Genomic DNA, 445,911 nt, shown 5'->3' on the forward strand with positions numbered 1-445,911 from the left:
CTCAAAAACGCTGTAGGTGGCACGAAAGAGTCTAACTAAGGGACTGTTCGTTACTTGTGAGAGGGGAGTGGTGGTGCAAAATGGGACACACACACACACAAAAACACTAATGATTGAAAGCATTTAATTTTAAAAGGTGTGATGGAGATTTAGGGTCACTTTGAGGGGAAAAAAAATAAGAGTTCAAGAAAAAAAGTTGTAATATGAGAAAAAAGGTTGTAGTTTTATGAAAATAATCTTGTAATATAACTAAAGTAATTTCATGAATAAAAGTCTTAATTTTACAAGAATAATTTTGTAATATTATGAGAATAAAAAAGTCTGAATTTTACAAGAATTAAGTTGTAATTTTATTATATTATGGAAATAAACTAAGAAAACTATAAAACAGGCAAGAACACAGGCGTCCTCCTTGGTAACCATTGTCTCCATTTGCCAAGTAGGCTACCATACAAGTTAACTGTCATATTATTACTTTTTCTCAAAATATTACAACTTTTTTTCTACTACGAATTTATCCTCGAAATTACGATTTAATTCTCCTGATATTATAACTTTATTTTTGAAATCTAACACTTTTTGTTCTTTTGCATGGCCCTAATTCTCTGTCATAAAATGCTTATATATATATTTGTCCCTTAGTATGATGGAGGATGAGGGCCATGTTAAAGACAAAAAAAATACATTTCAAGAAAAAGTAGGAATTTTACGAGAATAAAGTTGTAATTTTGAGAATAAACTCATAATATTACAAGAATAAAGTAGTATTGAATAAAAGTCATAACTTACAGGAAAAAAAGTTGAAGTTGTAATATTACAAGAATAAAGTCAATTTTATGAGTTGTTACTCACAATTGTTCACTCAAAGAAGGACTTAAAGTTTATCTAACATGTTTGTAATTTCCGAGGTTGTAAGAAGATTAAATCTGGGCATTTATTGGATGACATTTTCCCTGGTAGAAACTGCAGTTTTTGTGTGTTAAGCACCATCTGTAATAGCAGGACTTATCTTTATTTATTTCCTCATTTTCCTTTTTTACATGAAGAACTTATTTGAACCTCTACAGTCAGCAGTCTCTCTATTAGATATTCTTTTAGTAGTTTTGTCCTTTTATGCATTGTGGCCAGTCGTAGTTTCTTTAAAATCAGAGCAGAGGTTACTTATAAAGACTCCTCTAAGACTGGCATCTCCAAATGACACACCTGGCTGTAATTTGAGATCATCAGTGATCCATGGTGGTGGCTTTTAAGAGCAACTGACTGTTGCTGCTCATTGATGAAAGATCATTTAAAACTCCTCACTATTGTTAGCAAAAAATAACATTTGTGAGGAATACTGTTAACTGTCCAGGATTTAATTTCCTCAATGTTTAAGCCACATTAATATTTAACAGTGTCAAATATTTAGTTTTAACCGAACATGCACCAGCCACAAATTAAGCTTAATTAAGCCACACACCTGTCCTTAATTAGGTGTCCTGTGTGTCTGAGTGGAGCTTATAAATTCAGTCCATAGCAGCTGCCCAGATTAATTTAATAGACGAATTTGGAAGCTTGAATATTGTTATTTCTTCACAAAAGCCTAAAGTGAATTTGTGTGTTGAGAAAACCCGTTTCAGTCATGGGAAAAGAGAAAACTCATGTAAATGTGGTGATTATCGGCCATGTCGACAGCGGCAAGTCGACCACCACCGGCCACCTCCTCTACAAATGTGGTGGCATCGACCAGAGGAGGCTGGAGAAGTTTGAGAAAGCTGCAGCGCAGGTAAAGAAGGAAAAATAATACTTTAAACTTTTTTTAAAAAAATTTTTTATAAGACTTGTTTTGTTTTGTACAGATGGGGAAGAGTTCATTCAAGTTCGCCTGGGTGTTGGACAAGCTGAAAGCTGAGCGGGAGCGAGGAATCACCATTGATATATCGCTGCTGAAATTCAACACACAAAAATACACCATGACCATAATTGATGCACCTGGACACCGTGACTTCATCAAAAACATGATCACAGGGACTTCACAGGTAACAAGTTTTTTTTTTTAGAAATGCATCTTTTTCTGTATATTTAAGCTCTTTTTAACCCAAATAATTTAATTTCAGGCTGATGTGGCCCTCCTGGTGGTCTCTGCAGCTAAAGGGGAATATGAGGCTGGTGTGTCCAGAAGTGGTCAGACCAGAGAGCACGCCCTGCTGGCCTACACTCTGGGTGTGAAACAGATCATCGTCTGCGTGAACAAGATGGATCTGACTGAACCTCCTTACAGCCAGAAACGCTTTGACGAAGTGGTCCGAGGCGTGAGCGGCTTCCTCAAGAAGATTGGCTACGACCCCACGACTGTGCCTTTTGTTCCCATTTCTGGCTGGACCGGAGAGAACATGATCACTGCAACTCAGAGGGTAAATATCAGTGATGAAGTATTTTGTTCCTTAAGTAAAAGTATTAATACCACACTGTGAAAACACTGTCAAAAGTACAAGTCCTGCATTGAAAATGTTAAGTTGAAGTGTAATCAGGAGCATGCACTCTAATTATGAAAAGTAAATTGATTATGGGTGTTAAAGTGAAAATATGTGCAAAGGGCGTGAAGCACACTGAACAAAAGGTTAATTCCTCTGTGCAGATGCCGTGGTTTCAAGGCTGGAAATCCAGACGACGGGAAGGGAGTGCAAGTGGGAGAACTCTTCTAGAAGTGCTGGACTCCATTCACCCACCAGTGCGCACCATCAACAAGCCACTTCGATTACCACTGCAAGACGTCTACAAAATTGGAGGTTAGAAATGCTCAAATTGTCATTTTTTTAAGTTGCTCTGACTTTTTTCCAATCCTGTGAACTCAATTGATTGATGGTTCCAATCAAGAGAATTAGAGTTGGAAGAACAGTTAAAGCTGGGTGATAAAATGCCTCAAAACTTCAATTTTAATGACTGAAGTTGACCTGAAATTGCTTTTTCTTCATTCTCTCAGGAGTTGGGACCGTGCCAGTGGGTAAAATTGAAACTGGCGTCCTCAAACCAGGCATGACCCTGATGTTTTCCCCCGCCAAGCTCACTGCCGAGGTGAAATCCATCGAGATGCACCACCAGGGACTGCAGACGGCTCTGCCCGGACACAATGTTGGCTTCAACATTAAGAACGTGGCTGTGAAGAACCTGCGGCGAGGGGACGTGGCTGGCAACGCCCAGCAGGACCCTCCATCAGACGTCAGCAGCTTTGAAGCTCAGGTTGGTTTAATTACATTAAAACTTAAAATTTGCAGTTGCCCTCCGTGTCCTGACGTGTTTATTCTCTCTCCAGGTGATCATCCTGAACCATCCAGGGAAAATCAAAGCGGGCTACTCTCCGGTTCTGGACTGCCACACGACCCATGTGACCTGTCGCTTTGCTGAACTGAAGGAGAAGCTCGACCGGCGCACGGGAAATAAACTGGAGGACCAGCCGCAGATACTGATGTCGGGAGACGCTGCCACAGTCAAACTGGTTCCCATCAAACCCATGTGTGTGGAGAGCTTCTTCACATACCCTCCTTTAGGTACATACACTATTGTGTTTTTATGTACCGATCTCTCATGTTCTGCAGTGTTTTACAATATTTTTGTTTTATTCTAGGTCGCTTTGCAGCAAGAGACCTGAAGCAGACTGTTGCTGTTGGTGTCATCAAGTCAGTGGAGAAGGACCAAGCATCGAAACTCCTGCACAAAGCTCAAGTGTGTAAATAATTTGGTTTTGGTTACCAGTAAGTTCTGGTATGGCTGCCACGTGAACAGTTTTATTTGTTAAACTGCAATTTTTTGTGTTGTGACACAAAGTATTTATGTTTATGTGATTTATTCCTGTGTTAATGTTAAATCCAAAAGAAAACTGTGGAATTGGATGGAAAACTTTGGTTATTTTGAATTGTTGAGATGACAAAATAAAGGATTATACTTGAGTCTTGAATGTTCTTGATTATAATACTGAAAGAAAATACTTTAGAATATGTCTTAAAGTTTTAAACCACTGCCAGCTGTGTAAAATTTGAAACTTTGAACCAAATTTTTAAGTTTATCATGTGACCAGTTAAGATATTTAGAAAATGCAAAAGTGTCACACACCTGTTTAAATATGAAACTAATGCTGCAAGGTTAGCTCAACTCAAAGGCAGAAACTGCAAACTCTTAAGTTTAACACTTTGGTTTCTGTATGAGTTAAAACCAGTTATTAGCAAAAATGTACTTATGTTATTACAATAACGCAGAGCTAGGCTAGCAATTTAGCTCTGTTTCAAGTATCTGTGCTAAGCTAACCGCTGCTAGCTGTGGCCTTAGATAAATTAAACCATGAATTAATGCTGGGACAAAAGGTTTTCAAATTCAGTGCAAAATAATTTAATGTACAACTTGAATACCATACTATGAAACTGCTCCCTTTAAAAATAAAGGCATGTAATTAGTAAAAGCATTGGCAACAAAATGAAGATTATTGATGCATTAAGCAGTACTTCCTGTTTGATGTGTAACTCAATTTTATTTTTTTATTTCACCCACTTTTGGAGAGTTTAATCTAAAATATGTGCCAAATCTTGATCAGAAAAGTAACTGGTGAGAAAATTCCAGACTAAAAAGTTCAATATTTCAGTTTGGAAAGTATAAAACGGCACAAAATTAAACGAGTACCTCAATTTTATCACAGTGGGCAAGCATGTTTTTTTTTTGTTTTTTTATATCTTTATATAAGTGTCACTTTCTCGACTATAAGAAGATCCGCCGCTGCACTAAAGTACAGTCCACTGCTGCTTGGCTTTAATTACATTAAATCAACATGAGTGGTACTGATCTTCAGATATATTTTTTAGTACGGTTTTATTTGTATGTTTTTTAAATATTATTGCTGATGTCCATTCATGTTCAGTTTGCATTAATGCTGAAATAGTTGCTCTTGCTCTGTACTGTTTCCTGTTAAAAAACTGTTAAATGTACTTTGGCAATACTGTTCATGCCAATAAAGCCTCCTTAAGTTGAATTAATTCTCCAAAATGCAAATACGCACATTTTCCAAAACATCTATGCTCAGTTATTTTGAGTCTAACACCAACTGTAATAATCCACCTTAAAATGCACTTTTCCCACACGAACACGTTATGGTGGTTACAAAGAAACAGCAGGCTCCGAGTTTAAGTACAGCACTTTTAATGATACAATGGGTTGATGGGTTTGTTCCTTAACATGGGAAAAACTGCAAGTCAGTGAGGACTGGGTGAAAATACATCGGCTCTCCGGCCTTTTACAAAGTCCACCGTGCTTCTAAAAGACATCTCTGGTTCACAGGCAAACCTGGAAACGCACCGGATCCAGTCACATCATGGAATGATATTACATGACTCAAACTTAAAAATTTCAAGCTCATGAGGTTTTTTTTTTTCATTTTTTTTTTTTACAAGACACTGAATTGTGAACACAGGTTTGAGATTTCTAGCCTGTCAGAAAATCAAGTTATTGCTAAGATGTCCTCTTGAGTTTCCCGCACTTGTCATTAATAGTGGCTTTAACAACAGGATACCTTTTTTGTGTAGTCCTGCTTAATAGTGGCTCTTCAAACCCTGAGGTGAGCGTCCTTGAACGCAGCACTCCACTCAATTCCAGTCATTGTTACACCATGCACAGAGAAGGTCAAAGGACTGTGGAGATGGCGTCGAGTTCACACACAGAGCATACACACAGTGAACAGTGTAACAAGGAGTAAATTAGTGACCTACAGTGAACCACAGGCTTTGATATTCCACCACACAGTAGCAGCAGGTTTCTATACTGTAAAACAACCATAATACGTGTACACACAAAGCAAGCAAGAACAAGGAGTACATTTAATGTTTTAGCTCGGGGAGGGAGGGGGGGGGTGTCTGTGGGAGCCTCTTCAATTATGATGGTAAACAGGGATGCAAGACACAAATAGTGACGTGACCTATTTCACATTCCTCTTCTTGTTTGTCCTTTTTCCAGAAATATAAGCTGATAATTTCTTGAGGGCCAGTAAAATCAATACAGATAAAATTCAAAGTCTACCGCCCTGATGCTTTATCTGACAGGTAGAGAGAGAGAGAGAGCAATGGTACATGTTTTGTACAATAAAACATGTATATACACTCACACACAAATATATATATTTACATACATATATACACAGTAACAGCATAAACATAGACTTTAGGTAAGTGCTAGGGTTTTGAGAGTGGCTTGATCACAGCCGTGCTATAGGGTTAAGATAATACTGGTAAAGGAAGAATACACACATTCTTTGTACAGCATGGATGAGGCATCCATGGCTAGATGAGCCTTCTTGGGTTTCGTCTTTGTTGTTGTTTTTTTTTTCTTTAGGACACTTGTCGTGTGACAAGAGGTGTTATGATAGCTATTTACAGACCTCCCAATTTAGGGAGAGGTGTAGTGCAAGTCTCTCTGGCTGTCAGTCACTCAGGATGTGCACAAAAGACATGGGGAACACCCCTTTTCTTTCTGGATCTCCTTCAATGTGCCCGATCTGGAGGTGAAAAAGAGAGAGAAACAGAGTAAAGAGGCATTCAGTGTTTGTTTTTGTTCCCCTGAGGTTGTTCAAAATAGGGCTGGGCGATTAAACGGTTATGATAATTATCGATTTAAATTTCCTAGATAGAAATATAATTCATATCCATTCAAATCTTATAATTAAACCAACCATATGCTCATACAGGGGCGCAGAAATGCACCGCAAATGCCAGTTACCAACCGCCAATAACCAGAAAAAGAAGTTGAAGATGAGACAAATAAAAAATAAAGTTATTTTTAGCATGATCGTTTTTACCCAAAATAACTGCAGTGAGCTACATGACGATCGTATTCACCACATAGCGTTTGCTGCAGTTCCTGTATAGTCGATCCATCTAATGCTCATATTAAGTTAACAAGTTAACGTGACTGACTAATCGGCTATTTCTAATAATGATACGACATAACGTGACTAAATGAATGCAAACAAAATTTTCATGCATTTCCTCGTCCATAAAGATTTTAAACGTGATCAGACTTTTATTGGCGATAAATGACCCAAGTTACTTGCCAGCGTCAAAGTGGTTTTACTGTTATGATTTTAATTAAGAAACGGCAGAAATTACATATTGCAGATGTTAAAGTTTTACATAAAATACTGACCACAGGAGAGATTTTTCTTTTGTCTTTTTTGATAGATTTCATTGTCAGCAGAAACACGTCATTTTTTCAAACCGTCCGTACAGTGACATTATTTTGATCATAATTGTTTAAATCTACCTTGAGTTTGTGACATTTCACAATGTTTGTCATGTTCTGACAATAAATAACTGTCTTGCAGTTAACTGTATGTTTTTTTGAAGTTTCGCTCTCGAGCAGAAATCAGCCTCAAGAAACAATTGACATTTATCGCCATAATTATCAATATCAACTTATTTGAATATTTTTATTGTGATTTTTTTTAGCAATATTGCACAGCAATAGCTGAAAGAGGACCAATAAGTACTAGATTTTTAAAAAATAAAAGAAGATATTCTCATACATACTCACCCACCACTCCTGGTCCTCTTCTCCTGTAACTATAATCACCTCTCCTTCGACAAAAGTCAGTTCGTCATCATTGTCGGCCTGGCAGTCATAGATCGTCTTCACTCGTCGGGCTTTGCTCTTCCCCTGGACATACAGATAACAAAACTGTCATCATAAGTCGTGTTTCTATTCACCTGTCAAGCTAATTTCAAGCAAACTTTTAAAATGATGCAAAAAAAAGAAATTCAAATTAGATGCTTTTCCATCCAGACTTTTGGATTTACGAAGTTTCATCAAATTTTGCTGTTTCCATACAGCTTTTCTAGTGCGATACTTACAACTGCACATAAAAATACATTTCTGGAAACACAGCTGGAGTTAACAAAAACTTCTCTTTGTGTCAAAAAAACTATTTCTTTAAAAAGAGACCTGGGGAAAAAATAATCTACATCACATAAAAGCTAAGTGTTTTCTCTATGAAATTACTCTGCTCTTAAAAATTCAGGACGTACCTTTAAAATCAATTCAAGGGGCAATTTACATTTCATTTCTTGTCATATCCATGCATAAGTCAGAATACCTTACAAACTTTTGGCCCACTGAAAATCCCAGGTCACTGCTTCTGTTGTATTTAAACTGAGAATATGAGGAAAATATCTGAAAATGACCAAATTTGCAATCTGATGCAGTAGAAATAACTGGCACTGCACTGCCAGCAGTAGGAGACAAACTCACCGGACACCACAACATCAACAGTAATAAAATCTCCTATATGTCGATAAAAAAAAAAATCTTCAATCTGGATTCTGGCGACAGAATCCAGATCAACAAAAAGTTTTAATTTATTCATTTTTTTGTAAAAGAAAAAAAAAAGAAGAAAGAAACAAAAAAGGATATTGGAAAATATATCATAATAGCATTCTTATATATTTATTTTTAGAGTACTTTAATTAAATTGCCTCTGAAAAAATACCTACATGCTTAACTTTAAGAGTAGTAATTTGCTGGCCTAAAAAAAAAACTACCGTGTTTATCTTCCTCGGGAGCGGCACTGGGGTCTCTGCAGTCCCTGTTGGGGTCCCATTGGTGTCTTCAGCAGCTTGTTGGGTGGGGGTCCCGATATTCGCCTGCTGATTAGGTGACGGTGAGTCTTGCTGAGGCTGCGGTTGAGGCTGTGGTTGAGGCTGCGGTTGAGTTTGAGGCTGAGTCTGAGGTGGAGGCGGAGGTTGCGTTTGCGGCCTTTGCACCGTCTCTCCGGGAGGCGGCCTGGGAGCGGACTCAGCTGTTCCAGGTTTCGGGGGGATGTCTGCGAGATGAGGCTTGGGAGGCAGGTCTTTGAGCTGGGGTTTGGGCGGGAGGTCTCCCAGCTGAGGTTTAGGAGGGAGGTCCGAGAGCTGCGGCTTCGGGGGAAGTTCTCCGGGTTTAGGAGGAAGTTCAGACGGCTGCGGTTTCGGGGGCAGGTCTCCCAGCTGAGGCCTTTCTGCCAGAGGAGCTTTCTGCGGGGTGTCAGTCGCCGGCGGGGACTTCTGGAAGACCTCTGGAGGCTGGCTGCTCTTATCCATAGACGGGTGGTGTATGGTGTCAATCTTCCGCAATGCCACTGAAGAGAGAAGCATAGAGTTACTAAAAGTGTGACTTCAGTATTTTTCACCCTGGAGCCTGTTTTTGTGTCTAAGTGAGTAATGGGAACAACAATTTTTGAAACTGGGCCATTATTGAGCGAGATGGCTGCAGCCGTGAAACACGCTGCAATGTAATGACTCGGGGCAATTAGGATTTGTCTAGAAGTGTTTTTGTTTTGTTTTTTTGTTGCCACTAACAGGCTCTGAATATTATTTTGATAACATTTAGGAAAGGATCACTACAGAGGTAGACTTTGTTTAAAAGTAAAAGTTTTTTTTCAAAACCAGGAACAGCCCGTACAGAGCCAGCACATTTTAACAACTAACTGGTTGAATTTAGAGTTTAATTTTTATTTATTTAATTATTTTTATTATAAATTTTATTTTGCTTCTGTCGTGTTTGAATGAAGTTTGAATAAAATACTTTTAGTGGACTTAATTGCCGGTGCACAAATGTCCCCTGTGGTTACAATACAGCCTGTTCCCGGCTCCCAGCTGCATTCTTATTATAATAATAATGATAATAACTTTATTCATTAAGAACCTTTAAAAAAGAGTTTACAAAGAGATGTGACAAACAAAGCAAAGCAGAGGGGAGAAGGGTCTCTCGCAGTGGCAATATAACAACAAAGGCCAAACAATTATGCCACACTGAGGCCAGACAAAAATAAAAATAGAATTACAGAAGAGAGCTGAGGCAAAAGCACATTAGAAGGAAGATAATGGAAAATAGAGATGGAAGCTATTAAAAAACAGAATACATAAATGAATAATAAATAAAAACCCACACCAATAAAAGTAAATACAATTAAAAGAATAAAAACAGTAAACAAGCAATATTATATTACTATAATTAAGAAGAAGACATAAATTATAAGTCAAATTAAAAAAGAAAAATTAAAATAGAAATTCTTCTCGCTGAGTGCTGGACCAATTTTAGTCACTTTGATGCAAAAAATGGGTAAATAGGGTCAAATACCAAAAGTTAATAACTTCTTTATTTTAACAGCTCACATTAAAATGAAAACTGGATTAAGTGTGTACCTTTCTGAGGTAGTTTGGGAAGAACCCTTGGACCAAGTGTAGACTTTGTGTTGCTTGAAGTAGTGCTGGAAAAAGATTTGATTCAAATTAAGTTAAATGAAAAACAGAATCTAGAAGATGCATGCACCTTATCAGCTAAAATACGTTATAGTAAGAGAGAATTTCAGGCCAATTCAGCGTAAAACTTCACTGTGATTTTTTGTTGTTGATTTTTTTGGGGTACCTTTGCTGCTGAGGAATTCCTTCAAACTTGTTAGAAACAGGAGACATCTTGCTGACTGGAGGAGGGGTGGAGTCACTTCCTAAAACATCGACATTGATGACGACACAAGATTATTCAACACCAAAACAGAGAGCTCGTTAAGAGAATAATTTAATATAAATGTGAAGATAAATTAACATGCTGTGATGGTTTAAAGAAAATAATGAGGGAGGCGTCATCTGGCTGAGCTTTCTATGAGCCCGTGTTATTTTGGGGTTGTGCAATAAAGTGTCATCATTTAATTAGTGGTTGGGTGTTACTGTATGGGTGACACAGAATGCACAAAACACCACAAAGGACAAATGATAAAAGTGGAATAACAGTAAAAATATCCCCGTTTTACACATACGGGGCACAAGAGTGCAGGTAAGATGACTGAGGTGATTTTTTTTTTCTTCTTTTGTGTCCATGTGGTGGTTACAGGAAAACAACCAGAGTTAAACAAGTTGATGTATGTATTCCCAAAAAAAGTTTCAATTTTTCTGAGTCAAACTCATGGCTGTGTCTTAGTGCAGTTTAAAGTATGTTTATTGGTGAACTCGGCTTAACTTGAAGATGTTTATTGGATAAAAGTACTACATTGCATCCTCTCTGATGGTGCATTTATGAAGTTTGAAGACATAGTGATTCAGTAAGTTTCAGTCTCTTAATTAGTATTCATGTTAACATCCCAAAATTGACTTAGATGTCCAATATTTAAGGCAGTTAAACCAAACTTTCAGAACTGTAGGGCTATAATATCAATACACTGTGGTTTTAATGCTCTTGCAAACGACTTGGACGTAGCATTAAGCTGATAATTTAATAGTTTATAGACATAAAAAAAGCTGAAAAAAAATCTTTAAGGCACAAAAAAATCCTGACATTTGCATTAATATGCATTTTTTGGAAACAGTCTTTGGCTGTTTATTTTAAAAATTTAATAAGCAGCACATGAAGAGGAAGTCTGATAAGACCAAATGTCTTTGTTTATTGTGAAAGATAATTAAAAAATGTATAAATTATCAAGTGTAGTTTAGTTAACAGCCATTGGAGAAATTTTGTTGCATATGTTTCTGCTCTTGAGAGGAGCTACACACATACCTGGAGGTGACATGACGATCAGTTAGATGATAGATGGAAAACTAATCAGCTACTATTTTGAAAATCAATTGTTCATCACTGATCAAGAAAAAAAAATGAAAACTATTCTCTATTCTCCATCTTTTCAGGCTTGAGGATTTGCTGCTTTTCTCATATCTCACGTCTTAATAAACAAAATAATTCGGACATAAGATAAATGTGATCTTTTTTTTCTCCACAACAATACGATAACTGCTGATATCACAAAGTCTGCCACAATAAGATTTTGATTCAATCCACTTTAGGGGGCTGCGTTTGATTTGAGATGATATCAGCAAATATCATCATTGTCTTTTTATTGCCTGCTTACAATTGTCTGCTTGGCATTAGGCTGCTGCATTGTTTCAATTTTTAGGAAGGAGGTATGCTTGGGTGGAAATGGTGACACAAACGTGACTTGGAAATTTCAAAATAAAGTCATATCTTAAAAATGCTCATATTTATATATGTTTTAATTGATTACCTTGGTAATCAAGGACTGGTATATGGATACACACTGATGTGTCATTACACTCCTCATAATTAATTGATTAATTTTTAAAAAATACCAGATAAACTCTTAATAACAAAGAACTGTTAGTTGGAGCCCAGCACATATCAATGTAATGAGCTGAGATACCAACATACCTATAAACTGCACAAAGAGGCATCCATTAGCAGTCATAAATAACAAGATTAAAATATTTTTGTAATCTTGGGTACATCTGATTAAATGCTTTTAAGTCAAAGTCCTCTCACATGCTTTTTTTTTCTGGACCTGTTTTTCATTTTCTACATTTTTTTAAGTAACTTTCGAAATAACCCTGCAAATTTTTTGGAAGTTGATAATATCCGAGCTTCAGACTGGAGCCGAGTGACACCAGCCCTACTGTTCAGACGTGTGCTTGCGTCTCACCCCCAGTCAAGCCCCCTTTACTGTGTGGACTGTGAGAGAGCGGGCTGGGTGGGTCAGACAGGGTGCGTTTGTGTCCAGGAGGTGGGGGCGGAGGTCTCTTCTTGGACAGGGTGGAGCTGCCTCCTGGTGTGAGTGTAGAGGGAGGGCCAGATGGGGGAGGAGCTGGAGGAGCGATACATAAAACACATGAGGTGATGTGGCCCCCCCAAAAAAGTCATCCTGTTAACCCCGCCAAAACCCAGAGAAGGTAGAGGAGAGGATAATGAAACATGGAGAGGAGAGAAGATATGGAAAAAGTTTTTGCTGTCAGGAGGATAAAATGAGGAGAAAACAACATACTGTCTGAAAAAATATAAATGGGTGGGAATGCAAAATAGGAAAAAAAGGACACTATGATTTGGGCATCTTTTTGGTGTCTCAACTGGGCGAATTTAATTATGAATACGCCTGTTTGTGTCTAATGAGACTCCGAAACACTCACTAGTCACTAATAAAGAGAAAAGTAGGGCAAAAGCAGCTAATAGAGAGCTCAGCCAGAGAGGAATCAGCTGTGGTTAAGAGTTTACAGCTCAAGGATGGCGGGACATGAGTCCAGTGCGATACAAATTCATGTAGGCAAGAAATAATTGACTGGAGACTGGGCTTGCCTATATGGTCCCATTGTTCCCTTAAATAAACACCACCACCCTGTAAATCTGAGCTGTAAAGGAGGAAACAACTGAGGGAGAAGTGTATATATATGGGGCACACAGCCGAGTAAGGGGGAGAACATAAAACCAGGATATTCACTGATGTATGGTCGAGTGCCAGCCAGTGTGGCGTAGTGCGAATGAGAGCCAAGGAATGCCAAGTGTGGAGCTGAAAGAATAGAGAAACAAAAAAGAGAAAGAAAAGAGAGCGAGATGAGGAGTGTGGGAGAGAATCTACAGTATGTCAGTCTTTAAAAGAGCTGCTCCCACACGCTGTAAAATAACAAGATGAAATCTTATCAGTGGCAAGCAAAGAAAAAAAGAGAGAAAAAATGGCGCAAAGCTGGCCTCGGGGGGCGAGCTCTTCAGCCACAGCTGAGAGAGAGAGAGAGAGCGCTGCGCTGCTTATCTGGAGCATCTGAAGAGTTAGCATGTTGTTCTCTATGTATGTATGTTATTTAGCCTCTTACTCAGGCTTTTCATCTTATTTTTGCTTATATCAAAGTTAAAAACTTCACTTGTTTCCAGTGTTGTTGTAATTATTTAAGGGCCCTGACACACCAAGCCGGCGCTCAATGTCGGGCTGTCGTTGAGCGTCTGTCGCCCCAGTTTATGCAGCGTCTCCTGCACAGTTGGCACTTGTTGCCATTTTTCCAATTTTTCAGCAGAGACGGCAGAACCTGACGGTGAGTAAAATCACACTGATTGGCAGGTCAGCTCAGCTCATGAGACGAGAAACGAGAGTGAGGAAAGCAAAAAAACGGCTAAAGTCAAGATGGCGTGAGATCAAAACAAACTTGCTATATTAGGTTTAAAAAACACAATTGAAGCCTATGAGCTCCTTAGCAAAAATAGAAAAAAATGGATAAATTTAATGTTTCATTAACTTAACTTATAACTTTTAGTATATATAGTACCATAATACTAGGACTTACAAGCTCTATACTGCAATACAAGATCAATGCAGTGTCTTTATTTCCACTTTTTTGCTGAGACATGCAGCTTCAGCCTCAGTCTTTCAACATTTTATCAAGTTTGTAGGTGGTATGTGCATATTTATGTGCATATTTAAGATTATTTTACAGGGTTCTTCTCTAGTTAAGGGAGTCGCCACTGAGCCAGAGACAGAGTTAGTGTTAATTAGTTACAGCTGATAAAATCTGCCAGCGACAGTTGTCATTTCAGCCAACAGAATCGCGGGTTGTCAGCTAGAAACGAGAAGCCAATTTTCACTCACTTCTGTGTGAAAACAAAGACAAATTACACTTTTTGATGGTTAACCAGCACTGCTCCCAGTAGACCACACACACCAACTGAACTTAAATTAACGAGCAATTTACCACGATGTGCAATTTTTTTCAGTGTGCAACTGGTATATATATAGATTTTTCTTACTATTACTATTATTTCTTACTATTTTGCGTCTTGTTTTTGTACTGTTTATAGTGTTCTTTTTGCTCTTTTTTTCTTGTACATACTGCTTTAATATCCCTTTGCTGCTGTAACAACGCAAATTTCCTCATTGTAGGACTCATAAAGGATTGTCTTATCTTATCTTATGTGTGGGAACAGAGACTTTGACTGCAACGAGCTTAGCAAAGGGTCAACTGCAACAACTGGAAACTGGTGAAATTTCAATCCTCTTGCTTTAAGAAAAATAAGATTTTAAATGCTCAATAATGGATTAAAATGACTTGTTGAGATGGATGTTTTGCAGAGTAAGCTCTTGCAATGTTTTCAGCTAAAGCTGTGACTGTTAAACCCCTCCACAGAGGGAGGAGTGTTATCTTTAATTCTAATACTGCAGACACAGCACACCCACAGCGCACCGTGTGTGTACTGCGTCGAGGAAAATGATGAAGTGTGCACCCTGCTTCCCTTTCACAGGCCTGAATAACCATCGCCACCCTGCCCTCTCCTGCAGCCATGTTTTCCTGAAGGTTTACTGTGTAAGCAATCTTAATGACACCTGCATCCCGCCCTCTGATTTGTGTGTTGACAAATTGCATTCCACTGCAGGGTGTGTGTTTATGTGCATGTGTGTGGACTGACTGACAGCGCAAAGATGAAACTTTCCAGAAAAGTCATTACAAAGTGCTTCTCTGCACCTAACCCTGCCCTGGATATAATCAAACATTAACAGACATCATAAAGTGCAGTTTAAAGACTATCGTCCGTCTACAGTAATCAAACACAGTGAAGCATACAGACGACCATTTGCATTTACAGTCTGACATTTGGAAATTAGCAGAATATGATCTCCTGAATTGACTGACTGTCCTGGTTTAAACTATTGAGATGAATAAAACTGAATATGGCTCAGGAGCACTTGGAGCAGGCAGGTCTGACCTTTGCCCTGGTTCCTGGGTGGCAGCGGCGGCCCGTCGGCCACAGGGGAGGAGCTGAGGTCGGTGGAGGCGCTGTACATCTGGTTGGTGAAGGCGCTGTAGGACAGACGCTGCTGTTTGTCCCGTTGGCTGATGAAGCCCGGCAGGGAGAGCTTGTCGTGGGGGGAGAGGCTGGAGGAGTGGCAGAAGCTCTGAGGCCTCGGGGAGCGGTCCTTCTTGATGGGACTGGGCTGCAGGGGGGACATGAGGGGGGACAGCTGAGACAGAGCTGATATTGGTGTCGGAGTACTGTTGTTATTTGAATATGCAGAGCTGACATCATAAGGAGGGGTTGACCGATACTGATTTTTCAGGGCCGATACCGATTATTAGTAGTTAATGAGACGGATGACTGACATTTGGAACCGATATGCATTTAAAATAAAAATTAACATCTTTCAGTCAACATTTAGAATTTGGAATATAACAAACTCCTTTAGCAAATATTTAATTAAAACTGAAACTTTCAACATCACATATAGCAAGTTGTGCTGTAATCTCAGTGGGACCAACTTGGTTAGATAAAGGTTAAATAATTTTATATTTCTGTGAGAGTGTGCTGAATATACCCACTTAAATATAGTTAAAATGAGGTTCTAAAAACCTTAACTTTTCAGACAAACTTATATCTAACCGAAATGTCTAGATGAATTCTGAATCGAGCTTCCTGGAAAATGTTTCTTTAATCTTCCTTCAGCTTGCCCTATTTAATGCTTAAAGTTGCAGTCTAAAAATCTAATACACTGTTTGTCAAATTCAGCGAATATCTCCTCACGGTCGGCTAGCTGTTTGTTTCGCCTGTCCGCTAAAATAAAAAAAAAGGTGTTCATACACAGCCCTGGCTGTGGAAATGGGAAAAAACAAAATATCTCTGAACAAAGCTACACAACAATATGCAGACTATCCTCCCTCTTCTGCGTCCTCGCCCACAAGGAACAGAGCTACTCCATGATAGTAATGAAAGATAAATAACACTGAAGATATTACTAGAGCTTTTGAGGGAGGACTGACAGCAGGAGTGTATTTGTTTGGGTGTTGAGTTCAAATATCAACCAGATCATGAATTGCAGTCTCTACCTTTAATGTACGATTTTCAAGACTACATTGCAAAATGGTGCATTGAGGCTACAGAAAGAACAATAAATCGGTATGTCTGTTCTGTCTCTACATGCTTGATGTTCAGTTAGTGAATACAGAAAGCAGAACTTTGCTCTTTAATAATAATAAAAACAGCATCAAGCGTGGGTTTGTTGATGCTTCAAATTGTAGGAAATGTATGTACACTCCATCTCAGCTTCTCTAGAAGCATCTTAACAAAAACAAACAAAGGAAAGGGCTCTCCTAGGCAAGTCACAAGTAATAAGAAAAAAAAATAAACATAGAAAATTACAGCTGACAAATTCAGGCCAATTTCTACAGCTGGCGAAGCTACAACTAATTATTAAAATTATTAACGGCAACCTATCAACAACAGAAACATGATGATGGGGAGGGTAATGATGATAATAATTATCGCTTTTTTATTTATCACAACACAATAAGACACTTTAAATTTTAAAGCGTTACGGATGTGTTGCGGTTTCGCGATATAGCAGTGTTGACAATAACCGTGATATCTGATTGTTAATAATACACATAATATCATGTAAATCCAGCAGCTCTTAAATCATTAATTTTTTTCTGTTATCATTTTATTTCCCTCCCCCAAAGCCATGTGATTGCCTCTTCACTATCCATTAAGTGTAATTGCTCTTTTTCTGTGATTTTGTACAGTTAGAGTTGCTCAGCTCAGTACGTTTGTATTTTGAGTGTAATTCAGTTTACAAGAAAAAGATAAAAATGAAATGAATCGAACCTTATCGTCGAGGTCGTCGTCGCTCTCGTCCATCTCCTCCAGTCTGAGGCTCCATTCGTACTCCACATGGATGTGAGGGTTGAACTTCCCCTCTGCAGCCTGCACAAGCTAAAACACACACAAACACACACATTCATCACCAAATAGCTGCTATACAACCCAATATCAATCAAATGGAAAACAAGATAAATAAGAGAACAAACAATAAAATGTTAAATCACAGTAACTCTATAATTCAGGATCATTTGTAATAATTAGCAGGATAATCATGCAACATCAAACATCAGTGGGTATTAAACATTATCCAGCATACAGAGCTACCATAATAAACTATATTGTGTTAAATTTGCTGATATATGTATTATTTATTACAGATTTTACACTGCATTTAGCTTTTTTTGTCTGCATGCTCATAATAGTGTTAATAATGAAAATACATCAACAATTATTTCCACTCTGCTGTCCCTGTTGCCTGAAGGCTGGAGATAGACTTTTCACTGCCATCTAGTGTTCTGAGTAACCCTCCAAATAAACACCACAATTTAAACTCCACAACCTTTTGTTTATTTTGTCCATTTTTTTGCGATCTTTTAAATGTTTTTTAGAACATTAAAATAAACTGTGATGTCCAAAATCACCAGCTTGGCACTCCTGTACTTACTGCCTCCTCACACTGAGTGTTCCTCAGTCGCCTGGCAACATCCAGCGCCGTCTCTCCGTTCTGATTGACTGAAGGAAGAGGAGGGATAATCAACAGCTGAAGAGCCTGATTCGTGCGTACAGATGACATTACCGAGAGAGAGATGAAATTCGACGTGTGACTCACCGATATCAGTCGCCGGCTTGCCCCTCAGGAGTAACTTGAGGCACTCTGGCTTCTCGTACATGCTGCAGTAATGCAGGGCGGTGTTCCCCCACTCCGTCTGCTTATCCAGGTTACCGCTGGGATAAACACACACACACACACACAGTCAGGACACAGGTCACAAGCCTGAGGGTGTTTTCCACAATCCTGCAGCTTCAGGTTAATGTGTTATTACCCAGGATTTTGTGATTTGAAAGTCTTTTCCAGTCCCTGTTTCCCCATTTATTTGTCTCCTCATGTGCAGTCCATGTGCAGTATATATATATTTATACTAGTGCAAAAATTCAATTTATTCTAGTGCAATATTTACATTTATATTAGTGCTAGAATTACATTGTCCTCGTGCATTAAATACATTTATTCTTGTGCAATATATACATATACTTATACTAGTGCAAAAAATAAGATTTATTCTAGTGCAATAATCACATTTATACTAATACAATATTTACATCTATACTACTGCAAAATATAGTCATTTTTTTCTGGGGCAATAATCAAATATATGTGTACTAGTGCAATAGTTACATTTATCATTGTGAAATACTTACATTTATACTTGTGCAAATATTTCATTTATTCTACTGCAATAAATAACTCCAATTGCAAAATTTCAAATTTGGTGATATATATTTGTTTGATATTTAATATTTATTTGTTGTTATTTGTTTCCTGATGTTGTTTTTTGGCATTTTTCTTGTGTCTTTTCACTGCATTGGTTAGGAGTACTACTCATAATGTAAAATGACAATAAAGGCTTTTTGTTTTTTTCAAAATAAGCCGTGACGAACCAGCTTCATGCTACACTGTTAAATCAGGTAAATAATCCCTTTAAGATTTCTTGTAGCTTCCAAAAGTGCAGGAGACATATCTTAATGAGGGCTAACATGGTATGAGCACAGCTATTAATTAATGAGAGGGTTCCACTTCTTGTGTGTGCAGTCGGAGCAGTGGTGGGTAAACAATTGAAAAGAGAGGAATAAATTAAGGCAGAGAACAAGTGCTTGACCCATTTCTGTTTGCCTTGTGGGAATGTGAGCTGAGCTGTGCAAGCGCTAAGCTTCTCCTCCGCACTTCCACTGCTTTACTACAGACTGAAGCACAGAACAAGAAAGACTCACAGCAGACACGCACAGCACATTTGATACTGCGTTTTTCCACAAAACTGTTGTTCACTGCATAATTTATCTCTGAACCTCTGATCTATTTAAAGAAATTTCGACAGATTCTTAACTCGAATGGAAATCGGAGGGTAATTCCCACACTTTTGACGTTTTATTTTGGTGTTTGGTGCAAAATGACTATGTACCTGTTCTGCACAAGGAAGTCCACTAAATGCAGTGAGGTCTGGTCAGCAGTCCGTACAGAGTAGTGCAGTGCTGTCTCTCCGGATTCCTGCAGGGGGCCATCAAACACAGCAAAGACACGGTGAGACAATCTTGGGCAGCATCCATTCTGTATTCTCCCCCTCTCCATGTCTCTTTCAGCATTTAAACAAGCTGCAGTAAACAAAATGGCTCCTTAAAATAATATTTCAGCAGGCATGAAGCAGAGATTTGTACGTTTTTGCAAGTATCCCGCAGTAATTTATTGCTCTCTATGAATTAAAACTAAATCCAGGTGTTATTTCTTTATATGCAGCATTAAAGATGGAGATAGAAGATGAAATTTATGTGCTGTATGTTTGGTGCATCTATAGGGAAGAGGAAGCGCTGTATGCAGTCACGCATCCCTGTCGTGCTGTCTGCGTTTGGAGGGGGAGAATGGGATGTCACTGTGCTGTCAGCAGCCATTCAGATGTACTGACAACAGCAGATCAGATATCGGTGAGTCAGACTTCATTGCGCAGACAGCAGCAGCTCTCTCTGTCACCAAACAAATATCCTCTGTTATTCAGCTGCTGCGTTGTACACTTAATTTTTCATTAGAGAACCACCATGTCTGTGTTATAAAACCTTGACCCATTTATGTCAGATTAAGTCTGATCAGCCGTGTTGTTTACGGTGCAGCATCTTCACCATCCACCGCTTGTTATTTAACTTTCATTTATGCCTGAGCCAAAGAGGGGAGGACACAAAGAGGCCGCCACGGAATGAAAAACATGAATTATGCCGCTGCAGATGTCGTCATCTGAGTAAATATGAACTCAGAATGAGATGATGCCCTGTAACGTGGTTGCTGGATATCACCACCTGCTGGTGAAGCTATTTAGATGACTCTATATTTTCCAACTGTTACACCCGTTTCTACACTCAGAAATGTGTCAGCGCCGATTATCCTGCTGGAATTTAAGCTCACGTGAGGATGAACCACTTCAATAACATGTAGAGGGACATTTCCAGAGTTTGCAGTCTAATTTAAGATCAAGGTGTGTGACAGAAAAATACTGTAACCATATCAACTGGAGGCAGATGAGCCACAAAATCATGTAGAAATTAAACAATTTTTGAAGGGCAAATTGTGAAAAGGCAGCCCAAAACCCAAAGACAGTCACAGATGACTAAAGCTTCTTTTCCACCACAAAGTCCAGTTCAGTTTTGTTTCAGAATGGTTATTTTCGCATTTCCATTGTAAAAAGTTATGGATATTGCGAACAGAACTGTTCTTTTCCGTGCCTTTTTTTCATCACCCTGCTGTTGAGATACCTAGCACACACTGAAATTAAAAAGTGGAGCTAGAAACACTGCAATCTGTTGATTGGTCAACAGAGAATAGAGATAGAGATAGAGACTCTCATTACTCCAGCCTGTTCTTTTTTGTTCTGAAAAAGTCAGTGTGCGACCCTGTTTTGTGTACGATCGGCGAGATTCAGACATCTCTGTGCATCATTGTTTAAGAGAAAATAGAGGAAGAACCGCTTACATTTAGGAATTGTGTCTGCTGTAAAAAAAGAAAAAAAAGAAAAGCAAAACAGATCTGGAGTTTAGGTAGATGTCCATAGTGGTTACATACAGGTTCTATACTGGAAATGTGTGGTGGAAAAGCAACTTATGACAATCAAAGAATAGCCATATTTGAGACTCTGGAAGCAATGAATCTTCAACTATTTACAGAGCACGACTTTAAACGAATGATAATGGTGCTCCATAACTGCTGAACATGGAAATAAACAACTGTTTGCTACATGTGCATATGTCCATAAACTTAGATGACTCACCGGTCCAACCTCTGGGAGCGGCTCCATAAGTTCAACCCCCTCTGCATAGACCTGGATGAGGGACAGCAGATCCCTGGACTGAACCGCCTCAAACAGCTCGATCATTTTAGCTGCCGCAGACGTGCACGTCTTCCTCGCATACTTGTGGTCCACGTATTTAGCGTTGATAAACTCCTTCCTCACTGTCCTGTGGAGGCAAAGAAGAAGGTTCAGTCGGCTGTTTGCACATTAAACAAACCTCGTTTTCAGGCAGCTTTTCACCCTCGGAGAGTACTCACATGTCGCTGGATGGAGTGGGCTTTGGTGAAGGGGACGGGAGGTTTCCCTCCATGATCTCATTGAAACTACTGTTCCCTACATTCTTGGCCAGCTGAGGGAGAAAGACGAAAGAGTCAGCATCAGATTACAATAGTGAAACAGCATTGACATGTTCTCTGGGACAGACGAGGACACTGGTTCTGGGAGTATCTCTGCTGCTTTAAGGATCAAATTCTGCTCTCTGCTGTGTTTCCACTAGTCTTTCATTATTTTTAATATTTCACTCGAGATGAAAATAGTAAAGGGCGTGCCTCAAAAAAAGCTATTTATGCACTCGGTAGACCATTTCTCTGACTCACCAAGAGTTCTGAGGTCCCTAGCTTGTCGAGCTCCATGGACTGGATGCGGGAGATGTGGACCCCCATCTCTCTGTGGATGCCAGAGCACTCGATGCAGGTCAGGATCCCCAGGTTGGTAGACAGCCACTTTGGATCTATGAGCACAGACGATATGAGTGTTGATACTCTCCAAAAATGTACCATAAACAAGTAGATGGACAGATGGTGTAGATCCATTAAAATTATTTTAAATTGGCTATATGCCTCAGATTTACACCTGTACTGAAGATCAAATAACATATTTTGATTTAAGTTGCACCAGGTAACTCTGAAAGCTCCAAATTGCTCCAAAAAATGCCAGAAACTGTACAAACAAATGTCATTTAAACTCAGCTGAAGTCCAGCCTTGGACCTGTCACCCCCTTCTCAGCTGTCAACTATCAGCTAAATGCCCTAAAACTGTATTTAAGAATTAAAACAAAGCAATAGATTTTTCAGCAGTAAAATCAGTCCTGCCTATACTCAAAATACATTGTGTGTGGCTGCGTTGTATTCTGGTGCTTTACAGCTGTTGTCAGTAGGGAAATTGGTTTCTCAGCGTCTCTACATTTGATTTATTCCTGTATGATTGCAGAACTTGGGAGAAAAATGGTGCGCCTCGACAGGAGCTATTACTCTCACTTGGGACTGACACCAAAACCACAGACACCAATGTTTAAAGATAGTTTTCTATACATTCTCTGCTATAAAACAACTTTATAACTGTGCTGTGACCAAGATAACAAGACAAACACTTTCTAAATTTGGTCTTTCTTCTGTGAGAATCAAAACAGGCTCAGAAATGCAAAATTTATCAGCACTGCATCCCCGTAGTTTTTTAAATAAGTTTGCCATTTCCACCACTGTAATAAAACAAATCCCTTTAAGTCACCATAATGAGAAACATCCTGGAAATAATGTCTTAGCATTTAAAAATAATGATACATTTTCTTATAAAAATAAAAATATTGTTCCTTATTACTGCAAGATATGTTGTCCCTGATCAGCAAAAGTTAAGTTTTGCAGGTTGCCTTGTCTTTTTTTAGAACTGTAAACCATCAAATTACCTGTCCTTAGCTGCTATGAAGTAGTTGACTCACTGATTTGTACCTTATTATCTGCATAAAAAAATGCACAGACGGACAGCTCTTACGCTGGCTCTATGTTAATCCGTGTGGGCACATGAGACCCTCAGTAAGAGAAGAAATCACAGAGTACCGCAAACTGGTCGAGAAGCTTTGCCTGGATGATGGTCAGGTCGAGGCTTCTTTTAGGAGTTGGGGACAGTTTGAGAATCAGCTGTTAATCGTCAGGCCTAATTACAGTTGGTAAAACATCAGTAAGTAGTTGAGGAGACAATTTGTTCAGATATGTCTTACGTTCACTCCACACACACCATGCATGCTACTGCTTGCTGTCATCACCACTACACAAGGCCCACCTCTCAGTACATCTGGCTGCACAATGGGGAAAAACAGTGATGACGTTTGGTGCTTTATCAGCCCTGAATTGAAGTTTTTAAACTCAAGGAAAAAACATGAGGCGAACAGCAGCACAAAAGCAGCGAGAAAAACACTCATTGAAAACAATTACTAAAAGGCTCCCCTGGTGTCTAAAACACAATATATTCTGTATGATTGGGTCCTAAGTCCATATTTTTAGATATTATTTTGAGAGAGTTTAACAGGATCTTTTTTTCATCATATTGGTGCAAATGGGCTTCAATAACTATTAGAATAAGAAGTTAGCATTTTTATTCACAGAATCAGATAGATCTTTGGCCTCTGTAAGGGGTTGCTGCATTTTATTTCTACTACAGCTACATTTTATAATCTTATGATATCAGTCAATGAGAGTGATGTCCACACACTGACTCCAAACAACAATCTTACTAAATAGAAATCAAACATTTTGATCCCTGTCAGATTTTTGTGTGGTCAAAAATTTGATTGCACCTATATGTGATATGCGGGTATTTCTAATGTAATCTTGTCATGGCCAAAATAATAGCATATATTATGACTAAAATGCTGTTTAACTGTAAAACAAGCCACCAGCCATCATTGTGTCACACAGAACAGTCCACATTATGTCACCCACCAGTGGAAGCATAGCATTATGGTAATTGTAGTTTTTCTACCTCTTGAGCTCGAAAGGAAGTAGCACCAATCTACACAGTATTTGTATCTTTCTACTGCAGAGATAACCTCGTCCTTCTTTATGTTGGTGAAATACTTATTTAATTACTGAAGAGTTTTGTTTAGAAAATAACATTTTCACCTGATAAAAACCCAATTTCAGCTGATGGGATGTGTGATTTTTTACACACAAACCTTGCTTTTAAATTAAGTGAACGTCGACTGCATCAATTGGTTTATTTGTACAACAAGAACAGACCACTAGAGGACTGTCGTAGGCACAAACAGTGAACGCAGTCACATCATACTGCAGGAGGGAGATACAGCCCATTGCATAACCTACTGCCAAGCAAAGGGCACGAGCATGCTGTGATGTAGCACATAGCGCCCTCTAAATCGCTGCTATTGACCGGCATCACTGCCTGATGTTGTGGGAGATTTAAGCGAGCTTTAAACGTACAGCTGTGCAGTGTTGGTTGTGAGCTCGCTGATGCTGTGAGGCTGAGGATGCAGTTCTGTCTGTTTCTGACAAGTGAACACCAGGCAGACGCCGCTGGAAACATCAGAGGCAGCCCGAAAATCCAATGAGTCATGCACAGAAACACACACATTTTCACAACATCATGAACTCATGCAGGCTGGCGACAGGTCAAAGAGTGCACACTGGGCATGACGAGCTGGTGCACGGTGACCTCTATAGCTGATTGATGCTAAAGCCGCAAAGCTGCAAAGCTGCGTCGTATAGAGGGAGATCCCGGGAGAATATCAAATGAGATGGAGTTGTCCTCTTTCTACGCAGACCACAGGGAACAAAGAGGTGACCTTTGAAAGTCATTACAATGACCTTCCATCCGTAGAGTTAATTTTATGCACTGAGGAGAGGAAGTCCTGTCAGAGAATGCCTAAAATCTATTGTAAAGTAAAACAACAGGAAACAAACTGAGCTTAGACCCACATCTGGAACATGTGTTTTATGCTGAAACAAGTACACGAACGGATGCAGCAACAAGAGTATAGACATGACAAATTACCTCCCCTCTCCGCAGATTGCAGGGGTCGACAGAGCGTGTGTGACTTATGTAACAACGTGATGTAATGATGTTGTTTCTCAAAGCGCAGAAATGTTATTTTTTTTAACCCTCGGAGCATAAAGTCTCCCATCGGTCGCTCAGTGAGCCGCTGTGTGTGTTTGTGTTGACAGAGGAGTGTGTGTGTGTGTGTGTGTGTGTGTGTGTGCATGTATATGTAAGAGTGTGTTAAGTGTCAGAGGGCCTGAATGTCTATGCCACTCCTGAGTGCTGAGTCTTTGCTTCCTAATGTGGGGGAGGATAAGGATCGGGTTGTGTCCTGAATGCTAACAACGCTTGCGCGCGCGCACACACACACACACGCGCACACACACACTCTCTTGTTTGTTGAAGGCTGCAGGGGGATTTGTAGCTCGTTCAGTTACCATCTTACTGAAGGATGCTGAGTTCAGGGCAGCTGCGACATTGCAAAGGAATCAAGATTGGTGCGTGGCTTTAAATAAAACATTTGCCCACAGTGAAATCACAAAATGCTGAGGTGAAGGTGTTTGTCTTTCCACGTAACAAGGTGAGGGTTGACTAAGCACAAAACAGGAAGAGGATAAATACTTGTGTGTGTGTGTGTAGCCTCTCTGGAAGCACAAACAGCAGCAGAACACACCTGCAGCTCCGCAGTCGCAGCAGACTTCGTTGCCTGGCATTCGCAGCACGTCCTCTATGATGGCTTTAGTCAGATCCTCTAAACCGTCCTCGCCTCCGCTGCTCTGCTCGCCACGAAACGCCATGTTCAAAGCCTCCTCCTTACTGTTGGTCAGCACCGAGATCCAGCTGCACAAACACATCATTACTGGTGTTACAAATTGTAAGACATTTTTATTTATAATGCATTATTTTAAGCACAGTGGCAATTATTTTACCAAGAGATATAAACCCAATCAGCTAAAATGAAAAATCTACTGTTGCAATTTCAATGATCATTTGCTGAATTCATGTCATTGTTAACCCTATAAAATGTCATAAAAATGTGACACAATTTTTCTAAGCTTTAGAGGACATCTTTAAAGTGTTTGTTCAGTCTTACCAATAGTCAAAAACCCAAAGATTTTAGATTTTAGAGTTCACAATGACATAAAATTGAGAAAAAAATGTCCTCACAATTGAGAAGATGGAACTCGTTTTTTTGCTTTTTTAACATATAATTTCTGTTCTAGAAAAATTAAATAAAGCACTAAAACTGTAAATTGTAGAAATGAAAGAGCAGGATGTTTATATTTATTATTATTAGCTGGAAAAACAGAAGTCTACTGTGTGTACAATTGGTCCAGAGACAGATATATTCTTCATTACACACATATGGTGGATAAATAGAAAAAAGGCCCCTTTTAAATCATCTATAGTGCATGGCGCAAATGCATTTAGGATGTGTGCAACTCCTCTTTTGCTGGTTAAACGGCGCATTATCTGGATGCAAAGTACGGCCCAAGGGGTAAAGGGGTGGTATTTAGTCCCTTAATTAATAAATAATAGGTGTGTTTTGGGCATAATGTGAATTCAAGCAGAGTGCTATCTCTCATTCCCTTTACAAGCCAGGTGCGCCTGCAGCTGGCGGTCGGCTATTTACATGGCGGATTTGGCAAATTGGAGAAGCGAGCAGTTTTCTGCTGAAAGTAATGCAGTAAGAGCAGTGATGCCACTGCAGCAAATATCATGGAAAATTTAAGCAGCAAAACTATAAAATGAAGTTATAAACCTGACAGATAAACAGAACAAAAACTTTAGCTTCTGAAATAATCAGTGATGTTACGCTGCTCCATGTGTGTAAATGTGCTCTTAATGGGGAGTCAGACTGCAGCCCTGCTCTGCTCTCTGCTATGTTCACATTTTAGACAATGTCTTTCATATTTTCGTCATTAATGATGCATCAGTTCACCTGTCCTGCAACCTTTCTGCGCGTCCCTGTGTATCTAACAAACAGAGTGCATGCATGTTGTGAACAGCATATATGTGTTCATCTTACCATCTGAACAATGCGCTTTTTAAATAACAGGAAAATACTACACTTCTGATATTGGACCAGGTTTTTGTTGGTCACCGGCACAACTGCTTTCTGCTGCCTCAACATATCAATACACCAATACCGACTGACTACACCTCATTTTAAGACCTACACAGCCATCAGTGCACAGATGAGCGCCCATAAGATCATTTGCTGCTTACAAAACGTAGCTGCTGACTGTGAAAATGGCAACTGCATCAGTCTGAAACAAATAATGGCAGTGCAGCAGGAAAGTTAGGGCCATTAAAACTGCACAAAGGACATGTAAAAGACCTAATTTCTCTAAGTAATGAGAAGATAACAATAGAATTACTTCACATTTTATTTCCATTTTTAGATGTTTTTTTAAAAAAAATTGTTATGTGTCTGAAAATGTCCTAATTTAGATGTATTTCCTTCGACAGACTTTTTGTGCCTACAGATTTTTGAGAAGCAAACATACACAGATACCCACCCACACACACACACACACACACACACAGCCACAAACTGTGGTCATTACGAGTCATGCAGACAGGAAACAATGTACCTGCCCTTCAAACATGGCCTCCTGCAGCTCTCTACAACACACAATCTGCTCCTGCAGTCTTACATGCTGAACACACACACACACACACACACACACACACACACACACACACACACACACGTACTGACACACACACTAGGCATTATGAGCCTGACGTCAGCACTTCCTCTGTCATTGTCAGTCAACCCTGTCTGCAGAGGCAGAGGCCAGACAGGGAGTGGGCACATAAAGCGATGTGTTAGATTGTCTGTTTCTCTGAAAGTGTGAAGAAACAAGTTATTTCAATCCACAGATGTGTAGGTGTACAGATGCTGAGCCAAAGTGTTTGTGTGTTTACTTATGTTATGCATTATAATTTGTTCCCAGCCTAATTGAGGGGGAGCGTGATTGCACCAAAGCAGGAGCTCTATGGAATACTAAATATTTCATGGAAAATCCCATGAAGACGCTGCCGCTGCTGCAGCTCGAAGTGCGTGACTAAAGCGGCAAGCGAGGAGGAGCGAGCTGGATCCCACAGGACGACAAATACACGGAGATCCACAGTGTTGAACCACAGCAAGGCATCAGAGTGAGAACATGCAAGGCCAGAAGAGAAAAGTGCCTCAAATCAAAGTGTGTTTCAGGAGTTTTTTTCAGTTTTGATACAATTGACTGTATTTTGGGGCGTCAATTTTTCTAATAATTGCGAATTCAACTGCACCTGTTTTTGACTTTCCTTCTCTGCAAAACAGTATATAAATTAGATCCATGTTCTTGTATATACTGTATATGTTGTGATGTTTAATTTTGTCTAATGTTGTTTTATTGCACTTGCTGTATCTATGCTTTGTACAAACACTACAACTGTAGTATTCCATGCATATAAAAAACAGAAATGCTAGTTCAACCTTATTTAAAGGGAACCTGGAGCCACATTACTTCTGCTGCTTTAAGACATTAGATTATTAATATTACGATTATATTTATGTAACAAAATTATTATAAATTTTAAGCACCTTTCCAGGTCATTATTATTTTATTGTTTTGTTGTTTTTACTTTTTTTAAATTAATTTCCAAATCATGCTCTTGTGGGCTTTTGTTGCTCATTGCCTTTTCCCTATGTTTTTGAAAGAAATCTAGCCAGTTTGCTCTGGTTTCAAAGGGTTGAAATAGAAAAGTAACACAAACCAAGGGTTGTAGTGAGGTGCTGATCACTGGCAGTCACACACTTTGGCTCCATGTGCATTCCTCTGGTATTCAGATGAAGCTTTCAGCCCTCAGGCCTTCCTCAAGATCAACAATCATGACTTGAACAATCTTTACTGTTGATCTTGAAGGAGGCCTGAGGGCCGAAATGTCATCTGAATACCAGAGGAATGCGTATGAAGACAGTGTGTGACACCAGTGTTTCTTCACTTAGCATTGCCCTTACTACTAAACTGAGAAAAAGTTAAATGTCGTGCAAATATTTACATGATAAACAAGTCGAAGTCGGGCAGCAGTATGAAATTGGTCATAAATAATACATTTGTAACTTCTCCTACATTAAATTAAGGCTGAGCTAAAGCTTTGAAGCCTCAATTGTTGCCTTTAAAATCAATATTAGAATTCTCAGCCATTTTTTAGATACTAAATTACTCCCCAAAATCCCAAATATCCCATCAATTAAGTATTAGTAATCTAGCACTATTCATTTTAAATCAACAATGATTATTATTAGTTGTTCTCAGACAAAGACCTTTAAACTTAGTTATAATGATAGACTTTGACTCGCTCTAGCATTAATAGTCACGAGCAGTCCAGCACTGCTGAAACTGGGACAGTTAACAAAACACGACAGGATCACAGATAGTCTAGCAGTACGTCAAAAAAGTCGAGCGTCTGGGGAAACTTTCGCAATTGACCCCAAAAAGTTGAGGGTGACTGGCGTATCACAAATCTAAAACAAGCCTGGCAAATCACCTAAAAACTGTAACAGCTTAGCTGCATCGTTTTTCTACCTATTACAGCTAATGTTACTGTGATCTGAATGCTAAAAAGTGGCTAATTGTCAATTTTTTTAGGTGCATTGGCTGAAAACTAATGTTTCGAAAAACTCCAAGCTATGTCCTCATCTCTCAATTACGGAAACGTAGCGGTGGGAACATTTGTTGAATTACGATGTCTTTGCATGTGTGTGTGTGTGTGTGTTTATGTCTCCCGACATACAAGTGTGTGTGACAGCATGGGAAACAACAGTATGGGGTTACAGCGACCTGAATTACTGCAAACCACAATTCCCACTGACAGCCTCGCACTGCCACCCACTCTCCAACAGTCTCTCTGTGACTTCCTGTCTTTGAGTATGACACGAAGAGCAGCCGCTAACCAACACCTTTATTAATAAAAACCATGAGATGACACTGCCAGATATTACAAGTTCATAGCAGGACAGGTAAACTCAGAAACTTTAAAAATCATGATAAAAACTCTAAAGTACTCACATGACAAACTCTTGTTCATCTTCAGCTTGGAAATGATATGTCCGGTTATCTGTGAAATACAGAAACAATGACGTTAAAGGGGACCTTTTATGCTTTTGATCTGTTTTCTGTCATTTATATAATGTTCATATTAAATATAGTCAAAGTTTCAAATAATAAAATAAACGTACATTAGAGTAATGCTTCTGAGCAAAAACCACAGTCTGACAATGGATTTTTAGAGGCAGATATAATAACAATTGAACAGAAAAATCTAAATAATGAGCCAAATCAATAAATCAGTCGACCTGCGCTCTGTTTCCAATGTTTTTTCTACTTCGGCTACAAGCTGACGTCAGCTCGAGACGGATTTCTTTTTATGTTCATCTGCTCCAGGGATGCTTTTGAAAGTGTTACACACGCACTGCTACATGTAGCTACATGCTCACATCAAGGAAATATATAATTTTGGTTGATGATGTTATGAATTTCTCCCTGATTTCAGATAATATTCCTGCTTGAACAAGTCTGGATAGAAGCTTTTATTGGTGATTTACTTACAGTATTTATTGATTACTCATTTATTCATTATTCATTTACAGTCCTTCTCCCGGCTGAAATGACGGTGCAGAGATGCTGAGCTACTGAACAACAAGAAATGCTGACCAAACAGAGCAAACTGGGCTTTTTCGAGAAAAGGTTTAAAGAAACAGGTGCTAAAATAGAGGGTAAATACAGGTGTCCCAGCAGACAAAGTACGAGGAGAATAAAGCGTTTTATGATTAAAACGTGTAAGCATGTTCTAGTAAACCCAAAATAAAAGTATGAACCTTAATATTAACATCATAGGTCCCATTTATTGAGCAGACATCTTCTCTTACATTTTATAAAACTAGAGGCAACTGAGAGCGTACAATAAATTATTCAAATACATCACTCCTCGGCCTGTGTGGTACCTGTTGGACAAGCCGTCTAAAAATAGTGTGTTACACTTCCACAGATTGGTTTTCCTTGATGTTTATAAAAAGCAGGAATTCCCCAGCTGTCGCACTCTAACATGTGCAGTATATAACTGTGTTATTCAGGCATGAAGTGAAATGTGCAGCACGGCAGTGTAAAACTTACGAGAGATGAGATCAAAGCACTTCCTGTCCTCAGCGCTCGGCTTGACCTGGCAGGTGAGCAGGTTGAGTTTGACCGGCTGCCTGTTGGACTGTGAGCACAAACAGATGGAGGATCAGACAGGAAATATCACTATATCAGATCACTATATTACACACAAGGGTCTCTATGAATTACTTCATTTTTAAATTATTTTGTAATGAACTGTTCAAATTTTAAACAATTAAAAGAAAAAAAATAGCTTTAAAAAAAAAAAAAAACACCCCCGAATTAACAACAGATGCTGCAATATACAAAAATTAAATTAAAAGAAAGAGGAATTTTTGTAATTTTTTTAAAAAAAATTTAATCAACAATAACAAAAAGAAAAACGAAAAATTATTACATGTTTGAATTTATCAAATAATTTACAATATAATGTCATATATACAATATATATAATATAATATAAAACTGCAGTAAATATGCATTTTTAAGAAGCTGCGCCACCAAATTATTGACATTTTTATTGGCTACATGGTCCAAACACAAAAAACAACAGTAATATTTACCAGAGCAAAGTAGAAAAGCCTCATATTAAATAAGTTGGAGCTAACATTTTTGCATGATAAAGGACCTTTATCATGCAAAAATTGATCTTTTTTTTCTATCAACTTAAGTTTTCATTATTTCACACTACTGCTGTGAATATTTGAATATTCACACAATAAGAATCTGAATTCTGTCACACTGAAGCAGGATGAACTCCCCATTAAGAAACTGGACCGTGCTGGCTGGCCTGTGTACTGTAATAATGGGCCCAGTTGGCACATGTATACTAAGCATTGTCTCCTGCCAGTGCCCGGGCAGAGAGGGGGGGCCAGGGCACGTGCTAATGAAATGCTAACAGGCTGTGATGAGCTGCGGAGCTCGCCTGGCCTGCTGGCAACCCGCCATGTCAACTAGAGTCACCTAGAGTTCAGCTGCCACCAAGGCTGAAGAAAAAAAGGAGTTGGAGTGGCGGTAAACCACCTCCAGACAGAGAGAAATGATTATGAGCTCTCGTACAACTACCAAGAGAAGAGAGATTAAAGATTTAAAGGTTAAGGATTTAGCCCCTCCGACGCTCAGCTGAACAAAAGGAAACCTTTCATATCACATCTGAGACAAGCGTGTCCCCTGAGCTTCTCCGAGTTATCATGTTCGAGGCAGCAGCTGTGTGAAGGTTCAAATCAAGCTCACACCCTCACGCTGTAAAAGCAGCAAACAGAAACACAGAGGATACATCAGTCATTACGTGCGGTAAGAGCTTATCCTCCCTGCCATGGTACATGCAGCTCTGTCTTTCGGTAAAAAAGCCTCCTGAATGCCAACTTCACCAGGCTTACCAGGGTTTTTCATGGATAGAGGAATTTCTGGCATCCCCCAAAGAAGTTTTAGTCAGCGCCAAAGGCAAACTACCAGTGCCAAAATGATAAGAATTGAGAATAAAAATAGCAACTCATATCCCCTCTGAATGTGTTTATTAGCTATTTACAAACCCCTGTTAAGGATTACATAAAAGTATAAAGTAAACTGATATATATAGTATTAGATCCAATGATAGGTTTAAAGATTTGCAACTTCAGAAATGTGGACTTTCACATAGAACTGAGTTTGATTTTTTTGATATAAAGAAATTGAAAGAAGAAAAAAATATATTAAATCAAATGTTTGTGGCAACTAAGACCTCAGACTAATTCAAATTAAAGACAATGATAATGACTTTTAAGGCCTAATATTTATACAATTTATCACATTTTAAGGACCTGCAGACACCCTGAATACATATTCATATAAGCAGTCCATCGTTTGCTTTTTGCTCCACAATGATAGGAATCAAGTCATCTTAGTTTGAATAATATTTATAGTAACATCGCTGGTTATAAATCAGATGACTTTCCCGAAATAAGGAGTTCACTTGTTGGTTTGTAGACATGAGGAAAATCCTCGTCAGATATAAATCCTCTGACATCTTTTAGAAGCTTCTTCTAACGATACAATATGTAACTTCTCCACATTTAAATGTCTAAAAATGACTATGCCAATGTTATATGCTGTGATTTGTCTTGTTATTCTTGTTACATTAAACGCAGAGAAATCTGTCATTTTAATCAAATGACAAGTCCATGTCATTTACGTCGCCTGTCAGCGGCATCATATTCTCTTTGAGCATGCATCGGGGTCGTCTGCCAGAAGCTGTCATAAGTTGACTTTTTATCAAATTTTTAGTCATATAAAACACTTTTTTGGTCATTTTCAACTATATATTTTACCCGGATAAAGGACTTTAGTCATCAGATGTCTTAATCTTAGGTTAAAACATAGACAAGCTGAGTAAACATTAGCAGCAGCTCAGCTACAGCCCCTGCCGTGCTGTGCCAAACAACATTGGAAAAACACTCATTTTTCACATGAAACAGTTTTATTCAGGGTTTTTACTGGTTTAGCACACCGGATCTGTTTGTTTTGGAGACAAAGAGATCTCTGTGAATAATTCGGCTCCTGGTAAAAACCTTTTGAACGATGAACACTAAAGGAATCCTAACTGGGAGAAACTGACTGCAATGCTCAATCTTTTGTTATTGTTTTGACTGAGAGACCCCTAGTGGCAATAAATTACACACTATACGTTAAACAATTCTTGAGATTATATAATTTGGTAACTTTAGTGGCAGTCAGATTAACACAGCCAAAATGCACAGACTAAACCTCCTTAATTCCTAAATCCAAATGAAATATTTCCTGTTTTTTTTTTTTAAGTCAACAATTGGATTTACATCCTCGCCTGATGAGACACCTGCCACTGCTCTGCCACAATAAGCTACATTTACGGATTGTGCTAAGCTCCTCAGTCCGGCAGCTCTCTTTGTTCGAGGCTCAGCGGGAGGTTAAAACTCACATGACAGACAGTGTTACAGAGTTAATTCAGATTTGAATGCAGTTTTTAGATTCCTGCCGTCCACACAGGAAGAGAAAACGTCACACCGCAAAGCAGCTACTGCAGCTGCACCACAGCAGAGACGACCCTGCACACACGCCAGCATATACAGTACCCTCACACTCGCTCTGAGATGAGTCACCGGCAGGCAGAGGGGGGGAGGGGCGACAGGAGAGGGAGAGGAGGGGGAGACAGGGTTGCCATGACAACCCATCTATGTCAATTCCACTCTGCCAGCCTCCAGATTGAGAAAGCCCAACACAACCTCCCCGCATGATGTTCTCCCTTTGATCCGCACAGTCAGTGTGTGTGTGTGTGTGTGTGTGTGTGTGTGTACTCACTGTGGCATGAGAGATGGTGAGCATGCCCCCCTTCACTGAGCACTGCCTCCTCTGCCACACCTTCCTCAGCCTGTGAAGAAGAGGAGGAGGGAACGGGGAAGCACATTAGGCAAGGACTTGTCATGTCTTTCTTCCCTGTGTGCACTTTAAATTTTAATGCAACATGAATGGCGCTAGACGGCGTTTTTTTAAATAATGGCTGTGCCAGCAGCTTACCCGTCACTCTTTTTCAGCAGGTAGCCTTTCTTCTCACTGCCGAACTCCTTGTTTCCCTGCAGCTGGTGCATGCTGTAGCCACCTTGCTTACTCTGCGAGTCCTGAGTAAATCCAAACGATTCATGCAAACACAAAAACACCAGCGTTTAACACACAGGGTATACAGAGAAGCTGCTGAGAGACATGCAACACGCACACAGACACACTACAAACTCCTCCAACATAAAAGTGTCTTCTCAAAAGTGCTAAAAGGAAAATTAACTCTATCAGGGCATGCTCCGACGCCTCTAAAGGGCCAAACCACTCTACTGTCAAGCAGAACGGACAGTTGCCAGCATGCTGAACATGCACCAGCACTTACTCTTCTAGACTTGATTCCAGACAAGCAGAAGGCAGAAGGGGGGAGATAGAGGGGAGAGGTGTGAAAGATCCAGCTCAGGTGCAGGCGATGGGTGTGAAAGAGTGTGCCGCCCGACCGAAACAGCAATCTTGTGTGTACAACTTTCTAAATATCGTGCTTACCGTGGGTGCTATTAACAAGAAAAGCTACAGGAAGTGTAAATTAAATGTGAAAGACTCTAGATTGTGTCATGCAGAACAGCGAACTGAGGGAGAGGATGTGTGAGAACAAGCTGCAGCAGACTATCCGTGGTTGGCAGTGTTTTTAAAGTGTGATGTGGTGCGGTGTTAAGTCGGGCAGTGAGTGGCTCTCCACTGAGCAGCCAGTGAGGCACAACACTGGTCACCAGCAAAGCCTACCACACACTGGCTACCAGCATGGTACAGCACTGGGCACTCGCTCTGTGCTGCAGGAGACAAGCTCCAAACCTGGTAGTGGCCAGAGTGAGAGGAGGTGTGTGGTAAAAACATGTGATGGGAGGAGTGTCAAATCATCGGTTTCTAAAAAATCTGTGTAGCAGCTGGAGCAACACGGCTGGTATATGTGAATCAGGTGTTTTGTTTAGCCCTGTGTGTCTGAGTCTGGGTTGGCCTTATTAACGCTTTGAAACCTGGATTGACAACTCTTGTGCTGCGTTCAGACACCTTTCATGAGTATTTAAAGGTTTGATCTAATTGAGATAAGTGGTTTAATTTTCTTTCGATAACATGGGGGAAAAGGCTACTTGGCAAGAAACGTCCCACAAATGGCAAGAAATTACTAGATTTTAATTTCAATTTTTTTTAAGCTAGGAAAAAATGTACAGAAAACTATATTTCTAATTATCACAACTATATATCTAAAATTATTTTACATAATTATTACAATTCTTAAGCACTTTTCAGGGTTTTGTTATTTTTTTGCTCATTTTCAGGTCATTTTCCTGTACTTTTTTTAATTTCTTGCAAGTTTTTGGGCCATTTCTTAATAACTTGCTCATTAACTTCTTTCCATGTTTATGAAAGAAATCAAGCCTATTTGCCCAGGTTTCAAAGGGTTAAGAATTTCACCTGCTACAAGTTTAAATTTGGCTGTGCTTCTCTGAATGTGGCCTGCCTACCTCCTTCTGGTCCAGCTGGAGGGAGGACTTGATCAGATCCCGCAGGGCAGTCAGCTGCTTCTTCTCCTCATCCTGAGTTTGTTTGATCTGAGGAGAACAAAAAGGGTTTGACTCAAAGATGCACCAGCAGAACAGAGAGAACACCAGCTGTGTTTATCATTTATTGCACAAATAAAATGCCTCATAAATACCAAGACTGAAAACAACTGCTCAAAAAAAAAACCTTCCCAATACTTTTAAAATATACTTTTTCTGTGCTTACTTTCCTGACATCCCTCACACTCTGAGTTGTGTGACTTTTCCAAGAATTAAAAAACAGTGAGAACCCACATGGCAAAACTTTTTAAGAACGAAAAAAACAAAAACCAGGAGTCAGAAGAGCCGCACACTGTACTGACAGCTCCCAAGTGCCATTTCTGTGAAATCTCTGCAAGATCAAAATGTTGCTGTTTAATTAAATTTATTGAGAATGATTAGTACAGTTTAGGAATCTTTGGTTTGACTTCTACTTTCCCGGGCGTCAACATCTTCGGGTATGCGAGGTTTCCAAGTTTCCAGGAGATTCTGAATCATGACAGTTGCTGCAGATGTGCTACTTTCCGCCCGTATAATAACTGCAGGAGCACTGTATGCTGATAAAACTGCTGCTTCAGGGGAAAGAATGGCAGAACTGTAAATAAGAAGTGGTGTTGAAAAGTCAGTGTAGGCTTAACTTTTTCAAAAGTTTGAGTACTAAATCTGCAATTCTGAGAAGAATCACTTAACGATAACTTATTGTTGATATGTTCATATTATCATTTCTTTTAGGGCTCATGCAAGTACTTTAAGGCTTGTTCACGTAACAAACTTAGGCAAGTGATGTATAAGCTGCATGAGTTCTGTTATGACTTGCAAAAAATCAGATCTGTATCTGATTTAGGAATTTAAAAAATCAGACTCCATGTGATTTGTGCTGTTCACATATATATTACGAGGCTATAACATGACGACAACTTCTTTTTTCTTTGTCAGTGGCTTCAACTGTAGTGAAGTTTAACAATAATTAGAACTTTTTTACATTAATAAAAACAATATTCTTCTTGCGGTAATGCTTCAAAGGCTCTAAGAGTGTCACACAATTAAAAATGCACTAAAGTGTAAGTACAAAAAACAAAACAAAGGTCTATATGAAATTGGAGCGAATGAGACGAGTGACCAGAAGACATCACTGTCAGTGAGTGGGAGGAGGCGGGACTATAGTGGGCACTGCAGAAGCGTCTGTCATGAAAGCCAGAACGTAGTTTTGACAGTACTGATATTGTAATAAGCGTGCAACTTCATCCTCAACCCTGGAAACTGTAAAATCTCTTTATTCTTATTGAACCCATATGGTTGTTTTTCTTCCTGTGAATTGAGTTATGAGAGTCACGTAGAAGTTAGTAAGTGGACCTTGAGTTTAAATTTTATTTTGTCACAACTTAATTGATTTAATTCAGAGAAAAAATGTAAGCACAGATAAAGTACATGTACACAAACACATTTGCGAATAACTCTGAAAAATGGAAGCCAAAATAAAAGCACAAGAACAGATGAAAAAGTAAAGATGTGAGTATTTACATTGTAGAGATCAGCTGCCAGCTTCTCGATGTACTGCTTCAGCTTATCCGCTGTCTTCAAGCCATCTTGGAAGAAACTGGAGAACAAAGGTACCGGTGATTCTCTCTGACATTTAACATGAATTGGAATAAAAATGAGAGACAAGCAGGTAATTTATGGGAATTACTAGTTTGCAAATGTCAGGTGATGCGCTGTGCTGCTTTTGGCCACGATGAAGGTCGCACACATCGAGGAGGTTGGTGCAGTTTATGTTTAATGTATAGCTCGGCTCGTTCTGGCGCCTTTTGCTCTTGGCACAGAAACCTGGCCGTGTCCACGGCAGATTTGCAGAGGTGCTTAGCACATCCTGAAATCCATCACTGATCTGTCAGCGTTACACACCTCGATGCAGCGACGCAGCTGCAAATCACCACTAATGACCTCCCTCTCTCCACCCCCTGCCCACCTCTCCCTCCCTCTGTTCATTACTTTCTCTGTCACATCTCTCCTCTGCTTGTTTTCTTTTAATCTGAGCATCGAGGATCTCATATCTCTCCTCCCACTCCAACCAGGTCTCCAGGTCAAACACTGAACGCCTCGCACAATGATGAGATGTATACCGTGTTTATGCTGCAGGTATAGACAAGATTCCCCTTGGCTGACTTTTTGCACATTTTCCAGCACTATGTAGTTATAAATGTATCTAGCATTACTTTTCCTTAATATTTGATGGGAAATTCAGTTATGATTATTGTCATTACATCTTTCACACTGCCTCTCCTCTAGAGATTTGGGAAATATGGACTGCAACAAGACTGATGTTTGTTGGGGCGAGGAGTGGGAGATTTTGACAGCTTTGCGAAAACTTTCCAAAATAGAGCAACATCCAAGATGTGTAGATTTAGTTTCAAAACACATATGAAACGGGGGGTTTGAGGGTCCTTTGCCAGAAAATTTTGAGCACCCAAAACCTCTGCTACTTTCACATTTTTATTGAGAAGGACATATGCACACTTGGGGGGAGCTTCTATAGTCTTGAAGATTTTGGGCAAGGTAAATGTCAGAGCTAGATAACTAACCAGGAGGGCTATATATATATTTTTTTTAATCATACTTTTTATCGTAGTTTCCTTTTAGGGCAGTAACAGATCAAATCAACTAGTTACAAGCATTGTGCATTTCTCAAATTGTAACAAGAAGAAGTAATAAAATGTAAGGGAAAAGAAAAAATAAAAACAGACAAAAAGAAAAACGCAGGTAAAAAAAAAAAAAAGATTAAATGAATAGATATTAGTAATAATAATGATGATAGTAGTAATCATAGTCAAAATAAATAAATAGGTAAGTAAAATTTAACCAAAGAAATGAAAAGAAGAAGAAAAAGTAAATAAATGAGTGACGTTAAAAGATGTATATGCATGTACACATAAATAGTAAAAGAGAATAAATAAATAAATAAATAAAATAAAAAATAATAATGACAGCAATAATAATAATAATAATAAATATAAGAAGGAGAAAAAAAAAACAAAAAAACTCAGGAGGTCTATATGAGCTATATGCAAAATGCAACCAGGAAGGCTATATTAACAAATAGGGAATCCCTCAGACTGTTGGCCTCCTGCCTGGGCCAGTGTCACTTGGATTATGCTGTTAGTTTATTGTACTGTGGCCTAAATAAAGACATAAAACAGAAACTTTACGTAGCATAAATTAAATTGTTGAGAGTTGTGCCAGGGCTGGGACATTACAGTCATGTGGGCAGGTCTTAGTGCTTCCAGCTCCCAGTTGAGGATAGAGTCGTCACGTCTAACCTAATACGGTCTACAGAATCCGAAATAGCAGAGCTCTTTGTTACTACAATATTCATTTTAAGAAGATTGAAGAAATCCATAAACAAAACACCAGGGCTAAGGCAGCAAACCTAATTCTCTTTATAGATTCAAAACCATGATGGGTAAAGTTTCTTCTACAGATAAATGGTTTATACATTTTTTGGTATACAGTGGAACAAACTGCTTCCTGCAAAAAAGATGTTCAGAACCCACAAGCTTTTAAGAAAATGGTCAAACAGGGGCTGCTAGATAACATCTCCAAATAAGGTCATTTTTGCTTTGCACAGTGAAATTGTCTTTCTTAAAAAAAAAATAAAAATTAGAAAATGGAAAAAGAAACCATGTACATATGTGTATTGTTTTTTATTGGCATATATAACTGTGGGCTGGTTGCTGTGTTGGGATGTGGCACGCTGTGGTCAAGTGTCTTCCAGTTTGGCCGTTTAATGGCTATCTCCATGATGTTGTGTAGTGGAGGGTCTGATGGATCAGCAGCAACCACAATGGAAATAAGTCGTGGAATTTCAACCCTGACAATGTCATATACCCATATATTTTTCTGCTGTATTTTAAGTAATTCTTGTCAACTAAACTATATTAAACCAAATTAAACCAAATTAAGTAAACTAAAATAAAGCTAAACTAATCTAAACTTGCTGAATAGATGTGCATGAGCCTGTTTGATTATACCAGTATGAAGGCTGTAGCTCACTTTTCATTTAGCTTGTGTGCATGCTGGATAAGTATACATATGTGTCTGTAAATTAGTAAAATAGTCAAATAAAATATAATGTCAAGCAACACACTGAGATGTTTTTAATGACTGCCAATAAAAGATGATTTGATATGATTTCTGGTACTTTTAAGTTTTTGGAAAGCTGTATCTCACTCTGATCAATATGTTCTTGCAAGAGTCCATGTTTCCCTGAGCCAAACTGACAAATACCAAAATTTCCCTTTAATTACCACCATTAATTTGTTGACTGAAGTGATTCAAAGATGAACACAAATTGTTTTTTTCTTCCTGCCGTCACACACTTGTCCCTCAACTAACCATCGATCGCTTTCATGCTTCTAATCCATCACTCCTGCTGCTTTTGTATCCTTCAAGGCCCAGGTTGAACAGATTAAACGGTGGAAGTATATTGTTTTGCCCCAGTGTTATGACAGGACCTAGCAACGCAGAGCGAAAATTTGTCATCCTGTCACAGGCCGCTGTGAGCTGCGGTTCTGGCACGGAGAGCGCCCACTTATTTACCCACCAAACCCCACAGCTGTCAGAACATATCTGTATGATGACCCGTGCATATTTATGAGGGTTATATATACGACTTTGCACCCTCTAGATCTGTGAATCATACACACGATAGAAAATTGACATCAAGAGCTGCAAAGAAGGAGACAACCCTTTTCTTTGGCGTGTTTTGAAATACACGTCGAAGTGGGTGTGATGCACACAGCAGGGGAGCTTCACACATTCGGGTTCAGGGGGATTAAGGTGGTACTTACTTGCACTGTGCGTGGTAATACTTAATCAGGTTCTGGAGGAGGTCCACTCCTTTCTTGGTCTTGATCTCATTTACTTTGATCAGGTACTGCAAAGCAAAGAGAGGAGCAGAGTTCAGCCAGGAGTTGAGGTTCAGGGTGTGTTTAAAGGATTTTTTTTGGTTTAATGAGGTATAATGTGGCAGAGCCGTAACACAGAGAATAAAGACTTATGCCTTGCTGAGAGTATGAACACTTTGCATTATGATAATTGTGTGTGAGTGCTTCATGAAGGCTTTGATGCACGAGCGAAAAACTGCCTTGACACTGTGGGAGTGGGGAGCAGACTGGTAAACACTCGCAGTCCAAGAGAATACCATCCAGTCTGCCTTGATCTAAATAAAGTTTCAAAAGCATGATGGGAAATATTTTACATTAGCATTATAAGAAAAGAGAGAATCGCCTCAAGAGGAAGTGCTTTGTAGCCCGTGAGCTCAGTCTGGGTGTCTGAGGATTCAAAACAAACGTCTTCAGACAGCACCAAACAAAATATAATCTTAATCTGAGCTCATCCCATGGCATGCCAATCCACAGAGATTTACAAAGAGTCAAGACCACTTTCAGCTCAACAGCAAAATTTAATCTACTACACAAAAGCTTCTGACGTCATCATACAGTTTCGATTTGCCTACATCCCGTGCGTGGATGCATGTGTGTTAGCATACGCATGAGCGCATGTGTATGTGCATATACGCATGCATGTGTTGTCCCTTTGTCTGGCTGACAGCTCCTGTTGGATGGGAGATTATCCACATTTTGTCTGAGCCCTGTGTGGGTTCAGTGTTGTGGAGAGCGCTGCTGCATGTGCGTGTTTGGACTCTTTTGTGTGAATGAGCGCTGGCGCTCGCACTGCTGCCGTGTCTGAGCGCGGACATAATGCAGCCTGCTGAGCCCTGCCTTTCTGCACTCCTTCACCGGCAGCGCCAGGATGAAAAGGGTGAGAGAGTGAGAGCATCCTGTAATCTGGTGATTGAGTAACATGGAGAGAGAGAAGGAGAGATGGTGGGAGAGAGCGTGAGAGCGAGAGAGTGCTCGCACACACAGAGAAATGAGGTTAAGTGGGATGAACAGATTGTACCACTGACTGCTGCAACTGTCCTACACACACAACAGCAGCGGCGGCGGCAGCGGCGGCAACACTGGTGTTTCCCGCCATGATGACTGTTGATTTGGTAAACCTCTGATGTTTGTGATCAACTCATAGATGTACAAAGAGCTTAAAAATACAGATGCGTCATGTAAATTTGTCAATTATATAACACAAAACTAGGGCAGATTCAGCAATTGCTGGGTAGATATTCAGCATGCAATAAGGATGAAATCTTTTGCAACAGTCGTTTTTTCACAAACAGAAAGTTTTTATCTTTCCTCCGGGAACTGAACGCCCTTCCTAAGTTACTCAGCTTAATTAATAACAAAAAAGCGCCAAGCTTTTGGGAAATTGTGCAATTTTTTCCCCCCAAATCCTCTGACTGAATGTACCTTTATATTTGTATGTTTGCACACCTGTTTGTCTTTCTTTTTTAATGTTTTGTTTGTTCTTTTATTTATTTACCAATTATTTTCTCATCTGCTTATTTGCCCTTATTTTATAAACTGCTTTTATTATTATTATTATTATTATTATTATTATTATTATTATTATTATTATTATTATTATTATTATTATTATTATTATTATTATTATTATTATTATTATTATGTTTAAGTGGACATTTTTGCTGAATTTGAGGAAATTCACATTAGGCGTTCTTGAGATTTTGGCATGAAAAACATGAAAACTGGAAACATAAAGCCTCCGGCCAGAGAGGCATAAAAAAGCAGAAAAATCTTCACATATGAAAAGTGGGGACCAGAGCATTTTGCCTGTTTTTTTTTTGTTTTGTTTTTGTAACAAAAAACAAACAAACAAAAAAAAAAAACTCACACAGCTGATTGTTTACCAAAACAGACTCAGAAATTGTTTCAGCTCTTATATCTATTTTTTTTCCCTGGGAAACCAATTTAGTAATTACTTATAGAATAATATGTTTTTTTGCAAACTCTGACAAATCAAAGAATCATGTCACATCGATGCAACAATCTTATAAAAGTCTAACATACAGTAACATAAAGTAGTTCTGCTTACTGATGGTCAAATTCAAACAAAGATTTTTAAGAGTTAGTGTGGTATATAGAGAAGCAAAATCTCAAATGTTTGACTAATTTATCTTGTTTGTGTGTATAATTATAGGGCACAGTACAATGAAAAATACTGAAACTACCATAATTGAACACACCCTTAAGGTTCGACAGCTCTGAGGATCAATAGCAGTGACTCTGAATACAGCAGCAACTCGTTATTTTTGGCCTAAACACTGAACTTCACTTGACCTGAAACTATCACATCATATATGTGCAGAAACAATACAATTATGTTCTCATTATAGAGCCCTTAAATGCTTTTCAGGGCAAATTCCTGAAGCCACAGAGTCATCTAACTACCATTTACAGTGAGGCTGGTGCAGAAACAAGTGGCCAAAACCACAAAGGCCTTTTGTTTTTATCTTCGAACAACCAACATGCAGAAGACTTCTGCAGGCCTACAGGAACACAAAAAATCAACATCATACTGTACGTCAGAGCACAAACATGCATTAGAAATTTGAAATCAGATATGCGAACGAAAGAGGAAGTTGGTGTTAATGTAATGTGGAAGCTAAAACTCGTTTTTGGCACCCAGCGTTAACTGGAGGCGGTTACAGCAACAGATAACACAGAAACCATTGAGCAGAACTTCTGAAATCATGACAAGATAAAAAAGTTAAGGTTCAAACTTTAACATTTCAACCTCTTTGAGTAAAGTAAAAGCATCTGATGCAGAAAAATCTTTAAAAAGAAACACCCCCCAGAAACTCTAAATTATTCAACAAAAAAAGAAAGAAAAAAAGGACACTCTTGAAAAAGAGATTTTTATTTTAAAGGGTTTTTCTGGTTAAATAAATATATTAACTATGCTTTCTTTAGTGTAAAATAACCCCAAAATAAGGTCCTCTCTATGAAGTCTGCCATGTTGCACCACCATGTTTCTACAGTAGCCCTGAATTGACAAACCAAGCACTGGCTCAAAGATAGATCCATTTACATTTTTGCATCACCATAGTTAACAGCCCCTCAGCAGTGACAGTTTCTTTGTTTCTTTTCTCAATATCCTCTTGATATGGTACATTAAAGAGACATTTCAAAGGTTTTTATGTTCCCAGATATGTTTTTCTCTAGGTAAAAATGTTCAGTGTATGCTTCTCAACGTGTCGAAATAACCCACCTACACCGTATAGCCTACTAGTGTTATACTCTTTGAAACTTACGCATTCACTGACTTTAATCATTGACGTCTCCACACTGGCTGAGCAGATTTTTACCACTAAAACTGCATTTCAAACATCCACGTTCCTTCTCTTCTTTTTCTTTTGCTATTTATGTGACGCCCTTATAAGTCTGTTGCATTCTTATGTGTTTAACACCTTCTAAAAAACCTTATTCGCAAATAAACCTGACTTAATTAAAAACCTGGTGCATTACAGAATAAGAACGTCGGTGGAAAATGTGGGCAAGGAAACACCTCTGAGTCACCGTGAGAGGAGGGCAGATCAGCATTGCAGGGCACAAAAGGACTGCAGCAAGTTTCTGTAGTGAATAATTCACACAACCAACAGCAGTGCAACAGCCATTGGTCCATTATGTAATTTGAGTAAAAAATCCTAACAGTATAAAACAGTGAACAAGGCGTAGGCGTCACCACCCACCACTAGAGAGGTTTTTGGCAAAGCAGAGTGAGCTCTAGCAGTTTGTTCTGATTCTCTTGGGCACATAGAGAGCTCACATTTGTTTTACACTTTATTCTAGCTGTCAGATTTCTTTATGTCTTTGAGCGTGTGTCACAACATGCTTAGAAGAAAACACATTTACAGACCCAGAGGAACATCTGAAAACACTTAAATTAAAGGAGAACAGTGTGACTCTTTAGCACGAGCTGCTCAGATATCTCACTATCTGACTCATTACGTGCCGAGAAATGTTTTCTAAACCATAACCACATACATATCATAATTACAACCAGTTTCAGTCTTGTGTTGAGGCATACCTTGTTCATGAATTAATGCAGCTATAGCTGTATCTTTTGGGGATGCTATAATCCCTACATGTGGAGCTGCATGAGTGTTAAAGACATACTATAAATTATTTAAATCATCTGAGAGAAAAAATCAACTCAAGCTTAAAATCTCCTTCAAATGCAGCTGGTTAGGGGCCTTTATATACATATACATATAGGATTTTAATAAGTGGGTGCTGACCCCAAAAATAGCTCTGCGTTGGTGGAACGGTGCTGCTGCAATGGGAAGTCAAAACGAAACACAATCCAGGAGGGACAGTTTTGGGTGACAGACACATGACACTGAAACACTGCACAGAGGTTTATAATGTGAAAAGACAGCATTTCACAAATGAGGAAGCTTCTCTTAGATTGATAACAATCTATCTAATAACACCATCCGAAACATCTATCAATGCCTAACTGTGCCGAAATAATTAGAAAAAAATGTAAGTAATCTACCAGAAATGTGTGCTGTCATGTAAGGTTATCAAGTGTAATCACATTACATTTGTCTGAAGCGCGGTAATGAAATTCGTTATCATTCCTACAATCAGTAATCACAGCATACAGGGCAGACAGAAAAAAAAAATCATCTAACACGACGAAAACAGCACCGCCGCTTTCTAGGGGCACATGTGAGATTTAACCTTATATTAACTAAATAAATAAATAAGTAAGTAAAATTTATTTTTTAGTGCTTTTCACAGGCATAGGTCAACCTCTTGCAACATACAAGAATGAAAAGATAAAGCACCATATAGTTTAAAGTGCAAAACCATTTGCACAACTCATAATGAAAAATAAATTTGAAGTCCTGCCATTCAAGGCGGGAATGTTATTCTGCCTCGCCATTCTGTAAAGGTACAATTGCAGGATGGGGAGATACAGTTGTCTCGCCTTTACACCATCTGCAGGGGTAGTATCAGAGCCAAACTGACAATTGTGTAAATGGACAGCTGGCAGGACGGCTCGGGTCTGACGTCCTGATGACTTGTGATGTGCGCAACCTACAGCCAGGAGATGTAAAAGTCCACAAATTGGGGAGAGAGTGAGGTCCAGGAGCCTCTTATCCTCTAACAGAGGAAGAGATCAACCGCCAGACAACAGAGACAGTAATTGATAGTTATTGCCATGTTATACCATTTTTATTGTTTAGAGAGCGCTACCTGACGCGCAACTTTTATGTCACATTAGACGCTAACGCTGCTGTGCTACAAATCACGCCTGTCACACCTTTTTACTTCCAGAGCGCCTGAATATTATATAAAATCAAACACCGGAGCATCATGATGCCTTTATAAAAGCACAGTCAGTGCAATGAAGGGACCACATAGCGGCCCTATGGTTCAATCTTTTCCTAAAAAGGGTAAATATTTACCAGCTAATGCATCTCAGGTGATGTTATGGGATTACTATCTACAGGGAGTAATTATGTTAAGAAGTAGTTTACTATTTTTGAATCTAGTAATGTGTACTACATGTTTTTATTTATTTAGGTTTTATTCATTTTATTTTATTTCTGGTCTGATTGCTTTTATTGTTTCTGTTTTGTTGTTTTTGGTCTATTTATTTGTATTTTTTTATACTGACATTATGAGCCCTGCATTTTGCATTATTTGTAGTCTGGTTTTAATTTTATCCTAACTCGACTATAGTTCCTTCTCACCACTCAAATCACGTTCACACACACATTCAGACACTGGTGGCCAAGGCTACCTGCTATTCGTTTTTTTATACTTTCACACACACTTACATACGGTTAAATGACTTTCAGGAACAAATTGGGGTTCAGTATCTTGCCCAAGGATCCGACATGTTGACTGGAGGAGCCGAGGATTGAACCGCCAACCTCCTGATTAGAAGATGACCCGCTCTACCTCTGAGCCATAGCCGCCCCCCAAATGTGGGGATTTAACTTGTGACCTGATGATCAGACCTGCTCTGGTGCTTGATTACTGCTGAGAAACCACCAAAAAACATCCTATACTGTAGTTTCACTTTACATCTTACCTCGCACATCTGGAGCTGGAAGAGACGTCGCTCCTTCTCCATCTCTTCTGCGATTTCAGCCCCAGTAATCTCGGTACGGATCATCCCATGTTGCTTAGCGTGCTCTCGCTTCTCCTTCTCTATCTTTGTACTGACACAGAAGAGAGGACAATTACTCATCATGCCTGTTTTTACATCATACATGTAAATTTGTTGTACACGTATGCAACATCTTCCAGGGAATCAAACAATATTGTGGCACATTATTAAAAGTGTTTGATCCATTATTCAGTACTCTATAATGAGCTAGATGATGCGAATATGCGGTATTACAACAGTGAAATTTAATTATCCACTTACAACTTGGCCTCGTAGTCCTTCCATGCTTTGTCGAAGGGCTTCTTTATGTCCTGCAGAAACGGGAGGAAAAGCGTCAGCAAACTACAAAGGGGTCACCGTGGGGACGGAGTTACTTGCAGAGTTGAACTGCTGCAAGAATTACTGTAAAGGTTTCACTTGGATCAAGATTTATGCCCTGGACGGCCGGTGAGCGACCACGCCCCTCCTTGTACCCCGAACATCAACGGGTTCATGACCCAGTTACTCGCCTCAAGCGCAACACAAAGACAGTGTTTACTTCCGCAAGATTTCCAGTGTGAGCTTTTAAACAGAGAGCTCCCCCCGTCTCTTCTCGCTTACACTCAACATACAGAGATTAATAGAGAGATGTGCTGACGAGGCATCTATTTTTGCTGTCCCGCTGAGCTGTGTCAGGGGGTCAAAAGAGAGAGAGAGAAAAAAAGTCAGGAAGAGAAACTGTTTTAGAGTAAATCTTACCCCTTTCACGCCTTTCAAATCGCCCTTCAGCAGCGAGTCCAGAGTGAAGATCACATTGTGGCTGAGGCTCTGGAGCTGCAAGACGACACACAGAGAACATACGGGGTTATAATGTAGCTGCTGTTACGAGAAAACACAAGTAACATATCATAACACAGTGCAGATTCTTTGGAAGATAAGGCTGAACTGGTCTTACAAACTAGTACTGTCCCTGTAGCAGAAGCTCGATATAAATCATTTCTCTGTGCCAAAACGATTAAAAACACATCAGTGATCCTGCTTTATGACAAACATCGGTCATTTCCATTTACAACGCCCTGCTGGCCTAAATACTCACAAGGTCATCAAATGTGTATTTATCTGTGGCTGAAAGTAATCCCCAATAAATTCACCGCTTATTCCTCTTTGAATAACATTTGCTAGAGCCCATATTGCAAGCCTTTTAAAAAAATGAAACTATATAGTTGTGATCCCTTTTTGATTTTAGTCAATAGGAGAGGTTATTTAGAGCAAAAAGGGGACAGAGAGAAGCAGCAAAGGGAAGCGGCTTGGAATCAAACCTGCTGCCGCGGTAAGGACGCAGCCTTTTGTGGCGCTGCTCTACCAGGTGAGCCACTGGGCGCCCCTGACCGCTTCTTAAAGCTGCATTAACTCTTTTTTTATTTTCTATTTTACCATTTTTTACCCGCAGAACAAACTGTACACAACATTGACATTTTTAATCCTATTCCTTTGCATTAAAGTGCATTTTGGGTGGTAAGACTGCAGTTGCTTAGTGCTGACCACATGAAAGCGCACTGAGGAAAGACTGTGATCCAATCAGAGCCAAACCACCTCCGCTGATGGTCAGGAACGCTCTCCCTCAACTGATGTTGAATATGCAGGATGTGCAGTGGTCCCTCTGTCTCATTTGATGCTAACACTACAGCAGCATACATATCTGATCTGCATACATATGCAACAGATATCTGTTCATAGAGATGACGGCTTTTTAAAGAAGGCTGGGGCACATTCTTCGACCCTTTAGGAGCTTTAGGGTGTGACACATGCACAATGTAACTGAGCCTGAATCAAACTGATGGCAGCAATATACGATAGGACATGTTCATACAGAAAGCATTTGTTTATGGTCTTTTATTACAGACTTTTTGTGTAGAAATTCTATTCTCAACCATATTTTTATTTTGCGTGCAAAAAAAATACGACCCAAGGCCGACTAAGGACGCCCTAGTGAAGTGAATCAATCATCTTTATGTTCTAGGACAATGCGCCAGATACTCAGTAGGGCTCCTTGATCAAAGTCGGAGACTCCAAATATCAGTCGGAGACCCTCAGTTGACTGAGGTTGCTTCAAGTCTGTCTTTTTTGTGTGCAGTGTACTTCTGAGCACATTTTGGTAACCAGATTTTGCTGCAAAGTGTTCTTGACTTTCACGCTTCTCTTTGCAGCTGCAGACATGTTGCATTCACACGGAGGGAGAGAGAGACCACACCGTAAGGAGAAGTGGTGAATTTACAGCTTACAGGAAGTTAATATGATAGAGTCTCTGGCCTTTGATGATATCTAGTGTCTGTAAAAATGCTGTTGCGCATTTGTGATCTGTCATCAGCGCTGTTAGCTTGTTTACCATATTACATGAATGCCGCTGTCACACTGAACGTCCCACAGAGCTCCAGTCAAACTTCAAAACTTTACACGGAAAACAAAATAAATCGTTGAATATTAGTATTGAAAGTACAGCCCTAATATTGAGTCTTTCTGCAAGTGCAGACCAGATTTTACACACAGGATGTACCCCAATGATATGACACAACATGATGCCATAACATGATGTTAAGCAATAAAAGGCAGATTAACACTTTGGTTTGGACTATTTATGGGATTTTTGTTCACTATAAGAAAAATATAGAATATACACTGCCCTGATCCTTGAACCAGCAGTGTCCTGGATCAACACATCCATGCTGCTGCTGACTGAAGAAATCAGCAACATAACAGCAAGAGTGCAGGTTACTCTATTGAAGAATTAGCAAAAGCTTGTTGCCAACAGCTCAGGTTGCCACAGTTATGCTCAGCAGCTCTAACCATTAGGATCAGCAAGGTCATTTACTACAGTGCTAAGCATTTAAGTCTCTGTTGTTGTTAGCCAAGTCTACACAGACACACAGCAGCGGTCAAGGAAGCAAACAACTCTTAATGGGCGCTAATGTGCTTCTTAAGTGCCTGTCTTGCATATGGCCAACGTCAGAATCAATCCTATACTGGCTGGCTGCCGGTGTGCTCTAACAACCTGTCCTGGAAGCGGCTGCCATCTCTATTAGTGTATGATTCTCAAAAAGGAAAGAACCGCTGAGAAAGATGCTGAAAAACTGGCAACAACATGGCATAATTTGTCTATAAAATCCTTAAATTTAAGCCGATAACACATGTAGGACATCTAGGACAAGCGCTATTCATCAATTCTCATTTGTAGTGCACGCACATACCAGCAGCCCTCGGGGCGCGGTTATTGAAGTCAAAAAAGACTCACTCAATAAAATACTCAATGTGGAAAAGAGTCAAGAGGGACGGAAAAGGAAGAGACTGAGAGAGGAGCAAGTGGAGATAATTTCACTTGCCTGCAATATGCAGGTAGCGCCAACAGGTGGGTGATTTAGGATGGTTTATGGACAGACACACACACACACACACAAACACAGTTGTTCCTGGTGCTGCCAAGTGTATTTATGGAGTCTAATCTCGCTGTCAGCCACACAGGAAGAGAGGGAGAAAGCAGGGACTGGCTCTTCTTCCAACAACAATCACTCACAGAGGATTCAAACAGGACACATTATTCAACAGAAACGTCAGGGGAAATCCACGGCAGGCAGATAAGAGCTGGAGACCGGGACAAAAAAGCTCAGAGGTGTTTATAGCCGCAGTCAGCTATACTGTCCGACTTTGATGACGGTTCTGACTGTGTGGGCAAATTTTATACAGTTTTCAAAAGTGTAGAGATTGATGAACTTTTACACCTCTATTATTATTACCTAAATTTGTGAGGAGTTTTACATTCATCAATAACCTCTTCAACTTCTCCACTACATGCCTTCCCTCAGCTCTAATCCCAATCTTAACCTTACACCCAAATCCTAAACCACTTAAAGAAGTGAAGACAGGAAAAAATAAAGTTTTTCTTTCTCTCCATGTGAGGACGAGCACAAATGCAGAGCGAAGGACAGGCTGCAGGACAGGCTGTAGGACAGGCTGCAGGACAGGCTGCAGGACAGGCTGTAGGACAGGCTGCAGGACAGGCTGATCATTTTAATGACATCGGAGTGCTGACATGTTGAACTCACCAGGTTCTTAAGTAGGGCAGACAGCTCCTTAGTGAGGGAGGAGAACTTGACGAAGGCCGTACCCAGGTCGGGGTTGTCCCGGCTGATGAAGTTGCTGCCAAATTTGTCCAGAGCCTGAGCGTAGTTCTCTTCATTCTGGACGTGGTCTGTGGTGAAAGCAGAGAGGAGAGGACGATGATTAGTTATGATGCTTAGCATCATTAGCATGTGTAGTGGCCGACACATGGAGAGATACTGCAGCTGCAACAGTCATAAAGGAAGTCATAGTGGAGCTTGCTTAAACTTGATAGGGGGCCTAACCTGACCTGCCGGGTTCAGGCCAGACCAGGTTCACTCCAATTTCCCATTTTATTGCAGACTCTATAGACTGTCTAATGTCATGTATAATGCGTGGACTGTGTTGCCATCAACCTAACCCAGCTCTCAAACAATGTGGAGAAATGTTACACAGTCTATTTCTGCAGCAGACGAGTATACCTTTTTTTTAGGGTTTTTTTCTGATGTGTCGTGTTTGACGTCACAGATGGATTTGAAAGCAGGCCAGTGAACGGTAGAAAGCAGAATGGAGGTCAGTGGTATATTTCTGACTTATTCAGTCTTAATTTCAAACTCGGAGCAGAATAAGTTTTGAACGATGTGCGAGAGCTGCTTGGACCAAGATGGACGGTATTTTGTGGCAGCGTGTCATTGCATCTTGTTGGCTAAGGGGCTAAAATTAGCTCGTCCACCAGGGTGTTGTAATTCCATCACTGCTGATAGGCATCCATCAGAGTTGGATCTGCTAAATACCCAAGACAACTGCACAGTTATTTGTCCAGGGAATAAATGTTAATTATAACCTTTGTAGCTAAAGACAAAAGCCAACGTTAGTAGTAGTTTTTTGTGCAGTGGGAAAAGGTTTAAGTCATATGAACAATTAAAGCATATCCTCAAATAAACAAATACCCTAAATCATAATCATCAACACTTGAAATGTGATGTATTATACAAAGATAAAGCAAATATTTATCCCCAGTCTCCAGGTAGATATGAAACTTAAGTGCTTTTTAGTATCAACAAACACATGTCTACAACCCTGATTATTGAAAACTGTCAAAAACCAAAACTTGAAATAAATGTTCCATCAGATTTGTAATCATCATCTTGTTAGTGTTTTCTTTGATCAGATAGTGTCAACATGATATTGCCAGTTTTATTTGGGCAAAGCTTGTGAAAAGCTGCTTGTGTTTAGCCATTTAATGTGTGAGAGGTTTGGCTTTTTTAAAGAAAAAAAAACTACGACAAGACTGGATTCATGTTTCTCTCCCCGTTATTCGTGTGAAATATGCCGATGACCTCACATTGACAGAGCTCATGATGGGTATTTGTGGCCTGACTCAGAAGACCTTGGATTCTGTGGAGTTTCACTTTCAATGAATGAAGCGAAGATCAAGGCTATGGTAATAAGTTCCTCGTCTCCGTCTCTACCAATTATTGGTCAATACATTTACATCGAGTCTCCACCTTTAAACTCTTCGGACTTCAGATATCACTTGATAGATCATGGGATGCCCACATTACATGCATGCTCTCAAGGGCATAACCATAACCTCAGTTTTGCAAAAAGAACTGATCTCCTGAATTTTAAAACAAATACACCTGACCTTCATTCATCCAATCTTTGAGTATGCCAGCCAGAGTTTGGGCTGTCAAAATGCCTCTCTGGGAAGCAAGAGAGGATACCAAACCGTTACTGCAGGATCATCTGCAGTCTGTCGTCTTCTCTCCCATCACTGAGTAAAAAGGTGAGCTGAGGTCAGCCTCACCAACACACTCAAAGACAGTTCATCACCACCGCACCGTTTCCTGCCTGCAGCCCAAACACCCACTTACTTGCTCCGTAGGCAGAGGAAATTTGTAGTGCCCACAAGCAAGCCCAAAATACATGAACTTCACTTTATTCCTCACGCTCTTAAATTGTTTTATAAATGACTTACTTAACGCCTAGTTATTCCTCATGCTCTTAAAATGTTTAATATTGTCCTATAAATGACCTAATATTTAGGGTCTATGCTTTTAACTACATGCTTTGCTTAAAATTTGATTACTGATACACACTACAACAGCCCCCTCCACCAGTTCTCTCCGACATGCTAGATAAGGTAGGCCTAACCTAACACCTACCGTCTTTTTGCTGGGTGTTCAATTCAGACCCTATTCTTCATCTGATTTTTTTTTTTTTTTAAAGAGTACTCATTGATAATGTAACACAAATTCTTGACTGTGAAATTAGTTAAAATGCCCATAGTGTGTTTTTAGGAAGTGCTTACTAGACCTCTGTAGCCCACTGCTCATCTTTGCTTGAGACTAATTTATCTTTACAAGCCAAACACCCCAAAATCTGACTGAACTGTCTATGTTTGATTTGCATTTTAGGTAACATAGGTGCCAGGTTTTGACGGGAGACAAATTCATGGAAAAAAAAGACATAAATTTTGGTCTTTTTTAACTGTTCATGGAGAACTAAACTGTTATAGAAGTGCTAAATCTGTAGAGTACTCTTTTGAAAGAGTTGGGAAATCCAACAAGTCAGTCAAAACTGCAGAAGATTTTTGAAGCCTTTGAGGGTCTAAATCAGCTGACTTTGACTTAGCACCTAAATCCTATGACCTGGATGACTGAGAATTTTCACAGTTTACTGGTGACGCTTTGTGCAGGTCAAACAGAGCTTCATAACTCTAAAAAATGTCCAGAACTAAGCCTTACAAATGCTTTAAGATATTTTTCAAAAGAAGAATGTTAGTGAAGAAAAAGGGGCTGCAGATAAAGGAAATATTTCACTGATACACCATTCTTTGTTCTCGACAGAAACCGAGGAAAAGACACGTGGAACAAACGGGCTCGTAAATCTTCTAAGATCTCCTAGTGATGTTCATAATAACACAGATGTGGCAGAAATAGTCAACAGATCGTACAATGGAAAGTTCCTTCATCAGAGCAGCAGTACAAGCGATACAATAACAGACACATGTGACCTTCACCCGTGATTTCTGATCAGTGCTGCTCCCAGAGAGACTTTGTTTTATAAATTTTGACTATAATAAGTCATTTTTATACGCAGCAAATGTCAGCATAACAAGATGTGTGGTTCTCCAGGTCTGCAAGGCTCCGCGGGAGCCGTCAGTCAAACAGCAGCATCCATCTGTCCTTGTCGTTAAGTGAGGGATGGAGGGGGAGGGATGTTCAGACTGATGCCAAATCTGAGGAGGAGTCCTGAGAAGGAGGTCAGGTGAGACGAGCACCCTGTAGAGTTTATTCCTGCAGCAACCATTTTGAACTTTTGTCATACTGGAAACTCAAATACAGTCCAAACAGGCCTGTAGTTACCATAGAGGACAATGAGGTCACATCCTCTGTATTGGTTTGTATTTTTCTTCTTTGTGTTTTCTGTCTTTTCTGTCTTTTCATTTTTTTTACTTTATGTTATACATTCAAAAACCTACACACGGTATTATATATATATATGCCAACAAAAATTAAATATACAAAAGGATTAAGTATTTCTGTACTTCAATTTTAGTCCTAAAATCGAGGCACATTTTTATACTATTCATGGACTGCATTTTTTCACAGCAACAGATATTTCATTTATTAAAATTCAGTAAACACCTCTTTACGTACTGTACTGCAAGTTTTATAAGCTGTGGCGGGGTCCGCCATCCAGCACTAAATGCAAAATGCACAAGGGATTCACCCAAAACAGTCCAGAATATAATTCATTTCTATTTTGTAATTTTAGCACATTGTTTAAAGTTTCACAAGTATTTAGTGTTCACTCTCTATTCACCATATCAGAGCTGTTTTAAGTTACTGTTGATGCAAAGCAAACAGTAACTCCAGGTGCTGTTAATCTCTGTGAAGCACAGTTTTCACAGTGCTGTAGTTTTGACCACCGAAACCAAATCATGACCAAAACCAGAGTGCATCAATACCGAAACAAGAGCGAGACTTTGAGGGGTTCAGATCAAGACTACACCAACGAAAGTCCCACAGTGCATGACACACTTATGATAAGAAGTGGAACACACAAACTACAGGCCCTCCTCAAATTGAACTGCAAAATTCACAACAAAAAATCTAGATATGTAGTTCTGATGACAGAGATGAGTTTCAGGGGTTAAGCAAATGCCCAGAGAATTATAGCTATAACTAAATTTAGTTTTTCGAGTACTCTCTCTCTCTCTGTGTGTGTGTGTGTGTGTGTGTGTGTTGGAGGGACTCATAACCTCTGTGTTTCTAAAATCCTCGCTCCGGCCCTGAGTCGAACTACTCATTACATGCAAGATGCAAAAACATCCCATTCTTATTTCTATTTTTAGTTCACATCCAGTATTTGCTGCGCTTCAACTAGATCTTCCCAAAGTAACTATCTATTGTAACTAGTGGTTAGAGGTAAGACACTCGACTTCAGAGCTGTTCCAGTTGTTTCGAGACTTCTCATCCACAGTGAGACTAAGGTAAACTGTCTTTTCTTGCGGAGAACAAACAAACTTTTTTGTGGGACAAGCATCTGAAACTGTCAATTTACAGGGAGGAGGCTGCTCTCAGAAGTATTCAGTGGAAAATTACTGAGGATCCATGTCACAGCAACGAGAAAAACAAACTCAGGTGTTGGTTTCTGGGACAGCCTGAAAACACACACACAAAACACCATCTGTCCTACAAAAGTGTTCCAGCAAAAAATGCAATCCTCATCTTTAATAAAGATATTTAAGAAATCCTGGGCTCTTCTCTGGGGGTTTTCTCTCTCTTTTTTTTTTGGCTGGAAAGGATTGCAAGCATGTACCAAACCATCAGCTATTCAGGCCTGATAAATATAGAAACAGACAGTCTCACCTTGTCCTGAACTGTAGATGGCCTTCACTGATTTCTTCACCTTCTGCAAGGAGGTTCGGTCCTGGTCCAACGCCTGAGAAAAGAGAAGAAGAGGACGCTTTAAAAACCCTTGAATCCCTTTCATCCTATAAGAACATACCGGACAACATTCACATAAAAAGACAGCAAAGATAATTTCAATTTAATGCTACGGCACACTTGGAGAATTTAGGGCATAAGAACAATATTTGCTCAGTAATTTAAGGCATGCATACTCCATAAATCTGATGTAGACAGAGTATTCACAATACAGTGCTTGACCTGAATGTGGCATGAATCATTATTTCACTGCTGACTGTTGGAGCAAAGCCTTTGTGCTCTCCAACAGGCAAAATGAATCGTGCAGGATATCCAATTCTATAAACGGTTAGGCTATTCATTATGATAATTATTCACAATGAAACATTTAAATGCAAGAAAAATAAACAGTGCCACTGACCCATTGTTACTGCGAGCTATCTGTCTCACTTCCTCGCATGTTTTAGAGATTAATGCTCAAGAGTTCAGCAACCCAAGCGCCAGGGATTTAAAATAATGACCAATATAAACAGAAAACCACTTCAAAGACGCTGTAGATCATAACACTTGCGGTTACTCATTTAACGATGATGCATATCTAAATTTAGAGAAAATCCTGCAAAGACATTTAAGATAAAACCATGCTGGAGTTAGCCTTTATATGATTCACCCATCAACCCCCCACAAGATACAGATCCACACAAGGAAAATTCATCATCCTAAACATCACAAACATATGAGGAAAAAAGGGCCCTTATTGTTTAGCTCAGTCCTTGCCAAAGAAAATATTAACTACATCTGAAGTTACAGCACAGTCAAACACATCTTACATGCTGCATCTGTAATCTAAACACAGGTTTATTTCATTCAAGAGACAGTTTAAATGATGTTTAACTCAATTTAGCCTGACTTTTTGTGTTATTTTAATTTTAATTTGAACTTCTTTCTTTCCTGCTCTTAATGTTTGTTTGTTTTTTCTCTTATAATTTCCCACTCTTCCATTTATTTGCAGCGATTGGCCATAACATCAACATCTAGCCCCATATTGATATTCTATTTTTGGAGCTGGACTGTTGATTAGGAGTGCTGTTAATCTAAATATATCATCTGGTTATTCATTGCATCAGGCTGTCCGAGTGCAGACTCATGGCGCACTGAAAGTTCAGTGTGCTGGGTCAAAAAATTTGCTTTCACTCCCTCCGCAGCAGGTCCTCATCTCATCCAATGACCTGATCTGATCAGCTCTGATTGAATTGACTGATCAATTACAACCTTATAAATCAAACTCCATAAACTCCAAATGTAAGTTACCGCCACACATAAGCTCCCTTTACACTGCCTATTTAAGGCGGGAATATCGCACTGTTATGCTGTCTCGTCTTTCTGTATAAAAGGTATGATCATGGAATAATGGGACAGAGTCATCTTGCCACTGACTCAGCAAAGGAGGTCGCAACAGCGCCAAAACAGTGTTAATATAAAACGGACAGCCGACAGGACGGGATCATGACCGAGCTGACTATGACATTTTTTAAGGTGTGTTATGCTTTTGACGCACCAGGAGATTTAAAAAGCAGCTGATAGGAGTAACAACAAACTCAAAAAAAGATGAAAAAAGATGAAAAATGTCCACATATTAGGAAAACAAAAAGTCCGGGAGCTTCTTAACTTCCAAGCTGAGGACAAAATCAGCCGCCATATAACACAGACAGTAAATGATTGCTATTGCCATTTTTTCTCAGTTATTGTTTATAAAGTACTGCCAACACTTATGTTATATGTCACAGTAATGCCAAAACTACAGTGTTAATCGTAATGCTTGCGATGCCTCTATTGCTTCCGCAATGCCGGCATGCTGTCTAACATCACACATAGGAGAATGATGCTACTGCATCCGAATTATTCAAAAAGGAAAATTTTGGTTAAGAAATGCCTTCTTCTTATACTTTAAAGGTATTCTGCTTGCATATTCATATGCACATTATGCTGGTATCAACACTAAACTCCATTCAATTAGCCCATAATCACTATCTATCCAAAATATAAATTTAACCTAGGGACTAATCCCTGGAGTATTCAAACAAAGCACCCACTCTGTAATTACATTTCTAGTAGTTATTTATCATTCATATTTCCCTGATTATCATCTGTAATCACAGTTTGATGAAATGAAAGGAAGATGTTTATTTGTTTGGAGAATATTGGAGTTAAATGCTACAGGTGGACCCTCCTGCTCTTCCTTACAAATGGAGAATGCATCATTTTTTTAGGTCAAGCATTTATTCCTGCTGTGAGCTTAACAATCTGTTTTTTTCAGTAACAACATGAAAATCACCTGTCATGCTGAAAGCTGTCTGTCTGTGTGACATCTATTATCGTGTCATTCACTGCAGGAAAAGCTGAGATAATTGGGAGACTTGTCAAGCTCGGAAAGGTGGAGACAAGCAACACAAACACACACACACCTGAGTGACCTGTCTCCACTTAATGATTTAAAACATGAGCCAGCATTTGGTGTTTTTCACAATAATTTATTCTGACAATCATTTCATATCCAGCCCATTTTAACCAGAGTAGACTGAACCATAACTCTGCCATGCTTGCTCATAATGGATGATAAACAACAGCAAAAACACCATTACATCAAGGTCAGGCGGTTAAGAGCAGAAGCATGCACACACAACAGAGAGCTAATTAAATTTCACAACATAATTAAGCCGTCCTTGGCCTCCCCTGGACAGTTTTACATGGCTCTTCCCCAATTATGGCAGCAGTAGTTTGCCGCCGCGGGGCCCTTTCTGCCAGGGCCGAGCCCTTTGATCCCCCTGCACATGGGAACAGACTCTGCTGCCCAATACCTCCCCACACTGCCTCATTATTCAGCCCTGTATCTCTTTGGCTAAACAGTGGCTCTAACAGGCTTGTGCCAACATGAAAAGTTTATAGTATCATTATCTTGGTCCATATTGACTCTGTATGTGGTATTATCTCGATAAATACTATAATGAAAATCTTCAAATATGAAAACAGAAGGGCTTTCATAGAGCGCAGACTTTTACCAAGGCCAAACGCCTTATCTTGCAATGTTGAGGGTGCCATACACGACATTCACAACATAATTGTAGCAGCAAAGATGGCCTCGTTGCCAAAGCTTAACGCCCACTCTCCGGTTTTCCCCCAGTGACAGTGAGCTAACCCCCATTAACAGTTGTGTGCAGGCAACCCCCAACCAGACTAAATACAGTACAGTGCAAAGTGAAAAATAATTTGGGCATCTGCCCCTTGATTCAGATCTGCTCCAAAATTTAATGGGTTCTTCCCTGGCCCATGCTATACCCATGGTTGGATTAATGAACTGGCCTACTGGGCAAAGGCCCAGGGGCCCAAAGTGTCAAACTTTAAGTCAAACCTAATATTGTTTTACACCAAAAATAATGATCCCAGTCACTTCCACACAGTGAGACGTGCAAATATTAATTAATTACTGGCATCAGATTGAAACTCAGTATTGGCAGACACCCAAAGCCCAGGTGTTATATCAGTATTAAGACTGAAAAAGTTGGATTTGTGAATCCCCAATGACCTCTGTTCTTTGATAACATGAGTTTACTCTGCAAAGCAGTCAGTGTGTTTTTCAGAATTTCAGAATGAATATCTTTAGGTTTTAGTCAACACATTACATTTGAAGACGTCATCATCTGCTCTGATTAACAGTGAGAGACATATTTCATTATTTTAAAGACTAAACAATGAATAATTCAATCACGAAAACAATCAGCAGACTTCATTTCCACAAGAACCATCTTCTTATGACAGCGTCTCCAAGCAGGCTCCAGCTAAATGATTAGACATGTCGTGTTATACCGCAAAAGTCACACATTAGATCCCCATAACAGCCGACACATTTGCTAACAAGCTGCGTTTCCTCGCCTCTTTTAAACACACCACAACCCACCCTCGCCACTCAGCTCGAGTCAGTCTGCATTCAAACGCCTCCAAAGTAAAATCTGTGATTATTCAGAGGTTGTGTTGCTGTTTGCTGATTAGGATGAGGAGCACGAAACGGAGGCTGAGCAGGCAGGCTGACTTTTGTGCTGCTCGTGTTGAGAGCAGCTGGCACCGCCACCCAAGGGTCACCCATAATCTGTCTGTGTTTGTAATTAGATATTCAGCCGTAACATGAACAAGTGTTTACAAATTCTCATCCTTAGCCGTTTTTTTTTTTTTATTAAGATTTTGGTGAGACTGTCCATACACCCAAACTTTACTATGTCAAAATCTGATTTAGTAAATGTTTTATGCCGTTTGTTTTACATAGTACGACTGAGAACATTCGTTCCAAATCTAAGCAAATCATTACAGAGGATAAACGATTAAATAACTCGACATTGGCCTGCACTATCTCAGTGCTGACTGTGACTAATGTAACTTGGAGAAATGGTTTGTTAAAGCTGTTGTCTCTCTGCTTTCTAGTGGGGGAAATGAAATCAATGAAATAGCGCCGTCTTGGCACACATTCTTTGCAAACCCTTGGCAACAGGCAAGAATGCATCCAAACTCTGCTTTCCAAAAGACAGACAACTATTGAATATAGTCAAAGGATTGTTTTTATCTGCCAGGAACCAATGGCAAGCTCCAACTCAACCCAGGGGGATTAGAAAGTATGACAATGCCAAAACATCTGCGGTTGTGATGCATGTGGACGATTTATTTTGTGCGGGTTGTGAAAAAGAAGCAAAGGATAAGAGTACATTGTGTTATTCCACTGAGAAATATCTGTCTCGCAGAACCATTTGCACTGTGAAAGTCAACATGTCAGTGTCAGAACGCTTTTAAGTAGAAGTCTGTCAGAGACGGAGCCAGAGAGGTCAAGGGCCGGCTTAAAGGAGGTGAAGGGCGGCGGCAGTGTGCATGGTGCCTCAGCAAGAACAGATTTTGTAACCAGCATGAGCACCGAGTGTCGAGGTAAACTGTCCTTGAAAGTTTATAAAATGTTTGATGTAAAAGAGGAGACCGAAAAAGCATTTCATCCTGTTCAAACATATTTTTTTCAGATAAATATTCACTTATGAAAACAATCAAATGTCCATTATGACAACAACAACTGATTTCTGAGAGCGTTTGAGCGGTGTTTGGAGTATTGATGGATGTGTCATGTCGTGTTTAATCATCTTCTGGGAACATGAACACATTTCTCAGTGCACATACTCTTTTCATCTGTACTACTATGATGTGAATGTCTGCAGCCATAATTTTGGGGTCCCATTTTTATTATCATTATCTGCAACTTTTTTCTTGATGAAGCGATTGTCTATAATTACAAAAAAACACAAAATAGTGAAAAATGCCTATTTAATTTCCTAAAAGTCCAAGTAAACATATTCAAATTGCTTGATTTGTCCAATAAATAGTCTAATACTCAAAGGTATTCACTTAACTGTCATAAAATACTGAAATATATCTGTATTAGTTGATAATTTAAAGGGCCAGTTCACCCTGTAGTGCTATTTATCGAGGCTGTTTTAGTGTTGGAAATATTGTAGAGATGTCTGCCTTCGCTCCAATATCATGGAACTAGATAGCACTTAGCTTGTAGTGCTCAAGGTACCAAAAATACATTAAAATGACCAGGTTACTCAAGATAATCCACAGACCTTGTTACAAGCAGTTTAATGTACAAACTATTTTCTTTCCGCTGAACTACACCCACAAACTGTGTCAGCACACAGAAGAAAGGGTGCATCGACTCATGGGTGAGAGGCTCGTGCTCCTGAAAAGCTTGAGATGAAAATATTAAGTGTCGTCCTTCTCGGCTGAGCTGTAACATTTTTGGTGCTTGGTGAGCTAGCAGTAGATGCACGCTTCGCTCTGCACAGTGATACAGTTGGCAGGTGTAGTTTGGCAGCAAGAAAATAGTTCCTACATGAAACTGTTCACGACAAGGTCTGTGGATTGTTTTGACTAACTGGGTCGTGATTTCTGGAAAGAAACACTGCTGTTGAGATTCAAATGTTTATTTGGTACTTTGAGGCCCAAAAGCCAAGTGCCATCTAGTTCCATTATACTGAGCAGAAAATAGATGTTTCCAGCAGCTGTGGATGCACACGTCCTTCTGCAGTGATACGTTTGATATGTTAGACCTTCCTGTTACCGATATCTCCGACACTCAGCAACTCACACCAAAATAATCTCAACTGATGAAGAGCAATACAGGTATAAACATGTATTTTTGATTTTGGGTAGAACTGTCCCTTCAATGGAAAGCAGTAGTTTCTGGTATTATAGCTAACAAATGACAAGCAGTTGATCGACTATTAAAACTGTTGCAGATCATTTTTTATGCTATTTCACTAGATGTTTTAGCTCTAACATCTACAATAAATATTTGTTTACCATTTACCATTAAAAAACTAGCTTGAAGAAATGTTTACCAAGACATTTGTTGGTAAAGAAATGTAGTCCAAGTTAGCTTATTAATGCTGCTCTCACCTCATAAACAATGTTCGTCTATTTGCCACTTTTAATAATAAAAGGTATTTGTATTATTTATGGTGATATTGGCCCATTTATAACTTGCTATCAAAACCGAATGTTGTGCTATCACCAACCTCGAGCTTGAGCCCAGAGGTTTCCTTCTGGTGCATTCAGGGAAAGTGAAGCAGGTTTTGATCAGCAGCTTGAAGAGCAGTTGGCAACAACAACAACCACTTCATCAACAACAAATACCATCAAAAAAAGCTCTGCAATCAAAAAGCTGGAAGGTAGACTGATTAGGGATACAGAGTTGGGTAAAATACTCCACCCTTTCTTTAAAATCTGGCTCAAGCTTGCAGCAATAAAAAGGTGGGAAATGTAAAACAGAAGAAAATAGACCTTGTCGGTCGAAGAATCGCTTAGTTTGTTCGTCGAAAAGTGAAAAATGGACAAAAAGTTGGAGCTTCCAGCTTCTCTGATGTAAGGATGTGCTGATTTTTTCTGTTTAATGTGATTATAAATTGAATATCTTGGTATTTTGGGCTATCGGTCAAACAAAACAAGACATTAAAGACATCAACTTCCACTTTGGGAAACTCTTCAGGCATTTTCACTATTTCTGACTTTTTATAGACAAAAAAATATAGAAAAAAAAGCCTTTCTTAATTATTTCATAACTAAAACAGAAATAACCCCCAACAGGATTAAAAGATGATGAAGCATGACCCATGTGACCAGTGAGGTTAATGGGGCTGACTTCCTGATTCCCAAACAACCTCACAAACACACACAGTCATGCCCAGGAGGTCAAAGCCTCGGGGGAAATTGGCGGTTGAAGTGACTGGGCATGACTGACTGGAGGCTGTCTCAGCTTCACGCTTCCTGCCCGCGGCCTTATCCTCCCTCAGCAGCCCTGCCGTTTCCCCTGCAGCCGTCCTTTGACAGGAAGCAGGAAGCGGCCAGGCTTGTCAGTGTCCTGTCCCGGGTCGTCAGCACTCCGTCTAATGACACCAAACTGCTCTCTGCTGACAGCTGAGGAATAAAAACAACACTCTCTGGCTGTCTGGGAAAATGTTTTTGTGATGTGCTCTTGAGATTCCTGCTCTGTCACTTTCATGGCATGTTAGTCGTCTTTCTCGTTTCCTCCCTGAACTCATCCTCCTTGAACATCATTTCTTCTCCGCCACCTTGGCATTTGGCATCGCACCGGCAGGGCAGCTGTGCGGTTACCAAGGAGACGTGGTCTGGCCGTCTCACGCGTCGGCTCGACATTCTTCGCCGTGGAGATTGTGGGAAGCAGCTCTGACTAACTGGCCTGCTCTGTGTTTGTCAGCAGCACACTGGGACTCGACTGTGCCACTGTGGCAGATCTGACTCTTCACCCAGCAAAGACTGGACACCAGAGCTCTCAGATTTGCTAATATGCTAATTATTTCCTAGAAGAAGAAAACAGGAAGGGGCACAGTTATCAAAGGACTTCCCTGGAGCCAGACTACAGGGCTAAAAACATCTGCTGTGGCGTTTTTTAGAGGGAAAGTGACTGACCTGATCATTATTTTGCAATTCTCCACACCAATGGGTTTTATCTCTACTTCCTTTTTCACAATTGTATTCTCATTTCCTTTTCTGTCTCACAATTATACAAAAGCTACTATGAAAAATACACAAAACAATCGAAGATAAATATTACAGCAATGAAACTAGATTGTAAATAGGTCTAAATGAAAAGGTCACAGAAGAAATCAGTGTGTCTGTCAGGTCATTATGTCTGTCTGTCTGTCTGTCCGTCCGTCCGTCTGTTGAGTCTATGTGGCATGACTCAAGCAGGAAGGGTGGGGAGCTGCTTTCATTGGCAGGAAACAAATGCACATCCCTTTCTCTGGGCCTGCAGCCGGAGAGGCCTTCAGCTCTCCAAGAGGAATGGGAAAAATGAGAGGATGTAACATTTCCAAAAGCAGCTGAGGTCAGATGGCCTATTTCTCACACACACACACACACACACAGTACCGAAAGAAAGCGATCGATTGTCGGTGGTTTTGGTTAAGAGGTGTATCAGGATGACCACATGACTGATGTAGTGCATCTGAAATGAGAAGTGAGACGACATCTTTTTCAGGGTTGTTGAAGATAATGAGGATCTCAAATACTGATCAACACGTAGTAATGGACAGAAGTTTAAAAGCCAAGATATTTTTTTCTCTTTACACTCAAAAAGAACATAATATTTCTACTTGATCAATAGGAATAATTAAGTAATCACTTGGCCACATGCAGATACCTCACTTGCAGCATTGCAACATAAGACAAAACAGAAAATGAAATTGCAGTTCTAAAAGGGTCAGACCAGTGGTTTTGCATGTTTTAACCCCTTAATATGATTTAGAAACAATTCCTACTTTTCAGGGAAGTCTTTAGTGTAAAAAAGTAAAGAGAGACTTGATATACTGCTTGATATACTGTGGGTGATACATCAAAGTGAACAATGAATCGTATTTGTGTTATGTTTTTGCCAAATTACTTGGCTTGGTTGGCAAATAGCACCATTAAAACACAAGTAACTGCCAAGCTCACATTATCCTTTATCATACCATTCATGCTTGGTTTTTCACTCAGGCGTTAACGTGATATATGGTACACTAATGATGAATCAGTAAGACTAGAAGTCTAAAGGCATGCTCACTTCTCTATGCTGCCAAGGTCAGCGAGCGAGGAATTGCAATTCATCCTAAGGGGACCATGAATGTCTAAACCGAATTTAACAGTTATTCATCCAATAGCTGAGTTGGTTGAGATATTTCAGTCTGCTTTAAAAGTAGTAAACTGACTGACAGGCCAACAGCTAGCACCTAGTAATTACAAATTTGTGTCTGTAACCAAATTATAGCAAATCTAGTTAGCTTTGTTTGCACATCGGTAATCAAATATTTTAAAGAATCATCTGCAGCGTAATATATGCCATCACTTACTATAACATTCAGTGTTTGATCTGCACAGGTTTTAAAATGACACTGCTTGGGGCGGCTGTGGCTCAGGAGTTAGAGCGGGTCGTCCACTAATCAGAAGGTGGTTTGATCCCCAGCTCCCCCAGTCCACATGTTGAAGTGTCTTAGGCAGGATACCGGATACCCAAAACTGCTACCAATGGCTGTTCAGTTGGTGTGTGTTTCAAAATGGAGCAGCAGGTGACACCTTGTAAGGAAGCCTCTTCCACCAGTGTGTGAATGGGTATATAAATGGGTGAATGTGACTTATGGAAAGCACTTTGAGTGGTCAAACAACTAGAAAAGCGCTCTCCAAATGCAGGCCCATTTACCATCCACTCCATGGATGCATTATATCAAGTGTAACATTAGCCCTGGCCTCATTTGAACCCATTCTCCGATTTAACAATGCATGTTCAGACTTCATTTTTTCATTTTGCATATTTGGCCTTAACGCTCAGCCTTCTTTGTTAGATTTTCCAGCAGCACAGCTCGTCGATGCGTCGCCTTTTTGCAGCCAACTCTCAATTCCCATTTATGGCAACCTCCCATTAACACTTTAATGTCCCAAAAGGAAGTCCAAACCACAATGAAATTTCACCAGTCTCTGTGCTCGACTGGTTGGCCATGTGATAACATTGTCATTATAAAAGGGTGATGACGTTTACTGTGGTGATGAAACAAACTCAAGGAAATAAGACTCTATAAGCTGAGTCACTGGCAGTTTATGTTGGATATCTGCTCTAATTAGCTTGTATCTATTGAATAAATCTTGATCTGCTAATGTTATTGGCCACTAAGAGAAGTCAATACATGTTAGAGATTTCTCTATTATGTATCGCTGCTATTAGTGCTATTAGCATCCAGCTCTACTGTCAGAGAGAGAAATGAGCTGCTCAGCTGCTTCCTGTGGTGAGTCTAGTGAGGCCACACGGTGGATAAAGCCAACTTGCTGAGCTGTGAGGATGCCGGCTCTCTGCTGCAGATCTCACAAGAACTGACACGCATGCGTGCGGCCGACGAAAAGTCAAGCCGAGCATGCAGCAGTGTTACATTCACACTTCATTTGGCAGCTTCCCTCTGCGATGCTTGCTCTCTCGCTCAGCCCACTGCTTGTTTCGAGCAATGTGCATGTTTTCACAATCGCACCCACGCACTGCTGCATTACACTGCATTTACCTCACATCAAACAGGCTCTATACCTTTATGTGTATTGTGTTTACCAGTCAGGGACTCATTATTCATGTGAAGCAGCTGCTATTATCGGCCTTAAACAGGAGAATAGTGGCAGAAACTCACAGCTGATGATTCAAAAATGACATCTTGCATCCTTTATCTTATAGTGTTTGATATCAGTGAGAAAACAAACAGCAGCAGAGCAAAGAGGTCGTTTCCTTAAAAATATAAACCTCTTAACTTACAAACTATAACAAACTGCTGGGCTGCTACCGTCGATAACTGATTCACCTGCAGATAATTTTCTCAGTTTGGATAAGAAATGCAGCACATCGCCACAACTGAGGAGCTGCAACTAGGAAATGTATGAAGTGTCACTTAACACGATCAGTTTATCAAAATGAACGCCTGTTAACTTCCTGTCCATGGACTAAACAATTACAAAAAAAAAAGTTTTTAGATCGAATGACAAATGAGCGTCTGTCAGTTTTCTTTGCTTCTTTGTTGGGGTTACATTTTTTTTTATTTTATGTTTAAAACGTGGCTTTAATGAAAAATGATCTTGTTTGGTAACTGCTGTTAGTAAGGTCAACAATGAATCTTAAGCTAATGAAGATGAGAAGTTAACATCTACAGTTCATCAGCTGTGAAGGTTCATGTTAAACAACTGAAACCTCCAGAAGAGCTAAGTAAACATCGAGGACGTCGAGAATGAACTTTGAAGCTCATATAAGGCCGCTTTGTCAGTCTTGAAATCTTTTTCACAAATGTGTGAATGCAAAAATGGGTTTCTTATCAGAAGCAACATCAATAATCGTTTTTTTTTTCAGGTGAGGTAGTTTCACGTTTTTGAGGTTTGTGGGTAAAGAAACTTCCTTATGGTTCTGGTTTTGAACTCATAGTTAAAAGGAAAGTGTCAAAAATATGAGAGAGAGACAGGAAACACTGAATGCATCTGTATTTCCAAAGACTGGATAAACCTTCTTGGTATGATACTTGAAGGTGTTGATACCTAGACTTTTTAAAATGCAAAAGACACACTGGTTGCAGTTGCTCGGTTGAGAATTTTTGTTGGTTTTCTTAGTCCTTAGTACAATGTAAGACTAAATATCTTTGGGTGTATGCTTGTTGGTTAAGTTGGGCTTTGGTCAGCAGGTTTTTCTGGCACATTATGGACCAAAATATTAAACAATCAATTGAGAAAATAATGGTGGGATACATTTATAATGAAAATTATCCCTCTGTGCGGTCATAAACTACTGAGTGAAGCTTGTGCAGAGATTTTTTTGTATGTTGTAAGGTTGTTAATCAGTAACAATGAGAAAACATTTGTCCTATTATATAGACAATACTTAAATACTTGGAATGTTCGCGTATCGATCATTCATAACACGGTACTACAATACTACACTGGAAGAGCTGGCAAAAGACCAAGACTAACAAACCAGCGCTGTCTAGGTCAACCAAAGACACTAAAACAAACTACCACTAATCTTTCACTTATCATTGATCTGCTGATAAGCCTTCCAGCTCCGCTTCCGACCAACCAGCCGCCCGCGTTGTGAATCTTAAGGGCACGCCGCCAAAGAATGTGCTCCCTTGATAAACATGCACAATCAGAAGAAACATTATTTTTTTAGCCTCTGAGTAACGTTCCTGCACAACCGCTGGGTCATGAGTCCTTGGCCAAAGTCACAGTCTGCAGAGCACTTTACAGCATTCCTTGAAGTTTTTCTGCAGACAAGTCTCAAATTTCACACTTTATGGGACTCTGCCGGGCGAGACACCGGCTATTTCAAAACCACAGGTGTATCCACTCCCACAGGCCATTTGGATGTTCAGATATTTTGAGCAACTGGACGCACAGAGGAACAGAAATACGCCTTTACCGTGACGTCCAACACAAGCTTTAACCAATCCTAAAGCACATTTCCACTTGGATTTCCCCCATCTGAAGTCTTTCAGAGAGTCGTGACAGGGGCTTTGACGGCTGCTGTCATGATGTGGAAAAGGAAGTGATGTAACACTTTTCACCGATGTTAAATGGTATTAAGAAAAGATGTAAACAACTTAACTTGAGGAACTGTCAGTGCCTTTCCTCTTGGCTAGAAAGCATTTGGCTGTTCTGGGAAAGGTAGTATTCAAATTGACATTGAAAAGCAGCATCAATTGTTTAGCTGCTGTACACACACACACACAAATGCACACACACAGACACGGTCCAGGGCCAAACACCATCAAAGCTCACAGACAGAGATGCACTGTTTACCCCTCAGGCCACAACACGACAGCCAGTTGTCACAGGACAACACTGTCCCCTGGTTCTGCAGGGCTGTCCTTCAGGACAACAATGTCAGCACTGCGTTGATACAATCATAGAAAAAGAAAGATGAAGAGCAACTAAAGATGAGCAGAGGAGGATGAAGAGGATCTGTGGGTGTTTTGTTGCGACTAAAATACAAACTTTTAACCAAAAAAAGGAAAAAAAACCTTGTTGTTGTTGTTGAGATCTCTTCGGACCAGCTGAATGTTACAGTCAAAAGTAAAAATCATATTTTTAACTGTGTTTTCTTTGCAATGAGAATGTCACAGTATACAAAGAGTATTTAATCTAAACTACAGTAAAGATGGATGATGGTCACTAAGGAACAAGACTAAAAGTCAACAGCTCTGTGAGGCACAATGGTGCTTTCAGCTAAATGCTAACATCAGCAGGATAATATGCTGATGTTTAGCAGATATAATGTTTGCCATGTTCAGCCTTAGTTCAGAGTGTTAGCATGCTAACATTTTCTACTTGTATGTACAGAGCAGCAATGGAGGACTCACACACACACACACACACACACACACACACACACACACACACACACACACACACACACACACACACACAGAACAAACAGATTGCAAATACAGTCTGGATTTTCAAATGCTTCTTTTACATCTAATGGCTGTACAGACAGTGAAGAAATGTGCACAAGTGCAAACATTTCGTTCGTTTTCACACCTCGATTGCTGCACTAGACTTTCTCCCTGACTACCCGACCAGAGAAGAAGACTAACAAAGAGCAGTTTTTTTAAGGCTCAGCTCAAAACCTCTGAACCACTACTTTTGTATACCACATAGCTCACAGGCAAGTGTGAAAGGCATGTTCTCTTTTTTAAAAAATGCCAAAATGACACCATTTATCATAGCCAGAAACTGTAAAAACAGAAATTTTAGTCAGATTTTTAAACTTACAAGTGTCTTTCTACACATAATGTGCAGCGAACACTTCTGTAAGAAAACAACCCACTCTAAGCTTAAAATTATAATACTTCAGGGCACCCAGTAGCTAAGTAGGTAGAGCGGGCACCCCATGCACAGAGGCTACGTTCGTGCTGCATCTGTAGGTTCGATTCCGACCTCGGCCCTTTGCTGCATGTCATCCCCTCCCCTTTCACACTTAAGCTGTACTATCTTCAATAGAGGCAAAAGCCAGAAAAAAACTTTAAAATCAGCATCAGCATATTTCATTGAAATGCATTCTCCCTTTCTATTTACAATTTCACCAAAAATAAACCCACTGCATGTAAACATAAAATTCTGCACTCCTCAGCGCAACTGTGAAGCCCTCAATGACTCATCTGAGACCAACAGTCATGTGACAAGAATGAATGCAACACAAACTGCAGGCTGCTTACAAGGACTGGACCGGAAAGGCCAAGAGAGATGTAAGTGAAGGTAAGTTCAATATCTATAGCACAGGGGCCCTGCATTTTTTTAATGTTGGTAACATTTGTGGGCGCATGAAAAAAAATTTCATGTATAGATTCAATTTTTCCAATTTCTGAAAAATAAATTATCAGAGAAATTCACTGGTTCATGGGATTATTACGGTGTTTTACTGCCCAAAAGATATTTTTGAGCTCTCTCTACTTCTTGCCATTGTTGTGCTATCTGCATATAGGTGCAGAACTTATATATTACATCGAAAAGAAAATGCTACAGTAGCAAAAGACGTTTAAAAAAAGCTTGGAGTTCACAGAATTAAACCCAAAGTACAGCCAAAGCTGATGGTAATGTCATTAGTTTTGCAGGTATTTGAAGTATTGGACAAACTGAAGATTTGAACCAGTGATGGTGCCAGATGAAAAGTTGAAGATCATCAAAGTCAACAGGATTCACTGGAAATCCTAAATGTTTGTGCAAAATTTCAATCAACTAATAGTCGTTGAGATATTTTAATCAGAACAAAAGTGGTGGGAAACAAATAATCGATCGTTATAGCCCAAGTCAGTAACCTTCACTTAAAGCAAACATACTTGTTTAAGACATTATTTCTGTAATGGTCATTGTGTCACTCTTGGTAGCTGCACTGATGACACACTGGAGATTAAAATGGCTGTCGATGGAGAAAGACTTACACTATCTCTCCGTGTGAGGAAGCCTGCAGACAGATGTGAACACTGACCCACTCTTCCTCGCCTAAATCTGGGGTAGAGCAGGGGGATCAGAGTGCCGGGGCAGAGTCTGGTCCGGGGCTAATCCGCTGCCGGCTAATAGCCCTTGATGATATACGCCGTGCAGCTGTGGCAGGGAGGTAGGCCAACAGCTGTGGCCCACAGACCGATTATCAGATTTCAGCCACAGACGGCAAACAAGCCGACAAACAAGCAACACAACAGAGTCTCACCTCCTGCTGTGGGAGACAGAACAAATTAGAAAATATCCCGGAGGTTTGTTTGTATTTAGAGAGGGAGATTTAAAGGAACACCCCCCCTTCTTTAGATGCTCTTTTATTATAATAACTAACAAATCAGCATTGTACTGTAGCCGTCACTAATGCTTTTATATTGTCACACTGTTTAGACTGTAATTATGAGCAGCTGAGGGGTTAAAATTGTTCATGTTAGACTCCTCAGTGATATTCCCAGTTAGAAATTTTGTGAATTTACAACAGCTACAATACTGCCTCTGAGTTAACATGTCAAACTGGTGGCAAAATGGCAGCAAAGCCACCATTGCTGGCAGTCACATTAAGACTAAAAAAATGTATTAAATCAGAGATAATCTGTTTATTTGTAATGAATTTCACTGACACAAAGAGGTGACTAATTTAGCCTTAATTTACATTTATGTGATTGACATAAATATGGCTAGGGGTTACCAGGTATTTAATAAAATACAGCAAGAGGGTCATTACTGCAAAATTTACCCTGGACAGTGTGATGCATGACACGGCTACTAAAAAAAACAGTACTTTGACATAATATATTGATTCAAAAAAAGGATATTATTGCTTCTGCTAAGCGTCAATGATCAGAACTCAGACCGCACGTAATCAATTTCAATTGAACAAAGCCATTTAATAAATTTAAAGAGATTTTCCAGTTTTTTACATTCTGACGGTATAATGCAAATGAAGTGTTAAGCCAGAATCCTGCAGTCCGGACCAAACCGCAGGGTTTCCTACACATTCATTTATTTGTGGCAGCCCGCCACGCTTAAAACATCTGCTGCCACATACTAATTTAACATGTTTGGAGATGGACTGTTCATTAGGAGCGCTGTGTTGTTCATTACACCATAGTCTCGGACCATAGATTGTACTCTGCACAGGCACAGACGGAGTAGCACAACGGCAGACATGAAAAACACTGCAACCTGTTAACCTTAACTATCTCCAAGTCAAGTCCAACCCTATCTGTGATTACACACACCGTTGTGTCGTTACATTTTGCATAATATACTGTTCCAGTCAGATGTGCACAGCATCCGCTCAGTGAGCTACCACTTGTTGTAATGTAATGCAAAGTGACACAAAGCTAACCAATTCTGCAGTAATCACCTGTCAACTTAAACAAAATAACTGCTCTGTTGCTATCAGCCAACTGCATCCTCAGCTTCAGAATGATGCCTTGTGGACTGTCTGCTGCAAATTTTGTCCATATTTTTGTCCATATTTTTGTCCACTGCATACATGATACAGTTGACAAATCAGGTAGAAGCTACCACAGTATCCACATATATATATATATATATATTAGGACTCCATGTTAGGCTATGTGGTACAGTAGCTAAGCTTGAAGGCAAAATAAAGCCCTTTAGCCTACACAATTGCATCAGCAGCTAATTCCTGGCTAGCACTTTGATGCACTGCGGATGTTCATAATTTCTGCCATTTGAGCTTCCTTTATCTCCTTTTCACTCTCTTTCCTTTTCTATTGTTTCCGCTTATAACTTGCATGTGGCCAATAAGTGTCACTTGACCCCTGTATAATAGCTCCATTGATGATGTGGACCGTTTGAGGCAAAGAATTTAAGTTGAGCAGCTGTTCAAACTGAGAGTTTTCCAGCCCTACTTACTACAGCAAGCAGTTTAAACCCTAAACTAAAGCTTGAGTCTAAACTTAAAGCATCAATCTGTGGATTTCCTCACCAAAATATGTCAGTTTGACTCCTTTACTGTCGGTACTAGAGGTCTGTGATAGAAGATAGAGAATTATTGGCTCAAAAATTCAAAATTAATCAACAAGAAATCCAAAAGAATTTAACATCATAGCACTGGCGTCACTGTTATCTGTGAAACACCATTAAGTCACCACTGCATTCATCAAAATTTGAGTATCTTGCAAGCAAATGACCACTTTAACTGCCTTTTTCACAGTGCAGTTTAACTGGAACAAGATGTCATGTGAGTAATGGTGCCATGGGACGAAAAATGCTCCCATTCTCTCACACCATATGATTCACTGGGTTTGGTGACACAGGGGACAAATGATGAATAAAAAGCCATAACTTCATTAATAATTGAATGTGACACAGCTGTGCTCCTCCGTTGCAAATGTTGCAGAACGGAGCCTTAAATAGCCAGCACTCAGTTTTGTTATGTAAAGCCAAGTATGATAAAAACCTGCCTCCTCCTTTTGAATTATTCATCGCTTTTGCCTCATTTCTGGTGTTGTGGGGGGAATCTAAAAGCCGTCCAAAATAGGGAGCCAAATCAAACAAGAAGGAAAAATAATCCAAGAATCTATTTACACATCTAGGGATAATTACAATTTGACCCAACAAAACTGTAAAAAAAACAAAAAAACAACAACTACAAAGTATTATTATTCATCTAAAGTACTCAGCACTCCACTAACAGACAGGCACATGGTACACACACATACTCAGTGTTAATTAAGTTTATAACAGGAGACATTCCCCAACAGGCATACGCTGTGAAAATGAAACATCCTTTCAACAATACTCTCAGCTTTAATAAGACTTTCAGGTAGTTTCCAGATCAAAGAAGCAGCCAGCTCCTCCTCTGAGGCGTCATGACCAAATATGTGAGGAAAAAAGCTAACATTATCTGTTATCTGTGCAGATTTTGTTACAACTGATGTTACATGTGACAAAGCTGAAGGCTCACATGACAGTGTGTCATCAAAGAAATGACCTCAGGTGCTTTTCAGGCAAATAACTTGAAGCTGATATCATTAAAAAATAGTGTCTCTCAAACTATTGGCATTTGGAACCCAAGAGAAACAACAATGCTTTTGTGAACTAGTATTTTTATATTTTTTATATTTTTATATTTTTATATTTTATATTTTATATTTTTTATATTTTATATTTTCTATTTTTTATATTTTATATTTTATATTTTATATTTTATATTTTTTATTTTATATTTTTATATTTTATATTTTATATATTGTATCTTCTATTTTATCTGTTTTTTTTGTTTTTGTTTTTTTTCTATATTTATGTTGCACCAACCCACCAAAACAAATTCCTCGTATTGTGTTAACTATACCTGGCAATAAATCTTTTTCTGATTCTGATTCTGATTCTGATTGTAGATTTCTTCTTTTTTTCTAATGTACCCTATGGATGTTTTATTTTAAACAAATCTTGTCTTGTTGTTTACTTACAGTTTTTCTCAGCAAATACAAAAAGAAAGTTCCTGGTGAAAAATGTGAAGATTTTCTGCCTTTTTTGCTTTATTTGTCACTAAACAGAATATCTTTTTTATATTTTAGACAAAAAAAGCCACATCATCTTGGGCTCTGGTCAACTGTGATGGGCATATATCGGCATCCTCTGGTATTTTTTAGAGAAGATGATTACGTGACTTATCTGAAAAGAAAATCAGCGGTAAATTGCAGCCCCGGTGTCTTTGCACGCTCAGTGCTCTTTCTCTGTTGTCTGAGTGGGTGACTGAAAGAGTGATTGACTGAAAACAGTGAGGTTTCGGCCAACGCTGCTGCAGAGAAAACTGAACATGATAATTATTTCTGCCACCCTGAAGTGCATGCTGGTCCTGGCATTGTGCACAAAAGCTTTCAGTCTGTCTCCTTTACGTTGGTGCTTTGCTGGCTTTAACAGCACATAACTGTCACATATACGTTCTGCATGTGTATGTATCCCATCAACTTCTCGCTCTACAGCTTTAGTGGTCACAATCTCCACAGGGAACCATTAAGATGAGATTCTTCCAAAATGAGACATCCAACATTTGACTGGAGTGATACCAATTCATACAAATTTACAGATAACCTTTAAGCTGTTAAAAGAATGGTAGGAATATGAAATCTTTTCCTGGCAGCAGTTATGAGACATTTTATAAACTACTGTAAATCTTTTTGCAATCTGAGAATTACTCCATGACGACGACTTCAGGCTACTACTTTCACTCCAATATAAAGACGCAGTGATTCGGAATAAAACACCTCATTCAGCTTTCTTTTTTTTTTTTTCAAACACAGAAAAGCATCAAACTCTCTGAAGTGTCTCAAGCTTCAAATGCTGCGACTGAAAAGGCTGTTATATAAAAGTAAAAAAAAATATAAAGGCCTCTGCCTATTAGGTCAAGCCTAGCCATGCTTGAATAAAATGACTGTGAAAAGTCAACATTTTTCTGGTCCAGCCCATGTGATGTGGTGCGAGAGGCACGCTCAAAGGAATGCCAATGCAGTGAGGGTTTCCCTTGTATCGCTGCTATGGCTCTCTGTGGTTTAGGAAAGCAAACCCAATGACGCAAAGTACCATCTGTGGGGCAGGGAGGGAGACAATACATGCCCCACAGGGGAATAACAAGTGCCTGCTGCTAATATTAACTTATATCAGAGAAGGCAGGAGGGTCTCAGAGAAATAACCTGTGACATTTTCAAACAAGCAAATGTCAGATTCTCTGCTTCTGGGTGGAAAACACAATCTGTTTTGTAATATTTATAGTTTATGTGTTTTCTTCTTTAGTATTTGGGAGGAAAAAAGGGAGTTTTTAATGTTATAGGCTGCAGTGTGGGTGGGACAAATCAGAGATGCACTGATATCAGTATTGGCGGCTGCGCATATGTAGCAGAGTTTTGTTTGAGTCTGTGCAAAGCAGGAGGAAATCAGATTAAAGCTTTCAGACATGCTTATCTTTTCGATGATTTTGTTCTTTTAAAGACTTTATAATATATTTATCGCAGAGCTGCTATTACCATTATTACTTTCATTCTATATTAAAGGTATACTTGGAAATATTTCTCGGATGTATTTTCCTAAAATCAATGTATAGACTCATAAAAAGGGAACCCCTCTCAATTATCTGTGTGTATGCAGAGACTCTACTCTTCACCTGTGTTTTCTTATTTTATTATTTTGCTGCGTTTGGGATGTTCCTGGGCACAGTGCTCAGGTGAGTTAGGGAGTAGAGCTGCATGATATCCAAAAAAATAAATATCTATGGATTTTTTAAAATGAGAATCACCACTTTTTAATTTCATTTTCACTGAAAAAAAATATTTTCACTAAAAATATATATTAAAAAATAGATTTCTTAATAAATTTGATAAGTTCCTTGACAAATAATGTTCCCTAACATCTGAAAAGCTCAATGGCTCATGTTTTTATAATATATTATAAATTATTTTGTGACACAGTGCTTTCATCAAAATATTGCAGCTTCTGCAATAAGGATATTACACTTGGCCAAAATGTGATTTCAATAATATTTCGATTAATTGTGCAGCCCTAGTCGGGACTTCATAAAAGGTAGCAACCAGGTGCCAGACAGTTAGCAGCACACATCTAAGAGGAGGCTACGAAAACGCCGACACAGCAGTGAAACAAAACAAAACAAAACGCAAACATAGCGAGGTAAAACACCAAGTGGACCGAGCTTGTTCCAAAATCAGAGGGAAGGTAGGTCTAATAATGCTGATGTTTGTTTAAGTGTTTTTGCAATAAATTTGTTTTTAGTTAGCTATTTGATACTATAAAAGAGGGTGACATCATGACTTAAAGCTGTGATTGGCACGTGATTGGGTCCGACAGGTGCAGGACCTTTATAGCGCTCTTCTATTCCCTGTTTACTACTGCGCAGACTCTAACTCCAGACGTCACCAGCGCACAGCAGCAGCCATAACCAAAATATCTTGGCTTCATCTGTGGGAGGAAGTGAAGACACATTGTCCAGCTTTATGTACAGTCAGAGAAAAGCAGCAAATCCTCGATTTAAGAATCTACAAACCCAGAATGACGTTCATTAATCATCAAAAACCTCTGCTTGCAGCACAATGTTCAAAACACAGATCAATAAAAAAGTCTTCCATGTCCCAAATAACATAATAAAACATAGAAATCTTACTATTTTAATAGTGATAAAATAGTAATGCGGTGCTTAAAATGTGAAGTTTGGGGTGAAGGTTGCACTCAGGAAAAAGTCAAAGGGACACAAAAACCAAAAAGGTTTTCCCCTTGATTCCCAATGGCAATCAACCAACTAGGTTAAGAAAACGTATGTGTTAGGATCATACATTTACAAACAGAATGCTAAGACAATATGGTTAGTGGCTGTTAAGATATCTTGCTTTGGCTCAAGCTGTTTGACGAAGCAACTGAGCAACAATGTCTTCCTTACGCTCCACATCTAGTAGTTTAAAGAAACACCAAACAGTGTCTCAAATCCATAAATGTTATTGCTTCTCTCTGATTCACATCTCTGTTAATGGAAAACCCCAAGCAACCAATTTTAAGATTTTGTGTTCTTGGAATACAGAAAGGCATTTAATGTTATTTCTGACAACAAACAACAATGAAAACACTTGTTGTTATGATCTCTGGAATCTGGATGAACAAAAGATGATCCAACTTCAACAGAAAATCCAACACTGCTTTCTGGGAAATGCCGTGGAAAACGTCAACACCACAATGACTGCTTGCACTAAAGATGACACCAAAATAAAACCCAGCCCACATACTGACACAGCTTCCGGTTTGCCACCCACACACATAAACAATGCCCCCATCCATTGTTTTCTATAACGCTGCACTGATTCATGTGTAAACAGTAAACACCTTTGTGTGAGAAAAGTTACAGGGAGGCTAGGCTTCTTTTTTTTTTTTCTTTTTTACCGAAACTGACGCCTGGGCCACACTGCCTGCATGAGCAGCACATGAGTTGTTTTTTATCTCGGCAGCTGTATTAACAGGTCAGAGCAGCCATACTGCCTGTGTGAGCAGCGCTGCTCAGACGCGGCCCGGCTGCAGCTCGGCTGCAGCTCGGCTGCTGCTCGGCTGCGGCTCGGCTGCGGCTCGGCTGCGGCTCTGCACATCGAGAGAAACGGAGAGTTTGTGTTGAAGTTTGTTATATTCCAAATTCGAAATACTGAAAAACATTTATTTTTTATTGTAAATGCAATATCGGTTATCGGTCTCATTAACTACTAATATTCTGTATCGGTATGGGCCCTGAAAAAACAGTATCAGCCAACGCCTGGTGTCATTATGCACTGATCAATAATTGACGAATTAAAATGATATGATGTTGCAACAACTTTTCTTCGTTCATTCTTTGCACCTCCACATGACTCAGAGGATGACTACCCTCCTGTGGGTCCACTCGCCCCCTCAAGTTACAGCATTAAATATTCAAGCGGTACCTTTGCATAATTTACCTTGTCAACATACCGAGGAAATGACTTGGGAGGGGAAAAAAGGGACGAATGCTTGAAGTTTGAGGACAAGAACTCGGAGCTCAGCAGAAACCCGGGACACTTTAAACAAACTCCTCTTCAGGCAAAGTGACGCCGGAGGCAGTTTTGCTTCACTGCAGCAGCTCTGGGCTGTATGATGCAAGAGAGTCCTTACATGTCTGCGCAGGGATCAAACAGGGTAGCTAATTTTATTAAACAGACACTAATCTAACAGTATCCGTGGCTTTAGGCTGGCTGTCTGCTGCCTGTGCGTTTGCCACATCCTCCGTCTGATGGGTGTATCCCGGTTTGAGTTACCCGACTGTCCTCGCCCAAATGTTTCAAGGGGCATCTTTCCTTTTGTTTAAACTCTGAAGAGCATGTTGCTCGCTCTTAGTATAATGGTCTTCCTTGTCATGTGATCTCTGCAAAAATTCCAGAGCGGCTACTGAAGCCCAGCGCACATGGCGGCCTTTTCTAACAGATGTTTTTCGTTTGTGCTGCTGCAGTCTCTGCGTTCAGAGGCACAGAGCCAGAGAGGTGATTCATGATGCGAGCCTTTTCCTTGTTACAGTCAGCAGACACAAAGTGGGCTCGGGGTGGAGAATAAACACGGCCCTGGTTTTGTTTTGGTCGATTTTTTTTTATATCATGATACAATACGCGTGTAAAGGATTGGAGATAGAAGTGATGGATAGGGTCTGTTGCTGTAGCTGTTAGGAAGAGAGGATGAGGCTTGTATTTTTCCCCTAGCATATCTGGTTGCTGGCCTGCTCATCTTAATGTTTACATGTGATCTGTACAGTTATTTAACCCTTTGACCCCTGGATACACATCACTTTTCTATATGCTGATGCCTATTGGAAACTGAGCAAATTGGCCCGATCTCTTTTAAAAACATGGGAAGAATGCAAGCAGCACCAGAAACAGAAATAACCCAAAAATTAGCAAGAAAATTACCTGAAAGTTGGTTAAAAAAAAATTTAAATTAAAAAACAGACCAAAAAAAAAAAAAAAAACACAAGACCGGTGCTGGTTCTTTTTATTCCTACAGATTTTTCTCCAACTTAAAAAAAAAAAAGTTTTCTAAATCTACTAATTTCTTATAATATACGGATAATTTCTCACCAAGTTGCTTATTTCCTTTTCCCCCAGTTTTGGCTTTTTTTTAAAAATCACACCAATTTCCTCGGGGTTCAGAGGGTTAAAAGTTTGGTCTACAAGAATGAGTAGATATAGAAAATTTTATTTTATAATTTTTTTTTTTTAAATCTAGGGAAAATTTTCAAGAGAATTACGGTTTATTTCTTATTATCATAATTATATATCTGAAAATATTTTACAGAGATAATATAATTTTATGATTTTTTTTACAGGTCACTTTCCTGTTGTTGTTGTTGTTGTTGTTTTGTTTTTTACTTTGTTTTTTGCTACTTTTTCAGGTAATTTTCTTTTACTTTTTTAAAAATTTTTTTGTACTAATTTCTTCCTGATTTATTTGTCATTTTCTTCTTAAATTGCTAATTGCCTTCCCCCCATTTTTTTTCTGAAAGGAACCGAACCAATTTACTAAGGTTTCAAAGGGTTAATAATTTTTAATGTCTCTGCTTTACATGACAGATTGAACTAAATACTGTAAGCCGTAAGTCATTTACGTCATCAGCCAAATGTGTTTTAAAATGGGAAATGAGGTCACGTTTTGGCATTAACAGACAACAGTGAAGGTGTGCACTCCCCTGGTTGGATGCCCCATTTAATCATAGCAGGAAGGATGCCAGTGGAGGGTGATGGTGGGGGTGGGGAGGTGCGAAACACACATACACACGGCAACCCACCTGCCTGTCCTGATTACACTCACCTCTACGTGATCAAAGGTGACACAGCATCACAGAGAGTATGCAATATTTCACTTTCAGAAGAAATCGGTTGGGGTTTTTTATGCAATCTGGCCTATGTGAGAGTGGGGAATCTCAATAATCCTGAAACAGTTAATCCAGATCTGACTGCCAGTGACTAGAGAGGGTCCTTCTCTCTCTGTGACACACACACACACACACTGCCACGGCCTGGCAGCATGCTCTGAAGCTGTAAGTTATGTAATAGTGAACACAGAGAGCTGCAGGCCTGAGTGCACATCCTCCTATTCCCTACACCACCAGAGCCATCCACCCCCTCTCTATTATTACTCTACATATCTGGCAAGAAAAAGCAGCAGATTCACAAGCACACAAGATGAGAGTTCACCTACACACAGCAGCCCTGCGTTATGTGTTGGGGGGAATTGTCCATTTTTGCAGCAGGTAGCAAACTAGTGCATAAAAATGCACTTTTGCAGCAACTGCAGCTCAACAGGTGCAATTATCATCTTTTCTAATGCATTTGGGCCTTTTGAAATACTGTCAAATATTACCGTTTAACCCTGTAAAACCTGGTTTGACATCAGTTTTCTTGTGCTATATTCAGAGGGCTTTCACATGCATTTGAACCTTTGAAACAACTGAGCAGGTTTGATTTATTTGTATATGTTTAAGAAAAAGGAAAAATGTCTTAAGAAAGTGTTTTTAATTATTATGTTACAGAAATATTTTTATATTTAATTTCAGCTTTTTTCAGGTCAATTCCTTTTTTATTTTCACTTTTATTTCATGCAAATTTTCAGGAATTTTTCTTGTAACTTTTACTTTTTTTACTGATTTTTGGGTGTTTTTTGCAAAGTAGCATGTTGCATTCTTTTGATGTTCTTGAAAGAAATAAGACCAACTTGCTCAGGTTTTAAAGGGTTAAATTTAGGATTGATTGCATAGCGTTGGTTGAATATAAACTGCACTCCATCAATAAAATTTGAAAATTAGAAAGAAAAAATACTTAAAAAAACAAAAATCTATTTTCAAAGTAAAGAGAACAACATATATTAATTTAAATCATTATTTAACATAAATGCATTTATATATTTTAGCACTTTTTTCAGGTCATATCCTTGTTTTCTTGTTTGTTTATTACTTTTATTTAATGCAGGAAATTTTCTGGTAACTTTTACTAATTTTTCGCTGATTTTTTTGGGTGGTTTCTTGTAAAGTTCCTCATTGCCTTCTTGTAATATTCTTGGGGGGGGAAAAAAGGCCAGGTTTCACAGGGTTAAATTTTGTGTTGATTGCATACCTTTGGATGTATATTAACTGCATTCCACCAATAAAACCGGTTGTTTTGCATTAAATATGTATCTTTAATATGTAATTTAGTCTCTTTTGGGTGTTGTTTAATTCTGCATCTCCATCCATCCATCCATCATCATGCACACAGCTCTCGGGCAGGCTGACACCGTGGCCTTACCTCCTCCAGCACATTCACGGTGTTCCTGCAGCTCTGCAGTCGGGTGGTGAAGCTGGATGTTGTCGGGGAATTGTAATCCTCTGTTGTCTCCGAGAGAAACTCGGACACCGATATTTGATCCGGCATCCTTTAATAACGGTGAAAATGCCCACAGGAGGGTTGGCGATGTATGCTCAGAAAGACAAAACCATGTAAAAATAGAGGGAAAAGCAGTGGGAGTCTGTTGCGAGCCTATGGAGCCTGTTTTCCTCGCAAAACTGTGCAAAACTATCGAGATGATTAAGACGTGTCTTCTTCTCCGGTGACTTCTCAAATGACTTCACTGTTCCCCAGGGGCCATGGGAGGAGGAATTTAACTAAATTTCTGCAGGCTGTGTCCCCTTCGGTGTGTCTATTCCTTGAGAGGATGTCTAAAAGCGACGCATTTATAAATAGTGTCACTCTGCGTCTAACTAAACCTCGGAGGAAAAACCACCGTAAAGAATAGCGGATGCCCTCATTATGCTCTACAGATGTTCAATAAACCGCTTGTCGTCAAAACAGCCCGCCGTTACCAGCCTCTGTCTAAAATTTATCATAGTCCATGGTCTGCCGAGGTCGTCTCTCGCTGCAGCGGGGTTTGGTCCTCTGTCCTTCAGCCGTAGTTTTTGTTTTTTAACGCTAAACGCTGCCGCAGACACATTCACTGCCACTCTCTCCTGCTCGGCCGCGCTCGAGCTTCTCACAGCAGCCGTCAATTTCGCGGGAAGGAACGTCTGAATTTCCGGTCAAGCTTTTCACAATAAAAACCCGGAGTGACTTTTCTTGTAAATGCTGAATGTTTGAATTAACTCATTAATATTTCAAGTAATTACGCGTATTGGTTTATTTAAAATATGTTATTTCAATGTCCTCACCACTTCTAGAGGGTCAGTGAATACATAAGTCTGCTTTTTTTTGCTTCGCATATCTATATGTTGCATGGTTTTTATATAGGCTATTGACGCCTAAAGGTTTTTTATACACTTTTATGTTGTCGTTTCATATATTTCTGCTTCATATAAAATTGTGCAATTTTAACCTTTTTAGGGGGGGTGGATGCTTCATATAGGCCTACTCCTATTTTCTCTTCTTGTACTGTATACTGTGTTATTTTTTGTCATTTTGTTAATCTTAAATTGTGCATAAAACAAACAAAAAATAAAAAATTAAATTAAGGGAAAAGTTCCACATTTTGGATTGATGAACACGATGCGTACAGCAGTTCCTGACTGCAGCTGAAGCACTGGTTTATGTTGCCTATGGCAAAGTGGAAGGTGACAGGAACTTGTAATATTAAGAGTAGCAGTTTAGAAAATCAGCATTTGTTAAAGATGCAGTAAACTAAGTAAATTATATCTGTATTGAGCAGTCAAACGTTTGTTGTACACTTAGAGGTACAAAAGAACAAATCGTGGTCAAACTACCTGTATCTGTACACATAATTGGCCATTAAATCTGATTCAGATTTTTTGATTTGAGAAGTATAATAGCAATTTATCATTTATGAGCGTATATCTGAAGTTAATGTAAGGATGCAATAAGCATCTAAATGTTTTATTATCATTATTGTTTTCATATGTATTTTCCCATGTTTTTAATATTTTTTTAGCTAGTTATAGTAGCATAGGTTGTTTGTTTGGTTAATTTTTGACACTTTGGTCTACTTTTCTTGTTTTTACATGTGCATCACGAATAAATTTGAATATGGTTTTAGATCTAATTGGAGTTTTTGTAATATTAAATCAAAATGTTGTCATGGTGCACAAAAAGAAACTGTTTTTGCATTAAAAAGCAGAAAGCTTTCATCACGATAGAACTTTACTATTGTTATTTTGAAAACGAAAGTACCTATTTTCTGGTATTTTATTCTCATTGACGGCAGCTTGACGCAGCTCTCTCCCACCCACCTCGCCTGGTTGACGGGGCCGATGAGCCGTTCTGCGCATGCGAGATTTGAAATCTGTGACTGAAGGCCTGCCACTGAAAACAACCGTTTCCAGAGAAAAAGCATGCAGGTCTCGTTTGTTTGACTTGAAGGGACTATAATAAGGCTATCTACTATCCTGAGTGTCATTAGAAGAATAGAAAACTGCCTAAATATTGTCAGTTTTAGCTATCTGCCCTCAGAAGCAACAAAATTCAACATAAAGCTTCTTTTAATCTCCTGTGTTAATGGTTGACAATCGTCCTTTAGGTCTTCTGGTTTATAGTGTATTGCCCTGGCAAGTAATATCACCACACTATTTTCTCTTTCATGCTTTTTAATTGATTATATTATAATTATATTATTGTACTTTTATTCTTTAAAACATTATTTATTTGACTAATTTCATGTTCTTGTCACCTAATTTCTTGCAAATTGCTGGACATCCCTTGTCAAGTAGCTCATTGCATTTTTAGTTATGTTTTTAAAAAGAAATCAAACCATTGTATGCTCAGGTTTCAAAGGTTTAAATGCTTGTGAAAGATTTCTGAATGCAAAAGAAGAAAACTAATACTGACGACTTTTCAAAGGGTTATTTTTTTGTCAGACATGGACATTTAAAATTGGCTCCAGCTCTCATCTATTGCCAGTTACCAGCAGTTACCAGCACTTACTATTATTAGTAATAATAGTAGTAGTAGTAGTAGTAGTTTATTATTACTATTATTATATTGGGTGGGGGATGTCAAAAGTTGGTTCTCCTAACAGCTAAGGAAATGAATCACCACGGGCTGTTGCTGGCCATTGCATGCATTTTCCTCAGCTAACATGGACATGAGTTGATAAAACAGAACAGTTGGTTTTTGTGAGTTTGCACTAGTGTCCCCTACTGTCAGATGAGTTTATTTTAATTCAGTTCAGCCGTCCCTTTGAAAAAGTGGGTTTTCTGGGAAATTTAGTTAATGTTTACATAGGCTATTTATGTCAAAAGTGTGCCCAAAGAATCACTTTATAAATTTAGAAAAGTTATCATTGTATGTATGAGTAATGTAAATTCAGTTCAGTTTAATACATTTAAAACTTCCCTTTCAATGGAATCAACTTTTCAGCCAGACAACCAAAAAAAGAAATTATACACATGTAATAGGCCTGCTTTTGAGTTTGTGTAATACAAAAACAGACTGAAGGTTTGCCACAAATGAAAACACAATACTTCACCTTTTAAACCAACGTCACAGCAATGTGACATAATATTTACAAAATTCTTGGACACAGTGAGCCTTACCCAGAGGTCATGACCTTTTCTGTACCAGTTGTTGTTGAGGTTCTTCATCTCAAACCTATCTTGTAAAATCACAGTAAGTACACTCAAAAAATAGCCTTGTCATCCTAAACTAGCTCCACTGTTTAATACCATAGAAAATAATCTTTTCCTTTTTTTGTGTAAGTGTGTACAAATACAAGGAATTTGACTCTGGTTGTTGTGACTCTAAATGTAGCGAGCAGAAGGACAACAAAGCCTGGCCTAACAAGGTAAATGCAAACACTTTGTAGACAAAAAGACAAAAGTATGATGTTGCAGAGTGCAAAAGGCGCTGGAATAAATATGTTTTTAATAGTTTTTTTATATACACAAGGTATTTTGATTTGGCTGTATAATACAGTGTGCTCATATTAATATTGACAGTGATTACACTTACAGTGTGTATAAGGTATAAAATGTAAACCTTACAGGCACAGTGAAGTAAAGTGTATGTTTGGTGTTGCAGGGTTAATGTATGAAGTGTTAAGGTGTATAATCATATGCAAACTATGATGTAATATATTCTAATATCTTCCTAATTAGTTTTTTCTCTCCTTTTTTCAATCAGACAAGCTTCATTCCCTGTTGTACTAATCCAAACATGGAGCACCACCTTGTGGTCATTCCTCAATAGTTTCTATGCCTGTTAAGTTAGCTCCTTCATTTTCCAAAATATATTTTTAAAATTAAAGCACAGTGTTGGCAGATGGTGGTTCTGTAGGTGTAATGTTTTTTTGTTTTTTTTTTCTGGTAGTTTTTTTCCCTCACAAACTCAGTTGAGTATTCCAAGCTGTCATTAAATAAAAAAATAATGTAAAAATAAGCATATAAAATCCAATCCAAATCTATTTATGAAGCACACTTAAAAAGAGAGTTGATCAAAGTGCTGTACATCATCAAATTAAAAAACAGCATAAATATCAAATAAATAAATAACATGGGGGGAAAGAGGAAACAGCAAAAACAAAAACCTTCCAGGTCTGCTAAACAGATTAAATAAAACTGAAATGTGACGTAATTCATAATTTAGATAGTTTTAGACCTTAAAACATAGTCAAATATGTTTTTAAACTGGTAAATTTACAAATATTGAAGTAGGATTGGTAGGTTGAATCACAGACAGTCTATGGGTTGAATAATAATTTCTGTTAATAACTAATCATTTCCTTTTTACTTTGAAAATACTGACCGGGAGTTCCGCTTTAGATTATCGCTAGCTTAGCATTAGCTTGTGTTAGCTTGAGAGCTAGTGTTGTTAAAGTGAGTTGAAGGAAGGAGGAGGTTGTTTCTGGTTATTTACGGAGCACGTCTCAATTTTAACAACCAGAAGACAGGTGAAAGAGTGGATATCATCGCGCTAGTGTCTGAATACACTTGTCATTTCTCAGAAAACAGCCTGTTGTCCTCAAACTTGTTTCGTGGGAGAAACAACAACTCGAGTTTAAACTGAATGGCTGAGGGCTCCTCAGGTAAACATTTTTATCTGTACTGTGGAAAAAAACACGTGTCAACATTTAACTGAACTGCTCTGTGATGACCTAATACCTATTTAAACATTTACACACTTAATTTATGTGGTAAGTTAACTGGTTTGTTTCTTAGCTGACGTTAGCTAACATTAACTTTCAGCTAACATTAGCTAGCTGACCGAGCAGCTGATTTTTCATTTATAAAACACTCTTTAGGCATGCTAACGGTTGCTAATGCTAGTATTGCATCTTTCGTGACAGCACGTGACAGTGAACTTTGATAGCTAACATTACACCTGACCTGAAACACACCACTAGGAGCTAATAAACATGTGATTAGCCTGTTAGCGTGTAATAGCAACACTTTATTGATAGCTAGTTGGCTATTAACCAAATAGCTATAACTCAAATGATTGTTACATAATTTGATTCGTCGCAGACAGTGTAGGACAGAAAATTAATGATTCATTTCTTGAAACATGAACAAATTGGCTGGATTTGTCTCGAAAACTTGGGAAGGTAATGAGCAACAACAAAATGAATGAGCCAAAAAGTAGTTAAAAGTACAAAAAATTATCTGAAAAAAAGTTTAAAACAGGAATAACGCTTAAAAAATATAACCTGACACTACTTAAAATATTTAATTTTGATAATTATAAATATAGTCCCCCCCAAGAAATTTTCCTTAGCTTTTTATTTTGATAAAAAAAAAATCCTAAATTTACAAATTACTTGCAATTTGTGGGACATTTTTCATCGTTGCCTTTTCCGCCATGTTTTTGAAAAAATTGCGCAAGAGTTAAATTGCAATAGTGTGTTACTGACGGCTTTGTTTTTTACATTGGTCATACTTGATCATATAAGTTTTGAGACATTATTCTGGCTTAGGATGCAATAATTGACTGCTGAGTCACTGATGGGAATTACTGACTCATTGTTGCTCAATCCCACAGTAGGCATCACATGATCGCTGTAATGCAGTAGTGTGGTTACAGTTACAGCCCTAGGTGGCATCCACATGAATGCCAGGACCAAAAGTTTCCCAGCAGAACATTGTTTCGAGATGATCAATATAATTAACTTCATCTGTCCGGGGTTTTAGTGTTGCGGCTGATCGGTGTATACTGTAGCTGTATCTGGATGTGATGATTCTACACGCATCTTCAGGCTTATAAAATGTTTTCTGTTTGCAGAACCTCCTGACCTCAATCCAGATGGGGCGTCACATCAAAAACCAAATCAGCACAAATCCAGAAGAGGCCGGCCCAGACACAACAATGACAGAAACCTGAATAACTATGATCCTTCTCAACAATATGGACACTTTCATCAGGGCTTTAAACCCCCATTTAGCCACGATAACTCAAATTATGTATTTAATCACTATCCTCCTTACCAAGGGGATGATGGAGCCAGAAGGCGAGGCAGAGGTAGAGGGAGGAGAGAAGGGAACAGAGGTGTAAATGGGAATTTCGGTGGCTTCAGCTCCAGTTGGCAAAGACCTGGAGGTGAGTTTGGTCCATATAATGGTAACAGCAGAGGTGCTGGGGGCTTTAACACAGGGGCGCATCCCATGGATGGACCTGATGGACCCAGCTGGAGGAGAGAAGATACAGGCAGGAATTTTGAACACTTCGGTGAAGACCAGGATGCTCAGGCAAAAAAAACCCAAAAGTTTAATCAGGAGCAGAGGAGAGGACAACAAACCGAAAAGGGTAATCGCACCACTGCAGTCGGGGTTCAGAGGTCAAATGACGTCAAAGAAAACCCCTCTTCAGACATCAGGGATAGAAGTCAGAGGAGCGGGCACTTCCCCGTTTCTCACCATGATGATCATCGGAGGACGCACACTGAGGCAAAGCGACGACAAGGACCAATCAAACCACCCAAACCATCATCTCAAGACGAAATGGGCTCGGAGATGGGGGCCAGTTTTCAAGATGACTTCAGCCATGGCAGATCATCTCAGGATCCTGCCTGTAAAGCTGGACGAGGCTCAGGACGATACACACCCCTGCAGGCCAGAGGGGGGAGGCGAACGCATCATCAAAACCACAGGCCGGGCCAGAGGAACTGGGACAAGATGCCAGAGAGCAAGGAGACGCAGACAGGTTAGGCCGTAATTTCAACTTGTAGATAGACACCAAAGAATCAGTGACGGATTAATAAAAAATATTTTTAATAAAAAAAACTTTCATCTTGTTTTTTATATTAACAGGTCATCAAGATAAATCTTTCAGCCCCAGTTGACATTTCATATCATGTGACAGGATCCTAAATTATATTTATTTGGAAGCCACACATTCATAAAGCTGTATAATTAATCACTTAACCACTTAGCAATATGTTGATAGTATATAGATACTGTGATATGAAACAAGATATCGCCTTAGATTTTGTATATTGTAATATCGTAAGTGTTGTCTTTTCCTGGTTTTGCGTCATTATATACTCCATACCTTCCAATTAAAGATAATATATTTTGATAATAATCAGTCGGTTTCAACAGGGCTCCTCAGGTTCCTCAGGTTAGGTTAATTGTAATTGAACCTCTGATCTCTTCCCTCCACAGGGTGTCTAATTGAGCAGCTGTCTGAGGAGAAGTATGAGTGCATGGTTTGCTGCGATGTTATCCGGTGCATGGCGCCGGTGTGGAGCTGCCAGAGCTGCTTCCACGTCTTCCACCTGAACTGCATCAAGAAGTGGGCTCGATCTCCGGCCTCTCAGGCAGACGGTACAACCTCTCTGTTCAGTCAAAGCAGCTCTGACCCACAGTGCATTCAGTATCTCTTTGAGTCTACAAAACAACAGGCCTCCAGTATAATACACTGTAATGCATAATGCTATTGTGTGGATGGACAATACCTCACTGTGGGCCCGTTAACAAAAAACAAAACCGCTTTGAAGTTCCTGCTGCATCAACAGTGTATATTGTGTTGCATTGCAGTTTTAGGCCAGAGGGAATATTTGCTATTCTCCTTATGTAAATTTAATATAAAAAGGTTTACGCTAAAATAAAGCTGTTTTTCAGAATCAACCAAAGGCTGGCGTTGTCCGGCCTGCCAGAATGTTGCACTAAAACCACCAACCTCCTACACCTGCTTCTGCGGTGAGTAACCATTTCGTTCCTGCAATTACACACATATTAGAAACAGTAACGTATTTATTGTCAGGTTAGATCACTGAATGTATAATTCTCCTGTAAGCGATCACGTCTGTGACCTTTGTTCTACGTTTGATTGGCAGGTAAAGTGACAAACCCGGAGTGGCAGCGCAGTGAGATTCCCCACACCTGCGGTGACATGTGTGGAAAGAAAAGGAGCGGAGTGGACTGCAACCACCCCTGTAACATGTAAGCCTTAAAATCACAGGAAGACAGTATTTTGATGGTATGGCACCATAGAACAGGAGTTATCTGTAAAACACGAATGACTAATAATGACATTATTACAATAGTTTTTGTGGATAACGTTCCACGCAATGCAACATACTGGCGAATTTGTTTGATGTATCTGTCGAGGTAATGTTACCCTTATATGTGTTTTTTTAAATTTGTGACGTTTTGCCTCCAATCACATAGTTTCTCCATTTTTCCGTTCTGTGTCTCTCTTCATGTACGCTACTTACCTGAAATTATATTACAGCTGAGTCTCAATCTGATATATTTGAAAAACACCAGGCAAGTGGGACAAGAAAAAAAAAATTTTTAGCAAAGGTCCTTGATAAGTCATGGAAAAGTTTTGAAATTTTGTCAATGAAAATGTTTGGGAACCTTAAAATAGGATCTTTTAAATGGTGTCTGTAAGCTTCTATAAAGCCTGCTGGTTCTCATTATAAAAATCTTAAATGTTGTAACAGTAATTAAGTTTCATCCGTGTCTCGAATTATGCTGTGTTGGTCTCTTGAATTTGAGGGTACTGGGCCTAAAAAGTCCCTAAAAAATCCTAAAATTTGATGTTAAAGAAGTTATTAAAACCTTGTTTTTAAAACATCCAATGTGATTTTACATGTATTGTAAATAACGTGTCTTTAAATGTCATCAATCCAAAATTTAGAGTATTTGTGTTAAACAATGATTTCTGTGTCTCCCTTCAGCTTATGTCACCCTGGACCTTGTCCACAATGTCCTGCCTTTGTAACAAAATCCTGTACCTGTGGGAAGACCAGGTACTCTACATTTTCATCATGTTTGCATCTCTGTAACTGATGTAGTGTATCTGTGGACATTGTGTACTTACGTGTTACTCAAAGAGATTGCTTCCTGTATGTGAGGTTTTGACGCCATGATATTGATCATTGCAGTCAGCCAATGCGCTGTGGACAGAGTACAGTGCTCCAGTGTGACAAGGTGTGCGGGGCCTTCCTTAATTGTGCTAAACACACATGCACCGAGGTGTGCCACAGTGGAGCATGTAAACCCTGCCAGCTGCAAGTTCAGCAGGGTGAGTCTCACTTTGCAGCACAAATAAAAATGTGTCTTGTAGTGTTTTTATCTTAACAACTTGATCTTAGAATCAACTGATAAAAATATGTCTGTTTTTCTATTTTGTTAGTGTGCTACTGTGGCGTTACCACTCGTAAAGTCCTGTGTGGGACAGACAAAGACGAATTTGATGGTTCAGGACATTTCTCCTGTCAGAAATTATGTGAGAAGTAAGTCAGCATTAAGCAATCATCTGTGAATTACAGTAAAAGTTTATTTCAGTTAGACAGTTCCCACCGCTGTCTGACACTCACTCTCCACCATTCAGGATGCTAAACTGCGAAGCTCACCGCTGCCAGCAGGTGTGCCACCGCGGTGCGTGCCAGCCGTGCCCACGCTCCCCGAGTCTGGTGAAGACGTGTCCCTGCAGTCAGACACCACTGACCAAACTCCTGGAGCTGGGCTACTCTGAACGCCGAAGCTGTTCCGATGCGATCCCCTCCTGTGGAAAAACATGCAACAAACCTCTGGCCTGTGGCTCCAGCGGTAAGGAAGAGGGACACATTTTGACTTAACTAGTAAAAATAAATGTCTGTGTTTTTTAAAAGATCACTGCTGCCTTGTCAACATGCTCATAATCTAGAGTCACAGGTAAACAGTGAGAAGTGAAACTATCTGCAAACAATATTTGAAACTTATCAAGTATTGGATATGAAAACATGTGACAGGTCTGAAAGTGTTTAATGTGAAAAAATGCTTTCATTAGTAATATTTGGTTATTCATGTCCAGAAGTTGATTGTATTTAAAACCATTTTTTTCAAGTTTTTTTTTTGTCTATTTGAAACTTGTAGCAACATCGCTTTTCTTGTGCTGCTTATGTAGCACCCATTTTATTTTTCCTCCATCATTTTCTGAGACAGTGTTTTTATTTTTGTATTCCGACAGGATGTCAGAAATGCTGAGCTTACAGGCCTTGTTCTTCATGCACTTCATGAATGTGTGTTATTTCAGACACCATCCACCTGTGTGAGAAGTTGTGCCATGAGGACAGCTGCGGGCCGTGCTCCCTGACCTCCACTATCAGATGCAGATGTGGCTCCAAGACAAAAGTAGGCAGAAACACTGTTCAACCTTCGTTTTCAGTGCTGGCACCGCTCTCGTTCAGTGTGCTTCATGACACCAAAGAGTTTAAACTGACCTTTGTTTTTTCAGGAGGTTCCATGCGCAACGATCCAAAAAGAAGGTGAGATTCAGGCAAATTTAGATCAAATGAAACAAATGTGACATGGCCACCTTCCTATGTTGATTTCACTTCTGACTCCTTCCGTTCCAGATGAGCTTGTTTTCACTTGTGAGAGGCGCTGCAATAAGAAACGCTCCTGTGGACGACACAAGTGTGGCGAGCTGTGTTGTGTGGTGAGTATTCAGTAAACAACCATACCACCATGTGATGAAAAGCCAAAAAACAGGAGAGCCTCTTGAAACTAGTAAGAGTACAAAAAAGACGGTGCTCTTTGGTGAGGGGCATACATTTAGAAAAAAATAAGAAGGAACTAAGGCAGTCATCTTTAGGAAAAAAAGTTAAAATGCCTTTATTTTATTGGCAGGTTTTAAAGACAGAGCAGGTTCTATAAATTTTTTTCGGCATTTCTGCGTTCACAAATTCGAAAGTTGCAGACAAACCTGTCATGAAAGTAACTTATACACAAAGGGTAATTCAATCAGCCAGTGTGAGCATTCAGAAATTAGAGTCCACCAGTATGAAACTGTATTCACTTAGGCTCCTCCCCATACTACTATAGTATATAGTGTGTTAGAAAAAGATTTAGTATGTCCCAATACATAGTTTGTCAGATGCAGTATGCCAAAAATACCAGGATGCTCTACTACAATCAGTCGGATTTTGCAATAAGCAAGCCAGCATGTCACATGGAAGATGCTGTACATTGACTGAGCCGCAGATGACAGCTGACTCGTTTAATAGTAATGTAATTTTATTATATATTAAATGTTTAAGCGAACAAACAAATTAATTATGCTATTACATTCAGTGTTTGACCCAGGTACCCTGAGGCTACTTTGAAGCTTTTTTCTGATTTAATAGGTTGACTGACTGAGTAACAAAAGTAAAACTAAACAATGATGTAAAATCGAGTGTTATTCAGCCAGCTTGAATAGAGGTCTTAAACTCATCACTTTATTTGAGCTTTTCATGCAACCTAGACAAAAAGAGGCTAGAGATACACATCTAGAGGTGACACAGAAATTAAATTTCAGCTTGCAGCAAACATCTGATAAAAGTGAAAGGTCTTTTATATTAAATTCAAGGTCTTACAACCAATCAAAACAGCAATTTAATTATTGGGAAACTGCCAGGCGAGGGGAGGTGGTGTCACTGATTTCTTTCTATCCATCCAGAATGTGGAGCACAAGTGTCCCCTGATCTGCGGCTACAAGCTCAACTGTGGCCTCCATCGCTGCCAGGAGCCTTGTCACCGTGGAAACTGTGAGCCCTGCTGGCAGTCCAGTGAGTTCATTTTCAGCGGTCCAACAGTGCTGTATTTATGAGTCAAGTCTCAGAACTACCACAGAGTTATTCTGCCTTTAAAACAAAACCTAATTTGAGGTTTTTACTTCATCTCTGTGTCATTTTCTGTCCTCTTTGGTGCTATGTCTGGCATTAATGTGCCATGACGGTGCCACAGAGCACATATCCCATAGTATGTGGTGTCATTATTCTTTCTGTTTGTAGGCTTTGATGAGCTGGCGTGTCACTGTGGGCTCACTGTCTTGTACCCGCCCATCCCCTGTGGCACAAAGCCACCAGAGTGCAAAAACTTGTGTACAAGAAGACACGAGTGTGACCACCCAGGTGAGATAAAACTGTAAATGTGTGGGCTGCTCGATTTTTATCTGGATTATCTTGTTTTTGTAATTGTTAGGGATGCACAATATTAAATATTTTGCCCAACATTTGGCAAGCTCATGTATAACAACTCATTTGACTGATAATAGATATCGATAGATCCCCTTTTTTGCATACTTGTATCATGATGGCCCACTAGCAGGTGGAGACAAAAAATACAGCGTTTTTAAGTGTACACTTTAACTTGGGCCTTTTTGTTGGCTCCTGATATCAGCAGAAATCAGCATGCTGGCCAATTCCGATATTTCATTTTAAAGCCAAAACTGATGACGACCAATGTTAGTGCATCCATGGGAACTCTTGGAAGCCAAAATCGTAATTGAAAATAAAATCTGATTTATCACCCAGCCCCAGTGAACATTCACACTGCAGTCATAAACTGTAAATGAGAAACCTAACATTTATCTCTCATTTAGTGTTTCACAATTGCCACAGTGAAGAGAAGTGTCCGCCTTGCACTTACCTCACTCAGAAATGGTGCATGGGAAAGCACGAGGTAACACTGAGCCGACAATTTGCATAAATTTGACATTTTTTTAAATTTGTGCGATTAAAGTGACGCTCTTTCCTCTGGCCCACAGCAACGCAACAACATCCCATGTCATCTTCAGGACATCTCTTGCGGCCTGGTGTGTAACAAAGCGCTGCAGTGTGAGATGCACCGCTGCAGACGGATCTGCCACCGGAGCGAGTGTTTGGCAGAGGGCAGTTGCCAGCAGCCCTGCACGCTGCCTCGTCCAGACTGCGGCCACCCGTGCGCCGCTCCCTGTCACAAAGGCAGCAGCTGCCCACGCACCACCTGCACCGCCAAGGTACAACACGCCGACACTGAGAGCAGCTGGACTTCCAGTAGCTGAATAATGGGTTACAAAGTTTGTGCAGATGGTTGTTGTTATGTCGAGACTGGGAATCATGGGGAGTTTTGGCATATTTTCTCACAATCCAAATATTTCTCCTCAATTTAATAACTCATTACCCTGATGAAAAATGACTTGTAGTGTCACAGCCTCTAATAATTGAAGTTCATGTTCAACAGTCCAGCTGTGTATCCTCTCAGTTCATTTCAGCTCCACATGGTTCACATGTAGTTGATGAAATCTGTTGTAATAGTGTGTAGCTGTCATTAATAGTTAACTTGGATGAAATAATAACATTTCAGTGGCAGTGCTCCAAGCTCAAGAGCTTAACAAACAATGAGACCCTTCACAGCTGCAGGAATCCCTCTCAAAAGCAGCATCGAACTCTCAAGAAAGCAACATAATTTGTCTGCTTTTGCCTTTTTGCAGCAGACTGAAGTCTTTCCACTTGTATGTTGTACACTAATTCTTCACACTTTTCACAGGTGGCTCTACAGTGCGACTGTGGTCGACGAAAGGAAACAGTGGTCTGCACAGAGGCGGCCACTTCATATCAGAGGTCAGTAAAGCTGTTTCTCTATTCTGTAACAATGATATTATCATCCAATAAACGATGAAGAAAGGGACGCAAATAGATTTAAATGTTTATGGAATGGAGAGGCATTCGTTGCAATAACCCTCAAGTGGCGGCAATGTGTAGGCAGAAAGTGCTTTATTTACACAAGGGCGTGCTGAGATTAATTAATCACATCCATCAACTTCTGAGGTTATTATTATTCGACAACATATTTAATTGCCCTCAAACAGTCACGCCACCGTTGACTGCCACTTTCATATTTTGTTGCTCTTGCAAAAGCCCCCATGGTTGACGGTTGGTCGTTCTTTGTGGTTGGATTCAGTGGCAGATTTGCACATTCTGGTGTATGCAGCGTTTTAACACAATTTGCAGAGAGTCCTGCACACTGAGTAAATAAATAAATTGCGACAATTTGGCATATCTATATCTATATTTATCTACGTGTATCTATGTATCTAGCTTTGTATGTATGTATGTATGTATGTATCTATCTATATCTATATATAAAAATCTAGTTAGGTTTTAATTTTTAGCACTCTTGCAGGTAAAGCACTTTGAGCTGCCTTTTATTTATCAAAGTTGCTATACAAATAATTATTATAAATATTGTTATACACTTACTATTATTATACGTGATTACCTTCACATACTTTTACATCAAGTATGTATCCTATTTTTTTTTTACCATTATTATGGCCAACCAATCTCATGTTGATCGATAATCTCGTCATATCACCTGAGGCTAGTATTCTTAAAATGTTTTAACTTTGAAAAGGAAGTGGTTGAAATGTCCGTCATCCTCTGCACTGCAGGTATGCAGCCATCGCCATGGCGAGCAAACTGTCTGACATGCAGCTCGGTGACTCGATGGACATCGGCCCGCTCCTCACTAAGAAGGAGCTGAAACAGACCAGGTGCAGTAACGGAGGGAATCGATGACTAAGAGCTGGGGCCAAGCTGCTGATGTAAAGTGTTTTCTGAAAGTGACGCACACAAAATGATTTAAGAGCGAGGCATGAGAGGTCGTTCTCTGCAGTGATTTTAGAACAGGCACAGAGCAGTTTCTTTTAATCAATACCAAAACATTATTTAAATGTTCTTCTGCATAGGAGAAATGGATTTCCTGTTCTCTATGAGTGATTACTATTTGTTTGTGTATTAATATTTAAATGCATCCATCAAAAGTAATGCATTTTAATGGATTACAGCAGCTGCAGCAGCCCCTCTGAACTGTTTGTTTCATAAGAATCGTTTTAGTACAGCAAGTTGAAACAAATGAGATGCGTATCAGCATCCAGTTTCATGATTTAATGTAAAATCAGCCTGCATGTTTGTTTAAATGATGTGGTTTGTTTTCTTAGGCTTGAATGTGATGAGGAGTGTGCTACTTTGGAGAGAAACAGGCGTTTGGCAGAGGCGTTGCAGATAGACCCATCCTCTGACCCTTTCAACGTCCGCTCTACTTCTGTATACAGCGACAGCCTCAAAGAGGATGCCAGGTCTCTCCTTTATGGTTCTGTCTGTTTTGCAGTGATTATTACTGGACATTTATTAATTGCACAAGTTAATTCTGCCTGTACAGTTTGGATCATCTGTTTATGTTGGCTGTGGGAACACACACACAAAAAACTCCTCATGTGCCCTCTCTTTCAGAAAAGACCTGAAATTCGTCTCGGAGGTAGAAGAGGAGATTAGGAATCTTGTGGAGCTTGCTAATAAGGTAAGATGATACAAGGAGTCCCTTGTATGTGGTAACGACATTTTGGGTGACCCCTGCTCCCTCTGGTGGCCGTGCTGGGAGCCCACTGCTCTCAATAGTAACTGAGGAAAAACGGATAAAATGCGAAGTGTTAATCTTAAAATTTGTCCTGAACATTTCGATATTGAAGCATTTACTGATGTCGCACTTAGATGATGGAAAATAACACTCTGTTGTCTCCAGGCAGTTGTCAGTTCACATATATGACACTGACGAGGCAGCCGGTGCACCATCAAAAAACGCCTTTGTAGTCCGGACACAACATGAAGCCAGAAGATACATGCACAAATTAACTGTTTATTAGTTCTATGCGACAAACATAAGACGATTTCTAAGCACAATTTTGTTTAAAGCCGCAGCAACACAAGCGCCAGAATAAATGATTGCTTTTCCGGCATTTCTGCAGATATGTTACATTTGTATGTTTCATTTAAGGGTGTCGCAAAATAATACTATTGACAATAATCATGATTTTTAAAAATTGAATATTGATATAATTTTACAAAGGTGCATTTGATATTATATTTAAAAAATTCAGAGCCTCTTAAATAATTTTAATTTCTTTTAGTTCATGCTTTAGTTCTCACTTTTGTACAGTTGTAGAATATCTGAAAAAGTTAAGTTAAATTTTCTATAGATATCATGATAATAATGTTATTGTAACTCTTTTGTCTGTGTACTAATAGTTGATATTATGCCAGCCCTAATTTTTATATGTAATGGATATGTTGCAACTTTACCCTTCATTTGTCAGTATTATGTAGTCACAACACTGTGGTGAATTTTGCATAAAACCACTTGCTTAAGTTCAAGGAAACATCACATTTGGGCTTAAAATGCCTGTTTTTGTTGCCCCAAACACAGCTGAAAAAGTGCTGGCGTCTTGTGTCGGTTTGATCACAAAGATGTCTGGAAATATGCTGACATCCAGTTAAAATATTCCCAGTTTGGTTGCCAAAAAATACAGCTGGAATTGTCTTAATGTGTCGTTAAAAATACCCGATTCTGACGATATGTCATTTGTTATTTGGGGTTAGTGGGAATGAGGAGGATTGCGTTTGGATCTCACGCTTTGTTCCTCGTCATCTAGATGCTTTATAAAGTTTTATACCAGTTGTGAATCGGCTGTGTAAATTTGTTAAAATTCAATAAAAATATTTTTGATTTAAAAAAAAAAAAAAAACACACAGTTTGCTTGCCAAAACACATCTGGAAATGTGCTGACGTCTTGTTAAAAATACCGGTTTGGCTGCGACAAAGAAATCTCACTGGTTTCCAACATCAGCCCGCCACCCACCATCCCCTGCTCCTCTGAAAGAGAGCCTCGGTTCAAATACATGCAGTCTGAACTACGTCACTTAAAAAATGTTGTTATGATACGTATGAAATGTACTAACATATCCATGGTTTGCAGAAACGTACAGTGCCAACATTTTTTTCTGGTCTGCGGTCTCACTGTCCTAACAAACATTTCATGTATTTGGACCAAAGCTTATTTATTATCTATTACTGGTCCTCAGTATCTGAGCCATCACAAAAGTCCACTGTTATATTAACATTTGCATCAGCTGCTTAAAACTAGTGTCAGTAAAAAATGCTTTAGCTGTGACCATGTATGGAACACAGCCCACAACTTGCATTATTATTTTCTGACCCAGATGTTGAATATTCAGTTACTTTTGAGCTCGGTCAATTCTCCGGTGGACCTGCACGATGAAACCAGCTGTGGTTGCTTGTAGATTTCTGACAGGACGGCAAAGACTCTTAAGTAACTGTTTCTAAAACAGAATAATTAGTAGTTACCTCATGGGGCAGTTAGAAAAATAGTCTCCATGTTTTTTTTCAGGTTTTTTTCCAGCTTTGGTGGGTGCATCGAGGCTAACAGGAGCGAGACTGTCAAGGTCACTGCAGCTTTGGTTTCTTGCCAAATGTAAAAATGTATTGTTTATGAGCAGTGGAGTTTTTGGAGCTGTGAATCATGGGGGCAAAGCTATTCTGACTCAGAGTCTGCTTAATCAAAGGTTTTATCAGATTTTCTCACATTTTAAATTTACTACAAACCGTGCTGCCTTTACGGACTCATTTTATGCTTTTGGCCTTCTTGTGTGGGCTTCCACTTTCCCAAAAGCTAAGCTGTTAAATTTTATTCTCTATGGAAATGTTGCTGTAGTACTTTATAAGTAGCTTCTGGCAGAAAGAGCAGATCAGTTTTATGCCAGTTGTTGTTTTCCCACCTCCCCATGTGTACTACATTACTATAAAACATCAGGTCAAACTGGCTCCAAAAAACAGGCCACACATACATTACATGCCCAAAAGTATGTGGACGTCCACACTAGGGGTCGACCGATATTTCTTTTGCAGGGCTGATACTGATACCGATTATTAGTAGTTAATAAGACTGATAACCGATATGTGGAACCCATATGCATTTATGTTAAAAATAAAATCTTTCTGTCAATATACAGAATTTGGAGTATAACAAACTGCAACACATTTTTTTTAATTCCTTTAGCGAATGTTTAACAAAAACTGAAACTTTCTATATCATATACAGCAAGTTCCCAGCAACTTTTTTTATAAAGTCAGGTGAAAATTTAGATTAAAAAATGAATAAATTATTAGGTAAAAGTTCCTCCTGTGCTGATACGTTCTTTGCTCATTTTGATTAATTAATTGTCTCAAAGATCCTTAAAATAAAATGCCAATACAGATATTTGGTCAAATGCCAGTAATCAACCCTGATAATCTGTTGACCCGTTATCCACACATTATACCCAAATGTGGATATAATGCGACATTTACTTGACATTTACGACATTTACTTGTATACTCATGTAAATGTCTCTGCGGGGCTGCAGGAAGCACATCGGTGAAGCTTTGAAATGCTTTTTCAGTATAAATCACTTCTTATGTCTGCAGGGAAAACAACCAAAGAGGATTCACCGTTTCCCACCCATGAACAGAGAACACCGAAAAATCGTCCACGAGCTGGCCGAGGTTTATACCGTGGAGAGCGTCAGCTACGACAACGAGCCCAAACGTAACGTGGTCATCACAGCCCACAAGTAAGACTTTGTTCAAACTGTAACAAACAGCGTCCAGCCTGGATGACTTTTTCAGATACAGATGTCGATTGAAGAGTTTCTCGTTTTCTCAGGGGGAAGGCGGCATGTCCAACCTCAACCCTGACATCACTGATAGAGCGAGAGATGGCCGTGAGGGCCCCTCCTCCCATCGCTCATATCAAACAGCATAGCAGCAAGTAAGTTTTTCTCTGTGGTTAACCCTTTGAAACCTGTGCAATTTGGCTCAATTTCTGTCAAAAACATGGGGAGAAGGCATTGAGTAAAGAAATGTCCCAAAAATGGGAAAAAAATTAGTAGCAAGTTACAAAATCAAATCAAATTATTCCTGTAAAGAGGCTGTTCTGGAACCACAGGGTCAGAAACCAAACATCTCCTCACATTATGCAAAATGTCACAGATGTTTTATTAAAGCCTCTGGGAACCCAAATCACCAAAAACTTTCTTAATATGTAGTTTAGGGCCTTACAGGCATAATAAAAAGCATCAAAAATGATCGGACATTAGCCTTAATCCACATTTGAAATATTGTCATTTTAGTTTTTTTTTAATGTGTCAGTTGATACTAATTTAAAATGCCAAATTAAAATCCCTCAACGCTCGTTTTAAATTCACTCTGAGTGCTGGAGCACTCTGGCACAAACTGGACCGTTGATAAATTCGGAGCACTGTTGGAGAGTATCATTCAGCAGCGTGCTCTGGGAGTGTCAAAGTGCACTCTGGGCGCCCACACAGTATTGAGAAATGCTGTTATCCTCAAAATGAGCTGTTTGAACTCTGTTTTCCAGTAGCTGGGAACATTTATTTTCACTCAGATTTTTGTAGATACTTAATGTGACACTCAACTTTGAAATACTGTGTGCATTCTTACTATTTCAAACCAGGTTACCAGAGGCCTAAAACATCTACGATTGATCTCCTAAGGTGTTTATATTAAGGATGCATTATCTCGCCTTTATCATTCTTGTTACTTCTCATATTTTACTGCTTGCTTATGACTCGTTTTCTTCTCGATTCTCCTCCCAGGGACGTCAGTGGAGGCTCCTGGTCCAAGATTGTTAAGGAAGAGCCTGTGATAGATTATTTTGATGTCCAGGACTAAAATGAGGCCAAATAAAATAAAACCTCAGGATCTACTCATTAACATCAGTCTACATCTGCCAAAAAAAAAAGCAGAGTAATTTAATTTGGATTCATTATCAAATAAAATTCTATTTGGGAACACAAACACACTGTATATCTTGGAGGTTGACATGAATGAGTGCTGAGAAAAGTGTAGTAGTTGTAAAGTTTCCCGTGAATTCAGATATTAAAGATGATCGAGCCTTGCACGGATGTTGCTGAAAAGCTCCTGTGTGTTTTCTTTGCCTGCTTTGTGTGCAGCTAGTCTGTCATTGAACCCAACTTAATAAGAAAAAAGTGAATTCTTTCCTTTTAAAAGGCATAATTGTTGGGATGAATTTAATGCATCGGCTTCAATATTCAGTAACTCCTCATAAAAGTAGTTCAAATCTCAGCAGCAGGTGTTTCATCAGAGTGAGCGCTCTGGTTTAAGAATCTCAAACAGTTTGGCAGAAAGTGTTTTCAGCCATGGGATATCTTTTGTTCTTCCTGCTGGTGTTGAGCCAAGGCTTCAGTAGTAAACCTCTGCTGATTGAGTTTGTGGGTGGGAAGGAGTGGGCTGCACTGCGGAAAGAAAGCTTTGTTCGCACACGGCTATTGTGTCGAGTTGTGCTGCACTTTTAGAAAACTCTTCCTCGGTAAAACCTGAAGAGATTTTGAGGTGAGTTTCAGAGCACGTAGACCTGGAAGGGATTAGAAAAGATGTGAAACAGTAAGATTATTGGTCAGTTTTACAGTTTTGAACCTACTCTCTGGCTGATTGACCGTTCAAGTCTGCAGCCTGAGAGGTAAAAAAGGTAACTTTGTTTTTGTTTTTTAACCTGGACAATATTTTGCCTTTTTTGTGTGTGTCTATGTTACTAATGGAGACAACAAATTTTGACAGTGGTGTGTTTTGGAGAGTGAGGCCTGTAGCTGCAGAATAGGCAGCAGTGTATTTGCATATTGTCAGTTTATATCCACCAACAATGTTTTTATAGGCTTAAATTATTATTTCAATGTCTGTTAACATTATGGAAAATATCCATACAGACATATTTTTGTTAAAAAGTAAGATTATTTATTTAGCCCGAAATGGTTCCCAAAATTGCTTTTGCCAAACACACCATACTCCATTTAAATAAACAGCTATTTTAACATGCGTAGAGACAGTATTTTCACATCTAAGTGGGTGAATTAAGAGTTAATTTCATCTAAACCAGTATTGACGATTTTCGTAACACTGGAAAGATGAACCAAGGTGGTTTTTGTGAGTTTTGTTTCTTTCAAATTTGAATAATGTGTGTTTTATGATGATAAAATAAGTCTTTTGTTTAAATGGAGTTTGGTGGGTTTGGGGATGGTGAATTTGGGGATGTTTCTAGTTAAATAAAAAGGATTTTGCTGTTTTAAAAATAAAGTGTACAGCTGCAGGGATCCTTTAAATACCCTTGTCAAACATAACAATCTGAGCGTTTCAGTGATAAGAAGTGGAAGTAAATTTACAATTCGTAAGTGGTTACACACTTTCTGTCCTCCTGCTCAATACTGGATGGATTTTAAAAATTGTCTCCATTAATCACTTATACACAGCAATGTGTTAAAATAGGGTCCATGTTAAAAAAAAACCCCACAGAAGTTACCCTTTAAAAGAATTTAGATGCTGACTCAGATTTGAGTCTCAAATATGCTGACATGACAGACCCAAGGACCGTCCTGCACTGACTCGACACTTCTAGTATTTCTCCTTATATTTTACCTTTTATTACACCATTAGTAACAGGCCACCACACAGACATTTTCAACTCAGCATTCCTAGCTGTGTTGTTTTTGCTGATTTCAAGCAACTTAGTATAAAGGCAACAAGAAGAGAAGTTTTTTCTTCTGTGCAGGTTTTATGTCTCATTTAACAAAAGTATGAGTATGAACTGAATGTCTTTAAGTTCATAAACAAGTGGCATGTTTAAAGTTCTGTTATTCCGTCAATTTTCCCATTATATTGTGGTTAAAAGATATAATACATCTTTATTATCACCAGGATGGATATCTGTCTTCAGCCAGACACAACATAATAGAAAGCAGATGAGCAATTAGTTTAACAAACATAGATGAGGTCATTAGAAACCATTTACATGTTGAATCAGTTAATATCATTGTCTGTCTTTGGTTGAGTCACTTTGTTGAGTTAAGAAGTTGAGTTAAAATATTGCAAGAAATACTGTGTTTTACATATACTGTAATGCCTCATCATAGTTTGCAGAGCAGCAGCTTTTATGTCCCTGTATAATGTTTTCCTCTTTATCATTTTCTCATTATACAATTTTTCAAAATCCCAATTTCATATATGTGTGTGTATATATTTATATATATTCTATGGCTCAAATAATGGGCCTTTGCTGGTGTTTATCCTTTAAAATTTGGCAATAATGCCAGAATTATCCATTTTCTCTCTCCATATGTTATTATATGCAAGGAATTTTACTCCAGTCACTCCCAATAAACTTAAAATTGCAATACCAATACAAACAAACAACAAAAAAGTAAACTTAATATCTATCTGGACAAGAGAACATGCTACAATGTTTTAAATGTTGGTTATCCATTAGAAGGGATTTTTTTCGCATCCAGCAACCAAAAGTTGTCCTATATGATGGCTTATATCTTATAAATAATTATTTAAGGGGTTTATAGGTAAACCTCAGTATAGAGGTTGCTTTGTGAGAAAGTGTTTCAGTTTTTGTGGTTAGGGAGCTGATGGAGCTGCCCCTCTTTTGCAGGAGTAAACAGTTTTTTTCTGTGCATCACTGGAGGCTCTACGTCCCCCCAAAAAATGTCACTCTTTGTTCTTGCACTGCGCATTTAATAATAACCTGTAGTCATCATTTCACCCCTTTTGTTAGCGCTTACATCGGACAGTATACCCCCTTAAAAAAACCCGCTCCTGAGGGATAATTTGATGACACTCCCTGCCACTGGTAATTTTTCATTATATCGACTCTCCAGCAGAGACCGCGCCTGCGCTCCTGCTCCCTCCCGAACAAGGCTTCACCAATCCTGGCTCTGGCTCCATCCCCGGCTCGGCGTCCCACAGGCCAGTGCTAATAAGTCGCCTAGCTGTCCAGTAATGGGGAAGTGATAGGAGAAGACGCTGCTGTCTTTTAGAGCCGCGAGGAAGTTGAGGAGTGACGGGAAGCCTCGCGCCGCGCCGGACCGGACACCTCCACAGAGACACATCCTACAGTTCCTGTTGTTGTAAAAAAAAAAAAGCGCATAGTGATGGAGAGAAAGGTATGGATGCTACCATTTGTTTTATTCCTCATCACTTTGCCTCGATGCGCTGCTCTGTATCCGCATCCACCATTAAAACTATTCTTTATATATTTTCTTTATCCTGTAGCCAGCCGTGTTAGAGTTTTTCCGCGTCTAGCTGTAAATTATTATTTTAAAAAAATGATTTTTTTTCCAACCTCATGGTGTATTTAGGCAGCTGCATGGTGCACAATGTATTAGGGCAGGGATGTGGTTGGGAATATTTAAGGGCTACAGTAGCCTGTCTGCATCATCACACTGTATAGTTGCAGCACCTCACCCCTCCACCTCCACCTCCCACCCCTCCCCGTTTTCCAGCCGACGCAGACACCAGCGCGGCTTGTTAACCTTGTCTGGTGTGGGAAACAGACACTTGAGGAGTAATAGAGGAGATGCACGGTGAAGCCAGGACCATCCTCTCGCCGCTTTTACGCATGTCTTTAATTCATTCTTCGTCTCCGCTCTCCCCCTCCTCTCCCCCCCTCCCCAGCTTTGATCCAGGGCTCACACAATGATATAATGGTGCTTCATGTTAGTGCATGTGTGTTTTGGATGTTGCAGGGAAAAAAAGTTTCAGTTTCACTGGTAATCTGCTGGCAGGGCTGTGGGTGCACACACAGCAGCAGCAGGAGAGGAATTTGGGGTTGCAGGGTTGAAGCCAGATCTAGTTGTGCTGATCCGAAGGAAAATGTAGTTTTTATACTCCACTAGGCCTATATTCACTCCTGTTGAAATTAAATCTTTTTTTTTTTTTGACTGTTTATAGTTTCTTTATGACTAGGACCATGTTCGAGAAAAAGAAAAAAAGTTAGATTTAGAGATTAAAGTTTTAATTTCGGGAATAAAGTCGAAGTAGTGTGAGAAAAAATTGTAATATTATGAGAATTAAGTTGTAATAGGCCTGTTATGAGATAAAAAGTCGTAATGTTTGAGAAAGAAAGTAGTAATATTATAAGAATAAACTCGTAGTATTACGAAAATTAAATTATAATATGACGAGAATAAAGTCGTATTTCTATGAAAAAGGGGATATTGTTTTACGGAAATAAACATACTGCCAGCAAACTAAAAAATAATCCCTGTCCCCAGTCCATTGTCATTATAGTTATTCCCATAATTTAATATCCCCTTTCTCATAAAAATGTGACTTGAAAAATCCTGACTTTTTTCTTATAAAATTAGGAGTTTATTCTGGTAAGGTTTTGAGTTTATTCTCATAAAATCATGACTTTTTCCTTGTTAAACTAAGACTTTAAGTTTTTTTTCTCCCTCATAATATTATGACTTTATTCTCCAAGTCTCAAAAAAAAAAAAAATCCTCAGTGTGACCCTAAAACCCCACATAGAGACATTATTTAACTCCGTATTAAGGAATATGTCATAATCTATGTTGGGACATTTTTGTAGAATTAGTTAGGAAAAGGCCAGTGTTTCATTTGTCCCTTATTGGCTACTGTAGAAACAACATGGCGACCTCGAAGACTACCTGCTTGGTATGTAGATACAAATGTCTTATTTGAGCTAACAAAAACGCAATAATTCTTTATTTCAGGTGATTATAAACTAACAAAAACATAATTATGAATATTTAGTACATTTTCTGCAAGTTGCTGCCCCCAAATCAATAAGAAGCTACAGCCAGTTAGCATAGCATAAAGAGCTAACAAGCGGAACTAGCCAAAATAGCTAACGGAATAGCTAGCATTGCTAACACCGACCTCAATCTCAGTAACATCTTATTTTTGATTTGTGTGGGGTGAAAATAAACACTATATTTTAGTACGTGGTATGTGTTTAGTCTGGTCCATGCACCTGGCTAGACTGGTTGTTTCCACCTGCCTCTTGTCTTTATGCTAATTAAAGCTAACCGGCTGCTAGCTGTAAGTTAGCTTCATATTACAAACATGAGTGCTGTCAGTCTTCTCTAACTCTGTGCAAGAAAGCTAAAAAGTCTCTATCCCAAAATGTTAAATAATTTCATACATCATATTTTGGGCCATTTTTTCCCAAATTTGCACATTGCAAGCAAAAGTATGCATGAAATCTGTATAATACATTATATTATCAAGCACAGTGATTTACAGATACATTGTGTAAAATCTTTAGAAAGAAGAACTCAGATTGTGTCGCCCTGGGATTTTTTAAAAATTATTTTTAAATTACGGAAGTCCAAGGGACATTAATATAAAAACATTGTAATAAATCTATAAATAATTAGCCTGGGCGGCTCTCTGGGGGTCTTGAGAATCCTTCCTTGACACTTTTTATAAACAAACTCTAGTCTGATGCTTTTTTTATGCATACTGGCACCTTTTTTACATTGAAAGTACAAAATATTCCATCAGTTTATTTTCATTGTGAATTAAAAATGGTCAGTGGGCTAGAGCTGCGTATCACTTAACTTCACCATAAAGTATAACAATTATAATCCTTTAAGAATTTTTTTTTTTTTTTAATAGATAAAAATCTATAAATTGGAAATTCATAATATGGTAATTAAAATACACATTTTAGTTGTTCCCCAGGTTTTCACTCAGTCCTGTTTCCTTAAAACATTCCCCCTGTCTGAAAATTTGGGACATTACACAAGTCACATGATCAACAGGAAATGGCATCATTTGAGTCTGAAAGCCATGAGACAAAAAAGACAAAAATCAAATGTTCCCTCTTCATTTTCAGTATTTTTCATCACATTGTAAGTGTCACTTAGACCTCATACAGTCCTGCTACCAAAAATATTGCTCAGATGTTATTAGGCTATGTTTTTTACTTTTTAAAGATAGTTTTGGTAAATGTTCTCGTGTTATTAAGGGGTTCCCGTGGTCATGAAATTCCTGAAGAACTGTTTTCCAGGCCTGGAAATAGTTTGTAATTAACAGAATGTTTTGGAAACATTTTGAAAATACATTGTGTTGTTTAATTTTGTAAAGTATGCTCATAAACATTCCAAAACACATCTAATATTATGCAAAATATGTTACAGTACTAACTTTGAATCTAGTGCTACGCTGTGTGTCTGTTGACTGGATCTCCGTTTTTCTTATTCCCCCTAAAAGAGGTGCAGGCCTTGATGTTTGCGAAGTACTTGTATGTGGTGGTCTGGTCTATGGCATATACATCTAGCTGGTGGCAGGTATGTCTAACTTGCGTGTAGTCACTAGCAGTTTGCTTATCTGCCAATGCCAAAATAATGCATAGGAGTGCAAAGAAGTGCGTATTGGCCCATCAATTTTATACTACTGCAATAATGTCACTGAAATGGAGTAAAATGTTGTAAAAATGTGTGGGAACCCTGTATTTGCCTATGCTGTGATGAAAACTCAGTCCTGTTATTTCCAGTATTTACATTTTTAGCAGCTTTACAGATGTTGTCAGAGCTGAAAAAAAGATTTTTTTAAAAATCAAGTTTAATTTTGAAAAGTTACAACACCCAAATGGCACTGATTTGGTGGAGCATCCCATCTAATTCTGGGCAAGAAAGGGAAAAGGCATATTTTTTCTGCATTACTTTAGAAAAAGTACAACTTTTTGATATTTTGCTTAGACACCATGATCTCATTCTTGCTCCCATAGTGTCAGTCAGTAAATCTTAATGCTTAAAGGAGCTTGAGGATGTTGAAAACTTTCTGACGAGGCTTTCATCCTTGTTTAATTACAGTGTTGTCATTGAATACATTGCACATTTTAAAGGCTCTCTTAGATGTCAGGCTCTCTTTCCTCCTCTCTGTCTCTCCTGCTCTGGTTTCATGTACAGAACTGTTGAGTTATGAAGGACTTGGTGACTCAGCTGCTTGCTGATTTCAAAGAGCACCATCTCATGTACTTCAGTTTGATGCTCTATATAAAAAAAACAACCATTTGGGTGCAATTAGTCAACACAGAGGTTGCATAACCAGTCTTATTTCAAATAAATTGCTGCAGTGCGTTGGTTTGCGATAGATGTAGTTCCTCAAAAGTCCCTCACTGTATGAAAAGACTTTTTTTCCAGATAGTATTTATATTAAATTCAATACTTTGGTTGTGTGCTTTTTCTTACTGTTTAGTTTTATTTTGCATTATAGCCTTCATAGAAAGCTTTTGCACTTGTTTTGTGATTTATTTTAAATTTTGGCGTGGATGCTGAGATGCTTTTTTAACTTAGTGTTTGCCGTAGAAGTGTTTGATCCTCGTCGGCAAGAGGCAAAAAACTAGAACTAAAATAGCTAAATTTCACACCACAGTCTTCCCTGACCCAGCTGCTGGCACAGATATTCCCCTCAGTATAAAGAAAAGGAGAACAGTCACATTAGTATGCAAGGTGCCGTCACAGCTCCTGAGGTCTGATAGAGGATCAGAGGATCAGCTCCTTTTACAGTCTGCCGAATGCTTGACCTGGCTTTTTAAGGAAAGCTGCACTCCCTTTCCCTCACACACACACACACACACACACACACACACACACACACACACACACACACACACACACACACACACACACACACACACACACTCCAGTCACTCTGTTCAGTCATGTTTGAAATTTAGTTTGGGCGACTCATCAAGTTCAATCAATGTTTCACTGAGTGTTTCAGCTCCAGAGTTTCTGAAGAGTTTGTCAAACTTTATTTTTTCACACTGTTTCTGCTCCAGCAGTGAGATTGATTAGACGGACTGGAAGCCGTGCACATTTTGGAGCTGGTTTCCTACATAGCAGGTCACCCAATTAAATGTTCCCCGGCTTTGTGTTTTGTGTTATTTGCGGGGATAAATTGACAATGGAGCACTTCCTTTTTTTGGCTGGTGAAGAATGTGCTGGCTCAATGGCTGTTTGTTACCCCGGAAACAACTGCGCTCACAGCAAAACTATTAATTTCACTGAATATTAGAGCTGAAACGGTTTGCAAATAGTTGCTCGACAGTAAATTATTCAGCATACAATTTTGATTATTGAGTAGTTTATGTTTTTAAACATGTCGACTTATCGATACATATCAATTCTGAATATTTTAAATATTTTCAGTACTTGTTTTCCACAGTATAGGCCTAACGATACTTGCTGCGCTATTGCGCTCTTTGTTATTGTTAACATTTACTACAGTCATTCTGCTGTTCTCTGCAACTAACCAAGAAAAGCCAAATTGTCATTGTGATTTTAATACGTTGTCATATTTATCTTGATATAAAAAAGTTCCATAGTATCAATAATGGTATTAAATATGGACTATCTACTACTGACTATTACTATCAGTAATTATTTCAGTCATTTTTTCAAGCAGAAATGCCCCAAAAATATCCAGTTCAGTGGTATTGTATGGTGCAAGGTACTGACTATTGATATTTTTCAATGTAGGGTGGATAACTCATCTGCCAATCCAGTCAGAGGTAATTAATGGATAAGAGGAGCAACTGCTGCAGAAAAAAAAACTTTTAAACTCAGCACAATGAATGATAAAGTTTCACTTTAACTGTGCCTGGCATTGTACTGCTCCGTTTGTGCACAGAGTACGCTCTGCGTGGTGTGATCAATAACTGAATAGTGTATATTCCAAATTCAAAAAATCTATATGTGCCAGCAGATGTTTTGATAGTGACGGGCTGTCGCCAATAAATGAATATGTAGGAAACCCTGGTATCGATTATGGATATTTTTCGAGGTACTGTATAGTATTTAGACATGAAGACACTATAAGTTATCATTTCTGTCATGTTATCAAGCAAAAATGCCCCCATAATGGCTGGTTACAGCTTCTGAATGGCATGACTTGCTGTTTTTCTTATCACTACATGATATTAAATCATTTATATTTGAGTTTTGCACAGTTTTTCAGACAAAACAAGCAATTTTGAAGACATATTCAGACGGATACTTTAGCTCTGGGAAATTGTAATGTGCATTATGAATAATTTGCAGCCTGCATAAATGTTCTGAAAATTTCATGTTAGTTCTTACAGTTACTGTTGTAATATCTAGAATACTGCAGTATAGCAATGCAGCATGTGGCATACCTTGCTCTATGTAGAGGTGCAGCTCTGGCATATTTTTCACAGACATACAGTACACTTAAAGCCACAGTACTGAAGATGACTTTTATACAATATCAAGCCCAAACCACCAGTTTCACACAGCCCTCTGAACCTCCACTGTCATTCCCACAGAGAGATTAAAGGTTTTTATGGTTTTAAATTGAGCGCTTTGTAACCTAATTAACATGGCGCCCTCCCTGCCTACCGACAGATTATAACACCATTTTTTTTAATCACTGTTATCTTACCTAAAGCACTATCTGTGGGTTTTTCTTTCAGTTGCATATGACTCCCATTCTTAATGTAGAGTTAGCTATCTAATGAGATTGTGCGCAGGACTCAGAGACAAACTGTCTGGGTCCTAATGGTGCTACAGTTCACCGAGCGGCTGGTTGACCCATTTAGCTGTTAACGCTCAATACTGCACCATACTCTGCTGGAGAGTTAGCTTCAGTGTAACCCAATATAACTCATGCATGCTGATGTTGCAGCCAGCACTTGCACCATTTATCTCAGTTGCAAAAAAAAAGCTTATTTCACTTCTAAAAATGTGCGCAAAACAACATTATTTCAAAGACATTAATGGATTTTCCTTTTCTAATCTGGATCAGGCCTTAATGAATGCCTGTGTCATCACAATTATTTTTATTATTAATTAATCCACTGATTACTTTCTCAATTAATCAGCCAGAAAATTAGTGAAAAAAGCTCTTTCCTCAACCCTAAGGTGAAGTATCCAAATTGCTTGTTTTATCTGACCATCAAGCTCAAAAGATAATAAATGTAGAATTACACGAGACAAAGAAAAGCAGCAAATCCTCACATTTAAAGAGGCTGGGTAACAAAATAGTTGCTGATTAAGTTTCTGTTGATTGACTAATTGATTAATGGGCTTATTGTTTCAGCTCTTGTGTGTGTTTCTTGCCACTTACTCACAACACCCTCATGTGTTGGAGCTACTGTGAGATTGACGAATATGAACGTTTCTGAGGTTGTTCATGAAACTGAAAGAGGATTGTATATGGTTTTGTATTATCTTTTACACAGTAACGTGTGAAGTTGTTTTAGGGAACTGAAAAAGTGGTTAGGACTATGTTCTTTGACAAGGATGAGCTTATAGGTGCTATCTGAAAATGTTTTTGCACTTGCATTTTAGCTTTTGTTCGCAAAGCATGTGGTAATTAATTGCTGTCTTTACTTGGGTTTCATCTTATTGTCTACTGTGCAGCTTTGCATTACTTTGCAAACAAAGAACTAAGTGTCCTCTCTTAAAACATCATACATCATTCATAGACATATAATCACCTAATTCACATGATGCACAAAGCCATTTTCTTCAGAGAAACCATTAAACCTGCCTGTTTCTGTGAAGGTCATGTACCTTAACGTGACTTTGCACATATTCTTCACTTTAGTTCTTCTGTTACATATGTTAATTGGCTTAGATGCACATGAACATATACGGTATTTGTGCTGATTTGTGAGGTAATTGTGCAATTTTAAAAAAAATGCCTCTCAATATTTTCAGTCTTTTAACAACACTTATGGAGAGACACTACAGGTGAAAACTGTTTTTTAATGCAATCATCATATTATGCTTCCATAACATGTCTATTTAGTTAAGTGAGTTGTTCTGGAAATGAATGCAAAAAAAGCATTCATTTATATTTATTTATATTTATCTTATGGTTAATAATTGAGTGAAGTGATACCTATTTGTTGTTCTCTCACACTTTGAGCCAAAAATCTCCACTTCAATAGCACTTAGACCAAATTTTACAGTTTTATTCCTACTAATATCCTAAAGGCTTTTACAGAGGAGTTTGTTCGTATATCCATAATCCCCTTTGTAAAAACCTTTGTCTTTGAATATGTCACAAAACAAGAATTTTGAACCTTTCTTTTTCCATTGTTCAGATTTCTGTTCTGGAAACGTATCCAAATTGGTGCATATCAAACTATTCAATTCATCCTTTGCATATTTAAACCTGAAACTTGAGAAAACTTGTGTAATGTAAATCTAATGTAAGTAATCAGCTGTGGAGGTTTCATGGTGATTATTTTTCTGCGAGCTAAATTTTTACCCTTTTCACCTGTAGTGTCTCCCCTTATCTCTGTTCCTCTGTTCAAAATCCTCAGCGAGAGTGAGGAAATATTCCAACTGTTGCACGTTTAAGTATTTTTTTTAAACCTCTTTCCTAATCCAAACAAAAGTGGTAGCCAGAAATAACATATTTTTGCTTGATTTCTAAAATGTAATCTCAAATTCTCATAGCATCTTTTAGTTATATTAGTATTTATTGATGTTACTTTCCAAGTTTTTTAGATTTTTGTACAAATATCACATGATATACAAAGACAGCACAGGTGTGGAGACTTTAGGCTATGTGGATCAGCAAAAGAGCCTTTGATGATTCTGGAAAAAGATGATTTCACAACAGCAGTAAGTGCTTTGCAAAGATCGCCTGTTTTTAATTTTTAGGAAAATCAAAGGCTTGGCTCATGTAATAGTGAAACATGAGAGGCACAAACCAGCTAATAGATTATGTGCTTACTTGATGAATTTCTCTGATTGCTACTTGGATGGTGTCTTATGATCCTGAGGGAATGGATCTACTTTTTGACATAAAAATGTCAATTATTTCTTGGCTGATCTCGTGCAGACTCAGTATCAGTTGAATTTTCAGGCTCCTCTGTATGCCTCCTCGTCTCCGTGTCTGATTTTCATCTCTTGGATCCGGAACGATCTCGATGCGGCCCTGCACATACCAATCCTGCCCTCGTTCTGTCGCCTCTGTCTCCCGTCCTGCACGGGCAGAGTGGTGCTGAAAGATCGGGGCTAACCGTGAGCTTGGATGCAGAGTAGGAAAGAAGAGAGAAGAGAGAGGGAGTTTGTAGTGGTGGAATTTCTCTGCCAGTTTTATTTTTCATCCCGTGGAATTTTACATGGTAGCTGGGTCGGGTCTATTCATGGAAAGTGACTGTTTTTCACTGTTTATTTGTGTCAAACATGACCCTGGCGACTCCAGCACTGACTAACCCAGCGAACTGAAGCCTTTTTGTGTCTCAAAAACTAGGGTTTCTTTTTAGTTTTACAGTTTAAGCTCTGGAATAGTTCCCTGCTCGGTTCACCAGCTGCTGCTCCAGTTTTGAAGCCACTGCAGTCGGCGTCGCTCCGACCCCATTGGCTGTTAGCTTTGGACGCAAGGCAGATTATGCCGTTGTCATGGCTACAGCAAACAGGAAATGCCCCGAAGCAGGTAAAGCTTCAGGCCTTGTTCCGGTGTGTTGCTCTCTGCTTGCAGGGAAACTGGGCTCATTACTGTTGCTCCGTCTTTCCATCTGCTCCTACAATGCCTCCTTTTTTTTTTTTTTAGGGAGCAGCTGAGGAGCTGAACCATAAATGCTGTCTGGGTAGAGATGCTTTGTCCCAAACAAGCCCTAAAATACAAGGCCGACACTAGACTCCTTTTCTGCGGCTTCTGAGGTTAGGTGCTCCACATTGCACTGCCGCTTTGTGCAAAATCATTCGCCTATTTCCTCGCGGTACATTGTGCCAAATCACTTTGATCACAAAATATCAGCAGATGCCCTATTATTTTCAGGCTCCCTGGGAGACTTCTCTCTCTCCGTAGGTTCCTCTTCATTACACATGCCTAGCTGCAAGAAATCGGCCCTGAAATGTACTTCTCCGCTCCTTAATCCCCTTCAGTGAAGGTGCAGGTCTGCATGCTTTTGTACAGTCCCTTTGATGGCCACCGATGGCCATTGAGAAGCTTTCCGAGAGCTCTGGCCTTTAAGCAGCTTGAGCTGGGTTTTGTGTGCAGCTCTTAAACTGAAGACGGAGAAAAAAGAGAGGGGCCCAGCAGTGGGAGGGAATCCGACTTTACTCCATGCCCTCAGTACAGTCCATATTCCCCCTAGTGCACCCCATCTGTCTGTGACAATAATGTTGACGAGGGCAGGTTTGTGGTTTCTGGTATGTAAACGTTGCCACAGGGAACTGTGCGTTATACATCAGTGGAAGTATAAATTTTCATTCTTTGTATACTCTCTCTTTCTCTTTCTCCTTCCTCGTTGTGAAGAGATTGCAGAAAAACAGGCCAAAACCATCAATTTATGGATTTCTCTTCCTTCTTATCTTGCTTTTTGCTCAGCCTGTCGTTGTTGCACATCATTTTCTGCTAAACAGAGCAAAGCAATCGAAAAAATTTACCTCCTGCCGATTATGAACTTCATTATATGTAATTTTAAAAAAGATGGAAGAACGTTTGGACTGTACTGATGCCACATGATTGATTTGCACGCAATTGCTTATTGATATTTCAACCACTTTGGGATCTTTGAATGCAGCACATCTTTTCATGGAACTGGTATGCTAAACAACAGCTGCTTCCTTCCTTTTTGGCTTGAGACCCCCTTAAATATCACTTTCTTATTATGAATGATGCTGCCCTACATAAGCACAACATTTAAAGTCATAAACATTTTTTTTAGTTAGATTACTATTATGATAAGAGATTTTTGTTCTTTTTCCACACTTTTCTCACTGCTTTAAAGAGCTCAGTTGGAAAAAAATGATGTCATGCACTTCTGTGGACCAATCAGAGTTGCGAAACATTCAAATCTAAATCTCATTACAGTTGTGCCATTGTTTGTTTAACTTGGATTTAAGTTTTTTCTGAACCATAAAGCTGGGGCGCGGGACTTTTGCATATAAAAGCATGTCCGTTACATTCAAGCCTTTGTCAAACAAGATCTCATAATGCTGATTAAGCCTATCACAAGCAAAGTTCCCTGTGTAATGCAGTATACTGGAGCTGTGGTGTCTGGTGTCTCTGACACACCAGAAGTAATGCATTTTACGTCAACCAGTCAGAGCTAAACTAAGCAGGAAGGGGAGAAAGACCATAACACTGAAGCAGCAGCTATGCGTATAACTGCATTCACACCAAAATACATCAATAAAATAATTCCTCACAGAATGTGAATGTGGGTAGTGTGATTAGGTTGCAGACGTGGGGCTGCAGAGGGGGCTGAAAAAAAGTGTCTTTAGTAAAAACACAGCTGAAAGAGATTCAATTTGTGAAGAAATGCTACCAAATGTCACACTGCAGTGGCCGGTCGTACATATCTGGCATTAGACTGCAAAGACAAGTAATTCTACTAGTAATAATTTTTCTATCGTTAAATATTATAGTAAAACAAATAAACATACGTATGTAAATGTATTAACAGCTTGTGTATCCTGTAAACGAGAGTACTGGCTTTGTTAGTATGCATGCATGTCTTTTGTGGCATTAACGATACTACAGTAATCATGTTGCCAAAGACAAATAGGGATATGGAGATAGGGAGACTGACTCTTCACTCTCTATTCCCCCACAAATGGGTCAGCGACATTCCCACACCGCCTAACAACCTTGCGGCTAATCTTTCCAACACAGCTTATGGCAGATGTGATGGCGTAAAATCCTAAGAAGTATGTAAGAAACGTTTCTGGAGTGGAGGCTCCAGATAAAAAAAATGAACTTGGCATTCAGAGGAATAATTAAAGTCAGAAAAGATTGAGGAGAAAGCTCCAGGGAGCAGGAAAGATGCGGCAAGCTCACCTGCAGGCAGACGTTAAAAGCATGCGTTGACAGTGTTTGTGTAATTACTCTCACTGCCAGAGGAGGAAGACAACAAGTTCTGCACTCCACCTTTAACTTTTGCTCATTCAGTAATGAGTATATATTAAATGTTTTGAGAAATTAGACCTTAGACCTTAAAAAGTCTTAAAAGGCATTAAATTCATTTATCTATAGATATGGCCTGAATTAGTATTAAAATGTCTTTAATTAATCTTTTAAAAGACTTTTATTTCCAGTATGTAAATATTTAAAATAAAGTATGTATAGGATGTTGAGTATGTAAGCGTGAAAAAATATAAATGTAAGAAATACAGTAATAGACCATTAGTACTAATATGTGAATATTTAAATTCTTATATGGCTAATGTGCTGAGTGTGTAAAGTGTGTAAAATATAAAATGTTGCCTTATGCTACAATGCAATGTATAGAACTAGTATGTAAGTTATGTGATATATGAAAATATAAATATTTGTGCAATGCTGCAAACAACAAGATATACATAAGTAAGATAAACTTAACAATAAGAATACATACAATACATACAATGTGTGTGTTAAATATAGCCTACTTTCAAGAGTTGGAATAAAATGGCACATTTGAGTAATTGCTGTCGTTGAAAATATGCGCCAAATGTTGCAGTTAAGATAGTGATATAAAGAATTATTGCACCTTAAAAACCTTATTCCACGCAAGCATTGCACACAGCACTTTTTTAATTTATTTTGCATTCATTTCACAGTGGCAGGACAATCATACAGTTTGTAGACATACATTACGCCTACGCAGTTGACCCAACTAACATTTCCTTACACCAGATATTTTCTGCAAGGTAGCAGACATGGCCACGACAAAATGGTGTGAAGTTGACAGTGAGAGGGGTGGAAAGTTGCATACTTTTTTACTTAAAGATGAATGTTTACGTCAATTGTGTGTGAATTTTTAGCCCCCAGGAGTTTTAAAATGATGTATTCTGGCCCCTATTCAAAAAAGTTTGACCAACCGTGTGATAAACCAAAAGATTAAACATTAACCATATATTCCACAATGAAAATAACTGTTAGTTGCAGTCCTACTTCACAGATTGTGTCATTTTGAAGGTTTTAGAGACATGAGGAGCTGAAGGTATTTAGTATTTCACACCGGGGGTCCTTGGTTTGGCTCCCCTGCTGTGCACAGTAAAATGATGATGCAGTCAGTACTACAGGTTAAAAAAGCAGCCAGACTGTTTGCACTCTGTGTTGCATGAAGCATGACTCTTAGTTTGAGCTCTTTGTTTCCCTCTTGTGGCCAAATAAGGATGAAAATAATTTGAAAACCCATAAAAAAGATGCTGAGAAAAATGTTGTTGGTTGGGCAGTGATTACAGTTTGGACCCTTCAGCGTTTTAGGTTTTTATGATGCATTATCCATTTGTTGAAACCAGCCCTGAACATGGATCTCTTCTTCCATTCAAACAGTCAGCACCTCCCTGCCTGGCTCTATGCTCCCTCTGTTGGTTATTAATAATACTACTGCTGCTCCCTTACCCCCTGTTAGCCCCCCTCTACCCCCCTGTCTGCTACACACTGGGACATTACCATTTGGTGAGACTGACTGGCTTTGGTGAGGGAGACGATGGGGGTCCGGCAGGGGGTACTCCTGCGCCCAAGGCTCCCTTTTGCATCGCCAGAGCTGCCGGATCTCTTTGTTATCGTTGGACCCACGTGCCGTTGCTGGAGAAACAGGAGATTGGCACAATCTCAGAATCTGCATGGAAACGCTCGATAAGTAGAGCTTTTGACCTTGCCGGAAATTGAGACGCACACCTTGTGTGCCTGTGTGATTAATATATTTAAAGCCTGTGTCATATGTTATGTAACACAAGGTTAATCTAATGCAGAGCATCAATGTGGACTGATATTTTTGCAGTCTTCGACTAAAGGCAGGACACAGATGGATTTTAGGAAGCAGAAAGACATTTTGCAGAGGAGGTTTGGGTTCCTTATGTTCCCCAACGCCTTCCAGACTGGATTAATGACAGCAGCAGTACTCACATCTCAACGCCAGGTGTCACCACCAAGCAAACTAATGCTGCAAGCTGTCAGCAACATATGAGACGGCCAGCTTTTGCCCATCAATAAGTTGATTCCAATAATCAGGGGTGTGAAGGAAGTTTGAAGTTTGAAGGACGTACATTGTGGTCTTGCTTTCCCCCCTGCTTCATCTTTAAGTGTTAAATCTAACTTTTCGGTCAGTAATGGCGTCTTAATGTCAAGTTTAATGCATAATATGTATGCATAAAAATGGCTTGGGTCCTTTAAGACGCCTCTGAGGGATGGTGCACTCTCCAGACGGTCATGACCTCTGGCCTAGAGGTCTCAGAAACACTAACCAGCTGTTCACACAATAACCAATTTTTCCTCGTACTGGAGCGACAACCCCCTCTTCCTAACGTATATTTCCTGGCATCATTTTTAATTAATCCTTTGAAACCTGGATCGACATCAGTTTTCTCACAAATTGCAAGAAACTGGTAAAGGTTGACAAAAAAATGACATAAATTAGATTATAAAAAAAGTGAAAACTGAAAAACTAAACAAATGAATTCATTAATTTGTTTAAAAAAAGGAAAACATTCACAAAACTATGTTCATAATTATTATAATTACAAATTTCTATATTTAAAATTATGTTATAGGAAAAAAGTATACTTTTTGGGGTAATTTTCTTCTTTGTTTTGGTTTTTTACTTTTGCTCTTTTTCTGGTAATTTTTTGCTAATTTTTAGGCTATGTCTTGTTAAGTTACTTTTTGCTCCTTCTCTCCATGTTTTTGCAAGAAATTAAACTAATTAAGTCAGGTTTCAAAGGGTTAAACAAGCCCGCCAGACTGTGGTGATAATTGAGGGACAGATTTTGTGTCAAAGCTTTCCATCAACTCTCCAGGATAATTTCTGCTTTGACACCTGGTTCGACACTTTTCCGCCGTTTTCACACAGTGGAGCGGAGGAAGAGGAAACAATAACCGTGACAATTCGCCGTCATGTGTCACAAGCTGAGCCCCCCTCTTTGAATCTGCCCCACTTCACCTCCTTTGTCATTCAAATAACCTCATGAATATTTCACTCCCCTGATCTGACGGCTGGGAGAAGGGAGGGAGAAAGCTCAGAAGGAGACATGAAAGAGACGTAATCTTCAACGTGGCGTGGTTTTTAGTTAGAGTAATGACCTGTGTGGCGACGGGCGATGCTTTGGCTTGTGTGTAATTGGTGTGCGAGACATAAAAAAATCCCAGCACACAGAAACAGTGTGTGTACTTCTGCTGTGCCTCAATAAGTCTTTGTGTCCTTCAAGGGATGACGTGTTTTACCTTCGTTTACTAGGCTTTTGGTTTACAGTATTTTCAGAAATCTTTAAAAAAGCAGCCTGAAAGAAATTACAACGGCGCCTAATTACACGTGTCACTGACACAGTCACCTTGCTGTGCAGAGCGGCCTGTTTGTTTGCCATTACACTGTAGCCACAGCCTGCATGTAGCCTCTGGGCCGACTAGTGGGTGAAAGGTAAAAGCTAATGAGGCGAGTGGAGGAAATACTCCCTAACCTATGAATCCACTCTGACAAAGGCCAGCGCAGAAACACAGGAAGTGAAGGTGCTCTTGACGTGGCCTTCTACGTTTCAGAAGTGGCTTTGTGAGAAAAGCTTTGCACTCAAAGACAAACAAATAGAAAAATTCCCCTCGGTTTGAGTGGTTTTCAATTGAAAGAAAAAAAAACTCCTCGTCATCATCACCACGTCATGACTCCATCATATATCTGTGTACACTTGTGTTAATAATATGCAGCCGGGCCCCTTTAACCCCTTGAAACCTGAGCAAATTGGTTTGATTTCTTTCAAAAACATGGGGAGAAGGCAATCAGCAACTTAACAAAACATGGCCCAAAAATTAGAAAGAAATTAGTTTTAAAAAGTTACAAGAATTTTTTTTAACAATGGGCCAAAAAATAAAAGCAAAAAATACTTTATATTCTTTTATTTATTTTTTGTCTATAACAATTTAAAATATATAATTATTATTGTTATTATAAATATATGTAGTTTTTGATAATCTTATAGGCAGCGAGCAACTTAACAAAACATGGCTCAAAAATAGGCAAAAAGTTAGAAAAAAAGAAAATTACCTGGAAATAAGCACAAAAATGTTTTAAAAAATAAAAACAATTAAAAAAAAACTCAAAAAGTGCTTTAAAAAATGTATTTATTTTATTATATTTTTTCTGTAACATAATTTTAAATAAAAAGTTGTTGTCATTATAAATATAGTTTTCTGGACATTTTTTGGCTTATTATTTCTTGCCAAGTCGGTCATTGCCTTTTGCCCCATGTTTACGAAAGAAATCAAACCAATTTGCACAGGTTCAGAGGGTCAAATAGCTTTTGAAAGGCGTCTGAACGCAGCACAAGAAAACCGATGTCGATCCTGGTTTCAAGGGGTTAATGTCCTTTTTTGAGAATGAGCCCAGGACTCAGAGGTCTGACCGTGGCCTCTTGGTTGGTCACCGGGGGGGGGGCTGCAGCAGAAACCTCCCCAGCCCCCGTTCAGACCAAACGGCAGCCTTCGCCACGCCGCATGCCCTTATCTACCAATGGAATGCAACAGCTGTGCGGGGAGCGGCAGGGTGGGCTGGCTGAAACCCCTGCCAGACCCCTGCACAACCCCCCCCCACCTCCAAGCGACGTGCCGGGCTCCTGAAAGGCAGCTCAACTAAAAAGTGAGCTAGACACAGTGAGAGACTCGGCAGGGCTGCTGCACATTCAAAATAGAGTCAGAGGGAGGGAAGAGAGAGAGCGAGAGAGAGAGAAGGAGAGTCAGGGACAGGCAGTGCTGTAAAGGAGAGCACAAAGAGAAGGAAAGTGGAGCAGGGGAGGGGAACAGGAGGCTGGGTGAAGGGAGAGGGAAAGACAAAAGAAGGAGAGGGGAGACATAGCAGGGTGAACGGAGGGGACTGAGCAAATGGCTACGGAGGAGACGGCGGGGGGAGCCAGGAAAGCCACCAAGAGCAAACTGTTTGAGTTCCTGGTCCATGGAGTGGTGAGTGGCGCTGTCCGTCATTCCCATGAAGGGAGCTGGCATGCATCTGTGTGTGTGTGTGTGTGTGTGTGCATGAGTCGGCGCAGCAGCAGCAGCAGCAGCAGCAGCAGCGGCGGTCTGTGTGTGAGAGATAGCTGGGTAAAGCTGGCCATGTGAAGGTTATTTCCAGCCCCCCTCCCCTCTGGATCCCAGCCTGTTAGGAGATGGCTTGAGAGAACAAGAAGTGGAGCAGCATGGATGGATGGAGCTGAGCAGGAGAAGGATGAGGGAGCAGAGGATTTCTTAACACACACAGACACACACAAAAAAAGGATAATTGTAGGGATAGAAGCTAAAGCAGCAGCAGCAGAAAGCAGCCAGCTCCCCCTTTGGCTAACAGAGGAGCACACTGCTTCCCTGAGAGTCACACAGACAGAGGGGGGGAAATGACGAGTCCACTCACAACAACACAGTCAGAGGAGCCTTCCAGGCAGCGTGTTGTTGGTTGGTGGAAGGATTTGAACCTGTAAGGTCACGAGACAAAACGGATGGACGTAGTAGCGTAGACGGAGACGAGGCAGACGGCCAGTCCTGGAAATCATGCAGAACAATCAGCCCATTCATGTGAAGCTAGCATGAAATGTCAAGTCAAGTGTTGCTCATGGCGAGAGGTTAAGGCAACTACTTTACATTAATGGCAGAACATGGAGGACAGTTTGTTTTGGTGATGAGCTGAATGAATCGGGGGGCCGAGGATGACAGAGAAGTCCTGGTCAGTGACAGATGAAAGTTTTAGCAGATGTGGTTTTGACATTGACTGGAGTGTGTAAATAAATGGGTGATTTATGGCAGTGATTCACAACCTTTTTGTCCCAGGTTTCATGTCGTCCATGATTTCAGTCGGAGAGGGATTTCGTTGTTTTCAGATCATGTCATTTAAATATATATATTTTTGTAGCTAACAATTATTTGAATTATTTATCAATCTTTCACTTGTTTTTTTATGATTGTAGTGTCAAAAAAATCGTGAAAAAAATGCCCGCCACAACTTCCCAAACCTCAAGGTGACACCTTCAGATGTTTGGTGTTTTTATCAGACTGAAAATCCAAAATCCAAACCTCTCAGTTTTCTATGACGTGACGAAGAAAAACAGCAAATCCTCAGACTGAAGAGCTTGAAATAGAGAATGTGTAAGCTTTTTTTTTGGCAGAAAAGGATTCATCGATCATATTATTTGCTGATGTTTTTGGTGGTATTTTGTTCTGTTATGTTAGAGTAGAAAGTAGACTGATGAGAGACAGAGAGTCGAGAAACAACATGCAACAAAAGTCTATCTGGGGACATTGCAGTTTATGTAAAGTGGCTTTAACCTTTTTAATTTTGCTTCAACCTTTTTTGCAGCAGAATTTAGTGTATATTATTTTCCACCCCTCAAAAATCAATTGCTTTCAATCATCTTACGGAGAAAATCAAATTTTACAACAGTTGTACAACAAATACCTCGATATTGATTACGTCACGAGACAAAACGGACAGACGTAGTAGCGGAGACGGAGACGAAGCAGGCGGCCAGTCCTGGAAATCATTCAGAACAATCAGCCCATTCATGTGAAGCTAGCATGAAATGTCAAGTCAAGTGTTGCTCATGGCGAGAGGTTAAGGCAACTGTTGTCATATTTTACATTAATGGCAGAACATGGAGGACAGTTTGTTTTGGTGATGAGCTGAACGAATGGGAGGGCCGAGGATGACAGAGAAGTCCTGGTCAGTGACAGATGAAAGTTTTAGCAGATGTGGCTTTGACATTGACTGGAGTGTGTAAATAAATGGGTGATTTATGGCAGTGATTCACCATATATGTGTGTGTGTGTGTGTGTGTGTGTGTGTGTGTGTGTGTGTGTGTGTGTGTTAGGGCTGCAGCTAAAAAAAATAATTATCAATTAATCTCACACTTTTTCACTTATTTTTTGATAGCAGTGTCAGTTTTTTCAAACTATGTTTAGAAAAATGACTAATAAATCTACCTCGTACCTTGTAAAAGATTGTGAAAAAATACCCATTACAACTTCAAAGACCTCATGGTTACATCTTCAAATGTTGTGTTTTGTCCGGCTTAATATTCAAAGCCCAAACCCCTCAGTTTACTTTTACGTGTGACAAAGAAAAACTGCAAATCCTTGAATTGGAGAATTTGAAAACGGAGAATGTGTGATCTTTTCTAACCACTTTTGATGGAAAACGATTACAGCTTTTCAAAATTGAGTTGAGGCGGACAGCTATTTTGATATTTGATTAATCTGTCACTTTTTTATGATTGCAGTGTCAAAAAATAGTGAAAAAAATTCCCATCAAAACATCCCAGACCTCAGGATGACACCTTGCTTTGTCCGACTAAGCATCCAAAATCCACACCCCTTAGTTTTCTTATACACGTGACAAAAAACCCAGCAAATCTGAGAAGCTGTTTCAAGATGTAATACTTTTTACCATGTCAACACAGCTGAAAGGAGTTCACCTCAGTGCAGCTCTGAAAAAAAAAGACAGAAAACACCCAGAACAATTAGTAGTCAAAAAAAAAATAAAAAAACAATACACATAAAAATGTCACAGTGTCATATAGAGACAGGAAAAAAGTAACTGATTGTCAAAATATTTGCTTTTTATTTTCAGAGGATATCTCGTGCTGTTATTAGAGGTAAATCACACCGTACTTCAGGATAAAAGCATAAAACTTACAGAAGAGTCCCCCAAAATATTCCCACTGTTGTGTAGCTGGATTTCCTACCTCATAGATTTGTCTTGTCTCTACTTTAAAAAGTAATATTTTGTCATAAACATTCATCTCATCCTGCAGAAATCTTGAGATTTCTGCTATTTGATGAAGTTGAACTGAATTTCACCTTTGCATAGATCCTGAAACTTGGCATTACTGTGTAATCCTCAAGTACACTGAGAAGGTCAAACAGACTTTCTAGTATTTATTTGTTCAATCAAAGTATAATTCCCCACTCTCAGATTGTTTCACATGAATAAATGTATATTTGGGGACATCTTATGCCTTCAGAAGAGAACAGAGAGTAAAAAGATGACAGGAAATGAGAGATAGAAAGATGGGGAACAGAGTACTCCCACTACTACTTGGGGTTCATGGTCGGTGCGAGGGTGCCTCAGTTATTTCCAAAGGCTTGAAGAGGTAAAAGCACAAAATTAAGAAAAAAACAAGTTTTTGCAGCAGAATGTGATATTATTTTCTGTGCCTAAAATCAACAGCTTTGAATCATCGCATGAAGCCCTATATCTACGGCCTTGAAATATGGAGAAAATCACAATATTTTTTTACCATATCCCTCGATATTGGCATTACAACAATATTGTAGGGTTTACTGTTGGTGCCTTCACAAAATATTTACACGCTGAGATTTTTGATTAATAATCATCAGTCAGCACTGTGTCAATACGGACTAGATAGCTGTTTGTAACTAAAAAATAATTGGAATTGAAAACATGATTAAAAAATGCAATTAATTGCGATAAACTATTGAAATTCTGTCATTAATTGTGATTGAAAAAATGTTGAAACAGAAAACATGTTTTGAGGGAAATGTAATGCTGAGCAAACTGCGATTTCTATCAACAAAATGCGAAAATGTTTCCAATCAACGTATCTGGCAAAAATGTTGAGTGAATGTACCAGCAAAATGTTCCCTAACAGCGTATTACAGTTGTTTTCTGCCAAAATAAGCAGTATAGCAGTACACTATCCACCCACAGTAACTATATCGTTTTTTTAACCTTTTTTTGATAACATTAATGGAAATCAATATCTTTCCCTTACCTCGACCAAAGCGCTTTTGATGCTTCCATACTTAATTTTAAAAAATGGATCCTCCTAAAGTAAATAATACAATAACAAGTATAAAGTGCCAACAAAATAAAATGCCAAAAAAATGAAGGCTGAATTGCACCTTTAAATAAAAATTCAGTTTATTCATCCAACAGTTGAAACTCACCGGGCAGATAGCCAATCATAATGAGGTAGCACCTGGGATGGCCAATAAGATTTCAGGGGCGGCACTCCCCAGATACGCCTCTGGATATCTAGTCTCATATCACAATATTGTTATAATTTTGAGATATTGCCCAGCCTCACCTGTAGAGGTAATTTCTGGAGCTGAACAATTTGTAGAGCAGAGGTTGCTTTACTGTTTGTTGTTGCATTAATCTGAAATTTCATTTTTTTAAACCACAAATGCACCAGTGGCTTCTCAAATGTGAATTTATACTTGTTTTCAATGGAATTTAATTGGATATTTTTGGCTTTCAGACTGCTGATTGAATAAAACAGGCAGTCTTGGTTTGGGGGAATCGTGATGGGAATTTTGTTTCTATTTTCTGAGAGAAGAAGGTAATCCGTAATGACCCAACTCCTACATAACCGTCTCATTCTCCTCTCTGTGGTTTTTACTTTCCCCTGAACTGAATTTCACCTTTGCACAGATCCTGAAACTTGGCATCACTTCCTAATCCTCAAGTACATCGGGAAGGTCAAAAAGACTTTGTTTGTCAAATCCTTTTATGTCTCGAAATGACAGAGCTACCGCGACTAAGGTCTGATTTTAGGTGTTTTAATCAGAGCTGATGTTGGGCGTACTGACACCAGGTAGATTTATACACTGAAACGAGATGAGGTATTGTCTCTTTGACAGGAGCGGTCATTACAGGGGCTTTGGAGCTGAAGCCCTGCGCACAGAGACAGACTTTAGGAAACAATGGACCAGGTGATTGATGAGCCAGATGAGTGTGTCCTCTCAACAGACCAATTAACCTTGATGAGGTTCTGGCTGCTCCAAGCCAAATATTTCCCTCTGCTTATTTTTCTCTCGTGCTCTGTCCCCTCCCCTCTCTGTCTCCCCCACATTTTAGGATGGAAAAGTCTTGTTGTAATAGTTGCGGCAGGTTCCTCGTTGTATATACTGCAGAATGGAGAAATATTTATACTATGGGATATGGCGTTGATTCGGCGGTGTTTGTGAGCTTGTGGCGAGGGGTGACGTTTCATTTTCCCCCTCTTCGCGAAGCGAAGCAGATATGTAGAAATGCATTCACACACACTTATAGGAATATATATAAATACTTGCACACATTGTTGTGGTTACCGAAGGTCGTAGTGTTCCTGCCTCCCAGCAGCAGCGTGTGTTGTGGGGGAGAGTGTTTGGCCGAGGTCTCGTTCTAGGACTGATGGGTGGGCTGAAGGCCTGGCTGAGGTCTCTTCCTCTTTCTCTCTCATTATCTACTTCTCTGGCTTATATATATGTGTGTGTGTGTGTGTGTGTAAGTCAGCAAGGGCCGCAGTGATGAGAAAAGCCTTCCAGCGCTCTGCGTGGGAAACACCGATAAGCCGAAACATAATACGACACACTGTTGCTTTGTCATCCACATCTGAGTGTGTTTGTGTGAGACCCTTTGAACATAAACTTCACCTTTAATCTCCGATCTCGATCATTAAAACTGGATTACACGCCTAAAGGGTTAGTTCGCCCAAATTACAGAGAAGTGGTGTCTATCCACGCGGATAGTTTTGGTTTTATTCACCCAGATTTTGAGATGTCTGAAGGTTTGGGGTTTTTTTGCCTCGGAGGTGAAAGAAATGTCATCTCTAGCGCTCACTCTATTGAAAAGTAAAATTTGAAAGGATTCAACAGCCTCCCGTCTTCTCGAAACACAATGTCCCGGTTGCTCTGGATAATCCACAGACCTTGCCATGATCATTGAAATTGCTTCCTACCAAAGAAACAGTCGCTATGAAAACAATCCAGGATTTCGTCTTTGGATCCAGACTATCGGGGACATCCTTTTCTTTTCTTTTTTTTTTTGAAAGCGAGGTCATTGTTAACTCTCATTGAATGCCATTTTTTTCAGTGTGTGAGCATTACAAATGAGATTCTATTTACCGTTATTATTCGGGTGGAGGCAGATATACAAGAAACGGATATCTTAAAGTCTCATGTTCAGATCATCACAGTAAGATTCCACTGAAATTAATTATTTTCCAGCCATCACATTGATTAACAACATGTACACAATTACAAGGACATTAAATATTTCGAAGGCATGATTTAAACAAAGTTGTTTATTATAATGAGAATAGTCAGTGAAAGACAGATTTCTGTCTGTTTCTACAGAAACACTATACATAAGTTGCGTTAATTGTTGAGTTTAAAACAATGTGTAAAAACACAGCAAAATCATCTCCCTTCATAATAAACTGATAATCTGATTTTTAAAAAATGTAGTTATTTTTATGATGGGTTTAACAATGAAAAAGAAGTCATTATTTTGAGATGGTTTCTCTTAATTTTGAGAGACGTTCTCATTTTTTTTAGTTTCTTCTTTTTTAAAAACAAACAAAACAAAACATTATTTTTGAGAAGTTTTCACATCATTATTTTAGAATATCAAGTCATTATTTTATAATCTAACTCATTATTTTACGAAATGTTCTCCTATTTGTAGATATTAAGTCAATATTATGAGATACTAAGTCATTATTTTGAGAAAACTTGTATTTACTTAAGATACATACTCATTATTTTTGGCAAGTTTCTCCTTTTGTTTGAGACAGCGAGTCATTATTTTGAGATACCAGTCTTTCGTTTTTGAGAAAGCTTCTCATTCTTTCAGAAAATAATTCATTATTTTGAGCAACTATTGCATTACTGCACTAAGCTAGTGAACACACAAGCGAAAATGAGCTTCCATAGTTTTCTGACACTTCATTCACAATAAATGGATAATGCAAATAATCTTAAATTTGAGCCCTAAAATGAGTCAAGTCCCATTCAAAGAACGTCACCTTCATTTTAAACAGGTTTGATTCCAACATGAGCCTTTTAAACAGGACCATCCATGTTACAACCCACAGACTTGTATGTTTAGTGCAGTGTGGGTTAAGTTTGGCCTCTTCAAATCCCTCTAGAGATGCCAACACACTTCTCAGATATCCATCCACATGGCAGCTTCGATTGCTGGCTGGCTGGCACAGCTCCGGCAGAGTGTTGGAGTCAGTTCAGCAGGTCAGATTATAAAGTACCACTCATTGTGTGTGTTTGTGAATTTAGGGGAAATTCATCCTACACATTATCCAGCTATGGTTTTCTGTATCTGATATCTGAAAGGCTCAAATTCTCCAGACAGACGCTTGTAACAGAAGTCTCTGTCTGGCTGCTGAGAGTCTCGCCTGTTCGGGTGTTATTGTCCAGCTTCGATAGGAGGAAGATAGAGAAAGAAGGGCTCTGTTAAATCTCCACGAGGTGACAACATTCAAGCAGGAGGCCCAGACCATATGTTGTCTTATCCTCTCCCGTTTGGAGACCCTTCTCAGTTGCTTTGCCCCCCAACGTCCCCTCCCCCTCGCCGACCAAACTCTGAGCCAGAGTGACAGCGACGCCTGCTCGGGCTTCTTATCACAGGATCTCTGCTTGGTCACCATTTCAAAGGGCACATTATACGTCAGCCCCTCGTATGCTGTGCGATTTAATGTTATTAAACCGCCCTGTGAATATGTTTACATTCAGCTTGATAATCTAGTTTTCTCATTGTGCCCTCCCTGCTGTTTATTACCTTTCTTTATTTGCCCGGTCTTTACGTGTGTTTGTGGACAGTCTAAAGATCAAATCTGATTTCCACATTCAGAGGTGACAAACAGTGTGTAATGTTGGGAAAAACGTGAGGTTATGAAACCGATTTGTATCCTTCAGCTGCCCTCTCTTTCTCTTCAACGTTTACTCATTCTGTTGCGAAGTGTAGCAGGCAGTTTCTGTGCAGTTTTGAAAGAGGACATTGTTTTTTGTTTTTTTTGCAAGGTGATGGTTAAACATTTGGGTCTGCTAAGTCACGGCTCTGCTAAACGACAAGGTTTTTTTAACGCTTTTTTTTTTTACAGAGGCAGGAGGACGAATAGACTCTAATGGTTTTAAATGTCTAATGTGACAAGTTGTCTGTCCTTTGTAGAATATTTATAGTTTGATATTACCTGAGAAACAGTCAATGATTGTCATATTTTTGGATCAATTCCTGCTCATAATGCATTTCAGTGGTGGAGTACCTTTACTCAGACACTCAGTATTTGTACAATAGTTCCTCCATTTTATGTAAAATTACACTTAGATTGGAGGGAAATACTTTTATCTGACAGCTAAAGTTATTTTGCAGATCACAATTTATATAGGCGGCTCCGGTAAAAGATGGGGGCCCCTAATCAGACCCCTCCATCCTTCGTTTTTACTCTCTGCTCCCAAAGTTAGATCAGTTACAATTTGATTAAATGCTAAATTACGTAACAAGACGCAGTATGTAAACATAATATCAGCTACAACTGGGAGATTTATCATATAAATTAGATTAAACTGCAGTGTTGTTCTTGGCTAACATGCGAAATGTCTACATCATGAAAACTGAGTTATTACTATGTTCACAAAAAGGTTATCTTTTTGTTATATAAGGTCAAATAGTAAAGGATAGTTTGCTACACTGGCTGTCTTGAGGCATGACTTTTCTGTTCTATAATTGAAGTGATATTGAAGTTAATGTCCGTGTTGTACTCATTTATTTAGTCTGTAGCTGTATGAGATACCTGAGTAGTTGATGCAGGACTATTCTTGCACAAAAATGATGTTTCAACCATGTTTTCGTTTGCCCTTCTGTGCCCACCAAAGTGTTCTCCTGAGTGTTTTTACCAGCCAGAACTTTGCAATAGCTGGTATTGTTTTCAAGTTGCAGTTGAGATTTAAAAAAGGGTCGAGTCCAAAGATGTGTGTGCGCAAACGGTGTGAAAATAGGGGGGTAGGAAGTAGTGAACGGTCCATTACCACCCCTCTTTTCGCCCCTGGCTCACAAAACTTGACAGACGTGATCACAGTGAAGGTCAAGTTTGAAGATGGGTATGTTTTGAAGTAGGGGTTGGAAGTATGGAAGGGGTCGTTGGCCCCTCCACTTAATAGCTCCGGCCAGCATTTGCTGTGTAGCCTGAAATATACTTGCTGTTTAACCTTGAGTTCATGGATGCGTCCAGCTGCGTCACAAGCATTTTTGTATATATGCTTTCTTATACGTGACGTTTTACTAGAAGATACCTCTAAAGGGCACACGAAAGAGCTCAGGGTGTGTACAGCTGCCGGACATGTGGGATGTAAACAACAGACATGGCCACACTCGAGGAGGTAACTATTAGGTTCAAGGCAGCCTTCCCTTTGTCAAAAGCAAGTACTCTACCTTGTGCCGACATTTTTTTCTTCTTCTGCAGATATTCTGTATCATAGCAACCAAAGCGTCTCACGGAAAAAACACTGCGCCTGCAAACAGCTCTCAAGCGCTCCTAGCTGGGCGTTTTCAGCAGTCAGAAACCACTTTGGTGGACATGGCCAGTAAAGCTTCAGTTAGATGGTCTAGCAGCTTCAGTAATGTGACGTATTTCAGAATGATTTGAACTAGGGAAATTATTTTTCAAGTACATTTTGCCGCTAATATTTCTGTATTTTTACTTCAGAAATATTTTAAATGCAGGAATTTTAGTAATAATAATTTTTACAGCGCTCCTTTTAATTTTACACCTTGAAACCCAGAGTAAGATCCCTTTTATTATGCTGCTTTTAGATGCCTTTTACAAGTACTTCAACCTTTGAACCCTGATTCAAAAACTTGATTAGAAATATTCCACAAATTAATAGATTTAGAAAATTATCTTTGAAAAGCTAGGGAAAATATTTCTAGGGGGAAAAAACAGCTATTTAAAATAATGTGGCAAAATTATTCTGTATATTTTTGGCACATTTTAATTTTTTTCAGGACTTTTTTTTGTCCTTTTTCTAATTTCCTGCTAATTTTCGGGTCACTTCTTCCATTGCTCATTGCCTTCTTCCCATGTTTTTGGAAGAAAGAAAGACAATGCGCTCGGATCTTGAAGAGTTAAGTAAAGGATCTAAATATTTCTACCACCACTAATACATTCAAAATAATTATTTTTTGTTAAATTAGAAGGCATACAGATCTTCACACATGCAGTAGGAGTCCTGTGCTCTCGTTCAAAGGAGTCAAAGGATTTCTTTCTATCACACAAACCCCAATTTGGTTTCAGACAATAAAGTGAGGCGGGCGGCAGCTGTTGCCATGGGAGTGACAAGCACAGGTGAGAGTTCCCCAGTTGTTCCCAGGCGTCAAGATGGGAGTGTGAGACTGTGGACTCTGACACTGTTTGCATTGTTTAGGAGGAGTGTGTGTGTGACAGCGGTGTTAAAAAAAAAAAAATTAGGTTATTTTTCAGGTGTCAAAACAGATTTTTAACAGAAAGAGAAAGAAAGAAACTAAGCGGTGCTGCTTGTTCTCTGTGCAGCTGCTTTTGTTTCTTCTGTTGTGTTTAAACAACACAGAATAGAGCAGATCGCTGCTCTAGTATCAGTTTTCAAATGTTGAATGATTTGAGTTCAGCTGCAGTGGATCTCGTACTGCTGGCAGATTGATTTCAGTGGCATTTTTAGCCCTTAAAAGTTGAATCACATGCTCCATATTTCATGTTGGTCTCTAACGTTGACTATCTAACACAAACAAATCCCGTATTGAATTGCACTCTTTTAAAGTTTTTCCCGCACAGTGTCTCTCATGTTTGCCGCTCCACATGGAAAAGATTGAGATATTGTGTAAATTGACGTCACAAAATTGCTCAGTGCGTGCTCATGTTTACCAACGTAGCTGTTGTTTGATCACTGAAAGATCACCGAAGGTTACAAAAAGCAGATTACTCTCTCGCTCTGAAGTGTCGCTTCCTGTCTGTGGAGAAATCTTCATCGCTTAAAAAAAAAAACAGACACCAGACTTTCATTTAAAAAGGAGAAACGGGTGATGTCTGGATTAGGAGCTGATACTCTTTGTTTGCAGCTTGGTTTCATGATTTTGTCAGATAAGATGGGTGTGTTTACAAAAAACTTCTCCTCAGTCCACCTTGAATCCATCAGAAGGAAATGCATACAAGTTTCAATTGATCTAATGTTTCCTTTGTTATATTTTTAGAAGCCCTAATTTGTGATTATAATAAATCAGAGCAGTGAAGAGTTGTTTTTCTGCATTTTTGTGACCCGTCCTCTCTCCTGCTCCCTCTCCTCCAGCGTCCTGGCATGCCGTCTGGAGCGAGGATGCCCCACCAGGGAGCTCCCATGGGCCCCCCCGGCCCACCGTATGGAGGGAGCCCGGCGGTGCGGCCCGGCCTGCCCTCCCCGGTGATGGAGCCCAGTCGTAAGAGGCCTGCCCCCTCCCAGCAGGTCCAGCAGCAGCAGCAGCAGCAACAGCAGCAGCAGCAGCAGCAGGCCGTCCAGAACCGGGCCAGAAAGTGAGTCTGAATCTAGTCGACCTCCAGCTCCTATCGAAACACTGCATGGCTCGCATACTGCAACTCCTTATTTGTCTGCTTTTGTGTGGAATGGTTGAGATCATGAAGAGGCTGTGGTTACACTTTGAACTTTACTGGTTTGGCGAAGATCTTCAAAACCAAAGATGGAAATCGTCATGAATCATGTGCAGGCAATGTAATAAGAGCTGGGCATCAAACCACAATATGTTTAAGCACCAAACACCAAAAGCTGGTATTAAACTCTTTGTCAGATTGTTAGTTCTTTTAACAGATTTTCTGATCATGCAATTCCAGATTAAACTCACAATTTTGCTAATTTTAGACTTGACATCATTTAGACAAATGTTCTCAAACAGCTGCTTGTGTTAATACGACATTCAAAAGAATGCAGTTACGTTTTTTAAATTATAAAAAGGAATAAATGCTGTTTTAATGGTCCAGAAACATAGATATCGTACAATCACCAGCCTTAAAATATAGTTAACAATACACAGTCCTGCTGTTAAGTTGTATAGACTTTACAAAAGTGCTCATATGATACATATGTTATCCAGACAACACATTTAGCATCTTAGTTTTGCGTGTTTGCATGCAAATGTTTGCATGTTCACATTTGGTAATTAGCACCAGACAGAAAGTACAGCTGAGGTTGATGGGAATGGTGTTAGTTTCACAAGACATGGAAAAAAATATGACTTTATGATGGTGCTAGATAGATATAAAGGGGACATGTAATCTTGGTTGGTATTGTGAATTTATCCCAAATTTCACATCATATTCCTGCTTGAACATGTACGGTTAAGCCTATATTAGTTATTATTTGTGGTTAAAATTGCAGCTATACCCCGATTCAGTCATTCATCTAGCTGCAGCAATGGCGCAGAAACCAAGCCCCCATGAACAGAGCCGCACTTTGAAACCAGTTTAACATACTGGCCAACTGTGAAATGATCACTTCTGTATCTATCACTTAATGCCATGGGGCCCAAAAACACTTATTTTTATACTTACATGGTGAAAGAGGCTTAAATCAGTGGCTACATTTTTTAGGGTGTTTGTAAAATGACTTGTTTCACTATCACAATGTAATCCATTTGGCCCAATAACATTTCAGAACTCTAGAAGAGCTGCACATTCAAATCATTTTCATCGCCATTCAAGTGAGCAAAGGGCTAAACCGGAAGTAAACCGCTCAGCCGTGCTTGGCTGCCCTAAGTCTCTCGTATGTTTGCTCTATGCATCCTACGATGTAGAGGATCTGAGTAATTTCATACCATGAAACTCGTGCTTTTTTGGCTTCATGTGCCATTAAGGAACTTTCATAGGAAAGAATGAGTCCTCACCTCCACTGCTGTATCCAGTTCTTTTTACACATCCATGGCAGAGATGCCAAAGTACGGAAGACCTGGAAATGTTCGTTAGAGAATGTTTTTTTCCGGGAGGTCGTACTTAAAGAGAGAGGTGCTAAAAACGGAGCTTGTTAAGACAAAGGGTGAATATGGGAAAAAATTAAGTGTTTTTCACCACTAAGCATTTTCTAGAAGCAACCCAAAACAAGTACAAACCTGAGAATGAGCCTCTTCAATAATAAAGCCCTACATGACAGCCACAATGTACCAGACAGCCCTTTCCATACTACGAGCCCCTAAAATTTGATTTAAAAAATCATATTGACGAGAAGTGAAACCGCATGACCTTTGTTTGTGTTAGTTCAGGTTTCATTTCAGTCTTTGCTTTGACTCTCTCCCACTGCTCCTTTTTTTGTTGCATCCTTTGCCTTGCCTCTCTGCTCTATGCATCCACTTCTCACCATCCCAACCACGCTGTGTCCGAACGTTTCTGGTCACTCTTCATGTGTTGTTGTTGCCTCCCCATGGTCTTATCTATGTGGTGTCGGTACCGCTGTCTGCAGGCGTTCAGCCTCTCGTACTTCTATTAGTACCATCTATTGTCTGCTATTTGACAAAGGATCTGAACATCAGTATCCCAGTCACACACACACACAGACACACACAGACACACACACAGTGGATGGATGTCTGTTAGGAGACGAGTGTGTGGCAGGTATGGTCATTAGACAGGAGATCAATATGTGCACTCAGTGGACCTCTGTCTCTCTCGGTTTCATTCTCTCAGTATCTGCAGCACGATTGATCCACTTACAATTAAGCAGGCTTGTTGAACAGGTCAGGGGAAATGTTGTCCTGCGTCGGGGCCTCAACCCCCAGAGCGGCCCGGCTGGCTGCCCAGGGTCTGATCGATGGTCCAGGGTGACCTGTCCAGGTGTCTCTGTCTCTTCTTTTGCTTTTGCAAGAGAGTGTGTGTCCTCTCCTCTGGCAAATAAGTTGATGCTCCAGCTCCCCGGCTCCGATCCATCCAGCTCAGACCCCCACGCTGCTGCCAGCTGAGGGCGGGCCACCTGTGTTTGCAGTGTCATTGAGACCTTATGGTCCCAGCGACACTCGCACTGCAGAGCAAACGCTGTCCTACGCAAAGCTGCTGCTAAAAATAGAATTTGATTGCGTTTTGCTTTGCATAAAGTGCTATGAATACTCAACCTTGTGTCCTAGAAGTTACGTTTATATACTACTAATTTGTTTTCCCAAATAGGGGGACATTTTGTGTATTGTGGGACGTGCCACATAAGTCACAGGCAGACAGCGGGCACAAGACTTTGACACCAAGGTTCACATCCTCATGAGTCCTACATGTGGCTGTAAGACTTGGAAAACACAACTTAACACAACATAACTTTTCTAATTATGTGAATAGAAAATGTTTGTTATTGCAAATTACTATCTAGGTGTAATTTGTAGGGAAAAGGTTAGGTTAAAGTCTTGATTTTAAGAAGTTTTTACCTGTGAAACGTCAGTGGCGTCATATTTTTAGCCTTGTTGTAGCCTGTAGCTCCTAGTGTTGGAGCCGCATTCACGTATGTGCACTTGCGCGAGACCAACGAGAGCTTGCGGTATCTGCACGCCAGTGTTAACATATTACCCAGGAGCCTGAGAGAGACTTGTGGAATCAGCAGCAAGCAACAACATCCCTTTGACGAAAACAGCTGGTGAGCTGCAGATGTGGATGAAGGTCGCAGCAGCCGTCGCATTGTGAGAGTTTTGATGAGTCCGTTGTTGTCAGAGCTCTGGATTTCACACACGAGCGTAAAGTGGCCTTTCGATAAAATCTGTAAAATAATGCGACACCACACCTGTCGGTGACAGTGAAAAATAATGATGAATCATGTCCACGATGCAAGAAACAAAGTCTCACTCTACTGCTCACTGTGAATGTGAATGTCTGCGTGTTTATTTTATACAGTAAGTACAGTGAGTATATTGTATACAGGATAAATATTTTGCAGTCATGGAACAAATTAAATCTGTCATTATTATTATTATGATTATTATTCATTGCAGATTTTTAAAAGTTTTTAAAAATAATTTTATAATTTATTAAAAACAAAAGAAGAAGCAATTTTCAAAACCAAAAATGGTTATTTTTATTACTTTAACTTTTTTGGAATTTCAAAAAAAAATTAATTTTTTTTTTTTGATGACTTTCAAACAAAAGATGCCTTTACTGCTAATTATAGAAACCCATTCAAAAAATCCCATTGACTTCATGACGAGGAAGGAGAACCAAGAGGCGAGTTTGTAAATCCCTTGGATGGCAAAGGAATGGCTCATCATACTCTTCCTCTGATTGGTTTACTCTGATACTCTTACTCCAACCCTAATAATCCATAATGTAACTACTTTTAATTTTCATATGCAGTCATGCTGACATTAGAATGCCATAACATGTGCCCCATATCATATCTCATGAAAATATTGGCTGAAATTTACTTGCTAACTTGTCCTGTAAAATGTACTTAAATTCACCGAAAATACACATCCAAGGTATACCCAACGTAAACTGAAAGCTGTTCTTGTTCCACTTTCTATGTACACATGAAGTCATTTAAATGGCAACACTTGTTTTTCCCCCAAAGTCAGAATGTCATGGTAATGGTGCAGTGCTATTACAGCTGATTTAAAAAGACAAACTGTCGGATAAGATTTATTTTTTATTTATTTATTTATTTATTTATTTATTTATTTATTAGGGGGTGGGGTAGGGGTGGGGGATGGGGGTAGGGGTGGGGATGGGGGTTGGGGTAGATGATAATTGATTATTGATTGAAGGGAACCGGATCACCCGGAGATTACCCTTGTCTGTCCATTGTTGAGGGAACCGGATCACCCGGAGATTACCCTCGTAGGTTTTTTTTAGGGAACCGGATCACCCGGAAACCCTTGAGAAGAGAAAGGATGTTACTCCCCTCTCCTCTCCCTCGCCTTCCTCTCCTGCTTCTCTGTCTTCTTTCTTTCTTCCTTCTCCTTCTTCTCTCTCTTCTCCCTCTCTGCCGTTTCTTTCTTCTGTATTTTCAGCTCGCCCTTTCGTCTTTTCTCATCTTCCTTTCTCTGTCTCTTCTCTCTCTCCTCTCTCTCTTTCCTCTCCTTCTTCAGCCTTTTTTCTTCCTCCTTAGTTGCTTTCTTTTCCTCCTTCTTCATCCTTGCTTTTTCCTTGTCTGTTTTTTGTGCAAGCTCCTGGAGGACGGTGTTGTCCTGCGTCAGGAGCTTGATTGTCTCGTCCATTTGACTGTTTTTCTGGCGCAACTCCTCCTCCTTCTCACTGCTGGCTTTCAGCAGCTCCTGGAGGCTGGAGTTGCGCGCTTGAAGGTCAGTCTTTTCAGTAGTCAGGAGTTTGATGTTGTTCTCCATCTGGTGCAAATCCTCCTCCTTTGTGCTGTTTTCTCTCTGGAGCTCCTGGAGGCTGAGGAGACGCTCCTGGAGGCCGGTGTTGTCCTCCGTCAGGAGCTTGATTGTCTCTTCCATTTGGCCATTTTTCAGGCACAACTCCTCCTCCTTCTCACTGCTGGCTTTCAGCAGCTCCTGGAGGCTGAGGTTGCGCACCTGAAGGTCGGTGTTTTCATCAGTCAGAGGTTTGATGTTCTCCTCCATCTGACGCATTTGTTGGCGCAAATCCTCCTCTTTCGTGATGCTGTCTCTCTGGAGCTCCTGGAGACTGAGGTGACGTTCCTGGAGGCTGGTGTTTTGTTGTGTTTGGAGCTTGATGGTTTCCTCCATTTGGCAGACTTTGTTTTGCCAGTCCTCTCTGATGAAGTTCTCCTCCTTGGCAGCCAGCTCGGTCATCGTACGAGCTTCCAGAACGGCGAGTTTTACTGTCCACTCTGCCTCGCTCTGGATGATCTTATTGTCTTTGTCTTGGAGCTTGGTCTCATACTCCAAGATTCTGGCCTCAAGAGCAGTAAATTGTGCGACCAGATTGTCCTTCTCAAGACGAACCTGGCGCAACTCTGCTTGGGAGGCCGCTAAGTTGGCTGAGGTAAGATTGACGTAGGTGGCTTCCTTCTCCCAGTACTCTCTCATACTCCTGTTGTGCTCGTTCCAGACCTCAGAGACCCGGTTTAACTCAGCACTCCAGTAGCGTTTGACTTCCATGTTCTCTCTCTGTGCTTTGCACAGTTGTTGCTGAAGTGAGCGGACCAGCTCATCCTTTTCCTCCAGCAACTTTTTGGAGTCAAACTTTGCCTCCCGAGAGTGGTTGTCTTGAGACAGACTTGTGAGTGAGCGAATCACCTCATCCTTTTCTCTGGCCAATTTCTTCTTTTCGCCCTCTGCCTGTTTTCTCATGGCTCTCTCTGACTTGAGAGCCTTCAGGATTTTCTGCTTTTCCAGGTCATTGAGGGCGATCTGTTGCTGCAGAGTAGCAACGTCCATGGGCAGCTCACAGGACTTTTGCAGGTCCTGGATTTGTGCGCTGGGAGTGGGAATGGAGGATTCTCCCACCTGCACCTCCTGAACCGAGCTGTCCTGGTTTTGCATGTTGTAGTCCAAGTTTCTCAAAGTCACAAACGTGATATGTGAGAAAGAAGTCTAGCCAAGGTCAGCCTGACACTTCAAACTTCAGACTTTAACTACTTGGAAGTAGCTGTATTTGTCCAAAGTTAAGGCAGGCTGGACTAGATCGATGGAAGGCTGAAGAAAGGTTTCTTGAAGATGGTGTGTGGTAAAGAAAATCCTTCTCTGGATGGACGGTTGTTGCTTGGCAAGCCGAAGATATCTGATGCAGCACCGGAGTGATACTGAAGTCAACTGACCTGTCAGACTAACTTATATAAGATTCTGAGGATTAAAGGCACGAACATTCTTTGTCATCAAAGGATAGAATGTGATGTCATTGGGCTTTACAATTCCAAAAATGTGACATTACACTGTGACATCATACTGTGACATCACACTGTGACATCATACTGTGACATCACACTGCATGGTCACATGATCTCTGGACAATTTCTCACAATTTTCAAAATCAATAAATTTCTTGCAGAAAAAACAAATATATATATAAAAATTTATATATAAATTTTAATTATTTTTTTCACAGCGTTTAAAGGTTTCAAGACTTATATATTGCCTCCTAAAATTTCATTATCTTAGTTCGCTTCTTGAATAGAAAAATGACTACCATAGGATTTGTTTTTGTTTTTTTAAAAAAAAAAAAAAAAAAAAAGAGAAACTGTAAACAAAAAGATAAAGCAAAGTGTGTCGGATTTAAAACTTAAGGCTTTCAGGTAGCATGTAAACAGTGGCATACAGATACCCTGAGCTTTCATTGGTCTCGCGCAAGTGCGCATACGTGACAGTTTAGCCCAAAATCAAAAACACATATTTTTCCCCTGACCTGTGCTGATATTTACCAATAATCAACAAAGTCTGTGGATTATATTGTGTACTAAGGTCATGATTTCTGGAAACAGACATTGCTGAGGAGTTTTTCAAATGCATTTTGTTGGCACAAAAGGAACAGATATTGCATATTTAAGCTGAAATGACGCAAGATTTTGGTATTGGAAGTGTTCTGCTATCTGTTTGAAGTCTGAATAGTGTTGATCAATCACGTATGAACAGCAGGGAAACAGGACGTGTGCAGAAGCAGAGTGCATTGGCCGAAATGCAGTCTTGGAACCCACTGGCTATTCTCTGCTAATTTAGCTTTATATTGATGTTATTTTATTTTATTTATTCATGAGAGTGGCTGAAATGACAAGTAGGTCTATCTGCAGTTGTGCCTGCAGACACACTATGGTTAGGGTGTTATGTTGTGAAGTCAGTAGTCTGCAAAACTGCATCTGGAGCCATTTCTAAGATATCTCTAAAACTCAACAACTCACACCAAAACAATCTAGACTGATAAACAGCACTACAGGTTAGTGTAAAAATATGCATTTGAGGGTGAACCATCCTTGTAGAACCAAGATGCAGACTGTTGTTTTAAGTTATGTCCTATAAAGTTTAAGTTTAAGTTTAAAGTTTGTGACAAAGCGTGTAAGCAAACCCATCAGCGATGTCAAGGTGCACCAATTCACAAGAGAAATTTAACCCCTGAAGTGATTTCTCATTGGTGTCAAGTTGTCAAGACTGTAATGATCTGCTCCTCTCTTCTTGAAAACCAGGCTTACCACATCTCCTCCCATACAATAGTTTTGTGCACATGTTGGGGATTTTTTTTTTTTTAACTTTCAATTTGACCTTTTATTTCCCTTGAGGACTGCATTATTTATAAAGCTCTGATCTTTGTTATGGACCCCTGAACCTTGGTTTTTATTGTTAACTTTGGTCTCTGTGTCCTTGAATGACGCTAAAAAATGTTCCTTGCTGCTTGTGACGCTTACAGACACTCAGGGTAGCTAGCTACATGAGATAATAAAATAGTTTTCTCGGTGCTGGGGCAGCTTCAGAATAGTGAAAATACTTAGAAAGATTTGCAATTTAGTTTAGGAAATGAGCAATAAGTTATAGTAGTATGCACATTGTCTTCATCTGGACATTATTTCATCAATGCAACATCTACATTTGCAATTCAGAGCTGAACAATAGAGTTGAACTGCCTGTTTGCCCGTTTCCCAGTGTGTCTGTTGTCAATGTATTGTCTGTCTGTGTGTGTGAAGCATGCTTGTTTTGGTTCACAGAGAAACTTTGTTGAATGAGCGCGTCCCTCAGATGAGCGAGACGCCTCCCAGCTCCTCCTCTGCTGCACTCTGTGCGTGCATGGACGCAGTCACACGCCCATCCCAGTGCCTGCCCTTGTCTGAGTTTGAAAGTTTGCACCCACTAACAGACCCTTGAACTTAACACACATCCCACACAGACAGACACACAGACAGCCAGAACCACCAGGTGTTCCCCCTCTGACATCGTACTTGAGTGTGTGTCTCGCCACAACTCTAATCCGCCAACCTTCAAATCCTCACCAATTCTTAGGAAGCCAGTCGGATTCCCCGGAGCCAATGAGATGCCGGCGAGGCAGATGGACATGAGAGAGCCCCAATCAGATCCCACGCTCGGATCAAAGTAGGAGTTTATTCTGCTGCATGTCCATTTTCTCACGTTTGATGACTCTGGCCTTTTTTTAACCACCTGAGTCCAGCACTCCCTGAATGAGTTGTTTTGGCCGACCATACGTTCAGGCCTAGACGTTGACCCCCTAAAATGTAGTGGTGCATGCTTTGGACTGGAGCATGGCATGATGAGAACAGTTTTTTTTTTTTTTTTTAGTAAGAACATAAAAAATAAAGTAGAATTAAATCTAGAAACCCCTCTTTTAAAACAGTATAAAATGATTGTGATGCAGGTTTGTGTTTTTCTTTGCAATGCACCCCCAGATCTTTCAATTCTCCTTGCAGCAGGCTTGTTTCAGTATTTGGCATGCTGATGTAACATACTGCCTCACAGACCAATGCAGGGCTCTGTGATAGAAAATTCTCTACACTGCAAAAAAAAAAGCCTCTCTACCAACAAGAAAAATATGTCATCCAAAGAAAATATAGCATAAAATAGGGCTGGGTGATATGATGATACATACAGAGATTTTTCTGTATTGTTCTGGTATCTTTCCCTGTAATAGCTCAAAAAAGGTTAATGTCGGCAATGTTATTAACCAACATGCACTTTAACCTGAAACAGACATTTGTTTTTTTTTTATCTTTCCCTTTGCAAATATTTTATGCAAATAAAACAACAGTTTTATTTTTGCTCCCATTTTTCACAGGTCTAAAAGACAGAAGATCTAAAACTTCTTTTATGCACACAAAAGACTTATCTCTCTCAAGAGTTGGTCACAAATTTGTTCAAAATCTGTTATCACTTCTCCCTCTCCAAGATAATCAGTCACCTGACAGGTGTGGCATATCAAGATGCTGATTACACAGCATCATTACGACACAGGTGTGCTTCTGGCTGGTCACAACAAAAGGACCTCTAAAATGTGCAGTTTTAGCTTTACAAAAAAAAGACATTTGTTAGGATTTCTCATGACTAGCGCTACAGAAATGCTCTTATTGGTCACAGATACCTCAAAGAATTAGTCAGTATCTGGTGTGACCATTACAGTACAACACATAAAGAGTTTCAGGTTGTTTACTGTTGGCTTTTTCCTCTTCAATGGCTGTGCAAAGTTGCTGGATATTAGAACAAATTTTCGTACACGCCATCCAGAGCATCCTAAACATGCTTAATTGGTGACATTTCTGCTGAGTATGAAGGCCGTGCAGGAGCTAGGATGTTTTCGACTTTGAGGAATTGTGTACAGATCCCTGCAACATAGGGCCGTGCATTATCATGCTGCAATATGAGGTCATGGCGGTGGATGAATGGCATTGCAACAGGTCTCATCATGGCATCTCTGTGAATTCAGATCTCCATTTATACCAAAATGCATGCTAATGTATTGTTTATAGTTTAGTTTAGTTCCAGCCATACAAGACAGGCCGAGACACACCTGTGTACTAATTATGCTGTGCAGTCAGCATCCTATGTCACACTTGTAAAGTGCACATTAATTTGAACAAATACGCAACCAAACTTTGAAAGAAATGTATCTATTGTTTGCATAGAAAAGATCTTTAACCCTTTGAAACCTGGGCAAATTGGCTTGATTTCTCTTTAAAACATGGAAAGAAAGCAATGAACAACTTAACAAGAACTGACCCAGAAATTAGCTAGAAATAAGTTTAAAAAAAAAAGTACAAATGAAATTACCTAATTACCTTTCAGGTAATTTTCTTGTACTTTTAATTAATTTCTTAACAAAAATTGGGGCTATTTCTTCTTTCATTACCTTCTTCCCATGTGTTTTGAAAGAAATCGAGCCAATTTGCTCAAGTTTCAAAGGGTTAATTAAGCTCAGTTTAGGAGATGATATCCCAAAACAGGATGACAAAAACTAATATGAAATCATTTCAAACATCCTTTAGGATGTGGTGCCCCACCTAGCAAAAAATATTGTTAGATCATCCTAAAATAAGTCACTCTTACTCTTAAAAAAATCTTCTTTTTGCAGTGTAGTGCCATTCAGGCGTTTTATAGGCAGCGTCCTTCTGCAGGCACCAACACCAGAACACTTGCATGAATCTAAATATCACAGACTGAATATTTGAGGAAACTTTAAATAGAGGAGGAGGCCGCAGTGTTGCTTTTGTAATCAGTTTCTCCAAGTAAGAAAGTTCTGACAAAGGCACCAACTTGGCACAAACTGTCTTATTGTTCTCAGCTTCTTTCTGGTAAGTATAAGATAAAACAAACAGCTGTTCTCACACAGCAGGAAATGCCAGGAATCACACACATACATACGTGCTCCTCTGTGAAAATCATTCCTAGAAACTCTTATACACACATCCTGTCACCATCCGAGTCCTGCTGCAGCGGCCCCAGCGATTCTGCAGAGTGTGTGTGTGTGTGTGTGTAAGTACATTGCCTAGGCCTATATGTCAGGCAAGATGTGTATGATGTGACACTTTTTTGGCTGTGAGAGGCTCTCGTTCTCCAGGTGGACCGCTGCATTTCAGACACCGCACACAAGCACAAGAGCACAGACGCAGACACACACACACACACACACACACAGCTGGGATGCTGGGGTGCTGGATATGGCCCAGCATTTTAGCAGATGGCCTGGGTGCTACGCTATCAGTCACCATAGTAACATGCTCTCTTTTTCCTCTTTCTCTCTGTCTTTCTCTCCCTCTCTCTAGTGCTAAGAGAAGGAAAATGGCAGACAAGATTCTTCCGCAAAGGGTGAGGCTGCATATTTTTTTTTACCTTTGTTGCTGTGTTTTTTTATGTGTGTGTTATTATCTTTTGTGTGCAGAGCAGAAAAACCCTGCTCGGTTTTTGATGTCAGGGGTTCTTGAAAGGCGCAGAGGGCCAGATGATTATGTGTTATTTCCAAATGAGGGAAGAGAGCATGAAGGGGAGCGATCAGGAGGGTTTTTTTTAGGGTTTCATTCTGTTGTTTGGATAGTGGCTCATTGATTTAAATCGAAGTAGTCAGCGGGATATGGCAGAGGCGCAACCACAAGTAGAACCGAAGCAGAAATTGCCACGTTGCCACAGGTGAGTCTGTGCCGACCGAGGTTGCGATTTCTACCCCGTGGTTTCAGTTTTCGGCCCTGTGCCACGCCATCACCTCACCACGTCCTGGCCAGCTCACACAAGGTTTCCACACTGAAACTACTGGAGGCTGTGAGCGTCTTGGCTCTGGTCTTATCCCTCCTAACGTAGCCCAGACAGAGAGATAGCAGTAGGCATGGCCGGGGCGCCACTCCACAATAATGAGTCAGGGACAGGGAATGTCTGCCACACTCCTCCGTCTGCTCCGTCGGCACCTCGGCCCCGATGAAAGGCAGCGAGATGGAGATAGAGGAGGAATGAGAGGGAACAATGAAGGCAGCCATTTAGACGGAAACATGAAAGAGAGAAGAAGAGGGAGGGAAGAGAAGGAGCGAACTGTAGGAGTGTGTGTGTGTGCACAGTTTGGTAAGTAAGCAGCAGCCCTTGATGCTCCGAGGACTTTCATCGGTATGGTAATGTGTGAGTCCTGGCTGGTTGGCTGCACACTCTGCATCTCATTTTTATCCCCCAGTGTCCCCAGAATGGTGAGGACGGTGGATTAGGCAGCAGTTTGGGAGAAAAATGAGTCTCATATGGAGCAAATGTTGCAAACAGTTAATTTTAGTCCACACACTGTGATGTTTACAATCTGAGGATTTTTTTGGAATGACGAGGTAGTAAGCCTCCTCAAACTCAGGATGTTTTATGTCACAGGGGCATTTTTACAAATGTTGGGCATTAGATAATTGATACTTCAGAGAGATGGGGAACATCATGCAACATGAGACCCTGACTGGAGTCCAACATGGGACATTACAGTTTGAGTGGTCATTTTGATATCAGTTACTCTACGTTTTTTTTTTTTTTTTTTTGCATGCCTCCAAGATGAACAAAGAATCTATGGTGCGAGTTTAAAAACAGCAAAACTTTATCAAAACATCCATTGAGAAACTCTTACACAACTCATGCAGTGTAATCCAAGTTTCATTTATCCAATTGTGCTCAGTACTTCCCAAACCGATAGCCCTGTCCGACTGGGATCTGAGCGTAAAGGGAAATTTATCAAAAGCCAGGCTCCATTGACAAGAACTGTAATTTTACGTTGCTGAACACATGAGCTGCTAATCTACCACTGGCTCAATCAGTTAGTTTGTTTGTGTTTTTGAGTGACTTTGGTGTTTTAAAGGGTTAGTTCAGTTTCCCCAAAATCACACAGTAGCTCAAATAGATTGAGGCAGTGGTCGATTAGCAGCTCCTGTGTTCATTTCGGTAAAATTACTCTTTTTATCAGTGGAGTCTGGCTTTGAAGAGAGCATAAATAAGTTTAACTTTCTAATCAGTTCACCATCAGACAGGACTGTCTGTTTGGGAAGTACTGAGCATACGACTGGTTCAATGAGACTTGGATTATACTGCATGAGTTGCGTGAGAGTTTGTAAACAGATGTAATGATAAAGTTAGACAGATAGATATTCATTTGTCCTGTCAGAAATTTATTGTGCTGTGTAGCAGTCGTAAAATGAATAGACAACTATAATAACACCAACAACACCCAAAAAACAAAAACATCAACAACAGGGCGCCTCTTCCAAATGACAGACCTATTCACTACATATCTAACATTGCAATACTGGGAGGCATAAATGATCTGCGAGCCGAGTTTAACCTGCTGTATTAACCCCACTGACCTGCAGGTGGGTCAGTCAGCATGGATACATGTTGTGCAGCCAGACTTTGTACAGACCGTCTGAACTTAATTTCAAATTCTTGCGGAGATCATTAACTTTTAAAGAATAGTAAATATGTCAGGCTGAATTTGGGGGAAATTGGTATGAAATAATAGCTTAACATCGCCAGAGCAAATAAAAACATGAGCTCACAGATTGGTCTGGTTCCCAGGCTAATAAAACGATGAACAAAACATCAAGAACGTTTTATTTGACAGAAAAGACATAGAAATAAGTTTTGGGATTAAGTCACTCAGTGTCTGTGAAGACGTGGCATAAGTTGATGCAGAATCCTTATGTGATGGTGTTAAACAGATAAATTAAAGAAACATTTTGACAATTTGGAAAATATGTAGAAAACAAGATAGAACATTTTCATCAGTGAGCTTTAGAGGTGCTTTTAGGTGGATTTTTTTAACTTTTGGAAGGAGCCAGGCCAGCTGTTTACCTCTGTTTCCAGTATTTATGCTAACCTAAGCTAAGATTGCTGGCTGTAGCTTCTTATTTACTGTGCAGATGTGAGATTGATATCAATCTTGTCATCTTACTCGGCAAGAGATAATGTTTCACCAAAACTTTTTTTCAACTATTCCTTTCCTGTTATACTTCAATATTTTATTGAAACAGGCCGGTGGTATAAAGCAGAACATATTTTCTCTGTTTTTCTTTATATTTATTTTATTTTTTTTACCAGGACTTATCTGAAACTTAACCCTAACAACCATAAACCTTATTCAGTGTAACCCCACCCTGTCCTGCAGATCTCTCTCATGGGCAGCAAGTGGCCAGTGGAATTATGACATACTAGAAATGTACAGTAAAAACTGGAAAATAACAGAAAATTAAAAAAAAAATAATAATACCAGATAGAACATTAGTAAGTGTCATGCCTAGCAACAAGAATAGGCAGAAATAATAAGGAAAAATAAGTAAATTAAATTAAAAAAAGAAAGTAAACAAAAAAATTGAAAAACCAAGTATAAAAAAAAAAAAATATTAAATTTAAAAGAAAAGAAAACGGGTAGTCGCTGATGTCCAGGGTATCTGGCCCGACTAGCTTTCCTGTTATTCTACACATAATATACTATTCCTTTAACAGAAACTATATGTTATGGGTTTTAATGTCCTTGAAACAAGACACAGGACCCCCTGCAGCACGAACGCAGAGCAGACGGCTAATCTTCTTAAGCCTTTAAGTGATATTTAGTTAGTATATGTGAAGAAAATCTGATTTCTTAATCTCGTGTGGGATCTAAAGAATTTAACATCAGATTGCCTCCCTTCTGAGCAGATCCGTGAGCTGGTCCCCGAGTCTCAGGCCTACATGGATCTGCTAGCGTTTGAGCGTAAACTGGACCAGACCATCATGCGCAAACGTGTGGACATCCAGGAAGCACTGAAGAGACCAATGAAGGTAAGGACAACAAAAAAGGAAATAGTGAGCCAATGCTCTCCTAAAGGTGTAAAGCAGAGTTTCTGAAAGAACCAAAAGGTTTATTTCAAGTCATTTTTAAGTCATTTTTGCATCTCAACAGTACTGAAAGGTTTAAAAATGTTAACAAATAATCTTTTTATAGAGGATTTTTTTCCTTTTTTTTTTTTGTTTTGTCTCATGTCAAAACACAAATGTCCCTTTTCTATACTGAAGACTCATTTGACATCATGATTCTTGTTATATTAAATCACTGTTTCAATCAGACTCATTATAAATGGTCTTATTGCAAAGTATGTGCACATACAAGAAAGTTGTCTCATAACAATAAACGCTGCAAAAGCCAAGAGACATAATATAAATATAAGCAATTTACAATGAATATATGAAAAAATATCGGAAATTCCTAAAAATATCTTATTATTGATGTTGTTAACGTGCTGTTATATTGAGCTTATTAGTTCAGTTTGGGCACCTGCAGCATAACATTTCAATTAAAGGTTTTTGTGAAATGTGCGTTTAATTTGTGGTATTTTTATGTGCCCTTGTGTCAGCAGCAGAAGCGTAAACTGAGGCTTTACATATCCAACACCTTCAACCCTGCTAGACCGGACGCCGATGACTCAGATGGCAGCATTGCATCATGGGAGCTGCGAGTCGAGGGGAAGCTGTTGGATGATGTAAGTTTTGTTGGTCTAAAATTTACAGTGCAGAGTACCAATCTCGATGGAAACAAACGAATCTGGGCCATCCCAAACCTCAGGCCAGGCTTGGAGGAAAAGACTACACTGACCAAAAGGGTGAAAACGCAAAAAATCTGGAATGATGTCGTCAAAAGACGCAGATTGGACGGGGACAGGGAGCTTCTGAGTCGGCCTTTTCAGACCTCCAGGTTTAGATCTGGACAGACAGAAAACACATTCATAAGAGAAAAAGGAATCACAGCTATATGTAAACCTGTAGATGGAAACATTTTTAAAACATTTGAAAATTAGAATTTAATTCAGAAAATGGGGACTTGTTTTGGTATTTTCACCTTTATTAAAGTGACATTAAAAAAGAAATTTGAGAAGAAGCCAATGATGTGATAAGAGTATTGGCTGGTGCGTATAAACGAACCCCCTCATGTGGAATCAAAATGGGAAGCAGAATTAAACATTAATCTGCAAACCTCCACCAGCTCTAAAAGATGGCAAGAATTCGTCTGGAAAAATTAAATTAGATTTTTTTATTACACCATATATAAAATACAAACAATTAGGCAAACAACAGCACTGCTGGAGATGCTGTGGGCCAGTGAATGTCAAAAAGTCACATATATTTTGGTCATGTATAAAATTATAAACATTTTGGGATGGGGTTATTTTGATTTTAGGGTACAAGATGCTAAGGGACCCACTGATTGTGTATCTAGGATTGATACCTGAGGACATCATTCATAAAAAGGACATTTATCTGTTCTAGATCCTTATACTGACCTTAGGACAGTGTGAAGACATTGTAGAGGAATAATACTCGTTGGAAAAACTGACCTTTTACCTAACGACTAGAGCAGGAACACATGCACAACGCTGGAAAAAATAAATATATATAAATATGTATTTATAAACAGTGCATTTTTTTAGTTCATTTACACCTTATTTCATACATGGCACATTTTGAAATTTAGACAACTTTAAAAACTACAGTTCCTGTGATACAGATGGCCTGCATGGTGTATTATATCATCAAATAGCTGCTTGTCCTCTAAAAAATAACTGAGATTATAATCATCCCATTTAGTATGAAAGTGTGCCGCTCTGGGTCGTTTCTGGCCAGGAGTCACACTTGGTAATGATGTGCTCAAACTACATCAGAAAAGTATCGTCTGGCTCTGAATATAAAATGAATGATTGATGTCGCGAGACTGATGCAGCATGAAAAGCAGGAGCATCTTAGATTTGTTTTGGACAGTAAGCCTCCCTTCAGCGAGCTCTGATGTTCTTAGCAGTCAGGGGCAAGGCCATCGTCTCACAGCGGTAGGAAGCATTTAGGTTTCACAAACCACAAATATTTCTGGTTAAGCTCGCAGGAAGTGGACCCTGAGAATGTCTAGTGTCTCACTTTCCTGCTGATCTCACTCGGCCTCTTGTGGTTTTTTTGACGAGTAACGTTGCTTTAAGCAAAGAAATGTCGACTGGTGTGTTTAATGTGCATGCGTCTCTTATTTTAGATGTTAATTTAACAACTCTCTCTGTCTGTTTTACAGCCGGGGAAGCAGAAAAAGAAGTTCTCTTCGTTTTTTAAGAGCCTGGTGATCGAGCTGGACAAAGACCTGTACGGTCCTGACAACCACCTGGTTGAGGTCAGTTTCAAACATGGTTGCTGCAGCCTGAGTACACAGGAAGAGCTAATTTAAGAGCTACACACTCACCGTCAGATCAACCTTTACACTGCTTTTACAAAACGATAGCAGACTTTATAGTGTTTGTTAAGATGATTTTTGAAATGAATGAATGTCGGCTTCAGATGCCAACAGTGGTGGTGTCACTACATGCTCTGGCCTTAATTTATTTGCATTTATTTACATTCTTTAAGAAGCCAATAACAAAGAGGCTAGGTAGATAATACGGTGCAGTCTGGATGTATTTGGAGAGTAGATTTTCAATGAAACGGCTCAAAAATTGTGTCAGAAACAAATTGTAAAATGTTTTAGATTCTTTTTGTTTAACCAGAAGCAGCTGAAAAAGTGCCATCCCCAAACCAACCAGACTCCATTCAAATAAACAATAATTTTATCATCATAATACAAATTTCATTCAAAGTCAGCGGAAACAAAATAAAACTCATAAAGTCATCTTGATTTATCTTTCCACTGTTCCAACAATCACCAACTCTGGTTTGGTTGAAATAAACCCTGAATTCACTCAGTTAGATGTAAAAAAAAAAAATGCTGGATTTATACTGAAATAATCACTAAAATTACAGTGTATTTAAATGGAGTTTTGTGATATTTTTGGGCTGTTTCTGGTGAAACAAAAATGATTACATTTTACATACGTTTATCTCTGTAAGGATCCGTTCAATAATGTTGTCAGACACTAAGAATAACAGTCTGAGCCTGTCAGTGGCAAAAACAAGCACTTTAAGTGGATGTAAATGGACGTTGCCCAAATGCCCTAAGTGGTTACATTGCAGCCTGTTTCGCGACTGTCGGCTGCAGCGTTCTCGCTCAATACTGGAAAAATGTAAAGGTTATTGTCTCAATTAGTCACTCTGACACAGAAACATCCAGGATTTAAAAAAATACTGAAGCTACCCTTTAAAACAGATGTTTTTTTAATAATCTCTGCAGGAAATTGGCATGTTTTTCTGCTCTGTAGCTTCAATGGAAGTTTTATCTTTTCAACATTCACTATCTGGACGGTTTTGTCCATTCGTAGGTCAGTGCTTTTATTTGGGATCACGTCCATTAATAATAAAGTGCTTTTGTATGTGGCTGAAATCAGTGAATAAGACTGTTCAGCCATGCGGTCAGGGTCAGTGACGGCCTCCTCATCATGCAGAAGAGAAATATTCACTGAAAACTCTTATTTTGTGGTGTCTAGTTAAGACTCGAGCTACAATCACCCCAACTAACCTGCTCCTTTTTGTACATCCCCATTGGACAAATACAGAGTAAAATGGACTGAAAGAGTGGACTGCCCTCTTTCTTTTCTAATAATTTGATTTTCTATGACAACAGAAAAGAGAGGTTGTGGAGTTTTTTTGTTTTTTTTTCCCAACATTGCAAGGTTGTTTTAACATGCAGGTGTGAGCGCTGGAGAAAACAAGTGCTTACATATTAAAAACAATCATTAGCTGCCCTTCACTTTGTATCGTCACAAAATGTATTGACTTCAGAAAACCCACTTTAGGAGCCCCAAAGTGAAAATTATGACTTCTCAAGGTTCCTCCTTTTAAGAGGGTATTTTGGCAAGGCACTCAGGTGCATCGCTTTGAATGATTTTCCATCAAAAGAAATTTTTCTCTACCTTGAGGTACAATCAGCACTTAATCTGTTCTGACTCAGCCATTGGTCGGGGGAAAACATTACTGTGTATTGCATGCCAAGTTACTGCAATACACTGTAGTGAAGATGGTGCTTAAAGTGCTTTTCTTTTCAGTTCCTGAGCAGTTAAGATAAAATGGAGATGTTAAAAGCATTTCATCTGCGGTTAAATACAGAGGAGGTTCTGAAGAAAACGCAAAGACTGAAGCACAGAGTCGTATGGAAATGTATTGTATTTGACAGGCAGATGTTTAGTTTTTCTGTTCTTTCTCTTAAAGTCTGCGCTGACCGTGTGATCCCGACTGTGATAACATTCAGCTGCATGGCGACATGGTTAACCTTTTGCTATCTTGGTTACTCAGCACACTGTGCATGTCTAGCTTGCAGAAATTTAACCTCCCACCAAACCACAGTCTGTGTGTTTGAGGTCAAGATCCAGGCTTCAACCTACAGGTGCAACCAAATGACTTATTTGTTTTGTTTTTACATTGTTTTTAATTGTCAACTTCAACCAGCCTGCAGCTGCCTTAATGCCACTGAAAATTTGGTTAAAGCATTTCCTGTTTCAATATTAAGCAAAAATCAAAGTAAAAGTAATGAATGTGAAGGTGCGTCATGCTGTGTGTGACGAGGATGCCATCTTATGAGGAATGCGCGCTGTTACCTTTTTATTTTGTGTGGTTTGATACACGACATGGTTCCCAAAGTCATGAAAAACCTGGAAAACTCTTAAACACTTAGATCAACATCAATTGACAGCTTTTACAATCATTTTAACCTCTAAAACCTGAGAAAATTGTGTTTTGATGTCTTTTAAAAGCACGGGAAAATGTCCCACAAACTGCCAAAAAATTGTAAAAGGTGGCAAAATTAGCTGAAAAATGTTCAGAAAATGATAGTTATAATTCTTCTTATTATATATTTGCTAAAAAAAAATAGCACTTTCTTTCAGAGGTCATTTTAATGTTAGTTGTTTTGTTTTTTACTTTACTTTATTTTCTAATTTACCAGTAAAATTAGTATTTTTTTGGGCCATTTCTTGCTAAGATGCTTATTGGCCTCTAATGTTTAAGAAATAAATCAAGCTGACACGCTCAGGTTTCAAAGGGTTAATCTGCATGTAATATAAATAAGCACAAATTTATTTTCTGTAGCTGTTTATGTAACGTAGCCCTTTTTTCCCATTTTCTGTATGTTCTGCGTCTCCCTCCATCTGTGGCAGCCAGGAATTAAGTTTAAATCAAGTTTTAATCTAATTTGTTTGAAAAAGGCAAAATTTCTCACAAATTCTCACCACTAGAAGCCATTAAATCCCACACGGTTCCTGTAAACTGCAAACATATAATTTATAATTTGTAGGTAAATGGATGTTTTAGTGTGAAAATAAGAAGCCGGTTGAGAGTAAAAAATAGGGATTTTAAGCAGAAATTAATTAGCAATTCTAATTATAATGTGCGAAACAAACAAAAAAGTGTGAAAAAGTTCATTAATTCTGCAGTCAATGTGTGATGCTCTGCTCTTTCAGTGGCACCGCACGCCCACCACTCAGGAGACGGACGGCTTCCAGGTGAAAAGACCGGGAGACGTGAGCGTGCGCTGCACTCTGCTGCTGATGCTGGACTACCAGGTGAGGGCGCCACGCAGTCTTTACTTCTCTGTCCACAAATAGATTCCTTCTCTGTTACAACTCTGTGACTAATCCACGCCGTGAAATCAGCATTTGTAGTGACAACCTGCAGGCCTCACGCCACTGATAACCGGCGGTCTAAAGAAACATTACAGAGTGCATTAAAGACTCCGTTTTGAACCTGACATCCGTCTCCACGCCGGAGGAAACATGATAAGGGTGTCAGATGAGATGATGTAAAGGCTCTGAGGTGGGCGTTTGTGCAAAAGTGTTGTAATGTGATTATATCGTCTCTGCAGCCTCCCCAGTTTAAGCTGGACCCTCGCCTGGCTCGCCTGCTTGGCATTCACACTCAGACTCGCTCCTGCATCATCCAGGCCCTCTGGCAGTACGTCAAGACCAACAAGCTGCAGGACTCTCATGACAAGGAGTACATCAACTGTGACAAGTACTTCCAACAGGTAAGGCACTCTGTATGTGCTGTAAATCACACTGATGTTGCATAAATATTCATTTCTGTGTTGCAGAGTCTGATATTACCGAGGCAACGCTCTTAAAGCAAACCTGTACACAAAAGTCTGTATCCACATACCTCCACTTTTTTTAGCAAAATAATTTAACTTATCAATAGTGATCAATAAACAAAGTAAAATGTATTTCGTCAGATAGTTTAATTGTTAACACAGACAGTATTTTTACCCTGTACAGATCTTTGACTGCCCTCGACTGAAGTTCTCTGAGATCCCTCAGCGCCTCACCAACCTCCTCCTACCACCCGACCCCATCGTCATCAACCACGTCATCAGGTGGGTTCCTGTTTTACTTATTTTGTAAATATTAATATATTCCAGGTGACATCCAGAACATTGGCTTTCTTTCCATTTTTAAATCTCATCTTAAAACGCATCCTTTTAAACCTGCATTTTCAGTCTGATCCCTATAAAGCTGATTTAATACACAGTAAATTTGTCTTCTTAATTTATTTAATTTGTTGTTAAACTGTTGATTTTTTAAAATTCTGCCTTGTAAAGTGGCCTTGAGTGTTTTGAAAGGCGCCTACAAATAAAATGTATTATTATTATTATTTTTTAATTTTATTTTTTTAATTTATTGATTTATTGATTTATTTTATTAAATCTCTTCTTTCAAGAGTGTCCTGGCCAAAATAGGCATTCATAACAGTGAGTTACAAACAGTATAAAACGGATTAAAATACAGTAATTATGAAGTCTGAATAAAGGAGGGGTTTTAGCAGTAGAGAAAAAAAAGGTTTCAACTTTTTTTACCGAAGTAAAAGTAGCAGGACCACAGTCTATAAATAATTAAACTATAATAGTAGTCCTACCTTGAAAATCTTGTAAAAGTATGTAAATATTAGCATCAAAATATACCTCACAAAAAGCAAAAATGCTCAACATACAGAATGGCCCATCTCAGAGTTATATGACACAGGGCTAATGTGAATTACCCATAATAACCTCAGAATTTATTACTTGATTTTAACGTTTTTTTTAGAACTTTAGTAAGTAATTTTTTTTAGTATATCTGACAAAAAGTATTTTCTTAATTTTCTCTACACTCTGATGGTAGTACATGAGGCAGATAATCTGAAAATGTTCATTCTGCTCTGCCTCAGCATACTGCTCCTAATGGCACCTCAAGATTCACAAAAACAACCAATCAGAGTCAAGAAATCTCTAACGCAGCTGTGAATCCTGTCAATCACGGCTCCTGAATGTTGGTCAAACTATGCATTGCTGCATTGCCTGTTTCTTTCCTCAAATGTTTACAGAAACATATTTTAGTGTACTGTTTGGATGTAAAATGAGACTTCGCTCCGACCCTTTGGCAATGCTTCATTTTGGCTTTTTTTTTTTTTTTAAATCTAGTGAAACCAAAAAATACTGCCTATCCCGGCTTTAAGTATTTAAATCTGCAAAGTAACTAAAGATGTCAAATAAATGAAGTGAAATAAAAGGTACAATGTTTGTCTAGAAGTATTAAGTGACATACTATGGAAATACTGAAGTAAAAAACAAGAACTGTACCTGTGTACATTTATTTAGTTACATTCCACCACTGGTTTTCTGTGTATGTTTTGCACATTTCCTTGTACTGAATGTGAAGTTGTGATAGTTGTGCCATGATTTATTAATGTAGTTTTGGTCCCTCCACTGAAAACAAAATGACATTTTAAAAAGATATTAAATAAAACAGCTATAAAACATTGTTTTCTCAATGTGGCTTCAGAAGTTAAAAAATGTGCTTTTAAGGCTTTTTTTAAAATAGTTTTGATATATTGCTTTTCTTGTATTTTCCATTAACTTTATTACTTAACATAAAAATATAGTAATTTTAAAAAAGAAATAAAATATAATAAGATTAATTAACCACTCCGGCACCACAAGTATTGGCTGTTAGACCTCATAAACAGTATGTGGTAGCAGCTGACTGTACAGTCAAGACCTAATTGTTTTTTAAGGGTTTGTAAAACAAACATATAATTATTCAGGACTGTTATTATTCACCATACAAACGAAAACAAAGAAGAAAAGAGACATCTAATTAGGGAACATGGATTCAGTAATCCTGCAGGCACCATGGCGGGCTTTTAAGGATTTATTGAAAGATCTTTCTCCCGCCTCGGTAACGATTTTCTTCTGCATAAATTAACGTTTGCTTTCCCTCAGCGTGGACCCCAACGACCAGAAGAAGACGGCCTGCTATGACATCGACGTGGAGGTGGAGGACCCCCTGAAGGGTCAGATGAGCAGCTTCCTCCTCTCCACCGCCAACCAGCAGGAGATCGCATCGCTCGACAACAAGGTGACATCACCGGCATCACAGAGTACTACACACTGCTGATTCAACTTCAGAGCTCACTGAGGGGCCTCATGGGAACAACCAGTTTTACTGCATATAATTTGAACAGGAGCTTTTGTTTTATCGCAGCAGTTTGCCTGCAATGAATTTCACGCCCTTCTGTTTTAAATATTGGTGCTATTAATGTTGGACCAAGATTTGTTTTTGACAAAAACACGTTTTAAAAATTATTTTTTATTATATGTATTGGTTTTAGTTTTAGAGAAGACAAACATGTAACACAAGACAAAAAAGAGAAAAAAATATTAATATATATATTTATATTTTTATATTAAAAATACATAATCGATTAAATAAATAGAAAAAAATAAAAAGATGTGTTTTTTTAAAAGATTATGTTTTTAAAGATTATAAAATTGCAATAAATTAACTAAATAAACAAATACATTTTTAAAAAAAAAACATGTTACCAAATGATGCAAAGTATATGTAACCTTTATACACGTTTTAATTTTAACTTTAGTTGCTGTGTGAGCAGTTTTCTTTACTCCTCTGCTTCTGCTCTGTGGCAGAAAAATGTTTATTGCTATTTTACAGTCACATGATGGCAAAGGATATATTTGTTTTTATTTAATAAATTTGTTTTATTGGAAACATTTTATGGAACTGTGCGTTTCAAATTTGTAAATGTTTGAAGATTTTAGTTCTGAGGCTTGATGCAGAATGAATTTTATTAGATTTTGCCAAATCTGGATATTTTTTATTAAGATACAAATATTAGTCAGCTGTAGTTGTTGTGGTTCTTTTTCTTAGTTACAGTTAAATGAATAAAGGAAATTGTCTTAATGTGTGTAACTGTTTCTCTTTCAGATCCATGAGACCATCGAGTCCATCAACCAGCTGAAGATCCAGAGGGACTTCATGCTCAGTTTCTCCAGAGATCCCAAGGGCTACATCCAGGACTGGCTCAAATCCCAGAGCCGAGACCTTAAGGTTCGATATTTATATGCACACACACTCGTGTCAATTTAAATATGTCCCATTGAGACAACTCACTGCCTTTATTTGGACATACTGCATGTTTTTGGATGTTGGGGTGGATGATAAAATGCAGAATGATCTAAAAGCTGTAGTTAGCAACTTTGATGCGTTATAGATTATTATAGATTAACTGAATGTTGGACTAACCAACCGTGCAAACTGTTAAATTTGCTTAATTTTCACCCGTTACAACATAAAAGTGCTGCGTACATAATAATATAATGTCTCATTGACAGGCCATTCTAAATCAGTACTTTTACTTTTGATACTTAAAATCTGTTATATTACAAGAGCTTAACTTGTAGTGAGTAATTTTACCATATTGCCACATTTACTTAAAGGTAAGTTCAGTATTTTGGTCATATTTTTCACGCTTTTGTGTCTAAGTAACTCGTGGAAACTTAATTTTTTAAACAGGTCCGGTATTGTGTGAGAGCCCATTGCAAAACAGGTTGCAACATAATGGTCAAATTGTGCACTATCAATTAATGTTTACTAAAAGTGCTTGCTTTTGCCACTGACGGGCTCAGTTTGTTATTGTACGTTTCCGACAACATTATGAAAAGGATTTCTATAGAGACAGACATTTATATCGAAGAGTTAGATCCTTTTTGTTTAACCAGAAACAGACCCGAAATCAGTGTCACCAAACCACCAGACTTAGTTTAAATAAACTGTAATTTTAGCGTGTAAAGAGCCAGCATATTTTCACATCTAACTGGCTGAATTAAGGGTTTATTTCAACTAAACCAGAGATGGTGATTGTTATAACAGTGGAAAGACGAACCACGTTTGTTTTTCTGAGTTTTATTTTGTTTGTGTCTTATTTGCAGCTACCGGATGCAGCGAGCTCACTCGACATTGGACCAAATTAAAAAATTAAAAAACTGTTTCTCATTAGTCACTTCGATGCAATAACATGGGAAAACACAGTCCAGGTTAAAAAACATACCTCAGTTACTCATGCATACATAATATATATTATACTATTTATTAATTTAATTAATTAATAAATACATGTAATAATTTATAATTAAGCTAAATAATAATATTAATTACAATTTATTTATTTTGTTATTAATAAAATAACAGTTGTAATTTATTAATTTAATAAATAAATTATTTTAGAAAATAAAAATAAATAAATATATTTAGATGAAATATAAAATGAAATAATAATTTAAAAAATAAGAATAAATAAATACATTTAATCATTTATTATACATAAAAAAAATATATAAAATCTAATCATTTATTTTATATATATATATAAAATCTCTCTGTAAGAAAGCTAAAAGGCAAATTTTTCTGCACTTCCAGGTGGAGAAAAAAAAGTTGCCCTTTAAGTACAAGATCTGAATACCTCTCTTATGAGTCCTTTCTTATATGTTGCAGTTAATGACAGACGTGGTGGGGAACCCTGAGGAGGAGAGGAGGGCGGCGTTTTACCACGAGCCTTGGTCCCAGGAGGCTGTCAGCCGCTATTTCTACTGCAAGGTGAGGAAATGTCTTTTTCACTCGCTTCACAACAGCCTTCTCTGGTTCTGCCTCCAGATGACGTATTTCCTCTGCTCCTCTTTCCTCGACAGATCCAGCAGAGGAGACAGGAGCTGGAACAGGCCTTAGCTGTCCGCAACACCTAAAGCGAGGCCCTCCTGAATCCCTGCATCAGAGCTGTGTGTGTGTGTGTGTGTTTGGATGTGTGTGAGGCCATCGCTGTAGTCTGGTGATACCTCTAAAAACGTCGGTAACTATAAGAAGAAAAAAAAACAGTGATGAAAGAAAATGCAATTTCTTTCCAAAGATTTGAAATTAAAAAGGGAATCTAGAGGAGGTGGTTTTCTCACCACAGCAGCGATGTGCACGTGTGGAAGCCCAGATCTCGATCCGCTGCATATTTGCTCCGTTTTGTGCCGGACTGTGAGGACATCATCATTAACCGCATGTATTCAGCTGCACCCTCGGAGGTCGAGCCCCTCAGACCGCGAGCATCCTCAGACTCACTGCCTAATAAACAAAAACCTCCTCGTCATCGCTCCTCTCTGCTTCTGTAAATAAGTCGCAAACATGTCAAACTGACAAACTGAACCGGCTGCTCACACACCGCTGTGTTTTTGTTTTTGGATTCTCATCTTGAAAGAGGTCGCTGCTGCGTCCGATATGATGTAACCTGGTGTCACAGTCAATCCTCCCGGCGCTCCGGATGAGTCTTCATATTTCATGTTGTTTGATTGTACGTGTGACTGTGTGTGTGTTTTTGTTTCTCATTAGCAGAGTGTCTTTTTTTGAAAGACTGATAAATTACACCAGCAAAGTCGAGATTACGGTGTGACACATTGGGTTGCAGGGAATCAGCTCTATCTTTAAACCTGAGGTGTGGATTTTATTCTTTTTCAGGTTTCATGAATCAATTGGAAAACCTCCAGTGTGTCTCATTTTAGTCGCATTCGCCAGTAAACAGACTTCTTTTTACAGTAATTCCCTCAACAGTATTAAGTATATTAACTGAAGTATTATTACAGGAATGAAAAGTGTAATGAAGTAGAAACAGTACTCAAAAGTATTGATCATCATGGTAATTTCTTCACTTAAAGGTCCAGCGTGCAGGATTTAGGGGGATATGTTGGCAGAAATGGAATATAATTTAATACAAATACATATTCTTTAGCCATTTGCGTTTTCTGTGAATCCGCTTTATTCAGTGTTTTTATCAGTTTAGGTCACTGAGTTTTTTTATTTCTCACAGCAAAAAATGTTATTAGAGAAAAAAACTTGAGCACACACACACCGCAAGGGTCCGCTTTGGTCTGTGTGACATAAATTTTGGTGTGTCGCTCGCAGGTTGGATAATTGATCTGTTGATCTATTCACAACTGATCAGATGGGATCAGTTGATGAGAGGAGCAGCTGTTAGTGAGTGAATTCAAACTTTTAGACTCAGCAGAGTGTGGTTGTTTCACTTTCAGTGCGCCTGAAGTTCTGCTGCTCCATCTGTGCCCAGAGTACGCTGTGGAACTAACAGTAATGTTACATATATTTCAACAGTACTCCTAATGAACAATCCAGCACCAAAAGTAAAATATCAACTTGTGGCAGCAGGTATTTAATTGTGACGGGCTGCCACAAATAGATGATTGTGAGGGAAACACTGAATCTTATCTTGTTTCTGGACTGTGAGTGTAGCAAGTGTGTCGGCCAAAACACTGCCGTCAAGACAGCTACAGCCACCTCATCATTGTAAATTAAGTTAAATATTTAATAGGCATTCACTCCGGAGCCAGCAGCGTGTTTTTAGTTTCACTCTCACCTGGTGTCGGCAGTAGAAGGACAAATAGCCCTCGCATTTACCTGCAGAGAGTTGAAGTGGACCTTCAGTTGTACTTTTGCACACAAAGTCACAAACTTGGAGTGCTAATAAAATGTCTACTGAAGAGGCTGTGAGTACTGCATCAGAAAGTGTTCATATAGTAACTTTTTGTGAATGCAGTAAACACAATCCTTTTTGAACACAGCAGAACTGCGTGCACGTCTGCGTCTCCACCAACAGTGATTTTAAACGTGAAACTGCTGTATTTAGTGTTTTAATGGCTTTAATCATCGGTTTGTTGTTTTGGAGAAGAAGAGACCTCTGTGGATTATTTGGCTCCAGCTAAAAAAAACCTCCTGAACAATAAACAGTGGAGGAATTCAAACTGGGAGAAGTTTCAGCTGGTTGCAGTCTGCAATCCTCACCACTAGATGCCACTAAATCCCCTTAAATCTCACACAGTGCTCCTTTAATCCTCGCAAAATGACAAATATGCCTCTACGTGTCGTCGACTGATTTGTTTCGTCGCTCCCCGCCTCTTCCTCGTGTAGTATTCTGCCAGTCAGTGTGCTGAAGGTGTTACCAAAGGTTGCAACAAGAAGAAGAGAAACATGATCACTGAAATAGAAACGGGCAAAAAAATCCCCACCTGGGTTTAATAGAAAATTGCAAAAACATTTCCTTGTAAGGAATCGTGACAAATCTGAACAATTTGAGCGCGGATTTAGTCACAAATGTTTGCCTTTTGTAGCCAATCAGGTTTTTGTAAACGAACCGTTATTGCAGTGAAGACTTTAAGCCCAGGTCTGGAGGGTTTTGTCCATTTCTACACTTTTTATGTTACATGAAGAAGTTCTTTTCTCGAGATGTGAATGTAAATATGTTTTCCCTCAAAAGGGCCAACTGTACAGTATACGACAGACTATTTGTGTGTGTTTGTTTTTGGGGAAGAGGGGGGGTTGTGAGCTACATGGTGCATTATGGGAGCTCCATGAGTTTTGAATTAGTAGGGCAGGAATGTTAGTGTTCCTCTGTGTACTATCTTGGGTCGGGTGGTTTATTTTAGGTCCATCCCGTTACTATCGTGGGAGCTGCTACAAAGACAGACCTCCCTCGCTTTCAATCTGTTAACACGATATAATCCGCACCAAACTCCTTTTACACCTTTTTTTAACGATTTGTATGTATATGTTGTAATGTCAGAGGGAGGATTTTTTTTTTTGTCTCAGCAACCTTCTCTGGGTTTCTTTGCACTGTGCTGTAGTTCTGTTGTCGGGACTCGTCATCACCGGTGAGACCCTTTTTTATCATCCCAGCATACACAAACAGTGATTGGACGATTTCACGACGACCTATGCATGCTCTGTGGACATTAATTAACACATCTGATGAGAGTGTAAATATAAAAAGCTGGCATCTGTGTGACGAGCAAAAGACTTTTGTTGAAATGCCTTCTGGAAACTTTTTTGCCAAAAATGATATGCCCTACCAGCAACTAACTGTAGGTGTGATTTTTTTTCTGAACTGTGTTTTTGTTACTAGGACTAAGTTATATTAACTGCACTCGTTAGAGGAGAAACAGTAGTCATTGGTAGTATCTTGTGTCCGACCAGGAGTGATTTGTCTTTGTATGGCCTGGGCATTCACGTTGTTGTCATACAGTCACTGATTCACTTGCACCCTCTTGTGGAGGAAACGAGAAGCTGGGACTCCTGGGTGACCTCGGCTCCGAGCGCCAGAATATCTGACGAAACGTTAACAAGACTACTGTGTCTCCTGTTACTAAACCCGACATACTGTCGACATGTTTGTCCCACTCCCTGCATGTGTTTGTAAAGAGTGGGAACTGCTCTTTCTCTCTGTTTACACTGTTTTCTGAGCGTCACCAACAGGGAGATGATCGTATACATAAAACACTGTATATCTGTAAAGAGCAAACTCGTTTGGTGAAACATTCAACTTAAAAAAAAAAGATAAAAAGGGAAAACAGCTGTGACACTGCGAGACAGCCTGGATGTAAATAAAGAAGCGCTTGCCAAAGTTTGTAAATGCCATGATATCTGAAGTGTCTTTTTTTCGCCTTTTTAACTGTGATGATGAGACGGCGGGCCCTTGGGCACAGATATGCAAAGGACCCCATCACCTCGCCAAAAAGAAGCGACACAGCCTTTGTGGTGGTTTTGTCTCTTTTTTTCATATTGTATTGTGTTTTCTTAAGTTGTTATGGACCTTTTTTTTTGGTTTTGTGTCTCTCTGAGGTCATGGTGTTTGTTGTTTTGTGTCTCTTTGTCATTGTTTTGTGAGGAAGTTTATCACTGCCATGCCAAAAAAAGCTAATCAGTATCAGGTAATAATGTTTTTCACATTTTATCAAGATAATTTCATGTGTTAACATTATACAAATTTATTAGTTTTAACAAGAAACTTTCCTGTGATGACAAAATGTCATGTAAATGAGCCATATTCCTCAGTTTATCCTCCTCTGCACACCTTTTCTTCATTTAAACACGAGTTTTTCATTAAAACAATAAGTTGTCAGGTTAAATCATGAAATATTTCATGTCAAAACAATATAACTGAGTGTGTCATAATGTGAAATGTTGATGTTATAACACTAAATAATCCCACTTTAACGTGAAATGTTTTATAGTAATATAAAAAGTAATTATTACCTGATACTAATCTTTTTTTTTTTTTTTGCTGTTATATTTTTTCTGGCATGGCAGCAACATACTTCCATAGTTTTACCAATGTTGGTAGTTATTTTGTGTCTCTTTGGAGTTCCTTTGCGTCACTTTGAGGTCTTTTTGTGTCTCTTTTTGCTCATTTTTAGTCTCTTCCAAAAGCTGGAGGGCCGCTGACACTTTGGGCCCCTGGGTTTGTGACCACAACACATCGATGTGGTGGCATGTTTTTGTTTTTGTGCATGTAATAGAAACTTTACTTAGACCTCAGGTTCCCTCTATGTATCTAAATGATGTCATTAGATTTTTTTGGGATGCTTCGCTGCAAATTTTAACATATTTATGTGTCAAACTGAGCCTCTTAAAGCAACAACATTTCAAAATGTTTCACAGCTCTAACAATCTCGATTGATAAATAACACTAAAGGTTAGAGAAAAAGTATGTATTCTTGATTTGGGGATGAACTGTCCCTTTAAATTTTGATTTGACGATGAGAAATTCACATAGGAACAGGTGTGACAAGTTGTGCCTGTGGAGCCGGGGTGTGTTGTGCGGTTAATTACCCACATCAGTGTTTTTCAGTGTTTAATCTTAGAGACTGCATGGATTTAGTGGCCAAGTTTCTCTGTCACTTGATTTATACCAACAGTGAATTAATGGTGGATAAACAAAGCGAGCGCAGAATAAATAGAGACATCATTACGTTTTACTTAATCTATCTTAACCAGATCGTCTTAATCAGATTTTTACACTTTTTACAGCAGCTTTGAATCAGAAGAGGATCGTTTGGGGGTCTTAATGCACAGATTAACTACTTTTGCCTTTTTTTTAAAAAACTGTACTCAAGATCTGCAGAGTAAATACAAATAAATTAATTAGGAACAGTGTTTACTAATTTTACATATAATATCATATACCGTAAGACAAGACTCAACAACACATAATCTTGGAGTTAAAATCCAAATTATGTCGGTTATTCAAGAGACAGAAGGTTAAATCTGCATGTTTCATTTCATTCATGAGAAGTTAAGTTTATACTGTAAAAGCTGATTTGATGTGAGGATATCATATGAGCACGTACGATGCTTTGCAAAAGTATTTTTTTCTTATTTTGTTGCATTTTAACTTGTAATTTAATTGGAATTTTTGTAATGGACTTACACAAATTAGTCAACATTGGTGAAGTGAAATGAAAGTAAAAGTAACTTGTTTAAAAAACTAAAAATTAAAGTGAAAGTGTAAGTATATGTATTCACCCTCTTTGCTATGAAGCCCCTAAATTAGACCTGTTGCTACCTTTTACCTTCAGAAGTCACATCATTAGTTAAATCAGGTCCACCTGTGTGCAATCCAAGATGCAGCACAATTAAGTCTCATTTCCCAAACGTGCATTTGGAAGCATTGTTGAAGTGTTTTAATACTATAATTTTACCAGAAATGCACGAGTTATTTGAGAATTAGTAAATAACGGATATTTTGAGAGAGTTTGCGGTTGTTAAATGCTCTATGACTTGAATATATTAGGATTTTTTTCAGTTTTGGGATTCTTTGTTCATGGAGGCATGCAAGAACAATGAGGTTTTCTTCCTGAATTAAATGGAACATGGGGTGAGTAACTGATATACAAATGATTATTTGGAGGGTGAAGTATTTCTCAGGGTTCAAACATATTTTTACCAATGAATCTCCACTTTTAAGCAAATTTTCAAGACCATACGTTCTCTTAACCATCGACACTCCTTATTGGTTCTTTTTCATTACTGTATTATAGGTTTTTTACACAAAACAAAAACAACAAAAATAAAAAAAAAACTTAAAAAATGATTGAACTGAAATTGAAAGCCTTTCATAAGCTGTTTGATCATTTGAAAACTGAACAACTTGGTTAAATTTCTTTCATAAAACTGTAGGAAAAAGGCAATGACCAACTTGGCAAAAAATAATTTAAAAAAACCCCAAGAAGTGGTTTTAAAAAGCAGGGGGAGAAAGAATTTTTTAATTGTCCAGAAAAGTATATGTATAATTACAATGTTATATTTAAAATTATGTGACAGAAAATATATAAAATAAATACATAAATGTTTTAACTTTTTTAGGTAATTTTCTTGGGGTTTTGTGTTTGTTTGTTTGTTTTTTTTTTTTTTAATTTTTGTGCTTATTTTCATGTATTTTTCTAACTTTACTAATTATTTTTTATTTCTTATACCTTTTTGCAAGTTTTTGGGCCATGTCTTGTTAAGTTGCTGATTGCCTTCTCTGTATGTTTTTGAGGGAAATCAAAACAATTTGCACAGGTTTTAAAGGGTTAGTGACATCAAAAGTTTTCCCATATTCCAATTATCTGTTGAATCTGAAAATACAAAAACCATTTATGCAAAATATTATAAAAATAAAATGGTGTTTTGTACATTCTTGATTTTTTTTTTTTTTTAGTAAGGAATTATGTTTAATTAATTTTTGGCTTAAATTTAATAAGGCATGTGTGTGAAATTTGCTGTGTAAATAGATGCCTTTTTTTTATTATTGTTAATAATAACAACAATTTTATATATAATACACACACATATATATATACACACATATATTAATCTATAATTAATACAAGTTTGTCTTAATTTTCCCCTAAACCGAGATTTTGTTATGTGGGATGGGCTTTGTCAATGTTTGTTTCTATTTATTTCTAATGAACTAAAAAGCCATTAAACTTAATTTGAGAAAAAATAAAAAAGCAAATAATTGCCAGGTCCTGCTCAATTACCCTTCACTGAAAGAGCGCTCTCATGCGCAGCATGTGAAGTGATGATTTTGTGCTCGAGCTCATTTGTGGGTAAAACAGCACGAGCGGGGCGCGTCTGAGGCGGCAGACAGGCGCGTGATTGTTCGCGGGAAAGCAGGTGGAGGTGGTTCCGGTTTCCGCGGAGCCGTGAAGCCGACGGCGGCCTCCTCAGAAAGAGCCTCTTTGACTCCGCTTCTTGCTCGCGTGGAGGAGTCTTGGGGGTGGGGGGAGGTACGGGGGCCTGAGTGGGACCGCCTCACCCCTGCAGAGGGGAGGAGGAGGCTGCGTGAATGAGCCATTCAGCGCCTTCAACCGTCTCGCTGTGAAGGTTAACCGCCCTCATCGCGGCGGACCTTGGCGAGGTACCGACCCTCCCTCTGGGCACCGAGTTCACTTCTCTCCCCGAAGACGCATGTGCACCGACGGCCAAAGCCCAGGGAGGCCCGGGCCGGGGTGGAGGTTCACTGACGCGGCGGGGCGGGAGCACGCGGTTCGCCGCCTGCAGGCGCTGCAGCGACGCTTTTGGGCAAACATTATATGACTGAGTGCGGGCACGCCGTCACTGCTGAGCGCCTTTCTCCTGGGCCAGGAGTCTTTGGATTTCACTGTCAAAAACAACATTTAAAATAATAAATAAATCATTTCAAAGTCTTTAAAAAGAAGTGGTAAAAAAGGGGCTGCTGCACAATTTCTTTATTTTTCTAAAGTCTGATTATTATTGATCCATTTGTGAGTTTAGACACATATATTAGTACCTCCTGTGTTGATGTTAAGTTAATTCTCCTTTTTTTTGGTCGGTTTTGTTTTTGCCTCTTTTCTTTAGTTTTTGATATCTTTGCTTTACTTTTTAAAAAAAACAAATCATTACAAAAAAAAAGAAAAGAAATGGGTCAGAAATTGAATATACGGCATAGAAAGGTAACTTATTTTTTCTTTTTATACTACCAATCAATCAATAAATAAAAGAAAATACAAAGAAAAGATATTTCTTTTTCTGAAAACTGAAAACTGTGTAATGCTTGTACCCTAACCCAAGAGAAGTGAGGAGGGAAGACTTGACTTATTGTTATAATCGGCTATAACTAGGGATAATTCACAAATCACCAATCAATTAACATGAAATTTTACTTACCAATTGATAGGCTGTGTAATGCTGTCAAAGTATGTGCAATATGTTGCTGTGAACTTTGAGAAAAAATGATTAATTAATTAATCAGTCATTAATTTTACCAATGATCGATTAAGGACAGTGCTTATGATTTGCAACCTTAATTATAAGTTGCCCTGTAATGGCTTTGGAACCATAAGTGTTATTTTTATTTATTTTGTTTTATTTTATTTTTTACCCCAGACAACCTACGGTTTCAGGAAATTAAAAATTAAAGAGTGAGAGTTTTTTGTCTTTGTTATCTTAGTATTTTATTTTACTTTTATTGACTAAAAATGGCATATTTTTCCATTTCAGGATTTTGAAATGAAAATATTTTTTTCCATTTCTGTTTCTGAAAGGAAAATCCAAAGATAAAAAGTACACTGATTCTTCTGCCATATTGCCTTTTTTTCAGCTCTGCCAAGCACATGACAGATACGTCCAGGAGGGACTGCTCGAGCATGCTGCAGATACAGATCCTGTAAACAGTTTCCTCTCTGAGTAATGACACTGAAACGAGCATTTTCACACACTCTCAACGGTCTGAATGAAGAAACAACTCTGAACAGAAATATCACTTTTAATACCTCTTTAAAAAAAAAAGAAGAAAAGAAAAGAAAAGGCAGCCAACGGCTTCAGCTTGTTTCCAGTACTGTTTTTATCATCTTCATTAAGGAAGACTTATGGCTCAAGTTTTTTCTCAGTTAAAGGATAACGTCGGTATTTTTTTCAACCTGGACCTTAATTTCCTGTGTTTTTGTGCTAAAGTGACTTACGGGAACAACAGTTGTAATTTTGACTTCATAAATGAGTGGAATATGTGCTTATAAATGTGGGCATACAGCAGCAAGCTGCCCGTGTGAACGCCGCCGCAGGTCGGCGAGGTTGCCGTTACGCACTGCTCGAGCATGCGGTGTGTTCCAGGTGTGGGTCTGCTGCTGTCTTGCAAATTTTGTTGTTCCCCTTCATCATTTAGACACAAAAACGTGAAAACGGGGTCCAGGTAGAAAAATACCAAAGTTACCCCTTTAATCAATAACAATGAAGGCCTTTGTTCATTTATTACTCCAATGCACAACCTCTGTCTTTAAAAACTGGAGTATAAATACTGTCCTCGTCTCTTGTAAGAATGCGTCGATGGCAGGAACATAAGAAGTCCAGAAACCTCCATGACTCATAAATCGTCTAGACATGAGTCAAAGTACTTATATGTGCAGAGATTTTCAGCTGGAGAAACTTCTGCATCAGCACATATTTTCGCTCTGTCGAAGTGTTTATGAGCGCGACGATGCTGTTCTTCAGCTGAGCTCTTCCCGCCAAATACAGAGCGCAGATTTCAGTGCACAGAAGTACAATTCACATTATTCTGCGTGAGTGTCCGTTAGTCCAGGCGGCGTGTTTGAGGCCTTTAGGTGCTGTTGGCCTGCTCTTGTTCAAAAAGCGCCATAGCGAGATGTGAGCGTGACCCCAGACCCTCCAGGTTGCTGAGGACGCAGCGGTGGTAGATGTCCTCACTGAACCGCGGGTTGCACACTCGCCGCACGTACTTCTGGATCAGCGCCGGCTCTACGGCTCTGAACACGTGCAGCCCCGAGTAACGGACGAATATGTCGTACACGTCCATGCTCTCCAGCAGCTCCTCGTTGTCCAGGATGTCTGCGGCCATCTTGGTCCGTGCGGTCATGTAGTCCGCGTTGTAAAAGCAAGCCTCGTCAAAGACGTGGCGGTCAAAGTGGCCGTCTCGCAGCGACTCCGAAGCGAAAGAGGCGGAGGCGGCGGAGGGCTGCTGGTCTCGGTACATGACGGCGGGACTGTACTCTTGGAAGTGGATGGGGAAGAACACCTGCCAGTTGCTGATGGCGTTCATTCTGCAACGATTCAGGAAGTCGGCGTTGACCTCCGTCCACACGCCAGCCAGGAAGAACAGAGTGTCCACCGGGTGCTTCTTTGAGATGATGTCCATCAGCTTGACCTGTGACGGCACCTCCGTCTTCACGCTGATCCAGGGGATCTTTACGTCTCCGTAGCGCTTCTCCACCTCGCCGATCATCGCCTTAATGCCGGCGAACACATCGGTCTGGCTGACTCGCTGTGCATCAAAGGGATCGTAGATGAACAGGAACGTGAGTAAAACATTATCGTGCGTGTCCAAAGTGTTCATCACGTACATGTCCAGGAAGTTACCAACGTAGTCCTGATCCTGGGCGGTGACCGGTAGGATGACCTGCACCCGCGTTGCCTCCGTCACGTACGGCATAGGGATGATCTCAACAGCACTTAGAGGTCGCAGCAGGTTAACTCGTTTGGCGATGACCTGACTGTGGCCTTTTTGGGTGTAGGCCTCCAGCGCAAGGTCCAGCACATACTCCATACCACGCGTGGGATCAAAGCGCCGATAACCATTGAGCAAACGCCGCTTTCGGAAGCGTAGCTGTGGCTGGTAGCGTTCATTCAGACGCTCCACTGCGATCTCCAGAACTGCGTTTACATCCGCACGGTCGGCCCCTCTCATCTCACACTTTGGCGAGCTGTCGATGCACGAGTAAATGTGCTCCTCAGTGAAGTACTCCCAGTTTATGACCTCGAAACGGGTTCTTGGTTTGAAGGGAGGGTTGATTCCAATCGGCCACGTGACTCCAGCCTTTCCCTCGGGAGTCAGGTCACTCAGGTTGTTGATCTGCACCTGATGAGTACACACGCAAAAATCCGTCAGAAAGGAGCACGCTGTCTGGTGTATAAACTGCCTTCATGACATTTGTTCTGTAGAAGTATTTAAAGTTAAGTCAACACAGAGCTAATGAACCATCATGAGCAGCTTCTTTAATTACATAACGAGGCTTCTCAAGCGGAGCGTTTTGATTTCGTAAGATGATGACACTGACGTGTGTGTCCTAATAAAACAACCGATCCTTTGTCTCGGCTTTCCGACATGTTTAAATGTTGAATGAGTCAGGAATTTCTGTGTTGGCTCATAAAGTGGGTGTGGCAGAGAGGAGAACAAACAGTAAACGTTCACATGGACCTTATCACAGAAGCTGAAACACGAGCGTCAGGTAAAAACGTCGTGTTTGGAGCTGGGAGGAGGCGGTCCAGACCTGGAAAATGTAATTGTGAAATCCAATGAGTTTTCTAGGTTTTGCATGATGGAGAGAATAAAGTATTAGTATTATTACAGGGTTGGAAAAAAAAGTTTGTTTGTTTGTTCGTGTAGTGTTTTTACCAGTTTTAATCATCGAGTCAGTACATTTTTGAGAGGGAGAGACCTCTGCGGGTAATTTAGCTCCAGATAAAAATCTCCTGAACATTGAACACTGAAGGAATCCTAAATAGGAGTTCACGCTTGGCACATGGGAAAAGTTTTAGCTGGTTGCAATCGTCACCGCCAGATACCACTAAATCCTACAAACTGCTCCTTTAAGCGTTACAAACCTGCAGCTGCTGTATCTGCAGGTAAGTCCACTCCAGCTCGATCTGGCTGAAGCGTTTGTGGAGGCGGTACATGAGATTTGGTTCTGATATCGGATGGACGGTGAAGGCGTTTTTAAACTGCATGCTGTCTTCACGCTCTGGATCGGCGTTTTTCCCCAGCTCGAAGTAACGATAGGTCATCTCCTGTGAGACACAAACATCGACAAAGAAAAGAAATGTTAGTACCGATAAAACAATGTCAAAAGTGCATTAAACTGATGAGATTTTTACCTGGTGCACCTCCACACAACTGAGACCCAGGTAGTCAATAATGCAGCGGCCCAGCCACTCATCAGGTCTCACGCTGAGGATGTCATTACGGCAGGTGTCGAGGTGGGGCTGAAGACGAGCCAGCAGACTGCGGGACAGCAGGTAGCCGTAACCCCCGTGGCAGTAGCGTGCCTTCTCCTCCCCGCCAATAAACTCCTCAGCCCTGCCCATATACAGGTCCTGACCTGCACTGAGGTGGCCCACCAGCTCCGACAGACGATCTGCCTGCATGTAAGTGTCATCCTGGGCTAAGAGGAACCAGTCATAGTCTGAGCCGTAGTGCTGATGGAGGTGACGCACCGTCTCGTACATCAGCCACACCGGACGGTCATCACCGTGGGCAACCACAGTCATGCCATGAGGCACCTTAGGGCTGCGCAGGCCTGTGAAGAAGAAGGTGCGGTGGAAGTGGTGGGCGACTGTGCGATTCACCGCCACGGCCAATGTGTTGAGGGTGGCCCGGGAGGTGAGGACGCCCACCAGCAGTCGCTCTCTGATGCCCAGTTCAGTGTGAATATACCGAGTTCTGGAGAGGTGAAGTAAAGACAAAGAACGATAATTTCTCAGCATGATTCACACTGGGATTTGTTTTTGTAGTTTTAGTGTACACATGGTGTCAGAGTGCATAAAACGGGATCAAAACAGAGCTTGTGGAGGATCCCATGCACCCCCTGACCAGAGAACCTGGTTAAGCCCCTAATGTCCTAAAATCCTAAAACATCCTAAAATCCTGGAAAAGTCTTAAAATCCTAGAAATGTCCCGAAATCCTAAAAAATGTCCTAAAATCCTAGAAATATCCTGTATTCCTACAAATGTCCTAAAAACCGAAAAATGTCCTGTAATCCTGGAAACATCCTACGATCCTAGAAATGTCCCAAAATCCTATAAACGTCCTAAACTGAAAGGTCCTAAAATTCTAGAAACGTCCTGTGATAATGAAACATGTAAAGGGGCTGCTGCAACTGGCCCCTGGCCTCCTGTGGCCCCCAAACAAACCATGTTGAGTACCCCTGTCCTACACACTGGACCTTTAAAGTTAGGAGCTGCATATAAGTATCTTGCTGAAAACATCTACATGACAAACACATGACACCCGCACTCACCTGAGGACTTTCTTGTGTGGCTTGTTGGGATCTTTATGATATGGCACGATACGTGGCTGGAAATCTTCTTCTCCAGCTCCATCCCTGGGGTCTCTCTGTGCATCTCCTCTGCCCATGAAAAGCCTCCCATTCCCCAGTTCATCTCCACAGGAGTCATCGGCGTCCCCTTGTGTCCAGGACACCATCAAAAGGCTCAGACTGCACCCCAGAGACAGCCCGAGGATGAGGGGCAAAGCAGGCCTGAACACGGCCAAAAAAGAGGACAGACGCATTTCTGGGAGTTATGAGCCACAGTTGATGAGGCTGAAGTGGAAATTTTTTACTACTTACAGCTGTGTCAGCTCTCCTGTTATGGATTAACACATTTTAGCAAGAGGATAGCTTATGAAAGAGGAAATTAATTTGATGACACAGACAGAAAATTGCCTCAAATGTCATATAATGTCTCTTTTATCCGTCCCATTTGGCGAGGTAGTCATCTCAAGTTTTAACTGTTATTTGACCTTTTAGTGGGTTTTTCTTTTGTATAGCTTTGATTTTAACTTAACAGCGCCAACCTCTATCTATGAAAACTGCCTTATAAATAAAACTGCCTTGTCTAAGGTTTCTAATCAACCTCTAAAGCAAAGATTGTGCACTAAGGTTATCTCGTAAATGACAGATTTTGCAAATGTAACCTCGTTATTGAAGATGCCCAAATGATTAACATGGAGGTAGCTAGTTTATAAGAGCAGATATCTTAATGTTATTAACGTTTATTACCGGCTGTTTAACAGCTGTGGTAACTGTCATGTAAAAAAGCTAACGTTATGTTAATAAGCTTAACATATTTTGTTAGCTTTAATGCTACTAGCTACCTCTAAAGTCAGCTAACTAACGTAGCAAGACGCTAAATGTCACCTGGTAAAAGTCACCCGTTTGCGTTAATAAAACCGTGATTAAAAATCGAAGCAAGACGACTAAAAGTTTTGATATCGTAGCGGAAAATACGACCTCGACCGTAACGTTTTGTGTCGGAAATCAAAGAGCAAGCTAGCAAGCTAGCATCGTTGTTTTAGCGCAGATATCCTCGATCCATCTCCGCGATCTGAAGGCGTAGATCCCATTTTTCGCCGTCGATTCAGGTAGAAAATCCGCCACACGCATGTCGTCCATTTTCTTCAGTTTCTTGACTTCCTCATAAATTGAGTGCCACACACACAGAGTGGAAATAACGTCCCTCTCACGTCGCTTTTTGCCCTCATCATCGCTGACTGAGCTGCGGCAGCATCACCTCTGACTGACTCAGGGGAGCTGTGCGCTGTAAATATTACTAATGATAACAGATCAGTCAAGATTACAACGAGAAAATAACAAATAGATACGCTATGATTAGTGTTGGCCTGCGTAATGATACAAGATGTTTGTGATAACGTGAAAAGAGGGCATGTAGAGACTGTATTAGGGACTGTTCGTTATTTATGAAGGGGAGGGGTGGTGCACAACAGGGGAGGCATGTCAAAGTTTGACTTGTGTTTTTTACTTTTTCTCAGGGAAGAGACATATAATGTAAAATAGTTGTATTTTGTAATTATTTTACTGCTTATTTATGAGGCAAACATGCTCTTTGAACTGGAAGAATTTTGAAATTGGTGATTTTTAAATGAAAAAGGGGGGTTCTTTGTTGTTGAATATTTTTGGTGATTTTTTTAAATAGAAACGCATGCCGTTCAAACCTGTATATATGTTGTTGGTTTTTTTTTTTAAGAAAAAAAAGCCTTTTTTTTTTTTTTTTTTTTACTGGAAAATATGCCGTCCAGATCCACAGGAATTTGGCCTTTTTTAAAGAAAAAATTGGGTATTTTTAAGAAGAAAACCCAGCAATTTCTTTTTCTTTAAAAAAATCTTATGGACTTAAAAAAAACATGCCTTCCAAACCTTTATAATTCTGGCCATTTTCTAATTTTATTTATTTATTTTGGCAATTAAAAAGAAAGAGCATTTTCTTTTTCTAATTTTATTTTTTTAGATTCGTAAAGAAAATAAATGACAGTTTCTTTTTCTTTGAATTATTTGGCCGTGGGATTTTTAAAGAAAACATGCCAAACCTGCATAACTTTTGCCTTTTTTTCCCTTTAAAAATGTTTGGAGATTTTTCTTTAAACATTTTGGTGATTTTTAAAGAAAACATGGCTTCCAAATACACAGAATTTTAGTCTTTTTTTTTCTTTAATACAATTTGGCTACTTTTAGAGAAAAAAAAACTATTTATTTTCCTTTTAACAATTTTGGTGATTTTTTAAAGATGCCTTTTTAAACCCACAGTTTTTTGGCCATTTTTAAATAAATAAGGTACAGTCCCTCACAGGTACAGCAAAACTTAGTATTATGATGACTCTCAATCTTGCTCCTTCCTGACATATGTATTATCTGTAACTTGTGTTATAACTGTTTGTGTAGTTAGAGTCAACAATCGCAAAATTTACAGATTAATGTAGTAAATCTGCACTATTTTAGGGACACTTTACTGCAGTCCCACGAGCAGGGGGAGGGGCTATCCCTTCTCACCGCCCTTTTTGACCATATATGGTCCGTCTGGCGGTTTGGCGTGCGGCTACATCCACCCGGCAAAAAGTGGACACGAGACATCGGTGTGCTCCGGAGACCAGTAATACATTATCAAGGTAAGAGAGGTATTTACACTGCCTGACAACTACGACTCAAATGTCTTAACATACACGTGATTCTGTTAAAATAAAGAATTGGCTTGAAAAACAAACATTAACCGCCGAATTAGCCGCTTTCGGAGCTTGTCGGAGCTAATCGGGCCTTGCGTCACGTTAGCTTTAGCGGCACAGGCCTGTCAGCTGTAGTTAGCTTGTTAGCTTAGCAACGAAGCTAACGCAGCTACTTTATCGAAATTAATGCTGTCTTCGTTTATGTGTGACATTTACACTTAATCGACTAACACGACTGTTTGGCTGAGGTCGTCTGTTGGTTCACCGTGAAGTGACAGATTTGCCGTTAATGTTAGCGGCACCAGCTACCGTTAGCTAACAGTCGGGCAGTCGGGTTTTATATTGTGAGGAGCCCAACGTGCGAGCAGGTGGGACTGAGAGGAGGCAAAATGCGGTGGTGGTTAGCATTGTCACTATAGTCACCGCTCTTCAGGCTGTACCGTTAACCATGTAAGGCCTATAATACCGTGAGCCCGCCCTTAAAGGCAGTAAAAGATACGGACATAAACTCCATGAGTCCAGTTATCGGTGTTATGTCGAAATATGTTCCCCCGTTGGTTAGTGTTCGCCTCCGGTTAAAATCCTTAGAGCCTGGAGTTAAAATCCACTTTATGTAACTGATGAGCCACTTTTATCCACATCCATACACTGATTATATGCGACAACTATAATCAAAGTATTTCTAAAGAGGTGAAATCCTCGAAAAACACGTCTGCCTGGCATTGTATGGTATTGTTGGATTTAAAAAAAAGTTGTAATCTTACTTTAATGTCTAGATAAAACATATGGAGAGCGATGATAGCAATTTAATCGAGTTTCAACATCATGCTCAAGTATTCAGTGATGGATGATGTACGTTAAAGCAACACTTGAGTTAAAATACAGATATCTTACCAGAAAATAACGTTGGAAGGAGTTAAAGTCACCTGTTAAAATAGTCCATGTATTAAAGCATTTTATATCTATCACACTTTAGTATCAAAATTAATTTTATGATATTAAAAGCACTGAAGTAAATACGTGCACAGTAAAAGTACAGGTAAATACTGGTAATAACAAAAAGCAGTTAACAGTTTGACAATTATGACATTTACTTCTTAACGTACACCACCTAAAAAATGGAGCCTACTATACACAGAAAAACGCCATCTTCACACAACTTAAAGGATTTAACCCTTTGAAAACTGGAGCAACATCACTTTTCTTGTGCTACTTTCAGATGCCTTTCACAAAAAGGTTAGGGAAAAATGTCTAATGATAAAGAAAAACTAGGGATAAAACTTTAGAATTATTAAAATTTAATATTTGAGATTATGTTACAGAATTACATAATTGCCTTTTGTTTTTTCCTTTTTTATGGTGGCAGGGGTCATTTTCAGGTAGTTTCCTTGTACTTATTACTTATCTTGTACTGTAACTAATTTCATGTTAATTTCTTCTTTTGTTGCTCATTGCCTTCTTCCCGTGTTTTTGAAATAGGTCAAGCCAGTTTGTTCAGGTTTGGGTTAAAGAACAAAATACAGTTTTCTTTTCCTCCCATTCATTTATTCATCTGTCCATCCTTTCCTTCCTCTCCTATTTTTGTAGTAAGTAACTTAAGCGCTTAGGGAAAATGCAGTGGAGTAAAAGTATACATTTTTATTTAGGACATCTAGGGACGTTACAGTGAAAGTTGACAGAAGTATAAAAGCTCATGTAATGTATAGATAATCCCAAAAGTACTTAAGTACTGTAACAAAGTATCATCACTTCATTACATCACACCACTGCAAGCATTCAATCCATTAATGAACACCAGACAAATACGGTTAGATTCAAATGAAAGTGAATGAAAATGGTTACAGACTGAATCTCCAACAAAGACTTACTAGATGGATATTGTGGCAAAACGTATGAAAGAATGACCTTTTGGCTAAATATACAGATCAACAAATTTGGACAATATCGGGGAAAATTGGTTGTGTTTGAACTCATGAGACGTTTGAGGATCTTTTGCTGAATGAACTGGCATATTTTTCCATTATTGTAATATTAATTGTGTGTGCTGAATGAGCCGTTTGTTCTGTTTTGTTTGTGTCAAATTTCTATGTTTCTTTAGAAAAAAAAGGTTGTTCTAATTTATATGTGTCCCTTGTTTTCTTCATGTCTCCTGCTGTTTTCAATAGCCTTTCACAACCATGCCATCCGACTTAGCCAAGAAGAAGGCAGCGAAGAAGAAGGAAGCTGCCAAAGCCCGCCAGCGCACCAAGAAAACTGAAGAGATAAACGGGGAGGGTGAACAACCAGAAGCTCAGCTTAATGGAGCAGAGAGCAACGGTGCGAGGAGGACTTTGACTAACTGTTATAGGCTCAGTTGCCTTGGGCCTGTATCACTCTGAAATCACTTTTGATATTGGCTTGACTTATGCATTTTTGCTTATTAATGTACCATACTTGAACTTGCCTTTTCCGTCTTGATGTCTTTCTTAATAAAATGTGAGCAAAATTGTGAATAGGATTTTATTTTTTATAGGTGTTGCCAGTTTGACAAAGGAGCTGGATGAGTTTGAACTGGCGAAGACGGAGGCACGGGCAGTGACAGGCGTTCTGGCCTCACACCCCAACAGCACTGATGTCCACATCAGCAGCCTTTCGCTCACCTTCCACGGTCAAGAGCTGCTAGCAGACACCAGCCTGGAGCTCAACTCAGGCAGACGATATGGTCTCATCGGTCTTAACGGCACAGGTAAAATGTCTCCTCCATGACGTGATATGTAGAAGTGGGATGAATGTTGCACACTGTATTTTTGATGTCACGTTATGCAGAGAAAATTAATTGACTTATTAACTTTGATCTGCCAGGAAAATCCATGCTGTTGTCAGCCATCGGGCATCGTGAGGTTCCCATTCCAGAGCACATAGATATTTACCACTTGACCCGGGAGATGGCCCCCAGCGAGAAGACGGCTCTTCAGTGTGTCATGGAGGTGGATGAGGAGAGGATTATGCTGGAGAAGGAGGCGGAGAGGCTTGCCCATGAGGACTGTGAGTTACATGTGATGAATGAAGCAATAATTACAGAGGAAGAATTTAATAGTCACAGAGGCAACAAAACTGAACACTGAAATACATTTACAAAAACACCACAGATCGAGTGTAGCTGACTTAACTTGACGCCAAGATAAGGACAACTGTCTCACATGTAGTTGTGCTGTTGCTGTATTGATGGATATTAATAGTAAACGCTGCTCTCTCCTCCCTGCGTAGCCGAATGTGAGAAGCTGATGGAGCTGTATGAGCGTCTGGAAGAGTTGGATGCAGACAAGGCAGAGGTGCGAGCCTCTCGAATCCTCCACGGTTTGGGTTTCAGCGCTGCCATGCAGCAGAAGAAACTAAAGGACTTCAGCGGAGGGTGGAGGATGCGTGTCGCTCTGGCCAGGTAAGGACACGGAGCTTAAACTATTCAGTGACATGATGTGATGCATGAGTGAGTGAAATACAACATTCATAGCGGCTATACAGAAATGTTTTTGGGCGCAGTGCTCGAGCAGCACAGCTTGTCCTGTGTAGATTCTAGTTGTTTTGTTTGTTTTTAGGTTTTTCTAAATAAATAAAAAGCAAACAGCATCACATAGCCCTGCCCGCTATCTAAAGCTCCCTCTAATGACACAGTGCCAGCCATGGCTTTAACTTTGTACCTGCTCTATTTTGAATGTTGAGTGCTCTCTAACTACAAATTTAGATAGTTCACAACCCACAGGGTGCCAAGTTCAGCTAAATCTGCTGATGGCAAAACGGTTTCTCGCTCCAAATTCACCTGGTTCAGAAAGTTCTCATATTGCCGAATAAATTAAGACATTATCTAAGTCAAACTGTGGAAGTTTGTGATTCAGCACACAATAAGCAAAACTCATTGAAGAGGAGTAGTCAATATACATTCCTTAATTGTGGGGCTAGTGTTTTTTTCCATTATCGATTGTTGTTCCATTATCGTTGGTTTGTTAAAATGTCAATGAAAGTTTTCCTCTGAACTTTTTTGAGCTTCTCTGAAATTTGATTGTCTGTCCTGTATTTGTCCAGAGCGCTGTTCATCAAACCCTTCATGCTGTTGCTGGATGAGCCCACTAACCACTTGGATCTGGATGCTTGTGTGTGGTTGGAGGAGGAGCTTAGTTCGTAAGTTCTCACACTACTTCCTCACTTTAATTAAGTCGAAACGGTTAATTACGTGTTGCTCATCCCATTTCTTGTTGTCAGGTTCAAGCGAATCCTCGTGCTCATCTCACACTCTCAAGACTTCCTGAACGGTGTGTGCACCAACATCATCCACCTGCATCAGAGAAAACTGAAATACTACACGGTGAGAACTCTTGGCTGACTCCACAGATGATGCCTCACAGTAAAATAAAGTACAGAGTCAGAAAAACGGCGTCAGCATCTTTTGGAAAGTCTTCAAAAGAATCCTGAATGGGCTCCGCCACATGTGATCTTAAAACGCTAAATAAGGGAACTGTGGGTAGGCTGTTACTAATTATGTGTGTGTGCCGCCCTGTTGGATGACCGTGCAAATCTATTTTTGCTTTCAGGGTAACTATGACCAGTATGTGAAGACCAGAGAGGAGCTGGAGGAGAACCAGATGAAGCGCTTCAACTGGGAACAGGACCAGATCACACACATGAAGGTGAATGAGAGACACCGTGTGGTGGAACGTTTTCACTGCACAGTATCGTTCACAGCAAACTCTTTGAAGCAAAGACATTTTTATTATATCATGTACACGCTTTTCAAGGTTTATGAACCTTTACTGTTATGTTTGTCATTAGTCAAATCAACATTTGTATTAATTGTTCCTCCTAACATCCCTCTCCTCCAGAATTACATTGCCAGGTTTGGTCACGGCTCTGCAAAGCTGGCACGACAGGCGCAGAGCAAAGAGAAGACGCTGCAGAAGATGGTCGCCTCAGGTTTGACTGAGAAAGTTGTGAATGACAAGGTACGGTAACGATGCAGGTTATTAATCTAATGAAAGCCGTGAGCAGTGGTTTTCAGAGGCTGCACGATTGGGGCCAAAATGATAGTCAGGATTACTTCAGTCAGTGTTGAGATAAAGGTTGTATATCACATACATTTTCAACATTAGTGCCACAGTTGATCATTTCCACACCAATTATCGGTGACCAAAACCTGATAGTGATCATATTTGACTGATTTTGACCCTGTGACACATGTTTTGATGAATATAGGTTAGTGGCACATGTTTATTATGTTACTGATACCCGCCTCTGTCCCCCACAGACTCTGTCATTTTATTTTCCTCCCTGTGGGAAGATTCCTCCTCCTGTTATCATGGTTCAGAACGTGAGCTTCAAGTACAGTGACAACACAGTGAGTACAGTTGATATTAAAGCACAGACAGATTTTTTCACTTGTATACAGATGCATTTCTCAGTCTCACTCATCCATCCATTTTTCCTGTAGCCGCACATATATAAAAACCTGGAGTTTGGTATTGACTTGGATACTCGAGTGGCTCTGGTGGGGCCTAACGGAGCAGGGAAGTCCACACTGCTGAAGCTGCTGATGGGAGAGGTGGGTACACTTTATTTCTTCATTATTCCACAACGGCCTGCAGTATTCTTCCGAGTATTCATCCTCCCTTTCTCTTCGTAGCTCCTTCCCACCGATGGCATGATCCGCAAACATTCTCACGTCAAGATTGGCAGATATCACCAGGTGAGACACTCGGCCTGTTAACAGCATCTCTTTTTAGGATTTTCAATATAAAACAAACACTCAGTATGTTACTTAAACATCTAAGCCACAAAATTCTGAATTCGTCATCCCATTAGAGAACACGAGAGTTCTCTTTAAAGGCAAAGCTGAACTATGCTAGTCCTATAATAGACCTTCCATTTAAAAAATATTTTTATCATAAAACTAAACGCCTCCAATGTGTCTGCTCGTGTTACAGCATCTGACAGAGCAGCTGGAACTGGACCTGTCTCCTCTGGAGTACATGATGAAGTGTTTCCCTGAGATCAAAGAAAAGGAGGAGATGAGGAAGATCATTGGTCGCTACGGGCTGACAGGGAAGCAGCAGGTAGTGTTGGGATACTCTTCCAGATAATGTAAAATAAATTGAATTTTCTCTTTGTGTTTTCCTGTTGTCTGCAACTGACACTAAAATGACAAATTTCCTCCAGGTCAGTCCGATCAGGAACTTGTCAGATGGTCAGAAGTGCCGGGTGTGTTTTGCCTGGCTGGCCTGGCAGAACCCTCACATGTTGTTCCTTGACGAGCCCACCAATCACCTGGATATCGAGACTATCGACGCTCTGGCAGAAGCCGTCAACGAGTTTGAGGGCGGCATGATGCTCGTCAGCCACGACTTCAGGCTAATTCAGCAGGTATTTCTATTTATCATTCAGTGGATTCATTTAAAGTGGAAACAGACAGTTTTTTTCAACTCACCCCTCCTTAGTGTTTCCAACTGTTATTGTTGCCGCTGCTGTTGCAAAAGCGACCAGATCACTTTCCTTTTCCCTCCGAGCAAAGCAAATAATCGCACATCAATAAACTCGCTTTAAAGGTTGTAGGTGAATGGTGGAAAACACCATCGTCTAAATATCAACAAGACAAACTGAAACTAAACCTCATGTTGCTGACTCGTTAACGCAGTATCTCCGATGACTTCGCGTTGGCTAGACAACAGCACCTTATAGAACCTTTTAGTGCTGAAAGTGGGAATGTTACACCTTCATCCCGCCTCGCTGTTTTGTATAGGGAGACAGTTGTCTCACCTTTAAGCCCACAGCAGAGGTAGTAACAGCGTCGATCAGTTTGCGTTTTGAAAGCAGCTGGCAGCCGTTACCAGCAAACTCAAAGAAGATCTTCAACTGAAAATGTCCTCAAATTTTGGAGACAATGAGAGCCGGAAGCTCCTAACCCCCGAGCAGAAGACGAGATCAGCCACCATAAAACAGGGACGGTAAATGATCGTTATTGTCATTGTTATTGTTCACAAAGCAGTACCTATAATCACACACTGGGGCGGCTTTATGCCTGTATTGTATAGTTGTGTTAAAAAAATCTATGTAATAAGAGCTAAAGTTAATGAGGGAAGCAAAAAAATGTGTATTTAAATAGACAGGCAAACTCTTTTCTAACTTAAGTTTATCTAACTTAACTTTTTTTCTAAAATACATTGATACTCTTGGTAACTGGGGATAGCTGTTAGGTTACACAATGGTATATGCACTTTGTTTGTTCAGCAAAAAACTTGTGTGTTTCCACTTTAAATTTGCACAGGATTTAACCCAACCACCTGTGGCTAACTTTAAAATGTTCTGTTTTCCTGCAGGTGGCTCAAGAGATCTGGGTGTGTGAGAATCAAACCATCACAAAATGGAACAGGGACATCCTGGCATACAAGGAGCACTTGAAATCAAAGATCGAAAAGCAGCAAGCGCATGATATCTGAAGAAAATCGTCGCACTCTGAGCCACTCCTTTATCTTGCATCATGGATTTGACCTGCAGGCGATGAGCAGGGTTTACACTGCAGGAAATGTCATAACTAGAACTGAAACAATCTCTTATGCATCTTATTGGACACGTCTCTTGTACATGTTGTACTGTATTTCCATCTTGGTTTTGACAGTGCCGCACCGTGCTGACCCCCCCTTCTCCCATTTCACCTCAGGCTGCACTCTGATTGGCTGATTCACCCGAAGCATCTCAGTGCATTTTGGAATGCATTCCATTGTGCTGTCTTCATAGAAAAGTTTTATTTTTCCGAACGTTCTGTTTTATCCCAACATGCAGCAGCTTTTTAGGTCATATTTTATGATATTTAAAAGTTGACTTTTTTCTGTGTAAAAGAGCAGTTCTGCCTTATTTAACAATGTAATGCAATAAAGGTTTGTCTGAATAAACAGAACATAAAAACTGCACATTTAGATTCAGAAGACTTTATTATTCATCTTACACTTAATGAATACAGTGCTCATATCCAAAAATCAAAAGCCTTTTGGGAAAATAAACTATTTTACATCTCTGTAAACATGAGGAAAAACCTTGAAGTGATTAAACAAGTTGCTTTGGATTTTGGCTTGTGAGCCTCATGGCTGCATAGATCCTGCCTCAACCCACAGCCACTACACTGTACGCTGCTCACCCTGTTATCTATGTCACTGAAAATGGCCAGACTGTCCAAAAAATACTGGCATTTCTTGGCATAACTAACACTAATAAAAGGTTGTAATATGACCACCATTTGTAAAAACAACTGAATCCAACGCATCGCCAGGATGCACTCAAAAGGGGAAAATTAAGAGTTTTTAGGTGACTTGTTTGCTGTAAACAAACATTCACACAAGTAATATCACAAAATCATTATGAGCTCTTACCGCTGTGTTCATGTCAAATAGGAGCATCGGAACAAAAATGTTATGGCCATGTTTTAATGCCACCACAAAATATGATAATATGATTAGTGTCTCAGAAGAAAATATACAATCAACGCTGATCCAGATCAGTCAATATGATGTCTTATGCAGAGGTGCAGAGTTATTGTTTTGCAATGTAACGGCATTTTAACAACGGTATTATGTGAAATTTACAAATATCATAAATGCTTTTCAGAATTTAGCTCACAAACTATGTTAATATTACTCTTGACTCACTGTTTTTTCGTGCAACTTCCAATGTCTAACAACTTTTATGTGCCATCTATTTTCCTTCTGCACATCTTGCACACAAAAACGATTTTTTTTTGCTTATTGTCACAAAGTTTTTGTTTGTGAATGACATTATTTCGTGTTTGTTTGTTTTTTTTCTAACTGGCACTCGGTTCCGTAATGTTAGTTTTTAATGGTTCGCTCCTGCAAACTAATAAGATGCTGTAGCGTTGTGGATCTGGGGATTAAAGTGTTGACTTTCCTAAAAATTTATAGCATTGAAGTGACAATATGCAACTTTTAGTTGATTGTTGACTCATTCGCAGGTAGTCAAATACTTTTTAAATAACATGCTTTTTAATCTGTGCACTTTTAGGAAGGTATCAAGTATTTTCACGTCAAAAGGCTCACGTCCAGGTGAAGTCACGAGTTACTACAATTTAAGTCCAAGTTAAGTTTTAAGTCTATTTTGATTTTGTCAAGTCTTGAGTCATCAAATTTGTGCTCAAGTCAGAATCAAGTCCAAGTCATGTGACTCGGGTCCACACCTCTGGGATCTAGACATCATACAATAATTTTGTTTATACCGTAGTGATGATGAGAGTATGTTGTAATATTTCAGTAAAACAAGAAACTGAGCAAATAATTTTGTCTTGGTGGCAACAATACTCTAATATTCTTTTTGTTTTTATGTATTTAAAGCCAATCCTACACTAACACGAGCTTACGTCTTGCGTTATTTTATCGTCTTGCGTCCATCATCTGCAGTAGTGTTTGCTGCACGTGCTGTACAATTAATAAGAGCCAAATATTCAAGCTCAACAACAAAAAATAAACATTGTAGAGATCGACGTAAACTCAGTGGGTAAATCTCAAATTATTCTAATAAATCCAAAATGATATGAATACAGCTCAATACTCAATGTTGTCTTTAATGAGGTGGCAGAATAATGACTGAAAGACATTATCTGCCTTCACATCCTTCCCAAAAAAGAATCCAACCATATTTGGTTGAATTTATAATTTGTTACTTAGATCTTGTTTAAATGTATATATACCAAGCGGTTAGTCTTACAGTATGAGAATACATGCCGTATTAATTGTTATATTTCCAACATTTAATATGTGACTGCCAGTCGGCTCAAAAAGTGCCAACCAGGAGAAACACAGATTGTTTCAACCTATAAGGCTGCACGTAAAGCTTTAAGTTTGTCAGGTGGAGTTTTTCCACAGACAAAGGGCTGCAGTGGAAATGCAAATAAACACAGATTGATTTCGATATATGTAAACGTTAATAATGGCCTGGTTTTTAAGAACCAGGCTCCCGTTTTAAAGGTTTCAACTTGGTAGCGTGCGTGATTGACAGATTAGTGGCACTAGCTGCAGTTGAAACAGTGCAAATAGGAGGAGTGTTTCAGTTCTGCTGTTTTCGGCAGCATGTCTCAGGGGGGCTAAAAGGGGACCGCAGCGGTCAGAGGCGTGCTCGGGTACAGTAGGCGTGGACCGACCGAAGGTATCGATGCTCACTGGGCTTCCCACTCCTCGTCTGAGACCTCGTCAGGAGGGATGCTGCGAGTGTTGCTCGCACGGATGCTGCTGATGTTGGTGGAAGAGAGGAGGCCCACAATGCCGATCAGACTCACACCGGTGCCATCAAGGTTCACCTGAGCCAGGTGCACGTGTTTCAAGTACTTTAGACCTGAGGAAAACATAAAATACTCAGATTGTTCCCCTGTAGAAAAGAGTCAGATGAAGAAAAGGCCAGTAATTTTAACCCTTAGGGCCCGCTTTAATATTACACACACTCGGATGTGCTTTTCAAAATTAAAGCTTTAAAAAATATTATACATGAATATTATTGTCTACTTTTATTAAGTTATTTTTTAACTAACACCTGTCCTAATTATAAATTTCAAATATTGGTTAATTTTCAGAATTTTAACCCTTTAAATGCAAGGTTTTTGACATGATGCCATCTTTAAAAAAAAAAAAAAAATGCACCAAACAGTCCCTAAGGGTTAAAGTTTGACCTTACCGTGGTCTGTGATCCGTGTGCGGCTGAGATTAAGCTTCACAAGCTGATTGCAGCGGAGCAAACCTCTCCTCACTACTGTGTCTCCAACCTGAGTGCTGGCTAACCCCAACACCTAAAAAACACAACAAAAAAACACGAATATAAGAAATATATGCACATGAAATGAGGTTACTTCGGATACCTTAACTTGTTGAAAGTATGCAGTTCTTAAGTAAAAGTACAAATGCAACACTGTGAAACTGCCTAACGCTTCAAGAAAGGGTTAAAATGACTGGGCAGCACATATTATTTCTCTATTATTTCTTCAGTTAAGCTTCTTCTGGGCAGTTAAAAGAAGTGTTGGCAGTAAAATCACCTGCAGGTGCCGCAGACAGGTGATGAGATCGGCCACTCCTCGGCTGGTGACTGCCGTTCGGTCCAAACAGAGCTCCTGCAGCTCCTGCAGACCACGCAGCGAGGGGAGCCCTGCATCTGTCACCTGCGTGTTGCTAAGCGACAGCTTCTTCAACCTGCACACAATACTGCTGTCAGGAGGCTGTTTTCAGATAACGTCACATTTACTGCGAAGACCTGCAGATAGGGGAAGTGATTTCTGCACGAATGTGCTGTTTATGGCTTTTTCCTGGTCGTAATCACACTGAAATAGCGGTTATATTGACCTGCATGTGTTGCACAGTGCAGTTATGAAGAGTGGGAATGACCTGTTCATGGTGGAGAGCTGGCTGACCCCCTGGTCGGTGACTTGTGTGTAGTCCGTCAGGTCCAGCTCTAAGAGCAGAGAGAGTCGGGAGAGATGTGACAGCCCGCTGTCTGTGACAGAGTGCCGTCCAGGGAGGATCAGATGAGTCAACTTTAGACCTGGAAGCAAAGCAGAAATCTCTTTAGTTTGATTCACTCCAGACTTGGACAATTTTGTTTCACTTGCTGTCTGCTCATTTACAAACCTGAGATGATCTGCAGGGCGTGATTGCCATCCGCTACGGGAATTCCCGCCAAACTGAGGGAGGACAGGGCAGGGTGGGTGGCCAGGTGCTCCAGGGAGCTTTCTGTCACACCTGTCCCATCCAGGTTGAGAGTCTGCAGATTGGACAGCTCTGCCAAAGCTGACACGTCCTTGACCTGGCAGAAAAACACCAATCACGACAAATAAATGTCAAGAGAAGACAACAAATTGCTAAATAACTTGCTGTTCTGCAGGTTGTGTCCAGTAGAGCTGAAGTTACCTTAGTGTGCTTGATGCTGAGGAGCCGCAGTTGTGGCACACAGGCGGGCAGGACGACCAGTGTGGCTTCAGTCACTGCCGTCTGGTTCAGGCTGAGCTGAGACAGAGAGGACGGAGCTGACTGGAGATATAGTACCATCCCAGCATCCGTCACTTTGGTCTGGTCCAGGGACAGGAAACACAGGCTCTTCAAACCTTAATACCAAATAATGTGTTGAAATGTGGCAAAAATGATTTAACACTAAAAACAAGTACTTAAAGGGAAAGTTAGGATTTTTTTTAATTGAGGTATGGCATACCTGTTTGTACCTTTTAGTGTTTTACCAACATTAGATGTCAGTCAGGATGCCACTTGTTTGGTAGGACAAGTACTCCTGCCTGCTTGTCCAACCTGACCGACTTCTACTGTATGTAATACACTGACTGTGGATAAGTACACTCACACAACCCCACTTCAAAAAAATCTGAACTATCCCTTTAACACAGAGCAGCTTATGTTGGGATGTGGCATTCCTGCACGTAATTGTAACTGCCTTTTCAGTGGTGTTACATAATCTGTTATCCCCTCTGGTGACAATCTGAGCTTTGTTCACACGACAGTTTGTAGAAAGTCGAACCTGTGATGTGATGCAGACAGGAGTCGGTCAGTTTGCTACAGGAGGCCAGGTTGAGGTACTGGAGTTTGATCAGGCTGGACAGGATTGTCAGCCCAGAGTCTGGACAAAACGAGATTAGGACATTAAAAGGACATTACAAAAGTTAAAACAGCAAAATTAATTTCTGAAACTCCATTCTGGGTTGAAAGTCTGTACCAGTGATGAGAGGTGAGTTGACCAGACTCAGATGCTTTAGCGCTGTGAAGGCTCGTAGCTGCCGCAGGAGCTCATTGGTGGAGTAAGGGTAGCAGTTTAGGACAAACTTCTGCAGCGGGCAGCCAAAGAAGAGCTCCAGGGTGCGTGGACGTAGCAGCCTCTCACGGGACATGTGGTTGAGCAGAAGCTCTGCTAGCTCCGGGGTGAGGCAGGCCAGACTGCTGCTGTACTGCATGCTGGGAGCTGAGAGAGTAGAGAGGGCCAAAAATGATGACAGAGAGCAAACAAAAGCAACGGGACACGTTTTCTGGAAAAATGCGACATTGTCTCTCACCAGTCATGAGGTGGACAGTTGCACGAGTGGCCAAGGCACAAAGGGACGGCACGCTGGGTGCCCTGAAGGGTCTTTTAGGGGGTGACGGTTGTCCCTGGGAGGCACGGGGGTCTTCTTGCTGCGCAGCTCTCTGCAGACGCTCCACTGCAGCCAGACCTGCAGCTCCAGGCGCCGCCCGGCCTCCCGCATCCTCAGGCTCTGCTGGGTCCTCCTCTGGAGCCTCCCTGACACACACAAACACAACTGTCTTTCTACTGAATTTTAACGAATATGTCAAATCCTTTGCAGTCAATTTATGTAGTCAGTTATTTAAATATTTAAATAATCTATAGTGCGTGGTCTAAAGCAGTGAAGGTGAAGTGAGTAGTTGATTAATCAATTATCTGATTGTCAGAAAAGTGATTGGCAACTATTTTGATAAACATATATATCATTTTCAATCTTTTTTAAATATGTTTCAGTGTTTTCATTTTTTTTTTATTTTGGGGGTGTTTTTTCTTTTTGCTTTTTAATTATTTTTGTTTTTAAGTGTTTTTTTTCAATTTTTAAAAAGCAATTTAAAGCAGTTTTTTTTTTGTTGTTTTTGTCCGCATTGGTTACTTTTACTTTTAAAACCTCAAATACTTTTTCCTAATTATACTTACTTACTTCTACTTAAGTAAAATTTTCAATGCAGGACTTGTATTATCCTTGAGTGTACCAGAGTCCATTCGCATTGTGAATCCACCTATGTAGGCCCATCTTACTACCTGAATAATGCACCCTTAAAATAGCAGAATATATTGCACCATTCTGACCTGAGACCAAGTTTTTGTTGGTCAGAGGCGCAATCGATTTCTGCTACCTCAAAACAGCAATCCGTCAGACCACGCCTTGTTTTAAGACCTACACGCCCATGTTCGCACAGATGGGTACAAATACTTACACAGTGTGGGTGCCGGCTGTGAAAATGTTGACTGCATTATCCAAAACTAGCAAACTCAGTTGCAATGCACCACTTTGCACTGGGTGTAAATATAGGGCCCTTTGTCAGCAGCCTAAATATAAAATTTATAATGCTATATAACAAAAAACAGCATGTCTACATATCTGAGAAGCAAATGTTTTGCATTTTTGCTTTAAAAAATAGCAAAATAGTTGCAAATTAGTTTTTGTTCAGTCAATGAAATGAGTAATTGAGTTCAGCTCAAATGAAAACAGCTATAAAACTCGACTGTAATCCACAGAAAAAAAACTAACTGTAATGCATATTACATTGCATCAATGTATGTGCATTACAGTTCTTACATTACATCAGCGCCGTTCTGCCTCAACACCCACCTGAGTCGATTGCCTTGCTCTGGCCAGTGATGCCTGGGCTCAAATTCTCCACGAATCCTGTTCTCGGGGAAGAAAGGCAGCCTCGGCATTCCTGTGAAAATAAGATATCCTAATATTACTAAACTGAAACTTAAAGTAGTCACTGAAAGCAAAACCAGCTCGTATATACACAGTATAAGTCTATTAACATAACATTTGTCTGGTCCTAGTGTCTTTACAGTGAAAAAAGTAGCATTTTTCCGTCCCAAACCTCTTATTAACACTAGCATCTTTAGTTCCCGATCTTTGATTCTCCTCTTTCTAGCTTCAACTGTGACTGAGCTCTTTTCCCTCTCTGCTCTGGCACTCATTCAGAAAACTATATCAGAAACACATGTTCTTAAAGACTGAATCTGATTGGCCGACCAGCTTTAAGCACATGGGGGAACTCAGGTCTCACTGGTGAGGCTCAGCGGGTCTGACCCTGTGTACGTATGTTGACATAAAGGGGCATTCACCTACATATTTCATAATCCTAATCTGTCTCACATATGACACACATTTCGAGGGAAGTCGGTCAAATGTTGGGTGCACCAGGAAACTTATGTAACATACAGTATAAAACTGATTTAAAAGTAAATCCAGCAGCTCTCAGTGAGCGGCCGTCTTTCTGACATGGCAGAACAAAAAGTTCTACGTGCGTGAATAAACGGAGACATGTGGAGGCGGGAAGAGGGGAGGAGAGAGAGGAGGGGGAAGAGAGGAAAATGTGGGTCAAATGAGGTGTCCGCAACAACCCCAGACACAGTGAGCAGTACCGTTCAGCATGTGAGGTGGCTCTTCTTCTTCTCCTTGTTCGTCATCGACCTCGATGCCAGCATCTTCCTCGGGATTACCAGGAACCAGCCGCTGGCCTCGACCTGTTGTGCAAAAGCAGGAAAGTCACCTAATGACTGAACAACTATTTAAATACAGTGACTATAGCAATGAGCAGACTACACAAGGTATCCTGAGAAACACTACGTTTTGCTGCTGCGTCTCTTTGGCTCATTTGTGGCACTTTGTCTTTAGCTATGTGACTACGTTAATTAATTTTTTGTCTTCAAATTGAGTTTGTTGGCTTTTTATTTGAAATAAACAGAACAAACCCCATCTCTCCCATCCCTCATAACAAAATCTCAGTAAAGGGGGAAAACTTACATTTAAAGATACATTTAAAAGATAACAAAATTATTATTTTTGTAATTAGAAAATTGAATAATAATAACAAAAATAATAATAATACATTTAAAAAAAACACATCTACCTATACAGCAATGTTCGCATACAAACCTTAATACATTTAAACCAAAATTCATATATAATAATAATGATATAATTTGTTGGCCAAATAAAAAATCAGGAATGTACAAAACATTGTTTTTTCTCTTCTTATTACTAACCATGTACTCTAGCTGTACTGTAAGTAAGTTAAAAGCGATTTTGGAGTAATGATGTTAGAGCCTATTTATATAATCACTGGCATCTACACAGTTAAGTCATTCATACAAATCTGAGAAAGTTGTCCAAATCTCATAAAAATCCTCTGTTTTGCCTCTTACTATCCAAGTCAGTTCTTGTAATGCCAGACTGCAGGCCGACTACTTTAAATCATTGAGAGAAAATGACTTTCTTTTTCCCATCATGATTTCCAAGATTAAAAAAAAATGATTGTAATTTTGAAACATTTTTTTTATTTCTGTATAGGAAATATAGGAGTTTGTTAAATTCAAAACTCTAAATATTGACAGAAAGATATTCATTTTTATTGTAAACTCAAATCGGTTTCAAATATCAGTTACAGGTCTCATTAACTAATAACAATCGCTGTTGGTAACGGCCCGAGGAAAAAAAAACCTGTATCAGTTGACCCTTAATCGTAACCCTGACATCATCTTATCGCCAAATAATTTGCTAATACACAGCCATCAAAAAAAATATGTGAATAAATTTATATTACAGAAAAAAGAAACCAGAAACAGCAGCTCTATAAGTAATCTGCACTGGCTGCTACAGAGCTGCAGCTGCAAACAAACAAGCTTTGCCGAATACGTTTAATGAGCTACAGCGGCAAATCTTTTCTAAATTTGCTAGTAAATGAATGTGGAGTGTTTTTTTTTTTTAATGGTATTTAAACTTACCCCAAAAGTGAGACGGCCCAGACAGTGAGGGACCAGCTCCTGGTATCCCTGCGTAGTTCACGGCCTCCTCCCACAGCTGGTTGGGTAGAGGAGGAGGTAGAGCGCGGTCGTGCCCTCCCACCCTCTCCAGGTCGGGGAAATGAGGCTGAGGAGACACAACACAAGGAGACGGCTCGTTCTGTCCCGCTGACGGTGCATCAGCCGGACTCGGAGGATCCTGAGGCGTCTCTGGAGGAGTTGTCTGAATACACAGTGCGGCGTTGGGAGTGAGGCCAAGGGAGTGCAGTGAACAAGCGAGCTCTGCCTCCCCGAAGCGTTTCCGTGGAAACCCCTGGAGGAGAGAAAAGGAGGGGAGGGAGGGGTGGCGTCCCGTGATGTGCTCCACGACGCTGCGGAGAGGAGCATCAGCTGGGAAGCGTTCACGCATGGACTCGCCGGATGGGAGCCGGATCTGCAAGAAACATGAAATGTAAACAATTTTTCTCTACGTCACACACACGTACATTAAAAATCTTCATCGTCTCACCATGAGGACGCAGTTGTTGTCCACATTTGTCTGAATCTTTCCTCCAAGTCTCTGTCCTTGACCGCTCGGAGGAGACGTCTCTGTGGCAGCGCTGGTCTGGTTCTTCTCCTGCAAACTCCTCCGGTCCTCAGCTATCCGCTTTAACACCAACTCGCGCTCCTGACCAGGAAATGTTCTGATGTGAGCTCAAAAATCTCTGCCGGTCCAGAGTCGGCACTGTTTGGTACTTTTTTTTTTTATTGCAAAGCTCACCTGTTTCTTTTGTCTTCTCTCCGCTCTGGCCTCCTGGGCAACACGTTGTCTCTGCTGCTCCTCAAAGTCACTCTTGTCCTGTTTGATGCGGGACTCGACTGGTAGTGGCTCTGGGGACAGGGCGCCTGATTGTGATTGTGGTCTCAGCACTAATGAAGGGGACGCTGTTGAAGTGAATCAAAATCAGACATACGTTATTGATCCTGGGGGGAAACTGTGGTTAGTTACAGGCACAAAGTATGTAAAAATATCAAATAGACACACAGTAATACATAGTAACAATTGGTACTAGTATGTGAATATTTAAACATACATGTATAATGTGCCGTGTGTTAAGTGTTTAAAAATATAAAATATAAATTCAGTAATAGAAACAATTAGCACTACTATGTGAATATTAAAACTTTATTAATATGTATAATGTGCCAAGTGTGTAAAAATATGAAATAAAAATACAGTATTAAAAAGAAACAATTAGCTCTATTATATGAATATTTAAAATTCTTAATGCATATAATGTGCCGAGAGCGTAAAGTGTGTAAAAATATGAAATATAAAATAGAAATTCAGTAATAAAAAGAAACAATTAGCTCTATCATGTGAATATTTAAATTATACATGTGTATGTGTGTAAAATGTGAAACTATGAGCTTTATGCCACAACGCAATGTATAAAACTATTATGTAAAGTTAGAAATATAACGTGTATGATGCTACAGTGTACAACAAATACATAATTAAGAAGAACAATAAGAATGTATACAATATTTGCAACAAAAAAACAAACAGCTAATTTTGCATCCTTAACTGTTATTTTCCATGAGTCTTATTGAAAACAGGACATCATAACGGCTGCAGGAAACTGCTTGGCGTCATACCTTTGCTGTCAGAAGGTGATTTATGCGTCTCTGAAGTGCTAGCTGCCTCTTTGGGTGGGTTGAAAGCCGAAAATGCCGTCTCAGCTGGCTGCGGTGACTGCTTGACCAATCTGTGCCGTGGATACTGACCCTGCAAGAGCCTTTCAGCAAATGATAGAGGGTAAGAGTGGTGTTTTAGGAACTAAAGTGGAATTGAATTAGTGTTTAATGGAAATGACAACGAGCTGGGACAACTCACCATTCAGCCGCGTCCGACGCAGAAAAATGCCCCGCCTGTATAGCTGCCTGGATCTGTTCCTCTGAGAACCCCATCTCACTGAGGATGAGGAAGAGCTCCCCAATAGTCTGCAAAACAGGAAAATCAAATAGGCATTGTCGCTGTTTAAACCATACAGACATCCGAGTTAGAGGATAGGACCTGATTAAAGCATCAAAAGACATGTAAATGAGGGCTGACCTTTGTGGTTGTTTATCCCTTATCAGTGATCGCACAAACAATGACTGCCGGCTCCAGATATGTTAAATAACAGTCAAAGGAATTTTTCAGACTACAGATAATCCAGTTTTTTGTATTGACATTTTTCAATAAGAGGACTTAGAGTTATTGTTTAGTTTGCATTTAAAACACAAATTTTACAGTTGCTTTTATTAGCTTATTTATTTAATTTTTTAAAATTTATTTATTTATGAGTTTATTTGTCAGAGATTAAGCAAAAAACATTGTTAACAGGTTACAATTAAATTTATTCAATTCAAAACTTTATTAAGGACTTGGGTCATAGAGAGACCCATAGACAATTACACGAGATAATATCAACAAAATAAAATGAAAAAGGGGCATTAAAAAAAAATAAAATAAAACAGAATAATAAGAAATAAAAAAATAAATAAACAGCCATGGCTAACTTGTGACCCCCTTTTTCAAGTTATTTTATAGAAGTTAGAAATCCCAGTATCGTGACAACACTAAAGTACTGTTACATTAACAGCTGTCTATGCACGGATGCATTTTAAATTTTGTTATTGTTGTTTAATGTTAGTTTTACTTCACAGATTAGCTGTGTTGATTGGGGTTTGACAATTGTAAGTAAAATGGGTTGTTATCAAACAGGATTCGTACTGCTTAGGGTAAGAAGGATTTAAGACTTTTTTACTTAGAATAAAATTTAAGACCAATTTTACAGTAGCCACTTCTGAAGGAAAGAAAAACATGAACCAACATCAATTACTTTAAGGCTAGGAAAAATTTTAATTCATTTAAAGAAATATATAATAATAATAATATAACATAAAACATGAATTTTTGATAATGTTAATGAAAAAGATATTAGGTAAATTATTATTTCTTAATAGTTACCCATTATTTTGAGCTTTTGCAGTGCAATGACAAAAATAAAAAACATTCATAAAAATCCTACTTCCCATGTATAAGCATTTTTGAGAATTTTTAAAGATTGATTTAAGACATTTTAGCAATTAAGTCCTTCTATTTAAATTAATTGATTTTATGCATTTTGACTTTTTAATGACACTGTCGAAGAAATATTAAATCGTTTAGAATAAAAAACGTACAATAACTACTTAATAAGGGCTTTACATAGGTGCTTGTAAGAACATCCAGTTGTATTTATCTTTAACTCATGTGCATGCTTTTCACAAATTCAATTACCTGCGTTTTAACGTGGATTAACCGCAACATATTTGTTTTTTATGTTTGTCCTTCATTCAATCTGACCTGCAGTTTCGCCTCCCAACTCTCATATCCTGACTTAATGTTTGTTTACAAAGTTTCCACCCCTCAGTTAGCCTCTGTGAGGGTAAAAGTATTAACTCACAGTGAAGTTGGCGATTTTAATGTCACAAACAGGTGACAGGCTAACCTGCAGCTAACGCTCGGGGTGTTGTTATGTCCGCACACACACACACACACACACACACACACACACACACACAGGGCTGTCAACAAACAACGTTAGCACGGCGGCTAACAGTTAGCCGAGGCTACAGCTACAGCAGCTAGCAGGCTAACATCTGTGTGCGGTGTCATGTCAAACGCAGCTCGGTGTTTTGCAGCTTACCGGAGGGCCGGCGGAACTCATGCTGTCGTTTCAACGTGAATAGATGGAAATCAAAGTGGAGCTAATGTTAATTAGCAACTTTATTGACTTCCTGGTTGGGTCTGCTGCAGCGTCGCATGCTATGCTAACAAACAGCGGCCGAGCCTTTTGACTTGCAGATTGACAGAATATCAACACGGAAGCAGCCTATCAACACTGCGGAGAGAAGAAGGTTTACACGCCGAGGCAGAGAGCGCAAATCCGGACTGTGTCTCTGTGATTGACAGAGCTAAACCCCAACCACCGCCCTCATAATATTTAATCATCTATGACTAAACATTTCCATGTAATCTGTGGAGATTTATACATCTGCGGTGTAGATTTTCTCTTGTCTGCCATTTAAGAGCCTGTGGAGAAAGAGAAAGTAAACTGTATAATTTCACAAACGTGATTCAGACAGATTAAATAAATTAAGGGAAAAGAAAGAAAGAATGGTTGATTAGAGAGAGATTACTTTATTGTCATAGCGACGACACATGAAATAAAATACATTAAAACAACAGTGATGAATAAAAACACAGTAAAAAGAGTAATTACTCACATGTAACTAGTTACAGTCATTTAATTACAAAATAAATGTAATTGTAATAGAATATATTATTTTTAGGAAAAGCTTATATGCAGCATATAACAATCATTCTCTAGCTTTTAGCATGTGTTTGGACAACACACACACACACACATATTTTTATATATATGGTACTTAGCTTTTGTTTATATTGTAGTCAAATTCCTTGTATGTGTTTACACAGGCCCACTTCCCTGTTAAAGCCATAAATTTAACCCTTTGAAACATGCTTTCATACGCCTTTCACTATCATTTAAACCTTTTACCCTGAACAAATTGGTTTGATTTCTCCTTTACAAACATTGGGGGGGAAAGCAAAGGGGGAGAAATGTCGTGCAAATTATAAGATATTGCAGATTTAGAAAAATATTCAGAAGTGAGGTAGAGATGTCCAGAAAACATTTTTTTAATTATAATAATTGCACATTTTAAATTATGTTGCATGGTTATTATTTTAAGCTTTTTCCAGGTCATTTCCTTTTTATTTTTCTTTTATAAGTTTTTTCCCCATTTTTTCAATTTTTTTCTTTCATTTTTTATGTAAATTTCAGGTAATTTTTTGTAATTTTTTAACTTTTTTTTTCATTTTTTTTCAAATTCTTAAGCTTTCTTTTTAAGTTGGTCATTGTCTTCAGTTAAGCCAATTTGCTCAGGATTCAAAGGGTTAAAGTTGATTTTGTTTCTGGTTATTATTACATGTAACAGGTGAATCCGTAGCAGAAAACTACCACTAGGGGCCACTCTTGCTCTGTATTGATATGACCTTTACATACATGTACTATGCCTTTGCATCCATCATATGTACCACACATAATTAGCAATTCAAGACAAAAAATATTAGACTCTTAAATAAGGTATATAATAAAGGAGCAACTGAAGAAAATTGCACTACTATGATTCTATCTGACTTTTCATTTAGTTAAATTTTTAAAAAGTTATGTGGGAACTGGAGGAAACTAAAATGATTTGATATAGCCTTTTTCAACACTACAACATAAATGCATTACTTGTACCTTTAAGAAAATGAAAAATTAAAAGGTTTACTCTTTTAGTTAATCAAATTGTTCACATTTACTCGGCTGCATTATACTGTGTAGGGGTTTTATGTGTATTTTGTTCTGTTCTGTTTTGTTTTTAAACGTCAGACCTATTCCTAAGTGTGGACGAAATTTTTTGGTGAGGACGAAAAGCAGGACAAATAAGGTTAAACAACAACCACAAAAGGACATTTTTTACTTTGTTTTTGTAGAAAAACAAGGCCACATTTTAAACATTTTAAAAAATGAAATCTATCAATATATCAGACAAAAAACTCAGCACGATTCGCTGATATTTAATCATAAGCATCATAACGGTACATGACTGCCCTCCCTCCGGCCTTTATCAGAAATATGAATCATCATTTACGCAGGCGCGACAACTTGAGTCCGAAGGAAATGGCAACAAGTTACCAAAAACTACAAACTCAAACCGGAATTTGATTTAAGTTGGCTTCAAAATAAAGCCGCAAAATCACATTTGAAAGAATTCATCACTTGCTTTATGCTATGATATGATTTTTTAGGATATTTTGTTAATACTTAGCTCATAATTGAATATATTTTTATGCTTTTTGCTTGAGAAATGAACGCATATGCCTTTAATCCTCGCGAAGGATTTTATTTTGATTTTCATACCGGACGTGGTAGTGTTTTTAATGAGCGCTTTTTAACGCCGGGTGAGCAAGTCATTCAGACAGAGTTTGAGGTGAGTACCAGGCACCGGTGAGTAAATAAGCCACAATGCGTTTGTGATTTTAAGCCTCAGAGGGATTTCGCTTCTTGAAAACGCGTTTTTGTCTTTGAATTGTCGATATTGGGAAGGTCACGAGCCGGCCGTCACTGTTGACATATACTCCCTGTGAGGAGAGGCGGCACCAACTGCCACACATGCATGGAAGTATCCGTTGCTGCCGGATGACTTCGCTTTGTTCTTCGGCTTTTTAATCAGGTAACAGAGAGGATAAAATGCTGGAAATGCTTTGGGATTTACAGTTTTGTCGTGGTTTAAGTTTCCTCCCAGACTGGTGGGTAGTAAACGGTAATATTAACGTTTATATTCAGAGGAGTTCCTCATCCTAGCAAGCTAGCGGTCACTCCTCCTGACTGTGGAAATGTGATGGTCATATTGAAGAGTTGGCTGGATGAGTCTACTGTTTTTTCATTTGTCGTGTGTCTTTTTTGGTAAGGTAGTGTGGAGACAGTTGTACTCATTCTTTCATCATTTATTTAGTCCAAAATGACTCAACCATGGCATGTCCTCTGTTTCTTAATATGTTAGGGTGAAATACTCCATCTGCAAACGTGTATAAATAGTGACTACTAACCATTATATTCATTAAGGGACTGTTCGTTACTTGTGAAGACTGAGGGGGTGGTGCAAAAAGGCATGTCAAATTAAGCACGGGGAGGGACTTAAACATTTTATTTTGGCCAAGGGGAGAGGTGTATAATGTTAAAAGGTTGCATTTTCATTGTTCCCACAATCATGGAAACCCTGGAAAAAGTCATGGAATTTCATAATCACATTTTACAGGCCTGGAAAAATCAAGGAATTAGTAAAGGAAAGTATCATAACAGCTAATTAATTCCTTTAGCTGTCGACGTAACATTGCTCTAATATGTGTCAATGTGTGACATTATGTCACAAACATATCTTAATTTTCTCCACGTGTTCCCTCTCTGTTGTCATTGTATCCTGGCTAATTATGTTTGATTAGAATTTGAATCTGATTTGTTTGAAAAATGCCAGGCAAGTGGTTTTTGAATTTGTATATAGTGTCAAAATTACCCAATTTTTCATAGCCAGAAGCTTTAAAAACAAATTTATAACTGACCTTGAACTCATCATGTGCAATCATCATATCCATCAAGAAAAACAAAAACAAATCCCAGCTTAAATTAGTGTTATTTCATCAATCATTTTAATTCTACATGTCTCATTTTAAATTTTGCAAAAAACAAGTTTTTTAAAAAAAAAAATCTGGGATTTTGTTTTCAATTTTTTACTTATAAATATTAAACGGCACATTCTTAAAATCTGAACTCTCATTTATTGTAGAGGGAGGGTTGTGCATTTTCCTAGAGTCACTAAAATAGTTTCGGGGAGGGTAAAAAAAGACCTCTCCAGCCACCTCCCTCTTCTGATAAAGAGAGAACAGTTCCTAACTACTAATCGTTTTTCTTTATGATGGTGGAGTAATTGTGACCAAAAAAAAAAAAAGAAATCCATTGTAATACCAGTCTTCATATAGCTTGTTTTATTTGACCGAAACCAAAGATAATCACTTTACGTCGATATACTGTAAATCAGAGAAAATAGTAACTTCTATATTTTAGAAGCAGGGATGTTGGGCACTTTTTTAGCAATCTACCAATTAACAGAATTAATCTTTTACTTACCTAATTAATCAACTGAAAGCTATCTCAATATAACATGCATTCTCAACAGGAAATCCCAGGTTTCATCCCATTGACCTCCATTTGCGGCTTTTGTTCCGTGCCTCTATTGTACCGTGGCTTTAGAAATGGAAGTGGAGCACACTAATGAGAGAGTGTAATATAGCGTGATGCTATAAAATGTTCACTTAGTGACAAGTGGCTTTAACAACAGCCTAAAGTGGCTCTCCTAGTCTTGACAAACATCAAAGGTTGAAGTTTTCATTTTATGATAGCAGGTATTCAATGATTTCCCGCTGTGAGCCGTTATCACAGCAGACATTTTGACTTGGTGAAACTAATAACATTGATTTCTGCAGTAAGATGATTACTGCAAATGAGCCATGGTTTGTGTTATTAGCTGCACCTGCTCTTTTCCTGCTGTGACAAGTCAAAACATCAGCTTTGAAAAAGGACTACAGTATGAAACTGACTCTGGGAACAATAAAGAGACACAATGCTCAAGATTAAAGGTCCAGTGTGTAGGATTTAGGGGGATATAGAGGCAGAAGGGGGATATAATATCCATAGTTATGTTTCCATTAGCTTATAATCATGTGAAAATTAAGGATCATTGTGATTCACTACCTCAGAGTGCCTTTAATATCTACATATGGAGCAGGTCCTCATCTATAGAGATCCCTGTGTTGTTCCAAAGCAGCCCAAAATGGACAAACCAAACACTGGCTCTAGACAGGGCCATTTCCGGTTTTGCATTTTTAAATTTTAGCTGGCTGCAGTATGCAACCTCACCACTAGATGTTGCTAAATCTTGCACACAACACCTTTAAAGTAAACGGGAATATGCAAACAGCCACGACATGTAAAATTAAGGTGGACAGTTTTTAAAGGGAAGAAAAATGTTATAGTCAGTTGTCAGTAAAATCCAAAATATGAATAAGCTCATTTTGCCCTCTGATTAAGTATCAATATATAGACTTATGTTTATTAAAAAAAATCAGTCAGGCCAAAAGTTACCAGACCAATAAACGCTCCTGCTGGTGGGTGATGAAAGTTGAACTTGTCCGTTTGAGACAATGACGGCTGGCTGGTAATAAACGATCTTATATTACAGTTAAACAGTAAGCTAGGACATATGTCTGAAAACATTTCAAACAAGAAAAATGCAACTCAGTAACAGAGTCGGGGTTTATATTGTTTATATTGCGTTGCTTTTACTGTCTGATCTCAGTTTTTTTGGCCTCCGTTTTTCACAGTGCATGAAGCAGAAATGTGAATGTGATTCTGAAAACATTTTAGGAGAGAAATAGGCAGAGCAGTAACATTATCTTGATTTAAATTTGAAAAAAATAAAAATGGATTTTGGTCCGAGTTTGAGAAAAAAGAGAGAGAGAGGTTGTCTGTCTCTTGATCTGCTTTTATAGATGAATCTGATGACCAATTTGCCATTACTGCGGTGGCAATTGATGTTAGCTGGCACAATCCGAAAAAAATGTTGCATTTAATCATTACGGACAAGTAACATTAGTGAAAATCTGCGTAGATTTAAATGGTCTCGGACCTTTACTTCATGAAGTAAAGGCGTGTGCATTTCACATTCAGTGTTTTTTCCAAAGTTGAAGTTTGCCAATACTTTTGGAGCAACCGCACACGTTCTTCCAGACTCCTAGACATCGTTTTTAAAAGTAACGTTGCACAGAAAGTGATGGTAAAAGTAGAAAATTGTACAGCTTGCATTCAAACACGTGCCGTAGAGAGGGGTATGCCACTGCAGTGATGCCGATTTGTTTACTTCTGGTACGTTCCCGGATTCGTGTATACTATTTGTGCCTCCGGTTGTGGCATGGGTGGTGGGTAATACAATAATGCAGAAGTGATGGTGAAAAGTACGCCAGATAACTAAAAGTGCATCATTTCGCAGAGTTTTAAGAGGGGAGAAGGTGTATCCAGGTACTGGTTAGATGGAGATAAGTTAACCACAGTAAATCTAAACAAACTACCCACATTGTTTAGATGCTAAGCTAGTTTGAAATTGGTGACGTATCTCTTTAAATCCCTGTAAACTCGAGTGCGATGGACCCATTTGAAACCCCTTCCACAATCTCTCCAGGTTCATGCACCCCCGTTTGGGAACTGTGGTCCCAAAATTGTTTCTGACACATGGCTAATAGAAGTCAGGACATGCCCTCTGGCAGGATGGAGGAAGGATGTGTCTCTTCTGCTGACTCACCGGTATCATCTCCACGTGCACTCCAGGTTATTTAAGGAGGTATTTTTACTTTGATGTAAAGCCGACAGGATAAAGTGATTATCTTTCCCCCGAGATGATTAAACCTACTGTAAGTAAATCAAACTACTGTGATGTTTTTGCCTCACAAATTCTGAGCGCTTCAAGGACTCGTACAATAGAGGAGTCTGAAATGTTTGTCTTGGTGAATCTGACCTTGCTCGATCTGCACTTTTAAATTCCACAGCGACTTCCCTTTTGTCGTGAAATCCCGCGTGTAGCTTCTACACATCAGATAGATCCATCTTATCTGCGTTATCACTGTCTCAGCTTTTATTTGTTTTCCTTCGCCTCAGTGGAGTATGTCAAACAGAGTTATTGTAAACTGATTTGTGACAACAATGGCATGTTTTGCTGGAGAAAAAAAAGCACAAACAGTTGAACAGAGTGTCTCTGCATTCCTGTTGCGAATTGCTTGGTCATGCAGAAGACAAGGAAGGAAAAGAGGTTGATAATAAGCTTTTTTTTTCTTTTTTAATGGACTTTCGGCTCTTCATGTTTATTTTACCTTCCCCTCTGCGGATAAACAGAGCCAGCATTTTGCTAAACACATCAGGCCTAAAAATCTGTCCTTGACTAAACTAAACACTGTTATTTCATATCTGTTTACTATATTAGACATTGTGGAGGCAATTCAGGGCTATAATTCAGTTTGCTTGCTTGGCTGTTGCTCTGCTCGGGCCTACCAAGTTGCATTTAATTACTATGAAGTGCTTTGGCATTACATTTTGAAACGTGTATAATTTGGTCTAATGAACCCCATTAAACCGTTAGTTTGTAGTCTCTTTGGAGCCTCTAATTTTCTCTCAACTACATAAGATATAGTCAGTCATCCTTGTTACTTTTACTTGCTATTGTCATGTTTTCCCATATGGGTACAAGTTGAAATTCCCATGGCTTTTCAGTCTTTACCAGCAGAGTATTTTCGGTTATGTTGTTTGCCACACAAACGTAATCACATTACAGCGTTTCCCAGGAAATGGATAAATGGCTGATTTGTCTTTGACCATACTGTATGAGGTTTAAGGCCTTTTGTTTTGGCTCTGGGAGCCCTGGAGATATTTCATTCCCGTCCCAGTCTGAGTCTCAAGAGAGTAAATACAGTTATTACAAAGTGCACCGGGTCAAAGCTCTGCAATTACCGTGATTCTGTGAGAACATGGTTTAATCTTTTGTGCCGCTGGGGCAACCTGAGCAGCCCTGGATGCAGTTTTGACAAGTGCCACACCCCAACACTGCTGGGGCTGGATAGGAGCAGTCGCTGGTGACTGGAAAAAGAAAAGTTTCACGACACAGCAGCAGCGGGTCAAACCAAGTCACCAAATCTTCTCCAACTATTTAGTACTGCCTTTTGATTTAATTTTAGCTGCCTCAGTCTCTTTTGGATGGATGTATGAATCCTTTGGGTGCTATACCATCTAATCCCTCTGCAGAAGTTATTTATTGGACTTTACTGGAATAGAAGCATTACAACAGTACAGTCTCGGTGCCAGCTCTGTAGTTTTATTATGATCTAACTGTTGATGGGATTTTAGAGGCTGATACCACAATTGGTATTTGAGACTTAAAAGCTGCACAAATCAATACATTTATATTATGAATGAATCAAATCACCATGTGAAAGTATTGGCTCATGCTGATAAACCCACAAAATAATTGACTGACTGCTGTTCTCTGCGGCTCTAAATGGTCCTCAGCTTACTGCTTTTATTATTATAAATCTGAGTTACATAACAATATTTTAAACATTTTAATATTTTAAATTGTTAATTTTACTGAGATCATTCTTTGATTTCATGTCACATATAAATTGAATTGAAGTAAAATCAGGTGTCAAAAATACATTTAAAAAAAGACCTTTTTTTCCCACCATATCTCCAAATACACTGATGTTGGTATATCTCTGTTAGGTCAGTTGATGTTGAGTCAGGATTTATTTTTATGCCTCTGTGCTGGTGACAGCTGTGGCCAGAGGAAATATGTTTTTAGTTTGTGTGTCCTGTTAACATGAACGCGATATCTCGGGAACATCTTGAGGGAATCTCCTCCGTTCACTTGGACTTAAGGATGAACCATAAATGTATCATAATAACTAGATACTGGACCCCAAGATTGGAAAGATTTGGGGGCTAGTCTGAGCTGCGTTCCTGGGGGCCTTGGATGAACTGATTTAAATTTGGTTGATTTACATTTAATGCATTTTGTTAAAATCAAAGTCTTCACTACATGTACACTGTATAAAGAAACTATTTGTTTCAATTTAAAAAAGGCAGCATCCGGACCGCCTTGAATTTTTCAGTTGAGAGAACAATTTGAATTATTACAAAATTACCTCAGTTTTTCTTCTCAAATTCAGTCAACTTAACATGTGAAGCAATTTAAGCAGCCTGGGCTCTAGCTTTTTTAAGTTTTACAGTGTAGTAATTGAGTCTTGACAGACATGGATGAAAACTGCACCTTGAAAGGTTGGCAGAGGCATGGAACGGTTAGACAATAATTGTAGTTTATACACTTTTTCCTAAGTTTCCTAAGTTCACTGCAGACATGAAAATGCTGATTTAATGTCTCGCCAGGCTTCATTTTTTAAGAGGAGATGAAAAAGTGCAATCATTACACGTACCTCTCAAAAAAAAAAATAGGAATATAAAATTAAGGGATGTGACACTTGAATTTGGTCCTCATGCCTGATATGTTACATGAGCTCTTTCTTCACTTGCATGTAACCCAGTGAAACTCCACATATGGCCAACGGGCCAGATCGGGGCCTGATAGGGGGCTGGGTTGCCCACCAACCATTTTCTAATTCACAATGAAAAAAAAGTCATTCACCCTGGATATTGTTTTTGTATTTTTAGTATAGCCTACATGAGGTGGAAGAGAGCATGAAACAGCATCAAAATAGAGCTTGTTTATTAAAAAAAAGCGCTCCCCCGCACCCTTTGACAGAGGTCCTAGCTAAGCCCCTAATGTCCTCAAATCTTAGAGGAATCCTTAAATCCTAGAAATGTTCTTAAAATCCTTGATATGATCTGAAATCCGAGAAACATCCTAAATCCTAAAAATAATGTCCTGAAAGTCCAGAAATGCCCTAAAATCTGCTCTAAAACCCTAGAAATGTCCTTAAATCCTAGAAACATGTATGGGGCTGCTGCGACTGGCCCCTGGCCTCCTGTCATTTTATAAATATTCTGTCTCCCTCTTGTGCATGAACCTTTCATGTTTAACTCACGGATATAGCATGTTACTCCGAGGACATTTCTAATCTGCAGGCAGTAAAATGTTTCCACATTACATTTGTCTCCATTTCAGAATGTGTACCGGCCTCCTACATTACACTCGGCCCCTCTTCAAGGTATAAAAATACTTGAGTGGTGATTGCTTTTTCTGTTCTCGAGTAGAGGACAATGGGCCGGCATTATGCATGCTGCCAGGATTCAGTTGCCTCCTCAATCCCTCTTCACCCCAAAGACAGGTGCTGTCTTAGCTGTAAGCACAGCCGCTGCTGGCTGAAGCCTCTGAAGGGACGCAGAGCGAGATAAAGATGGGCACTCACTGACCGAGTGCAGCTGTTAACTGTGTGAGACTGGAAGTGTTCCAGTGACTGTGTGCACATAACTTAGCACAGTCGTGCCGAAGTGGCGGACCCTGCCAAAGCCCTGAGTGAAGCCAATGTGGCCGCTGGGCTGTGAAGAGCTGAGCAGGGAAGCAGAGACGTTGAAAGAGGAGGTGGACGGGTGACTTAAACTGCTGAGCTATTTCAGGCTAAAACACTCAGAGGCAACAGAGGCACAGCCATCAACATACACCACCGCCAAATCCCCATAGAGATCCACAAACAGGGCAGCTATCAGCGGCATATACAGCTGCGTTGAGGTCACTCTTTGCATTGTCAAGAAGCTGCATCTGAGTGGGTGAGGGCACTGAGCTGGTGAGTTTCTGTCTTTTGGAAATTATGGTTGCAGAGTTTTTTGCTTGTAACACTCACCTGTTGATACACCGTCTCTTTAAAGTGAACAGTTTGTCCTGGGTTGACCACTCGAGTGTTTTCTTAATGTCTAGTAATACGGCCTTTCAGACTTGTTTTAGACTTGAAGGCAGAGAAGAATAACAGGAAGGTAAAGGGAGAATTTCCGACTTGTGCTAGCACTTTACATAAAAGCTGGAAAAACTGAAGGCGGGTTTTTATTGTGTAAAAAATTCTCATAAAATGACACTTTTATCTTTTTATTTCTTTTAGCATTTAAAATGTGTTTGGAAATGTGCACGAGATGGTTTGGATGTTGCACAGGCTGCTTTATTTCACCACATTTAGCCCCAAAAATGTCTCAAAAAGTTGATGTCACAGCAAGAATGAGGACAATGTGTCTATTCTGTGGTTGTGTTGCATAACAAGCGTATCGTCTGTTGGTCATGGTTAAGAAAAAGTTGTCAATCGACCTTGCACGGATGAAGTCACGGCTCTTAATATGGTTGACCACAGTGGATAATGCTATTATTAGCGCAGTGCTGGGATTGAGGAAAGCCCCAGACTTTGAAGTGGACTTCAATTTTAGCTGCTTGTGGCTTTGACTGTGTTTCTTTTCCCCGCAAGACATGCATGTGACTCCGCAGTGATCCCTCATCCCCGGGGACAAACAATTATATCTCACACACTCAGGTTCCTCCTGAGGTTGGGTTTGTCTTTAGCCCTAAGGCTCGTATAAGCTGATGTGGAATGCAGCGCTTGGTTATTTGGCGAACGGGGTAAGCAACTTGTTTAGATCACAGTGCTGTTCTTTGTTCGCTGCAAAACACAATTAATCAGTCAGCTTTTATGACTTTAGGTGGGATTAATTGTGTAATAATGTTGATTCCTCCACGACATGACGTGTTTTTTTTTCCATTGCCAAATACACTAAGAACCCGCGGCATGCCAGGGCGTACTTGAAGGAAAATTTACCCTAAAACTGATAGATTTTTGATTAGTATAAGCAGATAGTCCAGGTGGGAAATGATTAAACCTAATGGGCTTACTTAAGATGCAGTGTGGATATATCAGAAGTCATTACTAGTTAATAATTAAGGATATATTAGGAAACACGATTGTTTTTCAGCTCATTTTATCAGCGTACCCCCTAAGTCTGTGCCCAACTCAGAATTGTCAGTCGACTCAGATTTGGCTGTTTAATGCAAATACTCAACGATTTGTTTTGTTTTCCATACAAAGTTTTAATGTTGGAACGGCAGCGGCGTTCACATAATATAGTAAACAAGATAACGGCGTTAAGGATGGGTTGCAGATGTGCAACAACATTTTCTGCTGACACTAAATATTAAAAAAAGCCAGAGACTGTATTGTATTAACTTGCTGTGAGCTGTAAATTCACAGTTTCTAAGCAGAAAAGCAGTCTCTCTCTCTCTTTCTGTGCCAAGTATCTCCACCGTGTCACTCACTGCCTGCATGTCCGCAGCTCTGTATCAAAGCGTAGCATCAAAGTGAAGAGCACTCACTCTGCAGTAAAATCTGGAGACCAAAACGTCCCCAGAAGTACACTGCACAGAAAAATGACTGCTCAAGTTGAAGAAATCTCAGTCGACTGAGGGATCTCAAAACTGTCCTCGTCATTTATGTTTATTTTTTCCTTTGGCTTTTGTAAAGAATTTTTAAATTTTTGTTCTGAGTGGCATTAAAAAGTCTTAGTAAGTCTTAAATACAACTTACCCCAAGCTGCAGGAACCCTGTTTATGCACACATGTTAACAAATGCATAAACATCCTGTGCTCATTCATCAATATGCCCTAAAACATGCAGTATTTAAATGGTTTGTACGAGTTTTATTTTAAGATGTACACAGTGCCAGTAATCTTCTGCACTGCTTATTTCAGAATATCGATTTCTCCATTTTACAGATGCTCAGGAGCTTCCTGGCAAAGTTGCAATGCCCTTCACGAGGAGTCAAGTGGCTCAATGCTCTAAAGAAAGCCGTCACACAGTGACTCACTTCCTGTCCTGCAGTCTGTATTATTTGGAATCAGTTTTTTTCTTGTATGCGGTTGTAAACAGGCTTTTGTGGCAGTCCCTTGCGTGTTGAATTTTTAATGTCAAAAGCCTTTTATTTACCAGCTGGTCACCTATTTTCTGTTTGTTGCAACATGTATTTAAGTCACTGCTGCAGATTGAGAAAGAGATTGTGATAGATCTTTTCAGAGTAGATGCAGATTTTCCACATTACTGTATGTAATCCTCATGTGATTAAAGGACCACACAATGCTTTGCACGTTTTGGCCCATTTTTACTGCCAACCAATTTAAAAAGGACCTTTTTATTTATGTTTAGATGTGTTTTCAGTTGTGTTTGCTGTGTGCCTTTATAGATGGCAGTGTCAGTCAACTACTTTGGTCCAGAATGAAATATAGCAGTAACTATCCGGTGGATTGTAGGGGTCAGGGAAAAAATTGATACAGCATATTTCATAATATTTTCCATGGCAATATTATATATAGATATACATATGGCAAGTATATATATTTTTATTATGTAAATTGTTAATATTGCAAATACAAATTAAACTTTTTGTAGCCTACTAGAGAGGAAACGATTTCACAGAGGAATTGTGAATTCAAAACTTCGGGATGATCCACGCCACTTTTGAAGAGTTATGCCATGCAATAACACCTCTTGTAGCACCTGCTGCATTATGCCTCAGGGGAAAAAGTTCCTACCGTCAAGTGCGTAGCCATAGCGTCATGTGACCTATAAAGGTGAAAAAAGTGTTTCCACTGTAGTTTTGCGATTTTTTTTTCTTTAATTTCCTGAAATACCACTTCATGCAAGTGTAAAAACTTTCCTTTGCAGTGAATGAAAATCAACGTGTTTCCACTAGGTGTATTTTGTATTCGCAATTTCGATTTCTGCAATTTGAGGGTTAATGGAAACCTGCCTACTGATGCCCAGCACTAACTGACGAGCGACCCAATCTCGAGGTTGGGAACCTAACAAGGAGTTTTACAATAACTGGTGACGAGATGATTAACAGACGGGAATCAGAAAAAAATAATAGTGCAAACACAAAGTTATGCTCATTTGTTCAAAAGGTTCCTCTAATTTTGCTTGTTGGAGAATAAGTGAATAATTTGTGACTGTAATTCAGATAAATTGAAGAAAATCACTCTTTATTTGAACTGGTCTTAACTTTTGCAACTCGTGACGAGGAGTGACAGGAGTGTGGACATTGCTTTGTTGTAAGAGGTCACAAGCCAAGCAGGTGGGGAGCGACTGGCCCAAAACATGCAAACCTACTTTTAAAAACAGATATTGATCATTGGGGTTGAATTTCCACTTGAGGCCACTTGTGTGTGTGTGTGTGTGTGTGTGTGTGTGTGTGCATGCGTGTGCCTTACAGACAGATAGATTCGTGTGTCTGAGCAGCAGCCTCTGACTCAGTGTTGAATGGGTCCTGGAGTCACATGGCTACTTGTCAGCAGGCTGGAGGAGGAAACATAATCCTGAGGACGGAGACTGCTGCTATCAGTCCGTGCACGCTGGTCTGAGAGAGAGAGCACTCAGCACGGACCGCACTTGATCGGCTCCACATCTCTAACTCTGCTTTCTTTTGTCCCCCTATCTCTCTTTCCCCCCCTCTGTTTGTTTTCGCCCTGCACTCTGACCAGCCCCGGGCCTCTCTTCACAGCAGAGTTCAGAATTGCACTACAATGTCTGCGGTGGCTTCTCTGCAGTGAGCACACAAAGGTACAGACATGAATCTTGTTTTGTATTTCTTCACCAGATGTCTTATTTGTACTGCTCTTTGTGTTTCTATGTAATTTATTAACTGTTTCATTCATTGTTTATGTGTGTTATTACGTAATCAGGTGACCAAAGCTAAATCACGTAAATCACGTCTTATCAAACCTAAGATTCTTCCTGTCAGGGTCTCAGGCTTGGACAATCATAAGCAAAAAGTTCAACAGGTTACACAGCAGAAAATAAGCTACTTAAACAAGCTACTTTTGGCCCACTTGAGTTTTAGTACACAAACATGCTTCTCTGCTTTTATAAATCCTGAATTGGAGCCTTTAAAGGCCATGATTTTGGAAGTGATGTTCCTCTAAATTCAAAAGCTTCAAAAACTTTGTCTTTTTTCCCCTTTTTTTATATCATGTACAAATTTTTTTCTGCATTACATCTAGCATGCGTCCTAAACAGCTGGTAATGCTGTTGAGTCTGTGGATGTAAAAAACCGTTCATAATAGTACAGCAAGTGTTAGATAAAACTTTAAGGCCACACGTTATCTTCACGTCACTTGAAGCTATCGCAACAGCACAATCAGTGTCCTAAAGCATGTATTGTCTGCTTTAAAGGAAGCCGATGAATCACACACTGTCTTGTTTTCTGTAAGCCCAGTTCTCTAATGAAACCTTAAACCGCTCCTTTCCTCCCTGTTATTGTCCTGCTTTTTATAAGTACAGGCCTGCACGTTGGTTGAGGTTTGGACATTGTGATCAAGCTGCTATTTCTGGACAGGCATTTTTATTGGCAGCTTGTGCATTTTTATTGAACTGTGCTTTAATTATGTCCTTTTTGATAGAATTTTGTCAATGGGCATGCAGTCTGTGGTCGACACTCACGCGCCAAGCTGCCCGATTGAAGCCGGGCCCCACTGGGTGTCCTGGCAGATCACTGGTTTGAGACCGTGATGTGGGCTTGTGTCGTGAGTTCATGTCTAGCTCATAACCTCTGTCCTGTCGTCTGACTGTCTCGCTCCTTTCACTTTTAATGTAATTATGAGGAGGCAAAGAATTTTTAACCTTTTTTGTTTATCTCAAAACCCAAAGGTTGCATGAGATTACAGTGAAAGATGTGGGAGAACAAAACTGGCATTTTTGAATAACAGATCTAACATTTTGGAGGTTGCTGGTGTGCTGACTCAGCACTTATCTAGGCTCTCGGAGCAGAGTGTTCCTGATTCATTTAACTTTTCATCATTCCTTTCTTTGAGAAAAGCCCTACAGAGTATCAAAAATAATATTTTAAAGGAACATTTCACCCCTCAGATGGTCATTATACTCATCATGTATTTCACGTTGAATTCATAAAGAAGTAATTTGTTTCACTTCTCCAGGGTGAATAAAGAATCAATAATCAGCAGAAATGCTTCATAAGTTGAAGCCATAGGGTCCATGTTTAACAGCAGCAAAACAATATCAAAATATTTGTTTACAAACTCTCTATAATCCAAGTCACGATAATCCAGTTGTATGCTCAGCCTTTACAGTCCAGCAGCACAGTTACACTACTCATCAGTATGTGAGACTGTTTATGCGAAAAATGTTTTATGTTGGAAAGTTTTAGTGAAAATATGTGTGTTTGGGAAGAATTTAGCACACGACTGGATAAATAAGGTTTGGATTATACTGCAGGAGTTGTGTGAGAGTTTGCGAATGGATGTTTTGATGTAGTTTTGATGTAGATGTAGCTGTTAAACGTGGACCCCTATGCCTTCATTTTATCAAAATTTTTCTCCTATCTTGAATTCTTCATTTGGCCTTGAAAGCATTTGAGAAAAACAAAGTTTTATGCATGAATCCAGTATAACACAGGGTGAGGGACTGAAATACAAATGATCTTTTGGGGGGTGAAGTATCTCTTTAAACTCATCAGATTTTGAAAGACAGTGTGAGACAAGCGTCTCACTGTTCTTCCTCATGTTTTCTTCTCCTTTTCCCTAAAAGGTGCCTTTAATGTGCCTCATATTCAAAATAAAAGGAAGAAAATGCTCTCTACAAGGACAGTCAACATTCAGAGGTTAGCAGGACATTTTTATCAATACTGGAAATTTACAGCATACCAAAGACTCTTTGTCAGGTACGTTGGCACTCTGTAGAGGAGATGACTCACCACCCAGTGTGTGTCACTAATCTTAATACTGACCAAAAAAAAAAAAAAAAAAGTCAAACTCATGCTTGTGAGTTTCCACTTTCCACTGTAGGTACGATGCACATTTCAGCATGTTGGTGATATTCAGATAATAACTGACTAATTTTGAGCTAAAAATAGAAGAGCTTTTCCTTTGTCACCCAAAGTCAGCTTTTAAAAGAGGTAAAGGGACATTTCACCCCAAAATCAAATATACACATTTTTCCTCTTACCTGTTGTACTATTAATCAATCTAGATTGCTTTGTTGTGAGTTGCTAAATATTTGAGATATCGGCTGTGGAGATGTCGGCTGTGGAGATGTCGGTCGTCTCTCCAACGTAATGGAACTAAATGGCACTTGGCTTTTGCAAAGCACTAAAAAACAATATTTATTTGAAAAAAAAAAGCAGTATCGCTTTCCAGAAATCATGACCCAGTTGCTCAAGATAATCCACAGACCTTGTTGTGAGCAGATTCATGTAGAACTATTTTCTTTGATCTCTCTATCAAACCACACCCGCCAACACTATCAGTGTGGAGAAAGGAAGTGTGCATCTTCTGCTAACTCACCTAGCACCACTGAGCTAACTAATGTTACAGTTCTGCTATTAATGCTTTACATCTCACGCCGTCACGAGCATCTCGTTCCTTCTGCATGGTGATATGGTTTGCTGGTTCACTTCCGGAGAAAGAAAATAGTTCTTGTGTGAAACTGCTCACAACAAGGTCTGTGGCTTATTTTCAGTAACAGGGTCGTGATTTCTGTAAAGAGACATTGCTGTTTAGTTTTTTAAAAGATATTTTTTGAGTCCTACAAGGCAAGTGTCATGTTGTTCCATTATATTGGAGAGAAGGCAGACATCTCTATGGTAAATATCTCCAACACTGCAACTCAAAACAGTCTATACTGATAAATGGCACTACAGAAAAGGGGGAAAATATGTACATTTGATTTGGGGGTGAACTGTACCTGTAGTGCAGTAATTAAAATTTGTAAGATCTCGGGCTCATATGTCAGATACTCGTGTCGATTCAGCAGAAACTGCAGCGTGGTTGGTTTTTACTTTCTATACAATGAGTGTTTTTGCGGTCAAAGGTAGCATCTTCATGTGACCTGATTGCAAACTCTGCTCTCTATAGGAGGGACACATGAAGACAGTGGCAGCTTGTAATGCTGAGACAAGTTAACTTATAATGTCTGTAAAGGCAGACATTGAGACATTTTGTAATACCCTGGATTAGTTATAAAATATAAGTCCTGTTTAAACATACACATGGTTTTTCAGTTAACTTTTCCTAAAGTCTGACATTATGAACACTGGAAAGGATCCCAAAGTGCCCTGCTTCTGTTTTTTGATACAGCTCCTCCTTACCTTCTTCCTGTTTTCATACTTGCTTCCTCCCAGATGGATAGTTTTCCCAAAGCTTTGCACACATTCGAGGCTGTGACTAAATCTTGCATGGAGAAGTGGAAAAAAATTAAAATTCCCCACTCTACTTGTAGGAATAGTTTGCAAGATGCTTCTGGATCTCTTTGGGAAGACATGATGAACTTCTTCCAGGGAAACACAGAGCATCTTGTCCTCACTTCCTCTTGCACTGTCAGCATTCATCCGTGTCCTTTTTGTCATTTCGGTTATTACATAAGCAGCAGACAGTTCCTTTTTATTCACTCCTTTGACTGATTGTACCTGATTGCCGACAGAAACATTTAGACCATTTAGGACTTTTTTTTTATAATCTGCATGCTTACCAAGACAGTTGCATTCTTGTTTTGGTCGTCTGATCATTATTGTTATCTGTATTATTACAGCCATGCCCTGAGGTAGATAAGCTGGTTCCCATGCTTTTTGCTCGGGATCCCAGGGTTCTGTAACTTTATCCCTGTGTAGCCAGCCCTGCCTCGTCCACAGCGGTGGGGTCTAGGTTTACTGAGAAAGTAATCTTCAAACACACCCAGACTAACACCAAAAGACGCCTTTATCACCACTGCTGCACAAACTACAAAGTCTCAAACTGTTTAAAGTTGTTATTGTGAACAGAGCAGCTGCTGGGGTGCAATTAACATTTGGCGCAGTGATTAACATTTTGGCAGAGCGAACGAAGAGTGTTGCCAAAACATTGTGTAGTCTGCTCAGTGTCTCGGTTTTTAGGTCAATTTGGCAGGTGATGTCTTTGTTCATCCACATTTAATACAAGTTCACAGTGTCCAGCTCTGAAATACTCCTACACTGCTTTTAATCTCTTGTCATTGATTGCTCTTTAGTGAAATAAACCTCTCAGAAATCCCTCGCCGTCAACAAGGTCATTGATATGATTGTAGTCAGTGAGCAGGAAGGCTTATCGTTTCTTTGATAGCTGCTGTCAGAGAGCCAGAACATGATTTCTAACTGTGACACTGAGGAGCGAACCGAAGGAGGGCCGTCCTCTGCTTTAAGACTGAAGGAAAACTGCTGTTCTGTTAATGGTGCTACTTGTGAAGGGATTTTGGAAAGTCTGTGCTGATGAGGATTACCTGGGTGCCTTGTATATTTCTTAATCAGTGTCATTTGGACAAAACCACTTTATAGGCTCTTAGATATTTGTGCAAATGTCGGTTGATGTTTGCAGCCTAACAATAAAGCTCGATTAGGTTAAGGACTAGGGCTGCAGGTAACAAAGTTTCTTGAATATTTTTTTTAATTTAGCCTATAAAATAGTAAAATAGCAAAGAAACAAAGCAAATTATGCATTTTTTAATTAATCATGCACCAATCTGCATGAACTTCCATAACATGAGTTTTTACTCAGAGCATGAGGGAAAAAAATGATTTTGGCAAAACAGCCTTTAAGGATATGTTTACTAAAATTTCAACGTTTTTAGACAAAAAAGACACTAGGGTTAAGATTTTAACTAATTGTTTAACTAATAGTCTAGTTTTCTGAAATTTTATTTTTAAATATAATTTCAATATGCACAAACAGGAAACAACTAAAATAAACTGAATGTTTTTTTTTGTTTATTTTGAATTTTCATTCCACTATTCTGAAAGAAGTCATATAGAAGACAAAAAGACAAAAATTGACCAGTGCTGGACCTGTGTTATAAAAAGAAAAATATTGCAAAATATAAATGGAGAAGAACACAAAAACAAGCAGTAAAACTAACCAATCAGTGGACAAGATGTAAATGAGATTTTTCCCAGATTGCATTGTGTAATTTAGTGTCCTCCTTTAGTACATTCACTGCCTCTGCAAATGTCTTTATAAGCTCGTCTGGCCAACTGAATTTTGATCACCGTTGGATTCGTGCTGTCTTATGTCACTCGACGGCGACTCGAGAGCGACAGAGCTGGAGGTTAACTGAGGCACGTGCCGCTGCTTATCAAAGGGTCCTGTGCACAGTGGCACTGCGTTATCTGACTCTTATCTGACTCTAATGGTTAATAACCTTGAATGGCGGTGAGGAAGTGCTGCAGGACTTGAAATCAAGAGTTGTGGAAATAAATATAGTCGGGGTGGCATTGTTTGTAAACGCATGTTGGTATTTACTTTAACTATTTCTGCCAATGTGCCTCAAGTATAATATAATATAATATAATATAATAAGTATAATTTTCAATGTAATTTTTCTGTGTTTCCACTCATAAACGACATTCTGTTTTGGCCATCTGTCTTTCTAAAGTGGTTCTGTGGACTCAAAGGTACTTGACAATCCTCCAGGAAATCCTGAAACTGATAAGGGTATCCCTCCAGTGAAACATGTTGATTTGCATTTTTTATTTTGCTGAGTGTGCACTAAAGCACATGCAAAAAAAGTCAGCACTTTATGAGGTTAAAGTGCATGTTGGCATTGTCATTGTATGTTGGCATGCTCATGTTAGCATTTGACACAAAGTAACACCATGTGCAAGTAGAGCCTCCCAGAGCTCATACCGTTGTACATACAGTACAATGTGTCATACAGTCTTTGCCTGTGTGACACATCTTCAGTTGGACATAGGGCAGACATGGACAGAAAAATGCTCATCACAATTTCCCAAAAACCCAAAGTGATGCCTTCATATTGCGTCTTTTATCCAACCAAGAGTCCAAAAACCAAAGACTCTTCTTTTACTATCATAAATAACAAAGAAAAGCATCAAATTCTCACATTAAAATGCCCATCTATTGGTAGAAATGGTAAATAAAATGCATAACTATATTTTTATTTGTTTATAATCAGATGAAATAAGTTTTGTTACTTGTTTTTATTACTTTAGAATGAGCTGTGTACATGGTGAGTCCTCATCCACAGAGTCTGCTAATGTTGCTCTACATCAGCCCAAATTGACCCCTGGCTTGAAGGGCCATTTATATTTTATCAGCCACCGTAGTTCTCCTACATGCTTGGCAAACAGGAAAAGTTCCAGTTTTGCAACCTCACCAATAGATGCCATTAAATCATTTACACTGTACCTTTAAGAAGCTTTAACCAGCAAATGTTTGACAATTTTGAAGAATGACTGAAACAGTCAACTGATTATCATAATAGTTGGTTAATTTTCTTTCAAATGACAGTCAATTAGTCCACGAAAATTGCTGTCGCTCTACAAAACAGTCCTCTGTTCTGCTGTAATAGAATAGGTTTTTGTCCATTTCAGGATCATATTCTTGCTGAAATATCCTAAAATTTGAGGACTGTTTATTAGACGGTTTAGATTAGAACTTTTATGAGAAATTTCATATTCATTGTTTAATTTCAAATCAAATGTGCTGCAGTTAAAAGCCAAAACAATTAAAAACACACCACTGTTGTTATACTTTCTGACTGTACTTCATTTTCAGGGATTACTGCCCCACAGCTCCAGTATTTCAGCGCCTTGTTTGCCTCATTTTCTAAATCTCCAGCCTGATCTGGACTAACCCCTGGCTCTGTATCTGTCTCCAGGTTATGCTGCCCAAAAGCTGTCTGAGTCCCAGTGAGAAAGAGAAGGGCTAAAGCCTCACCGATCCAAACCAGCTTCCCAGAGCCTCTGCAGCAGCGACTCCACTGCGGAGCCATGAGCAACCCCGGCGCTCCCAACCAGATTACAGATGCCGTGGCATCGGTTATTCACAGCGTAAGTCCGCACAGAAAAGCCTCAGTCTGCCTGTCAGGTCAGGCCACATGATAAAACACATGAGGCAGAGTTGGTGACCCTGGTGATTAACCAGGTTAAATGCTTTTCAGGAGGAGATGACGCTCACAATTAGCAGTTTATTGTCTTGTCATGCTGTAGACTGTAGCTGTTTATGGTTTATTTTAGGGATCCCCATTAGCTGATGCCTAGGTCACAAGCTAGTCTTCCTGGGGTCCAAGACCACATAACATAATATTACAGCAAACAGTAATAACTAATAATAATAATAATATTAACCAATAAAACAAATAAGATATGTAAACAAATAAATGATAATACTAATAATAATAATCATACAAAATATAACTATTTCACTAATAATAATCAGAAGATAATAATTAATTCACAACCAATTTAAATAAATAATAAATAAATATATAAAACAAACCAAAAAAAACCAACAATCAAGTCTTCTTCTTAACTATCTCACTCAAAAATCACCATAAAACTACAAATTTAAAAATAATATGCGAACAAACCAAATACCCAATAACTAACCAATACACCACAGCTCCTCAGAGAGGGCTATACACCGTCCCAGAAACATCATCCGTCTAAACTAGACAAAAAAAAACAATGATAACCACCTGCAATCATGAGCAAAAAACATAAAAAAATACATACACAACAAGAGCCTCAAATTAATTCAGGTGCGTGTAAATAAGATCTTAATTTCTTTTTAAAATCTACTTTTCCTAGCTGTTGAACGTGTAACTTTCCTCTACTTCATTTCATATTCTCCCTGTGCTGGATTTATGCTGCATCAGCTCCCTCAGACCTCTCTGGCATTAGAGTGTGTATTTTGGACAGTGCTGTTCCCTCCAGAGCTATGTGTGTACAAATCTAGTCACATCCAAGAGCCAGTTCCCCGGCTGCGTATAGTACTTCTGACTGCAATAATGAAAGTCTTCAGAATAGCTCAAAAACGCTAACATCTACGCAGAGAGCTGCTCCTGTTAAATTTCCCTTTTCATTAGAGCGCTGGAGAATGTTGACGGTTCCACAAATGAAACCGTTTCCTTCCTCTTTTCTGAAAGTCGGTGGGTTGCCAGTGTTGGAAACACTAAAATAATACCAGCCTGTAATGAAAAACATAATTGCATGGCTGCTGGAGGGATTGATGTGATAAACATGTTGCCCAGAGGGCAGCTGGTCAGCAGCCAAAGAAAGCTGCATTCCCCAAATGTAGAGGTTCTCAACAAGTTAATCTTAGGATGATTAAGACGCTGCAGCAGAAAATATCACAAGCTTAAAGGCAAAATCCACCCATGAATAACCTCATATCGCTATATATTATCAGTTTGTGATGGTTAGTGGATTCCAGGAGTTATTATGTGCCATGCATCCCAGGAATTATAAGGATTGCATCTTTTTTTATTGGTTTTGCCCACCTTACTCAACCTTTCTCATGTTCTCATGAGTTAAGGATTTCTATGTTTGCCAGAACGGCTCTCAACTGCCCAAACTGAAGAGTTTAGTGAGCTGTGGGTTGAACGTGTAGGTGAGTGAAAAACGTGATGTTTATAGTGCAGTGGGAGCAAAAAAAGTTTTTCCACACCGTAACAAGTCATAGAGTTCACTTTTGGCAGAATCCTGATGAGGTTTATCTTTTATTGTACTATCAAGAGATTTATGACAGAGAGAAGAAAATGTTCTTGTTCAAACTGTCCTTTTAAACTCACAGTGTTCTTGTTTGCGGCCCCAAAACTGCAACATCAATGTAGGAAATGCCTGCTTTCCCTTAGCTTTGCATTTTTTTGTTAGTGTGCAGTCAGCTGCTTCCTTTTCCAGTGTTACACAACTCTGTTAGCTTTCTTACCACCGTCGCATCTACCTCCATTCAATCTGGACATAAACAACATGAGTGCTGTCCGAGTTTGAAATCTAACCCCTTCAGCCCAGACACAGAATGCAGAGCATTTAGGAGGTGGAAGTGGATACATGACACTGAACGACTGACCCATGAAAGAGGTGCAGAGACACAGAGAGGCCACCAGTATAGCTACCTTTTATACTTTGTTTTACCATTTGGATGACTTATTTTTTTAGATTTATTGTCTCAGATTTTTTTTCTTATCAGAACAAACATCAAAACATAACAAATTATGTCATTTAGCAGTTTACCTTTTTAAGAAGTATTTCTTCTTTCTATGATTTCAGTGTTTACTTCTCATGCAGAATTCCACATAAAATATTAGCCACAATATGTGACAACATAATACACATTACATCATTAAAAAAGAGAAGAAAAAATCTTACATTACCTGCTTGGTCTGCCAACACATCTTTTCTTAAAGCGCATGTACACATATTAAAACATGCACCAGTATACAACATAAACACTCACTAAGTTCATGTGATCCAATGGATTCTGCACATTTTCTTAAATTGAAGAATAGATGAATAATATCTGAAATAATTAAGAAAATTTGACTCAACTCTTTTTTTAATTTTTTTTTTTTAAGTTTGTGCAAACAGTTCAAAAATGAAATTATAATCAGCTGATCTTAACATCTTAACATCATCAAACAACTTCTGTAAAGTTTCTAATTCAACTAAATCCTGCAATTATATTATCTTTGACTTGATAAACAGTCTCATTTGTTCCCTTTTAATCCATCTTACTTACTTTTGGTGTTGCTTTTTTCTGATGTTTACATCATCAATTTACATTTGCAGTATTTATTTTCCCGTCTACAAATGTTTTATTTATCAGTGTTTATCAGATAACAACAAAGACTAAAGTTAATTGTCATGTAGTGACATTTTTGGGGGGAAATTTGACTTGCTTTTGAAAAAAAAAGCCCTTATCCACCTTGCTCTCAGACTAATGGCTAACTGCGCATACATAGAGGGGAGTTTTACTCATATCCTCTAACGCTGCCCAACTAAACTCCTGATTTCAGGATAATTTAAATGCTTGCTTATGCTTATGTCTTTACCTGCCACCTTTTTTTTAAATATGCCTCCATCAGCAGCTCAGGGAAAAAATGTTTTGTTTTTTTTTTGTTTGTTTGTTTTTACTACTGCTGGTTGGGTGAGTTGCTAAATTTATTAGCCTGATGCAGCATTTAACTTACTTGGGGAATCCTGACTGGTGAATTCTGACTTAAGATGTTTATGTTTTACCCTACACCTCCTTCTCAATAAGTAAAATAGGGTAACATAAGTGAGAACATTTTTGAAGTACTTTATAATCCAGCATAAACTTTGCTTTCTTCAGATTTCAATACTTGGACATTTGAACATTTTGGGAAAGCCCTACTTGGCACCATTGCTGTTGTTAGCACTGCACTGCTAGCTGCTAGCCGTCGGCTCAGCCAGCTCCATGCCAAGAGCTGAATGCTGACAGCCTGAATCAGACTCATAGGTACAGTTTTAATGCCATATAGAGCTCCTTAAACAAGACAAAGTCCTTTTCACTTGGACCTCACTGATCCCGTATTATCTTAAGGAGGTGTTAATTGACACCCTTAAAGATATTATGTAAAGCCTTTTTCAGTATCATGTCTTTATTGCCATTTATAGCCAGTAAGACAGTTAACTACCATAAACGTATTAAGATTGTGGACGACAATATGACTTGGCTGTAATAAGTCTTGCCAGCATGTGGCTTGATGACGAAGAAGCTCGCTTAAGATAAAAATGTTTGCTGTATGACAGTGCCTCAGCAGGTATTGGTTGGTCTCTTGACGCTAAGCCTCCAAGTTAATTATTATCTCCTTAACAGTGTGCGTTTGTGTGTGTGGTCATGGAGAGTTCAGGTCATCCAGTTTAGATTTTTTAAGTGCTAACATTGTGAAAGTGGGTAATGTCTTCTTCCTACTGTGGAGATCTACCTTGGTCATGTGACAAGGGCTAACTGAAATGGGAAACAAGATACATCAAAGCAGCGGACGTGTCTGGTTTTTACTTTTGACATTGGAAAAGCAAATATAGCTATTTTGTTGTATTTTTGGGCTGCAGCTACACACCTGTGTGTAATGTGATGGACTACCTGTATTCGTTAAAGGTGAGTTAGTTCAGTTTGAGCATAGAGAACTCAACTTAACATGTGTCTGCGCATGATTTTTCAGTCTTGCTGTTATCATTCCCCGTCAGTCATTACACATTAGCCTACATGGGGCAAATAGAGATTTTCTAAGCTTATATGTAGACGACGGACTTTCTTCGTCTGACTTCTGTGCTTTAGGTAAATTTACCCTCAACACGAACTCTGCAGCTGGTTAATGTTCAGTCTAGTTCTTGTGCTTTTGAGGTGCAATTTTACCTCGTCAACAGCTCATTGACTTTTCTCAGACATTAGAAATCCAAGGTAATAATTACAACCTAATGCTGTTTTAATGCGTCACTAGTTACAGATAGTCGCCCTTTTAATGTCTGCAGGTGGATTATGAAAGCTTTCTTTGCAGGAGAGCACTGTGAACTGGTTTTCCTTAATGAGCAGGAAAAACTAATATCAAGAAACCTGCTGTGCTGCTGGCTCAGTTTTTCAGGTTTGGTTTTGCTTCTCATTTCTCACAGAAATGTCAGAGTTCAGGGTCAGCTGCAGAACAGAGCGACTAGAGCTGGGAGGGACTCGGTGTCTTGCTTCGAGGCATTTCAGCAGTGCAAAAAAACTGCCGCCTCTGTTAAATGAAAACTGTCCAGATCAAAGGTTTCCACCCCATGTGTCCCTGTAAAAGAACTTTGTCACGCTTTCAGAAATGTGCCTATTTACTTTCTTGCTGAAAGTTAGATAAGAAGATACTCATAGATACCCCGGGGACTGTTAGCTTAGCTTAGCATTAAGACTGAAAAGTTGCGTTGTTTAGCCAAGAGATGCCCAACTACTACTTTAAAGTGATTGATCAACGTCTTTGCAAATTTACTTACGTGCTTTACTTTACTTACGTTAGATGAGCAGATTGGCACTTCTCATTTCTCTCTGTTAAATACAAAGCTACGCTACTTTTTGCACAAATTAAGATGTTGATTAAATAACTTTAGAGCTGCTGGTAGGCAGATTTTGTTACCTTTAGAAAAAGCCAGGCTTCCTGTTTCCCTGTATATATTTCCCAAAATGGTGACTATTCCTTAAAAACAAGGCAGTGTCTGCAGGTGACATGTTTCCTTAGGTTTTCTGAGTTTGACAGATCAAGCTGGGATTTTGAACAACATTGTTTCATTTGACATTTCAGAGTCCTGTTAATCATATTGTGACCCCTCATAGTGTACTTGGGAACCCTTTTCTGTTTAAAAAATCTAATTTACTGCAAACACAACCATTTTTTGTAACTTTTGTGTAATTAAAATTTGAGTGCCGTTTTAATAATTAAACATTCGCTATTAAATAAGTTTTACATTTTCTTCAAAACTGCTCCAGTTTGCAGGACTTTCTTTCACTGTCACTAAAACAAATCCCAAAATAAAAAAGCGCAAGTGGGTCTGACAAGTTGCTAAGAGAGGCCGTGACATGTCAATTAGTATTCAAGCTTTAACATTATATTGCAACAGTATCAGTGACTCAGTGAGCTGTCAGACCTTTGACAGTGCGGTTTACACCCACTCCTCCCTACCAAGTTTTATTAACCCTGTGGACTTCCTGTGACGTGCATCTACCAGTTTCTGCAGAATCCCCCTCGCCCAACAGAGTTTATCAGTTGGAAATCTTTGTCTAAGATAAAACTGAGGCGAATGATCTCTTTCTGTTTGGCTACTGAAAACCTTGTTTGCAATATGTAATGATAAAGCTTATGCCTGCTAAAGGCCCGATTCCCAATACAAATATAATCAGAGGGTATCACCAGAGAGGAAGCAAAAACAAATGAAGTGCAGATATGTTTTCTGGTCTCAGACTGGCTTGAGGATCTCTTGATTAGATTGGATATGTGACGTAAACATTTGTATTTGATTTCAAGCAGTTCAAACATAATTTATGACGTAACAGGGAGGTTGTGAAAATCAGTGTTTTGCGTAATGCAAAATTGGCCGAGGACGAAACTAGGTCACAACTCACACGTTGTCACAGAATAATCAGAAACTCATAATGTGTGCCCGGATCTTGTTGCAGACTCATGTTAAGATATGTAGGAATGCAGTGACTCATCTGCCACACGGCGCGTCATGATCACGGCAACATCCGCAGCCCATCTCCCCCTTTCCCCCTCGAATGCTGACTGTGTGGGATTTGAGCCTACCTCACGACACAGATAATCTGCTCTGCAGCCTACACATACAGCCGAGTGTCCACTTCCTTATACAACACAGCCACTGCACATAAAATTACTTTTTAAAAAATGACTCACAAGATTTACTCTTTCACTAGCTTATTATTTATTCTTTCATACTCTAAATTTTGATTAATATAAGCTAAAAGGAAAGAGCATTACATTATTTTGTTATTTTTCCTGCAGTATGCTGTGGCAATTATGCCTGCTGCATACAGTATGAGTCATATGTGTTAAACTTTTCCACCACTTTGATCCAAACTGAAATATCTCAACAACTGTTGGATCCATGTCCGCCTCATGATGACTTTATAGTGACATTATGAGGAAAATGTTAAATTGTTCATGACAAAGTTCCTGCAAAGCTGACTTTCCCATTAGCCTCAGCTATACTTTGTGTTTCATGCCATTTTGAAAATGCAAGCATGCTATAATACTGAATTAAAATAACAAACATGTTAAACATTAAACCTGCGAACACACACACAAAAAAAATCACTAAGTTAGCATTGTCATTGTGAACATGTTAGCTCCACAGAGCTGCTTGCATCGCTTTTTTATGGATATTTCCTTAAAGTAATAAGTCACGATTGCCAAATGCAATAACACAGTAGCCCCTTTCACACTGCCTGTTCCAGGCAGGAATATTGCTTCTTATTGCGGCCTTGCCGATCTGTATAAAGGTAAAATCGCGAAAAATTATGTGCACAGAGCTAGCCTGGATTTTCTTCTCATTTTGCAATGCTCACGATGATTGTGGACGTGTAGCCCCCATCTAAAAAAAAAAAACAGCATGCACAGGTGAGGTTGGGACTTTATAGAAAGGTAGCAGACCATAAGCAGCTCGCATCCAAGAGGAAGCTCTGAAAATTACAGGCACATTGCCAAAACCCCTGCAAATATAGCTTTGTAAAGTATCGTTATTTCATAACAAGAAATGTAATTTCCTACAGTAATAGTTTGCGGCGTACATACAAGCAGTAAAGAGAAGGGCCAAATTTGAGTGTTGTGGTGACAAACACTAAGCGCCAAGCCCTGCATACTACACCTTTAATAATCTGTTCGTGCACACACAGAAACATACGTGCACACACACACACCATCAATGCTGTAGTCATAATCCTTTTATCTTGCCAGCTGCAAGGCTCATAAAATGAGCTGGTATAAATAAATTTGTCAGCGTTAGTCCGCCAACAAACACAGTTACGGTGCAGATATTGCCGTAGGACTGAAATTGGCATTAATTTCAATCAGTTTAAGCAAAAAGGCAAAAGGATGATATTACTTTTGTTTCTTTTTCTCAATTCTTTTGTGCCTTATAATATTTCTTTTGGCTTGTGCAGGCCATATGGTCTGAATTTTTTATGAAAATGTGGTAAAATGGATTTTCAGTATTTGCTGTCTTTGGATAAGTGCAGTGAACAAGCTTCCTGGCCTGCCAGTTCCCGTGAATAAACATAATTTCTTATTTTTTTGTTTTATTGGGATGTTATTGTTTGCAATATTAGTGAAGCTGTTATCAAAAATGATGAGTATTCTCTTACTGAAAGGCACCAACATGCCTGCACGAATGGATTTTAGCATGAAGACTCAAACTGACTGGCTAAAGATGGTGGAATCTTTCTATTTGGTTGACAAATTGCTTCGTTTAGTGTTTGGGTTCAACGGTCAAGTGATTTACCGCAAGTATGTTTTTTCAGTCATTTATCATGTAGGAAGTATTCATTAGTGGTGTCCACCTTTCTGCCACACACACCATTTTAATCTCATATAATTCCAGTCTCTTACTTAACGTGTCTTCTGTCAATATTAGCCTTCAAAAATACATCCTTTTGACAACTGTAAGATGCTTAGTTCCTATGCATTTACTTTGCCCTTCAAGGTGCACTGACTAAGAGCACCTTGGTCAATATTTAGGCTTCAAAAGTCAAAGTTAAAATGTGGAGATGAATGTCAACGAGCGTTTTTTGTTCCTGGCTGTTTAAACACGGCTTGTCCTTTCAGGCTGCGTTTGTCCTCAAAGCGAGAGTCTTGTTTATTCTGTCCTGGCACAATGGGCAGACTGGTGAAGGTGGCAGGTTGGCCGATAGGGCTCTGATTAGGGTATCACGAGGCTTTGATAAGCAAAGGGAGAGAGAGATGTCTCCTGCTTGTAGTTCTTAACAGAGGTGTAGAGGGTCAAAGCTCCAGTTTTGTCATATTGGAGGGCTGTGACACTCGTCGCCACCAAAACTGTGATTGCAATTAAGCTCACGTTGCCATGAGCGAGGTAAGTCCCTGAAAGTTTTCTTTCATTGTCTGGTCAGTGTTGTTTTTACTCAGCTTCACTCGGCTTGTTTTCGCACATGGTTTCGGTTGTGGAAAATTCTCTCACCTCTTTGAGAATCCCTCACACATCTCTCCCACCTCTAGGGATTTACTGTGAAACCATGATATGAATGAGAGCTCTGTAAAAATAAACTGCGGGACAGTGTAGCAACGCACATCTGGATAGGATACGTGTTTTGGATTGGTTATCTAATTAAGGTGAGACACCTTAGATGAAAATTTCATTTTTTTCATGCATAGGTCGATTTTAAGATTTTGGGCGATTTTGCTTACATAACGTCTTCTTTCAGACTAGTGGAAAGAAACTGTCCAAAATACACATTTAGGTGTTTATTTTTTCCATAAGGTTTCTGCTCAGGAAATGTATGCAAAAAGCACAGATTTAATTAGACAAAAACTGAGCTATTAACAGTATTTTCTGATTTATGGAGTTACAGAAATAGATATCTAAAATTATCTCCATCAAGACTTTTGACTCTAATATATTAAGAAAATGAAACAGGAATTTCTAACCTTTTTTCATCTAATGTTCACATTGTTCTTGTGACAATGTCTGTAAATGAGGGCATTTTTAATTAGATAATCACACATAACATTTCTGAAAACCTGTAATAATAAAAATAATTGCCTCAGAGTAAGTAGTAAACAGGATAAGTTTCATGTTGGTCTCTGGTAGTTTTGTTTTTTTTTCTATTCACCTCGTGGATGCAGAAATTAAGAGCTTGTCTTTCCATTTTTTTGATGTTTTAATGAAACTTTTGAAGCAAAAACTGTTTTTCGTGTTTGTGCCACTCCATTATACTATTTTTTAACTCAAAATTTGTAGTTTAAAGAGCCACATTTTCCATGTAGACCTTGAGGAATCTGCTCTGCCAAGTGTTATTTGTGCTTCAAAGTGCTGAATTGTCTTTGTCAGTTTGTTCTGGAGGTCACGGAGGTGAACGTATAGTTTGTTCGGTCCTTTTTTTGAAACTCTTGTTGATCTGTCAGGGAAAAAAAGCTATATGTGGATTTGAACCTTGGGTCAATATTGAATGTGTGCCGAACAGGCTGACCTGTCTTTTTCTTTTTACTCATAAGTCTCAGCCTGTCCACAGTTCAGCGCAGGGCTTTCTGCTTCTGTCACCTGTGTGTGGCATGTAAAAACGGGTCAGAGTAAAACTCTGCGCGGTTATGTGGGTCATGGGAATCAGTTCTTCACACTTTCTGCGGACATGCCTTAATTTATGAACATCTGTAGAGCTATAAGTAGGATAAATTCAGGATGAACTCATGAGTTTCCTGGTCACATTTTCTTGTCTTGATGGATTTGATGCGCCCAACGTGTTAAAAAAAAGTTGTCACAAGTAAAATTTCTGTATTCAAAATGTTACTTAATTACAAAAGCATCATCAGTAAAATGTACTTAAAGGTATTGTAAACAAACAGACTTCCATGTCATGTTATTTAATATAAAGCAGGGGACCCCAACCGATTTGCATATCTAAAACATTGATATGATTGATTATATTGATTGATATTGATAATTTGCTTGTTTGTTTTATTGTATGTTGCCTGTCTCTGCCTTAATTTCTTTTTTCTTTCTCTTTCTTTTTGTGCTCATTAATAAATAAATACACACATAAAAAAAATAGATAAATAAAAAATAAAATGGTAAAAACAAAGGAACAGTTCTGCCCCCTTCCCCCAAAAAAATCCAAATATGAAAACTTACCATATATTATCCTACTATATCATATTATTTATGAAAAGCAAGTATAGCTGCACAGTATATTATATGACTATTTAGTAAATGAAAGCTACTGCTGTCTACATGACATGACAAATGCAGCACAACATAAGTGATTGATGATTAATCATAATTCACATGGGCTATCTGACAGGTATAATATAACAAAGATATTGGTTAGCTGAACACGTCTGTGACTCCTGTTCTGCTGAGGTATGACAAAAATCACATGCAGAGCTGCAGTATACCATAATACAAAAATGGCAATAATAATATTGGAATTTTGTTAAGTATATTTATTATTATGAGTTCATTTGCTAATGATTATTTGGACAGCGATGTGTGGTTGCCTGTCATAAAATATATATATTTTTAATATATATATATATTTTTTAAGAGATTGGGATTTGTTCCCTGCAAAACATGTACAGCATGATAATTACTGCTGTGATTTGTGGACTCTTTCAGCAGTCTGCTGTGCATGCACTGAAAAAAAGTCTGATTCAAAAGTGCACAGTAGCTGCAGGTGGGAGAGGAGGCATCACGTGCTCTCTGTTGCTCCCTGCAGCCCTGGAGAAAACTTAATATATGATTGACATGTTGGGTGCCCTGAGAACCATCAGTGGGAGCATCAGATGACGTGTGGCCCCTGAGTTTTGCCACAGGAAGGGTCCGCCGCAGGGTCTGAGGCACCTGCGCGGTAGTCATGGCAACATTTACTCTGCCGTGAGGTGACTACAGCACAATCCTGTTAGCCAGAGTAGATCGACTCGCAGCCAATCCTTATCACAACATCCCACCGGCAGAGCAGGGCGCAGCAGGGCACGGCATCCTGCTGCAAGAAAACAGATCTCTTATCACTCACATGATCCCTGTCACACCACAGCGTGGAAAATAAGGAACTGATCAAAGCACATGGCTATTGTTTTCAATTTAAGGCAAATTTTTAGGAAGGTATGCATGAGACAGAGGACTCCTCATGCGATGGGCTGACTGTGCTGAATTACCAGGACCAGAACTCCCTCTAGTGTTAATTTACATGAAAGGCAAATGCATGCTCTGCGTACAAATACCCACATTAACATATTATTTAGTATGCCAAAAAAAAGATTTACTATATCCCAGTCCGCAATATGTTAAATGCAGAATGCCAAATATACCACAAGGTCCCGGTCGGATTTTGCAGTATGCAAGCCAGCATGCTTTTCTTACTCTGAGCCACAATCATCTGTTCAGCGGAAGATATGTCTCATAGAGAGAGCTACGAACAGACGACAGCTTGTTGACAGCTCATTTTGACAGCTGTCAGAAGCTGCAGTAACAGATGACAGCGTGTACAAATGACTGATGGCCAGTCGAATGGATAGTAATAATAGGAATAGGGATTAGTAAGTGAACAAAAGGACCAAAATTTGAAAATGACAGAGAAATGCATTTTAATTTACAGTCATGAATATATTACAATAGAATCTACAAAGTATGCAACAGATATACGAGCAGGATGGTCAAATTTTAAGGGGCAAAGTTGTGTTCTGCATGCAACACTACATACTTTGTAAGGGCAGCTGCAGTACATACTGATACTAAAAAGATAAAGTATGCAATACCAGATGGAAGGGCTGTCTTTAAAAAAAAAAAAAAAAAAGTACTATTAAAACTATTTAAACCGTTGAGAAAACGGTCCAGAAAAACCCCATAAGACAAAAATAAATATTGATTTAATAGAAAAACATTTTGCTGTCTCTTTAGTGTTAATTTACAGTAGCATGACATAGTTGCGGTTAGATTGCAAGCCACTTATGTTGCATCATTTCTTGTTGGTATGAAACAGTTTAGTGTGTTGATTTCTCATATATTACCCGCAATAACGGTATAATATAGAGATAGGTATACACTGTACACAATTAGATTGTAACAGGGAATTGAGACAGAGCTAAAACATAGACTTTGTTTACTACTTCTGAATGACAAAAAAAATATATCTTTGGAAAAATCTTGAAAAAAAACACTGCTGAAGCTATGACTAGCAGTTAACTTTTATCGTGAACACAATCAGTATGAAAATATTTTTTTAATTTTGATTAAATTCAGATTATTGTACTGATTTATGGTTTTATTATTTGTCAGCATTTTTTAACTTTAACTTTTTCTTTCCATTGCCTTAATTAAGTGAACACTTTGGATTTACAAAATTCGTATCAGTTGACCTATTTATTATTTTTATTTAATTTTAGTTTCTTTAATGTATTTGTTGTGTTGCAGCCTGAGGCTCCTGCTGCCTCATCACTACATGGGACTACGCGCCCTGAAGAGGAGGACGATGGGGACTTGAACAAAGCTTTGGGGGTCCAGCGCTTCCAGCAGATCCTCAGTCCCGCTGCGGCCATACCTGATGACCAGCACCACAACTACCATGAGGAGGACATCGAATGTAAGCACACAGTAGTCTCCTTGTTGTTTAATGCATTTCAACATTTACCAAGATTAGAAATGTAAAAGGGAAAACTTTAATTTCAGTATTGAAGTGGCTCATATTTGTGTATCTCTGCTTTATCTTCTCCCCAGACCACCGTCACTCCTCTCACCACATCCACCGACCTCTGTCCAAACTGCCCTCCGAGGGACGCAGGAAGAAGGGCGGCAAGAAAAGGAGGAAGGACAAAGATCACAAGAGCAGCCATGCTCCCAGCAGTGGCCCCATAGAGGAGGGAGAGGATGAGGAGGAAGAGGAGGAGGAGGCAACGGAGACAACTTCTGTCCCATCTGAGTCGGAGAGAGTCAAAGATGTGGAGGTAATCATTCCACTTGATACTAATCTTTTCGTGAATATATGAGGGAATATATAGGGACTGACTGCTGCGTTAAAACAGTCATTTGTTTTGATTTCAGTTGAGATATTTAGTTTTCACTTTGTAGTTTGGAGAAAAAATTGTAATCATGTATCAGACAGTATATTTTGGGAGGCTTTTATTGTTTTTCTTTACATGTTTGTACAAAAACTAGAGTTTCAAGTCAATCATTAATTTATACAAAATTTAAGTCTTAATAAGTTGTGGATAAAACTAAAAAAAATGTTGAAAATTTTCGCCCAAACTAACATATTTATCCTGCTTTTGTCATTTGAGTCCTGGATTAAAAAAAAAAAAAAATCTCACAATCTGACAATCCAAAAATCCCGAAATATCCAATTTATTCTTATGTTAAACAAAAAAAAGCTGCAAGTCAATCTCTCTGCAATCTACACATCGACTAATTGATTCACAAAAATACACATTTTTTTTGGAAGAATCCTCCAGACTTCATTAAGGCATTTTGATAAACATATATGGGGAAGTAGGCAAAAATATTTTAAAATTAATACTAGGTATAACTGAGTTACAGCTTGTGAAAAACGTAATATTTTGATTACAAAACCCATGAATATATGAAAATGAATATTCATCTTTTTTTTTCTTTAGGATGTGACCATAGTATAAACGAGAAAAAGTTCATACTCAGAAATAAAACGGTAGATTTGTTCTTATACTGACATCAGTATTGGAAATGCATCAGTCTGATACCACAGAATTTATTAATAAACTCTGAAGTATTTGTACACCTAGATATGTTTTTTCTTCGCCACTATAAAATACTCTCCTTCACTAAAACTGCCAGCTAATGGCAAGTGATGTTTTAGAGTGGAGAAGAATTGATCTATAACGAATAGTGTCACATTAGCCATTGACAAATGTCAGAAAGTTGGCAGTTTTTTCATGATATCTATTCTCTGTACGAATTTGCTCATGTTTTACAAAGTGTTTAAGCATATTGTTATTTTTTGTTTAAAAAACTGTGATTTAGGATCAGATTTCAGTGTGTGGAAGGAAAAAATGTTGTCGGTTGATAATTCATGATATTGGACATCTTGTCTGGGTGTTTGGGGATCACAGCGACCTTTCATGTCAGACAGGATTTGCATTAAGATGTGAGTGAGTGAGCGTTCAGGAATGTGCTGCTTTACGAGTCAACACGCTCTGATACTCAACCTGCTCACTCACTGTCATAGCATTACCATATTTTCCTCCATGAATATTTCATTATTGTCTTAATCATTCATCAGTGGGTTTCATGTTTAAATTGCTCCACAAAATGAAGCAAGATTTAAATTTGCACCGTTACAGAATTTATAGACTATAATGAGATGAGTTTGTTTTTTTTAAAACTGTTCTATCTGCTTTAGTTTTGTATTTCTTATTGGCTTTGACTCAGCAAAGTGTGTGAACCAAGCTACTTACTTCATGTCTACATTGCTATAGCTCGATTTCTTTCAAAAACATGGGGAGAGGGCGACGATCAACCTAACGAGAAACAAGACTTGGCCTAAAAATTTGCATGAAATTAGTAAAAAAGTTACAGAAAAATGATTTCAAAATAAGCAAAAAAAAAGTAAAGCAAGAAAACAAAAACAAAAGAACAAAAACAGACAGGAAAATGCCTTACTAAAACATTTTTTTTTCTTTTTTCTGTAACATAATTTAATACATAATATAATAAAATATAATAATATAGCTTATAATTCCACCAGCTAATTTTCAGATCATCTCAATTTTTTGCAATTTGCAGAACATTTCTTACTTATTCTGTTTTTTCTGTGTTTTTGAAAAATATCAAACTAATTTTCTAACATTTCAAAGGTTTAAATGCTAGTGAAAGATGTCCCAAGAAAACTGATGTGGATCCAGGTGTTAAAAGCTTAAATATTTCTGATTCTGATGACCTTTGGATGAATTCTGGGTATATTGGCTGGTTTTATACAGGAGGCAGTAATCTGACAATCTGTTTTTCTCCCACAGTTCTTTGTGTCGGATGAAGACCATGAGGCCAAACGTGACAAAGAGAGCCCTCACGCGGCCCGTGAGCTGGATATCGTACCACATTCTGGTGTCGAAGCAGATGCTGAGGATGCATCTTCCTCAGAGTGAGTCACATTAAATTCTTTAACTAAAAAAACAAATCAAAAAGTGGTGGGAGAGATTTTCTAATCGTGCTTTACCTGCTGTGAAGATTGCATGTTGTTGAAATGTTCTAAAAGATGTTTTGGTTGGGTGAGACCGCTCAGACGCACATTTGATTGACCAGTGAGGAACACACTGTACGTTACCATGTCTCAGGCATCCAGTGGGCCTGCTGGGCATGATCTGACGGACCCGAGTATTCCTCTCCTCGGAGAGCCATATATCACCTGTCGCTATAGACGACACAACACACCTCAGCAGCCTCAGGCTCTGTCTTTGACATTTACTGTTTCACTTCGTGAAGGTCGAATCTGGGCTGGGATAAAGCTGTGTACACACACCTTTTGCTTGTTTTCAGTCGATCGGAGAGCAACCTAATATCAGTGGATTTTGTTTTATGAAACATTGATTTAAGGAGGAAATAACTGAGTGAAAAAAGTTTTTTTCCAGTCTTAAGATGCTTTGGACAACTGACATTTGAAGGACGGTGAGTTTATTAAGCTTATTTGTCTTGGCAGAGCATCTCTTCTCATCACATTAAAGTGCCTTTGCATATATTTTGTGCATTTAGATTTTAGCTGAGGGTTTCGAAAGGTGCAACCATACAGCCGTAACAAATAAAAAAATGTTCACCAACCAGTCAGTCCAAACAAGGCGTGGAGATATTATTCTGGTGACAACCGTATCACCAAGTATTAAAGGAAAAAAGAAATACGAGAGCAGACACATCCGTTTCAGACTTTGTATTGGAACTATATGTTAAATTGTGTCGTCCTTATCAAATAAAATACATTCAGTGGGGGAGAAATGATTGTGGTAAAAATAGTTTTCTTTGGGTGTGTATGTTTACAGCAACACATGGAATATGTTCTTTGGAAAAGTGATCAATTGACTTAAGGAAAATAACCACAAAATAACTTCTTATGTCACTTCTTGATTTCTGAGCAACAATTTTGAATTGTTTTTCTTCTTTTAATGTAGTAAGCCGGCCTCACCCGACACTCCCAGCCCCTCTTCCCCATCAGTGCCACCTGAACACACACCGCTGGCCCGGCAGTCCTCCGCCAGCCGCGGCTACGACCTGCAAGAGCGCCGCCGCACAGGCAACATGACGGGCGCAGAGCAGGCCAAGTACCAGCGCATCCCTACTGACGAGAGCGAGGCTCAGACGCTGGCCTCCGCTGACCTGGACGGCATCAAGAGTGAGTACAGATGAATTATCTCAGATTTGATGTTGATATTAAAACTTGCTTAGAGGTCTTTGGTACACCAGGTGGGTGAGAAAGATACAGGTTGACTTTGATTTAAGTAGTTTTTAAGCCATAAAATGTTTTAAAGTATGTTTCATGGCATGATAAAAGTTATCAGGAGTGTTCTATGAAGAAATATAGGTCAATATTGTTATTTTCATATTAACAGTGGATCATATGATTTATATCTTTTAAGTGTATGTGAAAGGAGTCGCTTGTAGTTAAGAAACCCACAGAGAATCATCACCCATCATCCAGTCTGCAGTTAAAATTGTGTTCATAAAGAACTAATATGTCTTTGTTTCACAATTTGTTCCTGCTACTCCATTATAGACAAAAAAATCAATGACTGCATGCTTTAAAGAGAAAAAGAAAAACAACACTGTTAGGTCATGGCACAAACACAGGGAACAGGGATAGTGTGTTTTTACCTTATTTGCACGTGAAATGTCCATCACATGGATTACAATTATCTGCTGCAGCTGGATTGATGTGTTACCATTTACAAGTAGGGTTCCCATGGTCATGGAAAACCTTGAAACGTCATGGTTTCAAGGGTTACATAGCTTGTGAAAGACATCTCAACACAGCACAAGAAAACTGATGCTGATCTAGGTTTCAAGGGGTTTTTATAAATGAATAACCTCAGAATTGTGTGATTAGACAACAATAGTAGTGAAGTCTTGGATTTTTTGATGCTCAGATTCCTCCAGAAACATTGGGGCGAGGACGGGGGCCCAATTTCTGTCCCCTCTGCATTGCAGTCGGCTCCCCGCTGCCCTGTTACGTTCCCGGCCCCCAGCCCCAGCGTGGGGTTGTGTTCAGGGCCGGAGAGATTTACGTCAGGGAGCCGACCCCTCAGCAGAGAGCAGCAGCTTATCAGAGAGTGTGGCAGACAGGCTCACATTATTAAATTAGCCGTTCCCGCTGTCAGCTGAGGCCCCTGGACTCGGGCCCGAGCCAACATGGTGGCTAATTGTGAAACCTGGATCTCGGTTCACAACCTTTAATCATTAGTGGAATGAAACGAGGGGAAGAGTTAAGTGGACTTGAAGGCTAAATTAAGAGGCAGTGGACGGAGGTATGGGCTTGATATTGTCCAGATATTTGGGCATTATGCGGCTTAGTGACGGCCGCCCAACATGTTCATCACCACTTATTCTCTGTGTCTTCTTTTATCTGCTTCCCGCCATCGTAAATCATCCTGGGAAAGTGTCTCTGTCTCTGGCCGCCGCTCAACAACAGGAATTATTCGATCGCTGTCCCTCCCCTTTTGTCCGACCTGAGCGAATTAACACCTCTGCTCACTGATGCATTCTGATAGTTTCAGCGGGGTCAGGCGCCGGTCAAGTAATGGCAACTTTTTCCAATTTGTCAAAACTTGTACAAGTTGCACGCTCCGGTTTGAGGGCGTCACGTAGTCAGACGGCGGTGCCAGCGGTAACCCTACGCCCACCACAAATCCACCTCTTCCTTCAAGAGCTGCTTTCAAAGTCAGGACTCATTTTACTCCAGGGTCTACGCCAAACCTCACTCCGACATCATGGACAACATCCACTCAGAAAAAGTTGAAGTTAAGATAGAATGAGCTGAAAAAGTCATTATTTTGGACAAATTTGTTTTTTCTAAACTTGCAATGACTGCCTGGTTTTTGCATCATGAGTTAAAATATTGATGAAGAACCATAAAAGCATCACTGTTTGCTTCATAGGACATACAAGCTCTGATCAAGGTAAGGTGATTGGTACTTTTAAAGGGAATCCCACTTATTACCTGTTTTTAGACGAGCAGTTCACAGTTTTTCTGATCTTTGAACTCCTAAAACTTGATCGGACAGTTTCTACTGGCAGTGTCATGTCTGTGCCATCCGCTGTCTCTCTCCACATCCTGTTCACATGCCTGGTGTGCTGCCAGCCTGAGTAACTCGACTCCCTGCTGAGGGACTGAAACAGACACAAAAGCAAAGCGGTCGGGACCTCTTTGACTCCGTTGGGCTGAGATTTGAACTTGGGGTGCAAGGTCAATGTGTGCATCACGCTGAGGGCTGCAAAAACACAAAACAAGACTGTAAAGTCACGCAGTGTATGTGCTGTGCTGATATTATTTGGATATCATGTTAATTAAATTGATATGCTGTTTGATTTTTGGTTACAATGAGCGTTCAAGTGTCACAAGTCGAGCATCATTTTCCATCCTCCCCTCTTCATTAGCACATCTTTCACTTAATTTAGTTTAGTTTTTATTTGCACTTAAAAATCTATAGAAATGAGAGAAAAAGAGAAATTTTAACACTAACATTCTTAACTTTTTGTTCACTGATTTACTGTAAAAAGGGGAAATCATGTGGACAGATGTTGAAGGCGAGAGCTTTAACAGGTCATGGGACTTTTTTAGCTCACAGCATTGACACTGATGATCCAACTGTATGGCTGGAACTGCTGAATGTTTATTGTGGCTTTTATAAAAATGTGTATTTATCACAGGCCTCTTGATATTGTCTGTTTGTTTACATTGAAATAATAAAAATCTTAATTAAAAAAACAAGTTAAAACACTGTGCAGTAGAGGCTAGAAGCCAAATATGGCTTATGGAGATACCAATTTAGATTTACAAGTGGATATTTACTATTATATTACAATTATGATTCATAAAAAGAAAAAAACAAAGATGACATAATTAATCAAAATTTCAAGACTAAGTGAGTAATACAATGTTGATAAAAATGTACAAATGACAAAAAGTTTGTATTTACAAAGTCAAACGCATCAGAAGTAAATCAATGAAGTGCTAGTGTCTTTTTCAGATGTTTTTAAAATAACATTAATGTTGATATTGACTGTAGTGATGGAATTTCTCTTATTCTCTATTTCTTCCCCAGGTCATCGCTTCGAAGATGTTCCCGGCGTCCGCAGACACCTGGTCAGAAAGAGCACCAAGGGACAAGTGGTGCACATCGGCAAGGACCACAAAGAGCCGACCACCCGCAGCCGGAAGCAGGACCGAACCCCACATGAGGTGAGACATCACGGTTCTCACTTGAACGTTAAAGCAGGACACACGTCAGTTAATGCCACGCTGAGTTTGATGACATTTGTCTCTGGTTTTAGCCTCATTAGTGCCTTATTAAATGCCTCATATGCCTCCACAGTGGATGAAGAATTCAGAGAAAATTCTTGATGAATTGAAGTCACAATGTCCGCAATAAACAACATGAATTCACAAATTCTCTCTCAACTCATGTAGTATAGTCTCAATGTCATTTTCCAGCTGTATGCTACTCCCCAAAATACATGCATTTCTTTATTTAAAAAACAAATTTATTTATTTGTTTTTTTATTTAATTTATTCATGTAGTTAATTTAAAATTTCTCGTATGTATACACGTACATGCATACACTAAACACACTAAACATATGTTTATATTAAATATGTAGATATGTGTCTCGTCAACCATGTCAGATATAAACATGAAAAACAACTGACTGGCCTTTTTTTTTTTTTAAAAACTCATCTGCAGTTTAAGGAATATGTGAAACACAAATGGCCCCGGGATACATTATTAACAGGATACAATATTATTATGATACTGAAGACATGATGCGATATTGTGAGTTAAAACAATATACTAAGTATCGTGATAACAAACAGGAATACATTGCAATTTATTACCTTTTTTCAACTGCAAATTATTTCCCCATAGGAAAACTTTAAACTTAAATCTAACAAGATAAAATTTTCAGTCTGTTTATCTCACTTTTATTTTAGTAGGTTGCTACAAGTTTAATTTGTATTGTGTCATTATATTTTATATAATTAAAAAAATGATAAGTGGAGTCTGTGCATCGATATAATATTGCCACACAAAATATTGTGATACTGTGTTGTATCGATTTTTTAAAAAAAAATTTTTTATCGAAGTTAGAAAAACTAAGAATCTTTATTTTGGGAGTGCCCATTAGCTAACCTGGTAGAGCGGGTGCCCACTGTACAGAGGCTGTGTCTTCGTCACAGTGGCCACGGGTTTGATTCCAGCCTGCGAGCCTTTGCTGCATGTCGTCCCCTCTCTCTCTCCCTCTTTCAAACTTAATCTGTCCTGTCTAATAAAGGCAAAAAAGCCCCCAAAATAATCTTTAGAATCTTTATTTTGCATGACAGACTACCATTAATATTTAAAAATATAACCATGAATCGTAGCAGATCCTGGGAAATGTTATCTCCTCTCTCCCTCTCTCAATTTTAGCACTGCCTCGTCTCTTTTGTGGACGGGACAGGGAGGGAAGGAGACAATTAAAAATGAATGAATGAGTTCTTTCCTTTCACACACAGAAAAGAAAAAAAGAGGGGAGAGAGAAGCTCAGGTAACCAGACACTGGGAGCTCTGCAGAGAGAGAGCTATGTTTTATTAACACACACACATTCTCACACACGGCTCTGCCCGAGCCCCCGGCAGCCCGGCGTAAACAACAGGTCCCTGTCAGGTGTGTGTGATGCGCTACCTGCAGTGGGCATGTGTGTGAGAGCGAGGGTCCCGTCCTTTGTGCCGCTGTCGGTTGTGTCAGTGTTTGAGTCCTCTCCTGCACCGTCTCGCTCCTGCAGTCGTTGCCGGTGGTTGTGTACCGCTCTGCCTCGAGGCTGGGAGGCGTCCTGCTGGACATGGACTCCGGTCCAATGGCTCAGTACAAGAAGGTGAGGCTGGGTGACCGGCCAGCGTCAGGTTTGCTCGGTGTGAGCGTGATTTTACAGGCATGCAGCAGCAGCAGCAGATGATAAATGAAGGGAGAGTTTTACTGCCTGATTTTTTGGTCTTCATCTCACGGAGGATTGTGACTGACCAGCATGGTGTTCAATTAATTACCTGTTAACAGATATTTGACTCTGACAGAGCTTAAGATTATGATCTCTGACTTTTTAGTGTTAATTGGCTGTTTTTCTGTGGTTTTTGCAACTTTAGTTAAACGTCTAGGGTAATAACATGGACCAGATTTCTCTTTTGTGTGTGTGAATTAAACAGGGTTTCCATAGTCATGGAAAACCTTATGGAATTTTACTGTCACATTTTCCAGGCATAGAAAAGTCATGGAATTAGTAAAAATCATTTAAAGGTAGGGAATTTTTAAAAATCTGGAATAAAATGTTAAAACATGGTATGAAAGCTTTATTTAGCCTCTTTGGTAAGGTTACCTACAACACTTAAAATAGTGCTGTTTTATTAAAACCAAACTTTCAGATTTAAAATAATTATACTTAAAATAAAACGCAACTGTTTTTACAATATTCATTTGAAATGACACTTGCAATATCATTGCAAAAGCACCTCTGAAAACATTGCAACATGCATCCTAATGTTTTAGAAAATTTTAAAAAATTATATATATATATATATATATATATATATATATATATATATATATATATATATATATATATATAAAACATCAAATTTATTTTCTGTAGCTGTCAACATAACGTACTGTAGCTGTAATATGCATCAGTGTTTTGTTTACTATCACACGCATTTCTTTATTGTCCTCACTTTCCGTCTTTTCTTTCATATACGCCAGCTAGCTGAAATTATGTTTGAACAGAGTTTGAATCTGGAAAATTATGCAAGCAAATTATGTGTGAAATGTATTATAATTCCCTGAAAAGTAATTAAATTTTGTCCGTGGAAATGTGAGGGAACCCTGACTTAAATAAACTGGTTAGCATGGAGTCTGTTTTCTGATGTTGGTGTGCAAGATAATCCCAGAAAGTTCTACCACTAAACCAGGTTTGAGTGTATCATCTGGCTAAATCCAAAGCACTTTGGCGATTGAGGTGAATATTTGGCACATGCTTAACATGCATGTTCTGCACATGAATGCTCCCTGCATGTCTCAACTCCACCTGAATGTGTCTCCAGGTGTTTGTGGAGCTGAACGAGCTGACTATGGACAAGAACCAGGAGATGCAGTGGAAGGAGACGGCCAGATGGATCAAGTTTGAGGAGGACGTGGAGGAGGAGACGGACCGCTGGGGGAAGCCTCACGTGGCCTCGCTGTCCTTCCGCAGTTTGCTGGAGCTCAGAAAGACCATCTCACACGGTAGAGAAATTGAGTTAATTGTGGACATTTTTTTTTTTTCAGAAGTCAGTGATGCAGTTGACAGAGTACTGAGCTCGGCATGTGTGCGTCCACAGGTGCAGTGCTGCTGGACCTGGACCAGAAGACCCTGCCTGGCATCGCCCACCAGGTGGTGGAGCAGATGATCATTTCTGACCAGATCAAAGCTGAGGACCGAGCCAACGTCCTGAGGGCCCTGCTGCTGAAACACAGGTGACCTGCAGCTCCACACTGCAGCAAACAAGCAGAGATTTCCCTGAAAGAGGATATAAAGTAACCTACTGAAGGGATTTTTGCTACACTGATAGATTTCTTTCTTTGTTACAACAATCTGGCAGAGCTCTCTTTAAGTTTATGAGGCAAAGTTTTATTACAGGAGATCAACTGTTTAGTCATGTCTGAGTAAAAGCTGGAAAGTTATTTTAAACCTACCCCTAACCCTGCACTTCTTGTTACCAACATGAGTCAGCTCTCTGTGGATATCCCAAGTTAAATCTGTTAGATTAGTTGAAAACTAGTTCTTTGTGCATCTTCCAGAAATCTGCAGCTTTTTCAGATACTTCTCAAAACAAGTATGATAAACTTCAGAGGACAGAAGGACCAGAGCACACTGATTTATTTGTAGTAATAGGGAAAACTTTTTCCACTGTTAGAGGCCGCAAAGCAATCAGTGCAAGATTATTAGAGGCAATAGAAAGAAAAATGTATATTTATGTTGCCCAAAATTGTTCATTTTGTCTGACTTTTTCTATTTGTGTTTTTTTTTTGTTAAATACTGGATAGTTGCGTCTTTAGGCTTCTCAAAATCTTTCAAAGTTTAAACAAATTGAGAGGGCAAAAAGGTTATCAGAGATCGCAGGTTGACATTTATTACTGCTGGGGATAAACAGCCAAACCACAGCTGGTCATGTTGTACTATTAAATCTTAACAAATGAGCAATAGAAGTTTTGCCTTGAAGTCAGTTGAATTGAGAAAAGCTTAAACATCTGTATTGATACTTTATTGTGTCAACCCTAAAAAGAAAACTTCAAAATCCCCAAACAAAATATTACATTTAAATCAGATTAAATTAATTAGTCTTTTTTAATTAACAATGTTACCGTCAAAATTTTAGAGCCACATTTTTTTGTTACTGTGGTTATAAAAAAAAGTAAAACTTTTTGAAGACTGAACACTGACAAATATGGATTGAAGCAGAATATTTTATTAGATAAAAAATGTTGTGAATTTTGAAAATAATTATTACAGTATTTATTCCACAAATATTTACATTTTTACGTTCTTAATTTGCAAGACTGTGGAGTTGGAAACAGCCTTATGCTGCAACAGATGAAATCTAATCCTACAAATAATATAATACAAATTAAATTTGTGTAATGCAGCATAATCATTATCTGCAACTGTGCAGAAATACTGGGTTTAAACAGAATGAATGGACATGCAAAATAACAAAAAGCTGCACAGCATTCAAATGTGGATTTAGAATTCAGATGCCAACGTTATGAATGAAGCTTTGAACTATTCGATCCTGCCCTACCATGGACATTAAAGTTTATTTGGTGCGTATTTTGGTGATTTTTTGTTTTATTAATTACTGTATGCATTGCTGACACAAGACTATACTTTGACTTTTAAAGCGAATATGGCTTCATTGTGTTAATTATGAGCACAAACAGCGATTAAACAGATTTTTCTCTCACTGCTGCACACTTCCTGCTACTAGGTGGCTTCATGCCTGGTCACTGCCTCTCTTCCTCCTGCTCAACCTCTCGCTTCCTCTCCCCGCCTCCCCTAGTCACCCGAGCGATGAGAAGGAGCACAGTAGCCCTTTCCCCAGGAACATCTCCGCAGCCAGCCTGGGCAGCCTGATAGCACATCACCACAGTGCCAATCACAACCATCCGCCAGAGCCGTCAGTGACCGACCCGCTCATGGGCACCACCCACACCGCGGGGGACACAGAGACACGCGTCGACATCGAGAAGAATGAGGTGCAGGTGAGTTTGAAGTGTTTTCAGAAGTCACAGTTACAATTATTCTTCATTGACTTTGCTTCTTGTAAATGTTCAGCAGAAGGAGCCGACGTTGGTGTCCGGGATGCATCGCTCCAAATCCAAACATGAGCTAAAGCTGCTGGAGAAGATTCCTGAAAATGCTGAGGCCACGGTCGTCCTTGTGGGTGAGTGAAAATCTTAAAAACCACAAACACAACACTTAAAATCACTTCTGCTGTCTGTAAATTGACCCTCATGTCCCCCTGTCTTCCAGGCAGTGTGGACTTCCTCGAGCAGCCCACCATGGCGTTTGTGCGGCTGCAGGAGGCGGTGCTGCTGGAGTCCGTCCTTGAGGTCCCCGTGCCGGTCAGGTTTCTCTTCGTTCTGCTGGGACCCCCAACCACCAGCATGGACTACCACCAGATTGGACGCTCCATCTCCACCCTGATGTCTGACAAGGTGAGAGAGGTGTAGATAAAAAAATCACACATAATAATAATAATAATAATAATAATAATAATAATAATAATAATAATAATAATAATAATAATAATAATAATAATAATAATGTAATTCAGTTTCATGTCCCCTGAAGCAGTTGGATGTCACTTTATCAGCCAGTTTGTGACCAGAATAGAAAAGACTGGAAATAAAAAAAGCTGTTGCCATATAAACTGCCAAACATATCTATAAAAAAAAAAATTATCTGTATTTAATTATCTGTAAAAAATATTTTATTGATTACGTTTGTTTATATGCGAATCGCCATACAGCAATTCCACGAGGCAGCGTACCTGGCGGACGACAGGCAGGACCTGCTGAACGCAATCAACAGCTTCCTGGACTGCAGCATCGTGCTGCCGCCTTCAGAGATGGGAGGCGATGAGCTGCTGCGATCCGTCGCTCGCTTTCAGAGGGAGATGCTGCACAAGAGGGAGGAGCAGGGAGTCAAAATGGCCAAAGAGCCGAAAAGCTTTGAAGAAAAAGGTAATCCTCTGTAAAACTTCTAATAAAAAGAGAGAGATGCAAAAGGGAGATTAGCTGATTTAGAAGACTATTTTTAAAAAAGCAAAGGAAAAATGTCCACTGAACTATATTTATAAATAGATTTATAAATAGATTAGATTTTATGGAATTATTGTAAATTTTAAGCTTTTTTTTCAGTTCATTTTTTGTATTTTTTGTCTGATTTTCGAGTTGTTGGTTTTGGTTTTTTTTTTGGGGGGGGGGGGGGGAATTTTCTTGTAGTTTTCACAGACTTCTGAGTCATTTCCTCTTTTATTGCCTATAACCTTCTTCCCATGTTTTTTTCAAAAAGCTAATTTTCCCAGATCACAAAGAGTTTAATAAATAAATTGATTTTATCTTTTGCATCTTTCCTGAGTAACAGTTTTGTGTGAAAGGAGCTAAAAGCCTGTCCCTTATAGACACCTGTCCCAAATATAAGCCTGCTGTGTTCAGTGCTTTAAGCAAACAATAGGCCATAAATTTAAGTTTCATTATCATACATCTGTTTCTGTCATGTGATTTCCTGCTCTTGTAATAAATAACCTGCTCTCCCGTCACACAGAGGCTCTGCTCACACCCTTGAAAAAGTCAGACGACCCGTTAGAGCGCACCGGACGCCCCTTCGGCGGGCTGATACGAGACGTGCGGCGGCGTTACCCAAAGTACCTCAGTGACTTCAAGGACGCCCTGAACAGTCAGTGCATGGCTGCCGTTATCTTTATCTACTTCGCTGCCCTCTCTCCAGCCATAACATTCGGAGGCCTGCTGGGTGAGTGGCACCAGGAGAAGCAGGGGTCGAGTTACTGTGGATTCACAGTTTATCGTCTCGTATGTCGATCCCCTGTCATGTTTTTGTCTTGTTGATTCACTCGACTAATCTGTTAATTTGTTGTGTTGCTAGGTGAGAAGACAGGCGGTCTGATCGGTGTTTCTGAGCTGATTGTGTCGACAGCAGTGCAGGGTGTGATCTTCTGTTTGCTCGGAGCGCAGCCGCTGCTCGTTGTGGGCTTCTCGGGACCCCTGCTGGTCTTTGAAGAAGCCTTTTACACTGTAAGTTGATAAATCAGCCAATTATGAGTGTGTCTGGACAACAGCGACAGCCTGCAATGTAAAAATCGAGTTTATCTTTATGTGTAAGGCTCAAAATTATATGAATGTTCTTCTAAAACCCATGAAAAATTGCAGGGTCACTCTTTTCAAGACTGCAACTTGATTCCTCTTGAGATTATTTCCCATCTTTTTTTCGGAGTCAGACATCACACCCAACTCCTTTTAAGAATTATATTCGCAATTCCTTACTTGTCTGCAAAAACACATAACTCTAGAAACACATGCGAAAAGTCTTAATATGTCAACAGTTTTCTCATCAACTCAGCATCAATATAATCCAAAAAGATAAATTGTATCTGAGTACAAACTTAACTCTTTTTTGCTTTTTTTTTTGCTTCTGGCTCTTGAGCTCCTATAATGTGTGAATTTCTCCAGTGTGAGATTAGTTAAGTCTTATTTTTTCCAGCTGAGTCCACCCAAGTAATCACAGCATGCACAAAACAAAAAAATGTAAAAATCTCTCATTAAATACTCAAAACTGTTCCAGCTTGGGTAGAGCGTTGTGTGTCTCTCATGGTAAAAAAGCTGTTTAAGACGATATGTTTTCAGGGTCATTTTTTAATAGAGTTGCTTGCCTCTTTTTTTTTATCATTTAGTAATTGATTTCACCTTGTTTATCTTATCTCTTTCGCTTTTATTGTAAATCTGTATGTTTTATCATATTTTTATATTTTATTGCTCTGTAAAGCACTTTGAATTGCCCTGTGTATGAAATGTGTTATACGAATAAAGCTGCCTTGTCTCGCCTCACAGTTCTGCAAAGACAACAACATAGAGTACCTGACGGGCCGCGTCTGGATCGGGTTTTGGCTCATCATCATCGTGATCGTCACGGTGGCCTTCGAGGGAAGCTTCCTGGTCCGCTTTGTCTCCCGCTTCACCCAGGAGATCTTCTCCTTCCTCATCTCCCTCATCTTCATCTGCGAGACTTTCATCAAGCTCGGCAGGGTACACCTGAGACTTGAAATAACAACTCCTGATTATAAAAAGTTTTTGTTGGCATGCTGCGTGTTCATGTCCCCGACACTAAACCGAACAGACTAATCTTTGGACGATATTCAAATGTCGGGGTCGAAATGAGTGTGTTTTTCTAACAAGTGCACCTGAAATCTTCTGTGATTGATTGGCTTTGAAAGTAAATGGATTAAGAGTTTAAATATTATCTAAGCTTATGATTTTGGAAGTTTTGCTATTTTTAGAATTTCATGGCACAGACTTGAAAGAATCTCAGTTTCCAGAGGTTGTGGCACCTGTAAGAGTGATAAACGATAATCCAAGCGGATGTGTGTGTGCATGCATATTTGTGTGTGTATCCTGTTATGTGTTAATTTTAACCCTCTGTGTCCTCGGGCAGATTTTTAAGGAGCACCCGTTGAAGCGTTGCTCCCTCAACAACGGCACAGAAGGAGACGCCTCGACAGAAAATATCACCCTGGTTTTGAACAACGACACAATGCCGGTGGCGGTCCGGGGCCAGCCCAACACCGCGCTGCTCTCTCTGGTTCTCATGGCCGGGACGTTTTTCATCGCTTTCTACCTGCGCAAGTTCAAGAACAGCGCCTTCTTCCCTGGAAGGGTGAGTCGCTAAATCCACCTTCAGTCCTGTAACATCAACCTCTTTATGTATAGGGTTCATGTGTTTGTAAAAGATCTGGAAAAGTCATGAAATTTCCAAGCCTGGAAATGTGTTGTAAAACTAAATATACCCTGAAAGTTTTGGAAATGTCATGGAATTTAGTTTCACAAACCTGTATAATAACAAATACTGTGTTCAAGGACCATTGCAGATGCAAGTTTTGGTAATTTTTAAAGAAGAAAACCTGCAGGCTGTGGGTTTGGAAGGCATATTTTCTTTAAAAATGACCAAAAATTTTAACAAAAGAAAAAAAAAAATTCTTTAAAAATCGCCCAAAAGAAATTAAAGAAAAATGCCATTTTTTTCCCTTTACAAATCACCAAACATTTTTAAAGCAAAAAAAATGAGCATTTTTTTTTAAATCAGCATTAAGATAAATATAAAATACTGCCATTTAACAGTGAATGCCCCAGTCAAAATTAAAAACATAAGTCCCTTCCCTCTCATAAATAATGAACAGTCCCTCAGTCACATTTTAAAATTCATCTCTAATTCTAATCATGAAAATGCATTGATAAAAATGTGTCTGAATACATAATAAAGGTAAATGTTTCTAAACATAACAAGAAGGTTAAGTTCAGTATTTGTATTTCAGTCTTAAAATGAATTTTATTTTTTTTTCTTGGATATGTTATATGAAGCTGCCAGTTCTGCTCAAACTCTCTTGTGTGTTCAGTTGCGCAGGGTTATCGGAGACTTTGGCGTCCCGATTGCCATCCTTATCATGGTCCTGGTGGATTACAGTATAAATGACACATACACACAGGTAAGAAACAAATACTAACATTAAATATCATGTAAATGTTTGACCTTTTCTGCCAAAGATGCACAGACATTCATTATCTTTACATTCATTCCTGTGGTCGTTCAGAAACTGAGCGTTCCTTCAGGTTTCTCCGTGACGAGTCCCAACGAACGTGGCTGGATCATCAGTCCTCTGGGTAGCAACGGTAAATTCCCCATCGGGATGATGTTTGCCTGCTGTCTGCCCGCTCTGCTGGTCTTCATCCTTATCTTCATGGAGACTCAGATCACCACGTGAGTTACGAGTCACATCACACAGGAATGTCAGCAGATTTACGCCATCGTGGACATAATTGTATGCAGAGTGTTGGAGATATCTGCCGCAGAGATGTCTGAAAATAACACTCACCAAAACAATCTACACTGATTAAAAAAGCACGACAGACATGAGGAAAAACATGTATTTTTAATTTTGTAATGAATTGTCCTTTTACGTGTGTTTTGATGTCTACTGCACAGCCTGAAAGTGACTTAAAAGTTGTATTTATAGTCTTACACTTAATAATCTAGCAATTTTAAGATTATAATTAGTAGTAGTAAAATAAACTTTATTTGTACAGCACCTTTCATACATATAATATATATTCGAAAAAACAATCCCAACATGAGTTAAAATAATAAAATGTATTTAAAAGTGGATGCATGCTTAATCAATATAAACTGAGTAAGTTAAAAATATATAAATGACCAACACAGCTGTCCGCTCCGAACACAAAAACAAACTCAACCTTGCGAGTCAAATTTTTCTGAATAACAAGCTTCTTATCAAACTCAGCCGCACTGATGACTGATTTATAATCATCCGAATCCTGTTGTTTACGTCTGCGTTCCTCCCCTGACGTCCTGCAGCCTGATAGTGAGTAAGAAGGAGCGGATGCTGGTGAAGGGTTCTGGTTTCCATCTGGACCTGTTGCTGATCGTGGTGCTGGGCGGCAGCTCGGCTCTGTTCGGCCTGCCGTGGATGGCCGCCGCGACCGTGCGTTCGGTGACCCACGTCAACGCCCTCACTGTCATGAGCAAGGCCGTCGCCCCCGGAGACAAGCCTCGCATCCAGGAGGTGAAGGAGCAGAGGGTCACCGGGCTGCTGGTGGCCATCATGGTTGGTGAGTGTCGGAAATATCATCACTGCTAACTAATGGAGCCAAAATCCATTAAAAAACAGATATTATAACATTTAATTTCCCATCCTCCTCCGCTCAGGTATGTCTATCGTGATCGGCGACCTGCTGCGTCAGATCCCGCTGGCGGTGCTGTTTGGTATCTTCCTCTACATGGGCGTGATGTCACTCAATGGTATCCAGCTAACAGAGCGGATGATGCTGCTGCTCATGCCACCAAAGTATCACCCTGACCACACCTACGTGCGCAAGGTAAGAGTGGTTTTTGGTTTTTTTTTTGTTATTTAAGTCTTTGGATTAGTCAAACATTATATGAAAAACAGACACATCAATATAAACAATACAGCTATCTTAAAAAAATACAGAACAGTATACATACATCAGCACATAAACATAACAAAGCATATCAGAATTTGTTACATAGGAGATACAGTGTCCCTTTGAGTGACGCTAATTAAAGAAAGTAAAATAAAATGAATGAGTCTTCCTACGCCAACATGTTAAAGGCACCTATTTTCACCATTTTTAGAATTCCAAAATGTTCCCAAATCTGATTTAAATCATTTAACTTAACTCGCATTAATTCAAAGGAAGCACATTAATTTCTGGTCGATAATGACTTTTCCAATGGCGAAGAATAATTTAGCTGCAGTGATGAAGCCTGCTAGATATTTCTGGTGGTAAATCTGACCTCCCAACAAAGTCAGGGTCATGTATGCTTTCAAGGGTTAAAAAAAACATTTAATCAAATATTCATAAATGATGTAAACTCTATTTTTGATATGTCAACCTGTTTCCAGTTTTATTTCTGAACCTCCGAACATTATTGTTTCCTAAAACGTCCTTTTCCCCTTTCCCTAAACTTAACCTCTTTTAGTTTATATTGTCTAATCCTAACTTTCTTCTGCAACTCTGGTTTCTTGACTTAATCAGTTAACTTACCCATAGTCCCTTTCCCCTTACCTTAATCTTTTTTTTCATTTACATTCTCTCCATCCCTTCTGTTTTTCCTTTAATCAATTTAAATAATCAAATAAATCAAATTTAATAAAAGTTGTGACCAGTGTTAGAAAGGTCAAGGTCAAATTTATTTATATAGGACATTTTAAAACAACCAAGGTTAACCAAAGTGCTGCAAAAAGAAATAGACAATAAAAATACATAAAATGCACAAGTAAAAACAAAGAAAGAAATAGCGGCATCTAGATGAAAGAGGAGCGCCTGTGCACATTCACCACTCTGAGTAGTTTTCGTCTCCTAAAGCGGCGCCCTGATGGCCCACCAGGTGGAGCGCTGCCATCGCCGTTTATCGCAGCTGCTCGGGGCCTTTTGCTGCTGTCGTCTCCTCTCTCTGTCCTGCCTTTGCTGTCTCGCTTGATTTAAAATGATGCAGAAATTCAAGAAAAATAACGACTAAATAAGATCAAATTAACAAGTTTTTTTTTTTTTTTATCATTCTTGTAGTCATAGGATAAATTACAAGATCTTAAAAAAAAGGTTTCAAGCACTCTGTCTGTGACAACCAGCAGCCATTTTCATGATTTTTAGACATCTGTCTCAGAGGAGTAAAAAACATTTAATTATGTGAAAGTGTGGGAAAGTTCTGGCACACCAGAAAATATTATTAAAAGTAGCAATGCTTTAAACATTTTCACATTCAGTAATAAAATAAATTAAAGTTTTAGGGCTGCAACTAAATAATTTGACTACTAATATATCTGTTTATTAATGGTTTAGTCTATAAAATGTTGTTAAAATGTTTTTAAATGTCCATCACAAAAGGTACAAAAGCAAAGATTTTTAAAACAATCAAAAATGGCAAATTTTCATATGTGAGAAAGCCGAAACAGATGAATGTTTGGCATTTTTCTTTAACAAATTACTGAAACAACTAATCAGTGACTATCGATTTAGATTAAGAAAGTGTCTCACGCAGTCGTAACTATTGTGAACCACAAAATCTCTGAATTTTGCCAAGTTGAAATGTCAAAGGTGATGTTTTTGTGAGCTAAATCCTTTTGGCAAAATTTATCTTTTTAGTTTTAAAATAAATGCTCTTTCTTTTCCTTCAGGTTCGTACGCTGCGCATGCATCTGTTCACCTGCATCCAGGTGGTGTGTTTGGCGGTCCTGTGGGCCGTCATGTCCACACAGGCGTCGCTGGCTTTCCCCTTCGTCCTCATCCTCACCATCCCTGTTAAGATGTGGGTGCTGCGCCGAATCTTCACTGCCAGAGAGATGGCGTGTGTAAGTTAAACACAGGAGGGCGCAAAGTCCGCCTTTATACACCTGCACCACCTGCTCAGCAGCAAGTTAACATAAGTGTTGTCTGAAACCGAATAAGACAGCAGTAGGTTTTTATTAAAAGGAGTTTAACTTCTTAATCACCAACAGAGTCAAAATTAAAAATGTATCATATTCTATACTTGTGAATTTATGCTGTATTTTTGCAAAGATTTAGAGGAATATTTAAGTGATATAGATTACAAATCTAAGGAAAAGGGACGTAATTTGTTTTAACTGTAATTCTCCGTCTGAAATTAAACATATTTGACTGTATTATTCTGTCACTTGACTTTACATCAGTAAAACTCCACAAAATCAGTCAAAACTGCCATTTTTTGTTTAGTTATGTCTTTAAAAAGATTTATTGAAATTGGGAACAAGTATCAAGAATTTCTTAAGCACATAGAAAAAGCACTGCCAAGCATCACATAAAATCTCTGTAGCAGTTTATTTATTTTATTTACCTTATTTATTTCTAATGCTTAATTCCATTATTGTAACTTGTGCATGTTTTGCTGCAGTTTGTTTATATTAATTTTATTTATTTGAGTTATTTTTACGTTGAACTCCCCATTTTTTTCCTCTAAGCTGTGGTGTCTGATTGTGCTGCATTGGTTTTGACAATAAAGAAACCAAACGGGGGTTTTCACCCAAAACATTAAAACACTGACAAATTTCTCATGCAACCACAACATGTTAGAAAATGGCAAAGAAAAAATAAAATCAAGAATGAATAAGTGTATGTTGCAAAAATCATTCGTACAGGCACCAGTGACATTAATTGTATGTTTTTCTGAAACAAACAACAAAATAAATTATTTCAAAAATTTTAAATAATTTAGTAATGAATTTTACATTTTATATTTTATTTTATTATATTTTATTTATTTTATTTTATCTCTTCTTTTATTGTAAATCTATGTGCTTTATTTTTAAAAAATATTTTATTGCTCTTTAAAGCACTTTGAATTGCCCTTTTGTATAAAATGTGCCATTCAAATAAAGCTACCTTCCCTTATTGCATGTTCAGAATAATTCACCCTGATGTCTCGTCTCTTTCAGCTGGACGCGGATGATGCAGAGCCGAAGTTTGACGAGCGCGACTGTCACGATGAGTACTCAGAGATGCACATGCCCGTGTAACCCACGACACGTCACCACCTAACTCCTCTTAGCGAACACCAAAATCTATCTGTCACTCTACCAACCAATGAGATCCGGAGTCAAACTTGAAACACTCACAATGTCACGCCACATCACTGTGTACCCGCTTTATATCCCCGAGACATGAACGCAGAGTACGTCAGAGGTCTGGTTAGCTGTTACTGTGGTCAACTTCATCTATTTAAATAGCTTTTTACCAGATTACTGGAGGCTTTTCTGCCACTTAGAAGCACTAAAGATTGAAATCTTGAGGAGATCGAACAGTCGACAGCATGCGCTCACTCATAATATACTTTTTTTAAAATACATATTTCAGGGGACAAGAGATTTCAAATCAAATGATCTCGAGCTCAAAATGAAATTACCGTAGATAGATTTGCAAGACTGATTAATTTTTAGCCCTGAAAGGTCGCTCTGATTCACATTGAATATGTGGAGGAAATATGGGATTCTTTTATATTAACACGCCGAGTTATTGCTATTCAAGTTTGTCGCTTTTTTTTTTCATGTTTTCGCTCACCAAGCGCCTTATGAAGGAAATAAAAAGTTATACCGCGAGGTGCGTTTTTTTCCTCATTCTGTCTTATTTTAGACAGCAGATCACTTTACCCGCCTCCCGAAGCTCGTAGCACTTTTTTTAAGACACCAAATCCGAACAATGACTGTATTTTATGTGATCATTTTATCTTCGTAGCATCCCTAAATATCAGCGTCGCATAACTTTGCTTTTTAACAAATACATGTGGTTAATTTTTAGCCTTTCTGTCTTTAAGCGTACATTTTTTTTTGTACTTAAACGCAGCATTTTAGATGACAAGTTTAGTCGAATTCTGCCCCTGCAGTGATTTAAAGGCATATATTTGATTTTTGGCATTGTATGAGGTACTTATACAAAGTCAGTGTATTACAGTAGATGTCAGTCGGCTCATCCCCAGTTTGGAGAAGCAGCCAGGAGTCCAACATGGAAGCTGAGCAATGTACTGCTGCGGAGGCCACAACAAAAATGCATTTTAACTACCAAAAAAATCGATGTCAGTCAAACCTTTAAAATCTGAGCAAATTGGTTTGACTTTCTTCAAAAACATGAGCTGGAAGCAAAGAGCAACGTAACACGACATGGCCCAAAAATTAGCAGGATATTTGTTTTTTTTTTTTGTTTTTTTTAAAGTAACAAGAAAATTACCTGAAAATGGGCACAAAAAAAGAAAATGACCCGAAAAAATCCTTAAAAATGTATATATATATATAAAAAAATATATATATACATGTATACATTGTTTTTCTGTAACGTAATTTTAAATATGTGGTTAAAATAATTATAAATATAGTATCTTAGACATTTTTCCCTAGAATTTTTTTTTTGTTTTTCTAAATTTGAGTCCATTTTCTGGTCACTTTGACTAATTTCTTAAGTTACTCTTTACCTTTTTTTGAAAGAAATTAATTTGCTTAGGTTTCAAGCGTTAAATAGCTTGTGAAAGCCATGTCAGCACAGCACAAGAAAACTGAAATTGAATCAAATTTTAAGGGGTTACGTTTATGCAACTCTGAGAGTATTTTCACTGCTTTTTGTTTCCGCTCTCTTCAAAGCCTCCAGACCTCATTTACAAAAACAGTTATTTACGGTCATTTCTTCTTTTGTTGCTCGTTGCCTTCTTACCATGTTTTTGAGAAATAGTGCCAATTTGCTCAGGTTTCAGGGGGTTAAACTAATATTGTTTTTTTAGGTGGCTAAAATCGGTTTTGTTTCTGACCCCGTCCACAGCAGTATGTTGCGTTGTCGGACTCCAGGCTGCCTCTCCAAACTGGGGACGAGCCGACTGCCGTGTTCTGTAATTAAGATCATGTCTATGGATAAATTTGTCATACAACCCTTCTTCCAAAAATTTCAACTATTCCTTTAAGATCACCAGCAGAGGGCGATCTCGCAGGTCTGTGATGACAAAAACAGTATATGAAAATCAAATGTTCTCGTTACACTAATGTTTCTGATCACTTTTTAAGTGGAAAATTAACACAGTGGCATAATGAATATACTCTAAATGTCTCCACGCACATGTTTAGGGCACTAATGTATTCATGTAGTTCGTTTCACGTGGTGTGTTTATGGGAATCACTGTAATTTATTGGTTTCTTTGTCAAAGTGCCAAATGCCTCGTGTAAATAGTCGTCTCGATCAGAACAATAAGCTGCAGTTCAGACATCTCACATCTCCTAAAAACGTTTTTTGAAGGAGCCTAAATTAACAAAAATTTCACAGCGTAACATTCCTTGTTTTGTCATAATTTTGCTTTTTTTTTCCTTCTGGCATCGACTAAACATTTCATTCATGTTAACATTGTCGACCAAATTTCCACACAAGCCGTGTAGACAATCTCATATTCATACTGAGAGGGAAGGCTTTTGAAAATATAAATATATGTGTTTTTGTTTTATGTCATGTTGTATCAGTGTGACATGGATTGGTTGAAGCTTTGACTGTGTCAAATAACTTAAATTCTCAGTCTTCTGTTACTCTCGAGTGTGTGTGTCTCGGACACGACTTTTCCCTCCGAACTGTCCCGTCTCAGCCTGACTGTTGCTGTGATCTTGTGCCTGTTTGGTGTCACGAAGGTGCACAAAATCTCAAGTGCCTGTGGGACCACGAAGCGATCAGCTAAGTGTTTGTAAAGAGACACACATGTTACAATAGTTTGCACTTTCGCTCATCAATCAAACATCTCTCCATTATTTATGTATCAAAACGAGGCATTATCGCTGTTTTTGAAGATTTTTCTGTCATAGAGCCTTTCTTTTTTCTTTTTTTTTTAAATGCACACACACATTTGGCTGCATCCTGCCTGTGGACAATGAAGGGGATGTTGATGAGAAGTAGGCCGTGTCCGTTTTATGTTTGCTTATTGTGCCTGTGGATGGAGTGAAGTCGGTCTGTGTATGCCAAAGTATCTGTCGCAAAATGCTGATACAACATGTTGTTCCATTTCAAAAGCAATACAAAGTCCCAGAGGCTTTTGCTGATGTTCCCTTGTACATTAAATGGTTGAAATATTGATGACAAATAAAAGTTATTTTCTATTTATCCTGGCTGTTGTTCTGTCCGGGTTTTCTTTTGTGTCTCTCGGCCAGTTTGACAGTATTTAGAAAAGCAAGAAACTCACTGTGAGATGCACAGAAACCAGGAATGAGTCACAAAATCAGGGACTTCAAGAAACTGATGAACATGCCCGGACTAAACCTCTGTTGTTATGTAACTAATTTCTATTGTGTTTTGTGTACCTTTTCTGGTTATGTTTTCTCACTGTGCAGCACTTTTTGTTTTTAGCTGTGACCACCAGCTCTATTTCTTGCTCTGTTGGTTCACTGGTCAGTCTCCAAAAATTTCCCCACCCTTTGGCTGCCACAGTTTTTGCCTCAGGAGGCTGAAATTTGGCATTGAGGTCAAGTTTGTGTGTGTGTGTGTGTGTGTGTGTGTGTTGACTGTGGCTGTTGGAGCGGTCTGTCGCAAAAAGGTGCATTTCTTCTAACTGGATTCACACTCTTGTCAGAGGTATTGTGGAGAGACTGGTCCTGAGCCAAAGGACAGCTGTTCAACTGTTCATGCAATTTTCCAAAAAGGGGAAATGCATGCATGTGGGCGTGTGCATGGTCATAACTGTTGTGAATGTATGCTTTTTTTTTTGGTGTGAAATTGGTGAGAATGCTGTCTTTATTTTTATTTATTTTTAACATTATCTTGATTGGTTTTATAACTACGGTGGCTCTGAGAGCTCAACACACTGCAAATTACAAAAACACATGCAAATCAAGAAACCTCTTCACCAACATGAGAAGCATTTTGAAGATTCCTCAACTTGGCAACACACTGAAAAATCAATTTTAAAACACACTGAAACATGATTTGACAAAACAGTAAATATCAACTTGATGTCACACTTAAAAATCAACGTGACATTACTAAAAAAAAATCAATATGGCATGACTCAACATCAATCTGACAAAAGAATAAAACATCAACTTGATAAAATAATGAAACATCAAATTCACAACAGACTAAAACATCAACTGAACAAAAACATAAAAAATCAGCTTGACCAAAAGGAGAAAAAATCACCAGCTTTACAAAACAATAAGACATCAACTCGACGAAAGACTGAAACATCAATTTGACAACACACTTTTGACCTCATTATAGATTTATCACCCAGGAGTTTTGTCTATTTCTAAATGTTTAAAAAGTTGTACATATTGAGCTCTCAGGGCCAACACACTTAAAAATCTGAAAATGTAAAAACTTTTAAATCTGTTGTGAATCAGCAAAATCAAATGCAGACGGTCAAGTGAAAGAAGTATTGTTGTGTGTTTGCAGTCTGTTGTCTCCGAGGAAAAAGGGGGCTGGATGTTCTCTCCTGTTCAAACAGCACAGAGAGGGTGGGCCGCTGCACCGTCCCCTTTGTCACAAACACGGGGAGAAAGATGGCTGCGTTACTGCTGCTGCTGTTCAGCGCTGGAGCTTTGTTTTTGTCCTCTGATGCTCAGGAGGCTTACAACCAGCTTCCTGAAACCTACAGGAAAGGAGTGGATCTGGCCCTGGAGAAGCTCAACTCTCACGTAGGAATCCAGCACCATTTCCTCTTCTTCAGGAGTGTCTCAAAGTCAGACATCGAGGTAGAGTGTGTCCAAATCTGTCTTATCTTGAGTTGTGGTGGTTGAGAATTGCTGACATCTACGTCTTCTTTCTCTTCAGCCTGGTTTCGATGTGAGCTACATCTACCACCACTTCTACCTGAAAGCCACCAAGTGTGCGAAAGGAACGGTCGACTCGGCATCGTGTCAGTTCAGAAACGACAGAGTGAGTTTTTCCTGATTAACTGAACTCAAAAATGTGGAATCTGAGGGCGATGCTTGCTCTAACTCGCCCGTGCTGCTTTGTTTGTGTGCGCTCATGCAGCCTCTGATAGACTGCGCCATCTGCTACAAAATGTTTGGAGGAGAAATTGAGCAGGAGCCCAAACCGTATGTTCACTGTGTCCACAAACCGGCCCTGACAGAGGTCAGTCAGCTCGCATGAAGGTCACGTTGACCTTTGTTAATGACAAATCCACACTGAAAACATGAAAAATAACTTCTTCAGACTGTTTCTGACATTTCTGTCTTCTCTTCTGTTTTGCAGGAGATGAAGACGACCAGAGTGAATCACTGCAACATGCTGGGTTACAGCAGCGGATCGCCGACTCTTCTGGCATCAACGAGAACAAAATGAACACTTTGATGGCTCGTTTAGTATCTACTGTGACACCTTTTGGGGTTTCTTTGTCCTTTTTTTAAAGCTACTTTTGGTACTAGTTTTATAACTAAAAGCAGGTTGCTACCTTGTCCTTAATGTGCACAACCTGATACGCTTTCTGTCCGTGTTGTGGTTATGTTGTTTTACATTTGAGGGAGATTTTTTTGTCACATCTTCAAGAATTTATTGTTAACTTCTATGCAAATATGTTAGAATGTTGCATTGTTTAACAAAACTGTCAGTAAACTTTAATTTACGTTATCTGTTGGCATAAAGGGGCTACTTTGACCAAATCTGACTAAGGAAATTATTTCAAGGCACAGAGCTGATATTTTATGTATCTTGTATTAACAAAACCTATAAATAGACCAGAACCACCAATGTGCAGTGTGCTGGTCCGGTCTATGGCACTCAGCCCCGAGCCTGTTCATTCCCTCAGAGGACGTGTGTGTGTGGGGCTTTGAACCATAATGAATATGAAGAGGGGAGTTACATAAAAATTCATCTGCTGTTCATTTGTCATGAATGTTGAAATCAGCTGCAGAGACCAAAACTGCATTTTGCACCAGGCTGTAAACATGCTCATTTCTGCTGTAAAGTTGGGCGATTTAAAAAGGGGGTTTATAAGCGATTGACTCTTTTTTGGAGTCAGCCTCAAGTGGCCATTAGAAGAACTGCAGTTTTTCGGCACTTCTGTGTTGGCTCCGTTTTTTTAGACCTGGATGTTGCTTCTCTGCGAGTTAAAATAGAAACACTCAAAATGTAATAATTACCAAAAAGTTATCGGTCTTGACCCAAATAGGACAGCATCTTGGTTTGGACCAGGGAGAGGGAGGGGATGGCGGGTCACGAGGGGAAACACTAAAATCGTCCACAGCTGTGACCCTTTGGAGGGGGCCAACCCCAGATTGAACACCACTGGTAAAGTACTGAATTGTGACATAGGTCAAACTAGCCCCATTTACAGAGGTTAAATCCTCGCTGCTAAATCCCTCTTTCACGCTTGGGCTTTCCTTTCTTCAATAAAGGCAAAAAAAGCCCCTAAAAAATCTATTAAAAAAACAAACTAGCTCCACATCTGCAACTGTGAAAGAAAGCATCATAAGAACGGAGATTGTGCAACTTAACAACGGTGAGTAATCACAGCTTACTCATTTTCCTTTGAAACCAAACAATTTCATTAACCGCCTGTCAAGTGTATTCAAAGAAAGCCCCACATTTCTTCTAAGTGACCTGCTTTCCCGTAAATGCAAAAACAAGGGGGCCGATGAAGCAGAGCCAAAACAGTTCATTCACCCGCCGATCACTGCCAACCTTTGGATTCGTCCCAGGGCCAAACACTTGTCATGACACGTTGGGCTTGTTTCCAGGATTTGGATTACTAATCCAGGTCTCCATTGTGTTAAAGCATATGAGTGTAACTCCACTTTTGGCAGACAGCGTCTCCTGCGTAAACTCCCCACTGAGAATGTGTTTTGTTGAGACAAGTTTTAATCTATGCAGCCTTTGGGGGAGTGACAGGAACTTGGAGATATAAAGCCAACAATCAGTGCAGCAGGCCTGTTGATGGTCAGTGTGTTTAGTTTCACTTGTTGCTCATACAGCCATAATAGGACTTGTTTTTTTCTGTGTGTATTGATCCCGCACAGAGAGGAGGGAGTTTTCACCCTCTGAGCCGAGCTGCTGTCCTCACACATTCGGGGGAAGATGGCTGCTGGGTTGCTGTTGCTGGTTTGTGCTGGAGCTGTTCTGTACTCCGCCGAGGCCCAGGACTCATACGATGGGCTGGCTGATAATTACAAGAAGGGAGTGGATCTGGCGATGGAGCAACTTAACACACACGTCGGGGTGCACCACCATTTTCGCTTCTTGAGAAGTCTGGAGAAGTCAGACATCGAGGTAAACCAGAGGTCATGATTTCATAACCAGATCCTGAAGAATTTACGTCTCTGCTAAAGTGTCTGAACATTTAATGCAGCTTCAGTCAACTTTATGAGGGAGTGATAATCAGTGGTTTAATGTAACTAAGTACATTTACTCAAGCACTGTATTTAAGTACAAATTTCAGGTACTTGTACTTAACTTGAGTATTTTATTTTCTTGCTACTAACTCCACCACATTTCAGAGGAAAATATTGTACTTTTTCATTAACTACATTTATATGACAGCTTTAGTTAACAAGTTAAGATTGTTGCATGAAATGCAAAACAAATAAAATAAAAATAAAAAGTTTTTTTTTCCCCAGTTTTTCTGAATTGGGTTTGGCAATTATTTCAATAAACATTTAGGTGATCTTTTTTTTTCTTTGTTTTTTTACTTACTTTACTTTTAACAGAGTATTTTTACAGTGTGGCAAAGGAACTATCTTCTCCAACACTGGTGAAAACAGCAGAATTCAAATAAATGTTTTCCTGAAGGTCCACAGAAAGGAATTAAAATATTAATTTAAATTTAAACAGCAAAACATGTAATATAATCTTAAAAAGTGCTGCATCTGAATCCTCCTTGTTTTAGTTTCTTTTACTTTGTCGGATCTGCGTGCAGGTTTTGGCGCGCTGTGCTTCCAGGAAAATTCTGGCTCATACTTGTTTGCACAGCTGCTTCAAGTCAAGTGTGAATCTTCAGATTGTTTTTTGGCTTTTCCAAAAGAGCAGGCGTGTCTGTGCGAGTGTGTTAGGCTCAATGTACAGACAAAGATATCCAGTCCCACCATCCACCAACCTCGTACTCTGACATTAACGAGTGTGATTTTTTTCATATTTAGTTGTTTCAGCTGCTGAAATATGACAAATATGTTTTTACTGCTCAGCTCCCACAAAATTATCAGTTATAAAGCACTTAATACAAAAATGTGTCGCTATCCAAAACAGGAACTGTCAAGAATCAAAACCAGGCATCATGACTTTCCACTGAACTATGACGCCTCGAATTAAAAGGATTTAATGACTCAGTCATAAAATGTTGAGCAATTTTTCTTGTGTAAGCAATTTACTATCAAATATGTGAGGCATCTGTGCCGACTGTTCAACACAGGGAGAGGCAACTGCTTTAAAATGTACATTTTATCACATATATATCAATAAACTGCTGATGTTTTTTATTTATGTATTCAATTTATCCTTAAAGGCAAAAAAACAGCAAACACATATAGAAAGTGAACTGAGAATAAAGATTACACATCTACTGGATAATTAATGATGATTTTAGGGGATTGTGAAGTTAACTATTACAGTATTTCATAGCCTCCAGAGGGGTTATCAAACAGACTGTAAAGACTGTAGATTCATTTTGCTGTTTACATCAAAGACTGTAAATTGATCCGTGTGCTCGAATCATTGGTCGCATGCTGTTGGATAATGTGTGGGAAACTCTATTTCAAAAAATGTATACGTTCAAGTGACAAAGTACGGTGGCCACAAAGGGAAAACATGACAAAAGCTCGAATCCTCGGGCCCTCCCATGCTGCAGCTTCAGAAACGATGCCAATTCAAACACGTACAAAAATACAGAAAATGCTACAACGGAGAAGCTGCAAACTTAAAAAAGTGCTTCAAAAAGCCCAAACAAATACATTTACAGCAAACACACAATGCAAACTCAAAAATAAACAATCAAATGAAGACAAACACAATAAAAAGTTCTCCAGTCCTGTAGGGGGAGCTCTAAGTGGGACAGCGCGATTTTTATTCGGAGAGACCATTTGAAAGAGAGTTTGTTTACTAAGTGGGAAGAAAAGTGAAGTAAAGAGGCAACATGAAAAAGAAACATATCATCTGTTACATTTGCTCCTTTTAGAGGCCAGGAGAGCTTCTGCTATGTTGATATGCAGCTTTTTTCTGTTATATTTGTTTTCAGGATTTTTGTGTTCTTGACTTTGCATTCTTATTCTTGTTTGTTTATTTTCAGCATGTTTGTTGTTAATGTATTTGACTTTTTGCAGCACTTCTTTTTCTTGTTTTTGACTGGGCATCATTTCGTAAGCTGCAGTCTGTTTGTCCTCGTGGAAATGTTTTCGGGCCATTGTAGCGCATTTGCTCCTGTCAGCCACCGTACAAAAGTCCTCTAGTGGCCGTAATGATGATGACAGGAGCGTTTTATTTCTCTAAATTGAACTGTTTTATTTTGCTGCAGTTATTTTACACTGTTATTTTTCACACTTCACTATTTTACATTGAATTCTGTGTTTCATATGATATTATGCAGAAAATAAGATTGAGGTTTGATCATTTCACCTACTTTTCCTTTGTTTGGTTTAATATTTGCATAGAAATCTTTAATCAGTTTGCAATCAAACATAAATTTGCATTAACGTGACAAAATTAATTAACAATAAAGGAGGTTCCCAGACCTGACATTGCTGCTTTGTGTCTGATATTAAAATGACCCTCTGTTCTCTTGCAGTCTGGATTCGGAGTGACGTACCTTTACCATCACTTCTACCTGAAACCCACCAGGTGTGCCAAAGGAACGATTGAGTCAGACCCTCAGAGATGCCCCTTCAGGAACGACAGGGTGAGTGAATTTCAAATGGAGACACATTTATTTCACTTTTGCAGCATTCTTATGCTTTTTAAAAATCACTTTACAGCCACTGATGGACTGCGCAGTTTGCTACAAAACAGCAGCAGGCGAGATAGAGTCGACCCCCAAACCGTACGTTCACTGTATCCAGAAACCGAGACTCACAGAGGTAACGTTCATGTTCTGTGCTGCCTACCTGAAAATGAGTATTTTTAAAATATGATTAGTCATTTTTTTATTTTATTAAATCTTTTAAATTGTTTCAGTGACCTGCAGGAGGATTTTGTTAGTTTAAAAAAAATAATAATAATTTTAAACTAACAAAACCCTTCATCTTCATGTTGCTTCCTGCACACAAATGATGCCTGAACAGACATTTTAATGTGTTTCTTGTCCTTTTTCAGGACATGAGGACAACCAGGACGGAGCACTGCAAAAAGATGACTTACAACAGTGGAGCTCCTACGCTGCTGGCTGTGTCTACTACTGGCTAAAATATATCAAAATGACATGCTATAACATAATTGCATGCTTATTTTACTACAGTGAGGTAACTTTGACATGCAAAGCGTCACTATCATTTCCTGAGGATTTCTCATCCAGACTTCACTCATAATATGGACACACAAAAGCATCAAATCTTGACATTTTAAGTGTGTGTTTGTTATATTTGCCTACAATATTGCTGGTGATTCACTTTAAACTCCTCTGTGCTGTGATAAATGACTCTCTCCTGTGCTCGGAGAGTCACTGTATTCCAGATGTAACCTTATGTAATAAAACAAAAAGAAAAGAAAAACGAATGTGTTGGCATTCATCCTTGTCGTTTGCTGATTTGCTTTAGATCCAGATGCTCTATAGGCTCGCATCTGCCTCAAAGAAATCCAGACATTCAACATTTGCAGGCATGTGACAGTTCATGCAAACACTGATGATAAACCATGAAAAAATAGTCCTGAAAATCACACAAATACTCAAAAAATATTATATAATATAAGTTTGTTGAGGCTGCAGTTACTTTTGCAACTTGATAATATAATGATTAACATCCACTTTAATGTGAAGTGTCTGCGTGTGCAGTATTTGACAGCTGGATGCAGGAAATGGGAGCCTGTGAGTTATTTTCCACTATAGAGGCAGCTGTGGCGACGTGGCTCCTTTAAAACAATTTGTTAGCATCTAAATAAGCAGCAGCCAGATTATTGTTTAATTTTTGTATGTTATGTTGTAATGAATCTTCAAACTTTGACAAACTATTACTCATTTGAAGGCGCAAAGCTTGACTTCATTTACTGTTTTAACAATTTAATATACAGTTTATACAGAGGACTTAAGAAAAAAATTAAAGGTGAGAAAAAACATACACGTGCACTCCATAGTAGGGGGCTGGTGATGGGGATGTCAATGATTAACCACGGAGAATATTTTTGACCTCTTACACATGGCAGTCTATTGAGAAAATCGCAATGTTTGTGGGTGGAAACTCCCACATTACAAACTAAAATTATGCAACATTAAAAAAAATGCAGCCTCAATTAGTTAGTTTTTAGCCACCGACCACCGAAAAAGAATCATCAGTTAAAGTGTGGAGGCCGCATATTAATGCAAATTAATGATTTTATTTTCAGCAAAGCCAACAGAAAATAAAATGAAAGGCAAGACATCTACAAAACAAATAATTCAGTTTTGGATTTTTCTTAATGTTTGGACTTTGAAATGCAGCACGAAAGCTCAGTGAGTCAACAGATTGCCAAAATAAAAGGGGAATGCCTTTCATATTTCACATTGACGCCTGAGCAAACTGGCGTGCGTTCTTTCAAAAGCATGAAAAGATGAGATGATACAAAATTAGCAAGAAATTAGTAAAAAGTTGAAAAAAAAAATAAAAACAACTGAAAATTAGCACACAAAAAAATCACACACACAAAACAAAACAAATAAAAAAGAAAATAAAAGTTTAAAAGGATGCTTCAAATGTATAATTCTGCAGCATAATTTTGAATGTGTAATTAAGATATACTTTTCTTTTTTTCCAATATTTTACCCCAGCTTTTTTTATTTTAATACTTTTCTAAAGCTGCTAATTTCTTGCAACTTGTGGAACATTTTTTACCAAGGTGCTCACTGACTTTTTCCCCATGATTTCTCTCTGGGTCCAAAGGGTTCACTGCTTGTGTAAGACTGAAAGCAGCGCAAGAAAAGTGATGCAGCTCCAGATTTCAATTGGTTGATAGGTGTCAGGGTATTAGAAACAAAATCCACCAAAACTGTCATCTCTAAAGGGCAATACCGCAAAATTTAGTGTCAGTCCAGCACCAAGTAATATAGGTCCATCAATATCTATATTGACAACTTTTATTGTTAAAGGTGGCTTATTTAGGGTACTTTTGATACTTTAAGTACATTTTGCAGCGCGTTTTGAATTCAGGACTTTTATTTGTGACAGTACTTTAAAACTGTGTCAATTTTTACTTCAGTAAAAGATATGAGTTTTTCCTCCCTGTCTAAAAAAGTGACCCGTGTCTTTACTTTGGTTGGTTTCTCAGTTTCTGGACATATATAATAAAAATGCAACACATGTGTCGGCAGTGTGCAGCCGGGACAGGAATTTGGATGTGACATGGTACATATTGTACTTTACTGAATGCACAGAGCGTGGGAAGTGGAGTCAGTCAATAAAGACCCTTTGTAAAAAAGAAGAGGAAAAAAAAAGCTCACTGTTACATAATCACACTTCTGCCTATAGGGCTGTTGCCTGGTTGGATGCAATGTAAAGGATAATTAAATAGCAGAGCTCTGATTTCAATTTAGCAAACTACCTCAAAGAATTTTGCATTTGTTAAGCTGCATCCTTCATGATCTCACCCTTAGATATGACACTTTTAAGTCATGTTTATCACATCTCATGAGTGATGAAAATGATTATCACAGATGAGTAAAGCTCTCGGACTGCCTTCTTTTGCACATAAGTGCTGGTGTCTATTCATTATTACCAAAAAAGATATGTAACATTTGTCTCCCTCTTTCACATCTTGCAGTGACAGTCCCTTTGTTAAGCATGTCACCCTCCAAAGACCATGCTTATGTCATAGGAACCTGGACACTGCATGGTTACAGGGCCACGTTGTTTCGGGGGGATTCAAGCAGTTCTGGAACATTCAGTTCTCATTAGAAAAAGAGGGGTATGGCTCACCCCCCTCTGTCCCTCCATCTCTCTCCTCCCATAGCTTAAGCGTATATAAATGGAGTGAATTTTACATCTTGTCCTCCTCTCCTCCTCCTCTGCTTGCATCTGACTCGGGTGAGACATTCAAACCTGTAAGTATTTTATACTTTTACACTGAGGATAGATTTTTTTTCATGTCTGTGCAAAAAGAAGTTTAATGCATGGTTGCAATTTGCTGTAAAATCTCAGCTGAGGAAATTAAGTTTATACTATGCTTATTGTTGGAAAAACTAATATAAGGTGAAATACAACTACTGTTTAGTTAAAAAAAAAGTGAAATACCAAACTCATGAAACATTTTCTCGGTGCATTTTTAGTGTTTAAATGGATACAACACATACTTTGTTTCTGTTGCAGAATCATGAGCAGGAACTTCTTGTCCAGAAATGATGAGCTCCGCAAAGGAGACTACCTGATGTCCAACAACGGGGAGTGGAAAGCTGTTTTCCAGGTGAGACACTCAGACTATTTGTGCACTCAGTCAGGATGCATGATGCATGTCTGTGTGAAAGTAAATACAAGTGTTTGGACATGCACATTCAGATATCAATAAATGGCCTTTTTTTGTGCCTGCAGGAGGATGGTAACTTTGTCATCTATGGCTGGAAGCCTGTGTGGGAGTCAGACACTAAAGGAGCAGATGTTATGCGCCTGTGCATGCAGGCTGACTGCAACCTGGTCATGTACAACAACTGTGACGAACCCAAGTGGCACACCAACTCCGCCAAATCTGACTGCAACATGTGTCGTCTTCACCTGACCAACGACGGCAAACTGGTGTTGAACAGAGAATGTGCAGAAATTTGGAGCTCTGCTAAATCCAAAGGCATGAAGTGAGTCATTATCGGTGAAAGTCTTGTTTGGAAGTCTGCTTGAGCTACTAGTAAACCATCAAATAAAAGACATTTTTCCATAAATGAGTTTTTTTCTTTGTTGTGATTAAAGTTTCTGCATTTCAACAACTCGAACTATATTAAAAGCAGAGTGAAAGTCTAACATATTGAATATATACACTGTGTTTAGCTACAGGTTTTGATGAAACAGTGAAAACATGGTAACTAAGTGAACCTGAGTGGTGAAAGAAGATCTTTTCATCATAGTAAAAGTAACAATAAAACAATGTGAAAATACTCTATTACATGAGTGAAAGCGTATTATATAGATGGCCTCTATTAGAATAAGGAGTATTATTACTGATGCATAAAAATATAAGAGAAAATTTAATCGTGGGCAGGTGTTTAAACAGTTTTATGTTGGATAATTCAATCTGTCAAATTGTTTTAAATTAAATTCAGCAGCAGCACCTTCTAACATACTGGGGGAGGTCTGAGGTTCAGGCTCTCAGTCACACTGCTTAAAAGTTGAGCATGTCTTTATGCCACATGTTAAAAAATAAATAAATAAATGAACAAATAAATATATATATACCATGCAAGACTATCCTCTGTGTAGCCAGCTTTATTTATCAATGCAATGTTCACGAAATTAAAAAAAAGTTCACCAAACTGATAAAGAAAGATAAATTGGTAACTGCATGATGGATTTGATAACCTCAATAATCTGAAAGAGTGTAATATGTCCTAATTTTAGCATTTGCTCGCTACAGCTAAAGTGCATATACTGAAATGTGCATCTACTAAAAGTAAATGATAGCTACTATGGACAAAATAACTAAATAAATATATTTTTCAGTATCAATTGTTGACATTGTTTCTACGCTTTCCACCATTTCTGCTGCCCTGAAACGTCACGCAAACGTCACAACTTGACAACTCGTTTATCCTGGAAACTCCCATATTTCCTGCGCTCGTAACTCGCAAATACGGTAAACCCGATATTGCGGTGAGCACGTGAAGGCAGCATAAATCCTGACCTGCGCGTTTTTTCCTAAAAAAAGGTAACAGCCCGTCAGTGTAACTGTAGCGCCGCTAGCTGGTTAGAGAGGAAAACATCAACAAAATACAGGTCACAGGATGCATGAGAGAGAAGCTGCCAAAAAATGAGAAGAGAAGGAGTGTAAGACTCAAGTTTGAGGGATTCAACTTGTTATTTTCCCCCTTTTTTCTGTCTTCGCCTTCTGCCTGCGTTGCTGGATATTTGGTGAGTTAAAACGTCAGTTAGCATGATATTTCCTTGTTTTCACGCGTAATGCGCAGCCAGAATCAACCGTAGCTTGGTTTAGACCGGTAAATAATGTTTTTGTGTTTTATTTCTATGTGTAAAGTTAATTAAGAAGTTACATATGTTCAAGTTTAGCCTTAGTAAAGTGAAACGGCGCCGCCATTTTTTTTGGTGTGTGTACATGTAGAGGCTCCTTGTTAAGACATATGTACGCCTAAAATGTTTGCATGTATATTGCACTGTTATACAACAGGTCAAATTTTGGTTTGGAGGGCTGTTTGGTGATTTAAACCCCCAAAGCTGGAGAGCAAAAGATAGCGAGCTAACCCTTGGAAAAATCGTGTTGGACAGATGTGTGCTTCCGCGAGACCGACCTATACTTCAAACACGCCGATTTACACGCGTGAACCGCGGTGGGACTAAACTTTCCGTATTTTACATAAGGTGGAAATCAGTTGTACTTTTAAAAGAGTTGTGAACTGTGAGTTTATTGGTCGTTTAATACAACAATTAGTGCTGGATATCCAATGAGCTGCAGCACTGGGACTTTTAACAGTGTAGGATTACTCCGCCAAACAGGAGCTATAAATCCTTACCTGTTAATTACAATTGTTGTAACATGCTATGTACCACAAAGATATTTGTAAATATTTCTGTTTCTAGATATTGCACATTTTTGTGTTTTTTTTTTTTAATTAAAATTTTACTTTTACACAGGATATGGAGCGGATACTAAAGTGCACATCAAAAGCAAAAACAAACTGCAAACATCAACAATAGCCCAAAACATCAACATGTGGGGCAAAATCACTAAAAATAAACACATGCATGCAGATCTGCAGTGTTGACAAAACCTAATCCATTGCTTTATGCCATCCTGTTTTCATTGCATTCATAGACTTTGCATTTTAAAGCAAAAAACATGGAAAATGAGATAGAAAACAGCTCTGTCTTTTGTTAGGTGGATTGTTTGTCATGTCTTGCCTTTGTAGTCTTCTGTCTCTGTAGTTGAGGAAATGAATGCCTCTAAATGTCAGGGGTGTAGCTAACCTTAAAAATATGCTGAATTCACTGCCAAAATGTGAATTATTATAATTAAATGTGATGTGTGTAGACTTGCCGAAGACCAAAACTCTTCATACACTGCATTTAACATTTTAGCCTCCACTCTGTCTGAATCAGACTTATCTGTGCACTGTGATGAGGAGAAGATGAGTGTATTTTCATCAGATATTTCTTTGAGGTTAGAGGGAGGTGAAAGTTTGCTCTTAATCTGACTACGGTACTACGTGGTGAGATTAGTGCCTTAGCGAGATATGTTGAGTCTAAAGCCAGGGTTTTTTTGTCTGGCAATGGTGACTCTCTTTTAACCTGGCTAGATTGTCATGGTAACTTCACAGTAGCTCTTTCTGTATGCATTTCCTCACTTTTTCATTATTTTTTTTCTTTTGCGGGGGAACGTAGAGTTTATCATTGATGCAGAAAACATGAGCAAGAGTATTGTTTTATTTTGCTCACATAGTTGTTGTTGGTCTCAGTGAAATATTGGATGTGTTTGTAGTGTTCCTGTCCACAGTGATTGGACAAGAAACCTCTGTAAAATCACAGGTAGCATTAAACATGAACAGTTTGGTATAGTTTTTTAATCTTACATGTGAAATGCAGTTTAATTCCTACAAATCATACCATAGCATTACCACTTTGGACTGTTTATATGCTTGGCTCTGATTAGCTGAAGTCAGCAGCTGATTGATTAGTCTGGTGGTGTTTAAGATAATATTCAATCAGTAATATTAATTTCACTTAGATTTCTCCAAACACTAATGCAGTTTACATGTCTCTTTCGTTATGGGACAGTGTCAGACCTAAATGTAGTTCTTCATAATAATGTTTAAATCAGCTAAATCAAGTTTAAAGTTTCAGAGCTGCAGGATTTGCAGTCGTCACCTTTGAAACAACAGAGTGATACAATAAATAGGATATATTAATGTGCATTCACACAATTAGCTATTTTCTGCCAGCGTTCCTCTCGCCTCAGTTGAAACAACAGTATAGCTTTTTACTGTTATACTTCTTTAATACTCTTTAAAGCTCCATGTGCCATTTGAGTCATTTTATGAGAATGCGGATGTAGCTTGAAGCAGAAAGCCTGGGTCAACAGACACAGGTCATAACCAGCTTTATGGTACCTGTCATCTCTGACCGAGGCTGCAGGGTTTGTCGGGCCAGCTCAGTCAAAGAGAGCCTGGCTCTGTTGAGCTGCCTTTATGGTTCAGCCTCTGGTCTCAGCTGTTCTCCCAGTTGCATAGTATAATGGTGATATTTTGCAGCTGGGCCCAGGCAATGGTGCACACAGAGGAGCTGACTTCACACATTGAAGTCTGTGCTTGCATAGCATTTGGAAGAAATGCGATATTGGAGTGTCATCTGTTCGTAAACAACACAGCCCTTGGTAATACATATTTTTACTGGATTTACAATAGATTTACATCTTTCTGCAAAGCTCACATGCATATTGGCAGTGTTTTTTTTATGGGCACGGTCTCAAATTATCCAGCTGTTTAATCATAAATCACCAGGTGACACAAAGCCACAACATTAGCATTCTTTAGAGTCATATTTCTGGCAACTTGATGACTGTCTTCTTTGCTGCCTAGTGTATCTTTTTGCTAATGGTCCACTATTTACACCAGGTAGTTATTTGCAAGTCAGTTTGTTGTTTGGTGCTGGGTAGGTAGCATACAGCGGTTTCTGTTTTATACGGCTCAACTCTATATTTGAGTTTGCTCTTTTTAATTTAATCAAAGCCCCTTCATCTTCAATCCATCCACCGGATGCCCTCCTCCTTTACCCAACAGCAGATTACCCCACCTATCCATCCATCTGTTCCCACTTACATCTGCTACTCATTTGCTTTGCAGTTGCCTAGGACACATGCAATCTGAAAATGGTGTGCATTGTTTGGCTGCATTTTCCAGGTTAAAGAAAATATTTTCTGTGTGCATCAGGCTTCGTTTCATCTTGTTTGGTGGATGTGTCAAAGGTGCAATCAGTTGAAACGTGTAACTGAACCATATTCAGGTGGATCTTTCCTTGTTGTACATAAAGTTCTGTTTTTATGCACACTTGCGTTGGCAATGAAAACCTGTGTTTCCCATGCCACTAAAGCCTCTTCATATTTAATCCAACAGCGTTGTATTAAAAGGCAGCGCCACTGCGGACCACAACAGGGTGTTCCACGCACCACAGTTTCTTTTTAACCCTCTGAAACCTGGAACATCAATTTTCTTGTCCTGCATTCAGACCCCTTTTACAAATATTTAAACCTTTGAATTGCAAGAAATAAGTAGATTTTGAAAATTATTTTTAAAAAATATTTCAGAGAATATATATCAGATTATCATAAATGTATATCTAAAATTATTTTACAGAATAATTGTAATTTTTAAGCATTTTTTCCAGGTCTTTTCATTTTGTTAGTAAGACAGTAAGTCTATAGTTAGTTTGCACAATAACCAGCTCTGGTTTGGCTGAAGTAAACCCTGAATTCACTGAGTTAGATGTGAAAATATGATGTTTATATATGTCTAGCAGCTCAGCTCCCAGTTCCACCAGTAGAGACCAGAGACTGACCTCCAGTGGCGTGTAGTGTGCTATACATACAGTGGGTTTAATAGAAAGAGGAATGCCTGTATTTTTGACAGTATTGAAAGTCATACCATCAGGATTTCTAAATATCATAGTATACAGTAAGACCGTGATACTTCCCAAGCCTAGCTAAATTTTTAAGAGTCAGAAACCAGGCTCTGCGTTGGGCGGTAATGTAGAATAACAAGGGGGTGTGAACTTATAGGTGTGTAATTATGATAGCTTCAGATCAAGTTTATGCATGTTCATCACTTCTCTTAAATTCTGAACGTGACTCTACGATATTACAGATAGATAAAGCTCCTGAAGCACATTCTTGTGCATTTCAGTAGATAATCAATCACTGATTAACATCTTACATTATTCAACATATACAGTATCTCCCTCTTTCACAGCTGTTAGTGACAGTCCCTCTCTCAAATGTGTCACCCATTAAAGGTCATGCACATGTTATAAGAAACCAGACCGTGCATGGTTACAGGGGGATTCACGCAGGAACATTTAGTCATGATTAGAAAAGAGGAGTATGACACTCCCTTTGTCCCTCCGTCTCTCCCCACCCCCAACTTTTGCATATAAAATGCTGTGAATTTCACATCTTGCACTCCACATCTCTTCATCTGCTTGCAGTCTGACAGAGGCGGAATATTCAACTCTGTAAGTATTTTTAACTTTAATGCTGATAGTTGAATTCATATATTTCTGTGCAAGAGTAGCATAATGCATGATGATGTCATTGAAGTTAAAGGTTTTTAAGACATATTGTGTGTAAAAATTAATGTAAAAGGATAAATTATTACTATTTATATTGGCAAACCAATTCACTAAACACTAGTGCATTTTTCAGTGTTTAAATAGATAAAACAAATTTTCTTTTTTTTTTTTTTTGCAGAATCATGAGCAGGAACTTCTTGTCTAAAAATGATGAGCTCCGTAAGGGAGACTACCTGATGTCTAACAACGGGGAGTGGAAGGCTGTTTTCCAGGTGAGTAACTCAAGACCCTTTATCAGAAAGCATGATATATGCGAACAGATCTGCATGAGAGTAAATGCAAAAGTAAGAGAGCAAGTGTTTGGACATGCACATTCAGATATCAATAAAATGCCTTTTTTGTGCCTGCAGGAGGATGGTAACTTTGTCATCTATGGCTGGAAGTCTGTGTGGGCATCAGACACTAAAGGAGCAGATGTTATGCGCCTTTGCATGCAGGCTGACTGCAACCTGGTCATGTACAACAACTGTGACGAACCCAAGTGGCACACCAACTCCGCCAAATCTGACTGCAACATGTGCCGTCTTCACCTGACCAACGACGGCAAACTGGTGTTGAACAGAGAATGTGTAGAAATTTGGAGCTCTGCTAAATCCAATGGCATGAAGTGATTACATGTATGTGAAAGTCCTGTTTGGACTTCAGCTTAAGTTACCCATAACCATGCCTGCTGTGCAATCTGGGATCAAATAAAAGTTTTTTTTAAAGCATTAATGAGTTTTTTCTTCTGTTAGTAGTGATCTAAAGTTTTGCATCTCAGCTCCTTGTGAATGTCCAACTCTTTAACTTAAAACAGAAAATGTTTAAATAGGTAGAATATAAAATAAATAAATAGGTATTGGATAGATAACACTGTGATTGTAGCCACATTTTTGGTAACTTAAATGGTTAAAACATTGAAACTGTGTTGAAACATGAGTGGTATTATAGTGAAATAATAGTAGAAAAATATAGGGGGGGTTATATATTATATATTTTTTTAAAGTTTAATTTATTATTTAAGATATGACCTTAAAAAAATCCCACAGGATAAGGGCACAGTGACGGCTAAACACAAGAGCCTTCACTCTCTGACAATCTGCCTCATTCTGCATGACAGGAGGACGCAGTGAAACAGCCAAAGAGCCAACACAACAATGGCCGGGTGTTAAAATCAAAGAAAGAAAAACAAAGGTTTGAAGCAAAATCAAGCAAACGTGAATGAAAACCGCGCAGAGAGTTGGTGTGTTAGACTGTCTCGTGTCATGTCTTGTTATCCTCTGCCTTTAAATATCAGGGATGTAGCTAACCATGAAAATATGTTTAGTCCATTGCTTAACTGGAATTCATGGTGATTAAATGCGTTGGGAATGGACTTGTTACAGACCAAAGCTCTCCCCTGCACCTTGTTCTTATTTTTGATTTATAGTTTTTAATTATTTTATTTATGCAGTGCAATAATGTGAACTTCTCAAAACTGAGATATGCTTTGGCTATATGTGCAAATGACAAGAGTCAAAGTCATTTTGGATGTCAGCATTAATTACAGTAAACTTGTCTGCGATGTAACCTGGAATCAACAAATACTATTTTTCACAACGTTTAAATATGTATGTATTTTATCTTTTGATCTTTGTACTTAGTGACTCTTCTTTATTTATCAGAGGCGGGGGCATGTCCGGCCTGTGACTTTGTTTTTTCTTTATCGTGACCCTCGCCAGAGCTACCTTTTTTTTCTTGAGCCTCCCTGAAATACATGACCCTCCCTTCACCATATATAACATATTTATATCAAAAGTAGGAGCCAGTACCACTAACAAACAGCTCAGAGGGAGTTATCACCAAAACAAACATCTAATTTATTAAAGTTTCTGTATGTGTCTTTTAGGAAGTCCTTGTTGTTGCTGACCCCTCTCTGAGGAGTAGGGATGGGTACTGAAACCCGATATTAAACAGGCCCTGGTGCCGAATTATTAAAGACAGGAGTATCGATGAGCTCTGACATTTGCACTTCTGCTATTGGTATTGTAGATTTTTAAGAAAACATATTTCTTGTTTATTTAGGTTACATAATTTTGTCTTTTACATATTTTATCTAACAACTCAGTATCTAATTTACAACAAGTTCAAAACATTGTTCTTTTTTTTCTCTTAAACACCCTGAAAAAGAACCGATTAGAGTACCATTAAAGTACCGGCTCAATAAGCAGTATCAGTAAGAGTAGCAGTACCATTAGATACTCAATACCCACCCTTACTGAGGAGTTAAGTGAACTGTTTAAAATGTAAAAATGTGTTTATCTTCTCTTTGTACTTACTGGGTTATGAACATGTAAAGAACAATAAGGTGAAGTTGTTTGCTTATCAAATGTGCAGTTATAATTATATAATTGACTGTATCTGCAGCATATTTACATTTCTCTGGAAGAGCATATTATACACTGAATATTTTCAGTGAAGATATTTTACGAGCCTCTGCAGTGTACCTACTTTATGAATGCACTGATATCATTGGCTAATTTTTTTAGCTTTTCTGTGTGCTTTTCTCCAACATCCTCACACAATCATGAACCATGTAGGAACTTTTTGTGGTTTGAGTTTTTCTAGATATTTTATGTAGATTTAAGTTTATTTTGAAAGGCCTGGGCAGCAGTACAGGCACATACACAGGTAGGTGAAGCATCAGGATGTACCTGGGAGGGTGTGTGTTGTTTTACACGCAGAATTAGCCATGATTTCTGTTTTTGTGATTGCTAAGGTTAAATAAACACGAGAAATTCACAGTCTTCATTAAGAACAATATTCCTCTGTGTACTATTCACCCCAATGTTACATAAGTGACCTTTTGATTTCAAGAGTATTCAAACTGTCTTACTTAAAGGGACAGTTCACCCCAAAATTAAAAAAAAAACCCCTAGATATTCTCCTCTCGGAAACAAATGTGAAGTAGGAAATTGAAATGCCTAAAGCAGTTGTTGGAAAGAAGCAATATAATATACCACAGTGGTAATTTTGTGTCTTTTTTGTCGTTTTGTATCTCTTAGTGGTTGATTAGTGGGTTTTTTTTGTAGTCATTTGGGTATTTTGAGGTAATGTGGTGTCTTACTGAAGTCATTTTGTGTCTCTTTGAGGTAATTTGGTGTGTTATGAGGTAATTTTGTATGTTACTGAAGTATTTTTTTGTCTCTGAGGTTGTTGTCTCCCAGTCCATTTAGGGGTAATTTCATGTTTGTTTGTTTATTTCAGTTTTGCCTGTATTTGTAGTTATTTTATGTCTGAGGTCATTTTATGACTAGTTGTGTTGTGGGTTTTTTTGGGCCAGTTTTGTCTTTTTATCATGATGTGGCTGTTTTGTGTCTTTTTGTAGTCAATTGAAACTCTGAGTTAATTTTGTGTCTCTTTGAGGTTTTGCCTGTTTTTGTATGCCCCTATCCCTTATCAAACAAACCATCAAAAGTTATTAAGTAAACATAAATAAATAAACTTATTTCTGCAACATTATGTTCCTACATAATAACTTGTATTTTCAAAGCAGAACCACTAGATGGCAAACAAAGCTTACACTAAAAATACTCTCATCGTCCAACACCAAACTGCTGAATTACAGACTGAGTACCGTAATCTTTCTGGACTGGGCTCAGGAGGATTAAGAATACATAGACAGCCGGTGCTTTTGCAGGTTTTAGCTTTGAAAGCTGCATCTCAGACCAGCATTGTCAGTTATGATTTCTCCTACTGGGTTTAAGGGTCATTAGTCTGTCAGAAACAGCCTGAGAGTTTAACCATGGTGTAAGTAACAAAAGCTATTTAGTCTTTCAGAAAATTAGATACAGTTTTGATATAGATAAGAATTTAGCTCATAACTTTAAATAGAGTATCCTATATCATAAACAGAGTACCTGCTTGTGTGTCCATTAGGCAACTTTCTTTATGACTCACTCTCTCTCTCTCTCTCTGTGTGTGTGTGTGTGTGTGTGTGTGTGTGTGTGTGTGTGTTGTTGGAGTGGTCTGGGTTTTCATTCAAACCTTTACTTAAGACTCGGGAAATCAATTGAGGGAGACCCTCTTTCTTAAAGATGCAGAGCATTAACAAAGACATTTGAAATAATCAACAAGCAAACAAATAACAGTAAAAATATAAATAAAATCATACAAAACAACAAAAAATAATAAAAGCGTATATTTCTAAAGTAAATAAAGCGTACTAATAAAACTATTATATTGAAAAACAAAGACCTGTGCCCCTCTCTGGCTCCTCATGTAAAGGTTTGACATCTGTCAAATTGAGGTGGAGGTCAATATTTTCATATTTTTGCTTTATCTTCCAGACAGACAGTTTCTAACCTAAAAAGACTGTGCGCACGTGCAGGTGTCTTTACGGTAATGCGCTCCATCGCTGCGCACCGTGTTTGGCAGGAGCTCGCGGCTTCAGATCCAACAACACCGACAATGAGGCGTGTGGAAGATGGTCGAAAAATTATCGCTGCCTCATAAAACAGACGATATCCGAGACGAGCAATGAGCGCAGCGGACTCACCGTGGACCGGTTCACTTCACCCACCGAGCTCTCACTCCCGCAGCGTGCACAGACAGATAAACTGAAAAACCATTTCGCAACCTATTTTGCATGCAGTCTACAGGGCGCATGAAGTCTGGATATATTTTCCACCCTGTTCAGTTCAGCCCAGCGACCTTGCAATGTGCATGCCGCTAGTTGTTATCTGAAGGAAGTGTTCGTGCAAACCGAGAAGCGCATGTTTTGAGCAATATCAGCTTTTCTCTGCAAGATGTTTTGAGCGCCAAGGGGGGCTGAGAGGAGTCGCCTGGGGGGGTGTTTCTTCACTGCGCAGACAAGCGGCGGACCGTCTCTGCGCTACCGCTAGTCTCGTCTGATCCACAACAAACACAGTTCACGGAGGGAAGGAGGAGACGGACTTTTGGGTTGGAAATCTGAAAATATACGCCGTTAAAATGACGATGTCCGTCCCGGAGAGGAAATCAGGATCGGAGGGGAAGGAGGAGGAGAGCGAGGATGAGAGTGAAATCTTGGAGGAGAGCCCGTGCGGCCGCTGGCAGAAACGGAAAGAGCAGGTTAGCCGGTTTATCTCTGTGTGTATGTGTGCGTGTGTGTGAGCGCGTTTCATTAAAATGCACCTAATCTGCTCTTTGATCGGGATATGAATCAAGTTGGCCTCTCTGATCACGGTGGACATCCTCTGTTATACAATTTTTGAGCCAAGCTGAGGTATTATTGCCCCGTGGTGTTTGCACCACCATAAATCTAACACAGTGACAGATCCGCTGATCTGCTTAGCCCACATGAAGTCTATTTCAGTGTGACAGGAATAGTTTGCTTATTTCACACCACCACTGCTGGTTCTTCCTGGTTATTTAGCTGAACCTGTAGGATCTGGAGTGTATGACCTTACTCTTAATTCAGGTTTGCAACACAAACTAACGAACTGAGGGCGTGTAAAACAAGTCTGACGCCTTTTCTTTGTAACCTTAGATTATATGTTGTATTGTAAAAGCATGCAGGTATGAGAGAGCAGAAACACAAAGGAAGGACTACAAAGAGACATAAAATTACTACAAACTGATAGAAGAAAAAACTAAAGAGGCACAAAATGACTACAAAGAGACATAATACAGATGTTTTTTTGCATATTAATTTAATTTTTTGTATTTTTTGTTTTTGTGTCATGCCAAGACTTAGCTTTTCCCATATGGGATCAGTGTGGGTCAAAGTCTTTGCTTTTATATCACAAGTAAGTCTCAAGTTTTGGCTTTCAAGTCCTAAGTGCAAACTGACAGGTCCCAAGTCCTTAACTTGCCACCACAAAGAGATTTTCATTAGGAGCACTTTTATGCTAATATATATACTGTCAAGTTATTCATAGCATCACACTCTCATAGTGCAGAACGTACTCTGGGCACAGGTGGAGAAGTAGCACGTCAGGTGCATTAAAAGTGAAACTTAAAGAAGTATTCCAGCTTTAAAAATGGCTTTTTAGTAAAACTAGGATGTGTATGCAGTAGAAAACCTCAAATACTTTTGAAAGCGGTGCTACATGACCAGAGAAAACAGAGAAAAGGACGCTTGTTCTCAAGAGGTAGAAAACCTACAACTACCAGAATGCCATGCGCAGCACCTGACCAATAAAAACTTCTGCTGGTTAGTGACGTAATGCAAACTTGTAAGTGTCGAACAAGAGTGGACGGCTGGCAAAATAATTACAGTTGAATGGTTATTTGCCTCAGGTAGACAGAATCTGTGTAAAACCATATATATATATATCCTTAAATGCTCAATTCTGAGGAACAAATTCCACAAAAATCATCAAATTTCTTGCTGCAGCTCGTGTCTAAGAGCACTGACAGCAGCTTCAGAGTGACTGATTTGCAGGATGAGCAGCTAAAAAGCTTCTGTTTGCTTGTGGCAGAAATAATAACAGGACAATTAATTTGGCTTTTAGTACTATTGTGGGGTAAAAGTCCCTGTCTGTCTCAGATCTCCAGCCGTATTAATGGGTCTGCCACGTTCCCATGTGGCGGTCAGCACCAGTCCAGACGACACATTAGCAGCATTAAAGAACCCAGTGGCCGTACTTGAAGCTTCCCCACCCATAAATAATCCCATGTTTGTTTAATGCTGACATCAAAGTCATGAAATGCAGCGCAGTTATAATCAGAGAGGAGAAACAGACGTCTAAATGTCTTTTTGTGAAGTGGCGGGCGTCGGCTCAACTAACAGCTCCAGATAAGGCTGAGTATTCAAGTTGAAGGTTATCTCTGGAACACACACGGCGTCCTCTGAACGCTGCGACCACCTGACATCGCTGCTCTTTCTCCGCCATCGAGCAGGCAGCCTACCCCACCCTGTTGTTTTTCCACTTATTGATCACACATGTGGGCTTTCTCCGCTTGTCACATGTCCATTTACCCCCCACTGTGAGCATCAGTCAGTCAGGGCGCATGCTGCTGTACTAAAATCAATATTAGAATATCAATAACTTTCTGATATCTGCATCAGTTTATGTTTAGTTTGATGACCTCTCTCTCACTGGTTTACATTATGGACAGAAGTCATTAGAAATAAACTTAAATAACTAATTTTGTTCATTTTAGTCACAATTTGCAGGAGAACTTAATGTAGGAAACTAATCGAAAAAAAAAATACACTATAGATCAATTAATCAGTCAGTTTGGATAGTTGTTGGCATATAAAATGCCAGAAAATAGTCAAAAATAGCCATAACAAGACCCTAAACACAGAGGTGGTGTCTTCAAATTGTTCATTTTCCTCAACATATCATTTTAAAAACCATAAAGCAGACAAAAGCAGCAGAGCCTCACATTTAAGTACTAATATCCAACAAATGTTTAACATTTTTGGCCGTATCAATGACTGTTTTCTGTTGATTGGCTCATGGTTTAACTGAGTAATCATATCAGCACTACTGATATATGAGCATGATGATACACTTCTATCTTAAGCCACTAAGGCTGCAACTAACAATTTTTGTTTTTCACTTTTTGAAATTTAGTTTTTTATTTCTGTCAAAGCAACTTAAACAATGACATTCACAATTTTGCCTTAATTTTTAATATTTTCTCAGCCAGATTTATTAAGGTTTACAGATAATTGAACAAAAATAGGATAAATAAGAAATTAAATAATAATAGTTAAAAAAAAAACAGGTACAATTGGATGAGGAAAAGGGATGGATGGGGATAATTATATTTTAATTTTTGAATGATTTGTTGATTATTTTCTCAATTAAGAGAAAAAAAGGACAGAAAATATTTTTAGAAAGCTGTGAAAAATGTCTGTCACGATTTCTTAAAACCCAGTGTGAAGTTGTTTCCTTCCCCTGAAGAATAATAAATGTTAAGTCAGATATCATATGAAATACAGAAAAGCAGAGAAGCCACACAATAAAGAAACTGGAGAAAGGGAACTTGAGGCTTTTTGTTTAAAAAATGTCTGAAAGCTGGGATAGGCACAAATCTGAAAAATGCAAAAAAAAAACATACAAACAAAACAAGAGGCGCTTAACATTTTCTGCTTCATTTTCTGAAGCCTAAAAACAGGTCAGTCCACTCGCACTTAAAATGTTCAAAGTTTATAATGGGATATTGCCAAGTGATGCCAAAATTGAGCAGCCTAGCCAAACTTTAAACAATAAACCTATTATCAAAATAATTGTTTATTATTGTTTCATTGACTGATCAATTTATGGATTAATAGTTTCAGCTGCAAAGCAGCAACTCCTCATATTTCAGAGTTTGTAGCAATTTCGCTTGATAATGGCATTTATGATTAATCGTCCATTGATTGACAAACTGATTAATTGCAGCAGTATGATAACTGTCGAAATTTCTGTCAGTGTTGATGTGATTATAACTGCACTTATTCTCACCAGTTACAACCCACAATTCTCCATCACTCCGCCTCAGTCTCTTGTTGTAGCTCACAGAGTGATTTTGCAGATTCAGCCTTGAATCGCCATCGTTTTTAATGATGCAACAGAAGAAGAAAAACATGTGCGTCAGTCGTCAGGCAGTGACATTATCTCTGCAGAGACGAGCCAATTACTGTTGCCAACTCTTTCATAAAGCAGCTCCGACAGGTTAAAACCATAACCACCTTTTCCTGTGAAGTTGCCCTCTTGTTGATTGATGTGTACAGTTACATGAAACCACCAGTCGAAAACCTGATGCATTTGTGTTGGACGGCTGCTTTCTCCTCTGTCCGTCCAGGAGGCCTGGGTGTGTCTGCACGGCAAATGCGCATGAATGCTCAGTAAATAAGTCAGTGGGTGAAAGTTCAGAAGAAACGCTGCCATATCTGTTTTTCAGCTCAGGCGTTACGATACACACAGGCCGCAGTCACATGGTCAGCACATGCCGTTACTGTTTTCTCAGGCGGGAATGGTTGAACGTTTTTCAAGTGGATGAATGTGTTGCCTTCAAAGTCAGTTTATCCCTCTCGACTCAACACACAGAGTATTGATTTTTCGGAGGGACTGAGCGGTGCCGGTGTGATTGGAAAGCAAAGCCGAGTGAGCTGAAGCATAAAAGCCAGGGTTCCCAGGGTCATGAAAAACCTTGAAAAATCATGGAATTTCACAATCACGTTTTCCAGTCCTGTAAAAGTCAGGGAATAAGTCAAAATAATTGGAAGTTTTGGAGAAGTCATTGATTTTTTTACCCTTTGAAACCTGAGCAAATTGGTGTGATTTATTTCAAAAGTGGGAAGAAGGCAACTTCTGAGAAATATTTAGCCCCAAATTGCAACAAATTATTAAAAAGTACAAGCATATAATCTGGAAATTAGCACCAAAAATGGAAAGTAAAAAAAACAAACAACAATAACAAACAAGGAACCTGAAAAAAGCGTTTAAAAATAGTAATTCTGTAACATAATCTTAAATACACATATATGTGTGTATGATTCTGATAAAAATAAACTTAATTTTCTCAGCATTTTTCCCTAGATTTAAAAAAAAAAGATTAAATCAATTTATTTCTTGCAATTGGCAGGACATTTCTTGCCAAGTTGCTCGTCGTGTAACCCTCCACGTAGTGTAACATAATGGAAAATTTATTTTCTCAAGCTGTCAAGGTACTGTAGCTCTAATATGAGTAGATGCATGACAACGTTTTGTTAACCGTCATGTTCGTTTCTTCATTTTCTCCCCATCTCTTGTCTCTTTTCACATACGGCAGCCAGCTGAAATTGTTTTTAATTTGATATGTTTAAAAAAATGCTGCACAGGCGAGGCAAGGAAAAAAATATGGGACTTTGAAAAGTCATGGAAAAGTTTTGTTCATGAAAATGTGTGCGAACCCTGAAGGGCTGTGTTTTTGCAAATCTTTCCTGGCTCAAATGTGTGTATGAAAAGAAATATTTCCCTGAAGTTGAAGAAGTTAATCAAACTGAAGTTGGTAGTTTTGACATGTTGTTTTCTCTTCCAGGAGCAAATAAATTAAAATGTGTGGATGACTGCTGCACATGGTGCTGACATGCAGCCCTGCTGCTCTCTTTGACTGACTGGTGGCACGTATCCTCTCACTGAGTCATCTGTACCTTCCCAGAATGTGGACATTCAGGCTAACGCAACACATTTTACAAAGGCGACGCAGTGACTCACGCAATATTGCTGTTGAGACTGGAGTCTTTTTTATTCAGGCACATTTCACCTAAAGGAAGTTTCTTTTTTGCAGAAGCGCCATGATCACCATTTGCACAATCCACCAAAACTGTCTCTTTTTTCAGTTTATTTTTCTTTATACACAAGAAGTATTTAGGCCCAGACACACCAAACTGACATCAAAGAACTAGTGGAGTCAAAGGCTAACTGTTGCACCGCCTCATGTTGCCTGTATCCAGGCCCAAAAGTTGCACTTGAACACTCGCAAAGACTACAGTCTATTAGTCAGATATCATATACGTTCTGCGCTTTAGTGAGAAGAAATAACTACATACCAGCACATGGCGGTAGTCTGTGAACACCATTCAAAAAAGGAAACCAGATGACGGCCAATGTTTCAACCCTATGTTGACAGAACAAAGCGCTAGTGAACAGTAACAATCGCTAACTGCGGTTTGACGTTTGTTTGCTTTACTCACGATTGAGTCTTTTCCTTGTGCAAAATGTCCATAAATCTGCCTAGAAATCATTGAAAAAGAGGAAGCTCCATCCACGGGTGCACTGCAAACAGGAACCGTTAATAGTTGAATCTGCATGCTTTTAATGGTTTCATTATCAAAATGTCAACAAATATAACCCAAAAGAAAACAAGGCTTAAGTTGTATCTTGCAGATAATTAACGGACTCCATGGCGACATTATAGTCCCTGTCTTCTGCTCGAAGGAGTGATTATCTGTCATAACAGCTCAGAGGGAGTTTCATCCACCGGAGACACAGCTCTGACCTGTCACACTGGGCTCTTTTTATTATAGCCAAGCCTTGACAGAAGATTATTGCTGACCCCCTGTGATCTCGGCTCGATGTGGCAGCATCGTCGACCCCCTGACGTGAATCCGCACCCGTGCCCGCACTATGGTGCATCAGCAGCGCGCACAGCACTCATTCCAGTAATTGCTCCATCGTCTATTTCCAGGACCTGCCTCCATCTGCTTCACAGAGAGATGGAAACGAGGCGGCCTGGGTCGGGCAAGACTGCATTCATTTGTCACAGCGTTAATTTACAAGTGCAGATGAATGTGTGAGGCTGAAAGTCATGGGCAGATGATGTTTTCTGCACTTGCGTGTTAACCAAAATCCCATGCATGTGTCAGTGCTCACATGCATGTGTCAGGAGAGACTGGAGGCAATGGCACACAGTTTGACACAGCCAGGTGTGAGGTCTTTTTCACAGAATAAAATCCTATGATTATAAAATAATATATGAAAATAAGTTCACAGTATGCAGCTTTCACCAGCTGTGTGGTTATATTGATTTTTTTTAGCACTGCAGTGCTCATTTGTTGCTCTGACAAGCAGATAAACATACATGTAGGCCGGCTTGTTCTCTTTGAAGTGCTGTGCCTCATCTATATAATGAGATTGGACCTACTGGGTGATGTAAGAAATTCGATTAAAACCAACCACAGCAGTGTAACATCATTAAATTCCCATAAAGTCAGATATGTCATGTTGTCAGTGTGTTAAGTGAGCTGTAATGCCGCAACCAATGATAATTTACATTAACGAAAATCTATAGATTATTTTGGTGCCTCTGGATGGAGGCATTATGTTTTCAGATTGTCCATCCATTCGTATGTACGTCCCTTTCTCCTGAACGGGATATCTCAAGAGCGCCTTGAGGGAATTTCATTAAATTTGGCACAAATGTCCACTTGGACTCAAGAATGCATTGATTAGATTTTAGTGGTCAATGGTCACTGTGAATAAAAAAAACAACATGTTTTTGGTCATAATTTAAGAATTTATACACATATTATGATGGAATTTCACACAAATATCTAATAGGATATAATGATATCCAAAATAACAGAGGTTATCTTCACTGTGACATTATAATGTTCTGCAGAAACACTTTTCCAGCCATTACTCAAAGTCACACTCAGAAAGGGAGGCATTAGGTCAGATACTGAACTGGTGACACTAATGTTGAAACTGTGCTGCCAGGTTGAAGATGTGTGTAAAGTGTCCACATTTTACAATTTTTAACATCTTTGCAGCAACATTCATATTTAAAGTGTTGTCTTATGTCATTGCGACATACAAATATGGACAAACATGGATGTAATCTACAACTCGACTGGTTCACGGAGGCATACAGCTGTGAGGTGATAATTTCAGTTTGATAATCTTTTAGGCTATAAAATATTTTAAAAGTAGGAATAGAACTGTTGCCAAGCCCTAAATGATGTCTTCACATTGAAGTTTTGTTAGACCAACACATAATTATAGTCAATTTACGCTTACATAAAACTAGAGATGGGAATTCAGGACCAGTTCCAAATTGTGTGATCCATCATACTGCCTCTGAGCTTATCAGCTTCTTTAATCAGTGCTGGCATCTTTTTCTGGCAGTCCTGCATTGCAAAACGATGATGTCAAGCTATTGCGTGTATCCTGCTGGAAACAACAAAAAGGGGTCATGGCGTACAGAAAGAAACGGTCTAAAGCATAGCTTCTTTTCATGTAGAAAGATGACATCAGTGCAGCTTGTTTATGTGTAAAATTAATATTTAAATGTCTGCTGAAACATCTTTCTGCATTTTGTATGACTTAAATTCCAGGAATGCCTTGTGTTTAACACTATGCACGAGTGCCTCTGCTGCTGACTACTGAGGGCGAACATGAAATAAATAATGTTATAAAAACATTAATGTCACATGGGCAGGCTTAGCAAATATCTTCTTTGACTGAGTAAATTTGAAAGAAAACGAATGCTGTACAAATATTCTCTTGTTTCATCCATTTCAAGATTCAGACTCGGCGACTCTTCCAACTGCAGACCAAAATCATTTGGCCGATAACCAATACCAACATCGATATATCCGCTTTTTTTGGGGGGAAAAAAAATCTTTATTTCGTGAATCCTTTGATGGAACATACCTCTTTATCTGTATGCCTGTATCAGGTTTACCTTCATTTTTATAGGTCTTTTCAATTATTTACTAATTTTTTTATCGTCTGTTGATCTGTCGGCCACATTTTTTAATATTTTAATCATTCATACATGCTTAAATCATACTTGTATGTCTTTCAGATATGTTGTTTTGATACCTGTTCTGTATCATTTACTTGATGTTTTGTACGTATTCACTGGCCAATATTGGCCAATACCGATGATATGCCAATATTATTGTGCATCTCTAATCAATTCTCATTCCTACAAAAAAATATAGAAATTTTTTCGTGTGTAGTTTAATTTTGTCAGGTAATGCTGTGAAAATCACAGGCTGGCTTTCATTACAGACAAATGAAAGACAACCAAAAACTATCACCTCACAGTAACTATGATGTATGTCGCGCAGTAAAACTCATAGTTTTTGGATGTTTTTCCATGTCTGAGGTCAAACCAACGACCCATTAAACTGAACAAACGAACCCTCCGCTCAGAGCTTTGCTCTTCATAAACTCGTGTCAAGTTGTGGCTTGCAGTGAGCGCGGCCTTCTCCCGGGGGATCCTCCTAATGACTTGCACTCCATAATAATCCAGCAGTGCAGGCATGTTTGCTGCTTTGACAGCTGCCCTATGAGGAATGACATCCTCTCAGATTTCCCTGGAGGGGAGACAGAGCAGGGACAGTCAGCTTTCATTCACCTGTTAACAAAATCGCTTTGCCAACCGCGGCCCTCCACGCCTGTTGCTCAGGGCTCAAGGCTTTACTAGGAAACACATTGACACCCATTCATTCCTAGAATACAAATAATGATTTGAGCAGATGCACATTGACTTCTGGCCTCCTTTAACCACGTTAGCGGCATGGCTCTAGGGATAGTTATGTCACTCTGTCTGTTGATTGGTCAAGACGGAATAACTCAGCAACTACTAGATGGACTAAAATAAAGCTTTGTGCATACATTTGTGTTCACTAGAGGGTGTATCCTGTGGATGTTGGTGATCCCTTGATTTTTACCTTGTGCCACCATGAGGCTGAGATTTTTATTTTTTTTTTTGTAAAATATCTCTACAACAACTATCCCTTGCGTTATCTTAACTTTCTGTATACACCACCACTTGTCCTAAGGGTTAAAAAATGACCTGCCTTCACTTTTGCATTAAGAAACAACCTTTCATTCATCATAAAATTTGTAAATATATCTAGGCTTTCCCTCTTGACAGTGCAGAAAGACTGCATTTAATCTGTGAAGTCTGCTTGTTTTTTTACAACACACCTGCCATAATTATCTTCTTCACTAAAGTAGAGATTTATTATTATTATTAATATCACTGCCAAAGGTACTGCATAGGTGTAAACATTTTTTTTTTTACGAGATATACCACTTGTGTAGCCTAAGAAAGAAAGTGAAAGAAATGTGCAAAAAGTAGTTTTGAATGCATTTTATTGTAGGGAAACAATAACAGTCTTGAGCAACATAAAGTAGCTAATGCAATAAAATGAAGCTACATAAACTGCTGCTATAATGAAATTTAATAAAAACTGTTATAATGTTAAATAAAGTTATGTATAAAGTTAAATAAAGCATTGTTTTAATGAAATAATTCAGAGCAGAACCCACGGTGCTTTTATTTTGAAGGACCCGTCTCAGGCTGGAAGTGTTGATATTTTCCCCACGTTCAGTATGGCTTTCCGGCTCCTCCATGTTTGATTGTTTTGGTGCTGTGCATTGTTTAGACGCCCTCTTGATCACACAGATGGACGCAAAGCGTTATCAGATGATGAAAACAAAATAGCGCTAACATGAAACGACAGACGATTTTTTATTGTCAGACAATATGTTATTTCATATCACACAGCCCTGGTGGATGATGCAAGTGTTAAATTATGTGCCATTAACTTTGGAAAAGATATTCACGGTGCCAGACAAACAACTTGGCCAAAAACCTGCAGAACTATTGTTGTCCCAGCAGCCTCAGGAGTGGATTCATGTTTGTAGCAGTTCAGGTGTGTTTCTGGGAGGGAAGTAAAACTTCACATGTGTGGCTGTTCCATCTGAACATCCCTCTCTGCTGTGAGAATAATAGAGACCTGCAGCTCCGCCTCCTCTTCCTGCATGAATGATTTAATGACGCTGCGTTGTTTACCTTCTTGTGTGATGACAGACTGTCCTCTACAGCCTGGGCGTCTCTGACCCAGCCTGCCAGATTACAGGCGAGATAGCATGCTTCTTTTTTAATGTTACAGCTGTCAGTGTTAAATTTTATTACGCTTAGCTCTCAATCAGCGGGGGTGTTTAAAATGAAATTGCAAATGAATGGTGTCACGCTGTTGTTCACATGAGCTAATTGTCTCGTGTGCTTTTAATACTGCTCTTGCAGTCAAAGTGAAAGCTGAACACTTTCTGATGTTTACATGTTAGCACCCATGCATGGAGGAGGTCTGTTTATACAAAACAGCACCTGCGTGAGGATTTAAGGTGCTCTGTGCTCACTGGTCAGCGTCTAGACAAGGCAGCTATTACTGGGCTCCAGCTTGAAGGTCCCTCAGATACACTGTTATCATCAGCTCGCAATATCGAGTGCATACCAGGAGTTCATGTTAGAGTGTGGTTGCTGCAGCTGGCAACTTTTGTGCAGGTGAACAGAGGAGAGGAGGGAAGGAGTGGGCTTCATGCAGCTGAGCGCTGGGGTGGGTTTATTTTAGTATTATACCAATAGCTGTTATTTATTAGCTTATTTTATTTGTATTTTTTCCTGTGTGGATGCTATCGTATCTTCTTGATTTATCTAATATGATATATCTGGTTGTTTCTCTTTTGTAAAAAAAAGTGTTGACAGAAAAACACACCCACAGCCGACAACAAAGGGTTCTACAACAATAAGTAAAAGAAATAATACACTGTTATTTTGCACTAGAATAGCAGTGTTTATTGTACTAGTATACATTTAAATATTGCAATAAAATAATTGTACAATTATGTTAGAATAAATGTAATTATGCACTAGAAGTGATCTAACTGTTACAGTAGAATAAATGCCATTATTGCACTAGAATAAATGTAATTTTTGCACTAGAAAAAATGAATTATTACACTAGAATAAATAAAATCATTGCACTAGAATAAATGTAATCAATGCACTAGAATAAATGTAATTATTGCTCTAGAATAAATGTCATTATTGCTCTAGAATAAATGTCATTATTGCAGTAGAATAAATGTCATTATTTCACTAAAATAAATGTCATTAGTGCACTAGAATAAGTGTAATCATTGCACTAGAATAAATGTAGTTTTTGCACTAGAAAAAGAAATCCAGACAATCTTGTTAACAATATGTAAGTTTTTGAAGAGCCGTCCGTCTGCTCTGCATGGAGCCACGGAAATCAGTTCCTGCAGATTATTAGTTCAAGGCCTCAAATTACTAACTCGTGCTTCACTCACGTATTGCATTCCCTCAATTTAGTCATGCGCATCCTTGTAATAAGACATAGTGTACAGACCATAAAAACAAACAGCCAAGTAAGACAGAACATTTAGATCAACCTCTTAGCTGTGGTTACAAGTAGGAAAGATGAGGAATTTCTCTCTCAGTTGGGCTTTCGCAAATGTTTCACAAGAGAAGAAAATGCACTCAAAGCGTTTGCTGGAGCTCAAGGACTCACGCAATGCTTTTTGGTGAGAAACTGAATAAAAACTAGACTTTTGTGTGTTTATGTGAAGATTCATCCATGCACTTTGAAGGAAATTTAGGGAATTAATTATAAAGAATAGAGATGGCACAATATTCAATTTTATCATGGATCATGATTTTTTTTTTTTTTTAAGTGTTTTTAATTAGTTGATAGTGGTGGATATGGGGGAAAAAAAAGAAATTAGCAAAAAAAAAAAAATAAGAAAATTACCTTAAAATTATTTAAAAAATACAAACAAACTAAAAACAACAATATATTAAAAGTACAATTTTAAAAAACCAAAAACTTTTTTGTTTTTTTCCTTACACAGTTTTCTATAGCTTTATTTTTTTAACAAAATTTTTCTAAATCTATTACTTTTTTGTAGTTTGTAGGACATTTCCTGCCAAGTTGCTCAGGATTCAAAGGTTTAAATACTTGTGAAAGGTGTCTGAAAGCAGCACAAGTAAAATGATATCGCTCCAGGTTTAAAAGGGATAATCACCATTTATGACTCGCTCTCAGAGCTTTGTCTGTATCTGCAGAGACTCTGTAGCTTCCAGCCAATGGCAAAGTAAGATCAGGACTCTATAAAAACATGGCAACCAGCCGTCTTTCTCCTCTGCTCTGTGGATGTGAGCTGCAGGTCTGTGTGTCTGTTTGATGGAGGGCGACGTTGAGCATCACACTGAGCAGAGAGGATGAAGCATGCACGTCAGCGAAATTCACCAGAAACCCAGCAATGCAGCACCTTTCTGCAGGGTTGTACAGAGATGTGGGTGTGTTTATTTGCTCTGGAGAACGTAACGGCCGTTCTGATTCACTGCTTTCGTCTTGTTAACGCCGCTTGCTCTCTTCGTTCACTCTCTAGCTCACTTGGCCACCGCTACTCTCTGTCTCGTTGAGCTGAAGAGGAGTGGCCAAGCTCGATTTATACGTTTACAAACTGGCATATTTGAAAGATATGAGGTTATTTTCAATAATTGAAAAGCCTGGCTCTTTAAGATTATTTGATTGGTTGTTTTTAACCTAAAAAAAAGTTTGTGTCCTATCTGTGATATAAGAGAAATATGTAAGGTAAATTGACAACAGTATGTTTTGGTGTCATTTTAAGACTTTTAAAGATAAACAATGCAGGATTTTTTGTAAAAAAAAAATAAAGTATAGACTCATCCAGGAGTTGTTTTTTAATTTTTTTTTATTCAATTTGATTGAGGAAAAAAACAGAAAATACAAATTTAGAGCGGGATGATGACTTGTATAGAAGGATTCCTCTTAATTATCACTTACGGCCCACTAAAAAGTGAGATGGTGTGTTTTTCTGCAGAGACGTTGCCCTCTGTGTGTATGTTCTTATGTTTGGTGTTCAGGATGTTTCTGAGCGCGTACCCCCCCCACAGTGCTCCGGTTAGGTCAGGGCTTCACAAAAAGTAAGCGACCAGGTGCCAGACTGTAATCAGCAGGCATCCAAGAAACACAGTGCCGAAAAAATGCAAATATAGCGAGGAAAAACGGCAAATGAGAGTGATCCTGGAGTTGACTTTTACTTTCACTTGCGAAAATAGCGTAAATTGAATTTGTTTGCAGTTCAAGGTGTCCTGTCAACAGTTTTACAGACATGTCTTTTATAATGGCAGCCTATAGGGAAAACACTTTTTGGGCCGCAGTGGATTTTTCTCACTGCGATACCATGAGTGGCCACTGTGAAAAGGCTGAGCAGCTCTCCTGGGGGCCTTGGATGCTACACTGCTCTTACTACTTGATGATATCCTGCCATAATTTCCAGTAATGGATTCAAAAATCATGTTCACACCAGAAAAGATAAGGAGCACCTTTTACGTTGGACCAAGGTTGTGATGTTTGCTCCGAGGGAGATTTCACATCTGTAATTTTGGTTTGGATCAAACTGTAAAGTCTGAAATGTGGACCAAACGAGGCCATTGTGAAAGGGCCCGTAGTGATCAAGATAATATCTTGAATCGCATTTGTTTTGTTCATGACATGAAATGTTCTCATCGCCTAATGTAGGCTCGGCTTAGCAGCGCCGCACACTGATACCATCATATACTTTCAGGAATGTATGAAAAAATAGATACCGGCCAAGCCTGGTCCCATGTCTAATCAGAAATATTACACTTATTTGACATGATGATTAATTGCAGCTGTTGTCAGTGGAGGAATTGCTCTGTTTCCCTTTTCTGCGATGGATTTATTTCTTTGACTAATGTTTATGATTTGTGCTGAAATGTGAAGGAAGCTGTTGCTTTTAGCTTCTCTGACTGACATTTAGCCATGAACATTATCTGATCTGTTTTTTCTGCTATACTGAAGCTGCCCTGAAAATGTCACGTTTGGACAGTTAAGATTGACAAATGCACCAAAGAACTGGTGATGTTCTGAAATACAAAGTCAGTCATTTCTATGTTAAGATAGTGTTTTCGTGGTGCTGCATAGACTTCCTTCAGAGATTTGGTCCGCAATGTCAGGTCGACTGCAGCGCTCTGCGAGCTTTGAGCTGCGTTACAGTAAACAACAGAACAGATGGTGCTGAACCCATGAGGCTCCACCACGAACGGGCCTCCCATCAGGAAATCTCACATTTATACCTGAACTTATTGGCCTCGGTGCTCCTTCGTGTTATGATCCGGAGCTGCAGAAGTTTTTGGATCATGTGATCTGGAGGGATCCCGTCACCTGTAGTGAAATGTGAGCAGGTCGGGCCAGCGAGGCCTCTGCCGTGGTCATCAGATCAGATGGGATATACATACAGAGAGGTATCTGTCAGCATTTTCCACTCCAGCTGTGTGAAATGGAGCTACCCTTATTTTCTGCCAGCCGGTCAGGAAAGCTGGCATGAAAAGAAATCCTCCAGGAGCGGCCGACATGTCTGCACGCCCTCATGGAGCTGTCAGAGGAGTTCACGTCACATGACGTCTGCGCCTCCGAGGAATGCCTCGCACTTACTTGAGCATGCTCTGCACACAGTCTGCGAGATATTTTAAAGACTGCAGTTTCCTAGTGTTTTTCTTTTTATTTGTTTTTTTTTTTTTTTTTTCACGGCTGTGTGGAAATCAGCATATTTGTTGAACAAACTTAATTTTTCATATTTCATGCATCCCCGAGTGTATTAGGATTCTGGCATTTATCACACAGAAACAGAGGAAACCATTTAGATTTGCATAATTTACAATTTTTCATCTCTCTTCGTTCATCAGTGTCGACTGTTAGAGGCTCTATTTGCAGTTAGATGAAAACTTCACTGAAAGGAATCATTTAACTCCCTTTATGTACTATAATATAATAAATATATAAATATCTGGAACTGAACATCAATCTAACCCTAAAAAATCGGCCACTGTGAGAGCCGAGTTCTGCCGATAACAGTGTTTGTTAAACATCCAATCTGCACCAATTAACCTGCCAAACCGATAAAAGTTTCAACCAGAAACAGTATATGATGATTTATATCGTCATGCACAGATTATGCTTTCAGCCCAGGAGCTAAATTTATATTTACACCATAAATATTTTTGAGAGAAACTGATAAAGGCAGGAAATCTTAGAGGGAAGTGAGACAGCAGTCTGTTCTGCCATATTTGCCCTTAAATAACGTACATGAAAACATACACAAACCTCTGACGTATAATAAAGGAAACGTCGCCGGGAGTTTCCCTGAACACATGCAGCGCTTTGTCTTGTGATTCTGATGCACACACACGGTATGGTATAATAATAGTTTTAGGCTCAGTCTAGTTCCTGTATTATAATGTAAAGCCTTTAATAAACTGCTTCTCCTGTCTCCGTTAAGTTCAGACCAGTTCTCATAACGTCTGAGGCCTGCTGATTTAACCCTTTCAAACCTGGGACAACATCAGTTTTCTTGTGCTGCGTTCAGACACCTTTCACATGCATTTAAATCTTTGAAAACTGAGCAAATTGGTTTGATTTCTTTTAGAAACATGGCTAAAAAGGGAATGAGCAACTTGACAAGAGATGTCCACAAATTGTGAGATATTAGGAAAATAAAAAAGATTAAAATGATTAGAAGATGTTAAAAAATTAAGGGAAAATGTCCAGAAAATTATTATTATTATTAACAACTATTTTATCTATTAATGTATTTTTTTCATTTTGTTTTCCTTTTTAAAATTTTGTTTCTTTTTTTCTTTACATTTTTCTCTTCTTATTTTTGCACAGTTTGTTGTAACTTCTCCTCGTGTTTTTGAAAGAAATCCATTTGCTTAGGTTTCAAAGGTTTAAAAGAGACTGTAAAGCTGCAGTTATAGTTGAGCTGCTTCAACCTCGCCCTGCTTTAAGGCAAAGGCCAAGGTCCTCCACCTCCTCCCATCTGCCCCGCTGTTATATATGCGACTTTGATCCAAGAAAATGTGTGTGAACATCAAATGATAAAACAAAATGTTACACCAATCCTTCAGACTGCTGCAACTGCTGAAGGCAGGTGAAAACAGGTTGTGTAAGGCTTCTATAAACATAATTATCTCTGTAAGGACTTGTGTGTTTTAACTATCAATAAAGGAGGGATACCACATGAATGTTTCACACACACACACACACACACACACACACACACACACACACACACACACACACACACAAACCCACACACACATTTTTACAGCTTCAAAGGGAGCTCTCTTCTCTTTGTTGACCAGCTGATATGAAAACTGTGTGTGCACGTTTCAAAGTGTTGATTCATTCCTCTGCACTCTAACGGAGACGGCTCCTATCTTGACCTTTGAAGCCAACTATAGATATCTTTGTGTGTGTGTGTGTGTGTGTGTGTGTGTGAAATATGCATATGAAAGGGGACGTAGCAGCAGTTCGACCTTGTAGAGGAATATTGCACATATTCATCGAAAGGTTTAAATGTGAAGGACACTTAAGTGTCTGGCATTTATTTATTTATTTGCTATAAAGTCGAGTTAATTTGTTTTCTGTGCTGTTACGCAAGTTTTTCGAGCTGCACTTTTAAAATTATTTTGATCTGGATTCATTCATTGCGTGATTTCTCTATTTCTGTTGTTTTCTCATCACATAGGTCTAACTTTCCTGCAGTGAGGGACTGTACAAAAATGATGGGGGTTTCAAGGAGGAATTAAGCCCTCAATCGTAATTTTAGCACCATCCCCACAATATCGCAGCTGAATGCTTTTCAATTGGTACAATTTTCTTGGTAATAATAAAAAGTGCACACAGAATTTAAAGATTTGAAGGTTCATACTTGTATTTAAGGTTTATACTCGTGCCTTAATGATCAAAAACACCTTGTTTTCCTCGTCCTGTCTTCGCTGGAGCACCTGTGTTCACCCTCTGTCTGAAACATGCTGTTTTAGCACCTGTCTCTTTAAGCCGCCAACTGCTCTGATTGGTCTGTATTTCTGGGTTTTCTGCATCTTGGTGTCTCTGCGAAGCCCCCAGGAAGTGAACCAGGCTCTGATGCAAATTTTACATAGTGGTCAAAAGTGGAATTACACCGCTCAGGTCGCTGGTGTGATGCCCACGGGCCCAAAAAAACTTTTTTCCTGCTGACTTACGTCAGGAAAAAGCGTCAAAAGCCCCGCAAAATGACTCATATCACAATCAATATTTAATCCATTCATTTGGAAAGTCTAAAAGTGCTGCAAGATTAAATATTTTTGACAGCTGGTCAAACTAGCTAAGCACTAAAGCGGAAGCCAGGGAATGACATCGTGGCACTTTCTCTCATAAAAAATGACCAATAATGGCTTCTAAACACATTGGGACATGTTCCTACAGGAATATGATCCAAAATTGGATAAACAAGAGTAATTGTTTTCCTGTAATTAGCATGTAGCAACTTTTAACAGCAGTTTCCACCATCGAATACTTACAGTCACAAGCTCTGAATCTGTAACTGTGTTTTGCAATTTTTACTCACAACTGCTATTGAATTGTAAAAAAAATACAGCTATTACAGCTTCTTAGAAAAGCTACTGTGAAATCAGGCATTTCAGGCTGCAACAATCCCCAAAACAGCCCAAGAAAACCTGAAGGGATTGACGACAGGTCATCCTTTAGATGGTATACTTAATTTTCACACATCCCACAAATTACACAACAAAAGGAGAATTAGCAGTTGCCAAAATGATGGTAGTGCAAAAAGAAGAATACACAACTTCACTCTGTAATAATCTTATACAATCCCTAATGCAACAAGAGGATAACTGTAGGGAAATTGCAGTAACTTCTACACTTGTTAACACTTAAAAACAAAATTCTACAATTACAACTCGGGTGAAAAATCTGTCAGTTAATGCAGACCATCTTTCTTTGATGTGATGGAAATTGAGATGCAGCACAAACACACAGTCATGCATAAAATATACAAATCAAATATGAACAAAACCATCAGCTGCCGAGCTGTATGGATGTTTATTCCAACGTTGTTGCTCGAGGCCTCGATGTTTTACCTTCAGCTCGCCTCCTCCAGAACTGAAATCACATCTTGTGCTTCGCAGGCTGAAATCACACCAACACTCGCTCATAAATCCGCTGTTGTTCCCGTGTGTCAGACTCGACCTAATTTGCATTCAGAATTTGAATGTCGTCTGTGTTGTTTGCGCGGCGCGGGCGGCTGGAAGTAAAGCAGGTTACTCTCATGCAGGAGTTGAATTAGAGGAGCATCCCAGCAGCCATCAATCAGGAAGATGGCTGATGAATTAAATATGGAGGGGATGAATAAAAGCCCCCTCGCTCTCTGCGCTGCACAGGGATGATCAGGGCTGCCACTGAGGAAGCAGAGGTCATGTCCTCTGTTTGTTTTCCTCATGATCATCAAGGCGAAAGACAATTACAGTATTCTAAAAGATCCTAAAAACCCTTTAAAACCTCAGCAAATAGGTTTGATTTCTTTGGAAAATGAAAACGGCAAATCAACTTGGCGAGAGATGTCCTGCAAATTGCAAGAAAATAAGAAAAAACAAACTAAAAATAGTTTTAAAAAAGAGAGAGGTCAGAGAGAGGGGGAAAAACATTATAAAGTAATTATTTGTTTTTATAAATTATTGTTAGTATTATTATTATTATTTTTTTTTTTTTTTTTTACCCTTTTTCTTTACATTTTTCTTTTTTTTTGCTCAGTTTCAGTTAATGTTTTTGTAACTCTTTAACTTGTAACTTGTAATCCATGTTTTGGAAAGAGATCAATTTATAATTATTATTATTACTTATCTGTTACAAAATTATTATAACTTTTTAAAGAATCATTTTTGTCTTTTTTTCCACAGATTTTCAGGTAATTTCTGTACTAATTTCTTCAGGTTTCAAAGGGTTAAAGTCATGGATCTTTGACTCAAATTAAACTCCCTGGGTCGTGTTTTATCGTCTGCCTCCTCCCTGGTGATGACAAAACACATTGTAGCTCCTTACGTCCTGTGCAGAAGCTGTGGACAGGTAGCTGCGGGTTAGATGTACACACACTGACCCCCCCACGAAGTGCTTTTTTACAGACACCCCTATTGAGCTTTGTCTGTGAGGTTACATAACAGCGGCGGGAACAAAAAAAGCTGTCTCCGTGCACGTCTGCCAGCAGGCTTTTTGTTTGAACACGTGCCGAAGAGCCAGCTCAGGTTGACTCTCGCTTTTCAGCTTAATCTCCCAACGATAAACACGACTCTTTCTGCTCCGTCATCGTGTTCATATCTGCTTTCCTTTTCTCCACATGAGGCTTCTTTAACAAGCTCAGTATCAGCCACTTGACTAATTGAGGCCTATAAAAGCAACAAGGGAAACTCCCACTCACGCCCCTCTTAAGTGGTTTCTTCTGCTCGACAATGTTGTTTTCTTGCCTTCAGTAATGGGAGTGTTACGAGCTAATGTTAGTCCCCAACATGCACGAGCACACCGCTGCTCAAACCAAGCTTTTAGCAGTCTGGCTACTGTGGCAAATACTCAATAAGCCTTTGCACTGTTTGCCAAGTCTTTTGAGCTTTTACCCCGAGTCACCCCTCTTGCTTGTTGGAAAGCTGTACTGCAATAACCCTTTCTGCACTGTAAAATCTTACAAGTTGATTTTACTTTAAAAAAATCGACCCACTGCCTAGAAAAAATGTGAGTAAATAGAACTATCAATGTTATTTTTTGTTCACTTTATATCTAGTTGTTAAGTTTACTTAAAATGTTGTTATGTTTGCTTAATTTTGTAAAGTTCTTGCAACTTAAAAAAATGTCAAGTTTAATTAAATCTATCTCTCTAAGTTTTAGGAACTTCATTAAACCAGGATTACTGAGCCACAGTATTATGCTGGTTGCAAACTAGTCATATTTGTATTTTCTTAAACATGTTCTGAAAGCAGAACTCACAAATCAACTAACTTTATCATTGTGTATTCTTATTTTCATGTAATTTTTACTAATTTCTCAGTTTTTATTTATTTATTTTTTTGCCAGTTCTTGATAAGTTGCTTGTTGCCCTCCTCCCATGTTTTTGAAAAAAAAAAAAACCAAGCACATTTGCCAAATAACTTGATTTAGTGAAGTTGCTAACACACAAGAAAGAACGCAGTAATTTCACTTTTCATTTTCAAGTTGCTGCAACTTCAAAAAATAGAGTAAAAAAAGCTACATTTCAAGTAGACTTAACACTTAAAGTAAACAAAAAGTATGATAAATACTTATATTTACTTGCATTTTTCAAGGCAATCAATTTTCAAGATTATTTTAAGTAACCTCAACTTGTCAGATTTTGCAGTGCAGAGATGCAGAAGCGAGGGAGGAGCAGCTCACACAACATATCGCTCTTCCGCTGGTTTTGTAGTAGCACTGAAGCAAGCAGTGTGTGTGGATTTATACAAGCATGAATTGGGTAATCCAGTGGGCAGAAATTACCCCACTTTATGGAGAGCTTTAAGACTCGGGCTGCCAGACCCTGTAGTGCTTCTCCAAGAACGCACTCAGCTGCACATGTTTTTCGGGAGACAGGAAAGCGGCCAGTTTCAGGTCAAAACAAACAGTCGTCTTTTTGCAGCCGGGTTAGAACCGCTGCTTCTATTCCAAGAGCTGGACTAAAAAAAGTGACCAATTGCAAAACACTTGAATCCTGTTTTGTAAACCTTCTCTTTCAAAGTCGTGTTTTGGTGCCAAAATAACAGGACGATTGAGCGAGTGGGTTTGTGGGTAAACTAAGTGATTGTAATCAAAATGGAGGCTCAGCTCGGGGTTTGAATCCTTCATGAATCTGCAGCACAGTTTTAATGTCCATCCCAGACCCAAGCCCTGAAAACCCCACAAAATTTAGTTGACGTCATCAAGTGCCAGAGTGCAAGAAGCTGCCAGGGCTGCAAATTTTCAATGAAGGAATGAAACAGCACATTGTGATTTAACAGGCATTTCTGTGGCCAGTGAAGTACACGGCTCAAATTTAATGAGTGCAGCATAAACGTTTCTTTCTTCTGTCAAATTAACATAGTGGTGTCAGAAGATGTGAAAAGCGCTATACAAGTGCAGTCCATTTACTATTTTACCGTATTTGAGATCCTGTCAATCAAAATCTCATTTAAGGCCTCCGACTTCAGCAACAATCAAAACCTAAAATTCCAAACACACTTATTCGTATCTTTCGGCTCACCCCAGAACATCTTCCCAGTAAGCGATGTGATGGACAAGTAGAAATTTTGTATTCAAGTTAGGGTTTTCTGCACATTCACTTATTTGTGGCAGACTGTAATGATTAAAACATCTGCCACCACGTATTTATTTTCTATTTTTGGAGCTGGACAGGTTATTATTAAAATATATATACTGTTCCGCTATGCATTGCGCCACCGTCTCAAACCGCAGAGCACAGACAGAAGAAGCAGAGTCTAAAAGTTTGCTTTCACTCGCAGCAGCTGCTCCTCTATCAGTATAAAACTCAGAAAACAACTGTCTTTTGTAAGCCCCCCCCCCCAAATTACAACATGCTAAAGTTATTAGCATAAGCCTATGGCATTTTACATTGCATAAACAAGCTTAGAGGCTAGCGAACTTTCCCTCTACTCATAACTTAACCAGTTTACATTTATTTATGCTCTCTTTTATTCACCACTGGTTTAAGTCACTGCATCTCCCGACAGAAAAGCAGCAATTTCAGTTTGAATGCATGTTTTTTTAAGTTCAACATTTTCAAAATAGAGCAGCTAATGGTGCTTTTGCAAGAAGTTAGCAAAGTGAGATACCCGGCATGTACGTTGTGTTTTCCTGAGTAAGACTTTGTTTACATAAATAACTTGCTCTGTATGTCAACCCGAAATCTCTGAAATCAAAACATCTCTACACTGGTGATTTATCCCCGTGTAGATAACATTCTCCTCATCATCTTTCTCTCGCCTGCTTGCCATCATCTGCCTGGCGCTGTGTGACGATGACATAGAATTTCAAATTAAAGGCGCATCTGCACGAGGATGATATGGATCAGGGTTTTCATTCTGCGCCAATGATGTGTGATTGTTGCGTATTTAATCGATATTGATGCAGAACGATGAATTGTTACACCCCTAGTTTATATGACGTCAAAGTTGGCAAGTCATGTGCCAAATCAACTTTCACAGTTGTCACAGAGTTTTCCCGGATTATTCCAGCATCATAAGATTGCAGCAAAACATGGCAACCTTAACTGAGTGCAAACACCTAAAATGTACTTTTAGTGCACCTCTTGAGCAAATGCACTTAGTTAAATTCCACCAGCGACCGCAGACTGATGGAAAGTCTGCATTAAGAGCTGAAAAAGTCTGCAAGAGAGCCATTTATAACTTGTTTTTTCTCACCGTGGGAAAAAGCCTGGAGCTGTACTGGACTAGTCAGAGTCAGTGAGTCTGCAGGCCGGACACTGGGACCGGGCCAGCGTTTAAAGAACATCTTCCTGTTCAAAACAGACGCTGGAAAAGGAGACGTCACTCAGAAGTTTATAAGTGGGATGTTTGTGTTATTCGATGAGAAGCTTCGTTTCGTACCGAGTGAATGTGACATGAATTGTGAGTGCGCCAAACAGTAATCAATCAGTCCCTGACAGAAGAGAGAGGAGCCGTTGATGATTCATACAGAGTTTCTACAATTATGACTCAGCCTGAACCTCTAACTCTACAGGAGCTGTAAAATTAGTGAATCAAGGTAATAGCTGTGAGGTTATGTGAGGAATTGTCCTGCCTGTTGTTTCTTGCTGCCGTAGAGATAGTGAGATAAAATCTTACTGTGAGACTGTTTCAGCATGTCTGATCAATTCGCCACAGCAGTGTTGACCTCGAAATGTTTTCTAACACAATAAAAACAAGAATTACAACGTGCTTCAGGTGGTAATCTAAGAGATTTATATTTTCCTCCCTGCACAATCTGATTTTATGTGATGACTGTAGAGCGAGTTGCTTTATAGGACTTCATCCAAGATCTGTGATTTATTTAAAATGACAATTCTCCTTTAAAGGAAAAGAAAGCATCACCACAGGGTATAAAATATTCCCCCCCGACATCTAATTTAACATTTTATTCAGGCATAAAATGTCTCTTTTTAAAACAAATTAGAATTTTATCAAATGAAGCTTAAATTATTTGAAGGATTAATGTGAAATGAAGCATAAATATTTGACACGATTTGAATAATTCCCACCTGAAATAGATGTAATTTAAGGGGACCTATTCTGCTTTTTCTTACTTTTCGTCATATAATGCTACAGTGTTGAATGTTCATATTAAATGTGGCTCAAGGTTCAAATAATGAGCTAAAGGCATGTGAAATGAATCCCTGGAAATGTTTTTTTCCAGCTGACGTCACTTTGTGACAATGTTTTCGCTTTACTCATTTATTAAGCTTCGGTGCGTCACTCGTGGTTATGACATTGTGAGTTTGGCTCTGGACTTTTGTCGCGTGCCGTTCTCTCTCTCTCATACTCGTCCTGTAAAATCAGCACATTTTCATCAGAAACAAAAACAGATTAGATGGTTGATAAATGACTGCAATGCTGCGATAACTTCCAGTGATTGTTTGAGGGGAAAAAAGCAGAACAGACTACCGTGGTGATAACAGAGCCTGATAGTGATTTGTGCTGCTGCATTATGCAGTTTTAACCTCTCATGTTAGAGGAGAGCCAGGTGGGTGCTGAGGTTTGATAAGGCAGGGTGTTATTTCTGCCTTTGCTATTCTCTCCACACTGTCAGCTCATGATCGTGGTGTCTCTGAGCCAAAAGGCTGCTTCACGGGCGTATCACAGAAAATGCTCCATCAACAGACAAATGAAACATGACAACAATATAAATGTATAAATGCCTGCTCTGTGCTATTAAATGTCTATTTTGTGAACTTTCTTTTAGTCCGAACAATGTGAGGTTTGTCCAAGACATGAAAGTTAATCTTTCTGTACTGTTTTCACTCTGTTAAGGCTACAAATGTCAGTTCTTATCTTCTCCGTCTTTAGACGTTGAGAAGGAAAATGAGTAAACACACGCAGTAGTTATGCAGATAAAATCCGACCTTGTGCTGTTTCTTTCCTCTGGAAACGGAGGAATATGTGATTGGTTGAAGCAGATGGGTGTGTGTTTTTAAAGGGCAGTGGGGCTTTTCAGCTCGCTGACTCGCTGGCTCCGGGAAGGTTCATGAGTTTGACAAGGACAAAGTTACGCTCAGAGTTCACAGCAGAGTGCACAGATTCATCAGAGTGATGCTCTGACTCAAGGCTGATTAGCTGATCATGATCAATTAATCAGTGATTAATCAGTTTGTCAAACAACAGAAAGATGACAGCAGTTGATTAATCACTGAAGTCGTGAATGATCTGCTGATTTTCTCTTTTTTATAGGATTGGAAATTGAACATCTTTCTGAAAAATTATTGACTAAACGATTAATCGCTTTTTTGTAAAAAAAAAAATTGCATACATTTTAGAGTTGGTTAAATGCCCAGATTTTTTGAGTTGAGTCAAACAAATCCCTCAACTGATGTTTTATCCCCTCAAAGTGTTTAATTAGCAAAATATAATGCACAAAACATTTAAGCAGCAATTAAGCTGAAGAGCAAATATGCATTGCTCTCTGAAAAGCGTGTATCGGAGTACAAGTATGTCCAATATGAAAAGTTTTTGTCAAAAACTTACACATTCTTCAGCGTTTATATTTTGATATCTAAACTGGAGACATTTTTTAAGCAAATAGAATATTTCACACATATGCATGAAGAAGTTCTGCATATTTAAAAAGATTCAGAAGTGTTTTAGTATTAATACTGAATCTCAGTTACTCTATTGGAACATCATCGTCAGTTTAAATAGTTACACATATATTGTTGCTTAAATTTTGCTGACAGCTTGATTATTATGGCTATTTTTAGGGCTTGGATTTGATAAAGTGCTATTGAAACCCCAGACTCAGTCATTTCTAATTAACACATCTGACTTTCGGTGTAAATTGCTGTTAAAACAACTCTTCTTCACACATACGCAAACACATGCAGGCACATGTGTAGCGTATATATCATTAACAGACAGTCAGACACGCTCACCTGCAGCTGTCCTGCAGGTAGAGACTAAAGCCTCGTTTCTGTTGAAGCTTTATGTAACGAGGCTGCTCAACACCTCCCATGCTTATCCAGTCCCGGTCAGAGCAGCTTCTGACTTCTTGAATGCAGTTGTGTTTTTGCCATCTCTCTCCCGCTGGCTCTGTAAATCTGCAGCTTTGTCCCTGTAACAATGGGAGCGAGGACAGCGGGGCGAGTGTAATCTTGGAGCCCTGGTACAGACTGAAACACAGACACAGACAATACTCTGAATTACTGAACTAAATGCTGAGTTTGAAGGACGCAACACCTGCAGAAAACAAACATTTTCTAATCTTTTGTGTTTATTATGTCCTAGTTTTGGGTTTGTTGAAGGCTGACTCTTTGTTGAAGAGTTTTTTATGAGCAGGAATAAATAGATTTTATCTAAGCCTCTTTATTAAAATGGTCACAGTTTTTTTTACAGCACAGCAGGACATAAAATTCTTCTTTTCTGATTTTGAATTATAGGCAGAGCTTCCTTTAGAAAAGCGGCTGAATAACTTTCCATGTGGCCATGTCGTGTCCTGTTTTGTGTTTGTTTCGCAGCAGCTCTCCCCTCTGTATCCATCTGCTCTCACCGTCCTACATTCCTCCTAGCAGGGAGCTTTAACTGCTCCATGAGAAAAATGACAAAGTGAGACGTGATGGGTGACTGATCCTTCTAATATCAGCTCATGAGCCTGCGTGACCTTGTGTGTCCTTTGACTGTGGTCGAACCTTTTAACGCTGTGCAAAGTCGAGATCCCGCCAGCGGTTTGATTTAGATAATGTGGCCCGTGAGGGGCATTAATCTGCGAAAATGCTCCAGACAAGTTGGCACGATTTTTGTCAGATGATTTAAAATCCCTGAAGCAGAACATACGCTGTCATCTAGCTGTGAATGTAGAGGTTTGAGTTGCACATTTCCCGTCCCCTGCTTGACTTGTCGCTGCTGGTGCCATCACGATATTCGTCATGCTGAGCAGACACACTCACACACACACTCTCCGAGACGCTGACCTGATTGTGCGCTGCACATGTGACATCCTGGGGGCGACAGAGAGAGGGAGGTGCGGAGGCGGGCTGGAGAGCGGCTGGTGAAGGTCAGCAGACGGTCAGTGGCTCGAGGTCCCGACACTGACCGTGCAGAAACAAGGAGCGCGAGGCGGCTCATCGAGCAGCAGGAGGTCTGGATGGTGGCTCAGTGTAAAGTCTGCATTGCTGTGGTGTTTGCTCATTAGCGCATTTGTAATGTATCTGATTGAAAAAGGGACGTAGCTAAGGATACATTAATGGTAAAAGAATAATTTTTCGGCCTGTCAGGATAATTACATTATTGGTTTATCGAGATCAGCAATTATTCTTAAGGACAGGTCCATATATCAGAGGATAATTCCCTTTTTTATATGCATTTGTTTACATAAGAATGTCATCAATATTTTGGCCAACATGATGCCAGAATAAACAGCAGGGTTTTCCACCAGGAAAAATGTTGGCATTGTACATTTCTGCAATCCACACATGCATCACATTTTTGTCAAACACAGCAATGTCTCAGTAAAAACAAACACTTTCTTTTAAAGATTATTTTTTGGGGCTTTTATTACATTTATTATAGTGCAGCTATACAAGGGCCACAGGTCAGAAAAAGGACACCGGCTACATGGGGCAGATGCTCTACTCACTGAGTCAGAGGCTGCCCTAAAAAAAGCACTTTTCATTGCAATATCTCAATAGGAAATGCAGCAACGTCTCATGAAAAAAACAAGTGCTTTTGGTCACATTTTTCTGGTAGGAAACACAGCAATGTCTGTAAAAAACAACCCCTTTTCCCGACAGTATTCCAGTGGTAAAGGCAGCGATGCCTCTGTGAAAACTTTGGCTTTTTGTGGCTTTATTTGGCAAAACAGTGATGTGTTGCGACAAAAGTGGCTAAAAAGTCGTAGGAAAAAATGTGACAGGATGCTAAATCACAACAGTTTTTGTTGTTGAAACAGTGATCTGCAGGCGTCTCACCTTTAAATGTCATGCCATCCACCATCCCCTCCACCTCCCGATGACAAAGTCAACTCAAATAACTCATCACTTTAGAAATGTTGATTTGATACGTATAAAATACTGTTGTCACGATACCCAAATTTTGACTTTAATAAGACACTTGCCTAAATGTCACTGTATTGCTGCTGAAGGTATGGGCGGGTGCACTTGCAACCATGCCTTTCCGACTGTGCCTGCAGACGGTGGAAGCATTGCTGACTCATGGGAAACATGGCAGCTATTAAAGTACCCACACTGAAAATAAGGTAAAGTGATACCTTTCTACTGTCGATATAATGTGCAGCACTAGTATGAAAAGTAAAAATTTAAGATATCCGTGGTTCGCAGAAATGCACAATGCCAACATTTTCCTCGGGCGACTGGACCGTTCGCTGTCACTTCATGTCAGGTTGCTTTTATCCTCCCGTCTGCTCTCTGTGTGACCATGGGCGGGGCTCGCCTCCCCACTACATGCACATTTATTTGTTTTATGCATTTGAGATATTAAAATTTTTTAAGAATTAAAAGTTCATTGCTCTTTGAGAGGTTGTACACACATTATTAGGCATTAAATGGTATTAACATGGCAATAATATAATTTATCACAGTTATTTCTAGGGCAATACATTGTCCACCAAAAGTAGTTATTGTGACAGGCCTAATCATTTTTTCAAACTGCAGAAAACAGAAGTTAAATCAGAGCCTAATCATCTCAATACCTGTACTCGCTATTATCTGGTTTTTAGTTTATAGTAATATTTAGTATTTGTTTTTTATTTAGAATACCCAACACCCTGTTTTAACTGAGGGGAGTGCAACTCTCTCCTTTATTCTCACTTCCACGTTATGCAGAGTCTTTGATTTTTGCATTTCCACATTTCAGTGCAACTCTTTGATGCTGCCGCTCGTCTTTGATGCCAGTGAAGAGAGAGAAAGCACAAAGCGACAAACCGAAGCCTGAGCTCATTTACATACAGTACAGACACCTACTGTAGCGAGTATCTAGTACACAGCGATGCAGATTACTTGGGTGTAGCCGGTACAAAATCGACTTATTAAATATTAATGTGGTGCGGTGTATCAGCTCATCGGCGAGGTATGAGGTGTAGGAAGAGTCGAGATGCTGAAGTCTAGGAGACAAAGCTCTTTGTCGCCGTAAAGCCGGGACCCACACAGTCTCAGACAAAGACACTCTTTCATATACGATGTCTCTGCAGGGAGGTTTCGCTGAAAGAGCTGCTGTACTCAAGTTCAGTCCTTTATTCTACATCTCTGCTAATCCTCCTCTCATCATGCACCTTGTGTCATTTTGAAATAATTCTCCGGCCTTGTGTCAAATGTAAAAAAGCGCCCCACTCTGATTCTGGGTAATGAAACTGTCGCTGCAAATGAACCAGCTAACATGAGATTTGCAGCGTGGTTGTAACGTAAACCAGTTCAGCTCTGCAGAGACGGCAGGGTGTGTCTGTCAACAGTGTAAACAGTCACTTTCAAGTTTAACTTCATTGATATAAATGAGGTGGAGAAAGTAAACCGTTCAACACAATCATAATTCAACAGCACGACAAACAGCTTCAAACACCTTCTTAAAACAACTGACTGCTTTATTATTCTGCATTACATGCAGCGTGGGGCAACTACAAGTATATGGCATAGGTTTGAAAATTGTACACTGGAGCTGCAACGATTGGTTTTCTAGTCAATTAGTCGGCAAAAAAAATCAACTTAAGTTAAAGTGATCTTAAGGAAAAAATGGTGTTTTCAGCTGAAATGTGGATGTTTCTTGTTTATCTCTGTTTTATGTCATATCAAACTGAATATCTCAGGGTTTTGGGTTGAGAAAGCAAAACATTTAAAGACATCACCTCGGATTCTGAGATTTTCTGCCATTTTATAGACCAAACAATTGATCAAAAAAATAATTGCCAGATTAATCGATGTTGAAAATAATCGTTAGATGCAGCCCTGTTGTACTCCCAAATCTTTGAAATACTTCTTTTTTTCTAGTCAGATCAATGAGATACTTTTATAATAATGTATGTTTTTCATGTGTTCAACTTAAGAAAGTTTTTTTCTGTTTTTAAGTAGATCATCCAACTTTCTAACTTGACCAAAAAAGTACATTTACGTTACCATAAACATTTGGACTAAGTAATTCATGTGGGTTTGTGTTGGTTTTTTTCTTAAATTTTTGTTATGGTGAAATTGTTCTTAAATTTAATTCCAAATGGCATTAAAAAATCTTAAATTTAACTTTAATTTAAGCTGTAGGAACCCTGATTGCTTTCTCTCTGTGTTTTTGAACAAAATCAAGCCAATTTGCTCGGGCTTCATAGGGTTAAAATTCAGATGTCAGTGTTATGAATGAAGCTTCAAGCAGCTGGGTACAGCCATAGTGAGAAATGTGCGGTGAGCTAATGAGCGGTTACTGTGACACTCCTCAAGATCCAGTTTTACCCAGCTCAGATGTTGAGTTAACAAACATCAGGATGGAAGTTGTTTTGACATGAACACACGATCCCTTAAATCCCTCTCCACACCCTAAACCCACCTCCCTTCCGGCAGCCAATCACTGCCGAGCATCCAGTGTGCTGTTTACGAGTCTCACGCTACCATGACCAAGTTACAGACCCTGTTAAACCCTCGGGACGTGAGACGCTGGGACAGGGGACCTTGTGTTTCTCAACATCCAGAGTAAATAAACAGGCCCCGACGCCAGAGGGAAGCTGACATGACTCCTTCCTAAAAGCTTATTGAAGGAATTCCCTCTTGTGTCAGCCGGTCAGAGGATTGTGCTCTGTAATCAGATTATCATCTCTTGTAGAGTTAGAGATTATATGTCATGTCTGTGCCGCCCACTGTCGCCTGCGAAGCTTTACGCGGCGCTGCAGGTTGAGCATTAAACAAACCGCAGCGGCCAACAAACATTTCTTGGAGCGTTTCTTTCTCTTGTGGCTTGTGAAAACATCTGCGGCGCCTGAAATGCAAAATCAGAATATTTATAGCAGCTTTTGTGGTCGCTGTGATTGCTGTTTGTCTTCTGCCTGTTTGGTTGGTTCACAGCCCTCCTCCCGTCGACTCAGAAAGACGCTTTTTGACTGTTCATGTGTGTGAGATGATGATGTCATGAAGCGTGGTACAAGAGCCGCTCTGTAGAACATATCAATGGTTAGCATTTAGGAGCCGTAAGTAGTAATTTAGGTGGAGAGAGAAGCCCAAATAATAGTGCTCCAGTGGCAGCACCCCCCTATCAAGCTGCTCATCGTGTCATTTCCCCGCAGCCTGGTGACAGATGTTCCCTCGTAATATATAGTTTACAGTTTGGGGGCTATCAATACCAATATCAATTATCCCTTGCTCTTTATAACTGTGGAGCTAATGCTTTATTGATCCTCGACAGGAAACGTCAAAGCGGTGAGAGGTCAGGGTTGATAAAGATTTCCTGCGACATAGACCTCAATCTAGTGATGTGTGCAAAAAAAACCACCTTTCATAGCTAAGCAGGTTTTTTTCTGGCTCAAAATGAGGCAGAGGTGGTATTATCCCTTTTATACGCACGCACGTTCATGTGTACGGTGCCTCAACTAGCTCAAGCAAACACTTTTTACAAGCAGAGTATTTTAGGACCTCTGTATGATTGGAAAAAATTACAATTATTGATGTTCTATTTTGAGAATATGATCACAAATACCGATATACCGAATATCTTGAACAGTTTCATTCTGCTGTCAAAGTATAATCAAAACAAATGTAGTTCTCCTTCTGTTGTTAAACAAAAAATCAAAAGCAGTTGTAGACAGCCTGTGTTTTTTATGTCATTTATTTTGAGTATTTTACTAACTATTTGAAATTATTTGCTGTTTTCCGTATGTGACAGTCATGTTCTGCAAATGTCTGTTTGATTTTTTGAAATTGTAGTTAAAAACGACAGAAATCAACCGTGTTTGATGTCTCTTTAAAAAAAAGTGTTCTCTATTATGATTCATATCAGAGTTTTGTCGAGAGCCCGACAAAATTTGACTAAGACGATCGCCTCTTGAATCTATGTCGGAAAAACCCTGCTGAATCTTTGAAATCCTTGAAATGAGTGTTAGAAACCGCCTTTCTCTGGAAATGACCACAGACTAACCACAGATAAAAATAACTGACCTGTGATGTCACCCCTTGTGTTTGTGTACGCCCACTTTGAAACCTTGAGTCAGAGTTTTTGGCTGTGGAGGGCGAAGGTCGGATCTGAATGATGACCTTAATTATACTTAACTTAAAACTCTAATAAAATGTAAAGAGGCGAGTTATTAAAATAACATGTCACCCCCTGTACAGTTGTCATGAATGTTAAATACAGTTTTTGCTCCAGGCTGTAAACGTGTTTATTTCTGCTGTAAACTTGGACATTTTAACATGGGGGTTTATGGGGATTTACTTGTTTCTGGAGCCAGCCTCAAGTGGACATCGGAGGAACTGCAGCTTTTAGCGTTTCCTTTTTGGCTTCATTTTTCAGCCTCTTTTGAAATGTTGCCACTCTGAAATGACGTTTATTCTCCAGTGATATCACGAGAAACAGGATTAGCAGGAAAGGAGGGTCTCGCATCATAGTTATTAGCAATTGACTTACTCACTTCAGCTGCATCAAAGTATCAGGAATTACATCAGGTCTCCCAAGCTGAGGCAGCAATATCCTGCCATGAGCCGTCTTTAGCTCTTTGCTGCCGTTGCATAAACGCTCATGGAGCCCCCGGGCTGTCTGCGTCTGCCAGATTACAGACCCAGCCGCTGCCTCTTCACTCCACTCGGCTGCCTTTTTTGTTTTTTTTCTTTATAATTCTTGGATCTCTTGTGCAGCCTCCTCCATCTTGTGGCCCGTGTGTCATCTCTCTAAATCCCTCATCCCAAAGTCCCCTCACTTCTCCATCTCCTGCTAATCCATCGCTTCCCTCTCCTGCTGCTCATCCTATCGCCCCTCTATACTCTTCATCGTCCTGTTATAGCCGTCAGTGTATTGAATTATCGTCCATGTCTCCGCTCTAGACGCCTTCTTATGCATTAAAGGATGGAAAACTGAATAGGATAGCGTTTAAATAAAAATTATGCCTCATAGAGTAGTCTCAAATTTATAATAATGGAGCTGCCACAGTCAGATCTCTGTGAAAGGATTACATGGAGCTTGTAGTAGATATTATAGTCACAGCAGGGTGGCGTCTAATCATTTCAGATATGCTTTGTTTGTTTTGAGCGAGGGCTCTGTACTGTTGCTTTGCTTTTACAGCACAGAGTTTAAGGGCACAATCAACTGTGAGAATGAATATCGGATGAGCATTGATCAGATCCAAGGACACAAACACGACCCTAAATGAATGCTAATGTTGCTCCGTATCTGGATGTGTAAATAAGCAGTTGTTTGCTCACAGGATTACTTGTCACCGCTGCACCGAAAGTGGAAAAAGTTGATGCAGGTTTTTAAGTTTTTGTAGTATAAAATTAGGATAGCAATAAATCTGTACTTAACCCCTTTGAATCCTGAGCACATTGGTTTTATTTAGTTCAAAATTATGGCAGGAAGGCAATGAGCAACTTAACAAGACATGGCCCAAAAATTAGCAAAAAAATCTGTAAAAAAGTTACAATAAAATTACTTGAAAATAAGCAACAACAACTACAACAAGAAAGTTACTTTAAATTTATTTTATATATTTTATTGTTTTTTTATTTCTGGAACATAATTTTAAATATAAAATTATTATAATTATAAATGTACTTTGCTGGCCATTATTGTCTTTTTAAAATAATTTTCTGGTTATCCTCCCCTGAAAAAACACATATTTAGGTAATTTTTGTCACCTTTTTCTTCTAATTTGTAATGTGGTCATTGCCTTTTTACTCCATTTTGCTCAAGTTTCAAAGGGTCAAATAGCTTGTGAAAGGCCACTAAAAAACAGCAACACTGATGTCGATCCAGGTTTTCAAGGGTTAAAGGGAAAGGCAGGTATTTTTCAGTCTGGACCTTATTTTCTGGGGTTGTACCTGACTCAGATTTATGCCAGAGTGTTTGGTGCATTTTACATGCTTTTCATTCTTAATTTTTTGATAATTTTGGCTTTGGTCATGCATACGGCACAAATATAGGAAAGATTGTGTATTTTTGTTTTAATCTTGGAATTTCCAGCTCAGCTCCTACAATATGTCTAAAATACAGTGTGAACAAAACTGTTAAATTCATACTGTTAAATACAAAAAAATGCACCACTGAAACTAAATCAAACTGCAACTTTTGATCCGACAGCCATAAATAACATGCATTGTGTTATTTCTGGGTGTCATTCTGGGCTTTTGCCTTGGAATTTATCATGTTTACTATTTTCCACCACATTTGGCAAATGGAGAAAATACATGCTATCTCCACTAGGTGCACTGTCACAGTCAACGATGCTGCAAATCACGGACATATCCCAGGCTGTGATCATAATTTTTAAAAAATATATTCTTTGCATATTGTATCAAAAAATAAATGTTTTGTGTGTTTTTTTTTCAACTAAAAACATAGTGGCATCGTGACAAAAACCTGGCATTTAAAGGGTTAAAATTCTGAAAATTAATGAATATTTGATATTTATAATTAGGACTGATGTTGGTTAAAATATGAACCCAATGAAAGTTGAAAATTATATTAATGCATCATATTATTTATAGCCTGACTTTGAAAAGCGCATTTTGTGCACAGAGCGGGACCTAAGGGTTAAATAATTGCAAGCAAATTTCTAAGCCCTGCATGTGTCTCTGTCTGTCCCCCGCAGGTGAGCCAAGGAAATGTCCCAGGCGTGGAAAGTGCGTCTCTGGCCATGGACACGGAGGAGGGCGTGGAGGTGGTGTGGAACGAGGTGCTCTTCTCTGACAAGAAGGTCTTCAAAGCACAGGAGGTACTGCGGCTCTGATTCCCTACAGCCAAGACAGGCAGCATTTATTCTGTTTTTTAAATAAACTGTGGTTTTAGAGAGATTAAAATTTGGTAATTAGGACTTTAACTAACTAATTTGCCGCTCTTTTCAAGCTAAATGTGTGTTGACATAGGCACCAAAACTGTAGCAGCAGAGAGATGTTTCAGTGACGTAACATGGGTTACATTTCAGTCATTTTACAGCACTAATCTTTCGATAAAGGTCAATTTCTTCACATATTTATTTAATTGAAAAAAAATGCAGTCAAGTTTTGCTTTGTTAGAGGGTTTGCCTGCAGCAATTTATGTAATTGCTCTCTTGCCAGAGGCCAAATGTTATATTTTATATTTTTATGGGGATTTGGCCCAAAACATTTCAGTGCTGATTTCTTGTCTGAAAACAAAATCTGATTTTTTTCTGCCATTTTTGTTAAACCACACCGCCTCCAGCATTTCAACCATCCCTGAAAACCTTTGTACACATTTTTAAATTAGAGTCACAAAATGTTATGACTTTTTCCAAACAGAACTCTCACAAGGACCTTGAGTTACAGGTATTGATGATTATTTCCAAGCCATGTTTTTGATGAATATATAATATAATATAATAATAATAATATAATAATAATATAATAATATAATATAATATAATATATATAATATAATAATATAATATAATATAATATAATAATGAAAAATGCCTCTCACAGATTCCAAAATTGTAAGTTTAAACATTCAAATGGCTTTTTTTTCCAACTAAGAATCTAAAACACAACTGCATTCAATTCATTAACCTGAAGGACCGTGAAAAGCAGCAAATATTAACATTCGTTAATCGTTTTCTTGGCATTTTCACTTGATGTGAACAGCCTCTGATGTGTGTGTTTCAGGAGAAGATTAAGTTGATGTTTGAGAACCTGATGCAGGTCGAACACCCCAACATCGTCAAGTTCCACAAGTACTGGCTGGACATGAAGGAGAGCCAGGCGCGGGTAAGAGCTTTCTGTGCGTTCATTTGATTTGGTGACGACAGATTATTGACCAGGCCGATGATTGAAACTGATATTTTGCTTTTGCCAATTATCTGTATCAGCATTTTATTTTAATTATTACTAATTAGTTAAAAGTGCAAAGAAAGTGTCAGCGTGGGAGGAACTTTTACTTTGTAAAACCTCAGGGAGCTGTTTTAATTAATTCATATTTTATTACATTTTTCACTTGGCTTTATTAAAAAAGGTTGCTGGGAACTTGCAGTATTTAATGTGGAAAGTTTCAGTCTGATGAAACATTTGCTATAAAGGTGTTTTAAAAAATTTGTGCTGTTTGTGTGTTAAATTCTAAATATTGACAAAGATTTTCATTGTCATTGTAAATGCATGCCGGTTTCAGATTTCGGTTATCTGTCTCATTAATTATACTGTTTTCCTTTTGCTATGATGTGTGGCAGTTTGTGTGTTTAAAAAAACAATATAAATATGTTTAAAAAAAAAAAAACTCTTATGCTTTAAAAAACACCCTTAAAGTATTGTAACTTTTTAGAAAAGCTGCAGCGAAAATCAGGCAATTCAGGCTGCAACAATCACAAAAACAGCCAGAGAAATCCTAAAGGGAGTGTGTGGCTCTCTCAGTCCTCTGTGGAAATCATCCCTGAATAAAAACAGCATGCACCTTCCATTTTGCTAATAAAATACACTTGATACCTTTTATATTAAATTCCTTCAGAGTCTTCACTACATGTATTATGTTGGAAACTGCAACTTGACGGGTTGGCTGAGGCAGACATCATAACTCTAGCTTCCCCACACACACTTGTAAATTAAGTCCTTGTGTGGCCCACAGGTGATATTTATCACAGAGTACATGTCGTCGGGGAGCCTCAAGCAGTTTCTGAAGAAAACTAAGAAGAACCACAAGACCATGAATGTGAAGGTCAGTGTTTTCTGCGCACACACTTTCTGTCTGTGAGCTCTCTCAGTGCGTCCCCTGGTGGTGACTCCGAGCACTGCAGTCCAATCGATATTCAGATCCATATCTCCTGCAGGATTACAGATGATTTACAGGACACCCTGGTGGCTCAGTCTGCTCAGACATTTATCTTCGGTTTGAAACCTACATCCCGTCCTCTTGCTTCTCTCTTGTCTGTCTTCTGCATTTGCTGTTTCTACAATAAATCCATACAAAAAGGGAGATATTTGTGTCTTTGACACTTTAAAATTCCTTTTAAATATTGTGAAAAAAATTGTTAGTTAAATATTGTTATTGTAACTTTATTTTTATGAGTGATTAATGTAAAATGTGCGTTCATAAATATGGTAATTAAGTATATTATACAATTTCTTTTAGATAATGTGGAAATCTTAATTGGAACAAATTAACTTGTATGGGTTATACAATTTTGCATTCATAATTATGTTTATTAAGTATTTAATTACCATGTTTATGAACACACATGAGGTGATTCCTCATGAAAATGAAGTTTTTCACATCATTTAAAAGGAATTTTAAAGTGTTATGTACTGTTACCATAATTACGAACACATGTTTTTAATTTGATTATTAGTAAAAAATTAAATCGGTCCAACAAAATTTTCTGCATTATTTTAAGAGGAATTTTAAAGTATTATATACTTAATGACCATAATAATAAACCCAGTTGATTCCTCATAAAATTATGTTATTGCAGCTATTTTTTCACATTATTTTAAAGGATTTTTTCAAAGGATTCATGTTGCTCTGGTTCACTATATTTTAGGCCTGGAAGAGATGGTGCACCCAGATTCTCTCTGCTCTCAGGTACCGACTGATTTCCTCTCCAGGATTTTAACATGAGAGATTTTTTTATTATCATAGCTATAACATTAATTGAATGTCTTTTGTTGTTTTTTTAACCTGCAGTTATTTGCACTCTTGTGACCCACCAATAATCCATGGCAACCTGACGTGCGACACCATCTTCATCCAGCATAACGGCCTCATCAAGATTGGCTCAGGTCTGCTCCCAGCGGGGCTTTTTATGTTGCAACCACCAGCACACATATTGTAACCTCAGACTGTTAATTGCTTGAATTTCATCCCACAAAAATATTTCACTTGATTTTCTTTCCGCAGTGTGGCATCGGCTGTTTGTTAATGGTAAGGAAAAGATAATGTTGTAGCAGATATGTTTTCATTTGTGTCATATATATTAATTGATTTCATCTAATGTATCTGTACTTTTTGTTTCTTCTCTGATCAGTGTTTCCAGATGCCAGTGTCCACGGGAAAGCGAGGCAACATCGCGACGAGCAGAGGAATCTTCATTTCTTTGCACCAGAATATGGATGTAAGTGGGATGCAGCTGAGTTTGTGTGCGGCTCAGTTTTTAACGGAATGATTCACTCCAAAGTGAAAATTTAGTCATTAACGCCATAGTCTAAAGTGACTTAAATGGCTCTATTAACAACATTTATTATTTATTTATTTTTCTTTAATTTAATTTTTATTTTTTCAATTATTATCATCATTTTTTTTATTTAATTTTTTTTTAAACTCCAAATGTTTTGTTGAAAGCCGACTGTAGAATTGTGGGAAATCTGTTATCAAATAACTGTAATTGTAGTTATGGTGGAAAATATTGAAATAATGAGTATCAGAATTTATTGGAGCTGCAGTGAAAAACACAAAACATTCATATTATTCCACTCAAATTATCTGGAGACATTCAAAGGTTCTGCATACAACATTCAGAGTATTGATATAGCAGCAAACCACTATTCGCCATGTAAAGGTGTAGTGAGTAATGGCGTCCTGAGCAGTTTCCGGACGCACTTTCATGTTAGTGCATGTAGGTCCTGCATGTGTATCGCACTGGCTAGTTAACATAGTGTTCCATATGCACTGGGAAGTTAAAAATGTATTTATTATTTTTAGAGTACTGTTCAACATCTATCTGTGGACATGTGGCTACAGTGTCTGTTTGTGCAGAATACAGCGAGATGCATTGTTATCAACTTGTATTACTAAAAACAGTTAACCTGGTGTTAATATTGGTAACAACATTGTTGTTTTTCAATGTTTTCTATTTTTCGATGTTAGTTTTAGTGCCAGGTAAGTCTCAGACTGACTGCATGTCCATTTTGGGATAAGCTTTTCTTAAAATGAACAATGTGTCTGACCTCCTTCATTTTTGTTTGTTTGTCTTTTTCTGTAGCGAGTGAAGATGATTATGCCATAGACATTTTCTCCTTCGGCATCTGTGCTCTAGAGGTGAGAGAAACGTATCTATAAGATTCTTCTGTGTGTGTGTGTGTGTGTGTGTGTGTGTGTGTGTGTGTAACAGATTTGTCACATTTGTCCATTAAAAAGTTACATTTTCCAAATAGTTCACGCACAGGCCGAAACTAAAAGTGGCCAAAAATACAAATTTGGTTTGCATTCATTTTCATTCGTTTTAGCACATTCATTATCAATAAATTAATTTCTAGCAGTCGAGAAAAGCTGTAATATGTGAGTGTGTTAACACATTATTTGCACCCCTAGATGGCAGTGCTGGAGATCCAGGCCAACGGAGACACTGCTGTGTCCAAGGAGGCCATCGTCAATGCAGGTCAATCTCTGGAAGACCCTCTCATGAGAGTGAGTCTCAAAAATACTTCATGTCCTAAATATGCATCAGTACAACCAAAGAAACATTGAGAGGAGGACAAATTGTCCTACGCTACTCTATTAGCACTCGCCCACTCATACCACCATGTTTCTCGGTTTATTTCCTTCCACATGCAGAGACTTTGAACAGTTATAGACTGAATGTTTCAATAAAACACGCCAGAAAATGCAGAGCGCTGCTCGGTAAACTGGGTCATACTGTACGCTCATGTTGTTATGTGTTGGACTCGTTGCTCTCTGCAGGAGTTCACCCAGTCCTGTTTGCGTCATGAAGCCAAGCTCCGTCCTACGGCACACGACCTTCTGTTCCACCGAGTCCTGTTCGAGGTGCACTCCCTCAAACTGCTCGCTGCCCACTGCCTCATCAACAACCAGTGTGAGTTTCTCACCTCCACAGGCCAAGCGCACCACACCAGAGTCTCCTCACGATATTTACGTCCTCCTGCGTGCAGCGGATCGATATGATCTGATATTTGAGTATGTTTGTCCTGTTGAGGAGCCGGTGTTACGTTTATCAAAAAATGTGCATGCAACAGCTGTGCATGCAGCCTGTTTCAAGTTTCTCCTGCTTCTTTTCTGCACAATACTTTGTGCAATTATTCTGCAAAATTCTTTTTAACAGAAATATTCAGGTCTTATTTAAAATGTTCTTGCATTTCTATTTAACAACCTTTTATAATGTGATGCAGGTATTTGTACTTATTTATTTCTTATTTTCTATTTATGTGTATATATTATATAAATTCAGGGATAAAACACTTTCTTTAACATATTTTCAAATTCTTCCTTTCCTTGAAAAATAATTTCTGTATCCTACATTTTCTCCCAGGATCAATAATTAAAGTATTTTTGATTCAGTCAGTTCTTACTTAAATTATTCTTGCATTTATATTTAACACCCTTTGTAATGTGACCCAGGTATTTGTGCATATTTCTGTTTTTTCTATTTATGTGTGTATTGTATAAATTGCAGCATAATACACATTTTATATGTATTCTCAAATTATTATTATTTTTTTTTCTTTCAAAATAAAAATATTTTTCTGTATCCCAATTTCCCCCTGGGGATCAATAAATGAAATATGTCTCATTTTGATCATGGGTTATACAATATATTTGCTAGCTTAAGCAAACAATCAAGTGTTTCAAGGTCTGGAAAAATACATATTTACTGCAATTCTAAATATACAGTATATTTATATTAAGAACAAAAACTGTATTTGTAACAAATCAGTTGACTAATGTCCAAACTTGTTTTGCATCTACAGACTTGCTCCCAGAAAACTGCGTGGAGGAGAAAACCAAGTCGTTTGACCCCAACGCCGTCATGGCGGAGATCAAACACGAAGACAGACAGGGCGTTCAGCTCAAGTAAAAACGCACAAGCACCTCGTGTCTCTGGCTGTTTGTCTTTGTGAAGCACAAAACTCACTCTGCTCTTCTGTGTGTGTCTTCAGATATTCCCACGTGTCCCCTCTGGAGCTGGACAAGTTCCTGGAGGATGTTAAGTAAGATGAACTACAGTTTCTGGCTCGTTTTGCACCAGTGATTTCTGTTACTGCAGCGTGGAGTTCAACATTATGTCTCCTTCAGGAATGGGATTTACCCTTTGATGAACTTCGCCTCGTCTCGGCCTCACCCCGTCCCTCGGGCGCTCTCCTTGTCTCAGGAGCAGGTGGAGACAGTCAAGACGCCGACTCCTGAACCGCAGGAGACAGAAACAAGGAAGGTTAGACTTTCAGACACACAAAAAAACATTTTAGAAACACTGCAGGGCTCCAGTTATCACTTATTTAATGCACCAAAGAACAAGTGACATTTCTAGCAACACGGCTCTTAATCAGACGCTGATTTTAGACATATTTCTTATTGCAAGGTATAAGTTGGATTTATGAGTAATTTTTTAAACATAGTTTAAGCATTTTTTTTCCTTGATCCTGCTAAAAATTCAAATTCTTATTTTATTATATTTTTTCTTTCAAAAGAAAAATCATTTTCTGTATCCCAAATTTCCCCTGGGGATCCATAACGAAAGTATTTCTGATTCTGATCATGGGTTGTACAATATATTTGTTAACTTAAGCATGCAGTCGAGTAATTTAAGGTCTGAAAAGAAAAATCAGTTGCAATTCCCTTTTTTGTATAACTCTCTAATGATTCATAAATAATTTTAAAAAATGTAATTCTGTTTTTGTTGGTTTGTTGAACATACAAAAGAAAATACTCAACTAAACGAACAGGAAGACCCTTCAATCATGTGAAAAGGGAAAATAAATAAATAGATAGATCAATCAAAAATGAAATAAAAAGATAAAGAAATCAATGAAAAAAAATACAAATAAATAGGTATAAAAAGGTAGGTAATTAAATAAATAAAAACAATAAAATAAGAGTAAAAAATAAGCTGAAAGGTCAATAAAAAAACGAGCTGTGTTGCTCGAAACGTCACTTCTATAATATACGATATTATAGTAATATATTAACTGGAGCTCTGCAGTGTGCGAGACATTTTTCTCCTTTTGAGATGATAACATTTCCATGGAGGAGGAATATGTTTACATGCCGCTTTCTGTAATATTTCAAGAATTAGAAAAACATTTGGGAAAACGACATCATGTGCCACTGAAGTTTTCACCCAAAACCTTAAACATATTTTTGCTTTGTCCCCATTTTGTCTGCGTACTCCTCCCTGATTGTTTTTGTCGTTGCTGCTGTAGGTCGTTCAGATGCACTGTAATTTGGAGTCAAATGAAGAAGGGACCAAAACTCATGTGAGTCAGTGTTACAGGTACTTTGCCCATTTTAGTTTAAAACCTTTTGTTGGGCTCCTTAACAATCAAGTATATATATTAAAGTATTTTTGCCAGTAACATTTTGTGCTCTCTGCATATATTTCAGAACTTCAGTCAGATACTGAGGTGAAACAGAAATGTAGCGTGATTTAAATTTGACTTTTCGATCTCTCCTCAGCTCTCTTTGTTTCTGAAGATGGATGATAAACTTCATAGGCAGCTTAGCTGTGACATCCTGTCAAGTAAGTTGAACACAACTGTACTTTAAAGGAATACTTCCCAAATGATGATTTGTATACTGAATATACAGTAGTATACCGCAGTGGTTGTGGGTTTGATTTCACCCTCGGCAAAAGGCCGAGGGTGGAAACAAAGGGAAATAAAGGGAAAATCCCCCCTAAAAAATAATATAAAACAGAAAAAAGAAATCTTTGCTTTTCTTGCATGCCTCTGTGGAAACAGAGTATCCAAAAAAGGAGAAAATTCTTGCTGAATTAGAGTCAGAGGGATGAATGACGGGATAATACGCCTGGGTAAATGATGTTCTGGTAAGGTTTTACTGTTGTTGAACACAGACCCCTATGACATCAATTCATCGAGACTTTTTGCCATTTTTGGATTCTTTGTTCCCTGGAGGCATGCTAGAACGTCTTTTCATAAATTCAGTGTAACCGGGTGAGAAATATTCTACATTTCTACATTTTTTTTAGGTCTACATTTTCATGAAAAGACCAAAATATCTCTCATTAACAGCCAACATCTCTAGCCTTTCTTACTGAAGTTTTTTTATCTCAGTAAACAGGTCATAAATAAATAGTATTTACATAAAACAGGTGGACACTTTAGTTTTTAGCAAACGTTTCTCAAACAAGAGTAAATGTGCGTTTGTTGGGGACAATTTTCAGTGACAGTTTTACTCTAAATTAAACTTCTGTGCACATTTTTATGATATCTGAGCTGTTTTTTGCGATGTGTTTTTAAATAGTTGTTGGACAAAAAAGGACACAGACAGTATTTTCAGTTTGATAAATTCACTGTTGGTTTTGGTCTTTTTATGGGATTTCTCACCTATAAGAAAAAAAGAGAGAAAATCACTGTAGGTTCATTTTATGTCAGATTTCTGTAACCGATATATTTAATGTGAATCTTTCAGCCGACACCTCTAAAGACCTTGCCAGTGAACTTGTTCACTACGCCTTCATAAATGAGGTAGATATAAAATCTTATTATTTGTTCATAAATGCAAATGCAAAACAGGGACTCATATGTGGTCTTTAAACTGTGTAGGAGGACAGTGAGAAGGTAGCAGGGTTCCTGGAGGACGCCATCAGCCGACACCGGGTCCGATTGCTCGCCTCTGGGAGCACACAGTGAGAAGGGGGCCCGACAGCGGCTGGCCCACGCAGAGGGGCCCGGGCGAAGACCACACGGATCGAGAAAGGGAGAGGGCAGCGGATCACACAGCCGGGAACGGAGCTGACCCAGCTGGGGATAAAAAGGGGACAAATACAGAAGGATGCTGGGCCTCAACAGTCAGTGAATCATCCCAGAGAGAACGAGGAAACGCCAGCGCTGAGCAAGGAACCGAAGGCACCTCTGGTTTCGAGGGCCGGAGGCATCATGGCTGTGTTCAGCAATCCCACAAAGCAGTGGAAGATTGACAAACTCCCTGCCTAAAAGGGCTATCACGCCTTAAGATATCCTGACAACTTTTCCATAATGCCACTATTCAGAACAGATATGTTTCACGTACAAAACGCAGCAGCTATGTTTCCAAACGGACGTTTTATTGCTCATAAGCCTCGTTTGCACTCCAAATGTTGATTGGTGATTATTTACTTTGAATTGTAATCAAAGTAACTTACTAAAGCCCCTCTCCCTTTCAAGCCAGAACATCAGTTTATTACAGTTTTAGGAATTTAATATTCCGTCCAACATGCACTGTTAATACTCATCCAGTCGACTTATTTATTTCTGTTTAACTGTGAACGATAGACGCTTTGCACAAGCCTGTTTTTTTTTTTTTTGCTTTGCTTTTTATGACGTGCAGTTAACACACCTCCCTGCGCTCTCGGCCGAAGGCTCCTTCTCCCCGAGATAAAACACACCATGCCTACATACAGTGACGAGCAGTGAGATGATGCCTCTCTTTTAGCCTGTTGTGCTCTTAAGGGTTTTCCCTGATAAAGTGTTCTGAAAGCCAAAGACTTGCAAAGTGCCTGATATGGCAATGTACTTTGGACTAATGAAATGGCATCGTATGGAGGCAACTGAGGAACAGGTATATGAATTTTATCAGCCGCTGAATTTCTAATATTAAAATTTAAATAGTGCTGAATTCATCAAACTGAAATATTTCTACTTTGAAAAAACATGTATCTTAATTAATTTGTTTTGAATTCAGATCTTTGAAATGAATAAATAATAATATATATATATTTAAGGTTCAGATACAATTCTCAGGAAATAAAAAACTGATTCAAGTTCAAATTTGATTGGTGAAATTCGGATATAATGATTCATGAATTTTTTTTAGGTTATTTTAACTGAAATGATTAGATCTGAATTTTATCAATCGAATTTGAGCATCTTCTATTTTATTTATTTCAATTTGAATTATTAGATCTTAATTTGACCAGATTTGATTTGGTCAAATTTGGTCATCCCAAATCTTTAAAAAAAATTAATTAAAAAAAAAAAATTCTTTCAACTTGAATTATTGGATCTGAATCTATTTTGAGCAACCAGAATTATTAATTAAAAAAATTCCATAATTAGGACATTTTTTTAATCTGAATTTGTGACCACTGAAAAAAAATTCAAATTCATATTTTATTTTTAAAACAGTACATTAAGATCAAATTAATTCAGATACATTTTAAGTGAACTATTTCAATTCTGTTATTTCAGGAAATGTTGTGTGGTGTTTAAGTTTGAAGCATTCAGTGGCTGTTAAAATTCAAATACTCATGTCTCTCATTGACTTCCATACATTGTACCCAACACAAACTTCCAATTTGGAATCTGACAAGCTGTCAGGCTGACTTTTTATTTTAACACCAGATGCATGAGTTCAGTCTCGTCTCACCATGATCATGAGTCCACATAATCAGCCTGTGTGAATGTAAAGATGAGCTGGACACCCAGTAATGGCAGCTCCTTTAAGAGCTGCAGCCTTTGTAAATTGAACGTATGGATCATGTGATCAAGCTCTCCGCTGCAGTCAGTGTTTGTTTGGAAAGAGCTGCAGCTCGTGTACAAAAATTCGGGATACATCACAGGAAGCTTGTGAAGTAAAGTCAGAATTCTTTATAAACAGGAGGGTGAGTGATGGTGATGTGATCTTATTATTATTGATAAATATTACTGCTGTACTTATTTTTGCGGAAAATCCCAAAACCATCTGAGGATCATTTCGAACACTGAAATTGATTTGTCTCGAGGGGTTTTAAAGGAAAAATCTACCCAAAAATCTTTAAGAATGTATGATTTTAGCATTTTCCAGGGGCTGAAGGTGACAAAAAAAAACAATGTATGATAAAAAAAGGGGAATATTTTGCTTTTATTTCCCAGTTTCAGATCTACTGTACTTTTATTTCAGTACAATTTCAGCGTGAACTTTGGGATCGATTGCACTGCAGCCCACACAAACACCAAAATAGAAAATACACTCCTTCAGCTCTGCCAGATTTTCTTGTCAACAATCCAAACTTGGCACTGTGACAGAAGCCTACCATTTGGGTGGATTTCTCCTTTACAAAACTGGACAGCAAAAAGAAAAAAAAAATGAATTGTCTGATCGGTCTTCAGCCGTTTTCTCTTGTTTGTCAGACTCATTTAGCCCAACTTCATTCGTTTCCCGGGTCTGTAAGGTTGCGGTTTCATAACAATTAACATGCTGTACAGTCATTGCTTACAATACTTAATCTACTTTGTGTCAAGCCTTCTTATCAGTGTGTCTCTGAAGACAGGAGCCCTGAATTCTCCCAAACATTTACCGACAACGGGCTGTGTTGTACATATTTGTTTGTGGCTATTAGAGGGGTTTACTTTTAGGCAAAATTTCAATGCAAAGCAGTGCCACTATTGCTCTCGTTTGATCTAGTAAGCTGCATGTCTTAATAGCCTGTGACCATTCAGAAACTTTGCATTTTGCCTTTTGTCAGTCACAGTTCAGTTCCAGAGGGGACATGACCAAGAAAATGAATGTTTAGACTGTGCAAACATTACAAAAAAACCATCCATATCAGTCTTACTTTATGTCAAATGACTTCTTTTCCCGTGAATCTGTTGAATGAAACTTGCCTTTGGATGTGTTCTACTTAAAACTTTGTTCAATATTGTAGCTACTGCAATGAAATACATTACAATAAACAATATGTGACATGTTGGTTGTGTCTGAAATTATTAGGATGTATTTTTATTGGACAAGGATTTAACGTTTGTCGTTCTGAGTTCACTACTCAGGCATATCCCAGTATGTAATAACCCTTCGAAACCTCGGCTTTTTTTTTCCCTTAAAAGGGCAAGATCTTATCTTAAAAGTAGAAAGAAAAAGAACAAGAAAATTACCTGAAACCTTTTTTTAAAAAAAAAAGAAAAAAGAGAGAGCTTAAAAATTACAATAGCTCTTTAACATAATTTCAAATATGTAATTGTGCTAATTATTATTATTATTATTTTTTTTTTACTAGCTTACTCTATGTTTTCCCCAAATATTTTTCCCTAGCTGTTTTTGGAAATAATTTTCTAAATCTAATAATTTCTTGCAATTTGTGGAGCATTTCTTACCAATTTATTTTCAATGTTTCTGAAAGAAAAAAAAAGCTTAGATTGTACACTTCTACTACTTCTACTTGTAATTATCATTATTATCATTAGTAGTAGTGGTAGTAGTATTGTTGTTGTTGTATTATAATCTAATAGTAAAAGATGTTATTGATCTTTTTATGTATTAATCATTTAAAAGATTTGATAAAAATATAATAATTACAGTAATTATAACATTTGCAATAGAAATACAACTGAAATTCTCCTAGTCTGATGGATCATAACATTATTTTTTAACTTCATTAAACCCTGAGAGGTTGTAGCATAGACTGTAATAATGTATTAATAATGAATAATTTGTACTACTACTAATATAATTATTATTAGTAGCAGTAGTAGTATTGTTGTTGTTATTGTGGTGTTAAATAATCTAAAAGTAAAATATATTTAAGTAATCACGCTCAAAACTCCAAATCCCGCCTGTCATCGCGAGGGTTCTGCCATCGCGATACCTTTCATTGAAACCGTGCAAATCTCGCGAGCGTTGTGGTTTGGTGGGCCTCTCCGCGAAGGTGTGCTTCATGGCGGTTACGGAGACTGCGGTAAATAAATTCCTTGATAAAGAGCAACATTAACATTTTTCAGCTACACTGGCGGGTGCGTAAGTAATTCGCGATGTCTGTTAGAATTTGATTTGACCTGAATATCCTGGAAATTGACAATATATCTCACGGGGGAAAATACAGCTTTGCTTCACGCGCCATAGTAATGAATGCCTAACAAACACCAGCTAGCTCCTCGCTAGCATCAACGATATGCTAAATATATACCAGGCCTCGCTAATGATATAGAGTTTTTTGGTGATAATTATGCAGTTATGGTTATTGAAGTGTAATCAATATGGTCCTAGTTAATGCCTTCATCTATGTAGATGAACGCGTTTTCGGTTTAAGTTTAATTTTAGGCCGTTGTTGCCGCCTCACTGAGCTAACGTAGCTAATGTCCGGATGAGAGCCGTCGTTAGCATTCATGTGCATCACGCTAACCGTTAAAAATCTGTGGAAGACGGGGTGGCTGTTTGTAATGGCAATGCAAAAATAATGTTAGCTGCCTGTTTCTTTTATTGTTAGTCTGAAGGCATTTTTTATTTCCCCTAGAATTTGTTGAATTGTTAAAGCTTCCCCGTCAGTCCTCTTCCCCTTGGGGGCTTTCCTGCCTCAGTCTGGTGGACCCAGCGATTAGCGGGTTGCGTAGGTAAGGAGTTTGTCCGGTCCCACCTGGCTTAAATCCGGGTGTATGTCCTGTATATGTTAGCATATTTGATGATAACCTGTGCTGTGTGAGGTGATGTTACTTCTGATTGCAATTCAGGAATTTTCATATTGGGAAAATGTATTTATTGATATGCAGACTAGGGGGTCGACCGATATTTTGTTTCAGGGCCGATACAGATACCAGTTATTAGTAGATGTTGAGTCTGATAACTGATGTTTGTAACTGCAATTACATTTACAATGAAAATGTTTCTGTTAAAATTCAGAATTTGGAATATAACAAACTCCAACATAAAACTTTAATTGAATGCCTTTAGCAAATGATTAATCATAACCGATCATATACATAGGGTTAGAAATGACCTTTTTGTTCACCTGCCAATGTGGCTGGTGGACCACTCAATAGATTTTTTTAAATAAAGTTTATGAAAATTTAAATAAAAAAAAAAATTAAAATAGCTCCCTGAGCTTTTACAAAGTAAAATATCCCAGCATGCTTTCTTTGCATGTATTGCAGAATGCCTTTCCTGGTGTTGATTGAGTGTAATACTCACACATTTTTGTAAATGTATTTTTGTCAGTCATCAATAAAATAGAAAACTCATATAGATAATCATCAAAATGCCAAAGATCAGGTCCAATAATTGGCCAGGCCGATAATCTGTCGACCCCTAATTCATGCAGGTGTTTCTATTGCAGACTCTGTCACTGGGTTTTTGATTTGCTCTATTAAAATAAATTGCTGTGTCTGATTTGCAGGGAGGTGAAGCTCTGACGATGGAGAATGGACAGGGCACAGGCTCCAAGCTTGGCCTGCCGCCTCTCACCCCAGAGCAGCAGGAGGCACTTCAGAGGGTAGGAACCCCCGAACATATGCAGCATCTGCCTTAAATGTTGTCTTTATAACTTTTAATAGGTTGTTGTTTATACATTTGTGTCAAGCGTTCAAACCATACTGTATGTAAAAAAACATTGTTCGGGTTATTTTCTTCACTTTTTAATGCAGTACATAAAAGAAAGTAGCAAATAAATAATGACAAAAGTAGAAATATGCTAGGAATGTTATCTTCTACGGGTACTTAAAATCGCAAAATTGTGCAGCTTTGTCTGGGGTCATTAGGATTATGTCGCAAATGTGTTTAGACTCAATTTCGACAATTCAAAAATAATAATAAAATAAGGACATTTATGTCACAAGCAGCTTCATTAGAAGAAACACCTCTTTTTTATTTTTATTTTATTTTTAACTCAGATATTGCAAACCGACTTGTATGGTACATGGGTTTAACAGGGATCTTTACTCCTTTGCTGGAAAAAAGGCATGCAGGATGAAATAGTAAATGTAAATATACTGTAAAATGTTTATCATTTTTAGTTTTGTTACAAGTGATCATACAAGAAGCTAAAATATGATGGCTTTTTTGCTTTCCTTTTCCAGGCAAAGAAGTATGCCATGGAACAAAGCATTAAGAGTGTGTTGGTGAAGCAGACCATCGCCCATCAGCAGCAACAGCTCACCAACCTGCAGGTGAGATGTGTAAAATGTTTTGGTGCGCTACCAAACTAAAAGTTTGTAATGCGCGTGTCGTCTGTGAGTCTTTGTTCTTTTAGACAGAGTATCTTAAGCTGTTCGGACATTAGTAATACAGACATCTCTTGACTGAGTAGTCAGTTTTTTTAAAGCTCTCCTGGAAGTCTTGCTCCCCTCTCCCCCATGCTGTGAAAACCCCCACAAGTGTAGACCGCGTGCCCTTGCTTTTGCTTCTGCTCTTTTTCAGATGGAGAAGATCGTCAAGAAGGCCTTTGTTGACATATTAAATGCTTTGCACTTTTAAAAAGGGACTTGTTTATGTTTATTGCTGTGTGGTGATTTGTAATTTAGATAGGGGAGGCAACTCCCCAAACTGTATGTTGTTTAGCGGGAGTCTCTGAATATGGTGTTAGCCTAACCACTTTTGTCTATCTAGCAAAGCAATGACATTTTTGAAAAAGCAAAGCTAAGGGATATCTAACCTACTTTTCAGCACTTTTTTCATCTTTACTGTCTTTCAGATGGCAGCAGTGACAATGGGCTTTGGAGATCCTCTCTCACCTTTACAATCGGTCAATAGATTATTAAATTATTTTTCTGTGCGCATTCCCAATGGAAAAGGACTGTTACCCTTCTTTTACTGGTTGCTTTGGCAACATTCCCTGCCGTTTTATCTAATCAAAGAATGCATATTTTATAAGAAAACATGGCTTTTTACTGTTAATGTACCTGCGACCTGTTTAGTAACCCTGAGATTAATAACTGTTGTTAATTGTCGAAGCACTTGTTATTTGTTTTCTTGAGTCACAATGAGATTTTTTTACTTTTTTTTATTAAGAAGATAGGCAAAGCTTTTTTGGCTGTAAATGGACTTATTAAAGGGATTATAAATGTGAGAAAAGTCACTTCTCTTTGAGAAATATGCATTTGCTCGATTTTAAAACAGAAAATTCTTGGCATGGGACGAAAGAGGGATAGCAATCCCTTTAATGGACCAAAATGAGAGAACTGCTGGAACAGGGATCTTTTTGGCCATCTCAAAGTCAAGTTTTTCTGTCAATGAACAAGTCAACTTTCCATCATGTCATGAATCAGGCATATGTTATATTTTGTTGGTAATAGAATGAAATATGGAAACAGACTAACTATTAGGCATCAGTAAAGAGCACAGCAACTTTTCCGTGGTTAAGCCAACCGTCCCCTTAGACTTGAGAAGAAAGTTTGAAATGCTTTCATCAAGACTTTGTATGGATTTCGTTTGAACTCCACGATTACTTTTGTTACCTTACTTGCATCCCTGGACTACAGGTCAGTTACTGAAGCCAAATATTTGTGAGGGCTGTGCATGTCAATCACTTCAGTGTGTTTTTTTCTCCATATGTCTGTTCAGTAGTAACAGAATAGAGGTCATACTGTAATTACAAATGGTGACATCAGTATAACTGTTGTACATGTTAGTATTTTTTCCACAAAGTTCTGTTCATTGATATCCCATTATTACCCTATTTACCTGTCCAGACCCCCTAACTTGGAATTGGCCTCTTAACTATTTTTGGGGGAAAGCAAGCACAGTAGAAAATACACATTTATTATTTGTGTGTGTGTGTGTGTGTGTTTGTCTTCCTTTCTTTTACTCTCTAATGCTTATCGTGTGTTGTTTTCCTCGGTTGGCAGGTGGCAGCTCAGCGGCAACGTGCCCTAGCCATCATGTGTCGGGTGTATGTGGGCTCCATATACTATGAGCTTGGTGAGGACACCATCAGACAGGCCTTTGCCCCGTTCGGCCCGATCAAGAGCATTGACATGTCGTGGGATTCAGTTACGATGAAACACAAGGTCAGTGCTAAACATGGTTTACACACTGACTTTCTGCCTTGATTTAAATGCAAAAGATTACAAGGGCTGGACCAGAGTATTCGACTATTTAGATATTTGTTCTTCATTTGTTGGGTAGGTATTATTTGGTTCACAATTTTGGGATTTGGTTATTTTGTATGTCTTATTACATGTATTTATTTTTTTTTTTAAATCTTTTATTTATTTTTTAAAAGAAATTCTAAACATAGATCTCAGTGTTTTTCATATATAGATTTATCTGTGGCAGCCGTCCCCCATATCAACATTGACCACCACATATTTAATTATTTTTCGCAAAAATACAAAGATAGGACTGTGTTTAACCAATCCCTTCAAAATTACAAACATGCATAAAGCACACCAAACTTTTTGGGAAATGTTTTTTATAAACAAGGTACAATAACAAAATGCTTAAAATTTATTGAAAGCTAAAGACGTGTTGCAGCGCTGAAAATGAGACGCGTCCAGCTGAGTTTTTCCTGAGTCATGTTCAGCCCCCACCTCCATCCTCAGCGAAACGTCGCTTATTCACTGTTGAATACCACCAAAGCCCCAAAAATGGTATTCAGGACAGCCCTAAAAGTTACAAATAGAGCTGCCTAACTCCTCAATGTTTGTATGTGTTCTGTTCTTCTTGCCTTTCGTGTGACTGTGCAGGGCTTTGCCTTTGTGGAGTACGATGTGCCAGAGGCTGCTCAGCTGGCTCTGGAGCAGATGAACTCAGTCATGCTCGGGGGGCGAAACATTAAGGTAGGTTGTTGGAGATGTGAGTACCTCTTGAGGTCTTTGGTACACATGGAGGAAAGGAAACATTTAAATATTGTCTTTTTCTGCATTTTTGATGTAGTTTGATTAAACAGGGATGTGGATTCCTTTCTCTCACTTGGGATACTTTTAGTTAACTGCTTATGTGACACTGAAGTGACTTGTGGAATTACTCATATGTGACTCATTTCTCTCTCTCCTTGCTTGTCTGTGTCTGTTGGTTCCCAGGTGCGTGTGTTGTGTGCATGTCTGGGTGTGTGTTCAGTGTACTGTCTGTCTGTGTTGTGTGTTATGCTTCCATGATGTCATCAAGGCTATTTAAGTGACCAGTTCCAGTATGGATGCCCAGCGGCGCGTGGCGTCGCTCTGTGTCCAAGGTGTGCTGATGATGGGCTGCGCCTGGTTGGTGTTGCTTGGCCGCCCCATCTGTAGTACAGATCCCAGTCGTACTTAGAAGCTCGTCTTTCGTAGGGAGAGGAAGACTAGGGTGCGAAGCAGCAGAATGAGATCGTGCGTCCGCCTTTCGGTTTGCCACCAGTTCAGCCAGTCACAGTGTGCATGCAGTGTGACTGGCTGAGCTGGGGGTTTGGAGTAACGCCGCGGTTCCATGTTGGATCGTTTCGCAGATATTTATGAAATAGCGTTGGATTTTAACTTTTCAAAAATCAAAGAGTTAGTGCAGTGATGAGGTTTATGTTGGTGCTCAGCTGACAGAGCACCTCTTTGACAGTTAGGCTGATTTTGAATTTGTGGTAATTTAAACTGAGCACTCTGAAAAGCACGCATAGCTATTTTCTAAACATTAGTGTTGGGGATGTTTGAAAAAGATGAAGGTTAAAATGTCAGTATTTTGTACTTTGCAGCCAGTATAAAATTTATTTTAAAAAAAAGGCAAGCAATGTTCAGTGCTTTTTCAGATCTCAGAGCAGCATCAGCTCTTTTAAAGAGTGTAGTAATAAACACAGAATACTTGGCAGTATTGTAGGAGGAGACTAATCTCGGCGGCTATCGAAAGTTAGTGTTGCAGGGCCAAAAGTTTTTGCGGGAGTGCGTTCTCGGTCCGTTCTACAAACCCCTCACTCAGTAGCCCTGCTGGTATGATCTGTGCTATAGGTTGGGCGGCCAAGTAACATCGGTCAGGCGCAACCCATCATTGACCAGCTGGCAGAGGAGGCGCGCGCCTTCAATCGGATCTACGTGGCGTCCGTCCACCCCGACCTATCAGATGATGACATCAAGAGTGTGTTTGAGGCCTTCGGAAGGATCAAGTCTTGCACGTTAGCGAGAGACCCCACCACAGGGCGACACAGAGGCTTTGGCTTCATTGGTGAGCTGGCGGGCCCTCATTCGCTCGTGCTCTTTGTGTTGCCATCGCTCCGCTATTTACTACCATTTTATTCACTTGCAGAGTATGAAAAGCCTCAGTCAGCCCTGGACGCTGTGTCTTCTATGAACCTCTTTGACCTGGGGGGTCAGTACCTACGGGTGGGCAAAGCAGTGACTCCGCCCATGCCCCTACTGACCCCCACGACCCCTGGTGGTCTGCCGCCTGCTGCAGCTGTGGCCGCAGCGGCAGCCACCGCTAAGATAACGGCCCAGGCAAGTATGAATCCCTTCCAAAGGGATTTAATGGCCTTCCAGGTAAATATAACCCAGATCTAGCTAGAATTGACACCAAAAGCACAGATAATATGGGCATAGATTTTTTATAAATTTATGAAGGTGACTGGGAGAAGCCCAGTTTTTAGGGATCACATAAAAACAGTAGTTGCCCTGAAACAGTGTCAAGTTACAGCCCTAAAATATAACACATTCTGGGCTTAATCTCTTTAATCCAGTTTAATGAGTTCAAAACAAAAACAGAATCTTAAGATTTAGTAATTTTGTATAGTACTGTAAGTGATGAAAGCTCCTCCCATTCACTGGTTGGGTGTTAAACTAAGAGTTTTCTCTCTTAGTTAGCACAAACACACTAACAGCTATTTTTCAGTCACAAATATTAACCAGACAGTTGTTTTCCTTGCAGAATGTTTGATTGAGAAGTTTGTTAACATTATTGCTGCATATTTATGACTTGCTAAGAGTAGTTGATGATTTTTGTACTGACGTAATGTTGGTGACCTTGATTCTCACTATCGAGAGGCAAGGCTGAGCTCACTCTGTGCCATGCTGTGTGATCGTTGACTGTGCTGCCTTGTGCTGTGCTCTGTGTGTTTCCCTTACCTAATGTCTTCGGCCCCCCTCTCTTAAGGAGGCTGTAGCTGGCGCATCAGTCCTGGGGGCGTTAGCCGCGCCCCAACTTCTCAGTCAGCAAATGGGAATACCTCAGGCTGTCATGGCTGCCCAGGCACCGGGGGTCATCACAGGTGTGTACCAAGACATGAGTGAGTGCTCATTTTTATAAAAACAATTAATTGTTTTCCATAATTCTGTTAAGAACATACAGCTAAATATGAAATACAACGTAACCTATTGAAACTCTTCTCACTTTTTAATAGCAATGCATGATAAGATAGAGAGACTTTGTTGTCCACTCCGGTGGACATGAAACTATGTATGAAAGTAATTTCACTACAGAAGAGTCTTAATGATCACCAAAGTTAGACACGGAAAAAAAGTGGATATGTCGATACTGGTATCAGTTAAAGGCCAGATGAGTTGTTATGTATCAGATATCTGCAAAAAAATCCAAGATTGTGCATCCCTACTTTTACATTCCTGTTGAGAGCCAAAAAATACACATACAAAGTTTCCTTCTTAACAAATATGCCTGTGCTTACTTAAGTGCATGTACACACACACACACACATCTATATATACAACAGGTAAACAAGCTAAAATAAATAAATAAAAATTAATAAAATGAATAAATTAAAAAAAAAGAAAATAAACATAAGAGAAAGGTTAAAGAAAAAAATACAGACACATTTAAAAGGATGCCAGAGTTGTCATTACAGTTATTACAGGGTTATCAAGAATCAGTCAGGTTTATCTTATTGAAATGCTCTGTAAGGGGTCGCCTTGTCAGGTAGCACACGTTAACCGTTCTCTCAGTGAAATTTTTTTTCTATATGTAAATGTTTAATCACATCATTCAATACATTTAAGAGAGCTTGTGGGATTTTCTGTTTCCAGTTCAGCAAAAACAGTTTTTGCACCACAATGTCACAAAGAATATCATGTTATATCGGTTATTTGTCAGCTCTGTCGTGTTTCTTTTTTGAGAGTTTGTGGTTATTAGCACGTTTGATGTCTCTGACTGCATGTCCGCCTTTCCCTAAAAGGTGTGACTCCAGTGCGTCCTCCCATACCAGTGCTTCCCCAAGTCGGTCTTGTGAACCCTGTCCTCTCCTCGCCGCCAGTCCTGTCAAATCAAGCCGGCGGCTCCAACCAGCAGGAGAGGAAGGAAGAGAAAGAGGAGATGCTGCAGGACGGTACAGGACAGGAGATGCTGAGTGACCAGGAACACATGAGCATCTCTGGCAGCAGTGCCAGACACATGGTGATGCAGAAACTGCTAAGAAAATCAGAGGTGAGTTTTGGGGGAAAGTGGTCAAATAATTTCTTTTTTAATCCATTAACCCTTTCACAACCTGCTCAACTGTTAATCAGAGAACGTCTTGAGTCACTGTATCTGAATGAAAAACGTGTTGAATTCAACTCAGTCTGGTTGAGCTGTCTCTGCCATTCAGTTTAGATTTGTTATGATAAGAAAATCCACCAGATGTCGCTGTGTGTTTAAATACTTTCCTCTTAATAACTCTTTCAAATGAATAGCAACAAAAATCACACCAGACCTGAGCACTTCTTACTGAACAGATTTGTGTAACTGCGTACCAAAAAAAATGCTCAAGGGTCAAATATTTTCTTAAAAACACGCTCTACCAAACAGTTGGTTTTGTCCTTTTCTAATAATAATAATAATAATAATAATAATAATAATAATAATAATAACAACAATAATAATAACAATAATAATAATAATAATAATAATAATAATAATAATAATAATAATAATAATAATAATAGATATGACTCAGAGCACTTTTCTAGGTACCCAAAGAGGCTTTACATGAAATGCAACAAGCAAAACAAATTAAATAAAAATTGACCTCTTTTGCTAAGATATAAATCATTTGATAATTCATTGTTGTTATATTGATACATTTAATGTTATGTATTATATATGCTGTAAAAACTTTAACTGCCTTTTCTGGTAAAAGTAGTGATGCTAAAATAATACATTAAAATTTAATTTGATTTTTTTTCACCATTTGTGACACATTTTCAGCCTACTGTAATTATAAATATGTGGGGAAATAATATTAATGCTGGTAAAACTACCACTTTCATGGTCACAGATTGATTTGTGTTTGTATTTTAAAATGTTTCAAGCATTATGCCAGTGCATGATTTGTTATTTTGATTTGTTTTGCTCTGTTTTACTATTACCATGAATGGCCATCTCAGCTGTTTGGTAGAGGCCTGTATTTAAAAAATTAGGAGGTATGTAAAAAAAAAAAAGTTAAATGTTGTTATTATAGCCCTAAGAGCATAAAAATGCATTGATTTTTTTTCCCAGTGCTTTTGTCTATGTGTGGACTTTAAAGGGTTACATTTTTTGCCTTGTTCCTCTCCAGTCTACTGTGATGGTGCTTCGAAATATGGTCGGACCAGAGGACATCGACGACGACCTGGAGGGCGAGGTGACAGAAGAGTGCGGGAAGTTTGGCTCCGTCAACAGAGTCATCATTTACCAGGAGAAGCAAGGAGAAGAAGAGGACGCGGATATCATCGTGAAAATCTTTGTGGAGTTTTCCATGGCCTCAGAGATGAACAAAGCCATCCAGGCCCTCAACGACCGCTGGTTCGGAGGTCGCAAAGTTGTCGCAGAGGTGTATGACCAAGATCGTTTCAACAGCAGTGACCTCTCTGCGTAAAGTGTCTGAAATGGTTCACCAGCACCCATCACCCGAAACCTGCCCCCCAAACTCATTTCAGTCACCGCAGCTAGAGATGCGGGTCGCTGAAACTTGTAATTATTATGTTTTTATTCCTTCATTTTCTTTTTTTTTTTAATTGCTGTTGATATTAATGTTAAGCGCCACATCAGGAGGGACTCATTCAAAATATTTACATGTCAGATTTTTGCTTTGTGATCTGTGAAGACTCCTTTTTTAGTGCAAGTTTCAAGTTTTTGTAATCCAATCTTGTAACACTTTTCTGTTTTCCTGCTTTAGCTCTTTTTTTTTCCTTTCATGAAATTGCCGGGACATGTAAACACTCTTTCTTTCTACGATTAAAGGTTATTGTTTGTCCACTAAAGGTGTGATGCATTTTTTTATGAATGGTTATAAATTAAAAAAATCATTTGAAGTTTATGTATTTGCAAACACGCTTTTGTGTCCTCAAATGCTTTAGTTGTCTATACAGAGGTTTCTTCTAGTTTCGTTGCAGTTTGTATTTTGTGGCACATGCATTGTTATTAATGCATGCTCTGAAGACAATGTTCACCTTTGCAAACTATATTTAGCTACTCTGCAATTATTGAAGTTTGTGTCATCTTGCAGCCTAACAATGAGTCAAGAGGGAAAAACTTGTAGATCAATTTTTGACATATTGCATGCACAGAATATTAACTTAAACAGAAACACGATTTTTAAATGTGGTAAACTAAAACAATTGAAGTAATCACAGTTAGATGCATGGTGTGAGTACAGCTATTTCTATTTCATTCTTTAATTCCACTACAATTCAGGGACAAGTACATTTGTTCGTAGGCTCAGATTGATAATACAAACTGATTAATAAATAAATTATGTATTATTATAGATAACGGTAAGGCTTAATTGATGATGGGGTGAATCATAAAGTACATTTAACTGTGTATACTAATTATAATTTAATAATATATTGATTCATATTTCTTTAAGAAACATTGTGATTCTAAAATGAGCCATTTTGAATAATAACGTTTACTTTTGTTTCCAGCTGCAACACTGAAGTGATTCACACATCAGTGCCTCAGTATTTATAAATATGTACATTGAAAATGGGTTGTTAAGCATAATGAGCACTTATACTTTTTTACAGATATATTTTGATGCAAATACAGGGGGGTGCATGTCAAAGAGTAGGCTGTTTGGATTTGGTTTTCTAATGATACAATCATCAAATAATGCATCTTATTGACTATGTTCACAGAATATTAATCTCTAGAGGTTTTCCACTATTTTCAGGAGATACAGTACTTCAGTAATTTAGGATATTTTTAGTCACAGTGAAAAAAATGAAAATCTACAGTAGGCCTACTGTGCAAATGGGTCAGGCCACCTTAAACTTTGTTATATTAGCAAGGTTATAATGATCAAACATTTATTTCTCAGCAATGTCTTTACTAAAATACAATCACAACAACAAGGAAATTTGTATGCAGTATTAAAAGCATAAATAGTTAAGATTTTATCAACTAAAGTTTCAAATATTTAGAGTGACTTCTTTCCACTTAGCATATCTTGAACTGTCTGTGCCAGACAATATGAGATTTACAATACTAATCTTATTGTGTATTTACACCAGGCTGCATTCAAGACATGTCCAAAGCTCAATATTGATTGTTTCAGTTTCTTTTTTTATGATTGTACGATTGCATGTTTCACACTAAATATCTACCTCAGTCTGAAGAGGCCATTTTTATCTCATTTTTTTTTTTGTATCTTAATAAAAAGACTAAGAAATAATACATCTTTCTATCTATCTTTAACCTGATGAAGTTGTTTTATTTGGAAATATTTGCACTTTCAATTCAGTATACATATTTCCTGTATGTTCTGGTTGTATTTTAGTAAAGAGACTACTGAGAAATAAATTTGCATGATCATTATAACCTTGCTAATATAACAACAATAAAGCATAATACTGTAATTTTAATTTTTGTAATTGTAACTCAAAATATCCTTAATTTTTGATAGATAGCTAGATGTAAATATATATATATATCCTCATTACAACTTTGTTTCAAGAACAAATCTTTAGTGGAGACATAGTAGAACAAAGTACTGTATGTTAGTAATTTCTGACATTATAATTTAAAATAATGTAATTTGACCTGTGACAAGAAGTTTTGCAGCACTTCACTGGTTTGGGGTTTGAAAAAGCTGCAGCGGTTGAAGCTGTCTGCCACCCGCCGCTGGGTGGCGCTGCGGCGCCGCAGAGCTCCGGAGGCTCCGGCTCCGTGTGGCCTCCGCTCCTGCTCAAACTAAGCCCAGCCCCCCACACGCCAAACCGGCCTGCCTCGGCTCAACAAGAGGGAGGGATGCGCGGCTGTTGCTGAAGCTCCTGCTCAGGCTACGTCGCTTTAAAACAGCACTCAGTGAGCAGTTTCTTTTAAATCTTTTGGGATGGTGCTGCTACACAAAGCGGTTCGGTTAACAGGGTGTTTACCGTGAAGTCCGTGAAAGTGAGCTCGTTGACGGCTACCGGGCACAAAGACGCTCCGCTGCTAGCCGATGTTAGCTAACTAGCCTGCTAACAACACAACCGGTGAGGACGAACACATCCCTGCGCAGCCATACTCGGGTTAATCTCTGCTGCCTCGCTCCGTGGGTTATGCTGGCTGTTTTTAGGTAGTGTTTTATCCCTGAGTTTAGTCGGGTGGTTGTGTTAGCAGCCGCCGCTCATGACTGGGACACTTGTTCGTGCATCGCTCGGTGATCGGCTGCGTTTTTTCCAGCTAGCCGCGGCGGGGCTTCATTCAGGGATGTGGCGGTAGCAAAACAAGCTAACTCCCGTCTCTGTGAAGAAGTGACTGCGAGAAGTGAGGCAACACTTGAGCCAAGTGGGAGTTCTCATTTTTTTTTTTTTTTTTTTTTTTGCTAGCCGTGATTGTGGAGCGGATGTCACGAGGACGAGCCTGACAATATTTGCACACATCTGAACCGAAACTGGGAATATCGCTAACAGATCGGAGGGATTATTTTTGTGTCTCTATAAGTGGATTTCGGCCTCCTGATCGGGATCGCAGTGAGTGTTTTTGACATTGAAGGAGCCCCTCAAAACATCCTCTCTCCCGCCGACCTTCACCCTCCGATGCGGAGATTTCAGTAGCACCGGCAACGCAATCCCCCCCCGGCGGCCGGACATGCTGAAGTGTATCCCCCTGTGGCGCTGCAACCGCCACGTCGAGTCGGTGGACAAGCGACATTGCAACTTGCAGACAGTCCCCGATGAGGTGTTTCGCTACAGTCGCAGCCTGGAGGAGCTTCTCCTCGATGCCAACCAACTCAAAGAGCTACCAAAGGTATGCAGGGTGGAAACCCAAGATTGTCTCCTGTGTGTCCATCAGCAATGTGTATCTCTCTCTTTACTCAAGTGGGTCCTGCGTGCAGCTTTCTTGGTTTTAATTGTGTCAAACTACACACGTTCACGTGCTTTTATTAATCCACATATCTGAAAGTCAAAGGTTACTCAGGGTGAAATAGCTTGCATGATATCACCTGCACAGGTACTTCCTTCTCAGATAAGTTGCCTCTTTGCAAATGCGTCTGGCCCCTCTGGCCTGCAGTGGTGTAACAGTATTGGATAACTAGGAAATTTTGCAAGAAATTTTGACGTGTGCATGTACACATTTACTATAAACGGCCTACTACAAGTACACGAACTACATACTATATGTACTACAGGTACTGAGCACTACTTGTATAAATATTGTTGGCATATACAATACCTTACTATATATATATATATATATATATATATATATATATATATATATATATATATAAGGTATTATAATAGGGATCAACAGATTATTGGCCTGGCTGATTAATGGAGTCCAGAGGAACTTCTACTGTGTAAAACCTCAGGGAGCTATTTTTATTTATTTATTTTAAATTACATTTTTCACTTGACTTTATAAAAGAAATGCTGCCAGGAACTTGTTGTATATAATGTTGAACTTTTCAGTTTTGATTAAATGTTTGCTAAAGGCATTTAAACAAAGTTTTGTGCTGGAGTATGTCATATTCCAAACTCTGAATATTGACACAAAGATTTTGATTTTTATTGTAAATGCATATTTGTTACAAATATCCGTTGCCAGTCTCATTAACTACCAATAATCGGTATCAATATTGGCCAACCCCTAATATATATTTAATATTCATAATCCCAAAAGTAGCAACAGTAGTAGTAGTAGTAGTAGTAGTAGTAGTAGTAGTAGTAGTAGTAGTAGTAAAGGCTGTATTAGTATATAATACAACTAAAAACACTGATACAATGTTTACATGATCTTTTAAAAAGAAGCTTTTGCTCCTGGCATCCCTCTGTTAAGCCAAAACCACGAGTCCAATCATCAACATAATATGATCAAAAATGTCCATTTATTTACAACTGGGATAGTTATGTATTTGAAATTATTTTTACAGAATTATTTTTTTCTAGAGCACTTTCAAAAGTACTCTAGAAAATTTCAGATAATTTTCTTGTACTTTTATTTTTTAATTTATTTTACTAAGTTATTGCATTTTTGTGTCATTTTTTTGGCTCATTGCCTTCTTTTCATGTTTCTGAAAGAAATCAGGCCAATTTGCTCGGGTTTCAAAGGACTAAGAATGCAGAGGCCTCTCTGGCTGCAGGGTGGATATGCTGCATGTTCATCCCTGACCAAAACAGCTGGCACACAACATGCAGCCTGTAGTAAGGCTGCACTGGCCAGTTGGATTGGATGCAGTGGGAAGGCATGCGTGGAATGAACTGCAAACGCTGTCCCCACCCACACACCCACTATTTGAAATATGACAAAAGGTCTCTTTGCACGGCCAAAGAGTTTATTTTAAGGGAAGCGGAGTTGTTGTTGGTCTGTGTGTTTCCTTTCCAGAGCCGTGGAACAAAGCACTTGCTTGGTCGATTTTCTCCTTGTTTTAAGCAGTTTGAGGCACTGTTCATTATTAGGGCAATGCGCTGCGGTTGTGAGGAGTTTGTATGAATAGGCCGGTCAGTGCTGGTCGACACTGTCAGTCTCTCACTTTTCATGGCTTTAGCTCAGTGGTGAAAGGGGCAGGTGGCACGTCCACTAATGAAGATCGTTCTCAAAGTCAGGGTCAAAAGAGGCCGAAGTGTTGACAGCAGGGTTCCTACGGTCAGGAAAACCTGGAAACGTTAGGGAATTTGCACACAGCAATTCCCAGCCCTGGAAAAGTTTTGTAAATCTAAATACACTCTGGAAGTTTTTGAAAAGTTATAAAATTTTGTTTCACAAACCTGTATAATAACACATGATGTGTTCATGGATCATCGTAAATGTGAAAATCCAATGATAATGTCTTGCTATGATAAATGGTGTAATTTTTGGTTATTTTTTTAAGAAAACATGGTTTTGGAGGCATGCTTTTTGACTTTTTAAATCTCAAAATTTTAAGAAAGAAAAAAAAGCCAAAATGTTTTCTTTAAAAATTGTAAAAGAAAATTATGTTAAAAAAAATTGCCAAAAGTTTGTTCTTTAAATCGCCAAAAAACTTTAAAGGGAAAAAAGCCAAAACGTTCTTGAAATTGCCAAAAAAAAATTAAAGAAAAAAACAAATCACCAGAAGTTTTTCTCCTTTACAAAAAATGCCAAAAACCTTTTAAAGGAATTTTTTTTTTTTAAAAAAACTGCATTAAAATAAATAAAGACCAACACCATTTAAACTTATATGCCCCTTCCCTAAGCCAAAATAATAAAAATATAAGCCTCTCCCCAATTACTAAAATTTTTTTTTAAAAGGCCTCCCTCTTTTTGCACCACCCCCTCTTCTCTCATAAACAATGAACAGTCCCTAAGTTTTATTTAAATATTCAGTTCTGATCCTGTTCTGAATCCATTAAAAAAATATATATATATATGGAAATGTATTAGTAAAAATGTGTATGAGCCCTGTGACAGGGCAGCCTGTTAACCTCTGGGAATCATAAGTAATATTTTTACTTTTTGAAGAAGTAGATGCATTTTTGTTTTTAAACATTTCCGTTGCTTTGACATGTGTTAGTTTTTACACATAAGAGTGCTTGTTTTAGATCAGCCCTCCCTGAGTTAGTTTGATAAATTATTGCCTCGTGTATAACTACTCTGGGGACACAAACTTGGCTCCTGTCTTCACTGTTTTGGCACAGATGGACAGAGACACACATACAGTAGCTGCTGAATATTTAACTCTTTTTCAGCTTAGCTCGGGCTTTCCTTGGCAGAAAAACCGAGGCCTGCTTTGCCTGATGCGGCTCGCCTGCAAACAGGTAATGCTTGTCCTTCATTTAGCTCATACCTGTCAGATATCCGCAGTGTACCTGGTGCATGGCCCCTGAAACCCTCGGTGACAGAGACACCCAAATATTCAGGCGCAGACGGCTAACCGACTCAGTCTCTCTGTGTGGTGCTGGCTTCAACCGGGAGACATAAATGCGTGGTGACAGACTGTCTCGTGTGGTCGCGGTGAATGCGTAGCGTGCAGACACAAAGCATATGGGCCCTCTCTGGCCCTCAGAGTCAGCGGGGCTTCAGAGAAGGGAGCAGTGTGAGAGGTCAGGCCCATACAGGGTTGGGAACAAGGGCACGAACTGTATGACGAACGACATTACCATAATGAGCTCATGAGTGAGTAAGGGGCTGAATGCCTTTATGCGTTTGTGTGCCCCTTCCCTGTCACTGCGTATTCAAGTCAGAGATGAGTCTGTGTGGTCTTACTTGTCAGTTTATTTTTAGATGCCAGTCTAACATCCCGAGTCATTTTTGCGCATCAGTTCCCATGTTTGTGTCAGTGAATGAACCCAGTGTGGACGAATTGGGGCTAGGGTGAGGCAAACTGGTTTGATATTAAGCTAAACATATGTATTATTATTATTATTATTATTATTATTATTATTATTATTATTATTATTATTATTATTATTATTATTAAACAGGACCACACCAGTTGACAGGCTTTTACCAGGGGACCCACGTGCAGTTAATCATGCGTGGGACATTATCTAGCATCACATAACATCAGAGCTCTCTGTCCGCACTGAATCCATTAAATATGCTCCTCTGTCACGCAATGTAAACAAACATGAAGCTATCGGCTGTGCACTTGAGATCAGACTCGAGACGTAGGCACTTAAAAGATGGTTGAGTAACTTAGCCGCTTTCTATGTTTTTAAGTTACTTTTTAAATCAGAAAACAGACACTTTATATTGTGATATTGGAAATTATATTTTAATTACTGGAAATTACAAACAATATAGCCAACAGCAAGTAACATTAACTTTAGCTTGTTTTTAGCATTGCTCATTTGCCTTAGCAGAAACTTTCAGCTTCCCAGCGATCTCCCTCCAGTCAGCTGACACTGTTTAGGTTTTGTAGTGAAAAAAATAGGTTTTGTGTGAGTAATTTCTCATTTTAACTTCATAAATCAGCCGATTCTCTTCCATTGCGGCGCTTTCAAAGTGAGCGACAGGAATTAGTAGTCTCTAGCACAGCGTCCAACGAAAGTTAAGCTCTCAGTAGTGCATGCAGCCAGTGAGGACAGCTCTTTTGTTGGCTTCAAATCCAATATGTAACCACAGTGGTTTAGTCTTTTTAATAGACAAACTGCCATCTCGTCTCCTCACCCCACAAAGTAAACAAAACAGGCACGACACTGGCGTGTGCTGCTCACCCCCCCCTCCCCCATGCTGAAATTTTATGTCTTTACACCACCTGCCTCTGCTTGGCTGTAAATTACACACGACCTGTGTGACACGCGTTTCTTCATTAGTAAGTTTACAAACATTACATTATTATAATCATCTGTCATATTTCAGTTGTATATAGCACTGTGACTTTAGGCTGCTTTAAAAATAACCAAATCGTGACATAATGACAAATGCCAGTTCAGCTGTTTTGCATAAATTAAACCGGTTTAAGCTCGTACATCAGACCAGACCTGAAAAACTGGAAATTAACCCAACTCTGCTTATGGCATACTCGGTGGCTGCACCGGACGGAGAATAATCGGCTCAGAGGTGACACTCACAAACTCACTTCATTTTAAAGGGAGGCTGCAGACAGGCCAGTCCAGCAGGGTTCGTTTCATTCAGCTGAATGTATGCGCGCAGTAACATTTTACACAATCAATAGAGCCATAAAAAAAATTGAACACAGGAAACTGGTAATGCGTTCTTAATTGATAATGACCAATTAAGCAGTTGTAATGTGTAGAGGTATTTAGTGTAATGCTGCTGGGCTGGAAAGGTCTAGATGGTATTGGTAGGGGTTTAACATCGGGAACAGATGGCGATTTAGACGTCCTGACAGTTTCTTAAGTTTGCTGTGACTCACCCCCCTCGCCCTGCCCACCAATCTTAGATTATGCTCTCTGCGGTAATGATGCCGCCATTTGCCACATCAAGAACGTTTTAGGTTTGTAAAAAAAAGAAATATACAATGCCTGTTTTTGTCTGATTTTAGGGCAAGATGTTATCCAGGCGATTATAGTGATTACAGTGATTATACTACATGAAATAGTTGCATTAAGTACGACTTAACTGTGTGGAATGAGTTTTAGAAAAACCTTTCAACTAAGTAGCAGCTGGTCAGGAATTCCCCCGCGTGCCCATACATCCTCAGCTCTTAATGCCGCTCTGTTTTCTCGCTGCACAAAAACTCATGTCAGATAGTCTGAAATGGCTCTTTTGCTTTGCTTTTAGGATGTTTACTTTGTGAGTATTAATTTTGGTTTACTATAAAGGAGAAAACATTGATCGCTTCTTTTTTTAATTAATGAAAAGTTGGCTGGCCTCTGCGTGTTTCTGGTGAAGCTTTTTTGTTTGCTCAAGTTTTTCTGTAAATTATTGAAGAACTGCTCGTGGTGGTCTTGTTTAACACCGAAAAACTTGAGCAAAGTGGACTGATTTCTTTCTAAAACATGGAAAGAAGGCAGCGAGCCACAAATGAGCAAGAAATTAATTAAAAAAGAATAAAAAGTTACAAGAAAATTACCTGAACCCTTGAATGTATAATTATAACAATAATTAATGTCAATTTATTTATTTTTTCCCGGTTATTTGATAATTTTCTAATGATTTCCATTTCCCTCTCTTTCTTTTTGTAGCTGAGGTTTAAGCTAAGATCGTTTTCTTGTCACCTTTTGCATTTTCTTTCTATTTATGAAACATTTCATGCCAAGTTTGTGATTGCATTTTTCCCATGGTTTAACCCCCCCCCCCAAAAAAACCCAATTTTCCCACGTTTCAAAGGTCTAAGTGCTTGTGAAAGGCATCTGACTTGGCACAAGAAGACTGATGTTGATCCAGGTTTCAGAGGGTTAAAGTACGTGCCCCATGATCCATATCTTCCTGCTTGTTCTGTGTTTTCAGCAGGGAAGTTTGCACTGATCTGAATTTCTCTTTGCGGCTTGAGGCATGCCTCAAAGATCATGTTGAGGAAGAAGGAATTATCTTTTTAGCCATTCTCAAGTCCCATGACAGGTTACAAAGAAGTCCATTCACAAGTCCGATTGCGCCCCCCCACCCCCCCTCATATCCAATGTCATGGCTCTTTGTGTTTCCGGTGTGCGCTGCACTGCCCTCGACCAGACATACATCAACTCTGCGAACATATCGTGACTCAAATGATCACTTTTAAGATTTGTTGTAGGTCAGTTACACCTGCTGAAAAGCACAGAGGTATCTTTTTTTTTTTTTTTTTTGGTGAAAGCAGGTGGGCTGCAGGTGCATTCGCCAACAGCCCAAAAATGGCTCTAACATGTAAACAGCCGAGTGCACTAACTTGTTCTTGTCTCGGTTTTTCCATTGTTGAAACAGGGAACAATTCCCTGTCGGGTGTGTCCCCAGCAGGCTTTGCGAAACAGGTTTTATGCATGTTGCTCCCGGTGTTATTACCTAATAGGACCTTCCAGGTACACTTGATATGTTACAGTACCGATTTCCTGCTGCAACATTTGCCGCAACCGGATATGACAGCTGCTTCATCCAGTATCTGGGCTGTAGGGCTGCAGCAGTATACCTGCTATTAAAGGTATGAATATTGACGGTTATCATACTGTGTACATTTACTTATCTACGATATTGGAAAAAAATTGGAGGGAGAATCGCCTTTATTTTAGTTATTTTCAAAAGGAGTCTTTTTCACATACAAATTTTAATAATTGTTATAATTATAGTAATAAAACTTATAGTCAGCCATTTGAAACCTGAACAAAGTGGTTTGATTCCTTTCAAAAATATCAGAACTCACCTAGATATGAGCCAATATTTAGAAAAAAAAAGTTACAAGAAAATTACTTGAACATAGCACCAGAAAAAACCTAAAATAATAATAAAATGTATTTGTACTTATTTTATTTATTTTTTATTCTGTAACATAATTTTACATATACAATTATTACAGTATAGTTTTCTGGTCATTGTCCCAAAATTTTTGGTATAATTTTCTAAAAATCCTCCCCTATTTCTTAAACTAATTTTTTAGATAATTTTCTTGTCACCTTTTACTTATTTCTTGGGAGTTGGTTGGTCATTGCTTTTTTCCGCTATATTTTCAAAAGAAATCAAACCAATATGCTCATGTTTCATTGCTTGTAACTGATGATATTAATAATTCTGTAATACTGTGACACTGTGATATTGTCTGAGATTAAGCGTTGAAGTCTGTGAATTACCAGTGGTTATTTCCCTAACCATAAAGTTACACTTCTAATTTGGGGTCAGGTTTGGTCTGAAAGGGGAAAACGAGACGTGCAGATTTGTTTTGAATGAAGAGGAAGTATATGTTCACGATAAATAGGAAGGATGACTATGCAGTCTTTTTAATCCCGAGCTGTCACCAGTGCCCTCTGTGTGTGTGTGCTAACAGATCCGTGGCTAAAGGGCAGATTAGGGCTTCACCCGGCCGTGAAAATGCCCCTCAGCATCTCAGTTGTGACCTCCCCCTTCATACACGCCACTGCGTCTCAGCTTCCTCTGGGATCTACTTTTCTGCCGCTTGGGTCTCTTTTCGAGCACATAAATACGCCGATAAAAATCGGAGTGCTTTTCTCTTGAGTCCCTTGTGTGTGCTCCGCCTCGGGTCAAGAGAAACCCAAATTAAGCCCCTTCACTCAGCTCTTGCTCAATGTGAATTGGTCAACCATTGTTTACCCAAGCTTGAATAGTCAAGTGTTTCATTTTATGTGTCTTTGTTTCACATGTTTTTATTATTATCTTAAGGATGATTGAAACAGGACTCGGTCCGTTTTCTCATACTCACTTTTCATGGTGTCTGGAGAATCAGGAGTTTCCTTTTCACATATGGGGCACACAACAGGAGACTGTTAGTGTCAGATCCGTTCTACTGGAAATACTCCATTTGGTTTCGGCAGGGCTGTCCAAATGCGTCTTTGCTTTGTCTGGTATAAGGAAACTGTTACTTTGCTTATTTAAGACATTAGTTTCGCCCTGCAATTGCCAGAATAATTAAAATAAATGCAAAGCGATCTTGCTTAATTAACCAACCTTGTGTTAATCATTTAGTATATTTTGAAGACAAGCTGAGGGCCGTAAAATCAATCCGAGGGCCACAACTGGCCTCCAGGCCGGACTTTGGACGTGACTGTTTAAATGAGAGGAGATGCCCGGGTAGAGTGTGTAACAGGCAGGACATGACGGCAGATTACACCGCGGTCACGTAGCCTGTTTGTAACTTGGTGGCAAAGTCTCTTCCGTTCCTTCATTTAAATTGTCGGCTTTGGCTTTTACCGACGGACGTTCCTGAATCTCGTTAACTCTCCTGTTAGACATTTTCATTGCTGTCTCTGTGTTTGTTGTGTTTGTTCTCTTTTGGTTTTGTGCCAGCTGCATAGTAGAAACTTCATCAACAAGCCTGCTCGTTCTCCGGAAAATCACCCACTCTATTCACACATGGGCTCAGTGGGACATTGCAGAGATTTTTTTTACCAGCAATGCAGGGTTAAATCCGTTTAATATCCAACTGATTTGGAAATTAAAGTTCTCACACAGCTCCTACGGATGACGTTTAGATCATTTCATGTTTGCAGTGCATGTGTGACATTGGCTAAATTGAGAGTGAATGGTGAATGGTTGCCCCTTGAAAGTTGGAGATTTCGGTCACCAGATTTTGCTGCAAAGTGAGCGCTCTTTCATGCTACTCTTTGGTAAATGCAACTGAGGACATTCAGGCAGCGGCAGGCAGGAGGACAGAGGAGACACATTCTGCTCATAAGTGGAGAATTTACAGCTCACAGCAAGTTAATATGAGGCAGTCTCTGGCTTCTGTCTGATATCTAAAAAATTGTTACACATTTACAACCAGTCTTTAGCGCAGCTAGCTTGTTTACTATATTACGTGCATGCTGCTGTCACAATCTGAATTTTTTTGCAGAGCCTGTTCAAACTTTCCAGCCCTAGTTGAAAGAGACTATCATAAGTAAACTGTACTTGAAGCTATCATTATGTTTGATATTGGTGCCTTTTGTGTTCAGTTCAGTAAAAGAATATGTGTTTATTTATCACATATCATTATATTCAACATTAATGCAGATATTCCTCTTGTCATGCAGCACTTATTAAAGTGTCACAGAGAAATGCAGCCTGACCAGGCTTTTAAGGCTGAAGTTTGGCGCTCACTGAGGGAAGTTTGGCTGAGAAATGTAGGACACGTACACTTTACACTGTGTCCTTTCAGTGTACTTTGAGCTCTGCAGTCGGTCTTCTTTCCCTCAGTTTTCAGTGAACTCTACAGCAGAGCCCTGGTTTGTCTCTCCCCAGCGACTGGCTGAACGAGGCTAGGACCAAAGATAAATTACACCTGCCACTGGCCTCTCTGCGGTAAAACCACATCGTTCCTCTGGCGCAGCTCTTTTTTCGCTCTCCTCTTTCTTGCTTTGGTAAAGCCTGTCGAAGCCAGAGGTACTATTGTTCACAAAGTGTAAAAGGAGTATTATTGTTGTGTGAATGTTTTGGTTTTATGTCTCGGGCTGTAATTTCTCCTCATTTTGTGGCTGTAGTTGACCCTGCCCCCACCCTGATTGTAGAGGCCTGCATCCGTGCAAAAAACAGAAGTAGAGGTTTTAAAAAATCTTTTGTAATCAGGCCCTCCTTTTACAGGCTGGGGCTGTATCACACAGTGCAGTGATATTCAACTTACGGCCTGCGGGCCAACTCTGGCCCTAATAGGGTGCCTGGTGCCCCCCGCCCCAGGAATAGTTTTCTACTTAAATTATACACAAGGTGCCAGAGTGCATAAAAACAGCATCAAAATAGAGTTTGTTTATCAAAAAAGTGCCATTGGAGGATCCCCCCGCACTCTGACCGGTTCTGGCTAAGCCCCTAATGTCCTAAATTCTTAGAAAACTACCCTAAGTCCCAGAAATGTCTTAAATCCTAGAAATGTCCTAAAACCTGGGAATCATCCTAAAATCCTAGAAATGTCCTAAAACCCTAGAAACGTCTTTAAGTCCTGGATGTCCTAAAGTCATAGAGACGTCCCTAAATCCTAGAAATGTACTTGAAAACCTATAAACATGCTAAAATCGTAGAAACATCCTCAAATCAGAGAAATGTCCTAAAATCCCAGAGACATGTTAAAAACCTAGAAATGTGCTAAAATCCAAGAAATACTCTTTAAATCCTAGAAATGTTCTAAGATCTTAGAAATGTCCTAGAAACACTTGTGGGGTTGCTGCCTTGTGTCATTTTGCAAAAGTGGCCCCCGAGCAGAGTGAGCGTCCCTGATGTGGTGCCTGAAAAGTGATCCGGAGCTGGTGGGGCCATGAAGAAACAGCAGTGTGAGAGATCTGAGTTTCTTTTTGATGCAAGAGCACATTCAGCAGGTTTCTTTGTCTGAGCTGATGACCAGCTGGTCTCACATCCTGCCTGCCCCCCTCCCCCCAATCTGGTGGGACAGAGGGGTAATGGGAGGTGTGTGTGTGTGTGTGTGTGAGTGTATGTAGTGGTAGTAGAGGGGGGTGTATTTCATTCTGGAGATGGATTAACAGGAGAGGGGGGAGCTCTGGCACCTCCACTGGAGGAAGTGATCAGGGAGTTGAGCCGAGCTCCGCTGATCCCCGGCCCTCTGGGGCTCTTGGTGTCGGGGCCGTCCATCCATGAACACCAAAGTCTGGGCTGACGTGCGGTGTCAGGTGGGAGAGAAGCGGGCAGAGCGGTGGTCACGGAGCAAACAGCCGGTCCCCTGGAGACGTCTGCACGGAGTAGATGGATCTTCTGCTTTGTTCTTGCTGACAGGCGCATACACATCCTCCCTCCTTCCCTCCGCTCCACTTTGAGAAACGATGCGTTCTTCCTGGGAAATGGCAGAGATGATAACTGGGTTATTTCAGCCTTGCCGTGCAAAACACATCACTGCTTTAGGGCCTTCAGAGGGACATTCACTACTCGAAGTTTCTGATGGAAACCTGCAAACTAGCGGTGGGAAACGGCATGTGGATATTTGAAATCACTTCATGCCACTGACTTATTCCCGGGGTCATTTAAACACTGGAAAAGTCATGAAATTTCACAAACAGATTGGAGTTAGTAAAAAATTTTTTGGAAATTTCATTCTGTGTTAATTGTTACACTAATCTCATGTGGATAACCTTCCACATGATGTAATATGACAGCAAATGTATTTTCTGCTGTTAATGTGACGCAGCTCTAACGTGCGTCAGTATGTGACGTCCTGTTTACCGTCACGTACATTTTTATGTTTTTTTTTGTCCCCACATTCTGTCTCTCCCCTCATGCATGCCAGTTATCTGAAATTATGTTTGAATATAGTTTTAAATGGATTTGTTTGAAAGACACTGCGAGTGGGGAAAGATGCTTTTTTTCTTATTTTTTTTTACTATGGGTCCTTGAAAAGTCATGGAAAAGTTTTGTGTTGATCCTGTTTTTCTCAAAGTCAGCACCTCCGAAATGCAGCATGTTTGTTTTTTTGCCCCTAGAATTTAACCCCTGCATGGTGCTTCTTATATACAATTAAACAACAACTTTGGTAACTTATTAATTGATTCCAGTTGCTACATTAAATAACTTTTGGATTTTGGAGCAAAAAAAGCCCTTTTTGAACAGCTTAGGGGATGCAGCTTCAGACACTTTTTCCTTAATTGCTTACAAAAATATGGGGAAAGAACGGCAATGAGCAACTTAGAATTAAATGCTCTGCAAATTACAAGAAATTAGTGGATTATGAAAATTATTTTAATAAAATCTAAAATCTAAAATTTTCTGGGGAACTACCTTCCTAATTATTAAATTAAATTAAAAATTTTAAAATAATAATAATAATAATTATAACAATTATAATAATATATTTGTTGATTAATAATAATAATAATAATATATTCTCTAAAGCTTTTTTTCTCAGGTCATTTCCCTAGTTTTTTTCTTTTTACTTATTTTTTTCTAATTTTCCAGTTCATTGCCTTCTCCCTCTTCCTATGTTTCTAAAAGAAATCAAGCCGATTGGCTCAGGTCTCAAAGGGTTAAGGGAAAGAAATCCTGCTCTGCAGCTCAGTTCCATTATTGTCATGTTGGTTTACCCTGTGTGGTTGTGTTGACTCTGTGCACAGTAGCATTTCCTTTTCACACGTCACATGACGAGCGTGCAATGATTCCCCGCTTTTCTTTGGGCAACTGATTTGGATCTAACGCTGCTCTGCACACTCGCGCTGCTGTTGCCACTCTCTCATGCACTCTGGCCTCGGTCGCCAGCCTCAAAGGTAAACAAGGAGGCAAAGCCCCGGTGAATAATTGATGGCTGTGGTGGTTGTGGCAGCTGTTTGCGATAGGGCTGAGTCTGTGGCTGCGCTGCGTGCCCCGCCGGAGCACTGTGATAGGACGGGAGCTCTGCTACAGGCGTTAAGTACACACAGACAAGATGTGCAAGGTGACGCCATTTTCTCTTTTTTTGTCCCACTGTATTTATGTGTTGATTTCATCCTCTCAGCAGGCGGTGTTTAGACGCCGCAGATGTTGAGGACACAGGCCTGCCTGTCTCCAGGAGCAGGGAGAGGCACTCCGCAGCTCACAGTAAAAACACACAAAATGCAAAGCAAGAAGCAAACTTTGCAGTGTGTCACAAATTGTCTTGTGACCTTTTTTTCATGGTTAAATTCTCCCTGTGGATATTAAGCAGCAAAGTCAGTTTTCCACCATAAACGAGCAAAATTATCTTTGCTGCATCATTTTAGGATTACAGCTAACTTGTAGAGTGTGATGAAGATTTATTGTTAGGTCAATTAAAAAACAGTGAAAAGTCCTTGATTAAAAGTCAAAAAGTGATTTGTACAACACACAGTGCCAAACCGTTATAAGACAAAGAAGAAAGAAATCCTCACAGTATGAAAATGTTTTTCTGATTGTTTTTTGAAATAATAAATGTAATTTTAGAGTGCAGATTTTAATGTGAAATGTAAAAAAGTGCACGCCCCATATTCAAAGGCTGTGTGTGCTTTTTGCAGCGGCCTACAGTCAAATAAAGCCCATAAAAGCCAAAAAATAACCTAAAAAAAAGAAAGATATTTGTAAAATGTCACAGAACTCCTACACTTCTAGGTACTCAGAAGTACACAACAGTACATAGGTTCTGTCCTGATAGAATACAGGACATAAGTATAAATCATTACTTTCGCGGCTGAAAACGCTACGCGCTCCTCAGGAAAAAGCTAACTGGTTGTGTTTGTGCGTTTTGGAGTTGCAGCGCTTTTGGATGGATCCGTCAGTCTCTGTGGGTTCATGAGAGGAAACATATCAGTGCGTTAACATATTTGTCCTCCATTGCTGTTATTGTTCACGACTTGCACATCTAAGATGTTACGGTCGGTCTTTGCGTTTTGTGTCCGCCCTCCGCTGTAACTGAACGGCTGGATAAAAGTGAGAGTGAAGAGCACAACGTTTTACTCAAAGTTCAGACAGAAGCCAGGCGAGCGGCACTCAGCGCAGAATAGATGCTCAGTGCCTCGACACGCTGCTGGCGTTTGAGGCATGGCGTTAATATGCGGCCTTCCCTTTGCAAATAATCATAGAAAAATACGCTGGCCTCGGGAAAAAGCACTTCTGTGGACACAGCCGCCTAAGATTTGCTAGCTGTCAATAAGCCTTGGTAAACACAGACAAACTTATCAGCCAGTCGTAATTGTGAGCATGGTTTTTTACATCCTGGTACAGTTAGCTCGTCTCTTTCCAAATATTTATTTTGCTTGCGTAAACTGTCTGTTAGATTATGTTCAGACTCAAAAAGAGGCCGCTGCTGTAGATGACTGTGAAGTTTGGAGTGTTTAAATTCAGCAATGACATTTCTTTGGGAAAGGATGCTGTTTCTGAAGCGTTTGATCATACAGGAGCTCAGGAGTCGCACTCTCGGTCACACAAATGCTCCGTTTGAGGCTAATCTGTCAGGCTGCCGATGTCCCTGTGGGCGAAAAGGTCATCCGGGATGGCATAAAAACCAACCACAAACAAATGCTGCCCTTTATCTGCTGGCCACACACAGTCACTGAAGGCGTCTATCTATCACTATGAAACACGATAGCCCTGACATCCTCAGCCTCAGTGTACTTTCTGTACCTGCGGCTCTGGATGAGTCACACACCTGCAGCTCCCTTATCTCCTCCACGATGCCTGTTAGAGTCAGAGGAGGCAGCTGTGTTTTACCACTTCGTACAAATGCTTTTTAAATACATATTTAGCAGCAGTACAGGGTTCCTACTGTCAAAGAAAACCTGGAAAAAGTCATGGAATTCAGCTATCTCATCCTCCAGGCCTGGGAAAATTATGGAATTAGTACAAATCATTGAAAGTTTTGGAAAAATCATGAAATGAAAGTCATAATTATAGTAATCTTCCAGGTATAGGCTTATATGTAATATAACATAACGTTGGATGTATTTTCTGTAGGATAGCTGCTCTAATGCACATCGAGCTACACGACACTTTCAGCATCGACATTGTGGTCAGCAGCAAAAACAAACAAACAAACAACAAACAACAAAAGCAGCTTATTTGCTGCTTGATACCAATGAAAAACTTACACTGTTCTCATTTTCTGTGACTAATACTGTCCCTGAAAAATGACGTGCATATGAGGGTTCTTACAGCCTGGGACAAGTCAAATTCAAGGACTTTTAAGCAATTTTTGAAGGACTCATTTTCATTTTCAAGGATGAAATTGTTTTCAGGCATTTGATTGGCAATTGCCAAAAAAATTCTGTTTGTCTCATTATTTTCAAATACTTTTTTCAAAGACAAAGTTAAAAAAATGTCTTGTGTTATTCCAGCACTTAAATTTCTGAGTGCCACGTTTATGTACTTAAAGCACCTCAAGCACCTTGTACGAACCCTGGTATATCGGAAGCAAGACTCTCCTTAGTGTGTGTGTGTGTGTGTGTGTGTGTGTGTGTGTGTGTGTGTGTGTGTGTGTGTGTGTGTGTGTGTGTGTGTGTGTGTGTGTGTGTGTGTGTACAGTAACAGATACAGTAACATGTATGCACAAAAACAGATAAGTAATAAATAAAAAACACAAATAGAAACATGCCTGGGAGTTCAGTGGAATAAAGGGATTTAGAATAAGTTAAGTTTATCAATAAATAAATAAAAATAATAATAATAAAAACATTTACAGAGAATTTAAAAGACGGATCACAGAGGGAATAAAAAAATTGCAATACAGAGAAAATTCACCTGCAAGAACTGTATCTTCCTGGAGGATTTGATTGCAAAAGCTTAAGTCCCTCTTTGTCACTCCTCCTGATAATGTGTGGGAACCCTGGTAGTAGTGGGAATTTGAATTTAACCAATTATCAATCAATTTATAGATACAACAGCTACCACAGCAGAGCTTCTTGGTGTTGTGAAACTTGTGGCCAGTTCAGAAGGATTACCCAGCGGCAGAGCTGCCTCAGGACGCACGCAGAGCCCTGCTTTGTTTTTCTGCGGGGCACCGCGGGCACTCAGTCAGCGTCTAGGATGGAGCCAGTCTGATTTGTTGACGCCTGTGTTTTTCTTGTTGATTCCTCTATGTTGGGAGCGTCTCCGCGAGCAGGAAGTGGGAATAATCAAGTGAGGCGTGGAATGCCCTGTTTTTGTGCGACCATCTCCACTCTGAGCCTCGTTCTGTTGGAGGGACTTTAAGCCCGGGCAGAAACAAAACAGGAGGTTTTGAGAAAAATCGGCTTATGTTTTGTTGTTGTTTACGCCGGTGCCGCCCTCTTAAGCACAGCGGTGTTTCTGTTTTGCTCCCTGCCCCTTCCTCTCTCCCGCACACAGAGGCTCCCAGTGTCTCCGACTGATAGAGTTTATGATAAGTGACGTAAAGCACCTTGTTGCCGTGAAGTCTTACAAGATGTGGCACCAACCTGTGAAGGCATGTTAAGCCCAGGAGCTCGAGAGTCTTGATAAAGGAGTACAGTAACACACTTGTGGCTGCAGCAGTGTTTACTGCTAAGATGCTGCTGTCTGCACCACTTGAACACTCTTCACTTCGACTCACTGTCGTCATCTCCAGGGCTCCAGAGTGCAAACGCTCGGCTCCTTTTTGGGGAGTATTTTTTACCGACCCAGCCAACTTTGATTGATGATTGTCTCTAAACTACTATGTGGTGCATTTCTGGATAGCAGAGATGTTTCCTGCTCCATTTAGAACTGCTTTTCATTTTCATAACTTCTGTCAAAATTGCTGCAAATTAACCACAAAGCAGCTCACACAACCCAAACTATAAATTAGTGAATTTAATCTGTCCTAAAATGTCACACTTGAAACAAAAGCTACAAGTTTAGGATTTAAATGCACATTAAAAAAATATTTTTTTCTAACTTCACCATGAACTAATTTGGGAAAATATTTCAAATGTGTAATCAGTGATACTGGCAGTTTTCTTGTGGTTGTGCTTTCTTGAAACAGCCGACTGTACTTTTTCTGCATACGAACTCTGCAGTTCAGCTCTGTTGCAGCGTTTCCCAATCACTGAAGTTATCATTGACTGCATTATCATTTTAAACTTATCTAAACTGCTGTGTTGTCTACTTTTCCTCCTTATTGATCACACTATTGATTGTGTCTACCATTAGCCACAATCCCTGAATGTTATAGGAAGAGTTTTTTTTCTTATGCCAGGAAACGGTCTGGTCGTATTTGATTATGACGTCTTTTTGCTGCGTTTGCTGGCTTCTGTTAAAGGTGTGTCCTCAGCTGTATGTCTCTACTGGTCAGTGTTTCTATATGAATGTGCACAAGACTCCACTGAAACTCATTTCATTTCAAAGGATTTTATTATATTTTTATTGATCTTAAAATGTCAAATATCAGCACATGCTCCTGTCAGTAGATTCTGTATTAAAATATTTATGTAATCCCCTTTTTACACATGGAATTATTTACAAAAATGGCCAAATAAATATGGGGATTTTAATGATGTAAAATGTGAGGTCTTACAAATATTTTAATTTAATGTTTGTCTTGTCTAACTAGTGCTGAAATTTGGCAGAGCAAATTGCAAATTAATGTACCATTTTACTTTAGATTTGAGGCAAACACAAAAAAATCGTATTTTGATTTATGGATTGAATGATTTCAAAGCATATCTTCATTTTCAGTGTGGACGAGATGGCAGGGAAAAAAATCCTAATTATTTACTACAAAACTTTAGAGAGAATGGTAGTTTTTGCATTTCATTTCTAATGGAAAGAAATATATGATTAGAGCTGGTGTCTGTAACAAAAAATGTTCCCTTTTGTCTGGAATAAGATTTTTAGGCCAGAGCACAATGCTTCACTTAGATTGGCATGTTGTGACACGTTTTACCTTGATCAAAAAAGTGCTGCAATTTGCACTTGACTTTATTGCGATTTTGATATTTCTTTTAATTAGTTTACTTTTCTATCATTTAAAATAAATAAATAAATAAACAAAGGCTATTAAAATGAAGCAGCCCAGCTGCAAAGATTAAAAACAGAGAAATAATAACGATCTCAAGATAATTTTGGCTACGTTCTTTCAGCCATGTTAAACCCTCAAATTGACAGATATGTGTGAAATCTGGAACTATTCCCCCCAAGCAACACAGCTGCGTAAAAGCACAAAGAAAACAGTGAGGCTTTATGTGAATATCTGTATGAGGCAGCCTGGACCTTATCTGTCGCTATTACTGAAAAATGCAATGGGGTCAGGGCCACCTGTGTGGGAAAAAAAGGCTTTAGTTCTGATTTGCAAGCATCTTTTTTCAGATGTAATGGACTTGGAATATAACAATGATACACAGTCATGGTTGGCTAATTGGTTATTGAGCAAACACAATATAATCGCAGGTTGAATGTGTGCCACATGGCCAGTTTCAGGCTCCTAACAGAGGTGCTGATGGGTGAATGTTTGTGTGTACGACTGAGAGAACAGATGAGGGCGGTCAATAGAGAGCACAGCAGGGGTCTGTGGAGACAACAAAGCAGCGTGCACGCATGTACGTGTCATGCTCACGCCAGCGATGAATAACAGAGCAGGAACAGGTCTGTCGAAAAAAGGAGACGGCTGATGTGCATGCGTGTGCACATCAGCGGGTCTGTTAGTCGACTCCCCCGAGCACATCTTTTCATCTCCAGTGCAGCAAGAATGCCCCGATTTTCTCCTCACTGTTTTTTTTCCCTTTGCTAATACGTTCTGGCCTCAGCATAACCCTTTTCTTTGCTTTTTCTCGTGTTGATGTTTTTGCCTTTAAGTCAGTTGACGGGGTCACAACAGAACAGGCGAATCTGATGACTGATTCAGCAAGTGTTGATAGTTGGGGCATTGTTTATAGTGAAAGGTCAGTTATTTTAACTCGAGGAATCGGAGCAATTCACAATGCAGCTCTTTGTGTTCGTTCTCTTTGCTTTATTGTCCCATCAGGCAGCTTTCTAATAATATTTCTTCCAGCCTGGTTGTGTAAGAGTTCAGTCAAACATCACAAAACCGTATTTAGGCTCCAGGAGACTAAAAACAGCAAATATAAACCTTTTTCTCTCTGTGTTGTAGTCCTTAACCCTGTAAAACCTGGAGCATTCATACGCCTGTCACAGGCTTTATAAAACCTGAGCAGATTGATTTGATTGCTTTATAAAAATATGGGGGAAAAGTCAATGACAAACTTGAACAAGAAATGTCCCTAACGAATGCAAAAATTTAGCAAAAGGTAACAAGAAAATTACCTAAATAGATTGAAAAAAATGGGAGATAATTATTAGAAAAGTATTCAAACAAATAGGGAACAGTTATTATAATAATATGAGTTTATGTTTTAATTATTTCACTGAAAAAATGAAATGAAAATATAAAAAGAATACAAATATATTTTTTTTATTTTCAGTGCTTTTCAGGACATTTTCTTGTTTGTTTGTTTTTCTAATTTTCTGGTAGGTTTTTTTTTTGCTAATTTTTGGGCCATATCTTGTAAAATTACTTGCTGCCTTCTTCCCATGTTTTGAACAGAAATCAAGCCAGTGTGCTCAGGTTTTACAGGGTTAATAAAAAAAAGAACAACAACACTGGTGTTGATAAACGTAATGTGATGAGTTGCACTTTCAGCAACTTTGCTGTAACTTTCTCTCAATAATGGTTTTGCTCAGAGAGGAATCATTTGGGTAAAAGAGCGACGCTCGCTGTGCTGTGTGTAATTAACCCAGCATAGCCGTGTTTGCACTGCAGCACGTGACATCCGAGGAAATGCAGGCATGCCAGGAATCTCCAGGAGCTTGCCCTGCCCTCTGCAAGCAGCACTCACTCCTCCCGCTCGCTCTCGCACACACTTGAACTCACTTATTTCACATTCCTGTCGGCGAAGCCCACACACAGGCGCTATACTTAGACAAACACCGAAGCATGCACGAGTCGCACATATTGCTTCAGTTCAATACTCAAGCCAATCAGGTTTAATTTCAGCGTCCCCGTGTTAAATATCACTCTCTGCTCATTGCAACAGTGTTTTAATTAAGATAGCCCATGAACTTCTGGGACTTAAGACACGAGTGGGAATACAGAGACGGAGCTCGGCTGAAAAGATGTGGAGGACACCTCGACAGCACTTCTTTTTGAACTGCCTTATTATATTCATATTCTGTCAGGTCTCAGGTAATTTCAGCTTATTTAGCAGAGGCAGGCAAGGGCTTGATTTTAAGCATAAACTGACGGTGCCTCCAGATATATTGGCAGGGCTGATATAAGAGTTCATATTACTTTATTGCAGAAATATATTCGTATATCTAGCTAATTATAGGGGCTGATATTTGGCATTTTACAGATTATCTGTATCAGCATTTTGTCATAATGATTGCCAATATATTTAATTAATTAAAAAGTGCAAAGAAAGTGTCAGCCTGGGAGGCACTTTTACTTTGTCAAACCTCAGGGAACTTTTTTTTATTTATTCATTTTTTGTTTAAATTTTCACTTGAATTAATTAAAAAAAGTTGATGGTAACTTGCTGTATATAATTTTGAATATTCCAGTTTTTATTGAAAACTTGCTGGAGTTTGTTATATTCCAGATTCGGTCTTATTAAGTGCTAATAATCAGTATCTGTGTCAGCCCTGAAAAACATTATCACTCAACCCCTAATGTTGTTCGAAAAGCAACAAAAAATCTGCAACCCAGAAAAACAGGATACTCGCCCTTAAAGAATCTCCCGCTCAGTCAAATGGGCATGTGACCACAATATGCATTGTGTTTTTGCACTTTGTGTCTCTTGGCCCCTAAAAAGCCAATTCGAGTTACCGCACTGATGATAGAGATGTTTTCAGTAACAACATGCATGCCTTTGCTGAACTGTGTTATGAAAATTATTCAGCGTGAGAGGGCATGTTTCTGTCTCACTTCCAGTGTTAATTTTGGCAGCTACTTTAGATTTAATCTCAGTTTTTAGATGAAAATGCTTATTAGTTTTAGTCACAGTTTAGTCTTTTTTATCCTTTACATGTGTAATGGAGGGAAACTCAAAGTTATTACAGGTTAGTCAGATTTTGTTCAAAATGTTTTCTCTTTAAACTAATTCATTCGGGGTAAACATGTATTATGAGCTATGATATGATATTATTTCGGTAATTTAGCGCGGCATAAATAAGCAGGGTGGTGCACCTTTAAGGGTCTTCTCAGGTTACTTGTATTTTTGCCACCTGGTTTGTAGCCACAGGGCATCTCTCTATATCATGTTACTGCAGTGCATCTTGTTGTCTTTCTGCAGAATTATGAAATGTGTCCACGGATCTATTGTTTTGTCACCAGCTGAACCCTTTTTTCATTAAGCCGTCATGCTGGTCTCATTAACTTGCTGTCGGTTTCATCACTTGAATTCTGTGAATCTCCACACATTTTTCGACCAATTCAACCAGCGACATTGCCTGTTATTATTATTTTGGACAAGACGCCCAAATGGGAGGACATATTATATATTTTGAATTTTTGATAACTCACCACTAACTTTAATGTCTCATTAACGAAAAACACATTATGTCATCAAAGATCTATTTTAGCTTCGCAACAGCTCATCTTAATCATGGAGAAAAGGGTTGTTGAAGCACATATTTTGTCAAAGGTTTTATTAACGAAATCAACACCGCTTCACCTTTTCTTCGATTGACTTCAGCTCTGTGGCTCACAAAAACAGATTTGTTTATATTGTGGTTTCATGAAAAGCTTGTCAGAAATGAGTTTAAATGTTGTCAAACGCTTGCACACAAATTGCGCTTTTTCAGTCATCAGTTTTAACCTGTTAAATCCGTGACCGCCATGTATAAATCAGTTGGCTGTCGCTGCTGAACCTCTTCTTTAGCACCTTCTCTCTGCAGTCTGGTAGCGAGGGGTTTTGCAGGCTGCAGGATAAACGCTGAGACAAGCTGCAGAGCTTGTATTGTCACAGTCTGGTCTGTGAACGGTGATTGTGTGTGACATTTGCTGCAGCTCAGCAGTCTAACGGCTCTTTTGCGCACAGGAACATGTCAAGCCAAGGTCAAGGACAAGTACAGATCGAGCGCACATGTATGTTCGGTTGGACTCTGTCACTTCACACTTTGTTAGAAATGGCACACGGCATGCAGCTGGCGAAGGTACAAATCGTGCTATCTGCGCTCTCAAGTACAGTGTGATTCTTTTTATGTGCATCATCAGGTTCCCCCCGTGGTGTATTTTTAGATCTGCTATCACACACCAAGTTCATGACGTCGCACATGTAGAGGAGCAGTGTTTCAGACAGCCATCGGGGATCAGCATGTGCTTGCCTGTGGGCTTAGGGCTAGTGTTTTGGTTGTTCCTGGCGTTGATCCTCTCTGGAGTCGTGTAGGAGGGGTGTGCAGACTACTCTGTAATTACGCTGTCTCCGTGACATATTAATGGGGTTTGGCTTGTAATCCTAAGTAACGTCTTCTTTCTTGTATTGTCGATGAGCGCGTGTGCAAAGGTGTTACCCAGGGTTTTTATAGGAAAAGAAAATCACAAAATAACAGATTGAAGGCTAGATTACATCACAATAATAATACATGAAAAGTCAGGGTTCCCACACCCATGAAAAAGTTATGAAATTAGAAAAATTGCGTGGAAATAGTTTGGAATTAACAAATTTCTTTTTAAAAACATGGGGAAAAAATGAGCAACTTTGTAAGAAATGTTCCAGAAATTGCAAGACAAAAGTAGATTTAGAAAAATATTACTAAATAAAAGTAAAGGAAAACCTTTATTTATATTTATCATAATTACATATTTGAAATTATGTTACAAAATTCTTATAATTTTTATGCAGTTTTTTAAAAAGTCTCATTTGCAATTTTTTTCAAACTTTCTCTTTATCTTTCTTTTTTGTTTTATTTTTTATTTTATTTTTTTATTACCCTTTCTTAGGTAATTTTCCTGTACTTGTTATAAATTTTAGGCTAACATTTGGGTAATTTCTTCTCTTGTTGATTGTGGCCTTCCTATCATGTTTTTGAAAGAAATCAAGCCAATTTGCTAAAAATTTCAGAGTTAAAATATGTTCTTAAAAATCTCAAAATGCGCAAAATACGGTATTTGTAGTACTAATTAAAAATCAAGTGCTGCACTGCCCCCTGATCGAGTGGACTTGGTGGAAACGACAAATAGCTCCTTTAACAAGAAGTAAATGCATACAGACTCAAAATTATTTTCCCAGCAAAGTTGCAATGAGGGAGTCAAGTTAGTGAGCGCAAACAGTTCGCTTTTCTGCAAATGCCGGGGAAGTCCTATAAAAAGGCTGACCCCTTTTATACTACTTCAGTAAAGTTATGTAAATTGGATGAAGTAATCATGGAAAAGTTTTGAAATTGAGTTAGTAAATATGTGCGTGAACCTTGAAAGATGTTCAGGTTCTGTACTTATATTCAAGCAGATGACGTGTTTGAATGGAGCGATGCTCAGTTTTCATCACATCATCACTCGAGAGTGTCACTAGGGAGGTTTCTGCATCCTTGTTCCCCTGGCCTCTCCGCTGATCGCTGGTCTCCAAGGTGATGGATCTCCCAGGGTCCGTGGTTCGCCTGTGTTGTCACGGAGAGACAGCAGATGTGCTGGGGCTTCCCGGTCACTGCGGACCCACCGTTCACCCGTGTGTGCACAGAGGCCCCGCCGATTGCTGTTCCAAATGTGCTTGCAACACCACAACCTTGGCCTCAGGGTCCGAGCCAAACATGTCATACGGACCTGCTCGTCTCAAAGCTACACTTTGTCCTCCGGCTTTGAAAAAGTTGCAGCTGCATGGCTGAAACATTTCATAGCAACACCTAAAGTGGAGCAGTTATTTTTTCACGGGGCTGGGATGCTACATCTGTGAACTACATAGAGGCGACTCTGTGCGGCTCTTGTGGACCACTTACTGAACTTTATGCTGTCGGCTTATTTCTGATGATCTGTACTGACACTACAAATTTAAAATTTAAAATATAATACCATATAAACATCCCATACCTATTAAAAACGACCTACATGCTGTAGATCAAGTGTTGAATTTGTGTTCTCTTGTCATTTAGCGGCTCACATGTAGAACATTTCCCACCCAGCTTTGACCTTTTTTATATTTAGTTACTCAAAAACAGTGGGTGTGTAATCCAGATTTGTTGGATCGGGGCAAAAGTGACAGATGTTTGTCAGCTCATGTGTATGCAGCACAGAGCTGGCTGTTGATGCCACCTGGTCGGGTTACTTTCACTTCAGGCCCATGATTGAGTCATGACATTTTGTGTTATCTGTTAAAGCTGCTGTCTTGTTCATTTTTCTCAGCAGGCGGTTCAGCTTGAATCTGATCAGAAGGGACTCTTTTTGAAATAAATGGCTGATTTTTATTTTCCAAGCAGTAGATTTCAAGCCCCAAAATCGCTCTAACCCCTTTTCTACAGAGACTGCGTGAAAGGGCCGTTACAAAGTCCCTTCTTTAGGTCTCCCCTACTTTTTTTTTACATATAAGCAAACAACAGGGGCATAATTCTGCCCCAGTTTGTGATTTTAGAGAACAAATCAATGTTTTAAAAGCAAATGAGACATGACAGGCACTTCTGGACATCAATGTCTCCTCAATTTGCGGACATTCGTAGCTGCTGTTCTTTTTTTTTGAGTTAGCTGCTAACTGCAGTGAGGCAGAATAACAACACGCACCAGGAACACGCAGTGTAAAAGTGGCTACTGTAATATAACCAAATAGTAATACAACATCAGCTGTCATATTTGCAAGCGATTATCAATCAAATCACCAGATTTGCCGTTCAGTCTGTCAGCAGAGACTCGAAGGAACGCTGTGACAAATGTGCTGTGAATAATGGCCGTTGTGCAGCGTGTCAGAACTTGGCAGCATTAAATCTTGATTGTCTGAAAAATATCTTGCCAAAACTCTCTCGATTTTAAACTGAAATTGCAACCAAACGTTAGCGCTGTATGGCATGTACATAGCTGTCCATTTCAAACATTCCTGAGGCAGAAACATAAAGACAGAGACCCGTTTCAGACCTGCTTCAAGAGGGACAACGCAGAGACCGTGAGTGGAAAATGATAGACACTGAGCCACATGATCCTGTGAGGGAGGCCACAACCTGGACACATACAAAGCATCAATTGTACCGAGGCTGCTTATACACTCACGACACACACAAGCACTTTCAGTCAGTTTTTAAGGTAATACTCATCAAAGTCCATGTAGTACAAGATCTGAATAAGCTTCAGCTGTTTGAAAACTCATTTGTTCCCCAATATCAAGCTTTTAAAGATTGCTGCGTAAGGCTGCAGGGATTGTTCAATAGCCTCATGTTGTTTTACCTCTGGGTGTGTACATTATGTGTTATGTGCAATATTTTGCAGGTGCAATCTGAATTATGTGCAATTTATTGGATGATTTGGTACAGTTAGTGCTGTTTTGCTCATATGCTTGTTTTTTGTGACTGTGAAGGCACATATGAGTCCAAGATTAATTTTCCTACAGGGACAATTAAGTATATTTGTATTGTTTAGTGGTTGATGATACTGGTTTTTCAGAGCTGATACTGATAATTAATAGTCAATGAGAGCGATAACCGATATTTGGAACCGATATGCAGTCAAAATGAAAATGAAAATCTTCTGTCGATACCTAGAATTTGGAAAATAACTCCAACACACAACTTTGTTTAAATGCCTTTAACAAATGTTTACTCAAAACTGAAATGTTCAACATCATATACGGCAAGTTCCTGGCAACGTTGTTTTTTTTTTTTTTAAGTCAGCTGAAAAATTAAATAAAAATAGCTCCCTGAGGTTTTACAAAATAAAAGTTCCTCCCATGCTGACATTTTCTTTGCACTTTTTAAGTAATTAATTTTATCTGCAATCATTTAACTTAAAATGCTGATACAGATAATTCGCAAAATGCCAAATATGGGCCCCAATAATCAGCCAGGCTGATAATCTGTTGACCCCTATATCATCATATTCATGCATATCTTCAGCAGTTCAATATCCTTCTTTCTATTTACTCTGGATCAAGCAGCTACAGAGCAAAGTGCTCCTCTTTCTGTTGCTGCTGTGTTATCATGTAGCATGTTGTCAGTACGTTAACTAGCCAGCTATTACTTTTACATGCGGTGCCTGGGCCATGCAGTGGCAGAGGCCCTGGTTGCCATGTTGGTCCCCTGCAGTTCAGCCTCACTGTGGGACAAACGGAGAGCTGGCAGGCAGGCAGCACATACCGGATCCAGCCCATCCAGGAAAGAGCCAAACGTCCTCTGTGGACTATAAACAATAGGGCTTCTGGTTTTGTGTCATGTTTGTGGGAACACAGAAAGAGAATGGGGAGAGCATGTGATGAAGTCCAGGAGCGGGGGAGGAGGTGGAGGGCCTCCTCTACAGTTTCTGATCTCCCTGTTTACTCATTCATTCCTGCTGTGTGACTGCATAGCTGGAGAATCTCAGGCCATTAGTTCAACTAAACAGCAAAGTCTGAATTGAGTCTGTGTGCACTTGCAAATAACTTAGGACCGTCCCTTTGTGTTCCCTTTGTGTTCCCTTTGTGTTCCCTTTGTGTTCACTTTGTGGTCACTTTGTGGTCATAGTGACTTTCCACCTGCAGCACCAGTCATTAGCGTGATTGTGCTGCACCTGCTTTTAGGGCTGTAAGATTATGGTTAACATGACAATCAGGATTATTTTGGTTAATATTAAGATCACTGTTATTGATCACGATGATTGGTTGCTTTCAGGGACAAATATTATCATTGCACTTTCACACTAAGTGAGCAGAGCTCTGCTTTCACTTTCACCTTAGCTACATTCCTGCTGATGAACAGATATTTGCAGCAAAATAATACCAAAAATAATAATCATCTTACTTTACTTTGCCTGAATTCAGTGTATCTCCAATGAACACATATCTGCCGCTGTATTTTTAATTTTTTAATTTTTAATGTTATAACGGTCACGGTTCTGTGATGTGCTGCAGCATTGTTGTCATGAGTTGATGTTTGATAGAATTAACGATAACAGTGTGATAACAATATTCCTAACGCACAACATACGGTGTTTGTGTTTTGTTGAATATGTTGCTTTGCATCGCAGACACAAGTCTCTGCACTCTCTGCATACAATTTCATCTCTCCTAAATCCAAAATACCAAAAAGCAGAGTTTTCTTAGTGGAGCATGTATTTTAAATGTCAATATTACAGCTGATCGTGGTCATTTAATTGTGAGAAGCCAAAATCATGATCAGGGTTAAATATTGATTAATTGTGCAGCCAAACTTTCTCTGGACATTGTCTTTTTAGATTTGGTTCATCATTACAGAAACGTCCCAACATGACTGTTCTCTTCCAGCAGATTTCCCAAACTCATGGTGCAGTTTGTTATTTGTGTTGTTATATTGTGTCCTGCTTTCTGTAACATCAGTGTAGGATGTTGTCAATAACAGTGTATTGATTTTCTAGCTTGAGCGTTCTGTTTTAGTCAGGTGGAAGATGGACTTTATGAAACCTGAGACGGACGCAAACTGCAGGCAGGTGTTCGAGCTCTGAAGAGATCAAGTTCAGGGCTTTCAGCCTGGCTGCTGCTTTGAATTTAGTTTGGATTGCAAATCTGCACTCATACTCCCTTTCTGTGTCTTTCTTTCTGTGTGTTAGTGTTACTAAAGTTGTGGACATGGTGTCCTGGGACTGGTGGCGCAAGCTTTTCCATCACAGTGACAGTTTTAGTAACCAAAGAGGTGATTAGCCCACCAATATGGCAACAGTAGAGGGATTACCCGTCTATTTTTAAAATGCTGACTGAAAATCGCTTTACAGCACCAAGCAATCACCATTCTGGGCTGCGGATCACATAACCATGAAGAGTGCCAACATCTGCAGTATTTACCATCATTATGTCTGTCTCTTTGCGAAGTAAATATAGTTTACTGCACCGAAAATGAAGGAAAACGGCCTCTACTTTCAAACTCATTGTATTTCTACTAAGTTATGGGATGGCATGTGTTGCTACCACTATTTTTCTGCAGCCGAAATAGTAAGAAGGTGTAGATTTTTCAAATGCTGATACATATGCACGTGCCGCAGTGTTACTCTTTACGTTTATGTGTGAGTGGAAGAGCCTCTTAGCCACACAATGCCACGTCCACCTGTTCTCCCTCCATCTTCATCTGTCGGCCCTCTGGAGTGCACATAAACAGACGCAAGCGCGATTTCTATTTATTTAACAGTGCGCGTTGACATCGTATGTACAGCTGTCAAAGAGGAATCTATGAGCAGGCTGCACTTTTGGTATGAACTGCAACACGATAGTATTGTGGTAACTAAACAAAACTCATCAGCATTCCCGGGAGGCAAAGGGGGAAGGCCCTTGTTATCACTGCGGTTGTTTATTAACCATGTTGATTTTGTTGGATTTTTTTGGCACTCATGGTGAAACGATTCTAGATTTTTCAACATTCAGTGAATTACAGCTTTTGTTACGCCCCTGTTTGTCTTTATTTTTCAGCCTTGGAGGCTGCAGCTCGATAGTGACGGACGTTAGTTAAAAACAAGTTGAAGTTATTTCAGAATAATTCATAATAACTAATGCTGACGCATAATGAATGTTTGTTGACTGTTTCATGATTTGTGGACTATTTGTATATATGCAGGCGTCCCACGGTTATGGAAACCCTGAACTAGTCATGGAATTTCACATATCACATTTTTTCAAGGCCTGGAAAAGTCTTAGTAAAAAAGTTTTGGAAAAGTCATGGAATTTTGCTGTGTGTAGTGAATTTTTTACAGTAATCTCTGGTGGATACCCTTCCACATAATGTAGCATATTTATGTTAACATAGTTTTAATAATGTGCAATAATGTTTTGTTTACCATCCTGTACATTTCTTTATTTTCCTCTCACCCTTCATGTATTATAACAAGCAGAAAATCAGTTTGAATCTGACACATTTAAAAAAAAATGCCAGGAATGTTTGGCAAGACGAAAAAATACTATTATTTGTCCTTGAAAATTCATGGAAAAATTTTGAGATTTTTTCCATGAAAACTTATTGGAACCCTGTGTATGTATCCCCCCCCAAAAAAACCTCCCGACATAGCAAAAACAAACCACATTTTTCAACATTTCGTGTCAGTCAGATTTGAATATTGATCAGGAAGTTCATTACCATGGCAGTGATCAAGCTTCGAAGTATTTGGGTCAGTACTGCGTTTCCTCAGATAGTTTTGAGCTGTTTATTGTGGCCACATTAGTTGGTTTGCCCGAATAGAGGATTCCCCGTTGGTTTTCCTCTTTCCAGGCTTCCCCGTTTATCCAGAGCTCTCTCGCATACACACAACCATAAACACACATACATAAACAGCGTGCATACATCCATCCGTTTCTCACTGACTGCTCTGACTCATCCTCACTGAAGAAAACACGGCAGCACAGCACAGGACGATCACAGGGCAGAGAGAACGAGACGCAGAGAGAGAAAACGTGCTTTTTATGCCACAATGTTCATAACTCATATTTGCCCCAGCTGCTAAAAGTGTATTAGTTGGGGATGCAAATTTTAGGCTGTGCCCTTAACTTGATTATACACAACATTAGGGTTCATTAGGAGCATGTAAAATATAAAATACCCGCTTTTCCCAAAATGATTTAAATGGGTTCAGCTGCTGAAAACACAAAGATGGATCAGACTTAAATTAATAAAAAAAATGCAGCTCAAACAGATATCCATCTGAATTCTTTTTGTTTTTTAAATGTGTTTTTCAAAGATTATCTTGTCATCCAGGAAATCACAACCACCACACACATTTTTTCCTCATCATGCAAATTTTGTCTGCACTCAAAGTGCAGAACTGTTCCCAAAATGTGTTGTTTTTCTAGCCAGCCACAGCTTTTATCTCCCCTCAATGTCTTTTTGTCAGAGCTGGCTGACTGTAGCTCAAGACTGCTAAAGTGCAGCGGTAGGCTCAGACATCGCTTGGCTCGAGCCGCGGCTGTGTTTGCTCTCCGCGCAGATCAAAGTCGCCAGGACAGGTGTAAGTTGATGGGAATTAGCTCGGCTGTCACTCATACAGGCTTTACCACACCCTTCTCTCTGTGTGGCCTGCTGAGGGACTGGAGCCGGATAAGGGAAGTCACGGCCGAAAGTGCCACTTAAGTGAAACACTCGCACACATACGCACACTGTTTTACAACGGCACACAAGCACAATTACGTGTACATAAGAAAAAATATGCACCCACACGCCTACTTATGTGCTGCATAGATTGTGTGCAAGCAAGTGTGATTGAAGGTGCAATTCAGCAGTGCGCTGGTGTGTTTGTGGACTCGGTTGTTCTTGCTTGTTTCGTCTCACATGTTTACCTGAGCTGCAAGAGCGAGTGTGTGGGAGACGGTGGGTGAGGGCAGAGGAAGTGGGCTGTAGGTTTAGAGTCGTGGGTAGGTGGGTGGCTGCATTGTCGGCCTGATGTTTTTGGGTTTTATGATGAGGCCAGCCGGAGCATCGTTCTCCACACTGCGTATGGGCCACAGTGGACCACACTAAACCGCGTTAATGACCTGCTGTTGATTTGTTGCACGTTTTGTTTAAAAAATCAATACAATTTTTAATTTTTATAGCACCTTTCAAACAAATCAAATGCAATTCAAAGTGATTTGCAGTTAGATTGAAGAAACAAAAACAAGAACATGAAATAAGTGAAAATGGATCCTAAAAAAAAAAAATAATAAAAAAATGGAAGAAGTGTAAACCAATACATGTTTTTAGTTTATGTTTAAAAATGGCATCATTCAGCTGGCAGAGAGAAGAGCGGTGGCTCTACAGTAGGGCTGGGTGATATGGCCGAAAATGTTGTCTTGATATAAAATTCATATTGGTTGATATCGATAATTATCTAACAAAAACCAAATCATTATTTTCCTTAAGTTTGAAGGCTGATTTTTGCTCCTGAGTGAACATTTCAGAAACCATACTGTGCGTGTTTTCAGAACATGGCAAACATTTTCCAAACAGCAGAACATTTGTACAAATTTTACACCCAAAGTGTTAATTTCTGTCACATCTCAATCAAAACAATAAGAAAAGACGGACTTTAAAGACACTGTTGTGTAAAAAGTCTATCTGACGAGTAGGCAGAAACCATGTTTACAGACGAGTTAGTGTATAAATGTTTTATTCACATTATACTTAGTCACATAATGTAACAGCCAGTTAGTCATTCTTGCATTAGACGAGTAAACTCTGCAGACTGTAGATGATATGAGGCGAAATCAGTCACGGTGTGATATTATTTGTGGTAAAAACAAGCATAGGCGTCTATAAATAATCTTTATGCACGTGTTGAATATTGTTGAAACCTTGTAATTATGCCATGCGCTTTAGTCTTCTTCTTCTACTCCTGCTGATCCTCAATCTTCTTCTTCTATGGTGGGTGGTAACTGATGTTTAAGGTGCATCACCGCCCACCTCCACGGGGATACGGGGGCTTTAATTATATGGAGGATTTATTGAGCATTTAATATATCACTATTAAGGAAAATTATATTGCGATGATTATCGTTAGCGTTTTATTGCCTGGTCGAGACCACACTAAACCACCTTAATGTCAGCCTGTTTATTTGTTGCGTGTTTTGATGAATAAATCTGGCAGAGAGGACAGCAGTGAGTCTGCTGAGATAATTTGTTGGACAGCGGCTGAGGTCTCTGTCCCCATTAGTGGTGCAGAGTGTCCAGAGCACTGTGGGAATCCATTGTTTACTCTCTATTCTTCATTAATAAACCACCATCACTCCCTTTCTCTCAGCTCACTCCTCTCTTCTTCGCACACAATCTTGCTTTTCTTCTCCGTGCTGCTTTCCCCGCTTTCTATCCTTCTTACTGATTCCTGCCTTTTGTTATCCTCTGCAACATTCCTCTCTCGAGTCTTCGTCCTTCCATTTCTAGCCCTCTCTCGCTTCTCCGCGGTGCCCTTTCGGACAATGGAGGAATCCCCTGGCTGTGCTGCGGGAGGGGGGCAGTGAGAGCTGGCCTGTGACTGACAGCCCTGTGTGGGTCTGGCTGCTCGGCCTTTGTCCCTCTGCCAAGGAAAATGGAGGGAACCCAGAGAGGTGGAGCAGCGGAGAGAGCGGTGGGAATGAGGGAGGGGAAGAGGACCAGTTAGAGCGTCATTCATGTGTGGAAGTTTTGGGAACTTTGGGTTTCAGACAGTGGTCGGCAGGGGGAGGGGAGGTGCTTTGGCCAAGCAGCAGAGCAACATCAGCCCATGTTTCTCTATCAGCTTTGGCCTTGAAATGACTGAGCATGTAGAGCTGCTGGTGCTTTTACTGCAGAGTAAGAAGAAGAGCTGCACGACTCATCTGAAAACAGAAATTACCATCTAGATTCATATGTCTATGCAACGTCATTTCTAAAGGACAATGATTCTCTCTAGGGCTCGACAGATTTTCGGCCTGGCCGATTATTGGGGCAGATTTTGGCATTTTGCAGATTATATGTATCAGCAAAAAGTGAAGTAATTAAGTAATTAAAAAGTGCAAAGAAAGTGACTTTTCCCTTGACTTCATAAAAAGGTTGCTGGGAACTTGCTGTAAATGATGCTAAAAGTTTCATTTTTTAATTAAATATTTGCTAAAGGATGTGTTTTTGCACTTAAGCATCCAAGATTGCAATAAATGTTTTTGTTGGAAAAAACTAAGAACCATGTGAGAAAATTGTGATCTCAATTCTAAGGATTCAAATTTTAGCAAAAAATGTGCAGCCCTGGAGTGGAAGACAGATTCTCACTCATGTACTGAGTTTATACCACAATAGCTGCAGCTATCTATAGAAACGAGTGTGCAGTAATGAGGCTCGCCATTTCCAGTGACCGACCAAGTTACTCAGTCAACCAAATCCTCTCTGCTTTTTATTTCCCCGGACACTGAAAGAGTCCAGGCCAGCACAAAGCATGTGCTCTCCCCTCCCTTCTCTTTGAGCCCCTCACCCCAGTAGTGTGCATGCAGTGTGTGTGTAGTTTGTGTGCATTGTGAGGGAATTGATATTGGGAAGAGTGGGGACGTGCGGACTAGGCTGACGGGGCAGATTTGGCACAAGATTAAGAGGCTTGTGAATGTGTGAATAGGACTTCCACTTACAGAGGAGAGGAAGTGTGTGAGGGTAAAACAGAAAAACGAGGGCAGTGGAAGAATAGATGAAATAGGTTTAGTAATGGTATGTAATTCTGCTTCCTCTTTTTTTGCAAATTTGGAGTGGGTCCATTGATTAAATGCCTCCGTATGCATGCTGAGACTTGAATAAGTTGGTTCAGCTCTTTTGTTTTTGTTTCACTAAATGCCAAGACTCTACACCAGTGATACTCAACTTACAGCCCACGGGCAGATCTGGCCCCCGATATGGTGCCGTTCGGCCCCCCAACCGTTTTCTTATTCACAATTTAGAAAACACTGGAAATTGTTTTTGTACTTTTAGTATACACAAGATGCTGGAGTGCATAAAACAGCATCAAAATAGAGCTGGTTTATCAAATAAAGTGCCAGTGGAGAATCCCCTGCACCCCCGACAGAGGTCCTAGCTAAGCCCTAATGTCCTGAAATCTTTTACATGTCCTAAAATCCTAGAAACATGCTAAAATCCCAGAAATGTCTTAAAATCCTAGAAATGTCCTAAAATTCTAAAGGAAGTAAAAAAAAAACCTAGAAACTTCCTAAAATCCAAAAATGGTCCAAAAATCCTACAAATGTTGTAAAATCCGACAAATGTCCTGAAATCCTATAAACATCTTAAAATACTAAGCATCCTAAAATCCAAGAAACGTCCTAAAATCTGAGAAATATCCACAAATCCTAGAAATTTCCGAAAGTTATAGAAATGTCCCAAAGTCCTGTAAGCTGACGTATCCCTGCTGAACACCTTTTGTCTCTGCAGATGTTACACCAGCAGTTTTTTAAACAACAAACCTGGCCTCAGGTTAATGAATCAGGGCAAACATAAAGTTGGGGGTCTGGGATTTCTCCATGGTCTCCTGCACACTAAATGTGCTCTGTATGGTTGAATTTGGTGTGTGTGTGTGTGTGTGTGTGTGTGTGTGTGTGTTCGCAGTGCAGGAGGAGCCTGTCCTGTCTGTAGTCTGAGGGCATGATTGGAGGGAAACCTTAAGCTAAATGGAGTCACTTGACTGGAACACTGCAGCCTCTGTGAGCATCAGGCTCCGGCTCACTGCACCTACAGTGGGACGTTACTCAAACAGAGAGCATACAGTTTACTCACATGTGTCATAAACATGCGCTCGCTGCTTCTCGGATATCTGTAGCCACATTTTAATTAGTTTCTCTGGAGTGAAGTGAGGTCGGCAAACATTAACGTTTCACCCTGTGAATTCCTGCGAACATAAACGCCCTCATAAACACTTCTGCCACTACACGTATGCACGTTAACGTACTGCTCCTTCGCCCTGACTGTACTGTAGCCAGAGTTCCTGGCAACCTTAACCAAAGTAAAATAAGACTCTGTAAACAGTGGTGTGTGTGTGTGTGTGTGTGTGTGTGTGTGTGCTGACTTACAGACCTACAGCACAGGATCCTGTCTCCCCTGTGACCTAAGGACGTCTGCAAAATGCAGAAGCTTGCATGCACACACGTACAAACACACATCCTGAGGCGCATTAACACTGTCTGAGTGGAATGTAAGCTAAGCAGGGCGATGCAGATAAGACAAAGCAGAGCGTTTTACGATGCTGTGCACACACTCGCTGAAGTGCAGCGTGTCTTTTCGCGTTGCCTCGCTGTGTCTTTCATCACTTGCTCTCACACAGGTTGCTCATGGGTGACGAGGCTTCATTCACTGTATAATAATGGGGGATATCTCAAATAAGTATCCACACCGCAGAACTCATTTCACACTAGCTTGAGTTGGTCACATTGTGGATGTGACGCAGACCCAATCCTCCCCGGTGAGACACCTTATCGTAGTCAAACAGAATCAGTGCAGCTGTGTCAGTTCTCACAGCCGTCTTAAATACCATTAATGTAATTTACCTACTCGTTTTTCTCCTGAATTTAGAGCAGTTTAAGAAGGAACTTTTTATTCAGCTGATTATGTCCAGTTTGATGTTTTAGTAGCTAAAACTGTCCTTAAAGAAGTATTTCATTGAAATAAAGAGAGTCCTCTCATAAAACTAGGCTGTCTCTGCAATAACATTTGCAACAGATACTTAATGTCCGTAGTCTTTCATGTATTCCTCTAAAAAGGGTTAGTTTTTTCAACATTGTTATACACAATCTAAATTTTTCACTGGACAAAAAAACCCATCAGATTTATGTTAAAATTCACATTAGGGCAAAGTAATATTCAACATTTCTTCAATTGTGGTCATCAGATAATTGGTGTTAAATTTCACTCCGAGTGGCATAAAAAAAGTCTTCAACTGTCTTACATCTAACTTACCGTAAGCTGCAGGAACACTGTTCATACATATATTCAATTAGCATCGCGTAGTTTTATAATTTAGATTTTGGTCCGAGTTTGAGAGAGAGTGGGTAAGTCGCTTGATCCAGCTCTTAACTCTTTGTGTCCGTGTTGGCGGTACCCGACATGTGCAGTACGAAAATGTGGAAGTACAGCCTGTAATTCCAGCAACAGCCTGAAAAACAGCAAAACGTAAAATGCATCATCTGACGGAGCTTGGCCATCGGGGGAGGATGGATCTCCGGGCGCTGGTTAGATGGTGGGAGGTTTACCACAGTTCATCTACACATAATACCATTTTTTTTATACAAAGCTGGTTGAAAATTGGTATCTATTTTATTTAAAAAGACAAACCAGCCAAACAAAGACTTCCTACCAGACTTATTAACAGTTATCAGCTTGCTAGTTTTGATTTCCAGTTTCCAGTATTGATGCTTGTTTTTCCCTTAGATTTAACCAGCAAATATTTGCAGTTGAGTCTGAGCGCTGTGACGCAAAGACTTTGGAATTGATTATTCCCCTTTCTTTAGGCACCAGGCTGATAAATAGTACTCTGATGGTGGATTACATATGGGCTGTGTAAGACTGTAAGTGCTCTTGAGACCCCACACTGCCCTCTGCTGACGTGGCTATCATTTATCTCCCTCTTCCTCTCACTCCTTTCTCTTCCTCTGAGCTTCATCCTCCTGTTCGCAGCTTCACTCCCTTCCTTAAGCAAACAACTCTCACAAGGCCCTCATTAAAACATCCCTGTTGCAAAGTTGTAAAGGAAATGTAGCACACTAGTTCTAACAAATGTGCAGCCTCACTCTATAAATGGTCACACACACACACACACACACACACACACACACACACACACACACGAGCACGGCCCTGTAAAAACTGCCTGAGTCACTGGGCAGACTGTTGTGGCTAACTAATACAATGAAGAGACGGTGGCGGTACACTAAATCCCACTGCTGCCGCTTGTTATTCCAGTTGACCCATTGACCCGTATAACACCGCTGGTTCTCCATTGTTTAATCTGAAAGTACGTCAGTCAGTGGGAAGCAGCAGATCCAGTTTTCATTGATAGAATTTGCACTTATTTACTAAATGCAATTTGACACATCAAAGACCAGATTGATGGCATGCACGTTAAATGTCAGTGTTTGACTGAAGATATCCAGCGGCTTACAGTCTCTCAGAAAGATACAAAAAAGATAAACATGTTGTAAATCAAATCTTTGGTTTGAGAACTGAGTACAGCATCACAGTTGTTTTGTAGAAAAACACCAGCGAGCCTGTCGGTGAGCGGCCGCTCAGGAATGAATGGCCGTCTTTGTGAGTGTTCATAATTACTTGTTCTCGGGGATGATTGCATTACTGTCTAGTTTTCCCCTCATCACCGATGGAGCTCTGGACGGTATCTAGAGAGGGCAGGAATGCACTGATGCACAAGCTTTTATTGGGTGATTGGTTTAGCCTGAATGGAAGAATTGGTGATTGTCTATTAGCAGTAATGCGGCTGAGCATACTTTGGTATAAGAGTATTGCCTCACAAAGGAAATAAAAAGTATACTATGCAGGGATTGTTGGCTACTGTTTGTAAACAGTTTTGCCAACAACAACTTTGTCTGCTTGGCGTTCGGCCTCGCTTTACGTTTTTTGGGTGCTGTATCTCTTTGATGCTTGCTGCCTAAAGTCTGGCTCCTGGTGCTGCCTTTTTGAGTCCTGGTTTCACCTGTGCACTGTGTCCAGGAATGTCCCAAACATGGCAAAATAAAGACGTACGACTGTTCACATAGAGCTTTTTTTTGGCAGAAAGCAGTGATACTTAACTGCTGAATTTGCATTAAAAATATCTCTATATAATTTCACATAATAAAAAATAGAAAACTATGTACACACATGCACCCATACACTCAAATTCATACAAACCATCATACACTTTAACAACAATGCATGCATTTTAAATACCATAAAAAAACTATATCTTAAACCAATAAACAACACTGCTCCTGCAGCTCCGGCTCAGGAGGTAAAGTGGGTCGTCCACTAATCAGACGATCCCTGGCCCTTCCAGTCTGCATATCGAAGTATACTTGGGCAAGATACTGAAGCCCAAATTGCGCCTGATGGCTGATTTGTGTTTGAGCGTGTGTGAATGTTAAAAAACTGAGTAGCAGGTGGCACTTTGTATGGTAGCCTCAGCCGTCAGTGTGTGAACGTGTGTGTGAGTGTGACAAGTAGTGTGAAAGTGCTTTGAGTGGTTGAACGACGTGAGAAGCGCTATCGGAGAGAAAATCCATTTACCGTTTATAACAACATACAGCAGAAGAACCCCCAAAACCTCAGCTTTCTATCATATATCCATCATTACTGTTAGCTAGTCAGCTATCGACACAGCAAATGACAAGCTGCTAATGCATAACTGAAAAAAGCACAGCGTTCACCAGCAATGTTCAGTGTCCGACCCTTTTTTCCCCCCACACGTGGGCTTTTTATAGCTCCGGATAGACGGTGAATGAGCGACAGTGACAACCGTTCTGAAACGTTCAGAGATTTTTAATTAAAAGTGCTCAGAGCAGCTGCAGAAAAAAGTTGGAGCGCTCTTAAAAAAAGGCTCTGGGTGCTGTGCCTTTGTCAGGTGACATTAAAAAGACGCTGGTGCTGAGAAAAAACGCTATGTAAAAAAAGAAAATATATGCATAAGTGATGATGGAGAGGGATAACTTATTGTATGAATCTATGTATAGTATTTGGGTTTTAAAAAAAAATCCTACATAGTATGCCTTTAAAGAAAAGCCTCAAGCTTTTCACGAGCATTTGTGGCATAATGTTTTTGAGTGTGTTCTTGTGTCTCAACACACACTCTCCCTGAGCGTCTTTCGGTCTCCGAGTGTCACCTGTTCTGCCAGCCAGGTTGCCACCCGTCCTGGGGGCCCGTTCCCATCTGGGCTTGGCCCCGGTCACATGGCCGTCCTCAGCTCCTGTTTCCTGTTCCTGTCACCTGATACCTGTCACCTGCTTCTCTCTGAGCCAACACCCTCTTTGTCTCCACCTGGCTCTGTCCTTTCCTGTATTTATGTCCTTTGACTCTCCATCAGGTGGGGAATTTTGATAATCGGGAAAGTACTGACAACAAGCTCTGTCTTGCACTTCCAGCTAACTCAAACCAGTTTCTGGGAAAAGCCTCGCTGCTGCAGCCGCCTCACTCTTCATCCAAACACAATACACACAGCTAGTTAAGAGCAGGAAATGTCTGTCATCGAGGACGCCGATCTGCAGCATTCTTCTCTTTGTCAGCATGATTGCAGAGCTGTCTCCCAGCATGTTGTATGAAGTGTGTGTACACGTGTTTCGCACTTTTGTCAAGCAGAAATCTGACATCAAAGACGACATGACTGACTACATGTTTATGTGATAGCGTGGAGACAGGAGTGCAACTGTGCTTCATTTGCAAAGTTGAAACTGCACGGGAATTGTTTGGATTTTTCAATTTAGTATATTAATCTCTTGTAATTGACACACATGGTTGTTCTCAGCAGAGTGCCTTGTTGGAAGCCGGAGCTTTAATTTGAATTAAGTTTCAGGCTCCAAGACTGCACCCCGTGTTCAGAAGGCATCCCTGAATAATGAGTTTATACAAATTCCTACGCCAGAAAGCCCAAGTCGGCAAGTTTCTCAAGAGTCCTCCTCCCTTGCAGCGTCTGAGGAGTGGATTGGCTTTTGACGGGGCAGACAGTGGCTCCTCTGTGGGCTGCAGAACCCGGGACTGATTGAGGGGTTAATCACTGCATAGTTTTGGCCTGTTTCTCTTGCTGTTCCCCGCCAGCATGTCTTGTCTGTCCATCTCAACAGCAGATCTCACACACACACACACACACACACGCAAAGAGCGGCTGGCGGAGGAATGTTTCTGAACGCTGTCCGGTCCAACAACCAGGCTCTTGTGAAAGCACTTGGCATGGCCACAGCCGCAGCACTCTGCTCAGCACTCCTATCGAAAGCCACTTTGTTTGGTCGGCGTTGCCATGGTGAGCAGGAGTTATTGGGAATATGATGAAGGAATGTTTTTTTAAAAACCAGTCCTGGACGGCTCTAATCTAAACATGCAGGATGGTTTGTGTGTCGACGTTACAGTGCTGGTTAAGGCGCATAGAATCAACACCGCAATTAAAACACCAATAACAGTAATCTTTACAAATCGTGTTTTAGGGCTGCAACTAATGTTCAGTGATCAGTGTTTGAAGCCCAGGAGCATGTCCTCAAATGTCTTGTTTTGTATTAGTAATTCCAGTATCACGAAAACACAAATTATCACACTGCTTTATGTATCTAAAAATTGTCTCTGATGCTCATATTATCAGCTGATTCATTGAAACACAGACACTGTATATCTTTGTGATTTGTTATTGAAATCATTTTTCAAGCAAAGATATCAAACATTTGGAGGTTCCAGCTGGTCAGATGTGCTGCTTTTGGCTTTTCTTTCAGGGTAATGTATTCTAGGTTTTGGACGGTTGGTCTGCAAAACAAGCATGTCTCTTGGTGCTCTGGGAGCAGTTAATTGATGAAATAATTGAGTTCAGCCATACTCATTAAGGTGGTTTGAGGGACACCAGAAGCTTTTTTCCACATGTAGAGGAACTGTTTTTATTGACGCAGTGTCATTTGTCTCCTCAGCCTTTCTTCAGACTACTGAACCTTCGGAAGCTCGGCCTGAGTGACAATGAGATCCAGAGACTCCCTCCTGAGGTGGCTAACTTCATGCAGCTGGTGGAGCTGGACATCTCCAGAAACGGTACACAAACACACACACACACACACACACACACACACACACACACACACACACACACACACACACACACACACACACGACTTCACTTTCAGTTTCTCTCCGATCCCTGCCCTTTAAGACCACCCATTAACACACAGTTAGTTTAATGATGTGTTTAAAATAACCTTCCGCTCTTGTCTAGACCCCCCCCTCAGGGTGTATCGCGGCTCAAACTGAGGCGGAGGTGGTACCGTCCTCATCATGTGCACATGTGCATGTGTACCTTAAACTGGCTCAAGCAAACACTTCTTACAAATATTTTAGGTTTTATAATAGTTATGTAATTTAAGAAAATGACAGTTTTAATAAAAAGTGGCCAAATTGTTACATGGTAATCATATATAATGTAGATTTTTTTTAGCTAGTACAAAGGCTATGTCCTTTCTGCAGGTTGGACTCCAACCGTTACACTACATCTGTCCTATCAAAAAAAGTCAAACACCCTCAAAAAATTATCTTACAGAAAAAGAAAATAGTGTTTTCCATGAAGACACACATCAGTGACAGCAAGACATTTGATAGCAGCTTCACCCCAAAAACACAAAACAAAAAGGGGGTAAACTGATACCTGCCGTGTGGTGTGAAGCAGCAGGAGCGGAGCCAAATCAGCCGGAGAATCAGCACCCCAGCAGCATCTATCAGATAAATATTAACTGGCCTGTTTGCCAGATTATCCTGTTTACCCCCAGGCTCAACAGACTCGTACATGATTCACCATGCCCTTCAAATACTCCTCTAAGAGGAGCAAAGAAGGAAATGCAGCATCATGATGCAGCCAAAAATCACTATTACATACTGAGAGGTGAAACTCATTAAGGGGGCTGCTCTTTAACTCATCAGCTGTGACACACGCGCAGATTTCGTGTCCTCTCTGTGTCCTTGCACACAAAAACACTGATACTCAGTGGCAGGAAGGGCCTACAAGGTAGATATGAGACATCTGCTCTGCCTCACACTGCATCAAGTGCTGTGGGAGCAGTGTGCGGTGGCCTGTAAGGGCCTTTCCCATCTGTCTGCCCGCCTGCTCCTGCTGCAGGACGACGCTGAGCCAGATAAGCGTCACAGGCTGCTTGGCTCAGTAGGGATTTCTTAACCTGCACCTGCAGGATCCAGGAGTAAATGTTCTTTGGTGGTCAGGCCCATAGGTCAGATGTCTTCTTTTGCCTTCTGCATGCGCATCTTTGTACCGGCCAGTTCTTAATATGGGCCTGAGGTGCAGTCAGCCAACTTTAGCTCACTCACTTCTGTCGCCCAATGCAAACTTTAAATAAATAATCAGTTTTACACTGCTTTGCTTTTGTTATATAAGCGTGGTTGCAACGGTATAAAATTTTCACAGTACGATAACCGTTTCTGAAAATATTATTGTTTCATGATATCAAGGTATTACAGAAACCCTAACACGTTCCATTAAAACTAAAATAACAGATTGTTCTCTAAATATTATGTGATGGGACAAAAATGAAGATGTAATGGTGGACCTCCACCACGTCCTCCCTGGTGCAACTTCCGTCTCTGTCCGTCTCATTTTCCCTTCTTTCTCTCACTTTCCTGCTCTCGGCCATCTGGTTGTGATTACAAGGAACTTAAAATGATTCGCTCCATAGAATATGACCCTCCTCCACTTTACATCTGTGTGTGTCCGTGGTTGTGATGCCTTTCTCCCCCCCCCGACACCTCCTCTTTTCTCCTGCAGACATTCCTGAGATCCCCGAGAGCATTAAGTTCTGCAGGGCTTTGGAGATCGCAGACTTCAGTGGAAACCCCCTGTCCAGGTAAGTTAGTGCGACTCTGTTCATCACCACCATGAGAAAATATGACGTTTGCCCAGATGGAACAAGTGGAGAAAAGCAGCACTGCTTCGACAAATGCAGCAAAGCATGATAAGCGTCACTTATGCGCTCGAAACACTTTACTTTCTGATTTTAAATAAATGGTATTGGCGTGCTTGACTGCGCAGCCTGCTACGACAATACGCTTTTCATCCAAACAAGGCTCTGTATGAAACCGTCATATCAACATAATGAGGAAAGAAATCTTTGCTTTGTATAAAGTCTCTGTTGCACTACTCTGATCACATTTTTTTCCACATCTTACATAACACATAACCCCCTCCTATAGAAAAGTAATGGAATGACTGAATAAAGCTTTGATACTGAACACTTTAACAAATGGAAATATGTGAAGGTTTAATAGTTTTGTATTTGAGTCAAGTGAATCCCATTCAGTGTACAACAAAACCCTCTAAGAGTCTCCCTCCACTCTGTCTTTCTGCCTCAGATTGCCGGATGGTTTCACTCAACTCCGAGCGCTGGCTCACTTGGCGCTCAACGACGTGTCTTTGCAGACGTTGCCCAACGACATTGGAAAGTATGTACACATGCACAGTGGCTTATTAATGAGAATTTGATAAAGAATGAAGAAATTGTTATCCTCTGCTCATAAGTGATTGAAAATACCAGATTTTAATAATGGTTCAGAATTATTTAAAACCCACATTTACTGTTAATTAATTTATTTTTTATGGTTATATTTGTCATTGGAAATATTTAATAAGTTTAGAATAGGTAATAGAATAAAAACAACACACTTTGTGAAGGTTATTTCCTCACAGACATGTAGACATCCCAGTCTCTATAAGCATGCATGAATGCATCCTCATGTTGTGTTGACAAATTTGTCCAAAAGACTAAGCTTAAGACATTTCCTGTATATTTCTTATTTTAGTTAATTTTCTAAGTACACAATATTGGTTCAGTTAGGTTTTTTTGGTAATTTCAGTTCATTAGATTAGTTTTAGTTAACAATAATAACCTAGGTTTTATAGCTGCTAAATAAATGAAAAAACGTATAGAGGCAAGGAAAATTTTACTTTTAAATAGATTTCAGACGCATTTCCCTGAGCAGGCAAGTTAAAGAAAAAAAAACCTTGAGTTATTAATTGAAAAAAACAAAGCAATAAATTAATCCATAATTAAAAAAGATTAAAAGGCTTTAGTAGCAGTCCTCATTGTGAGTACTGCTACTTGAAAAACTGTCAAAATTATAATTTTTTTGTCAAAATTTTAAGAATCTCTATAATCAAGTCATCACACTGGTCCATGTGTCCAGACTGAAGGCCTCCGTCTCAGTTAAATTCTTGATACATGAGGAGCAGGTTTTCAGGGAGTGTAATTCTGTTGCCCAGTGGGCTGCGAGGGAGCTGTTCTCTGGGCTCTTGGCCACCGCTGTGCTCAGACAGATGGAGGAGCCCCTCACCATGCCAGGCAGCCCGGTCGAACAGACCTGCCATCTGACTAACCAACCTGCCTCTTCTCTCCCCTCTCACTCCCCCATCTCTCCTCTCAACACCTGCCACCTCCTGCTCCTCTTTCTCTTTTCCTCGCCTCCTTTTCACTGCCACACCTCCTTTTGTAGCCTGGCCAACCTGGTGACGCTGGAGCTCAGGGAGAACCTGCTGAAGTCTCTGCCCACGTAAGTGTCACCTTCCAGCAGCACACATGTGCAGGTTTCTTATTGAATTTCCTGCCGTTCCCATCAAACACAGTGCAATGATCTCACAATCAGGGTTTCTGCAGATCCTTAAAACATCTCAGAGGGCATTGAATTCATTAATCTAAAAAAATAAGGCCTCAATTGGAAGTAAATTGACTTAAATTAATCTTTAAGAAGTCTTAAAATGCTCATACATGGAAAGTAGGGTTTTATAAATCTTTTTTCTGACATTGCATTAAGAATTTCAAAATAATGGCAACATCTGTTTTCTGTTAAATAATTTAATAAATTCCTCTCCTTAAACTCATCATGATGGGAATCTGAGCAATGGAATCTTACATGCAGATTGAGAAACACAAAATCGCCCAGAAAACCAGCCAGAAATGCCAAATATTTCCCACTCCTGTTGGTCAGCCAAACAGATTATTTTATGATAATTTAATGTTTATTGTCTTCTGTGTGTTCCACTCTGAAAAGGGTTGGTTTTTTTCTAGAATTTGACGGAGGTAATCTAACTTTCTTACTTTCTGTTTTGTGTTTTAAACATTTGGGCAAAATAAATTTGTCTTTCTTCAATTTGGTTATTTTTATTTTTTTCTTAAACTTAATTCCGAGTGGCATTAAAAAAGGCTTAAATCTACCTTGTCTTAAGCTGCAGGACCCCTGCTCACAATGCATGAGGAATTAACACTGCTGTTTCTCTTTTATTTTATTTTAATAAATCAGCATTTAGTCATCTTTAGCTTTAGCTAGAACCCCTCCCATCTACAAATGCAATAGTTTTGGTGAGAGGTTTTTAGCAATGTGGAGGAACATGGCAGAAACTACATGTTACAGCTAATGACGCCAGTTCAAAAACATTCTTTGCATATGTCAGTGCATGCCAAATAATGGGATGTCGTAACAGATTGAAAAGCTCTGCCATGTTATTTTAAGGCACATATTTGCGTGACTTAATGCTTGTGCTATTTTGTATGTGCATTCAGGTCACTCTCTTTCCTGGTGAAACTGGAACAGCTGGACCTGGGCAGCAATGAACTGGAAGTTTTGGTAAGACAACAACTCGTGCTTTCCAACCATATAATGTAATAAACAGTAGATAAGCTGAGTGCTCAAAAACGCCCTCAGTTGTACCATATAATAATCTATTTTAAGGTTCCCACTGCAGGTGCAGCACACACACTGAGTGACATGTTTCACAAATATCCTTCTCACATTCCCACCACAATAATTATGATCCAAACCACATGTTTACTTCACCTAACGCAGCAGAGCCTGTCTGCTTCACCTGAGGCCCTGCATGTAGCTTTCACCGCCCATACCTCACAATGAGCGCCACTTTAATCCTGGGAACGCCCACCATGTCCCAGAGGACGGTAAACAATTCCTCGTGACCTGATAAGGGCGGAGGCTGAGCAAATACCTGACATCACGATGAAACTTCGACTGCCATAAGCCACTGCTTCACTGACAGTCTCCTTAACCCTTTTAAACCCGGAGCAGCATCAGTTGTCTTCTGCTGTTTGATGCCTTTCACATGCATTTAAACCTTTAAAACCCAAGTAAATTGGTTTGACTTCTTTTGAAAACATGGCTAAAAAGACAGTGAGCATAACAGCAAGAGATGTGCAAGGAATTAGGAAAAGAAAATGACCTGAAATTTGTTTTTAGAATTATATTTAACTATATATTAAATTACTTTTTGCTACCTTTTTTGGCTTTTACATCTATCATTTATTTTATTGTTTTTTGGTGGTAAATATTTTTGGGGGGTTTTATTGCAACCCATAACTTGTAACTTTTTCCTGTGTTTTGTTTAATGGAATAAAGCCAGTATTTTTAGAGGGTCAGTTTCATTTATCATTTCAATTTAAGGTTATCTTGGCAGGCTTTAGCTCAGCGACTCAACAAATACTGACACTTTAACAAAAATGTGAAATCCCAAATGAGAAGAACTGTATTTAAAAATAGTTTTTCTTTAAGACATTGGCCTGTTAAACAGATATAAAAATATAAAAACAGATGAATAAAATCTGATTCTTTTTTTCAAACTGAACATTGTTTCTCTTGTAAAAACCATCTTAAAGATTGTGACTAAAAGGCAAAAAATCTATGTTCAACCACAAACTGACATCAAAGTGTTCATGAATGACTGATGCCTTTAATCATTCAATTCATCTACAGAGTGCGTGTCTTCTCGGGGCACATGATTCCCGTTTGCTGTGGTCTCGCATCCTCTGACAGTTTTTAAATGGAGCAGATTGACTTACTGTTGCGTGTGTTGATTAGAGCGTGCAGTTCCTGCATTTGCACTTCAAACATTAACAAAAATAGTCCAGCTGCTCCAGTGTTCTTATTTTTATCCATTTCTCTACTTCTTAGCCGGACACCCTCGGTGCTCTCCCCAACCTGAGGGAGCTTTGGCTGGATCGTAACCAGTTGTCCTCATTACCACCAGTAAGTACAGTTTAACTTTTTTTTTGTGTGTGTGTTTGTTGGTTTTTTAAAGCTGCCCTCTTGCAGAACGTTGTGTCTTTTCTCTTGAATTGTCCACATCTACACCCATGCAGAATTAACTCCCACTAGCAGATTTCTTCCTCTTGTTTGTGCACTTCAGGTAATGGTTATATTGTGCCTCTGTGGCTCACTCAAAGTATTGTTTATTGTGTTTGTGAAGGAGCTCGGGAACCTCCGGAGATTGGTGTGTCTGGATGTGTCAGAGAATCGTCTGGAGGAGCTTCCCTCAGAGCTCAACGGCCTCCTGGCTCTCACTGACCTGCTGCTCACACAGAACCTGCTGGAGGTCGTCCCGGACAGCATAGGTGAGAAAACACAAAGCAGACAGAAACATTAGCTCTTTTTACACAAGTATCCTGCAATACTGCTCCCAAAATGACTACTGCGCTGTCATTTTTTTTTTAAACCCAGAACCAGTCAGTGGTGGCATACTGCTGCACCAGTGTGGGATTTTTAGATAGCATACTGGCATTCTGCGAGCAATTTGAATTGTTGAAAAAAGGCGGATATCAAAGCAAGGTATGGACAAGATAAATATAGGAAAAAAAAAAAATGGGAGCCATATATATATATATATATATATATATATATATATATATATATATAACAAAAAGGGCAGTATCAGTGAGCAAAGGTGAGTATAATCAGATTGCAGGTAAGTAGGGACAGATAGCAGTTTTGGGGTGGGGAGGGGCAGGCAGAGCTTGTGGTCAAGGAAAAAAAGCAGGATTGGCGTCAGGCAGGCAGGCAGCGGAGCAGACGAATCCAGTAGGAACAGGGAGCGGGATCAATAAGGACAGGCGGGAAATCGATGTACCATCAGAACAATAAACAGCAGCCACAGGCATACGAGAACCAGGAAGTGCACAGGCAAAACTCATGGTCGGAGACAGAAGGCTGATGATTACAGAGGCAGGGAGGAGGAGAGGTGGTCAGAGGCGAGCCGAGTCAAAACCAGGAAAACAGTCCAAGAGTGAGTGCATGAAGGTCAGGCATGGAAGCAAAGACAACCTGGCAAAGAGTGAGTGGAGTGAGGCTGCTGCTTAAATACTGGCTTGATTGGAGATGAGGAGCAGCTGGGAGCACCAGGTGGAGGTGAAGAGCCTGACGGTGACAAGTAAAAATAGTAAAAAACAAGACGCAAAACTCAACAGAATGTTTTTGAGAAGTTTGATTATACACTGTTCGGGCTGTTGTTATAAATATGGTCATAATATGGCACATGACTCAAAAGTAGAGGTGACTGTGCCTTTGCCATCAGGGCCCCTCGGCTTTAGAATGACCCGTCTGACGAGATAAGGCCGGCGGATTCAGTGACTTCCTTTTAAATCATTTCTTAAAACTCATTGTTATAGACTTTATTTGATGTCATCTTTTTTTAAATTTTATTTTTTTTAATATGTGTCATCTATTTTAATTCCTTTTAATTTTGGTTTGATTGCTTTTATTGTTTCTGATAAATGACAGGTGAAATATCATTAGTATCACGTGATACACAAAGTTATTTACTAGTTAGTTATTTATATTACATTTATACATTTATTTACATTTATTTATACAGTTGTACATGATACACAAAGTTAGCTGGCGCCAGCACTTTACTTTTTTGCAAATCCCTGTGAAGAGCATTTTTAATAGTAGTTGGCCTTCAGACGACAAATAAAGTCATGTAAATGCAGTAAAATGTTTTAGAAAGTTTATAGAATAGATTTGAAAATTCATTAGAAAAAATGTTCGGGAACCTTAGGTAAGGAGCCGTCTGACCTAAATGTCTCCCAAGTCTGCGGACATTTTTTCGGTTGCTGTTCTTTCTTTTTGAGTTATCTGCTAACTGCCTTTTAAATCTCCTAGTGATGAATTACACACATAATGGTGTAACATTACCGGCTTGAACAGGCAATTTTGTATTAACTATTATCATAGTTATTCAGACATAGAAAACAGCTCTGCATTAAAACTGTGGAGGGGGCTTCATTAGTACGAGTGTGTTGTTTAGGGTCCTCCTGAGAGACATGAAAAATGATCCAGGAGGTCCACTTTGAGTAACAGCTTATATGTTTAGGGACTTATCAGACAGCAAAACAATGCACAACATTGTGCAATATTCGAAGACAGGATTTAACAATTGTGGAAAGCAATTTTTGCTGGATGACCCACTGCATCATTGAACTCGAGCCGTTCAGATAAATGAGCGAGCTGCATTTGTCATGCAGGATGCAAGTCGGCCTGAACGCTGCTATAGAAAAGCAGCATGGAAGAGGAAAATTATGTCAGAAAATCATTTAATTCATTGATACATGGTGCATAGTGAAGGAGCATGTGATTTATTGTTACGTGTTTATGAAACAGGGAGACAGAAATATGGCCAATATAGGGTGACATTAAAAAACAGAATTTTTTTCCTGGTACTTTTATTATTAGTGTCCCTTCTAGGAAAATGTGTAATTCTGGCATACCGAGGGAAACTTTGCCATTTAATTAGACAGCAGCAGATTAAGTAAAGTCAGGGGCAGGCCCGCTGTGTGTTGGGGGACGGTGCGCTGTTAAACAAGAACAGCACCGCCCTCTACTGGAATAACAATGCCAGTGAAGAGTCACACAGGCAATATCAAACAGCCTGTAATCTGTTTTATTTTACTCCAGAGCACGGGGACATATTGTCTATGTTGTCTTATTGCAACACTACAATAAAATGTTATTGTGTTTTGTGTCCAGGCTGCCTGAAGCAGCTTTCCATCCTGAAGGTGGACCAGAACAGACTGGCCCACTTGACTGATTCAATAGGAGAGTGTGAAAACCTCACAGAACTCGTCTTGACAGAGAACCTTTTACAGGTATGGAGACATAAACCACTTACAGCAGCCTCGCACTGACCTAGTTTGGATGTATGCGTGCACATCAATACCCAAGTCCAATTAACGGCTATTTAGCCTCATTATCATTTTCATTGAATATTAATGGCTTCTGTCTCACTCCCTCAAAGTCACTTCCTCGCTCGCTGGGCAAGCTGAAGAAGCTGACCAACCTGAATGTAGACCGCAACCGTTTGGGCAGCGTGCCCAAAGAGCTGGGCGGCTGTGCCAGCCTCAACGTTCTCTCACTGAGAGACAATCGCCTGGGCAAGCTGCCTGCTGAGCTTGCAGATGCCACAGAGCTGCATGTGCTGGATGTGGCTGGAAACAGGTAAATTTTACTTAACAGCCTGAACTGTAACTAATTTGTGCCAAGGTCAAAGATTTAGTTAGAATGCCTTTGCCAAAATGGACTTTTGGCGTTACCAGCATCCTGCAGAGACATTTATCCTCCAACTTTTCCTCATAATGCAATCACGAGCTAACAAAATAACAAGCTGCGGATGGATTTTTAAAGCCCTGGTGATGTATTATGGAAATTATGTATTGAAAAACCAAAAACAAATGCATCATTGTCAAAGGGTCTTTGGTAATTTCTGAAAGGTTATAGAGGGAGCAATGTTTCAGCAGAATTACGAAGATTATTCCTGTAATGCTTTGCCTCAAATTAAAAAGTTTCTGTGAATTTTTAACTTAAAGTCAGAGAGTTTTGTGATCACCATTTAATTATTTATGATCCAGGGGCGCATTTTATTTTTAGATATGGAAAAGGAAAGCTTGCGTCTCATCCTTCATGCCTTCTCTTATCCAGATTACAAAACCTGCCTTTTGCCCTGACAAACCTCAATCTGAAGGCCATGTGGCTCGCAGAGAACCAGTCACAGCCAATGCTCAAATTCCAGACAGAGGATGATGAGCGCACGGGAGAGAAGGTGCTGACCTGCTATTTACTGCCTCAGCAGCCTTCTCCGAGCCTAGGTGAGTGGCACTTAGTTAATGCAGTTTGAAGTTTTAATTGGATTGATATTGTTTTTCATTTGACATGTACAATAGGATAAGTCTCCGTCAATCATGCAAATGTGGAAGACATTTAATCTTCTGTACACGTGACCTCATCCAACTTAATCACAGTTGAAGTCACAGTAGTGTTACTTTATACTTATTTTATATTTTAATATGACACAGCCTGTTTTTGAGTCTTATCTGTTCAACAAATTAATCCATAAATCTGCCTTTTGAGTACTAAAATTCTAAGATTTGCAGCATGTAAATAGCCTCACTTATTCACTGTATTGACCGGAAGGAAATTTGGCTCGTATTGGAGCTTTACCATTTGTTGTAGTCATTTAGCTAACTAGTTGTAGCACATAAAACCACTCAGACAGGGTTCCCATGGGTCCTTAAAAAGTCTTAAAAGGCTTTGAATTCATTAATACAAAAATAAGGCCTTAATTGGTATTAAAATGTCTTTATTCTAAAGTCTTAATAATGCTCAGACAAGGCAAGTATTACGTTATGAGTCAACTTTTTTTAATGTTGCATTGTAAGATCACAAAATAAATAGTTACATCTAATTTGATTTTACTTACTTTTTTACTTAAAAAAAGAAAACTCGCTGGACTGTAATGTTTTATTTAACAATAAACATTTGTGCAGAATTGTTCCTAACCTTAAGGGGGAAAAAAATAGGTTATTTTTTTTGTGTGTGTTTGTCTTGTTTTGTTTTTCAATTTTGGCTACTGTAAAATTGGTCTTAGATTTCATCCCTGGTGACATTAAAAGCATCTTGAAAGGTCTAAATCTAATTTGCATTATGCTGTAGAAACCCTGGCTGCAGGACTTTTCAGGATCTTATTCTTGAAGCTGTCCACTGAAGATTAATCTACAGCTTCAAGCTCAGATTGACGTCTTTCTCTCCTTGTTCTTCGTGTTCCACAGAGAACCTGCTGCAGAACAGTGTGGATGACAGCTGGACGGACAGCAACCTCAACAGGGTGTCGGTCATTCAGTTCCAGGAAGAGACCAAGGCGGAGGATGAGGATGATGAGGCTGCTGCAGAGCGCAGAGTGAGTGTCATTTTATGTCCCCTTCATGTCATTTTACTCAGATAATGTTCTGTTTTGTCTTCCTGCTAATCAGCTTTGATACTTTACATCTCTGTGGTAATTTGTTTGAGCAAATCCTGATTGAAAATTGTTTTGCTTTAAGTGACATGTACTTTAATGAATCAAAGTTATGACCAACAAAAGTATTCGTGATGCGTACTCGTCTTCAAATGTATGTTTTTAATAATTTTTTCTTTGTTTCAGGGCCTTCAGCGCAGAGCCACGCCGCACCCCAGTGAGCTGAAGGTGATGAAGAAGGTGATTGAGGAGAGAAGGAATGAAGCTTACACATCCAGAGCGGATGGAGAAGAAGAGTCCCCTGATCCTCAGGTACATACATCATAGTGTAAACAGGGTTCCTGAGGGTCCTTAACATGTCTAAAAATGAAAATGAATTCAATTATATAAAATTACGCCTTAATATGTATTAAAATGTCTTAAATGAGTATTTCAAAAGTCTTTGAAATGCTCTGATATGGCAAGTATGATTTTTGCCAACTCGCCAACAAAAGCCAGGTATTTCTAACTTTTTTGCTGGACTGGAATGTTTTATGTAACAATAAACATTTAGCCAAAATTGTCCTTAACCTTATGAAACTCCACTTTTTGCATCATTATTCAGGGGTGCATCCTGAATTAATCAAACTGTTGCAACTGCTTTGTTTTTAGGAGAAACGGCTCAGTGACCTCTCCAATCAGAGCCATGACTCCCAGGTGTCCAACAGCACGCTGTCGGCCACCTCCCATGAGGACAGACAAAATGTGACAGTGGCCTCTCAGAGGGAAGACCTCGTGGACGGCCACTCCCCTCAGGATGAGGAGGAGCTGGATGAGATGGAGGTGGAGTACATTGAGGTGAATATTTGAAACATGTTATGTGTTATTCCCCATTTGAGGATTCTTCCAACCAAAAGGAAGTCTTTGTGGTCCCGTTTTCTTCTAATTAAATCTCAACCTCTCTTCTCTCCAGCCCACTGTGCACTTTGCAGAGGAGCCCATCATCCGTGGTTTGGATGACGACGACGAGGAGGACGGGGAAGACGGTGAGCGGAGTGACGAAGAAGAGAGGCCGGCTTTCCCCGCTGAGAAGCAGCGTCTGATCAGAAAGGACACGCCACACTACAAGAAGCACTTCAAGATCACCAAGCTGCCCAAGCCCGAGGCGGTGGCTGCGCTGCTGCAGGGCTTCAGTCCTGACGGCATGAACTCTTCGACACAAGCTGCGGAGGACGAGCAGGACGAGGAGGACGAGCAAAGCATTCACACCCCTCAGCACCATCACAGGATGGAGGAGCACGAGGACAGCCGGCTGCAGGTTAACTCCAGTCAAGTAAAGGTAAAAACGAGATCCACACACGGTTAGGGTGCATTTTAGGAATATGGAGGATAGAAACTGTAAATAGAAAGAAAAAACATTATTTTCTCTAAATTTGCACACACATAAAGAAATCTACTCCATAGTCTTATATTGTCTGTACATTACACACCAGATCAGGTAGTTAACATATTTCTGCTTAAATATTCTGTTTATGTTGTCAGAATATATTTAAATTGAATATATTTTTTGCTTGCTCATTGCATCTATGCAGACACTTAATACTGTATGCATAGAGTGCCCTGACCACCTTGCAAGTTGCATTTGGTTTGGAGTGGGCTGCCAGCATATATTAAGGATGTGGCATTGCATGCAAGGTCATTGTGGAAATCAAAATGTCTACTTTTGTTGCTCTAAAACAAGGTGTTTTTCTTAGGAGTTGATTTTGTGGTTAAACCACAAACTTGACATGTCCCCAAACTTTGCTTTGTCTTTTCTCTGTCCCATGCAAGGACAAGATGTCCTTCACCAAACGCCTGCAAACACTCAGACAAAAATTTCCACCTCACATCATTTAGATTTCTTTGACTCATAAACAACAAAAATTAACAGATATTGTCTCGTACTTGGAGACGCATTAGAAATTCACTGTGCTTCCACGTGAGATAGCTTCTTAATCTTTCCAAAACTAACACACCAGATATAAGTTCTTTAATGTCAGATGATAAATGTCCTTCCACACGAGCAGCTGCAGGCCTTTCTTGCACAACACTAGCCCAGTTCAGCACTAAACTTCTCCTGATTTAATTGAATAATGACATTTTCACACTCTGCTCTTGTAACATTATGCGTGTGTGTGCTCGTTAAGTGTGAATGGCGTGACTGAAGTCTGCTCAGGAGCCGCTTATGAAAATGAATGTCCTTATTATTGATCAGTAGTATTTGGGGAGAACTGATGAAGTATTTTTTGATTCATCACGCTGATTGTAGAAATCCTTTTTAACACTCAAAAATTATTATCTCACCAAATCTTGTGTGTGTGTGTGTGCGCGCGTGTGTGTGTGTTTGTGAATGTGGGTGTGTTTGTGTGACCTCAGACCAACCAGAGCTTATACCGGCAGAGCTGGAAGGTGAGATCCAACCGGCTCAAAAATCTTCTACGGGATGTTTAACTTACTGCGAGTAAAAATTTATGGCTGTACCCAACTCAGAATATTTTATTGGATTTGGCTGTTTAGTATGTTTTACATTTTTTTCCATGTAGATTTTAATGCTGCATTCATGTGCTCTCCGAGTTGAAAAGTCGTTCTTCTGACTTTGGTTAGTTCATGAGCTTTAAGTCCAAATGTGGAAACGAAAGTGATGTACAAAGAAAATGTGCTTTATTTAATTACTCTTCAACAGCAGGTCGATAACAGTTTTAGGCATAAGTAATTTTGTCCCGCACTTGTTACTGCACCCATAGATCCTCTAAACTACAAGTATTGCTTCACTTTACTAATGCTAATAAATACATTTACTAACTAATCAAGGAAACTTGATGTGGCAACTAATGGTTACAACAACCTAATACCATATTACAAATCACACGTGAGCATTTACATGCTGGAAGTTCAAAACATATTTTTTTTCAACACCAAATGAATGCAGAACAAGAGTTTGAACAAGATTTGGCAGGATGTTCAGGGTGACAGTGATATTTACATAATATGGTAAACAAGCCAAGTTGGTTAATGCATGCTAACTACGGCACTGACAGATCAGAAATGTGCAACATATTTTGCACCAGAAATCAGAAAAAAGCCAGAGGCTGTATCGTATTAAGTTGCAGTGAGTTGTAAATCCACCACTTCTAATCAGAAGGCAGAAGATAACGTTATCCTGGAGTCTGACCAGGAAAAGTCTCTCTTCCTCCGTGCAGCTGCCTCCGTCTGACTCAGACTCACACTGGGTCTGTGTCTGCAGCTGCCTTGTACCAAAGAGTAGAGTGAAAGTGAGGAGTGCTCAGTCTACAGCTACATTTGGGGACTGAAATGTCCCCAGATGTACACAGCAATATGACTAACCAAAAACAAAACAAAAAAAGATTGCTCAGTTTAAAGAGTCTCAATTTACTGAGGGGTCTCCAACTGATGATTCGAATCTTTGACTTTCAGGGGTCAACCCTAAAATACTCTTCATTGTTCCTGTAAATCAAATTCAGCAAAATTTATTTTCATGATCGCTTTTATTTTCTTAAATATTTTTTGTTAAACTCTCTGTGAATTACGTTTGACAGTCACCTTGTAGATATTTTGGCTTTTTGCAGACTGAAGGTGTACTAAAACCTTGTACAGTTTCTCTTTTGAACAGCATAAGCCTGTTGTCCAAGTTAAAACTTGCTCCTGGAGGAATTTGCTTTCTGTGGTGTGGAGACTGGGCTAATTCTGGTTTGGGAGCTTTTGCCTTCTCTTGTCCGCTCTCTCTACACTATGTGTGTTGCTCTGTAGCTCAGCTCCTTGGTCTTGTCTCTTCATCTCTGCCTGTATTTGCTTCTGGTGGCTGGGGAGTGAGTGTGGGATCGCTTCTGCTTCAAGGTGGTCCATCTCAGTGGACTTCAAAGTTCCCAAAACCTGAAAGCGGACAGTTGAGTGTGGGGTGTGTTTGGTGAAGTTTATGGAAAGTGTGAGAAAGTGTGTGTGTGAGCATATTTTTATTTTGGCCTGACTAATCCGCATGCCTCTCGCTGGTTCCTGTCCTAACAGGGGGTGTCATTTGATCAAGTCAATAATCTGCTGATTGAACCTGCTCGAATTGAGGAGGAAGAGGTCTGTACATACTCTTTCCCGTCCAGTATGTTTCTCTGTGTCCCTCACTCACCCACTCATTCACCCACCTGTATTCAGAGGTGGAGAAAGTTCCCACAGAAACCCATGGTTAATCCAAGCCAATCACTAGGGACCCCCTAACAACTCATCGATGAGACGGGCAGTGTGGCAGAACCTGAATGCAGGAATGAAGTAGACATTTATTGCATTAATGGGTTATTCACTGGACAGCAGGAGTTGCATGGTGGTTGCAGGTTTTACAAATGTCTTGTTTAATTGCATCCTTGGAAATTAGACTCTTAGCTCTTTATAGTAGGGGTTTACCGATATTGGTTTTTCAGGGCTGATAACAATTATTAGTAGTTAATGAGACCGAAAACCGATATTTGGAATCAATATAGATTTACAATAAAAATGAAAATCTTTCTGTCAATATTTAGAATTTGGAATATAACAAACTTCAACGCCGTCTTTGGGCAAATGTTTAATCAAAACTGAAATGTTCAACATCATATGCAGCAAGTTCCCTGCAGCTTGTTTTATATACAGTCAAGTGAAAAGTGAAGAGTTTTAGAAAGAAAAGGTTCACTTCCATGCTGACACTTTCTTTGCACTTTTTAGTTAATTAATTTTATCAGCGATCATTAAAATGAAATGCTGATACAGATAATCGGCAAATGCCAAATATCGGCCCCAATGATCAGCCAGGCCGATAATCTGACTCCATAACAGTAATATATATTTTTCGTCTCTATTGTTTATCTGTATCTGTAACATCTGGGAGATGCCGTCGAATATGCGTGAATATGTTGAATGTGTTTCCATTCACATATCCTACCACAGTGGAGCAACGCAGACATACCGTCATCATTTAATACACAACTCTCTCTCCTTGTTGACCTTAAAACCTAAAAGCCAGCGGGTCTCCCAACAGCATTTTATTTGTGCGCACCATTAGGTGACGGAGTCTCCCATCAGCTTGTTGTACTAATTTCAGCACCTGTCGCTGCGGGGAATTGTAAGGTGTTACAGCTAAAAGTTTACATTTGTAAATTTGGGTCGACATCATGTGCATCAGTCCACATGTCATATATTCTGTGTACCCCGAACTTTGACCCCTGTACGACAGATAGGCTCGAATACGCTAATATTGTGCTGTACATACCAGCAACATACACACAACAACACCAGAGTCAGTACTGCAGCTTTGTATCGAACAGTTTCACCATGACAACTGCTTCTTTCATCGCACCGCCCTCGCAGCATTACCCATTTCAAAAGTGATCCACCATATTTATTAGTCACAGAGACTAACAGTGAGCATTCGACTTACTCCTGATTATTTGAAAACATGTAGTAACACTGATTTGGAGGAGGTTTCAGCAGTCCTTTTAATTTTTCTCTTTAATCATTTGTAGACTCCATTTCTTTTTTAGTTTATACAGGAAAAGATTAAGCCTCAGAATTTGCGTGTTGAGTCTTGCGTCATCCAGGAAAGCCGGTTACTTACACAGAATAATGTTTAATCTCTGAGTTTGTTTGGCCTTCCTCTGAATAAACAGTGCTCAGTAAATATTAAGTACAGAACTCTGAGTTACATCATAGTCTGTAATGTCACATGACTTTTGGTAATTAACATATCGTTGCATGTAACGCAGAATCGACCACCCCTGTGTTTGCAGTGAACAGCGGCTTCGCTCACAGCACAGCACAGCACCCGAGACAACAAAAACTTTTGTTGGTCGTCCTGCAAATACTCTTTATTTGTTGAAAACCCTGATCCTAACAAGACATTATTAGTCCCCTGGATGCCTGCATCTCTAAAATGTTTATACATTTTAGGCAGTATATGATTGTGTGCCTATTTCCCACCCTGCTATTTTCTTCTAAAATGTCGGCAAAACCCCGAATAGCTAAAACTTTGACTGTAGACACAGTCGTGTGAATCTCAGTCCAGCATCAGGTTCTGCCCCACTACGTCTCTGCCACCTTTCCTCTGCTTCTGCTGCTTCGCTCCTTTTCATCCTCTGTCCACGCTGTGTTGCCCTGGAGTGAATGGGCTGCTTCACCAACTTCCTCCAGGTGTTTTTGTTTAGCAGGTAACTCAACGGCCGACCAGAGGAGGAGGAGCTCCGCACTGACGAAGATGGATGAAGTTTACTTCTCAGTAGTCTCATTTTCATATTGTAAAAAATGTATAGATGCATATGACTAAAGTTTGAAATGTTCAAATGGTAATACTTACACTGTTAAAGGGAAAGATGTCGGCCTGTGAGCCCCCAGTTTAGAAAAGCAGTACGTTGTATAATATCGCATACAAGCCCAATTTTAAAAAAGGCCCACTATTCCCTTAATCTGTAGTTTTTTATTTCATTTTGAACTGTCTTTTTTTTATTATTATTTTTTCATTATGTTAAAAGCTGTTTAGACTTGGTGAAGAAAACCTATTCTGAAACTTGTCAGTAGAAACATTTAAGTTTCTTTTAGTATTGCATGGAAAATGTATTATGTATTTATGTCTGCCTTGTTTGCCTTGGAAAGGATTAATGTTACGTCATTATGGTGAATGCAAGGGTATCAATACAACAAGTCCAAAACCGTCTCCACATCCAGGACACAGCACACTCTTTTCATCTGTTTCTCAACATTTCTCCCTTTTCTTTCCACCTGTCCCTCATTTGTCTGCAGTTCCTCCCTCTTTGTGCATGGCTTGCAAGTACACAGAATATACACAGTCTGTTATGCCATATTTAGTGTGTATTTCATGTTATAAAGTCCCTCCTCCAGTTCATACACAAGACGCACTGTATGTTTTCAGTTAGAGTCAAGCCTCTGTGAGTCAAATTCAAGAGGGCTTTAGACAGTTTATGTTTCCACTTTGCGTATGTCTGAAGTCTACTGTCAGTTGAGTGGTTACTGGTAGATGACAAATGAGGTTTTTTGGCCATCCTGTTTTTAATGTCCTTACAAACACAAAACTTCCCCACATACAGCACAACTTTCTTTTTCAACCTGAACCCTGTTTTCCCATGTTTGTTGAGTCTAAGTAATTAATGAAACCTACAGACACAGACCCTTTTGTGAAAGATAAGGAGCCGCCTGGTTTAAACAGAAACCTCCCTGAAATCACTCACGCCAAACCCACCAGATCAAATTCAAATATACAGTAACGCACTTAATTCAAAGAAGACAGAAATGAAATGAGAATCATAAAAACTGTCTTGGTTTGTCTTTCCACTGTTCCAACAATCACCAACTCTGAAATATTGCCGGTTTTATACATGCTGAAATTACTGTGTATGTACATTTAGTGTGGTGGGTTTGGCAATAGTGATTTTGAGGCAGTTTCAAGCTTAACAAAACTTCCTCTTTAACAAAAAGGTCTATCTCTGTAGGTATCCTTTCCACAACTTTCCTAGACACTTAGAATATCAATCTGACCCCATCAGTGGCAAAAACAAGCACTTTTAGCAGAAATAAATTACATGTGCAAACATGTCCTGCAGCCCACTTGTTCAATTTCAAAAGTTGTTGCTCTCATTAGTCACTTAGACACTAAAACGTGAAAACAGGGTCAAGTTTGAAAAATACGATATACCCTTTTAAATGTCTCCAAAGCTTAAGTCACAAATCATCCACCTTCCACTTAAAACTGACATTAGGCTCCAGAAGTCAAAGTTTCTCTCCATCCATCTGTTAGCATGACAGGATGCTGCTGTGTTAACATTGACACCACCTTCTGGCAGAAAGAGGGAGGTGACCCAGAGCATATAGCCTAAAGCTAAAGCCTTACTAAAGAGTAACTACACTCCCAAACCATTTTTCTCCAGTTGAAAAGCAATATATTTGAGTAATCAATAGTGTTGTTGGTTTTATCATCAACTCAGCCCCCCTTTGCCCCCCCATCACTGCCCCCTGTGTTTGTGTGTGATGGATAGGGAGGTGCTGTGGATCAAGAGGTGGCACGGCGTGATGACTGACGTCTCTTAGCCCCTGTCACAGCTCAGTCCATTTTTTTAGACTTTTTTCACATTCCGGGGAGAAGGTACAAGCCAAAAGTGGGAGTTAAGTTACTCTTTAAGATGTGAAAATAAATGACAGTCATCTTAAAGAAAAAATAAAAATAAAAATAGCCACATTGTGGGCTCACCTCCCTCTCAATCTGTCCTGAGCTGAGTGATGTTTAGAGGGGTTTCATTAGTAATTTTGTTGACTCCCCCCTCCTCAACTTGCAGCACACGCTGACCATAATGCGACAAACAGGCGGTCTGGGGATCAGCATTGCAGGAGGGAAAGGATCGACACCGTACAAGGGAGATGACGAGGTATGATGTGTAACAAGTCTTGATAGGTTTAAGAAATCAGAAGCTCTAGATTCTGCATATTAATTTCTCTTTTGTTGATGTGTTTAGGGAATCTTCATCTCCAGAGTATCTGAGGAAGGTCCTGCAGCCAGAGCAGGGGTGAAAGTGGGAGACAAACTCCTGGAGGTAAAACAATTTGTGTACTTTTCCTTTAACAACACTTACCTTGGTTCTACAGCAAAAACGTTAAATTAACAGAACTGCAAGTCATTCGCTCTCTCTGTTTGTCTCAGGTGAATGGAGTGGTCCTCCATGAAGCTGAACATCACACAGCCGTTGAAGCTCTTCGTAGCTCCGGTGCAACAGTTTCCATGTCGGTGCTGCGAGAGCGCATGGTGGAGCCAGAGAACGCCATCACCACCACGCCGCTGAGGCCGGAGGACGACTACTTCCCCCGGGAGAGACGGAGTAGTGGCATCGCCTTCAACTCGGATACGACTCCTAGTGGACCTCGACAGCGGCTCTCCACCTGCTTGATCCGGAACGACAAGGGGTTGGGGTTCAGCATCGCAGGGGGCAAAGGCTCCACGCCCTACCGCACAGCGGACACGGTGAGACATAAAAACACACCCATAACTCCACTCTGACTAACATAGACTACACTGTTATTTGGGGTATGGCTGTCATACTTTAATCTCATCATCATATTTAAGGCTTTTATATGTTTATGTTTCCCTGATGCATTCAAGGTCTTTGATTTCTGTCTTAACAGTTTTTGGCTATAAAAAATGGTTGAATTCTTGCAATTAGAAAAAAAATAGACAACATACTTTTCAATCCAGCTGGCAAGTTGTGACGTTCAGAAGCCACTAGGCCAAATGTACAGGCTTTGCTGGTCTAAAGGATTTAATGTGGCAAAATATCCATTATTTACATGATTTTTGTTTTCTTCAGGTTTCAAGTTTTATTTGTCAACAGAACTGATCTACGGCCGGAGTTGGGCCAACTCCGGGCTGCTAGTTGATTAGGCCTGATTGAAAGCTTTTGACACCATCTACTAGCTAATCGCTGATGATAAGTTCTGAAGTTGGGAAGCTGGGTGACAGAGTGTTTGCAGTAACTGTCTCCGTCACAGCGATCTGTCTTTTAACAGTGTCTATTCTAGCCGCAGCGTTTACAGTCATCACCAGGGAGACGGAGATATGAATAGCCAGCCCTGACACCTGATAGGTCCAGTGTAGCTGGATGGGCTGAGGTGTATATTTGGGCCAGTGCAATACTGCTTTGCAACTTGTGCAACCCAGCGAGCCCACAAAGAGGAAAGGACTCATAAACTCATGATTTAGGCGGTCTGACTGTAAGTCTTGCCTCTCTTGGATGCAGTGACTTGGTTGGTTATTGGTTGATCTGAGGAGGAGGTGCAGTGGACTTTGCTCCTGCATGTGTTTGCACATTTTGTTTTGGCGAGAGTTCGGCTTTTTTAACAAAGTGTGTTATCTATCAGGAGAAAGGGGACAACATGTCTCGGGGGTTGTGGTTTCTTAATGAGCTGCTTGTGCTGCAGAGTCTGATTATGTCTTACCAATCAAAGATGCTATTAATCATTGGTAATAATATATGGGTTTCTTTGTTTATGTTTACAGCTTTAAATCACAGTTTGTGCCATTGTGGGCTGCTAATACCTTATTATCCTTTAATTAATCACCGCTGGCACGCTTTACTGTAAATAGGTAGTTCTATTTTTGGCTCATATCCACGCTGTAGACAGCTCACAGATAGCACACTGATTCATCACAGCATTGCAGCCTGTTGCACCAGACCACTTTACCACCAACCAAGTTAAAACACAGACAGGAGAGGCCAGCAAGTATCTGTGGAATGATAAGGTAACTTCTGTCTCTTGTTGGGACGTTTTTTGCTTCAGATCATTAGCAACGTCTTTTTTTTTTTACATACAGTTCTAAAAGTTGAAGCTGAGGTTGATGCTTGATTTTCCCTAAAAGAAAGGGGGAAAATTTCATAAGTACCAGGTCTTAAACGTTATTAAATTATCTTAAATTTGAATCTGTAAAGTCGCAATTGTAACAAACATGTTAAAGAGCTGTAGACACCATGCTCTGCCTGTATTTTCTTATTTTCTTGTTTTGCTTTGTTCGGGACATTTCTCGGTGTTTACCCCCCCACCGTGCAGATGAGGTTGGAAAACGTAACAACCAAGTAGTGGCAGCATGCATCCAAGAGGAAGCTACGAAAACAGCAGACAGAGCGCCAGATAAAAACAAATATAGCGATGTGAAATGCCAAGTAGTCAAAGCTCGTTCTAAAACGAGGGCTGGCTTTCACTTTGGCTGCCGTGTGTGTTTACAAACAGTAACCGACAATTCTTGCATACTAAACTTTTCAACACATTGAAAGAAACAGTCTTAGAAAGTGCTTCTTAATTCTGTGTAATATAGTCATAAATGTAGTGGCCGTTTCAACATACCATAGTTTCGAGGTCACTTAGCCTGCAAGGTGTCTCAGCTTTGGCTCATGTTGCATCTCCATTGCGTAAAATCCCAATACTCAGGAAAAAACTTTAATGAGGTTTATTTTGGAATGCAGTAGAATACAAAATACTAACTTGATGTCCTATTCCTCACATAAAACGGTTAAAAAAAACAAAAAACACGATTAAGCCTGCATTTTAACAGAAATACTACAATAAATAATGCAACTATAAACGTGTCTACTGCTATACACCATTCAAAATATACAGAAACTGTTATGTAAACCTAAGTAAAATCAGAACCTATGTTATATGTCATATAGCAACACAAACATTTAACCAAGTAAAAGGATGTGATCAAGTGGCTCTTACGATGCATATAAAAGTTTAACATCTGACTATGTCTCTCATCTGTTTTCAGGGAATCTACATCTCTCGCATCGCAGAAGGGGGAGCAGCACACAAAGACAGCACGCTGCGTGTCGGCGACAGGGTGATCTCTGTAAGTACGACCCACCGCCTCCATCCACAGCTCCGTCTAACTAGTATTCAATGTGATAAAAAACTGTTTTCTTTACAATGTTTTTATGGATGTCCCTCCCTTTTCGCTTCCTTGATTAGCGCCAGTTAAAACTTCAAGAGTGGGTTCAAATATGATACAATATAGCCTGATAAATGGACATTGGTTTTAGTTATAGTTTTGGAGATTGCTAAAGAACGTGGCCTGATAATGTAACCTATAATCAATATAGATCTGGGGCCTCAGTTTTCCAGAGATTGTCCCATCTAAGCAATGTAAAGGAAACACTTATGTCATCATTGCTATATGTTTTAAAATGTCCACTGTGAATGTGCTCACATCACTGCTCTCATCATTCAGGCTCAGTTCTTAAGTAGCTCTCATGCCGACCACATGCAGAAAATAACACTCACACATCAAACCCACAAGTTTGCAGATGAAATACTAATACAGTCCTCATTGTAATGTAAACCAGAGTCCGTCCTCGAATGCAAACCGTTTTGTACTTTTGGTTAAATATTCCAGCATTTAGATTTTTACTGCTAAGATGTTCCTGCATGACGTCACTGTGCTCTTTTGTTTCTTCCACTGATCACACTCCACGCTCGACTTTGCTCTCTTTTTTTCTCTCTCAGCATATTAGAAACGCTTTGTGTTGCATTTTTTATCCAGTCTAGGGCTGTCCCAAAAACCAGTTTTTGGGCATTGAAGCTTCAGTGAGAAATGTCTGCTAAAAGCTGAAACTTCAAATTTTGAAACTATTCCAAATGTTTGACTTTTTCATCATCTTCATAGTGTATCTGCAACCATGTCTGATGCCCATCTCTGAGAAAAACTGATAATAATTAACTTTTTGAGATGTGTTCAATATCAGTTTTTTTATGTTGCATTCAGACATCTTTCACAAGCATTTAAACCTTTGAAACCTGAGCAGAACAATTTGATTTCTTGAGAAAACATGGCTAAAAAGGCAATGAGCAACTTGGCAAGAGATGTCCAGCAAATTGCAAGAGATTGGAAAAGGTGACATCAGCATGACCTAAAAATTAGTTTAAAAAAAGTAAACAATTGAAAATAGGGAAAATGTATTGGAAAAAAAATATTTTAATGTAAACATACATGTTTAGTGTTTTTTAATTTTTGGTTTGTCTGTGTTTTGTTTATGTTTCCCTGTTATAGTTTCTCATTTCTGATAATTTTCTGGCCATTTTCATGTAATGTTTTACTAAATTCCTCCTAATTTTGAGTAATTTTTTGTTGAATTTCTTTTGCCTTCGTTGCATATTTTTAAAAAAATCAAGCCAGTTTGCTTAGGTTTTAATTGAGTAATCAAAATGAATAACGTTTGATTACGTTTTCTTAATTTATGGGCTATTTGTGATTTAAAACTGAGAATTTGAATACTTATTTGGCAACAGTTGAAGCTTCAGCGCTGAAGCATTTGGGTCAGTCCTAATCCAGTCACACTCTTACACACTTGCACTGTGAACTTACTGATACTGTGTACTGCGGCTCCTCTCCGGTGTGCTGAATGTAAAGCTGCTCTCGCTCTATTTCCTTAATGCACACCTCGCTCTCTGAGAATCACAGAAAAGCTCCGTGAATTGCCCTCTTTGCTTTCTTTCTGGGTTTATTCCCCTCTTTCCCCCGGCAGTATTTCTTTTGTCTGTTCGTAGGCTGCCTCTCTCTCTCTCTATCTCTCTCTGTGTCTCTGCATGCTCACTAATGTGTTAAGTGCATCTCCTGGCCTGCTTGGTGGTGGGTGTGGTGGTTGGGGTGGAGTGGGCTGAGCCTGTGTGCTGCAGCGTATCAGCCGACGGTAAGAGCTGGTACTGTCGGGTCAGCGCTGACCTCTGCTTGTCACTTTGGACCAGAGTGCAGTTTTTAATATTGTGCATGCCTGAAAGCTAATCTGAAAACTAATGATTCAGTTATTCTTTAGTACTTCCTCACTTGCCTTTGTTGACTTAAGATCAACATTTTTGGAGAATCACCATTTGTATTTTAAGTAAACAAAGGCAAAAAGGGTGGAAAAGTGGTGATTACATAAAAAAAGAGCAGCATTATCTAACTTTAGGGAATTTCATGACTTTTTTTGGGTAGAATAGCTTTGCTTGCTATTAGCTTTTCTCCTTCAGGAAAGATCTGCCAGCTAACACTGCCAGCAGCAGCCCACTGTTTCCCCGCTCCCTCTTTTTCTCCGCCTGTTCCTGTTGCGCTGTATCAGTGTTGGGGTCTTCTCAAAGTAACAGCATTCACTTCGGTGCACTCACAATCTCACATTGAAATAGAAATCTAGATGTTAAACAGATAGTATCAGGTGGCAGCATGCCGTTTTCAGCATGTATTTGTTTTCTAATGTTCATGGTGCCGATGGTAAATGTGGCCCATTATCACTGCGAGCGTCCTGGTGGGCTGACACCCTCCGTGGTTGGTTTTATCGATCCAGATCAATGGTGTAGACATGACAGAGGCCAGGCATGACCAGGCAGTAGCGCTCCTTACTGGCACCTCCCCCACCATCGCCCTCCTGGTGGAGCGAGACCTGAGTGCACCAGGCGGCTCTCCAGGTCAGTCTAGGGCGCGAGCCCACTCCCCTCCTCCCCCAGAGCCCTCAGATTCACCGGACCAGGAGGAGGACGGCCTCACCCTTCATGGCAACAACCTGAGCCGGATGGAGGACGAGTATCCCATCGAGGTGAGAGCTCTCAGCAGCGACTTCCGTGCTTTAACATGTTGAATAGCTTTTAAGTTTTATTGGACCGTGAAGGCATTCAGCGTTAATGTTTGTTTATTTGGCCCGCGCCTTATCCTTAATGCTGTCCAGTTCCAGAGAAGATGGTGCATGGTATGAAGGCTCGGCCTACTTTACATCATGGTGCACTTTAGAGCGTAGCATTTCAAGTTGTCAATAATGCAGATATAGTGCGCTTTACTTAAAGGTGTAGTTGAAATCGTTTGAATTGGGGTTGTATGAGGTTCTTATCCTTCATCAGTGTGTTACAGTAGATGTCAGTCGGCACGGCCCCAGTTTGGAGAAGCAGGCTGGCGTACCACCACAGAAGCAAAGCGATATACTGCTGTGGATGGCTCAGCAGCAAAATGGTCCTAAAAAATGCATGCGTTTAAGTGTGCGCTATATTTTGAATATTTTTGTGGCTTTATTTTTCCATCAGACAGCCTCTTCTGATGAAAACCATTAATGTTCCCCATCTATACTCTTGTCAAAGTCACCAGACTCCATTGAGGAAAAACGGTAATTTAAGCTTGTTGAACGCAGGAGCTGCTGGTGGTTTACTTTGTGTAATCGTGTGACTTTGGTGAATCCAAACTAACCCTTTAAAATGAAAAAGTCGCACAATTACACAAACGAAGCAACAGTTAGAGGCAGAGCAGCAGCTCCTGTGTTCAGCACTGATAAATAAGTGTTTTTCTTAAAGGAATCTGGCTTTGAAGAGAACAATAACGGCTTAATTTTCCTGTTGAAAATAGGTGGCTAAAATAGGTTTTGCTGCAACTCTCCTCCACAGCAGTGCATAGCTTAGCTTTTGTGTCTGACTCCTGTGTGCTTCTCCATCCAACCCAAACTATTCCTTTAATAGTGGCTTATTCCCATAAAGACATAAATGTGCATCTAGTAAGTTGGTGTGTGTTAATTAGACTAATTATAGACGTAGACTCGACTGTAACCTGATGCTTAATTGGTTAACTTGTGTTTGATTTAGGCGAAACATTTTAAAATCCCCCGCTGCAACAAATCTAATATCTCTGATCCTAACAGGAAGTGACCCTGGTGAAGTCAGGTGGCCCTCTAGGCCTGAGCATTGTGGGAGGAAGTGATCATGCCAGTCACCCGTTCGGCATCAATGAACCTGGCGTTTTCATCTCAAAGGTACGACTTTTACAGAGTCACGAAATCTTTAATTTCTATAAACAGATATTTACACACAGTATGTGTGCAGAATCTGTCGACAGCTGACAAGATTTTGGTATCTGAAGCTTTCTGGTTTCTGTTTGTAGTCTGAGTCGTAAGGACCAGCATGTTTAAGCAGCAGGTAAACAGATGGGATGCAAAGAGGTGGAACGTGTTGGCCAAAATGCAATTTAGAGCGCATCCGCTGTCGTGTGACGATGATTTCGCTTTTTCTAAAATGTACCTGCAGTCACATCTGTTGATAGAGATTATGTGAAATCTCAAGAGGAAGCGTTGGTCCCCAAACCCCCAAAATACTGGCAAATCAATGCATATTTCATGTCTCACTTTCTTGTTTCATCAGGTGATTCCTCACGGTCTAGCATGTCAAAGTGGACTGCGCGTCGGAGACCGAATATTAGAAGTGAACGCCATCGACCTGCGTCACGCCACACATCAGGAAGCTGTGCGAGCGCTGCTGGCCAACAAGCAGGAGATCCGCATGTTAGTGCGGAGGGACCCTTCACCGCCTGGGATGCAGGTGAGGCCATCAGCTAATCCAAATAAATGTATACTAATGTACCCATATGAAAAAAATGGAAATCCGCACACTAGCATATGCTCCCAAAAGATTTCTTAAATACCTCCACACGCGTGATGTTTCGGGCAATCTCCCTTCCTCAGACGCTGCTGAATTATTTTCTTTTTTACTAATGTGTCCATAACATGAGAAAATATTCACATTACTGCGCCTGATGAGCTGTGTTTGTATCTTCGCAGGAAATTATGATCCAGAAGCAGCCGGGCGAGAAGCTCGGCATCAGTATACGCGGAGGGGCCAAGGGCCACGCAGGAAACCCCTTCGACCCCACAGACGAAGGCATCTTCATCTCCAAGGTTCTGATATATTGTCCTTTGTTGGATTGCGTTAGAGTTACGAAACTTTATTTAAACCGCGTCCATCAAACTGAGAACTATGAGCGTGCTCGGTCTTGACCGATGTCTACAGAAGTTAAAAAGTAATGCAAATTCCTACTGAGAGAAAAGAGGGATGTAAAGTAAAGACAAAATTTAAGGGTGGTATAAAGGTTGACATTAACAGGATATTTCAGCACATCAGCTTGACTTTCATCTTTATTTTGTATAATCACAGGCAGTTACAGTCATCAAACTAACCTTTATATAATCAAACAGGTGAGTTCAACCGGCGCAGCAGCAAGAGACAGCCGACTGCAGGTCGGCATGCGTATCCTGGAGGTGAACAACCACAGCCTGCTGGGGATGACACACACAGAGGCGGTGCGAGTCCTCCGAGCTGTGGGAGACTCTCTGGTCATGCTGATATGTGACGGCTTCGACCCACAAAAAGTGGCTGCCGTGGAGGTGAGACACATGAGTGGTTGGATTTTGGTCTCTACTGCACTGGATATGTTTTTAAAGCAATTTTCCATTTGCTTATCATCTTTTTATCTCTTTGTTATGAAACTTTGCGTCATAAATTAAAAAATGCAGCGGGAAGATCAGATGCACCAAGTACCTCAAGAATAATAGTCAAATACTTTAATTCTCAGAAAACCGGACATGTTTAAAAAAAAAAAAAAAAAAAAAGTTTTTTTCATCCAAATTTTATTTTTTTTTGTACATTTTTTCTGTGACTGAAAACACATCTGTCCTCTTCAGTGTCATTATGCGCCAAAGGATAAACTGTATCCGTCCACTGCGACACCAAATAGTGATTTAATGGAACTCAATATAGGTCTGAAAAAAAAGTTTATTATTAAATGTTCTTATGTGTATTCAATCTATTTGCTCTTAGTAAATGTTTTAAAAACGTGTTTTTAGGAACTTTATTGAGTTCCACTGAATCACTTTTTATCCCGGTGCAGCATGTTGTCCACTGCAGTGAACAGTTATATAACCCCTGCAAATGCAAATATTGGAGAAAAAATAATGGGCTTGATTTTTCATTCGTTAAAAATTAAAACAAATATTTTTCTTTTACTTTGTGATTTAATAATTTAATGACTTTAATTCAAAACTTTCCTTGGGTCCCTTTTAAGGCGTCTCCCGGCATCATTGCCAACCCATTTGCCACTGGCATCGTTCGCAAGAACAGTATGGAGAGCATCTCTTCTATAGACCGCGACCTGAGCCCAGAGGAGATCGACATCATGCAGAAGGTAAAACACAGATCAGACGCCGTTTTACGCACAATCCAGTGACCGCTCTGCACGTTCAACCATATTTCACCATTATGTGTTGCGGTTTCAGTGTCTGCTGCTGCCTGCAGACCCAGACAGCAGCGAAGGTTATCGATTTTGTTAATTATCTCAGTTAGTTGATTATATATATATATATATATGTGTATATATATATATATATACACACACACACACATACCGTATATATTTTAAATATGTTTACTTACAGGACTTCAAAGCATGCCATATACAGTATAGATATTAATTGCAAAACATAAGTCTAATTTTTTTAAATTTCCCATAATTACTTGGATTTGTCTCCACACTGATGATATTTTTTCACTGGTTATATATCTTATTAACAAAGTAAACAGTATCTGTGCAGTTAAGTTCAGATTTAGCACTTTCTGCACACATGACATTCATGCACTGTTTAGGCCGAACAAAGCTCAAAAGCCCTGAGTAAGGGGGAGTGAACAGTGCTGGTTCGCACTGCGGGAAACACGCTGCGCCCCATTCATCCACATTCCAGGAATCAGTTTGGCGATTTTGTGACGACAGTAGTCAAGTCAACACGTGAATCAGCGATTCTGAGCACTGTGCTCCCGCAGCAGTTTGGTGTTAACAGGTGTGAGTCTGACTCACCACGCGCACACCCATCTTTTCGCCACGGCGGCCATAAAGCGCCAGCACAGTTGTTTATTTTGTCCAGATGAGCTTTTGGGAGACTGCCTGTCCTAAAAGAATGTAGGGGCGTGTTGTTTTTTTAAATGCTAGTGTCTGTTGTTCCTCTACGCTTTGATGAATTCAGATTTTTTTTTGTCATTTTCAGTCAGAATATAATTTATGTTTAGCTCAGATTTACTGTATGAATAATAACCATATGTGTGGACTGTAAAGATCTTAAAACTTGCTCTTCTCCAGGAGTCTGAGATGGTGAGAGAGACGTCGCAGTGGGAGCGAGAAGAGATGGAGAAAGTGGTAAGTCAAACTGAAAATCTATGCCTGTTTCTGAAGGCTAGCGGTTAAACTGATAGATCAATAAAGCCAGGCAACAGAATACATTTTTTTGCTCCGTAAATAATGCAGAAGACGAGTGCACGATGCTGTAGGGTGGAGCTTTCAGAGGCAGAAGCTCAGGTTTGTCTGTTAGCGGGTGAATGAAGCTTCTCCTCTGCACCCTGTGTGGATATCGTGTTTGACAGAAGTATTCCCGCAATGTCCCGTCTCGCATGCTTTTTTTTCTGCTCCCTAAGCTAATGAATAGAGTACGTTCTAATGTGTGCGGATTCTATCCTTTCTTTCCCTTCTGTTTTTCTCTCATCTCTCCTTTACTTTTGGCGTGTTTGGTGTGATAAAAAAAAATAAAATCATCCAATCATCCCATCTCCATACCACTCCTCCTCCACTACTGTTTTTCTCCTCTTCATTTCCTGTAACACTTCCTTCCTCTTCAAATCATCTCATTTCACCTCTCATCGCATCACCGTGTGGCTGTGTGTGGTTGGGTTTTTCCCTCCTGTGCTCTCCTCCTCCTCCTCTCCTTCCTTTCTTGGTGAAGGAGCGTATGCGCTTGGAGCGTGAGGAGGCAACTCGCCTGCTAGAAGAGGAGACAGAGGTGAGACACTCCTCATCGGCAGGACTGCAGACAACCTTCCTGTGCAAATAAAACATACCACAGCACTGCCTCCGCAGGATATTACGATGCTGTTTATCCATTTTGAGGGAAAATTGAATCTCCTTTTATGGTTTGTGTAAATAAATCAGTCTTCAGCTGAGTTTAAACTAACTTAGTTTTACCGGAGAAAATCTTATCCAAATAAAAAGTCAGGTTAAAATAGACTTAGAGGTAGATGTGCTCACGGCTTGTTTGTGCAGTTTTTTGTGAGTGGCGAGTCAGCAGGTCGGCTCGTCGCTGCTGGTTAGTCCAAATAAAAGGTGGGTGGTAGCTTAAAGGTTGACTGCAAAGATTTTTCCAAATAGAAACAAACCTCAGCTGTAAGCAAAAATCAATGATGTGAGGCTTGAACACTTATAATAATAATAATAATAATAATTACTGAAAGGGCTGGTTTGAATTTTTTGATGAGGTATGACACTAAAACATACGTACTCAACCCAAATTTGAATGTTTGAATCTAATAAGGAACACTACTGTGAAGACAATGATATAAAAGCCCCTAAAAATAATGGATCCACCTTTTAAAGATTCATATATATTATTGTGCTCAAATGGTAAAACTGCTCACAACACAGGCTACTTTCTCCCCAGGGAGAACATTAGTTAAACCAGAACAAACGCCAGCCTTGTCCTCTTCTTACGTCCGTTTCCTGTTTATTTCTCTGCAGAACATCAGCACTGGACCTCTAAAACTTGACTACAAAACCCTGGCTGCTCTGCCCACCACCAGTCTGCAGAAACTCAACCGGGTAAGTTCTCTTTATGTTTGACGTCTCCGGGCAGCGGCGGAAGATACACACGTTTTTACACTAACGCATCCACACCAATAGGTTTTTGTTTTTTAAAAACTAATTTATTCATTAGTCATTTATTATCCGTTACCACTTATCCTGTTCAGGGTCATGGGGGGGTGCTGTGGTCTATGCCAGCTGACATTGAGGGTTAGGGTTAGTTCTCTTTAAATTCCTTTCAGTGTGTTTGAAAAGAGCGCAGTCCTCTCAGTCTGTAAACTGCTTGTATTTCTGCGTGAGTTATGTTGGAAATGGCCTTCGAGCCTCAGAATAGACCTCTACATGGAATCCCGTGTTTTTACGTCCCCGGAAAACTCTGAGTGACCCAGAGCCGACCAGTTGCCCCTCCAAGAGCAGGAATGTTGACCTTGTTGTGCAAAACCTTAAGACAACGTTACTGACGGCGCCTACGAGGCCAAACCTTAAAACCAAAGACACGAAGACCAACGACTGATCCAGAAGTTTGGAAGAAGATATTTAAGAATCAAGAGCAGAAAAGAAAGAAGCTGTGGGGAGAAAAAAGTGTCTATAAAGTACAAGAGGAGGATTTTAAAGGATCTTGTCCAAAGAGCGGCCGCTGTCCTGGTTGATGAAAAGTGTGAGTGTGTGAAAGAGGTGGTGCGATGGGGGGAAGGGGACAGCTGCCCGCTATCAACCGGCCTATCCTCTGCGATATTTTAAACCTGCATCTGGCTCTGAAGTGGACGGAGTCTCTCGGGTGGGTGGGGTGACAGACAGGAAGGGAGGGAGGGAGGCGTCTAAGAGGAGCGGACAAGTGTTTCAGTCGAAGTTCCCAAAGTCCTCAGAGGAGCAAGTTTGAGTGGACTGTCCTGTTTCCATCCTACAGTGAGTACAGAGATGACTGACTGCCGATTGATCGATTTACTATTTTTTCTTCTTCTTTCTGTCTTGATCCTCACTCTCTCTCTCTCCACTTTATTTGCGTGTCTGTGTTTGGTGAAAAACTGAATATTTTATCATTTTGACGACAATTTAGCCAACGATTTTACCGCTTACTCACTCGTAAATGCACATCTTTGAACTCTATGCATCACCTAAGGAAGAATAATTGCTCTTTTTGAACATTCAGGTCACATAACTTTAGCTGCCTTGACTTTTTGTTTGTGCCCTACTTGTAGATCCCCGGCTTTTTTAGATTGTCCGAGAGAAAGTTAACCTACATTTCTGATGCAGCTGTTAGTGCTCGGCACGTTAAAGCTGGATTTGCTGCTCCAGCACACGTGGTCCTGCTCAAACTGTATCACAGTGACCTCTGAACTTGGTGAAAATGATTGTTTAAAAATGTTTTAAAAAGCTGGCTGCAGTGTGTTTTTAGTCAAAATGACACGTTTGGTGTGATTTTTTTATCAGAATTATGGTGTCAGGCAGGTGTGATGTGCTGCAGAGCTGCCTTGAAATTAGGGGGTTGAGAGTAAAATTGTGTTGATGCTTCGTAGTTTTGAAAGGAACTTTTTGTTTAGTATAAGTTGAAAATTAAAACATTTGCCAAGTGTATTTAAGTGTGCTTCTGACTGCGAGTAGCTGCAACTCGAGTCTCTTTTTCAGGGGCAGATTTAGTGATTTAGGGACTTCAGGCAAACACTTTCTTGCTTTACTTGTCACCCTTTTCTCTGTGGATGTTGGTATCGGCAGTTGCAAGCAAAGTTCTCAAAACTTTGTTTTTTAAGTAAAACTATGAACCATTTACAGGCCGCACAATAAAACCAGCATACCAGCAGCGTGAAAAAGAGCGACTTAAATATACACTTAACTTTAGTTTACGGTGGAGCTTTCAAATCTAATATGATGCTGGATAGTTTAATGAATAATAATGCATCATATTTTAACTGTTACATTTTATAAGTAACGTTGCGTTCACATGGAATCAGCAGGACGGGAGTCAGCACACCAGATTACAGTTTAGTGGACGAGAGCAAGCATTGCCATTTAAATAAAGATATTTTAACTTTTTGTCGTCCTAGGCGATGGAATTTACAACCGCGTGTTACGTAGCTCCTTCAAACAAGGAAAAAACTTTATATTATATTTTTATATTTTAGCATATTTTGTATATTTTATACCATTTCTAGTAAGTAAACAATGTGGCCTCACAATGGCAACATTTTGTGAGGCGTGTTTTATTTTAGCTTTTACCATCTGCATGAATCCATAGAGCACAACGCAAAATGTAAATCTGCAAAGTAACCAGACACGTACCTTTGTCAGCTAAATGTTGCAAAAGTACACAGTAAGTAAGTAGTATACAGTTAAGTTTCATATTTTAAAGTGCTCTGGGGGCATTTTGTAAGTTCAGCTGTTTGTTTGGCAGTTGCCTGCATTGCTTTATAATAAAGTCTGGTCCTGGTGTTTTTCCCCCGTGAACCAAAGTGTATTTCACCTGTGTTTAGTATTTATAAATTTAAAGATATTGTTCCTTCTGTGGCAGAAACAATTAAATGCTGTACTTATTTCGCTGTTTGTCATTGTTGTTTACACTCAACCAACCATTTAGATGGAGACAGACATTCAAATAGACTTTTAACGTTAGAAATATTATAAATAAAAAAAACCACGAAGACGAAACATAAAAAAGAAACATTTTCAGGGCGTAGACAGTATGAATAAAGACTTTTTCAAACTTTAATATGAACTGTTCTCCTTAAATGTTCTTTCGAGAAGTAAAAAATGATTCGGTCCTGGTTCCCGGCGTGGCCCGCAGCTCAGCATATCGGCATGCCAGTTGAACCAGCAGCTTCGCTCTCTTGTCTCACACGAAAAACCCCCCAGCTGTCCCTCACAGTTTGTGTCGAAGCCAAAAGGGCACTCGTTCACATTCCAGCCCACTGACCCTCATCACACCACAGACTCTTTTAGTCAGCATGTAGGGAGGCGCTTTACTGCCCCACAATGCACGTTGTATTCTTAGTGCGGCTATTTTGATTATCACCAGATATGTCAAGGTCGTGTCATCTGGGTCGACTTGAGACATTTTAGGAGGTATTTTCTGTGTGAGGTTTATAAAAACACGACACTTCTTTGGTTGCAGTTACGGTTTCGGGTTTCTTTACACATATTTTCTCCCCTCCGACGGTGACGTCGCCCGCCCTGTATGTTCAGTACAGTAGGAGCTGAAGGAGCCTGGATGTCTCGCTGATCTGATAATATGGTTATTTAAGGCAGAGAGGTTAAGAGCTCGGGCTGCAGTTATGTGTCTGGCGGCGTGCAGCAGCAGTTAACAAGTCTTGAATTATGTGTAACTGAGAGACTTCAGGAAAGCTTTAGTGATGTGAGAAACTCTTTTTAGCAGCTACAGGCTTGAGTGTCAAGTGTCCATTTATAGACACACAGGAATCACCTCATCTTATGTCACATTTAATTTGGGGTTTTGTTATATTTCTATTTATTTTGTCCCCTCTTTTTGCTGTTTAAAATGACACTTATCTGCACATTTTTTTCTTTTTTCTTGCTCTTTTTAATATTTTTTTGTTTGTTCTCTGTACATACTGTACATGTCGTTATTATTATTATTATTATTGTTATTTTATTCTATTCTGTTTTATTCTATGTTAAGCGCCTTCCTTTGTATATATATTTGCATTTATTTTAACAAATATTTTTATTAAGTTGCTCCTCTCTTATTTGCTGCTATAATGAAACAATTTCCCTCACAGGATTAATAAAGTATTTCTATTCTATTCTATTACCTAAAAAAAAAAAAAAATCAAAAAAATGATAATAATAATAATAATAATAATAATACATTTTATTTATGGAGTGTTTTTCAGGACACTCAGAGACCCTTTACAAAGGTCAAGAAAGATAAAAAAAAAATAAAATCTACATAACATTACAATTTCTACAACATTAATAAGACATTAAAAGCAGTAGAACGAAGCTGCCTCTATAGATCATTTTGTATTTACCGTTTCCTCTATTTACAGCTGAGCAGGAGAGCTCTGATTTATTACAGCTCGGCTCTTGATGTCGTAGGTTTGACTTTCAGTTATGATAACATTTTACGCATCAAGTTGAGTGCTGAGGTCTCTGGAGGCTGAAAACAAGTCAGAAACACGAGCCGTCAGATGATAAGACGGGCTGTAAACACAGCAAAGAGAGAAGAGATAAATAAAAATCAACAGTAAAGTTATGACACATCCATTTTAGTTTACAGACCAACTTCCTGGCTCAGCTTCGACCTTCTGTACTGGAATATTTGGCATACACATATTTTTCTTGTAAAGGTGGGATTAAATTGAGCGTCCGGCATTACATTATTCTCCCGTGTTTTAAATTGTGGCGAAAGTCAGCATTTGAGTTTTTTGCCTTGTAGCAGTGTCATACTGCCCAAATCCATTTTTTTGGCAGATTGTATCCAGATTTAAGAACATTTAGACGGCAAAAGATTGTTTCAGTGTTTTCCTGTTGATGAAGTTGTCTTACCCTGATCGTGCGTAAGCCTTGGCTTTACTTTGCTGAAACTTCGCACACTTGTAACCTACTTTCAGAGCAAAAACACGCCGTTGCTTTGGCTCAGTCAGGGATCGATAGTTTCCCTGAATGTTGTTGTCACATGTAGTATGTCAGGACACTTTTTCACGCTTCACCCACCAGAGTTCGCTCGCTGGCTGTAGGTAAATCGTATGTCGCCATATGGAGGTTCAGGACATTCAAGTTAGATTTTATTGTCTTTTGCATCACTCACAACACAATAGAGTGACAGGAGTAGAGTCCATGCAGCTTCTAGCAGAACGCCATGGTGGACCATTTAGAGGACAGCACTCTGCAGACAGATAAAATAAATAGTCTGATGGCTGCACCACAATTTGACAGCGAGATTATTTGGAGGATGAAGAGATGGAGAGATGAACCTCCTCGCTTCCATGTTGGAAAGTTGCGTCACCAGTTACTGATGCTCACATCATCAGCACTGAAACCCGTGCAGAAAGTTAGATCTGATTCTAGAAATCTGATTTTAGCCGTAATGTTCCCAGATCTCAGCAATGACTTTGGTGAGAACAGTGTTATCATAACTAATTTAAAATAATGTCTGAACCGATGAATATTGAGTACATTTGTTAAAAAAAAGTGATTTTCTAATCTCTTTATCATCTTACTTTGCCAGTTTCTCTTCTATTTTTTAAATCTTTTATTTTTTTGAAATTCCACCACTGATAGTTTGTGTGAGTGAGTGAAGTTTTTCCTTATTCTGTCCCTTTACTGTCTCTGTCCTCGCTCTGTCCTTTTGCTCCTGTCCAGTTCTCTACCTCTGTAAGTCTGACTGCTCCCATGGAGGCCCCTCTTCAGGCCCAGTACGGAGCCCCTTTAGAGCCTCTGGGCTTCGGCTTAGTTCACCCCACAAAACCCGTCAGCCACACGGACCCCGAGTCCTGCCCCGCTCTGAACACAGAGCCGGATTATCTCCACGGTTCCCAGTTCTCCCCTAATGGGACGTCCACCTCTGACAGCGCCGGCTCATCAACAACCATTAACTCATCAACATTTGCACCTGAAGAAGAAGAGGAGTGTCTGGTGGACTCTCAGCCCATCTGCTTCAAAGAGAACCCTTTCTTGGTGGCCAATCGCAAAGGAAAGGGTCGTCCCCCCGGGGAGCAGATCCTGTCGGGGCCTCCGGTGGGCTACGGGAAGCAGGGCCAGCTGCAGCCCTGGCTGTTCAGCAAGGCAAGCCGCCTGCCTGCGTGTGGTGTGGAGGCAGCATGGTGTGTCACTGCGCACTGTTTGATGTTTGGCTCACTTAAAATGGATCTTTTGGATCAAGACTTGATGGGAGTTTAAACTTTTAACAATCTGTGCGTCTATCCAAAGTACCACACAGTAACAAGTGTGTGTTTATGTCTTTAGGACGGACGTAAAACTGAATCAACAGAAAATGTCTTTCTCTGCTTCCAGCTCCTGCGAAATATGAATATTTGCTGGTTTATGTTGTCTGTGATTTGTGAACTGAATTTCTTTGAATTTAAAAATAAGACACGTAAAGCAGCTTTAATCAACATTTTGATACATCAAATGTCCAAAAATATTATTATTCCTGGTTAAAGGTATCTGCTGAGAACCTGCGAGAGTGACACATTATTTTGGAAATGTATTTATATATGTAGTTTCTATTTATTCAACACAAAACACACAGCATAGAGATGCTTGCAATAATATTCACATACTAATCCATACTTTAATTATTTTCGTGTCCACATTCTACAGTAATAAATACATCTTCTGTGGCGATATATGCATGATATTGCATCTTTTGCCAGGAGGCATTCATATTTTTTCTCGCTGTTGAGCTGAATCCTCAGTAAATCAGCACTTTCTCAATCTGTGATATTATCCAGAAACATACCCAATATGAACATGTTTTGGGGCATTTTATGAACCAAGCGTTTAACCTGCTGCTTGTTAATAAAAATGAAAGTAAAGTAAATAAACTGCAGCCGTAGATGGATGGTTGAAATCCCTACACTTGGCGTTTATTACTTTTAGCTTTACTGTTTCCACGAGAGGAGGACAAATTAAAAAAAAGCTTTCTGTTCGTGCAAATGTTAACAGCGAAAACATTTTTCTCTGTGTGTTTAGGTTGTGTGTGTTAATCTCAGTGCAACAACCAGCTTAACTGGTGCATGTTTTCACTGTGAGCTCGAAGCTTGTGGCACCTCGTGAGGAATTTGGGCACATAGTCGCTACACAGTCGGGACCAACGGGAATGTGTGTCCCGACAGCTGCGAGGGAGGTCAGAGGTCATCAAGGAACTCGACCTGCAGAGAGTGCATGCTCATCAGAAAGAGCTTTTTGTTGGTTGAATTTACTGGAGAATCTCTTCTCTGCAGGACTAACCAGTGAAACCAGTACGAGTGAAAGTAACAGCAGTTATTAAGTGTGTTTTTTATCTTGTTTTTCCAGGCACCTCCTTCTGATTTCTCCAGGACGGAGAGTCCAATCAGGGAAGCACCATACTCCCCCACAATCCAACCGGTGAGCAGCACTAACACGCAGCACTCCTCCACCATCCTCCTGCCATCTTTTTACTTTATTTTCTCCTTTTCCACGAGTCATTTCTGTCACTGCAGGAGAGGTATTTTACAGCTGACCCTTTTGACCTCTCCTCTAGCCCAGCGAACACTCTTCCAACAGCTCCCTGTATGCAGGCAGGGAGACCCGCTTCGTAAGTGGGTCTTGTGGCCCTCTCTGCTCTGGCCTGGATTTTTAATTTTTTTCTTTTTTTTTAGCATATGTGTCTGCTGTTCTGAGCCTCCATCTGTTAATAAAACTGGTTCAGCTGGTGTCTGCTGCAGTCTGAAAAGCATGTCACTGCTTCTCCGTGACCAGCTGATTACTGATGCTTTGCCTCATGTAGACTGGATGTGGATTCATTGGAGAAATAGATTTTTGACCTTGAATGTCCTTAAAGGGGATCTGTTATGCTCATTTTCTGGTTCATCCTTGTATTTAAGGTTTCTACTCCAACATGTGTAACCTTCATGTTAAAAAAGCACAGTTTGCTCTGATTCCAGGTCTTACTGTGGCACATGATACCATGGAAATCCCAAATGAGGTCCTTGAATTGCTTGAATTTTGAGGGGGGAAAAAAAGTCAAGTACTCAAATGCCTTGTAAATAGTCCCTTTTTTAACAAAGCGCTTAAAACGTCCTTTTTTAGGTTTAAATAAACCACATAATGCTGTTTTTTTTTTGTTTTTTTTTAAATATTTCGTTCATCGAATCATTCAAATTATGGTCAGAATTAGATTTTTTTTTAAATCCTAGTGCGTCATTGTCTCAGTTATAGCGCCGTCTCCTTTCGTCCTCGCATTTATACAAAAAAACTTAATTTATTGTTACTTCACTCCACTCTTAAACCTCTGGCAAAACCAACAACCAATAATCAAACATAGCATGACTCAGCCGGCTTTTCACCTGCTTTCCTCTCTCAAAAGGTGCTCTGATGTCATGTCTGATGTTCTTGATTTTCATTTTGTAATGTCTGTATTACAGACACGTCGCACATGTTCCAGCAGGAATCTGATCCAAAATGTGGAGATATTAAAAAAAATCGACAACCAGGATCCCATATTTCCCTGACGTTAGCATGTAGCTACATGTAGCAGTAGTGTGTGTACAGTAAACACTTGCAGCAGTGTGCCTGGAGCAAAAAAAAAAAAACATTATGTTTTTTACATTACTGTTCAAAAGTATTTTGAACAGTGTAAAACGTGAGATTTTTGCTGAAGTGAATTACTTTTACATTTGTTTAGCTCATTATTTGAAACTTTGGCCACATTTAAAATGAACCTCTGACATTATAAAATGATCTGTACGTACGTATAATAGGTCCCCTTTAATGTCTCTACTGACCAGCTATGGCTTCATATTCTCTCACAGGGCAATAACAAAACATTTCTCTGTTTTTCCTTGAGCAAAGTTACCAGCGTTTTTACAAATGTTTTATAAAAGAAACGGATCTCAGTAAAAGTGTTACGAAGGGCACAAAGTTGGTGATCAGATTAGCTCAAGGTTAACCCCGGTGCTCTGTTTGATGTTGAAATGTAGTTCTGATATGCACTGCTAGTTGAAACTCAGTATGGTGCAGATTCATGCATTTTATTTCATTTTCATTGTTTTATTCTCATTTTAATGTTTTTATTTTGCAGGCAAACATTCATTTCACCTCCACTCCTACTGCCAACGACCACACTTCATCATCAGTGAGTGTCTGTGGAGCTTTACAAACTCATGTCTGGTTTAATATTGAAGTCACTGGTCACTACTGTACATATTTTTTTTCCGAAATAAGACCACGAGAGAAGTGACTTCACCTCTCTATTGATCTTCAAAACACCAAAAATGAAAAGAAATGAAAAAATCTGAATAGTAAATTATGCTCTGATTCATGTCCACCATTATCTCCATTCATTTTGAGTTGTCATTCATCCTAAAGTTGGTGTCTGAATGAATTTTTTTTTCATTACTGTCTGCGAAACTACAACTAGAGATTAGGGCAATGTTTAAGAAAAAAGTTAGATAAAATAAAGTCATACTTTTGAGAATAAAGTTGTAATATCATGAGAATAAAGTCAGGATATTTTGAGAAAAAAAGCAGTCATATTATGAGATTAAACTTGTAATATTATGAGAATAAAGTTGTAATTTTACTAGAATAAAACAGTAATTTTGCGAGGAAAAAGTCATAATTTTACAAGAAACAGGGGGACAGGGGTTGCTGAGCAGGCTGCCTGCGCTCTCGTCTGTTTTATAATTTCCTGGCAATATGTTTATATCTGTAAAATAATATCCTCTTTCTCATAAAATTCTGACTTTATTCTCATAAGATTACGACTTTTTCCTCATAAAACTACAACTTTATTGTCGTAATATTACAAGTTTTTTCTCAAAATATTAAGACTTCATTCTCAAAGTCCCAAAAAAATATTTTTTCCTCAAAGTGGCCCTGGACCTCTGTCATAGCGATACAGATTGTGAGGCAAATTAGTGATTTTTTGACCGATAACTGTCATAAAGTATGATTTGTTTTCTCTCCAGACACGACCGGGTGCCATCCAGCCAGTCGGGCGTGTGCGGCAGAGTCCCTCCCCCGCCACTCCGGACAGCCACAGTCCTAACCCCTTCCAGCATGGCCCCTCCCCCTTCAACTCCCAGACCTCTGTAAGACCCCTCACCACCACATAGTGCTGTTTTCTGTCCGCGCTCAGCTCCGTGCCGCCGCCCCAAAACACACTGCGCCTCACAGCAGTGCAGCACAGATTTTGTTTCTAAGTAGGCTAGAACCAAAGAAAGGATTTTGTGTCTGAATGCAGAGGGGAGTCGAGTCTGCGCAGGTGCTGCAGACCTCCTGCGCCTGCAGACGCAGCGTCCAGCTCGACGCCGAGCTCATGAATCAGATCATTTCTCATTAGCTTTCTGAAATGTCGCACTTGTTTCTTCCTTTGTCGAGCAGCACAGTCAGTAAATGATTTCATCTCTTCACAAAGGTGCTCATACAGAAGCGTCTGTCACGGCTTTGAACTTTCTGAGCCCACCTGTGTGTCTCTCTCTGGCATACGCCCCTCCGCTTTCACACGAAACCAGCCGCCATGCTGTTCACCTGTTCTCCTCCACAGTCTTCTTCAACTTTGCTGGTTTTTTTCATAGTCTACCCTCTCCTCCATGTCTCTGTCTGTCCGTCCTTCCCTTCTTCCCCTCGGCTCCTTTACCATATACCCCACCCTCCATGCCCCCCGCCTCCAAACCTCCCCCTGCAGCCTCGCGCCCCCTCCCCCACCTCGCCCGACGAGTTCCCCATGAATGTCAAGCAGGCATACAAGGCGTTTGCCGCCGTGCCTCGCTCACTGGCAGTGCTGGAGCCGCCGCAGGTAGGCCGTGCTGCCCGGACTCCACCGGGTCACAACGACAAAAGCATGCTGTGCTGATTGGTTGGTCTCGCCCCCCTGCCCCCTCCTGACGGGAGCAGGCTGTCCTGTAAGGAGCCTGCGTCGTGTCGGGGGGCCTGTGACGTGCTGTGACGTGTGGAATGCGTTCATCGTTGGTTTTTGTACTCCCGTGAACATCATCTGTCATGCCGGTGTTAAGTCTTGATTTCATCCGTTCATCCATGTGTGGCTCGTGTACTAATATTCAGTCCCCCCTTTTTAAATGACTCTATCCCAGCTGCTAATCAGTCTGCCTGCTCCGTATCTCTGTCTTTGTCCTCAGTCTGAGTTTATTTTGTCTTACTAACATGCTGCTTTGTTCAGCAGGACCTGTACGGTGTGAGGAACAATTTCCACCCAAAGCAGCCTTCTCCAGAGGTGAGTATCTGCCCAAAAAATATCAAAAACACACAAGATGATATTGTCTTTATGATATTAGATACAAAAAAGTGGGGTTGTGTTATATTTAGACATTTGTTTGCACAACATCAAATATTGTTTTTAACCATATTGCATTATAGGCTGTGGTTTGCCTAAATGTTGCCCGGCGAATAAGGCTTTTCAGTTCCTATTGGAAGGTGTTTTAGAGCTAGTTTGACCAAATATTTTTTAAAGAAACCTGCGTGAACCTGCAGAAGTTTCCAGCTGCATGTGTAATGCATTTTGCTGCTACAGAGGAAATACTGTGTTTTATGGTTTTTTATAACATAATTTTTATTTCTGTTTACAATAACATTCACAATCGTGCCCACAGTTTTTTTTCTTTGCTAAGCAAAGCCAAACTAAAGACGATAAAAAGTAAAACTAATGTTAAACTAGTGAATACTGAATCTTCAGCAACAAGAACAAAATATGTATATATATATATATATATATATATATATATATATATATATATATATATATATATATATATATATATATATATATATATATATGTATATATATATATATATATACACACGTATTTTTATATACGTCTAGATGTGCTCACAGCTTTCAGTAGATCCGAGGAATCTTAAAGGATCTTAGTGTGACAGTCTGGTGACGACCTCTGTGGCTTTTTCAGCCTGAGTTGAACAACGAGGTGTTTGCTGATGACACAGACAGTCAGGAGGGAGCTGGTGGGGGTTTGAGCAGCAGGGTCTCCCCCCGGCCCCCCCTCTCACCTGACCGTCGGGAGTATATGAGCCTGGCAGCAGTGCCTCGCTTCTCCAGGCCGTCCTGGGACCTGCAGGTACCCACCGCCTCCGCCACCTCTGCAGCAGCCCGCTCTGCGTCTGGGCTGCGGCGCGCTTGGCTTGATCGGTGGCGGTGTCTCTGCTCCCGGATGCTGGGAGACAGCCGTGTTACTGTTAATAACTGGACTGTCAGTTAACTCATTTTGAATCAGCTAAATGGTGTTGGGATCTATTTTAATGGCTGATTTTGTTTCTTCCTTCTTGGTCTGTGATGCTCTTCTCTGGCATCTCTTGTCTGCTCTTTTGGCAAATGGCTCTGCAACAGAAATCTCCTTTTTTAAGCAAATATTAATCTTTATTTTGCTTTTTTGTCGTCTGTAAATCTTGCACGTGCTCTGACCGCGTCACTTACTTGTTGTAATCTTTATAATTTTGTATTCTGTCCTTGATTTTCCCGCAGAGTCCGTCTCCTGGAGGTAAGGACAGCCCAGAGCAGCGCTCCTTCAGGGACAGACAGAAGTATTTTGAGATTGACGTGAAGCAGCAGACACCAGAGAAACCCAAACCTCGGGTGTCTCTCGTTGGAGAAGATGACCTCAAGAAAATGAGGGAGGAAGAAGGTTTGTTGTCAGAATTTTATCTTTGAGAATCCCTCTCTAAAATTAAATGAAAACATCTGACTTGGCAAACCTGCCTTTATGACCCAGAAGAAGTGCTTAAATAAATATGATTCTGTAACATAATTTTGAGTACGTAATTTTTAAAATGATAGTTTTTCCCAACACATTTTTCCCCAGCTTTTTTAAAATAACTAATTTCTAATTTCTTCCAATTTGTTGAACATTTTTAACCAAGTTGCTAGTTGACTTTTGTTGCCGTGTATTCAAAAGAAATTGCACGAATTCCCGTAGGGTTCAAAGGTTTAAATACTTGTGAAAGATGTCTGAAAGCAGCACAACAAAAGTGACGTCACTCCAGGTTTCAAAGGGATAATATTTATTACCGTGTCTGCTTCTTCCAGAGAGAAAGTTTGAGCAGCGGGCGCGCGAGTATCTGCTGGATGAAGACGATGAAGATGAAGAGGAGGATCTGGCAAAGCAGGTGGCACAGATGAAGGCAACCGGCAAAGTGTTGCTGGACGGGGTGGAGTACAACGTGGAGCCAATAAACTCGCCATCACAGCACTGCGCCACGCCACCGAGCTACAACGTCACACCGCCGAGTTACTGTGGCAGCTCTGGGTAAGACTTTTTAGGGCCCGAACACTGAACGGTGCAAGGACCCTCTTGAAATGCAAGGAACTGGTATTATGATTTTTATCCCTATAAATTGCATTTTTGGATGGCTAAACATGCCCAAAAAATCATGAAATTTCCGACGTCCGACGTGGGCAAAAATGTCATGTTTTGGTGGTAACAGGCATGGCAGTATGGCTCCGCATCAACGAAATTTGGTACACTCATGAATCATGTCCAGATTAACAAAAAAGCCTCTTGGACCCATCCCCCAACCCAAAAGGAAGTTGACTACTTTGAAATTTGTGCTCTTATTTCTGGCCTCATACTTTTATGAACTTATCCTACAGGATTAATCCGAACAACTTTAAATTTGGTGTGTCCAATCTTAACCCCTTGGTGATGAAAAGTTATCAGCTCAAAAGTCTTTCACGTGTACAGCGTCATAAATAACAGGATATTGGTTATTGACAGTCTTCTGGTGATATTGGCATGGTTGTTGCAAAATGGGTCATTTTAAGCGAGTGGAAGTCAATATCTGCCTCCCTGCTTCAAAAAGTGGCTTAATGACATGATTTCTTGTTTTCATCTTGAGCAGATTCGGGACACTCTGTCAGACTCTTACGCCAAGTTTAATAAGATTTGGGGTCCTTTCATAGAACATATCAGGAGGGAGAGATCACAATTTGGGAACTGATTGTCCTGCTCAGTCGTACTGTACTGTTTGTACTGAACTTTGCTATCCTAGCTTGCACGGGGCCTACCTTGATCCCATGCACATCCATGTACATTTTATCTTCTTTTGTCTGAGTGCTGGCAGCCTATTTTTATTTTTTATTTTTTTTATGTTTGGTTGCTGCTCTGTTGTATTTACTTATTGTAAGTCTGTTTAATTGGAAATTTTATGAATATATATATATATATATATATATATATATATATATATTTTTTTTTTATTATTTTTTTTTTTAAATTTTAAAAAAAGGTCAGTGCAAAACTTTTACGGTTTTCCCATGGCGTGGTGTAAAATTTTGATATTTCACCATAAAACAATTGTTGCAACCCCCTGTGGTTTGGCTCAGTTAGTAAATCAACTTAAATGCAGGTATGAGCTAAATGGGATGTCGAAGAGCTGTAAAGCATCTCAAGGTTTAGCTCAGTAGCTCAGGTGTTTAGTGTGCCTGAGATTGCAGGTTCAAGTTTTGTCTAGGACAGGTGGCATTTGACTTTTATGGCATAAAGAAATAAGATATTGGCTGATATATTTGTCTGCTCTGCTGATATAAGTCATCAATGCAATACTTTTCAACAAACTCTTGAAACAGTTAAAAAACACACAATTGTCTCCTTGTCTCCTGAATTTTTATATACTGAATACTGAATTTTCCCTGCCAAGAACTTAGTTGATTATCAGCCTGACTCATATGTCAGTCAAGTTTTTAACAAACGTCATCGCCAATACTGAGATAAAGGGAACGTCGAAAAAGGCACAAAGAGTCTGGAGGTTTAGCTCAGTGGATAAATCAAGAGGTTAGTGTCCCTGAGGTCAGTGGTTCAAGTCTTACCTTGGACAAGTGATGTTTGACTTTTATGGCATAAATAAAATAAAATATTGTCTGTCTGCTCTACTGATAAAAGTCATAGATGACGTACCTTGCAACAAACACTTAAAACAGTTAAGAAACACACATTTTTTTGTTCATATACTGAATACTGAATTTGCCCTGCCAAGAACTTGGTAGATTATTGGCCTGACTCATATATCAGGCAAGATTTCAACAGGTGTTGCTGCTAATGATGAGTTAAAGGAAACGTCAAAACATCAAAACTATCAGGAGGTTTGGCTCAGTGGCTAAATCAGGTGGTTAATGACCCTGAGGTTGGTGGTTCAAGTCTTGGGCTGGGAGAGGTCAATTTTGACTGAGCTAAACCCAAAGCAAGCATAGTGCTAAAGGGAACGTCAAATACATGAAGTTGAGTTGAAAGACAAGAAGGACAGTGAAGAGGGAGTTGGGGGAAAGACAAGACGTTAGGTTAGGAGACAGGAAAGTCAGTCAAGTTACATGTAGTTGGGTTGTGAGACAGGAAGTTGAGGTGAGAAACAGGAAGTTGGGTTAAAAGACAGGAAAGTTAGTCAAGTTACAAAGACTTAAGTTGTGAAACAGGAAGTTGAGTTGACAGACAGGAAGCTGAGTGAAGGTACAAGATGGAGGTAGAAGATATCAGTATAAGAAGTTAAAATATGAATAAGAAAGGGTCAGAAAGTAAGGGACTGGAATAGGAAAGTCAGGAACATAGCATGTTTCAAAACCATATGACTCTGACATTAGCAGAGCTAATAGATATGTTACCCAATATTTTATTATATATATTATATTTTATTTATGCAATAAAATATCATTTGACTGTACAATCATACAGTTAGGACACTGATTGTGATATTGCAGGACAAATTAAGCACATAAAGTACAGTATTATATCGTTTTAGCTGAAAAATCAGGTGAAGTGGTCCAGAAACAGGTAAAACCAGTATCAGCAGTGACGTCTGTTGAAACTTGACTGATATATGAGTTAGGCCGATATTTCTTGATATCGACAGACGTCACTGCCGATACTGGTTTTACCTGTTTCTGGACCACTTCACCTGATTTTTTAATTTTATTCTATTATATTATTATTATATTAATAAATATTTATATATTTATTCATTTATGCCATATAATATGTTTCAGGGACCACTTCACCTGCTTTTATAAATTTTATTATATTATATTATTATTATATTAATAAATATTCATATATTTATTAATAATGCCATAAAATCATTTGGCTGTACAGTCATACAGTTTAGACACTAATTATGATATTGCAGAACAAATTAAGTACATAAAGTACAGTAATATATCATTTTAGCTGAAAAATCAGGTGAAGTGGTCCAGAAACAGGTAAAACCAGTATCGGCAGTGGCGTCTGTCAAAACTTGACTGATATATGAATTAGGCCGATATTTCTTGATATCGACAGACGCCACTGCCGATACTGGTTTTACCTGTTTCTGGACCACTTCACCTGATTTTTAAATTTTATTCTATTATATTATTATTATATTAATAAATATTTATATATTTATTCATTTATGCCATATAATATGTTTCAGGGACCACTTCACCTGCTTTTATAAATTGTATTATATTATATTATTATTATATTAATAAATATTCATATATTTATTAATAATGCCATAAAAATCATTTGGCTGTACAGTCATACAGTTTAGACACTAATTATGATATTGCAGAGCAAATTAAGTACATAAAGTACAGTAATATATCGTTTTAGCTGAAAAATCAGGTGAAGTGGTCCAGAAACAGGTAAAACCAGTATCGGCAGTGACGTCTGTCGAAACTTGACTGATATATGAATTAGGCCGATATTTCTTGATATCGACAGACGTCACTGCCGATACTGGTTTTACCTGTTTCTGGACCACTTCACCTCATTTTTCAGCTAAAACGATATAATACTGTACTTTATGGGCTTAATTTGTCCTGCAATATCACAATCAGTGTCCTAACTGTATGATTGTACAGTCAAATGATATTTTATTGCATAAATAAAATATAATATATATAATAAAATATCAGGTAACATATCCATAAGCTCTGCTGATGTCAAAGTCATATAGTTTTGAAACATGCTATGTTCCTGACTTTCCTATTCCAGTCTCTTACTTTCTGATCCTTTCTTATTCATATTTTAACTTCTTATACTGATATCTTCTACCTCCATCTTGCACCTTCACTCAGCTTCCTGTCTGTCAACTCAACTTCCTATTTCGCAACTTAACTCTTTGTAACTTGACTAATTTTCCTGTCTTTTAACCCAACTTCCTGTTTCTCACCTCAACTTCCTGTCTCACATCCCAACTGCATGTAACTTGACTGACTTTCCTGTCTCTTAACCTAACGTCTTGTCTTTCCCCCAACTCCCTCCTCACTGTCCTTCTCGTCTTTCAACTGTTTGAAGTTCCCTTTAGCTCTATGCTTGCTTTGGGTTTAGCTCAGTCAAAATTGACCTCTCCCAGTCCAAGACTTGATCCACCAACCTCAGGGTCATTAACCACCTGATTTAGCCACTGAGCTAAACCTCCTGACAGTTTTAGATGTTTCGACGTTCCCTTTAACTCATCATTAGCAGCAATACCTGTTGAAATCTTGCCTGATATATGAGTCAGGCCAATAATCTACCAAGTTCTTGGCAGGGCAAATTCAGTATTCAGTATATGAACATTAAGGAGACAAATGCGTGTTTCTTAACTGTTTTAAAGGTTGCAAGGTACGTCATTGATGACTTATATCAGTAGAGCAGACAGACAATATTTTATTTTATTTATGCCATAAAAGTCAAACATCACCTGTCCCAGGTAAGACTTGAACCACCAACTTCAGGAACACTGACCTCCTGATTTACCCACTGAGCTAAAGCGCCAGACTCTTTGTGCCCCCCAGAGCTACACTACAGTTCTTTATATCATTTCAAACGTGTCCTTTAGCTTTGGTTTTTACAATACTTGTAAAATTCACTTGTCATAGGTAGGATTTGAACTCATGATCATCTGACCTGCAGGCAAGTGCTCTAACCAACTGAGCTAAACCTTCAGACATCTATATTGAACTTTAAGTTGCAGTTGACACTCTTCTGTGGGAAGCAGCTTATAAAACCTACCTGATTTAGATAATTTTGGTTCAAACTCAACATTTCAAATAGGTTTTTTTTGTTTTAAAGTGTTAATGGACACTCAAAATAAAAAACACATGAAATGCTCCAGTGTTTTCTTCAGCTAACTATTTTCATTCTTTGTGTCTGTTTGTGTGTTTGTGTGCGTGTCCGTGTGTGTGTGTGTGTGTGTGTGTGTGTGTGTGTGTGTGTTTGTGTGCGTGTCCGTGTGTGTGTGTGCGTGTAGGCCTTCGTCTGTCGATGGTAAGGGAGAGTCTCAGAGGAATTCACTGGAGGACAGCTTCAGGCTGGAGCAGAGGCCCAACTCCATGACGGGGTAACCACGCTGCACACGACCTCTTAAAGAATCTCTGCTGTTGTTTCTGTTTCTTGTTTCTCTGTTTCTTCCTCCTGTCAACATCATTGCCGCTTGTGTGTCCCGTCAGTCTGATCCCCGTGTACCCCGGGGAGTCGGCGGCTCCCATCCGCACAGCCAAAGCAGAGCGCCGACATCAAGAGAGGCTCCGTATGCAGAGCCCTGAGCTGGCTGTGGCCCCCGACAAGGACCTGTCCCCCGCTGAGAAACGAGCTCTGGAGGCTGAGAAGAGAGCAATGTGGAGAGCAGCACGGTAAATACAACACAACATGTTTGAAACAACAACCCCACCACAATTTAAATTTAAAATCTAAAAAACACTTCCCTCAGTGGCAGAATGTAAAAAAAACTTCAGAATAACTAGAGATCCTTTTCAAACAAAATGTAATGAACTAGAGTAACTTCTGGCTGAGGCACTGGGGCAAACAGGGACATTGTCCTCACAGCGTCTCCTGCAGCAGCTCACGGTAACCCACTTTGCAACTTTGATCTAATATTAAACATTTTCAGCAGTGGGTTTACACTTGCATCTTTTGCCTTGCATTAATTTGGAAAAAGTGGAGAAGTTTGTTTTGTTGGAGTGTACATGTTAGAGAAAGCTTGAGCAGGTTAGTGGAAGCGTGTGGGTGTAGGCAGACAAACACCAAGCACAAACTCCAAAGATGATGCGGATTAAAAAAACAACAACAAAAAATAAAAATACGATCATGTTTTTTTCATGATTGGTTCCTTGTATTGTTGAACAAAATACCAAACACGCAAAATGTTTTTTGTTGTTTTGAAGCTCACATTTCATGCTGTGTAAATAAGAGATCGATGGTGACACTTCTGTCAGATAAACAGTTTGTCGCTCTGGTCAATAACAAGGTTCACTTTTCCTATTTGCAGACAACAACAAATAAAAGTTCACAGTTCATTCTGTGTGTGTGTGTGTGCGCGCGCGCGCGTGTGCGTGTCTGTCTGTGCGTGTCTCTCTGTCTGTCTGTCTGTGTCTGTGTGTGTGTGTGTGTGTGTGTGTGTGTGCGCGTGTCTGTCTGTGCGTGTCTCTCTGTCTGTCTGTCTGTGTCTGTGTGTGTGTGTGTGTGTGTGGTTAGTCAGCCTCCTCTTAAACTGTTTTCATTAGGGGTCGACCGATATTGGATTTTCAGAGCCAATACCGATAATTAGTATTTAATGAGACCGATAACCAATATTTGGAACCGTTATGGATTTACAAAAAAAAAGAAAATCTTTCCATCAATATTTAGAATTTGAAATTGTTTGAATGACTTTAGCAAATATTTTATCAAAACTGAAACATTCAACATCATATACAGACTTTTTTTATAAAATCAAGTTAAAATCAAATAAAAAAATGAATAAATAAAAATAGCTCCCCGTTTTACAAAGTAAAAGTTTCTCCCATACTGACACTTCCTTTGCACTTTTTACTTAATGAATCTTATCAGCAATCATTAGAACAAAACGCTGATACAGATGATCAGAAAAATGCCAAATATCGGCCCTGATGACCGTCAGGCCGATAATCTGTCGACTGCCAGTTTTCATGTCTAAAAATGGGATCTTTTCTAAATGTGTCGGTGTTTTACCTTCCATTCTTTGGTTTTCTTCTCTTTTCCTGTCTCTGTGTCTTTCCTTCCTTCCTCATCTTCCTCCTTCATCCTGGTGCACTCCTGGTCCTGTCCCCTCCTCCTGTCTGTCCCCTCCCCTTGGCCCCGCGGGGCCCAGGCCCTGTGGCCTAGAGGAGGATGTTAGGCAGTATGAGCAGGACCTGGCTAAGAGGCTCTACCAGGCCAGAGTGAGGGCGTCTCAGGGCACGGCCGAGGCCCCCCAGCCCCCCACCTCCTCCTCTACCTCCTCCTCTGCAGCCTCCCAGCTCAGGTCTGCTCCGCGGCCCCAGCCACCAGGGCCAGACGCACGGCATCGTGGGGGTGTGCTGGGGTGCTTTGGCGTTGGGGTATTTTGCTAGAGGCCGAGTTCGGAAAGGTCCAAGCAAGCGCTCGCAGCAACACTGCGCCAGTGCTTCCACTGCCTTTCTCGTGCTGTTTGCTTCTGCACGTCTCCGCTGTCTCATCTGTAGCTTCCTCTGGTCCCCTCTCTCCGTCCTCTGTGATGTCTCCTTCTCTCTGCAGCACTCTTTTCATTTGCGCCTTGCAGTTCTCTTGATTTTCATACTTTTCTTTGTACTAACACACATCCCACAGTTTGCAAGCTACTTGTGAGTTGAGGGTCAGCCTACTAGCAGTAGGTCGTCCTTTTCCTGGAATGCCTCCTTTTTTTACCGTGCAGATAAATTCAACCGGTTGTTTGTCACAGCAAACCAGGACAAGGAGCACCCAATTATCAGTAGTGATCGGCACCACACCCACCTGTAGCGGTGTGTGCCTCCATCAGTTCTCTGTATTTGTTTCCTTATTTTCTGTCATTTATCTGACGGTGGTTGTTCCTCTCGTAGAATGAAGTCTCTGGAGCAGGACGCGCTGAAAGCACAGATGGTCATCGCCAAGTCTCGGGACGGGAAGAAACGCGGCACACTCGACCAGCTGACGGAGTCGCCCTCGCCTGCTCCCACACCGTCTCCCACACCTATGGAAGGTAGGAAGCTGCTGTCATTGGTCTGTTTACATGAAATGCATCTTTTAAGTCTGAACTTTGAGGATGAAGTGTTGCCATCACCAAATTCTGAATTTTTAATTTGTTAATTTAATAATTTCCTGCTAAGGGCTCAGCCATCCAGTGTCCACTGGCTGTTCCCAGAGCTCAGAGGAACAGTTAAAAATAATATAATAATAGCTTAATTTATATAGCACCATTACAAAGTGCTTTTGCAAACACAGCAAAGCAGAAACGGGTTGAATAGATGATGAAACAGCAACAGAAAGCCAAACAGTCGTACTGAACACACGTGAGAAGAAAGTAGGCTGGGGTTAGATAAATAAGATGCACAGTGATACAAAGAAATAGATGAAAAACAGAAACAATCAAAGCAATAAAACCACAAATAAAAGGAAATAAAATAGATAGAACTTAAATTAAAAGGTATAATAAATAAAAAGACATAAAATAAATATTTGACTTTGGAGTCCAAGTCAGTTATCAAATTTTATTGAGATTTTCAAGTAATTTTTATGTGCTGCTTTTCTTACCTGATGTTTTGCATTTTTGTCATTTCTGTTACCCTCCTACTTAAGATTTTTATTTTTTTTTATTATATAGCAACTTTTGAAAAGAACATTTCCCTATTTACTTACAAGGAAACTGAATCCAAACCTAAATGTTTTACCTCTACTTCTCTTTGTCTCTCTGTTTCAATGACATGTCCCGTTTCTCTCCGACAGAGCTCAGTCCTCGAGGAGTAACGTCTCCGGGCCGGCTGGTAAGCACTAAACCTTTGTCCTTTATTTCCACGTCGTTGTTGGCCTGATGTTTTTCCTCTGGCCTTTGTGTCAGTGTGACTGTATCCTTTGAACGGACTCGGAGAGCCTGAATCATCAAATATTTGAACAAAGCTGTAACACTGACTGCAGTTTAATTTAAGGGGCTTTGTTTGAAAAATGCAACAAATAAGACTGTTGGTGTACGAGCTGGAAAAGGGGAAACGGGTCGATTTGCTTCAGATCACAGTTTCATTAATCCATCATTTTGCTCGTCGTCACTCCAGCCGCTCAGAGCTGAGGACACACGCAGCTGTCCATCATACGCCACAGCTGGCTGTTTGAATCACCCATCAGCCTCTCTGCCTCCCACCTCTCCTTTTTCCGCATCTCTTTCTCCTTTTCTCCTCCTCTCCTGTGACATTTCTCCATCCTCTTCTCCTCCTCTTTATACGTTGTCCCTCCCTCCTCCTGTCCTTGTTTTCCTCTCTTCCCTCGACCTCTGCTCATTCCTGTTTGCTGTCCTTCTAGTCCCTGTCGTCAAAGAAGTTTGACTACCGACAGTTTGCTGCCATTCCTTCTTCCAAACCCGTATACGACATCCAGGTATTGGCTGCATGCTGAGCTCCCGGGGCCCTCGGCCTCCTCCCTCCCTCCCCCCTGGCTTTCCCTGCTGCCTCCCCCCTCTAGTTTCTCTCCTAATCAAGAGGCATCAGTGCGACTGAAGTCTAGGGTTTGGCTCCGTGATTGATCGTACTTCCTGCTCTGCACTAAAGTGATTGGCTCACTAACTCTCACTTGAGACTCACTCGACACAAATGACACCAAACGTGCCTCACGTCTCCCTCCTGGTCTCCCACACAGCACTCACAAATGTACAGGGTTCCCACACATTTTCATGGATAAAATTCAAAACTTTTTCATGACTTTACAAGGACCCAAAATTATTATTTCTTTCTTGCCCAGCTTTTCTTAAAGATATCGGACTCAAACTGTACACATAATGTGTTCAAGGACCGTCAGAAATTTGAAAATGCAATGATAATTTCTGTTTTTACAGTTTCTTGCTGTGATAAATTGTGTTATTTTGGTGATTTTTATGGAAAACATGCCTTTCAAAAATGTAACATTTTTTAAAAAAAATTTCTTAAATAAAAATCACCCAGAAAATTTGGCAAGAGAATTTAAAGGAAATATGCCTTCCAAACCTCATTTTCTTAAAAAATAAATATTTTTTAGCTAAACTAAATTTTAGTTTTGCCCAAAAATGCCATAACGTTTTCTGTTTTTGATTTAAAAAATCGCCCAACTGAAAAAAAAAAGGATAATAATAGCCGGAATTAAAAAAAAAAAAAAATCTTCCAAAGCCACAGGGCCATAATTCTTTGAAAAATAAATTCACTATTATGTAATATTAACAGAATTTAATTTATTATACACAACATAATTTTTTTTCCTGAACTTTCAATGATTTTTACTAGTTCCACAACTTTTCCAGTTTGGGAAAATGTGATGGTGACTTTTCTAGGTTTTCCATGAACGTGGGAACCCTGAATGTAAGAGCATCTACAGCAGTAACCCTTCACACCCATCTGTCTCTCAGCTAACTAATAATCACAGACAATAACAATCACCAGCTGCAGAGACGAGTTTTTTGATCCCACTAACCACAGTTGGTTCCGGGGAAAACGGCCACAAACTCTGCATCTCATCCACTCTCACATTCACGTCCATCAGCTGTCTTGTTCCACGCATGAGTCACACATCAGGCAGAGGAATAACATCCTCCATCATGCTTCTGAAACACGGTGTCCTCCCGCGCTCTCAGGAGGCAGAAGTTGTGTAGATTTGTGTGAAACAGTCGATTCTTCTCTGTGTTGAGGAGGAGTTTGGAGGGGAAGCAGGGAATCCCGAAATGGAGTGAGCTTGTCTCGACGTGGTCTTTTAATTGTTTTTTGGGGTCACGTTTCTGTGGTCGTATGTGTCAGATCGTGTGTGATTTGGTTGTTGCACAGTGACTTCTGTTTGTTCATATTCTCCCTTCGACGAAATTTTAATTGACTGTATGCAAGTGTTTGCATAATGTTTCCTGCATAATAACTGACAGAAGAAGAGTTGGGACCACTGCGATCTGCAAGGCGAGCGTCACATGACAGCGAGGCCTGCAAATAATGATTATTTTCATTGTTGAGTAATCTGTTAATTATTTTTCTCTCTTTAGTTGATTCATTGAACCGTCTATAAATGTCCTAAACCTAAAAATATTCAGTTTACTGTCATAGAGGAGTAAAAGAAAATATTCACATTCACAGGACAGAATCAGGGCATTGTTACTTTTTTTTCTTAAAAAATTACTCATTACTTAATTACTGTTAAATCAGTTAAATTATAAATTGCCAATTAACTAAAAGTGGACAGTTAATGAATGAATCGTTAGCTCTAATGACAGCAGAACCTATGGCTGTAATCCAAACCTGTTTACAAATGTTAAAACAAATATTATGTGAGAGATCCTAACTAAAGACTTGAAGTAGTAAATCAAATATCATTATTTTTGGCCGAATACTTCAATATTGGTATTGAGACAATATTGTAGTGTTAACTATTGATGCACAATGAGATTTTTGAGGAGTAAAGCATAGGTATAGATGCATGTGTCCCTCTCCCCTAAAATAAATAAAACAATAAAAACTAGCTAAGGACTTTTTTTCAGTCTAAATTAAAGACATTTCCACCATAAAATGTTGCAAAAAGTAATGTGTTTGATGCTCTTAATTTCCTGATATATATAGTTGACATACTTTATCTCAAAATCTAAAACATAACAAAATAAAAGTATTATTGTTGAGGATATCTTAATTGGAGAAATATGGGATAAGAATGACACAGTTGTAGTGATGATGATCCTCAGCTTGCAGGTCGCAGTGGTCCTTTGAGTGTAGAATAAAAGCTTCTCAACACTGATAACGAGAAAACGCGATCACTGTTGGTTCGTAGTCACAGAGACGTTCACATGCTGCTTGGTTTTCTGTCGGTGACTCTTGTTGGTGCTGCACTGTTTGCTCTGTCGGCTGTCTCTTTGTGGATGTGCCTACACTACACAACAAACCCCGGAACTGATGACCTAACTTAACCTCCCTTTCCTTTAACATGCCGACCTTCTCCTGGGGGGAGTAGTCGAGTAGACGTACTCTGGCTTTTGTGGCTCTGACAGATTGGGAGCTTCAGCGCTGTCTGCTAAAGCGGCAGTGAGCGGCTGGCGCGTCCTCTGGCTGCCCGCTCACATGGTGATGGCTTCCCCCGGGTTACAGGTTACTAACACACACCCGCCGCTCAGGTATTCACTCTGTCTTCTTCTCTTCCAGTCCCCTGAGACAGCGGATGACCTGCAGTTCATCGACGACGGCTCCAGCAACCCGGGTAAGTGCTGAAGACATTCAGAATTTCACACCGTACTAAAACAGGCTTTTTGAAAGGGAGAGCTGAGAAAGCAGCATTTATTACCTTCATTTCTTCTATCCCCTTTGATTCAGGTGACTACCTGGGATAAGCAGCTCCTATTGGTAGGATCCTGTGTGCATGTGTTTTTAGGTCTGCGTGCGATTGTGCGCCTGAGTATTTATGGAAAGTGTGTGTGCTGGTTTGTGCATTTCTTCTCTAACCTGCTAGTTGTGTGGCATAACAGTAGGCTCAGGTATTCAGACAGGTGTGTTTACCTGGGCGTGCTTTGCCTGCTGCGGCCCAACACGTGAAGCAGCACCTGATGTTGAGACCAAAGTGTTAAAGTATTTGTGTCTAAACTAATGATCTCACACTAACCACGATCCAGATGTGCATGAATGTGTTAAAAGTGTTGAAGTAGTGATTACAGGGAGCTCTAAGTGATTCTATAATCATGGTGCTCAGTATGTTTACTTGTAAACTGGGTTAAACAGGTAATACTATCACACTTTTTAGGCCATTTTTATCATTTATTGACATACTACAACTTGTCGACTTTTTTATGCAACTGTACTATGATACGTACTGTACTATGACTTTTTTTTATACGTTGCAACATTTTTTTGACACACTGTACCAGTTTTTTTGACATTTATTTTATACAATTATTTTAACATACTATATTATGATGATTTTTTCGACATACTGTACTGACATTTTTTGCAAACTATGACTTTTTTTGACATACTAAATCACAACTTGTAACTTATACGAGTTACATTTTTTAAATACCATGACTTTTTTGACATACTAAACCTACCTGCTAATTTTTGATACACTATTCTGATATTTTTGATATACTATGGAATTTTTTGACATACTATAATATGACATTTTTTACACGCTATACTATGACTTTTTTGTGACATGGATTAGTATTTTTTGTACATACTATACTATGACATTTGACAGACTATAACATGACATTTTTCGCATAATATACCATGACTTTTGACTTACTAGTATGAAATTTTTACGACAATTTCTAAGACGAAATGTGACGTTTTTGAAGCTGCAGCGAGTGAATACAGAAGATGACTATTTTAAACATGGAGTCACTTGGTGCTTCAATTTTCTGCTCCAAACTTTTGCGTCTTTCCAGCTGCTGATATGAATGTGGGGCTTCTCTTTGGTTTAAGGGACACGTTCACTTTCTCATCAGTCAGTTGCTCGACAGGACTCTTCTCCCCAGCTGCTGCTGAGGAGTGATTTGTAAATTAAAAAGAAGCTAAATTGCGGCCGTTTAACTTAAATTTCGCTGTCTGTTTTGTTGTTTAGTGCCCGCTGCAAGCCCTGAGGCAGAGGTGCCCACCCCGCTGCCTGCCACCTCAGCCCTGGAGGAGATGGCCCTGTACAGCAACAAGCGCAAACTGAGGCAGGGCCGCCGCAGCTTGGAAACCGCCGTGCCCACGTAACACGTCACAGCGAGAGAAGAAAGCCGAAGACATAATGCGAACCCACATCCATTTACGAACGCTGTGGAATACTGGTAACAAGTGCATCTGCAGGACATGCAGAGTCACCAAACACTACATACATTATCAGTAGAGCAGGATTTACTCTCCCATATATAACCACTGCAGAGACGATGGCGCTGATAGTCACCACATGTACACAATCACTTATATCCTGCGTGCCAGTCTTGCCTATACAGTCTGAGGATGAGCTGGTGAGATGCTCAACGGTCCCTTGACGGCAAGAAAGAGCTAGTTGGTTAGCTAGGATTGCTACTTGCAGACCTTTTTTTTTTTGTTGTCGTTGGTTTTTTTTGTCGTACGCTCGGTTTACCAAGTAGAAGCTGATCTATTTTAAAATGGTAACCGAAGTTTTTAGTTTTTTACTTTTCGCACCTCGAATGATTATGCTGTTTTGTTTTTTTTTTAAAACATACTGGAAGAGAAAAGAAATGGGTCATAGCTATACTAACTTGATTATGATATTTTTAGGCTTTCAGTGAATAGATTGTGAAATGTCGGGGTTCTCGGGTGGACAGGAGTGTATATATTAATTGAGGAGGGAACATCCTGCTACCTTCACAGTCACAAAATGTGGAGAGCTTTTTAAAAAGAATAGTACATATCTTCTTTTTTTTTGCACTGCCACTGATCAGCTTTTTAAGAACGTATATCTGAAGTAATTTATTGTTTTTATTGTTTTACTCAAATTGAAGGCCTTTTATTTTTCACTGTTTTTACTCATCCGGTTCTTTTAAGGCACAAAAAGCATGACCGATGCTGATAATTTATCTGAAATAAATCGAGTTATGAGTCAGTAAGTCATAGCTTTCAACTAATGACTTTCATATCACTTGATAATATTAATCCACTTTATGATTTCACAGGCATTTTAGAGAGAAGCATATCTACAAATCAGATTGCCTGGATAAATTATAGTTGTTGCAAATCCATGTGTCAACAAGTGTTACATTCCCCTTGTAGAGAATCTGACTACACTGGAGGCAGCAGCATTTAGCATTTTTTATATATCAGGACATCAAATTTTGGAAACATGCATTTTTATTATCATAATTAATTAACGGTACTCACCTTTCCCTGTTCAGGGTGTTATTTTTTATCTTATCAATGTGAATCCTTCATTTATATCCTTGAACTATCTGGAGGTATTCCAGAGTGACGTGAAGGTAGCAGGTGTTTTATTTTTCTGTCTATGGTTAATTTAAATCTGACGCCACTGAAAAATCATTAATTATCGTGTGAATAATGTACAAATACTGAAAGGAAAGCAAACTTTGGGTTTGAAACTGAGCCAGTCTTGACCTAGATCAAGCGAGAGTGTGGGCTGCTGGTGCATCTGGGTTTAGACAGGCTTGGTATCGAGGTGCTCTCTGCATGTATATTGGTTTGTTAATGGGAGAGCCACGAGGGGCAGAACCAATTAGAAATCCCTCTCAAAACATTGTTCTCTTTCAGTTCAATGCTCGCGAACTGTCAGTTTATGTATCTGATGGGTATTTTTGCAGAATCACAGCATAGTAGCATTTGTGTTAATTTAATGTAGGGTCTCCTAATGATAGCTTTCCATGTTGCTCTCACTGACTGAAATTCAGTTTGTTTGATAACATTTGCAATGGCTGATTTCACCCTTTTTTAAACTTACAGTAGATGAAAAAATCAGATGGGTTTCACTACATTATTAATGCAGTGTTTCAAGTTTTTTTGTTTATTCTTTTGTCTTGAGTTCTCTTTGGGGGCTTTTACTTGCAAACAGGTCTGAGGGAAAGGGTCAGAAGTCCTAGGGTCAAGGGTTAGAGCTCATACAAGACTGTAACTAGTGAATTTGTACAACCAAAGAAGTCTATTTTGTGGTTCAGGAATAATAAATTTTACTTTTCATTTAAGAATCTGATCTGTTGTGTGCTGTGTTTTGTGCTTGATAAATGTACAAACTACAATGCACACATTTAACGTAGAAAACACATCAGAGATTTATTATTGTAAATGTGAGCTGACTGACTTGTTAAAGGGTCCAGCTCATCCTCATCCTCAATTCTCAGACACACGAGCAATTTAGGATTTTTCTGAGTTTTTCAAGGCACATACAGTTCTGAAAACTCTAAACACTGTATGTGAAATTTTTTGCTGTATTTTATGCTGTTTTGAGGAGTTTTCAGCTGTTTTTATGACATGTCATTTTTTGACATTTTTGCCTTACTATAGCCTTGATTTTTTGGTCATTTTTTCAACATGCTAGATTATAGTGTTAATGGTCGTTTTTGCAGATTTTAATGCTATTGCGTTTCTCAGCAGGCTATTTTATGCTGTTTTGAAGTGTTTTCCGCTGTTTTTATGACATGGTATTTTTTGACATGTTTGCCTTACTATAGCCTTGTTTTTTTTCCGTCATTTTGTCAACATGCTATTTTATGATGTTTTTGGTTGTTTTTGCACGTTTTAATGCTATGTTGTTTTTCAGCACTGTATTTTATGCTGTTTTGAGGTGTTTTCAGCTGTTTTTTTGACATGGTATTTTTTTGGCATTTTTGCCTTACTATAGCCTTGCTTTTTTTGTCATTTTTTCAACATGCTATTTTATGGTGTTTATGGTCGTTTTTGCACATTTTAATGCTATGGCGTTTTTCGAGAGGCTATTTTATGCTGTTTTGATGTGTTTTCAGCTGTTTTTATGACATGTCATTTTTTGACATTTTTGCCTTACTATAGCCTTGCTTTTTTCGTCATTTTTTCAACATGCTAAATTATAATGTTTATGGTCGTTTTTGCACATTTTAATGCTATGGCGTTTTTCGAGAGGCTATTTTATGCTGTTTTGAAGTGTTTTCCGCTGTTTTTATGACATGGTATTTTTTGGCATTTTTGCCTTACTATAGCCTTGCGTTTTTGGTCATTTTGTCAACAAGCTATATTATGGTGTTTTTGGTAGTTTTTGCATATTTGCCAAATTCCAAAAAATGGCATGTCCCAAAAAGAGCTTTTAACACCTCAAAACAGCATAAAATACAGCGCTGAAAAACTACATAGCATCAAAACTTGCAAAAAGTACCAAAAACACCATAACAAAGCATGTTGAAAAAATGACCAAAAAAGCAAGGCTATAGTAAGGCTAAAATGCCAAAAAATACCATGTCATAAAAACAGCTGAAAACTCCTCAAAACAGCATAAAATAGCGTGCTGAGTAACGCCATAGCATTAAAACGTGCAAAAATGTGCAAAAACACCATAATATAGCATGTTTAAAAAAATGACCATAAAAGCAAGGCTATAGTAAGGCATGAATGTCAAAAAATGACATGTCCCAAAAAGAACTTTAAACACCTCAAAACAGCATAAAATAGCGTGCTGAGTAACGCCATAGCATTAAAACGTGCAAAAATGTGCAAAAACACCATAAAATAGCATGTTGAAAAAATGACGAAAAAAAGCAAGGCTATAGTAAGGCAAAAATGCCAAAAAATACCATGTCATAAAAACAGCGGAAAACACTTCAAAACAGCATAAAATAGCGTGCTGAGAAACGCCATAGCATTAAAATGTGCAAAAACGACCATAAACATTATAATTTAGCATGTTGAAAAAATGACGAAAAAAAGCAAGGCTATAGTAAGGCAAAAATGTCAAAAAATGACATGTCATAAAAACAGCTGAAAACACCTCAAAACAGCATAAAATAGCGTGCTGAGTAACGCCATAGCATTAAAACGTGCATAAATGTGCAAAAACACCATAAAATAGCATGTTGAAAAAATGACGAAAAAAGCAAGGCTATAGTAAGGCAAAAATGTAAAAAAATACCATGTCATAAAAACAGCGGAAAACACTTCAAAACAGCATAAAATAGCGTGCTGAGTAACGCCATAGCATTAAAATGTGCAAAAACGACCATAAACATTATAATTTAGCATGTTGAAAAAATGACCAAAAATGCAAGGCTATAGTAAGGCAAAATGCCAAAAATACCATGTCATAAAAACAGCTCTAAACACCTCAAAACAACAGAAAATAGCGTGCTGAGTAACGCCATAGCATTAAAACGTGCAAAAATGTGCAAAAACACCATAAAATTGCATGTTGAAAAAATGACGAAAAAAGCAAGGCTATAGTAAGGCAAAAATATCAAAAAAAGACATGTCATAAAAACAGCTGAAAACTCCTCAAAACAGCATAAAATAGCGTGCTGAGTAACGCCATAGCATTAAAACGTGCAAAAATGTGCAAAAACACCATAATATAGCATGTTGAAAAAATGACGAAAAAAAGCAAGGCTATAGTAAGGCTAAAATATCAAAAATGACATGTCACAAAAACAGAACTTTAAACACCTCAAAACAGCATAAAATAGCGTGCTGAGTAACGCCATAGCATTAAAATGTGCAAAAATGTGCAAAAACACCATAAAATAGCATGTTGAAAAAATGACCAAAAAAGCAAGGCTATAGTAAGGCAAAAATGCCAAAAAATACCATGTCATAAAAACAGCGGAAAACACTTCAAAACAGCATAAAATAGCGTGCTGAGAAACGCCATAGCATTAAAATGTGCAAAAACGACCATAAACATTATAATTTAGCATGTTGAAAAATGACCAAAAAGCAAGGCTATAGTAAGGCAAAATGTCAAAAATGACATGTCATAAAAACAGCTGAAAACACCTCAAAACAGCATAAAATAGCGTGCTGAGTAACGCCATAGCATTAAAACGTGCATAAATGTGCAAAAACACCATAAAATAGCATGTTGAAAAAATGACCAAAAAAGCAAGGCTATAGTAAGGCAAAAATGCCAAAAAATACCATGTTATAAAAACAGCTGAAAACACCTCAAAACAGCATAAAATAGCGTGCTGAGTAACGCCATAGCATTAAAACGTGCAAAAATGTGCAAAAACACAATAATATAGCATGTTGAAAAAATGACGAAAAAAAGCAAGGCTATAGTAAGGCAAAAATGCCAAAAAATACCATGTTATAAAAACAGCTGAAAACACCTCAAACAGCATAAAATAGCGTGCTGAGTAACGCCATAGCATTAAAACGTGCAAAAATGTGCAAAAACACCATAAAATAGCATGTTGAAAAAATGACGAAAAAAAGCAAGGCTATAGTAAGGCAAAAATGTCAAAAAATGACATGTCATAAAAACAGCTGAAAACACCTCAAAACAGCATAAAATAGCGTGCTGAGTAACGCCATAGCATTAAAACGTGCAAAATGTGCAAAACACAATAATATAGCATGTTGAAAAATGACAAAAAAAGCAAGGCTATAGTAAGGCAAAAATGCCAAAAAATACCATGTTATAAAAACAGCTGAAAACACCTCAAAACAGCATAAAATAGCGTGCTGAGTAACGCCATAGCATTAAAATGTGCAAAAACGACCATAAACATTATAATTTAGCATGTTGAAAAAATGACCAAAAAAGCAAGGCTATAGTAAGGCAAAAATGTCAAAAAATGACATGTCATAAAAACAGCTGAAAACACCTCAAAACAGCATAAAATAGCGTGCTGAGTAACGCCATAGCATTAAAACGTGCAAAAATGTGCAAAAACACCATAAAATAGCATGTTGAAAAAATGACCAAAAAAGCAAGGCTATAGTAAGGCAAAAATGCCAAAAAATACCATGTCATAAAAACAGCGGAAAACACTTCAAAACAGCATAAAATAGCGTGCTGAGTAACGCCATAGCATTAAAATGTGCAAAAACGACCATAAACATTATAATTTAGCATGTTGAAAAAATGACGAAAAAAGCAAGGCTATAGTAAGGCAAAAATGCCAAAAAATACCATGTCATAAAAACAGCTGAAAACACCTCAAAACAGCATAAAATAGCGTGCTGAGTAACGCCATAGCATTAAAATGCAAAAATGTGCAAAACACCATAAAATATAGCATGTTGAAAAAATGACCAAAAAAGCAAGGCTATAGTAAGGCAAAAATGCCAAAAAATACCATGTCATAAAAACAGCTGAAAACACCTCAAAACAGCAGAAAATAGCGTGCTGAGTAACGCCATAGCATTAAAACGTGCAAAAATGTGCAAAAACACAATAATATAGCATGTTGAAAAAATGACCAAAAAAGCAAGGCTATAGTAAGGCAAAAATGCCAAAAAATACCATGTTATAAAAACAGCTGAAAACACCTCAAAACAGCATAAAATAGCGTGCTGAGTAACGCCATAGCATTAAAACGCAAAATGTGCAAAAACACCATAAAATAGCATGTTGAAAAATGACCAAAAAGCAAGGCTATAGTAAGGCAAAATGCCAAAAATACCATGTCATAAAAACAGCTGAAAACACCTCAAAACAGCATAAAATAGCGTGTTGAGTAACGCCATAGCATTAAAACGCAAAATGTGCAAAAACATTATAATTTAGCATGTTGAAAAAATGACCAAAAATGCAAGGCTATAGTAAGGCAAAAATGCCAAAAAATACCATGTCATAAAAACAGCTGGAAACACCTCAAAACAACAGAAAATAGCGTGCTGAGTAACGCCATAGCATTAAAACGTGCAAAAATGTGCAAAAACACCATAAAATAGCATGTTGAAAAAATGACAAAAAAAGCAAGGCTTTAGTAAGGCAAAAATGCCAAAAAATACCATGTCATAAAAACAGCTGAAAACTCCTCAAAACAGCATAAAAAAGCGTGCTGAGTAACGCCATAGCATTAAAACGTGCAAAATGTGCAAAACACCATAAAATAGCATGTTGAAAAAATGACCAAAAAGCAAGGCTATAGTAAGGCAAAATGCCAAAAATACCATGTCATAAAACAGCTGAAAACACCTCAAAACAGCATAAAATAGCGTGCTGAGTAACGCCATAGCATTAAAACGTGCAAAAATGTGCAAAAACACCATAAAATAGCATGTTGAAAAAATGACCAAAAAAGCAAGGCTATAGTAAGGCAAAAATGCCAAAAAATACCATGTCATAAAAACAGCGGAAAACACTTCAAAACAGCATAAAATAGCGTGCTGAGTAACGCCATAGCATTAAAATGTGCAAAAACGACCATAAACATTATAATTTAGCATGTTGAAAAAATGACCAAAAATGCAAGGCTATAGTAAGGCAAAAATGCCAAAAAATACCATGTCATAAAAACAGCTGGAAACACCTCAAAACAACAGAAAATAGCGTGCTGAGTAACGCCATAGCATTAAAACGTGCAAAACGACCATAAACATTATAATTTAGCATGTTGAAAAATGACCAAAAAGCAAGGCTATAGTAAGGCAAAATGCCAAAAATGACATGTCATAAAAACAGCTGAAAACACCTCAAAACAGCATAAAATAGCGTGCTGAGTAACGCCATAGCATTAAAGCGATGCAAAAATGTGCAAAACACCATAAAATAGCATGTTGAAAAAATGACGAAAAAAAGCAAGGCTATAGTAAGGCAAAAATGCCAAAAAATACCATGTCATAAAAACAGCTGAAAACTCCTCAAAACAGCATAAAATAGCGTGCTGAGTAACGCCATAGCATTAAAACGTGCATAAATGTCCAAAAACACCATAAAATAGCATGTTGAAAAAATGACCAAAAAAGCAAGGCTATAGTAAGGCAAAAATGCCAAAAAATACCATGTCATAAAAAACAGCTGAAAACACTTCAAAACAGCATAAAATAGCGTGCTGAGAAACGCCATAGCATTAAAATGTGCAAAAACGACCATAAACATTATAATTTAGCATGTTGAAAAAATGACCAAAAAAGCAAGGCTATAGTAAGGCAAAAATGCCAAAAAATACCATGTCATAAAAACAGCTGGAAACACCTCAAAACAGCAGAAAATAGCGTGCTGAGTAACGCCATAGCATTAAAATGTGAAAAAACGACCATAAACATTATAATTTAGCATGTTGAAAAATGACCAAAAAAGCAAGGCTATAGTAAGGCAAAATGCCAAAAATACCATGTCATAAAAACAGCTGAAAACACCTCAAAACAGCATAAAATAGCGTGTTGAGTAACGCCATAGCATTAAAATGTGCAAAAGCGACCATAAACATTATAATTTAGCATGTTGAAAAATGACCAAAAAAGCAAGGCTATAGTAAGGCAAAATGCCAAAAATCCCATGTCATAAAAACAGCTGAAAACACCTCAAAACAGCATAAAATAGCGTGTTGAGTAACGCCAAAGCATTAAACGTGCAAAATGTGCAAAACACCATAAAATAGCATGTTGAAAAATGACGAAAAAAAGCAAGGCTATAGTAAGGCAAAAATGCCAAAAAATACCATGTCATAAAAACAGCGGAAAACACTTCAAAACAGCATAAAATAGCGTGCTGAGTAACGCCATAGCATTAAAACGTGCAAAAATGTGCAAAAACACCATAATATAGCATGTTGAAAAAATGACGAAAAAAAGCAAGGCTATAGTAAGGCAAAAATGCCAAAAAATACCATGTCATAAAAACAGCTGAAAACTCCTCAAAACAGCATAAAATAGCGTGTTGAGTAACGCCATAGCATTAAAACGTGCAAAACGACCATAAACATTATAATTTAGCATGTTGAAAAAATGACCAAAAAAGCAAGGCTATAGTAAGGCAAAAATGCCAAAAAATACCATGTCATAAAAACAGCGGAAAACACCTCAAAACAGCATAAAATAGCGTGCTGAGTAACGCCATAGCATTAAAACGTGCAAAAACGACCAAAAACATTATAATTTAGCATGTTGAAAAAAATGACCAAAAAAGCAAGGCTATAGTAAGGCAAAAATGCCAAAAAATACCATGTCATAAAAACAGCTGGAAACACCTCAAAACAACAGAAAATAGCGTGCTGAGTAACGCCATAGCATTAAAACGTGCAAAAATGTGCAAAAACACCATAAAATTGCATGTTGAAAAAATGACGAAAAAAGCAAGGCTATAGTAAGGCAAAAATGCCAAAAAATACCATGTTATAAAAACAGCTGAAAACACCTCAAAACAGCATAAAATAGCGTGCTGAGTAACGCCATAGCATTAAAACGTGCAAAATGTGCATAAACACCATAATATAGCATGTTGAAAAATGACGAAAAAAGCAAGGCTATAGTAAGGCAAAATGCCAAAAATGACATGTCATAAAAACAGCTGAAAACACCTCAAAACAACATAAAATAGCGTGTTGAGTAACGCCATAGCATTAAAACGTGCAAAAACGACCATAAACATTATAAAATAGCATGTTGAAAAAATGACCAAAAAAGCAAGGCTATAGTAAGGCAAAAATGCCAAAAAATACCATGTTATAAAAACAGCTGAAAACACCTCAAAACAACATAAAATAGCGTGTTGAGTAACGCCATAGCATTAAAACGTGCAAAAACGACCATAAACATTATAATTTAGCATGTTGAAAAAATGACGAAAAAAAGCAAGGCTATAGTAAGGCAAAAATGCCAAAAAATACCATGTTATAAAAACAGCTGAAAACACCTCAAAACAACATAAAATAGCGTGCTGAGTAACGCCATAGCATTAAAACGTGCAAAAATGTGCAAAAACACCATAAAATAGCATGTTGAAAAAATGACGAAAAAAGCAAGGCTATAGTAAGGCAAAAATGCCAAAAAATAACATGTTATAAAAACAGCTTAAAACACCTCAAACAGCATAAAATAGCGTGCTGAGTAACGCCATAGCATTAAAACGTGCAAAAATGTGCAAAAACACAATAAAATAGCATGTTGAAAAATGACCAAAAAAGCAAGGCTATAGTAAGGCAAAAATGCCAAAAAATACCATGTTATAAAAACAGCTGAAAACACCTCAAAACAGCATAAAATAGCGTGCTGAGTAACGCCATAGCATTAAAACGTGCATAAATGTCCAAAAACACCATAAAATAGCATGTTGAAAAAATGACCAAAAAAGCAAGGCTATAGTAAGGCAAAAATGCCAAAAAATACCATGTTATAAAAACAGCTGAAAACACCTCAAAACAGCAGAAAATAGCGTGTTGAGTAACGCCATAGCATTAAAACGTGCAAAAACGACCATAAACATTATAATTTAGCATGTTGAAAAAATGACCAAAAATGCAAGGCTATAGTAAGGCAAAAATGTCAAAAAATGACATGTCATAAAAACAGCTGAAAACTCCTCAAAACAGCATAAAATAGCGTGCTGAGTAACGCCATACCATTAAAACGTGCAAAAACGACCAAAAACACCATAAAATAGCATGTTGAAAAAATGACGAAAAAAAGCAAGGCTATAGTAAGGCAAAATGACAAAAATACCATGTCATAAAAACAGCGGAAAACACTTCAAAACAGCATAAAATAGCGTGTTGAGTAACGCCATAGCATTAAAATGTGCAAAACGACCATAAACATTATAATTTAGCATGTTGAAAAAATGACCAAAAAAGCAAGGCTATAGTAAGGCAAAAATGCCAAAAAATACCATGTTATAAAAACAGCTGAAAACACCTCAAAACAACATAAAATAGCGTGTTGAGTAACGCCATAGCATTAAAACGTGCAAAAACGACCATAAACATTATAATTTAGCATGTTGAAAAAATGACCAAAAAAGCAAGGCTATAGTAAGGCTAAAATATCAAAAAATACCATGTCATAAAAACAGTGGAAAACACCTCAAAACAGCATAAAATAGCGTGCTGAGAAACGCCATAGCATTAAAACGTGCATAAATGTGCAAAAACACAATAATATAGCATGTTGAAAAAATGACCAAAAAAGCAAGGCTATAGTAAGGCAAAAATGCCAAAAAATACCATGTCATAAAAACAGCTGAAAACACCTCAAAACAGCAGAAAATAGCGTGCTGAGTAACGCCATAGCATTAAAACGTGCAAAAATGTGCAAAAACACAATAATATAGCATGTTGAAAAAATGACCAAAAAGCAAGGCTATAGTAAGGCAAAATGCCAAAAATACCATGTTATAAAAACAGCTGAAAACACCTCAAAACAGCAGAAAATAGCGTGTTGAGTAACGCCATAGCATTAAAACGTGCAAAAACGACCATAAACATTATAATTTAGCATGTTGAAAAAATGACGAAAAAAAGCAAGGCTATAGTAAGGCAAAAATGTCAAAAAATGACATGTCATAAAAACAGCTGAAAACTCCTCAAAACAGCATAAAATATCGTGCTGAGTAACGCCATAGCATTAAAACGTGCATAAATGTCCAAAAACACCATAAAATAGCATGTTGAAAAAATGACCAAAAAAGCAAGGCTATAGTAAGGCAAAAATGCCAAAAAATACCATGTCATAAAAACAGCGGAAAACACTTCAAAACAGCATAAAATAGCGTGCTGAGTAACGCCATACCATTAAAACGTGCAAAAATGTGCAAAAACACCATAAAATTGCATGTTGAAAAAATGACGAAAAAAGCAAGGCTATAGTAAGGCAAAAATGCCAAAAAATACCATGTCATAAAAACAGCGGAAAACACTTCAAAACAGCATAAAATAGCGTGCTGAGTAACGCCATAGCATTAAACGCAAAATGTGCAAAAACACCATAAAATTGCATGTTGAAAAAATGACGAAAAAAGCAAGGCTATAGTAAGGCAAAAATGCCAAAAAATACCATGTCATAAAAACAGCTGAAAACTCCTCAAAACAGCATAAAAAAGCGTGCTTAGTAACGCCATAGCATTAAAACGTGCAAAAACGACCAAAAACATTATAATTTAGCATGTTGAAAAAAATGACCAAAAAAGCAAGGCTATAGTAAGGCAAAAATGCCAAAAAATACCATGTCATAAAAACAGCTGAAAACACCTCAAAACAGCAGAAAATAGCGTGCTGAGTAACGCCATAGCATTAAAACGTGCAAAAATGTGCAAAAACACCATAATATAGCATGTTGAAAAAATGACGAAAAAAGCAAAGGCTATAGTAAGGCAAAATGCCAAAAAATACCATGTTATAAAAACAGCTGAAAACACCTCAAGACAACAGAAAATAGCGTGTTGAGTAACGCCAAAGCATTAAAACGGGGAAAAACGACCATTAACACTATAATCTAGCATGTTGAAAAAATGACCAAAAAATCAAGGCTATAGTAAGGCAAAAATGTCAAAAAATGACATGTCATAAAAACAGCTGAAAACACCTCAAAACAGCATAAAATAGCGTGCTGAGTAACGCCATAGCATTAAAACGTGCATAAATGTGCAAAAACACCATAAAATAGCATGTTGAAAAAATGACCAAAAAAAAGCAAGGCTATAGTAAGGCAAAAATGCCAAAAAATACCATGTTATAAAAACAGCTGAAAACACCTCAAAACAGCAGAAAATAGCGTGCTGAGTAACGCCATAGCATTAAAACGTGCAAAAATGTGCAAAAACACCATAATATAGCATGTTGAAAAAATGACGAAAAAAAGCAAGGCTATAGTAAGGCAAAAATGCCAAAAAATACCATGTCATAAAAACAGCTGAAAACACCTCAAAACAACATAAAATAGCGTGTTGAGTAACGCCAAAGCATTAAAACGATGCAAAACGACCATAAACATTATAATTTAGCATGTTGAAAAATGACCAAAAAAAGCAAGGCTATAGTAAGGCAAAATGCCAAAAAATACCATGTTATAAAAACAGCTGAAAACACCTCAAAACAGCATAAAATAGCGTGCTGAGAAACGCCATAGCATTAAAACGTGCAAAAATGTGCAAAAACACCATAATATAGCATGTTGAAAAAATGACGAAAAAAAGCAAGGCTATAGTAAGGCAAAAATGCCAAAAAATACCATGTTATAAAAACAGCTGAAAACACCTCAAAACAACATAAAATAGCGTGTTGAGTAACGCCATAGCATTAAAACGTGCAAAAACGACCATAAACATTATAAAATAGCATGTTGAAAAAATGACGAAAAAAAGCAAGGCTATAGTAAGGCAAAAATGCCAAAAAATACCATATCATAAAAACAGCTGAAAACACCTCAAAACAGCAGAAAATAGCGTGCTGAGTAACGCCATAGCATTAAAACGTGCAAAAACGACCAAAAACACCATAAAATAGCATGTTGAAAAACTGACCAAAAAAGCAAGGCTATAGTAAGGCAAAAATGCCAAAAAATACCATATCATAAAAACAGCTGAAAACTCCTCAAAACAACAGAAAATAGCATGCTGAGTAACGCCATAGCATTAAAACCTGCATAAACGTGCAAAAACACCATAAAATAACATGTTTTAAAAAAAATGACCAAAAAAGCAAAGCTATAGTAAGGCAAAAATGTCAAAAAATGATATGTCCCAACAAGTGGTTGAAACACCTCAAAACTGCATAAAATAACGTGCTGAGAAACGCCATAGCATTAAAACGTGCAAAAATGTCGAAAAACACAATAATATAGCATGTTGAAAAAATGACCAAAAAAGCAAGGCTATAGTAAGGCAAAAATTTCAAAAAAATGACATAAAAAAGCTGAAAACACGTAAAAACAGAATAAAAAAGCCTGCTGGGACACAAATCTGTGATAGCCATGTGGTACTGTCACTACGTGGGGCTCGCAAATCCCGAGACTGGGTCTGTTGAACTGCACTACGCTAACCCTGTTGCCTCTCTGTAGCATTCCTGCTCTCTTGTTTCCTAGCTTTTCCGGATCCTGG

General features: G+C 39.2%; 16 protein-coding genes across 52 annotated transcripts; 12 read left to right on the forward strand and 4 right to left on the reverse strand.

Moving 5' to 3' along the window:
- The first annotated feature begins 1,515 nt into the window (after window positions 1-1,515).
- Window positions 1,516-3,926, forward strand: eef1a1l3 (eukaryotic translation elongation factor 1 alpha 1, like 3). The gene is made up of 7 exons (XM_042510396.2): window positions 1,516-1,765; window positions 1,839-2,018; window positions 2,097-2,393; window positions 2,618-2,768; window positions 2,963-3,219; window positions 3,293-3,527; window positions 3,605-3,926. The coding sequence occupies exons 1-7, from the start codon at window positions 1,622-1,624 to the stop codon at window positions 3,712-3,714; spliced, it is 1,374 nt and encodes a 457-aa protein (XP_042366330.2). The 5' UTR covers window positions 1,516-1,621; the 3' UTR covers window positions 3,715-3,926.
- A 1,220-nt stretch (window positions 3,927-5,146) lies between these two features.
- Window positions 5,147-83,199, reverse strand: asap1b (ArfGAP with SH3 domain, ankyrin repeat and PH domain 1b). 4 transcript variants are annotated; one of them, XM_088071955.1, is made up of 29 exons: window positions 82,475-83,199; window positions 56,517-56,589; window positions 51,642-51,787; window positions 48,304-48,378; window positions 47,827-47,876; window positions 47,488-47,617; window positions 41,307-41,392; window positions 37,984-38,059; window positions 36,388-36,474; window positions 34,889-34,989; window positions 34,673-34,742; window positions 31,376-31,463; window positions 30,272-30,320; window positions 25,885-26,051; window positions 22,040-22,173; window positions 21,701-21,792; window positions 21,423-21,609; window positions 19,575-19,660; window positions 18,227-18,342; window positions 18,062-18,129; window positions 17,401-17,508; window positions 15,508-15,736; window positions 13,259-13,327; window positions 12,470-12,631; window positions 10,414-10,492; window positions 10,191-10,255; window positions 8,550-9,124; window positions 7,546-7,668; window positions 5,147-6,511 (listed from the first exon to the last, which is right to left on the reverse strand). In XM_088071955.1, the coding sequence occupies exons 1-29, from the start codon at window positions 82,598-82,600 to the stop codon at window positions 6,437-6,439; spliced, it is 3,492 nt and encodes a 1,163-aa protein (XP_087928081.1). In that variant the 5' UTR covers window positions 82,601-83,199; the 3' UTR covers window positions 5,147-6,436. The 4 variants fall into 4 exon arrangements, with proteins under 4 accessions (XP_087928081.1, XP_042366760.1, XP_087928083.1 ...); XM_042510826.2 differs by lacking the exon at window positions 13,259-13,327; XM_088071957.1 differs by lacking the exon at window positions 12,470-12,631.
- A 3,714-nt stretch (window positions 83,200-86,913) lies between these two features.
- Window positions 86,914-102,155, forward strand: nfx1 (nuclear transcription factor, X-box binding 1). Its single transcript, XM_042510553.2, has 23 exons — window positions 86,914-87,191; window positions 88,385-89,302; window positions 89,764-89,925; window positions 90,223-90,300; window positions 90,438-90,543; window positions 91,287-91,358; window positions 91,494-91,633; window positions 91,745-91,844; window positions 91,943-92,160; window positions 92,627-92,724; window positions 92,828-92,858; window positions 92,949-93,031; window positions 94,034-94,142; window positions 94,368-94,487; window positions 94,958-95,037; window positions 95,123-95,353; window positions 95,884-95,957; window positions 96,788-96,889; window positions 97,337-97,474; window positions 97,629-97,695; window positions 100,657-100,802; window positions 100,895-100,999; window positions 101,847-102,155. The coding sequence occupies exons 1-23, from the start codon at window positions 87,173-87,175 to the stop codon at window positions 101,920-101,922; spliced, it is 3,273 nt and encodes a 1,090-aa protein (XP_042366487.2). The 5' UTR covers window positions 86,914-87,172; the 3' UTR covers window positions 101,923-102,155.
- Window positions 102,156-104,622: 2,467 nt separating this feature from the next.
- Window positions 104,623-162,808, forward strand: smarcd3b (SWI/SNF related BAF chromatin remodeling complex subunit D3b). Of its 6 annotated transcripts, none has more exons than XM_042510556.2 (14): window positions 104,623-105,209; window positions 133,073-133,293; window positions 141,642-141,731; window positions 144,410-144,452; window positions 147,786-147,908; window positions 148,481-148,606; window positions 150,175-150,270; window positions 153,482-153,583; window positions 153,883-154,044; window positions 154,292-154,389; window positions 156,274-156,409; window positions 157,277-157,399; window positions 158,843-158,944; window positions 159,037-162,808. In XM_042510556.2, the coding sequence occupies exons 1-14, from the start codon at window positions 105,198-105,200 to the stop codon at window positions 159,088-159,090; spliced, it is 1,488 nt and encodes a 495-aa protein (XP_042366490.1). In that variant the 5' UTR covers window positions 104,623-105,197; the 3' UTR covers window positions 159,091-162,808. The 6 variants fall into 6 exon arrangements, with proteins under 6 accessions (XP_042366490.1, XP_042366488.1, XP_042366492.1 ...); XM_042510554.2 differs by lacking the exon at window positions 104,623-105,209 and adding an exon at window positions 121,644-121,936; XM_042510555.2 differs by lacking the exon at window positions 104,623-105,209 and adding an exon at window positions 121,645-121,936 and having other exon boundaries at window positions 148,484-148,606.
- Window positions 137,471-141,104, reverse strand: LOC148186061 (uncharacterized). The gene has a single exon (XM_088071953.1). It carries the CDS (start codon window positions 139,200-139,202, stop codon window positions 137,628-137,630), a length of 1,575 nt encoding a protein of 524 aa, XP_087928079.1. The 5' UTR covers window positions 139,203-141,104; the 3' UTR covers window positions 137,471-137,627.
- Window positions 162,809-167,927: 5,119 nt separating the features above from the next.
- chpf2 (chondroitin polymerizing factor 2) lies at window positions 167,928-173,571 on the reverse strand. Its single transcript, XM_042510484.2, has 4 exons — window positions 172,208-173,571; window positions 171,065-171,629; window positions 170,795-170,977; window positions 167,928-170,048 (listed from the first exon to the last, which is right to left on the reverse strand). The coding sequence occupies exons 1-4, from the start codon at window positions 172,477-172,479 to the stop codon at window positions 168,774-168,776; spliced, it is 2,295 nt and encodes a 764-aa protein (XP_042366418.1). The 5' UTR covers window positions 172,480-173,571; the 3' UTR covers window positions 167,928-168,773.
- A 1,140-nt stretch (window positions 173,572-174,711) lies between these two features.
- On the forward strand, window positions 174,712-182,855 carry abcf2b (ATP binding cassette subfamily F member 2b). Its single transcript, XM_042510126.2, has 15 exons — window positions 174,712-174,870; window positions 177,090-177,240; window positions 177,437-177,649; window positions 177,766-177,948; window positions 178,171-178,342; window positions 178,984-179,079; window positions 179,161-179,263; window positions 179,490-179,585; window positions 179,778-179,897; window positions 180,200-180,289; window positions 180,383-180,493; window positions 180,575-180,637; window positions 180,876-181,004; window positions 181,108-181,311; window positions 182,265-182,855. The coding sequence occupies exons 2-15, from the start codon at window positions 177,102-177,104 to the stop codon at window positions 182,382-182,384; spliced, it is 1,839 nt and encodes a 612-aa protein (XP_042366060.1). The 5' UTR covers window positions 174,712-174,870; window positions 177,090-177,101; the 3' UTR covers window positions 182,385-182,855.
- A 2-nt stretch (window positions 182,856-182,857) lies between these two features.
- LOC121960443 (uncharacterized) lies at window positions 182,858-195,381 on the reverse strand. Its single transcript, XM_042510125.2, has 17 exons — window positions 195,198-195,381; window positions 193,358-193,464; window positions 193,120-193,259; window positions 192,242-192,405; window positions 191,990-192,148; window positions 191,464-191,914; window positions 190,102-190,203; window positions 189,305-189,395; window positions 187,985-188,208; window positions 187,651-187,893; window positions 187,456-187,554; window positions 186,840-187,033; window positions 186,561-186,735; window positions 186,318-186,474; window positions 185,972-186,125; window positions 185,617-185,728; window positions 182,858-185,280 (listed from the first exon to the last, which is right to left on the reverse strand). The coding sequence occupies exons 1-17, from the start codon at window positions 195,216-195,218 to the stop codon at window positions 185,105-185,107; spliced, it is 2,769 nt and encodes a 922-aa protein (XP_042366059.1). The 5' UTR covers window positions 195,219-195,381; the 3' UTR covers window positions 182,858-185,104.
- Window positions 195,382-197,511: 2,130 nt separating this feature from the next.
- slc4a2b (solute carrier family 4 member 2b) lies at window positions 197,512-253,381 on the forward strand. 8 transcript variants are annotated; one of them, XM_042510106.2, is made up of 25 exons: window positions 197,512-197,550; window positions 209,179-209,257; window positions 216,335-216,506; window positions 229,095-229,263; window positions 229,398-229,624; window positions 231,665-231,789; window positions 232,808-233,028; window positions 235,955-236,091; window positions 237,673-237,762; window positions 238,979-239,159; window positions 239,255-239,390; window positions 240,974-241,175; window positions 241,249-241,357; window positions 241,447-241,631; window positions 241,946-242,159; window positions 242,743-242,949; window positions 243,082-243,230; window positions 244,044-244,238; window positions 244,645-244,866; window positions 245,603-245,692; window positions 245,798-245,964; window positions 246,580-246,833; window positions 246,931-247,100; window positions 248,921-249,094; window positions 250,196-253,381. In XM_042510106.2, exons 3-25 carry the CDS (start codon window positions 216,447-216,449, stop codon window positions 250,274-250,276), a joined length of 3,765 nt encoding a protein of 1,254 aa, XP_042366040.2. In that variant the 5' UTR covers window positions 197,512-197,550; window positions 209,179-209,257; window positions 216,335-216,446; the 3' UTR covers window positions 250,277-253,381. The 8 variants fall into 8 exon arrangements, with proteins under 8 accessions (XP_042366040.2, XP_042366039.2, XP_087928204.1 ...); XM_042510105.2 differs by lacking the exon at window positions 197,512-197,550 and adding an exon at window positions 197,607-197,793; XM_088072078.1 differs by lacking the exon at window positions 197,512-197,550 and adding an exon at window positions 205,276-205,456.
- A 1,348-nt stretch (window positions 253,382-254,729) lies between these two features.
- Window positions 254,730-255,874, forward strand: LOC121960894 (uncharacterized). Its single transcript, XM_042510783.2, has 4 exons — window positions 254,730-254,962; window positions 255,042-255,146; window positions 255,246-255,347; window positions 255,468-255,874. The coding sequence occupies exons 1-4, from the start codon at window positions 254,771-254,773 to the stop codon at window positions 255,555-255,557; spliced, it is 489 nt and encodes a 162-aa protein (XP_042366717.1). The 5' UTR covers window positions 254,730-254,770; the 3' UTR covers window positions 255,558-255,874.
- A 1,233-nt stretch (window positions 255,875-257,107) lies between these two features.
- On the forward strand, window positions 257,108-260,902 carry LOC148186062 (uncharacterized). Its single transcript, XM_088072082.1, has 4 exons — window positions 257,108-257,480; window positions 259,984-260,094; window positions 260,171-260,272; window positions 260,508-260,902. Exons 1-4 carry the CDS (start codon window positions 257,289-257,291, stop codon window positions 260,595-260,597), a joined length of 495 nt encoding a protein of 164 aa, XP_087928208.1. The 5' UTR covers window positions 257,108-257,288; the 3' UTR covers window positions 260,598-260,902.
- A 2,455-nt stretch (window positions 260,903-263,357) lies between these two features.
- On the forward strand, window positions 263,358-264,246 carry LOC121960900 (B-type lectin plumieribetin-like). The gene is made up of 3 exons (XM_042510790.2): window positions 263,358-263,421; window positions 263,687-263,780; window positions 263,906-264,246. The coding sequence occupies exons 2-3, from the start codon at window positions 263,691-263,693 to the stop codon at window positions 264,164-264,166; spliced, it is 351 nt and encodes a 116-aa protein (XP_042366724.1). The 5' UTR covers window positions 263,358-263,421; window positions 263,687-263,690; the 3' UTR covers window positions 264,167-264,246.
- A 1,056-nt stretch (window positions 264,247-265,302) lies between these two features.
- Window positions 265,303-270,582, forward strand: LOC121960833 (B-type lectin plumieribetin-like). 2 transcript variants are annotated; one of them, XM_042510705.2, is made up of 4 exons: window positions 265,303-265,429; window positions 269,729-269,755; window positions 269,991-270,084; window positions 270,223-270,582. In XM_042510705.2, the coding sequence occupies exons 3-4, from the start codon at window positions 269,995-269,997 to the stop codon at window positions 270,481-270,483; spliced, it is 351 nt and encodes a 116-aa protein (XP_042366639.1). In that variant the 5' UTR covers window positions 265,303-265,429; window positions 269,729-269,755; window positions 269,991-269,994; the 3' UTR covers window positions 270,484-270,582. The 2 variants fall into 2 exon arrangements, with proteins under 2 accessions (XP_042366639.1, XP_087928209.1); XM_088072083.1 differs by lacking the exon at window positions 265,303-265,429 and having other exon boundaries at window positions 269,614-269,755.
- A 3,666-nt stretch (window positions 270,583-274,248) lies between these two features.
- Window positions 274,249-320,948, forward strand: nrbp2b (nuclear receptor binding protein 2b). 3 transcript variants are annotated; one of them, XR_015775382.1, is made up of 18 exons: window positions 274,249-274,942; window positions 308,982-309,104; window positions 310,012-310,113; window positions 310,961-311,050; window positions 311,874-311,914; window positions 312,017-312,111; window positions 312,230-312,253; window positions 312,357-312,443; window positions 313,311-313,366; window positions 313,640-313,735; window positions 314,009-314,141; window positions 315,034-315,136; window positions 315,223-315,273; window positions 315,359-315,494; window positions 316,483-316,553; window positions 316,736-316,799; window positions 317,711-317,766; window positions 317,845-317,928. XR_015775382.1 is itself a non-coding variant. In XM_042510775.2 (18 exons), exons 1-18 carry the CDS (start codon window positions 274,823-274,825, stop codon window positions 317,929-317,931), a joined length of 1,518 nt encoding a protein of 505 aa, XP_042366709.1. In that variant the 5' UTR covers window positions 274,250-274,822; the 3' UTR covers window positions 317,932-320,948. The 3 variants fall into 3 exon arrangements, 2 of the variants coding, with proteins under 2 accessions (XP_087928230.1, XP_042366709.1); XM_042510775.2 differs by having other exon boundaries at window positions 274,250-274,942; window positions 316,483-316,536; window positions 317,845-320,948; XM_088072104.1 differs by lacking the exon at window positions 312,230-312,253 and having other exon boundaries at window positions 312,366-312,443; window positions 316,483-316,536; window positions 317,845-320,948.
- Window positions 320,949-321,810: 862 nt separating this feature from the next.
- On the forward strand, window positions 321,811-332,079 carry LOC121960459 (poly(U)-binding-splicing factor PUF60-like). 9 transcript variants are annotated; one of them, XM_042510156.2, is made up of 12 exons: window positions 321,865-321,929; window positions 322,485-322,581; window positions 323,361-323,456; window positions 324,040-324,129; window positions 324,654-324,704; window positions 325,807-325,968; window positions 326,647-326,739; window positions 327,868-328,081; window positions 328,163-328,395; window positions 329,006-329,138; window positions 330,039-330,286; window positions 331,395-332,079. In XM_042510156.2, the coding sequence occupies exons 3-12, from the start codon at window positions 323,379-323,381 to the stop codon at window positions 331,692-331,694; spliced, it is 1,602 nt and encodes a 533-aa protein (XP_042366090.1). In that variant the 5' UTR covers window positions 321,865-321,929; window positions 322,485-322,581; window positions 323,361-323,378; the 3' UTR covers window positions 331,695-332,079. The 9 variants fall into 9 exon arrangements, with proteins under 9 accessions (XP_042366092.1, XP_042366093.1, XP_042366089.1 ...); XM_088072055.1 differs by lacking the exon at window positions 321,865-321,929 and adding an exon at window positions 321,954-321,984; XM_042510158.2 differs by lacking the exon at window positions 322,485-322,581 and having other exon boundaries at window positions 321,811-321,929; window positions 328,163-328,353.
- A 1,948-nt stretch (window positions 332,080-334,027) lies between these two features.
- Window positions 334,028-434,163, forward strand: scrib (scribble planar cell polarity protein). 11 transcript variants are annotated; one of them, XM_088072051.1, is made up of 47 exons: window positions 334,028-335,053; window positions 374,834-374,951; window positions 376,687-376,765; window positions 377,271-377,360; window positions 378,408-378,464; window positions 379,472-379,535; window positions 380,868-380,942; window positions 381,163-381,307; window positions 383,718-383,836; window positions 383,986-384,185; window positions 384,666-384,832; window positions 385,793-385,920; window positions 386,164-386,289; window positions 386,629-386,814; window positions 386,930-387,295; window positions 390,019-390,081; window positions 394,317-394,406; window positions 394,494-394,571; window positions 394,679-394,996; window positions 397,295-397,375; window positions 399,843-400,091; window positions 401,175-401,285; window positions 401,671-401,847; window positions 402,087-402,203; window positions 402,501-402,689; window positions 403,367-403,486; window positions 404,432-404,488; window positions 405,069-405,125; window positions 405,857-405,937; window positions 411,236-411,658; window positions 412,892-412,963; window positions 413,100-413,153; window positions 414,639-414,692; window positions 415,528-415,650; window positions 416,247-416,357; window positions 416,742-416,792; window positions 417,484-417,651; window positions 418,056-418,215; window positions 418,617-418,836; window positions 423,794-423,883; window positions 423,993-424,175; window positions 425,651-425,803; window positions 426,378-426,517; window positions 427,261-427,298; window positions 427,828-427,902; window positions 430,662-430,716; window positions 432,076-434,163. In XM_088072051.1, the coding sequence occupies exons 1-47, from the start codon at window positions 334,895-334,897 to the stop codon at window positions 432,210-432,212; spliced, it is 6,174 nt and encodes a 2,057-aa protein (XP_087928177.1). In that variant the 5' UTR covers window positions 334,028-334,894; the 3' UTR covers window positions 432,213-434,163. The 11 variants fall into 11 exon arrangements, with proteins under 11 accessions (XP_087928177.1, XP_087928170.1, XP_087928171.1 ...); XM_088072044.1 differs by lacking the exons at window positions 413,100-413,153; window positions 417,484-417,651 and adding an exon at window positions 400,221-400,241 and having other exon boundaries at window positions 334,029-335,053; window positions 416,739-416,792; XM_088072045.1 differs by lacking the exons at window positions 413,100-413,153; window positions 417,484-417,651 and adding an exon at window positions 400,221-400,241 and having other exon boundaries at window positions 334,029-335,053.
- Window positions 434,164-445,911: the final 11,748 nt, after the last annotated feature.

The sequence above is a fragment of the Plectropomus leopardus genome, chromosome 21 (assembly GCF_026936395.1).
Source record: "Plectropomus leopardus strain MGB_pleo_1.0 chromosome 21, ASM2693639v1, whole genome shotgun sequence".
NCBI lineage: Eukaryota > Metazoa > Chordata > Actinopteri > Perciformes > Serranidae > Plectropomus > Plectropomus leopardus.

What these genes read in the sequence shown, in the direction of transcription:
- LOC148186062 (XM_088072082.1), top strand. Translation starts at nt 257,289, where the DNA reads ATGGCTGCTGGGTTGCTGTTGCTGGTTTGTGCTGGAGCTGTTCTGTAC. An exon ending in TGGAGAAGTCAGACATCGAG is followed by an intron (nt 257,481 to 259,983) that starts GTAAACCAGAGG and finishes GTTCTCTTGCAG; the next exon opens with TCTGGATTCGGAGTGACGTA. An exon ending in GCCCCTTCAGGAACGACAGG is followed by an intron (nt 260,095 to 260,170) that starts GTGAGTGAATTT and finishes ATCACTTTACAG; the next exon opens with CCACTGATGGACTGCGCAGT.
- chpf2 (XM_042510484.2), bottom strand. Translation starts at nt 172,479, where the DNA reads ATGCGTCTGTCCTCTTTTTTGGCCGTGTTCAGGCCTGCTTTGCCCCTC. An exon ending in CCACACAAGAAAGTCCTCAG is followed by an intron (nt 171,630 to 172,207) that starts GTGAGTGCGGGT and finishes TCACCTCTCCAG; the next exon opens with AACTCGGTATATTCACACTG. An exon ending in TGCAGATACAGCAGCTGCAG is followed by an intron (nt 170,049 to 170,794) that starts GTTTGTAACGCT and finishes TGTACTCATCAG; the next exon opens with GTGCAGATCAACAACCTGAG.
- LOC121960443 (XM_042510125.2), bottom strand. Translation starts at nt 195,218, where the DNA reads ATGAGTTCCGCCGGCCCTCCG. An exon ending in AGAGAAGACAAAAGAAACAG is followed by an intron (nt 192,149 to 192,241) that starts GTGAGCTTTGCA and finishes TTTCCTGGTCAG; the next exon opens with GAGCGCGAGTTGGTGTTAAA. An exon ending in CGCCCTGCAGATCATCTCAG is followed by an intron (nt 186,475 to 186,560) that starts GTTTGTAAATGA and finishes CTTTGCTTCCAG; the next exon opens with GTCTAAAGTTGACTCATCTG.
- LOC121960894 (XM_042510783.2), top strand. Translation starts at nt 254,771, where the DNA reads ATGGCTGCGTTACTGCTGCTGCTGTTCAGCGCTGGAGCTTTGTTTTTG. An exon ending in GTCAGTTCAGAAACGACAGA is followed by an intron (nt 255,147 to 255,245) that starts GTGAGTTTTTCC and finishes GCGCTCATGCAG; the next exon opens with CCTCTGATAGACTGCGCCAT. An exon ending in ACAAACCGGCCCTGACAGAG is followed by an intron (nt 255,348 to 255,467) that starts GTCAGTCAGCTC and finishes TCTGTTTTGCAG; the next exon opens with GAGATGAAGACGACCAGAGT.
- scrib (XM_088072051.1), top strand. Translation starts at nt 334,895, where the DNA reads ATGCTGAAGTGTATCCCCCTGTGGCGCTGCAACCGCCACGTCGAGTCG. An exon ending in AGTTGTCCTCATTACCACCA is followed by an intron (nt 380,943 to 381,162) that starts GTAAGTACAGTT and finishes GTGTTTGTGAAG; the next exon opens with GAGCTCGGGAACCTCCGGAG. An exon ending in GCAATGTGGAGAGCAGCACG is followed by an intron (nt 424,176 to 425,650) that starts GTAAATACAACA and finishes CGCGGGGCCCAG; the next exon opens with GCCCTGTGGCCTAGAGGAGG.
- abcf2b (XM_042510126.2), top strand. Translation starts at nt 177,102, where the DNA reads ATGCCATCCGACTTAGCCAAGAAGAAGGCAGCGAAGAAGAAGGAAGCT. An exon ending in GAGGCTTGCCCATGAGGACT is followed by an intron (nt 177,949 to 178,170) that starts GTGAGTTACATG and finishes CTCCCTGCGTAG; the next exon opens with CCGAATGTGAGAAGCTGATG. An exon ending in TTGGAGGAGGAGCTTAGTTC is followed by an intron (nt 179,080 to 179,160) that starts GTAAGTTCTCAC and finishes TCTTGTTGTCAG; the next exon opens with GTTCAAGCGAATCCTCGTGC.
- eef1a1l3 (XM_042510396.2), top strand. Translation starts at nt 1,622, where the DNA reads ATGGGAAAAGAGAAAACTCATGTAAATGTGGTGATTATCGGCCATGTC. An exon ending in AGACGTCTACAAAATTGGAG is followed by an intron (nt 2,769 to 2,962) that starts GTTAGAAATGCT and finishes TCATTCTCTCAG; the next exon opens with GAGTTGGGACCGTGCCAGTG. An exon ending in CTTCACATACCCTCCTTTAG is followed by an intron (nt 3,528 to 3,604) that starts GTACATACACTA and finishes GTTTTATTCTAG; the next exon opens with GTCGCTTTGCAGCAAGAGAC.
- nfx1 (XM_042510553.2), top strand. An exon ending in TGCAACCACCCCTGTAACAT is followed by an intron (nt 90,544 to 91,286) that starts GTAAGCCTTAAA and finishes GTCTCCCTTCAG; the next exon opens with CTTATGTCACCCTGGACCTT. An exon ending in GATGTGGCTCCAAGACAAAA is followed by an intron (nt 92,725 to 92,827) that starts GTAGGCAGAAAC and finishes TTGTTTTTTCAG; the next exon opens with GAGGTTCCATGCGCAACGAT.
- LOC121960900 (XM_042510790.2), top strand. Translation starts at nt 263,691, where the DNA reads ATGAGCAGGAACTTCTTGTCCAGAAATGATGAGCTCCGCAAAGGAGAC. An exon ending in AGTGGAAAGCTGTTTTCCAG is followed by an intron (nt 263,781 to 263,905) that starts GTGAGACACTCA and finishes TTGTGCCTGCAG; the next exon opens with GAGGATGGTAACTTTGTCAT.
- LOC121960459 (XM_042510154.2), top strand. Translation starts at nt 321,909, where the DNA reads ATGGCGGTTACGGAGACTGCG. An exon ending in TCGGGGGGCGAAACATTAAG is followed by an intron (nt 326,740 to 327,867) that starts GTAGGTTGTTGG and finishes TCTGTGCTATAG; the next exon opens with GTTGGGCGGCCAAGTAACAT. An exon ending in AGGTGTGTACCAAGACATGA is followed by an intron (nt 329,139 to 330,038) that starts GTGAGTGCTCAT and finishes TTTCCCTAAAAG; the next exon opens with GTGTGACTCCAGTGCGTCCT.
- nrbp2b (XM_042510775.2), top strand. Translation starts at nt 274,823, where the DNA reads ATGACGATGTCCGTCCCGGAGAGGAAATCAGGATCGGAGGGGAAGGAG. An exon ending in ACAAGACCATGAATGTGAAG is followed by an intron (nt 311,051 to 311,873) that starts GTCAGTGTTTTC and finishes ACTATATTTTAG; the next exon opens with GCCTGGAAGAGATGGTGCAC. An exon ending in AGGAGACAGAAACAAGGAAG is followed by an intron (nt 315,495 to 316,482) that starts GTTAGACTTTCA and finishes TTGCTGCTGTAG; the next exon opens with GTCGTTCAGATGCACTGTAA.
- asap1b (XM_088071955.1), bottom strand. Translation starts at nt 82,600, where the DNA reads ATGCCGGATCAAATATCGGTGTCCGAGTTTCTCTCGGAGACAACAGAG. An exon ending in TCCAGCTCCAGATGTGCGAG is followed by an intron (nt 41,393 to 47,487) that starts GTAAGATGTAAA and finishes TTTGCTTTGCAG; the next exon opens with TACCTGATCAAAGTAAATGA. An exon ending in TCCCGAGGAAGATAAACACG is followed by an intron (nt 7,669 to 8,549) that starts GTAGTTTTTTTT and finishes CTGTATGTCCAG; the next exon opens with GGGAAGAGCAAAGCCCGACG.
- slc4a2b (XM_042510106.2), top strand. Translation starts at nt 216,447, where the DNA reads ATGAGCAACCCCGGCGCTCCCAACCAGATTACAGATGCCGTGGCATCG. An exon ending in CTTTCATCAAGCTCGGCAGG is followed by an intron (nt 244,239 to 244,644) that starts GTACACCTGAGA and finishes GTCCTCGGGCAG; the next exon opens with ATTTTTAAGGAGCACCCGTT. An exon ending in GCTGGTGGCCATCATGGTTG is followed by an intron (nt 246,834 to 246,930) that starts GTGAGTGTCGGA and finishes TCCTCCGCTCAG; the next exon opens with GTATGTCTATCGTGATCGGC.
- LOC148186061 (XM_088071953.1), bottom strand. Translation starts at nt 139,202, where the DNA reads ATGCAAAACCAGGACAGCTCGGTTCAGGAGGTGCAGGTGGGAGAATCC.
- LOC121960833 (XM_042510705.2), top strand. Translation starts at nt 269,995, where the DNA reads ATGAGCAGGAACTTCTTGTCTAAAAATGATGAGCTCCGTAAGGGAGAC. An exon ending in AGTGGAAGGCTGTTTTCCAG is followed by an intron (nt 270,085 to 270,222) that starts GTGAGTAACTCA and finishes TTGTGCCTGCAG; the next exon opens with GAGGATGGTAACTTTGTCAT.
- smarcd3b (XM_042510554.2), top strand. Translation starts at nt 121,859, where the DNA reads ATGGCTACGGAGGAGACGGCGGGGGGAGCCAGGAAAGCCACCAAGAGC. An exon ending in GATCCCACGCTCGGATCAAA is followed by an intron (nt 141,732 to 144,409) that starts GTAGGAGTTTAT and finishes CCCTCTCTCTAG; the next exon opens with TGCTAAGAGAAGGAAAATGG. An exon ending in TGCTGATGCTGGACTACCAG is followed by an intron (nt 153,584 to 153,882) that starts GTGAGGGCGCCA and finishes TCGTCTCTGCAG; the next exon opens with CCTCCCCAGTTTAAGCTGGA.